We start from the raw sequence: 576,716 nt of genomic DNA, 5'->3' as shown, positions 1-576,716 counted from the left end.
AATTACATTTTAAAAGACGTTGCTTACTCGTAAAATCAATTTGAATGTTATTTTTTCGTAAATGTATCTTATAAAATACGCCGTGCTAATAAAAAAATAGCCTTGAACAATGAATGCCTTGATAGATTTGATTGCCAAGGCAATACAAATACCGAATGGCCATTTGATCATGATTGTTGTCCACGTATAATAATGAACACTTTTAAATTGACCGGGAGTATTGTGCGATATTATCTATGGTCGGGCGCGGCGCCATCTGTCGGGCAGATGCCGCTGACGTCACGCGAAGCCCCGTACGGCTTCGGAACACTCCGCACGCGCCACATCTCCCCATGACAGCTGATCCATCCTGATTTGCAGTTCGAACGTTTTATGATTTCCTGGAGATCGTACTTACTCATCCTTGAAGGGTTTGCGGTTACCGTTGGTTCGTTCATATTGTACATTCGTTCTTGTATTATATTTGAATTAACAAGTATCAGATTTTGATGTTATCTCATTTTTTTTAAAGATTAATTACATTACTAGTATGTACCCCATTAAAACTTAATGTATGAATACAAATAATATAGAGATGGCAAACTTCGAAAATTAATATTTACGGTATTCATATGACAATATTTTTTCAAAATATTGTCTGTCATTTATACTTGTCGGTATAACGATGCAAGTAATTCAATGATGATAGAATGTAGCTTTTAATCTTAAGTACGTTGTATTGTTACTTGCAATAATTTTAGTATAGAATAATAAGTGATGGAGCACGCGATGCTGAGGCAAAGGAAATGTTACATGGTCACGTCTTAATAAATATATCTAAGTGAGTATGTTTGAACCATTGGTTATATGCTATGTGAATTATTCATATTAATGCTTGTATTATGTACAAAATAAATTGAGGCACTTGTAAATGTAACTTTATATAGAATACAATTATTATATGTTACTTGTGACTCTACATTTTCATGAAAAAAAAAATATGAATACATAAAAAAGAATCAAATAATAAGTATAAGTGTAACAAAAAAAGGATTGATGTTCGATTGTTCGTATATGCGCACACAAAATTTGATCACTAGCTCGATATATTCGATAAGACTGCGCTTCGAATCTAGCAGCACTTAGGTATTTGTGAAATACGGTCGAAGCGATTAAGTGCGAGACAGCGAAATAATATATACACAAATTAGGATTGTTTTTACCCGCCTTAGACGTGTAAAAACCTAAATTATAAATAATTTCTTAATTGTTACAAACATTATGCAGATCAATCGAAGCGAGAAGCGAAGCGTTTCATTGTTCTTACACGAATGGCATTTCCAATCAGGTGATTTCGAAGATAGAGACAGGAAAATTTATGCAATTTTATTAAAATACAAGCAAAATCGTTAGCAGGCGTTGTCTGCCGTGTACTATATAATAAAACTTTCGAAACGCGCTGTATCTTCTTATATATGTTTTGTCTGTATATATGTAGTTGTAGTTTTAGTTATGTCATCCAAAACAATTGTTGTTTCTTTCAATAAAAATTAAAGAAAAATAATATCAACAATACCTTTTTCCTGTTCTTCATAGTAATTTATTTATAATTATGCTGTTATACTATACACTTATATTTAAATTTGCGACGAAATATGTTCATAAAAAGTTTTAGGTATAAAGTTTTTGTTATAAACTTGAAGAGGAAGCAACGGCTAGTAATCAGTTATACCTTTACAGAGGCATTTTGCAATTTCCAACTTCAATTTTTTTTTCATGTTCCGCATCGTGATTCGGCTTGATTCAAACGTTTTCAATTCGAACACTAATAAGTGACTTTTGTATTTGAAACTGATATTTCTGTACAAAAGCATTATGTCGAGTCATAAATATAAAATACTAAGTACATTACATACTTTGCTTTTAATACGTTTTTAAATTCCTTATAAATGTGGAACTATGTAAGTTCTTATTAATTTTAAATCTTGTCTTGCGAACGAAGTCTTAATGAACGAAGACATCGGTGAAAGTAGGGCTGACTAATATTTTGCCCAAAAGATCGGAATTACAACGAGGTAATGCTGATAGCATTCTGACCAAGTAACCACGCGGTCATATGTACAGAGGCATTTTTTTATTCTTATTTTTGTATGTTACCACAGAAGTAATATTGTATACATATTGTTTATTAACTTCTAATAATTTGAAGTGATTTGTGACGAATCAATTTTACAAATGAAACAAGCAATGCTCATTTTCGTGGTTATAAAACAATGCATTACTAAATTTATAAAAGAAATGTCATACTTAAATATTATATACTATTGTACTAAATAACAAGTTTATACAGTTGTAGGACCGAATATAGTATATAATATTTTTTTATCCACGTAAAATACTACAGAAAGAGATTTTTTTTTATTAATTGTTATAGCTAGACCATGAACTTATCAATTAATTCTTAAATTAGGTAACTTGATTTTATAAAATTTATGTTGTCGCATACTCTTATACGGTACTCTATGTTATACAAATAAGTTAAGCTTAAGTCCTCTACCGTAATACGACCTTTTCTTTCTAACAATGTATTATATTGACAGCAATTGACGGGCTGTCGTTTTTTGGTTATCATTAAGGAAAAAATAATAAGGTACTTACAAAAAATGCTTAAACCTTTACTAATAATGTGAATTTATAAAAGAACACATTCAATGGATTGATAAATATGATTCATTAATTAATAAATTATTAGTATTTTAGTAGTACGTAGTTCAGTAGAAACGTCGATGTTTTATTTTGTCTTATTATGGTTGCGAGCAAGCATAGCTAAATGCAACGTAGAGCCGTCGGCATGCCCACGGATTCAATTTCAGCTTCCGAATGCGAATTGACGGCGACTTCGACACGGTTGCGTCACGCCCGCCGCTTTCTTCTTAATGTAGGTACCTCATTAACTCAAAAACTCGTTCACACCAAAACAATGTGAATGCGTTCCAACCTGTAATACGATTCTCACTGCAGGCAAATCATGATATGGACATAATATTAAACCAGAACAAAAATCTCTACATTAATGAGAAAGATTCCCAACTAGATTTCTCGTTTTTCGTACTCATAATCATTTATTATAAAGTAAATAAATGTGGGTATGCTTATTAAAAACATTTGCTTAATAAACAAGAACCCCTCTTCCACCGGTTACCCTCAGACACGAACTTGTAGTGGTGAGCAAACATAGCTAGATCAAAGCGCTGCAATTCTTAAATAAAACAGTATGATATTTTTTAATATTATTTAAATATACGTCGCCATTTGAACAAACATTTATTAGTAAATAAATTGTTTAAAATAATAAAACATAACTCAATGTAAATATACAACAAATTGTTCCTTTTTTTTGTATTTATAGACAAAATATTGAAGATTATTCCAAATTATTTTTTAGTTCAAATGCAACGTGCCAGATGTGCAAAATATTGTGCCCACAAAAATCAATTTATATATAATTTAGTCATTGCTATTAGTGCATCTTTGTTACGTAACGTAAAAAAAAACGAATTTTACTCATGTAAAAATAACACATCTAGGTATGATATAATCATCTGGAAATGGAAATATTACTTACAATTGTATAATTAAAACATCGAACAGTGAATGCACAGAAATGTTTAAATATATCCAGTTTGGGTACATTCAGAATTCTGGTATAATAAGCGTTCTATGGCATGGTTAACTTTGTTTGCTAAATATATTACTCCGCTATTGACACAGTGCGATCATTAATACAGGCAAGGGCCCACTTATTAATTTTAATAAGTGGGGTGACTCGTTTAGGAGGGGGCGACGACAGTTCGCTGTTTGTTTTATTAGTTTTGATTTTTAACCGACTTCAAAAAAAGGAGGAGGTTCTCAATTCGTCGGGGCCTTTTTTTTTTTTTTTTTTTTTTATTTTTTATGTATGTTACCGAATTACTCGAAGATGGCTGGGCCGATTTTGACAATTCTTTTTTTGTTTGAAAGGGCATGTTTTACAGGTGGTCCCATTGTCAGGAGATCAGGATCTGATGATGGGATCCTGGAGAAATCGAGGGAACTCCTCAAATTTTATAGGCACACCTATAGTGATTTCGGTTTTATTCAAAGTGCCTTGGTCATATGCTCACGAAAAGTGACATTTGATGAAGTGGAACTGATGATGAAGACCACAACTGGTAATTAGAACCTATTAGTACCTAAGTAACTATTTTACGGGTTTAGTTCTATTTCTTTAAGATAGTCGCCAAGCAATTGATGTTAGTAAACATGCCTATGATGAAGTCTAGCTGATGGTGGACTACCAGGAGAATTCCTCAATGTTTAACGGCATTGCATCGGGAAAAATGGTATTGTCTAATTGGCGATGAGCAGTTAACATTAGGCTATTGTAACTTAGGTAACGCTTAATTTGAGTTGCAGTCCACATCGTATTGAAACGGCGTTGAGCTATGTTCAGAGTCGAAAGCCGAAATGTACTGAGTATAATAAAGTGAATGACAAACACTACCAATTGTAATTATAAATAACAAAACAACACTGAAAAGCATTAAATAAATTTTTATAAATAAAAAAAAACCGCCTTCAAAAATGAACTAAAAAGAAAAAAATAATCAGTTACATCCATATCCAATTTACGATTTTTTAATCACCTTTTGAAGTCGGTGCCAATAAATAGAATACCTATATTAGCAATGTTGGCACCGACTTTGAGAGGTGATTAAAAATCGTAAATTGGATATGGATGTAACTGATTATTTTTTTCTTTTTAGTTCATTTTTGAAGGCGGTTTTTTTTTATTTATAAAAATTTATATGGTTTCTGGCGCTCTTATTCAATTATCTGCTCTAAAAAATGTTTATCTCTTTTTTTATATTTAAAAACAGGTTTTGATTACTGGTCTGGTAAAGTCTGCCTAAATTTTATATTTATAATGAAAGGTCTTTATATATTTTTTATTAAAGTATGCCGGCCGTGATTTTATTTAATGTGACTTAATCACAAACTTTAGTATGCGTAAAGGTTAATTATATTTAATAGTAATTTAGCATTTTTTTTATATTTTCCAATGAATTTACACGAGAAATGTTTTGCCTATAAAAGCTAAAGTATTCAAGTAAGCAGAAGATTCTTCTTCTGCTCCTTATTTAAAAAAATATTGATTGGTGCAAAAGAGATAATTTTTACGAAAAACCATTGATTATCATCCAAACCATAGTCCGTAATCAGAACCAAATATATATCAGGTTCCCATTTAAAACTTTATACACAGTTATATTTTGAAAGTAATTAAATGTTCTACTAAGTACTTAATAAAAATCAAAAGAAAACACAATACGATCAATAAAATACACAAGTGTTGCAAATGAGAGTCATGTTACGGTAATATTGAGTAAAAAACAGAAATAAAACATAATAGTTTTTTTATTTGGTTATAATACATATTTGTATTTGTAGATTTTCACAGATGTTTTGTAAAAAATAACTTCCGAGCAAGGGTGCCTTGCAAATTTAAATAGCAATGACATTCAGATTTACTTATTTGAAAATAAAATATAAATATAATTTTTCTGTATGATTCTATAACTAAATTATAAGTAATGGAAAGTGAATATAAGGTATATTGAAATATATATATTTTTAGGTAAGGCAAACGGTTAAAGCACTAAGAGAAACCCCGCTGGTAAGCATCATAAACTGATGTTGGGCGCGGCGCGTGTCGCCCGCCGCGCGTTTCTAAATTGCATTTTAATCTAATTGTATGATGATATAATTTTTCGCTTCCATCGTAATTAGATAACAGAGACATTATCGAATTAAACCGTCGTCTGCGATGGGCGGGTGTGCCCAGCCGTGTCATCCATCCATAATTATTTAAGTTAATCTTTTTTTATCGAAATACATTATACTACGAGAGGTTACGAACTACTACTATAATATACCATGGTATCTTGTATTTCCATAAAATATGCGTATGATTATAAAAATCAGGAACATTTTGAACTTGATTCCCGTGTGTCTTTATGATAAAAATAAGTAGTACTTATTGGTAGTCAGAATTTACTAACTTGCCTATTCCACTACTGGCTGACCTGTGCTAATTTATAAAGTGTTTATAATATTAAATTGCATTTATAAACGATAGCAATGTATATATATGTAGCACACGTCTGTTTCGTAAAATTAATTCTTTTTATTCTATATTTGATTTTATTTTTAAGCTGAGATCGCATTGTAGAATACGTAACCACTTTTATTTTTCATTATACACGCTCACTAGAAAAGTAGATAAAATTTCGGGAATTTCAAGTGTAGCTGTCACGCACACCTAGACAATAAAGGTGACTCGTTTATATCACTTCACTTTTAGAGTGATACTCTATGAGGGATTATAAATAATGTAAGCCCCCACTCTTGTTACATTTATAATGTTTTGAATTACTATCGAGTAATATACAAAAGGAAAAGATGTAATCTCACTTTCGTACATTTTGTTTTAATTGAATAAAATAAATGTTACCCTTAGAAAGACATAATTTATTTGTTCTTCATTAACAACCAAATGTAGCCAGTTTTGGGTATGAACTCATTTCGCTCCGAATTTTTTCCAAACCTTTTTCAGCAGTTGATTTAAAGGAGGCTAGCTTCTATGGTATTTCCATCATCACCAATGGTATTGTTTTTTCTTGTTATGTAATCTTATGCATTAAGATTATCCAGTTCAATCAGGCACACATGCAGGAAAGCTAAAGACAAATTTAACTTTGAATTCACGAGAAACTTGTGATTTGTGTATTGTACTTATCTTGATGGCGGTTTGGTTTCAGTGTTTTCAAACGGGTGTAGGGTATTTGTTATGAAATCTTACATTTACTTTGCAATAACAGTTTGGTTCTCATTTTTTAATGACGATGGTGATTTCTCGACTGATTTCGACAACGGTGGCCATTCTCAGAGAGGCTAGCGACCTTTGCAGGACATTGTTTACATTGCACAAATGCAAGTTCAAAAGCAGGTAAAGTCTCTATTTCTTCGCTATCATAACCTGATTGGACGACAAATCTGATACAACAGGAAATATAATTTCAGGACCAACGATTTAACTTGCTTTCAAGTTATGTCAGTATTCTGTAAATAAGATCAAATGGATTTTTATGCTAGTTTTGTCATAACATGTCATAACTTTATTGGTTTACTTTTTATAAAGTATTACGATTACTAAAATAATGCATTTATAGGTATTGAATGTTAAATCGTTGGAACAAGTCACGGCGATAGCAACACAATAACATATAAAAGAAATGACATGTTTTCGTACTTGTTCCTAAATACAATTGTATAGCTAGTCCTAACAATTGATAAATATATAAATAATATGTTCTGTTACTATTACTATACTTGTGTATCGAGGGGCATCATGGGTGTTTGTTGATTGTCCCATACGATAACTATTTTCCCATAGTAACATAACACTAAAATTGAGGGCGCGCCGCACGCTTATACCTTATACAAACTATGTCTTTGGGGAAAGCAGAAATTATGAGACAAATTTTATTTATTTGATTTTGTCAGAATCAACGTGGGAAACGCGAAACGCTTACATGTCGCTATTATATATTACAATGTATAAATTGTCTTATTTTCTAACAACAACATGTATACAAGAGAAAATAATTAAATACTATTTAAGTTCGAATATTGAAATGATAAATATTATACTTAATAAAAAAAGAAAAACAAGCTTTATGGACTAATAATTATTTATAAGAAAAGTAACAGTAATCTAGAACACTTATTATTATTATACAAGCAACAAAACCAGTAATGTTGATATGAGAGAATATATTAGCGAATGATTTTGAGGGTTACTCTTTGTATGCTTATGACTAACTGACAGGTTGATTCAGCTATTTCTAACTCTATTGATTATCAGTAGAATTATCAGTAAAAAATACCAGTAAAGAAATGATCACAATTCATGAAGAAAATAAATGTTTAATTTTTTTTATGCCCTGACAATGTTAGCTTTTTTAATCAATACAATTTTGTAAAGTAGTATTATATAGTCACCAGCAGTGATTCTGTTAGAATTCTCTTGATATCTCACTTGTGAAAGGTTGGACGATTCCGGTGTTACGGCATTTTGATACATGTATTATGTACATTTTATGATTATAATCTTATACTTTGACTATGTTGCATATTACATTTTGCAATTCAGGTTCGTTTTCTGGAATAAGTGTCACATTTATTCTTACCTCTACATAAGGCAAAATAGGTGATCTTTTTAATTTTAATTAATTTGAGCCTGAAATATGCATACCTGGCGTAAAATTCAGTAGCATACTTAACCTATAAAGGTTGAGTGTGCTAATTAATTTATTTTAATAAGTAGAAACTTAGTAATATTATATTAAAGGTACTCTGTATCGAATTATATTAGGTATGTCAAAATTCATTTATTGCAAACGAATAAACAATGTATGTAACATTTTTTAATATTTAAATAAATGGTATTTATAACTATGAATATTTTAGCGACGAAAAATTCTTACTATGTCGAGACAATCGAATGATTTTATTGATAAATTTAACCCTAACAATACATACTTAAATAAAAATGCAAATCCTTTGAAAGTTTTGAACGTTACTTAGGCTTATTGATTCCGGTTGAACAGGCGGCTGTCGCATCCGATGAGAAGATTAGCTAACCGGCAAGAAGCTCTTGCAGTGCGGAGCCAACCCTCAATTACGGAGCGCACGCGCACGCGTCTCTACCCGAGGGACACGCGCGACCCTCTGCAATTATAGCACAAAATATTTTTACATAGTTATTTTATCTTATCGATTTGTATTTTTGGCAATTTTTAAAATCGGCAAGTTTTCATTGTTATGAATTTAAGCGACTATAATATACAATATACAACTGAATATATCAAGAACAATTAGGGTGTTGGTTGTATTCTGTTAGGCAATAAAGTAGCCTATGTCCATTCTTGGAACTCAAGTTTGCTTCATACCAAATTTCATCAAATTCAGTTCAGTGATTTAGTTGTGAAAGAGCGACAGAAGACAGAGTTTTTTTCACATAACATCAACCAATAATAAACAAGAATTAAGCTGACTAAAATCATTGGAAGCTCGACGACGACGACGACGACGCTGTCGCCAGGAAAGGGTTAACTAAACTCGTGTAGCTGCAAAACGGCATACACAACTTATTATTACTATTGTATATTTTAATTAGCTTACATAGCTTAGTTTACGGTCAACACACGGGCATAAAAGTGCATCAGTGTACGCTAAGTTCAACTGTCTTACTTAAGGAGCCGGTAAATATCTTACTGCTTGTCCTTTACTCCCCATAAAAAGAAGGTTTGAGATATGGAGGGGCTTCTACTACAGTCTTGAATTCGTAATTGGCAATATTCCGTTATTCACAGGTAAGAGAAATATAAATTAAGTTCGACGTAGCGGTGTTGTCTTTAGGTTAACTCACATATTCTAATGGAATATGTTCCAAACTGTCCCCTCAAAGGGAGAGGAGGCCTTAGCCCAGCAGTGCAAAATTGACAGATTGTTGTTATTATTGTATATAATTTATACTTTTGTTCTAGATGATATGTGCTCAGTTTATTACAAAAATAAATATATATGTATGTAAGTTATACAAACTAAGCGTTTCAATAAGTTATTCCACGTCATAAAGGTTTAGCTCCGATACGACTTATTCAAACGTTACACAAAGAGAAGTAGCTTCAATGTCCTTGAAATTTTTCTTTCACAAAGTTTAACCAAATTCAATAATTTTATGTATTAAGTATATGCTTTTAAATACTTACTACTAGCTATTACATATACCATTTAATATAATAACATTTCAATAAGATTTATAACTGCAATTTAATACATAATCTTCTTTATATATTGTGATTAATGTTGTATTGGACTAACTATGCCGTCTACGTAGTATTGGACTAACTAACCTAATATATTATTTTTGAAGCTATTATTATGATACTTGCAAATACAATGTTTGAATTTCTAATCTTTCCTAATTTTAAGATTTTAATTTGTATTTTTATTTTTACTTCCATTTATTATTTTTTCACTTTTATTTTCTTTATGTTTAAAATAATTTTTCATGTGCATGCTGTGGTCTCCTATAATTGAAGGAGCACATAACTTGAGTAACCTTTATACCGTTTTATTTTGAATGTGTAATTAGTGTGTATCCTTTGTTGGGGACTCATAAATAAATAAATAAATTACTAACTAACTTAAAAACTGTGGACGAAAATTTGTAATATTTGAAATTAGCATGCCACAAGGTACTGTAGTTACATTATACAGTGAATTATTTTTATGATTACATGTTTAACGGAAAATGGTTTTCTGAAACACAATGAATATAATTGGATAAATTTCATGTCAAATATTCAACGGTTTTTGCGTTGTCAAATATTCACGTGACACGTACGTTATCTTTTATTAGAAACGCTTAAATACATATTATATGCTTAGGGTTATGGTGAAAGAAACCAATTATATGTACTAAGTATTTTTGAATAATCACACATTTTGCAAAATTCAACTCATTTAAAAATTAAAGTTAATTGTGTATTTATATAAATAAACATCATATAAGTATACGAAATAGGATATACGAAAATTCCATGATAAAATATCAGTTTTAGCCAATTAAAAATATGAGTTTTATTGCACTGTTTTGTAAACTATCAGACGAAACAAAATTGAGCAATCTTCAGCAAAATCTTAGTTGATATCGAAATAAGGAAAGTCATAATTTGGAAACATGCGTATCCGCTGTAAAAGAGTGGTAGACTCCGGTACGGGTCCAAAGCGACCCGAGAGGGCTAGCACAGGGAGTGACCGTACACAGTGATTTATGTGCTCGTAAACTCGCACACGCCGCTGCCCTCGCGCTCACTTGTATAATTCATTGTGCCAGGTCACGCTTGACCAGGGCCTAGACCGGATTGCGTTACAGATTTATCGTTTGTATTTATAGAGGAAGTTTTGATATACAATAAAAAGTTAGGAAGTATTCGTGCTTTGTTGCCAAATAACGAACAAAAAGTTATGTAGTTTATACTGATTGTTTTTCGTTAGCTTATATTGTATTTGTAATTGTACGTGTGTGTGATATTTATTACTGTTTGCGTAACAACAAACACATAATAAAAATAAACTGCAAGTACAATGATGAATAAAAGCGCGAAGCTTATTAAACTGAATCGGTAAGATGAAAATGAATGTTGCTTTTGTTGTCGTTCCATTTTATGTCAAATATTGAATTTAAATGTACAAAATACCTGTGTTAAATATAAAATATATTAAAATTATAAATAGTATATATAATAATTATAAAATATTTGGTGAAAAACGATAACTTATTTCATATATATATATTAATGAATTTGTAAATAAATAAAAAGAGTTTAATCCATATTTAGTCACACATTTCAGATAATCATCGACTTAAATATAAGTTTTTACGCATTTACATTTATTATAAAAAAATACTCAATTGCGAATAACATTTCGAATTTGTCCGTAAAGCCAAAAAATCTACATAACAAGCTGATATATTTCAAAAAGACGTTCTTGTCTCGTCTATAGTTTTTGGTAAAATACCTTTATGAATAGTCAATACAACTACAAAAACCTCGTTAGTAATTCTTTATACTCATATCATATAACCTTAAGTAAACCTACCTTACACCTATATATTTATAATATATTTTCACTAAATTATCTATAAGTATAAAAAATCGATACATCATAATATGCTGTAACCTATCGTGAAAGGAAAAATAATAGGCAAAGAGAATTCAGTCTATCTACTAAACACTCGCAGTGTAAAACGTTCAATATCATCTGCACTGAAACGCGAATTTTCCTGCAATCGATCGCTGGGTGGACCCGATAACCAGGATTGGTCGAGGGGCGTGGTGGTTGTTATCATTAGAGAGAGGTCGACCAATCGCGAGGAGGTACTGATAAGAGGGTTTGGGGTTGGTTTGTGGGGTGGTGTCAGTACGCCGAGCGCAGCGACTGAGGTCGGCTGTTGATCATGCTGGGTGCCATGATGTATCCCGGCGCGGAGGACGAGCTCGGCGACATGCGCGTACCGCCGATACAGCTCGAACATCTGCCTGAAGTGTTTCTCTGTACGTAAATTCAAATACGTGATGTGTTAAGTTGTTTGTGAATTTAGTGAATAGTGTTACATGTACATTTATGATATATTCTTTCATTGTTGGTTGTGATCACATTATATTAATGGCATTAAAGTATGGTGGTACCAAAACAATTGGATTTTTATAGGAAAAAACAATATAGGTTGACTAATCGTCATCAAAGCGTAGTTAAATATTAAACTATACAAAAAACATCTTTTTTAATAATCTATACATATGAATGTTTTGTTTGGTTAAGTAGTTATTTGTTTTAGTTTATTATTTCATATGTAGGTAATAAAGGTGTTTAAATAAAGTCGAAGAAGTGACTGTTTTTAAGTCAGTGCGTTAAAAACTTGGAAATTAAATATGCAACACAATTTATTAAATGAATTGAATATCAATTTTTGCCTGATTAATTATTATTTTTATTAATTCAATGATATAAAAATAAAACGTAAACCTGAGGAATTCTATGCATTTCATTAGCACACTAAAACAACAACATAGATTATTTAATTTATTTGTTGTTTTTTTCTAGGCTATATTAATAGCTTTTTTGCAATCGAAGTAGGAATAAAGATTGGTATAGCTTTTGATTTACGTAGGTATGCCAAGCTATTTTCTAATACCTCAGCTATATTTTGCACTACTAAAAGTTCTTGACTAGAATATTTTTATTAATAATTCAACGCTGTTGTACTTAACTATAACATTATAATACAACAAATTTCCTTCGAAATTTTCTCCAAAAGCATTGCGATTCTGTATGGATTCCCTTCGTATCTCATTTGTGATATGGTGACGTTTACGGCGATGCGCCATTTGATACGTGAATTCTATTAATTTCATAATTACTATAGACAATTTCGCCTATCATTTTTTGACATTTTGAGCTTGTGTTTTGCGGTGAGATTTGAGTTTCGTTTTACAGAATAGCTCTACTGCTCCATCGTCGTTTAAACTGCGATTTTTTCGAAAATTCATATTGAATTACATCAATCCAATCCGCCCAGTGATATCGGTACAGTATGTCTATTATTCAGATGACAAATGTTGTTTATTTAGGTTTTGTCCTTTTTAATTTGAATAGAATACAGAAAAGTCAAAAGTACAATATATTTCGATTATATAAAGAATATAATGTATTTCTCTTAAATTTTTATTCCGCACATCAACCGTCATCGAACGCGCAGTGACATGGCTAACAAAATTTGTTTGTCATTGTCATTTGTTTGTTTTTCTTTACATATAAACTTCACTCTACTTTACTTTATCATACACCACACAAACAAAATAAATAAATAAATATAACTTGGAACCAGCCTAAATAAAATAGGCGTACAATGTTTGCGACCTTATAAGTATATAAACAATAAAAATGACTAGGCTCGTTAACAGGATAAAGGAAACCTATATATTGCAATGATACTCTCTCAGGAACATCTGACGAGTTGGGGGCGACCTTAATATTAAACTAGTACTTAAATATTGTGCAGAACAAAATATTTTTGTGAACAGAATTAGGATGTATCATTGGAAATATATAGGTTTTCTTTACCCTATAAACGAACCTATACCAAACATTATATAAAAACCTACGTCCGTCTTTAGGGTTCAAGCTTCCTTCATACCAAATTTCATCAATGCAGGTAAAGCCGCAGTAACATCTAATATATTATTCATTTTACCTCTTAACAGTAAAAATAAAAGAGCAAAATTTAAACGTCGGGATAAGAGCTGATTTATTTATAAGTGTAAAAAATTTGCGCACTTTTATGTTTAACTAGCTACTGACACTTGGCTTATCTTGTATAATATTGCTAATACATATATATAAATTTTTATAAGTGTGTATGTTTGGTTCGTAGGTATTAGCAAAAATATTTTAAATTAAATTTCTCAGACTTACGGATAGGTAATCAGAAAGTGTACATTTGCATATATTTTAGCCTCAGATTATTAATTGAAAAATATATGGAAAGAGATCTTATTACTATATAAATATTTTATCTTAAATATTTGTTTGTGGAATTACAAGCTAGATATACTGGCCCAAGATTTACATAAAATTGAGTTGATATTTATTTTTATAGTAAAAGGATTCTATTTAATTTATTAAAACAATTGCGTCTGAATTTTCAAATTTGTATTTTCGATTCGTCATAGATCTGTTGACTCATAAAGGTTTATTTATTTAAGTTTTGTCACGTATTTTTTTGGATATGTATATGTTTCCATATAAAAAATATTTCGAAAACATAATCCCAGGAAAACCCATACACACTCATAATTGATCTTAATAGGTTTTTCTTTATCTTAATAGGTTGTCAACCTATTAAAAACAATAAACTATATTTATTATTACTATTTCTTAAAAACAATTGTATTGTTTTTATTGAATGCTCACCTACCCAGATGGGCTTGCACAAAGCCCTTCCACCAAGAAAAACTTATGACTTCGCGTCTCAATTGTGACGTGGCGATAACCGATATAAAGAGCCGAGATGGCCCAGTGGTTAGAACGCATCTTGACCGATCATTGCGGGTCAAACTCAGGCAAGCACCGCTGAATATTCATGTGCTTAATTCATCTCGTGCTCGGCGGTAAAAGAAAACATCCTGAGGAAACTTGCATGTGTCTAATTTCATAGAAGTTCTGCCATGCCAATCTGTATTCCACCAACCCGCATTGGAACAGCGTGGTGGAATATATTCCAAACCTTCTCCTCATAAGGAGAGAAGGCCTTAACCCAGCAGTGGGAATTTTACAGGCTGTTGTTGTTGATAACCGACATACGCCATTTTGATTCTTACACGTATCTCTTAAATTTCGTAATTATTAAAAACAATGTCGTTAACATTTCCATTCTGACGTTTCACGTTTCTATTCTGCGGTGATTTCGATTATTCTTCTTAAAAAATTGGTCTACTAAATTAAACTGAAATATTGCACACCCATTGAGGATGTATTGTAACATATATAATTTGTATTGAACTTTTTTGTAATGTATCGTAGAAGAAACTCTTTTGTTTAAATATAACTTATATATAATATATAATTAAAGTAAAATAATATAATTTGAGTAAAAGATGTATAATAATATAATTAAAGAATAATTTGGGATATTTGGTCCTCCGTCGCAAACAATGAAAATTCTTGAATTAAAATAGGTATGTCTCTTTGCGCTGAATATATTTTCCTAATACTGTTTAAACTTAATTGCTACTAATAAATACGGCCTCAACTTTTCGAACTTTTGCTTTTGATGCTCTCCGATATTTTTTGTGTTCCAGTCCAAAAAAGTATTCAAAGTTCTAGCCCAATTGGATTGAATTAAGTGTTCCAACATTTACTAGCGAGATTTGACTTACAAAAACTAACAAATGAAGTTAATAACAACAGATAATTAAGAGAAATGAGTTTTTTTGGATTTAGTTAGAATTAGCCCTAATATTTTAACAACTTGTCATTGGTCAGTTTTGGTTTATAGATATGTATCTAGTTAGATTCTTACATATACGTGAATAAGTAATGATGACTACTTTTTTATGAGGATTCTTAATTTTGTTGTTTGTTGCAGCCAGTATACCCAAATGTGGTGGGTGTCACGAAATGATCGTAGATCGGTACGTGTTGAAAGTATCCGATCGCACTTGGCACGCGGGTTGCTTGCGCTGCGTGGAGTGTCGGGCTATGCTCTCTGGAAAATGTTTCGCGAGGAACAACCAACTCTATTGTACTGAAGATTTTTTCAAGTAAGCCTCTGTACATTTATACAGCTAAACATATATAATCATACATACATAATCATAGCTGTTGGTCTTTAATACGTAATTTTTTTTATTATAGTCTTTTACAAATTTAAAATACACACTTCATTATATACAGAAAACATACTAGTATATTTTCTGTTTTCTGATGTAACGCATAGATGACTAAATATGCAAATGATAACGATTGCATTTTATAAGTAAGTTTTTCTATACAAATTATATTGAAAACTCTAAGGAAAAGAGAGAATCAAAAATCAACGATATTCATTAAATATCAATGATCGTGTATGTACACAACTAACACATATTTTAAGATACAATAATTGTATTAAATAAGTATTGTATTATACAGGTGATAAAAGAGTTTGAATTAAATATTCGTTTTTTTCATACAGGATACTTAAAATGGTTTATACTATTATGTGATGACTAGCCACTATTCCGGGCTTTCCTAGGGTAGAATATATAAAACGAGATGGAACACTTACCAAAGATTTATTACAATCAAATGAATAGGTTAAGAATGCATAGAAGGCAAACGAAATTTTTATTTATTTTTTAAGTCAAACTTTACTTAAAAAATCATACAACAAATGAAAATCGTGTATAAATAATTAAACATATACCTTTGTATTTCATTTGAAGATTTTGTATCGAAGTTTTACGGTATATAAAATATATTTAAAAATAATTAATATTATACATAAAAAATCTTGATAATTTGTCATATTTATTTAACTGGTATAACTTAAAAGTTGCAACGAAAAATAATCCAAAATTTCTCAACTTTTGCTTTTGTTTTGCTAACTAAAAGGTAAAGTTGGATTTTATTTTTTCATTTACACTTTTTATCAAATGATTGTCCTTTTTTATGTCACTGTGCGAAGCGAAGTAGGTAGGCTGTGTGTTGATAGCGAAGTAGGTAGGCTATGTACATAGATTATAAGCTAATGAGATTAAAATTGAGACAATAAATACAATTTAAAGCGATAGACACATTCCGCGGTTCAAATGATTACTTAATCTTAAGTATTATTATTGTCTAAAACTCTGGATTAAACTGAGCATTTTCTGCTTAAACGGGTTAAGCTTCCCTAGCAAACTATATTAAAATAAATCTACAATAATTGTAATTTCATTTTATTTAGAATCTCTTGTAATCTCAATTTATGTAGATATATTAATCATACCTTAATATAATTCATAAATTGAGTGTATTCCGCGTCGTATATGTTGTTGATTTGCTGTTTGACATTATAATCACCTGCCAAGTGTAACTAATACAAATCTACTTTTTTTTTTTCAAATTATAACACATTAAAAGTATTGTATACATCCTGACGACATTCATCTTTTTGAAATAATCATATATAAACAATATCTTAAAAGTAATAGAAAGAATTAATAACAAATATCACTTTGATAATGTTGTTTGTTGCGGTTGTTGTCCCAGGCGGTTCGGTACGAAGTGTGCTGGCTGCGGTCAAGGCATTCCTCCAACGCAAGTGGTGCGACGTGCGCAGGCGCACGTTTACCATCTCAGGTGTTTCGCTTGCGCAGCATGCGCGCGCACTCTAAACACTGGAGATGAATTCTATCTAATGGAAGACGGCAAGCTCGTATGTAAGCCAGACTATGAAGCGGCGAGAGCAAAAGGTAAATATAGTATAATAAAGTTGGTATCTTTCATGTCTATCTAATCACTTCGATTTTTTAATCACGAATCACTATTAAATTTGCTAATTTTCGAACTTTTAAGTATGTCAGATTTCAATAAACTAGTCTAGTTTTGTAAATCCCAACAATCAATTGTCAGACTGACATTGACTGCAGTTGCAATGGTTAATTGCTGTTGGATTGACCAGACTCAAACTCAAATAACTTTATTCAATATAGAAGCATTACACTTTCTTACTGGTGGTCAATTGAAACACTACCACCGGTTCGGAAAAGAAAGTACCCTGACCTGAGAAGAACCGGCGAAAGAAATTCAGCGGGTTTTCTTTTTTTTTTTTTGTTTTGTTTGTCTCATCTATTATATAAATAAACAATTTAATATGAGATGAAATAGCCAGAAGGCGATCGTTTCATTCCCAAGATGTGCTATCGATCATAAACTCATTAATTGTATAATAACCTTTTGCGCACAAGCGTTCCTTAATATTTTTTTTAATTTGGCAACAGTGTAGAACAAGCATCTCATGTAAATACAGAACCCAGATCAAGTAAACAGACCGTTCCGTTATAGGTGAAGGTTCCCTAGACGGTGACGCAGCTAGCAAACGGCCGCGGACTACCATTACTGCTAAGCAGTTGGAAACGCTTAAAAGTGCCTACAGCAGTAGTCCGAAACCAGCTCGGCACGTCAGGGAGCAGCTCGCTCAAGATACCGGCTTAGACATGCGTGTCGTTCAAGTTTGGTTCCAAAATAGGTGAGTTGTTTAATATTTAAAATTCAGTTACTATACACACTATTAACCTGCTGACTGTTCTACACCCGGGCTAATTATTATGTAAAAATTAGTACAAAACAATTTATATATGTACATACATACAAACAATAAAACACCCCTAAATCCGAGATGTTATTGAGAACATCCTGACAGAAAAATTCAATAATATTTCTTTGGCCTTACATTAATTGTGCTCCAGATCGGAGTCTGCAACTACCCATTAGATCAACTATGCAATGATTTATGTAATTATTAAACAAATAAACGTACTACATTTCGTATCACAATTTCAAGAAATTCGTTTTTATGTAAACAAACCAAACAACATACAACAACAAAAATACCTACTGTTACTTCTACTCTTACACATTGTTATTCAATGAATTCTAACAAAACACAAATAGCCGTTCTTCAGTCAGAATTAAATATAAAACTGTCATATTTTTATTTTGACGACGCTTGTCAAATTAGAATACTTGGTAAAATAAAACGTTTTTAGAAGATTTTTTAGTAAAGATTCATTACAATGCAGCTCATTAAATAGTTGGATAACGCTTTAATTGTCCGCGTTTAACCATATTCTTTTTTAAATTGTTACCATAGCAATAAATAAAAAAACAAAAACAAAAAATATACCTATTACATTAAACACCTATATGGTTATTTTTTATCTTTCTAGCTAGAGAGCCAATCAACCGTTCAAGCGTTAATCGTTTCTGCGACCATATTAATTATAAATCGATTTTAGATGTCAATAATCAATTTATTATACACACACAGTTAGTTAGGTCCCGATTAGCACAAATAACTTACGTCGGACGGAACGTTAACAAGACGTAAACAAGATTTATACTTTATAGTCCAAGCTAGATACTATAATGTTTACGATTTGATAAAACGCGATTATAGTATATTATATAACTCGACAATGTACATACTACTTCCTGTTAAATAATACTTCCTGTTAATCGTTACTAACATTTATTTATTTTTAAATATAGAATAATAAATATAGAACCTCATTAACTTAAACCTTTTGAGCATGTAGTCGAAATTATTTACTAATATCGAGGACTCTTTAATTTTTTGACTGAACTGCAGTCAATTACAACTAAAATAGTAGAGGTTAAAAATATATTTTACTATCTGTTTCTCTTTAACTTTTGCAGCAACATTAGTGTTAGAATTAAATTAAGGTTAGTTATTTTTAATATTATGGATTGTTATCGTAATAAACTAATTTGCAAAAATAACTTTAGTTACCTTCTAATAACTCAAAAGTTAATTTACCTGTTGTTCAAGCGACTGAAAGTAGTAATAATTGTTTTTCATTCAAAATCACTTTCAACCAACCTGTTCAATCAAAATATTTTTTCCTGCTTTTTCAACCGACTTCCAAAAGGAGGAGGTTATCAATTCGTCTGTATTTCTTTTTTTTTTTTTTATGTTTGTTACCTCATAACTTTTCACTGGGTGGACCGATTTTGATAATTTTTTTTTTGTTTGAAAGGTAGTGCTTCCCGTGGGGTCCCATTTTTTTATTTTTTTTTCCGATGATGGTATCCATGTGAAAACGACATAAGTCTTAAATTTGCATTATGATTTATGTATATGCGCGACAAATAGGTGAATAACTGAAAATCACGTTAACCAATTTTGATAATTCTTTTTTTATTATAAAATATACTTCAAGGGTAATTTGGTGAAAGTTTGGTAAGGTTCTGAGCACAGGATCCATGACAAAGTAACGGAACGGAAGGGAACGGAACAATTCTGAGGAGCACGTTAGCTATACTCAGTCGAATCTTTTATTTATAGGTTATTTGGATATTTGAGTCACCTTCCGTAATGTGGTTATGTTTATGTAATTATCATAGTCGAATATTGTAATCAACTAGCTACCCACCCCGGCTTCGCACGGGTGCAATAGTGATACTAAATATACTACAGAATTTGTTTATATACGACATCACATCGCAAACTTCTAAAATTATCAGTGTTTCTTTACTATATTGTTCATGTTTTATATACACAAACCTTCCCCTTGAATCACACTATCTTTTGAAAAAAACCGCATCAAAATCCGTTGCGTAGATTTAAAGATATAGGGACAGAGAAAGCGACTTTGTTTTATACTATGTAGTGATGGAACTCCTATACGGCTCGCAGTTAGGGTGCAATATGGGGCAGAATTTCTTACTATCTTTAATCAAATTTTGTGTATGTGATGTGATGTCATATGATGTCCGAAATATAGTTGGTCTTTTTCAAAGTTTTTTTGCCGAGTTCGATTACAGCTCTTTCGAGGGATCCTTGTAGTTTACGCCGCGTGACGTATTAAATCCGCATTTTCGAAAGTCTATTTTTGCTTTATTCGCAAGTTTCCTTTGAAATTGTCCTCGAAGTAGTTTCTGACTCATATAAACGGAACGTTTAATCTATCCATATTAAAAAAAAAATTAGTTAGTCAACATCAGCTTCACTTAAAATCAAAAAATAAATAAAATTTTAACAAAAAGAAAAACCGACTTCAAACAAATCACTATTTTAAAACAAATGAATATGCACGAAAAAGTAATAAGTCGGTGTCAGCCACGGTGCCCTTGCCCCAACAATCAAAAGAAAGAAGCGATACGAGCCCCTTGATTGATCCAGTATATATTTATGTAATTATCATAGACACCGGCTCCAAATATACCAATAACTATAACTACATGATATAATCGTTAATCGACTTTTAAGTAGTCTAATATTTTTCATTTCATTTAACTTAGGAAGACTCTAAAAAATATGTTGAATACGCAATTATTTTTATTACTTTTTCGTGCATATTCATTTGTTTTAAAATAGTGATTTGTTTGAAGTCGGTTTTTCTTTTTGTTAAAATTTTTCAAGTAAAAGTATTTTCGCCTGGTTAAGGGGTTTGACGTTGTAGTCAATTATAAAACTTTTTTTATACGAGGTTATTTTTGTTCTTGAATTTTACAATAACCTATTTTTTTTTTTACTTTTTTCTGTTCTGTAAATAATACCTTTTCTGCTGTTTAACAAAACTCAGTAATAAGAACTTCACAATCCGTTATATGTTAGTAATAAAAAATAGAATATTTCACTGATTTGAGATTAGTCTTTGTTGGCACGTTACGAGTATCCGTGATATTGGTGGCGAACGTTGTTATGCTATCTATTTTGTTTTAACTTTGCTATATGGCGCTGCAACACTTTATATGTTATATCATTCAGTCTATTACCAAGAATGGTGGTATAATATACGTATATATGCACTGGATTACATAGGCAAGACAACATCTGCCGTTCTGCTATATTTATAAACTAAGACAGAGTATAAGAAGTTAAATAACTATTTTTGCGGTTCCTCAACCTCCTTAACTCTGCAGTTATTACAATCAAATAATATAATTCATTGATGAAATCCACGCAATCTTTCTCAATAGAGACTAGTAAAGAGAAAAGGAGATGAGTAAAATGTTTAAAGAAACACTTACTCTTTATACACTTACTCTCCGATAGAAACAATCCAAAATGCCCCGAGATTAGACGAAAAATCATCGGTAGAACACTTTGAACCCCTTTGACCGTCAATAATTTCCTAGGTTGAAACAAAATTATTAGATGAGAAATATGATAAAATTTCAATATGCCTCTCCAACTGAATGAAAAAGCTAATGACAATATTATACTCACAGGTACTATTCGGATAATCATTCAGCTAACTTAATAAACAAAATAAGCAACAAATAAAACTCATACAACCGTTATTTTAATACATTTTGATTTCTATGATCTATGCTACGTATTTCGAACATTTACATACTAAATGTCACAGTATTATGAATTACAAATGTATCGATTCAATTTAACAAATACGTATAATGCGTTTGGTTAACTCAAAGCGACCTTGCTTTACAAAAGAATAACCTTCGTCGAGTGAATTATTACCGGTGTTTTTTTTCATTGTATTTATCTTGTTATGAAAATATACATCAGCACAAACAGCAAAACACAAAAAAATATATAGATACACATATTGCTTGTTAAATCTTATGTCAACATTAATTGGTGAGTTACAATATAAAAATCATTTCGATGTGAAACTTTTAGTTGAAATAAATTAAATATGGAATAAGTATACAATTTTTGGAACTAAAAATTGTTAATTTATCGGAATTACAAAATCTTACTCATAATTTTAAAAAATGACCTGAAGAAAGACCATTGGATTTCTTTTCTTAATACTTTCACTGTATACTGTATACTGAATTAAATAATATTACATGTCAAAATAGAACTAAATATAAAAAGTGTTTAAGCTAATAAAGAGATTACTTATGTGTTGTTATCATGTTTTAATATTATAAATGTGTGTTTGATGGCCGCTGAACGGAATTTGTTGAAATTTGCTATGAAGCAAACTTACGAACGAACTTTAAGAAAGGACATAGACTACTTTTTTTGCATGACACATGAAAACCAACACCGTAAAACGCGAGCGACGCCGCGCGCGATTGTTATTCGATAATAAACAAAAATAATTTCAAAACATTCAATTGTACTGTGTAAGAATTCATACATGTACATGTTTATTATACACCAGCGCATTCATATTTCACATGTAGGTTTACGTTTGGCTATCATAGAATGTTTGGTTTCGCGCGAGCGGCTTCAGTCACGGCAGCCGTCACGCCCTGCGCTTTAGCCTCGCCTCGTAAAAACTGCGCCCGTTATCACAATACCTGACTTCTACTTTAAATTAGATACACCTTTTATATATGTATACATTTATATTGTATGTAACACGAGTTGTTGATTAGCTTGCTAGTACTGCCTTAAATATGTATTAATAATAATCTACCAGTTCAAACATTAGAAATTTTTGCTATATATTTACTCATCATTTTATTTATAACCAGGCTTCGCGTCGGTGTAAAGCTGATACTAAATATTACTATACAATTTTTCTTATTTCTTTAGTATATTGTCCATGATAAAACTTTCCTCTGGAATCACTCTATCAATTGAAAAACAACCGCATGAAAATTGGTTGCGTAATTTTAAAAATTTATGCATACATAGGGATACGACTTTTTTATACTATGTAATGATAATGATGATAGAATTAATGAATAAATAAATAAGAGACAACATCACATACATTACTCTGATCCCAATGTAAGTAGCTGAAGCACTTGTGTTATGGAAATCAGAAGTAACGCCGGTACCACAAACACCCAGACCCAAGACAACATAGAAAACTAATGGTAATCTACATCGACTCGGCCGGGTATCGAACCTGGGACCTCAGAATGGCGTACCCATGAAAACCGGTGTAGACACCACTCGACCACGGAGGTCGAATGAAAAAAAAAAAGATTTAAATATTAATAGTGTTATATCTAATTCGTATAGAAAGACGTTTTATAACGTCGCTTATCAGTATCATATAAAAAGATCAATAAGTTTACACGGCACTAACATGGCAGAAGCTATTCGGGCGTTGTTCCAATAATCCATCGTGGCTATATCGCAGCACGCGGTCCCTGCGGACAGGGCGGAGGCGCATTAATTAATCGCGCTTCGCTTGGACTCCCTACCGCTTCGCTAATAACACACGCTAAACATACGCAATAGGGAGCTTTTATATGGGGTATTTAGGTACTTTCTGAAATCAATAATTCCTGCTACTGCTAATAATAAATAGTAGTATAATTAATTTTTAGAAACAGTTACAATATTAGTAATATATGTTTTGTAGGGTAATTAAATTATACTTTTGTAATACATGTCTGTTGTCTGTCTGTTTGAAATTGTATATCGCGGTAAAAATAATGAGTAGGGTAAAATATAGAGATAAATTAAATTAAATAAATATTACCTATTTAAAAAAAGCTTGAAATTCGTCTAAGAAGAGATTCGCGGCTTACGGAATATAATAGGAATATATGTAATATCATTTTATATTTTAGACTAACAATAAGTAGTCTTTCATATCTTTTCCAACAATGAGGATAGATTAAAAAGAGTTCATACTCATTAATTCTTATCTTTATTCTCTTTTAGAATAGCACGCATTCTTTCACCGTTAATTTGCTTCTAAAAATACCTTTATTCAATGTTATGTTAAAACAATTAATCTCGCTAACGTTACTAACGGTTCTTACCATAACGTAGGTAAGCCTATAGGTAAGCTTCATACGGCTTTTCATTCCAAAAGATACTTATCTAACAATATTGATAACGATTAATCCATGGATTGTATACTCATTGAAGCAATTGTAACTTGTATAATGTATAATTCCTCTTTTTAAAAGGAGAGCGAAAGAGAAGAGGTTGAAGAAGGACGCAGGGCGGACACGCTGGTCGCAATACTTTAGGTCAATGAAGGGAGCGGGTGGAGGTTCTCCGAGGCACGATCGACTCCTTGACAAGGATGAGCTGAAAATCGACTTGGATTCTTTCAGTCACCACGGTAAGTTATGCTTTTAAGTTCAATACTTATTTTTAGAAGATTACATTTTGCATAACCTTTCTTAATTTATTGATTTAACTGTAATAGTCGATACACAAGGTCTATTTTCAGCACTTGTGAAAAAGGGTAAATTGGGCACAAAAGCCCCGTCTTTGGGTAAAAGTTCTATCCTACTTTTATACGGTTGCTAGTTCTGGAAATATGTTAGTCACCATTTCACCCGAAAATGCATCTCTCTCGTTTCGTCTCTCTATTTTCCTTTAACTTCGACGACGATTTTGAACTAACGATTTTCGGTAAAAAGTTACATATGCTCTATTAATCGTTTATTTATGTAATGTGTAATTATTTCAGAGTTAAGTAACGACAGCTATAGCACCGCGGCGCTGGGTGGCGAGGAAGGCTCGCCAGCGGGTGGTGCATCAAGCGCCCGCTTCGGGGCCACACCGCCTTACCTGCGTGCTCACTCACCTCCACACGCGCATTACCACTACCCACCAGACCATCTTGTATATACTAATATTGGTATGTATAATATAAATTTATTAATAAATTGACTAGATCTAAACACATATTGTGACTCAATTAACCGATGATTGCGGGATCAAACCCAGGCAAGCACCGCTGATTCATGTGCTTAATTTGTCTTTATAATTCATCTCGTGCTCAGCGGTGAAGGAAAACATTTTAAGGAAACCTGCATGTGACAAATTTCATCTAAATTCTGCCACATGTGTATTCCACCAACCCGCATTGGAACAGCGTGTTTTAATTTTTCATCAATTATTTACGTATAAATTAGCTGTTTTTCTTTTCAAATTAAACAATACAAATATTTAAGCTTGGCTTTAATCAACAATAATGTAATTTAAATCTCGTCCAGGTCAATCAATGGGCGGCGCTGGTTTGGGAGCGGGAGCAGGAGGTGCATCAGACATGAGTAGTTCGTCTTCTCCAGCTGCTGGAGGATACCCTGACTTCCCCCCTTCCCCTGACTCTTGGCTCGGAGAGCCGCACCATTACTCGCCACGAGGCTATCCCTAGCGGCGGCCACCTCCGGCGCACGCGCAGCCCGCGCCCCCGCCGCTACCAGCACCCTGCCCTCCACAAGTGATTGGCGTGCAACCGCTTGAGCTAGTCGTCAAGCGTGAGCTGTGATTCACATGAATCTAAAATGTTGCATAGCACAGAAACAAGAAAATGACACAATGAAGCTATTGAGTGTAAATTTGACCAGTGACTAGCTAAATTGAAAAACATTGAATAATTATATATTACGACAAACAATTTGAATGGATATTGTTTATGTTCCAGCGAAAGAAAATAACATTGTTTATATCATCTCTGATAATTTTAAATAACATAAGCTTAACTTGTAAATAATTGTAGTCATACAATTTGTGATCGCAAATCTAAACGCCTAAAATAGCAATTAACTATGTAAATAATTTTATTAGTAGGACGTAATTGACAGTATGTTGTAAGTGATTTGCAGACTTAATAAGGATCTGATTATATTTTATTGACAATTGTAATTAATATTACTCTTTTAATTAGACGTTATTATTATATTTAATTTCGATATAAAATTATATGTTTGTGTAATCAAATCGATATTATTGTAAATACATTTAATGTAATTATTACTTTAGAATAGCACTTTCATAAGGCCATAGTGATATACTTCGTGCAAAAAAATCTAGTCGAAAAATAAATGGTATATTAATAATAACACATAATACGGTAATTACCATGAAGTTTTATTTACAAATTGAACATATTTTTTTTTAAGTTATAGTTCCGTTGTAGCCACTCCCCAATATTGTTGCATGCGGCCTTCGAGGTCTAACGACTCTTGGGATTGAGCTGTTTTTTCTTGAATTACAGCAAAATCGTATTCTAAGTGGTACGGCATAAGTCTTTGCAGGGAACCAAAGTAGGCAGCATTTGGTCCACCATTTGGCACTCTACCTGAACCGTATCTTAGTTCTGGTTTCAGTGTGTTACCAAAAGATCTCGCGCTACCAAAATGTTTTGACAGAAATGGAACTTTGGGCTGTTTACCTGTTAAATGTAGCTGAGGGCTACTTCCCGACAGTCCTTTAATGTTCCTCAAATTGTTACCAGTGGTTTTAATACCTTTTGATAGGCTATCCAGTTCCTTATCGAATAACATTTGAGTATTTTGCTCTAACATGTACTCCCAACATTTAAATTGCTCGTCTGAAGATGGTATATCCTCGGTTTTCCGTTGATCCTCTTTGTCTTCTTCAACTCTTACTCTAATTGCTCTGGCGACTCCACCACGAGGCCTCCTTTCTGATGCTCTTATATGTGATCTTACGCTAGCGTAGTGTTGATGGCTCACTGATTCATTGGAGGGTCGATCACTTTGTCCACTGGGAGAAGACCTTTCGCTGCCAGATTTAGGCGAACTTATAGAATGGCAACATGGTTCTAGTCGAGAACAGCAACAATCAGCTCGACACACGGATTTATTTGTGTTTATGGTATTTCGCAATTCTCGCATTAGCAAATCGACATCAGATCGTGCTGTATCAAATCGAATAATAACAACCGATATACAGTCTTCAGTTCCGTAGCTTTGTGCTAAGTCTTGTAATCGTTTCGCTGCTAGAACTGGATTTCTTTCGGCTCTTACTTCAGAAACGGCAGCGTCTGTTGTTATATATTTCCAAAACTTGCCATTCCCTAATATTAAAAATTCGTCATCTTCTTTAATAACAGTGTGTATAATATCTGGGTCTGGGACTGTGTTTGGATATCGAGAAGAATAACCTAAGCGTTTATTATTTCCTACTCCTAAACATAATGGGCCACTTCGACGACTTAACACTGCTCGTGTATCACCGACATTAGCTAATCTCATGTTATATTTTTTAGTAGTCTGACCAAAGCTATTTTCGGTTGCATTTACTGGAGATAAGTGGCATAGTATAAGACAAGCACCTTTCCTTTGGCCCTTTTCCTTCAGTTCCCTGTGAGCTGATAAAACAACATATTTCATATATTCATTTACGGTTTCTTTAATCGACTTTTCTTCAAGTACAAGTCCGGGTAAACTTGTTTGCAAAATCTTAGGCACCTCAACACCGGTTTCACCGTCGATTATAGCAAACAATCCTTCTTTATTGCAGAATGAGGGAAGACGAATTTGTGCACATGTTAACTGGAGTTGTTTGCTTGGACATTCTGAAAATCCAACCACCCAAGGTGTTGCACCGTTCAACTCTTCATGGAAATTATGTTTTTGAGATATGGAGACGGAATTCTGACCTGAGACGTCGACAAGACTCAATGGACGTTGGCATTTGTATGCATTAAATTGAGACGGGTCCATTTGTAACTTTTTATTGCAAGATATATCCAGAAATTTCAATTGTTTTGGTGCTAAAAGCTTAAGATCTATTTTATCTAATTCGTTGTGAGCAATATCAAGTATTTTTATTGAAGCACTGCATGCAAACATAGGAACAGAGCGTAACCTATTAGAATGAGCGCGTATCACTCTGATATTGTTTAACTGCGGCAAATTGTCAGGTAGCTTCGTGAGAGAATTTCCGGACAGAATCAACTCTTCGACGTCTGGCCAAAAATTAAAACAGCTTTCAGGTAGACTTGTTAAACAATTATAAGCAATGTGGAGTATCTTGAGGCCTCGAAACGTTATGATAACATCGATTACTTCATCTGTCAAACAGTTTGCCGTTAAGTAAAGGCGCTCTAAGCAGTGTGGTGAAGCTCCCCGGACACGCGGTAGACGACTTAGTCTATTGTTAGACAAATTCAATATACATAATCTATCGCATATTGAGAAGAAGTTTTCTGGAAGCGATTGAATGCAATTATCATGTAATAACAGTTCTTTTAAAGGAGATCTCAGACGGGGCATTGATGGAAAATTTATTATTTTATTATGAGCTAAATGTAGATGACTTAGACTAGAGAGTTCGCTGCAGAATAAATGTTCCGGGAGTGATGTTAATTGATTATTACTTGCGTATAATTTTGTCAAGTCTGAACAACCACTTAGCCACTGTGGCAACGACGACAATTTGTTATATGATACGTCGATCTCCACCAAGTTTATAGGTGGAACCATCGTTGTCAAACTATCCATTTCTGAAAAACAACAAAAAAAAGTTTGAAAATCCTTGCTGCTTGCTGAACACAGATTTTTTTAAATTTAAGGTATATATGTATAGTTCTTTTCTTACGATTATATGGGGCGTGTAAAATCCGTAGTGAAGCGCCGTGTAAAGCCAAATGTTGAATGACATTGTGTGCAGCATACAATTCCCGCAAGCCACGTAAAGCTGACAGCACTAACACTTCGACAGCGTTGTATGAAACATCCAATGATACCAAATGCTAAAAACCGTACAGATATTAAAATTTAATATTACAAAAATTATAATACAAATAGATTAAATTTCACAATTTACACTATTCTTCACTCTTTTATATACATAGCAACAATTTGAGTGAAAAATATTATTATTTATTATATAAATACTCTGGGATCAGAAAAATAGACACACGGTGGCCTGAATTTAAAGTAATTTACGTTATAATACAACTAAAACATCCTTGTGTAGTGGTAGTTGACATTTATTATTGAAAATATAATTATTAATAACAATGATTGATTGTAATAAATACATGTTATTTGTTGATGATAATTTTGGAATAACAAAATTAATTATGGAGCCAATTTCCACACTGAATTATTAAGTACAAGTTGTCGCCGCGGTTTTTCTCGCGTTGTAAGGGTTGGTCCGTTAAGTATTAGTCATATCTTTCCTCGGAGTTCAATCTTAATTCTTACTCAAATTTCATTACAATCGGTTCAGTGCCTTGGCGGTTAAAATCAACGGACAAACAGTTACTAAAGCTTTTAAAATATTAATAAAGATTTTGCATATTATAGATTAGAAGTTTGTAAAAAAAATTATATATTTACTGAGCAATTTAATTATTCAAATTGTATTTTTAATTCCTAAAATATCCAATAAGGCCGTGTAGATTTTTTTTAACTGTAACTTTATGTCGGCCATATTGTTTAGGCCCGTATATCAGATTACAATAATAATTATCGAATATGATAACACATCTACACAAAAATATATTCAAAAACGTTAATTAAACGTGTATACGTGGTATAAATTGTAAGGTCTAACTTACTTCATAATTACCAAGGATAATGCTTCCTTTCAATCTATTGTGACGGAGGTCAACGTTTGTTAGTGGCGGCCTATAATCGCATTTATTCTCTTCATTTGGACCCATTTGCTTAGGATTATTTGACTGAAATGATAAATAAACGAAATATAAACACAATTATATAAAAATAGTGTTGTGACAATAGTATTTTTTAATCTGTATCGATTAAGGGCTAGAACACAAATATTTTTAATTATAATTAATATTATCTATGTGTTCACATATTGCGTGAGATAATATAAGCACATTGTTATGGTCCTATAACGCATATATGTATGTATAAGCGGCACATTAATCGGCAAAATTTATTTAAGGGTTAACATAACTTACAGAACCTCAGTGCTATAACATATAGACATCGGTCTATAAGTGGTTGAGAAGGTTTATCATTTTGACTTATTATTATTTTTTATAACCAAAGTACTCATAATGTTTATATTGAGTATTGTCGCCTAAAATTGCCTGTTTTTAAAAGTAATGGTACCCATTTTTTAAAATGTGTGCCGTGTGTATTGTGTTTGTTAAACAGTATTAATATTTCTTACCAACGTTGTATAGTATAATAAAGGTTCTTTCTTCCGTTATCTCATGATCGGTATGATAATTAATTTGTAATTAATACAAAGTAATTATCATACCGATTGTAAGATAAGCTTTATATACAAATATTTCAATTATTAAGTATGATAAGTACGTTGAGATGCCTAAGATTTTAAAAAATGAGACAAGGAATACATTAAGAAATAATCGATTACGAATTTCTATCTTTAGCGCTACTTAAAAAGTATTCAGATTTCTTAGTAATTAAAAAAAGGTTGTTTATTATACGTACTCCAAAATGCCTTATTAAATTCCGGGCAGCTACGAGCGTGCGTAGTCGAGGCAGACGCAGAACGCAATCAAGTGATGTAATTTCGTTGTCGCTTATATTAATTTCCTCTAATCTGAAAATGGAATAAAAATTATCAATTATCATTATATACAAATATATATATAGATTATTAATTGAAATGATTCATTTTTCAAATATATACGTTTAAAACACAATTTTCGGACAACATCATTGCACAGCATTAATTAATATAAAATATTAAACAGATATATTTGCACTCTTGTATATACAGTAATTTTGATTATTAAGGGAGCGCTGAAATACTTGGTGGTAGGGCTATGTGCATGCCCGTCTGGGTAGGTACCACCCACTCATCAGTAATTCTACCGCCAAATAGCAGTACTTAGTATCGTTATGTTCCGGTTTGAAGGGTGAGTGAGCCAGTGTAACTACAGGCACAAGGGACATAACATCTTAGTTCACAAGGTTGGTGGCAAGGAATAGTTAATATTTCTTACATCGTCATTGTCTGTGGGTGATGGTGACCTCTTACCATCAGGTGGCCCATATGCTCTTCCGCCAACCTATACCATAAAAAAAAGAAATCTTCAATAGATTCATTGCTAAAGTTGCTTCAGCTTGTTGCTTTAATCTGTAGCACACCATTAGAAAACAAATACTGTCGTATATAATTTTTTGATTAGACATATGTGTTGCGAGAAACTCTACTTAATTTGGTAGCTTGTTTCACACGTTTTCGCCTCAATGAACAGTGTATTTTTTGTTATTGTTCAATTCGATGTTACGAACAAATTAAGGCTGAAAGAACAAAAAATTGATTATACTATAAATATTTATTACTCGACGTACGAGTATTTATAAATACATTTTTTTTCTAGTTACAAAGAATTCATGAAACTTAAACGCATAATAATTGTATTAATTAATTACTGTAAAAAAATCTCAGGATTTATGCATACAGACGAGTTTCACTTTTGCGTCCATTTTGTGTATTACCGTGCATTTTGATTATATATATATTTTTATATAATTATAGCGAAAGTATCTTTTCTCGAGACTTATGCAGAAATTATTTGTCTATTATAATAAATTTCTATTTTAATTGTCTTGAGTTTTATGTCATAAAATCATATCGTATGTTTTCCGTATAAAGACTATCAGGTTTACGTATAGTTAGTTAAACATTGAATTCCATGTTTCTGTGACTCTGACATCATCGAAAGAAAAGAAAGAATAATTATTACATAATACATACTACATACATAATAAACTAATCACCCCGTAATTGAAATGTACAGACAAACCTACCATTTTATTGTCAAAGTTTATACGGTACAGTCAGAGTAAGAAAACCGTCAGTCCGTCAGAAGAACGTCAGTTTTCAAATTCATTTCTTTATCAAGTCTTAAACGCTTAGTACTTTTTGAACCTAAACATCAAATCATTGCGACGCAATGTAATTCTCGATCGGTAGAGCAGATTACCGCTCATACTGAGCACAAGAAAATAGAACTTAAGGTGACGAACCTTTTCTTACACCGTACGGTACATATGATGGTGACAGTATCATGAGCAGGATATCCTCAAAAATCAGTCACGTGTGCAAGATTAGTGTTTAAGTTTGTAAGCAAGCCCGAATACACTCTCTAATCATTCAGTCATACGTGATTTGGAAAATATTCGATTCGATTATAGATTACCTTCAAGAGCAACAATAATAATTTTAAGGAATTGTTAAATACTCAGCTTTATAACTTTGACAAATTATTTGGGGATATAAAACCCTTTACAAAGGGAGAAACAAAATCCGTAATATAATATGTATTATATTTATAAAACAACAAAAAAAAATTGGAAGGTATGCATATTAACTAGTAGGTAATTAACTGTTTAACATATCAGGATTTTTTATCAATTAGCATCAACAGTATATACTAAGAAGACGGTAGCACAAAAAAATATGCTCCTTTAAACGCGCAAATATTATGAGCTTAACTTTGTGTCGACCTGACTGGAAAATTGTACTTTGGATATTATTCATAGTAGCTTTACGTTCTAATAGAAAGAAAATATTTGCACAAGTAAAATCAACGTTTAAAAATTAAAGGTTTTTGGGAATGAAAACATCACAAGAGTAAAAAAAGTAAATTATTAGCTGGACTAAGGCTACCTTCTCCTTTTGAGAAAAAGGTTTGGATCTTATTAGACGCTATTCCATTATTATTATTAATTTGGTACATAATTATGTTATTTTTTATATAACTTGAATTGTAGGGTACTACAATAATTAAACAAAAGTATTTTATTTGCACATGTCCGGATGATTCTGCCGTTAAATAATGTAAAAAAAATCTTTCCTTTATACAAATCTTGCGAAACTACCGCATCGTACAGTAATTATATGTGTTCATTGTTGCTTTACTTTAAAAGTGAATATTTTCTATCAATTTACTTAAAAAATAAGTTAAATAAAGTTATTATTTATTACACAATAAGCTACAAATAGAGTTTTCTATTATCAATCCATAACATAACTTTTTACGTAAGATTCATGAAAGTAAAAATGTTATTATGAAGTGTAATTAATATTATTAAAAAAATAATAATATATACCTATGTGATATATAATAAAATCTTTGAAATCTATCCACTTTGAAAATTTATATAGATTTCTAATAGAATTAGTAAAACAAAGAAAATAAAACAGGCATCTTCAATGTTATAACAGTATCGAGAAAAACTTTCTTCTAAAAATGACAAATTAATTCTCTTAGACAACAGTAAAAATACTCTTTTAATTGTGATTAATATATTACTCGTATATTATCTGATCCGCCTGAAATTCCCATCAATATATAATACAATGAAGGACACGGCTATATAATTTTAAATTAGGCGTTAAAAGCGCGGCCCTAAAATTTGGTAATTAAATTGATTTAAAGCCGAACTAAAACTGTATTACTATTAATTCAATAATAGCAACATACGTTTTTTTATTAATCATAAATAAAATATTTTTTAAGCTTTGTTTTAGTGAGGTTACGTACGTAAATTTTTGGCCCACAAGACCACGTAGCGTGACTGACTATAAATTTTCTAAGTTAAAGAAATACAATCTAAAATAATAAAATTTCTTTCTAAAACTACATCATGTAGTCACGTAGGCCTAAAGTGCTTAAAATTTTCATTCAAATCATGAAATAAATCATGTAGATATTTTCTTTTATTGTATCCATTCAAGCGCTAGTATAAAATTGATAATATTAAATGGCATTTGCGATACAACTTACCCGGGTTTAAAGTCACCATTACAATTTCATAAAACAGATCCAAATTTTAGTGAGCCATGATTATATCAATAAAGCACATTATTACGAAAAAATGACCGCGTGTTTTTGTCCGAGTACGGTACGTATGACCATTACAAAGAATAAATTCTTACTGACCATAGTAGATTCGCGCCCCGCCGAATGTCTTTCGAGCACAGCAGACACAAGACATTCTAACACTAGTTACAGCTACAATGATTATTCAAATAGTTAATTACTTACATCGTGTATATATTTTTTGTTTGGGTATAACTATACTTATGTAATCTGTCTTGAATTTAAGCAAACGAAAAAATTAAAAAATTAATTTTCATTTTGAATAAGTTATTTATTCTTAAATTTTCTTAATGTTATGTTAATTAGTGCGACTGTCTTGTCGTACCATGTCTTGTGTCTGTGTTACCGATCACTGTTTGGCAATACCACCTAGACGAAATGGACTCCACCGATGTTACAATACACACGCATTATTGTATTTCTTATCTACTAAAAAATCTATGCAATCGTTCAGCTTTTCACTCTCGATTTCCTCTTTCGTCAGAACTTCCTTTGTTCTTGTGGGTATGTTTTTAATAGCAATATGGGGATACAATTATCCATTTTATTTTCATAAATGTTTTACTCCTAAAGACATTACTCGTATTACACAAGTGTAAACCAGTCTTTTTTTATTATATCCGTTAAGTTATAGTTATTATATATCATATGAATAGTTAAGCAGGCTTATTATGGAAGATTGCAGGCTCCAGGCGAAGGTCACAGGTGACCTCAACGAGTGGATCATTGGCCATAGACCGCATTAAATATTGCAAACTGTTTGTACAAAGCAAATATTTTTCTTCTTAATTAATCGTACTATAGACGAGTAAATTTGCGAGTAAATATGCTTCTGGTATGTGGTCATCATCGCTCATAAAGACAATCATTTTAAGAATTATTAACCATTTTTACACCTTAAAAAATTTCAACTGTGACTCGACACTAACTTTTCGAAGCTGAATATATAGTAATATAAATACTGTAGACAGTATAATAATAATAATAATAATCATCCCGTATTTTAATATACAATGGTCACTGTATGATTATATCATATTTTTGTAATTTATCTCTTATTTAGTAATTTTCTTATTTTTTGTCATTGCATTTATGCATACTTCAGAGTGTGTAGTTTAAATATGAAGTAACATAAAAACTTATAAGAAAAAGTTGTTTCTAGAATCGCGAATGCAGCAACTTATCTGATCAGCACGCACTTAATTATTCACGGAACTAAAGAATGAGCGGAAACGGTAGATACAAAATAATTCCCTCCGAAGCCATACGCGATTCACGGCTGATGTGTGATAACATCAAATTATTTATTGTTAATTAGGAATTTAGCTACGAAGCCCAACATTAGGTATGTTGAAGAAATTTGCATTCTGAAGAAACAATGATTTCTTATTATTATTTTAAGCATGGTCGTGCCAAACGTCGTTTATTCCCTTTGTTACATAGGGTCAATTAGCCAGAGAAATATAAGCTGATGATTGATATCGTCTTAAACGATTTTCGCCACGACGGCTAATGTTATAATAAACCAACCAAATAAGCCAATGATAAATCCAGGGAATAGCATATACAACTCTACTGGATAGAGTTCAAGTGCATGAGTAATGGCTGTGCATGCTTTCCGAGGCATGGCATTCAACAACTAAAATTTTTAGACTTATAGATGCTACAGAGATTTCAATAAAAAATACCAGTAACCTTTTATCGGCCCGACTTGAACCCAACTCGCTCTGAATTCGGCTCAGGAGCCCCGAGACCAAAGAGGCAGCAAATATAAGAACAACAGCATTGAATTTTAAATTTGATAATGAAAATGAAAATTATGTTAAGCAATGTCCGTTTGCTGAGAGAATTCGTTTACGAACGGATGTTAAAGTAGTTTTGAAATAACGAAGAATTTCGATAAAAATATGTACCTATATCGTTTCTTTGTCTTAATAAATAATAACATAATGTGCACTTACAATTAATGGTCTAATTTACTGTAAAATAAATAAACTGACAATCCTTTATATCCATATTAAGTTGTTACAAGTGTAACATGAGTTCTGATCAGCTGACAGACGTCAGAACGTCTCTCAGCGGGCAGTCTTTATATTAAAATTAAGGTACTGATGGGACACCTTTTATCAGTGAAATAATTTTTACGCTTTACTGCCTAGATGTACTACCATAGATTAAAAAAAGTAGGAGACGCAGCGACTAAAATATTTTACTTACAAATTTTGAAGAGACCGTAAATGAAGTCAATCGCTGAAATGTCTTTCTAAACGCAAAAAGAAATCAAAATCACATTATCAATTGATATATTTTGTAATTCATTAATTCCATAAACTAAACTCATACAAAGTCCTATAATACTACATTAAATAACACAAGTAACAATGATTTAAACAACGCTTACCTTACAACTTGCAAAACTAAACTAATATTATCGATCGTAAAAAGAAGTATCATAACTAATTATGAACTAGTAGTTATCAATCATCGAAGTTTTCATTTTTATCACGCAATACGATACACGTTTATTTGATAAATATATAAACAAGGCCGTTAGTTAATAGGGGTTGCGCGTAAAGTGAACGTAAGCGGCATGCTTCGACGCGTCGATGTAGATATGCCCAAAGAACAAAGAACTACTACAAATGCCATAGGTATATTAAATATTATTTAATATTTATTTAATTTAACTTGAAAGAAGTAAAATAACCGTAAGTAATTGTTTAATTATGAAAAGGTAATGTTTCTATTATTTCAACTTCAAAACTTGCATAAAAAAGTGAGAATAAAATCACGCTAACCTTTTGTTTGTTTATACAGTTCATAGCGAACATATTGACGACCGTTAATATTGTTATAACATTAAAAACAGAATTTATGTTCAAAATTTCTAGTATTCTATTTTAATTATTTATTATTATCTTCTAAACATATAATAAAATTAGAGTGAAACTAATGATAACGGATGAATCGCGTATATTAATTATTTTTAAACATCCCGACGTTTCGAGCACTTTGCAGTGTTCGTGGTCACGGGTAGACTAAGATGACATTTGTCTATTTGAAGAACAAAGGAAATATTATTAACAACTACCGCCAACGATTTCTCAATTGATATCTTGAGTAACGTTCCGGTTGCACGCAGAAGGCACTAACTGTATCTTTAGGTCTTGCAGTCTGTTGGATTTGGGATTTTAAATTTTTAATAAGTGGATCCCAGGTGTTAGAAAGTCTCCAACCATCTTCTCTATTGAAGTTCGGATGTTTTTGAATTTCAATAGCCTCGCGTATCATTCTAGGAATGAATCTGTGTTCTCTAGCGAGGATCTGTGGTTTATCAAATCGGATAAAATGGTTAGGTTTATCCAGAGCATGTTCACAGACTGCAGACTTTGAAGAACGCCTATTTTTGACATCTCCTATATGTTCCTTGACCCTGGTACCGATGCTTCTCTTTGTTTGGCCTATGTAAGATAAACCACACTCACATTCGAGTTTATATACTCCTGCAGTTAAGAGGAAGCTACAGACACACAACATGCCTATTGAATATGCAGAGCTGTTACATCACTGCCTCACATCAGGTTATTTATTGTGGAATGATGAATTCTATGTACAAGTTGACGGGGTAGCCATGGGTTCTCCAGTATCCCCCGTGGTCGCCGATTTATTCATGGAAGACCTGGAGGAGAGGGCTCTTCGCTCCGGACCAATAACACCTAGGTTTTATAAACGGTACGTAGATGACACTTTCACAATATTACCTAGTGATCTGACATCTGCATTTTTAGTACATCTTAATTCTATAAATAAAAACATTCAATTTACTATGGAATTAGAGGCAAATAATTCTTTAGCTTTCCTTGATATCCTTATTATCAAGAATCCTGATAATACATTAAGTCACACAGTTTATAGGAAACCCACACACACCAACAAATACCTCAATGGTGACTCGCACCACCACCCTAGTCAGTTAGCTACCGTTGGCAAATCTTTGTTTCAGAGAGCCCACCATCTCTGCGATGCTGAACACCTAGAGGACGAGCTACGTCAGGTCAAGCTTGCACTCCATCAGAACAAGCTGCCCGTGCCTCGCCAGCATCGCAGAAGCCGTATCAAGCCACCCACAGTTGAGCGACAACCTGCATTTCTACCATATGTGAAAGGAGTTACAGACAGGATTGGCAACATCTTGAAGCGAGCTTCGATTAAAACCGTTTACAAGCCTCATAAGAAAGTGAGCCAGTTCTTGAGACCTATCAAAAGTAATATCCCTTTGCAAACTGCAGGAGTATATAAACTCGAATGTGAGTGTGGTTTATCTTACATAGGCCAAACAAAGAGAAGCATCGGTACCAGGGTCAAGGAACATATAGGAGATGTCAAAAATAGGCGTTCTTCAAAGTCTGCAGTCTGTGAACATGCTCTGGATAAACCTAACCATTTTATCCGATTTGATAAACCACAGATCCTCGCTAGAGAACACAGATTCATTCCTAGAATGATACGCGAGGCTATTGAAATTCAAAAACATCCGAACTTCAATAGAGAAGATGGTTGGAGACTTTCTAACACCTGGGATCCACTTATTAAAAATTTAAAATCCCAAATCCAACAGACTGCAAGACCTAAAGATACAGTTAGTGCCTTCTGCGTGCAACCGGAACGTTACTCAAGATATCAATTGAGAAATCGTTGGCGGTAGTTGTTAATAATATTTCCTTTGTTCTTCAAATAGACAAATGTCATCTTAGTCTACCCGTGACCACGAACACTGCAAAGTGCTCGAAACGTCGGGATGTTTAAAAATAATTAATATACGCGATTCATCCGTTATCATTAGTTTTATTTAAATGTGTAATAATCGCGAAAATTTAAGACAACAAAATTAGAGTGTCTGTTTGTATTATTAAAATAGCCCTTTGCCCAATGCATACATAATAGACAAAAATTGTAACAATTTTTACAATTTTTGTGTGTCTGTCTATCTGTCTGTTTATTCCGGCTAATCTCTGGAACGGCTGGACCTATTTTGACGGAACTTTCACTAGTACATAACTGATATAATAAGGAGTAACTCAACGTACAGAGTCGCGGGCCTAGCTAGTGTAAAATAAGATTGAAAACATTTAAAAAAATTATATAGAGGATGGTTTTAAATCTATTTTTAAATAAAACAGATTCACATTTACTAAATTGTACAACAGTTAACAAAATTAACACACCAAGCCTTGTTTATCATCTTAGATATTACGATAATTGCATTGATACATTTAATAGGTACTGCCTTTATTAACTAATTCCTATCAAGAACATATTTGTTAGATTTCATTTCTAATCATCTCTATAGTCTGTGGCGCGCCCAGTCAGCGCTCGTATAACGTGCACTCGCTTAAAATTGGCACACAACGGAAACATACCCACTTACCATCTTATAACTGTTAGCTTAATAGATATAATAATGACACAAGTTTTTTTCTCACTGACATACATATGCGTTTATAAATGCTGTGATTACCTTTTGAACTTTGATTTCAAATGAAAGATAAAACTTATGACAATTAGTAAGTAAAATATTATAAAATAATATTCTTTGACTTAAATATGTAACGCAAGATTTAAATGAGTCAATGAAAAAATATGAAAATAAACTAAATTTATTAACAAATTGTAAAATTATATCAAAGTAAGCACTCAAACACCACTAATGCCTATTTCAATCAGAAGAGGGCTACAGAATAAAAAATACTTATATTGTGTAAATATAAAGTTTGTTTAATTCTGCTCCATCAATTAAAATGGAAATGACACCATACTTGGTGGAAGGGCTTTGTGCAAGCCCGTCTGGGTAGGTACCACCCACTCACCAGTTATTCTACCGCCAAATAACAGTACTCAGTATTGTTGTGTTCCGGTTTGAAGGGTGAGTGAGCCAGTGTAACTACAGGCACAAGGGACATAACATCTTAGTTCCCAAGGTTGTTGGCGCATTGACAATGTAAGGAATAGTCAATATTTCTTACAGCGTCATTGTCTATGGGTGATGGTGACCCCTTACCACATGCTCGTCCGCCAACATAGGTTGGCGGACGATAAAAAAAAATCCATAGAGAAGGTAATTAAATTAATCTTTCAACCACATTATATTTGAACTAAGAAATATTGGCGTAACTTCTATGATTTGCTATCGGAGTATGCTCGAAATGTTTGTATGTAGTAGACTGCAATTCCCGCCATCACATAGTGACGCAACAAAATACTCATTACTAAATCGTAAAATTACGAATTAAAATTGATTAAGACTATATAGTCTAATATCATTCTTTATATATATAAAGAATGATATTATAAATTCGAAAGTAACTCTGTTTATCTATTTGTTGCTCTATCATGACAAAGGACTGAACCGAGCTTAATGACATTTGACATTAAGGACAATGACTTACTTGGGCATTAAAATTCGGTCTTTATAAAAAAATGAGAACGGAGTCGCGAGGAACAGTTAATGATTAAAAAGTAAGTAGGTATTAATTACAACACAGATTTTATTGTTCTATAAGTAAGTTTATTTGTTATTCTTACCAATCGTGTTCATTCATAAAGATATTAAATCTCAACATTAAATTACGTCTATAAGATCAGATCTCATGTATTCATGCACAGTGAATATTAGACATAACAAAAAGCATATTCCAATATTTACCGCGCCATATTTCTCTAAGCAAAAGCAACTTATGTTTGATACTGAGATGCAGAGCGCCACGGTCCGTCAGCGGAGCGTTAAGAAATAGACCCGTAATGGAAAATGTACATACAGTGATCTGGCGTAGTCGAATTGTTGTTCAAATTTAAATAAATATCTATAAGAAGTAGTGAATCATACTCATGTATGTATCGGTTTTCAATATCTAAGTTATATTTTATACTAGCTGCACCCGCGACCTTGTACGCGTTTGAATGTAACAAAAAAAAAAACTTGTAGCCTAAGTTACTCCTTATTATATCAGCAATCTGAAAGTCCCGTCAAAATCGGTCCAACCTTTCCAGAGATTAGCCGGAAAAAACAGACAGTCAAATCGACAAAAATTGTAAAAAAGACTTTTTGGTATATGTACCGTGTATACATAATTTAAGACACTCCAATTTTATTATATGTATAGATATCATTACAAAAAAATAGCATACATGTCACTTTGGCCTGAAGGAAACCCGCTAGTACATATTCCATTAAAAAATAGAGACTTTAATGTTAATAAAAATATTTATATTACTAGTTTAGACTGGAACATACTGGTTATAGTACTAGTTAAGACTGGTGCATTATTATTGTTTGGTTAGACTACTTACTGTCATTTTTCAAAGGTTTTGGTATCATAACTATTCTTGCCTCATATCAATCTACATTAACATTATAAATGTAAAAGTAACTCTGTCTGTCTGTCGCCTTTCTACGACCAAATCGCTGAACCGTGATCAGTTGTCCACAATTAATAACGACGTGAGATCAAAGTACTATACTATATTACTATACTACTTGGTGGTAGGGCTTTGTGCAAACCCGCCTGGGTAGTTACAACCCAATCATCAGATACTCTACCGCTTAACAACAGTACGCATTATTGTTGTGTTCCGGTTTGAAGGGTGAGTGAGCCAGTGTAACTACAGGCACAAGGTATATTGCATCTTAGTTCCCAAGGTTGGTGGCACATTGACGATTTAAGGAATAGTTAATATTTCTTACAGCGTCATTGTCTATGGGTGATGGTGACCACTTATTACCAGGTGGCTCATAGGTTATCCGCCAACCTTATAAAAAAAAACTATTTAACAACTTTTTGCTAGTTTGTTAGGATAAATATTATCAAATATTTGTATATTAATCCGGATTTAAGAATGAATAAGTCAAATATATTACAAGATATCTTCTTAGACCTGGTGACGCTGTAAGCGTGGAACGGAGATTTTTTTTACATCGAAATATCTAAACGCTATCTTACTAATTACTCTGAGTTAGTTTAATTGCTGGCTGTTTGTGTTTATTCATAAAATAATATATTTAACTCGATAGGTCTTGTGACACGATTGCTTTAAATCAAATAAAAATAAATTATTTTGACGAAGGTACAAAACCGTTTGCTTTTGTGCAATAATCTCATACCCTATAAATAATTTGAATTGTTTGATGTAAGAAATAGTGAATAGGAATATAACTAATTCTTGAAGAAAGTACTCAGAAGTGTTTACATCGATTTTTTTTCTTGGATATATTTAAGTTACATTGATTATTTTATTTTCGGCAATCGTTAGCGTATAAGTTTATACGTAACTCATATAAAATAAATTATCTCCACTTTGCTTAAAAAATATTTAGGGATAATAGAAATAATTCTCCTCCTAATTCCTATTTATTAAAAGTATATTTTTTATATACATTAAGATATAAAGTAATAAGATAATAAGATAATATTTGGCTTATTGCTGCAGATTATTATTATTAAGATTCCCTTACTCCATCAATACGCGCAAATGTTTGCGTTGTCGCCTAATAAATCTATGTAAGATCTATGAAGTGTGACACACTTCCTCAAAATTACAGGGAACAGGGGTGTAAAGTACCTATGCGGTATGTTGTCAATAAATTCCAATCGAACAGGATTAACTAAACTATAAAGTATAAAACATAACGCAAACATAAAGTAATTCTTAAGTCATTTAAGTCCTAAATTAAATGTAATTTCACTTAAAATTAAATTAATAAAATTTCACTGCGAGTGAAACTCTTTAAGAATGTTCAAAGAAGATAATATTAGATCTTTATATAAAATAATCTATGGATATCTGTTTGAGATTAATTTTTGAGAGAAGGTTTGGAACATATTCTATCACGCTGTTCTAATGATGGTGGAATACACATGGTGCAGAATTTCTATGAAATTAGACACATGCAGATTTTCTCACGATGTTTTCCTTAACCACCGAGTTCGAGATGAATTATAAAGGCAGTCGCGATTATTTTTTATTCAGTGGTGCTTGCCTGCATTTGAACCCGCAATAATCGTTTAAGATACACTTGTTCTAACCATTGGGCCATCTCTGCTTCACCAGCCACCGGATATTGCCTTTTATATATGTAGCTACCTACATACGTATAAAATATTAAGTAAACAGAAAAATTGCTTATAAATAATTGAAATTTGCAGAAAATTTGTTGCAGTTAAGTCAAGGAAAAAATGAAGCTAGAATTGGCTACACAACTGAATTAATTCACAGTCGTTATTTCTACGGGGAAGTAAAAGTCTTATTTAGTTTCTTTTCAAGTATTTCGTTGTGTGCGTTTTATATTAAATTGCTTTCTAATAGAATAAAATTATTTGACTCGTTTTTTTTGTTAATTACGTAAATTTATTTGTATTTAAAGTTTATTGCACTCGTCAGGTAAAATTTTTATTGAAGCGTAGGATAGTTGTTTTGTTATGAAAGTGGGAAACATGCCAAATTATCTCTTTTAACATAATATTTCAGAAAACATGTTTACAGATAATTATTTTTCAGAATTGAAAATAGAATATTTTTACTTTGCCTACGCTACCCGGTATTAACAAAATAGTTAAAGAGGTATGGTACGACGATGGTACGGTCATATAATTATCACATTGTATATTTAAAAGACACCAAAACTAGGTGTTAAGATTTAATCATACAAATTAAGTACTTACTGTGTCAGCTGACATATTTCCTTCGGCAGTTCAGTGATCTTGTTGTCGGTAATATCTAGATGTGTAAGGGCTTGCAGGGAGCTCGTTTGCGGTGGCAGCGCGGGTAGAGCGTTGCCGCGCATGCGCAGAACCCGTACCGCAAAGCCATCGGATGCATGCTGCGCGAGGGCTGTAGGCAGGCAGGAACGACCGCCTCCACTTAGATCCAAGACGTTCGGCGGTTGTGAACTTTGCGTACCCTGATGATATCGATAAAATTTATAAAGTCATCCATAATGCTAATCTATTTCAATCTACTATAGATATTATTACACTAAGAATGTTTAAAAAAACCCTGTACATTATGGTACAAAACGCAGATGACACAATGGAGTGAATAGGTAGGTTGGTATGGAATTATAAGGTTTATATTGAAAGATGGCATCTCAAATCTAGAAAACAAAACTGAATTGTCAACTACTAAATTTGTGTTCATTTTATATTACGTAAAGGAAAACATCGTGAGGAAACTTGCATAATTTTCCGGATGTTATTTCACATAATAATATCCAACATACTACAGCGCAGTAAGATAGGCATGAGATCTTAAGCATCTCTTTAAATAGTAAAATTTGAATAGCATAGATTTTAATTTATATTTACACGTAGATATCGAAAGTTCCCTTAGAGATAACTATATAATTTAAATTGAATACCTAAGATTTGCGTAGGAATCAAATGTAAAATATATATTTGAAAACGTACCGAGTTTTCACATATTTCTTTATAAGTAGTCGGTTCTAAACTGTCCAAGAATACATCATCAGCAGTCTGTTGTGAAAATACATCTAAGCTATCAATCTCCTGCTCATCACACTTCATCGTTTTGTGTTCGACCATTCCAGATAGTTTTGCAACAACTTCATCTACTAATATTAATAATTAGACTAGCTGTTTAATTAAACGTAAACACTGCACTTTTTTTCATAATATTTTTGAACACAACGGTCAGTAACGAACCTATAGCAGCTATTTGTTGTGAATATTTATTGCTCAGACAATGAATTAAATCAGATTCTGAGCTTAAAAGTTTTAACTTTGAAATTGAGTTTTGAACTTAAATCGTTACCACGGCGGCCGACGAACCCGAGCAATGGTATGTTTAAAGACTACGAAACAATTTCTAGCAAATCATTCCGTATTCCACTCACGAATGTATTCACTTGATACACGACATTTAAGTGTCCTTGCACATCGCCTTTGGCAATATACCTAATCTTAAATTTTAAAAAACGATACGTCACTTTTTCATCTTGAAATATTTACGTGGTTATTTTTTTGGTGTTGTTATATTAGATATTACAATTTGTTACGTTTTTAAATGTCAAAGAGCGCGTCAAAAGTTCTGCTCGCCGCGGTTTTGACTGACAAAGATGCTCGCCCGTTAGGCGTTCAGGATACTCGGAGCGTGACAATTCGTAGGGCGGTGCATGCATTTTCTAATTAATTCAATTTATATATCTACATATTTCTGAAAATATTGTATATTTATGGTAGAGAAATTCGTTCTGAGGTCATTATCATATCAAATTAGAATGGTAAAAATATATTATAAAGACCGTAATAAACGCATTCATAATAATTACATAAAACATAACAGGTGAAAGTGAACTAAAGAGATTACAATAGTATTTACGTAATACATGAATGAAGAACAAATTAAATGACAACACTGTTTAATATGAAACTACAAAATAAGAACGCTATTGTACAATTCATTAATTTTTTTATGAGATTTTTAATTTTTCATATAAATTAGTAATACGCAACCCTAGTCTCGATATGAATTACACATTGGAATGTCAAAAGTTATCTAAGTGAAAAGATTTCTAACAATTTGCCGCTGTTCTGAATGGATCGTTAGTTTGCGAAGTGTACCGGAATCGAATCCTAATCCGTTTAAAGTTTACGTAGATTTCAAACAGTAGTGTAATTTCAAATGTCAGTGATGTACTATTATGGCGATGCTTTGAAGATTATTATGAACATTAATACCAGTAAACAGCTCTCTTCAAATTCTACAAGTCGAATTCAAATCGTAATTCAGTTGATAGTTTATTTTCGATGTTTCGGTATAACATTTTTGAAGGAACCCAGAAATCAATTATTGTTGTGACAATTAACTTATTTACTATAAGTTATCGTTTTAATTTCATAATAAGAATGTTATACTATTATAAATCAATGAAATATAGTTTATTATCCACAAATAATAAATTTTGTATCAAGTGTTGTACAATGGGCGAACTTATTAGCCATCTTTTCCATAAAACCCAATTTGAGAGAGATTTTTTAAAACCATCGGGATAGGCGGTGCAGTCATAAACTTACATAAACTAACATATGTATAAATATTTACACACTAATCCTTATACTTACAACATATATAATGTATGTGTGTGTATGTGTATGTCGCTACGATACACTAATACATATTTATGATAATAAAATGTTATATTTAAGGAAATTTATTGAAGTGGTTTAGCTCTATTATCTATATTTAATTAGGCTCGAGATTAATACGTTATAAAATAATTAAAAGGTCTAAATAATTTCTAAATAATAACATACCTCTTTTAACCAGCAAAACCACATATTTCGTTCCCAGACTGTGTTGAATCCAAGAAAGAGATGGTTTAGACCAGAATCTAGTAAGCTGTTGCCTGAGCATCGTGGTTTCACGCAAAGAACCAGCCTCTGTGCCTTCGGTTGGCAGAGCTCGATGCTCCCTCCACTTAGCTCTAGCGAATCCCATGATACACCTTAAAGAACAATCAATACCAATTATAAACAACGCGCTTAAAATTATTGTTCTAATGGATGTTGTATATGCAAATAGAAACTCATTTTATTTAAATACTAAGATAAGTATCTTCATAGGCTGCCTACAGAAAATTATATTTTATATAAGCATTCAGATAAACAAACAATATTTTGGCCTTTGTTTTGATACAAAATCATCATTGGATAATGATAATGAATATTCACGAGTAGAATAACAACAAACAATGATTTGGTTTATTTTAATTGTTGGTTCTATTTTATAATCGTTTTGTATGGTAAACAAATAATATGTTATTGTACTGCCTGTGACTAGGTACACTTGAATGACGAAATGTAAATGATGTAACTTCGAAATACAGCAGCATATTGATTGCAGTTATGACTTAGGGGCCGGAAGGAACCGATTTTTCTCATCCATATTCTATGTTTACTTGATACGAATGTAAATTTAATATTTTAACTAATAATATAAAACTTATACATACAAAATATGAAGCTGAAAAGCTTGTAAAACTACATCTACTTCTTAAATGAAGTCTTTGCCGCCCTTTCGGCCTCTGATGGGTTTAGTCCAGTTCTGATGATTACTGTTCCCAATCAGACTTATAATAAAAATATTTTAAGTTAAATATTACCATATATATGTTTTCCATATTATCTTATTTGTGATATAGTTTTTAATTATATTATAGTTTAAGCCCTACTCTTGTCAATTAAAAATGTCTACATAAACAAAAACATACCGTATGTGTGAAGCTGCGACCCAATGATGTGAGCAACCCGCGGTTTCCATTGTGGAAATACGTGTCCTTTCAGCACATAAACCGTGCCTGAACGAAGTACTCCACCTGACCGGCTGGCTGGCCCCGCACACCATCGTAGGGAATGACGTAATTCCGGATCTACTGCAAGCCTTAAACGTCTTGCTTCAGATGTCCAACCACTTTTCGCTAGAAATTGCTCTTGAATCCGTAATGGAAATTCCGTTAATTCCAACCGTCGAGAATTTTCCCCGCCAATTTGTAACCACAATGTCAACTCTTCATTGAAACCGAGCTTCTTGTTTACATCTTCGACTGTAGTGTTGGGAGAAACTTTTATCAGTTTGCTGGAGGCATCGACTGAGAAGGGTTCGAGGCCGTCGAAAACGCGTATCCAGGTGAAGTCGGAGCGCGGTTTGAAACCTCGCGTGGAGGCGAGTCTGCGAAGCGATTTACGGGGCACTGGAGGCGATGAGGCATGCAAGCCGTCGTCACAGACCATGGCGCGGCAGATGGACGAAAGGCACGGAGGCCGACGGCGCAATGCCCGTGCGCCGGACGAAGTACGCTGTTGCATTACAATTGGGTCGACTGTGGTGGGGGTGGGAAACATGTCGCTCGGTCAGTCGGGAATACGACATGCATACATGCAAATGCTAATTTGGCCATTGAATGTTGAATATTTCATTATATACAAGTACACATGAAAATAATGGCCAAATTGTTTTTCCCTTTTTTTAGTAAAGAGATATTTGTCCCATTTTTCTTGAGAAATAAGTCTAAATTTACTAATAAAATAGGATAAGAGACCGTCGCTCGTAATGCTTGGTTCCGCACCAACAATCACCCCACCTGCTGACTCACCTGTTGTGTTCGAGAACCATGGACCCTTCTCTTCGAAGAACACATGTGTTGTATACAATAATATTTATTAAACTAAAATAACATTTATGTTTATAATAAGTTTCACATTTGAAAATCATATCGATGTATATACATACATCCAGAGAAAGCCGTGCGAGTTGGCGCGGTGATGCAGTTGTATAATTTTAGTATAGCCTTAAGTTAAGGTTAGGACTAAAATAATATATCATTTCAAAATAAATATTCAAAAAAAAAGACAAACTGTTTATAATATGTTTTACATTTGAAAATCATATCGATGTATATACATATATCCAGAGAAAGCCGTGCGAGTTGGCGCGGTGATGCAGTTGTATAGTTTTAGTATAGCCTTAAGTCAAGGTCAGGACTAAAATAATATATCATTTAAAAATAAATATTTAAAAAAAAGACATACTGAAATATGATCTATCATTTTTCTTTGAACTTTATTGTGTAAATTTGAATTCTTATAGAATGGTCTATAATTCTTATTTATTTTATTTTTACCTGTTATGTAATTAAAGGTTATATACAAAATAATATTAAAATAAAAAATAAATTACTTGATAATTTATTATATTTATACACAACTTAACACGGTATTGTTTACACATTTTTATTTATGACAATAACAGATGGATTACATTTTCGATTTTTTTCCAACGAAGCTACCAAGGATAATTTTTGTATATTTTTCCTGTCTTACACGTACATGTTGCATTGCACAATCCTTGAGTACACATATCGATTTGCTTACTCAAAGAATCACAGTTTGAGAAATAGTCTTTTACTGGGCAGTAGTTGGTGCACAGAGTGTCTGAAATGCAGTGGTTCGGACAATCTCCACAGTGCGGCCCTGCTTTGTATGGGTAGTGAGTGATGGTATCGTAGTTGCCCCTGGAAATATATAACAGATATTATTTACAAACATAAGACGGCCTTGTCGCTGAGATCTCTTGTAAGTGTATTAAAGATAGGAATATATATGAGTAATCGTATGGTAGTTGTAGGGCCTCCCTTATACAATTATTTTGTTGAAAAAAAGTAATATATTTTATTTCGAAGATTAATAGCTTATAGTGTAAAGATCCTACAGAAATTCAAGGTTTGATAGCTGTTTCTACAATCTTTAAATCACTTTTTCGATATACGAGCAAATACAAGCTTTATTCCTTCCTTGATTTTAGTTTTACTACATCAACATATTCCACCACGCTGTTCCATTGCGGGTTGGTGGAATACACATGTGGCTGAATTTATATGAAATTTGTCACATGCAGGTTTCCTCACGATGTTTTTCTTCACCGCTGAGCACGAGATGAATTATAAAGACAAATTAAGCACATGAATCAGCGGTGCTTGCCTGGGTTTGAAACCGCAATCATCGGTTAAGATGCACGCGTTCTAACCACCGAGCCATCTCTGCTCTCAACAGTTATAAGTTATATTATATTTAATCATATGCCATGAAATTATTCAGTAATAAAATATGAGCACGGTTAATAATTTTAGATAGCCATGACATTTGGTTTATTTCCTATATCAAAAATAATAATAGACTTAGTTCTATTAATTACATGCTTGATTAATAATATACATACTACACTTTTTTTGTCATGACATTTTTTGAAATTTGACATGTGGCATTTGGCAAGAAAGGATTTGGGCTACATTTAAAGGCGATCTATAAAACCTGGATTCAATAAGTGATTTTACATTTAATATGCCTTCCTATGGTTGACTGGTAGAGAATAGTTTTAGTTTGCAGTTGTTTTGTGCAATAAAATATTAAATAAATAAATATTTTTAACTACCAACAAAAAACTTTGTTGAAATATTCTAAAAATAAGCAATTTATGAGATTATTTTTATTTTGGATGTTTCAAATAATAATATTTAAATGTAGGGACTTATATAGTTTACATTAGGCAACATATCTTTAGCATCATAAGTTTTTCAGCTATTTTTACTAAACTGAATTAGCCTATTAAACAATAAAATAATAATGACAGCGAGTTGCGTTATAAAGAATAACTTACAGTCTAGGTAAATAACTTTGAATTGTTGACTAATTAAGTCAAAAAGTTTACCCTGTGTTGTGAACTTGCAAGCTTGTTTACACAATGAGATCTTATCTCGAATAAAACAATGAATTGACCTAGACGTGACATTAGTACGTGTAAACTCAATCTAGGTACAGAATTCAAATAAGTTTGACTAGAGGACCTATTTGTGTCTGTAAAGCTTTAGCTGAAAAAATTACTTGTCAACTTTTATAATGAGAAGTCGTCAAATTTATGGAACTATACGTCATGCAAATATATTATGTAAATATATATGCGAAATAAAAACGAGTCTAAATTCACAACTCGAATTTAATATATTAACTTTTCTTTAAAAAATAAAGATAAGTATAATTTTTTAATAATTAAAAATAGTTTCCGTATTTTATGTTATATATATTCTTAATAAGTTATTAGGATTACCATACAGGTAAAATTTAATATTAAGTTCTTTGATATTTTTCTAACCTAACAAAGTATAAAATAATAAATATATAATAAGTAGTCATGTATATCAATTAATTATTATTACAATTTTCATTCGTTTAAAATGAAACATCTGTTCCAACACTATAAAACTGTGTTTGCTTAGGCATATTTAAAGAGGTCAAAACAACTAACATAATTATACAACTGTATACATTTTTTTTTAAGTTAATTAAAGTATAGTAAGTAATATTATTTGAAATGAAATGACACGTCAGATCGACATATGATATACAGATTGTATGTATATGTTTATAAAAACAAAGAGTCAATCTTCATAGACAATGCAAAACATGCTTCTAACCATTAACCACAAATACCATTATTATACATATATTTGTGTATACCTTATTTGTATGCACGCGACGAAAGGCAAATTTAATATATTGTATTGTATCGTCAAACTAGAAATAAAATTCAAATTAGAAACGTATATATTATAACTAATGACCAGCCCTAGCTTCGCACGTTTTGTAAACAAACGTCATAATTTCTTTTTCAAAAATAAATTTGTTTAAGTTTGTCTGATAAAAGTAATAGTACCACCTACTATTCTTAATAAAGGGAGAAGGCGAATTTTCGTAACGTTTAATATGCAATACACTTTTCATGCATCCCTAAATGACATAAATGAAGTGTAACGTAATATAATAGTAATAATTTAAATAGTTCGTTTAGTAATTTAAATGTGGAGTGTAAATTGTATGAAACGGTAAATTCTATAAAACTTACCGTGGCAAATTTTACGATAGTTTGCAATAAGTTACATTTCATAGTTATCGTTATATTTTAATAAATTTATTTTCTTGCAGTTATGAATATGAAATATAATAAAGATTTATTAATTTTTACCTTGTAAAAAATTGTAATTTTACAAGTAGGTATATAAAAATATATAACGACCGCCATTTAATATTACATTTTGCAAATAACTGGCTTGTTCATACCGATAAAACAGATGAGATTTTACATTATAATGTAATCGATTTTAGACTAATTTAATCATATATATTCAAATCACCGTAGATCTACAAAATTGTTAATTCTTTACACGTAGATAATAAATATTAAGATGTACGTACGTAGGACAATAATGACAAACGTAATTGTAAAACTGGCCCCATGGTCCTCCAGAGCAGCGGGCCACACCGCACCCGACCTTATGGCTTGTAGCCCAAACCATCTGAGTGTAATGGCCTACAGCTTTTATATCTGTTATGGGTGTACCATACGTAAAGTTCTTGTACTCCAAAAACCAGTTCTTTATGGCGAAAAACCTGGAAAAAACAATTGTTTCATAAAATAATGTTCAATTGTTACTTTCCTTAAAACATTTTATTGAATACATACGTGAAAGGCTTACGTGAGCGGAACCATATTATGAATCATAATTCTTTGGAAATAAAGCTTAGAATCGCTTATATTTCGTGATGATTGTAGAGCTTTGTATTTTAAATTTTCTAAGAAATTCCTTAGCACAGACACAATGCGAATTTAATGAATTAATCATCAGGCACAAAACATTATACTTAGCTATCTAATTTATATCTTGACGGAACGAATAGAAACACCGTACATGCAACTGAATGACTCTATTGTCAATTATTTCGAGAAAACAACAACTAATTAACATATTTTTGTCATACACTATACATGTATGTTAGTATTGAATGTGCATTCCTCGTTCTAATACTAGGTCGTTGGTGATAATGATATAGTCCCTGACCTAATCGATTTTAGTCACGGCGGTTCTCAAAGAAGACTAACGGATTGCGCAGAAGATATTTTATATCATAAACCGATCTGAGATGTAAGAAAAAGTTCACCCAGGATTTTGACGTGCTTTTCGATGAAGTGTAAATTCCATCTGATATTTAGTATTTTTTGACAGAAAGACATAATAAATTTAAAATTTCAATAATTAACTAGCCCGACTCGGGATTTGATTCCGTTTAAAAAATTGAAGAGATTGAACTTTATAAATATAAAACCTATATCTAATAGCTCCACGAAATCGAATCAAAATTTAAATTGAAGAATATAAGGACTTTTTTATATCGAATCGAATATAGGAGAGAGAGATAGAGAGAGAGAGAGAGAGAGAGAGAGATCTTATTCTATAATAAATTAAAAAATAAAAGTAATATGCTAGGTACATTCATCCTACGTATGTATTTTGAAATGATTATGTCAATTCGAAGGACCATATAATAGCAAGATACTACAAAGGGCGAGCAATTATTTCGATGTCAGTACGTGAAATATTTAATTACACAATCACGAATTCTTTACTCACTTCACGGTAGGGTTAGAAGATCGTGACGAGCGAACAAAATACAACGGCCAGGTGAGGAAACGCAAAATATTAGCAAAAAACGTTAGAATTAGAAGCTGTAATTTATCATCTCGTTGCTAGTTTTGCATCAAGCACAATAAGGTTTAATATGTTTGTATAAACTGTTTTTTTCTGATGTCAGCCATGAGATGTTTTCATTTATTTATATTATGAGCCTTCTAACAAAGGGTACACATCACATGCTGTGTAAAAACAATGTGTTCCTTCAATTATAGGTTAAAGATCTGTTCAATCACGCGCCGCTACGTTAAATTAATATCTTTGTTATTATATCGTTTGTTTCTTTTACTGATTATAAGCACGAGCCTCACTCATACGATATGCGTAAAGATAGTCGCCTTTGTGAGTAAATAGATCTACATTACTAAAACAGTAATGAGACTGAGCTAATTATAAAATACAGGTGATAAATAATACTAAATGACCACTATATGCCAATACTGAGTTTTTCCGAGGTGAAAATGTTGTTTCTGCGATTACCAGTTATTATAGAAGATGGTATTAGCAAACGAAATTTTTTTCAAGAAATATAATATAATATTACGATAATCATTTTTTTTCGGAACTGTGCCATGCTAAATAAATAAAATCTTAAACAGCTCTAACGACATCTTTAAATTGAGATAGAGCTCTAGTATACAATACTAGAGCTATCTCAATTTGGAATGGAACCACAGAGTAACAAACCACGAATTATTTAAATGGAAGTGATAGTTAAAAATCTGGTATAATATGATCTGGTATGTAAGCCGATATGGTTAGAAAGAATGTTACTTGTGAGATGACGTCTGACAAAGAAGTATGGAAGGAAAGGACATGCTGCGCAGACCCCAAATAAAATTGGGTAAGAGCAGGACGATGATGATGATGAGTTAAACATCTGGTACAATAGTGGAAAAGGTACTCACCAAGGTGTCTTTTGTGATGACACAAAAAGGTTTTGACCACAGCTACCTAAATACGGTACTGTGTTTTCACTAGCGTCGTTGTGACGTAAGAAAATGCACTTGTCTGCATAATTCTGAGCTTGTTGAGCAGCGAGTGGATGCCACGACTGCGAATTATTATTCATTTCTTATCTCTATTAATAAACGTGAACTTGAAAAATTAAATTACAACTTATAAGGTAGGCTTTAATAAACCGTTTTCTTTATATTTTTCCATATATAAATTATAATACATAAAAATATGACAAGATTATTTTGTATACTAATTATTAAAATTCTTCATGTCACTTTATTAGATTATCTATTTCTTTATTTTAAAACACTATATCTATTTATATATGGGTGGTAGTGTTTCAATTGACCATCAATAAGAAAGTGTAATGCTTCTATATTGAATAAAGATATTTGAGTTTGAGTTTGAGTTTGATATAACCCGACCTGACTAAATGAAATGTATATGAGCATTACTAAAAGTATATATTTTTGAAAGTAATTATAAAAGTGTTTGGTCACTTATTCACTTACCATTAAAAGCATGTTAGAAGCAGTCGGACGAACTTTTGTACGGAAGAAATTGTGATACAAGACAATTTTCCGCCTCACTACAGATCGTCGTGGGCTTAAACCATCTTCTGGAATCTTGCTCGAAGGAAACAGTTCTGAAATTGTATTATCCCTAAATAATTTTACCTTAACATGTAAAAGAAACAAATTAATAATAAATTGCTTACGTTTTTCACTCCACGGCTTAACACTATGCAATTGTATAATGACATTGCAAAAGAAAAACAAAAACAGCCAAAAAACAACTCCGGAAACCATTATTGTTTGAATATTAAACCTAAAATCAAAAACATAAAGTTTATTTAAATGATATATTTCTGATGAAAATGAAATAGAAAATAACCTAACGTCCGAGTCTATCGCCACTGATGAGTTACCAGCTTGTTAAATAATGCCTCCTGATCGACTTTTTATTTCAAAGAACGAACCACAGGAAATATTAGGTATAGTCAGGACCAGATTGACTATAAATTTTTATGTTTTTATAATCCGCCAGCAATAGAAGAAGTGCAAGACTAATGGCTCTACGTGCTTTCCGACTTCCGAGGCACGAGAGTTTCACACTAGCAATTTACTCCAGAATAATAATTTTAATAATAATTATTGGCAGTTGTTTTTTCATAATACCTTGTTCAAATCATTCGTTAGGAATACAAGCATAAATAATAAAACGTAACGAATCGCTCAAAACTTAAAAACATACGTAACTATTTTAAGAAATAAGTCATAATAACAAAGACCTTTTTATGAATATTGTACCATTGATTTAAATGGCTTTTTTATAAAGAGCGCCTATTTGTTATTCTCAGCAAAGCTTCGATATGAAGGAAATTGGTTCGCATCACGGTCTTTATTTACTATTTACTTCCCACAATGTGTTGACCTCAAACGTCAATAACTTGGACAGGAGATCGACGGATATGTCTACTTTAGTTTATTCTGAAAAGCAGGTTAACGAGCTATGTCAAAGGATAATCAGATTTACTTTTTTTTTTTACATTACGTGCTACTGAGTTGTACATTTCATAATTAAGACGAACAAAGGGGTATGGAGGTCGTTTGGAAAATAAATTGTCTATGAATTATTATTTTTTATACATATAGGTATATATAAACTAAAAATTCCTATTTACAAATCTTTGAAAAAACTTTGAAAAATTTTTTCATTTTTTTTAATTAATATCCCTTTATTCGGAAAACTAACAGTACAAAAAGATAGAAGATATGACATAAACCAATCAACTTTCCATGAATACAACTTGTACATAATTTACACATATATTAATAGTATATCTAATAATAATAACATTGTGTGAAAACCGTTCAAAATGTTTTAATTTAAATATTTTTTTATACTCCTATAAGGCGCCAGTTCTATGAATCGCGAGCGTTTAATAAAACAATAACTCATTTTAAAATATAAATGATTTATAAGTAAGCTGTAAGCGCTCCTCGTCGGTAAACACATATAAATGATTACAATAGATTACATTCTCACCAGCGCCGAAAGTCTATTCTCAAGTGATATCGGTTTCTTAGAATTGGTTTAAAATTTATGTAGAAGCAAAAGAGTTAAATAAAATCTTGTGAACAATAAATATATATATATATATATATATATATATATATATATATATATATATATATATATATATATATATATATATATATATATATATATATATATATATATAATGACAAACAAAAACTTAACAAAACACATTCGTTATTTCAAATATTTAAATTAAAAAAATATCTTTAACTAAATTAATTTATTATTAATTACTAATTAAATCCTTTATTCATAAGTATCTCAGCTATGTTAATTAAAGTAAAGAACTACTAATTTTTACGAACATAACTTTGTGTTGAAACAGAACAAAAATCATATTTCACATATATAATTATGTGAAATAAATATGATTTACGCATTGTGTCATAGATAATATCAATACCTGGTCAATTCCTGTTTTTACATAGTAGTAATGAGCATATCTTGTTATCAGCTGTTTTGTTCATTTACAAAATTAACAATACCAAACTACAATAGGTTGTATAAACTTAAACGGACACATATAATATTTTTAAAAGTTTTATAAATATAGTAATATTCTTATAAATGTTTAATTTATTATCTAGGTAACTTTAAATAAATAAGGACGCCAGACACGGTACATTACGTAAATTGATCTAATTAGAAAAATAAAAATAAAACAACAGAAATTTGATACCTCACCTGACTATAACTAATTGATGATCACCCAATATAATTGTCTACGTTTGAAATCAAGCTATTTTTCTAACACTGGTAAGACCACGTCGAGTTCATCACACTATTAGTTTTAAAACGTAAGAAATTATATATAATAAATAATAATAAAATTTAATCTCGTTACTAGTAGTTATATAATATATATCGTTAAAATCAGTTAACTGGCCACCGCGTCTCGCGGACGACGGAATTGAAATAAATGAATACCGACTAGCCGTACAGCGAATTGCTGCAAAACGATCCTTCGTATAAAATTTATCTTTAAACAATGCTTGGAATCATCAAATTTTGACACAGTACTAGATATTTAATAAAATTACTTACCTAATTACTGTACAAGCAAACAATACAGGTAATTATTTTACTATCTATAATTATTTATACTGTATTTAAACAACTTGTAAAACATTATTTTTATAAAAAAAACTAATATTGCATCAAATATAATTATTACAGCTTACATATATTTACAGAAAAAGCTATTTGAGTATTTCCATTAGGTATTATTTGTACGTGCGCGTACGTTCTGCCAAAGTAGGTAAATAATAAACTGCAATCTATCGTTAACAAGACGATATGAACCGTTTCTTATTCATTAAAATTTAAATTAGCCTATTGCTTTCCTTTTACTTTATATCTCAGAAACTCCTAACAAACATGGAACACAAACACAATTTAAGTTTATTTTTGTCACCCACACAAACGATTGTGAGATACAAGATTGCTATTCTGTATGTACCCATGATAAAGTTAGTCTATCTCAAAATCGTGAAACTATAAAAACTAACTTATGACGATGCAATAATTTCTTAGTCCTTCAAATGTTATAAATTGTTCTGGGTATACCATTTGTTTTAAATTACACAATCGTATTGTATTGTGAGCTTCGATTTTGTAGTAGAGAATAGCTCTATAAAGTGATTTATTAATCGGACTTTGTTCATTCAATACTGTATTAGTACATTAGAAGGATGATAAACTTACATTAGCGAAGTTTTGTTTGTTTAAAATAATATCATAAAATCGTTTTCGTTTTTTATCAATTTAATAGCCGTACCTAATATAAACGGATAAACAAAACCGCGGTAAATTTAACGTTCATAAATATTTTCTATATTATTACAAATACAACAAAAAACTACTCTTGCATGGTTCTTAAGCTTACGATAGTGGGAATAAAATTAATTAGGTATCAAGTATGTAATTGTATTATAAGTATTGTTATCACTATAAAGTTACTGTCTTGTTAAACTACTAATTACTTAATAATCCTACTAATTGTTGTTACAGTCTGAGACATATAGCGTACTGGGATACTTACCCACTAAAACAACTACGGTGGCCATCGTCGAAGCGAATCGGTGAAGCTGCAGGATCTGTTGGATAGAACGTATCCGTGACCGGTCCCGTGCTGAGCTACACTCGTGACTTGAGGCTCTACTCAAGGGGCGAAGTACTATCACTCCCACACTTCTCGCTAGTGCGTTTATCAGTGGGACGGCATTTCAGCTGCACTACTCCTCAAGGTCGCCTGAAACAGGACACGCGAGGCTCCCATGTCATACGACCTCGGTCCCAGGGTCAGCCTTATCGCTTGATTTCCAGGCTTTAGGGCTGTAGGAAGAGCGAGATGACAAGCGAAATAAGTTTCCTTTCAAAACATGAGCTCCACGCCAATTCCAATCTCACGGACCATGATCTTCGCGTCCCATGCGGGTATGCGTCTCTAGCGTCCTGTATTCTAGAGGCCTTACTCTGATATTATTTTCTGGCGTTCTGTCAAATATAATATATTTAGACGTGGAAAATTTTACTACTTTTTATTAATTTTTGTATTCCTAACATCATAAATTAAAGCTACTTAAGTATGTACTATTTACATACTTAATTGTTCAGTTAAGCTAAACCATTAAACACCGTTACATCTGCAGTTAAAAATAATTAATATGAACGATGCGATTAATATTTATAAATGTATTAAACCTTTTCGTATATACCTATAATTATGAATATTAAAATCTTGTCGAGTATATTTGCCAGAAAAAGAGTGAAAATTAATTTTCAGTCAATTATTTATCATCACTAAATGTGTTACAACTTTATTACATTAGTAACATTAAATTCAAATGATAACGTTTTTCATTTCTATACTTAATTGCTTCAGTAAGCAGCAAGTCAAGAAAGCAATTTAAAGAATTTTCCCAATAAGATAATAAACGTAAAATTTCTACGGGATTTTTTTATTAATATATGACGACATTATTAACGTATAAATTATTTAATATAAACTTAAAAGAAATCCAGAGCATAATAATTAATATTTATACAAGAAGACATAATGGAAGCTAGGGTTTATAATACCTAATGCAGGTAGGTATTTGAATGGGACTTTCACACTATCTGTCGCAGGAAAATACTGCAGCACTGCAAGGAGATCATAAGATACAGCAGAATATTTAGGAATTTTGAAGGGTATGTTGTAGTTTGATTGGATGTTATTCACTCGTCAGAATTTAACTTGATAGCAAATTTAAGTATTTAGTATGTATGAGAAGTTAGGTTAGCTAAGCAAACATCGTCACTGTAGCATGCGAAAGCGATCCCGTGGCGCTAATCGAAAAGACGGAGAGGTACCGCTGGTATTTTAGTGGTTATTCCGGTGTACCGGGGCACACTCGGCATCCAGGACACCGCAGTCTCACATACCAGCATCCATCTACGCGGGGGAAACGTATAACGCGTTTTTCTAGCGAGATAAAAATTACATCAAAAATCACAATTTCATTTTTGTTTTTATTTTGACTGCGAAACCAGTACGAAGTAGTAGTACAGTAGTACCATTTATATAATTTTATTCTGCGCAAGGGCATCAACAGCCTGTAAATTCCCACTGCTGGGCTAAAGGCTTCCTCTCCTTTTGAGAAGAAGGTTTGGAACATATTCCACCACACTGTTCCAATGCGGGTTGGTGGAATACACATGTGGCAGAATTTCTATGAAATTTGTCATATGCAGGTTTCCTCACGATGTTTTCCTTCACCGCTGAGCACGAGATGAATTATAAAGACAAATTAAGCACATGAAACAGCGGTGCTTGCCTGGGTTTGAACCCGCAATCATCGGTTAAGATGCACGCGTTCTAACCACTGGGCCATCTCGGCTCGGGCCATCTCGGCAAGGGCATAATGAATGTGATTTTCAACATAATCATGTTAAGTCACATCAATGTGTGCAGGGTTCGTGCAAAATCATAAAACCAAACGATCCATATGAATATGGGTATATATGAATGTATCCATTCGTTTTCTCAAACCAAGTACATATTCAATTAAAATCGACATTGAATAATATTCAGTTTACTATAAATTGACGCCTTGACGCCAGCTTGAACAGTGATTACTCTTAATAACCGACTGTTATCTATTAATCAATGAAACAAATTACTTCGAATTTATTTGGACGGAAATAAAAGTCAATGTTCCTTTATCATTTAATTAAATCACAAAAAGTTTTAGAAATTAACGAAATCAAATTCTCTATTTAACTTCAGCGTCAACACCAGTGATTCTTCAGCACTGTCCCAATTTGCTTTTGACGTGTCAGGATTAATTTCGTGTGGCAACGGTAGTTTCAAATAGTATCGAGATGATGCGATAGTGACACTATTCGTATCAACGGATAAATCAATGTTTTCTTTTTTATCACCTGGCATTACAACTCTAACGATTAAATTCTCGCAACTGGCGGAAGACGGTGTTTTTGGACCCATCTGTAATTAATAAAACGAATTCCTAAAATTTTGTAAAAAATTTAAGTAACTAATATTTAATATTATTTTATGTCTGATCCATCTTACCTACCGCATCAGAGTATTCTTCGCGCCATTTGTTACATACGTTTTAAAATTTTATATATCAACTACTTAATCAAAATTGCAAATTATAAAGAAAATGTTTTACTGACACTTTAATATAAAATTTTAGTACCTAATATTTAATTTATTTTGTAGAAATAAAGCCATCAAATAAGACTAAACACTAAGATATTTTAGTTAATCTTACGTTATATAAAATTGGCGCTCTTTTCAATAGGACTTTTTAAGACCTAAATTAATGACCCAAATCTATGGTGTGATCATTTGTTTTTATCTTTAATTATAGAAGATAAGGATAAAAAAAATTGTTACAATTAAAACCCTTTTGCGAAAATTACTATTTGAACCCTTACCTACATCAGAATTTGCAGCCTTATATGCTAGGTACCCAAACAGACCAACAAACCAGTCCATTAATATATAATTATAACGTCAAACATAATTAAAGCTAAAGTCATATTAATTACCTGTAAAAAGACATCTTCAGCGCTAACAGATTGTTGGTAATTCATGGTATAGGCAGGTGCCTTCCGATCTTCTACTCTTAATCCAGTTGTACCAATCAGCTCTTCGTCTTCAGCTTGTTGGATTTCATATTCTTCAATAGTCTTATAAGTTCTATCTGTTTTCGCTGTCTCAGATTTTTTGTTATCTCTTGAAGTTGTGATTTCATAATCGGCTGTAAATTATTTAAAAGGAGTATAATGTGTAGGAAAACTCAAATTATAATATTTTTAATGTAACAATTATAAACGTTTATCTAAATAAAATCACCTACCTACTTGTCGTTTTTATTTACCGTGCGAAATTAAATAATTATAATTAAGCAATACAAATAATGCTATATTATACTTACAATTCAATTTTCATTCATTGTGTCATATATTATTTATTATGTTTATATATTTATTTTATATGAAATTGTATGTGAACAAAAATAATCACTAGGTATTTATTTGCATTGTGCAGTCTTATAAAAATTCTTGCCATGCTATTGAATTTCTATTTATATTGAAATTTTGTAATTTAGTTATTTAATTGTATAAAATATATGTGACTACATAATATAAGGAGTTAATTATTATACATAAAGTATTTTCCTTTTTTAGAACATTATTATAATATCATTAACTATCTTACTTGTTTTAGGCAGGTCATCGCCTTGTAAAACATCTGGTTCAGGTGGTGTTAGTAAGTCAGCTAACTTTTCGATGTTAGAAACAGTAAACTCCATTCTTACTTTCAAAGATGATATTATTTTAACTGAAATAGAATCCTTTCCAACTTTAATCGACTGTTGCACAGAAGTTATTGAATAAACTATAACATAATGGTTGCTAAGATACATCACTTTTTTGGCTATGGACCTTTTTCAATCTGTATGTGTCAAATGAAAAAATAGTATTAAATAATTATGGATAAATTGAACATAATTATTTAAAATTCAAATTCTTTAATCTATTATGACTCTTATTACTAACTAAATAAAATGCTTTTTATTTTGTACTTTTTATTGTTACTATAAATTCCTTTTTGTGGACTTGAAAAGTCAAATTGAGTAATAAGTATAAAAAGAAAAAATTCAGACATTTACTATTAATAAAAATAATTAGAGTTAATATGTTATAGATTTTATTACAGAAGACTACATGTAACAAACAAAATTAATTTCTTAATTTAGGGAAAACCATCATCGTCTTCCTCTGCCATTTCTTTAGCCAATTCGAGATCCTGCTGTTCACGTTCCCTTCTCTCTTCCGCACTCTCTAACTCCTTGCCATAGGATTTAGGTGGGTATCTCATAGCTTTTACACTTTGATTATGTAATTCAAGACAGAATGAAATACGTTGATGGAAAGCCAGCTGAGGTTCTCTTGTACAGTAGATATCGGAGCTTTCTTTGTTACTCATGTATCCCTTTTCAGGGTCAAGGGTGGCTTCAATAACTCCATCCCGTATAGCTTTGGCTACAATGAATTCTGCATCTTCAGCAGAGTCCAAGCCTAACTTTCTAGCAATATCCTTAGGTGAAATTCTTGAATAAGACAAACCTATGGACCTAATGGCAGTTTTAATCACATTTTGTCGGAGACGTAGAATCAAAGTAAATGTATGATCACTGCGGAATTGGGGCCCGAAGTTCTCCAAAACTTCTCCAAATCTTTGCAAATTTCCTAAACGAACTGCTTGAGTAAGTTGGAAGTATGGTGCCAATGCTTTTCTTAGCGGAGCTTGGCGGAATATAGCACGCTCTGGTATGTCACCCAACAACAACTCTACAACAATTGCCAATTTCTGCACAGTCTGACGGAATCCAACTGCTGCAGTTTGAGGGGCTTTGCGGAGAGCTTGAACTAAGTGCTTATGAGCATCACTGTATTCTAATCTGGCAGCCTTGATTCTGCCAAGATAGTACAAAAATCTGGCCCATTCATTGTTACTAGCATTTTCAGGAAAAACTGATTTACTCACCAATTTATCTGCTTGATCATACAGTGCATAATGAAGGTAATTACGCAAAAGACAGTTTATTAAAACTGCTTGGCCTTCAAAATCACTACGTAGGGTAGAAGTACGCAAGCGAGCATGCAATAGCGGCCTAATAAGGTCCAACTTATTGGTCAGCTCAAATACTCTTGAATGATAGAAATAGCATTTAGCAGCAATTAAGTCTAAGGTTCTTCGATTTTGAGCTGTTACTTTATTCATTAATTGTTGCGAACATTCCACTGCTTCTTCCAGTTTATTCGTGTCCAATAAACGAAGTAAAACTAACAGATGTATATAAACATCTACTTCTGGAGCTGGGGTCTTAGGAGCACTTCTAGAGCGCGGGGCTTCAATCTCCACTGCACCAGGCAACGGGTTTTCTACGAAAGCGATTAAGGTTTCTTTGTCAGAACTTGCAGGATAAAGTTGGTTTATAATCGCACGAAGTACATTGCCGTTTAGTTTCCGTCTAGTACTTGGAAGTGATCTTAGAACGCGCATCGCAAATCGTGGTTCTTTTGACGACACAGCTTTATCAATTTGTCTTACATGTTCTCTTAAATCTTGAACAGCGAGAACATCAGCATCTTTTTTTACCTCAGTAGTTTCGACATCGCTAGCAGCAGCCGGACTATCCACGTTCTTCATCTCTACATCTTGTTCTACGGGAGCCATTATTGCATTTAAAGCAACAATTTACTGTTGTATCTTTTGATAACTCAGAATTTTCTTCGTATTCTTAACACAACGCTTCAATTTCTCTTATTCATGTTATGTCAAAAATATGCCGAGTAACTTGAAGCGTTCGGAAATTTATCATAGAACAGATTCAAAAACTAAAAATTGTTTAAATGACCAAAATAAAATAAAATTACATTTTTTTTTCAATGTTATCGCCTGACTATACTTTACTTTAAAATAAATAAGAGGTAATAATTCAAATACTAAACGTATAAGTGGTAATTTTATACATAATTTTATTATAAATTTTCAGACCTTGTAAATTACTTCTAATGTAATTTATCCATCGTCCAAAGAGTTGCACAGTGTTCATTATTGTTACAATTTTTTGTGAAACAAAGGCACTTTTATTAAACACTAGGTAGGTACATGAGTATTTATTGCTCTTCTGTTTTGTTATTACTACCGTTTAATTATTTTGTAATTAGTCTTACAAGTGACACACAAAAGTAAAGTTATATTCTTTTAAATAAATATTATCGCAATGGAAAGTGGTGTATTTTATAATTTTTTATTTATTTTATTGTAAAAGAAGTCGTTAAAAAACAATAGGAATTTGTACTGTGTATAGAATCTTTATATTTGTCTATCCTCCTTCATCCCATAGAGTATAGAAAAGACAAAACTACTAGCAATGCTCGTAGTTGCTTAACCAATATACTGTACTAAGGAAATAGTGATAAAAAGCTTCTAATAGTTTTAATTACTAATGTTACACTTGAGATTTTTTGGATTACAACCATCACATCACAAAAAACGTGTGTGCCAAAAATCATAAACTACGGAGGCGCTACGGCCGCAGGGGACCGGTTAATTCTTTTCATAAAATTTCAATGTGTTCTGGAAATGGTTTGCAAAGAGGACGTGGTATCATGGTTTAAAGAATTGGAAAGCTATAAACGCATAGATGCAATGTGTACATTACTAAATATGTGCTTGCCATTTGAATTACGCTTTATTGGCACGTATCTTGAAGAGCTCGGTAAGCGGGATTTTCAGGAGTTGCGTGGTGCGGAACTAAGGGCAAATAATCCAACAGATCTCGCGGCAGATATTGGAGGAGCAGACACAGACTCTAGGACGCGGCGGAAAATGGCTTTATATGTTTCACTTTTACGGTCGTGTAATTTCGCTTGTGCCACCACATTGTACAATGCAATGGTCAGCTTAGAGCAGAGTGGTCTATTGAAAGGCTTATATGGGGATCTGCTCGAAGAAATACTTCTCCTATACACAATGGCACTGCATCATCCAGCTTTTACATTTGACCAGAAGTCACACTTTGGTGAGATACTGGAAAAGCTGAAATTGGAAGATCAGCGGATACAGTACCAAGAACAGCAAGATCATAATATAAATTTAGCTCCTGTGAGTGGTTGCCATACTCAATCTAGTATCACTGCAAATATGTCAGTTCCACCGCCTAATTTGTCTAGCTTGGTGCCACAGCCTGGTATCATGTTTGTTAAGACACCTGGGGTGCAGGTCAGTTTCAATGTTCATTATCCATATGCATCATATGTACTGTTTTCAATAAACATTTTGCTTTTTATCATAGAACTTAGCCTTTAAACATGTTTACTGTCATACATTAGTTACATGGTATATAATAATCATATATTTCATATTAAATTTACATAATTTAGCATATAATTTCTCTTTTGAATGAAATCATAGTAATAGCACATAATTTTTCTATTTTTTGTGAATGATTTTGTGTTATTGATATTTTCTAATAGTAAGACAATAAGATTCATATTATATTCTCTGAAAAGTGCAGTAATAGTAATCATTGAACTAAAATACTTCATTGCTTTGTTTGTCAGCATTTATCTGAAATAAAGATGATAATTAATAAATAATATATATGCAAATGTCAAAATTATTACCATTTTTTTATATATTTATTATATTTTTGAGAAAATATCGATCTTTACATACATTATCTATTTACTTCTATTTAAAACAGATAAGTAACAATATGTTTACATTATTATTTTACTTTATAATTTATCTACAGTTAATAGTATATATATTCATACTTTCAAACATTTAATAATTATCTGCCATAAAAGAGTCAATGGTCCGTAGAAACATTGCTTATTATTAAGATATAATGAAATATACATACTGCGTTACTTTAGTAATGCAATTTTTTTATGGATATTTTTGGCATTTTTAAAATGTTGTTTCAGGAATAAATTGAATTCATAATAATTTTATAGCTCTTAAATTGCATCTAATAATGATTTTAGGGATAAGGCACTAGATGCAATAGATGAGTAACTTTTTTTATGTCTATAGATACTAATTGGCCCAGAAATGTTATCACAAAATTGTGAATTTAATCATTGCACGGATGGCAAAATTTAATACTGGCCCAATATATAGAGCATGCTCCATAATTCCTTTGTTTTAATTGTTATGTAAATTTTTAACCTCAAGATGTTTTTGACATTCCTTGGCCTACAAACCATTGTTTATATTTTGTTTAATTTCAAAACCTTAATGCATTGAAAGTATTTTGATAAGTATTTTTAGTTGCAGATTATTTTTGCCACATAATCAATTAATAATTGGTAATTTGATAGTATGTACTAAAAATATTATTATACAATTATTCAAATTATACTTTTAGGGTACCTATCAACTAAAAAGTCAAATGCACATTTTATAAAAATTTTATTCTATCTATACTAATATTATAAATGCAAAAGCCTGTCTGTTCGTCTGGTGCTATTTCCCAGCTAAACTATGGAACAGATACTTTTAATGGGAATGCTTGATTTATAAATCTATTAGGATGTATTATTATTAAAATTACATTACAGTTTAAAATATCTGAACCCCCAACCTACTTAGGATATTTTTAACAAATGACCAATATTTTTAATTTTAATAAATTATGACTGTTTTCTACATAGGGCAATAGAAACTCAAGGAATGCTTACCTCTCTCTATTACTGCCTTTGGCTATGCTGTATAATTATTATTATGAAGTTGTATTTAATTAAACAGATTTTAATTATTACAGAATTCTAATTGAAATTATGGTATTTTTTTTTTAAATATTTATGATATTATTTCAGCCTCCCACATCAGACGGTGTTCCAGAACTGAGTTCTCCTCCAGTTTTAAGTGGTGCGGCAAACTTGGTGCCAATATTGGGTGAAGTGCCTCATCCTCCTCCTGGGTTGCCAATTCCACAGTACAATGTTGGGGACTTCTTAGGTCAACACACATGGCCTGCTAACATTATAGTCTCACCACTCAATCAACCTCTAGAGGTTTGTAATTATTTTGTATTACCTAGCTACCATACTTTGATATTACCTTAGTCATGGTGGCAAATAAATATACCACACTTACATCCTGTATGTGTAGTATTAGACTAGCCTTATTTTTACTTGAACAGATAAAATATAACATTATTAGGTAAAATACTTGCTAAAATACCAAATAACTACTACTAATATACGATATAATTAATATGATTATAACTTTGCAATTGTATACTAAACAAACAAAACCTGCCTGGGTTTTGTTTGTGTAGTATAGCAATATAGCATTGTTTTGCCCATATTGTGATATTTTGTCAATTGTTAGTTTTTATAATTTTAACCAACACCAAACTGTAACTATAATGCTTACCAGTTCTTTTACCCTGACTATTGGGAATTAAGTGATACATTGTTATGTAGAATTTTATGTTAACCAGAAGATAAATCAGCAGTGTAGAACAGCAATTTTTGGGAGCAGCACCATCTAGTGTCGAGTTACAATGAAGTTGCTATAAAAAAATTCTATGAAAAATTGCACATACCTAATATCATATATATATGAATTAGGGCTACTAAATTTAGTACTGGATAAAGTTGATATTTACTTTTTTCATTTCACAATATGTCTGTCGAATGTAATACTCATCTGGTTGTGAGCTGGTTTAAAAATATTCTTTATCTTAGTCATCACTTCGGCGATCTACCGCAGCTTCAATTTCAAAAGAAGTTCTTGAAATCGTAAGAATCAATGTTAAATAATACTTTCAGGTCTTAAACTATCAAGCCGGACCGGGTGGAGCTGGCGCCCCAGCGTCGCCTTTAATGTCGTCGCCGGGTGACAGTCGCGCCGCGTCCCCGCGCTCGCGTCGGCGTCTGTCACGTGACCGCTCCCCGCCACTCGTGCCCCTACCGCCGCCTGAGTCCTTACCGCACCTCGCCGCCACTTTCGACAACCTTACTGTGTCTGAGGTTGGTGTTTGGTATTAATTTACAATGTACAATGAACATGTCATTTATTAAAAAAATATTTTTAAAAGCGGCGTTCTATTGTTGACAAAGAAATTTGAAATTATTTTGATTTAATTGCAAGACTTGTTTTAACTGTAGGTATTCTATTTGATATATTTTATGATTTTTTTATATACTCAAATGTTGTGATCGTTGATAATGTTTACTATGACTATGTTCATAAAATAAGTAAGTTAATGTAAATATGTTTTAGATGCGGCATAATGTCGGAGAGGAGAGACTACGTGAAATAACCGCCATGCACCACCAGTACCGATCACTCGAAAAACTAAACGGCGTTAGAAGACGCGCAGCCTATTGTCCACAACCCCGGTCGTCGTCAGACAGCGGCTCCAGCGCGGCGTCGTCCCCGCCCAGCACGCCGGCGCCGCAGCCGCGCCGCGCGACGCCCTCCATGCCCCCCGCGCCCCCCGCGCCCGCCCCCTCCGCGCCGCCCGTGCCCTACCTGCCCTACACGCGGCCCTACCCCTACCCCACGCCCCCACCTGCCTACCGACCGCCACCGCCGCCGTTCGCCAACGGGGAGCCTCCGCCGTATCCCACGGCGGCGCCTTTCGCTGGTTTCGTTCCCGTACTGTACGCGCCGCCTAAACTATCCTGCTGGAACTGTGGTGGTGCGGGCCACGCTGGCCACGAGTGTAAAGAACCCAGTATGGAAGAAATGACTCGCGCTGGTGGTTACCAGTTAGATTTCGGTGGTGCCCCTCCACCGGAAGCCGGTGACAAGTAGGAGATGGCCTAGTGCCCGGCCCGGTAGGACGTGGCCCTGCCGGGGCGGGGAGGTGAGCCGACGTGGATACCCTTTATCTTTCTTCGGATCGTCCCCGCCGGATGATCCGATATCCGAAATTGGGATCGCGCTTCTGTGACCCGAGCCCTAGCGCTTCGATATTCGGTCCGGCGTATGAGGCCCGATGAAAAACTAAGAGGGTTTCGATATTAGATTGATTTGTATTCATTAGGTGTGACCTTAGTGTAAAACTGCGCTTACTGGGCTGACCTAATCAAAGTAAAGAGTGTCGAATTAATTGGACATTGAGTATTTACACACTTTCAATTCTGCAGTTTCTTATCACAAATAAGGGTATCTCAATTTTGTTTTGGATTTACCTAAAAACATTAATCAACTCTAAAATTTTCCATTTCCGATTTTTAAATGTGCAATTAGTAGTTAATACGACAACGACAAGTACAAAAATGTTTTAAAATAATAATTCATTCAATTTATTTTTAATTATTTATATATTTTTAATTAAATTTTACAACATTTAATACAAGCTGTATAATTGAAAGTGTGACGTTCACTAATGAATATCTGACACTAATTGTTTCGGCGTATTTGCTATAAATTAGAGGGAATTCCGTATTAATTAAAATGAAATAATGGATTTACCGTAAAAATAGTAAATAAGGACCCGCGCATATCTTGCGATGCGCAGTGCAGAGTTATTTGAATAACAGGAAATTAATAATTTGACCGAATCGTCCTCGAAACTATCAAAATGGACAAGAAGTATACCTACCATACTTTGCAGAATGGTAACTATTATGATTATATTAAATGCAAATTTCCCATAGTAGGCCAACTCAAATGATTGCTCGACCACAAGTATGCTCTGCACTGCAATTTGTCAGATTAGCTCAGGTGTTGAGACATTTTTTTTCTGCCATTTATTTGGAAAAATTACTACTATTGTAATATTCTTAGAACATTTACGAAATATGAATAAAAAAATTAAAAAAAAAAGATATCATTAATTAATATTTTAAATTCGATTTTATATAAAATATGTAGTGACTTACAGAACAGTGCCATAGTCATTGCTACAATTTGAGTGATAGTTTGAAATAATTTTATATGATGTTATACATTTTGACTAAAATACAAATGCACTTTAACTATTCTACTGAACATAATAAGAATGGTTTTGTTTGATATAATAAGTTATAAACAATCGAATGAGAATTTTCAGATTAATCTCATATTGTAAATAGGGCTTTATTTCCTTAAGTACAAATTATTTGGAAATATTATTTAAGTTAAAATTAAGATCTATATATTATATTTATGGAATTCCCTGTAATTTTTTTTGTCACATCCGTAACAGTGTACGTAATATTTTAGTAAAGCAAGCATTAAGCTACTGTGTATAAAGTTCAAACTCATAATCTGACTGAATATATATGCTAATGAATTGTTTCCTTTGACCCAAGACTGATTAATGAACTAGCGATGTATTTCCAAAATTTTTAAAACTTTGTCATGGGGTTTGTACAGTTTTGGTAATAGCGAGTTTCTAAAATCAGAACTACGGATTTATCATTAAAGATTCTTAGGTCTGACAGAATGATAATAAATTATCGTAATGACTGTACCCGCGTGTTTGTATTTTGAAATATTTTAAATATATTGAACAAGGGGTAACTGATCAAGTTCAAGGTATGGCAAATGCTCTTAACGTTATAAAATTAGTGTTTGTATTGAAGTCATTGTAAATAATTACAAATGTGTAAGAGAGATGACACGTCGTTGGATGTGATCATATTTTGTAAATATTTTCGTTTATATAATTAGTTGATATATTTAGAGATTGATTATATTTGTAAATTAATTTGTAATAATTTGAGTGACCCGTATATTGTATTCGATTGTTTTATATGATCACTGTCACAAATCACAATTTTGCATTTTTTTAAATCCCCGTTTTTAAGAATAGTTGAAATTAGAAGGATTGTACCTATAATTGTATTTTTTTTCTTGCATAATTATATTTTTTTAATCGAGTCGAATGAGTCACACGCATAGGTGGGTGGGTCTCAATGGCCGATTATAATAACGATAATTAAGTGATCAATATGTTCTGTATATCGATTGGTTGATTCGAAGTTTTTGCGTGTTCTATGTTGCATTTAGCTTTCGATTATAGTTAAATTATCCGGTAGTTAACATACTATATGCCTTCTCAAGTGTAAATTATAACTGAAGAGAATGTTCATAAAACATGTATGTACATAGTAGTTTAATTTTATAAATTGATAATAATAATAATAATCATTAGCACTAGTGTTTGAGAAATAAACGCAATCAAATAAATCGTTTTTTTAAACCTTGCGAGTTACTCGGTTAAGTTAAATGGCAAGGATTACTAAAAATCACTCCTTATGAAGGTTGTATGTCCATATAACGTAAATCTTGTGTTATTTAATCTTAACAATTTTATTATGATATTTAAAAGAAAATAAAATAGATTAAACATAGTGAAAGTAAATAAACATTTGTATCTTTACCACCAAACCTCTGTAGTATCAGTGTCGAGTTATTAAGACTAAATCCAGTGAAATGTCACAATTTATTTTCAATTTAACGCTTAATTCACGCCCATCGTGGAGACAGGAATCTACGTTCATAACATTGTATGTGGTAACATAATTTTTCAAGGAACATTAGTTTGCGTTCCGCGGAATTCATAATTTATTGATAAGGAATATTAGTTCTTGTTTTTAATATTTCAGTTGTAAATTGTTAGTAATATATTTTATCTACTTCCTTTAAGTTGACGGAATTAAAATATTTATTAAAATACAGTAAAGTGAAAGGTACAGCTGAGGTATTCTATATTGATGAATTTTTTTTTTAACCTCGAGACTCAGAAAAAGTAAAGTAACTAGTTTTATAATCTGCATTAAAAAGCCATTTGTGAAGATATACCCAAAGTTACTCTACGGTTTGTAAACATTTTGTGTTATAAAGAAAAATATCTCACAATATTCATACAAGTCTTGCTTCAGCATGCATACTGTAATAACAATTATAACGATAACTAATACTTGACTTGTTTTCTTTGCTATAGTTATAATGTGTTGTTATATTAGAATATCTAATAATTTTTAAACGCATCCCGTCCATATTGTATAAAATAATGGCTGTAATTTTTTTTTTAATTGATATTCGTTGCGCGTGGACTAAGGTTAAAGGTTTCTCGTTTTAACATTGTGCAATAACAGAATTCATGTTGTTTAGGTCTAACTTGATACTACAAGAGGTCCTGTAATTGTTGCAACGCAGCTTATATTATTAATTTTGTACTAGTTGACAAGTATAAAATTATTTTTTTACTTTGTACAGAATGTTATAAATGTGATAAATAATTTTTAACATAATTAGCGATTGTGATTTAGTAAAGTGTGTAGTTTATTATAAAATAAAAAAAAATATCGCTTACTAAATAAAATAAATTGTACTACGCTCTACAGCGATGTATTTATAACGTTGTTTTCTCACAATTTTGTATTCGGGTACTTATAATATGCTGTTATATTATCTACTAATAAAGAATAAGATCAGCATTTCAGGAAATCGAGTGTTTCGGCCCAATTTTATAAGACCTTTGTATCCCACCAATGCTGTGAATCATTTGCTTCCTGAGAAATAAACAACCAATATCTCTATTGAGTTTCCTTCATATTATCCTTCGTTCTCTGGGTATTCAGTTTCGAATTTATGACAATAATAAATAGCTCGCTTGTGTCCGATATTAGTACATTTGAAAAAAAAAAACGTGTCTAAATAAAAGACAAACGGCGACCAATCGTGCCATCTCACAGAAAACTATTTGCACCTCCGTTGCATTCTTTACGCTTAAGAGAAAAAAGTTTGCGATCATAAATCATAATTAGTTTGAATTTGCATTTCAAGCATATTAATTGGAACTGCAATAGTAAGATATAATTCTCGTAAAACGTACAGTTTTTCATTGCGATGCAGAAGAAATAACTTAAAGTGAATGTAATAAAAAATTTAAAAAGGCGAGATTTATACTAATATAATAATAATTTTATTATCACTGCTGGACATTGGACCGACTTTTGAGCATTCTGCTTTCGCTACGTCCATTTGGCTTGTAAATTTTACGTAGGCATACGTCGTAGATCTATTTATTAACAAAGGCGCTTCCTTCAGACTACGCAAAAGCTATATTTAACTATTATACTAAAAATGCAAAAATGTTTGTTTTGGCTGTTTGTTGCCGCCTTGAGCCGTGATTTTGATAGTTATAAAAAAACGCGATATATCGTGAAAAATATATACTTGTGCTGTGTTACGAGAGTAACCTTAGCCTTCAATACGGTTTTATGACATTTGATTCTATATCATAATTTATATCACATTATTATTGCATATTATTAATATAGCAGGAGCTATTGAATTTACTTTATTATATTTAATTACAATTATTATTGTAATTAATTGATCAATAATTTGTAAAACTGTAATTAATATTATTTTATATGGCATAGCATTTAATACTGGCATGTAACACTATTTCTTATTTTAAATATCATTGAGCTGTCATTATAAAACAATTGGAATTTAGCGTGGGGCATTCTAACGAAAGATAGAGGCATTGAAGCATCATTGAAAAACGATAATATTATTTTGGCCATCCCGAACTACTGAAATTACAGCTGTTATGTTATGCTCTTCATATATCTATTTATATATTCCTTTTCTATTGTCATATAATATTAGACTCAACGAGGCCAAATAGGTAAAGTAAATTTACTAGTAATAATATAATATTAGATAAATGAAAAGATGGAATGCTCAGTTAATATTGACGGCAAATATATTTTTTTCATATATTTCAATAAGTCAAAATTAAAAAATCCATTTGGTTTACCTAACTTAAATTAAAAAAACTCAACAACAACAGCCTGTAAATTCCCACTGCTGGGCTAAAGGCCTCCTCTCCCTTTGAGGAGAAGGTTTTGGAACGTATTCCACCACGCTGTTCCAATGCTGGTTGGTGGAATGCGCATGTGGCAGAATTTCTATGAAATTTGTCACATGCAGGTTTCCTCACGATGTTTTCCTTCACCGCCGAGCACGAGACGAATTTTAAAGACAAATTAAGCACATGAATCAGCGGTGCTTGCCTGGGTTTGAACCCGCAATCATCGGTTAAGATGCACGCGTTCTTACCACTGGGCAAAAAAAATTAACAGCTTGTAAATGTCTCACTGTAGCACAAATAATTTTTTTTTATAGATATATAATTAGTCATATTGTTGCCGTAGCTGTGGCCTATAGTTGGTTATGTAAGTGTTACATAAGAATTAAAAATGAGACAGGATTAATTAACTGGATTGGTTTTTAAAAGTACTTAACTAAAATATTGAAGTTATTAGGTGTAAGATTTCAAATTATAATGGTTATTTTTGGAACCCGCATCATACCCGCATATAATTGGTAACCGCATTGGACCAGCGTGGTGGAATGTGTTCCAAGCCTTCTCCTTAATGGGACAGAAGGCATTGGCCCAGCGGTGGGAAATTTCCAGGCTTTACTTTTAATTATTACAGTTATTAACTACGGGATATTTACCATGTTTTTATTTTTTTTAAATGTTCTTGTGAACAAGACATTCGTAGATAATGTCGAAATATCGAGCTCCAACGGATAAAAATAAAAAAAAAACATGGTAAATATCCCGTAGCTAGTTAATAAATTTAATAACTGAAGTTATAATTTTTCTCATAAATACTTATAAAATGGCGATACACATCTATATAAGTAAATAAATTTAGCAGAACTTAATTAACTTTTTGAGTATATTCAAAGTTTGTTATGATAGTTTCACTTGACGATGTAAATGTCTAAAAAAATGGAATACAAATATGTATATTAAAGCTACATGACGTATTTTCGAAAGTAACATACTAAAGAAGTGTACGAAATGACTCATGCAAAGTGCCAAAGCTGGTAATAACATTTATACTAAACATAGACAGATGCATTTAGACTTTAGAGGTAGGTTACTTTACTTTACCTACTTACTGTTTTACAGTTGAAATCTAATTTAAAATTAATATTTACTGTTAAGTGTAAATAATAAATGTGCGTAAGTTAGGTTACACACTTCATAAAGTTAATATTGCTAACAATAATAAAACAAATTTACCATTCAATGGCTAATTAAGAATATGATTAGGAATATGTTATTTTATTCATTTTTAGTTTCACTTCAAAACGTCCTAGGATAACTTAGATCTTGAAAGTTATTCTCTGGTTATTTAAAAAATAAGGAGTTCTGTTAGGAAGTGACTCCTAATTGATGGTCATTGCTTTTTTTAGTTTTTTGTTTATATCTGAAAAGATATTGACCGTTGCGAATGAAATAAATTTCATACAAAACGTAGACAGCTCCACGCATTTTTTCGTTTCCATTACATTTTTTTTTTCACGTGTAAGTAGGTAAACTAATTCCACGCTAAAGAAAAATATCGTTATGTGACTTGTGTATTTCGGGTGAATGAAGTTCGGAAGTTAATGACAACTTGATTAGAAGTTTTGGGCGAATCTGAACAAAATAAACACGCAAACTTTCGTTATAGTAGATAATAATAGAACATCCAATATACGACAAATTAACGCGCAGGAACTGGATTATTTGCAAATATTAATCTAATCATATTTCAGTCAATTTTCTCTGTCATCGTTTACTTTTACAATAAAAATATACAATTGATTATATTAGGGAATATATTGAATTGTATATTATATATGAATAGTTCGTAGCTATATTATTAACTTTATTCGATACTACCTATAACAATTCTTCATAAAACATAAAATTATTTCAAAACTTTAAATACAAATTCTGTGAATAATCAACATTTACTTAACAATTGCTACTGAACTTAGCTCCCTAGTCCCTGTTAATATTTTATATTAGTTATCACAGATTTAATAATTATCTGACTTTCTGAATTAGGAGTAAACGATGTTGTGTTAAATTAATAAACGAAGAATATACAAGTAGAGTTTAAGTAATTATTCATTAATCATAGTTTTTAATTATCACTGGAACACCCACCTACAATAGTCGAAAAATGTATTTACTAATAGTTTACTGCATCATGGCTATTACCTAATCATTTATAAATAATTAAACGACTTCAAAATTAGAAACAGCTTGTGAACTAAAATGAAAAATATATACGTATAAAACTGTTAGACCCATTTTAATAAAAATTAGTTTAAAAATGACCACTTCAATACGACTTTTAGTTTTCGTGGACAAAGATACGAAAATACACTAACGAAAATAAGCACACATACTTGAAAGCCTAATTACTAAAATATAATTTAATTCTAATTTCTAACAATGTTACATACATGCCTACATGTCGAACTGATAACCCCCTTTTTTAGAAGTCGGGTAAAAATGTCATAAATAATCAAAAGAAGCGATATTAAAATTCAAATTGAGCTTTAAATGGTTTAATTTCTGGGCTAGACCCAAATTCTATTGTTCCGAATGGGTTCAAAATTGGGTACGTGTGATTGGAATCCAGCTCCAAATCATATACCTAATTAACAAAGCAACAAATATATCGAATAAAAAGTAAATTATGTTAAGTGAAATAGCTGTCACTTCAATTGTCTCTAAGAAATTCATCGTCGTCGTCCGTCGTCGAGTTTATACAAACATAAGCAATGAGCTATAACTAGTCTTTTAAAACATAAGAAAAATCATTTTTTAATAGAACTAACATACTTCAAGGTTCCACACTTCCATTCCACGTGCTAAGTTCTCACGTTGGCGAGTTTCTCTAGTTTTCTCAATAGATAGAAACTTTGGGTTTAAATCAAAGTTTCTTTATAGTAACAGGGCACGTACTAGCAAAAGTTATTTTATTGGTCCGCAGCTTCATAGAATTTCATATCTTCTTGTTTTACAAAGAGCACAGCCGCTAATTTATTAATAACTTTCATTAGAGAACAGTCTCTTTACAAGATAATACTTTAGAAAACCAGTCTCTCATGTTTACTTAAGAAAATGAAATTGCTTAACTTTGGTTTATTTAAATATTTTCATATTTAATTAATTAATATGGAAAATATTTTCGTAAGAAATACTTGACAAGTTTTATTAGCTATAATATTATAATTGTTATAAACGACTTAAAACAACTTTGATTCAATTTTATTCGATAGTTCGAGAAGCATTACTTTAACGGCTTATTTCCTTGACAAGGTAATATGTTTGAAATGCACAATTATTGCATTTTGAGTCTTATATGCTTGTTAATACGTTTCATAGAGTCACTCCAAATTTTATTAATGCTTTATAAGCACTTACGGAGGATACAAACAATCTCCGCAAACAAAGTGTTCACGAGCTACGAAGTGCCTATTGGTAAACAAGGAGCTGTTGCGTAATGTCTTTGCTTATACACGTATCACCTACTCACAGCTAACATAGCGTTTTCCTGTTCTTGCTTACTTGATAAAAGTTGATAGTTTATTGTCCCATGTGGCACAATCAAAATATACTGTATAGTAGTTTGCTTCGAAACAATATTTCTAAACGTTACTCTTGAAACAACTAGAATAAATATCCAGTTTCAAAATACAATAATATATAAATTATATTTAAGTAACATAACATTTTTTATTCAATTAACCTGAATATAGTATATTTTTATTTGTGTTTGTGTTTATCTCTATAAATATACCTTTTTATAAGTTTGGAATTATTTGCTTTAAATTTAAACGCCACAGTCATATTGTTAAACGAGAAATAAAAATAAAAAAAACTTTTATTTGTGCAAGAGAACCAACATAAAAACCCAGACAAATAATTTATAAATACTCTATATATCTATAGGGCTTCATTGATATTTGCATAATTTTATTATTTTAATTTTAAACTGAACCCTAAACAGTATCGTGCGTGCGACTTCCTTGCCACATTATAATACTATTCAACATAAGTTCATCCTCACCATATTCACTCAATGTCGACGTTATCCTTCCGTTTTATCAAACTGCCATCAATCTTGTCATGCTCGTTGGGGGAGGGTGACGGTGTAGCATACTGTAGCTATCTACCTATTTATTTAGTCATTTGATATTTTAATATTATCAGTATGCAATCTGTAACGATTTTATATTGTTCAGTTATGTATTTTTATTTCCTTTATACTCCGTAGTTCTAATGGCCTTTTAGCACTCGTTGCAATTTATTATATTAATAGGAAATGGTAGCATACACATGTTGTACCTTTGTATCTTTGTACATTTACATGAATAAAAAAGAAAAGAGAAAATAAATAATTACTTTTAAAATAGCAGAAAATGCATTAAAAAGTAAAGTCAAAGTTCAGTAGATATGGACTGCATGAATTTATAATTGAGAACCAAGCACATGATTTTAGATTAAAAACAAAATGTATAATTATATGAATAATTGAATCGATTCGAAGAGTAACCTTTTCTACAAATGTATTACATCAGGAACTATATACTTAATTATTGAATTGATTACTTACGATAAATTGAAAACGCCAATGAAAATGAAAATACGTAATTGGAAATAGACATTAAATTAATGATCAATAAATGATAAAGTGCTTTCCTCGTCATAACAAATTGAAAAGATTTACGTCCTAACCTTCGATTTAATATTAAGTCCATTTTCTATAATTACCGAAATACACGCAAGGGATAAGTTATACATAATTTGTAAGTAATAAAGAATTATTAGTGACATTTGTATAATTTTACACTAGCAGATATTATTTAAGTAAATTTTATTAAGAACTGAACTCGTTTATGGTTAAAAAATTTAAACCATTTTACAGTGCAAGTTAAAATTAGATAAAGATAAGAGCAGTTTGTGAACCAAGAGCGCCTTGCTCGCGCCGTACGCCGGGGTTACAATAAATTAAAAATTTAATTAAACTACGAGAGGTCACAACCGTTTAATATACGCGTGTTATTCGCTACTATTTATGCCATTACTTTTTGTTTATAAATTACTAATAGTAATACCAATAAATGTTATATTTTCACGAACATAATTAAGGAAAATAACCGGGAAAATTTACGAGCATACCTTACATTAAGGGCGGTATCATGACTATGTACCTATTAACCTTTTTTAGGTAACCTCGTGACAAAATGGTTATGTCCTCCTGAGTGTGTCGTTATAACTACTATTTATATATATGTCGCAGCATCAGATAATTAAATACTTTGATTGAAATCACTTATCGTCATTTATCATCAATATCAAATCAATATACAAATCCAGCTATAGATTTGATGTACTATTTCGTCGAAGGTTATGACCCCAAACCAAACAATCTTTATTATTACTAATTACACTATATTATACTAACTATTAATATTGAGTCCTCCAATATAGTACCTTACTCTAAAATAACCTTCTACCGTAATCTTAAAATAATAGATACGTGTAAAGTAGTAATTATAGACAACGAGGTTGAAAGAGGTGATTTTACAAATTTTTATTAATTGTTATATCCTAACACTGACCAAATTCGACGAAGCTGCAGTTCTTAAAGAAAATTAACCAGTTGAACGGAGATTTTATGATATCGTACAAGTGTATGGAAAAAAGTGCAATTTGTATTTGTTCACTTTCATAATTCGGTTGATGAGAGTTTACGCACAAGACTGACTTTTTAAATAACTTTAAAAAGACCGGAATTTAAATGTTTTTTTTTTTGGCTGAAAACCCCGGTTATTTATTTTCAATTAACCTATTTACCCATCAGCCTACTTATTTCGAAAGTAAGAATCATTCATCTTATGCTTGCCTTCCAACCAGTTATTTCGGTCATAGGTTAAAAACCGAATAAAAAATAAGTTTGATTAACTTTTGTCAGCATTCGCCGTTTAGGGGTTTAGTGGTGATAGTATTGAATGATTAATCGATGCGCTTAAAACAAATGATCTATGTCGGTTCTAACTACATTTGAATCATTTTGCCCGAATTATGCCGGATACTATACAAAGATAATAAAAAACTATAATACTTTTGACAAAAATGTTATATCTATACATATAATAAAATTGGAGTGTCTGTAATATTAAAATAATCGCTTTTTACTCAACTCATGAATACACATGAGTTTACTAAAAAGCATGTATATGCATACGCATGTAACTACCATGTATATGCATACGCATATACATGGTAAGTACATATACCAAAATGTAATTTTTTACTATTTTTGTGTGTCTGTCTGTCTGTTTGTTTGTTCTAGATAATCTAGCAAACGGCTGGACTGATTTTGACGGGACTTTCACTGGATAGCTGATGTAATAAGGAGTAACTTAGGCTACTTTTATTTTAGAATTGTACATAAAATTTCAGTATAATTCAAACGAGCATGAAGACGCGGGCACAGCTAGTCGTATAATATAAGTAAACATTACATCGAGAATTTAAATATATATTTACGAATCGAAATTAAAAATAGCAATTGTACAAATCGTGACCGCATACCGTGTGGAATGTTGGCAGGAATGCTAGAATCATTTTAGCAGCGTTTAATTTAAATTAATTATATTCTGTAGTTAATTATTAAAATATACATAGACCAATAGGTAATATAGGTATACCAAGTAATAACATGAAGTACGTAGGTAAACAATTTTCTTACGGAAACTAAATATCATTTAAGCGCGCGGAGGCAGGTAACTTCAAATGGTGTGATTTAGTAGCGAACTTCAGAACGTTTCCCGGAGTGCATCAAGTTTGCGAAACTGTCTCCTTCATGATGCAAAGATCTGATAAGCGGGACTGTTATGATTGAACTGGGTTACAATTTGCAATCAAAAACTAACTTGCTTCAATGTATCTGCTATACCCCATAGGATTACTTGGCAACATTAAGTTTAATCAAGTTTTTAATGGAATAACAACACAATTTATCAAAATGATTAATTGTATGTCCTTATATCCACGTGTTTTAATTAATAATAATTAATGACTACTACGTGGAAGTTCGGTATAATTAGAACACTCGTTTTACGTTCTTATATATAAATATTCTGTCAGCCGCAATGTGGCTTATTGTCTTACCATAAAAATCTAAGGAAAAGTCCCGATTTTTTTTTATATTATGTATTTTAATATAAATAATAGTTGAAGTTTGGATTTTTTTTATGGAATAGGTTGCCGGCGAGAATATGTGTTTAATACAACACCTGATGATAAGTGGTCACGATCACCCATAGACAATGACGCTGTAAGAAATATTACCTAACTATTCCTTACATCGTCAATGTGCCATCAACCTTAGGAACTAAGATGCTATGTCCCTTGTGCCTGTATTTACACTGGCTCATTCACACTTCAAACGGGAACACAACAATACTGCGTACTGTTGTTAAGCGGTAGAATATCTGATGAGTGTGGGTACCTACCCAGGCGGGCTTGCACAAAGCCCTACCACCAAGTAAGAATTGCGTTAGTTACCATTGCTTTATATTTTTTAAGTTCCGTAAGAAGTGGTAATGTAAAACCACAGTAATTTTCATTAGTGATTTATATAAAGTTGAATTAAATATCGTGAAATGAATTTGTGTTTGCACATTTAATGTACATTCTCTCTAAGTATGCAAATATTTCTTTGTGTTTTATTTAGAAATGTGATTCAAGAATATAATTAGCCAGCGGTTGGCAACTACTTTAAACTTTGAATGTAATTTACACATACATTAGGCTTCAAGACGAACAATGTATGTAACTGTGTTTGCAATTAAGTGGTATTAGATGAAATTCCTTTTGTGCCGTGCTTGGTGAAATAGGAAGCGATTATATTTTAGAGAGCTGAGATGGCCCAGTGGTTAGAACGCGTGCAGCTTAACCGATGATTGCGGGTTCAAACCCAGACAAGCACCAATATATATATGTGCTTAATTTGTGTTTATAATTCATCTCGTGCTCGGCGGTGAAGGAAAACATCGTGTGTCTAATTTCATCGAAATTCTGCCACATGTGCATTCCGCCAACCCGCATTGGAACAGCGTGGTGGAATATGTTATAAAACCCTCTTCTTAATGGAAGAGGAGGCCTAATCCCAGCAGTGGGAAATTTACAGGCTGTTACTTTACTTTATATTTTAACTTTGTACTTACATATTATAATTTAGAAGGTTCGGGTCATTAAATTTCACGAAAGACCCATCCAATCTAATAGGATATAGTTTTAATTAACTACTAATACTAATTTCAGTCATTGTCTTCTGAGCCAAGATGGCCCAGTAGTTAGAACGCGTACATCTTAATTGATGATTGCGGGTTCAAACCCAGGCAAGGATCACTGAAACCACCACGACCACCTAGCCTGTCTTACCCTGAATTTGCTTACGTGATGATGTTTACATGTGTAATCGCGGGTCGAGCACTCGTCGACTGTTAGTGTGGTTTAAATAAAAGCAAAAATTTTGAAAACATTTATGACATGATATTTATACTCGTTTACAAAATAAAATATAAAAACGTTTTCACCAAAAAACACGCCTTTCAACGTCAATAACTAGGTACCAATATAATTTTTATGCAGTAGGTAACGTCTAAAATTTGCTTTGATTTTTATGTTTTGTTTATGGAAACTAGAACGAAGCGAAAACTTCAAACGAGTGAAAACAACAGCGTGTAGTAATAGTCGAGTGCATTGATTTTATGAACGCCAACAGGTTCAATCATTGGAATGCTTGAAATATTGAATGTTGGAATATTGAAACAAGATTTCAGGAGTCACCAAACCTTTTCGAATTTGTACTACTATTAAGACTAGATTATTTTTAAACGTTTTGTTTAATAAAGAGAATTTGAATAATAATTGATTTGAATAATTTGTTGGATTGCAATCCCTAGTTACTAACACAGTCAACAGAGTGCTAACTCCCAAACTTCCCAACTTCGGCCTCCACTAAAGATTTCTTGACGGAAAATCCCAATTACTTTTTATACTAATTTCATATGATCTAGGTTCCCGAGAATTTTATATAAAGTACAATAATGGATAGTCGGACAATGTAATACTATTATTATTTCCAATAATTTCTCGCCGTAGAAAAATACTTAAAAAAAGTACAGTGAGTATTTATAAGAACTAATAAAATGTACATTTTATTTTCTTTATTACTAAAAGGGTGAAAAAGGAGTGTAAAAGTTAGTAAGAAAAATATATAAAAAAGTTCTCTTCATTCTGAAACTCGACAAAAATTGTTATAAAGGGCGTATTAGGCTGACTCTCCCCAATTTCCAAGGTAAAATTTCTTGAAACTTTGTAAGTGCTAATAAACTAGCTAAATTGTTTATGCATTTAAAATAAATTTTCTTTATTACTATTGCTGTTGTAAAGACTTGTGGTAGTTTGTATCAAATAATAACTTTTGGAATAAGGGGTCTTATATGTTTTGGTAAATAGATATAAATCGACCACTCATACAGCTCCCCACCCTTCCAGTCCATAAGTGCCTTTCCAACCATACCTTCATCAAATTTTGTGTTTTGGAAAATCACTGGATTTGTTTGTCTGACTCGATTTTTCAGATATTTACTGGATGTGTTTTCTTATTTAGAGGATATACATTACACAAAATGTAATAACTTAACTATACTCATTATTCAGTTATATTTACTAGTACACCATTGTATAATGTTACAATTTAGTTTACATGAAGTAAATATTTGTTTAGAATATTGTGTTATTGTGGTTCATATTTTGGCGACAGTCATAATTGTGACTGTGGGCCCAAGCCAGTGGGCTGACTAGCGGTAGCACCACTTAATATTCTTATGCCAAATTTGTGTCTATAATTAACATACTTGGTGAAAGAGTTCTTGTAAGTTCGTTTAGGTAGGTATAACTCACTCATCATAATAATATTCTCGTATTGAAAAGCAATATGTTGTGTTTTGGTTTAAAGAGTGAGTGAGTATAACATGTATATGTTAGCTCAGAAGCTTCGTGGCTGAATGGTTAATATTTCTTAAAGCAATAATGTCTATGCGCGGTATTTACCATGAAATGTCCTATTTGTCGAACCGCCTACCCATGTTATACATGAAATTGTAATTGTTTTATATCATTAAAAATAATTGATATTTTACGCTTGTTCGTGAAGGAAAATATGGTGAGAAGATAGGTCTTGGATAGGGTTTTAATTTTTCATATTATGATTGTGGTATTGCTCCAAATTATTGAAAAGACTAACTATGATACCATGAAAAAATAACAATAATGAAATATTGAGGCCTTTTCTCAATGCACGTAAAATGGCAGACTATTATTTCGTGAAGAAATGGATAGGCAGGAATTAGAGTTCATTCTTCAGAGCACTTAACGTGACAAACAGTCGATAGAAAGCGCTCAGCACCGCTATCTCTCGACACATTGTAAAGGTTCGAGGGTGTTTGTGACATTTACGTCGCCAATAACGCGGACCACACTTTCAGGGCCCCGAGTTTATGTGAGGCAGTTTTGATAACAGTCACGATATAATTGGATTAAGGGCACAGTGAACTTCAAAACTCAGCATAGAAATTTTGCTTGGTATCAAGGTAGTGCCCACAGAGGGATGAAACAGGAGGAAATGGTGACTTTTTTGCGTGAAAGCTAATTATTGCGGTTTCTTGGTATAAAACTTAAAAAGATTACCAGAACTCCATTTGGCAATGAGTTTTTACGTCCTATCCTCACCTCTCCTTTACTGCCGTTCTGCTACTCTGCGTCCGTGGTACCTCCCATACAGTGTCTTATCAACGGCCTGTATGGATTTTTTTTTTAAAATAACATAAAAGATACATTGTAAAGATGCATTATAAAAATAAAAATATTTTTGCTTAAGTAGTCCTTAATTACAAACAAACAAAGGGAAACCAACAAACAAGGGACCAGACAAACAAAATAACACAAGAGCGGTTAGAGAAAAGGGGAGGGGTGCCCTTTTCTCTTGCGCAGCGGTCAAATCACGTATTTCTTTAAAGATTTCGTATTAAACACATAATTTCGCCGGTTTGCTCTCTCTAGATCAAGTGTTGGGACTTTGCGCCCTCTTAACCTGTAAGCTGTTTTCGCCTGTCGCGAAGGGTTATTAATATTTCATAAAATATTGATTTATCAAAATAATACGGCTTTGTGACTGCGGCTTATCTTCATTTTTGTTATTACATTTTGTAACATAAATGTTGTTGAATTTGGTTGTGAGTCATTTGGACCAAAATTAAAAAAAAGAAACGTAATGAAGTGTGACGAATTATATACCTAAATAAACAGTATATGTCTGTCAAATTGTATTATTTCAATAATAAATATGTAATTATTTAAATAGCAGAATTTTAACAGTGATAATTTGTGCAAAGCTCAATCCTCTTGTAGACTAATTATTTTTTATAGAGAAAATTTGCAACTCTGCTAGATACAAGTACCCAGAGCTAATTTCATGTGCCAAATAAATCATTTAAAATAATATTTATCCGTATTTATATTAAAATTAAATTACCACGAGTATCCTGATTTACTTAACCAATAAATAACCAATATTCAATTTATAGTCTTAATCATATATGCATGTATGTGTGAAGTGTATGCAATATTCAATAACGACGAATGCATGTTCAATTTGGACTTTGAGCGTACTTATATGGATATTTCAATTGGACTTACAAAAGTTTGCCTAGTTTAGACTACCCTTTGATTTCTACTATTGAAGTACTGTCAGTTGAAGTAGTTGCCACATGTAGGTAATGATTATAATTTATATAATGATAATTTCACCTTGATTTTGCAATTGTCGCATATTTACGACATCATTTAATACTTTTAAGAATGCAAAATTTTACTTTTAAGAATTTCAGAATTAAAGGTTAAAATGTGATTTTCTTACAGTCTTGAATTACGATAAGAAAAATGGAATTATTTTCACTCTCCGCAAGGTAAATCGGTTATACGAAGAATTTCAAATACACACCAGGAATGAAAATTTCCTGTAAAATGAAATACATTAAGATGAAACGATGACAGGACGAAACTAAAAATAGAATATCGTTCGATTAGTATTGAATTTATTCATTCAAATAGAAAAATACAAAACTGCTGCATTTATCAGGGTTCATATCGGTGAGAAAAATAGTTCAAACAAGTGATTGACATATAATTGAAATCATAATTTGAATGTGTAAAAGTAACAGTCTGTAAAATACCCACTGCTGGGCTAAAGTCTCCTCTTCCGTTAAGGAGAGGGTTTGGAACATATTCTACCACGCTGTTCCAATGCGGGTTGGTGGAATGCAGTGGCAGAATTTCGATCAAATTAGACACATACAGGTTTTTTCACGATGTTTTCCTTCACCGCTGAGCTCGAGATGAATTATAAACACAAATTAAGCACATATATATATATCGGATTATCGCTATTTTCGAGCTCTCGATCCATAGTATATACTGTGGGCTGAGAAGTGTTGGTCCAAATAACGAGCAATCGGTAATCAAAGATTTTATTAAATCACAATTTTATTACGAACACAACAATTAGAACAATTAAAATTACTAATCACTTAATTTATAACACTGATTCTAACTTCTTTATTTTAATCACTTCACTTTCACTATGTACACTCTATGTCGAACGCGAGACAGTTTCTAGTAGTGAGCTGTCCGCCTGACCGAGCAGAACTGAGCTCAGCCCGGAGGACTGCCACGACGTAGACTCTGTCGAGCTCCTGTAGATGGAGCTGGCGTTCCAATAGTTGTGATTTTGACTTCATTTCCGACATATATATAGTGGTGCTTGCCTAGGTTTGAAACCGAAATCATCGATTAAGATGCAGGCGTTCTAACCACTAGGCCATCTCAGCTCTCTAACCACTGGGCCATCTCAGCTCTTTGAATATGTACTACCTATTAATTAACTCTGAACTATTTTATTTATTTGGTACTCATTTTCTGCTTCACTATAAACTTTGCTCACAATTGGAAGTCAAGCTTAATTTTCGGTAAGCCATTCACAACGATTCCTTCATTGTCAGAATAGTTGACTTTAAGGCCAAATATATTATATATAATTGTGTATAACTAACTTTGCATTTCAATTATTACAAAATAAATTATTGTGTCTTTTACCGGATCTTCTCGCATTTCGAACCGGTGGTAAATCTTTGTCTTTACTTTTAATAAAAGTTGTAAAAGTGTGTTTTAGTGAAACTATGAAATGTGCATCTATACAGAATTCGGCATACAATACAATATTCAAGTATATAATATATAATATAACATTACTGTTATACTACTATTCAAGTCAAATCTAACTACTGGAGTTTGCCTGTTAGAGATCGCTATCGCTAATGATAAGGCCGTATGCAGTTTTCTTGGCTAATTACATATGTTATTAATTATACAAGAATTATTAACATTAAGTTCTTAAATGTTTACAAATATGAATTGAATCAGTTTATTTACATAATCAGTATATTATATGTATATGTATTTTCAAATTACTTATATAAATCTTGACTGCGTGTAATGGTGGCGAGAATGCTAGCAGTATTTCTTCGTTGTATCGCAATTCCGATCCTCTGGGCAAAAAACGATCCAGCCCTCCTGTCACCAGTGGAGGCAATAAAGCGAGGTGTTATACTTTTAATGAAGCTTTTTTTAAAATTATTACTCCAAGGGTCCTTTTAATTTTTTAATTGCTATTTTTTTATCTATCTATATTTTATAATGCAACTTAATGCGCAGAATAAAGACTTTTTTTATTGAAACATTTCCAAAAAATACACGCTGGTCATGATTTCATCTTCACGTGAAATATGTATGCGGTATACTATAACGACATTATATTAAAATAATTAATTGGTTAATTACGTATGCATAATGGTTCGTTACGAATAGACAATATTTAACTTCACAACAAGAGCAAAATTTATAACTCGGTTTATTGCCGAGTCAACTGCACATCGATTAAATTAATCGACGACGATATATTAGTCCGTTTACGAAACGAATAAAAACTAATAATGAATTGCTATTATCTTTTATTGATACGCTACACTTAACGTATTAACAGTTAAACCGCTGAGGTTTGTTGACGTTACAAATCGATCTATCGTTCTTTTATCATTCACTCAACGCTCAATTAATTATTTGAAAATGAAATCAATAGTTATTTGATCTATATTGTAATAAATATTTTGTTTTTTAATTTAATATATATAAATGAAATGTCACTTAGTAATTCAACTCGAGATCTCCGAAATATACGTTCGATTGAAATAAAATTTAGCATAATTACTACTTTCGTAACTACGCAGACGCTCACTAAAAAAATTTTGGAAATTTCAAGAGGAAAAAATGCAAGTTTTGTATGAATTTTACATGAATAAAGTCGGTATTGACAAGTAGTTATAATATAAAAAAAAAAAAAAAAACATTTTACACTTGGTAGCTTTTATTTATAATTAAGTAACAATTTACTTAATGTTATTTTTATAAAATCATATTTTGTGATTGTTTTTTATTTATTGTAAGTACATAGTCAAATGAATATAATGAACGTACATATAAAAATTATAGCTAGTACAATTGTTTTAGACGCAACAGGTCGCCTTGTCGCTATAGAAGCGATCCTGAATCGAATTCCTTCTGGAATCCAGGCCAATGGAAATAATTGGAGCTTCCATTATTAAATTGTCAATAGTCCGGAATTAGAAAGTTGTCCGTGCTATAATCCCGTGCGTCGAAAATCAAGGAAGCAAGATGTTCTCCGGTGGAATCGAATAGCCATCATGTCAGTTAACAGAAGAATTAAATGACTTCTTAAAACTGCCATTATTGGTTCCATTATCAGATAAGTTTTTTTTTTACAGTCCAGTCTGCAAAATTAATTAATAAACATAACACCGATGTTGTAGATGTTCTAGATTCCCGATTACATTACAAATGTATAACTTTAATAAATTTTGAATTTTTATTTCATGCACTCCATCAAGCAGATTAACATTTAAAATATCTTATAAAATCAAATTGTCGTTTCTTATCCATTTTTCTTTTAGGTCCCGCCTGTGAAATATAAATGTCTCAAACCGTCCCCACCCGTCAGGCAATGGCATGAGATAAGAGCTCTCATTTTAAATAATTGCTATGAAATCGTGATTTTTGAAGGTTAAAGATGTATTTAACAAATTATTTAGGAAATTAGATGCTGACGCATAAAATTAATGTTTGATAAATAGAAAAAAAATTGTAATTTAATGGCGTGACAGCAATCACATGTCAAATTTGACACGTGATTGCCTCTCGTACATAAATAGAAATAATTAAAAAAAAGTAATACGCACCATATGTGACACTGGCTAAATTATCTATGACTTTTTAAAACAATGAAAAATCGATCGAAAGTTTAATCGTAATGATTAAAAAAAATGAAAAGCATTATACATATTTTATTAAATTACACATATAATAGGAGGGTGTTTTTGAGTTAAGGTTTGAAATTCAAAAACTTTTAGAACTTGCAATGTGGTGGCGGTGCAATACGCGGCTCAAAACCGCCGTCTTTTCATCACGACGTAAGTTTCACTGAACTCCTAAAATGAGAGAAGTTATCCATTACACATATATATAAAACTTTTTGACTGCCTCACTAGGCTATTGGCTAGCATATAGGGCTGGAGATCACGAGGTATGGTATTCATCCATGGGGGTGTTTCGTCAAGTTATTCTCAATAGAACTCTTAAAGCTGAAAGTTCTACTCTGAACTTTTGATCCGAAACTAAATCTCTCTACGTTCGTGTTGGATTTTCGTATTCACAGATTAGGAAGGGAAAATAGGGAAGTGCGTGTGCTATATAGCTGCATCTGCGTATGTTGTTTTAAATTAATTTATTATGATATATTTCTAAATAGCTCTAGCACGACTTAATTATTCGATTACATTTGCACTGTCTTATGATCACGGTTACAATTATGAATAAAAATAACAATTTTAAGTCTAAACTAATTAATATTTATTATGAGACGTATTAATGTTAATTATACTCATATGTTTATTTCATAATCGAAAATATATGATTTAAATTTACATCAGCATTTTGGACTTGAATATGCCGACATATTGCCACGGTTAAATGCTCATCAATTAACTTAATCGACGGACATCAATTACTTTATGTATATGCGAACGTAGAAACCAACTGCGGCTCGCTATTGATGAGCAATTTCTATTCGTCATTATTACAAATGTGTCGATACTACGTGTTTTAAAGATCTTTATGCTTAATTACATATTGTATTTCATAAACGATTCCTTTGACAGTAATATGGAAATTAAATAATTGAATACACAAATAAATGCACAAGAAAATTAAAAAAATATATTTTTTTTAATTTAAAATAAATTGTTCGAATTTGATTCCAAATTTAAATATGTGACGTAAAGTACGAGTAATGATTCTGTCACATGAAGTTTTCTGTTTTCATGTGTTCGTAGTGAGTTGAACGCGTCTAGTTTAATGAAATGTATAAGTTTTTAGTTTAACAAAATTCTCTACTACCTACAATTCTTTTGTTCTGGTTCGACAAGTCAGTGTTTTGATGAAGTGTGTAGTCGTAAATATTTCATCTATCAATATTTCATACAGAGTGATTTAAGCTTTACGCCTATGTCAATACGGCTCAAAATTTACGAAAGTTTCATGTTAGAAGTTTAATGGTAAGTGAGTAGTGATTATAGTCAATGAAATACATTGCTCTTAATTTATAATAAAATAATATCATATGATTTAAGATCTATAACTATACAGGAAGTATTTCAATTGTTCACAAAAATAAATCAATAGCCGTTAAGATCACACGTTAAGGTCACAAGATCTCTAAAATTATTAGACATACAAGAAAGAGTTAGAATCTGATGGATGTATTTCATGATTTCATAAAATTCGATAAATAAAACTTGGCGAGGTTGGGCAAAGGTTGAAAATATATGCTACTAATTCGAAAGTTACGAATACTAAAATTATTTTTGTAACGTAGGCAGGCTTTCGCCGGCGGTTTTTCCGAACCGATACGACATGGGAACCTTCAAGAAAAGAGCGTACTCCTTTCTTATAATTTGTAGGTAGACTAACGAATGCAATTGAGGCAACTGTTAATATGTAAACGGAAGTCATTCTTCGGTTCACATTCAGACACTGAGTTGGTGTACGACGTCCACTGGTGGACAGTGGATGGATGGATGGGCGATAGGTAACTGAGAATCCTTGTATGGATTTAGAATAACTGTTAGCAATATAATTTGACTTAACGACGGCAAAATATATAAAAAATTTACCACGATAAAAATCACCAATATATTTAATTTTTTATTGTGTACTTAATATACAATAATATTTATATTTTCCTTATTATGTTTAAATTTAATATGCTGTCGTTATAATTGTTACAGCATGGTGTTAATGATTTGTAGCTAAAGCAATAAAAAATACAGGTAATTTATTAATACGAAGTTGAGTTTCGAGTCGAACATTTTCAAATCCGTATATGACTATAACAATTTTTTTTAAATCTGCAAGAGTCAATTTCACAAGCTCCAAATATTTAAATTTATTTATGTTTCGGATTTTACATATTCATTAAAGGTTGCTTTAAAGTTATACTCATGTTTATAATTATTAATGTAAAGTTAAAATTTTATAGTCAAAGAGATCGTAGTTAGGATTTAATTTGTATAAGCAAAAATTTCTGTTTAACATATCATAACAGCGTAACTCCGCCACAGCCTCACGAGGTTACCTTAATAATTAATATAATAAAACAAATTACTTTTTTATACTAAGTAGCGTCGGATGTATGCGAAATAAGGCTTCCGTGTTAAACTAAAATCTATGTGAAGCCGCTTGCGTAACCTGATTACTTATCAAAACTAATGTTATAGAGGTAAACTTTGTGTGTGTGTGTGTTTCGATACCTCCAACGCATTCGCAGTCGTATGACAAAATTTGTGATTTTTCAGGAGAGCGAATTTTAACTTTCATCTTTGCATTGCTCAGACACCAAATTTAAAATTTTAGTACACAGCATAGATTGTATGATAAAGCTTTTCTACTAAATTAAAAATTAATATTTTAATGAAAATCGGTAAAAAATAAAACCTTACTTACGATTATACCTATGATTTACGACTATATAATGTAGTTATAATTATTGCTATATTTGGAGTCGGTGTCAGCCAAGAAAACACTACAGTATATCTATCAAAAAACAACACGAGAATACTTTAAGAAATATGTTTTTTACAAATTACCTTTTATACGATAATATACTGGGTCAATCAAGGGACTCGTATCGCTTCTTGCTTTTGATTGTTGAGATGCGTGCTGGCACCGGCTCCAAATATAGCAATAACTATAACTACGTTATATAGTCGTAAATCGACTTTTAAGTAGCCTAATATTTTTCATATCATTTTACTTAGGAGGACTTTAAAAATATGTTGGATACGCAATTATTTTTATTACTTTTTAGTGCATATTTATTTGTTTTAAAATAGTGTTTTGTTTGAAGTCGGTTTTTCTTTTTGTTAAAATTTTTATTTATTACATTATACGACGTCGCAAATGAGCCATGTTTCACTTGTGCGCGCTCTAAGGGATCAACCCAAATCGTCTTAACTTAAGACACGACTATATGTGCGATACTTTAAATATGATAAGACTATTAGCGATTTAAATAAAACTAATTATAACGGATGAATCGCGTATATTAATTATTTTTAAACATCCCGACGTTTCGAGCACTTTGCAGTGTTCGTGGTCACGGGTAGACTAAGATGACATTCGTCTATTTGAAGAACAAAGGAAATATTATTAACAACTACCGCCAACGATTTCTCAATTGATATCTTGAGTAACGTTCCGGTTGCACGCAGAAGGCACTAACTGTATCTTTAGGTCTTGCAGTCTGTTGGATTTGGGATTTCAAATTTTTAATTAAATTTTTAATAATTAATATACGCGATTCATCCGTTATAATTAGTTTTATTTAAATGTGTAATAATCGCGAAAATTTAAGACAAGACTATTAGCGAGTTAAAATCTTGGTATTTAAAGAAAATATGAAAATAATCTTTTCACGTATGTGTAATTCATTTTTGCCAAAAATCATGTTACGACCTAATACGTAGAAGGTGTCAGTTTGTTTATTTTGTATGTAAGGGTATCTGGTATTAATGATCCAATTGTATATGTACTTATATTTATATTATATTATTTTTTGTTAAGAGATACTAGTCGTGCAAACAATGATTGCTGACATAATATGCACTGGTATTTTTAAACTGCCTTGTTCTAGTGTCTTTCTGGTTCAAATTTCGGGTTGGCTAGTAAAAAGTTACCGGTGTTTGTTAAGAAATTGTTAGTAAAAGTTCACAGTCAGAAATTTGGTAGTGTTTTTAATCACATTATTCGGAAGAATGGAGGAATAAACAGTATTTACAGCTGTTATAATACTTGTGTACGTAACAAGTATTACAATATATCTTGCGCATTTGCACGTAATGTTTACTCTATGTTTAAAATATCCGCATCGTAGCCAAAAAAGGTGATATCTTAGTCAAAAATTCTTAAACTATTACAGTACAAAAAGTAAGTTTTTCATTGCTGGGCTAAGGCCTTCTTCAATTAATTTCTACTCATTTTCTATTGTCATAACTAAGTCGATGATTTAATTATAACGTTAAGAGTATTGACAATATTAGTAACAATTTTGGATACTGACTACAAGAATATACATATACAAAATAGAAATATATACACACTTAAAACTTAATAACTCATTCAAATTCGAGCATGATTTAGTACGCTCGTTTGATGCGGAGAACGCGGTAACTTTTCAACAAATTTATTTTGAGGTCGTAAAGGGAATTTTCGGTTTCATTGTCATTAGTTGTTTGGGAGGCATAAGGGTCGGGCAATCATTTTAATGCGACTTGTATCTGTTTTTATATGTACGGCAATTGCTCTCACATATTATTCTATTATTAGCGGGTACTCGCAGTCATGTGCTTTCAAATGTTCAAACAGTCATTTATGTTATTGTTTATATTTTTTTTAACAGAACACGAATACAATCAGATATAGGATGTATGTTTTTTGTTTGTCAGTTAACACATGTCCATGGAGCGTTAACATTGATGCAACTATAATACTATGAGAAGGAAACAAAACATCAGTGTTTTATGCATATTTTACAATGTGTAAATTATATAGTATATATTTTTTTGCAAATTAATGAATACATTGTAAATACGTATTAATTAATGATAAATAAAACATTCGCATTGCAAAGATGAAAGCAGTTTAGTAATAAGCTTACCGACTTGTATTCAATTTATTGATGCTACACATCGTAGCTATTTCCATGGTGAAATGGAAATATAATAAATGTAGCTAATTAAAATATGTACAAATGCAACATTCATTCAAACTTTTTTTTTTTAAACTAATATTAATTTTATCTACGATGCATTAAAATTGCTTATCGATAGAAAAAGAAGAAATGACCACTAGTTCTGAAAAGAAGTGTTTACCTTTGTTTATTTTATTTTGTTATTGTTAAAATAAAAAAAAGAAACAATTGTATTTTGATTGTCTATACAGGTTATAATAGTAAATTGAATCGTGAAGGTGTAGGTATCACATTTTCAATTCGTATTTAACAAATACATTATAGCAGGATTTTGTCGCGGTTTGGCTTAAACACTCGAAGTGGTTCAAAGCTGATTTTTATATTCAAATTTGCCAAAATTGTGTGACAATAATTTCAATATTTTCAAAGCAAATTTCACCTTTTGTAATAAAATGATCGAACAAAGTTTTTATAAACTTAAAGATTAACAAGTTATATAAGTATATAGATATATGTACCATTAAAATATGTGCATTTATACTATTGTATATTTATTGATTATGTTCGATAATATCCAATTAATTTTAAATGTGTTTTACTGGGCGCTAGGCCTTTATGGCCAATCCATCTGGTTAGGTTATCCACTCTCCTCCACTCGACTAATAGACAAGTAATAATTTGACTACGATTTCATTTTCTTTTATTTACGACAATTGCTTCTTATACCTTACATAATATTATAAACGATTGCTGTATGAAGGTTGTAATTTTTTGTATGTGATATGTGGCAAACGAGCAGGTGGCTCAATTGATGGAAAGTGACTACCACCGCCCATGGACATCTGCAGCACCAGGGGGCTAGCAGGTGCGTTGCCGAACTTTGAGGAAGGAGTACACTCTTTGCTTGAAGGTTCCCATGTCGTATCGGTTCAGAAAAACCGCCGGAGAAAGCTGGTTCCACAAAGTGGTTGTGCGAGGCAAAAGAAAATTTATATTTAATTGACTAGAGTAATCACTATAGCAATTGTACTAAAATAGCACTGAATATTGTCTACAATTTGACACGAATATATCATGTTCAAAAGTGCACTCTCAAAATAACATTTGACGGTATAATTGAAATTTATTTTCTGTGGTAGTTACCTACGCCTTTTTTATGGTTATACCACCATCAGTCGGTACCAGTGCTTCGTTTGCTGGTATTCATGATGCACCCCGGGCAGATGGGGTTTGTTTTGGGGCACTAAGGTGTAGTTTGCGCCCCCTTATATCCCCGTAGTAGAACCACCCCCCCCCCCCCCCCGAGTAGCCGAACAAAGTCCACAGTGGCGTGCATTTGGAGAGACCTATGTCCAGGAGTGGACAAACATGGGCTGCTGCTGATGCTGATGATGATGATGAGAATCAAACAGTTTTTGTAGAACATAGATAATGTTACTAAAGATGAAAACCATGTTAAGACATGGTAACACGTTCATCTTTTTCAAAGCTTTGAACCGCAAGTCGTGCATTCTGAGGAACGAGAGTGGAAGGGAGGTGTTATCACAGAGGAAAAAAGGGTAATAACCAAACCAGATATGCTTAATGCCCTTTCACCTTTTACCTTCCAAACACCGAACAGCAACTGAGTATTTCCTACCAGAAAATCCCAAATCGGATCTTTCTGGAACTTCAATCTCGAGATCTGCAGTCTTAATTCACATAGGTTTATTAGTACGCATACAGTGCATCGTTCATTTTCAAAAGTCACTATAAAATTTGATTACTTAAAACTAAGAAATATAAATTTTATTAGATTTCATAACACTAAAGACTAGTTGATATTTAAAACTTCAAGAAGATACAATGCTGCGAAGGTTCGCGGTCTCTCATAACCGCACCTGATTTAGTCTCAAATTTTTTGAACTTCAGTAATCACTACCGATTTTTTCACGGAGAATGTTCCGAGGCGTTTCGGATTAATACCGGCTGCTGAATTTCACCTTCGGACATCTCGTCAAAATTTGAAATTGTACCCCTAATTACCTTGATGTCTGAAAATCCACAACAGCGCGATTTTTACATTTTCTACCACTCAATGGAACCAGTTTTCGCCGGCGATTTTTCCGAACCGATACGATTTGGGAGCCGTCAAAAAAAGAGCGTACTCCTTCCTTAAAGGCCGGCAACGCACCTGCAAGCCCCCGAGTGTTGCAGATGTCCATGGGCGGTGTTGATTTCCACACTTTCCATCAGGTGAGCTTCCTGCTCGTTTGGCCCCTATAACATAAAAGAAACACTTAATATACAATTTATTTTCAACAAATATATTTTGTTAAAAAAAAGAATGTTATGATGAAGTATAGCTCAATTATGTGTATAAATATCATAAAAAAAAATTATAATAAACGAATCAATCACCAGTTAATTCTACGATATAGAAACTAAATCTGTTGTATCGAGTTGTTAATTAGAGAAATATACTAACAACAACATAATAATAACAACGTGCATTTTAGTTAATGGTTCATATTGTACATCATTCTTTTTTTTTAATTTTCAAACGGATCAAAAATAAATTTACATTCAAATAATGTTTTAAAAACTTCGACGCAATAATATTACGTTATAACTATTAACTTTCTAGATGTTCTAAATTAATTAAAAAAAATCGCTAATAAATACACGGACTGTTCATTTTCTCAGAAAGACAACGCTAATTAACGCTAACTCCAATATATAAAATATTTTCACATATTTATTTTTCATATGCAGACTTATGGTGCGCTTTCCGCTCTTTCCAGTTCTTTTTAAACATTTTAATGGATTGTGGTGTCACAACTACGTTTGCGCCTACGTGTTTTTTTGTTTAGCGGACTTTGTTTTAAGTCGCTATATCGTATATTTTGATATAAAATATTGCTATTAATAAATATCCTGATTAATGAAACATCTAGTTGGTGATGACCGAATACTAACCAAAGATTATTAAGGCATCTTCTCGACCTCACAGTGGAACCAGGTTTCGAGACATTTGTCAAAAGCCGACTGGGAACCTGCAAGTTCCCGGTATTGTAGATGGCTTTGAGTAGTGGTAGTTTTTAAATCAGGTGAGTCATCTGCAACATAAACAATAACGTCGTATATACGGTACGAGCAAGTAACTTAAACAAAATATTAAGTACTTACGAACGCGGTAAATAGGGTAGTGCCTAATTAAAAAATCTTATCGATTTTCTAAGGGTTCGTTTCATGGGCTGCATGTCAGTCACCTCCTCGTGGTGCACTGGCGGGAGGCTGCTCTTGGTACGTTCCTGGTTGTCGTGAGGGCGGACCATGTGAGTGGCCTCGTTGGATAGGAGAGAGTGGGAGGGCTCGCTACTCGAACCTCCCAGGTGTTTTACACCGGCGTTCAGCGGCGGAGCCTACCATCTTTTCCACCGCAGGGCATCAGCTTCGTTGACGCTCAGCCTCCAGTGGTGGACTCGGGGGAGTTCGTGACCTAAGCACATGGAGGATGAGGAGGAAGGTGCTACTAGGCGCGCTTTCCACATTTGTCATTAAGCTGCCGCACGGCGGCTGCCGCTGGTAGGGTGGCGGTTGCATGCCCTGGGCGATCCCATTGCCTCACCTTTTGGCGGCATGGTGGAAACCTGAGGATTGTTTTAGTGGGTAAGCCAGGGCATTAGGCCCTGGCACGGGGCCCTTATGGCCCCAGTTGAGTCCCACATACCCGTCCCGGTCCCCCGACCGGTCAGCAAGCGTTGCATTTCCTTCTCGTTAAACAAAAGGGTTCGTTTCATAAAAAAAACATTGCTTTCTACATAGAAATTATTATGAACAAATATTTCAAACATGAGATCATCCAGAGAGTCAGAAAATACGCGAAATAGGCTGATATACGTAAATATTTTTACGACTGATATTATTCACATCATTCGGCAAGTAATAAAAATTCTACACGTACTTGAAAGCCTATCAAATGTATAGATATCATCTTTAACTTATCAGCTCGTTGGTTCAGTAGCTAGATTATAAGTCAAGGTGCTAGATTTAAGCCTAAAAGAAATAGTTAATTAGCAAACCCGTGTTTGGAAAGAACGTGAACTCGTTAATCTTGCGCTTCGCTCCAATTTTGTTGGATTGTCAACCTATCTGATTTTGAAAATAGAAACTGCCTGGAATCTGTCAAAAATAAACCATATACTAAAGAGTGGTAAAGGCTTGTTGATTGTTTATTAATATATATTTTTAATAATGTCTATTAATGAATTAAGCGCAGAATATTTTGAGCGAACGTTGACATAATCCAGTAATGTAATTCACGAAAGATTCATGCGTAATAATTAATTAATTAACGTACTTAACGATGATATTTCTTCTGGTATAACTTCAATAAATGAAACAGAAACTTACTAAATGATTTGTTTATATAATAAGATCTTTTCAAAGACGTACTCATAAGAAAACAACATTGCAGATTGGAAGACTAATTAAATTTAACAACCAACGCTAACTGAAGGAGAATTCCCCGGGATAGGGCGTATTGAATAGTGTTATAGGGGGAGTTGTCAGACGGAACTAAGAGATATTTAATAATAATAATTGGGAATCTACGTAAGACAATCTACTTAAATGGATCAATGCGCTGAAGAAGCACGAAATTGGTATGCCTTAAGGTGTAAAAGTAAAAAGTAAAGTAACCGACTATAAATTTCCCACTGCTGAGTTAAGGCCTCCTCTTCCATTAAGGAGAGGGTTTGGAACATATTCCACCGCGCTGTTCCAATGCGGGTTGGTGGAATGCACATGTGGCAGAATTTCGATGAAATTAGACACATGCAGGTTTTCTTACGATGTTTTCCTTCACTGCCGAGCACGAGATGGATTATAAACACAAATTAAGCATATATATTGCTTGCCTGGGTTTGAACTCGCAATCATCGGTTAAGATGCACGCGTTCTAACCACTGGGCCATCTCAACGCAGCACCTTAAGATGTCTTAATAATTTTCTTAATTATTACTTTTAATATTTTAATAGTCCAAAAATTAACCAGGTTTTATCACATGGATCTTAATAAGTAAAGTAATTATCACCGATAACTTTATAGGTATTTATATAATGTGTTCAAGAGTGAAAGAAAAATATCGTAAGAATGTCACGCTGTTACTATCAAAGAAATTCTGCATACTTTTCAATTCGCTGTGGAGTAGCGTTCTGAAAATTGCTTCAAACTATAACAAGAAGAAATACTTTTGACCAATGTCAGGATATCGACAGTAATTTTAAAAGTTAGCCAACATTGTATTTCTTGCCATAATTTGTAAATTATACGGTACATGAATACGTTTGGTTTTGAAACGAATGTTTTGTCTATATTTTTGAAGTTGTTTCTTAAAATATAAATGTCTGTAAATCCGTAATTACCTTGCGTTGAATGAATACACGATATTCGTGAAATCGACCATTCTTATCAAGATGCACCAAAAAAATGTAGGTCAATTCATCGTTGTTGATAAACATACAACTATTATAGTTATTTTGAACAGGAAGTAGAGAAATAATATATCCTAAATTACCCTATACATGTATTTGCAATCTTCTTCCAATATAAATTCCTTTTTATAAAAGTGAAGTGAAGTAAAAGTAAACAGTTCAAATTACTTTGAAAGCTTACAGTTGCTATGAATACGTCCCTATTTACTGATACAGAGTTTCAGTTGTTGTTTGTTTCAATACGTTTAATCAAAGGCGGGCTTGTGACACTCCTGAATGCTTTTTAGATAAATCGAGAACCAGCTATCATTTGTATCGAGTCCATTCAATCCGCGTTTTGAGGCCAAACACTTACAATACTCAAATTGTACCCACATAATACAGAATTTATGTATAACATTTGAATATATTTAGAGTATGCTGTTTAATACGTTTAATTTTTGAACTATAATTGCTTTTTTCCGTTGTGTTTTTCGAAATTCGATTTACTTATTTACGATTAGATATCGTTTATGCAACTAAGTAATCTTTCTTTGTAGTTAAGTTTGGCGTCTCTTGTGCCTGTAGTTACACTGGCTCACTCACCTTTCAAACCGTTACTCAACATTACTGGATACTACTGTTTGGCGGTAGAATATCTGAGAGCACCAAGTAAATTACCACTGTGTATCACATGACCTTTTATATCAGATATTTCGAAAATTAAAATGATGTTTGTTATTTATTATTAACGTCTAACGACTAAATCCCAAAAAGAGTAAACTGTTCCACTGTTCATGAATGTATGTGATTTTCTTTATTTTACTATAATTTTAAAATTCCCGATTAGATTTAGATCTTTGTGGTATTATTAGAATCATCCCGAGCGCAAATTGTTATTTTTGGTGGTTTAATTTTAATTTTTTGGCTTGAAATTCGCGGTTTCTAATTATACTTTCTTTGTTATCCTTAAACGTGACTTTGCGACATATAAAATCGACGCTTTTTTCTCATAGGTTTCTATCCGATTAACAATTAAACAAATTAAGGTAACGATGATATAAATCCGTGTTCATTTGTTCCAGCAAGAATATCGCTGGTTTTGCATTGTGAGTTCTCAAGCTTGTGAAAGTTGAAATTTTGCGGCTAAACTAGCCGTAACGATTTTCATCTCAACTTAAATTTTACTGAGTTCAGAGAACGAGTAAAGTTTGCTCTTTTTTCACTAGTTTACTGCGCTTCTTTTTCTTTCAATTCATAATTGTCTTTTTGTTTTAATTTACAAATTAGCTTTGCTTATCACATGAATTAATCGTTGTTTTTATTAAATTATTCGCTTGTTTCTTTGTTTATTAGCGAAGAACTACAACTTATGACTTTATATAAAGCATTTTGTATGTTACTGCAAAACTCGAAGGCTAATTGGCACGTGGGTGATTCTCTTTCCTTTCTTTTATAATAAGAATAGTCTTAGAAATTCTATATAATATTACGGTGAGCATCAAAATATTAGATTTCATTCCACGAGAATGTTGCGGAACTAGTACAAACTAATATTTTTATTAGTTTTTATTCTAGAGGCGATTTCAAGATACACAATGATGTTCTCGAATTGTAACAGTTCCTGCAATCTGTTTTACTACGGAGAACTTTTTACAATCGATGCAGTCGTAAATGTAGGTAATGTGCTATCCAGGCGTGCAGTATTTTTGTTTCATGGACACTCTCACATTATTACACGTTATATTTTAGTGCTTCGCTGGAAATTAGATTTCTCTAGTACTTCCTACAGAGTGGAATTTATTCTAATTCTAACCTCAAAGACTATATTTTCGCCAAAATTGTAATACTTAGTACATTTTATAAGGTATTTTATTTAAATCATTATATAATAACCTTTACTATATTTGAATTGAAATAAAAATGTGTGTTGCCGAAATTTATTAGAAATTGTAATTATGGAAAGTTTATTTATTTATTGATCATAATAGATCACGTTTCGAATCAATACATCCGTAAAATCATAGCAGTGTTTTGTTTTCCGAAATCATTTCATACTGTTATATTTGCACAGCTCACAACAATCGAGCACATTTTCCCTGTTCGCTTCTTATCTGGGAAATCTCCGAATTGTTTAATTATACTGAACGGTAGTTGGCAACATTGAGAACGTAATCTAGGCTAGCATTAAGCGCTAAGACGAACTATGCGGTGACTATTGCCAATTAGAGCTTGTTAAACGTAATTTGTGTTGTGGCGTCCTTATGTGACGCTGAAACTTTGCTAATGATGGTCTTAGTGGTAAGAACTTGGGAATTATATAAATGTTATCTAAATAAATACGAATGTTTATGAATATGTTTCTGAAACAAAACCTCGCAATCATCTTAAAAGAAAATTTCATAAGACGTGTGTGCAGCTCGCTCTTGAGCATATGTTTATTGTGCTGTTGCTTGTAGAAACGCGAAAAGAGATTACTACCAGTGAGCTTTATGAAACTCGTAAAGTACTCGCTCTATTCATATTATATTTGCATTTTATAAAAAAAAAAAATCTATTTTCGTGTTAAAATTTAACACAATCAGTAGTAATTAAATGAATAAAAATATTAAGTATTTTTTTTTTCTTAAATTAAATGTAGTGTTTTATAATTATTTTTGTGTAGGTATTATTGTGTATTTTAGATTTACGCGACGTAGATTATATAACCAATTCGAGCTGCTTAATATTACTTAACTTTTGATCATATGGTCGGAAGTAACGACAGTTGCACCGACCGCGAAGATCAACGAACATAAATCTGAATATAAATTTCAAACAGTATTATTATAATTAAGTTATCCAATTTCGAACAAGGGATATGAATAAAAAATGCATTTTATTTAATTAAAATCAAGAAAGTCACGTTAAATACTTCAAAATTAACTTTGTATTTCATGAATTTGTGAGTTTTTTAGAAGCGAATAGAAAATGTAATGGGAAGCAGGAGCGACGAAAGAAAAGTTCCAACTTTAGTTGGTATTCTCTGGAGAGTAGATCTTTGCATTATTATGTGTTTGGAATGTATTAAGGAAAAAAAATAACAAAATATGGTTAAGAAAATATCTTCGCGAATGTAATTTTACTGCTATTGCCAAGTTAATTCTAGTGAAGTTGTTTTGCTGAATAATTTCAAATTAGTTTTGTTAAGGTATAAAGAAAAAACATTTAAATGACCAACTGATGAACAAAGACACATATTAATCTGTCTTTTGAACAGTGTTTTGGAGCCAAGCTGCGATGCGAGTTGGTGGATGTTACATGTGGCAGATTATTATTGAAATTAGACACATCCTCGCATTGTTTCCCTTTACTACTGAGTACGTGATGAATTATAAATAAAAAATAAGCACATGATAATTCAATATTGCTTGACCTGCGTTTAAACCCGCACTCATTCAATTACCTATATAGTACCTGTCTATTACTTAGACACTGGAGTCCGTACTCAAATAATCCGAACTCAATTAAACAATAAAATTGCTTTAAAAACTTTAAAAAGTTTAATCTTGATATTATTGCAATATAATTAAACAATGTTTCGTTGTTATTAGCAGTTAGTAAGTGAAGAAAAAAAAACGAAAGAAGATCACAGAACATTCGATTTTACACATTACTTTTTCTTTTTGAAAGTAGTAAAAAAAGGTTTTATGTATGGCAGAATAATGTTAATTAAAATTAAATAAATTTTGATGTTTGTATAATATAGATATAATAACAATAAAAATAGTAAGTAATAAACTCGATAGGTAATTAATCAAAAAGCACACGTTATAAAATATATTACTAACATTATCCGGAAACAATTCCTTTCTCTATAACTAAAATCAAAGCTGGTTCGTGTTTGTTACTGCAGTGCAGCGACTATTGCAACTTTAATTGTATTTGTTTTTGTTAAGGTTCAAATCAATGTAATGGTTTTACGGTAAAAACCTCGAGAAGTTTCTGATTTTATCTTTTCGACTCACTTACGGGATGAGAATGCGTGCTATTCCTGTACTGGAATAATAAAAATACCTTATCACGTCAGCTTTACAAGACCTTTTTTAGTCTGCAAAATTCTACAACTTATATTACTGTGCACTTTCATTTCAATCTTTTTGTTCGAGGTATTTTTTAGTAATTTCTACTGACAATATTATCTGTATCGCGCATTTCAATATGGAATTGTTAATTTTGTTACAAACCATTTCCGAAAAACTATCAATAAAAAATAAATTTAACGATATATTTTTTTATTGCTTTGAACAAGATTTCAATCGTAACAGCTATTACATATACGAGTATTCAGAACGTGTTTGTTTTCTGAAAAAATATTAATTATTGTTAGTCGAAATGTTTAAAAAATATTGATAGTCTTAATGTGCTTTCACTATGTATAATGTTCTAAATAATAACAAATTAAATCCCCTGTGAATCAAAACAGTGACAAAAAATACATTTAAAAGAATGATTGGGAAAGATCGTTTGGAAAATAAAATAACGTTTTCTCTTATGTGACGATTCCTATCAATTCACTGTATCGTAAACCGCGTAAAGGATCATTCAAAATAATAAATGTATTACAATAACACATTTATGTGTTTTATATAGATGTGGTTTCTGTTAATTTTTGTTTTTACACAATAAGTATAGACAACAACAACAACAACAGCCTGTTATTTTTCCACTGCTGGGCTAAGACCTCCTCTCTCTTATGAGGAGAAGGTTTGGAAAGCTGGATAAATATAGAATACGTACAAAATAGCGTTGCGAGGATAGTTTCAATTTACAGACAGCGACTGAATATAATTTACTTTATTTGCATGATTAGTTCTTATTTAAGAGTACACAAAATAATAAAACAGTATTAGTTAAAAAAATAATTATAATTTCTTTACTACACTATCTGAAAAGGAAAACATCGTGAAGGAAAACACAGTGAAGAAACCTGCATGTGTCTAATCGAAATTCTGCCACATGTGCATTCGGGTTCCAGTTAATTTCCAGTGCGGGTTGGTGACCCGCATTGGAACAGCGTGGTGGAATATGTTCCAAACACTCTCCTTAATGGAAGAGGAAAATTACAGGCTGTTACTTTACTTTTTTATTACTATCTGAAATCCATTTAAAACGAATGAGACATACATATGTAGGTATGTCTTGTTAACAAGCCATAATGACTTCAAAGTTTTCTATAATTAGGTAGGTAATAGAAAAATAGATACAATCTTAATCGCATTTCAATTGAAATCTTTAAAGTGGGATATTGTATAAAAATGTTTCATGGCTATCTTGAAATTTAAAATTCAATCGAGTGCAATGTAGTTTTGCTGTAAAAATTGCGTAAAATGCAGTCGAATATCGAATACCGATTTTTACGACTCGATTTTAGTCTATCAAAAGCGTTTTGAGCTGTATGGATAGGATTCAGAAAAAAAATTAGATCCAATAATAGTTTGCTACTTCAGCAAAAACATCTGTGTTTACATATGTTGTATATGGCTTTGAATAAATGTATACCGACTTTCAGAAGGCGTGTAACCAGATATTTATAAAACACATAAATATTGCGGTTACATACACATATAGGTATAACCGCAAAAGCTTCAAGCACTTGGTTTACTTTGGTTTTGGTTACGAATAAATAATTATTTTAATAAAGATCATTATTGATTTTGTGGCTTTAAAAAACTTTATAAGAATCAAATAATTCACATTACTCGCATTCAGAAATATAATTAAGTAAATAACAAATACACGACTACATACAACAGAAATTATTAAGAGTTATTAGTAAATTCCGTTAGAGCCAAATTTAAATAGTTCCTTGAACTCGAAAATAAAAATAGGCAATTTGACCGGTTTTTTTTAAATCCATTTGATATTATTTAGTAGGACTTAAGGAACCCAGTAAAAGTTGCTTTTTTATTTCTAGTACATATTTGCCGAAAAATATCATATTAAAAATTCCATATTTAAATAGCGCGCAAAAACGCTACTTGGACAATATGGCGCTGCAATGGGATCGGTGACGTTACTTTCTTGTATTTTAATCTATGGTACATATGGTAGAAAAGCAAGGTTAACAAGAAAGTGACTTCATCATAAGCCCGGCCAATCGGGAGCGTTTTGTGTTAGGTGACCAACGTTTTAAAAAAATGCATTTTTATTAATGGATTTTTGAATATGTTAAGTTTTTTTCAACTTTCGATAGTAAATAACCATTTTTAAACTCATAATATACACTGATTACAATAATTCACAATTTATTTTTCGCATTGTCAAATAGCCTATAAAAATAATGATATTTTTAATATCAATTCAAGTTGAAAATATTTACCAAACACTTAATCGATTCTAGAAGCTTCCAATTGAAACTTGCAGGAAAAGAAATTTTAAACTTTCACGATGCAAAGCGATCATTTCTATTTTATTTCTTTGACGGTCTCGCTGGCCTAGTAGTTAACTTCAAAGGCTACAGATTTCGATGTCCAGCGCTCAAATTGTTATCAATGTTCCGATGTCTGACTCGTTTCGATCAATTTGGAAGTAATTACATTTAATAACTTGATGTTTGAATAATACATCATATATTTTTTTAATATAACAAATATTACTAGCATTCTATATCGTATACATAATTCGTTAAAGATTTATACGGTAACAATTTTTTAAATTAATTTAAATTTATCAGCAGGTTTTATAGCATGGACGTTAAAAGCAATTTCGAAATAATTTCAAGAAACTCAATTTACTGACAGCACCTGGTAAAATCTTTTCTTGAAATGAAAATGAAATGTTCATACGTTAGCTATGCGGCGTGTGCAGCACTTTGGGTACGTCTAATTTAAAACACGCTTAAAATTATACAAAATATTCTTACATTTTTTTCTAAATTTTATATTACTTATGTAGTTTCATATGAAACATACACAAGTATTGCTTGCTCTATGATAATTATTTTGAACTTGTATATTATTTTATCTGTATCTACATAGATTTGGATCTGCATCTCTTACACGCCGCTGCTAGTTTTATGTTAATTAATGCAGCATTTACCAAACCAATTCATATGCGTAAGGAAATAAATACACTTCCGTGGAATTATTTTACTTTTTCAAAGCTTATAGGGTTTTTGAGTTTCTTTCGCCGGTTCTTCTCAGGTCAGGGTATTTTCTCTTCCGAACCGGTGGTACTGTTTCAATTGACTATCAATAAGAGAGTGTAATACTTCTAAATTGAATAAAGCAATTTGAGTTTGATTTTAGTTTGAGTTTTTTTAAACATAAACAGTTCCTAAATGTCTCACTGATGGGCTAACGTATTAGGGAGTGGCTTTAGAGCTTATCCCATCATGCCAGTCTAGTGTGGGTTCATTAGAATTTCATTGGTCAAAACACGATTTGGTATGATGTTTTATTCATCGGCGAGCGCGGGGATTATAAACACAAATTATGGATGGAAATTTGTTCTTGCCAGGATTTGAGCGCGAAATCTCCAGTTAAGACCTTGTTGTTGTCGATACTTTTCGGTTTTATGATTACTACCCGTCGTTTTTCATACGTTGTAGGTTCTGTACAATTTCATTTAAATGTTATGAAACGTACATACAGTATTTTCAATTTAGCCTTTTTTTAAATAAATATCCTTATCGCTTGTCACATTTCAGACACTTGGCAAAGACTTAGAACAAATAAGCGTAGCACTTCGACTGTCACGACGACTATTGCTGTAATGTCTGTGTGCTTACAAACGTATGTTTATATACATATATGTGGGTTAATAGTGTGATTTAAATGTATGTATAATATAATTAAATGTCAGAATCAATTTCAGTTTTTTTTACATTGTATTATACCCAAAAACAATAAATTAAATAAAAAAGTTACCGAAAAAGAGGTTGGCTGAATGCCTTTGTCTCACTAAATCAGTAAAGACACCTCTAGCCCGAGGTATGTTTGTTATAATGGTTATATTATTTTATTATTTGTTCGTGAATATATTATACATGAAAGTAGTCAAATAATGAAAAAGACGGATTCTGGTTGGTATTCCGCTAACCACGTTCAAACTTTGCGCTACCCCAATAACATCATCTTTTTGTGTCACATTATTTGTCAACATTATTAAATTGTAGGATTTTATTTATCCTCCAGAAAAATATTAGGTACCTACTTTTATAAAAATATGTGTGGGTATTTTTTTCATTTTAATGTTATAACTTGTAAATATATATATAACTTGCGTCTCGAATGATTAATAGGAAATTAAATTTTATTAATTGAATAAAAAGGTTTCCCCAAAAACAAAATACTTTATTCAGATAGGCTTTTACAAGCGATTCTGAATCGTCATTTTCACAACTGTATTAAACGTAAAACCGGCATGTAACTAAGCTGATGACAGTATATACTCAATAATTATTATGAAAATAAATTTTCTGCATATACTTATTATTGAAATTCATTACAATTTCAAAATTAATACTGTTTGGTCGCCAATGACAACGTTCTACGTTATTGACCAATTACAAAGCAGATTCAACTAAAATTAGTTGGTTTGCCTTGTTCAGCGTTTCATAAATTGGAGGTTAGTAAATGTTTTATTTAGTGTTTAGTTCTCAATTTGAATTTCAGTTTGAAACGTTGCCGTCTCCATGTATCTAAGCTTTCCTTACTGTGCACTATACGCAGTGTCGATTGTCAATGTTGCGCCACATTCGTTCGATATTTATTTGTATGTAACATCACTGGCAATACGTATGCGGGCGAAATATTGTGTTAGTAAGCTTGCGGTACTCTATCTCACGTTCTAGCTGTTGTGCTAGTTTCATTCTGTTTAGACACAAAAATCAATAGTATTTCACACGAATTTGCAGCGGTGTACATTTTATTACTCATGCTCTGGTAGTTGAAAAAAAGAAAAGTAAAAAAATGTTCGTTCGAGCCAAACAAAGATTGAAATATATTATTTTTTGATATAACTGTACCTCCGACAAGTTTTATAATCTGTAGGTACTAGCCAAGTTGGTTACGTGAATAAGAGTTTGAGTTTTTGAAGTATTTTTTGACGGCCACATAAAATATCTTCAGTGGAACAAGTTGTCTCTAACGTGATGGATTTACAATCGTATTTGTCTCTTTATGACGATTAAATATGCTAAAAGAATTTTAACTATATATTTTTATCAGTAAAATTAGAACTAATTGTGGCCCGCAGCTTCGCTCGCCTTAGTTATTAAAAAGTAGCTTCGTTCCTTTTTCCTTTCCTTCGTTCTTGGAGTTAAAGCTTATGAAAAACTTCAATACTTTCGATTCAGTGGTTTAGAACAAACAGAGCAACAGACAGATATGCAGACAAAGTACTTTAACATTTTAACCGAAATTTGAAAAAGGAGGTTATCATTTTGACATGTGTGTATGTAACATGATCCATTTAGGCTTCCGAGTTATTTAAGCTTAATTTCGTAATGTATGTTTGTATATTGTCCACAAATTTTCGAAAACTAAAAGTCGTATTGAGATGAAATTTTTTAATTTAAGCCTGACTTAAAAATGTTCAAACATATATTTCAATTTAGAGAAAGTTTCATTAAAATCGGTCTAGTAGTTCCATAGATATGTAATATTTTATTTTAATTTCGCCAGTTGTTTCTAATTTGGGAGTCGGTTTAATATTTTTATAAATTATTGATTAATATTATAAAATATTTGTATATATTTTAATGATATTGGAAAGACCTGATGACCGCTATTAAGCTAATGATTTTTTATCATAAAATATTATTAAATTATAAAAATAATCCGAAGTAAAACCTTCATGTTCGTTTTATAAAAAATAAAACAAAAGTGTTAAAATCTTTTAGTCCTTAGGTATTTAAAATTTAAAAATGTAGTACGTTTTCGGTTGTTTGTGGCAATGCTGTAAATAGGAGCAAAGAGGGCTTGTGGTTTGTCCGTCAGACTGAGGTTCATGTTAAAAGGTTCTAAATGTATTTAGACAACATTTTCATTTTCAGTTGTCACGGCTTGGATAAAGTTGTATTATACCAAACGAATACTCTCATACAAACATTATGAGCAAAAGGAGAGGAAAATGTTCTTCAATAAGTAAAATAATAATTGGAGTCACTCGTGCCAAAATTTATTTCATTTTATTTAATATTTTTTGTAAATGTGATTCTAATAGGAGACGGTGGATATGAACTGGAACCCGTTTCTTATTCACTTTATTTGCAGTATGGTGATAAACATGTAACTTATTCCAATTCATCTCGCGTTAGGCCATGAAGGAAAATATTGCGTCTTAAGAACACTTTCCACACAATCCAATCAGCATTGGAGCCGAGTAGCGGTATCAGCATTTACTATATATACTAAACAACTTTTACTATATATGCATATAACTTTACTATATATGCTGAACAAACGTCTCGTACCTATGTATAGTATATACAACAGTGGGCAGTGCACATGCGACGGCTGTGGATTTGTAGATTATCTCAATTTTTTATCTTCCCCTGCTTTTCCTATAGTAATGTGTTTCTCTATCCAAACTTTTCCATGTTTTTATTTAACTTCTCAGTGAAATTCGACTAATGTAACAATTCACGTGTGTTCCACCATAAAGTGAGTACTTATGGATTGGAATTGCCGATGATATACAATCTAATACAATAAATATCTGATGGATATGTCACATTGGTTAAATAAAGATTCGTTTTTTGAATCGATAGCTTATTTTACCTGACATAAAGGTAATTGACGCTTCAAAAGACCACGGGCTTTATAAAGGCAACGTAAAATTGATTCTAAATTACTAAGAACACATGTAACATGTAATATATTTTGTTAATTTTTTTGTACGTAGAGTACGTCTCCACTTTAAATCAATTTTTTTTTAAATATATTTATTTGTTATTCCGAGTTGTTTAAGCATAATTTCGTAAGTGTATGTTTGTATATAGTCCACAAATTTTCGAAAACTAAACGTCGTATTGAGATGAAATTTTTTAATTTAAGCGACATAATATTTATTTTCCATACGAAATTATATTTTTATTAAAAATGTATAAATTCTTTATATATCGCACATATCTCTAGCTAATTACATGTACGTAAATGAAGAAAGAACGCGGTTAAATTATGTATATGTTATACGCTAATAAATAGAATAATAGAGTTTTCTTCTAAGCTCTATTATGCGAATAACAATACTATGTAATTTAATTCATAATAGCTAGTTGTGTAGATGTGTGATGTCTTAAAGGGTCGGAGTAATTGTTTGTTGATTAGCAAGTCTGTAGTTGTGCCTTACTCGTAAAATCTTATTGTGAGTATTTAATTGTTTTGCGCCACACAATGTATTAAACAATAATATATTTTGTTCCTAAATGCGGAGATCACTAATTTGATTCCATACATTTAAACGTACGAATGAAATAATTCAAAGAATCTTTAAATACACCTATTCTATACATTATATTCTTCTAAAAAATTATAACGTGGAAATTCACGTTAGGCTTATGAATATTAATTTTCAATTAAATTGGGACAGGAAATGAAAATTTTATTGGAAACGATCCATCTCAAATTTCTTTTGAACATAATTATTTCCCGTTCTCTTTTCAAAAACAGGCGTCATTTTGGCAAAACGATCTCAAAAAAGATATTATTTCAATGATTGTTTTTACGGCACAAAGAAAAAATTGTTGTTGAGTTCATGTTCAAATTAATACATCTAACGGACGTCGGTTAGTGGATGGTCAAACGGTCGACCTGATGGTAAGAAATCACTAGCGCTCATAGACATTGTCGATGTAAGAAATATTCACTATTCCACATAGCCAACCTTGGAAACTAAGACGTTATGTTCCGTGTGCCTGAACTTAAATTGGATCACTCATCCTTCAAGCTAATACTAAGTTTTGCTGCCTGGCGGTAAAATATTTGCTGAGTGGATGTTACCTTGGGGCGGGGATTGAAGTAGTTGCACAACGAAATTTTCATATATAAATCATTATGATACGGATATTTGGATATTCATACATAGGTAGACAATACTTAATCCGTTAGGTTAAAAAAGTCTTTTGAAGTATTACAAAAACGTAGTGACTTCAAACGTAGTGATTCGTAAACCAGAGTTCATTTATAATGTAAACGTTTACCACAAATCTAAGTGATTCGTCCTTCACAACTTCGAAAAAAGAGAACAAATAGGATTCTTTTTTTTTCTATTTACTTGCTTAGTCACCGAGCAAGGTCAAAGGAGTAATTTTATACAGGCGTCGTTGAAATCCTAAAATATTTTCACCATGAGAAAATTTGTTCTATATAATTTCGATATAAAATGAATATAATCCGCTAATATTTATCAGTTGGTGCAATTAGTTAATGAACTTGTAAGTCAAAAATTCCATTTTCTCGCAAATTTATTGGCGAATTTTCTTGCTGATATCACTGTTAAGTAAATGTTTTATAACCATTAGAAGTATCTAAATTTTGTATGTATATAAACACAATTTAATATTTCGATTTCGATTTAATATATCAAAGTCAAGTTTAAGGAAGCAAGTGACTGCAGTATCTTGCAAATGTCTCATTGTAATATGCCTTCTGTACTTTCGGGGCTTAATTCCTCCAAGCTTTGTGGGTTGCCAGATACTGATTAAACGACCAGTTAGTTAGTTAGTACTTAGGGTGACACTCAGCATCTTCAATTATCTCATTGGGCTAGTGGATTGGTCATATTACTGATGTTCTGAATTTTAAAATCCATTATCTGTTACGTCATTTAATTTCTGTACTAAATGGCCGAACCTGTTAGGCATCTGAAATCGAAACTAATGTTTGTTTCGTCTGGTTTCTTTGTCAAGTGTGGTTTATGATTATAGCTCCAGATGAGTCAGCGTTCAAGTCAGGTTAATTATTGGTAGGTATAATTTAAATACCTTAAAAATATAAAATTTGAATTTATTTATAATGGCATCCTTTAAGCCTTACAAAATGCGCCTAGGATAGAATATAATGTACATGATAAAGTTGGTCTCTTACTGCTGATTAAGTGTGAAATCGCTCAATATCGACAATTGCTCACTTTAAATTGTGAATGTTTAAATTTGTAAAAGTTAGTACAGGTACTTACATTTTTTACAAAAATGATAATTATTATTGATCTATTATAATTTCCTGTAATTCTTTATTTGCATGTAACATGTATTGCTATTTTAACAGAAGTAATATACTTATATGATGAAGGTGTATAACTATTCACGCAAGCACTCGCACTTTTTGTTCATAGTTGATTGATTCATATTTCAGATTCAAGCGAGAAATGAATTGCAAATAAATTAGGTACTAAAAAAGGTTTTTTGAATTTCGAGCCTTTGATTAAAGTTGAGTACAATGTGCGGTCTCGGCTCAATGTCAATAACTTCAGTCATACAATTTTATACCTTATTTCATATTTATCTGTTTCAGAGCTTTGTATAGAATTTTAGATATATCATAGGCAGAGTCGGATTTAAAGGTCTGGAGGCCCCCGGGCCACAAAGCAGTGGGGGCCCTAGACAAACAGAAGCGTGAACAACCTAATAATTATATTATCATAAATTACTTTTTTTATTTCAATAAGTAAGCTATGATTTATTTACTTGTATCGGTAACTTTTAAAATATAAAATAATAACATTATTATAATTTGACTATATCTCGGTATTTGTTAACTTGCTGAAAACTGTGGCCCCCACTAATGTGGAGGCCCCAGGACAGTTGCCCCAGTTGCCCTCCCCTAAATACGGCCCTGATCATAGGTCACAATATAAATATTACAAAGGTTTGGGTGTAATGAAATGAAACATACATATTTTTTCATATTTTATTCATTCTTTTATGTAATCGTCAGAGTTGTACAACTAAATAATCACAGTTGAAACAAAACATAACTATGTCGGTATAATAATATAATTAGTGTCTAAAATAAAATTACGTGCACCGGTGTCGGCTGCGGCGCGAACGACACACCACTCACAATTTGTACTGGGTTTCTGTGCTCTGCCGTCTTAATTACGTGTACGGGGCTTGGTGAGGCGCGATCCGCCATCGAAGTGAAGTGCAAACAGCGTGTCGAGTGTCGACGAGCCGCTTCGATGGCTGATATTCATGTGTTATAAAAATGTGATGGAAATCGTGAAAGTTTAAATTCGGTAAGTACAGTTTTGAGTCACTCGTTCGTCAAAGCAACGCGAGTCGCTGAGACAAATAACTCTTTGGTATACCATAGACGATTATAACTACACGATCTGAGACAACGCAGAGCTTTTATAAAAACGGATCTAGTCTGTGCATTTAAATGCACAATTCTGTCGCGAGGGGAGGATGTTTAATAATAAATAGTTAAAAATAATATACCACCTTTTTTTTTGTAAAGACTGAAATATAAAAATCGGACAAAAATTCTTTATATTATAAATCGTCTATATGATTACTGGCAGTGTAATGATATATATAAAGGAATAATAAAAACCTAAATGTCGTTTTCGGACAACCATTAACCTCCTACTTACATGATTAGTAATTAACGAGAATTGCTTTATTATAGAGACGAGTAGTTCTTGAGTGCAAACTAGAGGTGTTCTTATAGTAGATATTCAAAGTCTATAATTAAACAACCGAATCTACAAAATCTTAGGCATCAAACGCATAATAAAATCAGTCATTTTAAACACAATACAGTATATTCTAAAATTTACACTGATCCTAGTTCGATGTCGATGTGAGACAGTTGTAAAGAACCTGTAATTTAATTAATTATTTTACTATAAATTCTTAAAAATTAGCATTAAATTAGTGACTTCTAACGGTTGCAATAACTATCTCACGTCAAAATCGATGGAATAATCCTAGCACAACACTCTTAGTAAGTTATTGATATTTTTCTAGGTGCGACTAAATTTATATTTAAATATATTGAATAAATAAAGTGCAAACACTTAACGCTACGGTCATTAGCTGCGTCGGCGACGCTAATAGATTGGCACTTTCCCATTCACACCGGCAGTGCGTCGTGACGTCACTCGCGGGCTACGAGCGTGCTACGCGCCGGCTACGCGGCCGCTGCGCGTAGCGGCTCGGCGGAAGTGACGCACGCGACGCACGCGCCCACCGCTCTGCCTCACATCCGTCTTTCAATCTCACATGTATTTGAATGAAACTCCTCACAATCAATAACTATAATTTAATTAGCTACTATTACGAGTAGACCGTAGACCTTCACAGATACTCTAATTATATCGTCTAACACTACATGGAGACTCGGAGAGGAACACCAGTTACTGTACAGTTCACTTACATGGAAATTTCAAGTAGAATGTAAATTGTTTTACATTAAACTAAGATAATTGGGGTAGTCGTTAATTTATCGTATATACATCCCCAGCGAATACTTTCCATATCGAATGAGCATTATAAACTCGACGTCCAAAGGGACTCTATTAATTATTACAATTAATATAAAATATAACATATTTTCACAGTAGGTACATCGATTTAATGCGGAAGGGCCGAACGTCGAGTGATATCACGTAAAGCTGTGGACTTACAAAATACTCGTATAAATTATTCACATTTATAGCACACTATCTACAAACACCCACGATTCCGATTCGCATCTGGCCCTCCGGCAGAAATCCACTTATCTCGTTAGCTTCCAATAAAATACTGACTCATAATATGGCTAACTCGAATAAAACTTATATCAAATATTTGGTGAATTAATCGGTCGGGAAACCTCATAAAAAATTACGCAATCAAACGTACATAGATATACTTAAGCTAACGATTTCTAAAGTATAAAATAAACTCTTAGAAAAACGGTTAAGATACTCGTAGTCGCGGCCGAACGTCGACGCGACGTCACGAAGAAGTCACGGAGGCGTCACGGAGACGTCATAGAGATGTGCGCGCCGAGCGGAGAGGGGAGACAATTGACTAATCGTCGTCGGGGTGCGCGGGGGGGGGGGGGGGGAGATCTACAGCTGCTCGTCCAAGTCGGGGCCGTACAGGTCGGCGAGCTTGTCGAACCGCGGGCCCCACGCGCCCAGGTAGTCGTACTCGTGCACCTCGTCGTCGGTTCCTGGCCAACGAGATTTTCTTACAACATCCATGCTTAAACGTTTTGTAACTTTTTAAAAATACTTTAAATACAAACACAAGTTGTATGGCTTCGTTAGCATATTCATGGTATACGAAAATGTGAGTTTCGAACAGGAAAAATGTTACACGATATAGATTAAGGCCTGTACAGATGTCTTGGCGGATTTCACATCAGATATCTTATAATCCAACATGATATTCCCTTACAAAGTTTTATGCAAACATATTCTATTGAATGGATACCATATTCTATACATACCGGAAGCAAGCGAAGACAAAGAGCCGGCAGTGCTACCGCCGCCTTCGTACGCATAGTTCCTGAGGTCGTCGAAGGGTGGCGCGTTTGGGTCGCTGTCCGCCCTCCGCTTATGCTCTTCGATGAACATGCCCACGTTCGTTTCCCCTGGCAGAGGTACGCCCACAGTTGGTGCTACACCAACCATTGGACCTACTCCTAGGCCCACTCCCATCAACGGATCTAAGTGGAAATATTTTTTTTTAATTCATCTTTAATGTCAGTTCACTCTTCATTAAGATTAAAGAATAATTAATATTTGACGTTGATTTAATATAAAAAAAATGATTGTAACGGAACATAAAACTTTGGTGAAGTTTTGTAGAAATACTAGCAAAAAATAGAAATTTCCTCAGGCATTCGGTTTTCTTAAATCACATCTAGACGAGCCGATTAAGACTATTCTTATTTTCATCAAGCGAATATTTTAAGTGGCTGAGGCTTCTTTACATAAGATTAAAGCATTAAAGTGGATTTGATAATAGGTCTAATTTAGAACGAGGATAAGCGAGCAGCAGCTTTTCCGTCTAAATTAAAATTAAATGCTCCTGTTCCAGCACTAAAGGCTTTCGTTTTGTAATATTTATTATGCTGATTTCACAAAAGAATAATGATATCAGACAAAGCTTTATTTTGCTCCGTTTTCGATGTCGCAGTGGAATCGAACTTTATGGGATAGTCAATTCACAAAGACTGTAGGTTGGCAATTTTTAGTGTGTTGTACATATATAAATCATCGAGTCGGGCTGTACTCCTAAAGGCAACGTCGAATCGAGCGTCAGACAAGTGACATTTACAAGGGTATTGCCTTTGCCTTTTGAACGGGAAGCCTTTAAATACCCAAAGGACTGACTTCGCTATAAAAACGTATGACACTTGTTTTTTCTTTGAACTTTGAGCTTGGAACATGTTTTCATGAAAACATTTAATGGTTCGTTGATCAGAATTTAATATAATTTTAATGGATACGCTTTCTCTAGTAGACCGATAAGTTTTGTTCATTGTTAATATTTGATCACTTACATGGCAGTTTCGACGGGACATGATCAGGGAGCGGTCCGCCGATTGGAATCTGAAGGGGCGTGATATCAAAGGCTGTCATGTCGTCTTCGCCGCCGCCCTCGTCATCGTAGTTTATTATGTTCTCGCGAACATCGTCGTCTGGACCTGGATATTTTATATGCGCCTCTCGACGCCGATTGTACACCACAAACACCAGCACAAGAACTGTTAGATAGAAAATCGATTAATTAAATATAGTAATTATGTACATATTTTTATATATTTGAGTCGAGATGGCCCAGTGGTTAGAATGCGTGCATCTTAACCGATGATTGCGGGTTCAAACCCGGGCAAGCACCGCTGATTCATGTACTTAATTTGTCTTTATAATTCATCTCAGCGGTGAAGGAAAACATCGTGAGGAAACCTGCATGTGACAAATTTCATAGAAATTCTGCCACATGTGTATTCCACCAACCCGCAATGGAACAGCGTGGTGGAATATGTTCCAAAACCTTCTCCTCAAAGGGAGAGGAGGCCTTTAGCCCAGCAGTGGGAATTTACAGGCTGTTGTTGTTGTTGTTTGTTGTTGTTGTTGTACATATTTAATCGATTATTACGAATTAGCTTGAAACCTATTGTTCTACGTGATATCCTTTAATCACATTCAATCTTATAGTCGAAATCGCTGTTAAATTGAACAACTCCATTCACACCCACCGTTGGTTTCGGTTACAATTAAACGATCGCAGTCTCTATTGTGCGAATGTGGCATATTAAACAAGCTATTAATAAAGGGTCTAGCGGTGTTAGTGTTCATTTTCAAATACTGTGAGGTTTATCGGGAAGCTACTATCGAAACTGAAAATTTGATCCCACGAGCGCTCAAGTATGATTTATACGTGGCGCTTTATAAGAGGGTTTGTAACACAGAATTGTATTAACAGTTGGCGCTTCTCCAAACGTGCATCTAAAATAGGGATCATTTAGAAGTTATTTGCAATAGACATTATACTAACAAATAATATATTTATTCATTTCTGACAAACTTCATTTATGACTAAAGCACTACCTTTACTAAATTTTGACTACCACTATATATATTTATATATATGTAAGCGGAATGATGTTATAAAAAGACGACGATATAACAAGTTTGTGTATTATTAATACCCGAGACAAGGTCCCGTTATTTCGTTTCGTAATAAAATATTTTATTACTTAATTCTAAGAACAATTTCTTATTGAGATATTGGAAATCCAAGTGGATATTATTTAGGATTACAATTTCCGTTTCAAATGAATATTATTTACAAATATAACCGCAAACTGGAAATTGGTACGATGATAAAACATGATATTTGTTTAACACTATAACCGATGTTTCAATATGTGTATGTTACCTAAAGATAAGTAATCTTATTGCAAGCTCTATGTATTGCACTCAGCGTTTACCTTACCACTTTATGAATATGTCTATAGCGATTCATAGAATAAACGCCAAGCTCGTAAAGTCGAGCATGAACAGAGCTTTTAGCGAATAGTATTATTATCTAGACGTGCATTTTCTGACCTACCTAGAATTGTAACCGCCTTTCATACGACTGAAGAGGAAACACACTAATAGTAATAATTATCTCTATAAGAGCTGTACATACATCATTCATTAATCACATTTAATATTCTAACATCAAGATTAAATTTTATGTACGAGTATACCGCTGAAAATGATCACTAAATGACATTAAACTATATTAAACATTTATCAAAACAAGTATGAAATCATGCAAAATGATAAAGTGCTCACCTAAAAGCAAAAACAAACAGACAATGATAGCTATAATGAAATCTCTGGAAGGCATGATGATTCCCGAGGCCAGCAGCTCTAGTTCGCAGTCGTGGCCGGTGTAGGCGAAGGGGCAGACGCAGTCGTAGCGGCGCGCCGGCTCGCGGTCCACGCACGTGCCGCCGTTCAGACACGGGTTGTGCACGCACTCGTTCACGTTGACACACGTCCCACCCGCGCGACTCGATCCGCCCGGACACCTATACATTGTGCGCTATACCTCCCGAACCGGCCCCGTCGCGCGCACTGAGCCCCACAATACGAAGCATGCACTACGTCTATATAGATATGATGAGATACATAATGAGTGTGCGATAGTGATCGGGTGAAGGGTGAGGAGACACGCGATACGCGACTAGGCTATGTGCTCACTCATGATAATAAGGAGGCAGACGAGGATGGCCGCCAGCGCGCCCATGCTGAGCTTGAGCGTGCGGCCTTCCTGAACGAGCTCGCAGTTCTCGCCCCAGAAACCCTCGGGGCAATGGCAGCGATAGCCCGGCTCCCGGTTGACACACGAGCCGCCGTTGCGGCACGGGAAGTAGAGACACTCGTTCTTGTCTACGCAACCCTTGCCGTCCGGAGACAATACCAAACCCTCACCGCAGCTAGACACCATTACAATATGTTAACATACACAGATACACACATACGTAAAAATATTGTTATATTATATTAATACAATTGAAATATTAATTAAATAATGTTATATGAATATTAAATAATTACGTAATTATAAATGTACTTAATAATTGTATATGTGAAAGCGAAGAAGTTATAATAAGCGATATAATTATTATATTTTTAAATAAAATTAATTGTCTTACATACATAATATAAGTATGTTAATAAAATTGAAACGTATAAATAAACCTACAAAGGAACTCAGTGCGCGCCTAAAATTAGTAATGATCAAGATACTGATAAAACCAATGAAATATATATTTTGTCTTTATTAAATAAAAATTTAGTTTAAAATGAGTTTAGCCAGCAACTTTAATTTCTTATAATCTTATCATATAATATTGTACTGTTAAACAAATGTTTTATTTAGAAAAAATACGTTTGCGGCTTAAAAATGACATAATGATTTTAATGTTTTAAAAATTTCATTTCTCTTAAAAGTTCATATTGATAGATTAGGTAAGGTACTTACGTGCATTCGTATTCGTTCCAAAGATCTACACAAACAAATGGTTCTGTGCAGTGAACGTTGATGCAGGGACTATTCGATGGGCAGTTTCTGTCCAAATTTCTTGCCATCGTTGCTTGACCCCATTGAGTTCCATTCATTGCTGGAGGCAACGGTAAATGTTTGCCTTCTAATCTGATATCATCTAAGCATCCTTTTTGGAAATCGGCGTATACTTCAAAAGTTCTCACACCAGTGTATTCAGCTTTGCCTCCTGCATATACTCCCTCCTGTTTATCAACAAGAAGCCATTGATGTCCTTCAAATGTAAACGTTTCGTTATATCTTCTTCCTTCGCCGCCGTCTATTTCCAGAGTGGCAGCGCTGCCGTATCTGCTGACGCGAGCAATATGCCATTGGCCATCATCTACGGCTACAGAATTTAGCCAAACATCACGTTCCTCAGTCCGTAATGAATTCAAGTTGAATCGGAAATGCAGTCGTGAATCTTTCACTTCTAAAATTCCATATTCACGATTATGCTGATCACTAACCCTGAAAAGTTCTCCGTGTGGTTCTCGAGTTCTAAATCTTAGTTGAATTTGCGTACTAAATCTGTCAGGTTCGAAGCTTAGTGCAAATTTGACGTAGCTCTGGGGTCTAAAACTTGTGGGTGTTGTTGGTAAATTGCACGATGGTCCGGTCCATCCTGGTTGACACTGACATCTAGCTTCGGAAAAGCTTCCCACACAAGTGCCATGCTCCCAACATCTCGATGTAGTGTCGGCTTGGTTGCAAACTTCCTCAGTTTGTGGACAACCCGCTACAGAATTTCGTGATAATCCAGGATGTGCTAAATCATATAATTTACTATTGTGTATTAAATTTCTAATGCACCCGTCGAAACCTTTGCCAATAGGCATGTACTGCCAATGATAATGCGTGGGATCAAAATGTTCGATGTAAAGTCCTCCAATCTGCAATGGTGCATTAACATTCAAATATTCATTAAATGGAGGTATGCTACCAGAAGCTTGACACGTTGAATCATCGAATTCTGGCGGGGTACCGTCTTCCATTTCTTGAATGTCTGCCGATCTACAAAAGTCAACAATCATTCGTACATTTTCAGTATCCCAAAATATATCTAAGCGATGCCATTCGCCATCGTCCAATGATTTCTTTGTTTTCACTCTGAGTTCTAATGTACCAGAGCCAAAATCTATTAGTAGCCTGGGATTTCCTCTTTCTAGTTCAACAGAAATGAAATCTGATACGACTATTTCTTCTGGTTCGGGTGGGACTATGGGTCCGTTGTAAAGTAAAACGCCTTCTGATTTTCGTGTAATGAATTCAAAACTTAAATGAGAACTATCACACATCTCTAAAGATGGGTACCACGCCCATCCCGTCCCTCTGAAACTTCTTGATGTTTGTTGACACCGAGGACCTGTGTAGCCGGGTGGACATGAGCAAGTTAGGCCATATTTACCTTCTATACATCTACCACCATTATAACAAGGAGAATTCCGACATGTCTCGGCTTGTGTGAAGTTTCTGGCACCACACGTGCACTCGGCAATAACGTCAACTCTTACACCAACAAGTGCAGTTTTGTTAGAATTAACCATATATGGTAAGTTACTAATGTCCAGGACATTCGTGCAAGATCCTTCACACATTTGATTTTCGTAAATGCATTCATCAATACCAACCATAGTAATATTAATTCCAACAGCCCTTTCAATTTCCTCTCGGTGCATTAATACAATGCCATTTAACCGGATTGGTTTATAATAGTGAGCACCATGTGCAGAGAAACGGATATCTGTTACTGGTGGATGTTTCTTTCTCAATTGAACACTGAATATATCAATATTTTCTCGTTCAGTATTAAGTAAATCCGCTAACTTGTCTTTAAATATGTCTAACTTGCTTCGAGATACACTTAATGTCTTATAATTCCAGACTCGAATAAAATCTTCATCCGATATTCCTGATATTCGTATTGAACCTGAATTTATTATTGCGTCATGTGATATTTCTTTTACGTAAACTGTGACGTTAGCAGGAACATCAGTTTGGGTATGTTTCCGATCATAAACTTTGAACTTCAAATGATATCTGCCTTCTCTTGTTTTATGTCTCATTTGTACCATACCTGTTTCTTCATTTAATGTAAAGTTTGGATGTTCAGAACTCTCCCAGAAAAATTTCTTGTCGGGCAAGTCCCAATCATCTAAATCGTAAACATAAACTCTTCCAATTTCGGTATCTGGTGCTTGTCCTTGGTAATTATATACAAGGATTTCCTTAGATCCTGGTTGCATTTTGTTATCATTGACATCACCAATGACTACAGTTAAAGTACTAGTTCCGGTCATTGCTGGATTTCCATGATCTTTAATTATAATAGGAATGAGATATTCTTTTTGTTGTTCTCTATCAAAAGACCGGAGTGAGGATACGATCGCCATACCATCACCATTGGCACCTTTTTGGTCTTGTTCAACTTTAAAAGAAGCCCTTATTATGTCATCAGCACCAGGGTCAAGTCTGAATTGGAAAGGAGGACCGTTACTTTTAGATCTATCATCATCGTCAGTGGCTAAAATTTCTGCTACTTTTTTGGGTGTGATGTGTTCCGTTAAAACTGGCCTATAGTCTTTAAGGAATGTAGGTGCATTGTCATTGATATCCTGCACAATAACTGTTAAAGTTGCTGTAGCTGTTCGAGGTGGAACTCCATCGTCTATAGCTAATATTTTTACTTGATGTCTAGGCGTGTCCTCTCTATCTAAAGATCTTTGAATACTTACAGTACCTTCTTGGCTTATAGAAAACTGTCTTTTTCTATCCGATGATCTATCAATAGCATATGAAACTTTACTTTTACCACCTTGATCTGGATCTGTAGCTTTGAATGTTTCAAGACTTTTGCCGACTTCAGCATTTTCATACACGGATACTTCAATATTTGCGCGTTCAAATTGAGGTTTATTGTCATTTATATCCCTAAGTTTAACAACTACCCAAGAATAAGCTACGTGATATTTATCATTATCGTTGTCTTCGCCTTTATCGTTAACTTGTATTCTAAATCTAAAACCGTTGCTTTGCAATTGGTCCTCATAGTCTAGAGGTTGAACAATTTTAAGTGAACCTGTGCCATCATTATTTCTAACCATAGTAAATTTATCGGCACCGTATCCACTATTTTCAATTACTTTATATTGAAATTTATTAGTTTCATCTTCATCGTGAACAGTCACTGTAAGAATTGGCATTTCTGGTAAATTAGTTCCATCTGTTTCATCTACTTCTGTAAACCATTCATCTTTAGTAAATTGAGGTGGCATATCATTGATATCTTTAACTCGTATCGATGCTGTACCAGTTCCTTTTAACCCCCCTCCATCTGATGCTACGATTTGAATAGAATAATCGGGTGTCCTTTCACGATCCAAACAACATACAGCTGTCTTAATGACACCAGTTTCTGGTTCTATTTCAAATATTGGCGAACCTGTTTCTTCTTCGATTACATTTTTCTCGATTGAATACCATAATTTTGCATTATTACTTTCAGCTGGATCATCGTAATCTATGGCAGTCATAGTCATAACAACCATTCCAGCTGTTCCATTCTCCGTAACATTGCCAAAGTAGACACCTTGTGGGAATATTGGTGCATTATCGTTTATATCTTTTAGGTTAACTTGAACGTCAGCGTAACCTACGAGTCCTTCGCCCCCTTCATCTTGAGCGAATACGGTGAATCTCCATTGCGGTCTTCCATTTGGTTGATCACGATCTAATGGCTACAAAAAAAAACATTTGATAATATATATAAAAGCTTCAATATAAAGTAACTGCAAATCGATAATTTTATTGTTATAATTTACCTTAAGAACGAATATTTCTCCAGTGGTTCGGTTAATATCAAATTTGCTATTTGATGGATTGTCTGGATCAATGCCTTGACCCGTGAGGAAGTAAACAATGTTTTGTTGTCTGTCCTTATCACCATCTGTAGCTGTTACCTGTTACACATTTAATATTATTAAACCTTATAATTTTGTAAATGTAGGTTAAAAATATAAGTCATAGTCATTTTATAGTTTAAGACTTGTGAAAAAATTATGAAAAATATTGGAAACAGAATTGCCTAAAGTTGTAAGTTTGAATGAATTAAGATTAGAAAATATAATATTTATGACGAAAACTTGGCCCTTGCTTGTTTTGTTTACGCAATAATATTACAAAGTTCGACATTAAGAATATCTTACTTGGCGGGATATCCGGAATTATCTTCGAGAGCCAGGATATTAATGTTCGACGATGAATTAGAACGACTTTTCTCGATATAACATTTGTGTGCTCTCTTGACCTTACTATAATAATCGCATTAATTTAATGATAAAATAAACTATTAAAAGATTTGTAATTTCTTTGAGAAACAAAAATGTAGATATTCTAAGCTGAAGCTGATTGTATGGTAAATTGCATAGAATATTATTTCCGGCAACTAAACTTAATACCTAACGTTATATAAATGTAGTAAGTTGGAGCTCTAAATAAATAATAACACCTTAACAATGCAATGTACAGAATAGAGCACAATATAAAGCGAAGTGTACGCTATTAAAAAGAGTATTAACTCATTGTTTCTATATTTTGCAATTTACATTTTAATAATTTGAATGCGTAAGTCTTAAGTCGACTTAATTCACGTTTAAATTTCTGTAAATGACTAAACGTGTCAAGGAGCGAATTAAGACACGAATCGCTAGGTATAGTAAGAATGGGAATTAATTATTTAAGTTTTTCAATGTTACGAATTCGCTAACGTTAGCAGACTGTTCGCACCGGCACGTGACAGCGGGTGCTCACGCTAACGGCCGTTCGGAACTTTGCCTCTTTTTATATTTCCAAAAAGAATGTTACAAGATGATATTTAAAGAGTTTGCGAAATACAAATATTTATGAGTACACTAATGGTGAAAATAAGATACGTTTTTTGTTGAACCTCAAAGTATTAATATGAAACAATGACTACTACCAAAAATAAGTAGGTTAATGAGGGTTACAAACATTTGGAAATATTCTTATTGAAATTAAGAAAACAATTTCTGTTTTTCGTATAAGAAGCTTATAGATTGTTGATACTTATAAATGAAATGATACAAATATATTAAATGTAGTATTTCTATTACGTATAAGATAAAAAGAAAGAAAATAAGATTTAACTGATTTTGCTTGGCTAGAGCCATAGAAATGAAGAGGGTCGACGTTTGCATAATTACACGGATTATTTGCGAAGCTAGACCAATTATAAAAAAATCCATCTCACGGTCGACGAACGGACACGTCCTCGCTGTCTTCGTAATCTTTACGTGATATTTTAAGGAAACGAGCTAAAATTTAGTTTTATTCAATGAGATGTCTCTTATATTCAATTTTTAATTTAAATAATTTTTCATTTTTCATTTTACAATAATTTAATTACATTTCTTATAAGAAAGCTCTCACTATTTCTCAAATTTCAATTAATTTATTTTGATAGTTGAAATGTAATTACATTGAAAAGTCATTAAGCGAAATTTGTTCGTCTTGTTTTTGAAAAGACATGTAAAAGACAATTACCCAAATTAAATAAACAAGATTAAACAAAGGCCAAGTTTTGAAGGATCTGTTATAAATTCTGTGTATAAATTAGTTTTAGGGAGTGATTAAATAATCCAGCTTAAATATATATTAGCATGCATTAAAGTTAATTGAATGGAAAACGTACAAAATCTTGCAAAGTTTTATGTCGAGACAAGCGAAAATCCAAGCAAATTGTAGGCCTTATCTATACGTACTTACCTGGTAGTTGATTTAAGAGAAATACAATACATTTTAATTAATTCCGCCAGCGTTACCTTATCACCTTTGTGCGCACAAAATAATATATTGTTTAAAAGGAGTATTGGATGTCAACAAATAACAAAGAAAAATAAAGGATCTTATAAAACGAAAAGAAAATCGGTTTCAAAATAAACGTAAAGAAAAATACAATAAGTAATCGAATTGTTTCTATGGTTTTTAAATTTAAACATTTTAAATATAGTTTTAAATAATTTCATTCAATTACAAGTTTATAATTAACAGATTAAATTGAGATCAAATGGCGTATTGTGTTGGCTTCGTTCAAATTTCATATTACAACCATTTATTTTATTTTAAGCTTAATAAATTTCCTATTTATATCAGTATATTTAACCCCTCTCCATTGTAAGTATTATTTTCGATATTGTATCGAATCTCCGGTGCGGAAATGCACTCGGATTTATTATTATTTCTTAATTGGTTCATATGAATAGTTTTATTTATGAACGTTTTGAGGAGAATAGGATAATAAGGATTAATAAAATAAAAATAAAAACAAACAAAACCTGTATCAAGGAGTGGGGGTAGGGGCCGGTTTCCTCGAGAGCCTGAGTGATGTAGGCGCTGTGTGTGAACCGGGGCGGTAGGTCGTTGATATCGAGCACGTGAACCACTACACGCGTTGAGTTCTCGTTGCGCCCGTCAGATGCCACCAGCGTCAACTCGTACTGTGCACACGCACGAGTTAAGACATGCCCCATGCATTGCTAAGAGATTGTTGCACGAATATTCGTATTCGTAACTTTACGAACATTTTTACTGTTACTTTTAACATAACGTGAATTTTTGAACAGTTCGTGAAACATTCTTTCCTACTACATAGAACTAATAAAAAATTAAAAAAAGCGATTTTTTGTAGTTTTTTTTAGATAAATAAATAAACTAATACACATACATCTTTATTACCTTATAATTGCTTATAATAACGTTATATTTGAATAATGTAAGTAATTTCACATATAACGAAATTTAATTCGAACGATTGTTAATTTATCGAAATATCACTGTTAAATTTAATCTAAAGTGACAACCCGCTTAATGGCATTGTTTTACATGTATATGTGTAAACGCGTGATATAATTGCCTTCATTATGTCCGCTGTTTGAGTGTTACGACCATTTAGCACTGATTGAGCTCCGTTAGATAAATGTGATTATAATTTAACGGCGTTATATTTATAGATATTAAAAGACTGTAATGACAATTTTTAAAGGTGAAGGAAGGCATTACTATTAGAGATTTGATGGTAAATATTATCTATATTAATAAAATAGGAATCTTCGCTCCTATTGTGTATTAATATTCTTATCAAAGAACAGAGTAACCTAGTTTGGGCTCCTCCCACAGAAAATTGTTTTAATTTTATTAAGGCGTATGAAAAATGTTAACAGAAATGTCCGTGGGAGAGAATAAATAAATGTATTATTATTTATTATTATTGTAACGAATACAAAGCGGATTATGAGTTCATTTTATAAAAATAATAAAAGGCGGTTCTTTATTGTTCAATGTTTCTTTTTTTATAGCCGATAAGATGTCGATGTTGCCATTTTATATTCACCATTTCAATGAATACGGAACAGTGTTTAGTACTTCACATACATATCCTTGAAAAAAATCGATAATCGTTACTTAATAACTTACTTCCTCTTTGGTAAAGGGGAAAGCTTATAAGGCTTTACACTTAGCGTTTCCGGATTATGGATGACGGGTCATTGAAAGGTTAGTAGGAGTTGACATTTTGGAAGTTGATTGAGTACAAATCTATAACTCGGAAGTCATTCAAGACCGGTGGGCTTGTGGCAGATTTCTCGCCGTTTTTGTTCTTTTATCGGATTATAAAAAAATGTTGATACACTTGTGCACAATAATATGTTCTGTGCAGAGAACATCTTGAGAACGATTTCCATTATCGAATCTTATTTAGTGTCCTAACTTGTGTGTGTCTATGTGTGTTAAACATTAGCAGCTTAACTATGGAACCGATTATGAACACAAATGATATGGGGATAGCTTTTAAATCAAGCCTTAAATATGCTCAAATTTGGAAAAGAATATTTTTTTCTTCTTAATATATGATGATGAAATATTAAACTTTTGTAAAAGCTTTTCGGAAATTACAACACTCAGATTACTTTTAAAGGTATTTCATGTTACTTTATTCATCCTTAAGTTAATATTTGAACTAATCATAAATTTTATCGAACATATAATCAAAAATCGTTCGTATCCCATCGCTTAATATTTGTGACTAGAGTTGTTATTAACGTATGTGTGTGACACTTTCATTTAGCGTTCATTTGATGATGGATAAAGAAATTAATATAATTTAGTAGCTCAATAATCTATTACTTTATAAAAGAGCGTCTATGTTATTTAAATATCGAACGATATTATTTTTTTTCTTTTAAATATAACATTATAAAAAAGGACTGTTAATGTTAATATATTTAAGAGTCAATTGAAATATGTTTGTTTTCTTATGGATATTTTTTATCTATAATGTTGAATATTAGTATGTCTTCTTCTATAATACCTTATTTACGTGTATGTCGTAGGTAACCCAAGCGTCGTTCGCAGTATGTTAGCAGTGAAATTAACGAGCTCTAAACTTATTTATTTAATTAAAAATACTTCTAGACAACAAAAAAAAAATGAAACAAGCTGAAACTAGCACTAAAAACGAAACGGAAAAGACAAAACACTAATAAAACCCATGCCATGCAAATGGAAACAAAAAAATATATAAAAAACGTCAATCTAAAAATCGGCATCTGTCACTCCATACGATTCCCTTTGGAACCTTAAACCTCAAAGCGGCGGCTGAGGGTAAATAATCAAATGAGGGCCTTTTATCGCCTCGAAGCCGACCTGTAGCACCCGCTTGGGAAGATTGCGGTCGTCTTCTTCTGTAATTTGAGTTCGATATGTAGGCCGCTCGAACACCGGGGGATTATCGTTCACGTCCTTCACGTGAATCACGACCGTCGTGTAGTTCTCTTTAAGGTTGTCCGATGCAGCCAGCTTCAGCTCGTACTGTTGCCACGCAACAAATCGGAGAGATTCATTAGAATTTGTAGCAAAACGACCAACGAGGAAAATAAATTATTTCCTTTATTCAAGTTCATTCATCAAGCACGAAATAGCAAAGATATAGGACAACTGTAATTAAAACTCTGATGACTTCGGAGATAAGTAATCATAATTAAGATTAACGAAGTTGTTTAAAACGTTGACACGAAAGAAAATTTACTGAAAGTAATGTTCGGAGATTTAAAAGTTTATTAACCTTAATGAAATTGCTGGACAACCTTTATTGAATTATAAATTTATAAGTGTCTACAAGGCGATATTAGTGAAATTGGACGATAAAGTCTTATAACGCCGGCGTTAGATTTTAACAATAAAGGCGGTATTTGTGGTTGCGAGCCGGGCAAGTTATTGGCGTCATCTGTCCGTGTCACTCCGTTATTTCCTCGGAAGGAAGATGTTTGTTTCAAAAGTCATTCCACGAACATTATACGTTAAAGTATTGTAATATCTACGTGGATGATATTTTAAGTTAAATTCTTGTTTTAAACTACTTATATACCTAATATTAGTTACGAATTTATTAAGGCTTATTGGAATTTGCATAATTATCTGTTTCTGATCTGTACATTATTCACTACGAAATTCATGGATAAAATAGAGCTTTCAGTAAATCTAAGGCTGATAGGCTATAAATTAAATGTATTTTACGATAGGATATACGCTATACGCCAATAGCTTTTAAGCTCTATCAAGTATGTACACCTGACTATTACATAGTAATTAATTTTGACATAATACAGGAACTTTGAATTTTTGCCTGTTTATCGTTAAATACTCTGTAAGCCTCATTATAATAGAATATACTATGGTGTTTATTTTAAAAGGCTTATAAGCAAAAAGGAGTTTGTAAAATAAACTGGTTTATATCCATTTAAGCTCCACGATGCTCTGCAATTTAATAGCGAGCCTGCCTTCGGCAGTCGCTACGCCGGCTTGCTTAAATGGGTATCAAAAATTAAATTATTTATCTCGAGAAAAGTTCGATGAATCTTCCTCGAGGGCAACGAAGTCCTATGATATCTCAACAATATAGCTGAGGCGGAAATCCACTGGATCTCGAGAGGATTACTCGCTAACTGGTGTTTCCAGCGCTTAAAATACTTTACGCGTTATACTTTATATGTTTATTCATTGTTTAGAAGTTCGTTGCTAAATAATGTTTAGGAGAATAACTTTTCTGCTTCTAGAGAATGTTTCGATGTATTTATTTGAATCCCTTTTAAGCAATTTAAAAATACATGGAAGTTAGCTATTTCGCTCGGAGCTTTTAGATGTTAACAGTCTGCGCTTTTATGCTTGTAACGCACGCGTACTGAGTATTTTGTGCAAGTGCCAACGCCAGCTACAACGATAGTCATTTGTAAGCGGGTGACCTACGCCCTTGGTCCATTTCGCTGAAATAATGGTATCGAGCCCGGGCCAAAGTGTCATGCCACAGGCCTTTGCTGTGTAAAAGCTCTGATTTACTGAATGTACGTTTATTTACTTATTTTTTCCTTTATACAAATTCGTAACTGAAATAGAAAATTACTGATGTAATTAACTTGACAAGGATGATTCATTGCCAATTAAGATTTCTGTGTTGTATATGTATATATATTCATTAAAATGTTAATCATTAAACCGGATGGGATTATTATCATATATAAAAATAGTCTGTATTGTGGTTTTATTGTAGCGTCAAGACAATACAGCGATCAATTTTACGACTACTTTTTATCTATTTTTCGTTCACATTTATAGATATATAATATCTATAAATGTGAACGAAAACATGGATCCTCCTTGGTTTCTTTATTTATTTTTTTATTTTATAGATATGATTTATATGTTTATTATAGACCGTAAATGCTATTTCAATAACACATTATATATTTATTTCTGCATAGCGATGCTATAATGTAAATCAATTTTAGTAACACTCTGACACATATAAATTAAATTATCGCTAATAGCTGAATTACCCTTAATTAATGTATAAATAATGATTATTCAAATATATATTATCAATGTTATTTTGAGGATTTAATTAAATGCAGTCTCATATTTTATGTTTGTATAAGACAATATATTGTAGCTTTATAATATACGAGTATAGTAATTTGTAATGTGTATATTTGTATCGTTTGGCTCGTATTTAATATAATATAATAAAACTACACATTTGTATGCAGTGCTCAATATTCACGAATAAAATATTATGATTAAAAATGAACTTAAGGTTTATTTCAGTTGGTTCAGTAGCACTTTTCTTTGTATACAAGATTGTATGCAGAGCAATTTGGGATGGTAGATTATACTGAGAATACCAGCAAAAAAAATCAGAGGAAACTGATCGACTTATATAACGACAACGATACAATTTTGATTTATTCGTAGGTTCTTTTATAGCGGGTATTTAATCCGAGAGACTGACTCGAACTCTTCCGAAATTGTCAACTGGCATCTAAGTCACCATTATAGTGCTTAGTCAGAAATCTGAAGATGCAACTTACCCGTTTCCTTGTTTCATAGTCGAGTGCGCCCGCTACATAGATGGCGCCAGTCATGTTCTTTACAGCGAACGCACCTCCTATGTTCCCGCTCGTAATCTCGTATCGAATACGCGATGCTGCAACGAGAAAATCAAATTTAATTCGGTGTGAATGTACGTACGAATATATATTTCATATCGAGTACGACTCGGGCGAGCAATACAGAATTTTCACAAGTTTCATTTGTGTTAATCTTATACTTGTTATTGGAGAAGAACAGCTTAAGAGCCAAAATACTATTTTTGGGAAATGAGGTGTAATTTTTTATTTTAAATCTCATTTCCCAATGGTACACTTTGGCGCTTTAGCGTTTTTTCCTTTTCACTGACGATATGTATCCATCAACCCGTATTTTAGCAGTTTGATGGCATTTGCCGGGCAGTGGAACATTTATGGACTGTTACTTTATTGAGATCAAATGTGAGGTACTCGAGACATTTACTTTATTATTATTATCTTCTTCGATTCGATTTTAAATATCGATTTTCAGTATTTTTCAAAAAAACTTAGTTAACTTTAATGATTAAGAATGATTAAAAATTTTATTTCAATACACTAAACGATGTTAAGTAAGTAATACGTTATGATATAAATTTATAAATATTGAAATAATCTCCGTAAATAAATGAATGTTCACAGCGCATTTGCGGTTTTAATATGTTTTGGTATTATGTTGGAGTGTGATAATTGACGACGAAAATTATAATTTCATACCAAAAATAAACGACTCAATTGATTTATAAAGATTGATCTTCACGATAAATTTCCATCATTTAAAAACACGCAGTTATAAACTTCGTGAAAACGGCTACGCAGTAAATCTAATAAAATTTTATAATAAACCTTTCAATAACGCTAAAACCTCACGCTTCGATTCTCAAATGCGAGTAAGAAATATAGAAGCGATTTCTCTAACCGACTAAAGTACTACATGATTGAGTGTCTGAAAGAAATATTGAAAATTTTCATATAACGTATAGTAAGTCTATTCGTTGCCTCGTATCTCAATGTTGTACGATAATTTTTGCACTGGCAAATGCCAAAAATATTATGCAAAAGTACGTAACGTAGTAATCAACAAAAATATTATTTATTTATTTATTTATACTTCATTGTACACCACATGTTACACATTATAATATGTTACAATATTATATATAATATTGTAGAGTACAACGGGCGGTCTTATGGCTAAGTAGCCATTTCTTCCAGACAACCCAATAAGGAGAGAGGTTGTATGAAAGTTGGGTAGGTGGTGCTAAGTCGGTAATATACATATATTGCATACAAATATTACTCAATTAATTAATTTGCACAATGGGATATAAGAACAAGAAGTATTTAAAATATTTAAAATTGTATTTTCAGTGTAATCGTTACAGATTTTTTTTTTCTATTTCTGTTTTCTGAGACTTATATGATAATTTTTTGCAAATTTTATGTTTCTTTCTCTTTAAACTTATAGTATGGTTTGTATATTGTATAGTAATTATAAAATATAACCTACATATAATCATATATTGGGACAGATTATCTATCACTAAATTCACACTTTAAATTCTTAATAATTAGTTTTTGAATTGATAAAACATTTGATATCGAAGCGTTACTTGTGATCTAATAATAGCAGAGATTCTTCGATTGAACAGTCGACTAAGTTGAATCAAAGTTTCTGCTTTCTTCGGATTATGAAGTATGATGCGGTTTGAGAAAGTGTTTGAGTTTTGTGGATTTAATGTGAACTTTCGAAATATAATAAAGGTGGGATTAGATGAAAGATTTCCCTAGCTTGTAGGGGGGTAGCTGAGAAGAGTCTCTCATTCCACGTGAGGGGAACATAAGGTTAACAATTTAGTTTTCGCTATTATTCAAAAGACTTGTTGATCTGAAGGAGAGTCGAGATGGCCCAGTGGTTAGAACGCGTGCATCTTAACCGATGATTGCGGGTTCAAACCAAGGCAGGTACCGCTGATTCATGTGCTTAATTTGTCTTTATAATTCATCTCGTGCTCAGCGGTGAAGGAAAACATCGTGAGGAAACCTGCATGTGACAAATTTCATAGAAATTCTGCCACATGTGTATTCCACCAACCCGCATTGGAACAGCGTGGTGGATATGTTCCAAACCTTCTCCTCAAACGGAGGGGAGGCCTTTAGCCCAGCAGTGGGAATTTACAGGCTATTGTTGTTGTTGTTGTTGATTTATTGAAATAAAATTATTTATAGCATTCGTATATAATGAAATAATATAAATTTATTTTCTTTTTAAAGAACAATCTAAATAGACATTGTTTTTTGATACACAAATGAAGTCGGTTAAAAATAGGTTTAATTTATTATTAAGAGCGTATATGGTATCATAGGGGTTAAAGACCGCGACTAAGAACTTAATGTTTTTATATCAAAACCGAGAAAGAAACACTGAGAGATCACTGAACTTCTTCTACATTGGGTGAATCTGTATACCAAAACTGGAGCACCGTGGTGGCACGAGCTCTATAAAATTCCTGAAGATTGATTTGAAGGATGCAATACGTCTGTTGTGGAGCATTGAGAGTACGAGAATTTTTTACAACAAATACAAACGTAAATAAATATAATTCGACATAATAATTGTCAAGTTAACTTTTGTCATTACACTGGCGAACATAATGACTTCGTTTACGCTATTATAGGTAGCTATAAATTCAAATTAAGTGTATTCCACCTAATGAATCTCATATCACAAGGCAACACAACACGTAATGGTGTGCAATAACGTTAATATTATTAAGTGTACGCAATTCGTTTAGTGGAGTACAACGAGCATTCGTTAGTGTAACGTTACAACTCGCCGTACATTTTCGCTTAATATTCATACAAATTTACAACCTGTTTTACACTTGTGCATTCATTCGGAATTAAAAAAAAAATACTGTTTTAGTTTTCTATTCCAAAATACGACGCAATTACACTTTTATACTGTCTGTGTGTCAGTGTCTGTGACTTCAAGTAATACTCAATGTCCTGGAGTGACAGTTCGACCATAATTAGTATAGTATTGATAAATTAAAATCATCATATTGATAATACAAGGTATAGATACAAGGTTATATAGATGATTTAATAGATGATTACTTGGTGGTAGGGCTTTGTGCAGGCCCGACTGGGTAGGTATCACCCACTCATCAGTTAGTCTACCGACAAATAACAGTACTCGGTATTGTTGTGTTCCGGTCTGAAGGGTGAGTGAGCCAGTGTAACTACAGGCACAAGGGACATAACATCTTAGTTCCCAAGGATGGTGGCACATTAACGATGTAAGGAATAGTTAATATTTCTTACAGCGTCATTGTCTATGGGCGATGGAGACCACTTACCATCAGGTGGCCCATATGCTCGTCCGCCAACGTATAGCATAAAAAAAAGATAAACAAAAAATGCTCGTGGACCATGTCGACTTATAGGCAGGAAATTTTATCTATACTTATAAACAAACATGTCCTGACTGACTGGTCAATCATCGCCGAGCGTCAACTAGTTAGGGCCATGAAATTTGGTGAGTAGGATCATTTTATAGAGTATCTTGCACTTTTTTTATTCATAACACTAAAGTTCCAACGTTCAAAAGTAGAAAACCTTCAAACTGCATTTATTTAATAATTTAATACATTGAACTAAAATGAATTTTAATCACACATATGTATAATATATAATACTCTGCATTAATACGATAGTAATTAGTAGTGATGTTTTAGGTTTAACGTAAAATAGTTTCATATGTTTGATTCTGTTAGATATTGAGTTGAAAGCGCTTCTTCAATTACATAAGTTATACTATAGCTGATGAAAATGTATACTACAACTATGTATGTCAATTATTTCATTTGCGGTTATTTTGGTTGCATAACTAGAAACTGGAGTATACAATTACTAAATTATATTAAACATTAATAACATAGAATTTAAATACATGTGCCCAATATAGTAAATAATATTATTGAAAAAGCTTTCTAGTCATTGGTGCACGGTGTAGGAATAAAGTACATCCGTATCTTTGATTGGAGCAGGAGTCACTACTAACAATTCGAATTGATTCTAATTGGTTAAATTATATTTCCTTCACATTTTAATATATATTCATGGGTTAGTATTATTATGTGGAATATTAAATATCGAATAAGGTTATAGTCACTCGTTTAGCGATATTGATGATCTAGGTTGCTTTATCTATGACGTAGGCTAGTATCGTATTGAGTGACTGAGTGCACTCTTACGCCCAGACAACTTAATGACCGGACTAATGGTTTACTAGAAGGCCCTTTTGTTACAGTCCCCTGCCAATAGCCGGCATTTTTTTCTATAGAAGGAGATATAAGCGATCATTATTATACCCATAAACTATTATTGATTCAGATTAAATTGCTTTATTGACATAATTAATGGCGCCAGATACTCGAGCAATGATTAACTGAATTACTATGAATCTGAGTAATATTATGTATGTTAAAGTTCGTGTATTTGGATGTTATTTTTACGCAATCACGCATAGACTTCGATTTTAATTATAATTAAAGTGTCTTTGTGATCGTGGCTATTTTATATATATATATATGTGTGTGTGTGTGTGTAATAAGAATTGCATTTATACATAAAACATAAAGCCAAAAGACTTATTTTCAGATAACTTTATAGTCTGCTCTTAATTACCATCTATAAAAGCAAATGAATGTGAACTATAAATTGAACGGTAGACTTATCAAAATATACGATTTTTCTTCCGTGAATGGGGCATTCAATAATGCTATGGCGGTGGTCTGCGGTAAATCACCGATTAGATCGTTATTTAGGCACATCTCAAATTTCCTTTCACGGATAGTTTTAATATAAAAGATTAAAGCTTTTTATGACGTCATATTACATTAAATGAATCGAAATTTAATATTTTATTACATATTGTGTCGTCTAATGTAATTATGAAAAATATTTAATCCAAATAGTTGTTTGTGTTGTATTTTAATTGAAGTTTCGCTATAGTAATATTTAATATATGTGTGTTTGGTGTAATCTTTTCTGAATAGTCGTGAAATTGTTTACTTTCAGTACATTTACGTAATGTTTAAAAAAATGCAAAAAGATGTGTCTCTGGTAAATAAGAGATTAAAATTACCATACTTACTAAGGACGCATTTAAATATCTTAACTACAGTTAACAATATATTCTACGTGTACCGACGAACAATGTATGCCTTAACATGTTTACAAATTTCCAAGTGAGTTAAAAGGTAATTTTCAATTATCATTTTCCAGTACCATTAGACGTAATATAATAGGTTGTGGGAGCACTCGTGTAAACAGTACAGCAGCAGAGTACGCCGCGAGCGCCACGCCATTGTCGGTTTTTCGATGAATCCCTTTGTTACGTTACAAGGTCAATCCGTCGTTGAGAATACCTACAACTATTACTTTGAATGTCTATGTACTACATATGTCATCGCCTCACATTCCCGTTTAATAATAAGAGAGCACGGGCGATGCTCACGTGCTCTAAAGTAGCACGTTACTCAAATTTCTAGCAGGCGACTTAACGCGATGCTCGGATCTGCAAAGCGTGATAAATATAGATCATTCGTTACTCACAGTTGTTTGTGAGATTTAAACGTATGTATATTTAACAAACGTTATTAAACCATAGCAGATTGATATTCGTTTTCGATTTTGTTAATCGAGTGAAATCATTATGAATTCATGTGTGTTTTATGATTTATTCTAACATGATATTATGATTTATTCTAACATGATATATTCATATTTTGTAAAGGTCATGAAAATAACGAAATATTCAATTATTCAGGTGTACGAAGCTAATGCAATAAATTGAACTATGATTTTTATTTTTTTTAATAAAATTAATTATAAAATATTCAATGCTTTTAGAGCTTGTATTAATATTAAAGTTTAAAAACCATGACTGACAAAAGCCGGAATAAAATAGCCGGTGAAATAGGACTCGGCTTATGTATTTTTTTTTCATATTTTGCACAGTTGGGGGCACGAGCAAATGGGCCAACTAATGGAAAGTGGTCACCACTGCCCATTTATATGGAAGCTGTAAATAAATTAACCATTCCATATATCGCCAATGCGCCACCGATCTTCAAAACTAAGATGTTATGACCTGTAGTTACACTAGCTCGCTCATAAACTTACCTAGACCGAATATTTAAAATACAGCAAAGAATATTAAAAAATATAGTACCCCAAAAAATTCAAATTAAAATAAAAAACAAAATTTCTCTTTTCAAATATTGTAAAGTCTTACCAGTGTATGATCTAATTAAACTTGTTATACTCTCTAACAATTATTTTAATAATGAACTAAAAAATCCTTATATTCATAATATGACTACCAGAAATATAACCAATAAAAACTTAACCTTTCCAAGAACCAAAAATGTATACGGGAAAAAATCTCTTAACTATGTCCTACCTATGTTTATAAATGAGTTACCAAAAAATATTAGAGAAAAAATTACAGAAAAAAATATCAAAAATGTCCTAAAAAAATATTTTTATCAAAAATTATAATATACTATGTATATATATATATGTATAAATATGTGTATATATATGTATATGTGTGTATGTGTATGTATGTGTATGTGTATATGGTATGTATATAAATAAAAAATATATATAATTAAATGAGACATTTGGGAACAGCCTGTATTGTTTAGTTTTAATAAATAGTATATGCGAATACTTTTCTTAGCCAATACAAACCAGAAAATGGTTTAATGGCTTGTAAAATATATTAATGTGTATGTTTTATTATAAAAAGAAATAAATAAATAAAAAAAATTAATAATAAATAATAAAAAATAAAATATAGCTAATGAATTATTATTAAATATAAGACAAAGAAAGGAAAGACCTCTTAAGTAAAAAAAATATGAAATTGAAATAATTATAACTAACTGAAGCATGTTTCAGAATACTCAACTCACACAAATATATTATATGTAAGAATAACTTATTAATGTCTCAACATTTTCTTTGATAACAGCGTTAATATGTTGCGAACAGTGAATTTAATTCACAAACGATTTTCAGAGCCATTTCTTAAACTAACACGTAACGTTTAAGACAAAAACAAGCGCTGTATTTACTTGAGTTGTTTTTGTTTAAGAGCATTCATTTGTAGAAAGAAAATTGCAGCAAAAAGTTGATGTTGATGGAGATAGAATTTTTACAATGAAGTATTTGGGTGAATGAAGATGTTATGCGCAATCCGACGCCGGGTAGACTCGGCCAGGGTCTCATTTGCTTATAGAAAATAGAGTAGGAATGTCGCGGGAACAGCACTTCACAATCTAACACACACGCTCGACAGCAGCCAACAATCGCTCATCTCGACACAGATAAACTATGCGTGTCAACCGTGTAGTGATACGAACCAAAGTTTATAAAGGGTATGCAGATTACCCAGGAGATTAAAACCAAGGGTCTTTTTTGTAACATAAAGTTACCTACCAATATTGAAAAAGATACGAAAAAACAAATAAATCAGAAATGAAATACGAATTTATATCAAGACCACGGAATAATCACGTTTGAGTAAAGAATGTGTTTTAGGGGAAAATTTAAGCGAGAGATTTTTCTAAATATTTACCATATTCGCGAAAAAACCTTCATTATGGGCGGCTCGTTTTTAATTACTGCGTAAGAGAGAATAATTTTTGTGTGCTTCTATTTTACTATGTATTTATGTGAATAGTTAAATGAACGGCTTTTCTACATCGCGCATGATCAAGCATCATTATAACTTCATGAAAGAGACTACATAACATATTCAGTATTTTCACATACGACTGTTCTGGAAAAAGATGACGACTGCATTCTAAAAATATACATCATACGAAGTTCATATGACGTATTGTTAAAATACATAACACGCGACCTAAAATTAAATACTTATAAGTCGAGGGATTGGACCCAAGTTAATTCTTGGTATCAATTGGAAGACGAATAGTGTTGGCCTCGAATCTGTATAAGTCGAAACATAATCTATCACAATTTATCCCAGTCCAAGCAGACAATAAAATATTGTCTTTGGTTAATTACGTTTCGGCGCGACGTTTCTAGTTTTAATATATTGACTTTTAATCTATAAAACATTTTGCTAAGTAATTCATTATTTTTTAAATTTTTCTATTTTTGAATTATTATCTTTTATTTTTTCAACAACAAAAACGTTTGAAAAAGTAAGTCCCTGTTTGTTAATCTCTGGTATAATTCGCTGGAGCAAAGCCAAGGGAGAAAAACGAACAAATTCATTTCAAAATACATTTACTGTACTATTTACTGAGTTCCATTGTATATTTGCATAGGTATATCACACATCCTATAAAAACTTGATTTTTAATGTAATGTTTATTGCGGTTAATAACAATAAAATAAATCAATCCAAATATAATGAGTAAAAAGTTGTGAATAATTAACACCTAACGTAAAAAGAGTTTGTTACATAATGGAAAACTCCATTAAGAAATAAATTAAATGGTAGTTATCACAGTAAAACCTTTTAAATTAAAGAATGATACATTAATCTAAGCAGAAAATTTCAATCAAGGAAATGTTGAAAAAGTTTTTAGTATTTTAGCACTTTCAATCAATTGTAGATCTCGTTTGTTTTTCGCTTCAATACAATTTTTTTTCAATTGGTGTTAGGGCTTTGTGCAAGCCCGTCTGGGTAGGTACCACCCATTCACCAGTTATTCTACCACCAAATAACAGTACTCAGTATTGTTGTGTTCCGGTTTGAAGGGTGTGTGAGCCATTGTAACTACAGGCACAAGGGACATAAAATCTTAGTTCCCATGGTTGGTAGCACATTGACGATGTAAGGAATAGTTAATATTACTTACAGCGTCATTGTCTATGGGTGATGGTGACCACTTACCATCAGGTGGCCCATATGCTCGTCCGCCAACCTATATCATAATTTTTTTTTTATAAAAAATGGTCTTATAAATTATTTACCACCATTTAAAACTAGTTTATTTAACTTGATATCTATTACATTGGCGTTGATGTAAGGTTCTCATCATGTTCGTATTTATTACAACATAAATATAATTTCAAATATTTATTTAATGTTTCATCTTTTCGAGTATCCAACCATTAAATTAATTAACACAAATAAATCTTAAAATGCTAAATTCCTGTAAGTTGTGAAAGCTACAAGCGTGGTTATCCGTTAATTACTCTGCGTTGGTTCCGTATATACTAATGAATATAATTAGATAACTTTGTAGACCAGCTGGTTTTTACTAAAATTTATCGAATATTTAAATTTTAAAGCATCGTTCGTTACATAAACGTAAGATATGTGAATATATGGTTGTTACAGAGTATTTATACATATATCAAAAGAAATCGGCTGCAGCAAAAACGCAACAATTCAAATTGTCACCATTCATTATATCATAGCAGATTTTACGTATTGGAAAATGTTTAAAATATTTATGACATAATATGAAACTGAGCTACATACATACAATATACACATAACCTATTTATCACGCGAGATATTCACGCTTATCACGTCGATAGTCTAAATTTAAAATATGCTAAAACTGCGAAGCGTAGCTACTTAAATAATAATATTATTTACTAAAACATTTTACGAAACGCCCTGCATCTTTTACTATAATATTTATATACATTTACATATAGACAATACGATAACACTTTTTATAAGTATACATAATATGGACATGAAAGAAATATTATAGAATTCCAGGTATCGAATATAATTTCTTCAACAACTAAGCATTAATTTTATCAAGGCACAATAATTGAATGGAGTCATGTAGCCTGTAATTTCCAGACTACAGACGACGACGTGATTTCGACACGTTCGTTTCCTGACTATGCTAACCGTAATCTTCTGGAAACATGTCCGGTATTTCGTAATAAATAATGTATTGTAGTGTATTTTTTTTATTACTTTAATACACTAGATGTTGATCGGTGAGTTTATTTATGAAAATATTTTTATTTAAATATATGTATATGTATTTTTAATTTCAACGATGAATTTATTGAACGTGAAATTTGAAACTTCCTTTTTTTAATAATATACATGATGAATTATGTACAATTAAAATTAATGTCCTATATGGAAATAAACGAATATGAAAGTCATACTCTTGTAAAGTTTTTAAGATAAGTTTTAAGTTAAAAATAACGAATACCGTAACCGTGTCTTAGTAATTCTATTATAAATGCAGTTTCTATTACCTAAATCTGCCACGCCTGGAACGTGTTTTACATACCATTTCGTAACTCGTACTACACCTTTTCGAAGTCGAAATATGAAATTAGTGGGTTTCGTGTAAACAAGGGTCATGTTATCGGATGATCAGATGCCAATGTCGCAGACGTCGATACATTATGCATGAGTATCCTCTTCCCTCACTTTGGTACAAAGGACAGCGCTATGGCTACTGCTCTCTCTAATAAAAACGAAGTGCTCATTCACTTACTTGCTTTTCAATTAATTTGTGTTTCTACGGTATTTTAATAGGCTGTGGTTGATAAAAATCCTCGTACCCCCTTACTTACAAAATAATTTGAATTTGATTGCATTTTGAAGTTGGAATATATAGAGAATACCACATTTTTAAAGGGTCATATGTTACATCATTTATCTGGTCTTGTTTTGGAAAAATGGATTGTATGCAATGTTTCATTGATAGCAAAGATCTGTTTAAAGCGATGTGTCTGTGTCTCTGCAGTCAAACTGGCTCACACATAATTCATTTTGCAGCACGCACGCTGTTCAATTCATTCGACGGTGGAATCATAAATGATGAGAGCCTTCCGTACTTTATTGCCAGTAAAGTTAAGTGCTATTTGTTTTAACGATAAGAAGTAATCGTTAGCTAACTTATAACAATACACAACAAAAATATTGTCAAAAGTCATATTCTCATAATTTAGTTGCTTGTATAATAAAAACAAACTTTATTAATTTCTTTTGTATGATAATATAATATTAATATGCGTAATAGGTAGGCGGCACCTTATGTTAAGTGTGTACGACCGCCAATACTGGCGCTCATATCAACGCGTCATCAATCTTGGGAGATAAGATGTCCCTTGTATCTACTATCTAATAACATTTAAGGTTACACTTACAATCAAAAAACGAAACTATAAAGAAGTACTTAGAAGTTAATTAGAAATCAGTAGATAATACTAAGACAAATTAATTACTAAATATTTTCAAAGGATTCCTTTCGCAAGCATTATTTATTTGCAATATAAAGTAAACTATTTATCTTCTACATGCATGATCGCGGTCTAAATACGTGATATGAGATAAATTACTAGGAAATAAATATTCTAGCGAAGTTGTATTAAAAGTGTATTTACATTCGCAACACCAAAAAACGAAGTAATGAGCGACTTTTATTTAACGAGTATTTATTTTGCTCGAAAAACTTCTTTCATCATTTTTTTTATAACGATAGAACAGGAAAATAAAACAAATACACAATATTACGGCGTACTTTAGGTAATTTAATTATATAATATATTATATTTGCAATTACTTTCGTCAAGTTAAATTACTAAAGTACGCTACGTTAAAAGATTTTTTAAGTATCACAATTTAAGATATAAATGAACCATTCAGTTAAATGAGTTTGTCGCTCATGAACTTCAAGGATTCCATGTAAATCTTAACTGGTTCTACGGCGGACTTTTAATAGCTCTCTAAATACTTCAGGAGAGTTTTGAAACTGTGATTGTATATTATTTCACATGGCAGGTCAATCACTGACTTCAATAAGTTGTTGAGATTGATTAGTAAATCATAATATATTTTAACGTCGAATGCCTTTTATATTTTCTAAGAATTACTATCAATTGTTCAGTTTCGAGTTAGCGGCGACACTAATCTAATGTTGATAGGGTTTAACCATTATTATATTTTAAAGACTGAAGTTATTAATTACTAAAAAATAAATCGGATAATATTTGCTCAAATAAAGTTAAGATATAGTACTCTCGAAGAAAATATTGAGAGAACTTACTTTGAATGAAAAAAAAACGAAAATTTTCCATCTTGATAAATTAAATATAAAAAGCCCGACTCGTAAATCTCAAGAGATAGTGCATAGAAGCCTATTTAAATTCAAGCCAGAAGTGTGAAAGAAGGTTCGAGTGATTTATGTAGACTCTCGGTGCTTCGTTATTCAAAAGTTTAAATATGAGTGGGCGAGCTGGCGGGTCGCAGCGTCTGGTGCGGAGTCAGTGGCTTGGCCTTCGGGCGGGTCGGGCTAATGAGCCGTGCGGTGCCGATCTGCCGACGTACGGGTCTCATTACGTTACAACCTCCCAGCGAATATGTGCTATTACTTTTTATCTATTCATGCCCCGCATTTATTCTACCTACACCGCACTCTTATTTTGAGACAGTTTACCTTTTCCTTTAAGTCCTCCCCCTGGTTCTGTGTTCACACACATAAATTAGGGAGTGAGCGTGTTCTTTTGAGTGGAAACTAAAATGTTTCTAAATTTATTCGACCGATTAAACTATAAGAAAGCAAATATAATAAATACTTACGTTGAATACACTATTTCGTTTCATGTTTCACAAATATATGTTTTGTCCGTCAATTCAATATTTATGTAATAATAAAAACTACTAAATAAAAGTGTGTTCAGCGACAGAAAATGTTTATGTACATTCAAAACGAGCGAATTTCGCAGTCTTGTCTTTGTGAATAATTCAAGACTTTGAAAGTGTTAAGGCGAATACGCAAACAAGATAATATTCGATTAATATTTATATTTGGTTTACACCCGCATAGGTAATCGCGGTAAATACAGATATTCTCTCGCAAATGACTGTGGAACTCCTACTACATAACGCACTCACTTGATTACATCGCTTAATATTGTAATATTATACAAAACTATCCCGAAAGGAATATAAGCGTGTTGAAATATGCGTCATTATCTCATTTGTGCATGGTCCCCAGGCAGGTTGTGTGAGTAACGGAAATTCACATTTTAGCTTTATTTCGTTCATTGCATAGATACTACTACTATTTTGTATGGAAAATTGAATTAAATTTAAAGATAGCTATTTGAAAATGCATTTTTTACTTCATATTAGAGTATTCAAAAAACGACTATTTTTAATTATAGTTATTATGATGTTTTAGTGTTTAGTTATTATTATTTACTAGCTTGTCTTCAGCTTTTGAGGCGGTGTCTATTGGAGGTAGTGGTGTTAGTTTAGATAACATAATGCTATGCCAAGGTGAGCGTGTGTGTGGGTGTCGTATCGCTGGCGAAAACTGGTTCCGCAGTGTAGTTAGACAGTCGCTTTTGTGGATTACTGAAAGTTTTCTCCCAGATTAGAGAGAAAAAAAGGATAAACTGTACGCAAAATTTCAGCATTGTATCAAACATATAAACGAACTCACTTTGACAATTATAATATTAAGTTAGGATGATAATATGTGTGCATTGTGACGTAACACAGCACGACTAATGACATGTGGTAGCCGCGTTTCACGCCTATCGCTCTGGAATCCGGCCGCGGAAATAATCACCGACCTCGTCCGCGAATTATCTCCCTGACCGATACCGGATTCCCATTTCGTAAAATCGCATCGTATACGTTTGAATGACGTATTTCGCCAACATTACTGCCATATTTCTAATATTGGGATGAAATGACACTGCAATTTGCGGCTGCCTGTGACTCTGATAAAGTTCAAAGTCGCAAAGTAAATTGTATAACTTTAGTTTTACCTCGTTCTATTTATAAATTTTAATAAAGACAGATAATCAATATCTATTACGAATCATTCGTTCTTCATTACTTTCGTCAGTGAATGTAATCGTTTCCAATATCGTTTATAGAACCCGAGAAACAATTCATACATAAAAGATTTAGTGAAAAATAGGCAAAGTAAACTTACAAAACAAAGCTAGTAAAACAATAAAGGCTTTTGGAATTGTGGGTAAGTGACTAGAAAAACGCTGATTGCTATTCGAAGTCACATATCATAACGGTGCGTAAAATGTTTGAATAAAAAAAAAGCACAATAAATTTACTCTTCAATCGAAAATAAAAATGATTTTGTTTATAATTTGTAATGATGAATATTTTGATTAAATATATTTTATATTGTTTTTTCATGGTGATATGAAAACAATCTTTTTTTGAATGATTACGTCACGCCCAATTAACTTTTATTATAATTCGTTCACGTATGAAATAAAATATAATTTGCTGAGAAGGATTCCGGGTGTCAGAAGAATACATTCCTTTGGATTTATTTAACTCAGTTCCATGACATAAAGGCGAAATTATTACCCTCCTATAGGCAACTCGTAAATTGAATTACAATGTTATATTTTTTTATTTTCGCTACGAAAACGTTTCTAACTGTAACGCTTACGTGACCAAACATAAATGCATTATAGCTTTTACATGCAGTGCATTGCAAGTGCATTTAAACACTTTGAAAAATAAATCCGAGAAATTGCTCGAGTGGATTTCTTCAGTAAAATTTTTCACAAAACTAAACTATGCATTTGTTATGTTATTCCAGCAAAACGTGCACTATGCTACATGGATATTGCCGGGTCTATTTTTTAATAGAGCTGAATAGACCGAAGGAAACTGAACTAAGTCATATTATTTTATTTTTAATATGTTGCTGTCATTCTATTTAAACTTATTTCTGTAATATATAATGTTTCGTAATTGGTTGATTCCAAGTCGAATATTTATAGCATTCGTGGAATATTTTATTATTCTGAGAATTCAATATTTATTATAGTACGAATGAAAAGTGGCAAGGAGCCTTTAAATCAATGCAGGAAATTTATTCATTGAGACCCTCATTCGAGCAAGAATAAAAGTAAAGTATAGGTTTTTTACGATTTAGGTAGTTGGACGGGTAAATGGGTAATCTGATGGGAAACGGTCACCAACACAATTGACATAGGCGCTTTAAGGAATATTAACCGTTTCTTACATCGCCAATACGATGCCAACTTGCGTAGTTCCGCAGATATCCGTACCCCCATTTAAATATGTAGATAAATGATAACTGTGGTTAATATGAATACATTTTATTAAAATATATATATTATATTAACTACAAGGTAGGTACCGATCGTACGATATATTTTTATAATCTCTAACTGTATTTTGTAAAACATATAATTCCACGTCTTATTGGATCAAGTGGTGACATGAGGGGCTTGTTCATTTTCGCCCGGATAATCGGAATTGCGATTCAACGGGGAAATGCTGCTAGCATTCTTGCCAACATTTCATGTTTGCACAGAAACTGTTGTTTATTTTAATTTGTATTTATTTATTTAACTCTTCGGTGTACATAGTGTGGTGAACAATGTTAATTTATTTTATTTGCTTTCAATATTAAATAAGCCACCTCAGACGATGTATATGATCATCAATGCGTGTAATTCACACCCACTCAATCTCATTCCAAACCAGAACACTGCTATACAACGTAATAAACAAACGTTTATTTGTTAATAAAGCAAATAGCAAAAACAGAAACCTTATTAAATTCGAACAGCCGAAATACATCTTAAATAATTATGACTAAATAATGATTATATTCAATCATATTTACAAAAGGTATTGTGTCTGTGTAATTTAAAATTAAGGCCGACAAATTGAATTGAGTTCCATTTTAATGAAAATAACTTGTTTAATTTTTGATAATAAGGGATAAATACAGGTATTTCTGGTTTGTGGTACACGTAAGCCACACTGATATAAAGAAGAAGTAAAGTAAAAAAAAAGTAAAGTAAAAGCCTGTAAATTACCCACTGCTGGGCTACGGCCTCCTCTTCCTTTAAGGAGAGGGTTTGGAACATATTCCACCACGCTGTTTCAATGCGGGTTGGTGGAATGCACATGCAGGTTTCCTCACGACGTTTTTCTTCACCGCCGAGCACGAGATGAATTATAAAGACAAATTAAGCATATATATACATATGTAGTGGTGTTTGCCTGGGTTTGAACCCGAAATCATCGGTTAAGATGTACGCGTTCTAACCACTGGGCCATCTCAGCTCAAAGAAGTTGTGTAGTAACCGAATTGTATAAACGGGTCTGATATTGGTTAAATTACTCGAAAGTGCAATTTACTCCAATAGCAGATAAGCTCTCTCTATATCTCTCTATCTCTATCTATTATATCTTATTATATATTTAAATAAGTAATGTAAGTAATTTTATTAGTACATGTAAGCATGATTACAGCTACTGGTATACTCGCAACGTCCTCTGGGTAGCTATTGCGTATTTACAGAAAGACTCGATTACATTTTATTGGACTGTCCTGCAATTTGATCTAACATTTGGTAGCCGTTACAGCAAAAAGCCCGTTCACAATAATTTGATTTTACTAATAAACATTCAAAACGTAATATTTTATAAATACTTTAATAAACATCGAGTCCTTAAATAAATGAATAATTTTCGTTTATATTAAATTGAAATTGTTAACTAGCAACAAAAATGAGCTTTATTTTATTTTAAATATATCCCAATGTCAACAACGTACATATGTATAACGCATATGTTTTGTAGTTTAGTATCCAGCAATGTAGGTAGGTGGGATACTTAACAACAATAACAACAACAGCCTGTAAATTCCCACTGCTGGGCTAAAGGCCTCCTCTCCCTTAGAGGAGAAGGTTTGAAACATATTCCACCACACTGTTCCAATGCGGGTTGGTGGAATACACATGTGGCAGAACTTCTCTGAAATTTGTCACATGCAGGTTTCCTCACGATGTTTTCCTTCACCGCCGAGTACGAGATGAATTTGGGATGGGATACTTATGTGGTTAAATTTCATGATATTAATTATTATGAAAACGTTCAAGTCTAAGGATCAGGGATACGTGATACACATATGATGCACGTATCCCTGGGATTGAATTGTTCCACTTCGATCTACTGAGCCATCTCGACTCAATTTAAATTCCGTTTCAATAACATAAAAATAAAATATATTTTTTAAGGTATTATGTTCTGTGGCGATATTTCAGCAAATGAATGGAAAAGTTAGTTGCATTTCGCCTCGTTTTTGTCCGTTACGAGCAATTAGTTTTAATATGAAAGTGATTGAAATGAGCATGAAGCACGGGTTTAATCGACTGACATAAACATTCACTTTATTACGTATAAATTCGCGCCATTATACGATTATCTTTGTTAACAGTTACCGATTTTGAACGTGACGTTATAATAAAAAGTTGGCGGCATCTATTTAATAAGAGACGTCGGGTCGGGAATATTAAAATATGAATATTAAACATTCATGCATGACTTTCATTAGTTCTTCCAATTCTTTTCAGTTTATTAATACGCGAATTTTAAACGACATATAAATTCGTACAAAATGTTTTCGAATATTTTTTTATTCTGTCCTTGCTCGTGTTTTTTAATGAAATTTCAAAAGCGTTAAATGTAAAATAAAATGTACTATTCGCAATGGTAATGAAATTTTATACTGATTGTTTCTTAATTGAGAGAGCTTTAAGCCTTATTGACTCGGGTGATTTCCTTAAAATTAATTATTATAAAAATGGATAGCACGTGGCCGGAGTTTATGTATTTTAACGTAATTTTTTTTTTTAAAAAGATAAGAAATATTGTTTGATGAATTTTTGGATGGTTAAGTTGTGACTATATAAAGTTTGTGATACATGAGTTTGTATATATTCCACCATGATAGAGATATATATGTCTGTGTTTCATCTTCGAATCTTGAATACTAATGTTGTTATGTCAGTAATTACGTTATGAATACCTAATTAGGTTTTATTGAAAATCGAATCGAATCTCAAATTGGAAGTCGGAAGTTGATCGATCCATTAACAGCCACAAGCTACCACAGCGTATAAATTAAGTTATCTTGACAATGATAATTTAAAAGGGCTTGTAAGAGCTTATTTGGATCCAACCAATTTGAATTTTTATTTTGCATCCGTTATATATTTATTTCACTCCTAAAATAAAATACGTAGTGAAATGTCCATAGAACAGCTTGAGTAATAAAAACACTATGTAGATAAAATGCCGTTAAAAATAATAATTTCTTCTCAATAATTTGTAAATTAACAACTGCGACATTTTAACGCATGTTTCAGTTTTAGGTTTTGGCTAAGTATAAGTTCAAATCAACTTTTAATAATTATTATTATACCATTAATAATTATTTATGTTTCTTACATTGATATAAATAATTTATGTATTAAATTTATGATATAGAAATTTTTTAACTGAGACTCTTGAGATTTTATATAAACTTTTGTAGGAAATGGATACACGATTGAAGAAACTTTATGCGATAGAATAACTTAGCAAACTTTTATAAAAATAATCAGAATTTCATACTTTGACCACTTTAGAACTGGTTTTGTATTGCTTTAGAAAAAGAATAATTTATTGAAATATATATCTCAGTGGTCAATTTTTTTTTTAAATTTATTTATTAAGCCAAACTTTTAGGCATCACTTTTACTTGCTTAATAAATACGCTTAAATTGACCTATATGTCCATCGGTTGGTCGCGACGCCATGTCACATGAAGCTCACCTTAATAAAAATCTTTATAGCTAACTTTTTTACAACAAGCGTTATTTTAAAGAGAAAATCTAGAGTGTAAATTAAGTGAACACTAAAGTCTATAAAGGATAAAATAAAATAAAAAGACATTGATGACTATAATTGACGTTTATTATATAAGAGAGTCACTATCAAAGTTTTTATTAGTAGATCTTAATTTAGAAAGAACAAGAGCATTTGTTCGATTCTGCCATTCTGTATAACAATCGTTTAACGCGAATTGTACCAGAATTTTATTTGGAAAAATATTTATATCAAATCAAATCAAATCAAAATAAACTTTTTTTCAAGTAGGCTTTTACAAGCACTTTTGAATCGTCGTTATACAATTAAGTGAAGCTGCCACCGGTTCGGAAAGTAGATTCTACCTAGAAGAACCGGCAAGAAACTCAGTAGTTACTCTTATTCAACATTTAAAAAATACAAAGTCATGTTAGTTAATACAATTATTTAAATTAATATAATTATCCTGCTTGGAAGTCAACAGGTATTAACTCCACGCTTTTTTATCATCTATGAAATCTTGTATCGAATAATATGCTTTTTTTACCAATGTATTTTTTTACAAACGATTTGAATTTACGAAACGGCAAAGTTAAAAATGTCTGCGGAATTTTACTATAGAAACGGATACCTTGCCCCAAGGATATGATATAAACAAAATCGTGCGTATTTATTATAGAATTTTGTCAAAAAACTTACCTTAACGATGTAAGAAATATCCCAATAGTACAATATCAAATAACGATCTTTAGATCGCGATAACATATCACAAACTAATGGTCGGAATATACTCAAAGATAAGCGAATTGAGAAACTAATATCATAGTTATACAGTTTTGATTACATTATTACGTTCTATACATAGTGTATGAAGTTGGTACACTCGAAACCGTATCGGCAACAGAGTCGAACTGAATGCACAACGTCGGGTATTAAACCTATCAATTAGTTTCTGTTAGTTTGCTTCAAGCAAAAACGTCGACTCGAAGCAATTAAATTCGTCTTCGCTTATATTATTCCCTATACCTTTGAGTCGGGGCTCTGCTAGCGGAGGACTGGCTTTAAAGAAACCTTAGGGACTTTTAATGTATATATATTTTTTCTAGTAAAACCTTCCTCTATATATGTATACTCCTATAGCAATTGTATAAAGATTGATGATCAGTTGCAATATCAAGCACTTACTCATATATTATTATATTACATATATATAAGGTACATTTATTAATATGTTTATGAGTTAATTTCATAGTAAACGGTAAAATGATATCGAAGATATAATCTCAATCAAATCATTACCCACTTTACTGAGTTTTTATTACTTTTTTTCGCTATACCTGTGAAGTTGAAATTTTGTAATTGCCTTTTCTAACTCAATGAGTTAGGCTCCCTCAACATACTGCAAGATACTTCCTTTAGCGCGCAAAATTTCACAACTCAATACACATAGTTTAAACTGTGCATTGATAGTTAACTCTGTCAGAATATTTGCATTTTGATTGAATGGAAACTATTTTCGACTGCTACTACTTTATTATTATGTACCTGATACAACATATCACCTACAACGTATTAAATACAAGATATCACCAAAGAGTATTTATATATGTTATTAAAATCCAGTAAAAGATTTAAGCTTCACACGTAACATACCTATTTAATGTGAAATCTTTTAAACTAAATGACGTAAGTGTTACTTAAATCATTATATCAAAAGTAGGGGTAAAGTTGCAAAGAGCCCACATAAAGGTAAGGAGAAAACCGAAACGGTTGGGAATTCGCCATTAAGCTACCTTAATGGGGTGCTAAGTTGAACCGACGCAATAGAGTGCCCAAGATTATGTTGATTACTTATTTAGTATTCATTAGAAGTAATAATATTCACTTCGCTTTCGAGAAGTTTAATGCTAAAAATAAACAGCTTAAAACTAACGTAATTGAAGAAGTATTACTTAAAACAATTTGAAAACTTGACACAGTTTTTATAGCTACTCGGTGAAATCGAAAAGAAATAACTAATTTTAAAAATCTACATTTTGTGAGTTTGTTTGCCTCTAAATTATGAATGATATCATGTATTAAATTGTATATTTACCATGTATCAAACAGTATGTTCTGGAAATGTTAATATTTTAATACTTAAAAAACACTTGAGATATTTCAGATGCAGCTAAGCTAACGTACAATTAACTGTTACTATCAAGACAAAAACACATTTGTGACGACTGCATTTTAAAATCAACATATACTTGTATGATGTAAGTTGGTTTACTTAGATTCAATGAAATGTACCGACGGTATGAAATTCACTTTCCACCGAACAGGGCCGACAAGAAAATAGTTATCTTATATATTAACTGATTAAAGATTATTAATACTTTTTTGTACATTTATAAATCCCTTTAGATAATAAAAACAAATACTATTTCAACTAAATCTTGATTAAAATAATTAGTCGTAATTTTTTACCTCGATCAAATTTGATGTTGAAAATATAAAATCGTTATAGTTTTTGTCTAAGTATTTAATTTCAAAAATATTTTTGTAATTTATGTAAGTTAGTGTAACGTTTATATTTCGGAAAATATTAAGTAAATTAAACAATAAAGGATAAAACCCTCATGTGATTTATAACGGACTCAATTCCTTCGGGATAACCCACATGAAACCACTGACATATTTTTGTAATATTATAATATAACTAACGTGTATTTCATGTTATATTGGAAATTACAACTTACCACCAGGGATCTAAGCAACTTGTCTATTTTTATAACGCATTGCGTTATACTAAAAAATATATTTTTATTTTTTTTTATAATGAACAAGACCATCTTTTTCAAGACATTTCTAATATTTATCTTTTACGTAACTTAGTATTGAAGTTATAATAGAAGTAGGAATACCATTAAGCTGATATAGGACAAGGGACAAAATTAAGTCTGATATTCACATATAAAGTTGAGCTAAACTATGCCTTAAAGGTAGCGAAAAGGGTAAAGGTGCATAACTTAAAAGGTTGGTTGATATTAAGCCGCATTTTGTCACGTGTTTACGTAAATCTCAGAAACAAAAGCGATGATGATTTCATTCTGTTTTAACAAATAAAGAGACTATGTGAATTACATATACATAAATGAATTACAAATATTTTCGTCAAATCAGCTAATGATAGTTGCGGAATGAACTGGAAAAATGCCCCTGTCTATAAGTAGCGCATTTGTTATTTCAAGGTTTTAGTACAAAAAAATCAAATATCAAACTAATGTTCCCACACATAAACGTCTAATGAAATCCTCCTATGAGGTAGGTACACAATACAAATTCAATACACTAAGCCTACTCCTTTGATTGCATTGATTTGCTTGCAAAAATATTCTCTACAATCGTTTAATATCGGCGGTATTGGCATTTATGATACTAAAACTCCAATTTAGCAAATAGTCACGTATTTTTGGTTCTAGTTTCGGTGGGAATATTATATTAGAGAATCTTGCCGGCGTCACCCCAACTGTTCTCGTAGCGTAGTCGTTATTAAATCATAATTTTCCTTTCCTCGGTTCATACCACATGTGTGCGGAGAAAATCAACTATTATTTTATTATGGACTTTTCAAGACGTCTGCCATAAAACCTTTTTATTTTTGAATATTGTTTGGCATGATACAATCACGAGTAGGTACATATGCAAGATATAAAAAATAGTTATGAGTATATATCTTATCAAAACTTTCCATGAAATGAAGAGAAAGTATACCGTGGTAGTTAGTGTTTAAAAATAAAATTTCTTAAACCATTTAATGGAATTTTGTAGCTCGTGTACAGATAAACAGTACCTCGTTTATACTTGAGAATATTTCCCAAGTATAAACGGGGTTATGTTTATGTTCACGTATTCGGTATTTTAGCTACACAAGGAATGAAAATATCAATGGAAATATTACGTTAAGGCCGGTATCACGGTTATTTGGAACTATTCTACCAAAATATTTGTAACTGCGCTCTAATTAAAGCGTAAATTAAAGGAAAAAATATATTAACGAATAATAAAATCGTATTAAGTGATTCATACTAAATACTGAATATTAATTGTATTAATCTTCATAAATAAAAATATTTAGCCTAACAGATTTCACGCAAATATTTCGTAATATATATTCACAGTATAATGTTTACACAATTCTATTTTACATTTTAATTTTGATTTCACTATAATTTCAGTTCAAGTTATTTATGTAATTTGACCATATAAATAGTTTTGATATTCTTATTACTCTGTGATAAAAAAACCGACCGAATTGAGATGTAACCAGCTTAGAGCAATACTAAACAAACAATAAAAATACGAGGATTATATCAGAATTAACGTAAATGTATACAAACAGACGGAATTTGAATGTTCTTCTTTTTTAAGTCGTTTAATAGCTGTTGAATAATTTTGAAATTTGATAATATTCTTATTTAAAATTTAATAAATCTCAATTATTTTGTAAGTCGTAAGATTACAAATTAAGTCGACTGTGGCGCTGTTCAGTTACAGTACACAAGTTTCTATTTTATACCACGAACTCGAAGATCCATAAATATTCATGCCGACATAAATAATTCAAGGGAATATTTTCATTCTTTCGCCATAGAGAATCCGAGGGTCCTTATCATATAATAGTTGATTTATATAAGAATAGCTGTCTATTAGTACTTATTGTAGCTCATATACAGGCGATCTTTCACGTAAAATGTATGCTCGGGTCTCAAATAATAATGTCAATGGAATTTTTAGTGGAGAATTTAGCGTAGGAATATTGGAAATACGCTGGTCTCATATGACGGAAACGTACACTGATACATATTGTAGGGAACGTGTAAGTAATAACAAAAAATATCATATCTGGCACGAGCGCCAACGATTTTTCTATACGTTATTTTTTTTTTGGACGAGCATATGGGCCACCTGATAGTAAGTGGTCACCACCACCATAGACAATGGCGCTATAAGAAATATTAACTATTCCTTACATAGTCAATGTGCCACCAACCTTGGGAACTAAGATATTATGTCGTCACTCACCCTTCAAACCGGAACACAACAATACTGCGTACTGTTATTTGGCGGTAGAATAACTGATGAGTGGGTGGTACCGACCCAGACGGGCTTGCACAAGGCCTTACCATCAAGAAATGTAAATATGATTTATAATCTAAATTAAATGATTCAATAATTCGTATTGAAGCAGCGTGAAATATAGTTTCTCCTTCAAAGGAGGTCTAAGTAAGACATTTGCAGTCTACTGTACATTTACACTTAAAAATATATATTAAAAAATAAATTGCTTTTGAAAACATGTTTCTTTTATTTTACCAATTTTGTAATTGAGTAATATAACTTCGATATTGTAATAATGTTTTTATTTATATATTTTATTTGATTTGTAACACTGATTGTATTCCTTTGAACAACGATATCGATTCAGATAACATAGAAACGATTTTCCGTTTTTTTTAAACATTTTGTTTGCATTTGCACGGTATTTATATAAAACTTTTGTGTTAAAAACGTTACGATTTTTTAATCCTAAATGTAACAAACATCACAGTTCAATGTTAACGTACAAAACAAATCTATATGTTTTACAAAAAAAATAACATTACAAATAGCTTTAAGTATCTCTTGTCATAAAGCGAATCGCAGTCTGAATTTCGTCTTCCCTAAGGTTCACCAAAGTTCCCGAATCTCCGCCTTCCAGACCAACATATACAAGCCAACAACAGCCTGTAAACATCCCATTACTGGGCCTCCTCTTCATTTGAGGAGAAGGTTCGAAACATATTCCACCACGCCGTTCCAATGCCGATTTCCTCACGATGTTTTCCTTCGCTGCCGAGCACGAGATGAATTTATTATATATATAATAAATGTAAATTTAAATGTACTTACTTTTTAAAGAACGAATAATAAGGTAACGTTACATAAATTCACTTATAACTTGAAAACAGCTTGGAAAGTAACTTACTCGTAATTAATCATTGTTGATTTTTATATTAACGGTACACACGAGAGACGCTACCAAATAAGTGTCACGGTAATATAAAAATATATATATCAAGATGAAATATCTCAAGATGAAAATTTCGCTCGCCGTACAATTCAGTGGAAAATCAAACACCCCTAAGATAATAATATATTTTCAGCTTACGTATATTGAGACACGAAATATATCATCCAAGCATATACTTTAGAGAGAATTAAAAGAGTTTCAAGATAAGACCCATACATAGGGGATTCGTATATTATCGTTTCGTATTCTTCCGCGATACTTAATACCTTATTTCATTTTATTCAACTTATCTTGAGTTGAATAAAATGAATCGTAACATAAAATCTTTTAGAATCGTGACTCGTAAAAAGTATTTTTTATTTATGTTTCTTATTAAAACTTTTGAATCGTTTCGTTACCATACTCAATTGAATGTAAACCGCCGATACGGAATGTATGTAGATTCGTGGAAGAAAAACCAACAAAAAAATCAATAGCTACTATTTTCCAGCAATTAGTTTTTATTTACAACGGATTAAAATCGACGAATACTATTACACCGTTTATTCTATCACCATTAACTATTTACAGTATTTTAACGAATTAATGTGAACTACATATTGGAACTGCTTACGTATGAAAATCAATGAACATAAATTTCACCGTTTTTGTCATCGATAATCTTGCATAGACTATATATGAATATAATATTAATGACATTACTTGTAATTATTATCGATTACAGTGATTATTCGCTCAGTGATTCCTCTCCGTCCGCACTCTGTGCTGTATAATATGTGCTTTATATACAAATCTACATGTATAACGTACACATTGTAAATTTTAATATCGTTTATTAAAACGTATGTAACATATTTTTGACTGTTTCTGATTTTTCTACAATGGCTGCCGTATTTTACCTAAAAATGTTACGTACTATATTTACACGGCCATCTAGATTTCGCTTTTCGCCATTAAAATAACAGTAATGAATAAAGTATATTATATGTGTGTATGTATTTGTTTAAGTCGGTAGACTCTGCGTGTAGTGGTTAAGTACACGGTATACACTAGTACACTTTTTATTAAGTATGTGGTTGATTTATACGAGTTTTTAAATCGAAGCAATACTGAGGATTTAGATGCGGATATTTCGAGTAATCTCGCACAAACCGTCGCGCTTCTTGATTTACGGAGCGCTTCAAGCAATGTCGTTAGCGCTCGAGTGTTTAAAAATACATCCCATAGGATTTAGGTTACTTGTTTCGAAAGCAGTGAGCGCTTGATAACTCATTAAAATTTTAAAAACTTAAGCGTATTTAATCTTACGAGTGTTCTGTGTTAAGACTGCGAGAGTTTACACGAAAGAAATGAACAACGATAGGGAAGCCGCTGTCGGATCAGAATGCAAATTAATACGCCTCTGGATCGAGCACATGAATATGCATGGACGGTTCTCCCGACCCAGAATAATATCATGCTGCGTATTGGATGCATGGCGCCCTGACAGGCAGCGGGTCTGCGCGAACCGTGTCCACTCGTTTCAATGTAAAGTAATAACTTTTTCATCACCGTGATAAATTTAGTGAGCACCAACTATATCAATCATTGGCGACGTTTTGTTTATTATTAAAAAACGTTTTTAACTGTAGTGAATTTTTTAAAAGAATTTATTTTGCGTTTATGATGACCAGCTAATAAGTTTATACAAACAAATGCTATTGAAACGTCTATATGTGTTTTTAAAAGGTGTTACCTAAACTGAAACAATATTATTATATTTACTTTTATCTGATTATTTTCCGGTGTTAACACGGATAAAATAAACGGATAAATCTTAAAATAAGTACATATTTTGGTTACTACAAATTAGGTTTGATACAAATTTAGCGTGTACAAAATTGCAAGACATAATTAGCATATAATATTTAACAATATTAAATCCGAATTTTCTAAAATTAAGAGTGACACTAGAACCTATCATTGGAAGAAGTTGATGATTTAAGCATTAACGTTGACGCCTGTGACATGATGGTTATTTAAAAAAAAAAATTATCGAACAGTATCAGCGTATGAAGAAGGATACTGCAACCTTTTAATCAAAAGTTTACAAAAAAAGTCTAAATGTTTCAGCATTTTCGATATTACTAGTAATTACGGGATTGGAAATTCGAAGCCACTTGAAACAATAATAAATCTAAATTAATTATATGAAATTAAAAATAGATAAATACAAAACTAGTCATGTTGTAGGTATATTTTTATAACGAAACGGACTTATTGATTATACTTCTTCTAATTATTACTCGGTAACGCAGAGTTTTGAACGCTAGTTTACTTAATTTTGCATTTAATAATCTAGTAAGTTACGTTCAGAAAATTACAAAAACCCGAAGTCCTATACAAACCCACTTTATTTATATAAAATTAATCTAAAGTTAACAATGTTAATAAGAGAAGGTATTATCAAAATAAATGTTTTGTTAGGGCCTATTAACGCAGTATTTCATTCTAATTTGTAATTGTCGAGACAAGCTTTACATTTAATATTAAAAAGACTTATGGTGTTAAATTTAAAAAGCGATATATATATTTTGTGTCACAATGTGCCTAAGCCACAACGCTAATACTTTGTTCCTTTAAACATTGTTAGTCGGATTTACTAATGGGCCATCTGATATTGAGTGGTCATTGGCGCCTTAAGAAATGTGAACCATACCTTACATCAAGTTAAACATACGGAAACTTGAGAACTCAGGTAAAATGAATGTTCCTTGTGCCATGTAATTACACTGGATCACTCCCTTCAAAACGTACTTATTGCTGCTTTTCCGTAGATAACTGTATATTGTTTATTGGTTTGCAAAAACCCACGCATATTTACGAATCAACTTGTTTTATATACTTGAGATAGCATCAGATTATACAAACATATTTGTACGACATCTAAGTACAGTATGGAATATATGCACTAAATAATGAGGTTAGTAAGAACACAACAAAACGATTATATAAAATCCAACTGAAAAGGGCACATCGTGAAATTGGAAAACAAAAAAACTTTGAAAATCGTCAGGTAATATTAGTACGTATCGCCTGCTTTATAAAAAGAAAAGAAAAACGTAAATTATTTTATCAGAATCGTTGTTAACTAGAACAGCTTCCTACGTATTTTTTTTAATTAACGAGTTTTTACCGACGACTTCTTTCGCATGGACGTTGAAGATAAGAGTTCTTGACCTTCCGCCTCAAGGTCTCCTGGGAAACTTTTTTCCTATTAGATATCATTATATATACCGTTTGATATAACAATTCTGAGTTTGATTAAAATCCAATAGAGATGGGTACAAAATAATATCAGAGAAAAAGATTAAACTATTATTATTTAAAATAGCACAGTCCATAGTTTGAGTGGTTATCGCTTTTTACATGACTACACGAAATATGCTTGAAGTGTTAGGTTTAATGTATGTTCGTGAGTTTCTTTGTTACATTATAACTCTTAAATATCTAAACAGATTTGGATCTATGAATATTATTAGAATCCTTAAAGCAGCTTGAATGTTACCGACTGTGCCTCGGTTTCCATGGCATTGTAATCAGACTTTATTTTAAATATCGTATCATATCCAAATTATTTATTGAACTGTTTGCTTTATCTTATGTTAGGACCTTATTGGAGGTAGTATAGTCGCAAAACATATAGGTAAGAATATATTCAATAGCTAAATAATTTCAGTCCATAGCTACTCGTAACTTCTAGCTCGAAACGAAATTATGCAAAATACAGATTGCTAGGTACGCACTGCACCCAATGCTATATATAATTTTAGTTCTCAACTAAACAATGACTCAGCTCATTCTGAGTGACTTTAGTCTTATATATAACTCCGATTCTACTTTCCTTCCTTCTTACGGGTCTGACATCAAAAGAAATTATATTTTGGTACAATGAACATGAAAAGAGTTCATTATATTTAATATATAGAGCTACATATTGAGCGGACGTGGTCCAGCGGTTAGAACATGTGAGTCCTAACCGAAAATTACTTGTATAACAGATACCTATTATATATGTCGGCGCGAAACCGCGAATGTAAGAAAAACACGTGTTCAGAAATGATTATTATAATAATTTAAAACCGTCAAACAGTTTTAAATTGTTAAATTAGTCTGAAATATTTTAGTGTTTGTAAACAGGTGTTATGTTGAGTGAATAAGTCTACCACCTATTTTTGTTATAAAAGATCAAGCGCCCGCCGGTATCGATAGGCTCGGTCGAGCCGTCGGAGCGATCGGACCGCCTCATATTGGAATAAATCAGAGATGGTTATTTCCTGAGTTTAATTTCATACCACCGAAGATGGTTAAAGATCGAAACCGTTTTTAAAGCTTCGGGCTTTAAAAACGGGCTCGGCCATGCTTCTCCGTTATATACGACTACAATAATTCGATCACAGAAAAATACTTAAATTCAAGTAGTGCAAACTGAAAATGCATTCATTGAAATATAAAAAAAAAAAACTAATTAATAAATATAAGATATACCATAGGTTAGAACAATGTGTCTGTGGAACTGCAAATGTAACCAAAAGTTCAATACAAAGAAACACAACCAATTCATATCCTATATTATAGCAGTGAAGGAAAGCAATAGAAACCTGCAAATATCGAATGATAGTCTGCACCGAGGATCATAGCGGTGTGGTGGAACAGGCTCTTAACTTTTTCTAGAATGGAAAGGAGGCATTTGCTGCAGCATTTACAGTTACTATCTACGATTTTTTTTCTCCGTTTCATTGCTTATTTGACACAAATATTTAAAAATATACATGTAATTATTTATATGCAAATATACGTAAAAAGTATGTAGTTTAAAGGATATACAAAATAATCCTATTAACATATGCGAGGATCTCTTAGCTCAAGGATTTACAGTGTAGCATAAATTTGGCAAGGATTTCCGAGATGCCTAGAAAAAATACTTTGTTTCATTTAACCATAAGCACTCGACTATATTTCATCTTTATAAGAACATTGTTTAATTTTATAAAATCGAAAATTTCCTTAGTGATTATTAATATTTACATTTTAATTGATAATTTCAAAACACATCATTTATAGGATTCCAGATACCATATTAAGGTAAAGAATTTCACAACTTTGAATTCGTAATAGTATTTGTTGCCAAGGAAAAATAAAAGTACAATATATTAACCAACTAACATTAAACTCTCGATCATTTTAGTCACAAAGGAACACATACTCACAGTTTTTAGTTAGAAGTTTCAAACTCAGACAGAACAAGGTTTATTATATAATGTTCCTACGTGATGTCGAATATAATAGGTATTTTTAATTGTTAAGAGTTGTGTAGTTTAAATTATCATACAATAATCGGGGCAGTAGTTTTACCGGTAATGAGGAAGGTTGAAAACAAACCTGGATGGTTCTCATAGTATTATCGGCTTATGAATAGTGGTAAATAAAGACAATCCACAGTTCGAGTCTTGCAAAGAGGTCTTGAGCAAACACATTTAGGTATATGCTAATAGCAATGCACGTTGAAAGTGCAAGATAATCCCGCTCTGATCTCCTTATCCTTGGCTCTTTTGGTATACTTGTTAATGGTTTGCAGTTTGACACATTCATTAATTAAAAATAATGCTTATCTTTGAATATATGAACGAATTGCATAAAATATAAATCTACAGCAAAAAAGTGCTGATTAAAAGAGTACTAACAAAACTGTAAAAATGTAAAATAAAATATAAACAAATCAACGATAAAGCAAACGACATATATAGCAAATAGCTTTGAAAACTACAATCACATTTTAAAAAGAATATCAGCATATACCTTATAAAGCAGTGTGATATAGTTAACGCTGATTTTTACACGTAAAAATATGTCGAAAATAGCCGACAGTAATTAATTAAAAAAAAAATACTAATAAAAAAAATGTTTATTATACAGCTGTAATAACATAACATTTTCACATACATTTCAATATAAAAGGCGTTTAATATCATTTTACGTGTAAATACAATTTTTAAATGAGAAAAATCACATCATATTTTTAAGTGCAACACTGCAGATTCAAGGAGTTTACACTTTTTAAAGCGATGAGGTTTCAATTAAATTCTCGTTGAAGGATCACATTGCTTTAATTAAAGCTTTTTTTAAACAGCCGGCTTGGCTTCGGTCGGCTCCCCTTCTCCCACTATTACTCCTCGAGGCTACACATGCCGATGTTCGGTTTAATTAGTTTTTGTTACAAGACCTTCGATTTACTCGCCTTAATATAGGAACTTGAACAACGTTTGATGTTTTTGTAGGGAGACTTAATATATTTATAGATATATATGCGCGGTATTTAATTTAACTTAGAAATTCTAATGCTTGTAATACTTTAGTCATTTTTTATTTCTATATAAAAAATGACTAGTTCTTTTCTTACTCGTATGCGTTCTCATATTCTTCATTCGAATGAGCTTGTACGACTTTGTACATAATATAAACGTACATTATGATACATTGAATTATTCAAAGTCAAACAAAATATAATTTATGCAATACAAGCTAAGAGGTATAATTAAAATATGAATATCAAATTTTCATTTATACGAAAGTGAAAGATTACCTAAAGTGTTAAAATATGAGTAATTAGCACGCTAGACGTCGCTAAAAGAATGATATTATCAGCTAATATTCGTTGGTTTTTGGCGGCAAGCTCCAGTAATTTGTCACAGCCCGGCGAGATGTTTATTCAAACGAGGAGATTTTATTGCAAGGACATAAATCTTCAAGAAAAGACGCGGTTGAAGTAACGGAGACGGTAATTGAACGACAATGGGGCCTTGTTTGCCGTTCATTTGCAATTAGCTTAATTAGTTATGATTTGAAATTATCCCTCCCATAGAACATTAACAATATTGCAGTATTTATTCTAATTACGATTCCGATAAATTAAAATTAACGATTATTAAATTTAGTGCAAACCGAATACGAGTTGACCGTTATAAATTTTAAAATAATAATCAAACTATTCCGTTGAATATGAATATTAAAACGGACTATCATTATTAATTTAAATTTTAAGCTCTCCCACGTTTATTAAACTCTGAAGTCGCAACATGCCACGGGTTTACAACTATAACAATTAAAATACGAACTGAAATCCATATTAAGTCTGGGTAAGCAATAAGCGAGTTACTAATTCAACTGACCGTTAGTAATCCAGTTGGGTACGCGTGACCGCGGGATAGGTCGCTGTCGTTTCAGAAGATTATTATTTAACTTGAGCGAAGGCAGAAAAGTTAGCTTCAAGGCAAATATGTAAAGCTTGGATAATATTGACGGCACTAATTACGAAGTCGCCGCCTCGAGCCGCACTGCCAAGAGAACATCTTATGGCACGGCTCGACACCATTCCGCCTTTGTTGGATACTTTTACAACTGCTCGCAAGAAATTTTCTTACGCGACATGAATACGAGATACAAATTGTAATTTATATGACACTTCATGCTTAGAAGTCGAAAGAAGGTTGCCATTGGTGGATCTTTTTACGGACACGTTTCGTTCATTTGTATAATATTTTAGTTTCGATTCGAAGATATATTTATATTAGCTACAGGGGAACGATGTTGAGGCCTCTAGGCAAGGGAAGGGTTCAGAATCCATGACATAAAATAAAGGTATTTTAACTTAAAAATAAATATTTTTTTATTACAGACCTGTTTAAACATAATTTTAATTATATCGTGAAGTTACGGTATCACAATTGTTAAATGGAGAAATATTATTATTATAACTTTTTAATTCCATCCCTAACCGATGCGGAGCCCATTGGCGGTTGCTTACATCGCCTTATGAATAACGGTCTTGGGAATATTGCTACATTGCACTACATTTGAGTTTCTATACATTTCCTACATATTAATATAATAATTGTAACTTACTTAACTTATATTCCAATTAAAACGACGACAACAATCATAACATTTATTATAAGAATCAAATTAAAACACAAATTAAATGAAATCAACTACAAACTAACCACTGAGTAAAACCGGAAATTCATTCGGAAGAAATTCACTAGTTATTGTTGTTTAACATTTCAATTAAACAGATATGTTAATTAACATATAATGAAATGCACTAAAATTTATATTTATTTCAATTTAAATTAAACTAATTCTAAAATTCTTTGTCTAATAAAGTTTGGTAAAATGATACCTTATTAATCAATAGTAATTGACTAATTAGTAAAGCTACGATTTCACTGCACATAGGTATAGTATACTTGTATGACATTCAATTATAGATAATGCGGAGTCATAGCCACGTGTAATCAATACTTAAATTACTGAGAAATCGAACGTCGTGTAAGATCCGTAATAGCATTGTTGTCTCATGTATGATTGCTTTAGGGATAATCCGGCTTACATGCTAATGGAACTACTGACTGTCATTATTATGGAATAAAAAAATCAAATGCTAGAAAGTCATAACAGCCTCCGTAACGTTGACAATTTAATGAAGTCTATATTTAATATACTCAGACCACAGATTTAAACACTGTATTTACATCAAGGGTAGATCAAAAGTTACCACATACAGTTATGAAAGCGAACAATAGTTTCTTAAACTAATCTGAAAACTGAAATTGAAATAGGTATACCTAATTAAAATGAAAATGTCGTTTGCGAGTCGAGCCAATCGCAATCTATGGCTGGATACTCCCTGATTTCTTTCAGGCCTTTCCAAAGTACGCTAATCCTCGTCTACCACAGTAAAGAGTTTCGAGTATATCACTTTGATGCAAATAGTATAACTCCATTTATTACGCTACACTACATAAATGAATAATTATTTATATAGGCTTTTGAAAATAGTAATTACTTGCATAAAGCAATCTGTAAGATAATCTGTAGTTGTTCATTTTGTTTTAATAAACGGCCGTTTGATTAAATTAATTTCAGCATGATTAAAACGTACGTCGTAATGACACTGTTTAACTTCATTGCTTCATAACCAATTGGCGTACGCTTACCTGGATTGTGGTTTTGATTCCCGGTCGAGTCTTTTTTACCGTAATGATACAAGTGTTTGCTATATAAAAATATTTACAGATGTTCATTTGCAAGATCTAAAAAAATTAACAATTTCTATAGAATTATTTAATACTGGTGATCCCAGAGGCACCTAAGGTCGATGTCACTTTGGAGCTTACCTACTTGTATGGTATGGAATCAATGACGATCGTGCTTACAAGTGTTAAGTGTGCGGTAGTTAAAACAAAGTAAAAACAACAAGACAACACAAATTAGATTATATTTGTTAAGTTTATTTTATTAGAACGTCGATAATAATTAACGTGAACGGGACCCGCCTTCGGGCCACAAGCGCCGCCTCCTCCCTTGAGTTTCTTTTCCCAGTTCTTCTCAAGTTTATAATGTGTTTCTTACCGAACAGGTTGCAGATTTTTTTAAAAACAATAAGTAACTGTATTGTATTATATTTAATAAATAAAATTATTCTCGTAAAAAATATTTTATTCTATACAAAATTATAACAAAAAAAATTAAGGAAATTCTTTGTTTCTTCTTTCTCACGAATATTATTTGTTGGTGTATGAATTATATCAATAATTACCACTTTCGGTTTATAATATAGGAATAAAGTCAATATTAGGTACTATGAATAAGAACGATTTTGTCTTTAGATTAGTTCCTCCTGCTGTTCAAATAACTAACTGACTGAATAAAATCTATGATTATATTGTTGAATAAGATAGACATCAATAGTATTTCATTATATATTTCCAATTAAAAATATGGTACGAGATAGTATTCATATGTTGTTATAAATTACGCCGGTTTATATACAGTAAATGATTATTCGAATAATCCGATAAAATTGAAATCGATTATTTGAAATGTATGTCAAACCACACTCTGTACCCGAAGCACTGTTACTAGTTTACTTCGAACACAACTTATTCGTCTACATCCTAGCGATAAGCGGAACGCTTTGGAATTAAGCGAAACGCTTGGCTCGTAAGCGAAACTGTGAAATTATAATGCGAATTTAGAACTTTTATTCGTAATTGATGTTAATCAACGCGAGATAACCTTAGAGCTAGTAGAACGAGCGTTTAAATTTCTCATAAAAATTTACCCCAAAGTATTTTACATTTTTATAACATTTTACGGCGAGGCCTTTCTCGAGATTCATAGCCTACGTTACATATTACAAAGGCACTTTTTTTCAGTGAAAATATCATCAACAGCAAGCATTATGAGGTTTTTACACGTATTTTTGAGTTAATAGCTTCATAATACAAAAGTTAGGTGTCATGAAGATAAATTTAGAATGACGTTATACTATTTTATGGGACTCTTGTGTTAAATATATTAGTACATTGCAGATAGACAAATATTTAAATTAAATATTATTAATTTTCGTTAAAACGAGCGTCTCACTTCCGATATATTATGTAAGAAATACATATAATGTTGTCTTTGAATTATAACCAGCCAGTGAGACACCTTAACTGTAAGAATTATAAGGTTCTTACATCGTTAATGCGCCGTAAACGATAGTTTATCTAAGATGTTCTCCAACTCTATGAGTGTCGGTATACTCAACACACACACGAGAACTGTTTTGTCGGTAAAATAATTTGTGATTACAAAATAAATTTTATATTTGTTTAAATTGATTATGAAATAGTCAAATAAAAATTCACGTATTTCATAAAATATAACAAAACATGTGTGTTGAATTACACGAAAGCTTTTAATTTTTTATTGAAGTTTATTAATTATTAATTATAAACTATTGTACAAATTGTTTTGTTTTTATTTTAGTGAGCATTGTGTTTGTTAAAATATCAGTTTTTTGGGTTCAACGCCACGTCAATATAAAATGTTAAGCTATAGAAACATAGCACTATAATCAGTGATTTAAATAATACAAAGCAAAATACATACACACACGACGTCATCTGCCTGTCTATCTGTTAGTCAGTTGCTCTTTCGCGGTCAAACTGATGAACTAAATTTTATGAAATTTGTAAAAAAACCTTCAATCCAAAGGAAGGCACATTTTTCTATGCCAAATACTAAACCTTAGAACGATCGAGCGAAACCGTGGGTAACAACAACTAGTGACATATGTTTGTTTGAGTTATTTTTTAGTTTTTGGTTAAACTTCGGTTAGTCTTATATAAATCCATATGACATTTGACATAGTCTTGTTTCTTATAACTACGCCATTAAGAAATGCCACCGCCCCCTCCACTAAATAACACTAATATTACGTTGGAGTAAAATAAGAAAATTGTATGGTCGTACCGATCGAATTTCCGACTGATTCGAGTACATTTTATTGATTTTGTTCTCCAAGAAATACAAACTAATGAAACTGCTTCCATTGACTCGAACAATATATAAAAAGTGGTCCAATCAGCCGGAAATTTGATCACTACGATCTTATCCTATTCCCGATCTTGCAGAATACATACTATAGGTAAAGTCTTGAACGTTACCAAAATGTAACTGTTAACTTATTCTTTAACAAATAATTTTAAGTAACAAATAAAATAGATATAAATTCATTACTTTAAGCACAAGAATGATAGAAAACATTTTCGAACTTTGCGGTCTACATAAATAATATGCACGAGAAGAAGGCTGAATAAGACTTGGAAAAACAATATTCATTCCAACGTTTTATTTCTTACGGAAACACTAGACGATTCTGGGTCGAATTCGGGGCTTTTTTTATGAATTACGAATATTTTAAATTGAAATACGAATACGGCATCACGGCAAAATACGGAAAATAGAGCCATAAGATATTTACTACTTATTGATTACTATTTGCTTTAAATATATTAGTATGATATTCAGATAGTATTTGCATTTAACTCGTAAATAATTTATACTTGTAATTTTAAATAATATAAGTGCAGTGGCATTTTTGCACTTAGCAGGATAATTCTCGTTCATTTTCTATACGACATTCATAAAAACGTAGCTCTCAGTAATTTACGTGTGTTACTTTCTGTTGAATAAATTCTAAGTATATTTTCTTTAAAAATATTCCATACGTTTAAAATGGAATACAATTTCTCTCGATTACAATTCAGTTTGTGTTGTAGAAATGACTTTAGAAAATTATTTTGAAGTAATTGCATCATCTACACGATGTTTAACTTGTGCCGAATATTTAACCGATGGAATTTGTGGTACAATTTTATAGATGTTCGCTTTTACTTTTAATAGATTATTTATTTAAGCTACATTTTATGTACAGTGACAAATTTGAATACACATTATCTTTTCAAGCAATTTATGATTTTGTCTAGTATAATTAATATAGACAAAGTCGCTTACTTCTACCCTTTGTATCTCTAAATAACATATTAGTAAAAACCTGTATTGTTATATGTACTTAAGATTATTTGCAAAGCTATTTTCCATTATTAATCTTTATTCAGATAAATATTTATTTACCAGGTTAGTTACTCTTGTATATATCATGAGAAATATATAGATCATAATGGTCTTTTACGAAGTATTATTCGAATAATAATTTAGAAGATATCACTGATTTCAGCTTACGTACAGTGAAAACAAACTGTGTAAAATAAATATACGTACTGAATATTTCCTTTCCTAGCGCACTTCTCATTTTCTTTATTTATAATTTGTGCCCGTGCGGGGCGAGCTGGTCGCTAATTCAATATAAAATATTACATAATTCAATTATTTATAATTAACATTTTATTAACTTAAATATATTTTTATAAATTTTATTATTATATATTTTCAAAGACACTGGATTACTAAGGTCATTGTGAGCCAAGAATCTTCAAATGGGAGCAGTAAAATGGCGACTTTATTACTTAACACGCATGCAAGTTGTGTGCCATTAATATACAGAGGAAGAAAACTGTAATGTCATTTATCAACTGTCTAAGAGCTTCCATGAAATAACTGGAATAATACAATCAATCCCCTTTTCATTAGAGGCCAAGAATGTCCTTAGGTTAGACATGATTTAAGCAAAAACACTCATAAGGAAAATCTTTGATGGAAATGTATCGGTGAATAAAATTGCTCCAAAAAATATAAGGTAGAATCTGGACCACGTACCGAAAATTAATTATTTTCCATTTTTTTTAATTCGTTTGATGTTTAAAACAATTTCTTACGTTTTTTTATCAATGTGATTGAACAAAGTAAGCAGATCTTTTACAAAATATCGTGACCGATCTATTAAATATTTGAAAAACCAGGAATGCCCAGGGGCTCGGACAATCTTCACTGGAGTTACGGTTCAAGAATTAATTTCCAAAATCTACTTTTTAAATATATGGTATATTACTTTTTGTATTAAATAAAAAAGAGCTTACATATAAAAATCAATCAGTAGTAACAGTAGATATTTAATCGGATATACAAATTAACTTTTAATTAAATAAAACGATTTTAAGCTTTGAATGAGTTTCATTGTTTCGAGTCTCTGAAAGAAATATTATACGTAGTATTTTATGATAGAGGTAGCCGTAGATAAAATTTAAATTACATCTGCATAAATTATTATTGTACGATATTCATTTATTAATGCAGCCTGGGCCCGCGAATGTCACAACAAAAATGTATATTTTATGAGAATATTATACTTTACTACATTTTTATATTAACTCAATAGCTGTTAGATTAATTGAATAAAAAATGGCATTATGTAGCATTTCTTATTTAATAAAATAAAAAAAGAATATTTGTACAACATCGTATTTAATTGGATGTAATGATTTGATATGAGTCAATTTAAAAGTCAGCTAGTATCGACTATTGACTAATTGCTATTTAAATAAATACAAAGTCAAGTGAAAAAATAATGTCTGAAATGAAATGAAGACGGGCTTTTCTATCGTCTATATATTCTTGTGTTATGTAACATTCAAATCAAGTAATGTTTTTTTAAATGTGAGGTTTTATTGGTTAAGAAATAACGCTTCAAATTTTTGAAAATTTTAGACTGGTTTTAATAGTGTAAATAATAATAAAATTTATAGAAGGTAGAAAACGCATTTTAAATAAATCTATTTTTAAAACTATATAACCGAATAATTGACGGCCGATCTAAAAATGATTTATTTACTTTATTAATACAAAAGCTTAATTTTGATATTTCGTTTGATGATAAAAAATAATCATCAAATGAAAATAAAATCTAATTGAGCGAATATTTTTAAAGTTTTCATTATATTTTCATAAATTCATTTTTGCATGAATGAATGAGAATATTTATAGCTCGCATATACATCGTGAACGGAGATGACTCAGTGCTTTATATGTTTACTCGGCACGGAGGGAAAACTTCATGAAGCATATTGTGTCGCATAAAAGTTCTTCTTGATACAAGTATGATGTACAACCTTAGTACCAACACAAATCGAAAAGGAACGAATGGAAAAATAAATGGAACGAGGTACACATTTTCAACAAGAAGCATCTGCCCAGCTGTGGGATTTTTTTATTCGGAGCTATAACATCATATTCAAAAATAAAAACGAAATGCAATACCAGATAAAATTCCCTGTGGCAGCATTTTCCATCACAAAAGCTTTTAATTGTTGACGGAAAAACTTTTGAACTTTCTGTCCGGACAATAAAAGACATAAAATAAAACACACAAAACATTACGATAATGGACGCTTAGTCTATATTTCAAATATTTAAAAATTAGACACGAAAATTTCAAAATAATCTTATTAACACACATTGTTTTATCTCTCGAATTAATTTCCATAAAATTCTACATTTTCACTCTCTCTATATAAGCTTGTAAGGCAAAATAAAGGGCAAAAGTAAAAATAAAACTAACTAAAACCCTAAATCCCACATCAACCTCAGAGCGCGAAGTCAACTTTATGTGAGAACTGTGTTGAAATCTCGAATTAAGAACTGTATTTTTTAAGGAACGTAATTATTTATATGGTTTAGTCATTATATATCCGAAATAGGCACATACTCGTAGTATTACGTTAAAAAAGTTAAATAAATTATTACGTAAATCCTTATTTCGTTTGCTAAATTAAATTTAGTGACCCTAATTTTTAAGGATACATTTTTTTTACATTCATGCGAATTATTTTTATGACGGACTTAGAAAAGTACGATTTGTACGAAAAATTAACTTAATTTATGTGTCGACTGAGAATACGAGAGTATAATTTGGGTTATTTTTATTATTAGTGTCACTTATTGATAGGTTATATAATATTATAATATACGTATAATTCCAGCTGAATTTCTTATGCTAGTATTTAAAATATAGTTGCAACATTTGAAGCATACACGATATCTTAAGTTAAATAAGAGCTTGAAAAAATTGTTGTATAGATTCATTGTTCATTGAGTAATTAATAAAGATTTACTTAATACAGTTGATACTATTATATACTTCTCGTTTTAAAAAGAACCGTGAATTATATATCAGATAGTAAAATAAATATAAATATTTAATTTGAAAGTATTAATAGTGTAAGTTCTGTTAAAATTGACCTACTTATCAAAATTTAACTTGATATTTCTGCTTAAAATATCGTCTGTGTGACGGCATAGGACCGTACTAATAAATCGCTCAACTAAGGGGTCTATAATTTGGAAGGAACGTTCAACCAACATCATCAATAAATCAGTAGCTACAGCCGTGAAAAAAGTAAGGGATCGGTACATGAAGCGAAATGATTGGACCGAATACGAAATTCTGATTTATGTACTAGCTATACATCGTACCCACTTGAGTATTTCCAGTGTAAAATTCGAAGAAATCACTTGATTCAGATTGAATATAATTTATGAAATTCGGAGAATAATAAAGTTTACCCTTTCCCACTCCAAAGGTTGCCAGCGTGAGGTCGCTTCAAGCGACGGGACCGTCTTTGCGCACAATTTTGCTTTGAATACGTTACTTTGATTTTTTTTACATAGTATAGAAAGTAAACACAAAGAAATATATATTTTTAGTAGTTTCATGTTTATCTGGTTTGACATATTTCAACATATAATCTAGCGTTAAATAGCAATACAAATGATGTTGTGCGTCTGTGCTAAGTTTGTAAACCAATGTATAAGGAACTTAATTTGGTAGTTACCATAGTTGGTTGCGTAAATAAAATTTAAAGTTATAAAATCATATCTGGTTATATTAATATAGTGTTGACCATTTAATAGCAGATACATTTTTTTATAAATTGAAAAAATATATAACACTATTTATATTAAAAAATTTTAAAGCTACGATGTGTAGCATCTATTTATTATTCAAATTTATCAAGTTTCTATTATGAGTAAACGATATATGCTATACATGTATTTTTGAATAATATATTTAATCTATTTAACATCCTATCAGTCTAGAATTCTATGTATTTTATATAAACATAGCTTAGATTTCGATATTAGAGCTCAGCAATCAGCTAGCTAGTTAATTAATTGTTATTTATACAACATATTTCTGGATAGAAGTTCCTTTGATAGGGTTACCGTTGACTTTAAAGATAGATTTAACAAACTATATTGGTTTGCCAAATAAAAAATACATTTCGAATACCGTATATTTATCTTACAATAATCGCGTGAATATTTTATGCATCACCGGAAATTTGTAATAATGAAAACTAAACTTTTTAAACTTACAATAAAACATATACCATTTCGAGAGTTCATAATATTTCAGTTAGGTTAGAGATTTTTATAATATAAAACTGAAATTTATAAATAGATTATAAACTACCGAATAATAAAATTCTTATTTGTAAGCAGTATCGGTTCAAAATCTCCTGAAATATAATCGGTATCTACAATTTGACGGTGACATATATAACTTTGCGTAATGAACGCTTTAAATGTGCACAATTTTATGAAAGTTATATTAAAGATTTGTTATACACTATAAATAATATATAATGTCCTTTTCATGCAATTAGGTATTGGATATATTTTATGTAATGGCACACTCGTACTAATGACCCTCTGAGCTTCACAATTTCATGTCGCGTCGTCACTGAGCAGCACTCTTAGCGCGAGGACGGCGCTGATCATGCGTCGCACTGTATTATCGGGACAATCGCTCAGCGTGGCGAAAGCGGACAGATCCTTCTGGTGCAATTAGCAGTGAAGAGTCACATGAGTGGTCTCGATTTCTAATTAAGACGTATATCAACGTATATACATCTCATTAATTCAATTACCTTTATGCACTTGACATCAGTGGATGTTATCGTCATTATTAACAATTAATAGACATTATTAATATCACTGTAAACTGTTATTGTGTATCTTTGTAAAATCTTTATTTAGTTATGATAAAATATTTTAATAGTTAACTGCTAATACTAACAGAAGTTATATCAAGTAAGCCATACTAATTTGTAATGAACTTAATGTAAATAAGTCAGCTTTCCGTTCAGTTGCTGTCTATCAAATAATCTGAAAGTTATTTATTTGACGTTCGTTGAAAAGAGGTTTTACGTGATAGCGGAAACAGAAGCCGCCATTCAGTGCAGAACCGAAACTTTATGATTCGCCATTCATGTTACTTTGTCCGTGAGGTTTCGGATGACTAGTTTCGCTTCTTAGTTGTTGTCGTAAACCTCGTCGCGCCCATTGTCTTCTATTAGAAGTTGCCGTGCTGATATTTCTAAAGGTTTTTTTTTGAATGATCAACAAATCCTAATACCGAATTTGGAAGATTTATAAAAAATATAACTTTAATATTTTTAAAAACGCGTTTGCTACGTTGGATGTGAAGCAAATAAAGCCTCTGGCGTTTGCTTTGCATATTGGTTATTAAAAATAGATTCAGCTAACAATGTTCCTCCAATTCTGAATTATTACGTTTTATAAAACTAAACTTTTTCAACAATAACGTAAGTCGTATTTTAGTTCTGTCTTTATAAAAAACGAATAAGCTTTCGTGGGACACTTGACCTTTTCAACAGTTGATTTATCTTTTATTCATTTTAACTGGTAAAGTAATCTATTGTTTTAATTTGCGTGAAGCGAATATTAATCAAACGAAAGGGCTTTATATTTGACAAATTTGTGCTCTTATAATTTACTTAAAATATTTTTGAGTTTTATTTTGACTTTGAACTATTTACTATTGTAAGAATTTCAATGTAAATTAAAATGTTAAGGAAAATGAAGCAGGTCTATCATAATATTGTTTTTTTTTTTTGTAAAAAAATGAATAAACATAAATAAAGTCGCATGCAACTAAGTTTTTAATATTAAAATAATATTGATGTATAAAACATAAAAATAATTTTTGAATTTGAATTGAGTAGGTTCTACTGAGACTTGTAGCAAATTACAACATTTGAAACAACTGTGATCTTAATTCGTCTAATGGCATGTAATCGTTATCGAAATTTAGCTCTTATGTTAATGCAGTAAGAATTTCAGGTAAATTGTACCGTTGGAGAGACATAGCCATTTACACGCAGCAGGCAGGCAAGCCTCTAGCTAAATGGGGCGTTTGAATGTTAAAGTCTGTACAAATTATTCAAAGGTTGTTATTCAAGACCACCATTAAGTTAATTTATCGAACATTAAACGTAATTTTATAATAATTTAGTGTTTATAAAGCTTCTAATTGGCGCTCAAACGAATGCTGCTCAATAACCGAAAGGCCTCGTTTTTATCTTCAGGTAAAACAAAACGAAGGCCGTGAAACTTTGGTTTTTTCTTGCTATTAGCGTTCGCCTCATGGTCCACAATCATTAATATTAAAGCGTTGGGGTAAACATATGAATGTTAATGTTCCGAACATTTTTTCTACTCTAATTGGCATATTTAGGGTTCCGTTGCTCTATAGGAAAAAAATAACCCTTATAAGATATTATGGTGCCTGTGAAGATCTTTTTTGTACAGATTAAATGTATTATAAAATAAATATTATAAAGCTCATCATATTTATCTCAAGGTAGATTTAATTTTTTTAATTAATTCGGAAAATATGAAAAATATGTAATTACAGGCAGAAGGGACATGACATCTTAGTTCCCAAGGTTGGTGGCACTTTGACGATGTAAGGAATTGTAATATTTCTCACAGCGTCATTGTCTATGGGTGATGGTGACCACTATAAACCAAACTAAATCATAAAATAAATAAATAAGTTTTACGTTAAATATATTTCTTTGAAAGTTGAATCTTAGAGCGATTTCAAATGATTTTTATCTTGAAGAAACTAAAACACATTCGTCGGGCTTAGAACTAAGTAGTGGAGTGCGGTTAAACGGCGCGGGCGACCTAAGCATCTTCTGCAGGGAAGTTTAGGCGAAGAGTTTAACAGTTTAACAAGTTCACACAATGGGCGTTGTTCAAATTGTTCCGTTTAATTTACTGCATCAAGTCAACATTTTCTCGGCAGTGAAGTATGCTGCAAATCTATTATCCTGCAACTTTTATTACTCACAACTTCTTTGAAAATAAATCCCTGTCTCTTGTTGACTTACTCGGGAGTTATCAACGGTGATTTATTGTGAGAGTAATCAGTTATTCTTTATATTTAACACAAGTTTCGCATTTAGTTAATTAATTCGCTTCATTCGCTGGAAAATATTTTAAAGAAATACTTGAAATTAAGTAAAAATTATTACGTTATTCGAGTGGGACTTTACAAGCGCTCTTGAATCGTCACAAATCTGTCATGACATTTTTTCAAGAACTACTTACTCTTACTACCCTGTCTGGAATTTAGATTCCGAATTTAGCTAAAAGAGTTGATAAGAATCTCAAAGGTTGCTTGTTTAATTTAAAATAAATACATATTATATAATTACATAGACATACACTACGGTGATAATGTGGAGAATTTTCGAGAACGTTTAAAGAAGTTATTGATATTTATTTGTTAACCTTTTTTTCAATACGGTTTATATAGTACCAGTACAGGTACTTGACCGTTTACACAATTGTTTTTTATGTATATTTTTCGAAATTTTACAATAACGGGGCAGTATCTGGCACTGTACAATTTACGATCATTTGTTCTATATTACACATATGTGAATATCGATTGATTAACATACACTATTAAAAATAAACATTGTTTTAAAACGTTTTAAATTTTATAGAAGAGAAAAATAAAATGTAAGTTAACTAGATTTATACAAATTGCGCCACACATAATCTTATTATGTTTCCCGGCGTAAAATTGAACCTTCATAATATATTCTTCAGCTCCCGTACATCTTGTGACTTGGCACTTAAGACAGGAAGCTAATAATGTTTACTATGACATAAAAGGAACATACGACATTTAATTTACACATCATTGAAATAATGTTATATTAGATTTAGTAGCATAGGTTTTTATCATCTGCCTTCTTAAAAAATAAATTAATACCATTACGCCTTTTCAGTATCTTATAATTAATTATATGACATTGGGCAGAGAAAGAACTTTTATAAGAAGTCGAAGGAAGGAAGAAGAAATTTTATTAGGAACATTATTAAAAAAGACAATTATTAACTAAGAATATTTTTTTTATGGTATAGGTGGGCGGACGAGCATATGGGCCACCTGATGGTAAGTGGTCACCATCAGCCATAGACAATGACGTTATAAGAAATATTAACTATTCCTTACATCGTCAATATGCCACCAACCTTGGGAGCAAAGATGTTATGTCCCTTGTGCCTGTAGTTACACTGGCTCACTCACACTCCAAACCGGAACACAACAATACTGAGTACTGTTATTTGGCGGTAGAATAACTAGTGATTGGGTGGTACCTACCCAGACGGGGTTACATAAAGCCCACCAAGAAATAACATTAAATGCTTAAATATATACAAATATAGACTAAAACTAGTTGCTGTATAAATCTTGACCTCAAGAAATGGTGACTATTAAATAATTTAATTACTTTAAAATTCAATAGTAACAATATAGCGAATTTAATTTACTTAATGTGAACTTTGATTTTATTATAGCAAAGTATAGTAAAGGCTTTAAATGTTTTTTAAAGGGATTGTTAATAACACTTATTACCAAATACATGAATTAAATAAAACATTTTTATTTAATAATTAAAAGATCAAATTGAACGAACTCTAAAAGTAGTAGGTAAATATTATTCCCAGAAAGAGCAAAAATGGCTGAAAATAATAGAAGTTTCATTCAACAGTTGGAGTAAGGGCACTCGAATCTTCTTATTAAAATCTTTGTAAGTTTTCAACTGAATAATAAAATTTAGAACTCATACAAAATGAGTCAACGAATTAAAGTAAATAAAGTCCACTGAAATCATAAAAAATATTGATAAAGGCATTTAAAATAAACCAGTTTAGTTTTGATAGCCTTGCTTGGAATTAAAATAATTAAATGCAAATATACTGAACCAAATAACACGAACGCGAAGCTTCTGTTTCGTCCTGATATTCTCTGATAGCAGCCTTTTGTGACATGTAATGAATCTAACAATAGTATGTACAAATAACATTCCAGGATGTACGAGACAGAAACGCTTCTTGATTGTTTGACTTATAACAACACTAGCTATGTCTCACATAAAATTACGATGATAGGTATCATTCTATTTATGTTTATAATATTGTACTTAGGTAATGAAAACAATATGTTCGGAGATAGTTAATTAATTGAACAGAATAATGAGAGAAAAGTTTAACAAATATAGATAATTTTTATAATTGTAACGAAATTCATATTTTACTTATAAGAAACTATCCGGTGTCAACAACATCATAGATTTACGAGATAGTGAAAGAAAATTTTATTGTACTCCCAATTTCTTCGATGCCTTTCAGAATGGATCCCAAGAGGGAATAAGTCTTCACAGCGTTTCGAGGAAACTTGTAACAGCTATTGAATTTGTTACTATTGGTAAAAACTATTTATTAGACATCGGAGATTGACTGGTTAACAATGAAATGTCAATTTAAACTGTTTCATAGCAAATAAATTCCATCAAAAATTATTTATCTATTTACTATATACTAAAAATTATCGTATACTAAATAATGAGTGAAGGGCTCTTTTCCTTTTAAGGGAATGATTTGGAGATAAATTCACTACGATGCTGTAAAGCGTTAAGGTATACATTCAGATTTTTCATTCTTGACATGCAGATCTTCTTAAGATGTTTTCCGGAAAATTTCAGTTGTGCTTAAATGGATTTGAACATACATTCCAGGGCAAAACGATTACATAGATCTGATATTTGTCGTATCATCCATCAAGTGCGAAGTAAAGTACTCTGATATAATACATATACGTTTCTACATAGTCAGCTTCCTATGTGAAAGTTTCATACATGGCAGAAACATGCCAAACTGGTTCCCACGCTACTCCATGACACCCTGTCATATTCATAACACGAATATATTCTGGGAAATACCAATAACCTCTGTGATATACGAATACTTGAACAATAGTTTTAAATTCAGTTAAAAAGTGTTATTCATATTAAATTTTCGTATCAAAAATCAAAATAGATGTATTATTATGATCCTATACTTTGAATGTTATATTCGGAATACATATGAATGTTAGGGAATTAATAATAATGACAGTATAGTTTGAATTTAAGGTATAAGTTATTGTTGTAGCCTATGTCACTCCTTATTATTTCAGCTATACGCCAGTAAAATTCCCGACAAAGTCGGTCCAGCCGTTCCAAACATTAGCTGGAACAAACAAACAGACCGACAAACAGAAATAGAATATATATATATATATATATTGTTACGTTATATATACAGTGTTATACATATATGCATTTCATAAAAAGCGATTTTTTTAATGTGACAAACTGACGCCAATTTTTTAATGTATAAGTATACATATTATGTCAACTGGTAGAGTATCCCACCGTTAATTTCATCTCGTATTATTTCCCATTTATTGGCCTAAATAAAATAAACAGCTACTGACATTAAATAAGGTATTTGTGTGCCAGTAAAAATTTAATCCATTTTATGGCGGATCGGAAAATAAACGAACAAAGAGTCCACGGAAATACAAAAGATGTTTATTTAATCACAAAGGTTCCGGACGAAATCGTACAAGACAGTTATCAATGTACCGACGTTACGGATTTAATGAAATTTTTAAATTTGACTTTTTTTTTAATAAGTAGGACGAATTATTTATTTTTAGAATATGTGTTTGTAATATAACTCAAACACGTATTTTCATCATAAAGTAAATAAGGAACAAACACATTACATGATATCATGTAAAAAGAATATGCCTACAATTGCTGAATAATCTGTATTAAAATTCAAAATGTGTATATCGAAGTGTTATATGTGATGTGAAATTATATTTTATAAAACCGACGACCATTGCCTCGTTCGTGCAATGGATACTCATAATATGGCTCGTGTAAATAGTTTATGTTACCTTTTTGTCGCAGGGCATTTCGGTTCAAAGGACTTTATAATATGATCTTACCAAATACCTAATGTAACTGATGGTAGCATTTTTTAAGAAATTAATAATATAAAAATTAACGTAAATATGTAATTTTCTAAAATTTTGCTACTAAAATAATTTTACATTTTATATAATATTAATAAAATATATTCCAAAACGCTTTTATAAATATCAAATAAAGTATAATATTTCGTAAAGTATTAATTACATAGGTGTGTTAATTCCCGCTTCGTGTTTTCAGTATATTTACAAAACGGAATTTTAACAGAATTTAATTTAAAAAAAATAATTCATTAGAAAATTATTACATGATGATATCATCTTAAAATATTTATTTATTTTTATGTTTAAAATGGGCACGAATCATAACATATTTTTTATAGTGACTCGATAGTAGCTTTCGCGCAAGAGCGTCTCTAGGTTACTTTCCACTGATGAGACTATCTACCGTTAACCAGCAATACTATTGTCTTCCGGTTCATAATGTGAATGATTCAAGTTAATTTCAGGTACAATGAATATAACATCTTAGCACCCAAGGTCGGTGGTGCGTTGGCAAGTAAGGGATGTTTAATATTTCTTACAGCGTTAACGTCTATGGGTGATACTGAACACCTACCAACTGGTCACCAATATTATAAATTAAAAAAATAACAAGTAACAATTTGAACATTTACCTGTGTATCTCTTGTTTTGAAGTTGAAATTATCTTCTTAGAATAAAAATACATTTAACATTTGAGGAGTAAATTTAAATAAAAAATATAAACATATTTAATTTTTACTACTATTTACAATCAAGCTTAACTACATATTATGATAATTTATTCAAATAATAGTAAAATTCTTCATTTATTCTAAATGTGAATCTCGATATCAAAGCCTACGCGATTTTATTTCGGTTGGTTTTTATATGAAGAAGGTATAAACCAATGAATTTTTATTGCATTACATCTAAAACTTCAAGAGTAAGTTAATTATAATAAATAATGAAATTTATAGAACTTTTTGTTACCGAATGGCGTTATAAAGTTTAATGTCACTAAGGCCATCTTAACTGGCACTTGTTTTTGTGCAAAGGTAACCCTTAAATTTATTGCGCGGAAGATCAACCGAAATCACTAACTGTATAAACATACAACCTTGTAGTATTAATGCCAAATATACGAAAAGAGAATTGATATCTGGCAGCTAACAAAGATTTAAAAGTTTCTAACGGACTGTACGTCAAAGTGACCTAGGCAATTTCGTCTAGAGCTGAGTTGGCATCGAGCTAGCCTTTGTGAAACGTTGAAACGCGTATGAATCGATACAACGTTAGCTGGGGTTCCGTAGACGTGATGCACAAGTAAGCATATAGCTGTATATCTTTCCAAGAACAATTTACATTTTAATTCATATCTTCAATTGATTATTATCGAAGTTGCATAACAAAAACAAAAAGTAATTTTATTATTAGTAGTAAATTTAATGAATGTAAGACATTAAATAACCCTCCTATTTATCTTCATTAGCAAATATGGTGATTACGTCTTTAATGACGTTAATGGTTTCAGATCCCAATCCGCATATGTATTTTAATTTTAAAGTTCAATCTGAATGAATTTCTCGTGATCATTGACCAAAAATATCATGAGAAATTCCTAAATAATTGGAGCAGATTAAGATGCGAATCGATTTTATAAAAATTTAAACAAAGAGAGGTTTTTAAATGTTATTTGGTACTTTATTTTCAGAACAACAACAGCCTGTAAACCTGTTTCCCATTGCTGGGTGTAGGCCTCCTCTCCCTTTCAGGAAAAGGTTCGAAACATATTCCACCACGCTGTCCCAATGCGGGTTGGTGAAATACACATGTGGCTGAATTTCTATGAAATTTGACACATGCAGGTTTCCTCACGATATTTTCCTTTACCAGCGAGCACGAGATGAATTATAAACAGAAATTTAGCACATGAACAATCACTGATTGTTCATGTTCAACCCAGGCAAGCACCACTGTGCTTGCCTGGGTTTGAACCTGCAATCATCGCTTAAGATGCGTTCTAACCACTGGGCCATCTCAACTCGGCTTTATTTTCACATTTATAATGATATCGCAAACAATCGCATTATGAGAAATTATTTAAATGTAGTTTTTTTATTTTAACTCTAGTTAGTTGGAAATTTGTAACAAAAACCAAAGTTTCATGAAATCAAACCTCTATAGCATTCCAAAAAATGTTCATGAATACCAAAAACGCTGTTGTTGTTTTTTCATTTAAAAGTTTATATTTTACATGTATGTCTAAATAACTAGGTCATATTTATTTCATTTTTACTTTCTTTAACGTCCATATATTTTTGAGTTCCTTTTTTAGACATTTGATCTTTCATAGCTCCGTTACATTTTTATTAACAGAGATATTATTTTTATATATAGAGTATAGACTAACAATAATTTATTAACATAAGAATTAAGAACATTAAATGCTTAAATATATATATATATATATACAAATATGAACTAAAACTAGTTACTGTATAAATCTTGACCGCGTGGAATGGTGGCAAGAATGCTAGCAGCATTTCCCCGTTGAATCGCAATTCCGATCCTCTGGGCAAAAAACGAACCGGCCCTCCTGTTACCAGTGGAGGCAATGAGGCGAGGTGTTATACTTTTGATGTAGCTTTTTGCACCACTACTCCAAGGGCCAAGCGTTTCGACAGCAAATAGACTAATGATATGTAATAATATGTAAGTACTTACATTCATCGTGATCTTTGGCGGTGACCGTGAGCACGGTATGTTGGATGTCTTCATTTTCGTCAACTTCCGCTTCATATAGCTCCTTGTCGAAATACGGTGGATTGTCATTTTTATCCGCGATGCCGATTCGGATGAATTTTGTCACTGAAAATAAAAAATAACGCTAAATTTTCCATCTTTGCATAACACATTTTGCAAATTATTCTTTGTAAATAAAATGATTGATTGATAATGGCTACGTAAACACTGTATTTTATCTTTTGAAAACATTTTATATGGAAATTAATTATATAACGCTTATTTTCTATTGATGCTAGACTTTCACTATTATATTTATATTACTATGATGTATTGTTATTTAACCTTTATATTAACATTATAGATTTCATTGCTGCGGTCTCTAGCGAATATATTATATTTACAAAATGTATGGTCAATTATGATATTTGCGGTATTTTCGAATGAAACGATTACTATGATTCATATACTTTAAATATACAACGAGCTCTAAATAAATATGTAACTCGAGTTTTTTCAATTAAATATTAATCTATACATATAATAAAATTGGTGTGTCTGTTTGTAATATTAAAATAGCCTTTTTTTATTAAATGCATTTATGTGTACTTATACACGATACATATACCAAAATCGAATTTCTTATAATTTTTTTCAGTCTGTCTCTCTGTCTATTTGTTCCGGTTAACCTCTGGAACGGCTGGACAGATTTTGACGGGACTTTCACTAGCAGATAACTGATATAATAAGGAGTAACTTAGGCAATTTTTTTTTGTTAAATTCAAACGCATACAAGGTCACGAGCACAGCTAGTATTTAATAAATGTAATCTCACTTATATACATAGCGCGAGTTCGTAGAATTATCATTGGTATAGGAATATAGGAACATTGTTTTATTTTAATTAAAGTTAATGAAGTTGGTTGTTCAAATACCTAGTCGACTTCAAACAGATAATATTAATGTATTTCGTCATCTCGCCGAACATCAAAGATATAAAGCCGACCCACAACGACGACACTTACATTTTAATAAAACTTTACTGAATACACCAAATGAACCATAATCTGTGTCAGAGACTTATGTAAAAGAAACCTAGAGGGAAATTGCTTCCGTTTGAGGTACTCTTTAGCAAAGATAAATTAGGGACGTTTGTCGAAATGTCCGGTGGCTTTATTAGCAGACGACTTTGAGGCTCTGTTGATGGACTCCGAGTCACATGGGAAGGACGTTAACCTTAGCAAGTGGGTAACAAATGGTATAACAGAAAAGGCGACATTCGTCATTTACGATTGTTCAACAATTCAACGCAGAAGAGCTCTTTCTTTATTTAGAGATATATTTTAAAATGCAACAATGTTTTGGGAGTTGGGAAGGAGCGGTATAGGTTAGGCTATGTTTTTTTTTTAATGATATAGGTAGGCATACGGGCAAGTGGACCACCCGATGGTAAGTGGTCACCACACCCATATACAGTGATGTTGTCAGAAATATTAATCATTCCTTTTATCGCCTAAGCGCCGCCAACCTTAGAAAACTAATGATTTTTCTGCATCGACTCGGCTGGGAATCGAACTCGGGACCTCGCAGTGGCGTACCCATGAAAACCTGTATACACACTACTTGACCACGGAGGTCGTGTATCGTCTCCCTTGTGCTTTTAGTTAAAGTATAAACTATACCTGATTTAAATTTCATTAAAATTCGTCGAATATTTTTGCATGATTTAGTAACAAACATAAATATTCCAATTATTAACATTAAACAGGATTCCTGTTAGCGTATTTTTATACCGTATCACTTTCCTATATAACAATACTGTTAAATAATACTCATAACAACAACATCAATTTAATATAAGATCCAAAAACTACAAATTCATTATTCAAGTATGTTATAAGCCTTTGAATCAAATTAAATAAAAATATATGTATGTAGGTACTTTATTCAAGAATATTCCTACAAGCACTTTTGAATTGTCATTTTACAAGATTAAATTTATCGTAAAGGATGTATGTAGATTCCATCAAAAAGGTCCGACAAGAATCTCAGAAGTTACTTTTATCAGTAATGAAAATGTGATGTACGTATATTTTTAGAATTTATGAATTGAAGCGAATAGTTTTGTCCCAATAACTACATTCATATAAAACATCATCATCATCACACGATTAGCACTGAAATCAATATCAACTAAATTTTTAGTTACGTTCAAAAGGCTTTTTTTTTTCATTCCGTTTGTAAGTGGTTATGATATAACGCAAGCGAAGATTTTGTATTCATTATATTGCAGACGTTTTCGAAAATTATTCAACCAAAAGTTAAACTTTGTTCTTCTTGAATTGAATTCACGGCACAGCTTTTATATTTATTATATGATATGCATTCATAGCGGAACTGCGATATATGTACGTTTCGACTTGCACCTGTGCGTTTTGGTTTTGGAGGTCACGTTTGTTCTATGACCTCGTATTATTGCGAGATGGTATCAGGTATTCAACCGCCAAACTGCAATACTTATTGTTGCGTTCTGGTTCAAAGGGAGTGAGTATTACACACTCAGCACAGAGAACGTAACGTCATAGTTGATAGTGCTTTGGCGATGTAGGGACGATCGATATTTCTTAATGTCTGACTGTCAATGTCTCACGGCGATAATTTCCATAAACAATCATGTCGCCTATTTGTCAGTTCGTCTGTGTCTTATTCACCACTAAACCGAACATGATGAAATTAGGTATATAACAGTAAAGTCCAAGGAAGTCTGAACATGAGCAACTTTTTATTCCTGACACCTGACGTCTAAGCCTTAAAACGCATATCGGGCGGCAACTAATTTTAAATCAAAGTAAAAATAATTAATCGAATATTATTACACGAAGAACTAGGTAGAACAGTCGGAAATGTCAGGGACTCTTACATCTTACAATTCATTGTAATGTATTTGAGCTTAGTTTAAATTTAATATATTTATTTGAACTGACTTTCCATAAATATAACTAAAAGGATAAGACAACACGTATAAGTAAAATGCTATGACACTGTCGGTATCCGGGTCATTAAGCGGTGCTCGGCTGTCGCAGTTTTCATAGAACAAAAGTATTACCTGTCTTGAACATTTAATTTTACGTCGCAAGCATCATAAATAATAAAATATAGAATTGAATAACATTTCTAGCCCTAAAAAGTATTATATTCTATCCATTAAAACACTTTCATAAGCAACATTTACTTGTAACTGAAATAGAGACTATTCTATTTATTACTAAATAATAATAAAAAAATCGAATCAAGTTTCCATAAAATGATATCGTTAATTGTAAATTAGAAATGGGAAGTGGTCTAATGAGGATACCCAGAATGTTTTTTATAAGGCATGGCATGTTTTGTTTCCGGGCTCCGAGGAGTAATTTTGTTAGAAAACTGTACCAACAGTCGTAAAAATTGACGCGGACAACTCACGCTCCTCGTTTAATATTCAACCGCAATTTAGCATATACGAATGAAACCGACCAATGCCCCATAAATTTCGTCGGTTATTTACATATATCTACAGTGGATATACGTTCGTGTAGCGTGTAAGGTACTATGCAAACCAACTAAATGATGCAATACTAAATAAATACTAATTACATTTACATTTTATTATACGTATAATAATAACTGAGTTCTATATTTCAAACGTGAGTTGATATAGTTAGTCAAATAAAAAGTTAGTTATAATACTTATTATGTAATTTAATATTTTTTAATGATTATTTTTTTTTTATGGAATAGGTTGACGAACGAGCATATGGGCCACCTGATGGTAAGTGGCCACCATCACCCATAGACAATGACGCTGTAAGAAATGTTAACTATTCCTTACATCATCAATGCGCCACCAACCTTGGGAACTAGATGCTATGTCCCTTGTGCCTGTAGTTACACTGGCTCACTCACCCTTCAAACCGGAACACAACAATACTGCGTACTGTTGTTCAGCGGTAGAATATCTGATGAGTCGGTGGTACCTACCCAGGCGGGCTTGCGCAAAGCCCGTAAAGCCAAAGTTTAAATGAAAAGGTTGTAAAGGTAATAATGTACTCATGTACATAGTTGTCACTATCTTGTCACTAAAATGAAGAGAAAAAAACCATAATAATGATTCAACTTTAACATACTTTATGTTAGTTGACCATTTCAAAAGTTAATTGCATTTTTATAAGAACATTTCTTATACAGAAGGCTGAGCTTCGTTAGACCAATGCATATAATGAAATTCCTTGAAGGAATCCACGCATCGGCGAATACCGTCACGTGAAAATAATACAAGACAAAGCGAGACATTTAATTAAAATCAAACACAACTATACTTATATAATTTCTAGGATCCGTATACCAAAATATTTTTCTTTGTAAAATTGTCTTAAAGCTTAGGACTAATATTTATCAGAATACAAAAGTTAGCGTTTCGAGGTAATACGGTGTATACTTTTGAATATTAGAAAAACACAATAATAGATAACGTTTATATTTTTTCATTTTCATTATTTGACTTCCATATATCTGACACAAAGGATTAATTCTTATTTAATTAAAAAAAAAAATAACAACTAAATCTTTAGTCGGTTCATATCTGTGGAATCCACCCTTACGACCCGGTAGTTTAACCTTCAATTTAATCCCGTAACGTGACGAATCAAGTGCTTAGAGAACCCATTTGACTAAAGTATTGTGATTTGATTTGATTTTGGTGAATGTGAAAAGGATTTCAGATAAAGGGACATAAATATTCCACTTTGATCGTCGGTCGTACATGATACTTCTCATGCTCGTATACATTTCGATGCGACACAAATGAAAATTACGAGTGAGCACGAACTTTAATTTCCAAGCGAATGTTTTCAATTAATGTGTACAACAACGCTTCCGCGATAAACTTCACCGCGATAATGTACGGCGTGCTTATGATATTAGTTATAAAGATTTTATTTACATTTTTTTTAATTGTATGCTGAATAGAATTTGGCAGGGTATTGCTTGTTTTTAAAACTACTTATCATATTATAATGAAATCATTTATTATATTAAAATTATATTATAAATATTCATAAATAATGGAATGCGTAAGTAACTGCAGACCCCCTCTTCCTGAATCAATCCAGTCATTCGTTCTTAACAGTAGCTATATATTTACTAACCTAACTAACTAATATGTTACATAAGTTTCCGAGACATGTCTTATCATTAGACACCACGCAACCCGCCTTTTTTGTTTTAGTCTATGACAATATAACCACAATAAGCGGTATGTAATTTTTTTGTGTCTGCTCATATTATTATTATGGTCTGCTCATTAAAGTAACTGTAAATTTCCCACTGCTGGGATAAGGCCTCCTCTTCCATTAAGGAGAGGGTTCGAACATATTCCACCACGCTGTTCCAATGTGGGTTGGGAGGTCTGCTCATTAAAAGATGAGATTAACAAAATTGAATTTTTAGTTTAAGATTTTTGTTTAATTACAAACAAACCAATTTAAGTTTAATTTTATTTTGCTCAATCAATTTATCACTTATAGTATACATAAATAGTATTTTATTGTTATTGGTCGCCATATGCATAAACCGACCACTAAAATTTTACCCCAGTTAGTGAGCAGATCATATATATTTTATAAATGGCTTTTGTTTCCCTAGTGCTCGGTAGTATGCACGAGTACAGACGTTGCCAATCGTTCTCCGGAGTACTTTATCCGAAATCCCAACAGATACGTGACACGGCCCTTTTCTACGTACCCTCCGACGAGACATATTTACGACGGTTGTTTCTCAAGCTAAGTTTCGATATTAACCCATTATTAACCTTACTAAGTGGCTGTCACTGATACTTGTATTGATTGATTTACTTTTTATACAGTGTTTGATTATAAGCCGATATATTATTTTATTCGGCGGTATACCGCGGTTTAGGTATTTTTAAAAATTCATAACATAATTTTTATTGTTAATTGAGTATTGAATTTCAAGTGATATCACGTGATGTATTGCAGTACGATAACACTATATACATAAAACTTTTAAAGACGTTTAAAGAAAATACAGTGGAGATAGATATTATTGAGATATAAATATCATTGGAGAAATTATTAAACTGATTTTGCAAGAAGCCGTTCCGATACATAACAAATCAATACACTAGTTAACATTACTCAATCGCTCGTTCTTATAATTTAAACGTTGTCAGTGATAACGAAAACATAGGACACGTCTCGGTTCCTCACGCGCGCGAAACTGTGGGCTGAAATTAGTTATTTTTTATGGTATAGGTTTGCAGACTAGCATATGGGCGACCTGACGATAACTTGGCGCTGTTTGAAATATTAACCATTCCTTACATCGCCAATGCGCCAACAACTTTGGGAACTAAGATGTTATGTCCCTTGTGCCTGTATTTACACTGGCACAATCACCTTTCAAACCGGAACACAATAATACTGAGTACTGTTTTTAGCGGTAGAATATCTGACGAGTGGGTGGTACCTAGCCAGACGGGCTTGTACAAAGTACCATAGTACCCTACCATCAAGTAAAGTATACATACATACATATTTAAGAACATTTGATTTTAAATGATATAAACGTTACAAATGTTGAATTTATTACTGTGATCCAATAGTTTCCTGAAAACGAAGTAAAACATTTCACAGAAATCAAATGTTATTCCTAAACTTTGTATTATAAAACTAGTTACGTCATGGCAGCGTAAAGTTTAGTATAAAATAAAGATCTATTCAATATTCTGGAATGACAACTAGTTTACTGTTTCATGTTTTATAGAGACAAATTGTATTGTAATAAACAACACAAGAATAGGACGGCGAGTAAGGAATAACAACTGTGAATAGAGTTGTATTTCTAATTAAACTTGATATAATTTATGTAACACAGCTCTTATTGGTCGTTATTTCATGTTATTACATTAATGAAAAATAATATTGGGTTTCTTTACGATATTATTCAGTAGAATGTTTAATCCAAAACGAGATTTTAAGAGCATGTTTTTAATTTCTTATTTCCACATTATGATTTCCGTATAAAATATTGTAGAACGCTAATAATTATCGTAAGTGTTAAAAATGTATTTAGTGTCGGATACAATGGAATGATGAATGAGCTGAACTGAGATGGCCCAGTGGTTAGAACGCATGCATCTTAAGCGATGATTGCGGGTTCAAACCCAGGCAAGCATCACTATAAATATGTGTTTAATTTGTGTTTATAATTCATCTCGAGCTCGGCGGTGAAGGAAAACATCGTTAGGAAAACTGCATGTGTCTAATTTCATCGAAATTCTGCCACATGTGTATTAGAACAGTCCGCATTAGAACAGCGTGGTGGAATATGTTCCAAACCCTCTCCTTAATTGACGATGAGGCCTTATCCCAGCAGTGAGGAATTTACAGGCTGTTACTTTATTTTACAATGGAATATACGAGAAGAAAATTCTTAAATTCGGTGTTAAACATTAATAATTGACAGTTTGTTTAATCTTAAGCATTAGGCTAAATAAGCGTTTAAAGAGCTTACTTAAATGTTGTATACTTTTCCTAAATTAGGATGATCAGGTGGATAATAAGTAATTAACTCACATATAATTATTTATGTTATCTGTGGAACATTAGGGCATACGTTAATGTAGAAGTCGTTAGTATATATCGAAACAAATATTTTGAAGTGAAAATCTGGGTAATCAATACAAAATTTGCGAAAATCCTTCTGTCTGTTTGAGCTAAGATCTAAACCACTGAAACTAATCTGGTGAAACTTTATATGAAGCAAGTTTGTTTGACGACTAGTTCATTATAAGTCTATATTACTATTTTTATTATAATGACGTCACAAAACTGTTTCTGTTTTTATTGTTTTTGTTAATGGTAGTTTGACTACGCATTTCTTTGTATACAGCGAACTCTTACTATTCATAAAGTCGTATATAACGTGACATGGTTGTAGTGGAGCCGGAAGTCGCGAACTTGCAAGTTCCACATCCCTAGGCAGCTTGTACTATTTGGGTACACGTAAGATCGTAATATATACAGAACAGTTCAAGTAAAAGAAAGCCTGGGTTCAAATAAAAAGGATAAATAATCATATTATATTTGTCTCTCTTCAAATCGTTTGATTGAAAATTTTTTTTGCAAATAGAGTAATATATTAAAGCCTTGGCAGATGAATGGGTCGACAGACCAAATTATACGGGTCGTTTGGGTAATAAATAATTAGGATACATCTTGAAGAGTTGGCCCAGAGATACTTATATCTTAGTAAAGATCGTGGGATCAAATCCGAGTCAATTTTACAACGTTTGTGTCGTTGGTGGGCAAGAGAAGAGTCGAAAGGAATGGTGAGCGATTCAGTATACATTATAATAGACAAAATAACAAAAATTATTCAACAGGCTAACGTCCTTAGTCCAGTTGTGGGACTGTTACAAATATTTAATTAAATATAATACAATTTTTATGCCCGTTTAAAAGTTGTATATAAAAGACCTACTTTATTTCGTAAGAATCGTTAAAGATGCATTGAATAGTAAACACAATAGTGCTTATTTGGCGAAGTTCCAAGGTATTTGCATAAAAAGAATATCAAGTGCAGTGTGCATAGGTCATAGACACGTTACAAACATAATTTTAAAGCAGTGAAATACTAAAATATTGCTGCTGTTTGTATTATGTCTGAAATTTGTAAAACGCGTTACAACGCGTGGATTCGTTTGCGTTTTAGAGGCTTTTAAAGTTGTAGTCATAAATAATGACCCATGCCCTTTCTTTGAATTCGAGTTTCATAACAAAATATTAAATTAGGTTTGCTTGTTTTGATCGTGAAAGAGAAACATACCAACAGAGGAACAGAGTTACTTTCATATTTGTAATATTTGATAGATAAAGATGTGCATGGACGATAGTATCACTTTCTATGAGGTAAGCATCACTATAAAAAATTTAAAGTTAGTAAATCTTAAATTTTTGGGCTATAAACTTTTCATTTCAAAGGTTTTTAAGGAGTAGGTGTGGTTTACTGTTCGACTCAGAGCCTTTTAATATACGCTGAAGTTTCATTAGCTAATTAATTTTTGACACAATGTTAATCTACTCGAGCGAGTACTAGGTAGATGCACTGAATAGAATTATTTTCGCAATTAAAGCACACGAAAATTCAAAAAGCCAGCATATTTAGAAAAATATTAATATAGTTTAAATTAACAAAAAACCTTAATCTTAGGTATGCTTTTCATTAGTCTTTGTGTCATCCGTTATATTAGAGTGTCGCCTTTAATATAATATATGTATTTTTATATATATTTATTAATGTCTGGAATTTAATCATATCATATCATATGTGTTGCTCTCTTTTTATATGTATACATATATACTAAGGAATGTATTGCAATATCTTATTTCATTATCCGTATATAACACTTTAATAACGAATGTAAAGTATTTGTATATTTATTCCAAATTACGGGTCCTTAGAGATGCAATCTGAAAGCGAAGAGCATCCAATAAAAGTCGTAAAACAAATAAACGTAAAATCGATTTCCTTGCGATTCTCTCCAACCTCGATATTAATTTTCAACTTGACACTCGTCGGATAAACAAACGCATTTACCTGAGATAGCACATATTTTTTTTCAAACAATAGAACAAAGGAGTTTGATTAAAATCAAAATAAACTTTATTCAAGTAGGCTTTTATAAGCACTTTTAAATCGTCATTTTACAATTAAGTGAAGCTACCACCGGTTCGGAAAGTAGATTCTACCGAGAAGAACCGGCAAGAAACTCAGTAGTTACTCTTTTTAAACATTTAAAAAATACAACGCCATGTTAATTAAATACAGTTATTTCAATTAATTAAAATTATCTTACTAAACAATATAATGTAGCCGGACTAAATTTACTAACATGTATTTTTTTATTATTTTATTTAAGAAAATGCAACAAATAGCTTACCTCATAGTCATTTACCTTAGAAGGTATACTGGCTCTGTATAAACTATAAACCAGTCATAGCTATATGAAAGACGATGACTTTTTTGGCCCTTAATTACACTGGGAGACTCACCCACACAAGTATATAAATTATCAGTAGAATAATCAGTAACCTACTCACACAGGCTTGCTTGGCACATGCAAAGCCACATCACTGTTACAATTATATGGATATTAGATAAACAATTAATTATTCGTTTTAATTATATAACGAGTCTCATAAAAGTTTCAGACGTTGATGGGTGATTATAATTATTGATTTCAAAACATATGAAAAGAATTATTTAAACCAAAAACAAATACACGACGACCACATAGAAAGGTGTCCTTCGAAAAAAACAAAATAAAAATGTTGGATCCTATAACTAAATAGTTGGCAAAATTTGCTATTTGAAAGAACTAGTGTTTATACTTAAAAATAACTTAATATATGTATTGTAAGCCGACTTTATTATATGTTTAAAGTCAAGAGATATGAAGAAAATGGTTGTGATCATTACGGAGTTTTGTTTTGGACATATTTTGTTAAATTTACAATATATACAATTAAACATTTTACGTAAAAGTATATATCTATAGTAAAGTGACCTATATATTGGAAATTTGAAGCTTCGCTAATCTCGTTTCGAAATACATACATAGGTTACTAAATAGAGCCAGAACTGTTTCGAGGTGAATACGTTTCGTCTTCATTAATTTTGAATCGCAAATCCAACATCCATTACCAATACGAAATCATTAATAAAATATATACGTAGAATTACCGTCAAACAGTAACAATCTGTGAAATGGCCATTGCATTTGAAGGTTTGGAGCATTATCTACAGCGCTGTTTCACTGTGTGTTGGTTTATGATCATAGCAAAATGTAAAGTTGATTTCAAGTATGATAAAATTTACACGCGCTTATAAAAGCCATTAAAACGGTTCAGGAAATCTTCGAAAAAAAAACGGTCGTGTAATGTGTAAAGAGCGTGGTTTAAGAAGATTACTTCAGCGTACAAAGAGTATACCGGATACGAGAGTAAATAGAGTAATGTCAAAAGAGTATTAAATTAAGTTCCAGTCTGGCAGCGGTGACATAGTAAATAGTTTAGTAACCGTCGGGAAATTAAATAAACAAAGCTAAAAGCTGAACCAGAGTACACGGGGCAAGTGCAATGTGTAGCATACCTTTAATAACTGCGCTTCGAGCTCTTGACATGCTTTCATAATGATGATTCAATAAATACCATTTGTAGGCTCATTTACACGAAATAATTGGAATGACACTCTTTGTTTACCGCATGTCTATATTTATTCATTAAAAACCAAATATTTTACATATTAACAAAAATAACGAACTTAATGGAAACATTGAAGTAAATATATTTGTTCGAGCGTTTTATTTCCTGACCATACAATTATTTTATTATAAATGTAGCATGTAGCTTCATCTGTTTACGAGCACTGATGCGTAACTGCCAAATCCGATTGTATTTTTATACAACAAACGTTCGCGGGTAGACGTTCAATTTTTCGCAATTTATCAAATTGTAAAAAAAAAATATCATAGCCATGTTTTATAGGATCAGAAATCAATCGCAAATCGCTGTAAATTAAGGAAAAAAGCAAAAAGTGAAGCGCGATTGTTACAAGAATAATGAATAATGATTACCGTTGTTATTGTACAATAATTTTATATTTATTTGGTGGTAGGGATTTGTGCAAGCCCGTCTGGGTAGGTACCACCCACTCATCAGTTATTCTACCGCCAAATAACAGTACTCAGTATTGTTGTGTTCCGGTTTGAAGGGTCAGTGAGCCAGTGTAACTACAGGCACAAGGGACATAACATCTTAGTTCCCAAGGTTGGTGGCACATTGACGATGTAAGGAATAGTTGTTACGATACATTTAAAATCAATATAACTACATTATTCGATTCAATTCGATACAAAATGGACAACTTTTATCACACGTTAATGGTCTGTCGATAATTTGTACTTGAAATAAGTTATTTTGAAGATATTTGAATAGTTGCAGAGTTGTTGGAAGAGGGATATTAACATACGTTTTTATTCATTTTATCCTTCATTATGTAATACATTCATTAGCAATCACTAGAGCCACGACTATTATAAAATGAGTATAAAAACTTCTTGTATACGCTGCATCACTCGCGATTTATGGAATTGATTGTTGGATATTAGGCAAAAAAACTAGCTTATGTTCTTTCTTGGAATTTTTACCAAAATTTCATCAAATTCCGTAGTGGTTTTGGATTTGGCCGTCAAAGAACAAGAGAAAGACAGACAGGCAGAGTGACTACTATGTAAAAGAAAATTAAAACTATAAAAAGTAAAGTCAGCTAATTGTTTTTCGAATATACCAAACGAATACGGAAAGCGTAAAATAAAACGACGAGCGCTTCTCTGGATAGCTTGCTTTTATCCTGGATATTTTTGGATTGTGGTCCCAATAAGTCTAAATTATTGGCAACTAGAAGGCCATAGTTTACGATCTATGTTCAAAACACTTGCTGCTAGATACCTTTGTGCTTATGTTTATTATTATTGCGGCTTAAATAGCAGTGCTCTATGTATATATTTTCCGCATTTCACCCGTGAAACGTTATAAGCCAATAATGGTGATACGCTATTTAGACACGTATAGACGTGTGGTGTTTTTTGTCTTGATTAGTATTATCTAGTTACTAGACAAAAATTTAAAATTATGTAAACACTAAACATTTTATCAAAATGCTATGTCGTTGAACATTTATAAAACTAAAACAACTAAGATAAAACTACTTTAGTAAGTTCACTAAACGCATACATTTATGAAGTTAAACTTCGCACGTATGTGCGAATTGTACATTTTAACGGATATAACATTTCAAAACTTTTCCAGAGAGCTCCTTCAATGAAATATATAATTATTCACATTGATTCGGGGAACAAAGAAAGAGGATTGAATTTTGATACTCCAATGAATATTTTCACTTTACACTTTCAGCATAAAATATTTAGTCTGAACACGCTACACTGCTTTTATGCTTGGCTTTTTTAATATCACACAAAACCATTCAGACAATGGCAGCATACCATGTATTGAAATAAGAAACGAATAAAAAATCACAACGGTTATCGCGCGGCACTTTATTTCGTATAAAACTGCAGTTAAAAAATGAAAAATAAAACTGTCACAGTGTAAAACATTTTTAACGAAGATTTTTAAGGGTTAGTGACTGATATAGCATTACACAAACGATATTATTTTAACGATACCTCGTCCGGATATATCCAACATTTTATAATAAAAGGTACAAAGCTATTTTTCCGACCACTATATAATAATATTTTTACAGAGAAATATTACCAAAATAACGTTCCACTTATTCCCTGAGACCCAGATTATACCTAAATTGCTCTAACTTTATAAACGATGCTGAGGACGACTACGCTCATATTTTCTCTATAACCAATTATTATTAAAGCACGTCATTATTATAATTTTTACATGATAGAGTTATATATTTATATGGCATAGTTTGGTAAGGTACTATAGAACACCACTGCCCATAAACATTGGCACTATAAGAAATTTTAATAATTATTTACTTGGCCAATGTGCCACCAAAATATTGGGCACTGAGATGTGCTGTTCCTCATTCCTGTAAAGGCTATACATAAGAGTATATATTCTGATGCAGGCAAATTATATTCTAAAATATGCACTCACAGACGATTTACATTAGGTAAGAAATACATTCAAAGCTCTTATTAAAGAATCATAACTAAACAAACTATTTTATTGTACAATCATTTTTCGTTGAATTATCTGTAGAATATATATTTAATTGTAGACATGAATTCAAAAAAGTTATTTCTGATTTATTTAGCAGTTGTTCTCGCTAGCAGCTAATACGACAGCTATAATTGACCAATCAAAGGCGCTTGCGAAAACTTCTTTGAACAAAAAATAATATGATTTTTGATTGTGTGTCATAGTCGATGTGTTAAGTGTTATAGCGCTGCGTTTATGGCGTATTCCCGTGCCAATACTAAAAGAAAACTAATTTCATGTGTTCTATAATGGTGTAGTAATGCCCCTTTTTCGATATGGGGGGAGTCTTGCTTTAGTTACGAGGTCGTGACCCAGTAAACGTGCCGAATATTGAACACTTTTAAGGGTTAACGCTCTTTTATATTGGTTTATGTTTAACGTTGTATTTATTATAAATTATTGCTTATAAAGTGTTATTACCAGAATAAGAAAGGTGTTATACTGTATGTTTTGAAAAAGATAGAAGCTGTCTCACTTTCAATTTTTTACGGTGCGAACTTTAAGGAAGCTGCGTATGACAATAGAATTGTTATACTTGCGTGTTAGTGATTTTACAATAGTAGTTTAATTAAAGAATAATACATATTATTTGCTCTCTTTTATACGAATGCTTTTTTTATGATGTTTTTATGCAAATGACTAAAAGATGATGCGTTATGGCATTATGTAAATCTATTTTTCACAGTGAAACAAATTTACCACTAGCTCCAAAGCATATGGATTAGTGGGGTTTTTAGCAGGAAAACTCTGCAAAGATCTTTGTTATTTATGCCATAAGATTTTTAATATAATGTTGTGTATCGTTTTAGTTTTTCAAAAGCGCCAATAGTACTCGCTATATTTTTTTATGGTATAGGTTGGCGGACGAACATATGGACCACCTGATGGAAAGACGTAACCATCACCCATAGACAAGGACGCTGTAAGAAATATTAACTGTTCCTTACATCGTCAATGTGCCCCCAACCTTGGGAACTAAGATGTTATGTCCCTTGTGCCTGTAGTTACACTGGCTCACTCACCCATCAAACCGGAACACAACAATACTGAGTACTGCTATTTGGCGGTAGAATAACTGATGAGTGGGTGGTACCTACCCAGACAGGCTTGCACAAAGCCCTACCACCAAGTATATTTAATATTTATTACATTATTTCGAGCCACAGCCGTATTACACAAAATCAACTATATCGCTTAAATCACACATACAAAATGAGAATACTTGAATACACACTCCTAAACGAATAGACAATATTATTTTTTAATATCCAACCTGTTTCCAAATCGATTGATCAGTTTACTAGCTATTGAAACAGTACGTTGATATTTTTAGAGGAACTCCAGGCTAATAAAAACATCTATCCAATGAATAAAAGAAACCCACGAGTTTTCCAAGATTATTATCAGGAGACTGATGAAATGAGAAATGAAGCTGGGAGTTGCTGAGGCACTTCGAGTAATATATATTCTAAAAGTGATCTCGATCAGAAAGCTATCGGAAGCTGGGGCCGTAATCAATTTTTATTTGACCGCATATAACAGTTTTCTATCAGTATTTAATGTCATCTTTATGAAGCCTGTTATTCAAATTCGAGAGAAATAATATCAATCAAATATAAATAACATAAAATTACATAATTTAGATTTATTTTGTTAAGATTTTCAGTTGACAAGCAACATTATAAAAACCAATACAACCGAGGTAAGGATTACTTCAATACAAGTTTTTTTTTCCGTTAATGGACCACAGTGGAAGTTATATATTCATAATATTTTATTCTAGTATAGAATATTAGAGTCAATATCTTTGTTAAATAATACCATTGCACTAATGATACTTTATTTAAAATTACTAATGAAAGTACTAATGCATTTATTATTAAAAACCTTCTAAAGTAATTAGTTTTCGGATATTAAAACAATGTATCCTTAATATGTTTTATTCATTTTACAGTTGAACATTGTTGAAAGTTTTCTGCGATCCAGTTATAAAAGCAATGTTTCTAAAACTCAAACTACTACTCAACTCAATAATGCTAGGCGAGACAAAAATTTAATGAAGAGATAATTATAAAATCAGAAAATAACATGATATTGTAAAGATCACAGAACAAGATCATGAAAATTCATGACATCTTAACCAATCAAATTTTACTACAACTGAAATTAAATAATAATTTAATATTAAACACGTGTAAGTTTATTTGTAAATTTACATAAGAATCACTCTTAACCATAAAGCGTTATAAACGGTCCCATTATTCTATTATGTTCCACAATTATGCTCGGCTAACAGATGTAACTAGCTTACGCTTGTTCCTGGATAAAAAACTGCGGAAATTCTTTATATTTCTACGAAATTTAATCAGTTTCTGGTATATTTTTACCTTTGATACATATATTTAAAGTCATATTACAAACAATTCAATAAAGCCAGTATGTAATGACTCGGTAACTTCTTAAGAACATATTGACTTTGTTATATGAGCTTATTCGTTTCATATTCCGTATAACAGGGACACAGTTCGGTGGCTTAAGATTGAATTATCGTCTCATCTGGGGGTTGCGGACGCTGTGTCGCCAATCTGTCTGGCCCCAGGTGCGCGTCTTATTGCACTGACATACTTTACAATATATTGCTTTACGATAAAATATTTATCATACCATATAAGACAATCCAAACATTTAAACTATTTACTTTTTTTTAACTCTTATGATATTAATATCATGATCGACTACGTAGTATTTAAATCAGTAGTTTTATAATAATTAATGCAGAAACTGTTGTATGACGACCACTTACGTACCGCTTCAACTAGAAAAACAAGTTTAAAGCGCACTCCTTGCTTACAAGGGAACTTTTTTCATATTGGATATAAAAAAATAAACAGATCATGTTCATATGTAACGTTTATGAATAGAATTCATATTGCACTATGATTAATTATTTTGTTTACTTTCAAATGCAACTATCATATTATTTATATAATTGTATATATTTACGTTACTGCTATAAAGAGGAAAAATATATATTTGTGTTTGTGTATGTTTTGTAACAAATAAATTCAAAAATTCTTTCATCATTGTAAAGCTACATTTACCGTAACATTACACAACATTACAACATTACAACCGTACAACTATTTGTTGCTCGAAAAGATCCTAACTTAAACTTAAGTAATGTAACTTAAGGTGTAAATAAAAAGTCCCCTAAAATGTCTTTCGCCGCATGCCCTCCGAAAACTAATGACGATAGAACAAAGGTATGTTCTACCATATTAAGGAACATATCAATATTTACAAAAACTTGTGGATACCATGTAGGGTACGTCGAACTATTATGGTTATATCAAATAACCCCTTTATATTTTTAAAAGTTATTAGAAATACCGACCAAAAATAAAATATGTTATTCATACTTCTCTTTAAATCCTTAATCCAAATAAATTTCAATTCATATAGGTCAATTTTTTAATTGTTCAAATCGGCTATTAAAAAAAAAACAAAAAAGATTTTTTTTTTAAATAAAATCTTAGTTCTACCAATGCCACGGAACGGGCCGCATGTATTATACATATGTTAAGTTTCACGAAAATATTGTATCCCTAGTATAAATACAGATGAGTGTCACTTTTGAATCAAATTCACTGTTCGAAATACAACCCAGGTAACCCCTATATACCCCTTCTTTATACTGTCAATGGGTCGCAAGCCGTGAGATCGATTTGATATAACACTCCTTGTACCTGTAATGGCTTGCTCAATCACCCTGTAAACTGAAACACTGCTACACAATGTTCAATATATTTGTCAGTAAAATGAACGAAAGAAGTTTGTACACGAGAAAATTAAATACATGAAATATACAAATAAATTTCTTGTATACATATAATAACAATAATTTCTTGTAGTTACAGTACAAGTAATATTTGCGAGGGATATATACAGAGGTCGGCACGTGACCGTACGACCATTCATAAATAATCTTCTATATTAATAAAGGAGGCGTTTCATTTGTAATGCCTAACTGGGAAACTACAAAACGAATATACATTTAACTTATACCAAAGGATACAGCGCGTTTCGGAGAAGGTTTTCGTTTTAATCTTCTATACGTATAATAAAATTATAGTGTCTGTTTGTCATATAAAAATAGCCGCTTTGTACTAAATACATGTGTATGCATGCATGTATAGACGGTACCAAAATAACATTTTGTTTGTCTGTTTTTCCGCCTAGTATCTGGAACGGCTGGATCGATTTTGACGGGACTTTCATTTGTAGAAAGCTGATGTAATGAGGAGTAACCTAGCCATTATTAACTTTTGTTGTTAAATTTAAATGTATATGAGGTCGCGGGCACAGCTAAAAATATATAAATAACAATCCTTTGCAGTTTCGCATGCATTTAGTTTTGATAATTGATTTGACAATCGTGACACATGACATAAATGAATATTTCTAACCTAACCTAACATGCCAATAGAAGTATACCTTAAAACACCGAAAGCAAAAGGTATTCACGGCTGTTGCTTTTTAAAGATCCTTAAAGAAAATACAATAGATGTTGGACAACTAACCACAAATAGCACAAAGGTGATCGTTAAGAGTTGTAACAGGTATCTGATGTGTTTGTTGGAACAAACAAAACGCTTCGCATTCGCAATGTTTTTGTTTCTATTATTTCTTCAAATATTGTTGTATAATCACACGCTTGAGGTATTTTAATACCTGGCTGCCTTCAGGCTTCAGCTCAGAATTAATTCGTACAATTCTCATTATGTTTAAACAAAAACTTTGTACGTCCAAACTTTACTGATATGTTAACATTTAATTATTTAATTTTAACAGAAAATCATTCTACATAAGTGAAATTAATATATAGTACTGATGCTGTAAAATATATTATAACTGTGTTTATGTCTATACATGTTTTATTGAGTATCTTTATTGGTATTATGCGGGTTGATATTTTATGGGATTGTTTTATTTCATTTGCCATGATAACAAAAATAAAAGTATTTGAAAATATTATAAGTAGGTATATTTTTTAATTGCATTCAAGTATTTTCGAAATATTATATTAAAAGGTCAATGACACTTAAAACAACAACCGATTAATCTAATTTAATTTAAAAATTAAAAGAACTCGCGTTATTTTCTAATTACATTACATACTAATTCGTAATATTATACAAGTGAGAACAAAACGTAACAACGCGTTTTATTATCTAATCTTGTATAGAATAATAGCCCTTGTTTATTGGTGTTTTTTTATGACGGTAACTATAACATGACTAGATCTGTCACACTTACAAAATATTTTTTTCGTTATTACGTAACAAACGTCTCTTGTGGATTCAACGCGTAAATATTGTTTGACTGCCTGTAGACATATAAGAGCATACATTTGCAAAGTTGTGAAAGCACCCTTGTCACCGACATGTCCGTGGAGTTGTTTTTGTGTTTCCTTCTAAACTAGTTCCGTTTAATGAAATTCCGGATAAATTATTTCGAACTCGATGTCAGACCAATCTTTATAGTTTCATACTTATGTAAAAATATATCGAAAGACTGTATACGTCGCCCACGACTTCGTCTGCTTGAAAAACTTATGTCCAAAGTTTGTGATTTTACAAACAAAAACAAGAAAATGTTTTCAACTTAATTTTCTATATCCTCTATAGAAATCACCTTCGTGTGCTGTTTCTTGATTTTAATAATCGAAATGAACAGTTATAATTTTTTGTTTTATAAAAATGGATAATATTACTGAAAACTAATACACGAACTTACAATTTTAACTCTTTATTTTAGCCAATTAAATATACAGTATATTCTTGGAAATTTAATGATTAGTTACGATACTTTTAGATTAATTATATTTACTAGTTTACACAATAACAGCAACACAATATTCATAAGATTTGTTTCAACATTAAATTAGATCTTGTAAACGTTGCGGCACGATCTGGCATTGTCATTTTATAACAAAGTTTAAATTTAATTTTTGATACGACTTTTTGCGTTTATATTAGAATAAAGATAAAATATAGGAACTTTTACATTTAAATTTTATATGAAATAATATACATATATTATTTGATTGTCATGTTATTTTCAAAGAATCCCTTTTTATTTTCCAATATTATTTCCGTCCAGAAACAATGAGTGAGCCAGTGCGACGTATTGGCGCGACTTGATCTTGTAAATATTGATTCATATTTTTAACCAATGATAATCTGTTCGATAATTTACTATAACGTAACGTATCACACGTAAACATTCGACGTAAGTTATACAAATAAATATAGCAAAAATATAATATATTATTTTATACATTAAAGCCTTCTGCTATTGTGGTATTGACTAGGGTCTGTTTCATAATTTCATTTAAAATCCGATAAGTTACTACTTTTTATGTAGGGCGATATTCATATGACCTTTGTTAATATTTATAAGCGAACCAGTAACGTCTGATTAAAATAATTAACCTACCTTAGTAAAGAAATCATGTTAATAACTACTGACGTAGCTGACTTACTGCGTGCTTTAGGGATCGTAAGAATAAAACAAATTGCGATTCACACTTTGCAAGACACATTATAGCATACAGGATTTTATGTAAATACAAGTGCATTATTTATTAAATTACTCTTATTATCCCACGTGCATACAAACAATTCTACTAAAGGCTTAACACACTACCCGAAGCTCAGGAGTGTAGTCGTTCTATACTCAGTAGTAATTATGACTTTGGCTTGAACTTTTTTTATTGTAGTGGGATTGAAACCTAAACCTTGAAGTCTCCAGACTTCTAAAATACATCTAGATTAATGAAGACCTAAATGAGTACATTGTGTATATGTTGCTTAGTATTTAAATTTGTCCCGTGACAGTAACAAAGCAAAGGCTTATAAATAGTTCATGTTTAATAAACAAAGAACATTTAACTCCAGTAATCTATACTATAATTGTGAAGCTTAACTGCTTGTATGTTTAAACGCACTAATCTCAGGAACTAACAGTCCGATGCAAAAGCCTATATAACTTTATGCGATGTCTCTAAGGACCAAAGCAGTAACCGCAAAACGTCAAGCAAGCTGGGAAACTTTACTTGTGTTTAGTCAAAGATATATACCTACAAATATGTACGCATTCAGAAGTGAAACTTCGTGTACAGCTAAATGTATTATAAAAAACAACAGTCCGACTACAATTAAAACTCGAACAATCTCTCGACTTCATTACAGTAAAACAAAGACCGAAATAACATATAATAATAAACTATTTAATAGCTTACCACGGTATTATGAAAGCAATTATTGAGCTCATATATCGCACCTCACGCTCTGCGTTATATTTTATATTCAATAATTTGAAAAAAAAAATCCATGACATCCTATATCTCTGAAAGTTGAGTTTCAAATTATAAATATCAAAGGCAAATTTAACGAAGCAACGTTTCGAATTTTCTCATTTAATATATTATATAGATGGTAATATAATAAAGCCGCAGATTTTGTTTTGACGCACTAATCTCCGGAACTTCTCGGCGGAGTTCATAGGCTGTTGTAATATGAAGTATGGCCCATGGGACGAAGCAGGAACGATTAACGGGGTGAAAACGCACAGTGCAACTAGTTATCGGAATTGATAATTAATTCTCAAACAATTACGTTTTTTAATATTTTATATTAAAATACATCAGTCTGAAGGATTGTAGATGTAGGACTGTGTCGATCGTCACAGTCGTTTAAGAGGAAGGACTTTAATCAGAGGCGAGTGCGTACTGACTTACGGTGCCGAAACGTGGGCACTCACCGTAGGACTGGTTCAGAAATGTAATCGCTCAGTGAGCGATGTAACGCGTGATGCTTAGGGATTCTCTGGCAGATAGAATCCGGGGTGAAGACAGTCACGAGGGAACTATAATCATCGACAACGCGTGTAGATGCCTGACTGACTGATTATATTGACTATTATTAATGCCCAGCGTAAACTATAAGACAGAAACTTGAAATTTCGCGAAGACTTTCGTTCCTTAGGATAATAGCAAGGATTTTGCGAAATATTCATTTAGCCACTTGAAACTCTTTGAACTGAATTAAATCTTGATCTTTTACGTATCATCAGTTGAAGTGACATTGCTATACTGGCTTTATTGTTAACAAAGGTAGATGTTTATTAACGTGTTTTTTGACATCAGACAATTGTTATAAACGTACAATTATAGCCGATTTACGTAGCATTTTTTTATTCATTTCCAGCTAAAGAATATTTAACGAGATATGATGAAACTTTTGAACCTTTCCATTGAATTATTTAAGTATTGATATCACACATATATTATGAACAATTAAATAACATAACAACAATAGTTTTCTGAATAATTTTCTATAAAACATACACAATGTGTAAAAAATTGAATAACTTAAATATTCTGTAAATAAATCGGATATATTATGAAAACTACCGTGTGAAATCACTAAGGATTTTTAATTTATCTGTTAATGAACTTAATGCAAAATTTATTTTTCGGAATTTAAAAAACTTTCGCGCAACTCCACGTAACATTAATTATTTGTATCTACAACGTTACTTTTTGCAAGTTAAATTAAACTCGACCTTGAGATTTGACCTCGCACTTAGTAGTTTATACGGTATTCATAAAAATTCGGGTACTCAAACATACTTCAGTATTAGTATTGTAAAGTAAAAAAGTAAAAGTAAAGTATCAGCCTGTAAATTTCCCACTGCTGGAATGAGGTCCCCTCTTCCATTAAGGAAAGGGCTTGGAACACATTCCAACATGCTGTTGCAATGCGGGTTGGTGGAATGCACATGTGGCAGAATTTCTATGAAATTAGACACATGCAGGTTTCCTCACGATGTTGTCCTCCACCACCGAGCACGAGATGAATTATAAACACAAATTAGGCACATATATATAGCGGTGCTTGCCTGGGTTTGAACTCGCAATCATTATATTGTTTTGCTTTTTTTACACAATAACTTATAGGGCATGTCACTCAACCCAATATAAGTATTCAAACGATACTCCTTACAAACTAATCTATCAATGCTTTTAAAATGTCACATATAAATGCAAACATGAATTAATTACATTACTTTTTTGGGCAACCGTGTAAATATCGGGAATGGTCCCTTCTAAAATTGATTGTCAGACAATTCCGAGCTTAGATAATAAGTAAATTTCTGTTCTGCGAAATGGCTACTACGTTTTACGTAACAAGAAAATAATTACACCCAATTAGTTGCTTGCGATTAAAAGAGGATATTTATCTACGATTTTATACGAAATTAATGTAATGAAGTAGACAAAAGTAATGCTTTTGAAATCGAATAATTGAATCCGATTATGAAACATGTAATTTGACCAATTAATGTTATAAAGAGATACTAATTTTATAACAATCTGTTACTTCGTGGAAGTTAAAACGAACAGTATTCTGTGTATACTTTGTTTGAGAACAGAAATTTTATTTACACCATCACCAACAGTGTATCGATTTTAAGTTAAATCGGTTGAGTGGAATTGGTTTAAAATATTGTTGCAATGCTTGGCTTACACATGTGAACAGCTAAGTTAAATAAAAGCTTGTAAAAAAACCAAACGTGCTAAATTTCTTCATGGTATTATAATTTTATTTTTCTTGTAAAATTACATCTCAAAAGAACTTGTTTTACGGTTGTACAGCCTAAGGCCTATATAAATAAAATATATCGTTTATATTTAACTTAATAATATCGCTCTTAGTGACAAAAGAATAAAACTTTTTAATTGAGATTAAACAAGTACTTGGTTCCAATATTTTTATTTAAATGTACCCTTTTATAGCTAACAAGTCATAACAATTATTACGGTGATCTGAGATACGATTACGATAGAAATGTCAAATATCAGAAAGTATTTTGCGCCTGACTAATTATGAAATTTGAAGGAGGTCATATATCAGATAGCCGTAAGTTAGTTTTTAAAACTTCGCATATGAGACGTGACCTGAGTTCGGTAAACAATAGCACTGCTGAAAAGAAAATATAATGACAACTTATTGTGCAATTAGTTTTACAAAAATGTTTCCATTCGACCCTGAATAATTAAAAGTTACGCTGCAATAAAACTAGTAATTTGCCTTCGCGTTTGCTATAGCAGTTTAGTTGTAATTGAGATAGAAAAATCTATATTTATGTGCCAGCTGCCAGTGGAACTGTTATAATAATATAGTATTTATTACGTTCGTATTATTATCAATATATTTTTTTCATGGAATAGGTTGGTGGACGTGCATATGGGCCACCTGATGGTGAGTGGTCACCATCACCCATAGACAATGACGCTATAAGAAATATTAACTATTCCTTACATCGTCAATGCGCTACCAACCTTGGGAATTAAGATGCTATGTCAGTTGTGCCTGTAGTTACACTGGCTCACTCTTCCTTCAAATCGAAACACAAAAATACTGCGTACTGTTATTTAGCGGTAGAATATCTGATGAGTGGGTGGTACCTACCCAGGCGGGCTTGCACAAAGCCCTACCACCAAGTAAATAAATATTGTTGTCGAAATTACAAGTGATTTCAATAAGTTGGTATCCTTTTTCTCGTTAGTTTTATATAATAATATTTTCCACAATAGCAGATAATTAAGTTAGAGGCTCTTTAACTTACGTAAGCGATTGCCCTCAAGATGAAATACGAACGCGACTAATATTATCGGGGGGTAATGAGATTATAAGACTTTAGCCAAATGACATATTAAGAAAAAGCAATTTCATATACGATACGTTACAAATATCGTTACACTATAACTTTCTTATTTACATATAAAAATAATTTATAAAATAATGCCACACGAACTTTTTTCGAGTTCCGAATATATGATTCCTGAAAAAAAAAAACGTAAACGTTACGTAGCATTTTAAATGACACTAGTAATTGGAAAATTTATTCAAATATTTGTTCGATGACTTTACTTCTGCTTATTTAATACCAAGAATTTACACTGATACATACTATTTTTAATATACATTAAACTTGATTGGAACTCATAACCAAATCAATATTCGTTAAACCTGTTTAACACCGGGTAGCGTAGTGTACTGTTCTGAAAATAACTCATAAAGAATATGGTAATGATAAATTATATACGCTTCATAAATAGTTTTCATATGTATTATTTATTAGCAAAGAAAATAGATACTTATAGAAAGAGTTTAAAAAGATTTTCCAACAAGTGAGCTCTTGGATTGTATTTGTTCCGACCTTTTTACTGGTAGTTTCATGCGAATTCTAAAAGGTTGAATTTCAAATAGTAAAGAGAAAACCACTATCTATGACCAGTCTTTTCGAATTATCAAACATAAAAACATGATTCGTTAGAAATGGAAAATCGAAAGCAAAGTGAAAATATTTCCACAACGAGTTTTCTCTTTCAATTAATAAAGAATGATTCATCTCTTTTGTGTTCTGTTTTCGTTTCAATAAAAACGGTAAAAAGAAATAAGACGTGAAAAAACTTCTGCACTCTCGTGGCATCAACCGCAAGACTGATATAAGCATCTTATTAAATAATTGTTTTAGAAATAAATATTTCCCAAGTTTAGTTTATAATAGAGCTCTAATGAATATATATTCGTAAAAATGCAGTGTGATTATTGCTTGCTACTTTAAACGAACTAATTATTTCTGAATATTAGAAAACATTATAGTACCTAGGTAAGTACTGTTTGTTAAAACCCAAAATATTTTCAGGGGGTCCACCATATCCGCGCGCGCTGATAGCAGCCGGCGGCGGTTCAACGCATGGCGCACTCAGTGTCAACAGCTATTACATACACAAACCACTCGCATCACACTCAACAAAACATAAATGAGCCACTACACTACACTTTATATTTATTTCATTTCCAGTTTTCGCTGTAAAGTTGTTTTTCAAAATTGACGATTCCCATGAAGGGGGAAAGGCGCGTAAAGCGAGCGATCGCCGAGCGGGCTGGAGCCAACTGCCGCGTCGCTGAGCCCGCCCCCGACAACCCCGCCTTGCCGTTGTGGCAAACGAGCAACATTTCCAAACACAAAAACACGTCCTAATAACCAATTAATGTTTCTGAATAATTTAGAGTACAGCTTAAAGAGAAATAGAATCTTCAAAAGGGACACTTGAATCTTCAAAAGTTTAAATATGTCTCCTGATTCGCTCGGTGTATAATTTATTAAAGATCGTTTGACCGATATTTAGGTAAACAATCCGAAAAATAAATAACTTTTTATTTGATTCTACGTTGCCGTAGTTAAAATATTGATACGTTTATTATGTTTGCACACGATATATAAAGTAATACAGAAGTTGTACACAGTAATTGAATATACTGAAAATAAACCCGAGGCATATAAAGAAAAGTCAAACATACTTTCCTCTCATGAGATTCAAGGCATTCCCTGGACTCTTTCCGTGATATTAATGCTGTAACACAATTATAAACTTTAACATTTAATTACGTTTAAACTACAAGAATTATACACAGTTGCGTCTACTATTTTAAACACTAATTTAAATACAAATATTCGTCTCATTACAAAACAAATAATAGTTTATTAGCTCAAATATACATACAAACACTATACATTTACTTTAAGAATACAAGGTTTAATCAAACAATGATATCATAATGCATCTGTAATCAAAAAGTAAAAAACAAAAAGATCCTCTTGGGTGGAAAGATTTAAATTCTGACTAAACAAATACAGCCAATGTTCAATACTTCAACTTGGTTCAATAAAAAGCGTTCAAGTTAAATATGGGTCACACTTTTACATCTCTCAGGTACAACAAATTTCATTAATTGGTTCAATTATGAATATTCAATTTGTATATTATAAATCATGCGTTAAATAAGTTAGTTTTATATGAGATCCTCTGTTCATGGACATTTGAGTAATCAGTCATTATTCTTTTAATTGCTGACTATATGGAATGTTATGATGTTAGCTCTTCAGATTTTTTACGATATTTAATAAATTTTATAATTTTTTTGTAACTTTTGCATGTAATTTTCGACATAATTTCTTAGTTACCATAGTTGGTGGCGCAATGATTGGCGATGTTTAGTGTTTATTAAGAGTGTCAGTGTGGTGGTAATCGTTTATATCCAGTTGCGTGAAATATGTAATTACTAAGGAGCACAATGTATTTATGTGCTACTTTTGACGTGGTCACATACATAAGTCCAATTATTATGTTTAAAAAAAATTTGGTCACCGATAGTAAAAGAGTCAATTACTTTCAGATACAAATCTGTCGTGTCATTTATTCTCCTTTATTCGGAGCCTTCCAGTCCGTAAAAATCGCAAGCCAATGAAAACTTCACAATAAAGCTTCGTTGACAATTATATGATCGTTGACAAAAAGTTGAACGAATATTTTCTTGATAACTAAATCAAGCACCAATCACTATATTCCATATGATACCAAAATTATAAGTCTTCTTCTAAAGTGTGCAACAGTTAATGAAAAATATATCATTAATATTTAAATTGCTAAGTGATTGGAATATCAACTGGAAAAAGTCAATTACACTTCAATCTGTAATTATTTTTTCATCATCGTTAATTTTTTATGTTCAATTTGAAAGAGTTGTCCGATTAATTTTATTTAAGTGGAAGTTAATGAGTCGGGGGTGCTATCAGTGTAATTAATTTGCACCTTCCTATCCCTAGTCCTGTCGATTAAGTAGGAAGGGAGAGGGCGGTAAAATCGAAGCCGATAAGATAACTATTAATCACGAGATGAGTACAGTTCAGTTTAATCATGAATAAATAACAGATAAGTAAATACAACGAACGTATACTGAAAATATAACAAAAGAAAATGTATGTTAAAATTTAAGGCAGGATATATTTTCAACCGACTTCCAAAAGGAGGAGGTTATCAATTCGTCTGTATTTTTTTTTTTTTTTTTTTTTTTTTTTTTTTTTTTTTTTTTTTTTTTTATGTTTGTTACCTCATAACTTTTCACTGGGTGGACCGATTTTGATAATTTTTTTTTTGTTTGAAAGGTAGTGCTTCCCGTGGGGTCCCATTTTTTTTATTTTTTTTTCCGATGATGGTATCCATGTGAAAACGACATAAGTCTTAAATTTGCCTTATGTATATGCGCGACAAATACGTGAATAACTGAAAATCACGTTAACCAATTTTGATAATTCTTTTTTTATTATAAAATATATACTTCAAGGGTAATTTGGTGAAAGTTTGGTAAGGTTCTGAGCACAGGATCCATGACAAAGTGACGGAACGGAAGGGAACGGAACAATTCTGAGGAGCACGTTAGCGATACTCAGTCGAATCTTTTATTTATAGGTTATTTGGATATTTCAGTCACCTTCCGTAATGGGGTTACGTTTATGTAATTATCATAGTCGAATATTATAATCAACTAGCTACCCACCCCGGCTTCGCACGGGTGCAATACTGATACTAAATATACTACAGAATTTGTGTATTTACGACATCACATCGCAAACTTCTAAAATTATCAGTGTTTCTTTACTATATTGTTCATGTATTATATACACAAACCTTCCCCTTGAATCACACTATCTTTTAAAAAAAATCGCATCAAAATCCGTTGCGTAGATTTAAAGATATAGGGACAGAGAAAGCGATTTTGTTTTATACTATGTAGTGATGGAACTCCTATACGGCTCGCAGTTAGGGTGCGATATGGGGCAGAATTTCTTATTATCTTTAATCAAATTTTGTGTATGTGATGTGATGTCATATGATGTACAAAATATAGTTGGTCTTTTTCAAAGTTTTTTTGCTGAGTTCGATTACAGCTCTTTCGAGGGATCCTTGTAGTTTACGCCGCGTGACGTATTAAGTCCGCATTTTCGAAAGTCTATTTTTGCTTTATTCGCAAGTTTCCTTTGAAATTGTCCTCAAAGTAGTTTCTGACTCATATAAACGGAACGCTTAATCTATCCATATAAAAAAAAATTAGTTAGTCAACATCAGCTTCACTTAAAATCAAAAAATAAATAAAATTTTAACAAAAAGAAAAACCGACTTCAAACAAAACACTATTTTAAAACAAATGAATATGCACGAAAAAGTAATAAAAATAATTGCGTATTCAACATATTTTTTAGAGTCTTCCTAAGTTAAATGAAATGAAAAATATTAGACTACTTAAAAGTCGATTAACGATTATATCATGTAGTTATAATTATTGTTATATTTGGAGTCGGTGTCAGCCAATAAAACCCTACAGTATATCTATCAAAAAAACAATACGAGAATACTTTAACAAATATGTTTTTTACAAATTACCTTTTACACAATAATATACTGGATCAATCAAGGGGCTCGTATCGCTTCTTTCTTTTGATTGTTGGGGCAAGGGCACCGTGGCTGACACCGGCTCCAAATATACCAATAACTATAACTACATGATATAATCGTTAATCGACTTTTAAGTAGTCTAATATTTTTCATTTCATTTAACTTAGGAAGACTCTAAAAAATATGTTGAATACGCAATTATTTTTATTACTTTTTCGTGCATATTCATTTGTTTTAAAATAGTGTTTTGTTTGAAGTCGGTTTTTCTTTTTGTTAAAATTTTATTTTTCATATTTGTATTTAACAAATATCGTGTACGTGTAAGTATTTTTAATATTTCAACTGCGTAACTGCAGCGTTGCTTGACGATTCTTCTTGGGAGAGTCTTCATTCTGATCCGGTTTAAAATTTACTTTTAATACAGATCGGTAAAATGAAGATTCAAGAAAAGTGTTCATAATAATCTATTTGAATAAATTTAATTTAATTTGATTTGAAATTCTACAAATACCTAATAAATAATTTTGATAAGGTCTGAAAGATTGTTACAAGTGAGATGACGTCAGTGAGATGATTATGGAAGATTTTTTTTTCGTAAATTCTTTGCCGATCCTAAAATAAAATTGGGATAAGGGCAGGAGGATGGTGAGGATAATGATTATTTTCTCGTATTGATTAAAGGATATAAATTTCCCGCCGTTGTGCAGAAGGTTGTTCTCCCTTTCAGGGCTCATCTCTAGAAAATATTCCATTTAGTGTGGACACAAATGTACCTAATATATACACGCGATATTTTCCTTCATTAAACAGGAAATAAATAGAAACTTGCTAAGTAATGCATAATATTATATAGATTTTCCGGGTAATATATACAAATACATATGACAAATGGGCTACTGTATTCAGACATAGTTCACCATACTTTGGATCCCCGATATTCCCCACCTTTTCGAGCTAAGATGTGCCTTGTGCCTGTAGTTAACACTCATATGCTCTGCAAAGCGGAGCATAACAATATAATATTGGCAGAATATATGATGGTGATGAATCTGTGAGTAATATTTTAGGATTATAGCTGTTACTTGCTATATAGCAGTACCAGCCTTTAGGTTCTGAGCTGTTAAAACAATTGCCATGACAATTTGTATGCACGTATTTAGAGCAACGTCTGTCGGGTTTTACTAATATAGTTGTTCGTTTTGTTTTTATAATTAGCATAAAGATAAATAAAGACCAAATAATTTGTACAATGCACAAGTGTCATAAAACAAAATAATAAATTAATAATTCGCAACGGATTGACAGCAAATACATTACTATTTATAATTCGTACAAAATACAACATTTATTTCACCAAATATTAAAATTATAAGTGAAAATAATCACGAAACATTATAAAATAATCCTGTCTAATTGTGTTAAACAATAATATACTGCCAGTATGAATTATATTATAATATCGTTGTAACACGGTTGAACGATATTTATTAGTAGCGTATATATGTACATAGTATACACTTACTAATAGAATAAAGTTACCTATTACATATGTGTATATTTGATGTGTATTTCGATGGTAATAAAATAAAATTTTGTTGGACATAATAAGATTATCTTTAATAAAGTCTTTAAGTCGTTAATTATCTTTGATTTTTTAAGCTCATTGGTGATTAAGCGGCGATTATTTATATTTTATTCTTTGATTAACGTGTAATATGAATCAACAATATCCCATTAATATTCGTATCCCAATAATTAGGGGTTTTAATTTTTTTGTAAATATGGTCTCAATCATTGCAATTTTTTTTATGGCATAGTTTGGCGGACGAGCATATGGGCCACCTGATGGAAAGTGGTCACCATAACCCATAGACAATGAAGCTGTAAGAAATATTAACTATTCCTTACAACGTCGTTACTTGGCGGTAGAATAACTGATGAGTGGGTTGTACCTACCCAGACGGGCTTGCACAAAGCATTACCAACAAGTATATAATTTAATTTAATGTAATAATAGATTTATTTGCTAGACGTCAATCGAGGCTATTCCACCGTGCATATAAAACAACGGTATAACACGATTTCACATTTAAAATATTAGCAAGATCCGTTATCTGCTCTAATGCTTGGATTATTTTTTATTATCGATTTTTAGAAGTTCTGAAGAGGTTATTTCAGCACGTAGTTCCTCGTGTTGGTTCCGTTACACAGCGAGCCCGAGTTTAATTATAAACACAAATTAAACACATGGAAACTTAGCGGCGTTACTAGCTTGGGTTTGAATCCGCAATCTAAAGCTAAGATCCTTATGTCTTATAGACACTGGGTTAACTGGTAATGTTTGTTTGTTTCTTGACAACAATGTTGCAATCGATTTTATAATAAGACAAACAAAAGCACAAAACACGAGCATACAACATACTAATAAATATATTAAAAGAAAAAAATATTCTTAACTTATTAATCCGTTTCACAAACGTATTGAAAATGATTATACATATATACAAAGCCCCTCATTACTATAATATTTACTGAAGGGTACTATTATTGTGGCAGAAACTAAAAACACCGATCAAAGTCATTTTGTATCCATGCAAGCAATAAAGAGAAGCCATTAGGTGAGTTTTATTGAAGCAAGGCATGTTTCATAGCTTCTACCTTGGTTATAGGATGCTTTTTATGCCGGAGTAGTCGATAGTCGCACTACCAATATGACTTCGGCACATTACATAATATTGTAACGAATTAAAATAAAACGAAACGCTTTTCACGTCGTGGTAAATGTACAGACACGTTTCTATTATATGCATCTGCATGTACATTGTATATACGTAAATAAATGGGACGCGCCCCGAGCATCGCCCCGCCAGCCACAATTATGTCCGACATTGCTTTACTGTAAGTGATAACCCCTTCGTATGATATTCGAGCAACAGCAGTCTTTGAATTTCGTAATTTTTGAACGAACAAGCGAACGGAGGACAGTGTTGCCCTGCATATAAAACGATTAATTAACAAGATCAACAACGCTTAGTACTCGCGAAGAATACAGAATCAGAGAATCTAGGCGTAGTATTTTGTATCTCTTTGTTTTTTGTTCAGATAATTATGAATTAAGCATCATTTTTCACGGCTGTTATAAAGAACATCATCATTTTTAAATAATTCTTAATCAACGTAATTTATGTTATTATTTTAATTCTAAAATTGCTCCTAATTTAGAAGAACCTGCAGAAACAATTTTGATTTTTTTTTATGTTTAAATTATTTTTATTATTAACTTTTAGTAATCAATAATTGTTACAGTATTTTAGCATTGAGAATACAAATATTTCATAAAACAGGGGTAAATGCAGTATCCAAATAAGTTAGTAGATTTTTTTTTTACTTTTGACACGATGAATTTTTGTATTTCATTTCTCATGACACTTTCTTTTCAAATATAATTAATGAAATATGCACGGAAAGTTAGATATACAGCCAAACTTACAAAATTGAAATAAATACAACTTGAAATGTGATTGGTATTCGAGACATCACCGATTAAACATAAAAGAAATATAAAGATCTGTTCACAATCCATAAACCTAATAAGAGATCTAATTGATCCTTTTGGTTCAGTTAAAAATAAAACCATTATTGAGTAACTTACTGTAAAACTTTGAAAGCTAAAAAAACAAACATAAATTAAATGATATAACATTATTATAACACAAAATAGATAATTGCAGTCTTAAGAAAGCAATCACTAAAAGAAAACACACGACAACAAATAAATCTCAGTAAAGTTTTAAAACTTCCGCATTGCAAGTCTCCCGACCCTCTCGAAATACCGTAATTACAAAATAATTATTTCGGTGCTACAAAGATGAAGTAAAAGTTGAAAAAGTTGAAGATCGATGGATTTTAGCACAAGTTTACTCGGAACCAGTGATATTTATATACTTGCTTTACTCGTTATTGCTTGAATCTACATACTACATACATATATGTCTATATATAGACCGTTTATATAAGCAGAAGGAGAACTAAAATATAGGAGAAACAGTTCAGTACCTTTTTATTTTGTTTGTCAAGTTCGTATTTATTTTTTTAGATTGCTAACTATTAACGGTCATCAATGGTTGTCAATAAAAACATTTTGGAATATTAAAACAAGTAAAATCGTGAAATGTAAATTTATGTTTGCTCCGAATTTTCAAGAATGATTTACAGTCAAATTTCTAACACTCAGCGAACAGTCGTATTACAAAATGAGGGACTCGTCCGCTACATATTCCGAACCGATTTCATGCCGCTGTTCTGATTAAAGATACTGACAAATATACACCAGAACACGATCGTTCCTCTTGATTTTATCTTCAACAAAACCCGAGATGGACGGTAGACACGAATTAATTGGTATTGAAAACTCAGAAGGCCATTGGCAAGCTTTTATTCTCTACTCCTTTCTGATAGGATTTCCGAGTTGCATTATCCGCTCGGGATAATAAAATGGGACGAGTTAAACAAGTTGTCCACCGTTATGGTTTGTAATAGACCTACAACTTTCGTGTAGATAACCGAACACACTTGAAGTAGAAACTAAAGATATTACAATTTATTTACATACCTGTACATACAGGTACGTATACACATACGAAATACGATTCTGTACAGTCGTAGTGACTATATTTGCAAGGGTAAATATCACGTGTTTGCGTTTTCCTTTTTCTTTCTTTGTTGAACAAATAAATCTGTTGCCGTATTGGTTTTTGACGCTATTGTGTGTGACAATGTTCGCGTTGAGCCACTCTCGGTAGATACTATTAGTCTAGTTTGAAGAGTCGTTCCTCAATGTTGTCACGCTTAGTTAATAAACACTTGGTTTATAACGCGTCTAACTCGAGCAATAAATATCGATTTACGTCAACGTTCATAAGCCTAAGACAGAGTGGCCTTCCTAATGATGATATACAGCATATTAATGATCAAACATTTCGATAATACATACGGCAATGCTTAATATACAATCAGAGTAATGACGTCTAAATATATATTCATCTCTCAGTTGCTCATTAAATTAGGTTAGAACGCGCGCATTTTAACCGATGATTGGGGGGTTCAAATTCAGAGAAGAACCAACGAATATCCTTATTAATTTTTGCTTATAATTCATCGTATCATCGTATAGATACCTATACATTATATATTCAATGATTCCTTGCAATGTATTGGAGTAGCCTGTGCAAAACGCTTCTTCCCTTTGGGAGAGGGTACCTTAGCCTAGCAGTGGGATATTTAGAAGCTTGTACTTTATTTAAATTTAATATATAATACATCCCCAATTCAATATAAGAGAATATTTTATTGAGACTTTGAAAAAAGAAAAAATGCCGAGGAAATCAATGAATAGTTAGTTCAGTTCAAGTTGTTTACTTAAGGGAAAAGTCATATTTCTTAACAAGGAGTATGTCGTGTTGAGTGCCAAGTGTTAAAGTGGGGAAGCAGTTTTAGTAGCTCGGTTGGCCAACTCTTGAGTTACGTCTCGAGCGACTATTATACAACGTTATATAGATAAGCGGGAACATATGCCATATAACTTCGAGTTAATTAATATGGTTAGACACGGATGCCACGAAGGTAACGCTCGACTTTGTTTACTATGAGAATAATATACGCCTTAGTGATGTTTGAATACACAATTAATACAATAATCTTCTTTGATTATAATACCCGGGAAATGTAATATATCTGAAAGATAATTGACGGTGAGATATATCAAGGACCAATGAATTCTTTATAACTCATATCATATTAGGTTGCAAAACGGAAAGGAACATCTCCGTAAAAGAATAATTTTGATACACAAACACTATTTCCGTGATCGTATAATAACATTATGACGTAGTATTAATACGTCATTTATGAAATATTGATGCACAGCACTGACAAGCACAAGATAATTGTGGGGACGTGCTATGAATAATAATTTCATTACACGATAATAAGCTAGGTCGAGGCTGGAGCGAACGCAACGGCGCCGTCAGCCACAATGCTCAGCAAACAGTTGGGCTAATGGGATTCAACAGCTTAAATTAAATTTTAAAATTTACTTTTCAGATGAATCTTGAAACATTTTGATACTTTAATTTGTTTTTAAACTCGTTTCGGTTTTACAGTTCTGATCAGAATAGTTGAGTTGGGGTATGTTCAAATTCAGTTGAGGATTTCGAAATAAACTCTTAGATTCTGATTTAAAAATCTTTACTTATTTATGAGGTAGCAAGAATTCATGGAATATGTTGAGACCGATTTTCAGCACAGAACTTTCTCAGAATACATAATGCATAACTGTCTTTTGATTTTAGCGTCACCTTCAGCTTTCCACAAGAACTATTAAGTACGAGGATTTATGTTGAGCTAAATATACTTGAAATGAAAAACGTCAGTCAACTTAAGTAATTCTTCTGACGCAAGTTATGAATTACGAAACATATAAATATCGATTTTGAAAACGAAAATAATATAAAAATATGCTAGTAATGTCGAATATGTATATAAAAAAAATAAAACCGTTTTGATCTGAGATTTTAATTTCATCTGTTCAAATGTCTGCAGTATTGTAACATTTTTCGGTATAAGTAAAAATATTAAACAGTAATATCAGTCCGTCAGACTACAGTAATTATTGAATAAATGAAAACAAAAAATCCAATAGGCAACGCCGATAAGAGCTATTGGTTTACGATCGCACGTAGAGCGTCAGCCTCGAAATATTCTTATTTTGACCTCGTTTAAAGTATTAACGAAAACAAAATGAAATTTCATAGCCGTAACCTCATACATATATCTTACTGCATTCGTGAAATGCACTGAGAACTGTAAATGATGATATAATTCGAGTTAAGTGTTCAGAATTTCGTGAATAAAATGTACGTGTAGTACAGCTATCGTTATATCATAGTGTGTGTGCGGTATACATTTAGGTATTTAATAAGCACACATGAGTCACAATTTCAATGTGAACCCATATGTAATACTTCAGGTTCATTAGCGAAAAGTGAATAAAATTGCAGAAAGTGCTACTCCTGACGGCTACGAGTAACTGATTTCGTTTAAATATTTTTCGCTAATTGCAATTTAATGATGAAACACTGACACGCTAATTTTGTAAATATTCAAAGATTTCTTTCAAATTGCGACTAATCTTAATTTATATTTTCATTGGCCTAGCCTCATGAAGGTTTTTTAATATTTATAAAATAAAATCAACTCTGGCACCAATAAAATATTTTATGGAAATATGTAATTAAAATATTATGAATTTAAACAATATCACTTGTTTCGAAGTAGAGTTAACAATGTCTACAGCAACATTTCTCTATATATTTATATTCGTGGAACAGCGAATATGATTGCCAAAATTATAACTAGTGATTTTGCAATCGTGTACCTACATTCAAATCAAACGTCTAGCCACGTTAAAATATTGGAAGGAAGAAAAATAGAAGATTAATGATCTTCCAGTAACATCGTTGAAAGGGGCACCTAAAAGCACCATGAACTAAAATATACCGAATGAAATTACATCTTTAGATAGAAACTTCCTTGAGAAACGATAATGTGAATAAATAGTAAATGATACATGGAATTTAATATATATCTATAATCGATAACGCATGTGTCTCACAGATTGGATAGTTGTCATGTTCTGTTAGTAAATTTTTGATCTAGACCTCCTCTTCTATCGAGGAGAGGGATTTTGGAACATATTCCACCACACTGTACGATGAGGGTTAGTGGAATGGACATGCGGCAGAATTTCGATGAAATTAGACACATGCAGGTTTCCTCACGATATTTTCCTTCACCGCCGAGCGCGAGATTAATTATAAACCCAATTAAGCACATATATACAGTGGTGCTTGCCGAAATCATCGATTAAGACGCACGCGTTCTAACTACTGGGCCATATCAGCTCACTATATATACAACAATATTTATAACATTTTAAGAATAAAAAGCTCGTTTATTTAACGAGTGTGATACACACACACAGAGCAGAACTATTTTAAAGTGAAATTAGTGTTTGAAAAAAATGTATTCAACGATTTATATATATATTTCTATGTTAACTGTAATTTACAAACACAATTGAATAAATAATAATAATAATATATTTTTTAATCTGTTTAGGAAATATTGTGTGAAAGTGTGAGCGCTAATTTAGACGCATTTATACTTTACTTCAAATACATTTTAATACATTTATTTAGTGTGTTTTCTTGAAAGACTTTCATCGGTATGTAAGCTTAACGCTCGCAAACTTATTCTATGTGCTAAATAGAACTATTTAAGTAATTACTCTAGAAAGATTAATAGATACACAACAACATATTAAACTTTGTTCATCCACGTGAACTTCTTAAAACATTGACGCTAATTGACGAATTTATGTGTTTGCTTATTTTAATTTTATGACTTTAGACAAGTAACTTAATGTTATTAAATTATATTAATTTTAAAACGAAATACATACGTGTTTAATTCTACGATCACATAACTCCTGAACATATGGGACCAATATCTGTGATTTGGTGATGGATAGTCTGTTAAAGGGTTAAGATTGGATCCGATAGTTTGAGCTGTAATTACGATCTAGGATAATCTTATAGACTAGTAGAGGTTATTCCTATAAAGTGTCCATACAAAGGTACTTCTTTGTTATAAATGTGTTGAATAGCAAAAATAACTATTCTTATTATGGTTTCAACAAAATATTGAAAGTTAAAAGTTGTTGTAAGGTATAAATATAAACGACTACCTAATAAAATACATCAGTCTCTATTTGTTGTAAACGTTGTATACGACAAAAGGAACCGGCCATTTGTCTTAAACAAAATAAAATTTTATTGAATGTTCCAAAACCTTTTAGACGGAGACCCGCATACGAATAAGGCAATAAAGTTGATCGAAACAACAAAACAATTCAACTAAAAGTAATATAAATGTAACTTTTGAATATACTTTAAAATATTCGCACATTAATGACACGTGGACGTTACAGTCATATATAAAAATAAAATACCATAAATTTTAATATATATAGTAAACATAATTACAGTAGCTTCTCTTCAAAAAGCTCTTTTGAATTATCATGTTAAATAATGACTTTTAAATATAAAGTTCTAAAGGGAATAAATTCAGTAACCACTCATCCCCATCAATTAAATACGACAGATGAAATAACACAATACATACATTTGTATCCTTCGTAAAAATGAACCTTCATGCGGCATTCATATTATATAATGTTAAGTAATATGATTTATTGATTACCAATTTGCAAATGTATATTTATTTCAAATAAATAATTGTTTCATATTTCCATATTCTATATAGAATATAAATGTATAAAAGCGATAAAAAATGAAACTATATTTTATTTTGTTTAAATTAAATTGTATTTATCATTTCGAAGGTACTAAGTAACGAAATGCGAATTACTCTCTTTTAAAAACGATCCGGATCCATCAAAATCCTATTGAAAATAGCACAATGAATGTTAGCTTCATCTTTGTTATTTTCTTGCGATGTTCGGGGGCCAGAGAACTTGAATAAAAGATTCGTATATTATCCCTGGCTCGGTTCGAGTACAATAGACCAGCGACAACGCACCCAGTGTAATTCAGTGAGCCTCGCGACCGCATTGTATAATAGGAGGTCACACTTTCCGAAGCACTTCGAGCCAGTCCGAATAAGTCCATATGATAATTTCATTTAAGTTTCACGAACTTGTTGGATTAGCCTTTTAAATCTTTGTTTATTGTAATTTTTAATGTCAGTTTTATTCGAGATCGTGTCATGATACTCGCATTAAAATGCGCAATGGACAATAATAATGAACTTTCAAGTGAAATGCTTTCAAAATGACAGTAAACATGAAATTATCTTCGAAAAGAACAAAAAAAAATTAACTTTATTATCTTGGACTGCCTGGCAGCTACGTTTGACACACACCAAACATCATACTACTTTAGTAATGTGCGTGTACTTAGTGGCCAACGGTTCGCTAGTATCTTTTTAAACGCATTCTCAGCTTTGACAAAGGAAATTATACTAGAAGCGTTGAAACATCAACAATTATAAAATTTGTTGTGAGTGATAATATTAATTAAAATAATGATATCCCTATATTAAAAAAGGACTTTTCTTTTTCACTTGCAATTGATATCAAAATAAATTATTGATGAGATTTATTTCGGTTTTCCGAAACACTGAAACGTAATATAATTTTATCCAAATATTTCTTAAAACAATTTAATTAAAAAGCGCTGCGAATATTACTCAGGAAGGCTTGTCAAGTCTTATTTAATATTTGAACAACTAATGGACTTGATAATGCTCAATTAATTATACTTCGGTAATTTACACAGTATCCTGTTTTACGGTATATTCATTGGGGTAAATCTTTACACATAAACACCGAACGAACTTAAAAAAAGCCCCTACATCTCTTAACAATTCTATTTTCTATCTCAGAGCTCGAGACTCCCTTTAGGATGTTTTTAAACAAAGTTGGAATGCTTGTAGTGACAATACAGAATATTTTCAATATTGTATATCCCACAACAACATTGTTTATTTTGATAGCAGTAGTGACTCGCTGTATAGACACGAGGAGTAAAGAAAACCTTGTAAAACCAAGTTTGTTTATCTTTGCTTGGACAAGGTGTTATATTGGGGTTTTTAATAATATGCCATAAATACTTTTAGCTTTTATAAGTCAATTATTGACAAATTAAAAAAAAACGTAAAAAAGCATTCCATATTTAAATGAAAACAAGTGGTGTAAAGATTTAATTAAAATACCTATGCAGTTTACGTACCTTGAGAAATCTTATAGCTAGAATCTTCATTAACAATCGGTTGTAATTTTAAATTTCGGTTTAAGCTTGTAACATTCAACGCTGTGAATCTAGGTATATTATATTAATTTATTAAAACAAAAAAAGTACGCTATAGAATATAAATCTGGTACCTCTTGATCAACCAACTGGGGAATAAAATTCGTGTAAAAAAGTGAGTATAAAAATATGTTTCATCTCAAATGCTACAAAGGAGTTGACGTATGTTTTATTACGACATAAATAAGAATCTTTGAATAGTCTGGATTTTCTTACATATTTTTCGGAAAATTCTAAGTAGTCAGAGAAAAAAAGTATACAAGGGAACATTTATACGCTTCACGCATACGAAATATTGTGTGTCCTTCTCCAGAATGGACTCCATGTTTAGGTAAATTGTGATCGTCACGTAACGTCACGCGTTAATGACCTGACATTATTTGTCAAGCGGATCGAAAGGCAATCTCACTAACTCGGGTCCATTTGTCACACATAAAACGTGATATATTGCCATCTTCCGTCCGTACATCCTACGGCCACGACACTGTCCGAAACAACTGCGGTCTAATTGAAACTTGTGTTCTGAATACTAGGTCTGTGATATTTTAGAATATGAGCTTTCATTATTGTATAATTTAGACACAATATATATATAGTCTTTTTATGTCTTTTGAAGTGAATATTTGGAGCGTGTTTTTTTCCAAAGAAACATATATTAGAACACCTTGGGTTTAAGACTAAACGACAGGCTCTCCTATAGCACTTATTATGTTTCGCGTAATAAGAAACTTGAGATTTTCACCTAATACTAATACTTTTCCTTTTTATTTACACAATATATACATATACATATTTTTAGTTTTTCAAAGAATAAACAGTAATACGTACATTCATTAACAAAGTACTTAACAGCAAAGTTTTTTAATTTTGCCGTGGCCGAAGTTTTCAAGCTCTCTATTAAGTTCCCCAAGGCCCAGTTACACCCTTATTGCTAAAAAGAAAGACAACTAATTAGCCATAAATTATATATTAATTGTACGACAGAATTGTAGAATTCCCAGTATTTCAACTATGTAATTAATAAAAAAGAGATATCGTATCATATCATACGTCGAATTTGAGCTTATTTTAGTACGTTGCTCCATTGCGGTTATACATCTATGCATAAGGTATAATCCCACCCGACACACGCAGATTTCCCCATGATGCTTTGGTTGACCGCATAGCACGAGATGAGATACAAATACAGATTAACATTTGCAAGATCAGTAGTGATTGCCCGGAAGTTAAATCATGATCTTGGTTAAGATCCACGTGTTCCACTCTCGTCTTTCACTCAACATTCATACCTAAATTCAAACACTTTTAAAACTTTCACAAATTTCCTCTAGACAACGAGATCTCGATTTTCGGTTCGGGATGGGAAATTGGATTGTGTCGTATTTGTCTAGGAGTAACATCTAGGAGTTCGCAATGAAAACTTGTTCTAACCGGCAGCTGCAGTACCGTGCGGTTTGTTTTGAGAGTGACCACTGAGTAAGTAGTTAATTGTGTCTGCTGTTTTTGGCCCCAATACGGTGAATTTTAAACTAATTGATGTTTATATTGTATTAAATACAGTGCGTTTGCGCTACTTATTTGTATATTTTAAATGTCCCGAAAACAATTCCTAGTTAGTTTCATAAAAAATAATGCAAACTGTAAGTATTCCATATTTACGATTTTTAGTTGCGTTATTTATCGATCTATATTCATTTGTATGGAAAACCGTTTTTTAATAGTCACATAGTATGTCCGGTAAAATTATTATATTCGGTTTTCAACGTCATATTTGGGATTTCTGAATCATATTTGGCCGACGATTCGGATAAAATATCGGACATGTATGTACGGAATTTACTTTCAATGAAATCGAAATTAATATCTGAAATATTACAATAATATAATTGTATCAACTTTCGCTGTGGATATAAGTGGGTTGGTATTTTTTCATTAATCTTTTCAGGCTAAGTTTCCAAAAAATATAGGTTGCTGAAAACCATTGATTGGAAAAAAGTGGTTAGAGCTAGCTCTCTTAGAAAATGTACACGAAAAGGCACCTAAATTTTAGGTGCTAATGAACACAGATGTTGTATGGCTCCTTATCTTAGCAGTTCGAACTGGAAATCGACAGAGAAATGTTCGTATTGATTGCATATAAAGATATCATTGCTCAAGGCGTCGTGGTGATTTTTTCACCTAAGAATATTCATAAACTAATCATCTCAAATTCAGCGTCAAGGATAACAAAAAAATAATCTAAAAAATAATATATACAGTTCTAATCCGTTTTTATTATTCCCTACTGGTATTGATCATGACGTTAACGTCAGCTTTGTAAATGTAGATAACCTTTTTTTTCACCCGGGCCATCGTTTAGTTTCCTATGATAAAGAAATCGACTGAAATTGAATGAAACGATCATATTTATCAAAAACCATATTTTGGTTGAATATGCGTCCGAATCTATGTCGCAAGCATTTTGCACGGTTAGTCTTTACTTTTAATAGTGTAATTTGTGTTACATACCGTGTTTAAGGATGTTTTTAGAACATGTATTAGCGGGATCCCAACGTCATAATCCCCGCTCATTTGCTAAGATCTAGAGGTAATGTTCTCGCTGCGTTTAGACATTAATTTCCCTGCGTAAAAGCACCTATAAATTGTGGTTACCGTTCTTATCTGCTGATTGTGTGTGTCTGTTTTCTGAGTAAAAAAAAATATTACTTATTCGTATTGTCTTTATAACTTTATTATGTTTTTATAACAAACCAATATATGCATTATTTAATTGACAAGAAAATCAGGAGTCACTGTTGATACATTGCTCAAATAAATTATATATTTTATAAATAATTATCATGTGCATATAATATATTGAGGAGGTAGAAGTTTATATTAACAATAAATAAACATTAGTTAAAATCCTTTTCATGTGTGTAAAACTCTGAATATAACTTTTTTTAAATTATACACGCAATTTCTTTAGTATGTATTATGTATATCATAATGTAATCGACTTTTAAAGCATTTTCATTATAATCGCTCCATTCAAGTGTGACCGAAGAAAAAAGCTTCAAAGGAATATATTTCTACATTATTAATATTATTACAAAAAATCTGTATTTGGAAGGAGGATGTAACATTTGGTATTAATAATTTAGTAGAAACGCGTACGAAGAAATTATATTGCAACGCACGCATCCTCTTTCTACAGTTGCGTTACATTATTAATTTTTTTGTAAAACGTAAACGTATGTAGAATTATAGGAATAAGAATGTTATAGGGGAGAAGTGGCATGAAAGAGCCCGAGAGATATTATTTTTATTTAGTTTTTTATATTATGTATAATTATAAATGGCCATCTTCATTGCGTAAGTATCTCTGTACATTGGTACACTCCTGACCCTTTAAACTAGAGTAACAACCGACGACTGTGATGTTACTTACACAAATGGTTACAGAACTAAACTACCAGTGAATTGACGATAAAATAAACTTTATTAAAACTTGTAAATTAATTCACTAATCATACGTTATCCCAGTTTGGCGTCAATCGACATTCGGTAGTCGAAACTCTCGACTTCCTTTAGAAACATTATATTAATAAAGTTCGGAACTAACTCGAGAAGTCATTTTAGTAACGTGGGTACGAGACAAAATCTTATAATTGAAAATACTTTATATTTAAACTTTCTCGCAATATTGCATCTTATTTTAATGAAAAGTCTTTAAAGATCGCGTTTCTCGTACGCGCGATTATTTTACTAATTCAATTGTATAGTTAGCTATAAGCATTCAGCATTCCTTAAAAACAAAGAATCTATCTTGAAATAAAATTTAAAACTATGCTCGCAACATTTCACTTCGTACTTTATTTTATATATATTTTAAAAAAACTTGCGAGCGCTACTGAAAAAATGAGATTTAAAATTTCTCCTTCGGTATTTCTAGAAAGTAATAAAAAACCGGTTTAACGCTTTTTACATCGGAACGAACAACAAATGTTAAACGTAATATTATGAAAGCATCCTTCGTTACATATTAATGGAAAACAACACTTCAAATTATATTATTAAACCGTAACTACAGGATAGCGTAACGTTTACGAACAGCTTGGATAAACTTATGGGTTGTGATTATGCAAACGTTTTGTGCAAGCTGATGAGGTGTTTTAGGAAATGGGATCGAATGTCACTAGACAAATGTGCGCCTCATTAACACAGATAGAGCGACTTCAATCAATGTTGCTTACAAACAGTGTATGTTTTCAAGTTAATATTACTTTGAGGCGGACATAACACACTTCATATGAGTAGCATATTATCGTCGAAATGAATTATTAATTTAGTTTAAACACTAAGTGATATATGGTTAATTTCTGAATTGAATTTAGTACTTAAACCCACTGTGTATAAGTGATACACAATGGACGTATATCATATAGAGTGTATGAATTTTAGTACTATTATTAATGCGGTAGTTTGTTTAGTAGAATTACACAATTCCGTAAAAGATAATGAACAAATTCGTATGAGCGTTCGCAGAAAGATATATTTTAAAACTAAATCTTGCGAAGCGGACGGGTAATAAATAGGGAGTGATGGAAATATATGTTATTTATTTATATTTATCGGATTCATATATTTCACGGTAGTCACTACTCGATTTAGCGATTTATCTTTTCTTGACAATATCATATAAACTTCAAAATAGAAATATATATTTGTACTATACGACATGCAGGTACCTTTTTAAACGGGTATTTCGATAGTATGAGAGCGCAAATAAATACTCAAAGGAGTTGCGGACTAGATTTCATTCATAACTAAAACTGAATCATTCGATTTTTGAAATATCAATATTACTATCGAACCAAATTCCAGGAAGCACTGACATATAGAATATTCAAAGAATATGTTGATATTTAATGTACCTTATATGTTTTGATTTATACAGAACCCCTACCTACTCGCAATTACGAACTTTTTACAAAACATGGCCGACGTGCAGTTTTGTTTACAACTTTATTTTTAAAGACCAATAACGTTTTAAAAACAATGCACTAAAAATCTTTACTACTGTACATCACATAAATAAAGTGTTGTTTAAAGTTTAAGTTATAAAAATAGATAGAAACACAGTTGGAATACACTTTGCCTAGATTACGAAATAAAACAAATTATTAAATGTACAAGGAAAAAGTGTCGGTACGCTTTTCTGGTTAACGCTGACTTATGAGAGCTGAGATGGCCCAGTGGTTAGAACGCGTGCTTCTTAACCGATGATTGCGGATTCAAACCCAGGCAAGCACCACTATACATATGTGCTTAATTTGTGTTTATAATTCATTTCGTGCTCGGCGGTGAAGGAAAACATCGTGGGGAAACCTGCATGTGTCTAATTTCATCGAAATTCTGCCACGTGTGCATTCCACCAACCCGCATTGGAACAGCGTGGTGGAATATTTTCCAAACCCTCTCCTTAATGGAAGAGGAGGCCTTATCTCAGCAATGGGAAATGTACAGGCTGTTACTTTCCTTTACTTTTTGCTGACTTATGATAATTGTATCACAACTTTGTATGAAATTATTTATATTATAACTTGTATAATATTATTAATCTCAAAAATGTCTTCAGAAAAGTTCGTAATAATTGCTTTTTAATGTTGTTACGACATTGAAAGAAAAACACTACTTGTTTGCTTGTAAGAAACTTAAGCGACTTTCGTAATTTTTTTATGAAATCTTATTTTATCGAATATATTCAAGGACTAGCGGTCGCCCGCGGCTTTGCCCGCATAGATAACGGTTCATAATCAGTCTTCTAATATCCCTACTGCTGAGGCACGGTCACATTTGAAGAATTACTGCAACCGGCGCTTGGATCTATTGTGATAAACCTCAAATTCGTGATCACAACACCTCAGCCACGAATCTGATGAGGTTCTTAGGGTCGGAGGCCATTATGCCCTCTAAGGACCGGAGTTAGAACATTTTATAGTTCTATCTTTTATAGTTTAGGCATCATAAGCAGAAAATCAAAAGATTTTTTCCTTTTTTGTCCGAAAAACACCAAAATATCTTACGGAACCCTAATTTTTTTTTTCAAAATAAAATTTAGCCTATGTTATGCGGGATTAATTTAGCTTTCGAATGGTGAAAGAATTTTTAAAATCGGTCCAGTAGTTTTTGAGCCTATTCATTACAACCAAACAAACAAAGTTTTCCTCTTTATAATATTAGTGTAGATAATTAAAATATGTGGCATTATAAAGATGCGTTATAAGGTAAATATTTAAGAAATAGTTTTATAATATATTGTTACATATTATAATATAACATTCAATGGTATTATTACAACCTATTGGACAAAAATATTATATACGGGTCATAAAACAATAACAAATTTGAAAATCCGTTATATGTACAGTTTCACTAAGACATATGTATGTATGGTACATGAAGCATTTTCTTAATAGTAATTATTCTGTTGACCCCGCTAATATGAATTTGATAATATCATGTAGAGTAAATAAAAAAAAATGATATTATTATGTAGGCAGTACTCGTAAGAGGCTTTGTCATTTTGTGAAATTTAAGACTCTTAAATCGACTATCCGTAATAATTCAATGTTCGATACTCAGAATAGCTTAAACACTTTCGGTTATTTATCAACTTTTACATTATTTTATTTTAAAATACGATATGAATCGTCATTTTAAAACAAAGACAAGTCGTGTACATTAACATCTGCTACTGAAATTTTCAGCACGTTGTGGAGCGGACATCGCTCGCAGCTTGCTGCCATCGCTATTTCCACTATTTTTAGTTTAAGACAAAAGAGCATCAACGTTGGAAAATGCGGCTTCAACTGAATAGAATTTCTGACACCCCGTCTAGGTATTTGGATTATTTTGGTTCACAGAATCCGTTCGTATAGGATAGCGAGACAATGAGGTCGAACTCTATACAGAGCTTCGAGGTAATATTGTTGAAATGTTACCGGATTTTGATACTTCAACATCATCGAATATAATACACGAAGATTTAATGAAAACCTCTAAAGGTGTTTTTAATGAATACTTTAAACTATGTAATTGCTTTTTTGAGAAATATATACTTGATTTTTCCTAAAAAAGTAAGGTATTTATGAAATTCTAGTATGCATTAAGATATCTAATGCCTTTCAAAAGCAAACTTGTTAGAAACATCGAGAAGCTGCAGGCATAGCGTGGGAATAAGTTTCGAGTTTCCGTCATAAAGAACAATAACCATTGCTAAACTATAAACTAAGCGGAAATGTTTCTTTGATATAGTGGCTAGCTTATAAGGCTACATATTCCGAGTATCGAGATTCGAATCCCGAATCAAGGTAGGTTTTTCTGTCAAGAAATACTTATTAATACTATAGAATTTGAAAGTATGTAGTGTTTACACTGCAGTAACAAGCACGTAAATCTGTTGTACTTTCGAATGAAAAGAGTGAATTTTGCACTAAAATATTTCCTGCGGAGTTGGTAAGCCTACGTTGAGAATGGTTTCAATGACCCAAATCAGCCTGAAGGACATCATTAGGTAAATCAACACACGAAGCGGAAATTAGTAAATCACATTGAAATCAACTCATAAATTTACCATTTATTTAATTACATTTCTATTATATAGTCGTTTGACAACCTAATTAACATTATAATTTGAATAATTAATTAATAACACTGTAAGTTATTATAGGACTATAATAGAAACGATTTTGTTTCTAATAAGACCGCGTATAACATTATTATCATTTTGTGTTACCAGTGGTCATTTTGATTTCATTGGTGGAAAGTTGTCCATCTTTATACTTTTACTATCTTGAAACTTAGTAAATTACTCGTTTCCAAGGCTCGCTTATTTATAATCAGCATAATAAAAGCGTATTTTTACATTATCTAGTTTATTTGCAATTTTTTTCAGTTCTATTGAATAGATAAGCTATTTTAAAATTTAGTTACAAGTTAGGTTAGCTTGTGAGAATATGTAGCAATCATCATAACGAATCGATTGTAATTGAAAGAAAAATTTAGTTAGGACTTTTAGATTTCACAATTGCCTTAACTATATCTCACAAAAAAGTTTACTTATAAAATATACGTGATCAAAATAAATAATACACCTTAAATGGAAAGAAATATTATAAATCTGTAAAATGAATGGATTTCATTTGACATTCAATTTTTGATTGGATATATTTTTTTTTACTAAGAGTTTTTTGTCTAATATGATATTCAGTTCTTAAGATTTCGATAATTCATGATGGAGATGAAACGACGTACACTAACATTATGACAAGATTGAAAATCAGATAATTTACCTTCCACACCCATAGACCGCATTAGATTTAAATACAATCAGCATAAACGTCTCTCGGTGGTATAGGGAAAGACCGTATGACGCACCAGGCCGTGAAACATTTACAGATCGTTATATTACTTTAATATAAAAGGCCATTTTCAATTTATTTTTATTTGAGCAAGTAAAGCAGACTGAGGCATAAGACAATAGAATTGTTAGTATATAAAAATTCTTGACATCGTCAATGCTACCTCCGTGGTCGAGTGGTGTGTACACCGGTTTTAATGAGTCACTCGCCACTCTGAGGTCCTGGGTTAGATTCCCGGCTGAGTCGACGTAGATTATCGTTAACTTACTACGTTGTCTTGGGTTTGATGTTTTTGGGAACGTCGTTACTTCTGATTTTCCATAATACAAGTGCTTTAGCTACTTACATTGGGATCAGAGTAATGTTTGTGATGTTGTCTCATATTTATTTATTTAAATATGGTCATGAAATTACACTGCTTTTTTATCGGCATATACAGCGAAACAAATTTTGAAGTTTTAGAAGTAAAATGATACCAATAATTCTTTGTTCTTTCAGTACCTGAAAGCCCTACTTAGGTCCACACTTCGTTGCACCTTTAGTTTCAAAAGAAAATTATATATTTTCCGTCGAATACTAACATTAACAGCTGGGATTATAGTTTAATTACGTCTTTTTATTTAATATATTAAGTCCGTTTTATTTCAATAGAAAGTGGTATTAGTTTCAGTTAATTGTGAAAGCCAACTCTGAACGTCGATTCGCATATTGTATTCTTCGAATTATGTCAATAAAATAGATATTAATAAGTTCTCGCTTTAGAATTATGTGGTATATCGAATTCGTAAGCGGATTTTGTACGCATTTACTTTTACTATGGAGACTTATAGATATTATTTACTTTTGCCTAGTGTTGAACGAACTATCCATTTATGAAATCCGAGGTAAAAAAAATCAGGAATATATTTTACAAGTAATAGATTTTTCTTTGTACGCTGTGACAATTATCCCAGTGCAATATCTAGTCTAGTAAATACAAGATTTCTTTTACTTTTAGTTTTACTACGTGTGCTTGCAAGAGTGTTTTCAGCGGCTGGAAGTCAATTAGACAAAAAGCCTCGCAATATTGCCTGTAATTGCACCCACTGTGAAATGTAAGGATGAAAATACGTGGTTCGAGAGTTTAAAAATGAAGGCTTTTATGAATGCATTTTCTAGTAACGTCCGCCGACGCAAAGACTAGCCGTTCGCAAGCCAAACGACAAACGCGAGGAAATTGCTCACCCCGAAAGGAAATTGAGATGCTCCTCATAAAATCGAACCCCCACTTTAAGTAGTCTATATGCAATCAAGTATGGATCGGGGTATAATTTATGAATAAGCTTTTGAACTTCCACCTCCAAATATGATCGTAAATTCATACGAATTTCAACATTATTAGGATACACGTGCGTGTGTGTGTACTTGGAAAATACGTTAAATTTTACGTAAACATTAAATTATAATACTGTTATTTTTTTTTCTTATATTATTTTGCAGGGTAAACTGGAAAATAAGCCATCTAATGGAGAAGTGGTCACCAAAACCCAAACATTGATACTGCAATAAGTATTAATCATTCCTCATATAAGTTATGCACCACTAACCTTGGGGACCTAGATTTGATGTTCATTGTCTGTATATGCCCTTCAAACCGGAACACAACAATACTAGATAAATATTGTTATTTGACGGTAACATATATGATAAGTGTGAGCATGCATACATATGTTTATTGTTGTTTATTAATTATGCAATGTTAATTATAGTACATATACGTGCAGCACAAATAACATAATGTTATAGTAATAGACCATCATTTTGTTTTAAATTGAAATGCCTTTGTTTCAAACTAATAGAAAACCGGTCGATCGGTAAGATTGGTAATTAAATTTATCGATATGCGAGATGCGAATGAAACTAATACTCATATCTTACTTGATATATTTTTAATTAACACTGGCGTTGCAACATTTATAAATACACTACTATACATACACTTTTTAGTAGTTTGATTCCCAAGTAGGAAATTTTATAAGGTGATTTTAGTAGAGGCTTTCATAAAAACTAACTTAAGAACGCGCAGTAGTGGGATTCACAAGCAAAACGAGATCAAAGACATTGAAGACAAAACGGGGTCAGTAGATACGTTTTTGTGTAGCAAGTCACAACGCAGACTGTGCGCAGCAACTCGTGCTGCAAGCGTTTGTCATGTTTCCGTTCGCACCGTATCGTTGTTGAGTCTAGTACAAATCTTGACGCACAAAAAGTACGAGGGAGAATATTATTTAAATTGTTTTTAAATTTTTCTTATATATAAATATATGGAAAATTGTAGCAACTTTTCAATTATGAGCCTAAATAGCCAAGTGCCAGCCAGCCACAACAAGTGCATCTTAAGCGATGATTACAGGTTCAAACCCAGGCAAGCATCGCTAAATTTTCCAGTGGTGTTTATAGTTCATCTAGTGCCCGACAGAGAAAGAAAAAATCTTAAAGATTTCTACCTAAATTTTCTAAAATATATTAAGCGACAGATAAAAGTTAACTAAGGATCAGAACAATCCTAAAAGTTTTCGACTATATTTGAATTCTAAAACAAAATGGATATGAATATAAATATGAATTACCAAACAGGGAGCAGATTAAGCGCAACATTAGAGTTGAACAAGAGAATCGAACGAATACGAAATTTTGAAACATGATGTAACCATGCGTTAAATTTGACCATTTATTGCTTGCGGGCAAATAAATAAATTACAAAAATAAGACAACCCCAACTCGCTGGGAACACAGGCCGTGATTTGCGTCATCAGATACGACGAGAGTTGACTGGAACGGAATTTAAAACTGTCACTGATAAGCACACTAACTCATAATAATGGGTTCAGCCTCGCCCTGCGCGGTCTGGCCACTGTCATGTCGCGCGTCGGCTTTCAGTAATGTATTTCACTACGGATCGCCGCCGGTATTGCTCACGAGTGGCGCTCTTTATGACCAAGTAGCCATTACATAGCTTACCATTACTCAAAGAGATTATAGCCTTTTATGGAATTATGCGACACTAAATTGCAAATTACGACTACGATTCCCTATAACGTTCTCATTTAACGCGTTAATTGAGTTTAAAAATATAATCACTTGACATTTATCTTTGAATTTTAGTATCGTTAAAAGGTACGACCAATGAAGCAATGTATGGACCTTTTGCGATTGTTTTTCAGTGTTACATTTGCACCATAATGTCCTGAACAGGCATATTATTCAAACTCAAGTTGTTGACGACAGCGATAATCATAGGAAAATAAACAGGAAGGCATTTGTTCGGGTCCCTCTCATTGTTACGTTACAGGAAAATAGGCCTTTGTGCATTTCTCGTATTTCAATAATAAATTTCGTGAACGAAATAAACAATGACTAATTAATACAATTAAAAGTTAATCAAAAACAAAATATAAATAAATAGAACATACCTATTTCAATACACAAAAGGTTAATTAAAAATATATGTATAAACGTTGCCAATTAACTTTTCGCCTATTTTAATTACATTTTCCTGTATTTATGTACATCTCCCTTTAAGCTTCTATGGTTTTACATTATTTTCATTCTATGTTGAATTTACTGTATTATCAATGTAATAATTATTAACATTACTTGTCAAACAATACAATATAGGCCTGTTTTTAAAAAGTAATTCCCGATGAATTGAATGAATTTGATTTTCTAGCTCTTTGTATGGAACACGTTATTATAATGCGGTAAAATATATTAATAAATAGAATGTTAAATAAAAAAAAGCTTAAGGGTACGGAGAACCTTAAAGAGTATTATATTAAGGGGAATTTGATTCAACAGTTAGAAACTAACAATGATATTTTGTAGGAAATAACAATATATCATGTCATCATAAACCGTCACGCTATATCCGAAATGTTTGCGGTGTAATTGTATCGATTAAAACGTCAGTAAATTACATTAGATTACAGTGGCATGGTTAATGAGCCTTAAATTAGCTCGTTACGAATTAACTATTTTAAGACTAAATAACTACCTTGATTGTGTAAGTTATGATAAGCGATATAATAATTAGTTAATATCGGAAAATTTATCATCATTTTATTAAACAAAAATCTATATGAAATAGGTAATGGGTTACTAACTATCATGAGGGTTAGAAATGAAGATTTACATTGAAAATGATCAGCGTGACCAAAAAGGTCGAAAATATACCTATCACTATTAGATGCGATGACTGGACTATTGGTTGAGTGATCGCTCTGTTTTTCTCCAGATTTTTTCGGTATAGGTAATCTATGTACCCAACATATCATAAATTTATATTGAACAAGCATAATGTAGTTTCAAAAGTAGGTACGTGTTGAATGTCTTCCTAAATAAATTCGGTATATGAGGATATGAGAACCAAAATTTAACGGTATAAATAAAAATAAATGTTCCTCTGTAATATTATAAACCCTTTATTACAATATACTTCTTTATTAGTAACTCTCATTGGTCAACTGAAATATTTTTCGCAATATTTAATCAAATTGTAAATTGGATGAGAACCACTTATCCACCAGAATTAAAATATAACACGCTGACCCGATGCGTGCATGAAACTCTTCAACGATTACTAAATTTATGATTTAAATAACTAGAATTTATTTGAGCCATGAGTTGGTAACAGCTAAAGATTTTATGAACAAAATCATCGCAAAACAAAATCTTCATCTTTAATCTGTTGAACAGTATGTTTGCTTGCAAACGATAAACCTTTTTGTAAATAATTGTTCTGTGTTGTTACAAAGTTTCTTTTTGAATCTGTCATAAAGTTTTGTCTAATCAAAACTGAAATTCTTAATTTCCTCATGTTCTAGTTTAAAGTATGAGGGCGAGCCTGTCTTGCAGGCACAAGGGACATAATGTCTTAGTTCATACGGCTAACGGTGAATTGGTTGAATTGTCATAAATTATTAACGATTTACTGTGTGTTCTACTTAATAAACCATTAAAAATAAACTAGTTCGATGACCTCGGAATGGAAGTTGTTTGGCAACAAAAGCAAGTCGAGAAAAAAAATATTCAATTTGAATATATTGTTAAAAATTATGAATAAAAATAGTATCAGAAGATTTTATATATGAGGTATACATGTCACCGTTTTCCAGATGAAAGCTTTATTTTCTCCGCTTTTACGTGGCTCTACTTTAGCTCAAATTACGGCGGTAAACGGCGAACATGCCGCGGTCGTCCCACAATGCATTCCTGTAATTATGCGAAAAAGGCCGCGAACGCCGAAACAGACCTCGAGAGCCGACTAGATTTATCCACAAGTACTGTAGTTACGTCAAGGTTGAACACAAAAACTACACCAGCTTTATTTCCAAATAAACCTTTTATTATAATTTTCATTCGCTTAAAATTCTCAAATTAAGCAGTTATGAAATTTATTTCGAATAGTAGGCCAGTTCGTACAACGGTAATTGAGCAACATTAACGCATCCGACTCGTATACTCCAAATAGTTCAAACATAATTACGCTTTCAGGGTATACCTACTTAACTGATCAAATTAAACTCTTGTTAGTACCGAACACACAATCTCTGGATTTGCGATGCGATTCCTTTTAGAAACTACTAAATGGTCGTAGCCTATTAAAAGCGGAATACTAACCGAAGCCAAAACAGACTTCCAAATGCGCATTAGATAGAACGTAGAACGACTTGTTCGATAATAAGTAATACTGCTGGTTATGTACGGATTTAGATTAATTTTTAATTAGTATTGAATTCAATTCGTAAAAAAAAATTTCCACAAGTAAATTTGAAATAGTCTAAGTTTCACTAAAACGGAAGGAGGCGTGGCCGATCCCGGTCATCAATCGTCGCATACATGCGCACCGATCAAGGACGCCTCTCACGTTCCAGAATCAGAGTTTTCTACCTTTAATAAAAACTTTTAGTCCGAACCTTACGGCAGCAATAGGTAACCAATTAGTTCGAAGTAATCTCGAACATACGAAAAATGTTTCCCGTGAAAATAATAAGTGTGATTATAGAAATAAGAACACATTTATTGGCAAACTTAAATGATTTACGCAGTTATTATTATTGTATATACTACAAAATAAATGTATATAAAAGATACTTAGTATACGGCTAACTAATTTTTTTCTTTTTCATTATCACTAAGTTTTTTTTTCTTTCAGACACATACCTAATATCAACGTTAAAGGTCGACTAATTTTATTCAATTTAATATGTAGTAACAGAAACAGCCTGTGAATTTCCCAATGCTGGGCTAAGGCCTCCTTTTCCACTAAGGAGAGGGTTTGGAACATATTCCACCACGTTGTTCTGATGAGGGTTGGTGGAATGCATATGTGTCAGAATTTCGATGAAATTAGAGACATGCAGGTTTCCTCACGATGTTTTCCTTCACTGCCGAGTACGAGATGAATTCTAAAGCTGTAAATGTAATATAAACTTTTAAATTACTCTTAATGTTACGATACTTATATCGTCTCTTTATATGTCAGACAATTTGAGCGTCATGTGTTTTAAATAAATTAATGAAATCGTCTGCCTGTCACTACAAGCGGCACGTGAACATTATTATATAAATTACAATGAAACTCTGATAATTACAAATTTTGATGTACGACAACAATGTCCCATTCATTTCATTTTTAAAAAGCTCATATTTTATATAATACAAAATCATGTAATAATGTTATTTGTTAAAATATTTTGCCAAAAATATACTGTAAAGTTTTAAACAGTATATTCCATATATTAGAATGTAAAGTTAAACTACACTTGAGTTAAACAATAATTATGAAAATTATACGAAATATTGGTATACAGGGGAATTCGAACTTGCGTCTCTCGTGTATCGTGTCGATGATTCGCTAATGAAACTTTGTACAAGTGTTTGCTGTAGCGAATCAGCCGGGTATCATGTTATACATAAATGTAACATTTTACATATTCTCAATGAATAATTTATCATGGTTACGAACTTTTCGAACATTCATTGATATTAATATTACTTACAGAAAAGTTACAAAACGTCGCATTAGAATTAATTGATCATTAGGGACGAAAATGAAAAAAATATCTACTGTACGTTATTTAATTACAACTTAATTTTATATAAATTACATTTCTTAGAAATCATTCTGATTTGTGATTTGTGACTGATTTTTAATATAAAATTAACCTTTTTTCATGTATTTTAAACATTATATTGGCAAAATACTTTACAACTACTAGCGTAAAAACCTTCAAAATTAAGTCGCAAATTTTGTCCCGAAGATTAGGACCAAATACTAGAAGTTATATTATAAGGGTCTTATTGTCCTAAAAACATTATCCTCGAGTATTTTAAACGAACAACAGTTGATCATATCGCTTCACTGTAAACTTACAATTTAGTGTAATATAAAAAGTTACCGAGCAAATGCGTACATTCAGTAATTACCAAGATAAATGTCCAATGACGATTCACGTTGTGCGCTAGCAGGATGAATGGTGGGCATTGAACATGGAAATGGTAGCAGCGTCCGGCCGCAACAATCGCCGGACTCGGTCGCTTGTTCATGACCATTGACCACTGACATACGAATGAGACGAGAACTGATTTATTCTGAACCCATTTTAAAATATTACCAAAGTATACTTCTAAAATTGAATATGTCACTTGAATATGTAATTTAGAAGAAGAAAGATGAAGAAATGATTATTTAGATCATGAGAATTTACTACTTAATCTACAAAAAAGGAAAGAAAATATTAAAAAAGAGATGATGTAGGTAATTATAGTGGTCGTGTCCTAAATAGGTGTAACATTCATTCAGGGTCTAAGTTGGGTTCCAAAAACCCAATGATAGAGATTTTAATGTTAAGGAATATAAGAGCATTTTTTTTATATAATAAATAAATATAAAAGTTTATAAATATGATTATTTCTGCCCGAACATAAACATGCCATTGTATACATACATTCTATAACACAAGGGTAAGCGAGGCAAGTGCCCGGGGCCTTCATTGTCCGGGGGCCCTCGAAAGGGTTAAACTTAAATTGTAAATTTTGTATAATCTTACGTTGGTACGGTGCACATCGGAAGCCCGGTGATATAAAGCGCACAAAGAGCAACATACGACAGAAATCAATTTTGATATATTAGACCATTATAAAATGGCAAGTAAAGGGAGGCAAAAAACAACAAAGAGTCCCGAGACCCGAGAATAAGTTGAGCCGGCCATATATATCTAAGAAATGAGAACCTCATGATTTAAAAATACAAATCTAACGTTAATAATGATTAGAAATATATATTTTTAAAGACTTAATTTTTAAACTTGAATATAGTAATACTTCCGAGGGGCTTTTCAAAGAGAGATGTGTATGCATTCAAAATAAGTGACCCGTAAAAAAATCTTCTCCAGACTCATTTAAAGAAGAATACGAGTAATATTATTTCAATTTATAAAATTATATTTTACATGATAAAATATTTTCATTCTAAAATTGAATTGAATAAAAATTTATATATCCATACAAATGGCATCCGAAGATTGGTACATAAAAATACAATAGAAATATTAAAAATAGGCATTTAGTGTTGAAATAAAACAGTGTTGCGAAAATCTAAAAATAAATGAATAATATATACATATTGTAGTTTTTACGAAACTATTACGTACAAATATATAACGAGGTTGACAGGTGCGATTTTAGAATTGATTAAACAACAGAAATTATTTAGACAGACTATTAATAAATGGACAATAGCCCAAGCACGATTTCTCTGTATTCAGTTTTAATATACAAATAGTAATATCAAGTCCGTGCTTAAGATAACATAAACGTAACGTGTTATTACACTGTCCCGACCAGCCTTTCATTATGTTAAATACAAGAGGAATCGGAATTAGTCTATTATTTTGGTATTTCAACCTAAACGTTACGGTAACAATAGACCTAAAATAATACGAGACCAAAACAATTAATTATAATGTTTAAAATTGTTACAAATATAATTATTTTTCATTATTTGTCGAATGTTATAATAACATTTCATTTGTTTAATGTATAAATAACAACAGTGACTGGAGTTGTTACTACCATTGTTTCAATGATATTTCGTAATTTTTAAATAGAGAATATGTTTCTTTTTTTCTTTTTTTTAAAGAAGCTCTTCTTCGTATTTTGTTTTGACTTACCTTATCTCGGGACTACGACTAATAACTGATGTATCAATATAGCCGAAGGAATGAAGGTAGATTCGCTTACCTGAAACAAATAACCATATAAATTGATTACTTTGAAGATAAACATCGTACACTCTTTGTTGTAGCGGGAATTATACAGAATGTGTTTTTGAATGTTCGTAGTTCTTTTTCTTATATATAATAATCAAATACTTATGTTCGTTCCAACTGATTACACAAATAAAAATAGTCATTGGTCGTATATATATTTATTTATACATGTTCGTCTTTTCCCGTGTAGATGATTTCTCGTTACATTGTCTTATGTAGTTACTGTCTTTTAATGCGACGCGTCGATCAACATTTAAAACCACCTGACGGGGCTCAAATAGTGATATCACAGGCTATGGAAAGCCAACTTTAGATTTAGTCTCACTTATCATGAAATAATGATATCATATTAAATCCAAGATAGCGGATATCACATGTCAAAACTAACAAAATGAATTAAACATTTAATAAACGTATCGAACATACAGCATTAACTTATGGTTGACTGTGTGCATAGTCATCAATTCAAGGACTAAATAACAGAACTCAAGTTATCACATAACATGTATTTTGTCATGAGTCCGATTCCACTGACAAATTGTCACTTCGCAATCGAATCGAAATGTAATCGTTGAAGTTGTCTTCTATTCTAATAACGCAACGGTCCAGTTGCGGTTCAGACGAAGTTGGATCAAAATAGGATCGGAAACGTATTGAAACCATTACAAATTAGCAGAATTGGCAACAGTAACGAAACAACTGAGGTTTATTGTACAACTATAACAAGTTAGTAGTATTTGCTCGATGTTTATGTCAAAATAAATACTTAATAAACACACAATATAAATAACAACAACAACAACAGCCTGTAAATTCCCACTGCTGGGCTAAAGGCCTCCTCGAGGAGAAGGTTTTTGGAACATATTCCACCACGCTGTTCCAATGCGGGTTGGTGGAATACACATGTAGCAGAATTTCTATGAAATTTGTCACATGCAGGTTTCCTCACGATGTTTTCCTTCACCGCCGAGCACGAGATGAATTATAAAGACAAATTAAGCACATGAATCAGCGGTGATTGTCTGGGTTTGAACCCGCAATCATCGGTTAAGATGCACGCGTTCTAACCACTGGGCCATCTCGACTCTTCAATATAAATACATTTTACAAAATCAGCACCGAGACATTACCCATTTATTATTTTATTAGAGAAAAAAATGACTCAACTTTTTCTAGTTTCAAGATGTTATTAGAAAACTTAAACTCGACGTTATTGCGTTCAACCCTTTGCAAAACTTTTTAGAATATTATTAATTTGTTGAAGATCATTGTACTTTAATATAAAATAAATGAAATAAAATATTGTTGCAGAACTAAATAAAATACTTTCTAGACTGTATAATTGTTTTAGGTATCAACGTCGTCTAATGGTGAATAGTCACCACCGCCCATTGAAATTAGTGCCGAGAGAACTAAGAAGTTTTTACACCAACAATTCACCATCAACCGTGAACTAGGATGGTACGTCTGTTGTGCCTGTAGTTCCACTGGCTTACTCAAACTTCAAGGCAATATATATTGCCTTGAAATGCTATCCACTCAGACGGGCATAGACAAAGCCCTACCAAATAAACTGAATCATTGGTTTGAAATAAAAAATAAAATCAACAAAATATTTCAATACTATTAATATTTCTTTATTTATTCATTTTTGTTGATATCTGTGGTAAAAATGTTTCAAAGGATTACTGGGAAAATTTTAAACCGCACATAGAAAAAGATGAACACATTTAAAAATAAAAAAACAAACAAACACTCTTATATAATTCAAATTTAAATTTACTGATATATTTCATTTCACTTCACATTCAACCTGAATATTTTGTCCCATAATAAGGAAGAAGGAAGTTTTACTACGGAAGTTTTTTTTTATAAAAGGTGAAAAGATTTTCCTGAAGACCCCAACCCTCATTAGAGATCACCCAACGGAGAATTGAAGACAAAGATCGAAGATGACCTGCCAAAGTATTTAGTCGGAACTAAAATAAATGAGATGGATTAGTTTCACAAGCCATTATTGGAAATATGACGAATGCTATTTTACAAAAATTGATTACCATAAGTTAGTCTTCATAATCCTTTTGTTTTTACATTTTACATCACAGTGAAACTCGCTCTTTTACCGTTACGATTACGAATAAGACCTTAAAGCAATAATTTGATGTAAAATCACTAATTTTATGAATAATATATTCATACAATTACTAAGAGTGATCTTAATTTTATATAGTAAACAGATACCTAAACACGAAAAGCAGAGTTATGAGTAATGTTTACATTTAATAATAAAACACAAATGACGGCACCATGGATAGAAATCCTAATCGAAGATTGTGGGTTTTAATGCGGGCAAGTACTATTGAGTCAGCTTGTTATCGTTACGGTCCCGCCCAACCTCGCACATGTGCAAATTATTAGAGAAAATGAGAAATGCAAGACAATATTATGTGGATTTATTTATTTATAGTTTATATAAGTATGTCGAACTCCTATGCTGAACTGTTAGTCTTTATAGCGAACAGAAACTGGAAATTGTGAAATCGTTTATAGGATTCATTCGAATGTTATTTATATAAATCTTTATCTATAATGGTATTAATAAATTGATGAAATAATTAGGTTTTTTATTATGTATATCTTAAAATATAGCCAAAGTTAACTCCACAACAGTATAAAAAATTTGTAAAAAATATTTACAACATAATTATGTTCAGATTATTTTTTCCTTTATTGATCTTTCTATTACTGAAAATCACATCACACCGTTAAGTAAAGAAGTTACATTTTTAGGTCCCAATGCAATAAAAAAATCAGATGGCCCGAATTTGGCTATTTTAAAAACGAACGAACGAAACGAACGATGATGTTAGGGGACAAACAGGCAGAATTGCAAAGCTTCTTGAAAAAGTATGATATATCATACTATTTATAATTTTGATTATGTGGTTAACAGTCTGTTATAACATTATGATCTCTTGCATGCTTGTAGTACTATCACAAAGTAACAGCAATGTGTTGTTATTGTTTCTCGTTACCAAAAGTCTTTGTCTAGCTTTGAAACATGAACGCATTATTAGTAATCAATAGTTATATTAATAAGACGGTGTTCAGAAATTTATTATTGAATGGAACCTTTCTTAAAAGATGGCGACATCTAGGAAAATTTTAGCCAACTTCACAGTTCTCTTCAAGGAATTGTTTAGAACTGTAGACTTCCGCCATGTTGGCGTAGAGGGCGCTACGAGAATACAAACAAGGCCATCTAGCGGAGGGTTAAAGAATCGAAACTCAAAATATGCCACGTTTATAGATGGCAGCACTAACCATAGAGGGAGGATCTCTTGGGATAGATGTCGCTGTTAGTATGGGTAGATTCAAAATTAAATATTGTACGTATGTATATTATTATTAAGGGTTGTCTTAATAATATATATGAGTATGAATACAAATTTGGTTTTTACTTAAATACTAAACAAACTGCGTTTTTAAGTAAAAAATGCCTTCTTATAAAACCTTTTAAATATACAACCCGTATTCCCAATATCTTAGATTATTTTGTAACAAAAACACATTGTACGAGTATATATTTCGTTTGTAAATCGTTCGTAATTTCCCCGCTGGCTGTAATATCTCTAGAACGTATCTGAACGTCATCAGGAATGACTTCGCATCAAGAGCAGTGGTGCGGTAATTGGTTTGCAGAAAGGCTGGCGTAGACAGGTGGACAGGCCGTGTTCACCACAGTACTCGTTTGTGGTCGCAGCTGGCTGTAGCCGCTGCACGAAATTGGTAATTAATATGAAATATGCTATAAACGAACATATCAAATTGTCGCTTATAGGATTAAACTGTTATTGTTTGTGTTGATCCCTTGTTGAGTTATCAAATGACAGTAAGCCAGTGTTTAATTTAGTACACGCTTAGCTTTATATCGCTGTGATTACAGGAAAAACACATTAATTTTCATGAAACTTAGTTTTAGCTATGTGTGGAAGTTACGTAAGAAAATATTGTTATTAAAATTATTCACAAGATCTTTTACGTACCCAATGCATGTCAAGACGATTACAGAACAAAAGCACACAGCGACACGTGCTCATGTTCAAAATCGTTGGAACGTAATTATGAGTTTGATGTTAGGTTTATTAAATTAATTTGTTTTTATTCTTCGTGTATTATGTCCGGGTTATAATAAATTCACTGAAAAAATCTTTTTACGAATATTTTTTTAGACATTCCGTTTTTGTTTAAGTCAGGAAATTTTATTTCCATTTAAAAATATTCCTGATACAATACATACCGCCTTGAAATCATACTTTTTTGTTATAATATGTGAAAAGTAAGTACAGTACAGTAATTTTACGCTGCATTCATTTATGGTGCGATATGTGGGGATGAAAGCCATTATACTCGTGTACGTATGTATGTTATACCTACATAGATTTTTCTGACATTAGGAAAAAAATTAAGAATGTAATGTAGACACTTTTCTGCCGAATGTTATACAGCTATTACATAAAATACAGTCTATATTTACATATGTTTATATATATTTATATTAAAGAAATATATCCCTTAATATTGTAAATAATACAACAAAAAAAAAAATGAAAGTCATTTTAATTATTTTCGTTACTTTTAATATAGTAATAATGGTAATTATAAATATCGAAATATAACTTTGAATTATTCATTTCGTTTACTCTTAAGACAAAGCGAATGGGTCTGAAGAAAATAAATAGTGCAAAAGTATGGGAACAGATCAGTCTTAGGAGCAAGTTAGTAATAGGTTACTACTGGAAATTATTGAACGGAAAATTTCCGGTAAATTATTTGCAATTTTGAACTAATTACCACCCACGACCATAAAATAAATACAAACTATTCGGCTATTACAAACACCATTTATAACAATAAAAAATAACATATACAAAGTAAAACCTGTAGAAAATACAATGTCACAAAAAACTATAAGCGCTTAATATCTACTTAAGAATTTACGTACGCTTTACGCTTCATGCGAATTTCACTTACTACTTAATTATTTCAGTTTTCCAATTAACATACAAAGGTTCTCTTAAAATCGTGCATTAACCCGTCACTATATTTGAGTTTTCATACTAACTTAGTAACTTAGTTTTATTATTCTACATTACTGTTTATAGAAATATGTATGTATGATGCTACATCTAATTTGTGTCATACTATTACATGATACATATGGCTTTAAAAATAAGTGAAACAAATTAAATAAAACGAGTCCTATCCCTCTTTTTCTGAAATAATATATTAGATTTCAAACCTGACAATATAGTTTTGAATTATGAGTCTAACTTGACCATCACGTCGAGCCCACATTGTGAATTCAAAACGAGTTGTCGATTGAATTATTATTCGTGACTTGAATATTATATCGAAATTCAAATATCAATTAAAAATATGTACGTTGCACATATGGTGCGAGTCCAGTTCCCGTTTTTAACTTTATTTTATAAAACGGTATTTTTATTTCACTGAATAATACCTCGTTTGAAATAGGTAAAATGAAACCATTAGACACATATCGAGGTATATACACGTATATAATTACATAGAGTGCACGAGAAAACAAAGCGTATAATCGTATGAAAGTACTGAAACTTTGAACCAATAAATTTCAAAATTACGTAGACGTTTAACTTCGCGAGAATAAATCTCGGAAAGAGATAAGTTATGCGGACAATATTTTATAGCAGTCGCTCAGGGAGAATAAAGTTCAAGGGGGTAATACAAAAGATCGCATCAACATTCCGCGTGCGAGTGGACTGCGGCGGCACGGACCTTTCTTATTAAATATTATATTATTTAGAGGCGAGATCAGTACTCTTGTTGTATGAGAATCGATGACGCCCGAGACGAGCGTAGCTCTTAGACGCCAGCCTCAAAGGGGCCAAATTATCGTCACTGTATGCAGATCCTATCTCTCTGATTCTCAAATCCTTTGTGATTACAAAATAATGTGCACAAAGCTCTTTATTACACATTCGAGCTATACTCAAAATATGATATTCAAATGCACTTCATACATCAGAATATTACAATTTATCAATAATATTATTTTACAGTAATTTCATATGCATTGTGTAATATCTCAAAGTACCTATTATATCGCTACCTGGCATACTTTTCACAAATGACGACTAAAGTCTTATCGTGGCTTAATGAAAGCCACTGTGGGATTTCAAAAAGTTTAAAGCAGGTCTTAGTTGGTGTGGGTCGAGGGCGCGTCATAGCCTCTTGACCTGCCACGAGACGGTACTGCTAGAATTGCAGTTTGCATGAGCAAAACAAAACTCACGTTTATTTATTTTTGATAAGGAATAACAACATATTGACATCTTAATATCATCACCAAGTCCTAAAGTCCTAAATAATATTCATGATTTCAAATGATAATGTTCTTACTAATCACAGGACATTAAAGCTTAGTAAAACTTATATTTTATATTATAAAAAAGTATAGGTACGATGTAAATAACCATGATAATATCATTAAGGACTGCTACTTTCTCGTCGACTGAGAACTTTTTAATATAGCATTGAAATAAACGTAAATAATTACAATTGACTTGCATGAAAAAATATAAAATATGTCATACTGGAATGTGAAAATTACTTAATTGCATTTTATAAGGCTTATATCACATATCTCACTGAAATTACTCATCATTAAAAATAATTTATATTTCTTAAGAAAAATAGATAGCCACACATTTTAGAAAAATATATTATTTTAAATTACTTAAATAAAGGAATGTTTACTATCAAAGTTATTTGAAAAAATCTAACAAAAACCTTCCCAGAAAGTTTGTGATCGCTGTGATTTTAAACGTCATAGTTTATCGGAAATCGATCTTATTTTTTTTCCTGAAAAGAGCTCACGAGTGTCACGAGCAACAAGCACAGATATTAATTATCTATCGAAGTTGCTAATTAACTTTAAAGTTCCGAGTGTGCTGAGTTTGGCAGTTGACGTTGCCTTATACAGTTAATTTATGGTACCAATTATCTAGAGCACACGGTGGTTTCCAGGTTTCCGCGCGATAAACTCCGTTCTCACCGTTCCAGCTGCTACATGCAGGTAATTCTGATATTAGTTTCAAACTAACCACATTTTCAGCAGTTACTAGTATAAAGTACAAAGGTTTTATATTTATTCAGCACACCGTCGCTTGCGCGGAATATTCGAGAAGAAAGGAAGGGTAGTAATGAAGTTTCCACCTAAATTGTGAAAGTCGCTCTCTTTTGTTTTTCCTTTTGCTTATTTAGCAAATATAATTTATATTCAAGTAACAAAAAATATATACCTATGAAATGACAGATAAAATATAGGTATATTATAATTTCTGTAGCGAAACGAAATTAATGCGGTAACACAAACTTTGATACATATTAGAATATGAAATATTATTTTTTTATACGTTTTACGTAGTTATACGTTACATTATTCTCAAAATATTAATAAACTTATTCGTCGCCATTGTAACTTATAAAATATTAAACTTATTACTCGCCTGTGAAAAATAAATATATGATTCATTACCCTTACAAATATACCAATATATTATATTTATATCAAGTTAAAATCTTCTCGGAAGCAGTATATTTGATTATATTTTGTTAAGAAAGCAAATATCAAAGACCTGGGAAACAGAATACGTCACGGAAAGAAATGCAGCACGATTATATATTAGAAAGAAAAATATAATATATTTTCACGACATTACAATATATTTAATATACATGTATAAGGTCAGACAAATTACGATATAATGTCGGATATTGAGCTTTATAATGTTAGTAGATACAAAATGCTTGGCACATCTAAATAAATATTAATTAAAATATATATATGTAGTTGCCTTAAATTATCAATTATGTTTACGACCGATTTCAATCACTGGGCGAAAACTAGAACTAAATCTTCTTACGAAATGATGAAAGTATTTTTTTATTTATTCTTCCAAACAGTTATAATGAGTCTGCAAAACTATATATCTAACTAATTAAGCAGTAACTAGAATGCTAGCCTTGCATATCTCTTGGTCTATATATATATATATATATATATATATATATATATATATTGACTGTTCTCCTACACCTAAAACAATAGAACGGCTAAACACACTTCTAGCAGTATTAGATAAATATATCAATTCATAATTAGAATTACATTTTGTGTTCTTGGTAAGGCTAAATAAGCTGTATTTGGTCTCAAGATCGATTTTTTCCAGACGACCTTCAAATTAAAGATAGGATAGTTACGATAAATAATGTATGCCGCAGTACAAACATGTGAGCCTATTTATTTTTCATTAGGTAGCCGTATTCGATAACTGTCCCGATTTTCCAAACTAGCGCAAACGTGATCCCAGTATGCGATTGTTTTAAAAAATACATAACCATATTTTTACGTGCGTATATGACTTACTTATTTTCATATAAGCAAAATGTGTGTTTGTTCATTATTGAGCCGAGATAGCCCAGTTGAAACACGCGTCTTCACCGATTATGATTTTCAAACCCAGTCGAAAACCACTAACTTGAAATCTGCTTAATTTGTTTTTATAATTCATCTCATGCTCGGCGCTGAAGGATAACATTGTGAGGAAATCTGCATGTATCTAATATAATTTTAATAAAATTCTACTACAAATGTATCCGCTAATGCGCACTTTTTTGTGTTTTTTATGCGCCAATCGAGCAGGAGGCTCACCTGATGGAAAGTGATCACCACCGCTCATGGACATCTGCAATAGCGAGGGGCATGCGGGTGCGTTGCCGGCCTTTAAGGAAGGAGTACGCTCTTTTTTTGACGGTTCCCAAACCGTATCGGTTCCGAAAAATGCACTGGAATTAGCTTCTCAAAGGAAAGACAGCAGAAGGTCCTTTACAACCTGATACTTTTACGTTTATTCATTAGTCGATTTCGAAACTCAAACAAAACTTATGAAAAGCAAGTTTGTCTATAAACATTGTAACAGAAATATATCTCAGGAAACAACTTGCCGACTTCAGTAGTTACAAGAAATGAGTTGACTGTTGTTTGGTTATAACTCAGGGGATTAATTAAACCTAATACTTTGTCAGTTGTGGTATTATATAGAACTACGTACGAATACAACTCAAACACGAATATCATGGCCGAAAATCTCGTTTCAAATAACTTCATGTAAGTAATATTACGAATTGAATACAAAACACAAACAATAACAAACAGAGGCACTTTATAAAGATATTCAAATAAATTAATTTTATTCGTTAAAAGAGATATTGGCAAAATTCAATAAAAATATTCATTTCAGTTATTTCAGAAGCAACGTCAATTACTCGCACATCGATCAGAAACCCAGGTAATAAGCTTACGGGTTTATTTCGACTATGATTGCTCAAACCTATTTACCGAAGCATTTTTGCGGTGATGTAATTACGATATTATTGCTTACACACAAATGTTTCACTAACTTGCATAAAATAAAATCATAATTGAAAAAATATTTATGTATGTGTACTTTTGGCATTATGTAGAAATATTACTTATGGTGCAATGTTATACCATTGCTAATATTACCTATATTAGTCACTGTCCGAGCACGCTCTTTAGCTTTTTAAACAATGAAATTTTACAAATTCATTTCATGCTTGCAAGGTTCCGAAATTCCCCGAAGAAAGGAACAAAGTGGTTGGGTAAGAACACCGCATTGGTCTTAGGTCATTAAAAATAATAGTACATTTTATTTACTCAGCGGTGAGACTTTGTGTAAAGTCTGCCTGCTCAGTACTATTCTACCCCCAAACAGCCAGTGCAAAACAGTCACAAGGGACGTAACTTGTTAGTTACCAAATTCACAGCCTTATAAGATGTAAGAAATAATTTCAATTCCTTTCAGAGCCAATATCAAATCAAAATATTCTCTAATCAAGTAAGCTCAGAAAAGCACTTTTGAATTGTAGTGTTACAACACTGGATTAAATTTCTGACAGTAGTCTCAACATAGATGAACCAGCATAAACACAGGTGTTGCTTTTTACCACCATTTTATTTACTGAGTTTATGTCAATCAAGTACAATGTAATTTATATTCTCCCTTGTAATTAAAAAGTAGTAAGTCCAAGCTTTATGATCAACTTTGTGATATTTATATATATTTTTTAATTTCAATATATTAATAGGCCAAGTTGAAACATATTTTTTTATGGTATATGTTGGCGGACGAGCATATGGGCCGCCTGATGGTAAGTGGTCACCATCACCCATAGACAAAGACGCTGTAAGAAATATTACCTATTCCTTACATCGTCAATGTGCCACTAACCTTGGGAACTATGGTGTAATGTCCCTTGTGCCTGTAGTTACACTGGCTCAATCACCCTTCAAGCCGGAACGCAACAATACTGAGTACTGTTATTTGGCGGAAGAATAACTGATGAGTAGGTGGTACCTACCCAGACGGGCTAGCACAAAGCCCTACCACAAATTGAACCTGAACTACCTACGTAATCTTGATTTTGAAAATATCTGCCTCAGGATGTATTTTGCGATATCGGAAGCCAGGTGGTTAAATATACTTTTACTCTTCTTGGAGATATACTGATTGTTTAAAAAAGATGCATTTGATTTTTATAATAGTGCCCCGCAAGTCTTCTATTAAATAAAAACACAATGATTTACACTGTTATGTAAATAACTTAGTCTGTATTTGTAAAATATCAAGAAATAACTAAACATGAGACTATTATACGAGCTATAAATTCAACAATATTACTTTACCGGAGTAATAATACCGATATTACATAAAAGTTTTATAATTCTGGCAAACTTGTTTTAGTAGCAATCTAGAAAAAATATTAGAAAGCACAGCTTGTACTAACAGCCAGCGATAACAGGGAAATGTTAGGTCATGTGAGCGAATTAAACATAAATATAGTTTTCATCCGAGCATTTGTAAGCTGTGCGAACTAGACGATGCATTAGGGTGATTAAAACTTGTAACAGCAAAGACTGTCGCCATTGCCTAACAATCTACATACCTGCACAAGGTATCTATGAACAAGGTACGTTTTAAGCAACCTGTGCACAAAAAAAAATCAAATGATGAAATAATAATTATATTTTCAAAAAATACCTACCCTATTTTAATCAATAAAAAGTGATATTATATCTGTATAAATGTACATTCGTATGTCTTGAATCTGTAAACAGCTGGTATCTGAGCTAAGCATATGAAAACCTAGTTTCCATTATAGTCATAATGCCAACCAATTCTCTTTTGAGTTACTCTCTATAAACATATTTTTATCAATTCCATAGTGTATTGGAGACTAATAATAATAGAGCTTTGAACACCCTACTAATATAATAAATGCGAAAGTTTGTGAGGATAGATGTATGTATGTTTGTTACTCTTACATGAAAAAACTACTGGTCGGATTTGATTGGAATTTTATAGTAACATTATAGGATACATCAGAATAACAACTAGTAAAATCAATTTCAATTTCCTAATAAGTATTTATAACTGGGAGCTGAGATGGCCCAGTTAGAACGCGTCCATCTTAACCGTTGATTTCGGGTTCAAACCCAGGTAGGCACTACGGTATATATATATATATATATATATATATATATATATATATATATATATGTATATGTGTTTAATTGTATTTATAATTCATCTCGTGCTCGGTGGTGAAGGAAAACATCGTGAGGAAACCTGCATGTGTCTAATTTCTTCGGAATTCAGCCACATGTGCTTTCTACCAACCCGCATTGTAACAGCGTGGTGGAATATGTTCCATTAGGGAGAGCCCTAATGGGAGAGGAGGCCTTAGCCCAGCAGTGGGAAATTTACCAGGCTATTACTTCACTTTTTTTATTTATATTTGTAAATGATAAATATATTAAAATTAAATTTATTTTTCAATATAAAAAACACGCATTGCAATATTTCCTTTCGATTGAAAAAAAATTGCATCAGTTATATGAAAAAAAAAAGTCTTAACAAAAAAGCTCACCGATATATTTTTTGATTGATGTTATACAATATGTGTGATGTATAATTGTATACAAAAACTCACCAATTATGAGCCGAAGAAGGCTGGCAGCAAGCAGACCCAGGTCTGGAGAATTAGCCATGGGTCAATCTCCCGCGCGCGCGTACACTATTACCGGCCATCACACCCGACCGCACCACCGCAAATAATATCAGTAATTTAGCAACTACACAATGTTCTGTCCTGGACCATATTCACATTAATAATTAATCGTAAATGAGTAAATCACTGTCCAATGTTTGATTGAATAAGCCTCCATTTAAAATTGAGCGAAACGCGAGCGACGATGGTATTCCCTAGAAACCGGCAGACAACTGTGCTCAATAATTCACTGAAAATTGGTGTAACTTTTTTAATTTAAGCTTCGCAATAAATGCAAGCTCTAACTCGTGATTTATTTGAGATAATACTTATTATGTTGAAGTAAAACTTTGCATATAGGAATATTTTTTTCTGTTTACTTTAAAGCCCTTCGTGTTCTTTATTGATTAAATGAATTTCGTTCATTTATAAATTAGTTATTGTTAATTTACTTGTAACTATTAGGCGTCTCAATTACATACAAAAAATCGTTCTAAAGTGTATTACGGATTTTAAAGAAATAATCACATTATATAAGATTTAATGTCAAAACTGAATTTAGTATTGAGTTTGTCCGTTTCTCATCATAATTTACAAAATGAATGAAACAAAAAATACCAGCATTAAAAACTAATATAAGCAGTACGAAAGTTCTTAGCCCAAGTTTCAAAAGTTATTTAACACTTCAAAGTTAAAAACGCAGCCGGAATAAGTTAGTCAGGTGGGCCCAGTTATCGCTTGGTTAAAATGTAAATTGTCTTCTTTTGTTTGCGCAGACCGATCGACAACGCGAAGCGTGGCCTCGAACAACAAAAATGCTAAACGCACATTTGCAAAGCAAGCTGCCGTACGTACGACTATATCCCATTTTAGCATATTCAAAAGTCACGGGCGCGACTGTATAATTGCTATTCTTTTACACCAAACTCGCGAAAACAAATTGATACTGATGTAATGAACGTAATGGATATTACAAAGTCCACAACGTTTACCAAAGTGGGGAAAATAGGAATCTTTATCTATCATTCATTTATAAGTCAAATAGTTATATACTTATTACATACTTTAAAGCTATCATGTTTTATCAAAACGGTAGCCTATTGTTGTAGATATAGGTATCAATGGTGTACAGTCAAGAGTATCGCATGTATTATATTTAAATAAAGACATAAGATATTGCTCATTCAATATAGAGCTCCATGGCCCTCTAAATATATAATATATTGATGTGAATTTTTAACTCATATTTAATCACTATATTATAGTATTTTATGTCAAGAACGCGCGTATTAAGTTAAATCGGTAGAGACCGATCACGATATTGAACCGAGGCTAGCGCCACTGAATTTTTACGTGCATAATTAGTGTATATAATTAATTCATTTCGTGCTCGGCTGAGGAAGAAAACATCGTAAAAAAAGACGTTTCTGTCAAATTTCTATAGAATTTTTCCGCGTGTGGTACCACGAGCAGAGTGATGGAATGAACTACATAAGCATTCACTTAATTTTTATATGCTATAGCGCTTATTATTTATTGCCAGTAAGTCATCTTTGGCACATAGACCTAGTATATAATACACCTGTACATAACACCTGATCTACAGTTAATCAGAAAAAACATGTTTATAGAAAGAATAACTGAATAGTTTACAAGAATATATAATAGGTAAACATGTTTATACATTTCTAGGATATAAATGATTGGCTACACGCGTTATGTATAGAAAATAAGCAAACTACATTGAAATTATATTACGGGCTCTCGTATTTTTTCTTTTCTACCACAATATTAAACACTACCCACGCAAACAAAAAAAAACACTTATCAATGCTTGATGTGTAGTGAACTTTATCAATAAAAATAACGCTGAAACCAACAAAATATTTGTTTAATACAACACATAGTTGGTGGTTTGATAATATTTGGCAAAACAATTAGTGACCAAATTTAAGCTTAGAATTGTATTTCATGGAAACTTTTGTTGAATAGCTATTTAAGCGTGCACGCATAAATAACGCATTAATAGCTACGTAAGTACTGAAATACAGACATATTTCAGCAGCGATATTAACTCGAACATTGATGCCGATTTAGGAATTCTAAACACTAAATTTTAATACATTGCAATAGATACATGTATTCGTTGTTATTTATAAACAAAAGATGTAGAGACACCGGGTAAATATTAGGCACTAATTGTTAGGCTATTTTTTTCTTAAATTTGCGGCATAAACATTGAAGAATATATGTGTTCCATTTTTAAATAATATGCAGATATTCTAATGATGTTTACCTTCACGACGAAGGAGAAGTTGAATCGTAAATAACAATTAAGAACTCCAATATCTCAAAGACGTTCACTGAATTATGAACGAGCGATGTATTATACTTCTGCTATTAAATAACATTACGTTACAAAGGATACATAAAATAAATTTATATTTATTTTTAAAAAGCTATAATAAAATCCGTTCTAGCGATTTAAATCAATTCTCGATAGTAATCGAAGCAACCAATTTAATTTGAAGAAAAGTAAATAATTACCTACGTATGTATGTGCACGTACGGCTCGTATAAGATATGAGACTGATGCACTTTGATATATGTGTGTTGAAAGTACGTGCTTCAGCAACTATATGAAATGTGGAGACGTTATATCTTTTTATATTTCAAATGCAACAACTCGGCTTCATGAGAACTGATCACAATTCTAACTAGCTTTACCTTTCTATAAATTTGAAATGTTTTTTTTTTATTCAGAATGAAATTTAATACGTTGAAGAGTTCGATCGGACTCGAGTTACGGGTGCAGTTAACAGCGATTAAAAAAATAATTTTCCATTAGATACGCTATCTACCTAGACTCGTTATTAGCTATTAGCATCTTACTATGCTTGTGGTGGTACTAGTATAGTTCTATATAGTTCGGTATAGTTCTATATATGTAGCTATAAAATGATCATTAAATTATTTTACAATATACGCACACGTACCAACTTAAAACAATACTAAAAACTTCTTTGATTTACGTTTCCTCTTATATTTTGCGTCTGTTATTATAATGGTTTGTTTCCCAAATAAAAAAATAAATAAAATCCGTTGATAAGAACCAGCAAGCTGCCCAGCGCATCTGTACAATATGCCTACAAAATAATATATTCGAAAAGTCCGTGAACAAAATACAAATATGGCGGGTCGTCTGTAGTGAAGTAGCGTGAAAGGCCCTCCAACAAAGCTGGGTTCGTGACGACAACCTTACTCTACAAGCACTTTTGATTTCATTCCACCCATTACACAGTCCCTCTCATCCCTCCTCGTCCGTAAACCAGATCTGAAAACTAATATTTTAATTAACGCTCTAAATTTTGCGGTCAAACTGTAACAGTACGCTTAAGGCTTATATTAATAGATTACAAACTTTCGAAATTCGAACGGTTTTAATGATTCAAATACTAAATTAAAACTGCAAGGATATGGCCTAACAGGAGACTGCAAAATTCTATTACGATAATCAAGTTACACAACAAGACGTCTGAAGACTTCACGGTTACGCAAAATTTCGAATATAAATGTCGTGGTATTCAGTAAAAGGATAATAATAAATGTAAAGATAACATTTCGAAACATTTTAAAGAAATTTATTATGCATCCTTCTAAAATATTTGGTTGAACTCAAATATGGAGACGTTTTTCACCCCCATCAAACCTTTCACTGGGCCTGTGGGTTTAAGATAACAGTATAAACAATTAATTTGGCTTTGTCAAATATAATTTCAGAAGGACTCCATAATTATATTCATTATGATATATTGAGTTGTATATCGAGAACATTCGAAATTACTTCAATCGAAATAAATATATAATATTACTTAGTTGTAAAGCTAGCGAATACAATACATATTTGTACTTGTATTTTAACATGTACAATTTGATTATATTCGATTTTATGGGTAAAATCTGACAAAATGAAATTTAGTTATATAGAGTAGCAATTTTAGAGGATACGTTTTTATTTATTGAATAATTTATTTATTTTTATTTATTTATTTATTTATTTATTTATTAGGTTTGCTAGCAGTTGTTACATTTTAATGATACAATTTATTAATTTACATACTAATTACTTTCTAAATGTACAACTATATTAAAGCAAACACGACATGTACGATTAATATATACATCCTGTTTAAGTGGTTCTAATTTGATAAAAATGTAAAAAATGATCACATGGTAGGAAAAATTAAAATTATTACAATTACAACTATTAAAATAAAGTTAAAACGATTTTTTACAATTTAAAATTTAAAATAAATTGGTTATTTAGATTACAATATCATCAATTTAATAATGGGTTAACAGTATTCAACAATCAATCTCAAATAAAATACAACAATAAAAATTTATAATATCTTAAAATTAAATTATATTATGGCATGCATTGATAACGAAAACAATTAAAATAATTTATCATTCAATCATAATAATATTGTTCCATAAATCAAATAAAAAAAAAAAAATAGATTATTATAACGTAAAATTTTGCATAAATTAAAAATTTGAAATTTGGACATCAATAAAATATTAGACGCTTTTAATTCTGTCTATGACTAGGTATCGGAACTTTGGGAGGCTTACAATGTTTAAATCTATTGAATCGCTGAAGTCATTGAGCAATTTGGACATTCGAGCCACTGCTGAGTGATTACCAAAAACGGTTTTCCGCCGTGGTGCGGAGAGAGGTTTTACTGGGTTACGAGGGTATCTGGATGGTGCTCTAAAGTTAAATTTGGATAGTAAATGGGGACAGTCAAGTTTGTTTCTAAAGATTTTATATAAGAATATTAGGTCTAATAAAGTTCTTCTGTTTTCTAAGGTCATCATGTTAAAATATTCGATTCTCTTTGCGTAAGACGAAATTTGTTTAGCAATACCCTCCGTGTATGCTAAGTGCCATAAGAAACGCCTCTGTATACGTTCTAGCCTCAGCTGATGGGTGGCATAATGTGGTCGCCAGACCATACTACAGTATTCCAAATTGCTACGTACAAGGCTGTTATACAAAATAATTTTGGTCTTTACTTGTTTGAAAATCCTGCCATTCCTTAAAACAAAGCCAAGCATTTTTGTACTTTTATCAACGACATGATCAATGTGCAGGATATACGTTAATTTCTGATCTAAAAAAATGCCAAGATCCTTAATATGGGTTACTTCCGTTAGTCTCTCGTGTTGAAGGTAATATTGTGTCGGCAAAATGTTGTGTTTGCGTGTAAATTTTATGTGCGAACATTTTTTTATATTAAGTGACATGCCATTAGTCTTAACCCATTCGACTATTCGATTAAAGTCCATTTGTAAGAGGACTGAGTCGTCAAGCGAATGAATAATTTTTGAGAACTTCAGGTCATCAGCATATAGGGACGGTATGGAGTATTTAAAACACGTTACGATGTCATTAATAAAGATATTAAATAGTATTGGCCCTAAATGGGAGCCTTGGGGTACGCCTGTTGCTATCATGTGTTTGTTTGATGTGTAACCATTAACTGCAACGCAAAAACTTCGGTCACTTAGGTATGAAGAGAACCATTGCAGCGATATTCCAGAAAAACCATAAAGCTCTAGTTTCTGTAGTAGAATACAGTGAGGTACTTTATCAAATGCCTTCTGGAAATCTGTGTAAATAGCATCGACCTGTTGTTGAGAATCAATAGCTTCACTTAGATATTCAGTGAAGTTCACTAAGTTCGTACTACAAGACCTGCCCGTAACGAATCCATGCTGATACTCTGAAATGAAACGTTTCATATACACTTTTATATAAGGACATACTAAGGATTCAAAAATCTTGGCGAACGTGGATAACATAGATATTGGTCTATAATTTTGCACTAAGTTATCTTTGCCATCTTTATGGATAGGTACAATCCTAGCTTTTTTCCATGAAGTAGGAAATATTCCAGTTCGCAAAGAAGTGTTAATAATTATGTACAGCGGAAGGGCCAAGCTGGAAGCACAGTTCCTAATCAGGATAGGCGGTATGTTGTCAGGGCCAGAACCTTTTGAGATGTCTAAGCTAGCTAGTTTATTAAAAATCGTTTCAAGGGTGATTTCTGGAAATATGAAGTTGTCGCTGATACCTGTCATTGGAAGAAGATGTTTTGAGATATATTCTTGGGTTAGACGTGTGACATTTTTCGTCGGCTTGTATAGTGTGCTAAAATAACTAGAAAATAAGTTGCAAATTTCTTCTCCAACACTAGTTGTGATCGTGCCGTCACTCATTGATGAAGGGTAAGAACTTCTATTGTTTCTCTTACTTTTAAGGAAAGACCAAAACATTTTAGGGTTTTTGTGGATCTGAATCTCAATGTTATTATTATGGTTATTATATGCGTCTTGAGATAATTTTCTACAGCGTTTACTGATTAACTTGAGTGATAGATCATCCATTGGGTTCTTATATTTTTTTACGCGTTCTAATAATTTGTGTTTTTCTTTAAGTCTCTTTTTTAAACTGTGACTAATCCAGTTGGGATAACTATCTTTTTTAACATTTTTTAGTGGGACAAATTTAGAAATTAAGTTTTGTAAAGTATCGTATAGAAGGCATACCATTTCATTGACGTCAGAACAGGCCTCCAGTACCTTATACCAATCTAATTCATCTAATGATTTAATGATAGAGTCAAAATCAGCTTTAAAGAAGCAATATTTTTTTGACGTGTTACTTTTTAGTGTATTATATTCAATACTAGGGATGCGAATTTCTAAGGGAGGATGCAGCGAATCAATATTGCAAACAAAATTATTAGACAGTTCCACGTAGCACTTAGGAAAGTTAGAGAGTACAAGGTCTAAGATTTTATTTTTATTATTAATGATGGTATTAAATTGCTGTAAACCATTTTCTGATACAAAATCTAATAATAACTGCGCAGCAGGAGGATAGGGCTTAAATAACGAATTTTGAAACATATTCCAGTCAATACAACTCAAATTAAAGTCACCCACAATACAAGTGTACATGTCATGTTGCTCGGCTACGCGATTACAATTATTAAAAAAGTGCTCAAGAATCGGTTTTTTAACGGGTGGTGGAAGGTACACAGCGCATAAGACTAATGATTTGACGCCTTTGAAGTTTGGAATTTTTAAAGTGATCCAAATATCCTCAATATCGCTTTCCCATTCATATTTTCTACAGGATATTATATTTTTATTAATACCGATAAGAACTCCTCCACCATCCGTTTTATTGCTGAGTTTGCAAGAGCTTCTGTCTCTTCTGTAAACATTATATCTGTTATCAAACAACTCACTGTTTAATATTGAGCAGTTTAACCACGTTTCAGTCAATACAATTATGTCGAAATTATTAACAGAAATATTACGGTATACTTCGTGGGTCTTAGTTTTTAAGCCACGAACATTCTGGTAAAATATATTCAAAGCTGAGAATTTTAACAATATAATACCAAAATCATGACAACACTTTTAAAAAATTACCGACATTACTTTAACGTATCCAAAAACTCCATGTCCTTAACTATTTTGAAATCTGAACTGTCATTTTTCCGAACAAAGATACGCCCGTTCCTTATCCATACGTATCTATAGCCCTTTTCCTTTGCCTTGATTCTTGTGGCCGCATGTAGAGCTTTGTTTGCAGGCGATAAATGTTCCATAACATAAATAGGTTTCTTGATTCCCCCGATACCTAAATGCGATGTGTTCAATTTGTCATTTGGGTGCGTTTTGTTAAATTTGATAACAGATGCTAGGAAGCTGTCTCGAATATTCATTGAGCTAAACTGAACTACAATAGATCGTGGCCGCGGACTTTGGCGATTAACTTTAGCTACTCTAGAACAACTTAATATTTTATCTACGGACATTTCTGATCCAATAATATTGCCCAATTGTTTAATAACTGTATTTAAATTTTCGTTTCTGATTTCTGGAACACATTGAATCTCTAAGTTTCTTTCCCTGGCCCGCTGTTCGAGATCGTTAATACGGGTGGTTAAATTAGATAAATTTGTTTGTGCTTTTAAATTCTCGTCCTTCAATTCTTTAATTAAAATTATATTCGATTTATGTTCTTTAATAAAATCATCATATTGGCTATTTATAAAGTTGATTGACGTTTTCATTTCACCGAGTTCGTCTTTGATTAGCTTGAGCTCGTCATTCAAAATAGACTTCAGAGATAATTTCAACTGAGTAAGCATAACATTCATTTCGTCTTTGACAATTTCTTTAAGCATATCGCGGTATTCGCCATGGGATAAGACACTGTTAAGTTCCGATGCAGGTGGAGAGGAGAGAGCCATTCTCTTTGTAGATCTTTTAGTGATGTTGGCATTATCGGGTACTCCTGTATTGATCGTTTTCGTGTGAACTGGTGTATCCTCGTTATTGCCTTTTGATCGCTTAGGCGTACATGTTGGGCAGTTCCATTCAGATATAGCCTTGTCTGATATCTGTGAATAACCAGTAGCTTGCAAGCAATTTGTGTGATAGGCGTTCTTACAACGTACACAACACAAATACGATTCACCGTCTTTATGGTCTTTGCAACAATTCCAATTTAGCTTCGGCATTTTATAATGTTAAAATCAAGAATAATAAAGAAAAAGTTACAGCCTCCTCGAGGATTGAACCTAGGACCACCGGCGCGTAAGTCTACGCCGGCAACCGCGAGGCCAATCGATTGTTACTTGCAAAGGTGAAAAAGGCGAACACTCTATACTCGCGCTCTTCGTCAGCTACTCGTGAGTGCAGAGGTTAATGACCGCGGTGCATGACCATGCAGAATGAACCAGTAAACTGTACACATTAAACGTATTCAACAAAAAGTATCACTGATTTATAATAACAAAATGAGTGTCACATACGCACTTTTTTCAAATTATTCAATTGTCTTTCGTAGGAACTACAACACAATGTACTAATTATCTAAATTCCGGTGATTTATTCAATATTAAACGTATTATTAATTGGGAGACACAGGATGTATGACCGACGACTTACGGCGCTAGCCGTGAACTGAATTGAAGCCGTATATGTTTTACAGTGAATTTGTGTTGATTTTTCAAAGTTACTTTTTCAACGATAATTTATTTAAATAAATTCAATCCGAATTATACATAATAAGATTACACTTATATAGGCGGTTAAGTCAGAAAGTCGCTGGTTCATTTGTAGTTTGTAATTACAATACAAACTTTAACACTTATAGTTGGAGAAAAGAGATAAAATAATACAATAGAAATATGAGTATTGCTTCTATAACTGTATCCAAAGGATTCCTTAAAAATCTATATGAATATACTTTTTTACAATAAGTTTAATGTTTTTAGTAAAATTTAATTATATACAAAAAAAAATATCCTTTTATCAAAAACAAAACATTCTTTATGCCAGCAGGTTCATAAAACACTTATTAATCATCATTATTACTTGATAGTACCACCTCTGCATTTTTGTGTTCTGGTTTGAAGGAAGACTGAGCCAGTATAACTACAGCTACTAGCAAGTCATTATTTGAGTTCCCCGATATGTGGCACTTTTTATTTGTAAGGAATGGAAAACCTATCTGGCTATCCAACTTTTTTATAAAAAAAATGTAAATTGCTACCACCGGTTCACAATATAGCCTAGTGGCTGTAGTTATACTGGCTCAGTCTTCCTTCAAACCGCAACGCAAAAATGCAGAGGTGCTACCATCAAGTTATAAGGATGATTAATAAGTGTTTTTTGAACAAAATTAAATACGTGATTTAAACACAATATATAATATTTAATACAATCGCATACTATCATAGTTGGCTTATTAATTTAAATCTTACTAAATTTTCGATACAAATGAAATATGGTTCGCCGATAATATTTAATAACCTTAATGAACGCGATGGTATTTTAAATGTCAAATCCATTTATGAAACGTAACTAATAGGAAAATTAACAATTGTGCTTCGCGATTTCACCCGCGTTAAATTCGGATTACATTTAAATTCTTGTTTATATACAAACTCATCTCTGATGAGAGATGATGCTCATTGTTACGGCTCTTAAGTTACCTTGTACTTTACTTGCATCAAATATAATATACATATTATATATATATGTATATTTATATAACAACAACAGCCGGAAGATTCCCACTGCTGGGCTTAAAGGCCTCCTCTCCCTTTGAGGAGAAGGTTTAGAACATATTTCACCACGCTGTTCCAATGCGGGTTGGTGAAATACACATGTGGCAGAATTTCTATGAAATTTGTTACATGCAGGTTTCCTCACAATGTTTTTCTTCACCGCTGAGCACGAGATGAATTATAAAGACAAATTAAACACATGGATCAGCGGTGCTTGCCTGGGTTTCAACCCGCAATCATCGGTTAAGATGCACGCGTTCTAACCACTGGACCATCTCGACTCATTTATACAAATCTCTTAGCAAAGATATACGTGTATATAAGAAGAGCCGAATTTTCTAGTACAGTTTGAAAATTATTTTTCTTCACGTTATTGAGAACCTGACTTTTTCAACTCTAAACTAAAACAATCTTGACTGTAAATGAAACAATATTTATTTATCTAGGCTATAACCATCTACAGTCATTGAAGTGATTTAAGCAAAAAAAACTGAAAAGCTTCTCCGTAGAAACTGCGTTCCGATCCGACGGTAGCTTTAATTTAATTCTGTAACATGATTCAAAAATGATTATAGATTTATATTCAATTTAATCCTGCAACACGGCGATTTAAAGTACTTATAAGAGCCTACTTCAATAAAGGATATTTTGATTTTAATTTATTTTGTACGATAAATTTATTCAAAATATATCGGATGGAAACTAATATTAGGATAAATTTCGTTGTTACTTAACGTTTAAAATCTATGTAGCTAATGTCACTTGGGTTTAACTTATCTGAGATTAATTAGTGATTTAAATAAAACCGGTATTTAAAATACAATATACGAGTACAAATAATTACCACAGCAAAGTTTCTCTAATCTGTGTTGTTCCTAAGATAAGTGCTCCAATATCCATATAATTTAGATATAAATATCAAAATAGTTTGAATATTACTTTCGGTAATATAAATAACAATTGATACACGAAATGTATTATTTATTCAGTGAATCGATATTAATATAATGTTCATATTTAGCGACTCTATTTGTCCTATTTTCACGCGCCATCACATCAACCGATTTGCTATAGAATTTAGGACACGGACACGGGGTACGAATTAAACTGATAATTAAATCAAACATTCGATTAAAACTGAAAGCAAAAGACCGATACTGTAATTTTACTATAATTGTAATTGGATTATTGGAGATTCTCGTTCTTTTCGAAGATGATTCATTTCAATTTTATTTGGTGATAGGCTTCTGTACAAGCCTGACTGAGTCCGCTATACGATGATGACAAATAATACTCAGTAATCTTGTATTGTGTTTCAATTTAAACTATTGTTCCAGTGTATTAAATGACTCATTACCAAAATTATGGATATCATGTCTATAAGGGAATAATATTACCACAAAAAATGTTAACTTGGATTTCGACAATTCTTAAGATATTGACTTAACTTTGACTACAACAAACTAAAAAGCAAAAAACACGTTACACCCTTGTCATAATTTCAATAGGTCTGTTCCTTGCAAAATTACAAAGCGCAAGTTTGAAGGTAAAGCTAAATAGTACTCTCTTTATGCCGACACTATGCGGGAATCGTAATGCGAAAAATACACAGTTGAACTTAGAACGTGACAAATGTTAAGAGTGCAAACATTTTATGTGAATGGAACAGAATTAGCACTTTCTTTCTCCGTTTTAATTAAACAAAAACCTTTTTAAATAGGGTTCACTTGGGTAACAAACTTGGACTTAATCTCATCATGTCGTTGCTATTTTAAACGAGGGCGTGAGCGCTTTGCGTTATCGCAAATCGTAAGTGTAGACACCGTAAAGAGAAATATTATTACTCCTCATACGAGTACTATGTGGGTGTAGTAATATGAAAAATACATAGCTTTACTTAGAACGTGACAAATTTTCGGTGTGGAAACATTTTACGTGAATGAGACAAAACTACCACTCTATATTATATTATATTTATATAAATACTAACTGTGTTAAACTTTACCGCCGCTAGAATTTTTTGCAGGATATGGGCGGATGTCAGCCACTGATGCCACGTTCTTGTAGTAAACAGCAATACATCCTTTTTTTTATTATTCTTTATTGCACAAATAAAACATGTACAAAGGGCGGACTTAACGCTATAACAGCATTTTCTGCCAGCCATCCTTAATAGTTTATCGATTCTAATAGTATTTGAATTGACATAATAACAGGTAAACGATATAATAGCTTCGATTCGCATTTTGACGTTGAAAGTGGTTTATAATTCTGAAACTCTGTATTAATTTATATAGCTGAAGAGTGGTTATTTGAAAGTGGAAATCTAAGAGCTCATTTATTGAAAACGGTTACAGAATATATAACATCATGCTACGACTTACGGGCGTGGAACAATATCGTGTAACGTGTAAGAAACCACGCGGAGCAGAGAGTAACTCCGATGATACACCTCTATTACTTATAGCTGTATATTATGTCGAAATTGCAATTAGGTCAGTAAAACTAAACGCGAAAGCTATCACGTTTATACTGGCATATCTCGACTTGTCGTCCGCTGCTATATAAACAGTTCCCCTGAGGTTTCAACAAGCGCTGCACATTTCATGAATACTATTTTATCAAACGACTACCAAAAAACGTAGTTTTAAAAAAATATCGATTTGTATTTAAATTTACTGTAGCTCACTAAGCTAACGTTATCCCGCTTTATTAAACGTGAACAAAATAAGCGATGAATTTTCTGTTGCACAAAATTATGTTCAAAACGAAACGAGCGTTGATCTTAGAATCTGATAATATTCTTGTTTTTCGGAACAAATACAAACTATCTCGACTTGTTTTCCGAACTCAATAAACGGGCCACATATTTTACGTAAAATGACATTAAACTGTTCAACTTACATTTAATATAGTAAATCATATCTTATTGTTCAAACAAAAATTCACAGAGTACGTGAGAGGCGAACGTCATATTGTAGCGAGTATTAAGATCTAACGATTAAACTTGTTCGTGTATTAAATGAAACCGTTTAATTTATCTTTATCGTATATATTATACGTATATATTATACGTATATATTATACGTATATATTATACGTATATATTATACGTATATATTATACGTATATATTATACGTATATATTATACGTATATATTATACGTATATATTATACGTATATATAGTTGAGACAGATGAACGCGATAACCCTTACTACGCGAATGACTTAAATAATTCTTTTTGCGGTAAGTTGTTCTTGATGTATCGCCATAAAATTAGTTGGCAATGGAATACCTTGGAACCAGATACAAGATGTGCTCAACCTAATACAATTTTTATATAAGTAGCTAGTCTTCAGAGCTATTTCGTGGCCAAAAACGGTCAGTGTATACAGATGACTATAATAAGTAATATTTTAAAGTAGCTGTGCCCGCGACTTCGTGCGCATGTTATGTTCCTTGAACCTATTGTTACACTGGCTCACTCACCTTTCAAATACTAAATATTGCTGCTTGGCGATAGCGTATATATCACTGGGTGGTACCTATTAAGACAGGCAGAATATAATATATTAAATAAGTTTAGAAATTACTTGGTACGTTCACTCGTGACCATATCAGACATAGTTTACAGTAGTTTACCTAATGTATCAAGAAGGAACCCACAGCGGACGATTAAAAAGTAATTATATGAGAACACGAGTGAAAAAGGAGTAAGAAAGTTTAGAATTGTGTAAGAGTTTACCGTGGTTATCTTAGTATTTATGTTCATTATGTGGAACAAGGTTGTATTGTTCCCGAGTGGTAATTACACCGGCTCACTCGCGCTTCACACTGGACAAAGCATTGTCTTTCTGCAGTATTTCAATAGTCTTACTTGACCTCTTGGATTATTGGCTTAATCTGTTGTACGCGATCTTTTAACCAATATTTTACGTTTTAAATATAATATAGTAATTAACCTTAGATTTTCAAATTCACCCACTGACGATAAGTGGCAGTAATTTGACGCCATCGGACTGTGTTACATTTAAAAAAATCAATCAAAAATCTGTAGTTACCAGGGATACATTACAGTTTTAGCACAATATTCACAATTACTTCGAATTCTATTTATGAATATTATTTCGACGTACTAAAAAACATTTGATGAATGAGATGCGACCTATCTGGAGACTGGTAACACTAAAACAGAGAACCGGTATTGGTCAATAGGTAATACATAAAAGTATTTACATAATCAAAGATATTCAAATCAATCATAATAAAATATTGTTACAAATTTCAGAATTTATTGACTTTGATATCAAAGAGAAGTTATATTTTCAAACAAGCCGGTAAGCTAACCTAAAAACCACGACGAACATCCGATAATCGTATCTATGTACGGATAACGTTTGTTACTGGAAATGATACATAACATTCTCACATTTAACTACGCTACTTCGGCTGTGGCCTGATTTAATTCCAGATAGAGTAAAAAAGCAAAGCTTACAAAGTTCTTATATCCGATTTTTTCACATTTTGAGCTCCAACACGTTTAAGTTGTAATCCTATTTCCTGTTGGACACGTTTAAGTTTTTAACTAAAAGAGTTAATCGGATTTTCGTATTTCAAAAATAAATTGTAGACTAGTTTCTATTTTTTTTACACGATACTTCGTAATAGTAAATTAGAAACCAACTAAATAGGTACATTTATATTTGTGTAAACGTATATTATGATTAATAGAAAAAGCATCTACATTTTTCCACAAAATGAGGTATACGCGAGTTATTTGGGGATGGTAAATCGATCAAGATAAATGTCATCTCAGGGGAAACTCGTCACGAGTTAAACCAAGTGTAACCCAGTGATATTATATAAGAACTCAAGTTGTATCGCATTCGTGAAATGTTAAAAACTCACTGTAGGTGACACGCTATTTTGATGCGTGTATTTTTGATTGTTATGATTATTATTGTCACAGTGTATGTTCTTCTAGAATAGTTCTACGAAGCCCATTTTGGTCAACCAGCAAGTATTATATAATAGTACTCGTAGCATGAAATTAATTTAAAATACGACAGAAAATGGAACGTATAAGAGTACTTACGAAGACTACGATTTCAATTAATTCAATTCGATTAAACCTTTTATATTCAGGCTTAGCGAGAAAAAAGATTATCTACCGATTACCAGCGTAATATAATATCCAGATCTTAAGTGATAGCAAATTACAAAGAACTATTTAATAAGACGATCGATTCGAATCAGCGATTTCGACTTCAATTAGTTAAGAAATCGAATGGAAACGGTAAAATTATACTTTTGAAAACGTCATGACTCGCCGGCCGCTATCGTACGCCTTTGCATATTAAAAGCACCAATCACGGCTCAAAGAACGCCGCCGCTCATTACTCCCATTGCTAAATACTAAAGCCTCCGGGAACAGACGAGAAGCCAGATTAATTACAGCTCAGAGACCACTACCGATGCCAAATAACTAAAAAAATAATAAGCATTCCTCACATGTGGGAAGGGTCGAATTTAAGATTATACTTTTGGCTCCATGACAATCCTTTGTCGACAGTTTCGTTGAACGTCATTTTCAATGAAAATTCAGATATTAGCAGGTTTTGGCAATTATTTTTTTCCATTCTTTTTGCATTAGAACATGTTTTGATTTATCGCAATAAAATGATTGATTGAATGATTTGTTTATTTTTAACATCTAACCATTAAAAAATTTATGGCTAGAAACATTTCAATGTAAGAAAAGTAATTAAGATACACGTAGAAATAAATTATTATAACTATTATTTATTTTAACTACCTCGTTGCCTCCACCAGACTAGTAGTTAGATCATGAGATATTAGTCTTAAATAGTGTAAAATTAGGTTTTTTTCTGTCAATATATTATCAGTAACAGCCCGGAGATAGTAAGTTGGCAATGTTACAATCCCGCCGCAAAGCACGTAAAGCCGTTGGTCCTGCGCCTAATCTCTCACCGATCGTGTCAAAGTGCTGTCCTAGTGGATTATGAGAATGAGTTAATAGAGTGCATCTGTGTCCACTTTTTGTTATAGTATCTCTTGCACAGTTCGTTAGTCATCTTTAGAAGTACCGTCGCCGATGGCAGTCAGGAGAATAACCAAAGCTAGGATTACCTTCTTGTATCTGCCCACATCCTTCTGTTATGGTATTTTCGGCGCAGTTCGTTAAATCGTTTTTGACATAAGGTATCGAGGCTGATACACTTCACAATTTTCTTTTCGTTTTAATGTAATTAACTTCAAACGAGACTAATGATATAGTCACAAAAAAAAAACAAATAGGAGATTAAATATTATTTAGTATTGTAATATCAATTAATCTTCTATCTGTCGTATTTTTGTCTTTGGCAAGCGTAAACCGTAATAACAACGACTTTTTGACGGCGGTATTAACTTCCTTTCTTCCTTTCCTCGATAGAAATAATAGTAAATTTATCATATTATTCAATTTGTTATTTATAAAGCTATATAAAATTTTGGTTAATGTAATTTTTATAAAGTTATTATTTAATGAAATACAGCATTTTATTGAAAGTTAAGCTACAGTTAGCCGCCGATAATTGTAAGCTGGTAATGACTAGTGATTCACGATAAGAATGAACTGTTGACATTTTTTTCTGTTGGCTATTAATAGAAATGTTTTACAAAAAATCTTATGTAATTTAAATTTACCTGCTCAAAATTTCATCTATTTTAAATGGACGTAATAATTTAACATTTACTTTGGTATGTTTTTTAGATTTTAATATTTTCAACGATGGTAACACTATTCTTTATAAGTTCAAAAATAAATCGCCGTTTCGATCACGGACCTGTCAGGAACGCATTCTCTCAGGGCCGGACATTAAGAACGATTTGTTTTGTTCACACTACCAACTCTGTATTTGTAATTTGATACACACATTCATCTCTACTCAACACATATTAGATTCTTCTTCTTCAGTATTAATATTTAAATACTGTTTCTATTAGTCTTGACATTTCATCTTTGTTGTAACTTTAACATATATATTTTTTAATTTACAAAATTTTAAAAGTCTGCTCAATCTATAATTACAATATAATATTTTAGCCGAAAAATAAATAATTTAATAAAATGACTAAATAGTTTGGGATATACATCACGATATCTTGGTATAAAACAAGTTATATCTATTTTTGTAATGTATATTATATATTATAGAATTCAAATTTACATAAATGTGTGCTCAATTGTAAGACAAAAGAATTCTGATTTCAAATTTGCAAGACATAATTACCATGAACATATATATCTGAATCTTAAACACAGAAGCTATGATTCATTACAGTCATTTAAAACATAAATTTCCTTCAAGCCATAGTGCTAAGTGGCAGGATTTCCTTAATGGACTAAACTGGCAATTCTAAAGAGAAAAATCTGTCAACCCACCGAGCTTTACCCTTAACAAATCCTTAAAAGTGGCGTTAGAACTATGTAAATTGCCGAGCATAACTTTATTTTATCTCAAATAGAGCTTCAAATATTTTAATTTTATTTATTTATAGATAATATATTATTTCGATTAAAAACTTCATAAATATTTATTTTATTAAAACAAGGCAACATTAAAACATATACGAGGGAACGTTGCGTTTCTATAGCTATTTAATTAACAGACACATTAATTAATATTGTTTGCGATTACTCTATTTGTAATAAATAATTCCGTTTGTTAATTTCACTTACATAAAAAATAGCAATTCTCGCCAAATAATATAAAAGCAAAATATAATTCTAGTAATGCCAAAAAGCTATTCTTTTAAAAGCATTACGATCGCTTTATTTCGACATGTTGCTAAAGCAGCCGTTTTCGTTCCATTTAAAACAAAGAAACTCAAGAACGAATGTACCTGTATTCATATACTAATTAAGGCTACGCTATCCTATGCTCACGAATACAAGAAAAGAAAAACTACGCCAAGGCTCCAAGGCAAGGCGTACCCACATTTCTTTGCCATTTTATATAAACGTAGAAACAACAATGAGTGCGTTTTAGTGGACAAGTACAGTTATTGTTTTAGTTCAAATAAAGAACAAATGAAAAAATAATTAAATAAATACTTCGACCTAAAAATTAAATAGTCTTTACTTTTATAATAAACGTGAAATTGAGTTCTTTGTGGGTTACGCTTTCATGACTTAACTTATAAACCGATCGTTAAAACAATTTTGCTTACTCGCTGTCAAACTTTCACGAAAAACTAATATTTTTATTTTATATAGATAAGTTAACAGCCAGTACGCTGCATACTCCCAACTTATAATTTCACACATTTTTAATTTTATTATGTTAGTGTAATTTATGCTACCTTACTCTAGTGTAGTATCTTAATCTTTACTTGGTGGCAGGGCTTCGTGTAAGCCTGTATGAATAAGTACCACCCACTCATCAGATATTCTACCGCAAAGCAGCAATACTTAATACTGTTGTGTGACGGTTTAAGTACAGCAGGCATTAGCTATTTAAGAAATGTTTAAGATTTCTTACGGTACTAATTTCTATGTGCGTCCTTAATTTCTATAGTTGTCATCATCAGGTGGCCCATTTAAAAGACCACATGCTCATGTTATTCAAAAATAGTGTTTGTTTATTCGTTCCGACTTATGATCAGCTATTGATCATTTCGTTCATAGACGTGCTAATTTAAATAAGCTTCCAAATTACATCACTGCTGTAGGCAGTCATTAATGAGTTATTAATTCTAGTGAAAAGATTTAAAGCGAAGTGATTACTGTTTCTGACAATCAATTAATCGCGTATGGCCTTAATAAGCTCGGCGGGATTATCTATAATCGACAAATTGGCTAATTTTCCTAAACTTATTTATTTATTTATATTGATAGTAAATTTGTTCAAATTTTTAACATATTTAATTACTTGATACATTTTTTCTTATGAAACTGTTTTTATAAAATAATCAATTACTGCGAAATATCTTAATATACAGAAAACATTAATTTTTATTTTATTAACGGACAATATTACTAAATAGTTGCTTTGTGAATATCTAACTATTTAGAAAAGTGAAGAGAAGTAGAAGAGATCGGCCGTGGAAATGATGAATTGTAATCCGTCACACGCAAAATACAAACGGAGACAGATTGAAGAAAGTAGGGTCAATTTGTCTGTTGGTTGACAACATAGAAGGTCACACAGTGGATTTCAAGTTAATGTACGAATGCTTCTTATCCTATATAGACTTATACTTAAGATATACAATCGTAAAACTCCATCGCGTTATATAAATAACGCTACTGTGAGCATGGATTCTTTATTTAGAAAATTAATTCGTAAATATCTGTTTACTTTTAATTAATTTATATCAGAAGCTTTAGTTTAATTAAAACATCTTGTTTAATCATCCGGAATCCCAAATTTTATTTTAATCGAATAAACATCTCGAAATACGAACTTAAAATGCTAGCGATATAAGTTTAAAACTTATTTTATTGTTGAATAACTGAACACAATATTTTATATACTTACAAATATCTAAAGTAATTAGAATGTCTAGACTCTACGAGCACTAAAAAGCCATTATCGTTTTTTAACATTATCTCTCCACATTTATATATTTCTAGTAAATTTACCAAAAGTTCCGCTTTAAGAGCAAATTTTAAATATAACGCGATACGTTCACAGGGAAGTAGTATAATGTTTGGGGTGTTAAATGATGCAGGAAAATTTACTCTCTTTAGTATAGGAAATACAGCCAAGAATTACCAACTCTACCTGAGTGCGCAGAATATTTAAGTTCAGTGATATAATCGGCCATATTTTAATTCGGCTGTAGGCAATGGGTAATAAATTTTCCATTGACGACGAGACGAAGAATCGAACAAAAACGATTCTTGTTGAATTCGCATGCCAACAATGGATAATTTATCGCGGCCGGCCCAGTCACGCCGTTTTGTATAAGGAAACGGTCGAACCTATTGGCACTATTTAAAAAATTGCTGGAATTTTTGTTCGAATGAAAGTATGTTTATTCGGATTTTAACCCTTACTCAATATTATTATAAGACTTTTGATAGAATTTCGTATTTGGATATTTAATGTAATGAATTAGCGGTTTCCGCCATTTTGTTCCTAAGCTTTATAGATATCTCATCAAATATTTCTTATCCGTTTAGACTGAATTTCCGAAATTATTTACTTAGCAGAATATTTTAAAACGATTCAAAACTACGCTACTAAGTTTTTAAAGACAGGGCGAATTCAAGCTTTTAATATTACGAAAGACAGTAGGAATCTCCTTTCTGTAGAACCCACGTTCTGGAGTCTGCAACTTCTGTTGGTTTAAATATAAAATCGATATCTATGCAGAAAAATAAAAAAAAAATTATATTACTATAATTTTTCATTTCTTAATAATACCAAAACTATAATTATTCATAAAATCCAAGCATGTCTGCAATCATGTTTTTTTTTACGAATATTCTGTTCATGCAAATAAGATTGAAAATGTTTCGTAAAAATAATGTTTGCATCCAATCAAAGGAACAGTATTAAAGGACTATTAATCTTTTAAAATATTAATAAGGGCTTACTATGGAACCAATAAATTATAAAACATTTGACATTTACATAATTAAATTTACAAGTTTAATTAACACTATTTTACAATCGTCTGATAAATATTTCACTTCATTATCTATTTCAAAATCAAATTACTTGTAAAAGATATCTATTATAAAGAAGTTTCTTTGAAAATCTAACTTTAAGGAGCTAAGATTAGTGAAATTTATAAAACGCTTTATGCTATTACCATAATATAATATTATAATTGCCTCGTTTACATTTAATATTATCTTACACCAGCAAGCACTTCACATTGGCGTATAATTATTGCTTTAGTCGCTAAAGGTTCTTCTGATACGGCTTTATAGCACGCGATTGTTGAGTAAGGTCTATTCAGCATCGCTAGCGACTGGAATTGCTGATAACCTTTTCGCTGAACTCTATTTAGTTTTTTCACACCTCAAGAGAAAACCGACACTGACTTTGTGTCACGTTTACACGGACAAAAGCATAAATATTTGTAGAAGATTAATGTTCTGTATCTCTTTTCAAAAACTATTTCTATTCCAATTCATAACATATCAACAGTCACTTATATTTTCGTGGGTAAACTAATATGTTTTGAAACGAAATATATTATTATTTTAAGGGGTTTTAAGTTACAAACTAATTTATTGATAGCTCTGATTTGCAAAGTAAACATTTAAGTTGTGATGAAGTGCTGCAATAAAAAATGTTTTAATTTAAAAATTTGTATTAATCTATATCTCAAAAACTTAGAACAGCAAATATAAGTGTAGAAAACATGCAAAATGCATCGAAGCGTGCAAAAAAATATGCAAAATAGGGCAGATACGCCTCAGAAACAATTCGTGCGCATCGCAATATGCAACTCCGTAGTTAACACATCGTTCTTACTTTTACTTGCCGTGTGGAATATAAATATTTTTCATCTAATACACCATATTTTAATATAACAAATTTTATTGAATAGGCTTGCTTATTTAATTTAACAAATTTTAATAAGAACAGAAAACGACAATCAAATTAAAGCAAATTTTCATTTGTAACGATGAAACGAAATATAAATGTTCATTGGTTTATTTATAACTTTATAGCGAATGCAACAAATGTATTATACTAATTAACATTTAAAATTGATCAACAATCAGGAGTTTACACAGGCCTATAGGAAAACAGTAGCTAGCTGGCACTTCATCATTTTGATTAACATTAATGAACCAATTACTAGTGGCGGAATAATACATAACGGCTAGAGCGTGAATTTTTGTTTAAAACAATAGCTCTGTGGCTAAAATAAATACATTAAGTCGGTGCTGTCAGTCGTGGGCAAGTGCCGCGAGAGATATTTTCCGGCGTGCATTTTCACCGCGAGTCGGTTTTTCAATTTATTTCCCCGTTTTAGCCGAGTGACGCCATAATTACGACACCACGCGGTGCGCCGCAAAATCCACAAACCTATTATTTTTTGTTTGATTCAAAATTAATTCAATGAAATTAAATCATTTTAATGAGTAAAACAGTTGATTAATATTTATTTTTACAATAAGCGATTATTAGTTAATCAGATCGGTAAACAGAACAAGTCAAGTTAACGAGATTTCACATATCCGACGTCAATAAATTCAACCACTACTTAGGAACACGACGGCTGCATTACTTCGTACGTTTAAGATTAGATTAGTTTTGGTTTTCTTATCTGCGAACGAAGTCTTTTAGAGTTGACAAAACTCTATCCTCCAAGACAAATGAACTGGGATACCATAGAAAGAATGACAACAATATAGGCACGCTCACAAAGTTTAACATAATTTTACGGTAGAGTTGGCGCGCTTCGGGAGCCTCTGGGATACGAGACGGCGTTCAATTCTCCCCGCTATAACCCTGCGATAAAAGAGATTGAACTTACTCCGCCCGTAATAAGTATGCCCTGTTCCTCGACGCTTCAGATTGTCGCCATTTCAATCAAAATGTACACTTGGTCTTCAAATAAAAGAGCTATGGTCCCCGAAGCGATCCACAAAACGACTTGTTGAAGAACTTCCAAAATAAAAATATTCTATGTTATTTTTCGTGTCGAGTAAGTATGGGAAGTGAGGCGCCAGAAAAGGCGTGGCTTTCGGTGATTGTCAGAACGTTTCCACTACAACAAAATCAGATATTCTACGATATTGGATTCTTCGCATAAAGAGCAGTTTCAATCCAATTCAAGCACTTCACTCTCTCAATCTGCCATAAAATTATTTTCGCTGATATTCGTTACAATAATAGCGAGCAAACTTTTTCGATGACAATTTTACAAGAAAAAAATATGTTTTTTTTAAATTTTATTTTATTAAATACGTACTTATACATATATGAAAGGATACCTTCTAAATAAATTGAAGATCTGTTAACTTTATATTCAGTTCGTCGAATTCAATAGTGAATTCGTATATATATTGAACAGACCATTTTCATAGCATAAAGAAGCATAACAAGGGAATTTAACGGCAAACTAGTGGACTACACCGATCCAGGCATGCCTGGACTCCGTCCTACCTAAATTTATAGCTAGCCGTGTGAATACAATTAGCATACTAATAAGTTTTAACCAGCGACATTGCTTACGCAAAATGATTATATTTTAAGTAAATTTTGATACGCAAACTTGTGTTACATGGAAATGCCGATCAAACGCTTATTATATGATACATAACTAAATTTATAGCATTACATTCAATTTATATAAAACAATATTTAACTGGTTCGAAGAATTTTTTACAAGAAAAAATATTTTCGCAGCCCAAATTGCGTGTGACACGAATTTATACAGGATGACAATTTATGGCGGATACAATTCGCAAAGACAGAATAATAAATATTTAGAATGTTATGAACCATTAACAACGTTTATTACACGACGAGTCTTGATAGATTATTTTAAATATTTTTCTATAATTTATATACGATTTGTTATCCAACTATTATGTGAATTGAGATTAAAATCGTCTACGATGCCTCAAGGGATGTTAAGTTCTTCTAAATCGAAAATCAGGTTGAACAAAGTCAAGTAATTTTCGACGTAAATCCCAACAAGACAAACAGATTGACAGATAGAAAAAAAGATACATTTTCTCTCTTATACTCGATTTATTCGTAAATATACGCTCTATTTGCTTAAGTACTTCTTATACTGACAATTCTACGTTGTACATTCGTGTTGTACCGTTATCAGCGGCTAGCACGATCTTAATGGGAAGTACGCAGAGCGACGCATCTTGGTCCTTAATTTCGGACAAAAACAAAATGACCTCAGTTAATAGACCATTATGGAGAATGGGAAGACAAAAGTAGTGATCAATAAAGACCCCGTTTAGTGGGTTGAGAGGTTAGCAGTAATGTCTGGGATGATACGGACGTACGCAAGGGTGCTATTAATAGTTGACTTACGAACCGGCCCAACGGCTTACTGTTGCAAACATATTAAATTATTATATTCTTAGACTTAAACATATTTTTTTGTTAAATAAACTAAAGGTTATAAGTATGATTAATAATCGCTACACCAGTCGGTCGCGAGAGAAACTTCTCGTTTATTCAATAGATTTTTGAAAATTTCAAAACCAATGACAGGCTTTATTTGATTTGATGTTTTACATTTGTTGTTTTTTTATACAGCCATAGCGCCACTTTCTGCACGACCCATATGAGTAACAATTTAGTCATTTGCAATTAAGAATTCTTTAATTTTCTGCAAATCTAAGCTGAAGCTCTTCAAAATTCTTATTTTATATAAGCGATCTTTTATGTGCAGCTATTGTCCCATTATCATTGGGTTTCCCCGATGATAATGGGACAATAGCAATCAATTCGTATATAAAGACTATTTGATTTTCAAGGGATTTTAATAATAAGAATATTTTAACAATAATATTTTATACAAAAAATATGACCTAGCAGTCTTAAAAAGGGAACTCAAATAAAAAACAACGACGAGAGTAGCGTCCATTTGCATATGATGCAAGCAGTTTCGTTAAAAAATACTTTCCTAAAACAAAATGAATATTTTACAAGTGAACGAAAGGACCGTGGTTCTTTGAGTGATATAGTTGCGTCTGAAATAGTTGTACACTCTGAGCTAAATAAACCACACTCAGTTTTATTTTCTTGAAAATTCACATCACAAAAAGCTCTTTCCATAAATCGTATCATACATGATAAATAATATTGCTCGCGATAGTCACGTTCCGCTTTACATTTTCAACACACACATCGAAGATATTTAGAAAAACAAGATCGTATTTCGATTCAAATCTATTTTAGAAACCAATTTAACAATAGGAAACTCTAGTCCCATAGTTCCACTTCCGTCGCAATAAAAGGAACTATAAATTCAATCGAATTCTTCGCCACTTTGACGGCTATTCCCACATTGAAACATTGCGTTTACGGAAGTGTGCAGCTCTACTAAACCTAATTTAGAAACATAGAGAACTGACTGCGTTAAATTTAAATTTAATATTCTAAATTAAAAACGTTACTAAAAGTTTTATCTCGCCAAGATTAATTCGAATTTTTCATACATTTATGGTTTATATTTCATTCTTAAATAAACGTTGTATAAAATTCCTTTTCATTATAAAATTGACTGCAGAACACTCCACTGTAGGTTATTTTTGTGTGAAATACGTTTCAAAAAAGAACGTTAGGATGCGAAATGTGTGCAGACATAAAAAATAGTGGATATGTTGCGATTTCCGAGTGTATCCATTACACACTGTTTGAACGGGATGTGCAAATTTAACTAAAAAATAAAACGAAAATTAAAACATGTTTCAATAAACCGAATTTGTCGTCGTTAGAAATCACTTGAAGCGTGAAAAATAAAAACGATTTCTCAACGCGTTATGAACAAAGAATCGGATTTCATAAGGGTGTAAAGTGTTACTGCAGCCAGTAGGTATTCAATCGAACTTCCGAATATTATTAAGTGACCCGAACTCGTCAACGTCGGGCTCACAATATAGGAAAGGTACAATGCATTCGCAACTACCTATAAAGTTTTCAACTCACGGTTCAATAACTCGGATCGCTGATGCAATCATGGCGTTGTTGGATAAACCAATTTCGCACAATTCAAATCTACAAATTGACGACGGAAAAGGAAATCAATTGTGATTTTATTTCATATAAATACGAGGAAAGGCTTCTCAAATCAGCAAATCTTGTGTCGATGTACACGTGCTAAACAATGTTTAGTTAAGTTGAAATACGTATATTCTTTGTTTGATATTGCTTCGAAAATTGCAACTTTATAAACATAGATTTTTCACGGAATGACATTCGAAAGCATAAAGGAGCTTATCATATAAATTTTTACCATTATATATAGCGCTCCGTCAAAGTAGAAAAATATAAAACTGAATAAAATACGTATTATATGTAATACAAAAATATTCTTCAATATTATTATATCTGAACTGCTAAGCTCATTTTATTGAAAGTAAAAAAAAATATTACTTTATTATAATCAGATTACATAAATGCCATCTACAATTTTACTATTTAAACGACTTCAAAAAGAAGGAGATTATCCATTTTTTTACGTTCATTACCTCAGAGCTCCGTCATTTACGAACTGATTAAGAAAAATATTTCTTTGTCGGGAGGTATACTTCTCATTTGGTATTTTTAAATTGGAATAAAAAAATGATGTCAGCTATATATTTTTAATCTGTAAATAGTATTTACCACTGGAAAACCATATTATTGGTGTCCGGAATCACAATGATCAAAACGGTATGATTTGGAAAATGTTTATTATAAGCTTTCAATAATGAACACGGCAACATTTGTATTGATCGCTGCGGAAATTATTTTGTTTCAGGAATGTAAACTATTATCATGACAAATTTCTCTTCAGTATCGTAACCACAACAGGGGCTTTGCATGATGCGAATAAATAGAGATTAAAAAACATAGTACATCAAACATTGTATGCTCAGTAGATAATATTGTATAATAAGTCTTTTAAAATACAATATATATTTGTATTGAACCACTTTTTTTAACTTTTCTTCCTTTGAGGAGAAGATTTGGAACATATTCCACCACGCTGCTCCAATGCGGGTTGGTGGAATACTCATGTGGCAGAACTTTTATGATATTAGACACTTGCAGGTTTCCTCACGATGTTTTCCTTCACCGCCGAGCACGAGATGAATTATAAACACAAATTAAGCATATGAAAATTCAGCAGTGCTCGTCTGGGTTTGGACCCGCAATCATCGGTTAAGATGCACGCATTCTAACCACGGGGCCATCTTGACTTTCACATCGGAAAAATATAACCAAAAATAACCGGTTTCGGTGACCACCTCTTCGGTAAATGATATTTTCTGAATGCAAATGAATTTATCCTCAATGTATCAGGAATCGTGTATTTCAGAACAGGATTTTAAAAAAGGAGTTACGAATTTTCTTGTTTTAAATAAAAAGGTACATTCAATATGAATGAACAAAGTGTAGTATTATGTATATAGATCACTTTGTACTTAAGCTCTATTGTCTACCAGCTTAATATTAAATGTTACAGTTACCTATATATATATATATATATATATATATATATATATATATATATATATATATATATATATATATATATATATATATATATATATATATATATATATATATAAATAAGTAAATATATTTTGGATACTAGTATACAAATAAAATAATATTTATCATTCCACGTACGTATCACTTTTATGTTCTTGAATAAATAAATTTGATGTTACATAAAAATGATATTTACTTATATTAAATGGCAATATTGACCTAGCCAAGAGAAAAAAGAAAAAAATATCGAAACAAAATATTTTATACACTGGCAATTCGCTGACATTTCATCAATAATTTCACATCCAAATATATAGAAAGATTTTGAAATTAAAAGGTTTATTAATGTAAAGGATTATTAATGTATCTGTTATTGTACCATATCCAAAAGCAATTACAAAAAATCTTATATAATTTTAAAAACTATATTCCATGTTTTTTCTTCTTTTCTATTCTTTACAATTATCGTACTTTTCTGCTAATACTACATAACTATTAATTGATTACTGTAACACTGCATGAGTAACTTTAGGTTCAAATAAGCCGATTATGAACCGATCATTAAATAAATGAGTTTAATTTAAACGGTCATAGGTTGAAGAAAGATGACGTTATACGCGACCAGTGAGTGTTCAGTATTTTATCAAGATAAATAAATCGAACCTCTGTCATAACTTCAAAAATATCAGCACGACCATTGTACATGTATAGTACGACACAAATTAGATGTAGCATCGGAAAATGCAATGGAATGAAAATAAAACCGATTACTGCCGATTTACACAACCAATAGAAATAGCTCCCTATCGCGCAATTCGACGCTATTCGTCGCTATAGATTCGCGCGTCAGACAAAGCAAGTGCATGTAAATCGACGCGTCAAATTGACGAATATATTAGGTCATATGATATTACAAGTTATTACGTTTGTGTAAAGATCATATTCGCATGAGAAATAAATTTTAATAATTTGGAATAGCGTAATCAATTCGGATGTGATCGGTTTTACGAATTTTGCCGATGCGACATCTAAGTTGTGTCGAACTATATTATTATATCGTTATCTATATTAATACCATAAATGTCAAAGTAACTCGTTCTGTTTGTCTGTCGTTCTTTCACGACCAAGCCGCTGAACGAAATTTGATGAAATTCGGTATGAAGCAAACTTGAACTCCAAGAAAGGACATGCTTTTTGTGCCTGACACGTGACAACCAACACCCTAAAGTGCAAGCGAACCCGCGGGTGACTACTAGTAATAAATAATTATGAATAGTGAAATATATAAAAAGTTAAGACTCTATATGATAGCTACTAAATAAGGACGATATCTGAATAACTAACAGCGCACTAAAGCATTTATAGTGCAGAAAGCACCCTCTCACACTTATAATCTGATAGGGTGGCAAACCAATACGGTCGAATAGAGATCGAGCGCAGGACCAACAACTTTACGAGCTGTCTGAGCAACGGAAACGTAATATGTATTAAACGTGCTAACATTCTAACTCAATATTTTTTGCCGAACCAAACTCGAGATTCGAAGCCAGGCTATATATGTATGTATAAGCCGCTAGTCAAATAAGTCCGAACTCAACTCTGTCATCTATCAGGTCTTTTTAATTTAGTGTATTAATAATTTTATGATTATATAATTATTGTTTATGATCAAATAAGAATACATAAAACTCTATCATTATTAGTAGCAACAACAGAGGAGATAATTTTAAAATTATTATTTATTAACGCTCATTAAACTTATGTATGAAGTAGTTTGATACATATTAGTACTTACAGTGTTCCTCTGAACATATTATACAGCCTTTAACGTTTGCTACAGTTCGGAAGTGAATGCCAAGTAGTTTGTAAGTCGATCGAGGATGTGGTAAAGCATGCAGTTCGCGGTACACTACGTATGTACAAACCTACTTCAACTCAAGCTATCAAATAAGCGAAGTTTAAATGTTAGACGACCAATATTCACGACTTTTATATAGTTGTGAGCACAACTTGTCTTATTGTATATAACATATCTATTTAACAGGCTTTGATTTGATTACCATGAAGATTCGCAAACTTCTATATTTTCATGGATTTTAACATTATTCAATTCACTTTAAAATAGAAGTTTCTGCAAAATATCTAGGTACCAGACCACGAAACCTATCACCATTAAAAATAGTACATACGTAAGTTTTCGAGAAGAGAATATTTTCTATTCTTTTATTTATTTACGCTTTATTTACTTAACAAACAAACTAAGCACTGGACGTATATATTTACAGAAGTATGTAAACATACGCAGACGTCTGCCCTCGTCGTCGTCTGGTTTCATTAATGTATAAAAGGCTTCATCGTCTTAATGATTATTGCTACAATTAATAAAGTAGGCATTCTGGCGTTTATTTAACGTATTATTACGTTTAAACATAAATCATATACACTCCGCCACAGCGAAGCCACAGACGAGAAGCTTCGTGCAAACAGACAATAAAAATTATTGACGTATAAAATGTATGAGATACGACTTTTTTGTCATGAGAAGCATTGGTTGCATTATCATTCATCCGTCGGGTGTATATTGTTCGCGCGGACGACTGGTTTTGTGTTTCAACGGTACAAAGAAGCACCACAATCGTCACGTTTTCCGTGAAAATGTGGTTTCAATCGCGCCCTCGAATGTAAAAGTAGTCACGTGAAAAATTGCTCATTATGTTAATGTACACACTTTAGTTACATAATAAGTGAAACGTGGTGTTTTAATTTCATTATTGATGTCTATGTTAATTATATAAAAACTTATAGGTAATAATGGTAAATATATATTTCTTAATTGCGATTTGACCACGTACAAACTCGCTTTTAATCAAACTGTTAATAATTACCTAAATCAAAAGAAGAGCCTTTGGTTTGATTAACTCTGTTTATTTGAAAAATTGAAGTTGTTATGTATATGTTGTAAAATTAATTGTAAATAACTTATAACAGGTAAACAGAAATTTACGTATATATTTTTATAATTTACTTTTTTCGCTTATGTAACACTGTACCAAACAATGTATCGGACAACATTTTTAGGCAAGAGATTTAGAAAAGATTTATCTATGGAGTAAAAAAGAGTAATAACCTTTACGCTCTACGTTCATTGGAAATGCACTGAGAACGAAGATAAAGTATTTGCGTGGAGCGGAAACTAGATACATGTAGCTATAAATAATTGCCTGCAAATTTATCTAGACAGTATTTCACGAATAAGAAGAAAAATATGTTACAAATAATTTTCGAACAAATTTATCATTATGTGATAAATAAATATTAAGTTAAATTGATTCCATTACACTAATAAATCCGAATATTTGACAATTATAAATTAATTACTGCGTATTAATAATTAATTAACATAATAATTAACAAAATCAAACAAGGAATACTCATATAAAGCATCGCAATGTATCTTTTAGAAACGTATGTCATTTGAAAAGGACATTTTACAAATTGAGATCCAATCCAAAATGAGAATTTTTTTAATCTGAATGTTTCCATGCGCAGTTGATTTGTATAATTTCAGAATCCGTGGCCAAAATCAGAAGGACATCATCACAAATGACAAAGTAACAGCCTGTTAATTTCCCACTGCTGGGCTTTGGCCTCCTCTCCCATTAAAGAGAGGGTTCGAACATATTCCACAACGCTGTTCCAATGCGAGTTGGTGGAATGAACGTGTGACAGAATTTCGAAATGAGACACATGCAGGTTTCCTCACGATGACAAAATATTTGGCTAAATACAGAGAAATCCTGATTATCCGGTATTTTGATGCTAGGCAACCACGGATAAGCGTCTTCCGGGGATTACCCGAAATACGTACAAAAATAAGAACTTCTGTCTGTTTTTTTTTCCATTCCATTTTCCGTGTAAATATTATTAACTAACAAAATTATTGTTTTACAATGTAATGTAATTACTGTATTATTTAAAAAACATATATATATATATATATATATATATATATATATATATATATATCATTTTATTACTATTATATACAAAAAATGCCCAAAAGGTGTTTTTGTGTAATTAACAAAAACGGAAATTCGGATAAGCGGGGTTTATCGGCACGATGTGGTTCGAATTCACAAGACCCTTTTCAAATGTTTCGAAATGTATTTAACATAAAAATCGGCATCCGTAATATGGGAATCCGCTACATGAATATCCATCAAAACCTATTTACCTCAAAATAAAGAAAGCCATATTAAGATATTATTATTATGTTTTAATCTGAAGAGTTACTCTTTTTTAACATTTAAAAAATACAAAGTCATGTTAGTTGAATACAATTATTTAAATTAATATATCCTGCTTGGAAGTCAATAGGTATTAACTCCACGCTTTTATTCCTATAGTGAGAAAACAACAACAACAACAGCCTGTCAATTCCCACTGCTGGGCTAAAGGCCTCCTCTCCTTGAGAAGAAGATTTGGAACATATTCCACCACGCTGTTCCAATGCGGGTTGGTGGAATACACATGTGGCAGAATTTTTATGAAATTTGTCACATGCAGGTTTCCTCACGATGTTTTCCTTCACCGCTGAGCACGCGATGAATTATAAAGACAAATTAAGCACATGTATCAGCGGTGCTTGCCTGGGTTTGAACCCGCAATCATCGCATGCACGCGTTCTAATCACTGGGCCATCTCGACTCTATAGTGAGACATGAAGGGTAAATTTAAATATAATTACAGTGATCGAAAATTTAATAATAATAAACGTCAATATACGTCACCAATTAATTTTAAAGTAGTTTGTTTACCTATATTAAAGGTGACTGTAACTAATATGAGAATATTACATTATAATATCTCAAGTCAAACGCGCAAAACAAACTCAATAACCCACGCCACATACGAAGTTCAATATAATACAGCACAAGTAACCGTAAACTTAGGTCGGACGTCGAAACGTAAACTCCAAACACAACCCTAGTTGTCTCCAACAGAGCAGAACAAATTCGTATCATTTGTTTTTAACAAGAATAACAGCTTTAAACGTGACCAGAAACAAAGGGAAATTTATAACACATTACAAGATTTTGTAATACATTTATGAAAATATGTTCTTTTGTTTTATTCTAATCGAGAAGTAATCTATTGTATATTAATATCATAAAGAGTTAAATTTTGTTTGTTTGTATTGAGGGGTAATCTCCCTGAACTAATAAAAGCTACATTATTCCTGAGTGCTATAGGGTATCAAGTATATATAGGTATGTTATATCATTGTCTTCATAATAAATTGCACCCTCGCGAAAACGAGGATTGCTAGTATCGTTTTCTGTGATTTAATACGCATTAACATTTTAACGCCCCGCCTGTCTTCACAGCTAAATAATCGTAATAAAAAAAAAGATACAGACTAAAATAACCTTCGCATCGCAAATATAACTTTCATTATAACTTATAGATATACTAGCAGATTTTTTAATCAATTAAAGATCTAATTACATATTGAATGTTCTAGTAAAATATATTACACGATAATAAACACACATTAGTTTACTTTGGTTCGACTGGTATATTTGGTGTAAATCTAACGTATGTTGAAGGCAGCAGTTTATCAGCAGATAAAAACGTACTAGGTTTAAGGGAAGGGCCAGTAAAAAGTCAGTTTACAATACCGCGCTACAAAAAGGTCGTAAAGCTATTAGTCGTGCATATTAACTGCCCCAGTTGAGAACCATGGTCATAAGACCAACATAGTTAACATACTTTCATTGGTATGGTTTATGGTAATGGTATTGTAAGTAAACCAAACGACTTCCTATACAAGATATTTACGCAAAATACCACATGAAAAAGTTATTTAAATTGATATTCTTACTTTATTCCCTGTCCATGTGCCTCCCTGAGCGATAAACATTTTTATTACTAGCAAGAGATGGTCTAACGATAAAAAGTGACTTCGTTTCGTGGCGATTTAATTTATAAGCTCGCTCGAGTCTTATGAAATCGTTTACTAAAGGGAAATTCAACAAATTTTTCAATCAATAGAGCTATTTGTAAAGACGAGAAAAGAATTTTATATTAGTACGATATAATGAATTTAAAAGGAATATTATTTAAAAAATGTGCATTTTCAATAGCTCGTCTCAGTAACGTTATATAAAGATTAAATCTGTTGAATTAAGCGACATTAATGTAATAATAATAACTAATCTCGTCAGAGCCATCGGTCCTCTGTATACATTAGTTTCGATCGTGCTGCCCCGGTTGCTTCCTAATTAGATTTCTGGAATATACTGAATAGACATACTCTTTGATACGTAAAGTTATTACACTTGAAACATCAAAGGTATCGATGTTCAATAACATCGGCACATTATGTCAATAATGAAGCTCTAATGGTTTCATAATTCTGCACCAGAATTCAATATATGTTACCTTAGCTTATACGCACTTGCTCCACTCAGTGTAACTACAGATACTATAACATTTTATAATCAAAGTTAATTAACGAAAGCATCATATATACTTGCTTTATTTTCAGATACTTGTTATTTTGTAGGTGTCAAACGGACTTGAGATTCACATGACGGAACGTGACTACTACCTCCCATAGACGTCAACAAACTTTGAGGTTAGTTTGGGCGTGGACATTGCCTGCTTTTAATGAATGAATAACTTATTTTTGGGACATCCTATTCCCACGACATAATCGACTTCTAAATTCGTATAAATTTTCTTTTTACTTTTGGATTTATTTACGAGCCTTTTTCAAAGAGTTCTCTATATAAACGAGTTTGTATTTCGATTGCGAAAAAGAATAAATACTGACTTTCTCGTTGGTTCTTCTTGGTACATTCCGAACCGATGGTAGTTTTACATTTATTTCAATCCTTGATTATACATAGCCAATTTGAATGGAGAATATTTAGATTAAGATTCAGTGGAGTGTTTATGACAATATAGTTGTTTTTTGTACTCATATTAAATACTGTCTTACTCGTGGCTTCGTTCACTGTCTGTCGCTTGCTCACTAACAAACTGTAGTCAATACATTAATAGAACAAATTATCGCTAACATGATTAGGGATTTTTTGTAATTAAATAATAAATCAACAGAGCCTAGTTAATTAAAAACCCGGTCAGTGATTACCGTCATTTCGACTTGTTGTTTACAAGTTGTAAAAAAGTTGTTACATAAAACATCCTTAATTTCAAGTTTTGGTGGAGTTTTCATCAGACCAACCCCGTGGACCAATAAGAATTGTTTTAAGAGTAGACTTACACTTTTATTTGAAGTTTTATATAAGCAGTATTTATGTTGTTTGGTATATTTATGTGTTTACGTAAAAAAAAAAAAAAAACAATTTATGTATAAGACAAAAGCTTGGGGTTTCTTTAGACTTCGTTCGTACATTTATTTTCTCTTGTTTTAATGCGAATCAACACAAACAGTCCGTTCCTAATTATATGAGACCTATTGTTTGAATTTCTTGTTCACATGACAGCTTAATGATTGCATTTTTCTATGCTTCTGTTGTTCGAATTTCATATCTCACGATGAACGTAAATAATGACCTTTTCAAGACATTGCCGTTTGTGAGGAAATATAAGTTCATCAATCAAATATTTTTATTCCGTATTTCTTTCTTACGATAACGAAGCAAAAATAATAAAGATTGAAATGGTCTGAAAGCCTTCCAACGCAATGTGTAATAAAATTACTTTTCATTTGGTAATTGCTGAGATGACTGGCGACCCTCTTCAACATCATACGGCATCATCGGACGTCGGTTTCGTTCATTCACTGAGGGATCTTAGCTTGTATTAACGGTCGTTTTTTTATTTATTTTTCCTTTATCCGTGGCCTTCTATAATGTCCCTTTGCGTCGTCGATTTAAAGGAGTATCATCACTTTCTTACAGCTGTTACATTTTACGATCAAACTGAAGTTATGATTCCGCATCACGGTGAAGTTCTAAAGCATTACCTAAGTTAATCCTCAATTACTAACATCACCGTTACCATTTATTTTTACAATATAAATGTTTGCTCTAATTTATCAAATACGATGTAGAGCGGTTGCAGTACATTAAAATTAAAAGATAATTTTTAATGTTTCTAATCATAAAATAATAATTTGATAAGCGTTTTTTAACGACTGTATTTACATAAAATTGAAAACCATTAAAGCGACTCCTAAAATAACAAAAGATGCTTAGACTAATAAAATTCGAAACGTTTTTGTTGTTTATATTTTTTTTAATTTTTGGGTTACATACAATTCCTTAAAAAGTGAATTTAAACAAGTACTAATGTGTTACTTTGCGTATCGAAATGTATTTCTACTATCAATTTTAAATAGAAATAAATAAATTTCTATGAATGAAAAATGTACTTTTGAATAAAACAGTTATCCTTTTTTATAATAATAACATTCTTCAAAATATACGTTATTATATTAACATGGTCATTTTTATTATTACAGTTATTTATTAAGGACTATTTACCACGTTTTTTATATTCGTTCAGTGGAGCTCGATATTTCGTCATTATCTACGAATGTCTTGTTCACGAGACTCCTCTTCAAAATAGTTTATATTTGTAGTAAATGAAAAGAAAACACCTTAAAATGTTTTTAATTTAATGAGTTTGAATTTTTAGTTTAATATGATTGTAAATAATAATGATAATTAATATATAGACCAAAAAAGGCGTCTACGGAAATCTAGAAAACTTAAATAAAATATGATACATTTTTTTCAATATCGCAGGAGAATGAGACGCATGCCCGTACGTTGTGTTAGCTGTATTTTCATCTACAAATTCGTGTCGATATTAAGAAATATATATTTTTACCAACTGGCGAATTTCATCACAAATATTTGTCAAACGTGTTACGAATACCTATTACTTGGAAAATATTTTAGAACTAAATTCCGAGTATTCTGATCCACATGATATATTAAATTGAGCTCGTTAGGGATAAATATAATATATTAATTTATTTTATTTTTATTTATCAATTCACGTAAAATCCGATAAAGAGACCCTTTTATGTCATAAACCTGATCTCCTGAAACGAGATTTCACATTTATGTGGATAACAATACCTTTTGTTTCCTTTGATTCTGTAATTCAGTCACGTTATTACGATTATTATATAATCATTCTCACAATAATGATAAAATAAAATAAAAAACACAGATAAAAATAAAAAAAAACATTCAGTGATGTACAACATATTGATATGAAATTAGACATATGCAGGTTTCACGAAGTTTTCCTTCCCCGAGCACGACATATATTATAAACACACAAAATAAGCACATGAATATTGATTTGTGTTTGCTTGGGTTTGAACCCGGAATCATCGGTAAATAATGCATTTAGTAAATCCATAGACCATCCAATTTTATCATATCTGTGGATAAAACATTTTAAGTCGCTTTTGCACGAGGCAAATCAAGCTGATTCCAAATTCTTTATGATTTACTTGATACTTGATACGATACGATGTTCGCACAAAAACCATTAGGGATTGCGAGAACATGCAATGTGATGAAGTTTAGAATTTCGATACGGACTGGACGTCTGTTTATGAAGTCAAAGCAAGAGTACGTACTGAGCAAACATCACAAAGTAAATTTATTTCCTCTTTCGCGTATAACAAATCAAAGTAAAAAATCCACCAAACTTAATAAAAAATAAAATAACATTACAAATAACATTCGTTCGTCCTAACCACTGGGCCTCCACTGTGTCTATAATCAAATACTTCAAAAACGAAATCAACAAATCTGCTAACTGAATTTGTACCTTCGCATCAAAACGATCGGTCAATCAACTTTTTTGTATACACTGATTGATTGATAAATTATATCCGTATTCGTTTACGAAATTGACGTTCATTTGTTATCTACATACAAGCTAAGCCGTGTGTACGTTTTCATTTAAAATTGATATTGTAAAGACTGCATTTGATTACACGATATTGCATAAAATATTATGCATGCGAGGCTTAAACTCTCACGTGGACATGACATATAATTTAGAAATACAGGACGCGTATTCTCGAAAATTATAGTGTTGTGGTTAACACTAAAGGTTCCCGAAAATAACATGTACATTTATATTATTTTAAAATTACACAAATATTCAATAACAATAATAAATAAATATTGGACAACATCACATACATTACTCTGATCCCAATTTAAGTAGCTAAAGCACTTGTGTTATGGAAATCAGAAGTAACGAAGGTACCACAAACACCCAGACCCAAGACAACTTAGAAAACTAATGAATTTTCTACATTGACTCGGCCGGGAATCGAACCCGTGACCTCGGAGTTGCGTACCTATAAACACCGGTGTACACACTACTCGACCACGGAGGTCGTCAATAATAAATGGCTGGTGGTGAAGGGTGTGGCGGAATATTGTCAAGTAGACATTTCTATGGAGAATGTAACTGAAGAAAAACGTAGGCTTACAATTACAAGGATGGATTAGCGATGTGTGAACTGTTCGAGAGTAGTTTATTTGGTTTTCCGTCCTTGGTACGTTTCGCATTCCCAGAGGAAAGTCGAATTCGGTATGTTTTTCTAAGGCCTAAACAATCAAAATATCAGTCACTATGTTCTAAGGATGTGGCGTATTGTAGATGATTGGCTATTTTTCAATACATCTCACAAGTATCTAACCTCACAATAAACATAATTAACGATAAACTTGAAGAAGAACTTTTGTTTTTCAACGTTTATAGTTCTGCTAAATAGATAATATGTCTTAAGACTTAATTCGAATACTATCTTAGACTTAATTCGCAGCGTATTTACAGTTCCTCTTTTGGAGAGGCACGATTATGTACCATTTTCTCGTTCACATTCTTAAAATAAATATAGTAAGTAAAACAAATATACATCGCGACCGTTTACTCTTAACATAACGAGAATAACATCGATACAATTTATACGTTAAACTTGAATCAACATAATCGTAACCGGCTAATATCGTCATCACATGTGAGGTAGAAGCATAGCCAATAAGCAATATTGTTAAAGTAATTACGTTATCGCTTATCAATCAACAGCTGACAGCTGACAAATAGGTATTAATGTCCCGAGGCAGATCAACGAGCCGTACGAGTGGGGCCGAGTATGAATATGCCAATCGGCACTTTATTAGTGAGCCAATCAGCCTCTTCAGTCAAACTTACATTTCAATCTATCCAATCGGGATTTTATAACGTAGTAATTATTATTATTCATTATAAATGCAAAAATATTTTTAAGATAATTTAAAAATATACCTATATTACGTTCATACGTATGTGCGTGGTCACCGTTAAGGAGTTCCTATATCTGAATCCGATCATACATAGGTGCCCAATCAGGTCACGATTAACACAAAAATCCACTGTTCGCAACTAAACATACTAACGTAGGACAAGATGTAGTTGCTCTAATTTATCTTACAGTCTAGTTATACCAACTAACAATCATTGCTAATTAAATAAAAGCCTGTAAAAGATTTTGAGCGACGATGTAAAATAATGACTTCGACGTCACTATTCGCGTAATTATTTAAAGAATAATTGAAAACAAGTTTTTTAATTGATTTACAAACTTTTAATTCATTAATGTAGCTCAGACAAGTTTTTTTGGAGGACGATTGTTTTTCGAATCTCTATAACAAAGTTATAAAGACATATTTTAATTAATGTTTTATTAATGATTTTATTTTGTATCCTTTGTAACAGTCATTACGTTCAAATTGAATAAAAGCCTCAAAAGCTTTAAAAGGATAATTTAGTTTTTTGAAACTTACCTAAAGTACAGGCTGTTAAAATTCAATAATCAATACAATATACAATAATAAAAAAAAAACAATTTAAAAATATTTTTATACTGGTATTACTTACTATATATATACTCTGTATTGTATTTCAAATTTCAGATCATAATTTTGTTACAGGAATTATTTTTTTTAGTTTTTCTCGTTATAGGAATTCGTTCAATTTTCCTCTGAAATTATATTTAAATGTTTTTAACCATGAAATTTAATGCTAAGAAAAAAGTTGAAAACTAAATTTACCCTTTTAACATGAATATGTATAATGATTTTTATGATGATTGATATAAATATTCCGACTGCTGGGCAAATATAGATATTTGCCCAGCAGTCGGAATCCCAATCCAGCCCAATCCTTTCGACGTTGGGGTCTATTTAAGTTTTTTCAACTCGGTGGATGATTTAAACCGCTATAGCAATGGAATATATTGTATCCGAATATGATCAATGAGATATAAAATATATCAGTGTTCGGTGCCAAAAACAAGGCCAATAACTGGTATTGACGAAACTCCTATTCGTCTAACAATACATAAGTCCTGTGTCTGACAGATGACAATCAATTCTCTAATAATGAGACTGTCAATACTAAGCTTATAACTAGTCCGATTCAACAACTTTAGACATAAAATATTATTTCCTAAAAAAAAACATTTTCATGTAAAAAACGTCCTGAATAACGCTGTCAATACCAAAGAAATGAAGACGGAACTAACTTTGGAGCTATACTGAATCCAAAATAAATCACCGAATACATTTTTGCACAAAAAAGTATATAATAGAGACGAGACGAAAACGTCTTTTTAACCAACCTCAATGTCCTGACTTTCTATCGACTCACAAAATTTTAATTACAGAAGTAAAATTATAATGTAAAGGCCCACCTACATGTGTTCACTTCTGTAACAAAATTTGTAAATACTCTTAACTTTGCTTTGCCTTCCAATTCTTACATTTAAAACTCATCTTAAAAAGATATATTACTCGATAAAGGTTGATTTAAAAGATTAGAACGCGTCTACACGCGTGCGTTAAGCATTCACTGATTTTTAAATCTAATGTAATCTTGTGAAAAGACGATTCAACGTTTTTATAAGAACCTACTTTTAAAAGGGATATTATGATTATGTTTGTTATGTTGTTTGTAAATAAAGGCTTTGCAAACTGTTGATCTTTGGGGGGAACTACCTCCTCCCTCCAACTCATCTTATCGACCAGTTCTATCATTCTCTTTAATACGCGAAGTCAAAAAATACGGTCATATTTAAGACAACGCAGAATTGAAACAAGATTTGAAACAGCACTCACATAGATCATCGTAATAACTTGGGTATTATTATTTAATATTTGTATTCCTACTTACCGTTAGATTATAAGTCTTCTATACGTTTCGCAATAAACATATATAATATTTTATTTTATAATTTCCCAAGTAAATTTGAATGGTTAGTGATAGTTAAACCCACTTTGCTTCTAAAACGTTAAGTTACAACGTTGTCTAATCTAAGAAGTCTCATACAATGAAAAAATTGCAATTATACGTTTATTAGTGTACAATATTTTTTGCTAAAAAGTTGAATAAATAATGACCATTAATGAAGCATAAAGCTTAGTGAACTTTATAGTGTCCTGATTACAATACATAATTTTCTTTCTTCCTTCTGTTTTTATGAATGGTACAAATTGCCATTGCAATCGCAATTGCCAAGAAATAAAATTTTAAGGCTATTTTAATGATAAATGGAACTTTGAGATATTAATTATAAATGCCGGTATCTAACACATCCTGAGGCAAAATATACATTTAATTGACACCTGCTTCTGACATTCGTTTTAACCACACATAGCTACAATTAAACTGCATTAAAGAGAGTTTCATCCAAGTTCAGCTATTTAAAATAAAAACAATACAACAATCGGAAGCATCGGAACAAAGACGTAAGACATGTCACCCTTGTCATCCAAAGAGAAATAGTTTCATTCATATCGCTTAACACTGCCGGCGACCGCACACTGAGCTCGACACACACTTCGTTGACTTTTATTTTTCAAATAATATTTCATTTCATTTCAAAACTAACTACGAAACCACTCTCTGTTTTACGACGAAATAAAATCTGTTCTAAAATATTGTGACAAAAGCACAAATATTAAAAAGTCATGTATTTTCCTTTTGAATTTATCGCATTCTCCTCATATTTTCGATATTATTTTATGATGTTCAACTTAAAATTAAATATTTTAAAATAAAGCACGAGTATATTCATTAATATCAATCGCCATAAAATTCGTATTATGTTGATAAACATTGCCATGATTAAATAATGTCCCAATAAAAATGAACATAATACCTTTATTAAACTTAAAAGTGTTTGTCACATCGGCAATAAAATGAATATACATTGTTGCAAATTATTTTAAAAACATTAAATTTAATGATCTTTAAAGGAACTAGTAATTATAATTCGCCTGACAATTGTTTTAATCATTAAATACAAAATTAAGTAAATAAATGTTCTTTAATAATACCAACTCATTATATCTTATTTAAATGAACATAGTGCAAATTAATAATTTAAGTGCTTCAAAATTTCAGAGAAACAAATTACTTTTCTTAAAACTGTCTTTGAATAATTACGAGAAAACGTCAACAGAAAAATAAAACCGTTTGCAAGCATTTTTTTTTTATGTCTCTTCCGTACAAAAATCTGTAGACTTGGAGATTTTAAAAAGCTATTCATTGATATTTATCAAATGTACTCAGAGTTTGAAGAAGAAAATAAATCAAAAAGCAAACAAAATACGTATGTTTTCTTTTTAAATGTCATCAGGATAGATATTGTATACATTATTTATTACACTATCATCATCATAATGATGTTGGCAAACCTCCTTGGGCATGCTCTTACTGGTGTAATTAATCCTTCACTTTTGTAGCTGGGTCGAATAGCTTACATACTCAATTTATGAATGCTCTTTTGTTTTCCCTCAGTCGAATCTTATGGCATCCGGGTTGAGATGGGTTTTGATTTACTCTGGGATAGAATCCATGCCAGTACCTATACTCAGGCAATTTCACACGTCATAGTTAACTAACAACAGACACGCTTACTCCGATAGAGGAAACTTAATATTATAAAAGTTCCCTATCCGGTAACATTACATAATGTTCTTCCGGATCAAGATCTACTTGCACGCGACTAGGTGTTGTGCCGTGGCTTTCCACATTCATAATATGAGTACCTACTTAATTATTCTGACCACAAAAAACGAAGAATATATAAAACGAAACAAAGATATTTACGTTATCATTTATTACGTTTTCAATCCTTATATTCTTGGAAATATTGCTCATTTTGTCTGTATCACTTGGTAAGCATACGGAGCGTTGTGCCGTTTGCTAGTTAGACAAACATTACCCAGCCTTTAACGTATATACCAAAGCAACAAACTGCGCGCCAGGTTTATAGATCCTCAAAATGTCAACAGTAACGGACAACAATATGTGTACATATTTTTGATAAGAAAACAACAGAGTAACTTGAGTTATTACATTCACACGGTAAATAAGAAATAAAAGTGTGAAAATTTAAAGCAAATAAAAATTTTCTTTCATACTTTGCATTTACAATTAAAGTGTACATACAAGGAGTGTGAGAGAAACACGTAAGCTGTGGGGCGTGTTGGCGTGGCGAAGATCTGGGGCGTGCGTTATGATGTATTGCGAGTAGCAATGAATACGGGTGAAAAAGTAGCTTGGTGCAAAACCTACTGACTTTATTATTAAATGTTTATTTTATGTTTACTTTATTATTAAATATCAGAGTATCTTTTTTTGGGTACTATTTCATTCTATCTAGTAAAGGTAAATAAGGATTATAGATTTTAATAAGAGCCGGCAATCATTGATGATGAAGTTAATAAGAAAAATAATTAATATTTCGTGTCTGCCCCTGGAACCAATCCTGGACGTATCACTAAGTCGTGCTTAAAATGCATTATCATCGCAATTTAGCCAATATATTAATAATATAGTATTATATATTATTTAGTTCGCAATAACTACGAACGAAATCCAACGAAAGAATCAAACAACCCCAATAAAAGCTTTTTTAAAACGTTACTTGTAAAAAAAAAAAACAAAAAACTATCTTCAGTATTGTTCTGTCAAATCCTCAGATATTCATTTTGAAAAGGATTAGCTGGATAGTCGCTGGTTTTCGTTAAAATATAATAAAATTTTATAAAATTAACATTCATTTATATAATGTTTGTCAAGTAATCAAGCCCTTTGTAAAATTATATTGGAATTACAAGGGATATGATGAAACATCCTCACTGTATAAACTACTGAGTTTCTCCGTATAATCTCATCATTATGTCGAAGGCTTAAGGTGAAATTCAACCTTGCATTTGTAACGAGACTGATGTATAGAATTATCCTTCATAAGAGAATACGACATTACTTGATCTCAAGAATTTCTAAAACAAAACTATTATTTTTTATTCGTTAAATATCGCATTTTTCTTTCACGGTGAATTTGAATTCGGGAAGATTCCTTTATAATAATTTCCTTAAGAAAAGATTGCATATTTATTTGAATAGCTAAGAGCAAACATTCACAGCAGATTTCAAATTATTCTCGAAGTTTCTAGAAACTTTTCAGCTGCATTAGCATTTTCAGGTGACATATCTTTACATTATATTCGCTAGTAATGTTCTCTGGCGTCATCTGTGCGCAACTGTAAAATATGAGCGCGCGGAAATATGTTAGCTATGCATCTTAAAGAGAATTCGCTTTGTTAACGTAAAAGTTTTAAACGTTTGAACCTGTTCAATATTGGAACTGAAATATTCAATGCAAAATTTTTGCACGTTGGACTTTTTCAACTTTTTGCGTGTGCGAACAAAGCACACACTTGACAAAGTTTAATCACTTATATATTTGATAAAGTAGTTCTACTGATCTAAATACTCATTATATAAAAACATTGTCTTTGTATATTTATAAAGGTTGAAAGCATTTGTAAAGAAGGAAAAACAAGTGGACATAACTCAAGCGTTTTTCCTTTCCCATTGATTTTTGAGATAATCTTCGGTTCATAATAGACGATTTCCATTGTCATGGTTTTCTAACAATGGTAAGACTGATTGAAAGAGCGGAAAACTGAACATTTTTATCGTTTACATAGGGTGATACATATTCATATTATATGTCATTTCAAACACATTACTTTAGAGATTCACGGTCTCATTAATACCTGTATTTAGCAGATAGTACCTAGTATATAACTGTAACTCGTATTTGAGTTTTTTTTTCAATTTTTTTATAATAATGATATAAAGTGTTTAATGTTGTTTAATTCTGTGGCAATATTGTATACAGAGGTAAGCGTTTTTTTTTAATTATGCAAATTAGGTTGCTCCGCCATTTAGTTTCATTAATGTCTCTCTTGAGCGTACAGAGCGATAAGGTTTATCAAATTGTAAGTATATACTGAAAATAAGCAAAAATACTATTACTTAACTTCTTGTTAATTCGATAGTTATAATTTTTAATTTTATTATCAAATAAAATTACACTTTTATTGTTGATAGAAAAAAAACATGTTTACGCTAACCGAGCTTACTTTTGATTTTCCACAAAATGATCACACAAATTGGCACAGTTTTTTTTTTTTCACAAAACAATTCAGTAATGTAATGAATTTATAGGCAACAAACTCGCGGTGAAAAGTTGCGGTACAGGGAGATTCGGCACGCGTAACCACGATGCAGGCCGACGTGTCACTGGCCGCCCGCCGCCGCGCGCGCCCCGCCCGCCCGCCTTCACGCGCAATGACGCCTGACGCACCGAAACTAAGCCTACACTATCATTTCCTTTCTTAATGGAACACAGCCAAAAAATAATAACCGAACACCCGGGCTACACCAAACGCTGCTGCGTCGACAAACATTAATGTAGAACCCGCCTGCACCAGTTTCAGCGCTGCCGTCTTTTAACGAAATGCGCGTGCTACTCAGAATATTCACTGGAGCATTCAGTTTTAAAGAATCGCAAAGCTACTTCGGCAAAAATTAAAATGTCCTCGACAGACCTTTTCATTTTTTGTTTTCGTAAAGAATCAAATGGAACTTTTTTTAATTGCCCTTAAAACAAATCTTTTTTTTCTCGTATTTTATTATTTTCTAGAGACGGTAAGTAGGATCTTTATAGACCTTTATAGATTGTCAATTACATTTACATATCTTTTAATTGAATTTGACATTTGAATGCTCAGCTAATCATAGATTCTAAGATGTCATGTCCTCTGGGATCGCTAGCCTATTTGCTAAAGCTTCTGTTGTAACAATACCCGTATTCTTGGCAGAATAAGCATTATTTATATAGTGAAATATTACTGTTAGACGATCTTTGATGAGTGGATGATACTTATACAACCAGTATAAAGCAGTACAGGGTTAAGCAAGAACTTACGAATTCATTGGACTTCTTAGTTCAAACATCAAAAGTACATTTTGTAGCTGACACTTCAGTTGTTGCTATGGAACTCGTGTAACCATATTTGAAGTGTGATCTTTAGCCGCTCTGGGCACATTTTAATAGAGTTAATTCTTATGGGTTCACGCCACTGAAATGCTCATGACTGGCGTATGCGCAGCTGTGTTGTGCTCGTTAGACGCTTTTTGGATGAGTTAAAACTCATGAGTTCACGTCAACGACGGGCTTAATAGCAGTATATCTATGTACATTAGTGTTGCAAATATCTTGTAATTTCGTTCGATTATAATTTATTTATTACTTATTAATTTGTGCATTACAAAATTTCAAATTTTAATATCCAGAAGTAAAACTAAGAACTCTTAGTTCTAAGTTTTCACTTCTATCGGCAGTCCCTATAATGATCAATACATATTTTTTATATTATTAAAAATCTTATAGAACTATATTGAGATTAATAGGACTTCAGATCAAGGATTAATCATTAAAAGTTAAACAACTGTGGGTTCAGATGATGTGTGAAGTAAGTCTTTAAATGCCTCACTGTTGGGGCATTGAACAGCTTAGACAAAAGCCTCCTCTAATTTTTAGAAGGGTTGAAGTTTCTTCAATGCGTATTAGTTGCTATACGTGCAGGCTCATCAGGGATATACCTACCGATTTCTTTAAGATTTTTTCTTTGAACACCGAGCACGAACCGAATTCGAAACAAAAAATAAGCAATTCAGAATACTAAACCAGGTGTGAATATATGTACATCTGCGATTAAAATTATCGTTCTATCCTAACATATAATGATGATGTACGTTCAATACAAATGGTAGCAAATTTTTACCTTACCTAAATGATATACTTTTTGTTTTATGTCTGTTGCAATCAGAACATTTTCTGGACTCGTCGTGATTATTAGGGCCGTTCTGGGAGCAAAATTTATTTATTTTATGAAAATGCTAGTTGCAGCCGGATATTAAGTCGCGTTATTAGTTTCAAACCTCCCCAGAGATCCGCGACTGCTATCTGACTGAAGCTGCGTAGTTTTGTTGCTAATGGACAAACTTTAATATTTGTATAATCATTCCAAACAAATGTCACTTATATTGCATGATTCAATCAATCGATTAAAACTTGAAGTCACAAAGTAATCAACATAAAATACCTTATTATATTTGAATTAAGAATAGATACTATACTTTTTTGACCGCGCGGTGGCAAGAATGCTAGCAGTGTTTTTTTATTTTACTATAATATTGTACGGATTCTCTGTATACTTATATTTCGTTCAACAAGACAAGCTCTATTTGCTTTTAATTAAATTAACGATAAACTTTCTTAGAAATACTTGTAAAAGTTTTCACGGAAATTGATAATAATTTAATAAAATAAGGTTATGAATAATTTTTAAGAAGAAAAAAAAAGATATGGTGAATCTAGATAGGACAAAAAATCGATCACGTAAAGCTTATTAAAGCACACGTTTTATTAGAAAACAGGTTCCATGCATAATATATTTATCTGTTAAACATTATGAAGGTAAATTTATTCTGCCATATTGCGAGCATGACAAAACATAAATATAAAAGATAATTCCGTGTTGGCTCTGGTGCGAACGCCATTATAACTATGACTTTATGTTTTCACGTTATGTTGACACCCACGTCGCCTTAACGAGATATCAGTGCGATCGCGAAAAACAAAAGGGTTGAGCAAAGTGTGTTTCCTAGAAAGAACAAATACAAGATAAATTCGTGAATAGAACTGTGGATGTTGGATTGTTCATTTTATATTTCTTCTTTAAACTTTAGCTTCTCAGATGTCGATTTGTAAAACATCAAGTTTGACTTCGATTTTTGTGATTAGAGGAGAAAAGTGCATACGCCACATAGAACATTTTATGTTTGATTTTAAGTTACGATCACACGATACAGAGTGATATCGTAGCCGCTCTCGAAATATATATTAAAATCAAAATATGAAACCTATCATATTACACATAACAAACAACATTCTATTATATGTATATACTACGTGGAAACAAATGAAGACTAAACTAATTTACACAATCTTGTAATGGATAATATGACTAATATTAACGATTTATTTACTATCTCTAACTGTAAATAAACTTAGCAAATCTAAAAGATTAACTTGAGAAATATTTTACAATTAACATTCGATTACTTTGATCAAACTCTCAATATCAACTGACTTCGTTTTATCGTTTGCTATTTTTTCTAGCCGGAATCTCGCGATATCATGAACAAACTGACAAATTTCTGTACAAACCTTTAATTACTAATGTACTTTTTTTTTCTAAGGATATTTGCTCCAACTTTAGGTGGCACGTAATTTTAAATTCACCATATGGAAAGATAAGGACGTTAGTAAGCTAGTAGGCATTTGTTTCTAATTTTAGAACCTTAAAGCCTAATGGTTTGATTCGCGATCACGAACGTATTTAATGTCCACCTAACAGATTTTGGGGACATTGGTAATTCTCAAGAGACGCTAGCTAACTGTGCAGGGCAGATTATAGTGCGAACTGTGTTCACTATCTATAGTGATGGTACTCTCATAATCTGATAGGAACACGCATCGCATTTCTATCTGAATCAACAAATTTACGTAAACTTCTACATACCGAGCTGCTAATGCGAATTCCTTTACGGAAAATACCAATAACTAATTAATGTCCCGGGACTGGGGTTTCAATCTGACGTCGGGATGTGCTGTTATAAATCAGTATATCCCGAAGTTAGAGATATTAACTAAATCATTAATATAAGCTAGTCACTAAACCAAAGAGGCCGTATACGTGAACATTGAAACGGTGACAATAGACGAGTGATAAACCTATACATTATCGTTGGCCTTAACCGCGATTCTAAATAGCTTTCAATTGAATGTACTCCATGTTTCCCCTTCATGTTATACGGCCAGTAACGCTGAATAGGATCGGCCATTTTGGAATATCTGTACATATATCTGACAGTAGCAAGCGAGACAGTTATTAAAATCAATTTATCGTTTATGTTTGTACATAAGGATCTTACGAAGAAACCTATGTTCTTAGGAGTATGTTTAACTCTATTGCTAAGATAAATCCGAAGCAACGCTCCATTAATCAAATAAACTGAACATCGAGTTTATTTGTCTAAAGAAGAAACTACAGTACACGATTGTTTGAAAGAGAAACGCGAAAAACGGGTCAAATGTTTCATGATAATAAATAAAAAAATATATATTTAAGTGACTTGACGAATGCAAGTCATTCAACGAGCTGTGGATTATGCTTGAAGTTCTTTACAAAACAGAATTCGAAATGAAAATATCCGTAATAGAATCAAAACGACTGACACAGCCACGGATTGGCGAATTGAAGTGGCAACGGGCCGGTTACATTGATTGAAGTGCCGATAGTCGTGAAAGAACGGTTCACAAGAAGCCTTATACGGGAGCCGCGTTAAAGGGTGACCACTCAAAGAGCATAACGGGTTTAACAAGTTGACATTTATTGGATGAATGAAGACGGAAAACGTTGTCTATGAAAAACCTCTTCTTAAATCGAAGGAAAGACCATCAATATTGATCTTACAATCAGAAAATAAATTAATGGGTATTTCGAATATTCATACGTTCATATTAAATATATTTCGTCGTATGTTAAATTACATTACATAAAATGAAATCGGACGGGCATTCTCCTAGAAAATGTTTGTAGAAATATACCGTTGACAGTGCGAAAATTACTGACATAGCATGCACTAAATTTTTATTGCTTCATTCACATTCCGCATAAAGTAAAATTCAACCGAAAACAGCAATGATGATAATAAAATGTGATTTATTGTGCGTTCTATTCATTAATATACTTTTGAATATATTGAAATGTATGTATAAAATAACCGCTAATGGTTATACTCTAAAACAATATACTATATATCATTTATGAATGAATTTACAGTGTATATACAAATATAATTGCAATACTTTATTATTTAATTGTTTATTAAATGATAAATTTTCTATCAGTTATTTATTATTCTAACTTTTAATCAGTTCACATTCAAATCATTCAAGTATATTCTACGCATTAAAAACACTCAAGGTATTTTTACCTACATATAGAATTAAGAGCAAAAATGTATTACGAACATTTTTTTAAATCTGATTGATGTGTTTGGACACTGTATTTTTTTATAGAAAGCTCTATGAAAACATATACATGTTCTGATATAAATATAAAACCTTATTCAAAGTTAACATTTTGGTTACAAATCTACCACTATTTTTTTTAAAATATCAAGAACATTTTTTAAAAATATGTGGTAGATAGTGTATCAGAGGGGGTTTAAATTGTATATTAATATTATTATGTGTATTGTAAAAGGTTGCCTATTTCAATGTAACGTAAAAACTCAGCCAAATTATTAAAAAATTGGAATACGTAGACGTAACATAAGAGTTTAAGAAAAAACAGGCTTCATGGCTTTATTTATTTTTGTGGTAAAATAAACCAAATATTATTACAATTAAGCCTAACGTTATGTAATAATTCTATATTAATGCAATAAAAACTTTTATATCCCTGTTTTACTCTTGTAATCGTGGGGACATAATTAGTTATTCTTAGCACGATCGCAAAAACATATGTTTAATAGCCTTTGTGTAATACATACCCCAAAGGGTAAAATGAACTATCTTAGTTTAAAAACATATAACGATAAAACCCTGTACAAAAACATGATGAATTAAAAATCGTTCAAAAGTATTATACATTAACTTTCATATTAAGTAAATATTTTAAGCACACGTTTCCATTAAAATCATTAAAATTATAATTTTCGAATAATTTTATAGTAACCAAAGAATAAATTTTATGCTAAAAATTCTTTAATAAGTAAGACGTATTGCTCAATAAAAGATTAAAAATTGAAAACAAAGCATTGTATTTTATAAAATTACCTACTTTAATTATTTGTTGGAAACAAGAGCCTACAGAATTGCTCGAGTCTTCTTCTCGTTATAATCAAAATTCTGAATCGGTGGTACATTTAAATTTTTATATGAACAATAAACAATGATTTGTATAATTTTTAATAAACAAAAAAAAAAACAAAACACAGCTCATTAGTCCAAAATATATACACAACCTACAAAAATAGTCAGGGGCCATCTGAAAATCAGTGCTGTGCATTAGCACAGCTTATACTGAGATGAACCCCTTGCTACCTACACTGTGTTCTTTAAATTGATTTTTTTTTCTTCCTGTATAATCTATGTAATGTATGTGTATAGCAAAATAAATGGTTTAAATGGTTTAAAAAGAAGAAAATTAAACGCTATCGAATCTACGATATTAAGTTATTTTCAAAGACTTTGATTTAACCAGTATTCGGCGTTAGTAACATAAAAGCCTGGTCCAGTGTAAATAGCGGTCCATTAGACCCAACCATCGCCTGTCGGCGTTGAACGTTTCCTCTACGAACGTGAAAACAATGCGCTTTACGCTTTTTGCTGCGCCGGACACTCCTTGACTTCAACAGTAGAATGATACACAGCGATAGACTACCAGCCTAGATGTACTATTTGAACGTTACAAACAATAGGGTTTTCTATTCAACAGTCGCGATGCAATCATGATCATTAACAAAGAAATTATTATGAGTATGCATGTTCGATACAAACGAATGAAACGCTTCGATCGATTTAAAAACGCTTCTCTATGAAGCGAAGCAGACGTCCTTATTTCTTGCCATTATGAAGTTTTAATTACACTAATTATTTTCTTTAAGTTTTTGTATGTTCGCGAATATTTTGACTTTTATTAATATAGAATGAAATATCAGAAGATAAAAATTGATATACAATGAAACACAAATTGTTCATACGCATATATTTATGTATGTGATATATATGTATATATATGTATAATACAGAAGCAAATAATTATATTTAACTGGGACGTGTTACTCGGCTACATCAAACAAGTCTTGCTGTTTTAATTTGGATTTAAATAAGTAAATGTTATAATAATTTACATATGTTTCATTAATAATAAATTACTTGTATTTGATTGGTCCATACCAAATTAAATTAATCGGTTTAGGCTTAATTTAATTATAAAATATTTCATCGTGATTATGGTATATTGTTTCACATTTCAGCATAAATTATTGATTCAACCGATTCGCTCATCTTGAATGGAATTTCTAACATACCATTTGAATATTTTAACTAACAATATTAATGAACGCCATATTCCTATTGCGTAAACGGAAATCTTATATATGTATTGCATAAACCGATTTTTTTTACTGTGATTATGGGATTAAGGGCGGTAGTTGTATATAAAAATATGGTTATGGTCTCATTTTGCAAAGCTCCAGTCGTAGATGTGCGGAAAATTAAACATGATTCTTGATTACAAATTACTAAATTGTTAAAACTGGTTAAAAACGTTACTGGCCGGTTATAGAGCGGTTGTATGCGAAACCAAATTAAAGTAAATTGAAGTAATTTTTTATCAATGACATGCTGTTTACAATTAAATGAAACCTTGACGACATAAAACCTTGTTTCATAATATGTTCACGAATCAATTTTTGCTTATGAATCGAAGTATTGAATCCACTATCGCTTTAAGGCACTGGATATTGTTAAGTTTTTATTTTAAGCCGTAGATTTAACAATTTCATAAGTCGCTTTTTATTTTTAAATAGAATTATTAAAATGAACCTAAAATGTTAAAGCACTTTTAATTATTCCGTCTTTTTCCTTAATTACCATAATCGTTTTTATATTTTTAAATAAAACACGATGATACGAACAAAACTTAATTTTAATTTTTAAATTTGAAATCTGGCGAGTTTAATTTAAACATTGTGGCCGCACCGCAGACCTTTCGGTCGTTTTATACTGTCGCGTATTCCGCCTATATAGATAGGGAAGCGGTTTGTTACGTTTTAATTCGTTTTTAAATACTAACAGGTAAAAAATGAGCCAAAAAAATTTAGTAATAAAATGTTTCATCTGCACCAAACCGATGTTTAAAAAGTAACAACAGCGCGTCTTTTATGGCATTTTCTGCCTCACACAATTTTATTGCTATTCTGTGGAACAAGACTTTTTCTGAACCGATATGTCTTTGGAACCTTCACAGAGTTATCCTAGTCATCCCTAAAAGCCGATAACGAACCTGCAAGGTTTTTCAATTGTCCATGGAAGGTGGTAGTCACCGACTCTTGTTTGCCACATAATCCATAAAAATATGCTCATGTGGAGATGATTCTTTCTTGGCTGATTTTGAAGGTTACTATTCTAAAGACTACTAGTAGTAGTACCCATTGTGCAGGACGTATATAGCACAAGTAGGTTTTCATTATACAATGAGTTAGCGTGTTTGATACAACCGAAATTATCTTGAAGTGTATTACCAGAAGCCAATTAAGAGACTCCGGACAGATGCTGAGGATTTCTCAAAAGAAGTAACCACAAATTTTTAATGCTCTGATGACTTTTGTACGACCCCCGGGATCGACTTATAAGATATACATCATCAAAAACTTATTATATTTTTCAGGGTAACCTTATATTATTTCAAAAGCAGGATGTCTGTTTGTGATCTCGTTGTAATGAGAAATTTTATAACCATAATAAACACATGTCTTGGAAGTAGAAGAGAATGAGAGAATAATAAAAATGCTGTGTTGCGTTTCTTGACTTATATTGTTTGATTTCTATTGTAATCGAAATTTATCTGCGATACGATCTCTGACAATAATCTTACCTTGAACGTTATGTAGTAACAGTTCGTAGCGCAGACTTATTCAAAATAATTTCTGCTTACCTGTAACAAACGACACAATTATATATTAATTTTAATGTTTTAAACATAAAGTAAATTTTATTGCCATTTGTAAATAATTAAGTTTGCAAAATTATATAAATTATTATAATGACAAAGGAAATTAATTTATTAGTAATAATTAAAATAATTGCTCTTTGCGACAAGACATGAAAAAAAGAACAACAAAACAAAAATTATGTCAAGAAAATAATACCAAGAGAAGCAAACGATTTGCTTATAATTATTTCGTGAAAATGTTATTGGGTTTTTCAGTCGAAAAATTTTTAGTAGCTTGCCGTAATCTGGACCTTGGAGATCTTTTCATTCCCGTAAGACAATATACGATACCTAACATGACATGAAGCTATATAAATCTGTTCGAAGAATCAAAATAGCTTTATAAGGCTTATTTAAAAAATACAGCGCTCAGCGCACGTGACACATAAAATATTGCGTTAGAAATGTTTTGCTCAAAAGCTACACAATACACAATTTCAGCATTAGAATTTGACTCACATCGCACCCAAGGAAGTTTGAAATTACCATTCTCATAAGTTTTAAAGATCTGAGATGGCCCAGGGGTTAGAACGCGTGCATCTTAACCGATGATTGCGGGGTTAAACCCAGGCAACCACCACTATGTATATGTGCTTAATTTGTGTTTGTAATTCATCTCGTGCTCGGCGGTACAGGGAAACATCGTGAGGAAACCTGCATTTATCTAATTTCATCGAAATTCTGCCACATGTGCATTCCACCAACCCGCATTGGAACAGCGTGGTGGAATATGTTCCAAACCCTCTCTTTAATGGAAGAGGAGGTCTTATCTCAGCAGTGGGAAATGTACAGGCTGTTACTTTATGTTACTTTACGTTTAAGTTTTAATATACATAATGACTTTTTATGAAACAGTTTGAATCGAATATAAATCCTATCTTTGAAGTAGAAAAGGTCTTCAAATCAATGTGTCATATTCATAAACAAAGAGATTGTCTAGAACAAACATACCTTCGGAACTTTAAATTGAAATGTCAATCATGTATAAACAGATAATCGAAAACAAAATTCCCGGTATTTCACAAACCTGTAATGAAGATATATTCGGAGTGTATAAATTGTGGGAAGTAAATAAAATTATGTACTTGGCACTGCTAGATATAAGATGACTCAAACGGTCAATTTGCGCTAACGATGAAACCAACTACCAATACCCTGGCTCACCCGTCAAACCGGAACATAGAAATACAAATTATCGATGTTTGGTGTTAGAATAATTCATGGTAAACCTACCCAGATAAACCTCAAATAAAAATTTATATGAAAGTTAGCAGCCCTGACAGTTTTGCGACAAAGTAAAGATATATACATCTTACACATACTAGCATTCATTTATGACGACCTCCGTGGTCGAGTGGTGTGTACACCGGTTTTCATGGGTACGCCACTCTGAGGTCCCGGATTCGATTCCCGGCCGAGTCGATGTTGATTACCATTAGTTTTCTATGTTGTCTTGGGTCTGGGTGTTTGTGGTACCGTCGTTACTTCTGATTTCCATAACACAAGTGCTTCAGCTACTTACATTGGGATCAGAGTAATGTATGTGATGTTGTCTCATATTTATTTATTTATTTATTATTATTTATTAATTTATATTTATTATAAATTACTTACAATACATTTCTGGCTATCATTACGTAAAATCATAATTTAATCTGATTGTATGACAAAATTTTAAAATACTTAAAACGTTTACAAATAATAAATCTGAAGCCGGTGGCTGTACAAGATAAATCGTCGGGATTACATTATTATCGATACAGAGGCTTTAAAAACAATTTTCGATAATACCGTCTGTCTATCTGTACGCGTCACGTACATAGTAGAATAGATTTTAATGAATCTCAATATATTTTAATAAAGGTTGTTTGTTACGCGCGACTGTATGTGTAAACGATAGATTTATATTGAAAGTATACTTCGCCAAATGATTGTTGATACAATCATTTGTTTTAATAAAAAATAACAGTATTTCTAATAACGAAGTACAGGATTATTGAAATAGTGAGTATTTATAATTTTTTTTATTATAAACAGCTTAATTCCTGCTTTGATGGGCTTTTGAATCTTAATAAATAAATTATAAATTTAAAGCTAACACCAGTTTCGACTGTAATCTCAATCGAGAAGTTCTTTAGTTACTCGCGTTCACCAATGTTATACAGACGTATAATAATCAAATAGAATTAAATTTATATATCGATTAAATAACGTTATAAAATCAAGATGTATGTCCTATTATATTTATTATTATCATAGATCTCATCGATAACTGTAAAACTTAAATATGTCAATGTACGTTAGTTCTCCTTGCCATCCGTTACCGCCAAGAATGGAATTTATAATAACCACACTTATTGATTATTATATAAAGAGCAAGTGATGTTCGTCCATATTTGAACCCGCATCTTTTGATAAAATCCACGCTTTCCATCCACGGAGCTCTATCATTTCCTCTTTTTCTACCTCTCACAAGGTTTTCAAATGACATAGAGATTTGCAAAAAAATGTAGATTAATGGAATTGAAAAAAGCGCCTGAAGTTTTTTTTTTCGAATTAATTAATCACGGCGTAGTGGTTGGACCGAAGCCGCTTTCAAGAATTATGCCGCAATCAAATTCAGATACTCCAACCTACTGAGTGTAATGTTTAGGAAGAGGTTGAACTGGTTTTTAATTGTAACAATGATTAAATTCAGTTATAACTAATATTTTATTAGATTCAAGCGTTCATTTATGTATTCTGATGGAAATTACAATAATAAAAATAAATGTTTGCTTATAAAAATAATATTTCGTAATAAATTAAAAGTTTATAAAACAGTTTAAATGTTTGATTTAGTTACCTTTTATTTTAGCAGTAAAGTATTTAACAGTCGAGAACAGCCCACTCGTCACATATTCTGCAATACTAAGTATTTAATGTTTCAGTTCGAAGGTCGAGTGAGCCAGTGTAATTACAGTCATAGAGGATACAAATTCTTATTTTCCAAGGTTCGTAGAATTTATAACAAATTCTTATATTTCCTTGAGCGCCAATGTTTATGTGCGCTTTTTAATACCACAGATAATAAAACTATATCAAACGTCAAATATATGAAGTATTTGTTATTATTGAAGACAATAAACGCTCACGTCATAGAGGTATAGAAACAATGAAAACAATTTACTGAAAAATAAATCTAGCGTTAAAGCGCTGATTTTGTAAGATAACAAATGACACTCAAATTTTAAACGATGGCTTTGAAACTTTTTAAACGTCTATTAAGGCACTTCAGCTCCATCAAAACACATTTTCAAAAGGTAACTAACGCGGAAACATTGAGGCCAATAAAATTAATCCCAAGACTTTGAATTGTTGGATATTAACCTCGTTACGTAAAAGACGGTCTTATCCCTTCGGCAAGCGATGTCAGGACGAGGTTTAATAGGACTAACTTAATCAAGTGCCAATGGAAAATCAACTATAACGGGAACAATAGAACGACGAATGTAGGCAGTTTTTATTTAAGGAACAGTTACGATTAATAATGACAGGTTTAACTTTTAATATTGTTACATTTCATTAGCATGTTCAAATAAAATATAAAAACTTTTTTCAACTCAAATTATTTCGAAGATGCATAATTAAATGCCTTCTATTAAGAACAGTACAAAATATACATAACTGATTACACCGTCAATTCGCCACCGATAAAGGCAGGTCATTCTCTAAATACACTGTCTTACCAAAAATACAGTCCACGGTTTCTCCAGTAACGGTCTATGAGTACAATTACAACAACTAAATCAGCATGTTATAATATGTATTAGTGTGTTCTACGATGAAGAAAAATACTACCAATAGGAATAATTTTAATTCAAATGTCCAACAGTTGAGTAATCTTTAAAAAACACAACCGAATCGTCAACCATAAAAAAGTTTTGTATTTTTGAAGTCAGATAATGAAAACAAAATCGGTAAATACTTATACTAAAGTTACGGTACGAATAACGATAATGAAAACTTGTTTTTTTTGTTCTAAAATGCAAGTAGACGTCGTTTTTTTATCACCTGAACTCACAAACTCCTCTTAGTTTAAAAGTTTTTCAATTATCAATTTGTTAATTAAAAAATGAAGAATCAAGTTGAGTGGAGGTGCGCACATTTCAGAGTTTACGACACTCGTAAAGTCATTTTACACGCATCGGCAATAGTGCCGAGTTCGTAATTCGCAGAGGCACCCGCCGAGACAGGAACGAGCAAAGTTTTGGGGAATTCTGAGAACCGATGAGAAAACATTGGACAAGTTTCTGCCAAGTTAAAGACAAAAACGGCCATATATATGAAGAGGCTAATGAAACACGTCACTTCCGAAGCGAAAGTGCTATAACTTTACGTATTCGCTCATGTTATTTCGACCTATATACTGAATTTAAATTTTATATTGCACAATATTATCGCATTACTTTTATCTTTCAAAGTATGTAACCTATTTACGGTAAGGATGATAAGATCGCGAGCGAGCATAAGAACGTCGATTCCGTGAAACAACTCAATAAGCGTTAAGGAAATAAGTTTAAGTAAAAGACTGGAATATGAAACATGTCTCCCATCCGCAGATGTAATAAGCGCCGCCTAACTCGCTCATAAATAAAAGGGAGCCTGCAGAGCAGACGATACAGCCGCGTCATCCGCAGCTGACGCTCGAGCGAGTTTTGACGAAATCCGTAACACGCTGATAAAGATATCGGTCTTTATCTTCCAAAATATGTCTTAATTAATCACCGCTACGTTACAGGAAAAATATCTTCGTCTTCTTTTCAGAAAACTTTATATTTGGGAAATTGATATTCTATATTCATACGTACTTAAGTATACATTTTACCTCTATCGCCGTTCAGTTTTAATTATAAATTAATTTTAATTAGGTCTTTTTTTCGTCTTAGATTGTTATTATATTGTAGCATTGAAATGAAATATACATATAATGTCAGTTATATATAAGGGTTTTATACAGGGAAGGGTTGTTTACTATTGTATACACCTCCAATATATCCAATAAGATACATGTAGATGTCATTGCCCGGAGCTGCTCTAATGCGGTTTTGTGCGTGTACAAGCTACATGTTTCATTTCGTACAGGTTTCTGACGATGTTTCCATTTTCAAAAACAGTTCACATGGTGTACCTACATTTATTTTCCAACGCACATTTGATATTCCCTCTGCAGGAACATATAGTCTCTCCAAAATTCGGTTCCGTCCTGCTTTTAAAATATTAGTAAAATAATGAAATATAGAACAATGAACGTCGTCCAAGTTTTCGCTTACTTATGAATACTTAACAATAGCTTGCTTTGGACAAATAAGATTTCCGAGGCGAATTTTTGTTCAGCAATTATATTCGTGGCAAAAGTTCAATAAGATACTTTTGTTGTTTATTTGATATATTTTGACAAAACAGTTATTTAAGTACATAAATAATGTCTAACTTAGTTATAACACTTCTTTTTGTGATTTTTAAGTGGATTTTTTCAACATTTTATCGGCTTACAATTTTTGAAAGACAGGTTTTATTTTATGATGAACAAGAGTATTATGCGTTTCTTTTGCTAGCAATAATATTTTTGGTAGTCATGACACAAAAAGAGTCAGTAAAGATTTTTATATTCTAGACTTTAGAAATTATCTACTATTATCAGCCTCGGCTTCCCTTGAATATAATAGGTCAGAATTATACATCTTTAACAATCATACATATTTATATTTTTTACATTTCATATTTTATGTAATTTACAAAAAATCTTAACGAATTTTACACCTCAAAAAACCCTACGTCCTTTGGTGAAAACCGCATAAAGATCGTTTCGGTAGCTTTTGAGTTAATCGCGTCCAGACATATGCGGCAAGGGACTTACTTTACAATACGCGATTATCGAATTATTTTAATGTTACTGAGTTTTGCTAAATTTGGTTTAGTTTTATTTCCGACTTCATTCAGCAAACATATGTATAAAATCAATAAAATAAAAATACACCATCTTCATACAATATTACAAGTAATTTTTTATAAGTATTTACGTACATACTTATAAAAACAGGGTAGTGCGCTAACAAGAAACTCATGTATAAAATGTATACAAAACGTAATATCAAGTGAAACAATTAGTCATGAGTATATGGACATTGAGATTGCTGAGATTATTTAGGTTTGTTTATTCACATGTTTATATCTGTAAAGGGTCAAAGGCGCACGATGATAGGCGGCAAAGGTTTCTTCAGCAGCCTCGGGCATGTTCTAAGTCTCCTAAGGCCAATAACAGAAGTTAATTAAGTCGGACCCTTGTTGATTGCGAAATCTCAAATCATAACAGAGCATGTTCGTCTTACAGCCGTTTCCAACTTGATAAATGGGCACAAAATAGACAAACGTCTCTGACAGACCCGGACCGGTATATAAATCGAACATAATCCGAGAAGTGAAAGGATTCTCAGATATCTTCTGTCTTTGATAATGGACACTCCCAGGTATACTTCGGAATTATATTTAACAAGAATCCTGATAATATTAAGAGATTCATTTTGAATATTTGTTCCGTAAAAGTATTTATATCAAGTATTATTAGAACAGCAAAATACTAAATAGTATGTAAAATGATCATATATATATTTTATAATGCTTATCATGTTAACGTAGTCTGACAAAAATCCTTGTTTGTTTTTTATTCAAATGAACAGTAATTAAACTATATACAACTATACATAAGGCACATATGTGTATTAAATATGTCACCGGTATGTGTTAATGTTTTAGCGTTAAGTGCAAGTAAGACGTGTATTTTTTTATACACAGTGTTATATATTTCTACCAATAGAAAATCAAGAACAATTGATATTTCATTATATATGAATAAATCTTTCAATTTATAATCTTCAATAAATCCATTAAACTACATATATGTGTGCTCAGAGTGACTCAAGGGAAATAAGTTCGAACATTATTAAGGAGTAGAATCTTCGCAAGATGAAAATTACCTGTTCTCGTAACGAAACAAAAATAGTAATATAATAAAACTATACCATAATAAGACATATAACATTTAGATTTAATTTTTTTCTAACTAAAAATATTTTCGCTGAAAGATAAAATATAAAGATACAAAGTCACTTTATATTTAATATGTTTATGAATTCAGTAACAGAATAGCCTTTGTCCTTATCCAGGATATCAAATCAAATCAAAATATATTTTATTCAAATAGGCTCCTGTGAGCTTTTTTATAAAAGTAACTCTACAAGATCACATTAAATTTAAAAGGTAGCTAGTGTACAAGGTACAATATAAGAAACTTAATAAAATAATTAGTAATAGCATACCAAAGATTTATATACATACAGTACCAAAAAATAGAACGAGAGGCAACATTGAAAACATTTTTATAATATATATATTTTTTAAATAATGCTCGTTATTAACCAAAATTTTTAATGAGTTAAATTAAATTACCATGTAATAAAACCTTGCCTTAGTAAAGAAGAATTGACTAATAGGAAACCTAGTGTTAACTCCATGCTATAAGATTTGTATAAATCTTAGCGATTCAGTGTGGAAGAAATGCTCCCGAAAGTGCTCATAGTTAAAATATGAATACATCTATAGTTATGTAGGAAATTTATCGCATCGTCTTTTAAACGACGATGGAACAAGTGAACGACCTTATTGATCGCTTCAGACAAACCAGTTAAGTCATGCGGTCGGTGTCGAAAATCGCTGGGATGATCTTAATTAATGCACTGTAAACAATAGATCGCGCAAGACTCTCTTTAGGCAAGTGGCTGTTTAGGCGATATCACGTTTCATATTTTGCAAATTGCAGTTTAAGTTCGCAGCGGAGGAGTAGGGTGGGTCACGCTACCTTCGTTATCGCAAGCACGTCGTGCGGCCTTAATTGATATTGCTCAAACGAAGACGCAGTCATCGTAACGTTATCAATACATCCAAACTTCGGTACCCCTTAACAGAATATGTAATTGAAGTAACAAGTTAGAAGTATAACAATATTTGTTCACATATACAATAACAAAAGTCTAATAGAGATATCAAATATATCAGAGATGTAAAAAAATTACAAATTCGACGCAGGAAAATAAAGTGCATGAATGATATTACTGGCTGTTATCGCCCTCGGTTGTATTGAAATTAAAATAAGAGAAAAAAATATATTTAAAATTGCCTGTGATAATAATGATGAACTTACGGCAGAAAACTAAAAAATCAATTAGGAATCAATTGTTTTATTGAGGATTACACGTCACCGAAGAGACATTCCACTCTTGTGATCAAAGCAGATTTAATTAAAATTTCGCAATGCCGGGTTGTCTAAATTCCAAGCAAAAACGGATTTTCTTTCTATTTTTAAAGACAGATTTAATGAAATCTCTTTCGTTTGCACACATTTTGTGCATATTTTATTCTATGCTGAAGTATTACCCTCAATAAAATTCATAATATCGAAACATTTCTAAAACAGAAATTTTAATGTAAAAAGTTTTGTTTTAGAATATAATACATAGGAATATTAGTTAGGTAAGACTTTCTGGAAAACAGGTATAATTACACAAAGTTTTACGCAAGTGTATTTGGATTAGATTACCTTTACTTAAATCGACCACAACGCTACCTAAATAACAAACTTTATAATTACAGCGGTTTGCTGGCTCGATAATTTCTATGTCTTATTTCTAGTTAATTAAAGTGAAACTTCATTATTTTTATAGCTTATAGCCTTTTTAATAGGTTTCTAAATCATTTATAAAAAATAGGCAAAGACAAACACAGTTCAATAGCTTTTTCTCATTTATTTGTTAACCGATTCTCTATACATAGTGTATAATATATATGTATTTGCAAACTATTACGAGATTTCGATCGATATATTTTTTTTATTAGTAGTCGGAACATGCAACTAGAAATATATTTTCCTCTAATTTTCAATAATAATACGGTCGAATTTCTATCAATGGGCGAACGCTAGTTATTGAAATTGTTTCTATAATTTGGAAGCATTCGTACAATGTTATCATTATGATAACAAGAGTATAATAAATCGTTTCCCACGAAAATAGATTCTACATAGTTTATTTTGTGAATAGTCGGGACCCCCAGTAACAGTATTTTAGTTTAACAATATTGCCATGAAACTATTCACAAGTGAATAACTCACCGGATCCGAACTACGTATTCAAATTTATCATATACAGCTTCATACGCTACACTTGAGTTTAGACAAGAGCGTCCAAGCGATAAAATAGCACTTCAGTGTATAAAACAAAAGCGCTAGAACCACTCTGCGCTCGTTACCTATTCGTATTTATCCGCTAAAGCAACAGTCGCCGCACTCTTTAACCGCCGACCGTGTTTAAATAAGACAACTCAAATTGAAACATAAATTGACAACTGAACATAATGTTTGTAATAATTTAACGTGAAATGTTAAAATATTGTATTTCATTGAATTTAAATCATCTCGTATTTAAAAAATATGCAAATTGTATAGCTTCTATCTTATACTCCTATCGCTGAAACTTATTCCAACAAATTTGAATAAAAAGGAAGCTGTGCATAAATGACCTGCAAAACGACGTTCCAGAACATTGAAATTCGATTGTGCCTTGTACGTTATTTTCATTTTATCCGAATTTTTAAAGATTTGTAGACGAACTGCCAGGTAATATGTACTCGTGTTATTTTATGTATATAAAATTTAAATTCGATTTTCAAATTTTTTAAGAATTGATATCGTTATAAGATAAATGTACAAAGTATACTATTCATTTTATTCTTCGACTACGTAAAGTCCAGAGACGAACAAAAGTTTCCAGACTTTTTATTCATTTCTGATTAAAAGAAAAGATCGTAATGAACGTATTTTAGGTATTTAATGAATCGATATTTAAAATACGTGAAAATATTATAAAGTTCTGTACTATCGATACCCACGAACGAATTGTTGAATGCTCGTTATCGAGACTCTTCGATTGAAAATTGAAAATCGAGTGCAAAAACGTGCCTCTTAAATAACAGAAAATAGGAGAAATGACATGAAAGTAATATCCACGATAACCTTTTACAAAGCATTAAAGAATGCTGCACGTTGAACTAGCACTCAGGCGGTTTAATCAATTTACCTCGGGCAGAGACCGATGAAAGTGAATACAGAAAAGGATGCACAGACGAAACTTAACGCTGAATGATTTTTTAATATTGACTAGGGCTTGCAACACTCGTGAAACTCGACACTGATAATTTTACCGGAAATACGCTTTGAACGCTATAGAAAATGTGTCGTTTTTCAGGACGTGATTTCGATACGTCCGCTCGGTAATGATGGGTAGTGCAGTCTTCAGGAAAAACATCAAGCATATTTCGTTAAATAACTCACGTGAAAATGGAATATTTGTCAGAAATAATATTAAGTATTGAAATACAACGGTAAACAATTGACAAAACCATCATTTGTGGCCACTATCAAATAGAGACAACGAAGGAATATCCTTATAATAAATTTACCAGCTCTCATACATCCTCGATCGCAGCTTATTCAGACGTGACTGCATTAACATCCAACAAACTGAAAATTCCAACATAAAACTATACGGTATGCATTTCCCAAGGAATATTAACTATAAGACCATTTCAAATTATAGATATGAAACCCGCGTTATGCAATATCATAAGACGCTTAAGAAAGTTGAAAGGAAAAAAATGTAGCAATAATGTAGAAATAAACAACCTGGCAATATACTCGAACTTGCAGTCTTTGATTTTATTTATTAATATGTCATTAATTAATATCTTATTATATTTTTATTTTTGTAAAATTTTAGTAAATACGGAGTAAAAAGGTACAAAACGAAAAAGGTAAATATTACGCTAAAGGCACGGACGCACGCACGTAGGGTCTAAGGTAAAAGTTATATATTTATCATTTCGTTTGCGTGTTTGTTAAATTTTATTTAGCTACAAATTGGGGCAGCACAAGATTTTTCATTGTCACGGAGAATGGTTTGCATGAATGTACGTTTGCACGAATATTTCCGTACTCTAAAATTTAACTTATAGAATAAAAAATACATAATCTAAATATTTCTCTCAGTAACATTATTTTTCTTTTGTGGTAATTATCAATTTTACCAATGATGTTGAGAATAAAATATAAATCATTACCTCCGTTTAAATTAATTAATGCATTCCTCAGAGTTCGAGATAATAACTTCCCAGTGGCGGCAGATGTTGATGAATATAATAGTCGAGTTATGAATTTTAATGCCTGCTCGGCGAAAATCAAAATGAATATTGAACACTTTTTAAAAGTACATAATTAAGTTGGAAGAGATATTTCCTCCGCAATATTCCAGCGAGCGGACGAGAAATTATCCAGATAACAATGCGTGCCTGATACCAATTACGAAATATATTTTTTTCACCTTATTAATAACGAATTTCTCTGCCCCCGATTTCGCGCCATCATTGGAAAAGAAACAGGCGATAGAGCTAGATGGATTTTGACTTTAATCTTTGAATTCCGTTGTGGAAGTATATTTTTAGATTATATCCAGCTATTTAGACTAACGAATATTAATAAGTTATTTCTTTTTCACAGTTTGATGTTGATCGTATAGTTGTTTAATTATTTATAAATTAAACATTTTGTACTAGTTAAGACAAAGCTAGTTTATGGAAATATATAACGAGAATATTAATGGATTTTAATCAGAATAATCTAAAATTTGAAATTGCGTAATTTAAATCACCCAGCTGGTTAACCAATTACAACAAGTAATAAGTCATACTTTCGGCATCTCACAGTAACGCTGAGAGCTATGAATTTAAATATTTGCTTGTAATGGGAAATTCATTAATTTATGATGAAACTATTAATCAAGTTTTATAATGTAAGTGTGTAATAAATACACGCTAACATTATATTACGAGTGCATTTTGAGATTGGTTGAAATTAGAGGTATTTGCAACTGTGTCCCGTATACTCGTACCTTATGTAGACATTGCGTTTCAGGTCAGGAATGCTGGTACACAAACATCCTTATCCGCTCGTGTATTGACATCGAACCTCTGGTACGCATGCATAAGTTACTTCACGTCACAGAGGTTTAGAGACATAACGCAGATTCAATTCAAATGAACATTATTCGTCAAAGTTTAGTCACCGATAAATCATTCATTTTCTTCAGATATAAATTTTTATTGAAATATATTGTCTCTTTTTTTATTATTAACAAAAATTACAGTCTCATATAAAGTAGTATATGTAACGAGTATTATGGTATATACTCTGACTTAACACAAACCCCTACCACCAAGTAATAATTATAAGGTTCCTATTAAAACGACTTTTAAATACACAAAACTATGGTCTACAGTATTTGAAATGTTAACATGATATTATGAAAATATATTAGTAACATTTTCATAATTTTAACAATCGATACATATTTAAAAATAATACAAAAACTTTTTCATTTCTTTAAACGAAAATCATCGAAGAAAATGGGATTATTATTTTACTGTAGCAAACGAACTCGACAAAGGTGGGCACCGAAGTGGTCCACAGAGACTTAGAACAATCATCTGCTCTGGTGCATTACCGATGCCCTACCTATGTGGCACAGCCTTTGTGTATTCATTCGAATGCCGTTCATATCGCTGCACCAGTGGCTGTCTAACCAAAGGCGTAACAACACTCCCTATTAAAGGCACCAAATTGCAGTTTAATTTATTCCAAACGTGTCTCGGCAACGGAATCGCAATAACTGCCCGAAACAATACCATCACTTATTAAGGGCAATTTGATTGCATTCGCTATCTTCGCTTAATAGTTATCAGAATACGACAGTACGTGCAATGCGAACATTTAATAGTTTTATTTATATATTCATATGGGCGCTTTGTGAATTTTCATAATCGTCAGGAACATTATTTGAAATTAGTTGCTCTCGTTTAAAACAGTCGAAACAATTAAATAGGATTTTTTTTATTACAACTATAACACGAATAGATGTACAAACTGAAATTAAAACGCGTCCAAGCTGTTTCAATTAACAAACAAAAATATATTCCTATCGTATACACATTTATTGCATTTTTTAAATAAAATGTTAATTTTTATATGGAACCCAACGCAACGATAACAAATAATAATCGCTATCGAATTATAAATATAAAAAATACTCGTCGATATTTTCAATATACGACCTGCAGACGAATATTGAGAAACTCTAATCTAAAGTCGATAAAAATAAGAAACAATACATCACATGCGCATGAAGTATATTACGATAACTTGTGTACCTATATAAATGGATGTTTATCTAAGTTTGTATTCAAAGTTTAGGCATCATTCATCAGTTGCACTGTAACTTGAAACTTTGCACAATTGTTGTTGACACTCGCGCTAAAGTCTATGGTCTACCTTTCTGCTTATCTGCGGTCGAGGTTTTTAGTATTATCAACGAAAAATAGGTAGATTAAATGTCGATTTGAACTTTGTTTCAAATTTATTAAAAAAGACATTTCTACAACGGACGAGTTGGTCCTCTTATTTGAATATATTAATCTAAAGATAGTGGACTCAAAACCGAACATGAACACTCAATTTAAGGTGCTTTTTTTTTAAAGCGACGATATATACAAATTTGCGATATGCGTAATCACAAGCCTAATCTTGCATTGATGGAAATGCTTCCATAGGTTCTCCTAAAATATAGTAAAAAAAACCCTGAACCATGCAGTGCATTTAATTATTAGCATAAGTTAGTTCTATACGAATAATGTATAGGTTATTGTGAATCGTATTCATAAATAACCAGACTTAAATTTATGGAACCCAAACCATCCCCTGAGATGAAGGACGCAGAAGAATTTACGAAGTAATAAATTATCTTATAACAAACTCAATGACACGATGTCTTCGAGAAAAAGATTACATGCTTTCATTCTCCACGATGTTTTCATTCTAATTTGCCACAAAATTTGGATTTTTTAGCGGTTTTCTATTACGGCACAATTATTGTACCATGTTAACTACGTGACGTAGCCATTACTTAGTTAAATTAAAGTGTGCGCTATCCAGATTCCGATGAGACATCGATTTCAAGTCAGTAAGTAATAATAGTATATCTATTCTACTATACAATTGAATAAAATGAAAAAATATATAAATAATGTATAGTTCTTATTATAATATTTTAAAAAACTTAATAATGAAATAAAAATCCCTTTACAAATTTCCCATATTTATTGATGACTTTAAAGACATTATAAATTTACTTCCCATAAACCCAAAAAAAGAAAAAAAAATTAAACTTAAATATTAGTAAAACAACGAACATATCTTTAATACTTTTTACTCTGTTGACTATTTAAATAAGGTATCATCACTATATGAAAAAAAGGTTCCCACAAATCCATAAAAGTGCCTTAGTCATCTGTGCAAACTCAGACTCAAAAACTCACAAGTAAACTCAGCGTGCATAAGTTTCTGAGACGTGTGCGTGATTCACAAACTCACTCAAGCAAAGTCATTTACATGTGGCATACATTTAATCGAACTCTGGAGACCTCAACATTTAGAGATTTGTCAATGTTTGAACTTCAAACAATCAAAGCGATTACAATTACGTCACGGAAAGTTATTGTTCCAAATAAATTATCTTCAAAAATACATGTATCTATTAGGCGTCGTCTAAGGTAACCAAAATGTGTTGAACTATAAAAAAAATGTGTTATATACGTTGAAAATGTAAGTAAAATTTTAAGGTCGAATTTATGTGCGACGTTTCTATGCGGAACGTTTTTTTATGATACGCATAACAATTTAACTTATCGCGGGTACAGAGGTAAAAGTACTTTAATTTTTTACCACAGTAAAAATTATTCACAAACGCACAGGTCAATCATATGAAATAGATATCCGATTTGGTAAAAAAACAATAAAACTTAAATATTATCGAGATAATTAATAGCTGAAACAAAATGAAAGTTTGGAGTACGGGATCAACGCTTTTCAACCGACTTCCAAAAGGAGGAGGTTATCAATTCGTCTGTATTTTTTTTTTTTTTTTTTTTTTTTTTTTTTTTTTTTTATGTTTGTTACCTCATAACTTTTCACTGGGTGGACCGATTTTGATAATTTTTTTTTTGTTTGAAAGGTAGTGCTTCCCGTGGGGTCCCATTTTTTTTATTTTTTTTTCCGACGATGGTATCCATGTGAAAACGACATAAGTCTTAAATTTGCATTATGTATATGCGCGACAAATAGGTGAATAACTGAAAATCACGTAAACCAATTTTGATAATTCTTTTTTTATTATAAAATATATACTTCAAGGGTAATTTGGTGAAAGTTTGGTAAGGTTCTGAGCACAGGATCCATGACAAAGTAACGGAACGGAAGGGAACGGAACAATTCTGAGGAGAACGTCAGCGATACTCGGTCGAATCTTTTATTTATAGGTTATTTGGATATTTGAGTCACCTTCCGTAATGTGGTTATGTTTATGTAATTATCATAGTCGAATATTATAATCAACTAGCTACCCACCCCGGCTTCGCACGGGTGCAATACTGATACTAAATATACTACAGAATTTGTTTATATACGACATCACATCGCAAACTTCTAAAATTATCAGTGTTTCTTTACTATGTTGTTCATGTATTATACACACAAACCTTCCTCTTGAATCACACTATCTTTTAAAAAAAACCGCATCAAAATCCGTTGCGTAGATTTAAAGATATAGGGACAGAGAAAGCGACTTTGTTTTATACTATGTAGTGATGGAACTCCTATACGGCTCGCAGTTAGGGTGCGATATGGGGCAGAATTTCTTACTATCTTTAATCAAATTTTGTGTATATGATGTGATGTCATATGATGTACGAAATATAGTTGGTCTTTTTCAAAGTTTTTTTGCTGAGTTCGATTACAGCTCTTTCGAGGGATCCTTGTAGTTTACGCCGCGTGACGTATTAAATCCGCATTTTCGAAAGTCTATTTTTGCTTTATTCGCAAGTTTCCTTTGAAATTGTCCTCGTAGTAGTTTCTGACTCATATAAACGGAACGCTTAATCTATCCATATTAAAAAAAATAGTCAACATCAGCTTCACTTAAAATCAAAAAATAAATAAAATTTTAACAAAAAGAAAAACCGACTTCAAACAAAACACTATTTTAAAACAAATGAATATGCACGAAAAAGTAATAAAAATAATTGCGTATTCAACATATTTTTTAGAGTCTTCCTAAGTTAAATGAAATGAAAAATATTAGACTACTTAAAAGTCGATTAACGATTATATCATGTAGTTATAGTTATTGGTATATTTGGAGTCGGTGTCAGCCAATAAAACCCTACAGTATATCTATCAAAAAAACAATACGAGAATACTTTAACAAATATGTTTTTTACAAATTACCTTTTACACAATAATATACTGGATCAATCAAGGGGCTCGTATCGCTTCTTTCTTTTGATTGTTGGGGCAAGGGCACCGTGGCTGACACCGGCTCCAAATATACCAATAACTATAACTACATGATATAATCGTTAATCGACTTTTAAGTAGTCTAATATTTTTCATTTCATTTAACTTAGGAAGACTCTAAAAAATATGTTGAATACGCAATTATTTTTATTACTTTTTCGTGCATATTCATTTGTTTTAAAATAGTGTTTTGTTTGAAGTCGGTTTTTCTTTTTGTTAAAATTTTATTTTTGTGCCTCTATTTGAAAGGCTAATCGACTTTAGCTCCATTTACGATTCATATACAATATTTTTATTGCAAATCAATTTACTTCATAGTTTTAATTGTAGCATATGACGGATCACCAGCGCCGTGTTATATTGATTTTTATTAATTGTCGGAACGTTGACGAATACACGAACCATTTACAGTTTTACTCATAAAAGTTGTTTATGAGGTGGTTCGGTATGCTTTTGAAACGAATTATTTTTACATGGTCCATAGAAACCGTTACGTAAGGAAAAGCCCATTTGATAATATTACTTACACTTCCTATTTTATATGGTTTAATATAACATTTTTTTTATCTGTTAGTCCCAACACTACATTTTTTAACAGACTACTTAAAAAAGGAGGTTATCAGTTGGACATGTATGTAAGTAACATTTTTAGAATTGGATTATTCTTGGGTATGATGATTAATTTAGGCTTCCAAGATCGTGTGGTTCAGTGAGTATATGTTTTTATTTTTGTCAACGAATTCCTCGAAAACTAAGTAATATTGAGATGATCATTTTTAATCCAAATGAGGTACACTTCAGATAAGGTAACAGTGTAAGTTTTATTAAAATCGGTCTAGTAGTTTCATAGATATATATTTTTTATTTATTAGCTGATTATAATTTTTAAGTTGGTTTATTTTTATAAATTATTTATTTCATAGTCTTTAATACATAATAAATAGCACAAGCAACTTCGTTCCATAAAAGTGTCCATCTTAGTTTTTCGATTCCCTAATAAATAATAATAGAAAGAGACAGAAGCAATTTAAACAAACTCTCTCAATACATTGTTCAAAAAGTAAGACCGTAAATATCGAATACAAGTGATCATTACTTCCCATATCACTGAATCTTGATACCAACTTTATTCATTGTAAAATATACAATAAAATCAAAATCGACGAAAACTTCATTCGAGTACTTTTTACAAGTACTTTTGAATCGTTATTTTAAAATATTGAATTTGTAAATTAAATTTCACGGTTCGAAACGTAGATTATATTAGGGAAAACCAGCAATAAACTCAGTAGTTACCTACCATTTTTCATCAATCGTACTATACATGTTATACAAATGTTTATTTAAATTTATTGTTTCGGATTGAGTTACTATTATATTTATTCTGTGGTATTTGTGCAAACCCATTTGGGTACCACCGACGCATCACGTATTCTATCACCGAAGAACAGTACTTAGATTGAGTGTACTTTCCATTCCTAATATTTCTTACACTTCCCAATATCTATGAGTACCAGCGACGATCTTCTGATGTTTAGTAAAAATATAAAACGCCAAAGTGTAAACAAGAAAAACGTAAAAAAATCTCGAACAACTGTGAGCCCGTGTGTGTTGAAAATTAAATTAAAAATATACATATGTACAGTCAGAGTAAGAAAACCTTCGTCAGTTTTCAAATTAAGTACTTTAATAACCCTTAAGCTCTTAGTACCTTTTAAAATTAAACATCAAATAATTGCGAAGCAATATGTCATTCTCGATCGGTAAAGCAGATTATCGCTCAAACTGGGCGCACGAAAATAGATCTTAAAGTGACGAAACATTTCTTACCCCGACTGTACATATCTATAAGTGGTTGTAACCAGTAACCATCAGCTGACCTTTTTTCTTGTCCACCTACTTATTACATTAAAAAAAACGATGTTAGCACATTTAGTATTCGTTCATGAAATTTCTTCTTACGCAAAACAGTTGTATAGATATAGCCTTTGATCTTGTAAATAAACAGGATTATATCCAAAGAACAATAGTATTAGGTTGATTTTTGAAGATATTCACTAAATTTCTTAAATGTCAATTTGTAAATCATTAAGAACGGAAGCTGCTTTAATTTAATACTATTTGATTAGCTAGATCGCTAGAATACCGCTTAATCTCACTTTATTACAGATCTTAAAATCAAATACTAAAATACCTAGCTGTTATTACACTATATAAAATTTCACAATTTCCAGAACTTTTCATTCATAATAAATATTGTTTTTAAGAAATATATATAAGACCAAAATTACAACCGTACTGAATCTTAGCCAAAACGATAGTATCGAATACAAGAGAGTTCGAAAACACAGGTCTCACGATCCAATTCAATCATGCGTGGGACTTAGGAAATTTAACACAGACAACGTCCCACATTGTATCTCATGGTGAAGAATTTCGTTTCTCAAAACTCAATAACTTTAATTGTCACCAGGACGAGGACCAGGTATAGTAAGACATCAAAATTAGAAATCTCGTTTGCATGTAATTATTTTTTTATATGGAATACTTACCTTTAACGATGAACAAGGGAGCTGAGGGTTTCGGGTCGCAATGATTCAAACATTATAATTTCACGAAAGTAGGCAATTAAATTAATTCCTTAAGTCTGCTATAAATGAGAACAAATATAAAATTAAAAAAAAACACTTACTTTCCTTTTGCAACTGAAAAGAAAAACGTGTTTTGTCTAACCAGCTAGGCGGGAAATAGCTCGACCCAAAGTGAAAAAAATATTGTTCCATTTAATACCAACATCAGAAATCTAAGTAATTAAAAGGAAAATATTATGAGTAGAACAACCGCGGGGGGAAAACAGCAGACGCAGCTACAGAATATGCGCTGGCCCTTAATGAACCCAGCAAGTTCCACCGTTGAGCCGGTTCGCTACAAAACTAAAACTTACGCTATTGTTTCACTGGGACGTACGTAATATGGTGATAATATGTATATCACTAGGAGCTTACGTCGCTGTCCCAGTGTGGATTACACGCGGTTTAAAACTTATTAAGTAACATTTAATCTTATTTCGAAGTTTATACATTTTAATTACAAACCAGTTTTTTGTTTTATTTTTGGCACAAATGTTTTATCGTTTTTCATTCATTTTCATTTCATGTTGTACACGATATGAAGTGCAGAAAAAAAAAACATTATCTCATTAAGGAGGGACGAAATTCTATAACACCGTTATAAAAGACGTATTTTTACGAGCCATGTTAATCTCATTTTATTGTTTCGCCAAAAGACACACTTTAATAATTAAGTAAACGTTCTTCGCTATTTATTAGAATGAAGAAAAAAACAAGACCACATTTTAAAAACGAGGAAGAGAATTTTACTTTTAAAAGGATTAAGAAATCCTGCTTTTTCCAATTTATCTTCTTAACGACTTCCGCAATGTGACGTATTCGGTATAGACGCGGGGGGGGGGGGGGTCTTGCAATAGCTCCTCGATGTATCCTATCCATCCACACACTAACTATCGCACGTTTGTCGTCATTTTTCATCTCGACATGCATATTCAACGCAACAATAAATCATTCGAGCCATCCCAGCGCCAAACGAAATAACCTACTGTCCACACGCTAACTGGCGAAAATATGAAACATAAATGTAAACAAACAAATGGAATCGCCGGATATCACGTTAATAATTACCTACCCTCTCGGTTCGTTGATATATTGCGTCATTATCATCGCCAGCGTGTTGAAAAATTGCTCCTCTTTTAATATTTATTTAAATCTAACCCACGAACATTACTTATAAAAACCTCGTGACTTTTGCTTCTATCTCTGACACGTATATGCTTACTCCGAGGAAGCTACCTTCACAAATCCTTTTATTACGTAATCGCTTACCTAGAGGCACGTAGACTGCTAAATGAAGATAAAATATGGTGTTACTTTCTTTTTGAATCCTTTGACTAATCATTTCTTTAAAAGGGGGCCATTCATTATATTTTTCATTTACTAGTTCTTACTACTACTTACTGAAATAGCAGGATAAATATAAAATCTATGAGAAACAGATAAAAAGGTAGAACTGTAACTTTATAAAAGAGTACCTTCTAGTTAACTTCGAACTCCTTAATTAATGAAAAAGAGTAGGTATTGTAATTTGTTTGTGAAATTATAGTAAAGAGCCCATTGTTCTCTCTTTCTTACCTTCTAAACAAAAAATACCGGCTTTCTTCGAACCTCTTAAGGGATTAAAGGGTCTTAAAAGTTTACTTGTAAAATTAGGCTTATCGTAATTTTCTATTGTAATCTCTAATCGTTGGTATCTTTTAATTTTAAAAGGCATAAGACATTTTATGTAATAAAATATACGTATAAGTCTAAACTTGTAAAAGCAAATTTTACTATAGAGGTACAAGCTCAGTGGACCATTACACATTAATTCGAAATTAATACTATCCAACAGTCGCTCACCCAAAGGTAAGCTGGAGTAAAATGTAATGTAATGGGCATTTATGTTTCGACTAGTTTCAAATGGTTAATTTGGGAGACCAAAATGGTTAAACCCAATATTGAATAGTCTAAACTAGGGTCTAAGGCCGAAAATGTCTTTATAAATTAATATTAATAGCAGCCAGAAGCCATTAAGTAGCATATTCATCTTCCTCGTATGCCTGTGTCGCATCGCGCGTATTGACAATAACTCAAAATTTGTGTTATATCATAAACTATCGTGGAATGCATATTGCGCGCTCGTTAAATTCACGCGTTATAAGAGACGACGCTCCATCGACACGTGCATCCCTGAACAGGCTATTTACATAATTATCGTTGAATGCGCTCGTAATACAGGGTTACGCGTCTGGGCTAATTTCACTAATCATTGTTTTAGTCACGACCGTGCACCGCTGTAATTAATGGTAATTTGTCAACCAAAATTGCATCACGTCACGTTAAACTTTGTCACGAGTATTTATTGATAAATCGCTATCATATTTGCTATCAATTGTATTATTACCGTCAACATAGGATTAATTTATTCATTATTCTGTTCGATTTTAGAACTGATTATATTGGCTTAATAAATACATTTTCTTTTTTAATGTAACTATGTAAAAGTATGTTCGAAGAATGAGTGACATTTTGTTTTACAAACAATTGTACTCAACACAAAGCGTTATTCCAATTTAATACCGCCATTGCGATGAGAACAAAACTAGGATTTTAATTTAACTTCACTTGTCCGGTCACTACAGCAGGTACACAATAATATTTAATTAAAAACTAAGAACAGAATAATAGTATCAAATATTATATCAAAGGAGAATACATTTGCAGTAGAAAATAGAGTAGTCTTTATTGTACGCCAAAAAAGTATAAATAAAAGTAAATTAAAAAAACGGTAACAAATCTAAAATTATTGCTATGTACAAAAGGTCGTATCGTTGAAACAGCGATCCTCTCTAAACGACTTTTAGATAAATAACAGAAGATTCATAAAGGCTAGGTGTTGTATAACATTTTACGTCGAATATTAAGTAAGTTCTTTAATAAAACAGTTCATGGATTTGAGTATTTATTTTCTCTGTTCTAAAATTTAGGAAAACAAAATATTATTAAGTTTGTTACCTATCGAAAAGAGTTTATTCATGGCATATATTTATGGCAGTCAATATTGAAATGAATTATTTTCAAATAATCCAAGAGAACGTTAAAATGCAAAAATTAAATACTTAAATTTAGCTCAAGGAGAACACTCGCTCAAAGTTCCGTCTTCATTTACATGAAAAGCGATTTGGGATTTAATCTGAGAATATCGGACGGTAAAACCGTTTGTATTTTGCCGTATTCTGTTTAGGAGCACGATTTAACGTGTTGTTAGTATATCACGTAAATATTTACGAATTATTACATATATATTTTTCAATACATAAATATATACAGTTACTTTGTTGTGGTCATCAATTCAATCAATGATTAGATAATTTAAACTTTACTTTGGATAAGCGGCTATAAATATCCTAACACACACGTGTATTTATTTATTTTTATTCAGATGATTTCGAATTGGCTTCCGTCCTTAAAGACACATACACAATTCTCTCCACTGAGCACACACGTCTGTAATAACTAAGGTGTCTATACTGAAGTGTACTCAAATGAGTTTATTTTTGATTAAAGTCTTCTCGCTGGCGCTACTTGTGCAAATATCTCTCGTTTTGTATAACGCTGATTAATAGTATGCTTTGAAGATTCACTTTTTTCTGCGTATTTAAAAAGTAGCTTTTTAACATTTTATCACACAAATGATATAAAGGAAAGGAATATACTTAATTATTTATATAAACAATAGCTATTCCCAGTGAACCAGATAGTCGGACAATTTTATGATGATCAGTTGAGTAGTTATGATGTAACAGACAAACTTGCTTTCAAATTTATAGTATTAGTGAAGATTGCACTGCTGTACCGACACAAACATTTTAACAAACTTGAACAGTTTTAATTGAAGTACCCTCACGCTAGAAAGGACGACTCAGGTCTATGTAAGCGTTTAGTCCAAACCTGTCTTGTAACTAACTAAAATAGATTGAGTTTGACACCATAATGCAATCTGCATAGAAGTCCCTAAAGACTACTTGGTTTGGCATTCCCCATTCTGATTGTGGGGGTAGATAATTAACAAAAGAATTTAAATTAACGTTTAATGCTACTTGAGTGGTCGTTACTGCAGAAATTACACCTTGAGGACGATTGTTATTATAAAACCTCTTTCTCTCACGGTAATAATCTCACGGGTGTGGTTCTTAAAACTTGTTAGAAAGCATTAACGTTTGCAGGATCAAATAATCCTTATATAACATTTACTAAACTTAGCGCCATTGTGTTAGATGAGTCTTACTCGTCTTTATAATTTCAAATGATATGCTTTGATTTGAGATTGCTAGCGATTTTTACATTTGTCATTCTAATATAAATATACAGTTAGATGATATGCATACATAGATTATGTAAAATCATTTAAAAGCAAACACTATGCTAATGAAACTATTAATTACTATTACTTGGTACAACAACAAAAGTGAAAAAAAAAAAATTGGCAGAGTAAATTGTTTATACACAAATTTTGGCTTAAATATTATTTCGATACATACAAAGACATTTGATTAGACTTTTAAAAAATAAAGAGATTTAATTAACTCGTAGGTACCTTCTAAAATTCAGTTACAACTAAACTTTATTAATAAAACGTACATTCATTTTAAGTTAAATTACAAAATTAATTATAAAAAAAAAAAAACAAAACTTCAAATTCTCATATTAGCTGGCTGACTAGGTCTAAGACGGCTTTAGGTATAAGACGGACATGATTGATCATTGTTAAGACTATATATTAAAAAAAATATGTGTAATGAGAGACTAATAAATTACACATGAATAAACACAACAAAATATAGGTCTATAAAGAAACGGATAGATAGCCAGTAATGATAATGAACGCATGTTACTTATGTTACAAATACACTTATAAGATGCAATATCGTCTAAGATGCTAACGGTAAAATGAAGTTTTTAATATGAAAATACTTCTATTGTGTAAAGGTATGTATATTCCAAGGCCTCGTGCACATGATATATGACTACTAACTGCGCTGCAGTAATAAATCCTCCTTCCAGATATCAAGATGAATTCACTCATTCATGAAGCACCAGTGCTTATCGTACTTATCTAAATTTCTACTAGACTAAGCCATTAAAATATTTTTATATCAAAATTTTTAATGTATTATGCTCATCATCATAATTCAACTTATAAAAACATTTAGATATTATAAATAAATAAGGCTCAGCATGTGTAATAATAAATAATGATGTAACTGTATTTATATAAATTGGTAAAAAGTGTGAATATGCCTGTTCTTGGTAGAATCTACATACCAAACCAGCGAAAGCTCTACATTAATTCAAAGCTGTAACATAACGATTAAAAAGAGCTTTTATGAAACTACTTGAATAAATTATATTTTGATTTTCTAGCAAAGAAAATAATATTTCATTTCCACATGTATGTGTCTAGGTTTTATATTATAAAAGTTTATTTTCATATAAAATTAGGCTTGTTCACGTGTCATGTAATTTGGAAGAAGGTAGTTCGGAAAATATACAACACGTTACTTATTTTAAAGTTGAATACTCGGAAACAACTCCTTTGTCAACACGATAGTAATTTATGATTTTAAATAAAATAATAGAAAATGAGCATTGAATTGCATCGTTTTTATGTGAGTTTGTATGTAAAACAAATCTACTATCGCATTGTCACGCGTAAACTGCTGTAACTATATAAAATAGTAACTAGAACTTATTCTTTAAAAACTCGAAACAAAAGAATGAAATGTAATAATAATAGTTAATACATGAATGTTGCTGATTAATTTTTTCGTAAATTTATAAAAAAAAATATTAGATCACTTTGTTCCTTGATATTACATACCATACTTAATTGACTGTCATAATCAAAATTCCAATTTACATCAAAGATTCAACCATTCAGTGGTTTAATATTGATCTTTAAATCTAAACAAAGTTTATTTCTGTTTGGAGTTTCAAGTACTGATAAATATATACGGTATAGTCGTCATAACCGTGATTATGATAGTAAAAAAATTCACTCATTTTATATATTATAAAATTTCTATAACTCAATACACGTAATCATTCGATGCCTACTAGATTACAGTTGTCTAATAACCGTAAATTATGTATTATCAATGCGTTGTATAGCAATAATTAATATAGTATATAAGTACGGTTGTCTAGAGATTCAACTTGCAAGTTTAAGATCTCACGAATAGAGTTTATTATACAACAATTGGCATGACATATTTATATAAACGGTTATATGGATCTTGCACGGTGTCGGGTCGGGAATGGGACGTATTCCGGAATTCTAGAGGTTAACACCGGAATGCCTTCTAAATTGAGGTGACCAATCAAGGCCCTATTGTAAGCTGTAGGTGTATAGCCTGTCATATAGTTTATTATTAAAAGAAACGTTGCAAAATATTCCAATTTTTTCTCATTAGGCCGGAAAAAATCGTTGAAGCATTATGAAGAACTCTTGAAAATATTTGGAGCAATCGACGAGAGAACTCCAAGAGTAGGTAGGTCAGATTGTGGCAATCAAAACAACGTTAAATCGATAAAAGGAAGCAAACACTCGACGGGAAAGGTAAACTACGAAGTTGCCTCGCGAACAGAAAAGTCGCAAGGGGATTCTTCACTTCCACTCTCATTTCGATGACAAATGAGTTAATCTAATCAACACGAACATACTTGTATAGCGCCGGAATTACGTGAAAATTATTTGGAGTTTAACAAAATTCTTTTTAGTTTAATACAAATAAGTAAAACTAAAATGTTTCGTCAGTTTCTTTCAATTATAATATTAATATTTTATTGAAAACGAGACATAATAGCGTCGAAATCGAAAGGTTTCTTCCATTGACGGAAATTTCTGATAAGAATCTATTTTTATATCAATAGACCCGTTTCCTTTAACTAATTCCGTTTCTGTAATAAATATACGTCAATTTAGACTCATTCAACGTAGCAACTCGTATAAACAAATTAATATTTTCATTTACACTTAGTGACTATAGTACACCGAGCTGATAAAAATGGAAATTGTTTTTATTAAATTTGAATATAAATGAATATCAAACAAAACGAATTTTTATGCGGCACTTTACGCTATTAATATTTTAAAAGGAGCATTGTTGGCGCAACCTATACATAGTTTAAGTGTTACTTCGCTAATTTAATAGTAATGCACTATCGATCATGCGGCGGTGTGGATAGCGCAGAGTCGCGGCTACGACGCCATCATTCATCACACTTCGAGTTTTCTCAAGTGGTCTAGCGATGCTTCGAAGGATACTTCTTATCCTATTCTCGCTATATAAACAAGCCCGAAGGAAATACCTTGTAAAAATTCCAATCAGTAGCTACATTATTTTGATCGATGGGATACTCATGACGTCTCCGCGAAAAGTGGATATTGTAATGTTATTGATGAAGTATTGAAGACGTTGAGAGCGAGGCTCAATGGCCTCGATATTTGATAAAGAAAACTATCATTAGTTAAGTTATTTTATTTGTTGCGTTAATACTTAGAAACGATTGAAAATCTAAGCTAAATATGATAATTGTTATTCGAAACATAAGAAAATTAGATACCAAAAATTGAATTAATTTAACGGTAATTTGATAAATAAATATTTACATATTGGGATACAATAATTTTGAACAAAGCATTTTTATCTTTACTAATATTATAAATACGAAAATAAGTCTATTACCTCTTCATATTTAAACCGCTGAACCGATTTAGATAAAATTAGTTATAGAGATAATTTAAATTTTAGGGAGGGACATGGCTACTTTTTTTAAAATCACAACTCAAAATTATAATATGAGGGGAATGATGGTTGGTGCGGTTTAGATAAAGTTTAATAAATATCGCGCATGTTCAGAAAAAGCTACTACTTTGCAACTACAATTTTTACGAACAGACATTCTTGCCTCGGAAAAATATATTTCGTACCTGTGAAAAAGTTAAATTTGAAAAAATAACTAAATTAGAACAGATCCAATAAAGATTTTATATTAAGTTTTCTACAAATGATTCATTAGAATATAGACGTAGTTTATAATAACAGTCGAAGTGATATCGCTTTCATTGGTTACATTAATCCTTTTTATAATTTGGTATTAAATTTTATGTTTCAAGTCTTTTACACAATACTAGCGATAAACATTATTGCTTCACCCCCGTCGGCCGTAGCGTAATGTATTTTTTTTTTCAAATTAAAACATAGTCATTATTTAGCCACATAATAATAGTATAGCTACAAGAATATACAATACAAACTATGACTTATATGCAAATATTAATATTAAATGCTTTATTAAGGAATAGCACAACGTTATATTTAAACTACCGCATATTATCCATATGAATAGCGAAATTGCGGTGAGAATATGACGGGTATCCTTATACCGAGCCGACAGCGGTCGTAGACGAAGGCAAGGCATATTAGGCCCTCACATTTATTCAACCCGACTCGGGTCTTTATTAAACCGTTAATAAATTCGACAGATGTACATAAATAACACTCTAAATCAATTTATATTATTTTTACCTGTTAAATATACGCGAGAACCAAAAAGTGTTCATATTCTTTTACAATGTTACGAGTAATTCGTTACTTAGTACCAAAAAAATAAAAAATGTTCTCTTTAATGCGGACATAATAATTAATCTACCCTCGCCTGAGGTCGCTTTCACTGCGCTTTAAAGTTAGCACAACAACCTTTTGTAGTATCCGAAGTTCAAACTATGTTAGAGTAGTGCATACAAGTTCAAATATTTACCTAATCCTTAAATAAAATTTCCAGAGCTCGCAAGCTCGGAAGTTCATTTCATTGCAATTTAGACTAAGCCCAGTGATCGCCACATAAGCCGGGAAACAGAGGGGTCGAGAGTCTGTGGACTGAATCAGATATAGAAGCGTATGGTCGAGTGTAGACTTGTGTTTGAAAACGGCAAAGAACTTTGCAATATGAATCACACTTAAAGAATGCAATCGTATTTTTCGTTTCTCGTTATATGCACCTTAAAAATACAAACATTTTTAACATCAAAGGCTTCACAAAAAGCAAAAACGACAAGTATCAAATAAAGAACGCATATAAATATAAAATATGAAACCTTATTCACATTTGAATTAAAGTATTATTATATGACCTTATATAAACTTAAAATATATGGAATACGTTAGCTGATGCGTAAACAATATCATATGTGGCAATTAACGGGCACTGTTAATGAGAAAAGAATAGTTTATGTTGCAGGTGATACGTAATGGGTTAATGCATTAAGCTATAACGCGAAATTCGCTGCGGAAATGAGGCAAAAATAAAATGCACTAATGACATCAAAACGTACACCAACTTGCTCACACTTTTGTTATAACTTTTTACTCACATTATATAATCATAGCCTTCGTAATAAAGCGAAGTAACTTTTCAAAAGGTATTAATCTAATTAAAAAGCCTTAGAAGAACTACATGAAACTATGAAAAAGTGTATGTGTACTGGTATTATATAAAACAATTTGCACTACTAGATTTGCAATTAAAATATGGTATAAAAACAAAGACATATTTCGTATTAGACTTTTAAGAACAAAAAATAAAAGCACTCTATATAATGCAGTCTTATATATATATGTCTATATATCAAGGCTATTTTAATTGAAGGCTATTGGCACTTAGCGCAAAAAAGAAAGTAAAGTTCGTGAGAGTTCTAAAGTTCGGTAAAGTTCCTGCTGGTATTAAAACGGATGTTGTCGATGCGTAAACATTTTATTTACTTTACGCAACAAATAACAAAAGCAAGTACAACAAAATTACCTAAATAACCTGAATATGTACATGTATTCAATAGAAGTAAAATAAACAAAGTTAGAATTTTATTAAAGTACCTATTATTATTACGATTAATAACTAATAAAAAACCATATAAATGAAATAATATTATATATGTGTGTAAATTTATGGGATTTATTAAGAAAACGAATTATATTTACTTTTTGTAGTCATGACAAAACACTTTTAAATCATCTTTTCACTTTTAAGTATTTTAAACTTATTTGTATAATAAAATATATTCATAATAATTCGCGAGTACTATACTGTTACATGTCTTAGAGCTAAACAGAGGCCTTCCTTCACTTTATAGAGAAGGATTTGAAGCTTAAGACTTAATGCTCTACGCTCGTTTACAACGAATTGGCTCAGAATTTCCTGCGAAGCGTGCAGATTTCCTGACGATGTTTTTCTTCACTACAGACGAAGATCGAGTGTAAACACATATTAAGCACTTGAAAAACTCGTACGTGCTGCTCTGATTCGACTCCGCAAATAATCAGTTCTTCTAGTGTTCTTCTATATTTCATTTAATCCATACAAAAAAGTTTACCGACGGTATATAATTATCATGCACTAGGAAATTCCACCTAATAAGCATATCATTCACACATATTTAGATTTGATACGATATCAATCATTTTTAAAGAAACGGCCAGTTTTAAATAATTTTTCTTGGCATAAATTGGTACTACCTGGTATATTAATATTCTTTGAATTAATGATTAAAAATTAACTGTACCTACTTATAGCAACCCGTTGTGCGGTGATGGTGATAATAATGCGCTTGATAAAGGAAGTGCAATCGCTTGGCGCTAGATTGCTATGGTTGATGAAATACAGTATGTATATTAAGTAATGTTGCCAAAAGGCTTCCATTGTTCCCGAACTAATAGAGATTAAGCGTTTGCTTATTACTTAATAGTTTTGAAATCATCACTAACGAAGAATGCAATAAATATATTATTATATTATATTTATATAATTATTATTCTTAGAACAAATTTACAAACGTGATGTCTCCATGACCGATTTCGACCAAGGCGATCCATCCCGAGAGAGACCAGCCAGTGCTGGACATGGACACTCTATTCCCTTACTCTCGTAATCCAGTGGGACGTCAAATACGACACGATCGAATAAAGTTCAGGAGCAGGGCCTTACGTACTTTTCAACGCCCGGAAGTATATACACTTCCAACTTCCGGACTCTGGGGAGTTAATGAGAATCTTTCTTTTGAACCCAAGACTCCCCAGACCCTAATATCTAGCAACTGTACCACCAAGGCACCAAGTAAAACACAAGCATAACAAACACTATAAATATGTATTGCGCAAAATATAATCCATTATTTTTAACAACAATATCAAATAAAAAACGATCAAATCTAACAAATAACAGGAAATTATTTTTGATTAAACAATAAACTCATTATGATTATCTAAAATGTTCCGGTGGCTATATAATTTGATTGAAATTCGTTCACAATTTATTTTTGAAACAACTTTATGGCATTTAAGTAAGTAATATCTCAGTCGAACAGAGTTTTTAGTCCTATTTATTCGGGATGAACTGGCTTGTGTATATCCTGATACTAATGACTTTATATGATCTTGTAGCAACTCAAAGTACTCAAGAAAAAAATTACGTAAGTATTTTATAATTTATTTCCGTTACATCAGTCTATAATCAATACTGTCGTTTGCTACTTAAATTTGCTTTTTCTCAAAACATCCTTCATCTCGCCACGTAAAGGCAACTTTACTGGGTCAGCGGTCAATGTTGAGTCACCCCAACTACGGTATCTTATATGCTGTCTAACTCCGAAACTTCTGCAACATATGTGTCCGAAGCAATACTAGTAGTTTCAAAACCTTGAGTTCGCTTAACCATTTAATCTGTGTCGACACGTACAAATGCACTTTCGTTCGAATTTCGTCACCAATTTTAGTCTTAAGAAACTAAATATATCAGGACGTCTCTAGGAATTTAGGCCCAAAAACAACTGCAAGCCGGCAGGTAATAGTAAATAGTAATTGGTGCATATATTTACTTCAGTTAGATCTTCTTATGAACCCTTACATTTTCGGTATGCTGTTAACTATACGGCTTATATGATTTAACTTCGAGTACGACCCATAGGTTGGGTAAGGTGACCTAATATATGTATAATGAAGCCACTATCATCAGAGTCAAGTAAGAACTGTGGATTATTTTGTAGATTACATTATTAAATTGAACTCCAATTCTCATTTCCATTTTCAAAAAAATGTCTTGTAATCATCATAATTTTATTTTGTATGCGTAATTTTTTTTTAAAACATAACAAAAAATTTTTGTTTGTTAATAACATATCATTATACGTTTTTCGAGTAGGTTTTTACAAGCATTGAATCGTCACTTAACAAACTTTTTTAAGCTACCACCGGTTTGGAATGCAGTTTCTACCAATGTAAACCGGCAAGAAACTCAGTAAGATTTTTAAGCGTTAAAAAGCTAACTCATATTAGTATGAGCTGTATTTATCAGTGTTTTTAAAGTGTTGTTAAAATCATTCATTAATAGTTTTAACTTTTTTGGTCTGCTCCAAGAGTTTAACCGTTTTGAGGTTTAATTGCATTTTTTGATACCAATAGTAAGTCATAATGGATGAACACAGCTAAAGTTTTGAATAGAGGAATAGAAGGCCCGCGTGTTTGAAAGTCAATATTTCGAAATTTATGAAAGCTAGATGCATGAAAATCGAAATACTCTAGTATTTCGTTTACTTTATTAGACTACAAAAATAGTAGGTCCAGTTTTCCGGCTTGTTTCTGTTCAGAATAACTTAAAAGTAGGTCAAAATGACTATTAAAATCGAAACGACAGAACTCTAGAGACGTGCTTAAAATTCAAATTATTAAAATATTAAAAATCTTTTGAAATAAATAATTTTACGAAATTTATCCCCCATTCGTATGTACCGAACGCATGTTAACGATACGTATATTTGTCTATATTATTGTTCAAGTACTAAATTAGTAGGTTTAATTTTCTTTGTGTCTATTATTTGTTTCTTTACTTTACTCTGTACTCGGATACATCTGCATATATGTTACAATGACAACTTGAATAAAAAAAAATAAAAAAAAAATTTAACGATTTGGGATTTCTGAGTCGAGATGGCCCAGTGGTTAGAACGCGTGCATCTTAACCGATGATTGCGGGTTCAAACCCAGGCAAGCACCGCTGATTCATGTGCTTAATTTGTCTTTATAATTCATCTCGTGCTCAGCGGTGAAGGAAAACATCGTGAGGAAACCTGCATGTGACAAATTTCATAGAAATTCTGCCACATGTGTATTCCATCAACCCGTATTGGAACAGCGTGGTGGAATATGTTCCATATCCTCAAAGGGAGAGGAGGCCTTTGGCCCAGCAGTGGGAATTTACAGGCTGTTGTTGTTGTTGTTGGGATTTCCGTAAAATGGCGAAATTTTTAGATGAATGCAGAGACGAGCAGGTAAAATAACGAACGACATTTCACTAATAAAAGATTAAAACTTCGCGAATAAATTGAGAGGTGTGATGGGAGGCTGGAAATTTCGGAAATAAACGGAATGAACAATCATATGCTCTATCTATAGCGAAAAATAATCCGAGAATCTCCATGAGTACAAAATATTGCATCAAATATAAAAGGGGTATCCCTGAAGGAAGTGAAGAATTACAAACACCACCAAACTCTTCTTACATTTCTGTATATATACAAAAAATATATATAAAATAAACACAAATATTTTTACAGGGACCGTATAAAATTGAGTTTTTAAAATATGAAACATGTAAGGGGCCTAAACGCGGTGAGTGTGGAACTGTACGAATTGACAATATCCATAATATGTCTGACATACCTTTCATACTCGACCTGCCTAAGGATTGTCCTGTTACAAACGTAAGTTTATCATTCATTTATTTATTTTTTTAGCATCTCAAATGGGTAGTCGGACTGCCAAATTCCCTGTTGGTATGCGGTCATACTATACAGAATGGCACTGTAAGATGAAATAACTATTCCTTATGACGTCAATGCATCACCAATAAAATCTTATAAAACTTGATACTGTATTGTAACCACGCAGAGCTGCTTATCGGAAGATTATGATTTTATTGGATGATTCAAAATCAAGTAGGATTGTTTAATGCCCTACAATCATTCTTCCTTTGTTCGTTATTATTGAAATGTAATACTATTGATACATTTGATTTGATTTTAGGCTAAAGTAGTAATTGGGACAGTACAGAAAACCAACAGAACTAAGAAATTATGGAATTACAGTCTTACCAAGCCCTGTCAACATTTCGTGCTGGGTCCTTTGCTAATCAAAGCGTTTAATCTTCCACGTAACAGTTGTAATATAATTAAGGTAAGATGAAGAAGATGCTATTTAAATCTTGTAGAAATAAATTCAATTATTCACGTTAAATAAAATTCTCCGAATAAGATGAAATCGTTGTTATGCATGAGAATGCCTCGTATAAAAATATATTAACTACATAACGTTTTAAGTATCTCGAATCTATTATAACGAACATAAAATATGAACGAAAGCGGTAAATTAATTCAATTTTGTTGACAGGGCCATTACGAAATACACATAAATATGAATGATTTGACGTCGAAGTTCTTGGGGTCAAATTTTTTCTACGACACATACTTCTTCAAGACTATCGCACACAACAATGTTAACAATTTTTTTTGTGTGTACACTGCAATGAGAATATACAAACCGTAATAAAAAAGTACTGTAATTCTCTTTCTGTCATGTGTTTATAATATGTAGACGAAGACATTTTAAGTAATAAAGATATACATAAACTAGATAACAATTTACTTTTATTCCGATCGGTATATTTCAAGTTTCAGTCAATGTAACAATCCCCTCTATGAAAAAGAAGGAAGTAGAGTATATGAATAGAAGAACATATGTAATTAATAATTCTTATGGTCATTTTCTTTATAGTGTATGAGATTTAAACTTGATTAAACCAAAATATTTTGACGAATATCAATATGAAATTATAAATGCATACGCATTTTCGCAGTTCCCAATATTTTATTAAAACATTAAAGGCTTTTTTAAAGTAAACAAGTGTGCGAGTAATCTTGCAAGCATAATGTTGATATTGTTCAAATTGTTCGTATTTCCCAATATTTATACGTGAATTCATCAAAAACTTATTAACGGTATTCGGTTACAGTAGTTTTTATATTTATACGAATAATGCTCATTAAATTAACTTTTCTCACCCACGTTGAATGATAATATTAATAAAATTATATTAAAGTTAACTAAGGAACCCTAAATATGAAGCTTATAGGGAATTTAAAGCAAGACTTATGGTAATAAGTTGCTATGAAAGTGTAAGCAAATTTAATAGGAAATCTCAATTGAAAATCGAAGAGTAATTCGTACGCAACGCTGCTTCCAAATAAGATTTTTTTTCCAAGACACATTTTCATTTCCCTTATTAAGTTTCTTTTACATTATACTGTTTATGTTTTCGATGAAAATTAACGGATACGTGCCTGTCAGATTAATATGAATCAAGTGCCTGAGAACTGGAAACTCGATCAATTCAAATTGTCTGACACAAAAATGAAATTTAAGTCTTTCGATATTGGCAATGTTCAACTAGTTTTTTTGTTTTAATATACTTTTTATTTTATATAGCTTATACTTGAAAGAATCATACAGTAATTTATTGGTCGACTAACATTCGTGGTTTTTGGACGGGATAATACGCATTATATTTATAAATGCACCTCAAAGCTATATGTGGAATGTGTATATATCGTATATATGATATTTCGTAACGGATAGCGATAAATATGGATATCTGCAAGAAGAATATAAAAATCACGGTATATGCGGCAAAGGTTTTCCCTGCTGGCTGGTTTTTACGTGGTCAAGGAAATGGAAAAAACATTTCGAAATATTCGTTGCATGAAATTGAGTTGAGTTTTCCTTTTCGCATAGAATCAATTTCAAAATAAGATTGCTTTTTTTTTTAGAAAAAAGATAATTGACAATACACACTGTTCCCTACATAGTAATAACTCAACAAAGAATCATATAACAGGTAGAAATTTACTATTAAAAGAGTTATAGTAAAGACAAGTTGGTCCCGCGATTTCGTGCACGTTTAAATTTAACAAAAATTTTACTTTTCTGTTTACAGATTTTACTATAACTTATTAATTCTGTATTAGAAAGTTTTTGTGATAATAAGTGCAAGTGACTTTATTATGATTTCATCTACATTTCTACAACAAAAGTAAGCAAGCCTTATTCCTTGTTACAGCCGTTCGGTCCAGCCGTTCCAGAGATTGACAGAGAGTAAATTCACAGTCAATAAAATATTATTTTGGTATATGTATTGTGTAAACATGCATTTGCATTTAGTAAACAGGGGTTATTTTAATATGACAAACAGTAATTCCAATTTTATTATATGTAAATATAGTTTTGCTCACATATTTTACAAGGCTGAAATTTTTACAAAATAAAAATGTTGAAGTACTATAAGAAAAGATGTAGAGAACTAGACGGCTCTGACGGTTGGAAGTGTGTTTCCAAGTATTATAATTGAAGTGCAAAACCGACAAGGTTATATTCTGAATAGTTAGTTCATAGAAATTGTGTCGTATGCTGGTATGTGTGTGTACAAATTACATTAAAATCTACGAAACAGACGAATATTTTGACTCTAGCTTAATGAAATTTTTCGCTATTGCATTCTATTCTGAATATTTTCACTCATATGTGCTATAAAATTTAATTTTCTTGACTTATTCATCGCTTCTACAAAAATAGAAATATTTAACTTACTGAATTATGCATTAAAGTACAATGTAATGATAATAAAAATTTGTTAATTTGCACAGATTAAATTAGGAACGTCGAGCTTAATATATTTTTAATGGCCACGACAATTACACAAAAGATTACTCGGTCTTAGTTAAAGTCCGCGTTCCGCAAACTAAATCCCGGTGGTAATGGCCCTGGGCGCCACCTGGGCTACTGTGGCCTCGCTAATTTCGCAAAGCACAATATAAATTACCGCCTCCAAACAATGACGCCCGCTCCAACGAAATTATATAGTCGCATGCTAATGCACGTTAAAAGGGATTTTGTCTATTCTGCTAATAATTCTGAGTTGCCAGCCCATTGGAATAGAAAATTTAATGCAAATCAAGCACATCATGAAATTTTAAAGTCTTCGTCTTTGCTATAATGTCGAGGATTAATTTTTTTTTGTCAAGTTGGTAGAACTGTATATCTACTGTAACGACCCGAGATTTAGGTAGGTGCTTAAGATTATGTCGAGTCAGGCAGTTAATTATTTCCAGCAGACAATGAATTGCAAAAAGCAACGCCGTAAATTCAAATTTTTAAATTATTTTACTTCCTTTTTCTACAAAATAAATTCTTTTGAAATTTTACAATTACGAATAACTAGTACTTCTTTTATTTGTAAAAATACAATAAGTCGTTATAAAGTTATATTTCCTTGAAGAGATCTTAATGATTTCAAGTATTCGAATGAAATATTTTGGTTGTCATATATGTAAGTTTATCATATTCAAATTAACAAATTCAGGAATATGTTATAACGACGCAATAAAAGTAAGTGCTGCAGTATGCGGTTGTTAAGTACGGAAGCTTATACGCGTTCACATTACTTATTTTAAAAGGCTTTAGCAGTGAGTTGCGCTTTTGTAATTTTACAAACTACCCAACGTTGATCACGTAAAAATAAAATAAGTTTACCAGTCTTAAAATATTTACAAAGAACCATTAAATAGTTCAGTTCAGTTAATAGATTATAATTAAGACCGAGAGTCAGAGTTGAATACGTTTTATCACACAATGCGCTGGATTCATTTTCATTATTTTTCGCCGGCTCGTCGAGACTCACTGTCCAATTTTCGACCAAAAATTAATGTACTTAAAATTCAACCGTACCTTGTTGCAGAGCCTCTGAATAATCAAATCGGCGAAATTACTGTAACGACATTATACATGTCGGATATAAATCACTCCATATTTACTTAACGTAATAAAAACCAGTGCGGGTGTGTGCGGATTTTATTCAAATTTCACGTGAAATAATGAAAATTGTATATGATAAGCGATCCGATCGTAATCAGGCTATTTAAATGCGTGACCCGCCATTAGGCACACGGCGGAGAGGTCCCGTTTCGCTCGAGTACGCACTTGATGGGTTCGCATAATCGACCTGTTAACGGATCGTTTCTACGCATCATTCTCTATTATATATTTTAACTACCTTTCTGATTATATTCAAATGTGAACAACGAAAGTACAGCTATATCCAATGATGTTCTAGTAAAGATATGTTATTAACGCGCAAAAAGTGAAGACTAGAAAACGTCCTAATTGAGACGTTTGCCTTTAGTCGTTTTACGTTGTAATACGTTATAATACATCATAATTACGTAGTAATACGTTTTGCGTAATTAAAACATCTAGTCATCCCTTTACTTGTTTTTATTAAGCTATCCTTTTTACTTTTAACGAAATGTAAAAATAAACTAAAATAAACGGTCCCCGGCGCGGCACATTTTTTCTGTTGTTTTGTATGGATATAACATATCTGTTTATTAGAATATCATTGGCTATATCATTCTAATGATACAATCACGAACAATATCAATAATTCAATAATCTTTGGTCGTTATGAATGTTTTTAAAGTTTTCAAAGACAATCAAGATCAATAAAGATAATAAAAAGTAATCAAGGAGTATTTAATGTAAGTTACATATAACTTAGTTCGTTATACTTAAGGGTATTATGTAACTGTTTCTCAATTTAGATAAGATAAGTAAAGTAATATATAAGACTTACGCATCGCGATAGCTGCTTTGATAGTCTGAAAGCTTTTCTTACCTGAAAAGAAATTTATATTTTTAGCAATGTTTTTGTGAAACGAGTCTTCATATATCGTGTAATAGTAAAACGAAAGAACAATGTATATTTTACGTTATACTATCGTAAAGGTAAGTCGATGCTATTCCATGCAGAAGAGACATAACATTTTATGACTAAAGGTTGGCAGCGTTTTGACATTATCAGCCACTCGCCGAAAACCTCTAACACTGTCAAAATATATATCGAATCCCAACCAAGTGTAAAATCAGTTCTTCTATTCTTGCAAGCTGTTAATAAAAACCATTCAAATATAAGTAAATTCTAATAACATTTTACGTATATTTCTCTTAAAACCGTTAGTTTACTACGCTACTCCATCATAGGTTCGTGGATAGATGTGGCAAAAGTTTATTAAACATGCAAGTTTATTCACAAAGTTTTCCTTTACCACGAATAAAGAACACAAATTAAAATATATATCGTATTACTAATTTAAAATTTTATTCATATAACTATATTAAATTGTTCGTGTAGTCTGCAAATTTTTATGATATTCAATAAGTGAAATTCTTGAACAACTTTCTATAACGGATATTAAAAAAAAATTGAAAAAAATAGTATTTAAAAGTCATTACAATATCTAACTAAAGTTCATTCTTAAAAAAAATACTTCTTTGAAATAATCTGAAACTGCAAAAGAAAATTCCTGGCGCACTTCAATATTACCAATGCAATCGCATTAGTTTCTATCGAGCGAGGGATTATATATAAATTGAAATCGTCGAGTTCCATAAATTGCAGCCATTTTTTAAAGATTTACCCGGCGTTACAGACATGATTTGAGATTTAGGTACAACTCAAAGAATACTATGATACTTTTTCTTAATATAAAATGATAAATAGCTAATTTTGATGTTGAAAATGACAATTTGCCGCCACTGTGAATACCTACTTAGCCTGAGTGAGAGTTAGGACTGGTACATCTAATTGGCTTTAAGTCCGCTTTTTGCCAGGTAATAATATAGTTAACTAAATAAAAAAATCTCAAGATATTATTTTCAGGCTCAGCATACGGGTTAGGACAAATACGTGCCAAACAAAGATTTAGTGTCTTGGTTTAATAGTAAGCTGAGCAACGGATTTTAATGCGCTTTTCCTAAAAAAACCAAGATGATTAAAGACGTAGGTTTATATGTATAATACATGCATAGTACAGTCGATAAGAGCGCTTAAACTTTTCTGGCCGGAAAAAGCAAGGATTTTCTTTTTCTGTTTGTTGTTTAATCTAAAAGTTATATATAGACCTTTACTATACGCGTATGAACCCTGGACATATAACTAATATTTCATAGAAAGTTTTCGTGTACCTACTATAGATTTAGCGGCTTCACTTGGAAAACGTTGACATTAATAAATTATTTCTCAAGAAATATGCATACAAAGCCTTATCCGTTGAAACTATAAACTTTCATTACATGAAAGTACCGCGTCAAACATAGTAGTAGTTTTAACGTGAATTCGGAAACAATGTACAAAAAAATCGTACCCATTTTTTAATTTTAGTATGATGCTCGTGGGAGGCCGGTCGTGTAGTTAATTTTTATTAAAAAAGTTTTTATTTAAAATAAACATAGACATTTAAAATAACAAAGCAAAAATCTGAATATCTGATGTTTATATAGCTATGTTTGTTTTATGAAAATAACTATAAAATTGCAAACTCATATTGCTCACTCTTTAAAGTTACTGAAAGAAATCTCATACTTTCTATAAGCCTTCAGTTACAACACAAATTTTCACGTTTAATATTCCTTAGAACATAAGAGGTATACGATGATAAAATAAATAAAACAATGCACTCAGCTTCATTCAATTTGAGTGATATGAGTTTCATTATACAATTTTACTAAAAACTACATTAAAATAACTGCATAATGTCTTTTACTGATATAACGTAATAAATAGAAGGAAGGTCTTATAAAATAAGATTTCTAAAGAGTAAAATTATATAGAGTCATCTAAGCAAACAATCTTGATCCTTCAGGGTGTATAGTGATACTATACCCTCGAAACTGCAAATGATAGCAGATCGTAACGATGTACGATCTAGACACTTGTGTCTTACTAATAAAATTTAATTCTAAGGCAATTTTAGTGACACTACTCATGCAGTACATTTTAAAAGGCAAATGGAATCCTACTACTATTATAAAGGCGAAAGTTTGTAAGTATGGATGTATGGATGTTTGTTACTCTTTCACGTAAAAACTACTGAATGGATTTGAATGAAACTTTACCACAATATAGCTTATACATCAGAATAACACATAGGCTACACTTTTGAGGTTTCTAATGTGAGGTCGTAAAAAAACACATTTTTTGCGCTTACATTGCAAACGCTGACTGAATCCTACAAGATAGATCAAAACAATGTACTACAGTATTGTCCAACTTAAAAGTTGTCTACAAAAAAGTCCGTGATGGTATATGTTTATCTCTTAGGAATAACCCACAATAACCATTTTTTATCCTTTACTTTGTACGAGAAATAATGGCTTATTTACGAAGCGATTTTAAGCGATTACTAGACTAGACGGGACGAACCTGAAGTCCACGCGAACGAAGTCGCGGGCAAAAGCTAGTTTGAAATATATTATACTTTTGAAATTCAAATTTGGAATATACTAAAATAAAATAGTAGCAAAACCCGACAGACGGATGTCCTTCCTGTGCGTATATCGTGGCATTAATTGCCATGGCAATCGGTTGGACGGTATAAACGATGATTTGCTGCAGACCACCTAACGGGGATTTACAATAAATTGAATAGTATAAAAATCTTTTCCACAAAAAAAGAAACGTATATTTGCTTTCATGGTAACCGATCAAATGCAGTCGAAGTTTTATAATATCAAATATTTATGCCAACATCCTTTTATATGCATACACATTTTATTTTCATCGGCTTGCATTAACATGAGTGAGTGACGTTCGTGCTTACAAGATGTCTTAGTGGGCGTGAGACGCCAAAGGGTAAGGATAGCAAACAACAAATTAGAATATAATTGTAAGTTTAAAATATTAATTAATTGAGCGTGAAGAGATGTGCCTCTGTAAGTGAATAGATCTATGGCAATTCGGAATATTGTCACGATATAACCATAATCGAATAATAGAAAATTGGGACGCTGGCAGTTCCTCGGTGAACTATTCAAATATAATACACGATGAAGTCAACCGCAACAACACAATAGCGTAATTTTTCCACGGAGTTATTGTTTCGCAGTCACGTACTCGTATGTAAGTATTGGAGCGCACTACACCTGTCGACTGCATTTGCCGCAAGACGTCTCTCAAAACTATTACTTTGTATTTTATCGCTTGAACATCATGACGTGAAAAGAAAAGTGAATTATCATTATGCACTCAATATTTTAGTGTTTCGATTACACGCGACTGTGTAACAAAGGTATTGTTAATATTACCTACAGCGGTAATATCTATGGGCAGGGCTGACCACTTACTATTTCAAGCTGTGTGGCCAAACGATCGAATAAAAAAATATATTTAATTTTTCAATCTAATTGCCTCACGGCAAAGATCTAAATATAAACAAAGGCTTCATGTATGATGTTCGCTATATAGTAACGGCATTAACTTCGTTCGAACTTTCCCAGAGACTGCGACATAGGTAAGTGCACTGAGCGTAATGCTCTCAAATTCAAGCAATTAATTACATTATGTTCGAGAAATAAATTAAAAACACTTTGGGTCGATTGTTTAATTCTTTGCGTCGATGTGTCAATTCTAGAAAAGAAAGACGATGTCTATTATATTTTTCCGATAAAAATTTAAGCAGAGCGACTTGAGCTTGAGGTCACGTGTGCTGTGCTATCTCAAGAAATATTTGTTGAAGTTATAAGTTTAGACCTTTTTATATATTTTAGATACGTGTTTTTCTTTACCTTTAACAAGTTATATAACGGGGTCAAGAGAAAGACGCGTTTCTGTATTATTTATTAATAAAAGGACTAACTGCTTTCTAAATTAAATTAAGGATGACATGGAGACAGGAAACACACGACGTACAAAATGATCGTGCAAAGGATTTATTTGTTTGTACGACACGGTATAACGGTATTTAATGCTTAAAAAAATTAAATGAATAAATAATTTCAATATTATCTTGTTCAGAAAATAATAAGCGAAGCCGCTATCCAACTTTCTTGTTAAAATAATTCAATATTTATTCACTAAAATTGAATTACCCATAACAAATATGAAGTACAATTTTCGAAATGTCGAATGCTTAAACATAAAACAAATTATATCTACTCGTTATGTACGAACGACAAATACAACACGTAATATATATTTGGCATCAAAATAATACGGAGTATATATTGAGAATCTTTGACGTTACTGCTATAGTTATATTATATGTTCGTGTAATACAATAAAAGTCAAACAATGAGCGTTAAAATCTAAATGATCTATCATAACGTGTAACGTATTTCACATGCTTCGTTTTTATTTTATTCGACATATAATGCACGTGTTGATACTTTAGCTTAGAGGCGCCAGATGCGAACACAAGAAAATGCGCTCAATAGGCAGGAGGATTAAGGTAGGCTTAAGAAGGTTTAGAGCCGGCAAGTCGGAGTTACTCAGAGGCACACACAGCTATTTTGTGTAGTTTATTCGTAACAGGATATACGAGATTTAGCAGCCAGAAAATGTACGAGACTCGAATTCAACAATTTCGACGCTTTCATACGTAACTCTATTACCTCGAATGTAAAAGACGTAGAACTACCTCTGAATTACGTATTTTTTATTCGTATGTACCTTTCGTAAGCTCTAGTTATACATTCATACTTGAAAATTAGGTGAATATATTCATGTTAATGTACAAAATACCAAATATATGTTTTATTATTTTTCAATAAAAAGAAAATTTAGTACGATCAAGTCAACGCGAGATAAAAGTGAAACTTTTCGGTTAGCAAAGTGTCACTCAAACGCTTCATATGTACGCACGTTGCTCTCAAATTTAATTTTGTATTTGACTCTATTCGCTCCGAAAACAAATTTCAGTTCTAAAAAGTAATATCTCATTTTATGTCACTGTAAATAAACAGACACCCACGATAAAGAAACATCTAGGCGATACTTATATATGTTGTTTTTTACTGCTTGGACTACAATTTCGGACACGAATATAATATTCACTAAAACAAACAAACAAATTCAAGAAAGAAATCATAAATGTTCAATGCCGCTGCCATATTCACGACAATAAGTAACCATAAAGACGGTATTTCATATAAGCGAAGTGCCTCGCTGTTACGAGTCGGGGGACGTGAGCTGAAAGAAGCCACCGACTACGTTTATTGGAACACCTGCTTACATCGAGCACTGGCGACGATTTTAAAAGGTATAAACGGAAAGGCTGCCTGATGAAATTCTGGTTTATTTACAAAATAAACGCAATTAGTTCCGCACTCTGGCGCTTTTCGTAATAAGCCGATTCGATAGGCAATTTTGTGCGTCAATTTTACGCTCGCGGATGAGTTGAAATTACACGAAATGGAATATTTAACAATACGCACGTAAATGCAGTTGTGTATCTTACTTAATTTAAATAACAATAAACAATCCGAAAATTATTTCATAATATTTATACTTTCCATTTAATTCGACAAAACACTGATTCATTGCTGTATTTTATTTGCTTAAGTAAAACCCTACAAACATTGGGTTACCATATCGTTAAGATTACTTGAACGGTACTCAAGTTGAAATGGTATAGCGCCATCCAGCGGTAAGTTACAACAAAGTGGGTAGCATAGCAAGCTTCCTGGTGATCAGTCAAGCGTTAAGTCTAATAATCTCTAACAAATGCACTAGCATCAATTTTTACTCATATACTGTTTTTATTAGCCAAATAAAAATTGTCTTTTAATTATATTGTCTGTGTTCCTCGATAGCATCAATAATTGTTAGCCGATCTTGAAATTCTTTTTTATTCGACCGGGTACTGAACGAGTGGCATTGTCATTCGTTCTGCGTGTATTAATAGATATCGGCCTATTGTGTACCGATTTCATTATTATAAATCTTATTGAATAGATTATAAGTTGTCCCATATTATTTGAAAGAAAAAATTCCAACAGTAAATATATTAAGAATATGTATGAAATTTTAGTTTTACTCTTTGTATAGTTTAATAGATATCTTTTAATGTTATTAATCTGTTTTTAATTAACAGATTATAATTGAGGATGGTGTCATTTTAATCCACTTTAAATATTCTGTTATAATTTTTATTTTTTGAACGTATATATTTACAAATAATCCAACATTCACCTCGTTTTATTTGCACAGACAACAAAGTATTATACATCATTATATTGAGCAATGTTAATTATTGAATACATTCATAATTATTGTTTATTACTTATTTATATTTTGTCTCTATTCAAAGTAATATTTTTCTCATACGAATTATAAATGCACTAATGCGTACCTACATTACAAGGACATTGTACATCAATAATATTCCAAAATAATAAGATCAATTTAATCAAAATATATATTGTAGATCTGGTCTGGTAAACAATGATAATAAATTTAAAGGCATTAGCGTCGACAACTCGACGTACGCTAAAAGTTACTATGTAATTCGAGCTACCGCACCAATATTTACGACGGGTATGATGCAGTACTTTATGTAATTAATTCTCATATATTGGCATTGTTACGATGCCTTTGAAATAATATCGTCTGCTTGTAACTGAAATCAGAATACTGGAAAATGTTATGAGTCGAATTTAATGTTTTTTTGCTGTATTATTAATTTTTATACATTTCAAATGAAATTTTCACTAAAAAGCTTGCTAAACATCAGTGCATTGAGCAGAGGGTTTAATAAGACGATGAGCCTATTTTAGGTACTCTCATTAGAATAGACAACCTAAGTCTAAATATTTACTTTTTATAACCTATATATATAAATATAATATATTATAATAAATGGGTAAAGTATCTTCATCACAATGCTCTGTATGTGGCGTAAGAGAAGATCCTGTTCATATTATTACGGAATGTGTACGGAACGAGGCTGAAAGAATGGTCTTTTTGCGGAAATACAATTTCACATTCGAAACAGGGTATTACAATAGTGTTTTGTCAAATCCGTTATCCGACGCTGCTAAAGAATTATATAAAGTTGTTTTAAAAGGCATTCAGCGTAGGTAATAATATATATTAATGTAAGTTTAGATATGTAGTAATTAAATAAGGAAGTATGAATTGTAGCACTATGAGGGTGACATTTTCTAAATAGAAAAAACTCTCCCATAAAAATAAAGAGAAAAAAAAAAAACCATAGGTAAATATACATTTGATACTAACTCTATAATAAAATTCCGCAGACATTTTTAACTTTGCCGTATCGTAAATTCAAATCGTTTATAAAAAATACATTGGTAAAAAAGGCATATTATTCGATACAAGATTTTAAGGCCGATAAAAAAGCGTCGAGTATATACCTGTATATATATATGTACCTGTTGACTTCCAAGCAGGATATATTAATTTAAAAAATTGTATTTAACTAACTTGAATTTGTATTTTTTAAATGTTGAAAAAGAGTAACTACTGAGTTTTTTGCCGGATCTTCTCAGTAGAATCTACTTTCCGAACCGGTGGTATCTCCTCTTAATTGTTAAATAAATAAATAAATAAATGACGATTCAAAAGTGCTTGTAAAAGCCTACTTGAATAAAGTTTATTTTGATTTGATATTGTATGTATTGTATGTTTTATATGTAGATTGTATGTATATTTTATAGAATCTCTACAGACAAAGTATCATTACCATTATGAACATAATCGATTGATATACTTTTCTCTCGCAACTGTTCAAACAAATGTCAATGATTTAATGAAAATACCTTGCTGTCATTACCTAGCTCTCTAGTTGGATACCACCACTCATCAATTATTATCTTACCGGCAAACATGGGTACTCTACATTACCGGGTTCCGGTTTGAATAATGAACAAACCAATGTCAACGGGTACGACAGGTATAACATTATAAAATCAATTGGCAATTAAAGTGCCTGAATTTGATTATTAACAATCACAACCATAGCGTCAGTTTGTCAAAAAGTTTATGTTTATACATAGTTCCATACGGCCAAGGAATAAGACAAACAAATCTGAAATTTACGTATATAAGCTATCAGCTATATAGTAGTCTACAACAGTTCTTGATTAATATATCTTTATTTATAATAGAACACTATACCCCTAACTATTTTATATCTATTTTAATTTCACTTCCTCCGATAGCAGTTTCGCGACCGTTCAAAACGCCATTTTTTTCGCAAATCTTATATATATCACTTACTACTTTAGCAATGCTCTCGACCAATGGTATCGCGTCAATTCGTTGTTAACTATTATTTGGCTTTTTTCTTTCATGGTTGAAGTAGACTACACGTGTATATAAATCGGAGAACGTGACGGAATATAGTTTATTGTTTATATTAAAATTTCATTTGTATTTTTGTATTAATTATCACGTAAATCATACAAATTCATTCAAAGCTACTATAGTAATATTGCATCTTATGTCGCGATCAATCAGAATAGAGGTGAGGCCTTGAGCGAGGTCGAGGCGCCATCTTAAAGTCTGTGGCGGGATGAATAGCGAAATACTAGATGGAGATGGATCAATGACAGTTAATAATAAATAAAAATGTTGTTGAGTAGATTTAGATCGGTGTTTTAAACCCGTCACTCATCTGCAATCGTTTCATTGATATTTTATATTAACAACTTTGAAGTAATAATATTGTCATGTGCATGTGCAACTTAAATTGAAAATTTTTGGTTTCTCATTTAAACCTGATGTCATCCACAAGACCTACCTACTAATGACGATATCGGAGGATAAGGGTACTTTTATATATACGTGTATGTTGCATACTAACTAAAAGTCGATCAAAAGTCAGGACGTAAGTGTGTATTCAGGAAACAAGTTAAGCTAATCATTATAATTAGTTTTCACAAAGGGATGGGATTTATATACAAAGCATCTAAATTAACTTTTATATTAAGGATATCAATGGCTATATTTGATTAGAAATAATTAACACGAAACAAAATTTATATCATGTTTTGAGACGTGTAAAAATGTATGTAGATTATTATATTAACATACATTCTAGTTTTGTTTCACTAAATTTTTGTTACAGTATTTAATAATTAAAAATGCTAAAACTAAAAACTTCAACGTGAACAAAACAACGTTTACAATCCCGAGGGAAATCCGAAAAATCCTGAAATTAGTTTCAAACGGTTATAATTACTGACAGCCTAAATTAGCGCTAAATATATATGAACATAAACTTTACGCTGTATTAACTTTTGATGAATTCAACCTATTTTTATGAAGGAAAGATTAAACGATACACCGAAACACACATAATAATCTATAAATATTATTTATACTCAAACTCAAATTGCTTTATTCGATATAGAAGTATAACACTTTCTTATTGATGGTCAATTGAAACAGTAGCACCGGTTCGGAAAAGAAAATATCCTGAAAAGAACCGGCGAAAAAAACTCAGCGGGTTTTTTTGTCTTATTTATTATATGAACATTTTAATGAAATGAAATAGCTTTTATGTTTTATCAGATTTCATCATTTTCAAGACTAAAAAAACAGACACATACAAAAATGATTGTTACAACTAAAACTTTTGTTTTATTTGTGGTAACGTACAAATAGCCTTTTACTTAAAACAAAGGCAGTTATTTCGAAATCACATTGATACATATAAATTTTATATTATTCTATGAATTTATTATTTTTGAAAACAGTCGCAATTACTTCGTTATCTATCATGGCGCGAAAGAGAAATAAATCTTGACAATCTATTAAATTGCTTTTCATACAATGATGTATTATTTTCACATATCGTATATAAATCATTTGTTCATTGTACCATATTTCATGTAAGTGATATTTCTTTCATCATTTATTACCTACATACCTAAATATATATTTCCTAGAACTCACACGATAAACAATAATATAAAGTATTGTTACCTCGAAATATATATTAATCTTATTTTTATAAATGAACAAGTAACTATCCCTCCATTATAAAGATCTCACAGATTGATCTCATAACTTAACTAGGTAATATATTTCAGTATTTTTTCTTTTAATCATTATTACAGTAATTTATCATTGTTACGTCTTAATTTTAATTAAGTATTATATAATTTAGGCATTAAATGTTTATTTTTTAATTTTGAAGGTCAACGTTGTTAACACCTTGCCTATTGTTAATTGTAAAATATTGGCAGTGAGTTGATTGTGTAATTATTTAAACATAATGCAAAAAATACAAGTCCCACGTCACTGCTTTGCAACGAAGCGAGTTGCGAGATCTCAGACTGAGTCAGTATTAGTTAATATCTAATCAAGTAACTATGCAAGATTTTTTGTCATAAAATTTTACCTACCAATATTCATTATGAATTTTATGACAAATCTACATTTCATCAATGTATTTAACAATCAATTACAATTAAAGTTATGTATCGTTTTAATTAGTACGTAAAAACATACTTAGCTCTCATTTACGAAAATGAAGCAATCCTTGTGTTTACATAGTGAACGTATATACTTTATACATATATGAAAGTATACATACACCACACAAATACTTCTTCTAAGAACTTTATTTACGAACGAACCAAAATATACGAGAAGAGAAAAAGTTTTAAATTACTATATTGTTTATTTTATTAAGAATCAATATTGTGTTACGAATTGAACAAGCTTATATTGAGTTACCGTTGAAAGCTTTAATGTGCCTATTCAAAGACATGTATGATGTAATGGAATTATATTTAAAGGGTAATTGCTATCAACTATAAATTATTGCCCAAGCCTTTTGACTCAGTTTTATTTTCTTTATTTATTTTGTATCCTTTGTAACAAATTAGTATTCAATATTACGATACAAAAATCGCAACATCGATCCTGACCCCTTTGGCCAATGTCGTTTCCAGTCCTAATAAGATTAAAACGGAGGTAAATAAGAATATTAGCAATCTTTTATTTAATAAAAGGCATTGCTACCTCAAAAAAAGGTATAGTCTATTTCAGTCCAAGGGAGACTAAGGACCAATAAAAAACAACTTTGCTATTGAATTGACGCGAAATCTTTGGACGAAAATTTATATTAAAACGGCGTTTTTAATACGATCGGAACTTTAGAGTTATTAGTAAAGGATTATAAATGAAAATTTACAAATCAAGAACAGTTTGTAATAAATAGGTAGCCAGAGCTGTTAGCAATATTATTACTATATCTACTATTTACTACAAACGACTTGTTTATACCTACACTTTCTAAGATTTAAAATGGGTTTATAATTATAGTTAAATTTTAGTTCTTGCAGTCACACTATAATTTTATATTTAATTTAAAATATTTTGTCAGATATTTGTAGTTGTCAAAATGTACGTGCGTCATTTTACCGCTTTAAATGCTCTAAAAACGGAATGATTCAAATATTTTGCAGTAAAATTATCATATACATACTATATGTATCCGTCCGTCCGACATACCTAATTCCATTACAATAATTTAATTAATGCTCAGACCTGTATCCAAGTTAATCATTATAGTCACTAAATAATGAAACTAATATTTATTTTAGAATTTCGTTTGTATTGAAATATATTTTATTATATCGTTTATTTACTTATCTGTATGGCTAACAATATGAAATGCTTAAGAATATTATATAATACAAAATGGCAGACTTTACTTACAATATTCTATTGGTTTAATTAATTAAATATTTAATCACTTAAAGAACACTTGACCCTTCATATTTTAATAGTTGATTAAGTGATTTTGCCTGTTCGGAATACAGTTTGCAAATAAAATGCTTAAAGAACTGGTTTACAACTCTATAGTCCCAATATTACCCCCATCTCATATTTTAAGGGTGAAATAATACATAACAAGTATTTTTTTCGTTCCAAATCATACGGATAATTAAATGATTCTTTATAAAAGTTACCAAAACAGAATTCGTCTTCAAAATTATTATTATTATAGCTGATTTATTATTATACTCAAATGTATGTGCAATCTTCTTTTTTTCTTTTTTATCTCTGTTATATTTATATATACTGTGTGTAAAAATGGGTTCATTGTTTTTATGTTTCCAGCCTAATGATAGAGACAGAAAAAATATTTCGCTTCGAGTTATGAGTGACATACATGCGTGTATAACAAAAACAGAAGCAGAGATGCAATATTTTCTATTTCGTTGTAACTATCCAGTGATTATTTTACGCCATATAAATTAGACAGTGTTCGAAGAATATACTTAGCGTTGTTTTCCTTAAATATTATAGAGAACACGCAAACACGCGGACTGAATCTAAACAGAAAATTTATCAAATAATTTGCGTAAATAGTTTGAAATAAGTTTCACTAAAACATTCAGTCAAGAATTACACGAAGAAGTACCGCTTTCACCCTTCCTTACAAGCCATTACCGCGCACCACTCATCACGACGAAAACCGCTCGTTTACAAGCTCAATAATTAACCGAACCTTGAAACTTTAACCATCAGCTAATTTCACCCCTAACCATGCTAGGACCAACTTGTTCAGAAAAGCGATTTGTTCTCAATTTCGACATATTCTTACTTTAAGTTAAAATTCGATATTCGGTTTATACAAACTGTGCCCGCGACTTCGTACTTGTTTGAATTTATAAAAAAGTTATTGTTGTAGCCTAAGTTACTCCTTATTACATCAGCTATCGTATGCCGTTAAAAATCCCGTCACAATTGGTCTAGTCATTTCAGAGATTAGCCGGAACAACAGACACAGAGATAATAATTGTAATAAATGTTATTCTGGTCAATGTACCGTCGATATATAGATATACTTATGCATTTTTTAAAAGCAGTTATTTTAATATTGTAAACAGACACTCAATTTTATTATATAATATAAATAAATATATAATCAAATTCTATAAATATCAAAACGAATCTTCTGTATATTAATCATTTAGTGCAGGGCTTCGATACATTCGATCGAAACCTACCAACAATTACAGATCGTTAAATTATAATGATTTTACTCGATAACACATATCCGCAATTTTCGTATAGGTAATTGAGATATTTCGACATTAAATCCATGAAATTCAATGACATGACAGTTCAACGGGCGCTTCACATGTTTACAGATGTTTTCAGAAAGTTTTTTTTTATGATATCAGCAGTTAAGTATGTGGTCCACCTTATGGTAAGTGGCAACCACCGCCAATAGATAATGGCTCTGTAAATAATATTAAAGATTCTTTACATAAGCAATTAGTTTTCACCTGAAATGTAGATGTGTGATAACAATAAATTTTATTATAGAAGTTATATGACAAATAAACCAATAAAATAAAATACACACATTTCGACTTATCTGTCTATAAAAATAAATCAGCAAGACCGTTTGTGTCGCGTCGGTAAGTACTCTTCAAGTGGAGATCAATTCTTAGCCCAGAAGTATGACTTTTATTTTACTTTCAAAAGAGTTAGTACTAATCATTGAAATTAAATAGCCAAGTTAAGCGCGTATGGCAAATGTTAAACGATGTCTCATAAATTCGTAGAATGACTATAGATTTAGTTAGCAGAGTTTTCCTTATATAAGCTACAATTACAGACATAGTACAAATGATATGCGATTTTGGTACGTGTTTCATATAAATATTAAGTATATTTATTGACAATGTCGCTTATCACATTTTGACACTCAGTGCCCGTGATCAGCGCTATTGAGTTTCTTTTTACAGAATAACTACAGAGCATCGCTTTATTGAGTTTACAAAACAAAATGTATTTATTTTCAAAACAAATTTTCATCGGTCATTTGAAACATAATAGGACAAAGGCATGAGACTAGTATGTTAATATCACTAATATGTTGATACCATTGCTCATTTATATAATGAGCAGGCCTGAATCAGTTCATTACGGTAATTAGTTCACTGCCACAGCTGCAATTAGACTCTAGCTGGTTAATGAAACAAATATGGAATACGAGTAAAGCATTTTTTTCTCCTGAAATTTATATAATCGGAATACTAGACTTTATAAAATTTAAATAATCTGAGTACTAGACTCATATATTAGTGTTTGTTAGCGGGAAGAAGAAAATTGAATATGATTTCATGAAGTAACTAACAATAATATCCAATAACAAGTTCCAGGGATTTAATATGACATTGAGAAAATATATGTATGTACAAATGTATATAATGATATCTGCGGTTGTCATGGCAAAAGAGGAACTTCAGCCACAAGGACATTCGACGTAAATACATCTGAAAACAATACTTGTATCCAATATATTTGTTAATGTTACAATGGGTCAGTGTTTTTCCTTTGGAAAACATTATCAATCATACCATTCCGTGACATAAGTGAACCCTCCTCATCCGAGCTCAAAGTTCCATTACTCACAAAGCCACGCCCAGGTCTGATTCCGTCCTCCGACCATTGCGACAATAACCTACTGATAGCGTTACGAAAGAACGTCATTCCATATTGTAGGAGGCGCAGTTCTAGGCAAAAAGGAATGGCAAAAGTAACGAGCAGTCCCTTCAGTTGCTATCTCGTTACACCCGGAAAATTAACCGCGTCGGCTCGGCGCGGACGGCGATGTTATCTATAGTATCTAAAGTCATCCTTAAAATTTAGGTAAAGCATTTTCAGAGGAGTGATTAAAATCACATTAAATCGTATTTAACGTTATAACGACTTGCTAACTAAAGTATCTGAAATTGTAATTTAAAAATATTTTGAAAATGTATTTAAAATTATAACTGATATGCCAAAAATCTGAAATGTTTTGTAAATTTTATAAATATTTATCGGTTTGGTTGGTGACTGAGGTCAAGTCAATTAGTCTCCTCTGGTCTCCCTCGTGACTTCGAATCTCGACGCCTGGCGAGGGGATTGGCGACGCATTGGAAGTGTTCGGAATGATTAATATTTCTTAATATTCGATCGTCCTATTTCTCGTCTTGTCCATTTTTAATTAAATAAAATAGATAAGTGACACTTGATCTAAATTGTCTATGACAAACTAGTTATATTACTTGCTGCGATCATGTTATCTGCATGGTATGTGGGTATAATTACAATGCATTTAATAACAGACTGCCAATATCAAACTATTGGTAGGCAGATGTACATACCACGAAGGCAAGTATTCAGGCCAACCTAAGTTATATACTTTCGATACTAATCAAATTTAAACGAATTGTATCGACTAATAATTTGCTCACATTTATAGCAAGTCAACAAACGAGAACAAAAATCCCGACTGCTATTTCGATTAAAACGTATCATAACGCAGAGGAAACAAGGTAATTTTATCGTTAACACTGTTGTCACAAATTAATTGATATTAGCGTTTTTAATTAGCGTCTCTTTATTGAACTGTCGGGCAAGCGGAAGAGATCGACCCATTCCGTCGAACGATGTTCCGTTTTAATTAAACTTACAGCTACTTGTACACTTCAAACGACACTCATATTTCATATAATTTTATGTATATAGATAGGATTATAATTACAAAATAACATTAGACAAATTATTCAGGATACGAGTAAATGTAAACAGAGGCATTAAAGCCGAGTGTTAGGTGATTTTTATAGCGGCTAAGGCGGATGGTCCCTGGCTGTTATGGCAGCTATAAACGCCCGTATTGAGTTGACGTTTTAAGAAAATTCCACCCCACGACAAAGCTATTTGCCACCTAGAGGGGGATCTGCCTTAGAAGCTTTCAAATTATCAAGATTCATTTAGTGAATAGCCGACTTAATGACAAGTAAAATCCTTTGAAAAATATATTGTACTATAAATAAAATTATAAATCAAAGCAGAAACGGCTCGCGCGAGATCTTAGATTAGAGATACGAAAGATTAAATCCACTTAACTGTTGGTAATTTATGTTTCCACAGAATATATAAGGATGTTTTTAATGTTTTTATAGGTTTGTTGTATATAAAGTATGAAGTTTAACATACTACTAATTATAATATATATTTTCATTTCAACCTTGCTAGTATGTGTAATTCGATTGGAATTAAAATAGTTTTGGTCGTAAATTTTCCAATTGTTACTTATAAATAAATCGTGCTTAAACTCATTACATTTGCTTTGACAAATCTTGACTACTAAGGATATACATGTATATTTATGTACTTTAATCGTCCACATTATTTTGTCGTAAGGTATAATTTTCCTACTATATTCCTTTAGGCTGTTGTCAAAAATGATAAAATAACACATGTACAAAACTTCTTAAATGATCTTATGCCAAAATGGATAAATATTTTCATGATAAATAATGATATACATTACTTTGACTGTCGTCTCGGAGACGTGAGGCATCGTCGCATTTCTCTTAAGAACATGTCACAAGCGATACCATAAATGACATAGTATTTCAAAATTTGAAGATATCTTCTGACGTCATTAATAATCATCTCTTTAACTTTTTTTTTAAATCTTACATTTCTCAAACCCAACATCGGATATTTTCCTCATAATTTAAATTGTCTTAAAAATAATATATGTACAATCGGTCTTATTACAGACATTATTTAGTCATATAATCTAAAGGTTGATGATAAAAAATAGTTTCAGTCATCAATACAATCTGTTCGAATAAAATATTCAAATAAATGAAATACGTGTACAAATTAGTACATTTCAGTGAGTTGGACATAATTGGCAATTTGTTCTATCACAGGAAAACTTATAGAAGTCAGATGAAATCTTAGCTGGGGAAGCTAAGACGACAAACAGCAATATTTAGTAGTTCGTGACAGTAATCCCCAGCAAGCAGTGCACTCGAGCGCGCCCTCATCACGGATTCTCGAGGGCGCGCTAAATGTAGGCCACGAAGTTCCCGCCCGCCGCCACGGGAATATTGCTTTGTCACTTGGCGACATCGTTGTTTCCTAAGCCCAAGTAATTGGAAATAGTTGAAATAACTCGAACAATATCGCTTACTTTGCATAGACGTTATGTATTAATATGAAATGTCTGAGATGTTCGGTCTCTTAGAGTTACGTCTTATCTCGAAATGTTCCTTATACGATTGAGATTTTATCCTATAAATGAAACGACTTAACTACAGAAATATAAAGTTGAACATTTTAATTTACATTTAACTATTTTTTTATCTAAACAAGTAACTAAACATAATTCTGATCAAAAATAATTACAATCCTGCGAAAGCAACGTAATTGTGAATTTTCTAACTAAAAGTTTCGTCGGGCCAATTAAAATGAAGTCGTAACTACAGTATCGGAGCGCGTGGGTCGAATGAAAGTAGGTACCACAAAAGGCGAAGGAAAAGGAGCTGACACAATAAAAAAGGAATGAGAATTTCTTACAGCCGCTGTAGACATTAAACGAAGCCCGAACGGGAAACCGGTCAACATTTACTTCTCCGTTATTATGATTAGACCCATTGTTTTCATTTGTGACTCGAGCCTAATCATTGTATTTTATGAAATCCACTATAATCCTAGTCGAAATCTAAACTCATATTAAAGCGAATACATGATAAACAGAGACAACAAACATGCAAATTTAATCACAATTATAGATTGTAGTAATATAGATTGAGTAATAATTACTAATATTTATTTTTACTTTTATCAGTATTCTAAGATGTGAATTGATAAGATTTTGTATTCACTAAATAATCAGTTAGCTTTTGCACTACTAAGTGACCGTGTTACTAGAAAGTTGAATTAAGATAAGTATGTGTACAGTGTAAGTGTACTTATAAACACGACCTCAATTCATCTCTTTCTGTCATATGTGACTTAAAAATCGAGAGAAAGAGACGGAAAATAATCCATCGAATTAAGTAACATTTATAGGTAAAGCCGTATGTCTTAAGGTGACAATCAACACGTTACTAGATAATCTGTTTACTCAATCCAGTATATGTCGATATTCTATTAAACACAAAGCTTAGTGTGTGCCTATTAACACAATACAAGATACCGGTCATCTACATTAACTGTATATGTACTTAGCTGACAATCTCGTGATATACACGGATATATACTTATTAGTTAAGTACACATGAACTGATTGATTTAATCACGCGACATTTCCTAATAATATATCTATTAAGTGATAATTATATTATTGCAATTAACTATATCACTCGAAATCAATGGCCGTATATGTAATAATATCTTAAAAATAGATAAATTATCTTTAATAGTCGATAGAAGTTTCTATAGATGACAAAAAACGTATTAGATTAGTATAAAGAATAAGTGTTCTATGGACTTCATTCGGGTTATATAAATTTAGTAGTATTTAATTAATGTATAGCTAAGTTAGAATAAATCGGCAGTAAATGTAACTATGGAAATTCTCTTCAGTTCTCCTCGGTAGAATCCACGTTTCGAACCGAAGGTAGATTAACATTAAATATAATATTGTTTAATGACGCAAAAGTACTCGTAAGCTCCTATATTAATAACTATATTTTGATTGTAACATTTAAATCTAAATCCTAAAATTTAATCAAATATATAATAGTATACTTAAATACAATATCGATTTTAATTAATTTTTAACTGTCATATTTACAATCTTATTTTGTCGAAATGTCATTTTTTGTTAATATTTGCATAATTGTAATTAGTGTCACGTTATCGAGTATTAGTGTTTATTTCGGAATACACGTGATGTAAACGAATTTATAAATCTAATCAATTTTATACATGTGATTTCCAACCTTTGAATGTTATATTGACGAAATCTAGGTACGTTTCAGTGTAACTACCGTCAATCAAATCGATACAGCTAACATTGTAATATAAATACATGTCTACGTATAAATAAACAAGTTACGGGGTTGAACATGTTGATCCTAAGTCTCGCGGGTCGAAATCCGGGCGAGCACTACTAAGTTTCCGAAGTAAACCTTCTTAAGTAAAATTTCAAGGTCAAACTTGAGAAAAGGTCCTCCAAAAAAGGATTTATTCCACGTGTATGGACTTGTTTTTTTCTTAAGTGTTAAACACCAGTGATTTATAGTTTAAATATTCTAATCTAATGACACAACTTTGGAAAACTGCATATAAAATGAAACATAGACATACATAGTAACCCTTCTTATATCCACCTTATTATTAATACTTTAAGTCTGTATTCTGGTAAAAAAACCTTTTTTTCCGAAATAACAAATGGCTCTTTACGTTTTAGTTTTTTTACTCTTGTGTTACGAGCTCTATCTTAAAATAAAAACGAACTGTCAGCCTAATTTGTCAAAGATTGATAGTAGTGCAAATATATATAACTAGCACAAACTTATCAAATTCGCTATTACTATATATAGGATGTTTATTGATGCGTATGTTACATTCCGGTAGGTATATGTATATAGCGATGAGTGCAATATGCACAAGGGCTTGGTCAATAAAAGTGACTGGAGTACAAATCTAAAGCCAATGACAAATAATATCCTCATTATGAACAAAATAAATTGATTTAAATATAGAACACTATGGAAATAACATTGGAAAACTAGATTACCAATTGATTAGTTCAGAACTCATTGTTGATTTATATTAATAAACGAAAGGTTAGAAATTATACATTTTTTAAAAATTGTGATTAAATCAATAAACCATAGGAATCAAATGAACAACGATTCAAGTAAATATCAAATGTAAACGTTCGCCGACGACGTTTGTATGCCAGCAGTAAACAAAGATAACGGGTATGGTTTTACGATCGAAACGCAGTTAGCTTGCTATTTTATTGGGTCATATAGATTCTATGTATTTATGATACATTAAGGAAATTGTATACAGCGAGAAACTAAGTAAGCAGAACGTTGATCCAAAGCTCGCTATTGTGCACGTGAGACAGATACAGGGATGAGGAGCTTAGCTGGATTACGCTAGAAGCGCTGGTTGATTATGCTCCTGCTTGATTTACTGCGACGCGATACCGTTAAGCGGCACCGACTTGACTGCCTAATAAAGGAACTTGCTGAAAACGGACAATTTATAGAGTCACGCGTACCGGGGCAATCAATTTCCAGCTGCTGAGAAAACAGCAAGAAATATATTAAGACCCTTATCTGTCAACATTCGAAAAGGGTCGGTGAAGTTGTTAAATACGGCCTTTGAAAAATTCGACAAAAGGCAAACTTCAGTCAGGAATGTTTACGCGAGAAAATGGTCATTTAAATGCGGATCACAGCAGTGATTAGCCGGCTGCCGGTACACTGCTCACTGACACCTTTCAACCCCTAGAGGATTTCTATTGTTGGACCGATTTCAAATTACCTGTTTTATTGCAGCATTCGGACGCCTGCGTAAATTAGACTCATTATCATATTTACACTAACGAGTCTCGTAAACGGTCACCAGTGAAAAATATCTTAATATTATGAAGATTTGTTTAAATTGAAAATAATATGTGTTTGATGATAAAAAGAAAATGTATATTTTAAACTGTTATTTAGATTTAATTTACCTACTCATGGTTGGAAACCCTATTCAATTTTATTTTAAGAAGGATGACTATCGCGTATTAAGTTAAAAAAAGTTGTTGTGTAAAATTATATGTATTCAATAATAATTATTTATTTTGTTGTTAGGATATTTTAAAAACGTACATTTACGTTAATAGAGTTTACAGTGAAATTCGAATGGGTAACATACCTGAGTTAGGCTGGTTATCAGAATTGGGCCGCGCCGATGGTGCTCCATCTCGTGCCTCCACCTCCAGCGCGTAGGCTCCTTGCTTCTCTCTGTCGAACACCACCTTAGTGAAGATCTCGCCGGTCTGCATGCTGATCTCGAAGAAGTCCTTGCCCTCGTTTCGAGGTGAGTCCACGATGTAGTAATACACCTAAAGGATAAAATTACTAACTATAGTTATACTTTTTTTAAAGAGAGTAGTAGGAATTGACCAATTAATTAAAGAAATATTAATATTCTTATTTATCCCTCCTTCTAAGCTTATCATCTGTTTTAGTAGTGGGTAGACAATAGGCCAGGGGGTCAGGATCGATCCTGCGGTCCGTAAACCATTGCGCTTTTTTCGCTTATTATTCTTTAGTTATTTATTGATATATCCGAATGTTCAATCATATAAATAAATTTATTATGCACCTATATTATGTAGGTACATCATAAATGATACTTGATCTATTCATTGAAATAAAACTAGTCATAACGGATTAAAAATTTTTGATTGGATAATCGCGAAAATCTAAGACAACATTATTTGATCTATTCATGTTTGTATCCTATTTTTTTGGTATAGTTTGGTTGATATGGACCACCTGATGGTAAGTTGTCACCATCACCCATAGACAATGACGCTGTAAGAAATATTAACTATTCCTTACATCGTCAATGTGGCACCAACCTTGGGAATTAAGATAGTATGTCCCTTGTGCCTGTAGTCACATTGGCTCACTCACCCTTTAAAACGGAACTCAACAATAATGAGGACTGTTATTTGACGGTAGAATAACTGATTAGTGGGTGGTACCTACCCAGACGGGTTTGCAAAAAGCCCTTCCACCAAGTAAAATTTGTGTTTCTCTTTCTATTTGTATCATTACTTTTTAACGTAAACCAAAGTTGGAATTATAACTCATTATGTTTCTAGTTTTAAAATGATATACAGATATTCTTATAGCCATATTCTGTTATGAGATTTACAGGTTTAAACTGTTTTTTCAGTTGAAAGTGAAACGTTTAGCAAATAAATATGATTTATAAAATTTTATTTCAATTCATAATATAGACGCCTTTATCTGCAAAAAAAGTACTAAAACCGTAGTTTTTTTTTACGTAGAGTATTTGTGGATGCGTCACAACTGTATTTTCAAATACGATTTTTATTCGTATCAATCTATACACGCATCACTGAGCCACTCGATAGATTTTAATGAAATTCTGTTTATGACGATACTTTTAAACCCAAAAATTGTAAAAGCACGTCGAACGTTCTCATGGAACGTCACGCATGAAGTGATTCATTTGACATTTTTGTATCATATATAAAATAGATTTTAAATAATAAAATTAATGTTTAAATTAAATTAATTAAGAGGTAGTAGATTCAGCTCTCACAGTTGAATCTACATACAAAACCGGTTGCTTTACATTTAATTCGTTGTCTTTGAGTGATTATTCAAATGGGCTTATCTAATCCTACTTGAATAACCATATTTTGATTTAACTGTAATAATATCTTGTACGTGTACGGTTATAACTACAACAATTACATACAAAAATACTACCACAATAAATAAGCATTGCCATACACTGTGACTTGGGTAGGCTACCTGATGTTAAGTGGACACCACCACTTATAGTCATTGGCGCTGTAAGTTATAGTAGCCACTCCTTATATCGCCAATACGCATAAACCTTGGGAACTGAGATTGTTTATCTTACTATTCAAAACGGAATACAATGATACGTATTATGTTTTGGTGGTGGAATATCTGACGAGTGAAATTAAAGTTTGTTTAAATTAAAGATGAATTTCTAGACTAAATTACAGTAATATTGAACCATCAAATGAAATCATTATAGGTTTAATAAAACCGCTGAGAGTCAAACCACGGCCACACCAAACACATCTAATTATGTTAGCGTACCCCAATCAATACCATGAACAGTCTGGTTCGCTGAATTAAAATTAAATATTCACGAACCCTCAGTGTATCGCAAACCTGTGGTATGTAAATGTGCGGAGCGCACAAGTAGTCGTATCACGCGGGACTATGTTTTAAAATTACATTATTTCCTACACATTTCGTGAGTAATCTTTTGTTTAAAATAAACATATACAGGTAAATTATGAAACGCTTGAATTTATACATAACTAGCGACCCGCCTTGGCACGCTTCGCAAGGGTGCAATGCTAATAGTAAAAATATACTATAAAATATCTTATTTGATTGTTCATAGTTTTTTTGCCAACTTATATGGCAAAGAAAATATGTATAAGCTGTTATTATGTATGCATTGTAATGCATTTTAAATCGGTAATATCTTCGAAATTTTTTATTTTATTTAAATTACATACTGTAGTGGGCTATATTGATTTATATTGAATGCACGTTGTATTTAAGATACTTTGTTGCATAAGGATTAAGCTGTATTGCATAAAATCGTCTGAAAATAAGCCATTATTACTCGTAAAAAGTAAAGGATAAGAAATGGTTAGTGTGGTTTATCCCTAAGAGATTGACCGTCGTGGACTCTTTAAAAGACCTTTTTTAAGGTGAACAATACAATGTAAGCACAAAAATGTGTTTATTTACGACATTACTTTAGAAACCCTTCAAATTATCAGTGTTTTTCTTCTATATTATAATATTGATATTTATTATACATATAAACATTCTTCTTGAACCAATCTATCTTTTTAAAAAAAACAGACAGACAGGGCTAAGCGACCTTTATATTATGTAAAGATACGGACACTAAGAAAAAAAAAGAGTTATCTTAAATCATAAAGCAACGTATAAAGTATTGTTGCAATATAAAGATTCATAAGCGACTTAAAAAGTGTAACGCAATGTTTGTTAAGAACATAAGTAGCGTTTTAGTCGATTAGGGCTTGCTATCAGATTCGAGAATCGTCAGATTACAGACACGAGGCGTAATGCGCTTGCTATTCATTCATTCGTGTACAAACATTCGCTTTGGATCTGGTGGCGGGCTTCAATTAAGAACCAGATTATAATGATTATGTCAAATCTCGTAACAATTAATCTTGACAGAATCTTGTATTTGTTTTTTGATATTTTTAAATATATATAGTAAAAATAATACTTCTATATTATTATTAGTATTGTACTTCTTTATTCATAAATATAACAAATCTCGTATAATAGTTATTAATTAAATTAAAGAGTTATTATTATTTTTTATTTCATGATAAACTCCGGAAATATGCATCTTAAAAGATTTTTTTTATATACATAGTTTATGTATAATATACGTAAAGACAAAATTTTTGGTCAAAGTACTTGCCGAGAGAAAGTTGCCCAAAAATTGTATAATAAACACAAGAAAATTTGCATTGTAGATCTTCATAACATTATAGGAGAGTGAAAGAAAATTCAGTTCTATTCATAAAATAAATTGAGACACCCTAAAACTATATAATGGATTTTTGAGACACAATTAAATATAAGCACACTTATTTCTTAATATATTTATTAAGAAATAAGTATATTATGAGGTACATTTTTTTAAATATAGAAAAGGTAGGCAGATAGGCAAATGAGCCACCGATGGTATGTTGTCAACAATGCCCATAGTCAATAGCACTTTAATAAATTTTAACTATTCCTGATCCCATTAATATACCAGAAGTAAGCAAACACCAGTCTGAATGACTGCTATCTGGTGTGCCCCAACGCGAATTCGATGATTACAACACAAATATAATAACCATTAACATCGAATACAAATATAATTTTCCGGGTGATATTTTCCTTCGCTTTTAATTAGCCCGGGTGTCATGCCTGATCTCTTTTCCTTGTGTCAGATTGAGCTCGTTCCCGATCTGACACGGAAGAAAGAATGCACTATTTCCTTGTCTAGCTGAATATTCCCCGATAAGAATAGCTGCTGTGGTCGGAATTAGGTCAGGAGAATTGTTTTAGTTTTTACTAGAGCGAGAAAAAGTACTAGTAACAAAATTGCATGATATCTATAGTCTGAGAATTGTCTTCAATAGATATATTTTTGGGAAAACTTGAATTTTTGTCCCCATTATATCATGATCTCAATTTGGGCGTTTGATTAATCCCAATTTTCTATCAAATTATTGAAGTAATAGAATTGGTGTGGTGTGTGTATGTTTTTAGCAAGTAGGCATGTATGCAGTTATTATAAAAAAGAAGCAGATATAAAGGCTATTAAATTTAATTTTAGTATTGCTGTGTGCTAATTTTATAGCATGTAACGTAACGTTATTGATATAACTTAACATCATAAAAAAACTTAACATAGGACATTAAGGCCGTAAAGCAATATGAATCTACCGATAAATATTTTAACATAAAATTATATTTCTAGATCAAATATACAATCCCATTTTATAAAATCAACCAATTTAATTTGTTATACTCGTGACCACATTGAGGTGCAAATGTTTGATGACGTTTATCACACACTAATTGATATTTTGACCACTACTTTCAACAAACGTAAATATTGGATTTATTCCCATATAATTAGCCTCACTTATGTTTAAAAGAGCTGAGATGGTCCAGTGGTTAGAAAGCGTGCATCTTAACCGATGATTTCGGGTTCAAACCCAGGCAAGCACCACTGTATATGTGCTTAATTTGTGTTTATAATTCATCACGTGCTCGGCGGTGAAGGAAAACAACGTGAGGAAACCTGCATTTGTCTAAATTCATCGATATTCTGCCACGTGTGCATTCCACCAACCCGCATTGGAACAGCGTGGTGGAATATGTTCCAAAACCCTCTCCTTAATAGGAGAGAAGGCCTTAGCCCAGCAGTAAGAAATTTACAGGCTGTTACTTTACTTTACTTTTATGTTGAAATGAAGCAATATACTAAAAGGTTTGTAAACATTAAGTTATTTACCCCAAGTAGATACTACTAGAAATTTGCGTGTGGCCTCGGTACAGCCTTACCAGTTAGATGTTAACCCAATATCACTTAGAAGCAGCTCGAAAAGTTCCATACATGTTTTCGTACCGTTTCGTATTTTCTGAATACTAATAAAATTTACCCCCAATTTTACCTTCTTAATGTATAATGTTTTTAAAAGAGCTGAAAGCACTGCCTTTTATTCTTATCATACCTTTATACCGATTGCCGTATCTTTACTTCATCATCTGAGATGATGTTTTTTTCAAAAATAGTACCTGATGTCTTTACTGATAAGCAGATGAATATAAACATAAATACATAGCTTCCAATTAAAGTGTTTTTATCGACACATTTTCGAAAAACCCTTAAAAATTTACTTTGTCTCATAATAAAATATCGATTTCGATATTACATTTCTGTTAATGAATTCGTCATTTCTAACTTTAGACAAAACCTTTCTGTGTGCTGAAATTCATCCTAGTTATGTATCTATCTACGACCAACACGTAAAGTAACAACAGATTTAAGTGTAAGATTTAATAATATATGTTATGTACACCTCTTTCTATATCTGTTTTCCTCTACCTTAAGGTTGCCTGGAAGAGATCGCTGTGTTAGCGATAAGGCCGCCTCTTGTACATCTTTCATCTAACCGTGTATATGTGATTTATTTAATAGTGTACAATAAAGAGTATTTTGATTTGATTTGATATATTCTCAAACAATATTGCGTATAATATAAATATCATCGCATCGGTTGATATGCTGCGGCGCTATCTTAGTTAAATATAATATAAGTAAAGGTAAATTTATTTCAAAGATATCTATGTTGTTAGAAAGATTAAAATAGTTTTCTTCTGAGAAGCATGTTTTAAAAATATTATTACAGTTTAAATAAACGAGACTGACTAAAAACAAATAGCAATTTTTAAATTGTAAATATGTCTATAACTTTGATTGAAGAGCTTCTACACGTCTTTCAGGTCCTAAATGAATTTATCTCTTTTTATACCTGTAGCATAAAAGTTGTTTGAGTATCTATCTGTTTATCTTAAACATTTACACACTCTAGTTTATAATATGCAAATTAATGTAGGTACTCACAGAGAATAAAACTGTCATTGAACGCCACATACTTAACCACACATGACCTTGAGACTAAATAAAAGTGTCAGTCAAGTCTTACAAAATGGTATTTGTTAGTAAATTTCTAATAAAACATTTTATCTCTACACTATCGTTTTGAATTCCAATGAGACTTCCTAGACACTCAGGATGACAGAAACTTGAAGAACAGAACAGAACTTGTCTAGTAATTATTAATTCAAATATTCTCTTAAGCTGTTGTGTTATGTAAGAACATTCATCTTTTTTTTTAACTATTAATATATTTATAGAAAAATTAGAATTTTCGTATCGTCGTCAGAATGGTTATTTTCTACCCCTATAGTTTTAATGTTCATTAAGATTTTATCATAGTGTTACCGAACCGGCTGACTCCAACTAGCAGTTTCATTGTACGTTGATCATTTAAATTCATTTTTGGTTAATTCAAGTAAATTTCAGCTCACAGCTCTAGCTCTAATTACATTGTTATTATCTGTTTATCAAATTCATTTTGAAAAAGATAAGTGAAATTATGCAACAAACCTGATTGTTAGGGAAGGTCCCGTCCTTGTCGATGGCATTCACTTGCGTGACCTTGGTGCCGATGGGTTCGCCTTCAAGCACAGTCTCTTGTTCTCGTTCCGTGAATAAAGGTATTTCGTCGTTGACATCTTCCAGCATTATGTAGACTGTCGCCTCTGAAGCCAGCTGTTGAGCTCCGTTGTTCTAATTGAAATTAAATAAGTGATTAGACAAACGTGTAAGTTATATTTATTCATGTATCGTTTCATTTAACGTATGAAAAATTATACAGATCCCAATGATATTCTAATAAACAGATATGTTATATCCATACTAAACAACAGAAAAAAGTGTGCCGCGCCAAGGACCGTTTATTTTAGTTTATTTTTTTTTTACATTTCGTTAAAAGTAAAAATGATAGCTTGATAAAAACAATAAGTAAAAGGGATAACTAGATGTTTTAATTACGCAAAACGTATTACTACGTAATTATGATGTATTATAACGTATTACTAAGTAAAACAACTAAAGGCAAACGTCCCAATTAGGACGTTTTCTAGTCTTCACTTTTTTACGCGTTAATAACATATCTGTTCACTACAACATCATTGACAGATACATAATTCGATTAAAAAGATAATATATTTTTCACCCATGATGAAAAAAGATAGTAAACACACATAATAAATCTAAATATTGTTTTTTCATTGTACAGATATTTCAATACAGTTTTATTCCTGAAACATTTCCGTCATTCATTTAAATTTGGAAAATGTAAGTATTATTTAGTATATAAAATATCTAGCAAAGCTTACCTCCACTCGAATGGTCAGGTTGTATTCTTTAATGCTTTCATAATCTAGAGGATGATTAACTTTAATGTCTGCCCAAGTAAAGCCATTGTCAGCCCTTTGTTGTAAATAAAAAGTGTGGAATTTATTCGTCTGAGCCGTAGATCCGGGCATGAGTCTGTAGAATACGGTTGGGTTGTTCTCAATGCCCGAGCTGAAAAGTCCCCGAAACGTTATAGAGAGAACGATAATTTAAGCAAACAATCACTAATACATCTACTTTAACGAAACAACATCAAATGCAAAATACTCAAAATAATAAAGGGGTGACAAAAATAATTTAGTTAATATGAACTCTTAATTTTTCAATACTTCAAACAAATTAGTACAAATCCATAGTTCAAATCATCCGTGTAATTAATTGAAAGTAAAATGTTATGGAATTGTAATAACTTGAATTTGAACTTAAATTTTTTAAACAATTGAAATCTTGCATAAAATGCAATAAATGATCTAAAAATTGATTACTAAGACATTCAGTTAAGGGAAACGTTTTAAAATAAACAAATAAAATAAATCAAATATAACTATGATATGCGTGGTGTGGTAAATATTTAAATATTCCTTCAAAATATTTACCTTATTTAGTATTAACTTTGGTCTATTTATAACTACACTATTTTCATATACTATTTTAATTATCTAAATCATTAAAACTCTTCACATATTCTTTAATAAATCAAAAAAGCGGTTATGAATAGCCCAAATAGAAAACACATTTATTTCTTGTTAAAAAGGCAAATTCTTGTAAAAAGAATCGCCTTATATAAATAATCAGTAACAAGTAACAAATTTTTGGGTTAATAAAGTGAATTAGTAAAAGTTTCGTCTTCCCATTATCATGTGAGTTTGAAATGTGTGATTTAGGATGAACAGATAGACAATAAGGATGTGAACCATCGAACAAAATTCATGTGATGATGCAATTTATGCAAACATTAAGTATTAGGTGGCCCGACGTACTCCGGTGATGCTCATTCAGTTGTTATACTTACCAAACAATTCACTAGTATTTTTAAAATGCTTCTTTAATTATAATAATGATGATAAACCTATTTGATGAACTTAAAGTATCGTATATTTTGCGTTTTGATAGTTAATTTCAGTAGCAATCTTTGTTATCTAATTTATAAACATATTTAATTTAGTGTCTCTAGAGAAGATTTTTATGACGGATTGCTATTTGGATTATAGTAACGGTTTTCATTTGGTTTGTTACATAAAAATAAAGTTAGACTTAGACAACATTAATTATATGAATGGCTAAATGCAGTCATCAGCTGTTTGAAGACAACGTATTATATTACCAAAGCGTTTAATCATAGCTTTACCATAACTACTAACCGTAATTTACTTGACTCAAATTTAATCTTCAATCTTAGATGACAGATCTATTAAGTTAAATGTTCATTCATGACATTATAATAATATTCCAAAACGCTATTATTTGATAAATATCAAGACTACTCGTATTATAGAAATTACAATTTTTCGCTTTATAAACGTAATAAATAATATTCCCAGTAAAAATTATAATTTAAAGAAATGAAATGCCCTGTCAAATAAGTCGTATTTAGGAATTCTAATCCCAATTTTGTATAATTCTTTATTCTCTTCATTGCTAACATATCAATTAAACATGAATAATCCAAGCACTAGGAAATTAAAAATAAAATAACCTAAGTCATCTACTTTACGATCATTGTAATATCATGCTTACACATAACGTCGGAGACGAAGGAAAACTAGGACTTCCACTTGGGAGTCGTATTTTAGGACGGTAATGCATAATGCCTACATGCAAAATATAATGACACAGAGATTTATTAATTGACAGATTACCTACTATTAATAGAGTTTCATGACGACCTCAAAAATATTTATACCAACGACTTCGATGTTTACTTATATGATCGAGTCGCACAAAGAGTCACAAAGAGTCACAAAACGTCGCGAGTGATACAAATATTTTTGAATCGTCACAGAGTGACCCCATTCCACATAAGCAGTGAACCCACTAAATGCACGCTCGTGTATCTCAAAAAGACCGTGTGGTCGTGACAATGCAATTGCAATTCACGGACGCAAACCACCATGAGTGAGCAAATAATAACGATGGGAGGAGCGCGCCGCGTGCGGGGCTGCGTGCGGTGCCCGCCCGGACAGTTAGACACGCACCTTGCTTTAACGGACACCACTTTGGCACCCACGGGCAAATTCTCTCGAATGTAGATCGGTCCGTACACCGTGTGGTCCCACACGGGGGGATTGTTCGCGCGATCCACTACGTCTATCTGGACCTCCACGGTTCTGGACAAGGGCGGGAAGCCCTTGTCTTGAGCCATAGCCTCCAACTTGTAAGTTTCTCGCTATCGGGGAAAGAGTCGATGGAAACAGACAAAACCACGTCGTTAGTAGTGTTAAGGAGTGGAGGAGCGGCGGGCCGGTGAGCCCGCTGCGCCTTATACCAACCTGGCTTTCACACTGGTCACTACGGTACCCACTGTGACATTCTCTTTGATGTGAACGGGGCCATACGTGGTCATGTCCCAGATGGGGGGCTTATTGTTCCTGTCTACCACGTCTAATTCAACGTCCACGTCTGCGGAGGAGGGCGGGTCGCCTCTGTCGGAGGCGCGCACGCGCAGTCGATACCTGTCCCGCTACAGATACACGGGTCAGAGGTCAGCGGGGACAAAAAAAAATAAAACACAACTCAAATATAAACATATAAGTACTGATTGCTAATAAATAATTAAAACAAGTAAAAAAATAAATCGAATATAGACCACTTTCAGAGTTTAATTATTGAATCGCTAATTGCTCGAAATAAAGATCATCGAAGAAACATACATTCGTCGACCTCGCATCCACTAAGCAAAACTAAAACAGAGAAGATAGTTACTGATAGTCAACTAATATATCGAAATCCACTCACGACGATCGCTTCCACGCAGAGGCATCATTCGTGCTAACTTACAATACATTTGCTCGTAGCAGCCGATGTAAGAGGGTGCAAGAAAAGAAATTGGAAATAATACGTTTTCTGTATTATACATTTCCGGTCTGTACATTAGGGAAAAAAGATAAACTGTACATTATTTATACTTTTTACAATAAATTAACTAAACTAATTTAAAAAAATAAAGTAAATTAACAAAAAGCAGGCAAATGCATGCAGCTCTGCATACAAGACATGGCGGAAAGGTCAGGTTGTCATAAGAAGGTTTTAGTGACCTCGTAACGACTACAAAAAAACGACACTCATTGTAATGAATATATTACAAACGATGGACGTTACGATTGACTGTACAAATTTTGGGTTTGAGAACGTTGCCCCTTTCACAGAAGGAATAATGTCACAACTGGCCAGATGGCCAAATTGCCTCACGGGCAATCTGACCATCTCAGTTAAATACTAATACTTTATTTATACTAAGTAGTGGCACCCTGTAAAAAATCCATAATTATGATGATTATACTAATAAAATGGTATCATGTGTATGAGTTGTCGTCTTGGCGGCCGGAAGAGTCAGAGGCAGGGATCGAACCGCCCGACGTGGGATCTCTCCGTAAATAATATCAGAGATTAGTAACAAAACATGTACTTACATAATCGTAATACTGATAGGTATGTTCAAAAGCGTAAGCTTCTCAAAAATCAACCGATTAAATTACAATAAAATAAATTTCAAAACTAATCTGTGCGAAATATACAGAAGTGCTGTTACGGAAACTGTACATGTTTTAGAACTAAACATAGGTATCAACGGTGAAATATTTACAGCAGTATCACTTCAGTCATAAATATTATACACAAGTTCGTATTTATCATAAGATAGTCAATGCAAGACGGTGCTGCGGAAATAAATGTTAACGAAGGTTGGGTGCAGAGCCGGCGCCGGCGGCAACTGAAAGTAATCGTGCTGAAGAAGAACAAGCGCCGCGCCCCGCGCCGCGCCTGATGGACAACTACTCCTCCGGGCCTCCAGCTATGTACAGCAGCGACAATTTAGAGCTATTTACAGTCACAGGGTAACAGCTAGTGCCAATTCAGTCCTAGGGCCTGTAGGTAGCATTCATCCACCAAACTTTACAGTAAAGTTGATCCCTTTCATTCATCGTTCTCGCCATGTTTTCTCTCTCGTTATCGTTATTGCGTATCGATTTTGATACTTACGTCTAGAGGTTTCTTTAATACTATCCATCCCGATTCCGGTTGGATCTCAAAGTATTCTATATCGGCAGGGTTATATGGAGCGCTCAGAGTGTACACTATGGCGCCATTGTTATCGGCATCCTCGTCGGATGCCGATACCCTTAAGATATTTGTGCCTATACTGGCATCTTGTTTAACATTCTCCACATATTTCTGTAAGATAGTAGGATCATTAAGATGTGTTCTTTAGAAGAGTGGCTCGTGCATAAGCTGATACATGCAAGCTATAATTAATATTACGTTTCTATTTACAGGAACACTTACTTGTCTGTCGAATAGTGGTGGGTTATCGTTAACGTCCGTTATCTCAACTGTGAACGAACAAACGCCTTCCAACGACGGCTCGCCCTGATCGGTAGCTTTAACGGTTACCGATACAAACTTTCCATCGTCACCTTCTCTGTCGAATACCTTGTTCGTCGAAACTTCCCCAGTTTCTTCGTCGACGGTAAACTTGGTACCTTTCTGATTCGGTTGTTGGACAATAGAATACTTAACCTGACCGTTAACTCCTTTGTCTTCATCCGTAGCATGAACTTTTATGACTGGACTCCCGTTGGGAGCCCCTTCTTCTACTTTTGGGAAATACGTGGGACAGTCTTTAAATATCGGTTTGTTGTCATTAACATCGGTAATGAATACTACGACTACAGCAGTCGACGTGTGTATAGTGGCGTCTCCATTAACGCAGCAGGCGCCATCGTCTAATGCGGTAACATTGAGTTCATATTTATCTCGATCTAAGGATATAGCTTTGTTATGCAATCTTATTACACCAGTGATTTCCTCGATGACGAATTGGCCCGAACTTGTACCCCCACCAACGAATCCGAAGCGGACATTATCACCGTCTTTATCTGAGGCTACAACAGTCGTAACTAAAGTATTGGGGCCCGCATTTTCATCAACATTTGGCGTGTATACTTGTTGAGAAAATTTTGGTTCCTCGTCATTCTTATTTTTGGTATAAACTCTGACGGTCGCAGTTCCAGTTTTCGCCGGCTCGCCTTTGTCCTTGGCGGTGACGACGAATTCATAGTAGGCGTTGTTGTTGTCAGCATCTAACTGTTTGTTGTTTGTGATAATGCCGTTGGAGTCGACGCTAAAGTGATCATCTGTAAATATGAAAAATAAAAAGAAGTTATATATTTTTCTTTATGTACTGAAATTAACAATAACTTGTGTTTGAGTTGTAATAATGAAAAAATGATTTCCTTAGAGTGTGTTTGCAATTGTAATTTAAAAAAGATATTATTGTTGCAAATATATTAAACAGAATATTGCTATGTAGCAGTTGAATATGCGAAAAGACTGGCACGTAAAAATATGGGCTTGCAGTATGCCTGTTAATTCATATACTTGATAAAAATAATAGTTATATGGTATTTTGTAGTTATTTCATATGGTTCCTACTAAATTGTTTTATGGTTATAAATATCGTAAAACTTAAAATATATTTGAAAACTATAGGTATAATTTAATGGCTAAATTTGACCACCAATAAGCCAGTGTTATAAGTCAAAAATATATTTAATTTAAAAACATTAACATAACTAGCATTAATTATTTCATTAATTATCTTATTTAAGTTCAAAAGTAATTTCAGATTAAATTCAAAACGAACGAATTTTTCTCACATTACATCTTATTTATTTATAAAGTGTCGAAATGAAAAGTATAGTTTTAAATCGATTCCATATATTTTAACATTACTAAAAATAGAAGTCGCTTTAAATCTTATTATTCTTATCAAATGATATACATTTGAATTTGTGCGTATGATACGTAAAGGACACATTGCTGATATAATTACCTGAAACTAAATATTCGATCTCTGCATTCTTCCCGGAGTCAGCGTCCATGGCTTTAACCTTGAGGATGCTGGTGCCGAGCGGAATGTCTTCGTCTACGTTGTGCGCCTGGTAGTCTGGCAGCTCGAACTTTGGCGCGTTATCGTTGACATCTGTCACTCGTATCGTGAGCTGGAATTGTTTGCGAGTTCATATATTAAAAAAAGTAAATACTTTTAATAAAATTGGAGTGTCTGTTTGTTATATTAAAATAGCCCTTTTTACGCAATGTATATGTATATATACACGGTACAATACCAAAACAACATTTTTTACAATTTTTGTCTGTTTGTTGCGGCTAATGTCTGGAACGGTTGGACCGATTTTGACGAGACTTTCACTGGCAGGTAACTGATGGATTAACTTAGGCATCAATGTATTTTTTTTTTTGATAAATTCAAACGCGTACAAGGTCGCGGGCACAGCTAGTATAAAAATATATTGTAACCTTTAATAAACAGGTGACACGTATTTCAATATATTATAATATATTATATTATTAAAGTAGTTTTATAAAAAAATAATAATATTCTATGAAAAAATTATTTTAGCTATTTCGAATATAGAGCTAAACATAATTAATTATATATATAAATTTAAACTAAGGGTTAACTTAATTTGTTATCAAGAAAATGTCTCGTCTGAAGTATGTAGAAGTCTTCCAACTTTAAAGGTAATATTTGTTACGAATTCTTCATTTAAATTTAATAAGCAAATAATTAACTAACTACTCATATCAATAGAATTCAAATTTGTATAGACTTTAGCGTATAGTGAGATGTTACAATGTATAATTTTACAAATAAACATCTTACCTCAACAGAAGTAGAGAAACCGCCGGAGTCTTCAGTTGCCGTTACGACCAAGGAGTACACATGAGGTTGACGTAAGTCTTCGAAATCCAATTCCTTAGCCAGCTTCACTATTCCAGATGTCGGTCCGATGTTGAAGGTCCCAGCCCCCTGGCCTTGCGCTTTCAAAGTGTAACGAATCTCTCGATCCGCAAACGATTTGGCCTTTACGGATATGATACTGAAAATAAATATAAAAATTCATAAAGTATTTTATTTCCATAGAACAGACAAGCGGGACTACTGCCAAATTGTCGGCATTGTTGAAAGTGGAAACAATTATAACAATGGTGTTAATCCAATAAAATTATTATTTTTTGCGTAGATTACACTTTTTTAAAGATTTTTTTTTTATTAAATGCGAAATAAATCAAGATAGACTTCTGAAATGACTGATTAACGCCTTCACACGGGTCTATTATCTAGAATCTGCTAAACAGCTACGTATAATATTGTCGTTTGGTGGCTAAAAAATGATTAATATAAGTTAAATAATAAATGTAAGATACATCATCATTATATCTTTAACATTTAGAAATATCAAGCTTCCGGTGAGAATTGCATGGCGCTAATAAATAAACAGTTTAACTTAAGAATCGGTATTGATATACGTAGATGTTTTACATCAAGAAAATGGGATACAGCTTTACTACAACCATGAAATTTGATACTATATACACGAAATTTAATAACTAGCCATTAGATGGCGCTCACCTACTTAATTGTTTGGTCGCCGTCATAATAGGTATACATTTTAAGAGAACAGACAGTCTGACAATAGATTCATGCAAATAAAATGCATTATAAAAAATGTCGGCCATTAACGGCGTTAAAATTAAAAATATTGTGTACATAAACAGGAATTACATATTGCAAAGACCTAAAGTATGACTAAATTGGACCGCGGTCGAATGTAAATGCTAGTAGACAAGAATTGAAATAAAAATTAATGAATGAATTTTAATTGAAACGTAATTTATTTGACAAGAAATTTAAATATATGACCGTAAAATACAAACTGTAATGAACATTTGAAAGCTTTGTTCACACAGTAATTAACTTTCTAAGAAAATAAAATAAATAAACACGCGTATATACGATGATGTACACGTTTTATGGTCAATTAACTCAATTGATGAACTCGCCGCATAGTACAATGAACAAAAAGAAATTCACGTATAATTTGTCACATTTCGTATGAATGATGAACGCAATTGAATAGTTAACGAGGGAAAATTTATTGAACGTATGATCGAACAGAATCCATTATACGTGAAAAACACTGAAGCTTTATATTTGTCGGTAAATAGAAGGAGTAATTTAAAAATGGAATATGGCGTGTATCTCAAAGAAATCATCAAGTTTTTGATCCTGACTGATTCTCTCGCGTTTTTTAAAAAGAAATTCACTACAGAACTCAATATCAAAATGCGATATCGACAATAATAATAATCATAACAAAGTTACGCATTTTAAAACAGCGTATCGCATAACATCATATTTCATGAAAGAAATATCAAGTGAGTTCTTGCAGAAAAGCACTGTGGCCGTTTATTTATTTTTACAATTAATTTGACAAGGTGCTTCATTTTCATGCAATAAGGGAAAAAAATATACTTAAAATCATTGCATAAACATTAATTAATTCAACAATTACAACTAAATAACATATAAACGTGAGAGAAGTTACCTATTTCTTTATGGTTAAGTATAGTAGTTGTTTTGAATATAAATAAGCGTAAAGCTTATGGTAGGAGTGAGTACAACAATAGTCAATAACCCAGGTTTGTAATACACATTTTTAATATGTTATCTTACAGTGAAACTGTTGTCAATTAAAAATAAAATGATATCCTACGCACGCGTGTATGTGTCGTACATACAGACATTTATTTTATGTTATTATTATTTATTTTTTGTAACTTGCATGTCGTAGTAATTAAAAAGAAGTTAGTAGTTTAACATAGTTATCTAGTTCAGGAGCTAATGTAGTCCACATTGTACTGTGAGTAATTGGTTTTTACAATATTTTTTTATTATTATTATATGTCAACTGAAACATTGATCTAGTGGCTAACTTTTCAGGGTCAGGCAAAGCAGTTATATTTTTCTGTCAATACTTGTAAGTAAGTAATTGTCAATCAGCATATAAAGCCGTTGATCTTGTTCCTGAAATTTCGGTGCTCGCGTGCGTTTCCCGTGCGTCTCATCTAATTAATTATGATAAGGATTGCACATACTAGAAAACTATAATATCTACTGGTCAAAGTGCTAACTAGTAAGTGTAACTCAGAAGTTCAGAATGGCTATCGTGACCGAAAACAATCAGGGGGAAGTCATCGTCATGATTACATTAAGTAAGATATAAGATTTTAAATGAACATGTATATTTTTATATCGATATTTCGACATTATCTACCAATGTCTTGTTCACGAGACTCCAACGGATAAAAATAAAAAAACATGGTTAATATCCCGTAGTTAATAACTGTAATACATTAAGATATTTTTTGAATCATAATAATTTATATATGATGTAAATAAGACGACTTACTCTGAATCTTTCTTCTGATTCTCAGCAATTTCTGCCTCGTAGCTCGGCAAGTAGAATTGCGGGGCCCGTTTCCCGCCGACTATACTAAGCCTTTCTTCAGGAGTTGACTGGAACCTTCTTTCATCTACACGACCACTCTGGAATTTGTTTAAAAACATTTAGCTTTTAGCCTGATTGAATTGTAATTTTCTTTAATAATATGTTAATCAAAGATATTTATAAATATATGTATTAAAGATTTAAATTAAATTGTAGAAAGGCGTAAGGCGTAAATTAATGATATATACAATATATTTGATGAAATTAATAGAATTATTTCGCAATCACAACAATGTTGTCTTATTCAAATTATTGTTATATGGAAAAGAAAGTCAGTACGAGGTAAATAACCAAGAACATTTGATAAATTATTTTGAATAAGACGCAATAAAAAATATGCTAATTCAATTCCATTGCTTCCCAAGATATAAGATGCTAAAATTTAAAAATAACGGTATAACAACATCTTATTCATTCAATATTTTACTTGGTGGTAGGGCTTTATGCAAGCCCACCTGGGTAGGTACCACCCACTCATTAGATATTCTACCGCTAAACAACAGTACACAGTATTGTTGTGTTCCGGTTTGAAGGGTGAGTGAGCCAGTGTAACTACAGGCACAAGGGACATAGCATCTTAGTTCCCAAGTTGGTGGCGTATTGACGATGTAAGTAATAGTTAATATTTCTTACAGCGTCATTGTCTATGGGTGATGGTGACTACTTACCATCAGGTGGCACATATGCTCGTCCGCCAACCTATTCCATAAAAAACGACCCGTCTTCAAACAGTGCTATGTATTTATCAATAAAGAAAATAATATGGTATATATTATAACTTATAAGAATTGAGAAATAATATAATTACCTGATCTTCGGCCTTGACGTAGAGTACATATTCCATATCCAGCTGGAAAGGATCAGTCCCACGGGTGCGGACCACGCCCGAACGTTCGTCAACCTCAAATCTTCCGCCGGTCCTATCTCTGACTATGAAGTAATGTATATTGTGGTCAGTATCAGGATCTCGGGCTTGGAGAGTGAAGACTGGCGTATTGGGAGCCGCGTTGAGCTGTACCACGGTTTGCATCGGCAAGGGACGATTGATGAAGTAAGGAGGTTCGTCGTTGACATCTTTCACGTGAATAATTACTCGCTGATTATCGGTGTCTGTGAAATTTACCAAAACACAAAAAGTTACTAAATGACATTAGCCTAACTTAAATAATATTCGTCATTTATACATGTTATTCCGTACTTATTATTAGATCTACTGGTGAATCGAATTATAGCTTGTATTTTTTGGTTAAAAAAAGTTGACAATACTTTAGTTAGCTTGCAACATTATAAAATATTTACGAATATATGATAAACAAAATTAGAGCAGTTGCTATTTTTCGCTATCGCGAGCCAACTGCCCGACCTCGTGTGTCCTAGTTTATAATTTAATTCTTACTTTGTTGCAAATTTCTCTTAGTTATCCTTATTGTATACGACAGAATCTCATTTAAGATCTCTGGATTGTAACAGAATATTTCTTTTCAATATTCTATTTCGTTGAATGATATTGAATTTAAACCTGAGTTTTCAGTTCGCATAATGTGTCAAGCTCCGGTATATAGATCTCGTTAGGTAAGATTCAATTATCGATAAAACCATCAACGAAATGCGATAATGAGGCTAATGAACAATGAAACAGAATCACATTTCATCAAATCGATTGCTGTTTCAAAACAGTATTGAACATAGAGTTTGTATACTTACATTTGAGAGCCACTGTTGGATAAGCATGAAAATAAAGAAGAAATACATTAATTAATATAAACTATATACACATATATTGTCCCAATTTTGTAATGTCATAGCAACAGCATAAATATATAGTTTGCCGAGATGACACAGTGACGTCAACGTCGCGAGGGTGTACCCGCCAACGCGCAATGGAGCAACGTGGTGAAATAAACTAATTTCCTCAAAAGCAGAGGTCTTTGAAGTCTGACATTTACATGTTACTTTACTTTTTAACCGACTACTAAAAAAGAAGGTTATCAGTTTGACACGTGTGTATGTAATATAGTAAGAATTTTATTATATTTGAGTATGATGATCCATTTAGGCAAGCACGTGTGCTTAATTTCGTAAGTGTATGTTTGTATGTTTGTTGACGAATTTGTCGAAAACTATAATTCGTATTGGGATGAGCAATGAAATAAACAAAGAAATCGCCACCGTATAAATACAAAGAGCTTAGAAATATCAAATCAATATAATTAAACATTATTCAAGTAGACTTAACCAGCACTTCTGCATCAAATCAGAGCCGAACTAAATAAATAAACATACCAAACGGTTCCAAGAAAGTTACTCTTTTCTAATATTTGAAGTACACTTGGGATATATTGTTGATCCAAAATTTAGGAATAAGTTACAAGTCACCAACAAGACAATCATGTGCCCTTTGTCCTGTGGGATTTACTTATACATATCCGTAATAAATCCGACGTTTGGTGTAATCCTATTCATCGGATTCAGTTTCAGGGGTTATTTCACACACAACTGAACACAATAACCCTATTATGTTTCCTTATCCTTAAAGGGAATATAATAAATACACATATTGAAACTTTGAGAAAAACGCGAAAATATTGACGCATAATTACAAAAAAAGACAGTATAATATAATGTACTGTATTACACTATTAGTGTTGTAAACTGTGTTCTAAAACAAATATGTTCGGTTACACGTACGGCCAATTTGAAAATCGTGTAAAAAGATGTATTAAGGTAGGTATATATATCATGTATTACAGTATTGTTTTGAATATATTATATGGCAAAGAAGTATTATGCCACGCACAGCTTATGATGGCATAAAAGAGCCTTACGCCGCTGGCAGTCACGGCATACTCTTATAGAAAAACATTCCTATTTTCAATTTAAAATTTTAATATTACAACTTTCTTTAAAAACAAGCAACTTTATGCGATAAGTATAAGAACAAATAAAAGTTTGAATTTGTTGCTTTTGAATTCGAAACACTACTCAATACTTTGGCTTAAAGACAAGTCCGTATATAGCAAAGTTACTTCAATGATCTTCGAGCGCATCCCGGCGAAGGTACTGCCAAACCCGTAATAATGCCAACTTTTATTTTATACGAAATAAAGTATTCCGTGCCAACTGTTTTTCGGCAACAACAAAACTACTGTTGTCGTTATTAGATATACAATACAATTATCACGAAATTATTATTATATCACAAAAAAACTAATTAAAATATTATCACCGTCATTAATTTAAAAATATAAGGGTTTTTAGAGACATTACGTTTTTTTCGTAATTCGAATCTAAACTATAATTGGTTGTTCAATTTACTTGTCCATGAATAAATCACATACCTTTCCTTTTTTTATATTTCTTTGTAATTGGTATATGTTAACATGCCCTGTGTAAATTTATCATCAGTTATAACTTTAATTACAATTTGTCGAATATTTCATGTAATAAGTACAATAGTTAAGTAGGCATTTATTTGTAATTATTTAATAAATTTCAGATTACAGATAACAGAAAGATATAAAAAACCTTGCTATTAACATACTTATGTATTGGCATGCTGTATCACTTGGTGATACGGCTCTTTCTACAAGTCAATCTGGGTAGAAATACGCGCTCACCATATATTCTACCACGAGGTAACTATACCTAGTACTGTTCCGACTATGTGAGCTAGCGTTTTTTGTAAGGGACAAATAAGAATATTTTGTTTATACGGCACCAACGTCTATTTGTTCTGTTGACCTATACTACCTATGCTATAACATATCAACAATTAATTGTACAATATTTGATGCTACGCATTCCTGACTATACTAGTGTATAGTAAGAAAGTACTTCACAAAAGCCTTATTTATAAGAAACGAATAATAATGGAAACCTAATCCAGTGGCTAAACTATTTCCTCCAGAGAATATTGCTAGATAACACGTCTCGTAATATTTTCATTCGTAGATGTATTTCCTCGCTATATTTTCCTTCGCAACGATGAATTGTAATAACAAGAAACATTAAATTTATGTACCGTGTATTTCTTTTCTTTAAAGCATAAAATACATTTATGTGTATATTATATATTAAAGTCAATTAAAATAATAAATTGAAAAACCAAACGTTAACATTTAAATTGTACCACGAGTACAACAGACTACATGATCACGCTGTACAATTCCCACAGCTGGGCTTCTTTACCACGATCCTCCCAGTGTAGATTAGTCATATCACATGTTACAGTATTTAGTTCAATTTAGACACATGCAGGTTTCCTCACAGCGTATTCCATCACCGCCGAGTAAGATATGAATTATAAACATATATGCACGTGAAAATTCATTGGTAGTTTGCCTGGGTTTGAATCCACAATCATAGGTTAAGATGTACGCGTTCTAACCACTGGGCCATCTGGGCTCTTTTAAATTATACGCTTTACAACAATGATGTCTCGAAATATTCTCATTGCAATGTACATCTTCGACATCGTGCTTGTAACTAAAGTTTTCCGGATACAAAATACAGAAATATGTTTTGCATACAAACTCTACTACGATCTGGAAGATCGCCAAAACTTCAATCTGACGTTTGTAAATATTTATTTCTGTTTGTTTTCGTATGATAATGTTATGTCTATATACAAAACAATTTACTAGATAGCAGGTTATATTTGTAAGATAATTTCTGTGTGATTAGTTGAATTTTTTAATAATAAGATATTGAAGCTTACTATTCATCTTATTAATTTTTTTAAGATGTTCTAAACTCTTTTAATGATGTTAGATTATTTCAATAAAGTAATCTGATAATTTAATCTTTCTCAAATGCGATTATTAAATTATAAATACAGATTTTTATCTTTTCAATTTAATATCAACCATAAATAGGATTTTGCGCTGACTATAAGAAGTTAACATTGCGAAGTATTCTCTGGACTCCTTATTTTGGCCTTTAGCCAACCATTGATAATATCTTGTGTGGTCGAGATAAAAAAACAATTTTCTCTAAAGGAACTTGTCACAAATCACAGAGAATTTCGAAAGGCTATACGCTTAATAAAAAGATAAATTAAAAGTTACTATAAATTTGATTATACATATATCGACTTTACGTTTTAAAAGTAAATAAGACAATATGTACCTACTAATAAAAATCTTACGCCCATAAAACAAAGTTTCAAAAAATGCCTTCTGAAACTTCTATTTTACGTTGATTAATCATTCATTCTCTCATAAGAATCCGCTTTTTCAATATCGCTAATTCAATTTCGATTTTTAAATAATCTAAAAGAAATCAGTAAATTACTTGGATTCTTCAAAATACGTCATGTTTTAATATCGTCGTGTAAGGTTGAATGTTTTAGGTTAAGGAGGAGGGAGCTATCGCCTCTACCCTCTCCACTTCCCCGATATCACCATTCTACGCATGCGTACACTAAATGTCGCGTGGATTCCTCGTGGTCTACGCGACGGCCATGACAAATGACTCTGAGCTTACGTTCGTAGAGCGTGCTACGATCACACAGATTACTGTTACATAAAAAAATTATGTAATATGTAAGTATCACAGTTTACTTTAAACGAAACATAATATTGCTTTTAATCAATGTAATGAAAAGAAATGTTCTATATTATAAAAGAACATTCTTGCATGGGAGCAATTATTATACAAATTACATGACCGATATTTATATTTCTTCGAGTGATAGTGCCTTCAATATGTAGACAAACATGTATAAATAATTCTTATATAAGAAAATAAAAAATAATAATCCAAAGAACTTAAAATAGGTTATATAGTCTATGCTAAATAACAAATCAAAGTCTATAAATCACGAGTTCAAGACGTTCAATAATTAAAACATATCGACATAGGTACTTTAAAATTGATGTTTTTTTGTATAGCCGGAATCTTCGTTTTGAAAGCTTATATAGTAAGTTGTAAATTATTCTATCATAAGTTAACTTTGTCGATGGATCGTGTCCAATGGGCAATGTTAACGTATGAGACATGAATAACCTAGTTGTAACACGTTCAATGTGAAGCTGCTGCTCGGCGACGGTACAATGAAGCGGAGAAACTTTGATAAGTTGGAGTCTGTAAAGCGAGTCGGATCTACGGGTGCAGTGTTAACTAGGGGAGCCGTTTAGATGGAATTTACAATGGGAGTACACCTTCACAGCTGCTCGCGCGCCAAATGAATGTAAAGAGGTTAATTAAAACTCCCTATGTTATGTCAAATTAGCAACGAACATTTAGAAAATGTGTCTATTAAAAGACTTTTTATAATTGAACAGTTCGTTGGGAGATGAGTCAATTTATTTGCGATTAGTTTCGTTCTTGTTAATTTAGTTTAGGATTTAGTTTCACAGAAAACGTTTGTTGCGCCAATGGTTTTTTAATTAAGGAATCGCCAACCAGTCGTCATTAATTAAAAAAACAAGCCCAAAGGTAGTTTAATAACCTTTTAAAATTCGCTGCTTTTCGACAATTAGATACAGCGATATGAGGCGCAGAACGTAGTGAGATTAGATAACTTTCTAATTAGAAAAGAGTCTGCGACCGGATCCAAACTGTAATAGTTTATGAATATTGGCAGCTCTGTTGAATAATCGAATATCTGATGGGTCTTTGAAAAAAGGCTCATAAAGTGTTTAAGGACTTTTTACTTAGACAAGACAATTATATCACTCTTAAATAAAATTAATTGGGCAAACTAGCTATTGTTTTGTTTCTATTTAAATTCAAAACATAGTAAGTAATAGTTAACAAGTTTACAAAAAGCAACGGATTTAAATAGGTCTTCTCTTCCGAATGCATATTAGACGTAAATTTTCAAAACTTCCCGTCTCTTTATATCTATAGGAAAAGTTTTTGAAATTCGTACAAACTAAGTAGCATTTGAGCCACTTCCCTCCAATTCCGGGGATAATAAATCCTGAAAATCTGAATACCTGCAGCACTCGGATAGAATATAATTTGTAACCCAATTCAACCGCATTTTGAAAGGACATTTATCACATTTGACGCCGTATTTAAGCACGCTCGAAATATTCCAGCGCTATTTACACACCGCTTGTCCGGATTTTAATACGGAATTGGCTAGAACTTTCGTATTCCGAAACTGTTTTGAAATTAAATTGGAATGAAATACGGTCATATACATATATGATGTTTTAAATGGCGATTTCTTTGTCAATTAACATTATAGTTACCGGTATTCTTTACAGTGTCATTGTCTCTGTTATTACCTGAAACAGAAAAAATATATCATTAGTATTAATAACATCGTTGGTGGTAAAGGCTCTGTGCAAGACCGCCTGGGTAGGCATTGCTCATTCGCCATATATTCTTCTGTCAAATAGCAATACTACAAATTATAATGTTCCGGTTGGAAGGGTACAGGCACAAGTATAACACCGTAGTTCCCAAGGCGTATAAGAGAAGATTAATATTTCTTATAAGGCCAACGTTTATTGGGAAAGTAACCATTTAACATCAGGTGGTCCATTTGACCGCCTAACATTGGGTATAAAAATGTTAGAAATAATTACCAACTAAATTACAACAGCATTTACTAGAATTAATTACTATAAATAAGCGAGTTACTAATAATTGAAAAACAAATAGTAGAGGGCCGTTTTCTGGCAACAGTGTTAAATCTGATATGATTTATAAGTTTATGCGTACATTTTTACTACCTAAACAGTACTCAGTAATACTTAATCATTTTAAGAATTCAGTAGAAGCAGAAGTCTTTATTCTTTATTTTTTAAAATAGTTATTCATCTTTATTTTATAGTGGGAAAATTTAATTTAATTCTGATGACAATTGGAAAAAAACAAAGATCATAATAATACATCATAATTCATATTTGACATAACTAAATAAGAAAACGTAAATTTAATACCACAACATGAAAATAAACTTATAAAAAACTTTTCACAAGTAATAAGTTTTAAACGCCGAGATACAAGAAGAAAAATGAGGAAAAGTTAGCAAATGTACGACCATTTGCTATTTCAGAAAACTAGGTTACAATATTAGTAAATACATTTTTCTACGTAGCTCACTAAGTCGACTGTGAGGTCTTTATTAATAACTTGCAACTGCGCACAATATGCCGCGAGTACGAAATTACGGTACCAGCTAGTTAACAATTGCTTTGAAATTGCACATGGCGCGGTCTCTAAACGAAAATATTACACGACAAAGTAAACGTCGCCATAGCAATTACGGCTACGAGAAACAACAACAGTTTATCGTTAATTATAAAACAATATTTTTGTACACATTTATTTTCAAACGACAATATTTTTTCATAATTAAAGTTATTATCGAATGATACACATATATGATTATATTTTTTTAAGTTATTTAATATACCTACTCAATTATTAATTATTAAATAAGCACAATTTGTATGGGGTTGAATTGGTGGTAAGCTACGTGTAAGTTTGGGTTCGAAATGTAAATGAGCCATCGTCTTTAGACAGGCATATGGTGTGCAAAATCTCAGTTCCCATGTTTATTACTTCTGTCAGGGTAAATAGGAAAAGCTAAACTTAGAACCCGTTAGTATGTTTAAAAACAAAAAATATATATAGAGTCGTTGATATGACACTGCCTATATTTATGTACGTATTGCGTAATATTTGTTTCAGTAGAGTTAATTCCACGCGTATCGTTATGAAAATGGCCTAAATTTTAAATAACGACATTGACGCCAATTAATAATAATAAGTAATGTGAAATTATAGGCAACTGTATATGTCGCTGTGTAAATTGCTTAAATTTGTGAAGAATATTTAATATGTGTATTCTAATGAAAGAATTGAAACACGCGATAGAATGTTAAATCAAAAATAAATTACAAATCGTATTAATATGAATGAATTTATAGCAGATGGGCGCCACGTTGACACCAGACCAATAAACCCATTGAATAATTAATATACAAGTTATATTGATCAAAATACATTTTGGTTTATAATGGTTTATTAATTATAATCATAACATAGTAATGCAAAGAGATTTTAAAAATCACATAAAAAAATATGTAAAATTAACATCGCGTGATGCGGTCAATTTGTCGGGTCATTTGACGTTAGTCTGGATACGGGTGCGAGGGTGGCAATTAAAAGGGCTTCATTACGACCCGCGAGCCCTACAACTACCATTAGCCATATTGACTTACAACACACCAAGAACAACTACATTGAGCAACATTTGAGTCTCTTAAAATTTGAAGCTTAATTATATTTCATATTACTCTCGTCGTGTATATAAAAAAAAAGAATCTGTTCATGACGTCACGGAGACCAATCTTAAAGATGAGTCGTGTTTGCATGAGATATTAATAGATAAGTGTGTGATGCACTCTTGTGTCGGATGGGATAATTATTTCAGTATTCACCGAAACGATCTATTACCTCTCCAACTATTTAAAATACTGTCCTTTCCCGTATAATAAAAGAATTAAATCAGGTATCATAACTTGGACCTCATGATGTTGCTTATAAGCTAGACTAACCTCCACTACAGCTAAAAATGCATAATATATAAATTCTGATTTTAAATAGCAACATTTTGGTAAAAGGATTTCTTTTTAAAACGTAAATGTGAAAATATGTTGAATGGAAAATAAATACAAAAATACATTGTAGCAATAATAAAACGCAATGTCTATTTTACGTTTTATGTAAAAATAATCCTTTTCTGAGCGTAGTTGCTTTTTACCGCTTAAGCCTAGCGATGTCCTAAGCATTATATAAAAGTATATATTATTTTTATCATGCACAATTTACCTAGGTCAATGGATATTATTATTATTATTTTATAGGATTATAGGCTTGTTTTTTTATAAGGACGTAAACTATGCTTATTGGTCATTTGGTGCTAAGTGACCATCACCTACGTACATTGGTGCTGAAAGATATATTAATCAAATTTAAGATCTTCATCAATGTTGGAAACGAATAAGGTAATTCACTTGTGCTTGTGTAATTAACTATCTCACTCACCCTTGAAATCGAAACACAATAATACTATGTAATGCTGTTGAGCGGTAGAATTAGTTTTGAATGGGTGATACCACCCCAGACGGACGCACACAGGTAAACCAAGCGAAGCTTTTGTTAGTATAGTAAATTTAATACATTATCACATTACATTATAAAATTAAAATGGTATCAATCAGGGGACATCACAGTTCTAACATAACGGACATTCTTAATTTGAAAAACTAAATCTTAAAAGGCTCAAAAATGATACAAATTTCTAATTGACTTTTTCTTACTATCAATGCTTAATTCAAAAACTATAATTTATCATTTCAATGAAAGATAAAATCAGAGTCAAAGTATGTAAAACAATGACGTCATAACAAGTGGTCAATAACTATAGAAATGACTTAAAGTTTTCAAATTTTTTTATGACTGTATAATGTAACCACATTATAAATAGATACTCGTACATAAATAGGAAAGCCCTGCGTGTATAACAACCATTTAGTTTTTGAAATACAGCTCATTATGTTTTCATTGTAGATAAGGTATAAGATATTTCCTAAATAAAAGAACCTATTATTTTATAGGTACATACTTTTTAAATATTCTTACAAAATAGAACTATAATACTTAGATTTAAAATACAAATGAAAATGATTAAATTACCAGGAATCGCTTTTATCGTAAAACGATGACGGCTGCATTTTTGTTTTATTACGTCTTAATGTGTTTTCTTTGCATATTATATATTCCGATGGAATAGACTTATAATATCAAAGAAATATTTACATGTCTATTTATTTTGATGAAACAATACATTTTTTAAGAATATAAAAGTTCTTTATCCAAAAGACATTAAAGTATGTTACAATTGAAAAAATTGTACATTGTTTCACGCTTCGTTATCGTATTTAATAAATCAATTACATCGGTCATGGAATGATCATAAACATAGAATGATTACGAGTTTATTAGAAGGCATAGTCCACAAGTGAAGTGCACCAGTACTTGACAATATGAACTCATCTTTAAGCACGCGCCGGCCTGCGACAGCGACTAATGATATAGAATCAGTTGGCTACTAATAGCGGTGGCAGTTTATTATCCCCCATACACCATTCCGACGTATACTCAGTTATAGCTGTCTGTGACGATCCGTCACGAATGTTCAGGGAACACGTCTCGCTTTGCGATCATTAAGTTACAATTTCATGTTGAATATAATATTGTTTATTTAAGTTACGATGTACATACATACCTGTAAATTATTATTAAACTTATGCTCTATTAAATTAATTACTAAAATGTTACGTCAAGTGGTTCACAATAGTTTAAAAAATGAAATAGTAAAAGTATTTAACATAAATAAATTAAAATAACAAAAATATTTTTTGTGTTCAAGTAAAGTATAATGCGCATTATAAGTATGTTTTTTTAATAACAGATTAATACCTGATATTAATGAAATATCACGAAACAAAGGACTCGTGCAAATATCAAATCTCAATGTAGTTTAGACAGTGAGTAGACAGTCAGTCAGTCAGTCGGGACAATGCTTTTTATATATCGAGGTATTCATTACAAATGGACGTCTAAATCCCATTTTTCTTTTTTATGCTGCAATAGACCGCCCAAAACAAATTCCACGGTATTTTTAAAGTTTAATATATTTCTGTTTTTGTTCGCTTTTTAAAGTAAAAACATTTGCGTTAACTGTGTCATCAAAGGACCATACTTTATAATGATGGAAATAAAATTTAATGTGCTATCAGGACAGTCTCATTGAAACCTTAAAAAAGTTAAATAAACTGCATTCACACAGTGTTGAAACTACACACCCCGCTTATAAAAGGTATATTTTAATTAATTGTACCTATATCGTAACTTGTTTTACATATGAGATGTAATAACTATTACCAAAAACATACGTAATATTTGAAATACGTTACAAAGTTTTGTATTCATTTTTCTACAAATATATATTTATAATATTTGTATCTCATGTTGTACTCATCATACTATGTCAGAGCCCTTAACCCAAGTACAATGAAATCTTTTCAAAGTTTCAATGAAATGAACGATGAAAAAATATACTTTATTCCAACAGGCTGTTAGAAGCACTTTTGAGTAGTCATTTTACAGATATATTAAAAATAAAGCTACAACCATTTCGAATTGTAATTTTACAGAAAATACTCGACAAGATCTTTATAGTTAAGCTTTTCTGGCAATTGAAGTACTTTATGTTACTTACTACAACTATATTTATTACTAGCTGTGCCCGCGACCTCGTACGCGTTTGAGTTTAACAACAAGAAAAAATGTAGCCTAATTTACTTCTTATTTAGTTAAAGTCCCCTCAAAATCAGTCCTGTCGTTCCAGAGATTAGCCGGAACAAACTGACAGACAAAAATTTAAAAAAATATATGTACCATGTATACATACATATGCATTGAGTAAAAGAGGGCTACTTTAATATTACAAACAGACACTCCAACTTTGTTAATGTGTAACATTTCACCTGAGAGTCAGCGAATATTAGCTCCACGCTTTTTTAGCACCAATATAATTTTGTGTTGAAGATATATATATATTACATATTATGAAATAGAGAAGATAGTGTATGTTCGATCCTAAGTACGACTGTAAACCGAACTGTTCATTCTAGAACTTATTTTAATTGGTAAAAATAAATAAATAAAGAAGATAGAGATGATATTTACTAACTTATATTTACTTATATATATATCATTAACCTATAACTTCACATATAGTTCCAGATATATAATATAAATACTGCTGAACATATGTTCAGGAGTATGCCCTAATTACGGCTGCCACCCGACCGGGCACTCTAGAACTTATCTTAAATTGGTAAACGTGCGGGTAGTATCCGGGCAAGGTTTTAAACACCATTGGGGACTTCACATGTAAGTAGTTTTAAGTGTCCACGCTCCACTTAGTAATTCAGTCAACTTTAATGGAATTCAATTAAAGATTTAATTTAAAACATGTAGTTAAAATAGTGACCCGACTTTTTTAAAATGACGGTTAAATCATTATAAACAGTTATTATTTGTACAATGTACATATTCTCTATATGAACCGACCATCACAACCAATCCATTGTATTCTAAATGAAAAGTCATATTGTCAACTGACCATGAGTGAAACAGTTAACATCCTGTCAAATTGACAAAATAAAAAAATGGCGTTCGTTTAAAAATGACTGAAGAAACACTTTTGATATGCATTATCTTTTCAAAACAACTGTATTTCATTATGAAATTTACATTTTTAAGACATTTCTATACTGGTAATTATGTTACGACATAATAAACGTTGTTGAATAAAAACAGCGCAATTGAAAACGTCCGCTTTTTTTGTAGACACACCTATAAATATTAAAGTATGGTAGTAAACATCGGCGGTGCGGTTTCCACAGCAATCAAACAAAGCATTATAGCATAATAATCGTATTTCATATATATTGGAAGCAATTATGTATGTACATATAACTTGCGAGCACTGCAATCCAAAAAAGAATCAATAAAAGTTACATTTGGGAAAATAGGATTACTATATAATTTCTGCTAAATTTAAGTAAGGAATGAAACCAAAATTGGAACTATTTTAAGCTAGGCGGTAAGCCGAATTTCGCTATACGGGATATTCATGAAATCTCGAACGTAGTACGCTGGGACACTTTCATTACAGTGATGTCCGGCGCTACACGGTTCAATGTCCGGTAGTCTATATTTAACACACACTAGCCAACGCCAGTCGTAAACTGCACGTGCAATACAATTCCTACATTTATACCGATTGAGAAACAGTATCCCTATCAATAGATTTTTTCATATGAATTTAATTGAAATAAATTATTCCATACTTTTTATATTTACGTTTAATCATTCATATAATACGTGTTACATTTTATAACAAAAAATCTATGTAGTGATCGTTCAAAATAGCCCCGTCGTAAGCTTATATTGTACGAGAATGTTCGCGTGTCCAATGCGCTGAAATCAATAACATCGTCTCATTCTCAGCAGACTCGAGTTCTTTGCACTTTGCATCGATTTCATTTTTAACATTTTCTCAACTATTTTACTAATATATAATATAAAATATATAAGCACTTTGTTAAGTATTAGTACATATGTATATGTATGTTTCTGGCTTCCGTGTTCATTATCCATATACTAACCGCACGGAGTATGCAGTCACGTCCTATACTTGATACTCGAACAAGATTTTGTGCTCAATATGACGCAAACGAAATTAGATTTTTCAAATTATATTATATATATTTCGCACTGAAATAGAAGCAGAGAATAACATTTCAGAAGCGTAGATATAAAATTGTGTTTCATTTCAATATGAGGAAATTGTAAATCTAATAAGAAAATATTATTTAATGTAGCGATAGTGGGTAAATGGTAAAAAAACCTACAAATGTTTGTTTTCTATTGGATTGTCTGGAACAATGGAACACTTATGTTATTACCTAATCTCTGTATTTATTTAAAGAATTCAACGATGCGAATTTTTTACTAATCGGAAAGGATCCGTCTGTTACCTCTTTTCACGCTTTAGTCACTAAACCGATTTAGATGAAATTTGGTATATGGTATAGTAATAATTCAAGGCCCGGTGAAGGGCATAGGCAACTTTTTTTAATTCACCGCTCGAGGGGAGAAAATGGGGACGAGTTGAGTGCTATAGGTAAAGTTTTATAAATTTCACGCGAGTTCAGCTAGTCTATACCTACCTACTAATATTATATTATAGAATTTAATTGCAGTTTAAAGAGAGTTCAAATAATACAAGTATATTATTTCAGAGATAAATTGACATTTTAAATTTACGCCCATGGAAAAAGGGATTTTTTATGGTTGTTCTTCAATAAAAAAGTTGTATGTAGACCCTAATTGCACCCGTGTGAACAGTGTGTGTATGTGTTACTTATAATTTGAATTATACTTTAAAATAAGTATACATATAGTGTCTAAAAATAAATAGCCCTCTAAAATGTACTATTAAACTGATCACCAAAGGCCTCCTCTTTTCCTCTTAAAATAGAGTTTACTTCAATACATAATTACACTATGAGTTGAAAGTTCCTTCATATGTTTAAAAATTTGACACGTGCAGATTTCCTTACCACGCTTTCAATCACCACCGAGCACGACATATTAATATGTAATCTCACTTTATAATGGTTTTAACACGCGAACTTCGCTCACCATCATATATTCAATTAGCCATCTACTTAACTCAATATTAAATAACTATAAATTATGTACAGTTGACCCAATATATTTCTTATACTTTTCGTAAGTTACGGAAATATTTCAAAGGTATCAAAATCGTATAAGTCCGTTCGGCACGTGTTCGTTTTAGCAACGTAACCTAAATGGAAAACAAAGCACACAGGGAGAGAGGAACTTCCTAAACTCATCAGCTGAGTCCAGAGCACGCCCGCTACTATTACTTGTGAGGAAACTTTCTTATATCGTTTCAACTTTTCCTCGCTACGTTACTATAATTCGGCATTATTGTTACGTTCTTACAGTTTAGATCGTACGATATACGATCAAATTCCTACTAAATAAGAATTGTTTATGCGTTTAAGTGACTGTTATATCTTAATATCTAATAAAAATAACAATGTACGACATTAAAATTAAATATATTGTTAACTTTGGCGTAGTTATTGAATTTTATTTATAGCTTCATAAAAATATTTATGATATAATGTGATACAGATTACTTTATAATGAAATATAATATAATATTCGCCGATTACAATAAAACATACTTGCTACAAGCATCACGTTCCTTGAATAAACAAAAGCAATACAAGAGTTCCGAGGATTCAGTACTCAGACAGTGATCTCCCCACGCTTGTTTAAGCTTATTTATTTTTCAACAGTCTGAAGGGATGTTGAGTATGCTATGATAAACATTGCGTTAAAAATGGACAAAACCTTATATTATTCTTATTTTTTTTATTATTCTTATAATCTAATGAATATATATAGTTTAAAAAAAAACATACTTCTAGAACGTTCGTTCGATTATTCAATAGTTACATTTATTATGCAAAGATTACAATTGTTATTCACTGATTGTTAATACAAAAGCAATACTAAAAATACGAATTCGACGTACGAATGTTTTCATTTTTATATTTCTTTAAATTTTAATATTGCTTGAATGTTGATTGCTTTAAATCATCAGTTTATTCTAAGAAGCAACTTAATTGCGAAATATCTTATTGGATAAATATAAAAGACCAAGCAATATCAATTTCCAGTGAAACCATATGATATTCAATATCTGAAAGCACTATATTAAGGTAAATAACTTTTATTTGTTTTTCAGGTTTACATTATTTAGATTGTATTCAAATCACTTTATATAAGCTAATTTCTGTTGTCTAATAACTATTATTTAATACATTATACTTTCAACATTCTCTAGATGGTAAGGCTATGTGCAAACCCGCCTAGATATCCACCACCTACTCATCAGATTAGTGTTGCCCAAATTCAGTCTTGGTCTTGCAGTCTTGGTCTTGTTCTTGCGTTTTTGCAAGACCAAGACCAAGAACAAGACCGCGTATTTTTAGCAAGACCAAGACCAAGACTGACCGTGCAAGACTTGAGCAAGAACAAGACATAGCCTGCAAGACTCTTGCGTCTTGCAGCTAGGACTTAGCGCTATTTCACGGAGTAATTAGGTGTAACAGTTCGGTGTATAGGTACGTTTAGGAATACTATGAGACGCAAAAAATTGTATCAAAGAATATGAAAAACTGGACCTATGCACATTACGACTAATAAATACCATAAACATACCTACACAGCGAATAAAAAAAACCATTAAAATCAAATGAGTGCACGCATAGTTATGTTTTAATCATCGGCACTTTGATAATTCGGCATCGAAGGTTTTGTACTTACTTCTCAAAGAAATTTGCCGTTTTTCGGAAGTACATGGTTATAATACACGCGCCGGCGGCTTCTTTTGAAATCTGTTGTGTACTGTTATGTTTGATTTGTGTTGTATTTTATTTTTTATTGAAATAAATGATAAATCGTAAAATTATTTTATTAAATTTCATATAAGTTGAGGGGTCAACCTTTCTAGACAGATATTGTTTTTTAAAATACAGTCAAGTTATTGTAATTAATTTGTTTTTTACATGTTTTAGCAAATGTAAGCTTATTTGCTAAGACATGTAAAAAAAACAAATTGGAATGTGGAAGTAACTGTTTCTTAATTATTGGGTATTATTATTAAGGAACAGTTACTTCCATGAAAAACGACATATAGTTCAGTCGATTTTTCAAATTTCTTATCAAATCTTCAGTAATTTATTAATCTGCTTGTTCTTTACTATGGCTATGTTAATTCAAGCTCACAATGTTCCAATTCTAATACGTTTTTGTAAGATTTAAAATAAACTTTAATAAATAGTAGTAGACTAATAGGTAATTGCAAGACTTGCAAGACTCTTGCTGCAAGACCAAGACCAAGACCAAGACCAGGTGTATTGGCGCAAGACCAAGACCAAGACTGGCTAAGTCTCGTCTTGTTCTTGCATTTGGGCAACACAACATCAGATACTTTACCAGCACACAGCAGTACTCAGTATAGTGATCCGATTTAAAGGGAGTGTGAGTTGGGGTAAGTTAGTGTAAGTAAGTAAGCAAGAGAGGTGACGCATTAACGATGTAAGTATGATTTCTTACAGCGATGCTGTCAATGATATAAGGCAGTGGTCACCACTTACCAAATGGCCCATTGGCAAATCCGCCTACCTATATCATACAAAATATATTCTTATCTCTTTTCTCTTCAGTAAATAAAATTATTATTCAGACTGTATGTCATTTCTTATACTGTATTACAATATACTTAAGTTATAATATAAATACATACTAAAAATTGAAAAGTTGATTGAGCCATTTGTGAAAACTTATCAGCAAAATTGCAGTGCATGTCCTAGTTACGAATACATGTAAAACGTATTTTATCAACCCAGCGTCCCTCGCAGACGTCTCAAAAGGGTGTTTACGTAGACAATGAACGCGTTCTAACGCCGGAGGGTACGATTGCAAAAACCCTTTTTTTACTATAGAATCTCTCACAACCCATATGTAACCGAAAGATAAAAGACTTTTGGTATGGATTTTTTAAGCACGACTTGAATATTTATGGAAAATGACTTATTTTAACGGAACTTCACCAAATAATACATATGAATGATTAAAATTTGACACGAACGTCCAAATTATGTTAAATTTCAAAAGCTATTTAATTTTATAGTAATTATACTTCGAATTGTGTAGGTAATTAATGATGTCATTAAAACAGTATTAAATGAATTAAACAAAAAATCTATCTGGTTTTAAAGCATCCTCATTTCCATGATATTTTACATAAAAAGAAGATTACCACATTCATTGTGTAAAAATAAAATAACCGGGCCGACAAAAGTGAATGCATTTTCACCTACATTACGATGGATGGTGACAATTTACGGGGAAAGGATTCCACGTTAGTAACACCAGAGGAAGGAACAAAGCGGTCACGATAAGACTTCCATTTAAATTATATAAAAATGTGAATAGATGTAATTAATTCAGTTTTTTGAATGTGCCTCTAAAAATGAGAACTTTTTTCCATTTTGTTGATGAAAATATTTATATACTAATTGTAATGCACGGTTAAACCCTCGTTTTAAGGGTTGGGTGTTAGGTGCTAGGTAAAAAGAATGTCCTTTAGTGTTCAAGCTTGATCATAAAAAAAAAAACATTATATCTGTTAAATGATATGGTCGTAAAAAGAAGCAAACCAACAGACAGACTTACACAGTTATAAAATAAGTATAGATATATCAGTAATAATTAGTATATATTTATATAACAATATATTTTTGTGTTTTTATTACTAACTGGCTTGACGTCAAATAGCTTTTTGGCCGTTGAGACATATATTGAATAAATATAATGCCTATCTACATTATTTTGTATGTATTTTCCATTTAATTATACGTTCGCCTTTAATTATCAAATTTAATCACTCATAAGTTTATTTTTCTCACACAGTACTATCGAATTAAGATGAAATTTTGGTAATATGCCAATAGTCCGAAGCCAGCTTGAAAAGATTAAATGATATATATGTAATTTTAAGATAAACTTATTATTATATAGGTAATAAATATAATATTATTTAACAAATCAAACATTAAATTAAACCTATTTTTTAAGAGAACCTGTAAATATTTTTTTTCGGCCAATTGACTCTGAAAAGGGCTACGAGAGCAAAACGTTTATAACATACATTATAAATTACATAAGACATCCGACATTCATACAAACTTTGTCGCCTGGTTTTCTGGATAGTAACTTGAAAGGAACTACATACGTATAATGCATTTTTTTATGGTATAAGTTGGCGGACGAGCATATGGGCCACCTGATGGTAAGTGGTCACCATCGCCCATAGACAATGACGCTGTAAGAAATATTAACTATTCCTTACATCGTCAATGTGCCACCAACATTGCGAACTAAGATGTTATGTCCCTTGTGCCTGTAGTTACACTGGCTCACTCACCCTTCAGACCGGAACACAACAATACTGAGTACTGTTATTTGGCGGTAGAATAACTGATGAATGGGTGGTACCTACCTAGACGGGCTTGCACAAAGCCCTACCACCAAAGATTGCATTTTTTATATTCTTGAATTGAAACTTTTTAGAATAATTGTTGTTTAAAATTATTGTTTTATGGTAATGGTGGCAAACGAGCTGGAGACTCAACTGATGGAAAGTGATTATCATGGACATCTGCAACCCAGGAAGCTTGCAGGTGAGTTGTGGGCGTTATAGAAATGTGTAGACTTTTTCCCGTAAGTTCACAAGTCCTATTTTTTCGGAAAAACCAACAGCGAAAGCTCGACAGAGTGGTAGACAGAATTAGCCTTAAAAATCGCTATTTTGTAGATTTTCAGACATCTGGTTGATGCGGATGAAACTTCGAATGTATAATTCGGTACCTTCGGAGGTAAAATTTAGCAAACTAATTTAATCCAAACCATTGCTTGGACCATTTCACAATCTCAAACGGATCCAACATCTCTACGCAAAGCTAAAGGATCAAGCAGTTCGGTTATTGGTTAATCATCGACAATTCGAGCCGCTCTTCATTGAATAGATAGATGCAAATGGAAGTAGGTACTGGGAGCTCCCACCCTGAGGAGAACCGTACACCACATGAAATAGAATTTGCACCTTGTATAGTTTTAGGCAATGGGCCAACATGAAGGACCGCCTAAAGTGAAGTAATTTGAAGTACCAACCTTTTTAGACACAACTATGGCTTTACCTTCCAATTAAACACGGAACTGAATGAGGCTCGAAACATCGGCAGATATTCTGATAGTAGGTGTGGCAGAAATGGGAATGTTCTTAAATCGAAAAGATTCGATAAAAGGTAAGTTTTTAGCGGTAAACGCGCAAACTTGTATCTTTTTGGGGTTGAATTCGACTAGGTTTATCCAATTCAAGTCCGAGGCTTTGTTTAACAAAGACTCGATTTCAGACACAACTTTGTTCCGGTTTTCTTCGACGTACTTCCGATAAACATTAGCGCATCTAGCGTATTAGGTGTCTACGGTGCTGCCATCTACAGCAGTGAATATTGCTGATTTATAAACATCACTGATATGCAGAAGTAATAGAGAAAAGGAAAAAGTGCGAACCAAAAAACCGTATGTGAAATGCACACACACTCAGTTTTAATATACAATTAAATCAATACAAATATTACCACAACAATAATATAAGTTAAAATAAATATTTAAAAAAAAATTATAACTTACAAAACATTTTATAAATTATAATTTATATATTGCAAACAGAACTTCAATTATTTAGTTGTTAACTCGTGACCACATGCATTTCGCTTATCGGAATTATATTAAACGTTAAAACGTCGATAATATCGCATAAAAGTTTTTAAATTCGATTATCGAAAATCATTTCAATTTTATTCTAGATCAAAAATAACTTGAACGTGAACATAAATTCGAAAGCCGTCACATACATCAGTCGTAAGGTAAGCCGAATATTATAACTGTTCCAGCAGTACACATCTTTTGACATCCGTTTTAGCCATGTAGCTGAGATACGTCCGACACAAAAAATTGCTTTTGGTTTTGATTGTTTATCGATCGTATGTTATTGTGTGGACAGAGTTTCATATTTTTATATATTTAGTGTATGAACATGTTTTGACTATCCGTCACGTTTTCATTTAAATATGGATCTTTACATATAGGCCTGTTTTGATAAACTGGTAAAACTATCGTTTATATTTGTTCACTTACTACACATATACTATCAAGGTAGAGCTACAGCACGTGAATATTAAGGATATTTATGTATATATATATGTATATATATGTAACGACATAATGGGCAAAGACCTTCTTCCTCTTTTTGAGAAGGACTGTAGCTTTATTCACCACACTGCTCCAATGCAAAATATGTGTAGCAGCAACTAGCGTAATTAGCCAATCAATTAACAGCCTGGAGTTTTTTTAAACGGCGCCGTTCAACCTGTGGCCTGAATGACATTTAACCAGTACATAGAACAGAGTAATTGACTTTACATTCGCCTGAAAAAAGACAACGATATTCTATTAATTAACTAAAATATTAATTTATAAAACTTTACTTTTGTTTTATTTTATTTATATTCTAGCCAAACCCTATAATTATGTTATTTTTCGGAAAGTCTATAGCAAATTATTCATCATATTTTCTGCAACATTCAACAAGAGATGAATTATAAATACGAATTGATGATGAAAATGACAGTGATGCTTGACCGACTTCCAACTTACTATCTTCGGCTAAAATTTGCTTGTGGCCCAGTGGCCATTTCGCACCCAGTGCTACATACAAATACTCTGCCTTCCAAGCATTTAGGCTTGCTAAAAGTGTAAATTGTATTAATTACGAACGAATACATTTTGATATAAATATTTTTTTGTATCAAAATGTATTACTTTATTATTAACTCTAATAACAAGAACGTAAAGTATTTTTTGTTACGTTAATTGAAAATGTTATTTATGAAGCGCTGCGTCAGTATTCTATCCATTAAGCTGTAATTAGACATCGCCTAACGAAATAGTTCCGATCTCCTTTCATAGGCATAAGTAGGCCATACCCTCCTCTCAAGTTCGAATTTACTGCCAAATTCCAATTATGCAAATTACATTTTAATAAAACTTTCTTACCACTTTTCCTGTAATTTTATACAAGTAAAGCCATTACATGAGGTAGTTATGCCACAATCGCTAGTTTTATTACACAAAAAAAATAAAAATCGAGTTTATGTTAAAGCTATTAAACTTTACTATTAAACTATTAAAACTGACTTTATGATAGGGGTTTGTGCAAGTTGATCTGGGTAGGTACCACCCACTCATCAGATATTCTGTTGCCAACCAGCATAACTTAGTATTGGTGTGTTCAGGTTTGAAGGATGAACAAGCCAGAACAACTAAAAGCATTAGGGACAACTTAGTTCCCGAGGTTGGTGGCGTATTAGCAAAGAAAGGTATGGTTGATAATGTCTATACGGGGGGTTTGCAACCACTTAACAGCAGGTGGCCCATATGTTGACCCACCTAGCTATTACATTAAAAAAAAATTAGTGGAACTTACAATAACAACAAGCTCAAATAACTTTGATATATATTTGAAACAATTTTAGGGTGTGATCTTATTAACCGCAGCTCTCTTATACACGACAGGTCTTGATCGTCGTATTGGTCTAGACGCCAGGCAGTAACAGTCTTACAATATAAATGGTAAATTATAAGAGACTAAGTCACCTGCATTATGAGCATGGGTCGTAATTATTCGCCACATACTTAAAAGCCTATAAGAATATCAAATTTGCGTTTACAGAACGCCCGAGCGCTTACGTAACAAATTAAATCACATTAAAATAATACAATATTTTGTTCCAAAATATATTGTACGTTATTTTAACCAATATCCAGTTTAAAGTATTTTAAATAATGTTCTGTTAAATTAGATACTTTTTATTACTAAAGTAAGTATGAGTACTGTTTAAGATTTTTAAATTAACTTTACATTAAGTATAATTTTGTAAAATGACGATTCAAATGCTTGTAGAAACCTTACCTCAAACGCTTTTAAATTAAATATTTTAATATCTCTAAAACCTCACATTTACAATATGCTCAACGGAATAGAAAAATATTGAACGAAATTTTCATTATTTGAAGTTATATGATTTTATCTCCAACTGACTAGACTCCTAATCGAAATGACTTATTGATAGAATAACTTTATTGAGTTACATACGTCAGGGTTGCTAATTTTTTTAGATCTAATCGTAAAACAAATTCTAATCCATATATAAAACATAGCATTAAATACGTTAGGATATATATTTCCCGCTTAACTTAGCATATGAAGTCTTGGTCAATGTACACTATCTATCACGATATAAGGATGTAAGTATAAACTGTAGCGACGTGACTAAAATCCAAGCGAGAAAACTCTCTAAAATGTTTCACATTTTACGTATTTATATTATATTTATAAAAGTGGTTAAATTAAAATTTAAATATTAATAAACAATGTGGTGTACTTTCAATAATGAAATTAAAAAGTTCTAATTGATGTAATTTTTTTATTTTTATTTTTTATCCATTAAAAAAGTGACAGTACAATATTAATTATAATGATAGCAGCTTAAAAACCACTAAGGTTTATACGTGTGCCATCAATAGTCCAGTAACACGATAACATGTGATTATACTAAACGTATATAAAACACACACATACATACATAATGCTGAATGGGTCAAATCGGAGCCAACAATAATAAAATCGTTACTATCGATTTTGGTGTCGAGAACAATCAATCCGAAAGCAACGTCGCCGTCACAACTAAATCGGCGACATCCGTTCGTCTCCCCTTAGTCTATACAGATTTTAACTGATCTATATTAACTATTTGTATATAACAACATATTTTAACATACCATTGAATTCCATGAAACGCAAAATTTGAAATATTTAAAAATAAATTCCATCTTTTTACCCGCTACATATGGTATTTATTAATTACTATATAACAATATCGTTTCGAATAGTTCTATTTTCAAATTTCGGGAAAAAAAATATGTAGTCAGAAATATAAATGATGTGAGTGGGAGATTTGTCGAGTTTATCGCACGACTAGGGTTGCAGTATAGGTACTCGTAACCGACGACGCGCCGCGGTGGCTCATGCTACCCCATGCACCACTGCATTGCGGAACCAGAACTATAATTCATTTTTAGAATGCGAAACACTCCCATTGTATCACGTCTATTGTATAAAAGGTATTTTATAACGAGATTAACGGAGCGTGCGCGGGGTTCTGAGATTATAGTAAATATTATATAGGAAACTGTTTCAAAGACAAATTAATTTAGGGTAGCTGCTATCACAGCTTTCATACTGTTGGGTGAGTGCTCTATTTATTCCTATTTGTATAGTATTGTTTATTCCCCAGTCAAAAATATAAGCAAGTATTTATAGTCCTTAAAAAAGAAGAATGTCCAATTTACAGAATGATAATAAGTCAAGTAGACAATTTATAAAATAATAAATTAAAAAAAGAAAAAAAATTATTTTTTTGATATATGATAATATGATGAATAATAAATATCCTTATTTATCCCAATGGTTTCCTATCCCCTATAGGTGTACTATGTGTGTATTCCGTGCGTACAATATTTTTCAAAGAAAACGGCGATATATCACCGTACCCCTCGATAACATGTTTCCGCGTTTCCGCTGACTGGACGTCGGCGATTACAACTCGAGGTAGTCTACATCCCTTGTGAATGCTCGAGCCAGATATTGGATAAGGAATGGTCCGTCATAGATCGTTTGTAGATTTATATGGCGTCGAGCGATTTATATACATATACTGTCTTATTTCTCAGTTCATTCTTTATATTTTTGTGTCAACCATATATCTGATTTAAACGTCTTTAACGGGCTTTTGAAAAAAGAATCGATATTCCATTTTTGAATAATATTCAATTTATTTTTAATGAAACGTATTAGGTAGTAGTATTCATTTGACATTCATAATTTAAAGATAAAGAATTTTTAGTAGCTAAAATTATAAAAAAATATTATTTATAACATAACTAAAATAGACTATCCAATTTAGATTTCTGACAATCAACGAGCAAGTTCGCTTTGTACTGGATCAGTCCTGTTTGACTTTGAGGCCATGTATTAGCATTTACACGCGAGAAAATGCATATTTCTATACAAAAATAACTTTTACATATTTCCTCCGTCCAATCCAAGACAATCCACTACGTTCACCTTAATTTTCAGTACAGAGGAAACGGATATAAGCGGTTATATTTAAAAAAATATAAACCGAAAATTCTTTTCTCTATCATTTTCTCATTTATTAAAAAAAAAAGGTCTTTTCATGGTTATAACTGACACTCAATGCAAGAACTATTAAAGTAACCCAAAACTTGAACTAAGAGATGAAAGGTTGCCGACTCGATAAGTGATAAACCAATAGAAGTTCAACGTAAACGCTGGCGTCTCTACAAGAGATAGTAAGTCATATAGTAATTTACTACATAAATAATAATTAAATGTTCTATATGGTATGCATAAATTTAAGTGCGTCTTAATTGTTACAATTTTATTTATAATGTATCGTTTAGATTGTTTGAAATGAACTCGTGAATGGTAAAAAAAAAGAACTTCCTCATATGTAGTAGCTACCAGATAAGGACCTGAGTTCGAATACCGGGCCTGTACAATAAAAAGTTGTGTTTTATCACATTTATTGGACTTTCATACGCTCCATCCTTCTAATTAAAGATATTTTGAAACCATTAATAAACATGAAAGACTTCGCATCTTATTTTAATTTTTAATTATTAAAGCATACTTTGTTGTTAATAATGAAGTTGTTATAATTGCATATATGGATTATAAAATCAAACAAATTACTATAAATAAATATATTATTTACTGTTGTAGTTTTAAAAATTAGAATTAAAACGTCATTTATGAACAATTAAGTTTATAACATTATACATTATAGTAAACTAGCTATTGTAAACCTTTTCTCCCAACATTATACACAACCATTAGTAACATGTATTATTTTTTAAATCGCCATACAAATTAACGATGAAGTTATTAGGGAACAAGCGATAAATAAAATTTGAAACGGTACAAAAACAATAAATCATCGAAATAAAGTCATCAAACCCGAGAAAGGATATTACAGTCTGTGTGTACGTCTTTAAGATCTTAATATCTCATCGTAAGAGTAATACCGTAGCGTAGAAGTGAGGCCACCCTTTAGCCGTCCCCTCGGGGCGGTGCGGGCGGAGGGTGTGGGGTGCGGGGTACGAATGCGCGGCCGTTGACACGAATCCCCTGGTATTCTGTTTATCCCAATGGATTTTTTCCATATGTGTTTGCCGTGAACAGTGTGCTCACGAATGGTTTTGTTTAAAGATTAGATACACAGTCTGATACCTTTCTCATCTTCAAATAAACACTAGAAAAAGCATTCCTTGAAATAAATTTAACAGGCGGAATATTTTACTATACAAAATTTATAATTTTAATTATAAAAAATAATGTTAGAATAAAGCGTATCTATATTGCTACGTTTTATATTTTTATTTTAAATCACAATAGACCACAATCAAGGATTGTATTGCCCAATATTAGCATTATATATTAAGAATAAGTTTAACAAAGAGCCCATCAATCTATAAAATGGTGAAATTGTTTTGTACTCTAAATATCTGTAATTCTAAGTTCGTTTAGTTCTAAATATACCGAAAGAACTAAAATCTTGCAACATCATTTATGTAAAACAAATTAGATATCTATTTTATACTTTTATTCTCTAAATACTAAAGACTTTCTATAAGTAACGAATAAGCTTTGAGTTTTTTGAAATTAACATTTTTAAAAAAGTTATCTTTGTTAGTATAAGATAATTAACATTGTCTGTTACGCTTTCCAAGCTAGACCGCTGAACCGAATTTTATAAAACTTTATAAAGTAAGCTTGAACCCAAAGAGACAGGACATAAGCTACTTTTTATAGGGCAACACTTGACAACTTACCCCTAAAACGGGGACAAAGCCGCGGCCAACTAATTGAGTTTAATATTATTTACACTTTAATATAAACAGTGTGCAGTTCTTAGAAACAGAATCGCGGTTAAAACATTAACACAACTGACCCGTATTTGTAAACATTCGCAAGAGGATGATAGGACTTATCAATTCATCAATCTATTACGAAATAAACACGAGATGTGACAGTTCTTATTATTGCCTGTTTCATTGTATCCGTTCTATCTTTTCTTAATGTCATCTTTCGGAATTGATTTTATAACACCATGTGTCTTTGACGTGTGATTATTATGTTGCGTCATTATTTGTAGTTTATTTTCCCATAATATTGACCGTCCGTTCAAACGATTTATTTATATGAATTAAAATAACCGACCGAATTAATAATAAACTGAACGAGCCATTTAAAAAGTATGTTCTTTGTTGATTTATTTATATTAAAGTAAAAAATAGCTCAATCATTATAGTTATAATGAAGTAACGTCACTGAATATTTAGTACAAACTCGTGATGGTCCTTTTGTTAGATGATTCGAGTTTAGATTCGACCTGCGCTAACCGCCTTTGTATCTCCTCTCTTCACACCTCGCAGCGCTGATAGCATCAACTTGTTACTGCCTGGAATCGAGCTTAGCGGTCGACCTACATTAATGCCATCATATTTAATCTCTTACTTAATAAAAACATTTATTTAACCCTGAACTTCACCACGAATACTTAACCTTAATTAAAAAAGTAAACGGCTTATATTTGATTAAAAAAAGATTCCATAATAAAATGTATCCTAAAAAGTAGTAATATTTTTAACAAAATAACAATCCCAGCAGGGTGCTAATCAGTCGACGTAGAAAAGGTTTAATTTATTCAATCATTTGAAGACTCTCAAATTAAATGTGCATCTCCAGCATTTATCAAAATAAACGTTTGTTACGAAAGAAGCTAGAATACACTTGAATAAAAGTAAAGTAGGACGGGCACGCTCTGTAAAAACTAATTTCCTCACGACTCAGTCTTGATCCTAGTGATTGGCGGATGGAGAACTTAAGTGCTATCTTTGCTCCTGATCATCAGAGCGGTCACGATCCCGCTATTGTGGGAACAACATGATGGTATCTTAGTGAAAATGTTATATACAAACCCGCCTAGATAACCTATCTTTGACACGACACGAAAGTAATAAAATAAAATTATATATAAGTATAAACTTATCTAGTAAACCTATTTGTATTACCGCATTATAATCGGTCAATACCTTCCGAGAACTAAATCCATTAGAAACCGCATGCGGCACGCAAAGTTAAATGACACAGGAAACTGTGCGTGCGGTGATTTAAAGGGGAGTTTTTTAAAAGCAAAACTCGTTCTACAGTAGGTCAACTTCATGCATAAGATAGAGCCAATCAGCATGTCTATTGCAAACTCTCATCTATTCATCGCGTATATTACAATTTTGGTACATTTTAAAGCTTTTTAATGTAGAATTTCGCTTCACGGAATTTATTCTCCGGGGATATTTTTATTGTAACGCATTCGATAAAATAATATTTTCCGATGTAAACCCATCGAATTAATCTCTTCCCACTGCCGGTACGATAATATCGACCGGCTTGTTTTCCATGTGACCACTCCGCTGGGCAACGCCGTAATTGAGTCGGTCGCATCCTTCCGCTTACTCTGCATTGGTGACCGTCACGTTGGCATGTATATATATTATAGAAAATATATTTTATTCTTTATCAGTATTAGAAAATAATAATATAGCAACACTAGCGCTATGAGCACTTGGAAATCGTCAATCGGATCAATCGTTATCGGATTAAATTGAATATGAAAAGACCATCAGTTCGAAATTTTCGCTATGCCGAAATGTACCGGCAAGTAATTTCGTGATTACATTTTTCCTCAAATGAAAAACAGAGTAAGTTATAATATGAAAATGAGCACATTTCAGCACATTAACTATTAAATAACAAATATCGTTGAAAATGATTGCACTCTTCACTTCATATTTTTAACATTAAGAAAAGGCTTTTCTAAATTTCATATCTCTATATATTATTATGTTGTTTTATGGTCTTTACATACACGCTCATTTCGAAAGAAAATATTCTAAATCCTATTGAAAGAAATTCAATTTTCATCTCAGATTAAAAACACAATTAAACGCCCTCTCTTTCTAAACAATTGTAGGTATTTTATCATTACATTTTAAGCATAGAATATTACATTGGCAAGGTGAATAACCTCGTTGTTTTGGTTAAGTACGTAATTGTCTCATCTCGGACAATCAGCTTAACACATTTGCCATAACTCGGGATTACAGTGCTATTACTAGTTTTGCAATATATATTTATTTGCTCAAAACCAGTTATTTAGTCAGTAGTTGCTCGAATATATTTTGCATACACTTACGCTTGTTACGTATATGATTGAACCCGCATATGCGGATCGATCTCCGCCTTGTTAAAACTAATTTGTATCTCGCAGTTCGCGGTATTGTAAATATACTCTCGTTATGTGTAAATCTAAAGAAACATCCGTTCAGTTTCACGACATGTTACAGTGAGTATCATATTACAGACAGTGCGGGTCGACTGTCTCGATCGATTCGTGACCCCGCACTTGCCTTTTAACGCGCCTTTGTAAGCTGCTCTAGCGTTTTAAAAACATTGTGTCTAATATTGGTGTAGCAAGAAACTCGTTTATTTACACAATGATTACTTAAATTTAGGAGTTAACTATATCATTTGTACTAGTAGGTATTTAAAATAAAGTATAAAGCAACGTAGCTTACCGCTGTCTGTCCCCATGTCTGTTAGATGTTTCTAATGCAATGTCGTAAATAAACAAATTCTATAGAAGATTTAGTAGTCTGATACTACTATTGCACCCGTGCGGAGCCGGGTGGATCGATAGTACATTATATAAGTCTACATCGACAAATTAATCGACTAAATATATACTTTTTACGCTACAATAAGTAAGAAATCAATATGCTTTACAGGGTTTTTACATTAAATTAATCAATTAATATGTTGAAGACAAAAATAAATTAAGCTGGTAGTCTAAAATAAGACTTTGCTGCGGTCACGGTTCCAGTCCATTTCGTTTTAACCATCTTTGTTTTTGGTTGAGCAGCTTACTCATTTAAGCAAATTATTTTATCGATGAAAGTGTAAATATAATGCTTAATCACTGTTACATAGTAGATTATAAATTTAAAAAGTCAACGCAAAAGAAAAAAAAAGGCCGTTTTAAAGTGAATGCTATTATTGTGTTCTATTTTTAAATAATATAGATAAAAAATTTAAAACTGATTACAATCTAAGATTTGATATTCAAACATACTTTGTGTAAGATGTGTTCCTATAATATATTCAAATGTGATCTCGTTCCCGTGTCGCTTCGGATTCATTTAAAATTCCAATTACAAAAACCAATATTGAAGTTGTATTGAAATAGTTTGGGCGCGTAACTCCGAAATATACGTTATATTTAGACATTTAAATAATTCAATTCAACCCTGATTTCTGTTTATTTATTTATATCGAAGTAGAAAACAAAAGAAATATTTATTGCGAATCAAATGTCTGACTTGATTTTTAATCTAAATTTAGTTAAATGAAATAAATATCTGTGCCTTCGATTTAGATATAATTATTAAGACAATATTGAATTTAAAGGCTATAATTACTCTGCATTTGTTATTTTTAATTATTTGTAATAAGTTTTCATCTAAGTATATAATTTAAACAAATTGCACTAATTTTCACCACCTACCAATCGATTAGCCTATTTATGTTAATAAAATTAATAAAACTATGTAAACAAATGGCGTGATAATCGTAAGAACACCCATGACCAATCTAATTAATATGTTTTTAGTAAATAAAATAATTATTCGTAATTTTATAACGCATTTTTATTCCATATATATATTTGTAATGACATAACAATTAATACGTTGCTAAGGAACTAGATTCTATATTCTAAAGGATATGACAGCCCTCCGCCGCAATTTGTCGTTCTATTAAAGGTGCCGAAAGCATTTGGTCGACATGTCGACGTATTATCTCGTTTTCATCTGTGACTATTTGATAATGTAATGTTCCTAGTCGCTTTTGAATTGTTCCAAAAATCCACTTTTTATTTTTACCGTATACTCGAACTTGTACTCTGTCCCCCTCTTTAAATTGTTTATTTAAAATTATGTTTTCTTTTAATTGTACTCTAGTATTCGTATCTCTTTCAAATATTGTATGTAAATATGTCCTTATATTTCTGCCAAACATGAGTTCGTATGGACTCCGCCCGCATACCCCCGGGGTTCGTCGCAAGCAACACTTGACTGTAATTATTTTATCTATTAAGGTTCCTCGTTCCTGTTCCATAGTTTTTAATCTTCTCTTTATTGTTTGAACGAATCGTTCCGCTTGTCCATTAGTTGCTGGGTGATAAGGAGCTGAAGTCCTATGTAACACTCTTTGCTCAGTAAGAAAGTTTTTGAATTCATTTGATGTAAATTGCCGGCCATTATCAGATACTAAAATGTTAGGAGCTCCAAAAGTTGAGAAAAGATCTTTTAATTTTTGTATGCACCATGAACTTGTAATAGTTTTCGTAGGAATTATTTCAACCCATTTAGAATATGAGTCTACGATAACAAATAGGTAATGTCCATAAATTGGTCCAGCAAAATCAATATGTATTCGCTGCCATGGTTCTGTAGATTCTTCCCAATGGTGTATTTCAATTTTAATGTTCGTTCAATTGTAGTCTGCATGATCTACACGATTTAACTTTATTTTCTATATCTTTATCGATATTTCTCCAATAAACAAAACTTCGAGCCAACAATTTCATTTTAACTACACCAATATGTCCAGTATGTAACTCGTTTAACACAATATCTCTCAAACCTTTTGGAATAAATACTCGTGTACCTTTAAGTATGCAGCCATCTTGCATTGTTAGCTCATTATTATTGTAGCCAAAACTTCTTAGGTTTTTACCTGTTTGTAGTGCTTGTAATATCGGTTGTAATTCTTCGTCATTAATTGTTTCAGATTTAATTTTCTCTATGCTAATTTGTAATGTACTTATCTGTTGTAATTGATATATACTGTGTTGGTCTCTTTTACTGTCATTGCTCTGTTCGACGGGAAATCTAGATAAATAATCAGCATTTGAATGTCTTTCTGAACTTCTGAATTCGATTTCGTAATCAAACCCAGACAAGAAGTGAGCATATTGAAATAATCTCATAGTACTCATTGTAGGTAAGGTTTTATGTGGATGGAAAATTGTTGTGAGAGGTTTGTGATCTGTAACTAAAATAAATTTTCGACCGTAGCAGTAATGAAAAAAATTTTTTAAACCCCAGAATATAGCTGTAGCTTCCTTGTCAATCTGACTATAATTTCTTTCACTTGATGATAAGGTCCTTGATGCAAAAGCTATAGGTCTCTCTGTTCCATCTGGTAGTCTATGTGACAAAACTGCACCCAAGCCCTTAGGTGATGCATCGGTAGCTAGCACTAACGGTTTATTCTTATCAAAATGAATCAAACATCTTTCGTTTATTATTTCTTCTTTTATTTTCTTAAAGGATTCTTCGCAAGAACGTGACCAACAAAATGGAACTCCCTTCTTAAGTAGTTCATTTAATGGATTAGAAATAGTAGCTAAATTTGGTATAAATTTATTGTAATAATTTGTCATGCCAATGAAAGTTCTCAACTCATTTACATTAGAAGGACGTTCTGTACTTGTAATTGCTTTTACTTTTTCTTTACTTTTATGTAACCCGTCCTTATCAATTATGTGTCCTAAATATGAAACACTTTGCTTAAAAAAATTGCATTTCTCTTTATTCACTCTGAGATTATTATCCTTCAGTCTTTGTAGTACTTGATGTAATCGTTGTAATAATTCTCTTTCTGAAGAACCTTGAATTATAATGTCGTCGAAAAAACATTTAACTCCTTCCAATCCTTGTAAAATTTTATCCATAAATTTTTGCCATAAATTTGGAGCAACTTTTACCCCAAACATTAATCTGTTTACTTTGTATATGCCTTTGTGTGTACTCAACGTTTGTAACAATGCACTCTCTTCATCCATTTCCATATTTAAATAAGCTTGACTAATATCTAGAGTACAAAAAATTTTACCTCCGTTCATCTCTGAAAATATGTCTTCTATTACTGGAATTGGGTATTTTTCATCTTCTATGACCTTATTTAATGTAATTTTGTAGTCCGCGCATAATCGAATACTACCGTTTGGTTTACTATGGGTAAAATAGGAGTACCCCATTCGCTATGATCTATTTTTGTTATTATCCCTTGTTCACAAAGTCTTTCTATTTCATTATCGATCTTTGATTTCAAGGCGTATGGAACTCTTCTAGGTTTGATGAAAATTGGTTGTACATTTGTTTTTAGATTGAGATGGGCTTGGAAATTTGGTATTTTTCCAATATCCGATCTAAATACAGATGTAGAATATTCTTCTAATAACTGGTCTAACTTAAGGCTCTGATCAGTACAATCTATTGAATGTAAGTTAGCGATGTCTACTTGTAACTCTTTCATCCAACTTCTTCCGAAAATTGGATCAACATTCTTGTTAATAATGTATAATTTTCCATAAAATCTTTGATTATCATAGTAACAACGAACGTATGCTACTCCAATAGGTTTAATAATTTCTCCTGTATAAGTTTTCAATTTTATATCTGTTTTAAAAATTTTCCTATTTATTTGTAACTTTTTATAGTCGTTTAAGGATATCGAAGACAATGCAGCACCCGTATCAAATTCCATTTTTATGTTTCTATTTTCTATATTTACTGTTATCATATATTTATCCACAATTTCACCATTGATAATATTGATTTCACCTAAGTCTTCATCCATTTTGTTATTTACCTGTTCCTCTATTTGATTGGCCTCATTTCTTCTTTTTAGACATACTTTAGCTAAGTGACCTTTTCTACCACATTTATAACAAGTATCATGTAATGAACGACACGTGTTAGCTCTATGTCCTATTCTTCCGCAACGGAAACAGGTTCCTTTTAAATCTTCAATTGTTAATGTATCTCTCTTACTCGTTTTGTTTAACGTTACGTTATTTCTGGAAGGTGTTATTTTGTTTACAATTCTGTTGTTTTCTTGACCTGGAATATTAGTCATGGCGGCATTATCTACCTTACCCATTTCTATTGATGCCGCGATTTGTATTAGTTCTGAAAATTGTAATTTTTCTTTTTCTTGTAATATCTTAATACGTATATCTCCATCTTTTAATCCTCTTATAAATTGTAGTGATAGAAAATTTTCTGAAATATTCTTTTTGCAGTTTTGACAGTTAAATTCACAGTAAGATGAGAGTCTTTTTAATTCTGATGCGTAGATAGTTACCGTCTCGTTGTGTGATTGAAGACGTGAAATAAAATTGTGTTGCATCGCCCACACGCTCGGTTTTGGATCAATGTAATCTTGTAATATTTTAATAAGGTCTTCATAGCATTTATCGAGAGGATCTTCAGGTGAACATAAGTCACATACTTTTTCGTGTAACTCTGGAGAAAGTGTGGACAGTAATGTATAAACCTTCATTCTCGTATCGTTAATATTATTCATTAACAAATATACGGATAATCTCCTAGCAAAATTTTTAAAGGATTCTGTGTCTTGGTATGGTTGGAATGGTATTTTCGGTGCACATTCTTTGCGGGTATAACTTTTAACTGATCCTAAATTTTCAATATTTTCCAATCTATTTTCTATTTCATTATTATTATATCTACGAAAAAGTAACAGTTTCACTTTCAATTTTGTGTAAAGTTCTTCAAATTCGTACCTGTATTGTATTTCTTCTTCTAATTGATCTTCTTCCGTTTCAAGTTCAATTTCTCTTTGTGCATCGTGGAATCTTTGAAGGCTTTCTTGTAAAGTGTAAAGTCGTGAATCTATTTCTTCTTCCGTAATATTTTCTTGTAAATTTATGTAATTTTCTGTTCTTGTTAAATTACCCCGTAAGGAGGCTCTTAATCTTTTGTATTTTTTTACGGTGTTTGACATCCTCGTCGCCAGTTTAATATGTTTTTAGTAAATAAAATAATTATTCGTAATTTTATAACGCATTTTTATTCCATATATATATTTGTAATGACATAACAATTAATACGTTGCTAAGGAACTAGATTCTATATTCTAAAGGATATGACACTAATATTTATTCAATTCTTTCAATAATCTGTGCGGCGCGCACGTGTGGCGCGCATATGCGCTTACTCGGCCGAACCAAACCGAACGTTCTCATTGTTTGAAATTTCACGTTCAATGTGGGGCGTAAATATTTCGACAAAGCTCTAAAAGGGAGAGCCCATAAAAGAACAACAGATATCCGTTACTAGACACGATTCTATAAATGATAGCGATCGAGGCATTTATTTCCATTTCATTTGGTCTCAGATATGATTATGATCGAGCCATATTAAAGTATTAAAACAAAAGGAGTTTGTTGAGGTTCTTTTTGTGAATGAGATGAACGCATTTCGAACGCTCTGCGTAATTGTCGGCATGCAATAAAAACCCGACAGAGCAAGGGAGCTGGATTGTCGCACACGTGCATCCGCCTGCCACTTTGCGAAGTTATTTTTAAGAACTCATTTCTTACTGCCATAGTTAAAAATAATATGAAAGTTTTAGTCGAATCGCCATGACACTATTCACTTCCTATTTTAATATTTGATTCTATTATACAAATACCAAGACCATTATTAAGATCCACAATGTTTACAATAATAAGATATAATGAAATATTTAATAAAATGTAAAAATGCTGTGTAAATATGAAATAACAGTTGTCTCAAATTCTTCTCTCATTTATATTCATAAAATAAACATTATCCCCGCCCTCGTTTAGGGCTTAATTATGATATCAAAAGTTGCATCGTCAGTATCCAACCAACACGTGCATCTCTTTCTAAACGCAGGACGAGCAAACGCACACCGTTCTCATCGCATCGCATCGCTAGATCGGCTATTAGACACGATTATATGCGCGCTCTCGTATTATTATTTTAAAACTATCTCATTCGTTCTTTGGTGAGACGAAATTATAAATGACCCCACTACGATTTGAATCCGACCCAAATGTGAGTGATTTGATGACACGGCATAACGTATGCTGGATAAAAGAAAATGAACACTTAAATAACACACCGCTGACACATAAATAGATACGTTAGAGAAGTCTATTAACACTTTATAGTTTATAACGACCTATCAATCAATATCGAAGACTGTTGAAAATGTTGTATTGAATGAAATAAACTATGGGATAACATAAAAAAGGTTCGTCTATTGTAAAAGCGATCTAGATCTCGATAGATAGAAATAAAATGATTATTATAATAATTAATATATTCCACGATATTTTTCGAAAATTAAAATAATCATTGTCACTACAGTAAAACTTTTTTAACTTTATTGAAATACAAGTTTACAAGCGCTGTACAAATCTGCCATCTAAGTTCGATATTTCGATTATACTGATTTGCGATGTGGACTTTTAGTAACCATCTCAGTAAAAAGTTGGATGGTTTTAATTGCGATTAATAATGTATGACGTCATATCCTGGGAAAGAAAAGCGTAGACTAACTTCACGCTATGCTACAAAATCCAATGAAACAAGCATTTAGATGTGACCGTTAGTTCGAAGAGCAGCCAAAAATTTAAGTCACTATTTTATGTAAAGTTTTTTTAAAATTATTTTTATTCCCAATTTTTAAATAAGTAATATTAATTAATTTCATTTTTTAACATTCGCTAGGGTTTTAAGTTAATATTTACGTTGACGAATGGTTTTCGAATGCTTCAAAGATAAATTAAAAATTGAATTGGTCAGAATAAATAAAAAAAAATAATTATTATTACCGTCATAATATGCAGCATCTTCATTCGCATCTTGTAGCTAGTGACATGACAGCGACAAGTTTGATGACTTATTTACTTATAGCATATTAATTTATTTATCAATGCGATAAATACTAATACATTATATCATAATACTGTTAGGTACAATTTATATCAAACACAAGCTGTATTCTAATACAAACTGACGAAACTAGAACTATTCAGTTTACAGATTCTAAATCAAATAACTGTCAACCAAATTTGCTTGTTAGAAATAACATATACATAGTTATACAGTGACGTCATAGTTTCACTTATAGCAATTAAACTTTCAACAATGCAAACCCGAAGGGGCAATGTGTTCTGTTCCATTATTCGCAATAAATTCTGTTTATTCACGGAAAATAATATCGAGATTTACTCGATTCGTAAATGGAAATAAATCGGTTGTACCAAAACTCTGATATGCGAAATTTATATGTAACTAGCGAGACGCCCCAGATTCGCACGGGTGCAATTTATTAATCAAGAAAATGATGCGATTTAAATACAATTAGTAACCTTTAGTGCTCAGGAATAATATATCTTTCTACCATTAAAAATATTTTGAAATGGATCCTTACTGCGAAAGATCATACCCTATAATAAAGAGATAAAAACTTATTTTGGCCCCTTTTAATATAAGTATAGCTCTAGCTTTTTTATGTGAATGTGCGTGGCATCAAAATATCAAATCAAAATGTATTTGAGTATTTTAACTTCACACCGTTTCGAGACGTAAACGTAAATATTGCATAACCATCAACCACTTCATGCAATATTTACATCCTGTAAAGTAACTTAATTTTTTTAAGATATACATATAATAGTAATGTTTGATGACGGCCACAAAGCTAATAACTCAGAAGTAAAATAAAATTTCTTCATAATTTTTGTTAAATTATTAAACTGTCTTAAACACCAAAGCGAACAGCATCGTCAAGAAGATACGCAACTCAAATTCTTTTGAGTTTTTGTTTAGATAATTTTTATATAAATATATTTAATAGTTTTTTTATAGTGTATTATTTTGAAGGTTTACTCAAAATATATTATCTACGATGAAACGAATTGAAACTAATGTTTCCTCATTTCCTAATGATTTGCTTATCGTTTGACAACCGCAATCCATGTTAAGTTCCCACCGGCTTTCGCCAACAGAAATGTAAATAATTGCCTTGGACAAATCGTCCAAATAGTCATTGCACGACACGAACATCAACAACCGTTAAGCTTTTAATGTACTTATTTAAACTCTAATAAGTAGATAAAAATCACACACAAACAGTTATCTAAGACCTCCTAGGTTAAAAAATATATAGGATTTGATTATTGCAATTCATCTAGTCACTCAGTCATGAATTGCCTGACTTTATCCATTTTTTCTAAGGTCTGTCTGAATTAACCCTATATAGAAATGATTTTCCTGATAAATTGAGTCTGAGCCACCAAATGTGCTCAATTAGTGAATACTCCTATCCAAAAACCCCTAAGTTGGCTGCCACATCTATCTATCCCAGTCTACCTTGCATGTACCACACAACTCATTATCAAGTTAATACTGCCTGCAAAATTGACATTGACATAAATTTCTTTTTGAAGATAATTAGATAGAACAACGTCCAGAAACGCCATTATCGCATTAGTTTACCCTCTACATATTTCCCAAGGGCGCAAAATCTAACAATTGCACCTTGCCCTGAGCTGTAATAAATCTTAATGAACTGTCAAACATTTTGTCGTAATTCTACGTTCCCATAGCAATAAATTCCAGGGCAAAGAAGGACATGCTTTGCAATTCATGAATTGCATTATAATATAAAATTGAATTCTTTTAAATGATGGTTTTAAATCTTAATTTCTAAAATTTTGTGTTCAAATTTATTAAATAAATTTTATATTGCACGTTTCTAAAACCTAATTCATATTTAGTTCTTGAAGAACGTTAAGCTTTTATTTAACCCTCTAAAGGTTTTACAGAACAATATGGCGTAGTAATTTCTATAAAACGAATACTGGCCTTATTTATATGTAATGTGATAATAGAAAAATAAGAAAAAACATGTGCCCATTCCTAGCAATTACTTTAAAGTCTTCACTGGCAGTCTTGACTAAGCTCATATTTTTCGCAATACCCTCTCATATACAGTTGAACGCAGACGAGGGGAGAACTTTATGCGGTGTGTACTGTGAATGCCAATCGGGTTCTGAGGACTCTCGAGTTGCCTTTCCTTAGTGAACAATGCGTTATGAAGTGCAGCGGAGGCAACTACAGCACATTGCCTGGAAGCTGGACTCCGGCTTTATTGGCTTATTAATTACAGGGAATTCATCTTATAAAAAAAAATTTAAGACCCGAAAATAGCGACGCCTAGTATCAAAATGGCGTTGACCTGGAATTAACGTGTGCTTATTTATTTTTAACTACCGACCGTTCGAATACGTAATCTAATGGCCGTTGTCTTAGACAGTTCTCACCAGAATATGTTAATGTATATAATAAACGTTAAGGAAACAACAATCGCTACAAATTAGTTCTTAAATGATGATTACATGTTGTGAATCTATTGCAGCTATGCGTGTAAATGTTAAAGTATCGTTTTGCTGGTTAGGAAGACGAGCAAATAACTGCAATCAAATTACAATCAGATTGAAAGCCTACATCTTCGGAGACTGAGAAGCTGGCGCTGGGATGCGTGTTCTGTTTACGTTAGAGCGTGTTAGATCTAATTATATATCGTGCTTTTACTTCACGCACTGGTCACGACTACGAAATTATTGTTCCCATACTGTTCAAACGCATCTATTGTAATATATCTGAAAATTCACGAGTATCAGACGCACTGTGTAAAAATTATAAAGACAAAATGCTACCTATATTTTAATTTTTTACGGACTAGCGACTCACTCTGACTTCGCACGAATAAAGTTTATTAATAAAATATGACAAATAAATAATGATATGATATCAATTATATTATACTCTATAACACACAGGATACTACAACTACTACTATCAGTGAAAAAAGAATAGAATTGGACTATTATTATAATTAGTCCCCGAGATACATACACAATCAAATCAATTTTACCTCTTTATAAAATCAGTATAGATAATACGCCTCTCATTTATATATCTTTTTTTTCGTTATATATCAACATTTAAATAAATATTTTTTTTAAATACTAGGTTTGGTCTGCATTGGTGGCTTTTATATGCATGGATGCACGAATAAAATTAGTGCAGCAGATGTTTTTTCTACCAGCACCGAAAGGGTATGCAACTTATTAGCCAATAAGTTGTGCGGAAATTGTTTGAAATTTGCAAAATTTGACCCATACATGCCAAAGAGGTGGTTTAATAAAAGTTAAATTTTAATAATTGTTAACTTATCTATAATATCATGGAATAGCCCTTAGAAAAAATTATACTACTTAAAATCATAATGCCAAGTTTTATAGGCTTCAATATATTTTATATACCTACTTGGTACTTGATGTACAACATATTAATACTGGCCTATTTATAATTACCGCATAGCCCCTACGAAACTAGAAGCATAAAACATTCTGTACGTTAAAAACAAAACCAAAATGGACAATGAGGGTACTTCATCCTTCGAACAATTTACAAGTGTTCAGTAAACACTCATACCTTGACCCACGTGGGGAAACTATAACGGTTACGGTACGTTCGCACGTTTTCCATATTAAAATAAACAGTTTATTTACATAGATGAAGTTATAAAACACACTTATAACTACTAGAAAACTATTGCTCTCATGAAATAAAGAAATGAAAATAAAGCATTCTTTTTTTGGTAGTAACCAGTTAGATAGTTATATTAAATTAGAATGATTGCGTATTGTTTAAGCAATACTAGTATTTATTGTTTTAAAATGATAATTTTATGTAGTATAAATAATATCACATACAAAATACAATTACATAATATTTTTAATAAATAAATTAAAATATAAAAGACTTATTTGATTTTATAAATACATTTATAATAAAAGACTTGTACGCCGTAAAAGTTTTAATGATAAAAAAAAGTAAAGTTATCAAATGCGTTCTCATGATGTAAGATAAAAAATAGACAGCAGATGATATCGGATCATGTGTTGTGGGGTCGTTCATAGGAAGTGCGTATGTAATTGTGGCGACTGGACACAATGAGGGGAATTGGCCAGTGCCGATTGTTGTGCGACCAACGCCCGCACCCATTGCCATTGATTGAATGAATGCGTGACTTTAACTAACAACGCTAGTCAAACGGACCGTGAATGTTTTGCGAGGCTCGATATTGTACGGTCCTCATTCACAGTATCATTCCATAAACACTATCATTATATACTTTTAAATGAAAGAACTTGTTACTCAAGTATCTAAGAACTCGATTTACGGACAGATACGGATAGATATTTTTACAAAAGAGCGAACAAAAAAGAAATTAATTGTGAAGAATGTAAAAATACTTTAGTGTTTATTTTGAAATACCAGAGTTAATATTTTACTATTCTAATTTAGTGGGAATTATCTTAAGTATAATACCTAGAGAGTATAACACTGCAGCACAATAACCCTGAGATCAGTATTATATGAGAGGATGTGATCTCTGCAGCGTTTGTAGTAAGCGGTTAATCCCGATTGTAGCCTGGTGCAGCATTCAATTGTATGTGTTCATTCTAAATAGTCACTAATTTTATTATAGAAAATATATTATTTCTATGAAGGCTACATTGTGATATGATAAAGATAGCTGTCAATGGGTATATCTAGAAACATAAATCATGAGGATATTATGTAAAAATACGCTAACATATTAAATTATAAATTTAACAGCATTTGTGTTTATATATTTACTAACTATCCGTGCCGGCTCCACACATGTGCAATAATGGTATACATACACATATTAGATTAAAGAACAAACATTTTAAAAAGAGTTTATTTTCTGATTAGGATAGTAAAGCGATTTATATTTCGGTCTATGTGAATTAAGATACTGTTTAAAAGTTAAATCTAGAAAAATGAAATGTGAACCTAGCTCTATATACAGCCAGGCTTGTAAATTGTTGTTGTATGTTATATAAAAAAATAATTTTGACTATTAAAAGTAACAAAATCGGTAATTTGATGTAAGAAATGAGAGGTCGCTCGTCGCGCGGTAGCTTTATCGATTCAAATTTTGTCGACCTGTTTGTTATAAGTCATAAATATATTGAGTGCCTAGCTAGCATTTTGAAGTGTTTCTGTACTTTGAATACATTTTATATAAAATGTAAGATCAAATATATCTTATCCTCGAAATAAATATACTATTTAGGATTTCAACTGGACTAGTCACTGGAGTATCGAATTCATAAGATTTTTTTTTTTAATTTTCTATTTCTAAAACACTAAACAGTTTTACAATTGTATAATATTTTAATACAATTTGCTGTAAAAATAATTATACCAATATTATAAAAGCAAAAGTGAAGTCTATTTCTTTTTTATGGCCAAAAGGCTGAATCGAATTTACTGAAATTTGTTATGAAGCAAGTCTTACATTCAAGTATATAGTCTACTTTTTTATGCAAAACACCTGATGACCAACCACTAAAAAAAGCCAGCGATGCCGCGGGCTTCTAATTTATTACTAGTATGTACCGATTCCATAAAAACTTTTAAGTGTGCGATATTTTATTCATATGTTTTTGTATACAATCTGGTACGCGGCTCATAAGACACCGTTTATTCTTAATAAAATTGTTGTTAAACGAGTCTTTATTTATGTATCTTTTACAGTAACTAATTACGAACGATTTAAAAAAGGAAGGAGTTTCTCAATTAGAATGTTTTATTTTAAATCCATATAGTACACATATACTTTAGGTTAAAAGTTTATAAGCGTTATCGGTTAAATATTGTTTAATTTAAAAGGTTAATTATAATGATGACATTGACTGACTGTTTTGGCGACCAATTGACCAAGAGTGATCGGAACATATTACAGTGAACAAATATATGCGTTAATACAGGTGCACTCTCTATTCCATCATAATCTAATGTGATGATGTGAAATCGTAAAGAGTTCAGGTGCATGACCAACGGCTATACATACTTTCCGTGGCACGGGAGCGTTCACACTTCCACCTTGCAGACTCAGTCTGCCTCTAAGATTTCAATTACAAAAAATCCCAATATAACATAATCAACCCCATATAATCAAATAACATTTTATCGACTCGACGTACGTTTTAAACTTAGGGCTTTGATGGCCAATTGACCAAACAACCAACTATTAGACCAACGAGGCAGTAGATGTAGTCTATATCTATGTAGTCCAGTATTTTTTATATAAATAGTGCATCATAAAGTGCATATAATAAAGCATCAAAAGATAAGCCATCATTACAAATTAAACTAACTTATAAAATATGATATTATTTATATAAATTGACGTAAGAAAAACCATAAAGGTATAAAGTAATTTCAATCTTTTGCGTTTCGATACACATGCCTTTCCCTTGCATCGTATAAAATAATCTACAAGATAGAGAGTCAGATTGGCATCGCGTCGTGATGATCATAGCGTATAGAATCGTCAAGATAGCCGGGGCCGTGCGACAGGTCCACGATTATCAACGCATTCTGCACGGTGGTCGCAACCTGTCGCATCTCTACCACGCTACTACGATTTACGCTTATAATGGAAACCTCACGAACACCTGTGCACTGTCTCGTGCTACAAAGCATTCTTAGTTCCTTTTTTTTTAATACCGTACCTTATGACTGTTTTAGTGGAACGCAATGTAATGTATTTTATTGAGGTATTAGTGAGAAAAAATAATTATACTTTACTGTACACTAAAATACTAAAAAGCAATATTACACAAATATGCAGTCTCTAATAACTGTAAAAATGGGCGATGTTATTGCTAAAGAGCAATTTCTACAAGACAGCTAGATACCCTGTTTGGTAGCATAAGACATATATTGTGATACAATTGTTATTTATACGACAATTATTATAAAAATAATTATGTACAAATCACAAGCATATTTGTGAAGAATAAAATTCCCAATTTTTTCTCTATAAGTGTAAGTATATGTATATCGTAAATATGAATCACCTATAATATCTTGAAGATGAAACTCTATTTCGATTTTAAGTGTGTAGGTATTAGGAAGCGATACTATAGAACAAAAAATAGCCCAACTTCACTTGCAAAAAAATTATTTAATTATAATGAACATTTTGCCAAACGTCATAAAAATTGAAATGATTTCCTTTCGCATAGGGAACTCCAAGATAAGTGGATATGGACGTTGGATATAAATCCAACTTACGAATTTTTAATTATATGCAGATACAAAATTTAACTTTATGATATTCTCAGTTTCATATACCTATAATTTAACTTTTAGTATTCGAAAAATATAATGATTTAAAGATTTACTTATTAATAAAAAAAAGATAATTATAAATTATACTGAATTTGTCTACTGAGGCTACAAAACAACCAATTACTACTATAAAATATACATGTATGTATGTAAATAGTCGTTATGAAAACTGTTACAGCCATCAACGTACGCAAGTGCCTAATTTCCTGTTAAGGATAAACATACAGCTTAATCCGTCATACTGCAAGATATGATACTAATTATTCAGGTTTATGAGAGAAACGCCCAGGATGTTTCCTGTAATATAAAGGCTGAGTTGAATTTTAAATATTAACTGAGCACTTTAAAAGTCACACATTGTCGATTTTAATATTTTATGATAAAAAAAAAATCTTGAAATGAAATTACTTTTAAATTGAGTCTGACTAGAAAACGAATTTCAGTGTCTAAATTTTTAATAATAAACATATATTATAACAATTTGCCCGGAGAAGTGTTATTTAATATTTGTACTTACTTCACCACGCTACTCCAGTGTGTGATACTGAATAAAGATTTGGCTAAATTTCATCTGTCACATGAATGTACCCTCAAGGTGTATGTCTTTAACGTCTGACTCGAGGTAAAATATACATAATTGATTAAAACGAATTAAGCACATGAAAATTTAAGCCTGGCCCGGATTTAAGCTGAACTTCATTTAATAGTCACGTAATCCTGAGCTTGGTATCTCCACTAATAAATAATTACATATTTTTTACTTAAATGAACCACATATAACATCAGCTTCTTCTTTGAGATAGCAATATTTTAAACAAAAATATGTAGCTAAAATTATAGTAATTATTTTAATTCATCAAACACGTAGAGCTACATCTACAGAAATAGATATTATATCGAAATGAAACTTACTTTCATTTTAAATATAATTCCTCTTAACTTATATTTACCTACTTCTATCTAAAAGTAGAAAAGAGAAAATTTGTTACACCTAATATCTTCCATTATATTTATATAAACTTCAAACGTTATTACATACCAAAAATTTTCTACGATAATGCCTGTCAAAGAACGTAAAAAAGCAATCAGAATTACTTTCGATTTTCTAGGATTGTATTAATCGTGATGAGATCGTGAACAGGGCGACGCAGGACCCGTGTACACGACGTCATGCACCAGTGGGCCATTCTACACGGCAGGTGGGCCTGGGAGCGTTTACCATAAGCTTTACCACATATAAATCAGTGGCCTGCATTAGTAAATTGACGCTGCATATCTTTTAATATTGAAGTGTGTACTATGTTATTAATTGGAAATTGACATTTTTCTACAAAAAAGTCTAAAAAAATTATATTAATCTTTATTAAGCGGTTAGCTCTCACTGTTACAATGATATGAATAATTTTATAAATATACATTAGGAGCATTCCGAGCGTGCGCGCCCGCTAACATCCAGTGAAAATATTTTACGCCATAAGCTTCATCTATTGTTACGCTTTTAAAATGGTAAGCCGTTTTAATATCTATATAATATTCACGTTGCTTTCAACAACAGCAACATTCTGGTGTAAAGAATTCTTTAGAACAACAATTTACTCATAAATATCCATAATATATGTTTCAAATCATATGAAAGTATCTATTACAGATGCGTCAACATACTCTTCAAAAGCACTCAGAAGAGCAATTTTCTTTTAGACTGATTTAACTTTAATATTAAAACCTTATAGAAGAACGTCGTAAGTAATTTGGAAATGACGAGAATATATGTCTTGAATATTTTACGTGAATCGCTCATAAACTTATACTAATGTTGCTAAAAAAGTGCTGTCTTTTTCTTTCAAATTTCAAACAATGATGTCAAAGAGAGATCGAAAATTTCTTATTGAGTTTATTAATTTAAATTAAGAATATTGAAAGTAACATTTGTAAAAGTCAGCGAAATATATATTTTATCACAATTCCAAATGACATTCTAATTTTATTAGTGCGCATCGATGTATTAATTATAAGGGCGTGTGACATAATAATGTCGGTTACAATACTATGCCTACACTTCGAGCTTATATTTTTAACACTTACAGTTTGAATAAATAACTCAGTAATGATATAACATTATATAGAACACATAGAAATGTTTTAAATAGAGTATAAATTATATGATTAAATGAAATCATATCATATATGTATATTGGTTTTTAAATTTTCTGTGTAATATGTGGATATTCAATTTAATTATTTTTCATGGACTTTAGCCAACAAGAGTCATTAATACGCATAGTATTTTTATAGTATTGATACAGAATAATTTATTCAACAATTTTGGTATGACAAAAGAGGATCAACTATTCTATACTAATTTATATATTGATATGGATTACGTTAAATCATTATTAATTTTTGATTATCCTATTAACTATTTAAGTATCTCTTATTATAATTTTATGATAACAATCGAACTGAAATTTTAAACTTAATTATAAAATAAATAATTGAAATTGAAAAACATTCGAATTTCCTATAAACGTGAATAATAAGGATCACATTACTGGAATTTAAGAGCAAAGATTCAAATATGGAACTTACCTCCATTTCCAGCGTTGGTGATAGTAACCCAAAAATCGATAGTCTTCTCAGGGCCTAACTCTTCATAGTCCCACTTCTTTTTAACTTTCACCACACCACTTGGTTCAACGGTAACCCACGGATTTTCGTCCCGAATTTTAAAAGTCTCTCTATCGGTCTCTTTTTCAAGAGTAAACACTGCACGACCCTCAACTTCACCATCGGCTTCAGTGAACTCAATACGTTTCGTTGGACGAACAGCACGGGTCACTCTCCTCTTCTCCCGGTGTAGCGTTGGTAACTCTTTTTGCTCGCGGACAATAAATTCAATAAATACTTGAGCGGGTTGACTTTTTCGCGGCGGGGTTCCTGTGTCGTGCGCTAAAACTTGTAATTCAACTTCATGTCCATCTGGTTCTCCAGCTAGAATCAGTTCCCCTGTTTGTGGTACTATAACTGCCAGGTTTGTAGGAGTCTTAACAGAGTAATATACGCGATCGCCATCAATGTCAAATGCATTTACTTTCCCTATATTCGAGAATCTTTGCCAATGCGCTGAACCATTATGACAGCTACTCTCGCAAGTTCCATTCACGGCGAAATAATATATTTCTTGTTCAAATATGGGTTCATGGTCATTTTCATTAGCGACATTAATTCTAATAGGAAGATTCGCCTTATTTATTCCATGGAGATCTGTTGCCTGAATAATTAAATCGTAAAATTTCTTACTTTCGGCGTCTAAACTTTTCTTTGCGATAATTTCTACATCACCATCTGTTATTACTGATCTTATTTCCGAATCCGTGTTCATAGCTTTATCACGAAGTGCAAAAATTAATTCTTCATTGCCTCGTATAATCTTGTAAGCTATAGGGCCCACGTTAGCTACAGCAGTGGCTTTTATCGGCGGAATTTCAACCACAGTACCTGGTGGAGAATTCTCCGGAATTTCACCATTTAAACCACTTGATTCGGTAAAATGAAGCATTTTTCGTCGGTCCATAACTAAAAGATGAACCGAATGAGCCGAACTACTAAATGGAGTCTGCTCTAAAACAGCGAGGTTCAGAGGTTGATTTAGTAGCGGCGCAAGATCAGCTGTTGTCATCAAAAGCCCGTCGTCGAGAAGAGTAAAGTAGGATGCATATTCGGGTTCGAGCAGGGTGTATCGCGAATGATTGCTGACGAAGTGACGGATAGCGTGACCAGGGCGGACGTCGTGTGGCAAGAGGATAAGTGCGCTGGTCTCGAGCGCAAAGATTAGGACGTAGAGCAATGCTCCTCCCGCCAACACTATGCGCGCCATTGCTCAGGAACGATATTTTCAATTATCCTAACATTTCCACCTGTAACAAACATAAATCAATATAAAAACAATCAACACAGTAATTGGGTATTTTGGATTTCACTCAAAATATTTATTGTAAAAGTCGTTCGTCGTTATTCTACTGGAATTATGTTATTTTTATGTTTAGAACTCAATTCACCAGTAGCGACTTTACTGTGCATTAATGGTTAGTGAACATTACATATACATAAATATAAAGTACCTATTTTAAAAAATATATTTATAGAACTATTATTAAAGTAACTGAATAGTATAGTCGATAGTTTATTCTTAAAAAATCCTAAGAGATTTAGTCGTTCATAGTCTGTTAATAGAAATATTTAGACCTTTTCAGCAGGCCTTGCATAAAAATTAAAAAGACCGCGCCTGTTTACTCTATAATGTTGCTTTATTTCTTACACAATTTTATATTAGATATCGAAATAACTTGACCACTCACGGAACAAATGATTTAATTAAGTATCGTAAAACAGCCCCACTTTTCCCTGTCTTCAATTTTTTTGAGAAATTATGAGTGAATTACACCAAAAGTTTTGAGTAAGGAACAATCTGAGTATATTGGAGATGAAATTCTAATAACAATAGGTAATATGCCAAATATCATAATATGTAACAGCATGAAAACGAAAGACACGCGGGTTCGACGGCGACGGCATCGACGTAGGGCGGCAGTCAGCACACATGCAGAGCTTTATTTAGGCGGCAGGCGGTAACGCCGGCGTCTCGCGAGCCGCCGCCGCCGATCAATACCCCCTTTGCGCCGCCGCGCAACGTTTCGCGAGCAAATCTAGACTGTATTCGCTCCAGTTCACGACACACCATCAAATATTCACTTACTTATTACACTGAAATGAAACCGATTTAATAGTGACCATTCATTCACAAAGATAATATTTTTGATAATGTATTTGTATCTTGGTTTAATTCGAAAGTGCCGATTCATGAAATAATGTTACGGTTACTACATAATATATTACAAAAGCACACATAACTATCACTTTATTTATTTATATTCACCGTTTTTTTTTCATTGATAACTTATATAATTTTCTATCATACTAGTAAACATGTGAATCGAATGTAAACAAAATATTAAATGAGTAGATACATTAATTTCCCGGTTTTTGTAATTTCACTCAATATTTTCATGTTAAACAACACTGTTTTATTTTATTAATTTCATGAATAAAAACTAAATACGTACTTATTAAAGATGTGGATAAAAAGCGATATCGTAGCGTTCTATGAATGCCCTCTTTCATACGTCACTACCCGTATGTAAGCGGCGTCAAAACGCGACTGGTGACTAAAATCTGCAGCGCGCGCGCGTATTGAACGTACCTCCCGACCCCGCCACCCCCGCTTTTACCGCCCCTGCTCCCGCTACACTACGTACCGTACGGTAGGATCGAGGTCTTCCAAACTCCCCTTAGCATCGAACTTCGATGCATAACTACATACAACCCTGCCCTAGCTTTCGTTTATACAAAAGTATTTCATTAGAATTAAGTAATTCCTTGAATTATAATATCGTATAAGCTGGGAAAGTTGAGTTTAGAATATAAAATGGTTTTATAATTTGTAGAGTTTAGTAATCGGATTTAAAAAAAAATTACTTAATTAATAATTATAGATGAAGTGTTTTAGTTTAAAAGTTTTTTAACAATCGTTAAATTATTAATATTATTTTGTAAAATTAATCTACAATTTTATCTACCTACAAATTTTACTAAAATTAGATTTATTAATTAATGATTTATTGAATTTGATATAATTTAAAATAAAGAAAGATAACAATAAAAAATATAATGAACGGTAATACTATATTAATATCGCTTTAAAAAAATATATTTTCAAAGCAATGTCAGCTTAACAAGAAGAAATATCACGTGGATTAAAATTCTTTGAAAAGTCAAAGGTCACACTTCCATTGCATTTCATATAGTTATTAGAATTTTAGAGTCAAGCGTTTTTGACCTTTCTATATTATAGCCTAATTTGTCTTTATTAATATCTTTATAAGATATTAATAAATTTTAAACATAATACTTGGAAACTAATTATTAGTAAGTAACGAATAAGTTGCTTGAAAAAAACTGTTTGATTGTTTTGTTTAAGTTTGCGTCGTATGACGTCACATGCACACGTCTATAACATAACTTTCTGGTGTTATATTTTCCAACTAATAAAAAAATAGAGAAATTTGGTCATAAAATTTTTACTAGTACATTATCATATTAAAAAAATATTATGAAACTTGCGTTTCCTTGAAATTAGATGGTGAACAACAATGATGATGTAGTAAACAGATATGTTATTAACGCGCAAAAAGTGAAGACTAGAAAACGTCCTAATTGGGACATTTTCCTCTAGTTGTTTTACGTAGTAATACGTTATAATACATCATTTTACGTAGTAATACGTTTTGCGTAATTAAAACATCTAGTTATCCCTTTTACTTATTGTTTTTATCAAGCTTTCCTTTTTACTTTTAACGAAACGTAAAAATAAACTAAAATAAACAGTCCCCGGCGCGGCACACTTTTTTCTGTTGTTTAGTATGGATATAACATATCTGTTTATTAGAATACCATTGGTGAACAACAAATATTTTCATTAAAATAAACAAATCATTGTAGAGAATTGCCAAGAAGTTTTGTGCATACCAACTTACCAACCCATTACCAACCTGCGGCTACTACAAAGTGTATCGTTTATTTTCACATATTATAGGGAATTTCATACAATGGCAATTTTTAAACGGTTATTAGTGTCGTGTTTTCATTCGTCTTTCCTCTACTCAGGTTAAGACCTCCAAATAAAAAGAAGGATAAAAAATTATACATATATATGTAGTCAACCAAATAATTAAAATCATATTTATTTTTCTAAAAATTTATGATTATATTCTGAGAAATACTTCAGTTCTAAATTTAATATACTATACTGTAATATTAATCATAACATTAGTGTTTGTTGTATAGTATGTACAAATTATAAAAAATACTTTATTTATGAGCTGAGACGGCCCAGTGGTTAGAACGCGTGCATCTTAACCTATGATTGCGGGCTTAAACCCAGGCAAGCACCATATACATATATATGTGCTTAATTTGTGTTTATAATTCATCTCGTGTTCGGCGGTAAAGGAAAACATAGTGAGGAAACCTGCATGTGTCTAATTTCATCGAAATTCTGCCACATGTGCATTCCATCAACCCTCATTGGAACAGCGTGGTGGAATATGTTCCAAACCCTCTCCACCCTATTCCAAATCACAGCAGTGGGAAATGTACAGGATGTTACTTTACTTTACTACTTTATTTATAATAAAACAATATTGTATGTTTCTATGAAAAGGAAAATAAATGAAACAAGAAATGTATAAACAATTATATTTAAAACAATATTTCTTGTAAGACTAGTATAAAATTAACCAAGGCAATTAAATCACTGAGCAATTTTTGTGACTTTAGATGTTGTAAATAAATATAATATAGTATTGTATAATCTATAAACATATTTAATATCTGAATATAACAAGTGTGCACTCTGTGCGAGATGGTGATCTCAATTACCAGACATTTTTTATTATATATTATGTGTGAACTGCTTGGGTGCCACACTATCACTATTGTTTTTATATCTTATTTCTTTGATAGTTAGTTGTTTTCCTTGGTGTATTCTCTGCAAGTGACTTCTCATATCATATGATCGTGAAAATGACCGGTGACATACTGGACACTGTGTTTTTCCTGCATGCGAGTCTTTATGCAATGTCAAGGATGTTGGATGCTTAAAGCCTTTTGGACATAGTTGACATCTAAACTTAGCCAGGTCTGATTCTGCAAATATATAAAACCTTAGATGTATTTCTCCATCATTTACTAACATATACAAAATAAACAATCATTTACACTTTATCTAAGGTTTAAAACAGTAGAAAAATGACTAACCTGGATTACTTTTATCAGATAAGTCTTCAGCTGAAGTGCTTTGAGTATCAACTTGCATCTCATTGTTAATATTTGTAGTTACTTTTAGCTGTGGCTTTATATTTGTAGTGTCAAGTTTAGATGTTTCAGGTTGTGGTTCAATCACATCAATCTCAGATTCTTGAGAAACTATTGAGTTGTCTTGTGGAATGTTTTCATCTCTGCTTGTTGGTAAGGTAGCTAGATTCATGGGTTCATCTGTAGAAATTGGCACAGGTAGTTCAGTTGGTCTGCTTGATTTAGAACTTAGATCTAATGAATTATTTTCGGTGATCTTCAATTGGCCCTTGGAAGATTCATCTTCCGAGTTATCAGTCAAACCCTTAACCTCTAGAAGCTCGGCAGTTATCAAAAATGACTCTAATTGTTCTTGAAAAATATTAACTTCTCCGTGATACATAAAATTTATGATAGCATTGAGATCCTCATATTTGAAGTTTCTAAATATTATCACAGGATGCTGACAAGGGTTTTCTTTGAAAATTTGTTTAAAATAATTACTACATGCAGATAGTAACATTTTGTGAGCACGGATTTTGCCACCATCACAACATAAGGTCACATCGACTAAATCATTTTCAAATCTGAGCGAATTAAAGGCTTCAGTTACGTGATTAACATAATTATTCCAACGTAATGAAAACTGTGGTGCGTTATTCATTCTTTTACATTGAGGTCTATAATATGTAAAAAATAATTTCTTCCTAAGCCTATCTAAATTCTAAATAATAAAATTAATAAATGTCAATGTAGAATGTAGATTAGATTACAGACAGTAGCTGTCAAAGACACAGACCAATACGGTAAATTGAGTTTTACATTTAATGTCTGTGGATGGTAAACTGAAAAATGTATTTTTAAATACATTTTTATTATTACTTAGATATTAAGCTACCAAACAAATTGATGAAAACTCTTAAGTCTTCACACATAAAATTGACTCAAAATCTACAAAATTAAAGTTTTGTGTTCCATAAAGTTCCGGGAAGGAAATTTAATAATTTAAAAATTATTTTATGATGTAGGTGTCAAAAGAGCAGGTTCACCTGAAGGAAAGAGACAACCACCGCCCATGGACAAATCCTTTGAAAGTGCGTTTCTGATTTTTCAATATGTAGGCTCTTTTCTGGAAGTTTTCCAAGTTTCATCGATTTCGAAAAACCGCCGGTGAAAGCGGATTCCACAGAGTTGTTGTACGAGGCAGAAATATTCTTCAAATCGCGCTGTTGTAGATTTTTGGACATCTAGACGGTCAGATTCCGGACAATATTTTGATGATGTCCGAAGGTAAAACTCAGCGACCTGGAACTCAGAAAAATGCGTTTGAAGATCTAACATCTTTACGCATAGGCAAAGGAGAAAAAGGCTTAATCAGCGATAAATCGAGCCTCTCTGCGTTGGTATTGAACTGAGTAGCACCCGCCCAAAGGTGTGAACAGTATGCCATGTGAGGCCAAACTTATGCCTTATACAGTTTTAGGCGATTTCCCAACGTAACGTAAAGTACCGTCTTGCCTTGCTGAGCACAACAAGTTTCTTTGATGCCAATTTGACTTTACTTTCCAATCAACCACGAAACTGAACGAAGTTCTAAACATCAACACCATGTTTTCCGATTCTATGGCAGCAATAAGAATGATACGAAAATCGATAAATCGTAGTGATACGATATATGGTAAGTCTATTAAGAAGTGTTATCTGCGTTTTGAATTAACGGAGTATCACGTTGCGAAATTGTTACTAGGGACTTCTCTTGGTCTTGCAGTTTTGAAGAAAGAGCATATAAGATCAGTTTTCTTCGGCGTAGAGTCAGCAACAGCGTTTGGATCATCCAGATCTGTCCCCATGAGTCAGATGCAAAAAAGGACAGGCACTACAAGTCAGCAGATTGAGATGGGATATCTCAATCTGCTGACTTGTAGTGCCTGTCCTTTTTTGCAACACATATACATTTTGACAACACTAAACAAAATAGGTCTATTTTACATGACATAATAACACAATCATTAGCTTGATAGTAATCGAGTGAAAAATTGTACCATGGATCTCGGACTAATATAGTTACTTCCTACTATTTTTTATCACAATAGATAAGCTATATCATATTTATTATTAATTATAAATACGGCAATCTAACAAACTTTATGGCAACACTTTACGGCGCACATTGGCACTGTCAAAATTGAAAATATCTTTTGTCATCGTTTTTTTAATTACACTTTATAGTTTATATCATACCAAAAATAAGATATAAAAATAACATCGTTTCGATTCATGCGACGATGAGATTCATTTGATAATATTTGAAAAAAAAATTAAATAACACTAGACGATTTAAAAAAATATACTTACAAAGACTGAATAATAACTACGCGATATAGAAATGTTAAAGTAATTTTATTTTACTCATATAATATTTTAAAAGACTAGAAACTTGTAAAAAGAAAGAAATACTTGTATCATTTCATTAGTACTACTAATATTAATAATAACACTACTTCGTACATATAAATTGACTGACATATATAGTCAAAATGGTATGTTGAGATTTCATTGTTTTTTGTTAAATTCATATCAATTCAATCAAGTTTCTTATATTTTTAATGGTTTTATTATTATAGCACGGTAGAGTTAAAGTTCGAACATCTGAAGAGGAAAAGGCAAGAAAGGAAAAGGAGAGACAAGAAAAGTTAAAACATTTTAAATATGCTATGGCGAAGATATTTACTAAAGTATGAAACATTATTTACTGATATTATTCAAACAAACATAATTCATACGAGATGATAATATCTTATTATTTATATTTACAATTTTAGCGAAAGAATGCTGAGCAAGATCAAGAGCAATTAGATCTCACTGGAAAAGTTTTGACCTCTAATCCTGATATTTATACTCTATGGAATATAAGAAGAGAAGTATTAACTGTTTTAAGGTAACTTTAATGAACTACAATTAAAGTAATAATATATTAAAGTTAATGGCATAAAAAAACCATGGTGTTTATTTTCAGTAAAACCAGTGACAGTGAGGAAAATGTTTCCAAGTTATATGATTCTGAGCTAAGCTTAACTGAATATTGTTTAAAAATTAATCCAAAATCATACTGTTCATGGCATCAAAGAGAGTGGGTGCTTACTACGAGATCTAATCCTGATTGGAAGAAGGAACTTGCATTGTGTGACACTTATCTCAAATTAGATGAGAGAAACTGTATGTACACTTTTACTTTAAAACATTTTCTCATCTATTTAAGTGTAAATCTATAGAAATTGCATTGTTTTTTACAGTTCACACATGGGATTATCGTCGTTTTGTGGTCAGTCAATGCAAGCCTCCACTACAAGAAGAATTTGATTTTACAACAGAAAAGATATATGACAACTTTTCAAATTATTCAGCTTGGCATTACAGAAGCAAAATGTTGTTGGAATTGTATCCTGATTTGAAAGGTGATTATTATTAAATGATATTTATAAATATTTATAAAATAGATTCCTCAAATTTTGTAAGAATTTATCTGTAGTCTTCATACTTAATAGTAAATATATAAATAAACCATTTTTTAAATAAATTATTTTTATAATAAAGTTGTATTAATAAAAGTGTAACTAATATTATGTCTATAGTACTGCCCACAAAACCTAATATTTATTTATTTTATTCAATACAAAATCTTTATCATGATAATGTCTTAAATTATAGGAGGAAGACCAATTCAAGATAATCATCATAAGCATGAACTAAAAATGGTTCAAAGTGCAGCTTTTACTGACCCAGACGACACAAGTGCCTGGTTTTACCAAAGATGGTTATTAGGTAACTGTTTAACTTTTTTAAACCTTTAAATATTTAAAATCCCATTGTGGCTTCAGATCTATTTGTTTGAGCAATTATTTGTAATATATATCTAAATTTTACAAATAATATTATAGTATTTGGTTATAGTACAGCAATGTAAAGAAGTACTTTTTAGAGATGGTGCAAATGTGAAATGAAAATTTTTAGTGTCTCAACATTCTCATGTAACGCGTTCATGAAATTAGGAGCCATTTTATGGTTACTTTAGTTTTTTCACTTCATTAGTTTAATATAGTATGATTTTGGTTTTTCAATAAATACAGCTCCTTACATAAAAAATTTAAATACTATTAATCACGAAGGATTTAATAAATTACATTTTATGTCCAAGTTTTTTGAGCTTTTTCAAAATACCGCAGTGGTAACATAATGTAGCCAGTTTATCTAGAATCATGACATAAAATCTATATTAACAGGGTGTGGATGGCCAAATACTAAACTATAAGTAGTAGTAAAAAACTATTTTAAGGAGTTTCGAGCCCGATTTTGATGAAAATGCATCATAGAATTTTGGAAAAATCAAATGTCACAGCCAGAAAAATAGTTATACAATTAAAAAGTTTTGTAAACTGCCTGAGCAAATACTACATTTATATAATACTCTATATTTATTACGAGATGCTGATATAAATCACGCACTATATCGGTTTTTTAGGATAAATCACAGTGAACTTTTTTAGACAAACTAAAAAAAATAGTTTCTTATTTTTAATGTATTACACAAAATGAATACTTATTAAAAAATATCATACAAAATTATAATATACTTAAGTAAGCATATTTAAAATACAGAATAGAAACAAAAATAATTATGTTATATTGTCATCACAAAAGACTGTTGAACTAAGGTCCAATCTATAAATGTGAAAGTAACTCTGTCTATATGTCGCTCTTTCATGACCAAACTGCTGAACCGAATTTGATAAAATTTGGTTTGAAGCAAATTTTAACTCCAAGAAAAAACAGGCTACTTTTTTTTGACTAACAAACAACTAACACCCTATAACGCGAGCGAAGACGTGCGCGACTACTAGTATTCTTATTCGTACACTAACTAATATGATGATTATTGTTGATAATAAACTCAAACGAATTTACTTAAATTACTTTTATTATGCATATTTTTTTTGCCAATGTATCTATATTTCTATTATTATATCAAAGTGTTCAAACATAAAGCAACTATATTTGATATAAAAACATCTCACAGGTGCAGTCAAAGCCACAGTTCAAGTTGTTGCATTTATTGTTACACCAAGGAAAACAACCATTGCTTGGAACAAATGTGTTTCGTTTGATTATGTAAATAACAATATAAATGTATATTTTAATAATAACATAACAAGTGGTAAATGGATATCCTGCAATGGACATGAACATGATGATTTATGGATTTTGGAACACAATGAAGAAATTGGCAATGATATAGACATAAAGGTTGGTATATATTACACATTGTTTTTACTATTTTAAATTCACAACTATGAATAAATATAAATTTATGATTTCAGATCGAGCATAGGCAAATAGATGAAGAAAAAGAAATAATTAATTGCAAACAATATGCACCTTGTGTTTATGTAGGAAAAAATAAAATAAATTTCCAAAATCAATATTCAGAACCTGTTGTACAAGAACTGACTGAACAACTGAAAGCATGTCGTCAGTTATTAGTTTTGGAGCCTGATAATAAATGTAAGTATTTAATGTTTTTTAAGTTTTAATAATGATATACAATTCTATTATCTGTCATATAACAAGTTTACGCATATTAAAAAATGTGTATGTTTTAAACTTTTAACTCTCAAAATTTAAAGCCTGTCTGTGACATAGTTTCTCAAAAAGGATCCAACCCACAACATGGTTGAAAATGATAATGTTGTCTTAAGTTTCTTAATTTTTTAATTTGTTAATTTCAATAGTTGAAAATGAGTTAAGAAGGTTTTTTTTTTCTTTTAGGGACATTACTAACAACAACTGTATTCTTGCATTGTATAAATGCAAAATTATATCATAAAGAAGTAGTAGAAAATCTACAAATATTAAAAGATTTAGATTCCTTCAGAGCTGGATACTACAATGATTTAATAACCAAGTGGAATATTGAGCAGCAACTACCAAGTGATTATCAAGACGATAGTCTCCACTACAAAAATGGATTTAAGGAAAAACTAACCAGTCTACCTCATTTGCAATATTACAGTTATTGCAAAACTGTTGATCTCTCCAATCAAGATCTTACTTCAATGACATTACCATTTTTAGTAAAGTTACAACATTGTAAGGTAAATTAACATTGTGCTTTTTTATACAAGTTTTAGGTAGGACTTTGTGTAAGCCCATCTGGGTAGGTACTACCTACCCTTCACATAGTCATAACAGAAATACTTAATATTATTGTGTTCTTGTTTGAAGAGTAAGTTTGTTTCAATATAATTACAGCCACAAAATCTTAAATCCTGTGGTAGTGGTCCTGTAAGAATTGATTCAAAATTTTCAGTCCAAGTTAATTTATTAGTTATATTATGTTTAATGAATAAAATAGTTATAGTAATTATTATTGTACACAATATTTAAAAGAAAATAATTTGACTACACAAGAAAACATTTTTTTCTGTACATTGGAAGTAAATGGCAATATTTTGTCACTCTGATGCTAATTTTGTAATTTGTGTACATCATAAGCAACATTTTGATAACTTCTTTTCAGGAACTGGATTTGTCTGGCAACAAATTAACTACATTGAAAGGATTCCCCAATTTGGAATTAGAAATATTGAATCTACAAGACAATTCTAATCTGAGTTCAGAAGATATTGAATTATTTAAACAAAAACATAAAACAATAAAAGTAATATTTTAGTTAACCATTAATTGTTAGTTGCGAATTATAAAAATGTTGATGGGTTTTTTAATAATAGATTAAAATTTATAATAATATTTGCACAATATGTTTATAAGCTTAAATATAAATAAGTTTGTGTTAAATATTTTGATATGTATGTATTTTGTACATATTAGTATAAATAAAAGAAACATATGATCACTTTTTGATTGATTTTCTGCAAACTATATTTGAACTTCAATGAATAGTGAAATAATTATCAGTTCTGCTCTGAAACTCAGTTATGATAACTGAGCATATTCACAGAGATATCCATTGTAATTTTTAAAATACATCTATTTCAGGAAATAAATACTTTTTCTATGTTCCATTAAAAACGAAGAAAAGGAAATATATATTACTTTGAATTCAAGCATTTTAGAAAAGTTCATAAATTATTTTTCACTCATTGAAGACTTGTGTGTGGCAGTTTCTAGTTTTTACATTGCAAATGCTTAAAACCAAATAAATTTGCTTAAGCAAATTGTAATGCTCGTAGTAATTGATAGGTACATAATTAAAATATTAAACTAAATTATTAAAATATTGCTTTTATTCATAGTTTTTATTACTTATATAAAAATTACCATATTTATATTAGGCTAAAAACCTGTTTTTTTTTATTTTAACATAAGTATATACTTGTTGTATATTATTCATAGTTTACTTTGTATAAACAAAACAATACCTCTTAAATATTATTTGGCACATAGTACCTCTGTATGCAATAATTATTATATTACTATGTTTATACAAATAAAAAACTGAATCAATTATGCATTAACCAACTTTATTGCTATCTTTTGTACTTTTAAACTTTACGCACTTTTAATCACTGAATTGTATTATAGATGAAATTAGTTCATGAACTGATATTATCAAAGGATCTTCATCCCAAAACAACTTACCACAGCTTTCACAAAGGCAAGCTGTTTTAGAAGATGTTGATAATTTCTGTACATTGCTTATATCAATCGTAGCACCCATACTTGTCACACAAGATTTATTTTGAGTTGTTACTGGTTGGCATAAATATATATCATCTCCATCTGAATCACTGAGAAAATTATCATAATATGGGTCTTCCTCCTCATTGTCGCTTGCATACCTCTTGTTACTTGTGTTAGTATTACTTGGCATATTATACAAATTACAGATATCAATAACTTCACTTGAAGTTAGTTTTTTTAACTCAGTAAAATTACAGTGTAAACATCTGCTTAGAAGGTCACTTCGTGTAACAACTATATTATAAGTGGAAAATGTGTTTTGCACTTGATCTTTAATATTACCCTGATTTAAATCTAATATTAAATTTTGGGCAAATCGAGCTGTAGGTGAGCACTTTAATTTAGCTGTTAAAATAAAACGATTTTCCAGTATGGCTAAATTAACTGTATCATGCCATAACTTCGATGAAGATACAACAATTGTATCAATGCCACAATATCTGAAATATGCTAATAAATGAGATAATTCATGTTCAACAATTAATTTTACATCTTTGCTTGGTTTTGGTTTAAAATCCAATGTACATGCCTGCAATCTGTCAGCCACTGTAATCCTCTTTACACTTTTTAATTTTCTCTCCAACATAACATCATTACAAATGTCATCAAAATTAATTTTTTGTTCGACACATAACTTTTGCAGATAATAATAGATTTCTAGAAGTACAAACGCATCAAGAGCAGCATAATGCAATTGAGTAGTTCTTAATGGCCTTAATTCCCAGTTGGAGCACTGTTCGGCCTTTTCTAATGGAAGTCCGAAACAAGCTTGTACTAAAGAGCTTAAACTGTTGCCTCCACTATCACTATCACTAGGTAATGAGAGTCCAAGATTAATTAGTCTTTTCCATAACAGTCCTAAATCTAATAATCCTTCACCTTTAACTTTAATATTGCTTAAACCACTTATTGAAGACTTTATTTCTTTCAAATCTTGTTCGAGTCCAAATCCCAATTTAATTATTTCTGCATTATCTAACAGAGATTTATTAAATCTATACCAAAAACTTGAATATTGCTTGTTATTTAAAACTAATGTATCAATCAAGTAAATACAATCGTAAGATGCTATTTGGATTAGTGCAACTTGTGATTGTGTTGCTCCAAATGATGGCTTCCATTCACAATCTATGCTTACTATACTACAATTTTTTAAATTGGATACAAGATCGTAAAATGTTTCACCTGTATCAATTATTTTGATACTACTTTCAGGAAGAGGTAATTTAAAATATTTCTGAGTTATATTATCAAGCTTATCCCAATTCTCTTCTTCAGCAGGGACCTCTTCTATTGAAATATTTCTTAACGCTGATGGGAGGCTAATTTCAGGTATCTCAAAATATGTGGCCCACTTCAGAGCTTCCTTTATGTCATATTCTATTAACATATCAATAAACTCATAGGCACATTCTGTATTGTTTCTGAGAGAATCTTTTACCAAATCATCCCACACAGATGAACTTACATTGTGTTGCACATATTTCTGATGTATTAAATATCTCAAGCCTCCCCTTGTTCGATTTTTGCTAAGATTTTCACATGTTTCTATGGGAATGTTGAATTTGTTGCACAACCGAGCAACCAACTTGCCAAGTGGTTTGTAATGGATTTTTTCATACTTAACATTGCATACTTTGTTTTCATCAATATACTTTTGTGTGAAATCTCTTATATTAAATTTTTTATCTAACATGTTATCTAAAAATAATAATAGAGGTCTTACTTGATTGGGACACTCGGACAAATATTCATCAATCATGTTAGCTTTGTCTTGTAAAATCAAAGGGAAAAGTAAGTCTTCAACTGGTATTTCATCGAATAGTTCCATAGCTACTACAATTTGGGAAGCTTGTTTGCAATTATCATTTTTTAACATATTCTTAACAACAGGTAAAATTTTTTCTTTAATTGTAAATAATTGGTAAGTCTTTATTAGTAAATTGAGAAAAAGTATATTTCTTTGTTGTATAGCAATTTGAAAAGCTGGAAGTTTTAATGTTTCTTCTGGTAAAAGTCCACTTGACTGTGACCACTTGCTTAAAGTTTCTAGTATATAATAGGGTAAAGTTCTTGGCTTACTATCTTTGAATTCTTCACATTTAATTATGCATACTAAAGCAACTCTATATGGATCTGGTATAAACTGAAAAAATATATCAAAATGATGATCTGTTGCAGGACTTTTCTTCCAAGTTTTCCATTTTAGTTTCAGTTGGTTTAGCCAAATTAAAGTTCTTTCGTCAATGTCTGTGTTCAGACCTATATTATTAAGAGATTCTTCAATTGAGGGAACAATTTTAATAGCTTGATTCTTATCAACTAATTGCTTGATATCCATTTTTAGGAAATTAAACAACTGTTTTAATACAATCAAACATTTTCTTACAAAGTAAACTTAAAGTTAAGACAAAGTTTATTTGATTTTGGTTGAAACTAAGTTTCTAAATCGCAATATATTCACTTCATATTTTGTAAATGTCACAAACACAATTAGGGTCATATATATTTCATAGCTGTCACTATCGTTATCAATATCTAGCTGTTCTACACTCTTGCAAATTAACATTCAGGTAAAACGTTTATTTATCATTTTACTTAACAGTAAAGGATTGAAAGAAACATTTATTAAATTGCAAGTATTACACACCTAATATAGTAATATACGGTGTATAAAAATTAAAAATATTTTAATAGAATTTTGCACGGAAACTTTACACAAAATCATTTTTTAAAAATAATGAAAATTACCATTTATCTGGCTTTTGTTTCGAGTTTGGATATGTATTTCTGACTAATCATCCAAATTTTGAAAATCTACAACAAAAAAAAAACATATGAAATTTTTAAGCTTAAACAATGAAAAAGAAAAAATATATACTGCCACAATTTTTTTGCATATATTTGGAAAGAATTCTACTTTTGATTAGATTCAAACTGAAATAAAGTGATAACTGTAGGATCAACTAAATTTTAAACCAACTTGTTCATTTGATTCTTTCTTACTTCGGTTTTTTGATATGTCTTACAAATGCCGTTGTTTACAATAATCGATTTTCTTGTAGCATCTTTATCTGTAAGTTGTTTAGTCTGTGTAAACCTCTGACAATATCTTTTGCAAGGAATAGTGACTTGTCATTATTTTAAAATACTAAAATAAACTTCTTAGGAGTTGAATTTTTATGATTAAACTATATTAACAAATACAACATTTCAATTTAGTTTGTTTATAGTACATCGGAAAATCTTTACAAAATGGAGCTCTCTGCTGAAGGAACAACACCTGAATACATGGCATTAGCTGGCATAAAGTTCAAGTTATCATTACCCCAATTTAAAGACAATCCACAACTCAAAGATCAATTATTCCAAGGAATTAAGGCTGGAAATATGGCTCCTTATTATAAAGAAGTATGTACTGATCTTGGCTGGAATTTTGATCAGAAATTGTATGATGAAATGACAAAGGAAAACCAAGATCGTTTATCTAAATTCGAAGAGGATGATTCAGAAACACCTGTATGGCAGGATCGGTAATTTGATACAACTTTTGAATTCCATTTCTTAATAGAATTTTTTAACATATAATCTTTAGTTCTAACCTCTAATTTATTTTCTTTGTTGTTATAAAACTTTTGTTATGTTATTGCTACTATACGCTTTGTGCTATAAAAATGTATTATTGTTAAACAAGTATTCTACAATTTCATCTGATGGTAAAATGGTAGGTATGCATAAATGAAGGTTTAATAAATATAAATGATTATAATATGTATAATGAAAACTGATATTGTATCCAATTGGTATGGTTGGTAACTGGTAAATATAACAATATGTACTAAGCAATTTTTATTTGGTAATATTTTTAAGCAACACATTATAAATATAATTTGAGCTTGACATTTTATTATAGGAATAAAGAAAATGAAATCTATATTAAATAATTTTAATCACTGTTTATAAGTTGTGGGTATCATTGCCTGACTTTCAGCTTGATCTAATTTCATAAATATCTATATCAATATAATATGTCAGCAAAACCCTGCTTTATATGTATAATGTTGTTTTTTAATTCAGGTTGGACTACTTGTGTTCTATCGGTGATAAAGAAGCTGCTACTGTTTTAGCTACCACTAAATATGAAGATGCTACATTAACAACCAACAGACGTCTTGATGCTATATTTGCTTTATTTAGAATTGCATATTTCCATGGTTGTAATGTAAAGGATATGGGAAAAGCTGTTTCTAAGGTATAAATGGTCATTTTTTGTCATTGAAAAAGTATTTACTATTTTTCAAATTAATGAAAGAAAAAATATTGAATTATATTTTTCAAACATTAAAATATATATATATATATATGTTTTAGGCACATGAATTAGTTGATAAGGGTGGTGATTGGCGTTCGAGAAACAAACTGAAGGCATATGAAGCAATTTACTGCCTTGCTGTACGAGATTACAACCATTCTGCAGAACTTTTTATCGACTGTGTCTCAACCTTTGAATCTTATGAATTAGTTGATTTTGGTAACAATTTATTTACTATAGCATAATATTACTTTAATACATTTTACTAAACGATCACAGACATTCATGTCCCACATTAATTTATAAAAAAATGCTATAGACATTTAAAAAGTCTTAATATAGCATTCAATTATCTTAAAAAAAAAAACAAAAATCTGTCAAAAATTTTGCTAAACATTAATGGATGCATGTTAATTTTTTTACTACTTACTACTTTTAAAATATTTGCTTATTGGTAGAGATGTATTATACTAACAATTACATTTATCACTATATAGATTTGGTATGATTTAAAATAAATATTCGCTCTAAGAATATAACATTGAATTGATAATTTGCATAACACCAAGAATTGAAATGAAGCTTTACATTCATATCTTACATATATATATCTGTGTTTTTGTTTATAGGAACAATAATACAATATTGCGTTTTGGCATGTGCATTGGCACTTGAACGCCACGCACTGCAAGCTGCATTGCGAAGACAAGGAGCTGCAGTGCAAGCACTACGGTCTCGTTTCCCCGAATTAAGAGAGCTTGTAGAGTCACTGCATGAGTGTCGTTATGCTGACTTTATGAAGAGTCTGGCTTGGGTAAAGTATTTTCTATTACTTATAATTTTTTAATGTTCTAGTAATAATAATGACCTCTCTTATTCATCTTTTGGGTTAGGCCCTTAAAGAAGATTAATGGAAATGTTTTGTCGAGAAATTATCAGTAGCACAAAGGAGTCTGAGAATTTGCGATTATAATGACTCCATTTGTTTGGGCCCTCTATACTTCCTCATATTGTAGGGTTAGAAACCCCTTCTGATTATGAAAGCGTACATGTGTTTGCAAAATACATATAAATACAATATAAATACTTAAACACTATGATTCTTGAGAATTCAATCTACTGTGGCCGAAATCGTTTACGAGGACATTCAAATGTTTTTAGACTTGTTTAAGTGTGTCTTAGTTATGAAAATGTAAAAAAAATTATAATGCAAACACATATTGCAGGTGGAGACTCAAATCTGCGTGGATCCGGTGTTCAGACCACATTATCAGCACTATGTACGAGAAGCGCGCATTAAAGCGTATGTGCAGTTGCTTCGCGCATACCGCTCGCTCAGCCTTGACAATATTGCTGACACTTTCGGCGTCACCCGCGAGTTTGTTGAGGAGGAAATCTCATCGTAAGTTTATGGATTTTATTATAAAGCTAATTCGTCATGTTTTATTTAATAGTGAGACTATAAATATTGTAATTATTAGTAGTCCATAGTTTAAATTTACTTTTGCTTACAGTTAATTTATTCAGTAGTAAGATTTTTTCATGAAAATTAAGTTATAGTCTAATTCCAATAAAATTAATCAAGCCTTAAAAAAAAGTAAAAATCCCAACAAATTAAAGTTTGTATACATACATATTTTCTTAGCGCTTTACACTAGTAAGTCATCAACAATAATGTTTAAAAGTTGTTTTTAAAACGTGAGTAAAACCGCTAAAAAGTGTCATATTTAAATGCTAATTATTTTTTTAATAGGATCAAGTAGGCGTTATGTATGTGAGAATTCGTTTATAGGTTTTTAAAAATGTAATGATTGTTTTTCTGGGGGCACGGCAGTGCCCCAGCCAAGTCTCGAGTAAAACCGGTCGTACCATCTTTTCTCGAAGCGATTCGCGGCTGTTTCGCCCCCCCCCCCCCCCCCTATATCTTCGACCTAGACAAAGCTAGGAGGGTTTTCGGTGACTAATAGTAGGACATTAGAACAAGCTTAAGTTCGAAATTACATCCCAATTGAATTAATAGTTTAGGATTTACGGTCGATCAATGTTACACCATTTTGTCACTCACTGACTCTCTAACCGATCATCAAAAATCTAAGGTACTTCTAGCAGACTTAGAAACTTCAAATTTTGCAGCAAGATAGATCATTAGCCAGATATAAAGGAAAAATTACAAAAACATTAAATAATAATATACCATAGAAAACAAATTTTATATTTGCGGTTTGGCAAGAATATTGTGTATGGATTATGACTGCATTGTTAACTTTGTTCGTTGTTTAAGTATTCAATTGGATGAATATATACATAGAATAGAAAAGAATAATATAAATCTAATACATTTCTTGGTAGTAGGGATTTGTGCAAGCCCGTCTATGGTAGGTAGCGCCCACTCATCAGTTATTCCACTGCAAAACAACAGTACTCAGTATTGTTGTGTTCCGGTTTGAAGGGTGAGTGAGCCAGTGTTACTACAGGCACAAGGGACATAATATCTTAGTTCCCAAGGTTGGTGGCACATTGACGATTTAAGGAATAGTTAATATTTCTTACAGCGTCGTTGTCTATGGATAATGGTGATCACTTATCATCAGTTGGCCCATATGCTCGACCGTCAACCTATACCATAAAAAAAACATAGACTATAATTACACAAATTAATACGTAAAGTTCATAATTGTTTAAATTAATAAAGTTAAAACTCCATTGTATAGCGATAAATATTGTATGCGCGCTAGGGCTCAGGAGACAGCGATGGCTGTATATAATCGACTCCGAAGTATATATCGCCCAGACTTGTCTACCTTAGAAGTAAAAAATTAAGTAAAAGTAAAAAATTTCGAAGCCTCAGAAAAGAAACAAGAGATAGAGAATGGGTTCTAAGCAAAGCAGTAGCTGAAGTCCAAGAAATTATGAGGTCACCTAAAAAAAAAGAAAGAAATACACTTTCAAAAAAGAAATAAACTATTGACACAATTACTAAATGTCCATTTATAACTACATAATAATTTGAATAGGACTTGGCTTCTATGAGACCTCAAAACTTTTTACGACGGAAAGACTGCATCGAGAGACTTGGCATTTTTTACATTTAATGTTTTTAGTGGAATAGGTTTTTAAAAATGATTGTTTTTTAATTTTTGATAATTCTTTCTTATTGACTACTTGTAAATAATACTTTCACAGATTTACTGCAGCCGGTCGCCTTCAGTGTCGTATTGACGCAGTAGCGGGCTGCGTAGTGACGGGTGCGGGTCGTGGCGCCGACGCGGACCGTTCGCAACTGTACCAGGCGACCATACGCGAAGGGGACTTGCTTCTTAATCGTGTCAAGAAACTCGCCAGTGTCATCAACTTCTGAGCGTTCATGACAGCCTGGTACATTTGTCATAATTATCTAAATAATATTGTATAATTAATTAAAATAAATAAGTAAATAAAGTTTTCTGTTTCATTATTACGTTTTGTAATTAACACAGATTATCGTAACTCGTTATTTTCCAATAATTTGTAATATTGTGAAAAATGCTTATAATTTTTATATTGAAACAGGTTTAATATAAAAGATTAACTGATTAGAATTAATTTTCTTTGAATACTTCTTTTACTATAAAAGTGCAGTAGTCAATTTACTAGGTATTTTTTCGATTAAATTATTTTTTCTGATTATTATGTTTTTATTTAGATTTCTTTGGCATATACTACATAACTGATTACTTATAAAAAAATTAGTATCATACTTTATAACTGTTTTGCCTTAATATTATTTAAAAAAGATAAAATAAACAAGGATCAAGGTAAAGGATAACAAAAAAGAAAAGAATTATTAGTATAATTGTTTTTTTTTTTTTAAATAATTTGAATACTTTTTGGACATTTACATAAACATTTAATAATTTACAATGATTGTTTATACTGACATGGACATGACACATCATATTCATGGCTAATTCTACTCTAGAACTATTTGCAACTTGAAAATTATAACTCGTAGTGCTATGAGAATTTACTCTATACAACTAAACCGTTCAGAGGCCTATCGCCCCGCAAGCGTCACTTTAATACTAAGAGTGTATGCATGATTTGTAATAATATAAATAATTTAGGAGGACATTTACACAATGATGTTGAAATATAAAACATACATCGTCCATTTCTAGCAAACATAATCGTGTCTAGTTACATCTCGATTTATCAATTCACTAATCGAAAGCGTCGAAAAATGCATATTTGGAAAGAAACGTTACACCGGGAACAGCGTTATGGCTCAGTCTGATCCGTAGAACTGACAAAAGTATTTCGACTTTATAAATTTCAAACGGCAGTCGCTCACTCTTTACAAAGATATGTCGAAGTATTCTAAAGCAATATAATAGCTATGACTCTAAACACTTACATCTATGTAGACCTCAAATGCAAATACTTTTTTAATTTACATGATATGAATATGTCATTAAACTCTATTACAATTATTAAATATAGTATGTGGAGTATATAGAGCTGCAGTGGCTCGACCCATGTTACTGTGACATTTTATTTCGTTCAATTTGGAAAAATCTTTGCATAAGGAGACTCGTGGTTGACTTCTGCTCGTGAGTTGGCAGCGTCCGATTGTTAACTACGTCAAATTGTTAAAACTATGTAATTTTCTAAAGAATCTCCTCACATTGGAATGTGACTTAGAAAAAAAATCATGCAATGCACGTCGCACTTCAGTTACAAGTATAGTATAAATATAGTATAATTAATTTAATTTCTATTAATAATATTAACTATTCGTTCATTACAGTACTATTATACAGTTTTATATACAATTAAACATATATAGATTTATGAATTTAATTAATTTTTGGGATAATTTATAATAATTTTAGATGTCATAGCACATTAGGTTGCATCCCAGAAAGTAATGCTCCTTGCTGACTCATTCGAAAACTGTCTCAGGTCCTTCGGATGCAGCCTAGTACCGTGCACTATCACAGAGTAATGACATAAACTCGGGACTCGACGAGCCCCCGATTGCCCCAGGCCCGTACTGCATATATATTACCTAAATAATACTATGCGTAATAATGAATCGGTACACAGCGCTACACTCAACACAAAACATTACGTCATCGATCTCGCACGGCGCTCGTTTCGTAATTACATTGTTCATTGTTTTGACGTACCGCGTTTTCTGGACAAAATAAGTATATATTGGTATAAAATTCGTAACGTCGACTGCGACTCGTCGACGACTCCGCATCGGGTGCGCCGGAGAGTCCTACTCGTCTTATGGAATGTGTTCGGATGCTCTAATTTAGGTACCGATGGCTTTAAACGGTGAGGCCCTCCGTGCGTGCGGGCGGCGGGAGCGACGCCAGCGGGTGCGGGTGCGCATGCGGCGTCGGTGGCGACGTCTGCGCCGCATTGGGCGCATGAGCCGGGAGCGCACCTGTGGCTCTATAGTGCTCCCGTTCACTCTCCTCGCGCATTTGTCGACTGCGTTCGGCTAATTCGCGTCCTCTCTCGGCAAGCTCACGCATCGCTGCTTGCCTTTCGTCTCCTCCCTCGAGCGAGGGTGGCCTCTCAAGCGGCGATGCGGCTCCAGGTCGTCCCGCTCCGAACGCCCCGAAGCCGAGCAAGCCCGGGAATTTAGCAGCTACACCGTTCTGTCCAGCGTTCTGCTGAATGACTGATATCTCGTTCAGCTGTAAATAAAAAGTCGTTTGGTTACATTTAGCTCAAAAAGTAAATTCGACGAAAGAGACGATGTTTTCATAAGGAGGACGGCGCTTACCTTTTGTTGCATGCCGTTGAGGAAGGGCGCAGGCAGGTAAGGGTAGAATAGGTCGGGGCGTCGCAGAAGATCGTGCGGCTCATGAAGCGGTCGCGGTGGGAGCTCCAGGGACATACGTCGTCCGCGCCGGGACGCACCACCGCTCCACATGTGTGTGCCCATATGAACCTATACAAATAACAAATAAATATAAATTATTGTCCAACGTCGTGCGTTTGTGAAAAGTAGTCCGATTTGATTTTGGTTAATAATTAGAATAAAACTAAAAACATGTCCGTTTTTTTAGTTACCTTAAGGTTGCCTTTGGTTGTAAACGCTTTCTGGCAAACTGCACATCGGAATGGCTTGTCGCCGGTGTGTGTGCGCATGTGAATTTGCAGCGCTGAGGAAGAGGAGAAATTTTTACGGCATACTCCGCAGAGGTGCTTGGAGGACTGCGACGGCGGCGGGTGGCTCGGAGCAACGGGTACTATTAACAATGGAATTGTAAGTCGATATTTGTCTTTTAAACTAATATAGTAGCTAGATTAGGGTTACTTAATGTTATGTTACAATTTTGATTTGGGCATTTTCTATTCACATGTAAATTCAAGTAAAAATTTGTAAATGTAATAGGATTTATTTTCCTCTTGAAGAAGATTTGGAGCCTATATCACTGCGCTGACCCAAATGCAGATACAATTGTTAGAGATTTCTATATTATGTACAATGCAGGTTTCTAAACGATGTTTTCTTTGCATGTCTACGTCATACGAGATTAGATAAATTAAGCTCATGTATATTTAGTTGTGCTTGCCTGGGCTTGAAGCCATGATCTCCGCCTAACATTCAAGTTTTAATAATTTGAACAGTTCAGTAATTAAAAAAAATACACAAAAACAATGATTGTTTATATAAAATGCTTACCCGTAGGTCTCTTGGGTAGTGGAGGCATGTCGATAGGTGGTGGGTGTGATAAAGGCGGTGGGGGGTGCGCGGGCGGCGATCGCTTTAGGTCCATTTTCTCGGGCGACGATCGCCGGTCCGGACTGGGATCGCGACCTTCCTCACTGGGCGGTCCGGTCGAACCACTCACGCTTTTATCGAAACCAGGGGGCATGTCTCGAATCTTGTGCGTTAGCATGTGTTGCTTCATATTACCCTGTTAAAGAAAATATAAATGCTATTAAAAATCAATCACACACAATAGAAATATAATAAAAAAAACAAAGCAAAATGAATAATTTCAAAAATAATTTATCGGTATCAGTACATTCGAGATCAAAATATAATATTGATTATATAAATATATTTGCAAACAAGTTTGAATTATAATACGAGCATGTAATTTATAAGGCATTTTTATCGTACTTATAAGTAAAACGACTACCACATCTAGTCATATTCAAGCGTATGTAGATAGTTAATTGCAATACGACCATCTGGGCGATGTGATTAGGGGCCTAGCGTAAACTTCAATAACACGAATTGCAAATAACTCATCGATTTTAAATCTTTTATATAAAGTTTATATATTTCTTCACTCGTAATATCATATTCAGGCTTATGTAAAATTATTACTGTTGTGATTTATATTTGTCAAAACCTTTGCTGACCCTATAGTAGATGCTTGTACCAAGGTATACTATGAGATATGACTAGTGACTTTGGCTTATAATGGCGTATTTAGGTAATTTATAAACTAATTAAGCAATAATATAAAGACTGCACCATTTTGTTTCGATTAAAATAAATCATTAATCTACTTATATAATTAATGTAATTAACTCAAAAATATATTTGTCTAAATTTCCGATGGTTTATCAAGGGATAGTGAAATAGTAGATAAAAAAAAAGTTTGTTCGAAACAAAAGGTTATGGGGTTTATAAAATACAGAGTCCACGCTCAGGCGTCACTCTCGCATACCGGGTAGACGAAGGCGTTCCAGAGGTCCAAAGCAGTGGCGTGCGGCGGGCGGGGTGCGCGCGTGCGCCTACCGCACCGGCAACCGCCGCCACTGCTCTGGAACCACAAATACACGCAACATTTACGCACACGCTTACACAATTCAAAAAAATAAGTCTTTAAATATACACACTCAAATAAAACAATAAAATGATAAAAAGGGGGAAAACACTATATTAGTAATAAAATTATTGTCTATTATAGGTATTTTAGAAGCGACCTTGGTCGTTATAATTTTTATATATCGATAAAAAACATAAATAAGTTAACGCTATGAATACGTAAAAAGATCTTATGTTATAAATATACTATTTTATGTTTTCTATATAGAAAAAACTAACAAACGCACTGAATATAATATCAATAATTCAATGCGAACAAAAATATAATACAATTATAATTACCTAAGTATTATAACCTACTTTTTTTTGGTTTGCATCAAATTATTATCCATGACCATGTTCTAATTCGTCATATTATAGACATTTTATGTAAAAAATAAGCTTAATTAAAATAGTTACCTACATATTTATTTAGTTTTGCTATAGTCATATTGATATTCAAACGACGTTATAAATATTTCATAATATTACGTAACTTGACTTTTAAAAGATATACGGTAATTTATATATTTTTTAATTATATTAAATAAATTAAGACCTTGTTTTCGAAAAAAAAAATTAGCGGCTATATTTTTGAATCTATGTATCTATATAGAAGAACATATTGATAAAAAACAAGCTTGGAGTTACCATTGAACTTTACATGAGTATATTAAGTTTATAATATTTAGTTTTATGGTATAATGTAAAGTAATGTACCTATAATGTAAAGCGTTTCCTACTGGTTCTTTTCGGTAAAATCTAAATTCCGAACCGGTAGATTTAAATTTAATTTATATATATTATTTAATAAATAACGATAGAATTTTAAGATCCTATTTAATTTAAAACATTTTGATTTTTATCTTAAGTCACATATAGATAGATACATTTACAAATTAATGGAATAATGTGATAATAATGCAAGATATGCAATTATAGATGTGAACATAAATACTCCGAGTGATGTCTGACATAGTTGAGACATATAAGAACGCCCCTTTTGAATCAAAAATTGTTTAAAAAACATAAGCACTGATGAATTGAGAGGTAATAAGTCTTTATAAAAAATAGTTTTAATTACAATGCTACAGGAATTGTGAATATTTTTTTTATATTTCATACTGATCATTAGTGTTAAGTTTGCTTAATCAATGAGATCAATTTTATTATTATAAATGTGTTAAATTCCGCTTCGATTAATTTCAAAGAAAATACGTGTATATGATTTATTATAGCGCTTACGTGTGCAAAAATAGGAGCACTATATTTCCATACTCTCCTTGTCTGATAGGACGGCAATACGACACGACCGGAACGGAGGTGCACGTCTAACGGCTTTACGTGCTTTCCGAGGCACGGGAGCGTAACATTGTCAACTTTCTACTTTGCGTTTTAGATAATTTATACACAATTTAATTCTATAAATATTACTGATCCGATCATTACTTCGAAACTGATATTAAATATTGAGGATGAAAAATAGCATAGCTATTGACATCGCAAGAAGTAAAAGCATGAGCTAGCCCTAAAGTAGTCGAATGTAATATTTGACATTTCTTATTAGACCTTCTTAATAACCAACATTAGCATTTTTTCCTATTGGAAAATGGGTCGGCACCACGACAGTCAACTTTAATAGCGCGTGCTTTAATTGATCAAATCAAATAGCGCGCGTTTCTCCGGCTTCCCCGTTACACACTTCCGTCCCTTTTCTAACTGCCACAGATAGCAGGAAAGCGAAAAGATAGATGTTACACATCAAAAACTATAAATGCGAAACCGATAATTGGGTCTAAAATATTATATCCGTGTTGGGTGGATGGGTGTTGTTGCCTTTTGTGGCAAACGAACTATACTTACTAACTGGAATACAGCAATACAAAGTATTGATGTTTAGCGGTAGAATAAATTACGGATGGTTGATACCAGCTCAGAGGAGTTGCAGAAAGGCCTATTGACGATAGCATAATATATTATTCCCTATATAGTACGAATATATTTTGAACACAGTAGTAGCTATAGGGTAGACCGAGGCGAATCGGATCACTTTTTCTTTGAAGTTGAGAAAATCATACTAAATGATTATATAATGTTATTTTTATTAATTAAAATGTCGAAAGTACCAATCTGCTATAAAATAAACATTGGAAAATTTAAATCATAGATATATTCTCTTAATTAGGTACTAAAAACAAAAAAAACGAAAATATCCGAATCGCCCCAATTTTCGGGGTGAATCGGATCGTACACATTATTTAATAAAACTTTAAGTTTCTTAATACTACAGCTTTGGAATCAGTAAAAAATTAATAATGGGATCAATTTTAATTATCGACACATAATTCAGATATATGTGGTCCTTATCTCCCCCCCATATCAGCACAATTTTCGTGACACCATTCTTCGCAGGCATTGCACTGTATCCAATCCTCTGTGGGTGGATTCACGAATATTTTGTAACAGTAAATGCACTGCCAGTCTCTCTGCTTTGTAGATAAACTCTTAATTTTTATATTTTGTTTTGTTTTATTCTTCATCTTCTTCAAAGTATTTTCTTTGCAGACAAACTTTTCCTTATTTTCCTTGGTTTTATATACTGTATTGTCTACCTTAAATTTCTTTTTTGTTTCTCTTTTGAGAAGAGTAGTCTTATTCTGTGGTGATGTTAAATGCAAGACCAGTTTTTAAATTTTTAAAAAATCTTTGAGAAGCAACTGGAGGCTGGGCTTCGTCAAATTGTTGTGAACTTGTGGATCGTACTATATTATCAAGGGGTTTTGTACTTGTGGCTTGGACACTTGAGGATTGGGCTTGTCGCTGCACCTGTTGGTAACTCGTAGATTTAACTAGGGCTACTTGACACTCTCTGTATTCTCTGATAAATTCTTAATTTTTATAGCATTGCTTTATTCTTCGTCTTGTTTTGTCCTACATCTACACAGGTGGAAGACTGGGCTTTGTCAGATTGTTGTGAACTTTCAGATGACATTGTGTGTCATCTGAACGTTACATTTGTGGCTTGCACTTGTTGGGAACTTGAACTGGGGGCTCAAAAATGTCTGACTCTTGATTGCCGATGAACTTGTAGTCAGATATTGCATTGGCTTTTAATGGAAATATTCCTGTCTTTTTGAAGCCTTTTGTGGCATTACCAACAGTATCGGAGGTATCAAAGGTTTCTTTTGATCGTCTAACCATCTACAATAAAAAAAATTGAATCAATAAACTTAAAAATTTAATAAATCAGTTTAAAAGTGTGATCCAATTCGCCCCTGACGATAAGATCCGATTAGCCCCATAATTAAGACTTTTGAAATAAATTTTTTAGTCGTTAACCTCTAAGATTACACTCAAAAGCAAATTGGTTCTTTAATATAGACACCCTGCTTAACAATATAGACCAATGTGGTTGAGTTTTAACACAAATCCGTAATATGACACAAATAAATCGTAAGTACGTACCTTAGATGAGGGCCAAAATTGCGATACACACAAACGACCAAGTCGATAACGAGTGGATTCGTCATTGATTCACAAGCGAGATCGAAATAATACTTATGCCGGGAGGTGCAGGGTGAGAGGAGGGACGCAAAACACCGGTTGAGTGTTTTCTATGTGAATGCGATATTTAAATTATCAAAAAAGTTCTTAATTTGATCCGATTCGCCCTGTGATCCGATTCGCCTCGGTCTACCCTAGTATTTTTTTTTTTATAAATAACAAAATCCCCTTATAAATTTTGTCTTCATAAAATTAAATGTGAGTACATTTCATTAGGTATCTATATTTATCGAATAGCGCAAATACTTACGTTACTTACATAGACGTTATTCGTATATTTGGAGTAATTAAAAATAAATTGAACGTACGAACTTAGAACAGTGTAATTATTTTTTTTCGTACGTATGTTAAATGATGTTTATATATTTATTTGAATTAACTACCTCATTTTTTTATGCTTTTCATTCTTAAAGTGAACAAGAATATTTTGAGCTAAGTATAGTTTGAGGTTAAGCACTACAACTATAAAAAAAGTATATAATAATTCCTGTTTACGCTTGAGTTTACTTCTTCAGGAAATTAAACGGCTACAAAGGAATAATCAATAGCACATTTGTGTCCAAAACATATACGATCACGACTCTGGTCTTTTGCCATATTGATAATGATATTGGTAAACTCTAAAACAAACAGACGTGGTCTATGGTCTGCTTTTTTCTTCCTGTATGGTGGATTTTTAATTAATAATTTAAGTAATCTGCATTATATTATTCTATATAGATTTAGAATTATTATGATAGAAAATATGTCATTTCATATGTTAGCCCGAGGTTTCAAAAGGGTGTGAGGGCAGAAAGGTGTAGGTTTAGTTTAGTTTAGTTTAGTAGTAGATACATCTTTCCATTTGAACTCTAACTTTATAAAAATAGTAACGTATGAATGCATAAGAATACATTACAATACAGAATTTTGTACATTGTTTTGAAAGTTTGATCCTAAGAATTGCATTAAATCACACATAAGAATTCTATACCGTATCATAAATAAACATTTTAATTTACATTCATGAAAATAAGTATTTGTATTGGGCCTTATAAAAGTTCCCAAAATAATTTTAAAGGAGGCTACTTGAAGACAGCGTATCATGATTTGACCTGATTCTATGTTGACGCATTTGTAGCGCAAGGGAAATAATATCGTTTATTTGTATAGACTTTAAATTGTAGAAAATATAATTAAATTTCGTATACTGATAAAGGTAAAATTTAACAAGACTGTTTAAGCTAAATCACAGGCAGAATAAAGGTGTAAATGTTATTCGCAATTTGATTCAATAGACCGGCTCAGAAGATTGGAATAATCGATATAGTTCAACGCGTGAACTTTCGGTGTAGATGCCAATGCCGGTAACACTTATTGTAATTTTAAATGTGCTTGTAAGGTTCTATTCGCACCGCGCAACTTGTTTTCTTATACATATTACAACTGATTTGCTACGTATTTAGTCGGTTAAGATGATCGAAAAGTAAACACTTTTTTAAATATTTAATCTGTGGCGTTTATTTACAAAATATTGTAATTTTTAATGTTGACAGAATTTAAATTATAATCTCTATTTTCAAATCTTTTGCTGTACTTATAGTTGCAATATTTGTGGAATAAACTGTTTGTTAACTTGGAATAAAGTAAAGGTGGACTGGCATCCTGCGTCGGCTCCGCGCAGCTAGAATAAAGGTTTTTGACGTTGCGTGTGGGACGACATTATTAATCCACTCGTATCCAGCCGTTATCAACCAGCGCTAATAGGTACATCGTACCGTGAGCCCTAAGTCATTTTTCTATATATTTTTTTAAAGTATTTAACAAACGACTACCTATTTCTAATTCCAATGTTTAAAGATAATTATTTTAATGATACGGAAAGCATTTTAAACTTCTTAAGATATTTAATGAGAAGTTATACTAAATTTATTATATTGTTTTTTTCACTAATTAATACTGTTACAAAAACTGTATGTAACTATAAAAGGTTATCCAGTAATTTGTCATTGCATTGACAGGATGCACTTCAAGTAAATACATGTAAGTCGGTTTTATTAAGCTTAGCATTTCTTTAGAATAACAATAATGAACGACTAGAAGACATAGCATTAGCATTTTATGCCAGAGACAATTAAAATTCTTTTTACTTACTAATTTATGCAATGATTGCTTATAGGTATATTAATTTTAAAATCCAGTTTATATATTATAATATGTCGGTATAATAGAAACATAAATTTCATTTAGATCGATTGCGATTATCTGTATGAGTCTTCTATACGCTAATAAGTAGGTAGCAAATTTTTCCTCCTACTTATATTTTTTACTACAAGTTTTTTAAACAGTCTCTTCGAAATATCAATTAATATAATTCCACGAAGTGTTCGATAATAGACGGAAGAGTAAGTTTCAAAGCTCTATTGTAGTTTAATTGAAAATGATAGTCATAAATTAAAATGTATTGTGGTCTGCTGTCGAGTAAAAAACCGTTGAAAAAATTACAAATACTTAAAAACAAATTATGTGAGTACATACATATCACGATCAGTATGTGTAGGTACTGGATTTAAAATTAAATTTGACACTGGCAATATATAATGTAATCGATTATATTACTAGCGGATTTTAGCCATGCATATTATTTTAGGGTGTTTAATGAAACCCATTCAGGTTTCATTAAAAATAAATTATGTATATTTTTGAATAATTAGGTACAATTTTGAATTGTTTTCCGTTACGGCTAGCTTTCTCTTGCTCGCTCCCTGCTAGCTGTCACCCAGCAGGAATACAAACTCACAAATCGTAACTCAGACCTTGGACGGTTTTACGTGTTTTTAAGTATCTATATATTTTGATTCTAAATATTATATCAGCGTTATTTATGTTACAGTTATCTAAAAAACTATTCTTTAAAGCGTTATTATTTAACACTAAAATTGAGATATGTTTAAATCAGATTAACTACATAAAGCACAAAGCCGTATGTCAATTATAAAAGTATTAGAAGTTTTTGGTAAATAGTTTTTGTTATGATTTTGATATTAACTCCCTGTAAGACGTTGTATAAAGCATTTATTATTTTATTTTTCATTTGTAGTGTTTCAGTTGTGTCCGGAATGAAAGTATATTTTTATTACCACCGACGGTATCAGGGATAGTAAGTAACTATTCTGAGGTCAGGCAATGATCTTAAACTCTTAATAAAACATAATACTATCTAGTTGGAGGCAATCTTCTGTTCTAAAGATTTATTGATTTTAACCTGTGAATCGACAGATAAGTTTTAAAAATAATAACGATGAATTAAGTAAATTATAGCATTTAATTCTTTGATGTCGAGGTTATAGTGGTAGTTAATGACAGTGTTGTAAGTTTGCATAAAATTATATAAATACATATGTTTTTTATTTATTTCATTATTATAAATGTACATTGGTTGCCATTAATCATCGTATAAAGTAGGAATAAAATACATCAGTGGTGTTTTGTTTGATTGTCTGGTAATCTAAAGTACCCTTTTATAATGTGTTAGTAGATCGTTGCACCAAAAGAGGTTTAACTAACCGGGTAACAACCGCTTAAGAAGAAGTTATTGAGTTGGTAGAAGGGTATAGTGAAATAGATCAGTTGCTTCGAACATCAGCTACTCAAATTGTTAACTACAATTTATGGCGAAAGGTTAAATATTTTAAGAAGTATATGTTAATATTTTAAGATAGATTGTGGGTATAAAGCTTCAAATGATTTAATGATGCTGAGAGAACTTTAATCTATATTTGCCATGGTTAGTCCTTTGCCTGATCTTTTTCTAATTGAGTCTGGTAGCCTTCCTATCAGACTATAAGAGTGCATCTGTCCGCATAAATATAGTCAGACTTTGAGACGAGCCGTTATAGTAACAAAGTTTCAAAAAACTCTGTTACTGTATTCATAATACATTTCAATTACGATCAGTAGAATTATTTGCGCTGCGCAATTGTAAAACTTCTCAATAAAAAGATCGGTTAGTGAGGTACAACAACAATTCATTAGCTATAAGACATTTTGAAAGAATCGATACTACTAGTCGGCAATATTTTAAATTATTAAATTTTATATTTTTGTACCAACGAGTATCTTATGTGTGTTTGTAAAGTCAAAATAAACATGTGTTCAGTTTTAATTGATATATCGTCGACAGGTAATGGTATTAAAAATATAATGACAAAATATTTATGAATATTATAAAGTTATTTGTAGTCAATTCAATGAGTAATAGAACATTTAAATATAAACGCGGCGCCGTCATAAATAACCTATATTTTATTGATAAGAGACCCGCATGGTCACTTTCAGAAACTTACGAAAAATGTTATTTTATCAAGCATAAATAATCTTTTTATGACGAGAAGCGTAGGTAAAGGCTCAAGGATTTATAAGCAATAAATATTTTACGACATGAATTAATATTCCGATCGTTTTCCGTGACGTTGTTTTTATGAGTTATCATTTTTGTGGCGACGATGGACCGCGACGCAAACGCAGCTTCACTTGCTTGAAATATTGGTCGAACTGATTATAAAACCTGAATTGCCATAAAAATAAGAGATATCCTTTTAACAACCTTCATGTATTGTATAAAATATTGAATTAATTATTTAAGTGGATCTCGAGTTGCTTTATTCTTCAAATATTTGATTATAAGTAGACAGGGCTCACATTGTTCGGATTTCTTTTACAATACCGCCCGTTGCGTCGTATGGTTTCAAAACGTTCAGAAATGCTTTGGATCGGCTGTCACGTGACATGTCAAGTTGAACGATATATAAAGATCCATAAATACAACTGAGTCGATTTGATAACAATATTTATTAATTTTAATTTTTTTTTTTTATATAAATAAGAGACAACATCACATACATTACTCTGATCCCAATGTAAGTAGCTGAAGCACTTGTGTTATGGAAATCAGAAGTAACGACGGTACCACAAACACCCAGACCCAAGACAACATAGAAAACTAATGGTAATCTACATCGACTCGGCCGAGAATCGAACCCGGGACCTCAGAGTGGCGTACCCATGAAAACCGGTGTACACACCACTCGACCATGGAGGTCGTCAAATTTTAAATAGTTCATATATATTCTCGATAAAGCGAAGCAAATAAACAGAAGTCCGCGATGGTTCTATGGCAGAAGAACGTTTAACCTTATAGTAAAATAGCTTTCTAATTAAGAGGAAGGAATTTGAGGTTATTTCAACAGACTGATCCTCTAGGAGTTATTAAAACAAGCGGTTCAGTTTCTTTCGATGCACGTATAAGAATATAAACTTCATCATGAAACTCAGAACCCGCGGTCCATGTCTACGTTTTCTGTCTATTGGGCCAATTTGGACATTGTTTGTTTTTTTATTGATTGATTATTCAATCAAAGACATTAAAGTCTATACAGGAATTATGTTAATAATTTTAGATTATATATTTAATATCCGTGAGGCCTGATATTAACTGATATTATGATTCCAAAAGTAATGGTGTAACTGTTTGATGCGATTTCTTGCTAAGAGATAATTTGCAGGTCAGAGAGTAACATAATTTTCATCTATTAGACCAAAGAGTTTGTTTGAATACGTTAGTCTTAAAACCTCTATTTCCAATTTGAATGAATCTTTTTGCATTAGATAGCCCTTTGATTAAATAATGATATAAATTTAGCATTAGACAAGTATGTAGCAACGCAACCAGGTATAATTTTATGACCAAGCATTACAATATATCGTCTAAATAATATCCAATTTTAACAAACAATGCTTCGTAGCAAATTCTCCTAAGTTGTATTTCTCCTAGCGTCAAATATGCCTGCATCGGCAGTAAATCAGCGAAAGCCGTGCGATGTGAGCATCGAGTAGTTTGTTACTTAAGACTTAAATAGACATTTAAGAAAGTCGTTTAAAGGACTTATCCGCCATTTAAGGTTAATGCGAGGAATATGTAGACAGGGAGAACAGAGACGGCTAAGATACATAAACATTCATATAAAAAAAACTTTATCTTTGCTTATACCTGCTTTCTAAGAATCAAGTATTTATAATATGTATGTAGAAATATCTTAGCATGTCGCTAATTAAATTACTTAAGGATTTATATTTATAAAATGAAAATATAAAATAAGAAGCGAGTCTAAGAAATAGTTGGTGACTGAAGCTGACGTTTATACTTATATTTATTTCGTAACCATTTAACAACATCCGACAGGAACATAATCAACTAGGTATATATTTTGAAAATGTTCTATTTTTTAACGTGTACTAATTGCAATTGAGGTTTTGATCCTTTGGCAAATTAGTAATGTTCTCATATATTCTTATCTTATCTCGGATTTTATTATTGACATACATAGGTATATGCATATTATTTCTTGCATTAGTTATCATTCAATCCTAAGTAGATATGTTGAACGCATTCGAATTGTCAAATCTCAAACTCATTTAAAAGTCACTTAAAAATCGATTACAAAATAAAACCTATACAAATATTAACCAAAGTGAGTTGATAGAAACGTTGTAAAATAACGATACGTATATTGTATAAAATAAACTTTTAGAAAGTATTATACAGAACTAAAAGATAAGTAATTAGTTAATACGTACATGTAATGTATTTTTAAATAAATTTAAAAATTATATTTAATGAAATGCTTACATTAATTAAATTTGCATATAATTTATATGATTTGTTATTGTATTAACACAAAATGATTTCGTGTAAGTAAGCGTTTCTAACCAAATTGTTAGAACGCGCAGAGAAAGACAACTGCTAAAACTAATGCGAACTAGAAGCGTCAACTAGGGACTTGTAATTACAGTCTGCAAAATTAATGTACAGAAACTTAGATGAAATGAAACCAGAACATAAAGTTCTTCACTCTACAAGCAACTTGCTTTTCGATGTCTCGTAAACTTGCGAGGGTCACGATAAACCAAACGAGTTGAAAGTTGACTTCAGAGTTTTAATATATTATTTTATTATTATAGATTTACGTTATTTTATTTTCATGTTTCGAAGTAATGTATTTATTATAAAGTATTGAATAATTGTTTAAAATTAGTAAAAATGTTGTAAAAGCGTAGATGTGTCGCTATTTGTGTAACAATAAAATATAAACTGGCAACGAGCCAGGAACATTCGATCGGAGCTCATACTAAGGAGCAAGACTGCTACACTGTTATCATTATACCGGCCGAATACATACTCATTATAAAATATAGTCGTATTAAATAATAAATTGTGCAAACCTTGGTCGAGAAGCCTCTATCACAGACGGTACACTTGAAAGGGCGTTCTTTGGTGTGGCTGCGATAGTGGATCTCCAACGCGGAGTTGCAGGCGAATGTCTTGTAGCAGATGGTACACGTTGTGTTGCCTCGCACTGCATACAAATAAATCGACTGTTCATTGCTACTATTGAAGTCCGAACATAAATACATTTAGAATTTTCAATGTTTAGGTAAATTCCAGGGAATAACTAATTTATTGCATATTTCTAGCGCCCGGTATGAGGGGTATTATTAGATTAAAAAGTATTAGGAAAATATGAGGGAGGGGAAAAGCGGACGACCGGGGCGGACGTATATATAAGATCCCGCTATCGCATACCTGCGGGAGGGAAAGCAAGTCCTAGTGGGCTGAAGGGTGATCCACCGAGAGCACCGAGCGCAGCAAGGGGCGTAGGTGGTGAAGGCAGCGGCGAATGTTGTGGCAGCCGTGGCGGCGTCGACAGCACCGACGGCGATGGCGACGGTGGCGAGGCTCGCGCACTCCGCCCACTCTCCGAACCTGTCGCCGATGGGAGGGAAGCCGTTGTGGTGATGGTTTTTACTTCGCATTCGGACGCCGAGGCGCAGACGGAGAGCGGCGAAGTTCGACGATCTTTTATATCTGGGTCGTCGTCGAACTCCCGAGAAGCGGGCTCGCGCTCGTCCCGGCCGCTCTCATCGTCGGTTCCGCGGGAGTCCGCCCTTCGGTCGCCGGGAGTGGACGGGGTGGGGAATATTGGCGGAGGGATGGTGTGGTAAGAATTGCAATCAGTAATTTCTGATACATTGGTAAAAGTCTGACTATTGCTCGTTTCACTAAGATGGTTTTGATCGAAAGGTATAGTGCATCGTTCGCCCGTGTGAAGGCGGATATGTTGATGTAACATCGATATTTCTGCAAATTTCTTATGGCATACAGGACATTGGTGTAATAATTGTGAGGGAGGTTTTATTCGATGGACACCCATATGAGTTTTTAAATTGCCCTTTGTAGTAAAAGCACGACCGCACAATTTACATCTGAAAGGTCTTTCCCCGGTATGAGTTCGGTAGTGCATCTGTAAAGCACTTTTACAAGATAAGACGCGATGACATACAATACACTCGTTAGGATCAGTAACTTTGTTATCAATATTATCTACTAACTGTTGCAATTTTGTCGTTTCTGAAGTTTTAGTAATTTCAATCAAACTTTCCCAAGAGTTGTCATTACTTCCAGGACGCGGTAAAAGTGAATTATAAAATATGGGATCACGAGTTATGTCACTGTCTATTATGCTGTTGGGATTACTTTGGAAAGGTGTAAGACATCCAGATGAGACACTGCTTGGTGGGGAATTTGGAAATAGTGGATATGAAGGAAAAGTACGTAGTCCTGTTGCTATTGAAATTGGTCCAGATATCGATGAATTCTTACTTGATAAATTCTCCGGTTGATCTGGATCAGGCTTGACGTGCGGACTTTCTCTGCCAATTTGATCTTCGTTGCTGTATTTTGAGTCCATGCTGCAGTCGTCATACGGAGATGTCGAGGGATATCGGTCTTGTTCAGCATCTTGCCCTCCATCGTTTTCTTCAGGTTCCCGCTTAGGCGATATATGATCAGTCTCTTCAAAACTAGAATCTCGTTGACTTTCTTCATCTTGTGGTTCAGATTTAAACATTTCCGACGAAGGTCGAGGCGGGCTTGGAATTGAGGGTTTGCTAAGGTCAGCCGGAACGTCTTGTTCTTCTCGCATACCAAATAGTGGATGATGTGGTAGTGGTTTATCACCAAGTGGGCGAGGTGGCAGTAAGTCATGGTGTGGCGGCCTGTATAATGGCAAGTTTGGAGGAAAAGGAGCTGGCGCACCCGGAGGGAACTGCAGTGGGTGAGGAGGCATTCCTGGAATCGGTCCCGGTGATAATTGTGCTAAGAGTGGTGGGTGATATTTGTCCAAATGTTCCGGTACTGGATTAGGATTCATCTTGACGTGGGGAAATTTCGCAGTATGCCTTTGGAAATGTACCTTAAGATTTCCTTTAGTCGTAAATCGAGAACCACAAACATTGCATTTAAAAGGTCTTTCTCCTGTGTGAGAACGAATATGAATTTGAAGTGCAGAGTCACTACCAAAAACTTTTCCACAGTATCGACAGCGATGTTTGAAGAAAGGTTCATTGCGGCCCCCACTTTTTCCATCATATGGTGACATTTTTCCTGATTTTCGGAAGGCTAATTCATCGGCAAGATTGTTAGCTAGAAGACCTTGTGACGCATTGTCGAGTACTTCTTGTGCTCGTTTTTGAAGCATTTCTAGTGTATTTGGTTCATTAAGGGACGGTGGAGGATCGTTATTAGTGATGATCGAAGATGCTAATGAGGAAGATATAGAACTATAAGGTGGGTGCGACATCATTGGTGGTGATGAGGTCGGAATTTTCGGAATAGATATAGGCTCTGATTTAGGCGTAAGATGTGTATGAGTTGAGGGCAAGTTTTGGCTAGTTGGAGGAGCAGGTTCGACAGGAGAGGGCTCCCGTGGCGGACGCGGCGGTGACGGAGATCGGGCCGGTGTTGAAGGCGCATTTTGTTCCGGTTCACACGGTGGCGGACTTGCAGGTTGATCGTCTTTTCTTCGAGTTAATGATAATTGATTTTGAAGTTGACGTATTAACTGCAGCTGAAATACTTGCTGGTGTTGCAGAGTAAACAATGTGCTTTGTAGAACTGCGAGTTCATGTAAAGCGGCTTCATTGTTAGCATTATTAGCCATTGCGGTTGCAGCAAATTGCGCCACGGCAACTTTTGTATTTTGTAAAGCTTCTAAGGTTACGTGACCTGCCACGGGAAAGGGAAGACCCACCGGAGGCACGTCAGCTTCAGGTACTTCAGCCTCACCATCGTCGAGGCTATTGTTATTTTCTGCATCTTGTCGATGCCTTCTTACTTGTTCTAATCGCTTATTAGGTCCATCCATTTCTTCGTCTCCTGATACAACCATATCCTCAGGGTCGGAGTGCATCCTCTCTTCACCCATTTGCATGGCTTTTTCATCGCAAACTCTTTTGTGATACAAAAAATCATGTAGATTTTCAAATTGTTCTTGACATCGAGGGCACATATGTGCCTCGGGTCGTCCACGTGCTTCATCGTGTAGAGCATGGCCAATATCCTCTTCCGAACAGGATCCCGAACTTTCACCTAGAACAAAATATTCCTGTGTTAGTATGCAATAGACGTAAAATCAAAACAATGTAGTTCCATTTTGCCAGTTACGAATTTAGTTTATTTAATGTTAAATTAACAGTCTACTACTTATTGTATAAAATTCAGATAACTCAATTAAGAGAAGAGAATTAAGATAAAAATAAAAATATGAATGATAGCAGACATCGACGGGAAATTTGACGTTGTTTAATAGCTTTAAAAAGGTGTTCAAATATACTTTTACGGCTTCAAATTGTATAACATACAATTCGTGTTATAAATATTAAGACATTAAAATAATTAAATTTTGAAAGTGGCAGTGATTAAAATACACACACAACTGGCTAAACTTATTTGGCTCATGGTTTATTTATGTCAAATAAAATTTAATGGTAGTGGCGTTATTATTTGCTGTTATCTGGTGTTTTAGAAATAATAAAACATTCGATATAAATTAAACAATAAAAAAAACTTTTAGATAACAAAATATGTGAAAAATTATCGTTAAATTAGATACAATATGTAGGTAACATTATAATTATAATACTTTTATATCCTTGTGTATTATTATTATCTTTTGAAAACTAGTCCGCAAACGTTCGCACTGCTAATGTATACTGTTAATTCTGTATAGACGTGTATTTTTAATTTAATTTATTTAAAATAGAGTATTTCATTGAGGACACGGAAATTATTTGCAATTAAATAACTAAATTAATGCGTCAAAAAGGATACTATAAAGCCGTGATATTCATAAAAGTTATGCCTACTCATCACTAGATGTCGCTGATCTATATGTTATGTTTTAAAATCTTATTTATATTGAAAGTTCAGTTCTACAACACAAATAATATGGACGTGTTTTTTTTTTAAATATAATGTGTTTTTTTTTTTTTAATTTCATTAACGTAATGATTAGTAAGCCCTATGAATATTGGACGTTTGATTAAATTTTTCTATTTAAAATAGGAAGGTATTCACTTTTTAAACATTAAACGGCATCTAATTATTTTTAAGTCAAATGACCTGTTCTTAAAAGAGATACCTACTTAAATATGAATAGATTTTTATGAGAAACTTTCAAAAGTCGTTATGTAGTAGGTATAAAAAAATCTAATTTTAAATATTTAGTCTTCTGTAATGAAACACATTGAAAAAAAAAAACTATTTAATAAAACCTACGTATGTAGATATTAATTTTAACGGTAAATTCCACTCAAGACGTAACTATTAATTATACATAATTTCAACAATAGGTATGCCTATAATTTAAGGTTTTGGTAACGCGTTAGTTTATGAAAATAATTATTTATCAGCTTATGAATATTAATATTTGAATACTTTTAGGTTTATATATAAAATTGTGTTATCGAGAATTTTAATTTGATGTTCAGAAATTATTTTACCAATAATAAGCTTTTAGTTATTATTTTTAATATAATTCAATGTGTTATTCCGTTTTGCTCTAACTATAGATAGTTCATTTTAAAGGAATGGAACCAAGTTTATGAAATGAATATGTATGATTAAAAGTATAATTATCAAATATGATGATTAAAGTAAAAAACTAAATATTTATTTGTTAATTATTTAAATGCTTTCGTTTTTGCCTAACGAAGTCGACCAATTAAATGAATCTTGTAATTTTAATAAATAATAAATATTCATTAGCTTTGGTCGAATAATTCTACTACATTGTTATACTAACTGATTTTCTAGATTTAAATTTCCTCTGACTCGGAATCATTGCTATAAGGATTGTCAACTTCTCTTCTCGAAATTCTCCAAAAAGCGTAATCGTATTCTTCATACGATTACGCTACGATAGGATATTTTTATTTTATTTTATTTTTATGTTATAGGTTGGCGGACGAGCATATGGGCCACCTGATGGTAAGTGGTCACCATCATCCATAGACAATGACGCTGTAAGAAATATTAAATATTCCTTACATCGTCAATGTGCCACCAACCTTGGGAACTAAGATGGTATCTCCCTTGTGCCTGTAGTTACAGGATAATGAATACAAGATAACGAATTCGTTTGTATTTCGATGTTTAGTATTTAAAATATCAAGTAAACAGCTAATATTTTAGAAAACCAATAATAATCGGTCGGTATGAAGATAGTAGGTAGATACATGTTTTTATGCAAACCTAGAAATAAATGAAATAGAAATCAAAATAAGTTGTTTTATTAATATTGTTAGGTTCATATAAAATATATTTAAATTAAAAAAAAAAATAATGAGAGATTATTTACGAATTTGTGTGGATGGAAAGATATTTTCGTAGGTTCACTGGTCGTAGTCATGTTAAGCGTTTAGCCTCATTATAGATTGCACCTACATCGATAGTATGTTGGCATAAAAAGTCAGAAAAAAACACGCTAACTATTTTGCTACCTAGTTGAGTTACAGAAATATTTATATACCTACAGAAGCAATGATTTGTATTCGTAAATCTTGATTTAATATTAATTAACAATATAATAAGTAAAAAGACCTGACGACAGTGGATTGTTTTAAGATTGTATTACATATTAGAAATTGTATTTGAATTTTCTATATTTGTAATAGAAATGATCAAAGTTATAGGTACTTAAAAATTAAAGTATACCTATTTATCTATTACTAAAATAATGTCAAATTCATTTAGGTATTAATAATAATTAGAACAGAGAGAGCAAGCAATATACCTAAATTCTTATTTACAATAGTTATATAAAAGTGTTAGTTAACTTTAAGTTAGATTTTCTAAAATAAGTTTATTTTAAGTTGTGTTATAATTTTACGATAAAAACAGTGCAAAAGTGTAAATAGTTAAACAAAAATATTATAGATACTAAATAAATCTTTGACGAACATCGAAAATGTAGTTACTAAAACGATAAATCTTCTCTTTAACATGTAGTAATCCTTTGGCCTACGACTTGTACAATATACCTAATGTGTTGTTCTAATAAACTTTTTACAATTGTTCTTAACTATTTCAAAATGGATCATAATTATTTGTTTCATCGGTTACTGATATTCAATGATATATATTAGTTTGTATCTAGGTATATAAATAAATTTATCTAATGATTATAACGCTGTATGAAATCAATATTGATTACGACACCAATGACCATTTAGACTACTAGACTCGGATAACTTAACTAATCTAGAAACACCTTTTACGATGCTTGGTTTATGCAAAAAAGTAGTCGTCTTATGTAAATCACAAGTAAATCTATCGGGCACAATTTTTTATCATTGAATACATAAGGTTAACTATTTCAAATTATTTATCATACTAAATATTTTAATTAGAGATATTATTTGATGTTATTATTGGTTTTTATATCATCATCTCATTTATTTAAATATTTTCTATTAGAATGTTTTGTAAAACATACTATTTTATTATTAGTATGGGATCGAATTGTGTAGAATTGTAGTTTGGATACAGCCGAAACCATGAAATAGCGTGAGTTCTGATTAGACTTAAATTTAAACTATCTATTCATACATAAAGACGCGCCCTTCTATCGGGATGAATCAATTTTATGAGTGAGGCCTGTGCTTACTTGATGTCTTAAGTTGTTTCAGGCAACATTAAAAAAAAACAAATCTGACTATAATTGTTAAGTTTATTTTAATTAAATGACGATAATTCAACGTGGAGAGGCACGCCTTCGTGAGTGAATATATCTATGCTTAAAAACGTTGATTAGCGGGCGTTTTGTTAAACATTGATAGCTCTCTTTCTGTCACCATTTTTTCAACACTCGAAAGAAGAAGACAGCATTGTTTAACTAATCACTCCCTAAATAACATTTACAGGTGAAGCCGTAAATCTTGATTCAATAATAGCGTCACACTTGTTTATTGATCGTCAAAAATCTACAGTGATTCGGACTGAAAAATCTCGGACTAGAGAAAAACCAGCGAAAGAAATTTAGCGAATTTATTTTCTTCTTAAAGAATAATAACGGTTTACAATAAGCTTGATAAAATATTTTTTTAAATGGCCCGGAGGTGATCCTTTCAATTGCGGGGTACGGCTTATAATTCTTAACAGCAAGCTTTGGTCAAGCAGAAATTAAGAATTGTTATTATAGGTATATTATGCTTTTAAGTTTACATACTGAAGCAGAATCAAATGTTGTCTTTAAATAAAATCGATAACTTCATTATCCCTTTCATATAACGTTCTAAGTAATATAAAAAACAAAAAAGATTTAAATAATAATAGTTTTATAAAATTCAATGTTAAAGATCCTTTGATAACTTAATACTGAAAGCCACAGAGTGGTTTGGTTATATAAACATAGGCGGAACGATTTAACACACGTAAACGACCGCAAAACAAGCCTTTAATAAAAATACTATTGCATATTTGGCTACTATAATGTACTCGTTTGAAGATGCCGTTGTGAATTGAATGCCTATTGATTTGGTCTCTTTTGAACGAATACAAAAGTAAAGTATGTAATTAATTATAAGATAAAGAAATGTATATAAGTTATGATTTTAATATTTATTTTTAATGTAAAACTACGAATATCGATAAGCCTTTAAATATTAGCTTTTCGTTTACATATTGATTAAAGATATATAAATGTATTTTGGTTGCAAGGTTTATCTTTGTGACGTTAAGATTCCAAGTGATATAAACAATAATTGAATAATGAATATTGAACTTTAAAACTTTGAATAATCACGTGAGCGTTATTTGAAAGAATAAATAATTACATAATAATAGAAACGAAAGCCATAGCAGTGCGTCCACGGTATTATTCATTTTCTTGTGGTTGTTTTATTGATTTCATTGAAAACTGTTTTGTTTTTCCGAATAGCTTTCAGCTTAGAAACTTTAGTACGTCATCCATATATTATAATGAATATCTTTATCTTTGATAACTTTAGTGATCTGAGTGTTAATAATTATTACAATAAAATTCATTGACTTTTTGTTTAAGAAGGATGAATTATATTTTTGCGGCGCAATGTCATCAAACATAGGTGTTTTCTACGTAATAATTGCTCATAGATAATATTTTAATCAAGTACCTAAACAGGTAAATTATACACGATGAATGCTATTTAAAATAAATTTCATTATCCAACTCTGTTATTGTATTATTATATACATATTTAATAGTTGTTTACGAAATAATTGACGTACCTGCCTATAGGAATTTCATTCAAGTAAACTATAATATGTAATTATATTTTTTGTGGAATGTTTTATCGCGGACGTTTTCAATCAAGCATTTCGAAATAAAATGTTAAATATATGTATGTATTTTTATATCTAATTGTTTACTAAATGTATTTATGTTTATTGCTGAAAACGATTCAAAATTTTACTTTATGGTTTCAAATACTGCCTCTATCTAGTTAATTTGTATACATAAGTATATTTAAAAATGATCAGTGACTTTAATATGAAACGATTACATCTTTCAATAGTTATTACGAATAAAATAACGTATTTATAAGTAATATTTGAGTGTCTCGTATTTATAATGGGTTGTTTATTAAAAATTCATGTTACCTATTATCAAGTAAGTATATTATATTCAATGTGACTGAAATCTATTTAACCTTTGGTATTGGGGCATCACTAATCATCCATTGTTACAATTCATAAGTTGTGGATAGGTAAAAATACTGATCAGTGTTACCTTTTCTATTTATTTTAAAATCGATTTTTTAGTACCGACTGCGTCATATTTTTTCACATAATTATTTGTTAACTTTATTGGGTTAAAGTCATTTACATATATTAAATAGATTCTTGAATTTTCTTTGATTACTTTGGTAGTATTCGTGATGATTTAAAAGTGTTTCTGTGAGCATATTTGATTAAAGAATATTTTTATTAGATTCGGTTTAAACAACTTTAAATGGTGCAATGATATCAAAATACATCATTTTTCATTAAATTATGCGGTAACATATAAGATGTTGTGTTATATAAAGGACAGAATATATCTATAAAAGTAGGTACTATAGTTTATAAGAGTTATATTTTGATTGTACTATAGAGTGGATTTACCCCCGTGTTATACTTGCATGAGTATAGGTAGGTTAAGATGAGCAAACGAAATAAAAAAAAAAAAAATAAAATTAGTTACATATAGGTAGATAATATCAATGAGGATTATTACAAATTTATTAGAAGCAAACATCATGCAAACAATGATAGAGTCTAGTAAAATTCAATAACTTCGTCTTTTTATAGCTATTTTAGTTATGAAAATAAACAATTGATGAATATCAATAAAAAAAATTTACTGTTTTTTGTAATGTATAATAAAATTGCACTAATGATTGTCGGTGGCGTGGTGGCATACTTATAGTCTTGAAACAAAAGAATATAGAGTTGATGATGCGTTATTTGAATGTTATTTTAAAAATATTTGGAAATATAATTAAACACAAGCCTAACATTACTAAGTTTTCAATCTTTTGACATAAATACGTTAACAACGTTGATTTTCCAACTTTCACCACGAACGTAGAGACACGGCGTTACGTTATCTTTATGTTACTATATGCACCTACCTAAAAACATTTCGATGTCGCATTTAAAAGTAAAATTTCAAATTTTACGATTGTTAAATGCCCTTTTCGACGTATCGGTTCGAATGTTTACATCGAATGCAAACAGAAAGTGAACGTTGACAACAAAACATTCATAATAATCCGGGATTATCTTGCGGTAAGGGCTTAAATGTCTCATTTGTTGCGAGATACCGGTGCGGTTAATGCTTAGTTTGTAAGATGGAGGATTAGAGGTGTCTATTTGTCGCAATTTGGCTTTGAGCTTTGTTCGGCGAGCGGAGAGCGGCCGCATCAAAAGCTCTCGCCCGCTCCGCCCGCGTCGACGCGCGTTTACGCAGAAATACACAAAAACTGCCATTGCGTTAATCCCGGACGAGCATGCCGCCGATAAATATTCAATACCATGCGATATTTAATTTTAAATCGGTAGCAAAGATATTCAATGTGCTCAGTCAGACATTCAAAAATTTTAAAAATAAACACTCACTAGTTATACATGTCCATTTAAACATTTTTACAGTTTTTTAACATTGAAATTGAATATTAACTTATTTCTTCAATCCAAAATGTGTAACGTAAAGTATGTATTGTATGTTTTTAAATAAAGAGGCTAAATAAATTAACTTAATTGCTAAACGAATATAGAAGTAAAGTAAAAAACGAAGATAATTAATCTACTTTCGTAAAGTATATTATTAACACAAAACTAAGTGCAAATTATTATTCGCCATTCAAGGCAAATGAACGCAAATAATCAAAGGCTTCATATTTCATTTTAATACGAAATAGAACCGGCTTCCGAACGAGTTCTATAACATTACAATCGGACAAACAAAGTCTGATTGCTTAAGTATATTTCATAGGGAATATGATTAGGCAGCTCGTTTCAATCGTTAGTTGATAAAACATTTCTTAATAATTTATAGAACGCTCATAAAACAGTGTGGCCGTTAGATTAATAAAGTTTGACGGCCTGTCATTCTACTAATATAGAGCCACTTAAAAGCTTTTAAAATAATATGTTACTTAACCGTCGCTTGCGTTAAACTGAGCTTTATAAATATAATGGAAAAGTTTAAAATAGTCTGTTTGTTTACATTGATAGTATTTTTTTCGGCATTTAAATCACTGTTAAGTAAATACAAGACTTGTTGTGTGTTTAATATTTACAATAAATTTGTTTTTGTAACAGAACAAATGAAAATAATAGGTCTTATTATAAATTGCTTTAAGATAATATTTATATATGAAGTATGTGTTTTCGAAGGGAAAGACCTCGAAGTTACTTTATCATCCTCAATATATGAAGGTTACAAGAATATATCAAGTCCATGCATAATTAATTGATAGGAATTCCAATGTTAAGTGCACTTTTATGTTTATTAACAATTAAACATGATAATATTAAACAAGGAATTCGTCTACAAAAATCCAAATATAAGTATTTGTTTACGACCAAAAAAATTTATACTTGTATGATTTTTGTATTTTCAATACACAAACTTTTAAGTCAACATCATAAATGTTATACTAGATTAGGAATTTTTAATTCACGTCAAAATAATATCTGCAATATGTTCATTTGAATGCAAAAGATATCAAATGATTGGCACAATTATTATTAAGTTCATTTAAGTCACTAAACTGCAAAGTTGAATATGAAACTTGTAACAAATCAAATACGATTTGTTTCCAATTGTTATATCCTTGTTTTGTCTGTGTTATTATTATTTCAGAAATTACAAGTGGAGACACAATTATTTTTAATTTAAGCTCCGTTTGTGCAAGTGTAGATCACATATGAGCCGTCCCTACGCGTAAGCACACTACACCTACCTACCGCCACATTTCCACATAAAGCTCAGGGTTGTGTTGTGTATCACTGCACTGTTTACTCACCGCGTTGAGAGCGAATTTTAGTGCTCACTTTTTTATTAATGCCAAATTTAATTTGGGTTATCCGAATCATTTCCGCGTCGGTTAAACTAAAACATTTCTATCATCACGTCGGCGATCCCGACTCCGTCCGATCGCACACTCTACAACGGCGTCGACAACGACGAGCGGGATGTCCTGTGGAAGTTTGTCGTAGAGGAATAGTAAGTACCGATGGAGACGCGTCGGACGCAGGCGGGCTTCACGCGCGGCATGATGGGTCGCGCTGGCGGCTCAGGGCCGGCGCATGGCAAGGGCGGCGTCGCGGCGGCCGAGCGCTCGCCCTCGGCGTCGACTGTTCAGCGGTCGGGGTTCACTCGCGCGGAGCCTCTACTCGGCTCGTTCGACTTGCGGACTCGGAGAGCGGAGCGTACACAGAGTGCGGCCGGCCGCACTTCTCGCCATCTGAAGCGGGACTGAGCGCGAGGCGGCGGCGGGCGGCGGGCGGCCGCGCGCGCGCGCACCAGGTATACGGTTATGACAGGGAGGCGGGGCCGCGCTCGGCTCATAAATCAAACTTCGCCCATTCGCACGCGCTGCACGGGACCCCCTCTCCATATTCCATATTCGGGGCGGGGCATATTTTCATAATCATAACGCCTCATATTTATAAGTGATATGTGGCCAAGCTCGGCGCCCGGCGCCACGAGGCGGCGGTGGGCGGCACTGACGCCCGCTAGATGGCGGTCGCCACTCGCCCCGTGAAGCCTCCCACATTCGCTAATTGAAGCTACACTTTGTAAGTTATAATCCTTTGTTTGTCAATTGATACATGACTTTTTATTATGAGAAAAAAATATTGTCTTATCAGAGCTTATCTTTGATTGTGTTTTTTTTATAGCTTATCGACAGTGCCATTAAAACTTTACTTAATTTATGTTTATTTTTATGTTTTAGCTAATGATTTCAATTTAAATTAGGTATCTATTGCGTACCATAAGCTATCTCAACATCCGGAGCGATATTAACTAAATCCAAATTGATTTGCTTTCGTTGTAATTTCGTATAAAAAAAAACATTAATTAAGTTTGATAAATGGGGTCTCAAAATAAAAAGTATTTGAATAAAACCGACTTCCATGGCTGACGCCCGGCTCCTCATAGTCATACCCGCTGTATAATAAAAACGAACCGAATCGAATCCTTCGACATTGACATCCGTAACTAGATGCATTCGATCAACCGATTTAATTTTAAAAACTGCGCGTTCGTTATCAAAAAGCGGAGGCCGGGAGCCGTGTCGAGTGTTTTGTGTGCTTTAAATTAAATAGGAGCGATATACGGCGCGTATGGCCCGGACTCCGGACGCCGGCCGAGACTGATATGAATGTGATCGAAGTAATTTAGCCAAATCTGCCAGTCACCGCGCCCCGCCAGCGAGCTTACACCGCACGAGGCGCCCCGGCGAGCCTTGTCCGGACTAAGCAGCGTTAACGCTTTTTAATATGATCATTTGTAGCGTAGTTGCTGCAATAAAAAATATGGTAATCGGTTTTACTTTAAATTAGGGAGCTAACTAAGTGTAAAAAAAAGCTTAAGTTTGTAATACGCTATTAGGTACCTCTTATTTTTATTTAAGAAACTTTAAAGAACTTTGACAAATTGCCTCATAAAATTTTTCTAATCGTGTTTATTACATTTTGTTATTACTTTACATATTCTGTTTAAGCGAAAACTGAGCCTTGTAGTTAGAGCTCTTGAACCTTAACTGAAGATCGCGGGTTCGAACCCCGAATGTCTTAATAATCTTGGTTTTTATAATTAATTTTCAAATTGGTCTTGAAGGAATATAAATCGGGAGAAAAGTATCGAATTAAATTCTACCTCGTGTGTATCTATCAACATAGGTTCCTGCATGAGATCTGCATAGTTGAATAATTCCAAAATTCTTTCGTCGAGGGAAGATGACTCTGCAATTGGTGCAACTTTAGATATTCTCCTGTAAAAATCACTTAAGATCACCAGTACTTTTTACGTTATCATAATTGTCCGTGTAACTGGTGGTATATCGCAGGGGGAAAAAATTGTAAAGTTGTTTTTTAACCGCTTTAACTACTGACCTTCGCTATCTGACTTCTATGCTTAAAACATTGAAAGAAAAACCAGTTTCGATACAAACTCCTTTAAACCAAAATCACCATATGTCGTGAATGGTGTCATATTTGCAAACAGAGAAATTACGATAATCCATACAAACTTTCATCCCTCATTTAACCACCTTAACATTAATCACCATTGAACCTTGCATAAAAAATCAAGTAACTAAGATCTGGCTTAGGCAGAGTGTTGTTTACGCATTAGTCAATTTAAAATTTCATTAAATAGTTGGTATAGTTCGTCATAACAATGTACCCACGACCCAAAATTTACCACACAACTAGCAGCTATTTTTATTGCTATATGCTGATATATGGAGAGTATGCCAGTATTGCAGAGTTACAGACAGAGAAAACTCCATTTTTAGCAGATTAATGACATACTGAGTGAGCCAGTGTAATTACAGGCACAAGGGACATAACATCTTAGTTCCCAAGGTTGGTAGCACATTGACGATGTAAGAAATAGTTTATATTTCTTACAGCGTCATTGTCTATGGGTGATGGTGACCACTTACCATACAGGTGGCCTATATGCTCGTCCGCCATCCTTGGCGGACGAGCATATAGCATTTTTTTATGGAATAGGTATTCCATAAAAAATACGTTCGTTAGAGCCAATCCAATCGTAAGTTAATGATACCTAATTGATAACCAATTATATTTAAGACTGTCAATAAAACAGTTTAAATCACTGAGATATAGTTACGTGAATAATTTTTAGGTTTTAGTACCTATATTTAAATAATGTTTTATTATTAATGTTATACGTACCAATTAATTGATTAAAACAATTTAGTAAAGTTGGTCAGGAACCGGCTTCGTTGTATCCACGAGTCTATCATTGTTCTGTTCTGTTGAATATTCATCGACGTTACAGCGGCGTCAATGTTCGGATGAAATAGCTAAATGCATTTCGACGCTGTGAGATGAAATTATAATTCATTTCATACATGCGTGTTTTGATAAATAATTAATTCATGTTTCGTTAATATGTAAACTATAGTATCCTACCTAAATCAATATCGAGTATCTACATTCTCGATATATTAAAATTTTTTCCCACTTATTTTCAGCGATAGGTAGGTACAAGTGTTATAAAAAACATGAACGGTACTATTAATTTACTATGTCTTGATTTTTTTGACACATATATTCAAATTAGTCTTAGCGCGTGCTGTAATGGATAAGTATGTAAGTACGATGAACTATAATTGCCGTGTAAAATCATTAGTGTTAATTCAACTAGGAATTCTTAGTAAACAGACATAAATATATTGTTGTTTTTAACCTCAGTTGACTAAATAATTCCTGTTTATGATGACACCTAATCCCATATGAATTAATGTGAGTTCCCTGAACGGTACTATCGGGAGGTGTTATTTCAGATCCGTCAGAGCGGCTGTTAAACAAAAATAGCTCCAGTAACACAAGTCACATTCGATTTAAATACACAAATTTTTGAAAACGTCTGTTTATTTAAGCTAAAGCACGCGTCGCTCGACTGCTCCTGTTCAATGCGAACGATCTCTTGCCTATTAATTTTATTTATTTCAACATAATCTAACCCAGCGTGTAGATCTCGTAAGATCGTGTGCTCGGGTCATTCGAGATGCGTCGCCGAACATCGTCTAAGCCAATAGCCGTTTGTATTGTCCGTTTCGGTAATAAAGTAAATCGGTACATTTCACGTACTATTAAGTATTAAATACGTATAGGTATAGATCACGGGGGAAACAGGGGTGAATTTTTAAATTGATCGTCAAATTTATTATGGCGCTCGTATGAAATGACCGGTGGGCCGGCGTCGTGAGTGGCGGCCGAGCAGTGCGGACGCGTTCATAAATTTGAATATGGAAGTGAGTTCTAATGGCGTCGCTGTTTATTTTTACTGCACCCCCAGAGCCGTACGACCGAATGCGACGCCGAATTTATTTCCATGCATTTTAATATCTCCCTCTGAATAGCTATTGCCATTTTCACGCGGTTTTATTGTGGTCTCTAGATACACATACGTAGGTGTACGCATTATACGTATTCCCCTTACGTTTATCGTTTGCAGGCGCTTAGCGATACGCGATGAACAATATCAGTAGACGAAGCCTCGTAAGTTCGTCTGAATATCGACTGCAATTAGTATCGAGTCGACTGAGACGGAGCGATTATCGAAGCGATAATAATGAGAGGGTTAGCGCGTACGGCAATCATGTGTTTTTCTCCTTTATGAAGCGTTTTTGTGAAGGAATGTGAGGGCCGAAGTTGTCAAAATTAAGTTATCAAACTTTGACGTTGATTGACAGGAGGTAGCGAAGGGCACGCATCACGGCAACTCGGCGTCAAGGCGGCTTTCGAACGAAATATTCGCTAAGATTTAACGCGTGTCATGTCTCCAAATAAAACTAGCTGCGAGTGACCTCGTATGTTGCAGCTTTACTTCTTATTCACGTATTATATCATCTAACAAAGTTATTGTTATTAGTTATCACGTTAAATACATGTATAATTTGTCTCTAATATATTTATGACATTATATTTATATGAATTATTAGACCAGGTTATATTTTGATACCATTTTGGACCGGGTAATAGTTTGTCTAAAGTTATACAGATTATTTTCTGAAAAAATTCGTAACTAATGTAACGTAACTTTATTACCTACATATAAATAAACAGTCTAATTTATGCAAACTTTGATTTGGAACAATCCAATACTTAAACATCTTTCGTTTTTCTATCTTTAATGCAATTTGTGTGGTTTTAAGAACAATGGTCGCAATGAAACGTAAATGTTATAGTCAGTTATATAATTGTGTGAGTAACGCACACTAGCACAGAAAGTGACGGTAATGATGTAATTTGTAAGTCTGGTAAGTTATGCACAAATGCTATGTCATTCTCGCATCCTTACAACTGTTACCGCTACTTATCCTGTCGAAGACATAATTAACACGCTTGTACGAATTTACCGAAGCTAACCCACCATTAGGTATTGTACTAAAACGAACCATTAAGAAGTAATTTTCGCGAAAACCTTAAATTTTAAATGTTTTTTTTTTTACATATGAAATAAGGTATTATTGCTTTTGTTAATAAATGTTATAAGTATATTTGTATATTTTTCTTTTTTTATTATGGTAATGTAGAAAATCAAGCTATGAAGTGTAGGACTAAACCAAGTCTATTTCGGATGTCGTGGCCGTCTTTCTAGTGTTAATGTGTAAAAATAGCTCCATAAAACACCATTGAATGTATAAAATATAAATAATTGGTGGCGGTCCGTGTGAGTGGTGGTATATAAAAGTGTCCAGGGGCACTCAGCGGCCGGACGCTCATATTTTGTTATTTTATTTATATTAAAAGTAATGGTTCGCGCTCGGTATAATACTCTAGACGGTTTTTGCACATTTTTCTCTTTTCCCTGTGTCGTATATTTTCACTTAAATGATAAAGTAATGTGTCCCTTTGTTTCTTCGCTATCCCCATAAATACAACTTCAACTGAACTCACTATAAAATTACTTTTATCACGAAAAGAATTTATAAAAAATAAACTTTAATGAATCTATTATTATAAAATGTAACTTCGTGTTTTGTTTGTTTTTAAATACGATATAATTTGTTTTCAATAAACAAAAAATTATTCATTATGGTACTTAATTTTTTACGGACAACTTAATAGCTCGGCTTTGGCGGTAAATAAAAATTCCGTAAAAATTGCGTGTATACTGTTGTGCAAGTATGTAGGTACAACTCAATGGAAATAACGTGGTGGGATAAACTCCAAGTACTCCCTTAAAGGCAAAGAGGTTATTTGCTCAGTAGTGGGATTTGAAAAATTTGTTTTTAAAAGCTAATAATTAGAGCCGAGTGAAAATCGATCACGATCGGTAGGTACTCTTACGTTAAACGGTCAAATAATACATTTTGTAACAATCTCGGAACAGAGTTCACTGTCCTTACAGCGCAGGTGTAAGGGTTCGGATTGTTTAGAGTTATTTGATGCAGGACATATCAGTCTATCTATCAGTTATATATCATTTGATCCGAATAAATATTCCTTAGTATAATGTTGCATTTGCTATTTCTGCTACTCCAACGTAATTAATAAGTTATATAATACTAAATTGTCAATGAATAAAAACATACAAACCTATTTAAAAATGTTTTCTAAGTTTTAATTGATGTTGATGTATTGTTTGTAATTAATAAGAAATACACAACAGAAATCGTTAAACACTCGTGTCTGATCGTCTCGAGGTCGTACGACTCCTTCATGCGGTGTAACAGTAGAGGCGAAGTCGGAGTGTCGTTTAGCGCGCCAGCGAGTGCGGGCTGGCAGCGATCTGGCACGAGGGCTTGTAGCAGGCAGCGTGGAGCTAGTGGCGGCGGTGGGAAGAGCGCGCTCGGCGCGGGTGGTCGGTGCGGATCTGTCGCGCGGCGATCGCGGCGGCGGCGACGGTGCGCTCTTCCGGGGAAGGCACTATCTCGGGTGCAGCGGGAGTCGGGCGCAGCGCCACCCCGTCGTAAATAACCCGCGCTGGCGAGCCGGCGAAGCGCTTGTGCCAGATTCTACAGCTAGAAACAGTTAAACGCTCATAATTTCGTGCTGGTTAAGCTTATCTTTGTCTCGTATACGAAATTTCCCCGTGCCGTCCCCTTCGCGCGTTTTCGTAGACATATTTTATTTGTTGCAGCGGAACGTTCTGTCGCGTCCGGGGCCAAAGTTATAATTGTCGTTCGACATACCTACCATTGCAGCTTCTGCATAAACTTGCTCGGCGACGTTTACATTGTTGAAATAACTTCGCCTGGTTAATGTTTCAAGTTTCCCTACTTCCTTATGTGAATTTTAATAAGAATTTGGCGGAAATGCTTAAATTTATCTTTCTGCTAACGCTATTGTTTATTTTTCATTTAAATGCATTATTTATTTGTTGCAGAGCGCGTCATTCGTCACGGCAAAGCAAGGGGAGAGGCGAGAAGTTAACGTAAGTTGTATACATAAATTATACATATCTCGATTATAATTACGTTTCGTAATTAACTATATAAATAATTTATGCAGTAGGTAATGCTGAAAATATAATAAAGCACACGTAAGTACACTCGCTCCAGGCAAACGTTTTGCTTAGATACAACTGCAGATAACAGAACGTATTTATAGAAGACAAACTTATGCATAAACCACAGACGCAACTTTTCATGTAGATATACGCTGAAAAGGCATTCGAGTGTCGTGCGATAGTGGGGGTGTGGGGTGGGGGGGTGTTAAGCCGGTATCATCCCGCCTTATCGCGGTGCGGCGGTTTCATAATAATTTTAATACGCAACTAGGTTCCGTATACTTTTAAGCTTTTCGTGTCTCGAAGAGAGCGCTGTCGCCCCTGTATCAATCTCAGTCGCGATCCGCCTGAAGACACCCTCGAGTATGTTGATGTTTTATAAACTTTTACGTATACTTTACGTATAACAATTGGCGACAGAGATTCACTTAGATAGATAGATAGGACTTTTATAATCTAAAAATTACATAAAGCTATTGACTGCTAACTCTTCTACGTGTTAACTTAGACTTAAGGTGTGTCACAGGCATTATTAAATTAAAAAAAAACTATCGCGTATATCCTAATTCGTCAATTATTTTAAATGAAATACCAAAGCAATTTATGCCCTCACTTCTCGTTACTTATATCTTAATCATTAACCGCGAAGGAAAATCATTTTACGTGATCGACTAATTTGCGAAAATGGATATAATAAATGGCAGGCGTAATAGAGGCACTTGAGTATAACATTAATAGAGAAGGTGGGGGTGAGGGTGTGGGGGGGTGGCGGGATCTAACGAGCGTTTTTATCCAGGGCGGATGATGGATGGACCCACTTCCGACGTAGCCTCCACTACTCGTGTATTTATTAACGGTTCTAGTTCCGTAATTGTTTTTGATTCATATTCATGCAATTTCTAAATATTAAGTTAAACATTTTCACATAATGAAACTATAATGAATGCGAGCTTTGTGTACTCGTTTTCTTGTTACACAATTACATTCGAAGGTTTTGATTCTAATGAAACTTATAAAAGATTACGGTAAGACAATATTTTGTTTAAAAAGTATTTAATTTTTTATTCTATCTCTCAGTTCTTCGTAAATATTTTTTCAAAGTTGAATAATAAGTACGGAATGTATTAATTGGCTAAATATAAGTAGTAATTATAACTCCAAATGAGAATTAACTATGGATTAAGTCTTATAAGGAAGCTTAGTAGTCGTCAGTATTGAGGCAGAGGATGGTGCAAACGTCAAAAATAGATAACCATTATCGCTATAATTGTATGAGGGAATACGTGTAGCTATGTTGCGCAATGGACGAGGACGAGGACGGTTGGAGAAAAAACGCAACTCGACATTCGAGAAAATGGGTAAAAAATAATTGTTGAAGTAATGCAGCGCTAATGATGACCGACAATGGACACTTCTAATCATTCCAGCGGAGGGTCGCGCCCTCTTTACTCTTCTCATTATACTGTTAATAATAAACCTATTTCTATAACTTTCTCTAAGAATTAATATTGTTCGATACAAAAGGATGATATCGCAATTACAAATAACTTACTTTGGAATTACACCACTGGTATCCCTTACTTGTATTTCTAGGACTTAATAACAGTGGAACTTATCTAATAGTTGAACATGAAACAATTTTCAATTATTATTTATAAAGAGCTTTGTTTTAGTACAATACATATTTATGAGGTAGTATTGTGGTTGCAACACGTTTAATGGGGGGTTGCGAGTTCCAACGTCAGTAAAAAGATGAAAATTCGTCAATTATTTACTACCATATCGCATTATAGAAATCTGATGGAATAAGTTCTAATTCTTTTCCTTAAGAAGACAGGGGTATTTTGTTCAGGTGTGACAATCATAGATAGGATTTTATACCGGGTACAAAACATATGATTACGAAAATAGTGGATGGTTCTGTTTATATAGCTAGCTAGTTCATAGGTTCACACTCCCCAGGTTTTAGGCTTAGAGTTTGGGCGCTAAAAATTAATTAAAATAGTTCTTTCGAAATATCTAATTAGGAGCTCAGAGTCTGAATGTTGACAGTCTGTACACTTCCTTGTTTTCTTTTTTTTATATAGTATAGGTTGGCGGACGAGCATATGGGCCACCTGATGGAAGGTGGTCACCATCACCCATAGACAATGACGCAGTAAGCAATAGTAACTATTCCTTGGGAGCCTTGGGAACTAAGATGATATGTCCCTTGTGCCTGTAGTTACACTGGCTCACTCACCCTTCAAACCGGAACACAACAATACTGCGTACTGATGTTTGGCGGCAGAATATCTGATAAGTGGGTGGTACCTACCTAGGCGGGCTTGCACAAAGCCCTACCACCAAGTGAGAACTATCGAAACTAGGTGCTCAGGTCGATATCGGGCAGGAGGGCAATATTACCATCGTCCATCTGCCCTACAATAATAGGCCTCCTCAAATGCAAACAATAAAGATGCCTGATAATATAATAAGGATATGACGTAACCCAAAAAAACACTTGAACAAACAAATAAGGATGGCTCATAAGGAAAAAATGTATCAAACACGTCTGTATAGCGTGTATGAATTTTAATTGTATACGTATGTAATATTGTTGTAATATTATTATGAAACGAGTAATCATTTATTTTCTGATATACAAAGATCAATAAAACAGATAAAGCAATGTTAACAAACGCATTTCCTATGACAGTAACTGAATGCAACGCTAGGATTTATGCAAATGAAAATTCGATCACGACTAAAAGTAAGTGCTTACAAATGATCGGTTGATACGAAGGGCGAAACAAGTATTTGAAGCATATATTCCCTATCGGCAATTTGAACATTAATATATTACAGTATGCCGGACATTCGCGTGTAATATTTAGACGGATGACGAAACAAACCTCGCCCGCGACCGTAGCTCAGTACAAAATAGTTAATTGAATTTATATCCACGTCTTCAAATGAATATGAGTTGATCGCTGACTGTTCCATGCTTAATGATAGTCCATTATGTATTCATTACGCCTGTGTCGAACGGTGAGAACCTCGTAACATAAATTTTGCGTATTATTTACGTTGACAAGCGTGCATTATGAAATTATAATGTCTTGATTGATATGCGGCCGGCGCGCTCGCGACTACGATACGTGGTCATCGCGCTCGACACGTAAAATTACAATGTAAACACGGTTCGGAACTATACGCACAAGCACGGTTCCCATGGCTGAAGTGGGTTGCGGGAGCGCTGGCATTCCACCGACGCGGATACACGGGGAAACTTAGAGCCGCAATCTCACTTCTCAATTCAATCTTACGCGTTCATATAATCTTGCGTAGCTCTACGCCAATTTGTCTCATCATGTGTAATTAGGCGTAATTTGTACAAAATTATTAGGCATTTATTTAATCAAATATTGCCTCTCTCGATTCCATAAAAGCGAACCTAAACACTACTGAAACAAATTAATTATAGGTAGACTTGAGTAGAGGATGCAATTTAACTAGAGTTTAGGTAATAAATTGTATAGCTCCGTAAGCTAGTATCGTGGAAGGTGGAGCTACGTTGCCAGTTGCTTATATTCATGTAAATCGGCCAGTGCATTTATAACATTGTTTTATGCAACACATTCATTGTTATGTTTTGTAAAATTTTGCGTAGAATAATGTGATGAGCTAGTTTCGTGGATAGATTTGCACTAGTCGAAATAAAGCGAGCCAATCAATATTAACACGCCGCAAACAGCGTAAATTGTTGCCTAATGCCGTACACGCACACATTTGCGTCACTCCGTCCGTAAGTTCGTACGTTAGACAGGGTGTTCTTGTTGGCTATGTTATTTTACGTTATTAACTTTACACATTTGTTTAAATTCATCACATAATCACAAACAGTTTTAGTAATGTTAAGTTTATTCATAAAACAATACTTTTTTCATGTCATAAATATTTTTCAGATAATTTGAATTTCACAGTATTGGACCATGTTTGTAAGTATTGTTTGTAAATGATTTTTATTTATATAAAATAGTAAAGATATCATGCTGTATCTATTCGGTATTACATTTATACAAGAAGTATGCGCTCACAGATACACGCATCCTGCTGTACACACGCACTCACACTAGTTGCCACGCCCGGCCTGTAATAACTCGGAACCACAATAAATCAATGTGATTAATGTCATTAAGCACTGTGTGCCGGCCTCTCTATATTCCGTCAATATGCACTGTTTTACGACACGCCGCGCCACGATAATTAGTCAGCTTTGTTAGGACCATCCATGAATTTTGTTTAAATCGAAAGTTACTTCATAAAAATTAGAGCTATAAAATAAAAATACAAACTCGTGATCGACGAACGCCGCTACTTCTAACGTGTCCGTAAAAAAGTAGGCGAAAAAGTGAGTGTGACAAGCGAGATAGGATCAAAGAGGAGTTATAACGGAACGTTCATAAACACGTCAATCGTGCAAAAATGATCTCTGCTACTTCTCAAACTTACACGAGTAAGAAATGCACTCGGCGCGGAAAGATCAATAGTCAGCGTTTACCAATAGCCGGTCAAATTCTAGAGTCGCATGTTTATCATACGTCTGCTTGATGGATAGAGGGTAATTATAACGATTAGAACTGCATCGCGAATCATGGGAACGGCGAGGACAGGCTGTGCGCTAGTTGACATCCTTATCGCCGCTTCGCATCTGGATTGTTGGCTCGAGCACCATACAGTTGTGTTCGCAGCGAACCGACCGTTTCATACTTTATTTCATCTCTCGTCCACGGCGAATGCTTCATGCACGAGGCGTAGTTACAGCATTACGAATGTATTGAGTATTGATTCCGTGGCCCATTTAGATCACAGATACGACAACGGTTTGATGGACAAGGCTCGCGCGTTCGTTCTGTTCTATTTAAAGGAATGTTCCCTGGCTTCTTGTAGTATTTATATGTAAATACTTGTATGGAATACGTTTGTTAGTATTTAAATTTATATTGTATTGCTAGGACTCTACCCTCTATTTAAATTTTATATTTCTTACGATCGTAAATAAGGACTGTAATGAAGAAGCATATTATTTAAACTATAAACAATTAGCAATGCTATTTTTAACATTACGTATAAAATTAGTAAACCCGCATCGTGTACACGACTTGAAAGTTACACTCCTACGTACAGGTGAGTACAGAAACAATTGATATGAAGTAGCAGATATAAGTAGTACGGCTGTCTAATTCTCGCTTGCGGCAGGGCAGGCCGGGGCCATTGTGGCGGTGGCATGGATGCCGATGACCATTTCGGTTGCACGGCAGCGCCACAAAGTTCGCAATCAAATAAATATTTCGGCACAATTAAGAAAACGCCAGAGAGTGTAGCACTCGTGACACTCGGCCAACAGACCGCCGTGGAGTATCTAATGCTTAGAAATTTTACACCATTAGAATTTATTGACTATGAAAGCCATTTTGACATAAAATTTTAACGGACATATTTTAATGGAATAAGTCTGAGCTCTTTTAGTTATTCGATACGCTGATCGCAATATGGAAAATTACAGTACATTAGGGTTATAAAATATGTTTTCTATAAAACAAGTAAACAACGTGGAATGGCTATTATCCGTTCTCGTTAGCGCTAAAACAAATTTTATAAATAGCAAGTTAGCGGCAATAGCGCCAATATTCGTTCGCGCGGTGCCGCGTCTCCATGCATGTCCGTGTGCGTGCTCTGCGCTCTGCCCACATCCGCTGAAGTATTTTGTTTATTGCTAATGCGATTTTATTTTTTATTGCTTTTTATTTATCTTTATTCAGCGATTGCGGTTTATTGTATTAAAATAAATAAGAATTCTTGACTTTTTAATTTTATTCGAGGCGATGTACAAGACAGCGCCGCGAGGAGAGAAAGAAATAAATTTTAATAAGCGTTTCTTTTTTAAGGCGTGATTCTTCAGTTAAAAGCGATTTATTTTTTGTATAAACTTGAAGATAACCCGTATTCATTAGAGATCGACTGGAAGGGGACGAAAATAAAAATAAACCTCACAAGTTAGTGTCTTCGAGTTATTGTCGTGTGTCAGCCTCGCGGGCTCCTAACAGTTGCTTTGGATTCTTGTATTAATAATTGCAATCGAATTGTTATTACGACGGCGTGTATGGTTAATAAAACGCTGTTTCTCCTTGAAAGTAGGCACGAAGCGGGTCTTTTCACATCAGTATGTAAATAATATGTGTCATAAGCGTGAGTTGGTATCTATTTATGTTGTCATGTGGGTCGTACTCAGAACGTACTCATTTGAATTCAATGAGCGATCACAGGTAGGTTATTACTTGGGACGCGTACAAACGTATGCCTATGTAGGAACTTAATTTTCCCATATTAGGCGAATAATAAAACACTCATGAGAATTTAGATTTTATATGCATATTGTTTTTTGCAGAATGTCCTGATGTTATCGCCGTTTTTATGTTACAGATGTAGGTATATCAAAATTTACTTCTAAATTTAATTTATATTAGTTTTTTAGGAGTTTTTGTTATAATGATGAAATATACCTATGCGTACATATGTAACTTACTAAGTTATGCTGCATCATTCGTTTAGTTAATATATATTACAGATTGTTTTCGTCTGACGTATTTGATATTTATTAAGTAAGGTTTCTTAAAAAGTTTTTATTGTTATATCTTCAATATTCGTCATCACAGTGGGAATTATTATTTCACCATTTTATTAAACTTTTAATAAGAAAATGTTTCATTAAAATCGGTCTTATGCTCAAATTAAACTGTTATCATAGGATATAGAAATACTTAAAATTGAAAACTCTATATTTTTCTACATTAAATACTAGCGACACGATTAGTAAAGAAACGACGAAAACGATGTGACATCTGTAATTTATTTTTAAGAAAATTTTAATTAGCTTCGGATATTGTCCTCTACATATTATAAAGATGATTAGTTAAATTACTAATTAGATTATTTAAATTATTAATTATTATTAGTAAAGTTACCTAGGCGAATTGTTTGTACTTAGTCGACAAATTTAAAATTGTTATAAGTTTTTAGTGACAGGGTAATCTGACCTGGCACAGGACTAAGGTTTTATCGCACATTTCAAAACGAATAAAAAATCTATTAGGTATAAATGTAAACCGCGTTGAGATTTTGTAACTAAGCCGAGGTGATATTAATCTGAAGACTAAGTTTGCTATTTTATTACAAAGTGATACAATGTTACTGTAAGCGTGTGTAAATATTTAGCGCAACGACCATAACTAATGATCATTTCGTTGGATGTCTTTAATATCGGTTTTTTATTGGACATTTTCTATAAAAATGTTTAAAGAATTTATGTAAAAACTGAATATTAACTTAACGTATTATCAAATAATCAATCGGGTATCCTCGTGTCTGTATCGCATCGTGTTCGACGGAAGTACATAAATAATGTTTATCGATCGATCATCGAAAAGGTATTGTGACGCTGACGTTAGATTTATACTGCCTTCATTGTCAGCCGTAAACTAGATCTCCATAAAAAGAAACATTTCCTATTTAAAATTTATATCAAAGACAATAGTGGACAAAAACTCGGCGCCCGCTCGCGAAGCCGGCCGGCCGAGCTCCACGGCGCCAACTGCCAATTCTCTATCGGGCGCGCGTAAATTACGCCTTTTTACCTGGATTCCTGTTTTGACATATTTAAGGCATTAGTAATAATTATGAGTGCTCCGCCCGACCCGGTAAGTGAGCGCCAGTGAGTTTTGACACTATCTTAATGACGAACGTCGACTAACAATAAATATTGAATCGTTATCGGTACCTATCCATACTTGCGTCACCCGTCTTAGTATACCAGAATAGACCTCCCAAAGTGATGCTCCTACGATGATTTCGTATGCTCGAAGTTTCAGCGTCTGTGAAAACAACGGCGGTATAAAAGTTTAGAGGTTAACGCGAATATTGGGGTGAGCGTGAAGGTCGGAAGGGTCGCACATCTGCTGCAGTTGTCCACCCACACAGCACAGTTTAGTTAACAAGTCGCAATAGTTTTAATTGCAACTCAATATTTGCACATATATCATTGTCATCCCATTACTGTACATGTTCTTTGTCGATTTTAAATAATACCGTGGCAGAGCTATTATACATCGATGTTGGGACTTTAAAAGGTCAAGGTCACTAAACTAGTATGATGTCATATAGAATTATTTGAACATTAAACATGGGGTTTATATGTTATCATTTTCCACAAATCAGTACAGAAGTTTATTAAAAAAGTAACATTGCGAGTAATTAATATTCGACTCAATTAAACATTGCGGCAGTAGCAGCAAAATAAAATAAAAAAAATAACAAAATACCCGCTATCCGAAAAACCGATCATGTGTTTCGGGTGGTATGAATAAATCAGATATAGCGACGCGACTGGCGTAGGCGCCTGGGGAGCGAGGGGCGAACTTCTCCCAGCCGAGGTATAAAACATTTTCAAAGAGTCAACTGAAAGAGTCGCGCGTAAATATTAAGGGTTTACGATGGCTCATTCAGTCATTAGAGTTCGCCTTTTGTTTATAACCGTTCGTAGAGTTGTCACGAATCGCAGATAACATCGTACCCGGCGTCGCTCCTCATTATTTATGTGAATTTTGACAGAACCACAGTAGTATTGGGTTGCAGCGAAACTAGTATAATTTATGGCGAGTGCTGATCGCACAGGGACATAAATAACTGGTCATCAAATTAAGACAAAAGCTAGTGTCGATAAGGCATGCGATTAGGGCACGCCTCATTGTTCCTTCCAATGCAAGTCGGACGTGGATAATATTTTTCCTGCTTTTACGACTCAATACTGTGATTAATGGCAGACCATTCTATAACTATTGTGATGGTTTTAAATTTCAATGTGAGATAAAACCTTATCAAAGATAGTTTTTTCTAAATGCACTTATGTTATTAACTAATTTTCGTCATCCGAATTTATTGAAACACATTCCACAAGCTACTTAACTACGGAAGAGTGAAGTGTGAGAACAGATTTTGACAGTTGTCCTGCACGTAAATAGTGATCCATACGGATTCATAGGAATAAAATTGATAAAGCCTCTACATCGAAAAAATAGTAGCTCGACTTTGTATAAATTTGACTTTATAAAATGAATTTAAAACACACATCTGAATTCCAAGATAAAACAGTTTAATGTAAAATTCGTATTCTCAAACAAAAGTAATAAATAATATAAAATTAGCATAAACTATATAATAATTAACATTATATTATGATACAACAAAACCAGTTGTAACGAAATATCTCAATTTATCAGCGAGAATTTATCAAAAACATTATAATAAAAGTGGCAATAAATAATATCAGCAGTTAGTATTATGTTTCGAGGACAGCGCGAGTAAATAACCGTAAGATATCAACGGAAATAAAATTAATACAGCTTAAAAGGCTTTGTAGATCTTGGTGAATGGAATACGGTTAATGATAAATCCACAAATGAGATTTGCCGGACGCGCGACACTCAAAACCAATTCCCTATTGTCATTGGACACTCACCTTATATTACATGGATCATAGCGACATCACTGCACAGGATGATCGACGATCGTGTAACTCTAGCTAATCTTGTACGCTGTCAGAATTATGTAAAATTTAAAAGCCATGATGTCTATACTTAATATTTAAAGCTGAACAGTTTGTTAGCATCAATGTGCTTATCTCAAGATCTAGAAATCTATCAAGAAAAATCTTTTAGCGTTTGATAGAACGTTTATTAAGAAAGGTTATAGGTTACATAACAATTCGCTATGACCTTGGTGGAGACTTGAAAATTAATACGCGAATCGGCTATTACTCAGAAGACGGTTTTTTAAAGATCCAAATTGCCGCACACAAAAAATTATTATAATTTTTTTTTTACATAAAAAAGTAGCTGTCGTTAGATTTAAAGCGATTAAATGTATAATGCCTTAACTTTTATTTAATTTCATATTTTAAACATGATAGCTTTTAGAGAACTAGTGCAATCATCCTGTAGCAGGCACATTGGTGTAGGTGGTGATGCTCCAGATGGACGGGGGTCAGCAGCTGTGCGATAATTAAGAGGTGGCTGAAAGTGGCATGCGCCGGCGCACAATGCGGTTCAATTGAATGAGAATAATCTTTGCACCCACGCTTCTTTTGTGCGTGGGTGGACCGCTGACCGGTCGGGACACGACGATCAAATGCTCTACATTATGTTTTTAAGAATTTTACGAAGTATAATTGTATAATTATATATATTAAATGAAATTTCCTTTCTTAATTTAGACATAATTAAAATTAAGTCAATTAAATAAAAAATAAATTGCAGTGTACATTTTAAAATAATTATGCTGCTATTCGTTTGTTAAACAAATTTCATAAAATGTGTAATTTATCCTTAAAGATATAATTTTAAGGTACAAATTAAAGTATATATGACATGTAAACGTACTTAAAGATTACAATATAAAATAAACGAAATAGAGCATAGTCCAGTTGGTAGCGTACCGATAAAAGCAAACAATTATTGTAAAAATTGCCTTAATGATAAATTGGTGACCGTTTCTAATGTCCGCTGGCGAGTGATTCGACCCGGAACCGTAGCCTGCAGTCATAACGTCCTTCAAACACAATGCCGCGTTCTCTATGATTTATGTCTTAATTGTGAACGATTCTTCTTACCTTCAATGGACTTTTTATATTTATTGTCGTCATAATTCTTTGATATTATATTGTATTTCAATTCCGCGTTTCATTTATCTAAGTAAAACTGCTTGTTGCTGCCAGCTAGTCAAATCTTAATTAATGTATATTCCGTAGGAAATACATACCTATATGTGCTTGTGAAGGTGCAAATCCAACGGACACACATTCGAGTCCCGAGTCGACATGAGTTTTTTTATGAGTAGTAATTCTCAGTAGTCTTTCTGAGTTAGGAAGTCGGCTGTGTTAGTCTTCCGTACATTTAATGACACGAATAGTTGACCCGATGGGATAATAATCATCGTGATCATCAATGCTGCCTCCAATATATATCGGGTCTGGTTGCCGTCCCGGATAATAAGCGAGAGAATACAGAGTGTATCTCTCTTTGGATATGAATATCTTCTGACGTTTAATATTGGTAACAATAATAAACGGCAGAAGATTTACGGAAATTACAGGTCGTTGTTGTTGTAGACCTGTTCTCGTCAGTTGCATGTACATCAAGCGGACATCGAGGAGAAATAAGATTAAGCCCTTTCCTTAAAGGGAGAGAAGGTATGTGTTTTGTTGTAACATAATAAATATCCTAAGCAAAACAGTCCAAAGTCTAAAAAGTTATTGGTAATCAGCTGTTATCGAATCTGTTGTCGAAACAGTTACCGGTTGTGCAATAGACAGATGCAGTGACTTCAATTATATTGAATAACTGTGTCTTTTGAATATATCCGTTTCTTGTAAAATAATTAACATTACTTATTCAGTATGACATGGGATAAGGACTAAGTAAATCGCCTTTGAAAATATAATAAAGTCTCATATATCGATTGAACATAAAATTATTGAAATATTTTATACCATGACGTAGATGTTTAAGTATTTTAATAAAACTTTTAATAAAGATAAGATGATAAATTATATTACGATAATATCGAAAATATTCCAAATAATCGTAAAAATTAATCTCGAATATATCACAAGTCCGTGGGCGGGGATATGATGGCTTATTTTTTATATCATTCTTTACGTTGGCACGTAAAATGTGAGATTTAGATTTGGTAACGCGTGGAATATGAAATTATATTTCCGTACACCTGTTGTGTTTGGTGGCTTTGTAAACAAACGGAGAGCACAGGTAGGCGATACAGCCGGGTATCGTGTCACGGATGACAAACAGACGAAACTATTGTCAGTACTTGTAAAGAAAACTAATAGAGGTTTTCTCCGCGATACGACTGTTTTACCGTTTGAAAGTTGAGATTCCAGGAAGTCGCAACATTTGGCTCTATTTATTCAAGTTTTTTTTTGATAATTTGATAAAATCTTTTCGAAATAATGAAATACTTACATTATAGTAGTTCATTGCCAATTATGTAAGTGAAGAGTGTAAGTGATGTGCTCTCATCTCATTCGCGTTACGAAAATACTCACTCTTATCAGTATATTATGAAAGTTAAAATCTAATCGGTGTTAAAAATATAATTGATAATTAAATTAATGTATCAAAGAACACGTCCGCTATTGGTATCGTTAATATGAAAATGTTTAGCAGATCTGAAACCGCCGCGAGCGTATGGGTTGTCGTCGCTCTATTGATATCAATATGGGGGAGGACTTTAATATTGAAGTTATTTATTGTAAATCGCTTCCTTTCCCTTTTGTAATAAAATAATATTATCTATCCGTCGCTGTAGTTTGTCATTGCTCGGAGCTCGCAAAAGTGATTCAGGCCATTCTTGGATTATTAGCTTATGAAATGTTTGATTAGGAAAAAAATATATATCAATTTTCTATCACATCTATGATTGATAGATAGATTTTGATTACGCTTTTAATTTTCATACTTATCATAATTATATTTTTTCAATTATGGTTTGATGGATTATAAGCGCAATCTTGACTGAAGGTTGAGGGTTACTAAAAATCACTTTTGATTATGTTACTGTTTATATAAATATTATATACACATACCTAACCATTATTGAATCAATTAATTTAAATAACCAATATATTTTTTTTTAATTAAATCCAAACTCATTTAGGCACATGCAAAAGTTATATTATAATGTCAAATCTGTATCCATGTAAAAGTTGGCGTACTAGTTTACCTGTGGACCAATTAAGGTGTATATCCATACTTTTTGCAATAGTTTCACCTCGATAGAGTTTTAATACTTACATATATAAGTCTCAATGTTAACCTCAAATAAATTGTTACATTATTCATTACAAATGTAACATTCGATAGTGTTATTAGTAAAAGCATTATTATAATGTAGAGGGACACGCAGAGACAGTAAGCAGACGTCCCGCGCGCTGCGTCCCGACAATGCAAGGGGGCCGTGTTTGCAGTCGCGGTATGAATAAAGATATTCTCCGTTATTTGTAGTACAGATGTCATGTAATGTCATTGTGTCGCAAAATATTTAGAGTAAACAAACAGGGAGACTCCGCCGGGATGCGATAACATCTCATAGTTTCAATGCGTTCCACGTAACAGCTAATAAAAGTACGATTTCATATCGCCACAAAGAATATTCACGGCAATAAGGGATTTTTGAATTTTTTTTTGTGGTTCCGTAATAGAGATTATCCGCTCTTTATATAAACACATTAACGGCAAATTTTCGATCGAAATTAGGGTGTATTTTTATTGAATATGTAAAAAAAATAGAATAAAATAAAATTTATTTCTGTTAATGATGGATTTTTTTTATTAAAGTGATTTCCCACAGTCGAATTAAGTCTTGACGTCCGTTGCCTTTCAAGAAAAAATGTAAAGCATTGCTGCACCAATTCTCTAACCAACCTTAAATCTTCATCTTAGAGCACAGGATGAATTATATCGATGAATTATGTACATTAAAAGTCAGTGCTGCTGGGCCAGACTTGAACCCGCAATCCTCTGTTACGATTCATATCTTCTACGTATTAGGATATCTGAGTACTTTTTTGTTGTGTTTCCACGTCCATACATGTGAGTAACTTTTTTCTTAATTGATCTTTCGTGACATTTGTATTCTAAATCAGTTGTTTCATTACTAAATTACTTTTTTATTAGTTACCTTAATTACTAATACACATTTGCGACTTTGTAAAGCAGGCGTATAATGATGTTCAATAACCTTTTTATTGTTATTAGTCTGCATGACAATACTCTCGCTGTTTTGCCTTACAAATATTTTTAAAGCAACGGAATACGTTAATACATTATTTAATGTATTGAGTTATATATTTCCCAAAAAGTTTTTACACACACACATACATAATTTGTATGAAGTAACCCATGATAGTTGAAATTTTCTAGGGTTTCTTTCTGTTTTATGTTAACTCCTCAGTTTAACCTGTAAGATTAACCTTAATGTGAACTCGTATTCGTTTACGTTTGGTTGGTATATCTACAACTATAAATTATTGGATTTTAATAGCAATGGATTTTATTAAATAAATTAAATAACAAATATACAAATTGTAACTTCGCGAATTCCAAGATACGGGTAATATATATATATTTGTTCCTGGTTTAATATTGATTACACAAACTGGAATATATAAATCCTTCGATCTGATAGTTCGTTTGTTGTAAAACATATTCTCACTTAAGCTTAATGCATTCATCACAAATAATATAAATTTGTATCGACATCTTTTTTATCTTTATTAAAATCATGTCAGTCATAGGGAATCGGGACAAGCCCAACGAACATGAGCCCTCCATTAAATGATAATCCCTCCAATTTATCGGCAGAGCAAAAAATACGGCATTGTGTCGTGAGTTGTCGAACATGAAAATTATTTTATATAAACACATTTAATATTCCCGGGTCGCGACCTCCCCGCGCCCGACCCGGGCTCGCCGGCAGATTGCTCTCGCTTCCCCACTCGTCATCAGTTGACATATTTTTTTAAAATGGGGCGACCGGTAATGGAATAATAATAAACTGGAATTTACTTTTTGGTCATCAGAGTGAATCAAAAACAGAAAGGGGTGTGAACATATTGGTTTTTGTTATTCGTTTCACATTGTCGTCCAACGGACCAATACTGTGTAATCAGAGGTTCGATGAAATTAAATGGAATCCGACTATTTATCGCATGCTTGACAGCAATAACAGGGTTCGCCACGCATCGGAGCCAACATATGTCGGTCATATCAAATTTATTTCTATTATTTTATTGGTCTGGCCGTCGATGATTGCCTTCATTACCTTTATAGATTGTCACAGAGAGAATTCAAATTTATGGTCCTCGATAGCTTGATGACTATAACGAAGTGAATAAAGCAATAATGGTAATAAATTGTTGCACGCTATCGTCTACCACCTATCATTGTTTATACCAATTGTAGTTGACTGCGACCATCGAGGACTACTCTCATTGATTAATTCCATGAGAATTATAACCGTAAAATTACATGTACTTATTGAAAAATCGTAACCATATCGCTATTAAATGTAATTGTAAACGTTCGATGTCGCAACGTTTGTAAACGTATTAGACGAGGACAATGTCGCATCGGCTTAAAATCATCCATTTAAATAACGTTTTTAAATAAATACCGTGTAGATAATAGGAACAATGCAATATTTTGTCAACTGCCGACTCCGGCCGCGGAGAGTGCACTATTGCGTGAAGCAGAAAATCCTGGGGACATTCGAGGACGTTTTTTGTGGGTTAATATCCGCACGACATTGTCGACCGGCTATTTAATACATCAAGTAACACAATACTTTAAATGCGACTAGATTTGTGCAAAATGTTTAATATTTACACTCACTGATTTTCTATGAATTTATTGGATTAATTTGTCCCATTATTGATATTATGTCTCCTGAAATAATATGCTACGATTTCGTTTCAATTTTATTTCTTAATACGATATTTTTAACTTTTAAAGCATTTCTGTTAATATATAAATTGACATTGCCATTTGATATAAAGCAGATACCAAAAAATAATTTATTGATTTCATAAATGTGCTGTTGAATGTCATTTGAGGTCAAATTATTTAAAATAAATCGGCTATATCAAATGTATGTAGAATTAATGAATACGGTTTTCAAGCAATAATAAGTTTTGTTTTTTAAGACCGAAAACAAAAGTCGAATGTTTATCTGTGAATATGTATTTGTATAATTACGTTTAACATTGTAGTCGCATCGAGAGATTTCCAGTTAACCCTCTTGTGCAGACGCTGAATAGCTTTTCTGAACACGCCAGTAACTCTATTCACGACCAATAAAACAAGATATGACAAAAATATCAGGTTTCATAAAGCTTTGGTTTCGTGATATATAATATTATATTTAAAGGACATTATTATGCTTTTTGTCTGTCATTTCACGTCGTTCTTTCCCGCTTGTGTCATACACAACTACACGCACAGTAAATACGCGACAAATCTCAACTTACAACTAATTAGATTTTTGGTTTCAACAAATCTTTTCATTGTATTGTTTTTTTTTGTTCTGGTTTTTTTTTAATTTGCTTTAAAAAAACATAAAGGTGAACGACTTTAGAATTTAGTAGACGAAATTTAAATCTATTACTTCGTTCACTTAATATGCGCGATTTTAAGCAGTAAATCACTTGAAATATATAATAGCATTTTATAGAGAAAATAGATTTATGAGTCTTCTCTATATTAATACGGACTGCTAGGTTATTTAGTACATAGGTATATTTTATATTTGTAATATAGATAGTGTACTAGCAAGAGGCACCTGATTGTACGTGGTCACCACCACCCCTGTGGGTGGTGTCTAACATTTGCGCTAAAAAACGAGTATTTCCTTAGATTCCCTGTTCCATCAAATATGGCTCACTCTTCATACCCGAACAATACTAAGTAGTGCTGTTTGGTTCTAGAATAACTAATAAGAAATATATTCAAACCTTCAACGATTAATACGCAATAAGAAATCACGTTAAGTTAATAAAAAATAGGAATAATGTATGCAAAAAAAGTGACAGAGAATCACAATAACTGTTAGTTCTGCGTAAAAAAGAAGCCGTTACCTACTTGAGCCCTTTTGAATATGGAATTCATTTGCAATAAAATGTTTTTTTTTTTCGTCTTTTTTTTTTAAAAACAGAACTTACGATGGAACCAGATAAAAAGGAAATAATACGACAATTAAGTATTAAAAACGTTCTAGGCTTTGACAATGATGGTTTTTTTATGTCTTTCATTTTTTCAATCGCGCAATTGAATTTTCAATAGATTCTATAGACAGAGTACTTTTTTCTAACAATATTGCGTCAATTTCCTATGTTTTTTTTTTAGTTGAGGAAAATGACATTAAATATATATAATTTATTATAAAATAAATAAATATACCGTCAAAGTAAGACAAAATGCATTCAGGTAATATTTCAAGAAACTGACATATAAAATCTTAGATTCTAAAACTGATAGTGTATTGGTTAGCAGAGATTACCTCTTATGTTTAGGTGTCTATTTGCTCGCCTGTCCGTAATTTAACAAACATGTTCCTAACTGCATAAATCTTTGGAAGTACTCTTCAAAATATTTTATTGATGAGAGACTGGAAAAGGCTAATCTGTGACCTCACTGTTTATGTTTATGGTTTATGTTTGCAGGCAGACGCGCAAAATGTTTCACAGTTTTGATACAACACTATATTTGAAGTACAACATATGACGGAAGGATTAAAAAACAGTTTGATTTTCATGCAATTCACTGGTTCTATAAATTATTAATTTGGCACACACCAGACACATTTTCATTACCTAAATAAAGATGGTGATGCCGAAATATGATATATCAAAATAATATAAAAGTATACTTTTAAATTTACATTTCGAATGAAATATTTGCGATTTGTTAAATATAGTTTCAGAAACATTTTTTGTAAGCTGGGTAACATGTCGTATGAATTTATGAAACGTTGTAACGAATAGTTTTACATATAAATGAACTGATACTTTTTGGATACAATCAACTTGATACTCGTATGCCTACAACGATTTTTTTATATTGATATTTTTTTCCGTGACGCCATTGTATAATCACCTAAAGTTAAGTTTTATTACGACAATAAGATTATCGCTAACTCATTTAGATTTTTTTATTGTTCTTGCTTTTATATCTACTGTTTATTGGAGTCTCATCCGGAATCAATTTAGGAAAACTTTATTATTGCTGCAACACGAATTCCGTTGAGTTGATGTTTGTTTAAATACTTTTATACAGAATGTTTGGATTGTAATTCATATTGTTTGCGGCCTGTGGCTTATGATATGGCCGAGCCTGATATACTCGTAGGTCCAATATTTATTTGTTATTACCCTCACGTTGGATAATTATTCGTAAATTAAAATTACAAGTGATATATGTGCAGGCTCTGATACATGCATTTATTTTCGCTAATACATGACATTGCTCATTTTCTTGGTCGAGAATTCAATTTCTTCGTGTGTATATGGCATAGTGCTGTTCGAAATGTATGTATAAAATGAAATACGATAATTTGCGTTCATATTTGGTCGCTCGAATAAAAGAAGTACAATCCTATTTCGGCGTGTAATAAAATTCTTGCATGCTACGTTCACTAATGTCAGAGGCGAGATATTGCAGTGGCTTGTTAGTTTGCTTCTTACAACTTGTTATAACGTTGTTGTAAACACGCGTGACGGCGTGGTATCACGTCATCGTGCACGCGAGCCGCGAGCCTACATCGAGGACTCGATGACTCCCTGTAATAATAAATCTACCATCGCCATCGCCCATCGGACACTTCGAGTTTTAAACGCGAATGTCCACTCGTTATTAACGATCTTTGACATCTTAATTTTGACTGCCAAACTAAATTTAACATCAACTATATTTGCATATCGAGACGAACGTACATCCTGAGCTTTCCTCCCCGATAAGATTTATGTTAAAAAATGAAAAGTTAATTTATTTCAGTGCAACTTGCAATATCTGAGATTGATTAATCTACAATGATAGTTATTGATTCTATTTACTTTCTTGACATTTAATTGAATAAATATATTTTTCTAAAATATTAGGTTTACCCCACTGAGCGTAGGTTCCGACCGACAGTTCTCATACATGAGTCAATATTTATGTAGCTAGTGAGTTGCGTGCAGAAGCTGCGTGCGGCGGACACATTCGCCTCTTCGCCTCACATTGAACCCTAATTAATATAAGATCTCAATTAAATTGCGACACATAACGAGAAGCCACTTTTGTACTGGTACTCATTCAAATAAATATATTTATTTCTCTGCCTCGACACACGTGCGACACGAGACAGACAGAACCTTTTCATCTCGAAATCATTGCGGCATTTGAAATTATTTAAACACAACGATAGCATTCTAACTATAATAAACTGGCGGTCCGTATCAACCTTCTATAAATCAATACGATGTTCAAAATGTACGGTCACACAGCTCCGAGGTCCTTTGAGATTATGATACCTCGGCCGATACAAAAAAGAAACGACGCATTAATTTTCAACTCTCCTTAATTAACATCGGTTTATTATGACTAAACAAATAAAGTATTTCGAGCCCGAGTTATAAATGGCCACTTTTCCCTTTAATGGTACCCAAAGTTACTATATTCAGGATATAAGGTCTTGACCAAGTTTTGAATCGTAATATTTTGGGTTCTGATTACCAGCTCTGATAACGCTTCGTCTCACCTTTTATCAGGGACGTACTAACGTTTTTGTTTTATTGATTTATTCACCATATTAATACTATAATATTCGCAATATACCTTGTATTAATTTTAACATTCTTATCGAAGGGAAGCGTATTTTTAATGTGGTTGAAAATATAATGATTAAGAGTTATTAATTGAATAGACTTGTTGAGTATATGTTAAATGAAAATAACCTTAAATATTTGGGATGAGATTTATTGTTTCGATCCATCAATTCATAGGTTTTGTAAATAACGAATTAATATGATTTTTGAACCGTTCCAAGTCCGTCTCTGCCGGGGCAATGGTAAGGCCACACGCGGTCGGTCGCGTTGCGGGGCGAGGCGGGGTGCGGTTTCATTCATGTTGTTAGATCGGGCCGCTCATAACTTAACTTTTAATTTATTCTTCTCCACTCCGATTCCAGTTTCCCTACAACCTTTCCTAACACCTTGAATATCCGTAATTATACACAATTTAGAAAAAAATATATGTACTTAAATTTATCTTTTTAACGTCTTAGCATCAAGCGAGAGCTGAGACGCCGTGAAAGATTACGAGACGTTATTTTAGTTAGATCATAAACTTCGTGTCATTCATTATAAAAACATGTTTGTCGTCCGAGATGAAATATTAAATAAGAACTTGAGGTTCTGCTTAAGGAGCAGCAATCTACAAAAAAATATATAAACGACTACTTTTTATGACCATAGGTACCGCGATTCTCGTCTACGATAATCCTGGAAATGTCAATGATATGTATGGTTACAGAGAAAACAACAACTTCATTGAAGGAACGGATAAAGTAAAACCTTTTTATAGTTCGAACCGTTAGTTCGTATTTGACAATGCGCGCCGTCAACTTACGTTTAAATTTGTTTATCGAATTTCATTCCGATCATCAATCGAAATGTGTAAAAGTTACAATGTTGGTTCGATTTTTTTTTTCTTCTAAATTTATCTTTGTCTTTAATTTTTACTCTTTCCCCGCTGCCCATTTAATATTGGACACGGGTCGCGTTAACGATCACTATATAAAATTTTATTTCAACGCATCTTACGCTTCTCTTTTTTTTGTATTCAACACATCGTTGGTTTTACTTTTTATTAATCACTGCTTTTGAAGTAAATTATTGTTTATGTGTTTAGTTCGTGTTATGAGACACATTCGTTAATATAAATGAGCCGCACATTTCGAACGTTCGGGATTATAAGTATTATAATATAACGTTACGATTTTTTTAATCTTTGATTCGACATCTTTTAAATTATTCGAAAAAAAAGTTCAATTCGTTTAAGTACCTTATACAAAACTTTATTAGAAATAACTAAAAATTTATTAGAATTCCAAGTGTCGTCTCAGCAATTTAATCTTCGATTCTGTTTATAAATAATTGAAAATGAATGATTAATAAAAATATTCGCGTAATAAACAAGCGCAAAGATAGTGTTAACATAAAATTCTTTGCCATATATTTGTTGATTGCGTCAAAAATAAATTTAATCAAGGAATGTGATTGAAATGCTTAACTTTATCAACATGTTCAGCAAACCCGTTCTGAATTCAGAGTACAGCGCGGCTCACAGCGACTAAATAAAGTACTTTTTTGATAATAATTATTATTAATTTTATTTATTATTAATTCCTCGAATATTTATGTAAAAACATTTTTTTATTTCTAAAAATAAATAAACTCGGCGGATATAAATTCACACTTTTAATTTTAAAATGAAAATTTAAAATTCGAATTAACAATTTATAAGTAAGCCTCTAATTTGATATAGCCTATATGGAGGGGACCACTTGTACGAACTCAGTATTTTCCTGGTGTAGCTCGTGCCCCTTTGTTGATTTTATTTGCTGAAAAATATGTATTTTGTTTTGAAGACATACCACAGAATATTTCAAAAATAATTCATAAGTCTTGAAAGCATTGAACGAACAATGCACCAGCGTAATGCAAAGTGAAGTGGCGACAAAGGTCGAAAGATTTGCGCGCTATCTCCGGAGAGCAGGCATTCATGTAGGCAGAGATAGGCCGCGGTCGGCCGCCGCCCGGCCGCGCTGCCCGCCATCGCGCCGTCCACCTCTACACACATTAAATATATCCTTTTAATGATTACAATTTCTCGTTATAATTTATTTAGGACGAAGCATAACAAGTTTTCGAATCAAATGTGTCGCCCATAAAGATGTTGTCTCGAGGGTTGGACCGCGGATCGGTTAATTCCATATAGAGCCTTTGTACTTACTAATCTCGGCCGCTAAATGGGTCCTTCGTTACAAAGCCATAAGAATTAAAACTGGTTGCTATCACTAAACATACACTGATCGTTTCGAAACTATTCAATGGCTGCTCGCGAGAAGCTAAAGGGTTTCATGAACGAACCGAGACGTGAAATGAAATATTTCTTCCATAGAATAAATTAAAGTCTATAATCGAATTTCGATCAGGTCGCCGCGAAAGTCTATATTATATGGTTCTTAGAGGGGAACGGATAGATCGAGATCGGCCGAAGAGTGTGAATGAGAGCATTACAATCAAAGGGCGAGCGGGGTGGGACGGGAGGCCGTTGTCGTCGCTGGATAATTCTTTATTCTTTATGAATATGTGAGCTCGTTATCTCCGAGCTGACGTGGCTCGAGACATTCGCGCTTTCGGCGGTGTGCGTGCGTGCGAGGAGGCACACATAGGCACGGGCCGTGTCGCGCCGCACTCACTCTAGTGGCGGTACTAAATAATACATAGGAATCGACAGGCTCGTCTGCAAAGAGCGGCGGGTACACGACCGGATCAACATACGGCATCGACGGCAGATTGAACGATAGTTCCCGAGGAACTGGTTATCGTTATGGGGCGACTGGCGGATGAAATTTATTGGCAGCGCGTTGGAGAAATGTTGCGAGCGGAAGGGGCTTGCGATTTTAATTAGGTAATGAATGTCGATGTTGATCTGCATATCGCCTGAACGGTTAGATTTATCAATTCGTTTGCTGTCCGACTCGAATATTAGGCAAATTCTTGATTTATTGAATTTAGACACGCATATACGGGTACGATAGATCTGATTAGTACTAAACAAATATTATGCAATACGAACCGCTGATCGAATCAAGATCACGCTGTGTATTGTAATTCACATTGTTATTTGTTAGTTGCAATACGACTGATAAAATGTAATTTAAATATTTATTTTTTAATTCAAAACATTTAAAATCTACGTTTTTTTTATTAGAAGTAAATTATCATGTTCGATTTTTAAAACATACCTACTTTTTTTTAAATTCTGTATTTGTAACTCAAAAGCAATTAATAATACTTATTAATAACCGTATTAAGGTTATTCGTAAGTAAATAGTAAGAATATATAATCTGTATGAAATATATATCATAATAAAAAAAACATAAAGTTAGTTGTACTTTTTTTGAGCTGGTAATTTAGAAATAATTATATCTTTTAAGAATATATCGATATATACGTAAAACTTCAATCTCCCCTGGATTTAACTTTACAATAACCTAATAGACTATAAACGCCCTTCTAATGGGCTGCTTGTCCTCCCCTGTTCAGACTTAGAGCTAATTCCGCCAGTACACTATCATTGGGGGATTTCACTCGATACACGCAGGTTTCCTCAAACTTTTTTTTCACCAAGCACATCAACATTAAAAAGAAATAAAGCATACGTATATCAATTCGATGGTTTTTGCTTGGAATCGAACCTGCAATCTGTGATTATGTTATGATTTAACAAAGACGCTATCATGTCTTGTTATCTAAATTTAATGGATATTTCGGTTGAACACATTGCTTAAGGTACTTATAAATATACATAATATAATAAATTTCTAAGCATTTGTAGAAGGCGAAAGTTAACATTTGAAGGAATCATTAACGTTAGGCATGGCTGTGTGTAAACGACCTTCTCACTGCTCCGACCATATTTTTAACATTCGTTACTGTGCGCTTAAATTATAAAAACAATATGAGAAGAGATGCTTTGGATGGCACATATCTCTTCGAAATTGACGTTTTTCAGAAGCGGTCGGTTTTTAACATTTTAATTAGGGGCGCACATTACTGCGCCGCGCGCCGGCACGTTCGCCCCTCGCTCTTTGCCTCACATTTTTGTATATTTCCGTCTATTTGGGGAAATTTTTATTTTTCGACAAATGTGTGCTATTTTTGTGTCGCGTGCAGCCGGCTTCGTCTCGATGCTAAATCTCTGTGGGAAAAACGTCTCACCACATTCTACATTCGATCTATTTATATTATTAAGATTTGCGACCATTGAACGTACATATAACCGAGTCTTAATACGAGTGTTGATGTGTTACATGTTTCCGATATCTCGATAAAAAACTACCGACGTAAGGTATTACTATTTTAAAACGTTATTTATATGCCGCGAGTCAAAGGAAACGAATAGCGTGATGGATAGTGGCGAAGATTGACACTTTCCTTCTGGTTACTAAAAAATATGTTTCGTCCCCTCAATACTTTCACACCTGTCATCGGGTACACTTAGTGCAACGGGCCGACTTAACTCTCTTTATTGACATTTATAAGCAAAAATTTTTATATTCAATTCCGATTTTCATTCGCGGTAGTTTATTTTAAGAATCGATTGTGTAAATTCTTCAAATTTCGAGGATGCGTAATTTATATAAATAAAACATCGGCAATTAAGTGAGCGGGAACGAGGGCTAGTGACGCGGCCCCAGATATTCTGAGTCGCGTCACGTCACGTCATTTGTCGTCGTTAGCGATGACGCATGGCGCCGCTGACCCCGGCTCTGACCCGCTCCTTCGCTCTTCGATCAACGCCACGATCTCATAGCTACTTCGCGCACTGGCACGTCTCTGAATATTAATTTGGTTATATCGAGTGTCTCAACTGTGTCACTTATATTTCTAATTTTATAATAACTAGTAGGTAAATACACGAATATTTTTCTAAGGAACGAAATAGCAATAAATCAAAAGCAGGTGACGAATAAAAATAACGAGCCATCTCTATGATCAGCTTTCTTTTCGTAGAAAATTTCCGCTATGCGAAATTTTTAAAATGAAAGACAGTTTTTTTTTCGCCACCCACAATAAGTTTGGTACGTGCACAAATAACTAAAATCTATATTTGTGTAATGATCTTGTATTGAGGCTACGGTTTCCATTCATTCGTCATTCTTCTAAAGGTGATTTATGACGATATGCAACTTAACAAAGGATCCGTTTTGACTTATGATGGGCACCGAGCAAAGTTTCACTGACTACCCTTTAAGCATCTTGAAACAAACCCTTTGAGAAACGGGGTAATAAAATTTTATTATTATATTTGCAAAACCCGACATAACAATTATGTCCTGCACCCCGGAGCGGGCCTGCCATAGCAGCGCCAATTAGTCATGACTATTGGGACGCTCGAAAAAATCGGATTTATTGGAAATATATTATAACAAAAAATGTCAGCTTGAGAGATGCAGATTTATGAGTTAACCGATGACCAATGTGTATTTTTTGTTATATGAACTTTAATAAAGTTTTAACACTTCTCCATTGTATTGTTTTTAGTGAAGCACTAATAAATATTTCAGAATAGTTTCGTTATATTTGCTTGTGTGCTTTATAGTAATCGGCCAGATTTTTGGCATACTAGTTATAGAAAAATCGTAAAATTTTGGAGCTCCAAGAGAGACGATTGTTTTTTTAAAAAGATGTATTTAGTTATCTAGCTTTTATTTGTAAAAGTATATAACATTTATGTGTTCCTAATTCTGATGTATGTGGACATGATATCGGTGTTCTAATGATGGTGGAGTGAGACGTAACACGGCACGCGTCTACAGACATCTGATATGACATTATACTATTTCTGTTGTGCGGAGATTGTCGGGATGCGGCGGGATGCGACGGGATGCGCTCGGGTGCATGCAAATGGTGCGTGGAGATGTGTGACGTACACTACGCTCACTCGTCTACCACCCTTGTTACCAACACAGAGAAAGTTGTTGAGTCGACATTTTTCATCATGAAGTAAATCTATTTTATTTCAAAATAATAATTTGTTGAATTTACATTAAAACAAAAAAAATCATCAACTGTTCTGTTTATGTATAACATGTTTAATTTAGTCCAGTTAGTAGAAATACGTTTAACTGTATACAACATATTTAGTTTTTTAATTGGATGAGGTACTTTCAATTGAAACGCGTTAACGTATTTTTTTATAATTTAAAATTAAACATATTAAAATTCAATGAATACATTTTAAATAGCTATCACGGCTCTATAGATTTCTTATTCGCCCGTTTAGTAAAACTAAAAATCTTTTAATTTTCCGCCGTATGCAAACTACGACATTCCTTCCATTATTCTCCGGTTTCGATTTCATGTACGAGAGAAATAACTTTTTGTCTCGTCACGACGTGCTTCGGTGGCTCCTGCCGTTAATACATTGTTTCTGTGCAGACTGCGGTTTGAACAATTTCCATATCGACTGGAAGTCTGTTCAATAATTTTTAATAACATCACAGCTTTTTACAATGCTTAGAGGCAATAACAGAAAGCGAAATCTTGTCGGAATCACCAGCTTTGTTATTCTAAATCAGTATCTTTGTTATGCTAATTGACATCGTTTATAGCTTTACTTCAAAAGGACATACTGACAACTATTTATTGTTGACTTGTGTGTATCATAAACGTTAGCGCATGAAACATTCCGAGAATCTGATTTCGGTGAATATGATGTCAGTGCTAAGTTTTTGATGTAAAAAAAGTTTACGGCGACTGCTAGTCCCGCGTCGGGGCTGCGGCCGTGCGGCGCTCGGAGCGCGGGCCGGGCGGTGCGTCGTCGTCGCCCGTCTAATGAGCGACCGTGTTCGCCTCAATTGCACACAGCACTCTTATTCAGCGGCAATTTATTTCATTTTTGCCTGTGATCGCGCCTTATTGAGCGTCTTTTTATCTTATTGCCTTCGTGGGTCTATAATACCCGTCCTGTTACTTGCAAATGAGACGCACCGGGAACGTGTTGGGTTCGCTCGGTCATGACATACATAGGAATAATTAAAATTTTTGCATCGAATTAACTTTTCGTTGATTTGAAAGATAAATCGAACTTGCGAAATTGAAGATAATTTTATATTACTTTAATGAACGTCCACTGCATTGTGCCTTTGTATGCCGCGGTGGGAATTATTTTATTTCGAATGCAAGAATAAATTAGACGATTTTGGGTCCGATTTGACGTTAATGTTCAGAGAAGTTATAGCTTATCGAGGATACGAAGACATTTGCCAGGGCAGTTGTGTTATGAGTAGCAGAGTCATTACAATAATAACAATCTTTGATATTTTGCCAAGTGGCTGTCAGGGTGATAAGACGCAGTTGTACGATCACAGGAATCGCTCCGAATATATTATGAAGCTATTTAAAATGTTTTTCTAGAAGCATATAAAATAAATAAAGTTGTTTATAAATTATAAACCATAAAATTAATTGATATCACTGAAAGATCAGATCATTCTTTTTATTTTATAGTTAGGAACACATATTATTTTTTATACTTACTTGTGTAATAGCTTACGTTCAAAATAATAGGTATCGTACCTCCTAGCTACATTTTAAATTAATGTTTTTATTTCAATTAGGCATTTATCTATTTTACGATTAACAGTTTATTTCTAAATTCATTTTACGAAATATTTACCGGCTATTTGATTAAAAGCATGTCTCCAAAATTGTTTCCAAATGAACGCATTTATTACAACTTTCAATCAAAATTAAATTGCCTCATTTGAATTTATAAAATGAGATATGTATACAAAATGTTACCATAAAAATGTGAATAAAAATTTGACTATACTTTGATTTGAAAATGATAAACATTTCGACATAAATAACAATAAAAGGCTATTTTTATAATAAGATACAATTTTTTTTTCGTTTCGAAATCTTTTCGAAAATGAAACTTCGTATGTGTCGTGGCAATTTTTTCTCTCTTTTTTTAAGTTTTATTACGTTCAGAACACTAGGGTTAACTCGTAAATTAAATGAAAGATCCATCAGTTCGGGAAGGAGTAAATCAAGGCGGACGGATTGCCCCTAATAAAAATTATAAGAGGCACAATGGCTCGAATGTGAGCCGAGACCGTCAGGAGTTGTAAAACTCTTGCTATGTTTGTTTATGGTGCACTAAAATACGTTATAAAGTAGATAAATATAATCTAAATAAACTAACGAATAATTACTTCTATGATATTTATATTTATTTATAACTTTTAGTTACAGGTTTCTGTTGAACATATCGTGATGATTTTTTGAAATTAATTTACTGGATTGTATAATTTGAGAGCAATGGAGTGAAATGTCTTATTGTTTTTAAAATGAGAAAGTTAAACAATTTAAGTTTGGAGAGCAGATATAATGTGCGGCTATGTTTCTTTGTTCGCGCAGCCAATGGAGCGCGGCCGACGTTGACGTGTCTTGCTGAGCTTTTTGTATTGCTCTTATTATATTTTTTGGAGGCATTTTTTGGATGATCTTATTTGTTGGTTCAATACCTGGTCGTAAATCTGTTGAAGGGTATGGGAAAGAATATGTGCAGGTGTGGCAACCCTTTCCACTGATACATATTTTGGTACATGCCTCATCTCCTGCCTATACAATCACAACCGCCATCTTTATTACTTTTGTGCTTTTTATAAGTTGCACTTTATTTTTTTAACCTGAGTTAGAGATAGTAATTATGAGGTCTATTCAATAATATATTCATATTGTCTTGCATTGCGTAATACAATCTAAAAATGTTCATGAATAAATTAACAAATTAGAAGCCAAACTGTTTGAAAAAACATTATAATTGATATGTAAAGTATATTATTATTGTTCAGCAGTTTTGTTCATAAATACCTTGTTTAGATACAGATAAATGTGGTTGTATAATAGTTGTCAATAAATCAAAACTAAATAAAATTCAAATGTACGATAGAACATTCCGCTCGCTAAAGTTTTTAATATAATTATATCGGGAAACCTGTATTCGTTCCGTTTACTATTTTATAAAGCGTACAGATGACGAATTTATTTATTCATAAAGTATTTAGGTCTGTTTCTGTTCTAATTGAATCAGTTTAGATAGACTCAAACAAAATACGATCTATTTCCAGTTTAAATTAATTTTGTATTTAGAGTATGCCCCATTTATTACATTCACAAATGTAAATGAACGCTTTCGAGTTACTCGTTTACGTGAGAATATTTGTATTTATTTTATTTATGGAGAGAGGAGCGAGGGCGATGTGTTTAAATATCTTTAGATTTAAATTAGAGTTCACTTCGAGTTGCCGAAGAATTCATTACGGCGTTATTGGTTATTCTTTGTATAACATGGAATTACTATATTGAGTACGTTTCGAAATTTGAAATTCATTTATTGCAAGATTAAAAGCTTACATTACCAATTTGATTTAGTTAGAAAGAGTGTACTATCTTGAAACTATTACAAAAATAATATCGATGCCTACAATAATATAAAACATGTACTAACATACTATGTGTAGGTATGATATGTTATAATGTAGTTACTTTAATACGCAGTATTTCATTAGGCAATGTACGCTAAGACGATAATAACTCAGTTTTACATTAAATACTTTTATTAGTTACATGTTATATACGACAAGAAGTTTCTCATATACGCTTGAATTTAATTGGGTACATTTGCTCACGATAAATACTCTTCGCTATGTGTTTGCATGACAGAAACTGAAGAAGGGTTTCATTTAAAATGAAGCTGAATTATGGCTTTATAAGATGTTCTTTCTGATGTCAACTTTATAATTTAATGCGGTGAATTATTGTTGGTATATTCGTGACGATTACATGCGCGCCAACGAATTTATGTCTCACTTGTCTCTGGCGTGCTCCGCGAGGATCATAATGTCTGAAATCCGTATTTCTGGATCTTTATTGGATTTGTAAAGAACTGTGAAAATTTCGAACGAGGATTCGGTGAGGCTTATAAAGTGTAATCTCAAAAGAATAATGTCCACTCAGAAATTGTTACCTTCTTGCATTTTGACATAGATAGGTCAGTGGAACGTAGTTTAATTTAGAATTTTCAAGATTCGCTCGTAACAGACGAAAACCTTGAAACTTCAGTGATAAAAATTACATAAAACTCAAGGTGTTTCGACTTTTTAAGAGTAATATTCTCTCCGATTGTTGAGAAGTAAATAAATAAGTAGGCAAATGAAGTTTCTGATGTACGTACATCAACAGATGAGCCGGACTAGTCTGCCACTTCGTAAAACATAAATATTATCGTTTAGAAGGCCGTTCTCGATCGAACTTATTTTTCCGACTGCCGACAGTTATTTCATATAAATTAATGGCGCGAGTCGTCACGGCGCAGACGCCGACTTCTATTTATAAACTGACGAATGAGACGCGCCGAGCGCACGCGCACGCGTCCCGTCATATTCCAATTACAAATAGCTGTCATCATCTCTACATACCCAACATGTTCTGTTTCTCGTGTTTCAAGTAAACATTATCTTAATTCTGTTATTTTAACGAATAATTTGAAACTAGAGAAATCAATACAAAGTTGTACTGATAAAGAAAAGAGATTACTGCTAGCGAGTGTGAATGAAAAGAAAACTTTTATGTAGGTATGGCGAGCGGTATTTTAAGAAATAAAATTATGAATTATGATCGAGTGGGTGTTGCTGAGCGTCTCTCTTCCACTCACGAAGATAAGTTGCGAGTGAATGAGACGCAGGGCGGCGCGCCGCGTCGCGCCGACGTCGGAAGGGTTATTATATATGAATTATGATGACGCCGCAGCACCGTCGGCAGTAATATCGTTATGAATATGCTGAGTTCTACTCGCCCATTGGTGGAAAGCACATCCGCCTCGACTGCGCGGGAACGCCTCCGGTGGCCTTTTTATTCCTTTATTGACATTCAGATATGCACGTTCTGAGTGGCGATGCACAAACTGTAATATTTTGCCTGGAAGAGAGATAAGTCGGACCAACGAGCGGTCGCACCGAGCATTTGGGATGCAAATACTGCAGACTGTCGTATGTAAACGAACTTATGCTACTCATGCGGTATAGCCGCCCGCTATGAGACCCACTCAGACGTTTCCTGCATTATATGAATTTGCATTTCAGCGGGGCTAACTACAGCATAATAATACCTTACGTAGCCATATAAATCTTATCGTCATGTTTAGTACATAAAACAATATATCTAGAGTCAACTGTATTTATTTAACTACATTAGGTCGCTGAAAAGTATTACAGCTTGTTAACATACAATGTTGATTATATTTCTTGTATAGAAATATATAAGACAGTAAAATTTGCAATCAAATATTAAATTACTGGCAGAATATAGTTGAAAAAAAAAATTATTTTATCTAGTCCGATATTTGAATTAGTTACCGCTCTCTATACAGGTACAAAAGTAATATTGCATCTTTCTCATATGATTTGGAAAACCGTAAGACATTTATCAAAATCGATTTTTCTTGAAATTTTTTGATACATAAGACGGTGAGCTAAGAACGCTAGTAAAAGCAATCACATGGAGTTTGAGACTCAAAAGATCGATCGAGGATAGGAGATGTTTCCGCGTGTAGCCGAAGTGGGTTGCGTGGCAGTGCGTGGCGCTCGTGGCATTCACCTTGTTGGCGCTGCGCCAGGCCCGCTTGCGGCCGCCTCCGACACCCCTTTAAGGCCCTCTTCCATTGATACGGAATATTGGAGAAATATTAAAGGTGCATGCAATATCATATCTGTACAGGTCACTTACAATTGGAGCCTCACCCATGTGTCTCAAACGTAACTTGATACTGAGTGACGATTACACAGTACGAGATGCTAGTAATGTTATAACCGAAGAATAATATAAAAAACACGTAGCATTGAACGCACAATTAGAAATAAATTGCGATCTTGAAAAGAATGAAAATAAATATCATCTATATGTAAAATGACCTAAGTATCTAGCTACATATGAACATATTACATGAAACAAGCCTTCTATTCGTTTAATATATTTCATTTTGTGTTTCTCTGTATATAATAAATTAAAACGATGTTAGTGGTGGAGCGACCTAACTAACACCATTTTAAATGCGGACATTCTTTTACTATTTATCAAAATTACGTTATCCATTGTAGTTTTTTTAAACTCGTTTTAGTGCCACTAAATTAATTGTCGCTATTAAAAACTTTTATAGATTCCGATAAAATATAAGTCAATAAATTTTGCTGTACTTAATATCAACTACGCTGTACATACTGTGTCATTGAAGGACAAGTAACTTCTAGTACTAGTTGGCGTGGGCACAATCTTATATATCGCATTTTAATTTGACATTAAATCGATCCATATCAACTAATTTATCAAATATGCTTTTTTAAGAAAATAAAGATTAACTGACAACTAAATAAAATTACAAGCTAATTTAAAATTACTAACAAAAACATGCATTTTAATTCATAAACACGCAAACAATTATAATTAAATATTTAAATGCACTGTTTGTTAATAGCTACAAGTTATATAATAAAAAAGTAACAATTACAAGGCTACGTGCGCAATCAGCGTTACCAATATAATGCTCAGTTGCCTTCGCATCTTAATTTGATAACTACCATTCTCGATACGCCTATTTGCCCGCGTAAAACATTTACAAAAATCTTTTATTACACGCGTACATATTCATTAGTGTATCTGTATTCGCAACACACGACTCGATGAAGCCATTCATTTGGTGGAGCCGTAACGTTTTGATGGCTGTGGCCACAATCTTCTAAGAAAGCTGTGAATTTATAAGAATTAAAATACAAAGGCCTCGAAAGCCCGAGAAATGTAATTAATAAAAAGCATCGAGGTATATAATTGGGCATTGTTGGCAGCGCACCAACTGAGTGGCGAGGCTCTCATACCGATTCTATTTACTTGGCTTTATGTTATTCGAAGGTTCACGAGAACATAGCGGTTGATCGCGTCATAAAGTTTGATGCTATCACTTCGAACATAATGAAAAAAGTATAGCAAAGCGGCAATCTGCAAATACATCACTGTCAGGCCGACTTATCATTAACACTATTTATTATTATGTCTAAAGAGTTTATTTTTCAATAATAATATTATTTCTCGACCATACGTTCATTCATTTTTAAATTATTAACTTCATTCTTTAATTTATAGAATTGAATAAAGTTAAAAGACAATGAATGTTTTATTATTACTTGTTTTGACTATTTCAATAATAAATGTGTAAAGACTTATAAATACCAAGCACGCTAGTTTAGTCTTTAACGTGTTCTTTATAGATATTATTGTGCAGCTAGCGCGTATATGGTCCATCAGGTTGTGAGACTTGTGGGGCAAGGAGGCGGGCGGCCTTGCCAGGCACCTATGGTAGGCCTAAGCTCGCAAATCTGTCGTGTCGTCCGGCGTACCTCGTGGCTCGAACTTGTAAGCGGCCCAAGACCATGTAACTACCTACTCCATAGTTTATCGAAGATTTGCGCCGACTCCTTATATTAACTTATATTTATGACGACGTGCTGGGAGAACATTTAAAGCCTGCAGTGATCAATTTTTGCTTTTATATTATTAACATAATGTTCGAGTTTTTCGATCATTGTCAAACCATAACAATTTTAACTTGCGCTTTAATTGTAACTAATTACGTAGCGATGGTAATTAAAATGAAATAAGGTCAAGATATTTATTTAATGTACATTAACGTAAAATCGCAGAAGTTTGTTTTAGGTGTAGTAAAAAAATGCATTCGTTCGATCGCATTGTGAAAAGAAATCGCTAAAATTCGATACATGTCGAAGCTTAAGCGATTAAAAATTCCTCTCCTTCAATTTGGACAACGAAATGATCCATTACAACCAGCCTTCATACAATACACCAGTAATCGATACTGTAAAAACGTAATTATGATAATTTTCATGAACGCATTGCTCTTCATTCGAATTGGAATACAAGTCGCAGAAAAAAGTATAGTATTCTGGTAATACATGTCTTTTACTATAAACTATATAAAAATCTTGTTTGTTTTTGTCCCCTGTTGAGACCAAAAAATATATTATATAAGATGGATGAGTTCGATTCATTTTTATGAGAAAATTACAAAATTAAATTTCTGGATTGTTTTCAATCAGAATCTATTTTATTACACTTCAAAACTTTAACAACAGGACATAACAGTAGGTACTATTAGCTTTTGAACTGTTAGAAATTTGAACATACGCTGTTAATATTCAGTAATGGAAAAATGATATTTCATAAACAATTATCAAATTCGACTATTTCTTTAAATCTATCCCAGTATTCTATCACGACAATAGAATCAATTCAAACCATACACCTGCCGTATATCGTGTGTATTACAGACTATTAACTTCAATACTAAGTTATATATAAGGGATTGTGTTTTGTGTATTTAAAGTTAACACGGCTCAAACAGTCGCATGTACTTCAGGATAATGATTTTCCTTTGTGAATAGGCACGTGAATAATTTTATGTGGCAAGTGTTCGGAACGATTCGACTAGGGCGATGTTCTGCGGAAGTTAGCAAATTATCACTGGCTCGTAAAATTAACGCTTCTTATCGATCCAAAAATAATTTCAATGTTAAAACTTTCGTACGAATTTGTACATTTCGAATCGAGAACAGAGATCAAAGTTGTTTGACGAGCGCAGTCGACAGCGCGAAACTTATTTAAAACGTAACAAAATGTTTTCAATTTTATTGCTAATTTTATGTTGAATTCTTTGAGCATGTGCGATGGATGCGTGTGTATTTGATGTTTGAGAACGAGCGCACACCAGTGCTGAGTCAGCTGTCAGTCGGTTACAATCCATCGGTCGAAGGCGGTAAAGTGCAAAATTGGGAACGCCGCGGCGGGCAATCTGAAATTTGCCTGCTGGAAGTGGCAGTTTCAAGATAAGATCTCACGATGCCGCAATAAAAAGCGCTCGTAGCTCGTCCGTTGTGTAATGTGCATTCAAATTGCATTGTGCGAGAACTAATTCGCTTTAGGCCAATTCGCATGTAACGATAAACATATGTTTCGATTAGCGTCCAGTAACCCTGTCGCCACGGCGTCTTACTGTTTGTTATAATATCTTACCACGGATAAGTCGAAACAATTAGACAGGTACATGATACAATCGTTAAATTAATATTTCATATTCAAGTAATCTCTAAACTTATACATTACACAAAACTAATAGGTAATACGCAGACAGTGTAATAAAACAGAAATAACACGAACAATGAAGATTAATATGTGATTGTTGGAAATCTACAAAATCCGAAATGAATGTCATGCAAATGTTCTCAAGACGGGCATTGAAGAGAGACAAACGTTCTATGAGAGATAAGGATATGACAAAAGCTATTGTTCTTTAGACCAATTACTCGTGGCTCGCGAATTACCTAAGCCTCATAATATAAATTAACCGACGGCAAACAGCGGAAAGATTTCTCTAGTTATACGCCAACACAACAATTATTCGTAAATCACTTTACTATATGTTGAAATTTACGAGAGCTCGCCCGCCGAAGCGCCGTCTGCCCCTTTACTGTTCCCCGTCAACGGTGCGATTTCTAACTGTGACCCTGCTCCATAAGGTCTACATTCATGAGCTGCGAACGAGTTCGTAGGGAACACGAAATTCTGTAACAAAAGAGAATATGCATGGCGATTTCGTGATGAATATTCATTTCCTACGGGGCATGAAATTTATTGTGTTTTACATTTATATTCAACTCAGCTGTCTTATGTAACGGTAGCGGCGCGGGATTAGCGAATACTGAACGTTAATATGCAAGCTTGTTATTCTTTTATAACTACTCAATTCAGCCTGTGTTACTATGTAGCGGAGTTAAAAAAAACATATAGAATTGTTACTTATTGTTAATTAATATAAAAAAAATTTCCACCTGGGACTGGGATTATTATCAATAAAAATATTTATAAGTGAATTGTACTATATTTATCTTCAATGATTGATTCGAGTTTTATATTCTATTATATATTTATAATCCAACTAGCATTACACGTGTTTCTAATAAGATACCATGGCAACGAGAAAGCGACCACTTCGATACAATTTACCTCTCTGCGTCATTTTACAGCACTGTATAATAACATTAGTGTAATGTGTTATTTTTTTATTTTCAGTGCAACTTTCCTCTATATAATTCTTATTGAGAGCATCCTGATCACCTTACGCCGGTTGTGGTAATGTATGCAATTGTATAATAGCTGCCAAGCGTGAAGCGTTACGCCGCATCCGCGCTGGGTGCAGGGCAGATGCTCAAATTATTTGACATTTGAATATCATTCGGGGCATTGTTAGTCATCGAACTCTAGTATCGACACACTTGGCACCTGTCGAATATTTAACGCATAAATCCATAGCGCTTGTTCGATCAAGTCGTCCGCTTGATGGAATCTGAGCTATATTTAATCAACAGACAAGACGCGACGTCGCATTGTTTTCTCGATTGAATAGCATTGGCGTGTGGCTATTAAAATATGTCTCATAGGCAAAATGTCGCGCGCAAACATCGCAGTCACTGTTTTACTGCGTTTTGTTGACCACGAATCTATATATATCTTATTATATTTAAAGTTGTATGTTCGTGTGTTATTTAATAAATTGTTAAAAAAGCGATGAATCCAGTTTGAATTGAATTCTATTTTCGTAGTATTTTTAAAATAATTGAACGAATTATTATCTTATAAGTAAGAAGAAATCTTTTTCTGTATAAGACATTGGAGTCGTGAGCTCTGAATTGTCTGATATAAAAATACACTTTAGTTTAAAAATATATCTACGAACAATTTGAATTGAAATTAAATTCATTTATTTGTTTATGAGACAACAAATATTAGTCTGATAATAAATTTAGAAAAACTATTTTCACCAAGATATTTATAGACACGACTATTAAAAAAAATGTTTCAGCCGTTAGCGTACGGTTATTTATAAATGGATCACAATGTTTATGACGAGCCAGCAATGATTGTCGCGGGCGCGGCCGGAGCGTGCGGCGAGTGATTGCAGCGGCCGCGTCAAACAATTGATTAGTCGCATAAACTCGGTTTGGCGCGTACTAACGATGTATCATCCAGACTGATAATTAAATTGTAAATTAGCTAATCCTATGCTAGCTCGCAGCCCTGCCGTGGTCACTCGCAGTTTCCGATTGTCGTGGTTTCGTGTTAGGCACTAATCAAGCATTATTATTTTACTAATACACTCGTATCTATTGCTATTATAACGCTCATTGCTGACAACATTATATGTATTTATTAGAATACAATCCGTCTGGTTGTGGACGTACTTTATACACATCGATGTAGGTGTTGGATAAAATTACATAAATTCGTTCCGACAAACCCCGTCTGTGCTGATTGCGAAAAATTCAATCTTGTTTCATGGAAATTTAATTTAACATACAAAATGAAAAGCTGCCGTCGCTCGATATGAATCGATGTCGGCCGTCGTCGAGTGACTGCTCGGCGTTCGATGCTCGCCTGTGTTTGTGGACGCGATAGCGCTTTGTGTGCATATTGTAATCAATTGTCGAATTGTATCAATTTGTACTTTCAGTTTGCAATTTTGACGTGAATTCATTAATTTGTTAGGACTGTTAATGCAATCATGCTCGTTATACCGTTCAGGTATTTATATGTAGTTCGTTAGCATTTATTTAACAATTCGAGGGAGGGTAATTCTTAAAAATAACTTTCTGTTACTATAATTCTTATTTAATATTATGATTAAAAAATACTGTTTTATAGAAATAATATGATACTTACTTTTTTAACTACTACTTACTTAAATATTGTTTATTAACAATCAAAACCCTTGTGACAAGACAAACTCGTACACAAATATTCGTCAAATGTGTGGATCGAAACCGTGTCAGTAAGCGAACCAGCCAGTCGCCTTGAACATTGCGGCAACCGGTTAATTTTTTCTATCGCTTTTTATTAGAACAATAAGTAAAAAGTCAATCTAAGCGCAATACATACGATGTAAACAGATCGATGTATTTTTGTTTAATTAAAGACGCTTAATTGCGTCTCAGGAATGAAACAATATAATTCCACTTAAGCCGACTTCTCTCCGGAACATAGCAGTATGTCACATGCGAGTCCGCCTATCGCGGTGTGTCCGAATACAGAGTATATTAATAGCAGTTCGACGCTCCCGCACCTACCGTGAGGAGAATTCGCGTGCCGATGCCTTGTCAATAATCGCTAATAGATATTTCAGAAGACAATGCAATCGGCTAAGTATAGCTCTCGTGACTAACGTCCCGTCTGTCGCGGCGGGCCGCGTCTACGCATCCTGTTAATCTTATTATATTCAGAAAATTTATCACCAATGAACTCTCTTTGACACCCGGTTCGATTCTACTTACTGCTGGCAATTTTCGTATCTTTTTGGTTTATCTCAAATAACTATACTGATTAATAGTGTAAAGTAACAATAAATAAGAGTCCCTTTCTACATTAAATGCTGTGCATTCTCTCCGTCTTTCTGATTTAGAGATAAAGATGTAAGTATGGGAAGGCGACTGCACTGTTAGAAAAAATTGCCATTCCGCATAAAGCCCATATGTTGGCAGGCGTCGGAAGTCGTAACTCACTGTTATGAAGCGAACGACACCAGTTTCATAAACATTGTTTTTCTTCATTTCGCCCCTAATATTTATATTTATCAATCCATCTACACATTTATTTATAGTTCAAAATAGCGAGCTTCCGAGGGAACCCAGGGGGCGCGCTGTCATTAGAATTTATTGTTTTCTTTGGTCATAGTTAGCCCCTAGAACATGTCCTCTTAAATGGGATTTTGGATTTCAAATTCATTGACCACATATTCTTTAATGGTTGCTATATCGTGATAGAAAGACTGCTAGACACAGATTCACTTTAAGATTTCATAAAAATCATACATTGTTGAAAAACGTTAGTCCTGAAATGTCATACTTAAAATAAAGATTGGTAAAAAAAGTGATGTTATTTCAATCCTTTGCACTTACCCGGGTACAGAATCCGTTAACACTGGCCTTATAAATCTAAACATCCATAACTTATTACTGACCCTACCCGAGGATGAAGCGAGGATTAAGCTAGCTATGAGACAAATAATATATAAAATAATTAATATAATTTCTAAGGAACTCGGAAGCTTCACAAACTCTTTGGACCCTACATACGATTTATAAAACATATTTTAATGTCGTCAACTTATGACATCTTGTAAGTAAAGATAAATAAAAAAAATAAATAGTAAAATAATTACATACAAAGAGCTCGTATATGTTATTTTAATTTACTACTTTTTTAAATAATATATATCATTACATTATTTCTGAATATATCTATTCAATAAGTATTACATCGAAGATATTGACGATATACGTAAATATTAGCAATACAAACAAATATTGTTTAATATAAAGCAATGATTTTGCAAAATAAATGATTTACATATACAATAATATGTAAGTGATAGTATTGGTATATTTAAATATTGATTTCATTTAACTATGAATAATATTAAAAAAATATATGGACGTCAATAATTAGAATAATTTTGTATGTTATTTTTTATATTAATTTTGTATTTGACGTATTGTAATATAAATAATTGACGTAGATAGTTATTAATAAGGATCAATTTATCATTAGCATAAAACTAAGTGGCTTACGGCTGTTTGTCCCTATGTATGCTTTCATCTTTAATATTACTTATCGGATTTTGATGCGGTTTACAATTGATACATTGATTCAAGAGGAAGGTTTATTGTATAATTTTAGAGGGTTTTAAAAAGTGATGGCGTAAATAAATACATTTTTTTAGCTTACATTACAATCGCTACCAAAACTCTACATCAAAATAATTTACTACAGTACTCTACTTCTTACAAAATAATGTACTACAGTACTGTAATTCTTAAAAAAGGTCTTCAAAATAGTCTGCAATGGTATATGTCTTTCCTTTAGGGAAAACGCACAATGACCATTTTTTAACCTTTCCTTAGATAATTGCTTTTTCAAAGCGATATTAAGCAAAACAAGATTAAGACTTATCTAATTAAGTACCTTAAATATATTTTGCATTTATAATAGATAGATATGGCACTTTAAGGTATGTAATTTAAATAAACATTTTTGAAGGTACATATTTGAAACGCAGGGACATATCTGTTGTATTGTATCATTATTGAAAAATTGAGAACTTGGTTTCATGACATTCTGTAGTATATTTAGAGCATTGTACCCATGTGACTCCGGGGTGCGTCGCTAGTTACAAATATGTATGTATTTTTCAATAATATTGACGAAAATGAAATTCGTTAAATTCTTCTCGGATTTCTTTACAAATTCGGTAATAAAATATCTCGATATTCATACAGGTTATTTTAGACATCAACCGGACATGTAGTCAATAAGAAAGAGGCAGCTGATACAGTTTCGCGGGTTCCCCAGGCAAAACTTGCACAATTGACTAGCACAAAGTCCTACCATCAACTTCATGAAACCACAACTAGTCTTGATTCATGTAATTTTTAATAACTAGAGCATAAGGTAATTTACAAAGTTTCACGCATCAATAATTTTTATTGAAATATTACTAACAATCTCTTATTTGCCCATACAACTACTGTAAGCTATGAAATTGCTAAAAATAATCTTATATTTTCATCAAGTACAATTAACCGGCATTAATTTTATTGACATTAATTGTGTTACTTGCGCGTGAGTCTATCGATAGGAAGCGACAGGGGTCATTGAACTTTTACAATATTTGTTTTTAACATTGCTTAATTTTATACATAAATGAATGTATTTTAAACTACATGTAATAAATAATTGATCCTGATCAATATTCAAAGTTAATCGATTGATTTATTATGATTTAGATAGTTATCGTTAATGATATTTAACGACTACATTTTATTTTAAATAAATCGAATAAATCAGTAGTAATGGAAACAGTTCGTAGTTATATTAAATAAGCGCGTGCTTAAAGGTTAAGTTAGAAACGTTTCCATTGTAAACCTTTCATATAGATATGGAAGTTAAATTTAACGTGAAAATAGCACTCTCATCATCAAAGAACATTAACTTGAAATACTTTAAAATTTTCCACAAATAGTCATAGGACGACTTAAGACGTGATTTACATTGGCTGTCTGAAATTACTCCATCGAGCGAGGAATAATAACGGAATAAAGCGGGCTTTCCTTCATTATTTGACATATTTATATACACAGTAGGTGCAACGCACGGGGACATATGGCGAGGCAATTTATGAAGTCGAGACCCCATTACCATTTTAAATATTATTTTTAGGGAATTTCGTGTCAGATCTCACTCGTCGAGTGGCCGTATATTAAGAGATGTGATCCTCTGATTAAGTCACCCTGATATTTGTGAAGCGGACTGTTTTAAATCGTTTTGTTAATTAAATTTTGTTTTAACTAGTTTCTTATGTTTTTCGTTTAGGGGATTTTTTTCTGTTTAAAAGTATCAAATGAAATCTTTTTTTTCTTCATTAAATTGCACAAAAGCTGACACAAATGATCGTTAGTAGGTGTGCAGTGTATACATTACTGACATATTATGCATGCATGTACAATTAACTAAAATACTACATTACGTATAATATATGTTGTACTATTGATCTGATATTGTCTTGAGATACTTTTGTATTATCTGAAAATATTCTATTCAAATTGAAATGATTCTCAGTCATTCACATTACAGTAAGACAAAGATCGACAAGTAAGGTTTCACTCTAAAATAACTAACCGAACCGAACTCGACTCTTCTTTAAACAACGGACGAGCAGTAATTGCTAAGCAATTAATAGTTAACCAGAATGGCTATGAATGGTGCAGTTGTGAACTCGGCTAAAGTAAACACGGCTGGGTCAACCACGCCGTTAAAGTTTATGAAACGGAAGCTGTCAACTCTACCGACATGTGCGCCAGCCTGTCCTTCGATTTGTCAATAACAAACGATCGACGCGTGCACAGACCTGCTGTCTGAACCCATGTCTCACATCAAATCTAATCTAACCCTTATATCATACACTACAAAATGTAATTTCCTACACTAATCTTAGTACCGGGGCATGGTTCGTATTTGTTCGTCGGTAAGTATTGCTTACTTTAACACATGGCTTATTTAAATTAAATCAGTATCTATTAACAATATTGTATTTTTGTTACTGAGTAAATAAAAATGACAGATGGGAGATCTGTTTAAAGTTTTCCTATATAATTTGTTAATTAATAGTCTGTAATGTTATCATGTTTATATAATACATAGATTGATGTTAGATTGATACATAGAAAGATGAGTGAAATTGTGTCGTTTGATTGGAACGCAAGAAGAAAAGAAAAGATAGAAAGAAACAATTTTCTCTTTGCTTCACTAAGTACAGACCTAAACAAAAAATACAATTAAAACTGTTTAAACGTTGTGTGGCGAAAGGAACTGTTAGTCAGCTGTTCCCTTGACCGCGGATATTGTGCAAAATCAATAAACAATTGATTATATAAACAATAACATATAAAAATAGAAAATAATATCCATAATACGATTGTTATTTTTTTCCTTTTTATTTAATGGCCTACTTAAAATCAAGCGTATATTTTTTATGGAATAGGTTGGCGGACGCGCATATGGGGCACCTGATGGAAAGTGGTCACCATCACCCATGGACAATGACGCTGTTAGAAATATTAACTATTCTTTACATCTTCAAAGCGCCACTAACCTTGGGAACTAAGATGTTATGTCCCTTGTGCCTGTAGTTACACTGGCTCACTCATCCTTCCAAGCCAAACAACAATACTGCGTACTGTTGTTTGGCGGTAGAATATCTGATGAGTGGCTGGTACCTATCCAGGCGGGCTTGCACAAAGCCCTATCACCAAGGCATTATATTAAATTTTAAATCAGCTTGTTTGTTTATGGTGTACGCTAATTATTATTTTACACGCTTTTTTTTCTACGAGCGTTTTGTTTTTAGAACCAATCGTTATTAAAATATGAAAGGTATTAAAGTATGAAAGTATCTGACTATAATGACTATAAAAGTAATGCTACTTTTATATTGATGTCCACATCTTCCGTAAGTAATATAATCCAAAAGTATTTAATATCGATATTGTCACATTGTACGGATGTATCGTGTGTTGTTATTATGTTGAAGTTTAAGGTACCGCGGTTTGTGAAACGCAATGAGTCGTGACGGTGTGTCCGCCGGACACTGCGGTATTTGCTCATCGCTGTACACTGAATATCACTTTCATTTATTTAATAATAATTTTATTACTTTTATTTTCGTACAGAGATTCTCGTATATTTGTTTATGCGAGTCCCCTTCTAACTTTATAATACAAGATATCTTTTTAAATCCCATAAAATAAGATTGATAAGTCACTGACGAGAACTGGTTAGCGAATTTTCGAAATTGAAGCCTAATTCCTTACGCCGCCAATTTTATTTGCATTTGCTAATCAATATATATAAAAGTGTTCCGTTATTGAGTGACTGACAGACAACGCACAGCCTAACCCACTGGAACTAAAGACTTGAAATTTGGCACACGTATGCCTTAAGTGTCCTAGAGGTGCACTAAGAAGGGATTTTTAAAAATTCCCACGCGATAGGGAATAAATGTGATTTATATTTTCGAACCAAAGTAGCTCTATCTCCGTAACTATAATTATTAGGGGTTTCAAATTTAGCTTGCAAGTAGGTTTAATAACAACAACAAAAAACGATTCTTAGAATATTTCAGAATTCCCAAGCGATAGGGAATAAACGGGAATTGTTTAATATAAGTCCATGTTTTAATTGTAATCGTATTAATATAATCTAGTAGTTAATAGTTTTGACGACCTCCGTGGTCGAGTGGTGTGTACACCGGTTTTCATGGGTACGCCACTCTGAGGTCCCGGGTTCGATTCCCGGCCGAGTCGATGTACATAGGTTACCATTAGTTTTCTATCTTGTCTTGGGTCTGGGTGTTTGTGGTACCGTCATTATGTCTGATTTCCATAACACAAGTGCTTTAGCTACTTACATTGGGATCAGAGTAATGTATGTGATGTTGTCTCATATTTATTATATTATTATTATTATTATAGTCAAGGAAAACAGATATATGATTAAAATAAAGATATATTATACTGTAGTATTGTAATCCGATGGAATGGAAAATCTGATAGGAAAAAGATCAGGCACAGGGGCGACGGCTTTACGTGCTTTCCAGGCATGAGAGTGTACACATCCAAATTCCATACTTCACGGCTGTTACTGAGAATTGTTCAAAAGAAAAATAATTATTTATCAAACTAACTTGTGGTTTGACCCAGGACCTGGTGTCGGCTAATAGTAAGCAAATATTATCTTGCATAAGCACAAGGGCACTCTCTATTCCATCACTTTTATAATCCGATGGGACGGCAAATTCGACACGACCGGAAAAGATTAGGCGCAAGACGGTATGAGCACTCCCAAACTTTTGAAGTATGGGAGTGCTCAGTCCTCCAGACATCAGGCTTTAAATCATTGAGATTTTCTCGATAGAAAAACCCAATAGCTTTTTATCGGCCCGACTTGGGGTTGAACCTAGGACTCGGTATTTGCAGCCTTATATTTTGCCACTAGATGAACGAATCGCTTATCAAAGGTATCACTCAGACAACCACTTATCAGAAGGTTGCATAATTGTCCGTATCGTCATACCAACGAATAGAGCAAAGTTTTGGCATTTTCTTAAAAATTGTAACCGTAAGATATTGCAATAAAGAAGGATTCGTTTAGATATTACACTTGCCATGGAAGTACGAGGTAAAGTCGTAGGTTTTCTATTAAAATAATACCATTAAACTTGGTACATAATGCAGAGCTTGTGTCATTTTACGACTCTATACGGTCGTAATCTAGGTTAATTGAAACTGAATAAGCACGTAAAACGCCTTACATGTTCCGGAGGCCTATCGAAAATGAGCTAGTAACTGTAGTTTATATGAGACCTTCCAATCGCGGTAGTCTGATAGCAATTTAACAATTTTGTTAACGACTGTACCGAACGAATAATAAATAGCTAATATCAAACGGAAATATCGGGTTCGTCAACGCCATTATATTCATACAACAAAGGTCACATCGTTTATATTATTCAAGGAAGTTTCATTAATTTCGAACGAGGGTATTACGCATCACATTTTGGTTGAACCTTACCGATAAGAAATGCATCGGTAACTCACGAATGATAAACTTACTGGGACGGACATCGTAATATTTCGATGGTCACACTTTGTTGAGGAATTCAAAAATTCCCCTTGATAAAAGCATCGTTCAAATCAAAGAAAATATAAATGCCGTCCAAAGGCGAGCATGCGGCAATCCCTCACACAAGTGGGTAAGACGACTTGAATTTTTAATGTTACACTCAGACCGTTGCAAACCGTAACAGTTTTCTTGTCATTGGTAGAGTGGAGATGTGAGATAAATTTTGCAGAGTGGCCCCATCTTTTCGTTTGACATTAATTTTTAATGAGAACACGCTTTATCAGTACCTCATACGTAGCGTGTCTAATGCCATGAGTACATTATAAGATTTTTTTCTTTTTAATTTCTAATCGATTGTCCCAATGCATGCGTAAGTTTAAATTGTTTAGTAGGTTACCTTAAAGCTATTATGGAGTGCTGAGATAACGCTAAACACAAACTAACTATTGTTCACCTTGAAGCTGAATCGACTTCCTTGTAGGCATTGATAATAACGACGAGTTTAAGACAATAATGTTGGAACTATTAGTTTTTATTTTTCGCTGCAATCGAAGGCCACTTTAACAATACACAAAACAAAGTTGTCGCGATTCGTTTCGCCATATAATTTCAGTTAATCAAACGCCACGTCACCACGAGGTTTAGAATCGATTAAAGCGTTCTACTTCCGATGTTTTTATTGGTAATAATATTTTATAAAAGAATCGCTAACAAAAATTAGAAATCATTGGTTTTCTATTTCTTATCGTTGAAACTGTAGATGATCTGTATGGACAGCCAAGTGTAACAGCTTCCGTAATAAATCTTTATTTCTTCTCCGATAATTTGTTTTTATGTTAAATGTGACGGTTCTTGTAGCATTTTTTTGGTTGTTTGTCGTCGTCGTCTTGTTGGCGTATGCTTGCCGCACCTGCCCGCGGCCTCGATGAAAGCAATGGTTACTTAAAATTATTAACCATCTTTTTTACAGCATTTAATATCTCGATTGGGAAATAGATCACCTCGTTGATTACGAGTATCTTTTTGTTATAGTTTTGGGCTTTAGATATTCGCTGAAGCGTAGCGAGATTTTTTTTTTTGAATTCGTTATTTATGTCAGTCATTAATACAATAGTGCTTTATAAACGTATTGTAAAATAGTAGTCGACGATTTTTATCGTTTTATCTATATTTCGTTAAAATATTTACATAATGATTAAAGTCATAAAGATTCATCGTCACAGTGGCTGCAGTCGCGAGCACAGCGAGACGCTTCAGTTAATTGTGTGGTGTAAATGGATATGTTCTTAATGGATTGTTAAACTCCTGCCACTAATTATTAATATTCGATTCCAAGTAAAGTTATTTCTGATTCGACATTAATAAATAATAATAATATATGATAATTAACATCATATATTGAACAGCTAACTGAATGATCAGCTGTAAATGTTCTAAATGTGTCTATAAAATGAAAGACATTTTGTCGTTTATTTAATTTCGGATACACGTGCCAACAATCGTTGTTGGCTTGTGTGACGTTACATGTTATTAATAATTTTATAGTTCGATTCAATCCAGTTTAACGACCACTTTCCGGTTATACTTAAAATATTTATTTTGTAAACATTTAACTAATTATGGTAAAAGTATTTTGTTTTAATAAGTCTTAATGGTCTATAATTAATTACTTACTTGAAATTGATTTTTGATATATAGATCGGATTCTCGTTGTACCTACTGGCTATGTTTTTTTTAAATTTATTTTATATATGTTGATGAAACTAAATATATCTAAATAAATTAAAAAATTACAACTGAAAGTAGGTAAATAGTATGAAAGTGTTGTTTCTGTTAAATATACTTTGTATTTATTAAACTCGAAGTTATATGAAACCTGCTTGACAATGAAGTTTTATCTTATATTAAATTATTATATCTACACTATTTGATGTAACGTAAAAATAAAATATATCAATTAACGGATTTGAACCCAGTGAGGTACTATTGACATTTTGATCGACTACAACTCTGTTTAGAATTCATTCATGTTTGCTCGGCGATCGAACCAATTTACTGTTGTTTTGACTCTTCTCAGGATTCCTTAAGGAACTCTTATAAGAGCTTTTTGTCGTCTGGTTGTCCGTCCATGTGTCTTTCAATATGTCCGTATAATATGCCAAATACTAAGATCTCGAAGTCCCTAGGATCTGTGAAAAAATCAAACCTCTACGTCTAAGCAATCAAAGGATATAGTACTTTATGCCCATTCGCAAAATTTATTCCAACTTATAGGGTACACCCCGTTGACCTAGAATCACGAAATTTGGCATAAAGCAATACCAAAATCCAAAAACTAGAAATTTGTTATTAAACCAGTGTCTGTCTGTATATCTGTTTCGTGGTACGGAACCGCAAGTACGTGATTCTGAATCGCTCTTGCCCGGTTTTTAAGAATAATTAATGTTTTGTTAGATAATGTGTTACAAGTAAACTAACACTAACTCATCATTTTCGTACGCGATCTGTCAAACTTATCCCTATGTCAAGGGTTGACAACGGTGCGTGCCGTCCGCTTTACCTGAGGATAAGCCACTTATAATCACATCATTCATACATAATACACGAAAATCACTCCAAATGACTGAGCAGTTTTGTACTTTATCCTACAAATTCATCTCAATACATGTTACTTTTTTGAAAACAAATTATCTTTATTTTCAAATCGAAAACGACCTAAGTCAAATTTATAATCAATGTAAATTTAACTTTATTCTTTTAGCCATAAGATTGTTTTTAATTTTAGTTTTGGGGTCATACTTTTACAACGGAAGGAATAGCTTAGTGTGTGGCTGCACATTTGTGTTATTAAATGATTTATGGAGAAGGATTACAGTGAGAGTCGTAGTTCAGACAATTTTAACGGTTATTGTCGTGATGTTTAGATTCATTTTTGTGTACATATAAAGAGCGTTAATCATGCACGGTAGTCGTGTGTTGATCTCGATGTAATTGAGTTAACTGACACGCTGATGACTTATTTGACGTGTTTTACTATTCCATATCAACGTTGACGTCTTCCGTTATGGATCACGTCATAATATTTGTAGAGAGTTAATGTTCTAATTTATAATGTGATTTAATTATTTGTTCGTCTTTTGGACGTATACAAGCTCGAGAGATTATTTATTAAGTGAATTTAAATCGGTGATATTTATATTTTACGCCAAATCATAAGAGAACGTTTTTGATTCATCAGAAACTTAGCTCAGTACGTTAAGCTCTCTTTTTGGATTGAGGTAAACTTATTTGAAAATTAAATTTGATTTTAAATTTAAATTAAAACCTTGTAACGCAATCAACCATTCAAAGTTATTCTTCCGCCAAAGAACAGTACTCAGTATTGTTGTGTTCCGGTTTGAAGGGTGAGTGAGCCAGTGTAACTACAGGCACAAGGGACATAACATCTTAGTTCCCAAGTTTGGTGGCACGTTGACGATGTAAAGAATAGTTAATATTTCTTACAGCGTCATTGTCTGTGGGTGATGGTGACCACTTACCATCAGGTGGCCCGTATGCTCGTCCGCCAACCTATACCATAAAAAAATGCTAATAAAAGTGGACACGTGAATAGTCAAAATGGCTTGGACCGAAGCTGCGACTTGCATATCACTAGGCAATTTGCACAGCTGGTGCGTTTTCAGTATTATTATTAAGTATAAAAATCGGTATGTATGAAACATACAATGAAAATCGTACTGAGAATAGCTTTTTTCATTAGTTACAACGTTAGGCAGTAAGTCCAACAGCATCGATATGTTATCGATAGCACATTCATCGTCGGTGCATTATTTTCTCAGATCGGGATATCAAATTGATAAGTGAGGCACATTCGAGGCGGGCGGAGGGCAGCGGGGCGGGCGGGGGCAGGCGAGGCATTATGAAATTGGCTGTATGTTAGGCGCCGTTACTTCCGATAAAATATAACCGACTGCTCCGCTCATATCTGTCGAACGAACCGCTGAACATTTCCTAGTAACCGACTCACGTCTCCGGTGCAGCCATCATTTTATCTATTAGGGCAATCAATTATTTATCGCGGCCCCATTAGCCAAAATACTTTTGTATCGTTATTTTACGTTTAATATTAATAAATAATCTCACCTTAATATGTCAATTATAAATGAAATGTGTGTTTTGGAAAATTCATATAAAATGTTTTTGGAATAAACATGACTAACAGTAAACAGAATTGAATCGGTTTTATTTGCTTATTAATATTAAATTTATTTATAGCAGTAGCTAGTATTTATTATTTACGGATAGATTATTATTGAAACACGGTGATCCTTTTAATATAATTCTCAAAACAAATAAAATAAATCATTTTATAATAGTGCTTTCAGACGAACAGCGAAGTTGTATTAGTGAGTCAATAAATGTTATCATTAAAAATATTATATTACTTAAATACTATTTCTCAAGTATGTAAAGATTGTTTAGGATTGATAAAATTATTAATAACATTATATATCCGTTATTATCATTAATTTGAAGCTATTAACACACTTATCTTTATGTTTATTAATATGCCGAGAAATATTAAAACTTAACAGGTTTATATAATTTAAAACAAAGTTCTTGAATGTATTGAGTAGTTTTATGACGCGGCTCCGTTCTTGTATATTTCTTAGGATAAAAATCTATTATCACTCTCAGGCTTATTAACTAAATACAAACGAGATCTGATCGTGAAAGGACATATACAACAATACTTTTGTATTCATAATATTAGTGTTAAATACTTAGCTTTCTATAGGCACAAAGAGCACAGATACATTGTATATCGCTTGAACACTTCATTGGTAATGGATTTTAAATGTAATGAACAAGCTTCAACTGTACAGCCAGTGCCGTATCTCAGAGCGTTTGATGTGCTATACCGCGGTATTGAGCCCGGACGAGTGCTGGCTAGAACGGCGAAGCAGGCGTAAACTCAAAGATTTATGTTCGCATAACCCGACGTTTTCCTCGCTAAACGATCAAATATATCGATCACTGTATTCATTTTTAAATAACTACTGAACACGCTTATCGAAAGCTAGAGTTTTAGATTTTATTTCTTAACCTTTGAATTAATTGTATTATAATGCTTTGCGCTAAAACGAGTTATGTATGAAGATATTGATCGTTTACATTACATTTTTAATTTTAGCTTATTCGATTTTTTTTTTAAATTGAAATAAGGATATTCCAATCATGAATCTATTTTTTTTTTAATTTAATATGTGGTAGTATAATTCAAGGAGTTTTAATATAAATTTTATTTATTTTTTATATAAAAGAAAAGAGGAAAAACATAAGCGTTAGAGCGTTGCGAGCATCGGTTCACATTGTTTGTATGCGATATGTTCATTGAATAATTAATTATGATAATGGATAGCTAGAAAACTTATCAGAACATGATTTATTCAAATGCTTGTCAATAGGCAGCTAATACATGTATAATGTTACTTTATTGACGTATACATATAATGATTCTAAGCAGATGCTAATTACCAATATTAAAACTTTAATTATGTGTTGCCTGATAAAAAACAGACATACAGTACAAATACAAACCAATAATAGTAATAATAAAAGGACAGAATTATAAATATTGTTTTAGGCAGGCAGATTGACAAACGGGCCAGCTGATGAGGATTCGTTTTCGTGCAAAAGCACTGTAACTATATGGTTACTTATTTCTCCTTATTCGAACTTTTATCTCAATATAAAATTGCATCATAGCATTAAAAAGTATTAATATACATGGCATTAAACTGTACAAGATAATATAGATGATTGCAGATCTTGGAGAATATTAAATTCTCTGATATTCAAACTGGATAAGTAAATTTAATTAAAATGTGTTAGTTCAAATAGTATACGGTCGTATGAAAACGCGTAACCACAGAGTTTCTTGCTAGTTTTTTACAGTCGAATCTACATACATTCCAAACGAGTGGTAGCTTAACAATATGTTAAATATTGTATGATGTAGATGACGACTCAAAATAGCTTGTAATATTTAATTATACCAAGTTGCTTGTACTAGATTTTACTGATATGTAATACATTTCGATTTGATTTGATTACGGCTTGTTGGTAGAATTAAAAATCATGAAATTTCAAGAAAGAGATTCATGATACATGCGTGACTTCATTTACACGTATGTGACGTAGAAACGTTTTGTCCGTCTGAGCTTCGCTATCGAGTAACTAAAAAGGTGTCGTTAGTAATGGTCTTTGAAACATCATAAAGATGTCAAGCAGGCTGTTACCTGATTGTGGCTATCTGTCGGTGTAATAGAGCGTGCGTAAAGCCGACCGCGTACCGTGAGCCTGACCATTCTAAGACGAATTTATCCGCTCGTTCATCATGACTATGTCTCAATAATTACTCTTTGAAGGCGTATCGCTGGAATATATAAACTTATTTAGAAAACAAGTTTCTACAATATCTTATCTTATCTTATAAATTAATATGTAATTTTTGCGATTAAATGAAGGTAGTCGCCAATAATTACATGAAAAAGTTTGATGACTCAAAGATAGCGTTTTTTATTAAAGTAAACGGCATTTTTAATTGCGTTTACACTTGTTTTGCTGGCTGTACTTCCTTTTAATCACTTCATAAGTCACGAGACCAGCATTGTCAAGGTTTATCTTGTAATTTTTGATAGTCAATGGTCACTTAACACTTCAAATCGTTTCGAATAGTTGTTTATTTATTTTAATGGCACTTTAGCCCTAAAGAGCATTCCACTAATCACGGCAAGTGCATTGTACAATGAATATGACTGGATCTACGGTAATTAACGAGCGCACATTACAGATTTTTTGAAGCATTATCGGTAATTTTTATTGACAACGAGACATGATTAAAAATTAAGGTCGCTTAAATGAAATCTCAATTAAATGGTTCTATGGTCTTAATAGAAACTAGACTAATATTTATTGCGGAACTGGATCTGCATATGCCAAGTGTTCGTTTAATTAGTTCATATTTGTTTAAATATATAATTAATTTATTTAATGTATTTTTCAATTAGGTTATAATGATATTCCATACGTCACTAATTAAATATTACGAGAAATATACTTCATAATAATAATGATTAAAATAATTCTCTAGGTCAGTCTGTCATAAAAAATGAGACCTTTGCAAAAGTAATTCATAGAATGAATAAAGCATTTTAATATTATATAAGTTTAAGCTTTAAAAAAATGTCTTAATCGTCGGTTAAACAATATGATTTACTTTTGTTTGTTCGATTATTTATGTTTTTCATAATTTGTGCAGTGCCACAATAGATTCACAGTACCGATATTCCGTAAGAACAAAATCGATATTACAGTATACGATTGAGAAACGTCAAAACAACTTCTTAAGTTAATACATGCCCAAAACACTAAACCAAATTTGGTGAAATTAAGTACGCAGCAAGCTTTAATCCCACTAGACAGACAATTTTTTTATTGATAAACCTAGGTTTAGGTGGGTCTAGACCCACAAGACCTTCCCTTGTAGCGGACTAAGCCAAGACGGAAACTAGTAAACTTCAAAAATGTATCAAAATATTCAATCGAATATCGATATTAAAAATACTGTTTTGTTTGTAATTAATAGTCATATCTACATTAAACAATGCAATCAATAGAACTATATAAAACAGAGCGTGACTATCTATAAAAGTCAAACAGCCTTTCATTTGCTTTAATGTCCTGAGTTTTTATTTTAATATAATACAACAATTTATCATCGCTATTGAAATATTAGTCGTCCGTCTATTCGTCGTTCCCCCAATAACATTTATGCTTGATTTGTCACCGTCATCGGATAGCGGAAATTTTAATTTATGCGCTTGAAATTGTTTGTTTTTATAAGAACATTGTTTTTGTATTCGATATTCGAAAAAAATAGTTGATTTCACTCGATTGAGGAAGTTACGTGGAACATTTTTTGTTGTAATATTATGATATAAATATTTATAAGATAATACCTTACCGTTAATGGCGTTCACGAGTATACTTTGGTATGGGAATATGCCATGCTTACGCTCGGCATGCGTTACAAAGTATCTTAAATATTGTTGTAAAAAAGACTCGCTACAACTATCATAGTAATAGTATTTCAAAAGTTTAAATGCGTATATAAACTATAAAATTTTAATAACTTTACAATTCAATAATACGGAATATATACGGAACAATGAGAGTAGTGATATTGGTGGCTCACGATTGATAGATACTAGAAACTGTTATTCAAACTGACATGCTTTTTTAGATGTAGAGGTTTACATCTTAAGAAGAGCGTCTCTGTTTTCTTATAAACTAGTCAACTAAAACAACGAGTTCACATATATTGACAGACACATATTAAATAGTTTTACATACAAATAAAAATTAAAAAAAAATTGGTTAGAGAGATCTAGGCATATACTTTGATAAGCACATAAAAAAAGCATTGTTAAGGTTTATTAGCTCTAACGGAGTGATTGCTTGGCATGATTTTGATTTCGATATAACATTTTAAGTATTATATGTGTGCGACATAATGTTTATAGATTTATTTGAAAACGTACATTCACAACATATAAGTTCTCTCAATGCTTCGTAGCATTCACAAATAAACTAACATAATAATAAATAGCTAATATACATAATGTTCAAAATCAAAAAACGTAATACATAATTTAGTTGAAATTAAAAAAAGAAAACATAAATAACCTTTTAAGAAAATTGAATTAAATTTCAAATTAACATCATCGTTGTAATAAAAATCATTTAAAAAATATAGAAATATCATCATGACGATAAAAATATTAAAACAAAATATAAATTAACGGGTTACCTTAGATGATAAATTAAAATAGCACTGTAGCCTTTATGTAAATAATAAGCTATCATTAGCAGAAGCGTCTAATATTGTTGATTTTTGCATGAATCATCATAAAAAAGTACTAAAACGACTTCTTTATAATATTACTATGATAAAAGTGTTAATTTATTTGAAATAATAAATATTAGCATATCATTAATATTTTTATATTATGGTGTTTATTTATCAAATATTATTCAAGCGAGTTATGTATTTTGATAAAGAAAACTCAAAATCAAATTCGAGACGTATTATAAGTATTTTTGAATCGTCATAATTGAATGAAAAACTGTCACTCGTTTGTAAAGTTCTAGCAAATAATTGGCAAGAGATTCATTAGTTTCTAATTTAATAAAATGAAATTAATAAAAATGAAACTGAACGTATACGAACTCTATGATACTTTATCGTCTAAATGTTCATGTATTTTTTAAATGTAAACCTTATCTGTTAAGACTTTTTTATGTGTTAATAGGCAGTCACATTAAAATATGGCGTTATTATTTTTTCGTAGACGAACCAGCATACATCGAACCATATATTTAAGCCTCATACCATCTGATAAATAAATATGAGACAACATCACATACATTACTCTGATCCCAATGTAAGTAGTTGAAGCACTTGTGTTATAGAAGTAACGACGGTACCACAGACACCAAGACCCAAGACAACTTAGAAAAGTAATGGTAATCTACATCAACACGGCCAGGAATCGAAACCGGGAACTCAGAGTAGCGTACCCTTGAAAACCGGTGTACACACCACTCGACCATGGAAATTTTAGAAATCATTCGCTTTCCTATTCAAAAACTACCCAACTATCATAACTGAATATCTGAATAGTCTAGATACTTATATAGTCTAGTACAGTCTAGATATCTATAGTAAGACACACAAGAAACACATTTTTTTAAATAAATATGCAAATTATGTATTTTATCAGAAGGTTAAGTCTCATTTAATACCGATAGTAGATATAATGTCGCCCGTTTCAAATGTATATTGCTTAATATCACATGCTAATAGCCGTTTTATACGCAATTTTATCGTATAGTAAGAAAAATCAGCTTGTTTGTTCGTTGAGAATTAGAAATTTTCGAAAGTGGTGGTGTTTGGGGTACTATTTATGCGCGTATAACTTAATTATCTAGCTTCTTAATATTGTGATAAAATGTTTCATGTCAATTAAAACTTTTCGTTAGTGTAGTATACTTGTTAATCTTTAGCTTTATTGTAAAGAGTGGCCGATGGAAAAGAGATGTGTTTCAACCTCATTTATTGTACTAATCAAAATGTTATCAATACATATTGTATATGTTAATTAATACATACACGTATTACGCACATATTTGACGAAATAGAGGAACTACTTAGTGTTTTACCAAGTCCTCTTGATAGAATCTGTATTTCGAACTAAATAGTGCTTGTAAGAGTTTACTCGTATAGAGTTCTTTTTTATTAAGTTCAATGGTATTATGGCCAATGGTTTTATCCTCTTAGCGTTAAATATTAAAATATTGATAGTAAGTTTAGAATTAGATAAACCTATATAGTAATTTATTTGTTTTGATATTGTTAGATACCTACTCTTTATTATTTCTGCCTCGTTGATTTGATTGAATAATTGGTCTTGAGATTCTAAGTTTAGTTCTGGTCACTAAAAATATTGTTAGCCTTTCAAAGATTTCTAGCAGTAGAAGTTTAGAACTTGTCTGTGTGGCCACTACCACTGCAAAGCACATGGAGCCTGATCCTGAACTCCCCGGTCGTATCAGACTGTGGTACCACCGGATTACAAGAATGGGAACAGTGTATGCACTATTAAACACATATCTATGTGATTAATCAAAAAGGCCGCTGTAACTAGAATCGTTTCGAAATGTCTCCCTACTTCATAGCTTCTTAAGAGTTTTGTCGTAATTAGTCGCAATAGATATTTGATTACATGGAAGTTTTTCATGGGTTAATTATGCTGTTATTCTTGTAATTATTTATATTACAACTGTTTACGAGATTCAAAACATATTTGAAAATATAATTCCATATACAAAATATTTGAAGCAAAAGACGTGCGGCGTCAAGCAGTTTACTTTTGTTTATCATAATTACCAACCATTGTCGGTAATATTTAACGAAATATCAGATGTATTTATTGATATAAATTTGGAATTCACATGATTCATTTAAAATACTTGTTTTATTTTTTTGTTTATATAAGTTGTCATATATTGAAAATGTAATGACGTCACGTGATCTTTAGGTAGTCATCTCAGTGATAATTGAACTGAAATCGGACGCCTCAAGCTTTTTTCTAAGGCGTATTTATAGACATGTTTTAACACTTTCGCGAATAATAGTCTAAGTTAAGGATCTCTGTTACAAATCAAGTTGAACTTAGTGATTACTTTTATTGTTATTTCATAGAATAATCAACTAAGTGTTAGTCTAAAATGTTGTATTATATACAAACTGCGGTAATTCAAATTCATCGCCTAATATGTTTATTTTTGCAATAATTAAAAATTGAGGCATTTTAAAAAGTTTTTATTTTATTTAGCGAATAATCTTCATAGTGAATTGCGATAACTTTTAATATATACACGCCACAAGACAAATTACACGATATAAGCTATACATATTATACCAAACAGTAATTTCTTATTCTTTACATTATGTGTAGAAGCAAAATATTGAGTGTCTTCTCACTACTTTCAACAGGTCCAATTAGGAGATAAGATTACTGACAAAATATTATGGTGTATATGAGATTGTAGGTATTAAGTATTTGTATAAAATTAAGGTACAACAATTGTGAAATAATGTTATCAACTTAGTCACAAAAAAAAGTAGTTACGAATGAAATCGTAATTAAAAACTTTTATAATTTTGGATATAACTAAATTAATTAATTGAAGAGTGTCTGGAACCGATAATGCGCATAACTATTGGTTACGCTTCAAGAATTCTAATCTACGAACAGTGACGAGGCAAAAAGCATAGAATCCGCCGGTCGGTTTCATCCAATTACCTGTAATCATTTATCTTTTGCAGAATTATAGACAGCTCAAACCAGTGCCATCGCTCTATTGAAATTTTAATTACTAAACAAGATTGTTTGGAATAACATTCTGACGTAAAAAACTTTTTTTGAAAAATTGTTCAACTTCTGTAGAAGACTTATTAAATATATTTATTAAACTGTGAAATTAGGAATGTTTCCTCTATCCCTTTTTTCACTATAGATTTACATACACACGAGATATTGATAGCTTGTGGTGGTATACTCGTAAGTAATCTTTGATCTTTCATACATTTGGAACTGTTAGAATATTAAATATTTTACACCATTGCTAATTACTGGATCTAAGATGTTATACGTGCTTGTAATTACTCTGGTTCACTAATAATATATACTAGAACGGAAAATAATTCATAAGCGGTGATCCACCTGCACTGGTAGAATTTCATATTACCATGATTGGAGTTGGAGTTCGTTCATATATTGGATTCGGTTAGATGTAACTATATTTAGTATATTAAGTGCTCATGGATGATTTGTATTTTTTTTGTAAATTCAACAATATCGATTGTTCGTGAATCAAGCGGAAGTGGAATGTGAGTCGCGGTGCGGCGAGGACCAGAGCGTGACTGAAACCACAAACGGTCCATAGTCCACGGCGCTGTCTTTGTCGCTTTATTATATCGAGACTATTTTCATTAATAATATCTAAAGCTATTAATGAATATTTTAGAAATATTTTTGATACCAATTTTTGTAAGGTTTTGTTTTTATCAAGGCCTGGTTATCATTAAATAAAATCAATTAACAGCCTACATTAAAAATGTCAGAGTTTTCTCAACTTTGCATTACTTACCATTGAACGTAAACTGCGATAAATTCCTTATTAAAAATATATCAGCTGCTCTGAATTCTTACAAACATTTAAAACATTCTTAAAATAGCAAATTGAAAGGTAATAGACTCTATTTGTACGTGATGTTAGCACTGTCTTTAGTACATCTTGATATGTAGCAAAATAAGAGGAGAACAGGCGTGTCGTACAGCACTTATCTAGATCTGAACATTCTCAGAACAGAGGGCTCTGCTACCAAATATCATGACTACCGTCTTACAAATGAGAAAATTTCGCTCTAATTATTTATGAATGTGTTATCGTCATATCTTGGGAGCTCACGACCCGGCGTCTGTGCGCACGACAAGAACAAAACCGTTGGTAATTAGCAAATGTGGCTTTCTTTGTTCTCCTGGCACGTTTTGCATTGGTTCCCAATCTATTACTATATGTAAATGAATGTGTATGTGCAAGAAGAGTCGCCGATGTATCGTTAATAAACTTCCATTACTTTCATTAAGGCTATCTGCGGACGGTGGCCGTATCACGACGTCGACCGTCATGCCAGCGACACATAACAAAATTAAACGCGATGACGCTATCAGAAGTCGCGTAACGCGGCCTCTGCGCATCGTCTTCGCATCGCCTTCGCACCGCTATCCGCGACTTTACTTAATTGCAAAATACGCATAAATGATGATAATACGTTTTAATCATTACACGGAGCACGGAGCTCGACATCATTCTCCGTAATCCTAAATCTTGTTATGGAAATGTCTGGAATACCTAAGCATCTATAATAAATTACGTTTCAGATTATCGTATGATCCAATCGTAAATTAAGACAAGATACATAATTAAGGCGAATAAATAAAATGGTTGGCATTTCAACAGGAGCACGTTCGATTCTGCAGAGCGATATATTTACCCTCCATTTTGAGCTATCAGGCCTCTTTAATAAAGTGTAGTTTGATTCGTTACATTTAATTGCGATTCAATCGCCAACAATATTGAAGGAGGCAGAAGAGTGTGGGGGTGGGACGGGGCTCTGAATGTCACGACAAGATTTTTAATTACGGCGAAGATATCATCTAAGAACTGCACTCTCCACTATAAGATGGCGACACATTGTGGAATTACAATTCAATAATTATTTCTTAAAAGGTTTATAATGAGTCAAAGCCATAACTTGGAGTAGTGGCAGTTTTATTGCATATGACCTTTATCTTGAGCAGCACAAATGGCGCAGCGTACGTAAAGGCAATAAAGTAATAAGGCGCTGGTAAGCAAGCCGACAGGGAGCCGGAGGGAGCAGCGCAGCGCGTGTCGAATATGATCCAAAGTTTATTTTCGTTCTTCTAATGCGTCTTCGCTGTCGTCCGGACGACAATTAAAAATACAAAAAGTGAAACGTTTGTTTCAGACGTTCATTGTCTCCGTTATTAATAAATTCATTTTACTGAGTTGAAGTGGACGTGTATTTTATTCGCTTTAAGTGGTTTCACATTGTTTTGTATTTATGTGCGGTTATTTTCGGCGAAGACATTATAATGCAGTTTGTGGGGGAAGATGGAGACGCTGTACGGCTCACTCTTGCTCCATTAGAGATATTTGAAACCTCGAGAGTGCACTCATAAATTCACTTTTGTAGTAATAATATGCGTTCTAAGAATACCCATTGTTGGATAGTTAAATTTTAGTCATCACTTTCCATATCCAGATTGTTTGTGTATATAAAGAGTAAATGAAGTACAAGTTTTGACAATACAGATCGTACCTATTTATAAGCTACAGAGTAAATAAAATAAGAAGGAAAGTGGAAAATTATGAGTATCTTTAGACGGTAACGGCTGCGGCGCGGGCGGCACGTCTCCGCAGCTCTTCCTCCACTACTGCATTTACTTTACTGCTCTGATATTTCACAGGTAGAGCTCTTAACTTCCATATGTCCGTTTTTATAGTCTGCTTTACTCGTTATGGCCCCGTGTCACGTGATCCTCTGATTTTACAGCGTTTTCTTTATGTAGGCGGTAACTATTAGTCTTGACTTGTTTCTGCAGTTTTAAATAATCAGATAATGACGAATTACTATTACAAATATATATTAATTTGTTAAAATCGAAATTAATTATGTAAAGAGTATATACGCATCTTATGCCAATAGATAATAATTACTTTATTACTTTACAATATTACTCTGCGTTAATGTTTTTTATATATTTATATAAAAAAATAGATGAGGCTCCGCAACAAAGTGAAACAAGATCCACTCTACTAATCCGACAAAAGCGAGCCTTGTTACCCTTCAAATTTATTTATAAGAAAACTCTCGGACGAAGTCGTTAATACCTATAAAGTAGGGGCGAGAGAGGCGCGAGCGAGTTTATAACTCACGTACCGAACTTTACTCGCCGACACATAAAATAATAGGTGTAAAAACTTACACGGGAATGTACTCAGTGAGCGAGAACGGCGCGAGATGGACGACGCCTTCGCGGCCGCGGGATGCTCCGAGCTTGCCTTGTGCCTCGCCGCCTCCAGACGGCCTTGACTAACCACCTTGCTTGTCTAACGCTCGATCGACACGCGCATCACTAACAGATCAACTATCTATCTTTCGCATCGTTTTTTTTACTTAAGTAAAAAATTTAACTTTATCAGTGGACACAGAAGGCAACAAAAGAAATTATCTTGCATAAATCATGGTAATGAACACCTTTCGAATGCTTTTATATCGTTTAATTCAGATATCACTGCGGAAACAAACGTCGGTTTATCCCACCATCTGTAGCGCATGCGCACCGGTAATCGTTAACCCCGAGGTGATATTATTTTGAATATCAATTTCCTTTATCATTATTGTTCATATCGTCTTAACGCGAGGGTCCTAGAGTCCAGTTTACGCATAATTTCTTATTAACTAAACGTAAAAATGTATGACACGAATTCGAATTCGGAACAGATATACGTAGAGAAGCCCCGGGCGATGGGCACGTGCGCATGCGCACCTTGCAACACGTTTAGTTCAGAGCACAAAATTAATGTCTATTTTATTTAAAGTGCATTGTTCTTTTATTACAATTCTATTGTACAAAGTTATTGCATCCAGGGTGCTTATCTGATGTACAAGTTCAAACGAATACCTAGTCCATTCAATTTGTTATTTATACGTGTATTTGTTCAACCTGTAGTACTAAGTATAATATAAGTATTACGTTTTCACTTAACTAAATAGATCATTATTTTAGTTCAACAATGCAACAAATTCTCTAATAGGCGTTTTAGATCAGACCCGATCCGTCCTGCGTATAACGGGTATATCGGTTCCAGCTCGGATTCATATTTGCATGCGTTACAGGCAGGTATCCTTCCAGTGACCGAGGTCAATCAGCTATGTCCCAACTATAAATTTCTTTTAATAAGACACAAATACAACTGTCTGTCGTTTTTGTATCTCGACGCAAAGAAATTTAAATAAAACAATTTTATCAGATTCGACAGGTGGAGTGGTTATTTCTGTTCGTTTTTGCTTCGCTGTAGGTTACGGATTAGCCGGCAACTAATCGATTCCCGATACGGAAGGGGAAGAGCTTTATTAGTTTCATAGTTTCATCGAATCATACCTATAGCTCGTTATTAATCACGCTACTTTAATTCCAACGACCTCACTCTAACAAATTTGGCAATTTTTGTTTATGATATTTAAAATTGTATAGATTTATGCATTGTCATTAAACGATTATAAACTTCATGCCGTTTTAAATATAACAATAAACTGTATTAATTATTTATAAAATGTAACTGGCAAAAAACTTGTTCCTTATTCAAATTTATTGTACATTTATAGTGATTACGATCATTTACCGGTATTTTTTCGCATGGTTTAAGATAAATGCATTATTAAAATAAAAACACTACTCCAATGTCCCACGACTGGGTGCAAGTCTTCTAAAGAGAATGTTTGGTGTATAATGCAAACGACAGCAGTACTGCGAGTGCGGTTTGTGAGCGAAAATGAAGTTTATTATTTAGTAAACATAACATGAAAGTAGGTAGGTTTCCATCATAATCATATGCATAAGAAAGTAGCGAGTAAATCAATATTCATCAAGTCTTTAATCAGTCTGAGCAGCCCACCCACGTCCGCCGTGGTACTTACCGTTTTCTTCACCATCGGTGTACTCATCGTCATACTAATTTAGCACAGCTCCGTCTACCAATAGACTATGTGCAATAAATATTTAAGATTAATCTGATTGGGACCCGCAGCTAGTTAGTTTGCAGAATACTAACGATCACTAAAGACTCGATTCTGTTCGGTTATAAAACAGGTAGCGGGGAATTCGTTTTGTTTTGTAATAGTAGTTTTGTTTATTTTACTTGGCTAAATTAATGGTGAATTGGTTTGAACGAAAACATTATTTATTTCGATTCTTATTTTATAAATTGGTATGTAGATATGTTGAATTGTGTTTCCTTTAAATATTTATAATTATTAATGTAAGCGAACTAATTTTAAATTTAAATACAAGGTTGATCTTGACTTCAATCCTACATCGTTGTATTACGACTTTCTTTCTATGTATTTTAACAAAAAACAAAGTATGAGAGTGTGTCGTGTATTTATAGCGAGAGGGCTGGGAGATGCACTGGTAGGTGGTAGGTGGGTGTTCTAATGGTAAGTAATGACTTTCTCATGGACATTAGAGAAGACATAACGCATGACTTTAATTACCAATGTACTTTACCTGATAACATTTGTCCCGTGTTCATTTCATCCATACTAATATTATAAATACGAAAGTGACTTTGTCTGTTTGTCTTTTTGTCTGTTTGTCTCGCTTTCACGCCAAAATTACTGGACCGATATAAATTAAATTTAGTACACAAATAGTCTAGAGTCTGAGTAAGGACATAAACTACTCTTTAATTGGAATATATTATTGTAAACAAAGAGGTTTTACGTTAATATAATACTTAAAGTAAATATATTCATATTTTTTACGCGAGCAAAGCCGCGGGTAACAGCTAGTACTAACATAATTCATCTTTTATACAGATAATTAATACTTAGTATTAATACTGCTTATAGAACATATTATGGGTTAATGGTAATAAATTATCTAGAACAGACATATAAATCAGTAAGCCTTTAACTAAGCCACGAACGTAACTACTATAATTTTTATAATTTCCTATTTAACTGCCGATATATTATGACGTCATTGCTTATGAAACTTTTATCGGTTTACTGTTTAGAATAGTCTAAAAATAAATCAACGTCCTTGATTCTCAATGATACAATGTTGTAGTTCAAAGATATTATTTAAAATTATCAGAAATATATTATATATAATTATTTCTTCGACCTTGGTGCACGTTTATCGCGATCCTATCCCCGCATGCGATATAGCTAAATATTCATTAACATCTATGATAAACCGTGTAGCTTACATAATTAAAACTATCTTAGTACTTCGAACAGTAGGTAGTTGTTAGTGGCATCTGATTTGTTAGGCTTTGGGTACCTATCACGTTACAAATTGTATATCTAAGATCGATACGGGCGTAATGAAGAGGGCTCAGAATTTAAATACATTTGCATATTAGAATGCGCTCAGTCTATCGCCAGGGGGTTGCGAGTGCGCTGCCGCCGTCTGCGTCCGTTTGTCCGGATTCTACTATTAAGTGGACGGCTCGTAAACTATCAAAACTATTCGCTTCTTTTTTTTAAATAAAGAATATGAATTTAAGAAATTCCAATTTTGAATGCATTCTGATTAGTCATTTCGGTAATTTCAGCAAATATGTGCAATCATGTTATGAACGCAGTCGCAAATGAGAATTAATATCGCCAGTGATTAAGACACGTATGTAACAGGTTCGAACCCGGGCAAGACGTACTCACTTTTCTTATGTTCATGATAAATTTCTTGATTATAAATTTTCTCTTGAAACTTAGCAATTTATAAAGCAAACCGCACTGAAACTGTTTGGTGGAAGAACTCTGAACCCTCTACTCAAAAGGCCAGAAGTTTGAGGCTACTTCTATATTTTTACTAAGTAAAATAATTATAATAATTTACTGTCATCATAATTTTCGTGGTCCAGTACAAGCATGTCAACTAATTAATAAGTTGGTAATTGTTGTACACGATTTTATTTTATCACCCAAATCTGCAAATTGAATTCAATGTTCCTACTTACAATTGATAAAGGACCAATGAAATTATTGACTTTATTGATCCCATTTGCATTTTATATTGCAATATTAACATTAGTGGACATATCATGTAAGACTTAATTAACGCTTTATACGGCGATTCCGTATCTTATCTCTTGTATTTTTCTAAATAAACTTCTTTAAATACTGATCACAACACTCGATTACATTATCAACTAATAATAAAACGTTAACAACAATTACATTAATTTATCAGTTACTTTGAATCTAATTTAAGATCCATTTGTAATAAAAATTTAAATATGGAGTATGCTTATAATAGGGAGTACATTCCATTATTATTATCCCTTTGGTTCACTTGGTGGTAGCACTAGAAAAAGTATGTGAAGTCGTGCTTCTATTCTCTATGTCAATGCGTTAATTGATACTCTAAATTATAATTAAAAATCTTGCACCGAATTTCGAATTAGGTATTTAAGTTTGACAATAAAATAACTAATCAGTGAGATGTACCATGCATCACGTTACCACCCAAACTTTCACAAGACACTACCACTGATCTTATACAAGAACGTCATCGGCTAAGCATGAAACATTTTTCTTTCTAACACTAAACCAATGGTGACGGATAGAGCAGATAATAGACAAATAATAATCCTTATTTCTTCACAATATACAAAATCATTTCTAAAGTACTCATATCTGTTAAATTATTGCATCCTATTGTACGTAGAATACTCTAAACGTTAGCAACTATAGGTACAATAGTTGCTTACGTTCAACGCTCATTCAAAACACCAAGATGGAAAGCACGACTAAATACAAACGGAAATGACATACGACTCGTATACCTAACGCTGGTGATTCGCAAAAGGTTCTATTTTGTGTAATAGCATTTATGTATGAGTACATGCGGCCGTGTGAACACGACACGGGGTGTACTTGTGGGTATGTACTAGAAGCTAGGTCGTACGATGCGCAGCTCGATAGCAACACCAATTAATATGCAATGTCGTAGCAGTCGTAAACTAGTCACGAACATATGCCAATACGTTGGTACCGTTAGTGCTCAGCCTATTTGTATAATTCAGATAAATTGTTCCATTGTATCCTAAAACTAAATCTATATTTCCAGATAAGTACTTACACTATGTATTCATCTTTAGAATAGTATAGTTATGTTTATAGTTCAACGTGTTGCAGGACATCTTTATGAAACCTACGTTTATCGGATCCAATTCTACTGCAGCCCACTTGGTGTAGAATGGTGAAATAAGCTCTAATCCACATCCCTATATATCCAGGTTATTGCTTGTAGTAATTATTTAATTCGCTACTTGAATTTGAAAAGTTATGACGTTATCATATAGGTATATATAGTTTTGGTTACTTTTTTTAATTAGTTAATAGTAACTGTAAAAATATATTCAGTATAATTGAATATTTAATTATATAAATAAAATTTAAATAATTCTTTGACAATATAGGATTTTTAATTAGGTGTATCATAGATAAAATAAAAGTTGTGCGCTGTGTGATATGATAATCGTCACATAAAGCCTGTATCGAACGCGATGACCGCATTGAACTATACAATCTTCGAGAAACAGTAGCGTACACTAGTAATAGAGTTAATCAAAGATAATGAGAGCGGTGCGAACAGTATGGTAATGCGTGGTATCACCCATCGGCGGCCGCGCTGGCGCCCCCTATCGCGACATCGTCGGCGCCGGCGACATAGGTCGTTTGTTTAGTAACCATACAATAAAAATCATAACTCCACTTTTAACTTTACATCTTATTTAATAAATACGATCATTATTTATATTTTATTTTGATACACTATTATATATGAATATAAAAGTGTAAGCAAAGGGTGTTTAGTTTCAAGAATTCGCGATTAAATTTCCTTCCTCAAAGATTCACTATCATATTCAGATCTTAGACTTAATTTTGTTTTGGAACACATGTTAAAAAAAATGATTTCTGAAGAAGAAAGATTTCGTGAATTGTATGCAAGCAAGCAGCATGTGTCAGGTGAACCTGATGAACACAAATTTGATTAGCGCGGTGTAATGAACATCTGTCCTCATGAGAAGATAATCTTAAGATACCTTTAGATAGAACAGTAAGATATTATGGCGTTACGGTTACACATGTTTTATGGCATAAACTTAAGGTAATTAATTTGAATTGCGAAAAAAATATCATCCCTCGTCCCTGTCATGTGCTCGCAAAACTGTATATATATTATATACACATACCTTACTGTAAATAGTAACACAAATTAATTCAGTAACTTCAGAACATTTTATTTTTATTGAAATATAAATATTTATCAACATAAATGATACGACGTTTTCTTTTTCGATGAATAAAAATTGTCCTTTGAATATTATGACCACAATTTGCAGTTTACAGACATATTATATTATGGACGTATATTATATATCGAAAGACTATAAAAATAATTGAATACAGCGTTCATGTGTTGCTTTAAAGTATAGGTTAGCTTAGATATACCAGGATATATTAAGACACGACATATTATAAAAAGAATATAAAGTATATAAAAAAAAGAAATACAACAAAAATAAAAAACAATGATAGTTAACGTGTCCTAAAGATGTTCCATTCAGCTTCCAAGTTGGGTTCCAAGAATCCAACGCCGATTTTCAATATCTTTTAAATAAAAAAATATACAGTGGTCAATACGTCAGAAGTCAGGGCATTTCGCCTGTCACTTGCCTACGTAAAATGGAACGAAACTAAAACCACAAATTAAATAATTGATTGCACGCGTTATTTTTAATCTGTTTCACGTTTTTAAAGTTGCTCAAAACAGTGTATTTGGTAAATAAAATATATTTGCGTTGCATACCTATAATTGAATATCGAAATATAAATTTAGCACGCGAAACCCTGAAAAGGATAAGCGATAAAACCAGTCATGTTACACCGTGTAGATTGATGACCTACCGCAAAGTCGAGGCCAGAGCGAGCGGGTAGGCAAAGGTATAGGTATAGGCCCACTGACGTTAAAGCTCGCAACGCACAGCATAATAATTAGTCATTAGAAAGTAGGCAGTGAGGTGGAGGGGAGGCGGGTGGAAGGGGCGGTGCTCGTCTGTTTCAGCTTATCTGAAATTACATCTTTTATGGGTATCCGCGATTATTCCGCGCTGCAGCGACTTGCGGCACGTTAGTGCCGCCCGGAAAACAACTTGACGGTACCATCGCTGTTATACATAATCCCTACTATATATTTTTATGAGATTATTTCTGCTTTTGTTCCTCACACAATATCGTTGTCGTTACAGATATAATTATGTCATGATGTAGTTTGTTTAATCTGATCTTTGAATTGCTTGTTCATTTTATTAAAATTTTAACAAGATGTATGTATTTAGGAAATATTTATGTATTAGTAAGCTATACAATCAAGTCACCATATTAAAATTTATGAACGCTTCGTTTAAGCGGCCATGGGAAGACAAAGTGGATAAAATCAAATATCTTTGTTTTGTTACACAAAAGCGCTGTCTACAACAACAAACGAATAATTCAGTGGAGTTGAATTCATAATCAAGTAATTTATGTGCACGGCGAATAAATTAGCCGCTCCAGCCCGCGCGCCGCCCATAACTTACCCCAATAAATTGCCCAAAGCGGGCCAACTTCATTTTATCTCCAAATACTAATAAGTACTGATACCTACCTACGTACTCGGTAACTCGCTTTTTATTTCCATTTTATTTTTAGTGGTTTGTAAATTTCCACCTCACTATGACCGTTTTATGATAACGTTAGGCGATAAGCCACTGATAAGTGTCATAATGGTTGTAAACGGGCGCAACTGCTGACGAAACCTTACACGAATTTTGTATTCAAACCTAATAAGTGTTTATTGTAATGTTATTGACATATTTAAATTGTACTTTGCGAATTTGTGATTAAATACTTTAATTTTATAGCTTTAATAATATCATGGACTTAAAAACGAATATATTTATGGCTGAAAATACTAATTTTGATCGACACCTTAGGGTATACTTACAACCTTTTAAATAACTGAGATGGGCTCAAGTATCAGGTAGCACCTGCTTTGCATAAGGCGTCATGCCGAGAACCCCACGTTCAAAGTGTAAATTTTGCGATTATATGTATAAAATCGAGTATAAATACAGGAAACAAAACGTTTGCTGATAAGATTAATAAGTGTACTACATATTCGTAATATGTCGAAGGAAGGTCGTATGAAGGTGTCCTTATTAACGATTACAATTTTAAATGAATTTACAAAAACAAACGACTCGAGTATAATTAAACTATTATAATATACAATGCATGCGAATTATTTAAAAAAATAAAATCGACGTATATTTCTTGAAAATAAAAAAATCGTTAACATACTCCGACGACAGTTGTGTAGCTGTTTCCATCAACACAAGCACGACCGCTGCGGAAGATGCTATTCACGCATACCGGCCGAAAAAAAATCGAATATTATAATATCAACACAACAAAGGGCTACTTAGCGACCGAAATATACAATTTGAGCGTATACAACCCTTACTAATATTGTCACGGTGTCCAAATTGTCCAATCGAGGCAACTATAAAATTAACATACGCCGAGCGATGTCACCGCGCAGGAAGTATGGCGTAATTTGTAAGCTTTGTGATTAATAAAGTGTACTAAGTGTGACCCGAATAGGACAGATTAGCGACCACTTTATCACTTCAATACCGAGTTAACGTCGCGTGACGGATCTCGTTTGAAACTCATAAAGAGTCCAAAGCAAAATACGCTCGTAGATAACGCTTACTTTACGTCTTGCCACTTGCCAAGTTTAGAGCGAGTCACGCGGGAGGGTCAACTTTAACAAGTTTATTTAAGTTTAACATTATTTATAATTGAATTCCTACTTTAATTGGATGCAGGATCATTTTTGGTAACCGATTTACTTTGCAGGTCAATTAATTATTTAAATTATACAAATTAGAGATACGTAGATTATTCTAAAGCTTTAATAATTTTTTCCTTAATGTTTTCTTCAAATTCAAAAAAAAAAAAAGATTTTACAAATACATATAAAGCATTACTTATATATTGTATATAATTTACTTGATATGTATATAATGTAATTCTCAAGAACGTTATTTCGCATTTACTTAAGATCATGAATTCGCTAATTTGTTATTTAGACGCAGCATTGTCTTATCTGCTGGGATAACTCACGCTTCCACCATTATCCCGCCACAGGCTCACATTATAAAGGTGTTCGCCCAGGATTATAGGCACTTTGAATTTACATAACATTTTCTGTCATTTGCTTATCTCTCACATGACAAGACTTGCGCATTATACATGAATATATTTGACAAATTTTAGTGGAAGCGTCGCGTCGGCGCGAAGTATTCGAGAATGTCTGTGCGAAAGCCGGCTATAAGCCGGGCACGACGGGCGTGGGGCTATGAGCATTTGAATAATCGCAGTGCGCTCAAAGCCGGGGTATTATATGATAATAATTTCACGCGCGAGCGCTTCCCGCCAGGCGCGGGGGTGAGGGCGGCCGCCCCTCGACTCGCCGTATCGCCTTCGAGGAATGTGTGAAAAAATTTAACCGCATTGATGATAATAACCAAGTATTATTCATCCCCCATTCGACTCGCTGTTACTTTGACGTCACGCCTTTATAACGTGTTATCTACCTGTAACTACTCGCCTCTCCCCTAATTTTCTTTAATTAATTGATACTACAAACGGTAAAATCAGTGAGGTGAAAACGCATTCAAATGTGTGTGAAAAACAACATTGTTTAAATTACCTTTTTTAAAATTGTAGTCATTAAAATACACATTTAAGACAAAATTAGTTGTATTGCCTTTAAATATAATCTTTAGTTCAAGATATAATTACGGTAAAGTAAGTTCGGAGGTCAATTCAATTATTTACTTTCTGTAAATTTACTTTCTGAAGCAAATACTTATTTCCTCATATATATACGACTACATATATATATTCACACTTACAGATACACACCAATAGAACTTCTAAAATAACGAAGAAGGTTTCAATGTAATAATTTCCAAATAAGAAAATAAAATAAAACACAAATATAAAATAAACTTTATTTACATGCCAAGTTAATGTGTGAGGTTGTTAAGTGATATCATAAAATTAAAAGTAACAATTGTTATAAAAGTGCCGTCATAAAATTAATAATTTATAACATTGTTGTTTTTAGATGGCATATCGGTAATACAAGGTAATTATTAATTTGTTCATAAAGAAAACTAACACCACGGTCGGTGAGCACACGTGACCGCCCTCACTAACAATTATGTACTGTAATTAATTTTACAATCTATCCTTATGACGTAGCTGTGAATGTTAGGTAAACTTGGCATAAATATTTACACATATAAAAAGACATATTTTATATGCAAAGTCAACGCAAAATATATGGTTATCAATTCTCAAACTATGGTAATCGTAGTTTATAGTCAGCTAGGCTGTAATATTGGTCGCCAGGGCGGATATTGTAACACTATTGTTGGAAAGAAAAATGTCGAATCAGGCATTAGTCAGATGATGCCGTCAAATATACAAAATAAATACAGCAAAAATTTGTACACAGATTTCGACGTATAACTCTAATAGCGTGTACTATAGATATTTAACGATAACCACATTACTTGAGCCTATCTTAATTACCTACAAAAAATACTTCCGCCATTATATTTTATGTAAATAATAATATTTTTGGAATTAATATTATGAATTTAGTAAAAATAAATAAATATGAACAATAAACTTTATTAAGAAGGTAAAAAAATTTGTTTAATATATACAGTACTAATTGCTTTAAATCATCATTGGAGAAGATAAACGATATCAATAGCTAGCAAGTGCCAGCGGTTGATGCGACAAACTGTAGTTAATATTTTTCATAATTATATACAAATCTTGTATAACAGTAAATATTAAACAACCAAGTTCAATTATCATCTATATAATCTTGTACGGAATAATATCCGTAATTCATTCAAACTAATGCTTTAAATATATGAATTGATAAATGTAATATTATCTGTCGGATTTAATTATAGAATTTACACGTGATCAGATATATTATTACCGACGTAGTAAGTTAAATGTATTATAAAAATATGTTACGCACTAATGTACTTAACGTGTGTAAGGTTTCATGATTGTCATAGAAAAAACATGGTTTTACTTATTGTATTGTTTCTATAACACATGTGTAAATTATCCTGAGTCACTCGACGGAGATGATTAGTATATTCGATTCAGAGTATACGATTGAATGCCAACTAAAGGAGGATTAATCTTTTTTCGTACGAGATTGACACATGATCATAATCGTGATCGTGTTTTATTATTATGTAAACTACACCAGTAGACGCTGGCTTTGCGAGAAGTATGGATGACTTCGTAGGCTTTTGTTTTGGAATTAAACAAAAGTGTAGTATCAATATATTTTTTTTTAATTTAAATCAAGTAGGTGAACTAGCTATTTGGCGACCCGAGCGTAAGTCACCAGTGCCTACTAACACATGCTGTATGAAATATTATATTTTTTTTTACATCGGTAATGCATTACATATCTTGGGAACTGATATGTTATGACCATTGTGCCTGAAACTAAAATGGTTCACTCACCTTCAAGCCCAATCATAACAATACTGAATAGTTTTTATGAAGACACCAATATAGTATCAATAGTAAATATAATATATCTCATATACATTTTATATGATGTTTACTATAAATTATAATAAATTAACATCATAGTAAAAGATACATTTTAAACAAACATGTTAATATATTAAAAATAAATTTCATGCACCATATATATGCATATCTATTTGAGCAATGATAAATGTTTCGATATGTCTCGTGATACGGGCTAACAAAGCATAAATAAAATAAATGCACTTCCTCCCGAACTGATAATGGTTACCCTTTGTAATACTAATAAGCATTTAAAAACGTGGATAGCTATAAACATATAATTAAGTATAAACTTCATGCACCAGTAAATGTAGACATTAATTTCCACACTACTTTATCTATTTGGGCGCACAAACCGCCTTTATCTGTCATCGTTCTCTACGTTACCGGCGATAAATAAGACCATGATTAAATTCAACGTTTTTTATTTCAAATTCTAATCGCATTAACATAGAATTTATTTTCGACCGTCCGAAAATGTCGCATAGGCCGTACAGGAAATGGCCAAGCCCACAGGGAAGGCGACTCCATGTATTGCGTTTACTCGAAATTATTTTAATATGCAAATAAGAAAATGTGAATTGGAATTGTGTTCGGAAGACGTCCGTGAAGTCAGTTACGCAGATGTATTCTTTAAATTAATAGCTGAACGAGATTAGAGAACTGTTAACTGCTTTACATGGCGCGGGCTTACGGCGCGGTTGGCTCGTTTATACCGAGAAACAGACAAATGAAAGCACATAATTACTAGGCCGCCCCGTTCTAAATGCAACAAGGATTAGAATTTACATGAGAGCGTTAACAAGCACGCGTATGGCATTTATGACTGCAATATTTAAATATCTTTCCCTTTTATAAAGGCAACAGGATGTTCAAAGCGCACGAACTGAAATATTGCCTCCACACAAACTTCTAATGTATAGCTTCACTTACACGACTTGCGCTTTCTCATTAACGCCCTGTGTGGAATGAGCTTTACTTTAAAAAAGAAGTAATGAATGTTAACGCATATCAGCGTTGAAGGGACTACCCGTCTCCTCGTTGGAGACGTTACGAAAATATCTTATGAAATTATTTCTAAAACATGAGATAGGACGTTTTTATTTGATTTTAATAAATCTTTGATAATTATTCTCATATTGATTATACTTATTCTAACGTAGCATGTCTAATGTATTAACAAATGCATGTGGGTAAATACTTAATTTGCCTACATAAATATCTAATGTTTATCTTTTATTAAACATTATTTTTATAGATAGATTATAGACAGAAAGATAGATTTTCTCTAATTCATTACTTATTCTTCTTTAAATTTAGGTACACATTTTACCTTGGAAATTTAATATAGATACATACATTCATGAATGATTTTTTTAGAAGATATCATAGTTTATAATCGTTATGTGCAACAAAAAAGATCTTGTAATACGAGTATTACTAACAGTCTGAAACAATAATATATTATCTGGGCAGATAAAATTATTCTATTTTGAATCTATAAGCCGGACACATTTCGATCATTGTTGCTCAATCAAATTATCATTCATTCATTTCATTCAAATCGTACCAGTGTTAAGCTGGAGTGGACGCAAGTATTATTTAATACTTTGTACATTTTTCTTTTTTTTTTTGACATTTCATGTCAAAACCATAAACTAGTTTTTGATAACATTATCTAACCTTAGTTTTCTTGTAGGACAACATACAGGAGTCTTTTCTGCCAGGATAAAAATAGCAATTTCTAGAAGATGAGCAGAAAACTGTATCGCTTTATCGAATCGAATTCAAGCAGAGGGATTATCAGCCGCAACTCGTGTGTACCTAAAGTTATCAATAAAGATAAGTCGAATACGTTTATTAAAAGCTAAGTAGCGGTTAGTTACTGGGCTTGATAAAGCTTTTAAACATTAATCTATGTGTATTGATTACAAGGAAATTAATATTCATTAAACAAAAGTCACTAAGTAATTCAAGATTGTTTTGATTTATGCAATAGATCTGATCGAGATCGAAGCGAATAAGATGTAAAGTTGCGCCGTCTCTTATCTCAAGGGATATAAGATGATAATGACTCTACGTGTATCTTGATTTGAAGACCATAGATTTTGTAATACCTGATGATGACGTATTAACCTAACACTGTACGCGGTCCAGTAGCACACTCACACGCAAATAAATGAATACATCTTCAAAATGGCGTGTTATTTTAAATTCAAAAAAGGAACGTCCATATTTATTTACTTTTGTTTATTTTAACACTATGAAAGGTTCTTTTTTGTAATGTTGAAGACTAGGAGGAGACTTGGGGTCGTTTTTATTTGATTTTAATATTTTTTTATTCTAATGTAGCCTCGCTAATGTATTAAGAAATGCGTGTGGGTAAATACTTAATCTATATATAAATAATGTTAATCTTTTATTTAACCTTATTTTTATAGATAGATTATAGACAGAAAGGTTGTTGTGAAATCATTACTACAAGCTACATACAAGGTTTGTTCAATATTTCGAGTCAAAGTTAGGATATCATTGCTTTAGAAGTTTTAGTTTTGTCACTAATAATTGGACGGGCAAGCTTGCCTGATGGTCAGTGGTTACCACCGCCTATAATGCATCACGAACCTTGGGAATTACGATGTTATGTCCCTTGTGCCTGTACACTGGCTCACTTTTATATTAGGATATCCTAAAATAAATAATATGTTCTAACATATATACGTTATAATATATTATTTTTGTGTTTCAGTGTTTTTACTTAATAAACATTTTAATAATATTTTGAAATCATAAATTACTGCAAAGTGCTCGAAACGTCGGGATGTTTAAAAAAAAATCATAAATTACTATTTATAGTCTACATTTTTTTATTATACTTTATAATTTCTATTCGTCTAAATAATAATTCGTCAGAACAATATAAATAGTATTTTAAACGATGATACACGCGTGCCTTCTAAGTATGGTCTTAGTGTAATGATAATAAAGGACAAAATGTAATAAATCTGTTTAATAAATGAGGCGAGTGACTCAACACTATCTTAGTACAATCATAGATCAACTTATTAAGTGGACAATCTCAGTGCTTATTTTGATACTGATGTATGTAGGCTGAAAACGAGAAATCTAATCAAAGTTTGCGCGTTCAACCACTACTGAGTTTTTGTGAAGTCAATTTGTATTTATTAATCACTAGCTGTTGTCCGCGGCTTCGCTCGCGTTTTCGTGTGTTGGTTATCATATGTTAGTCAAAAAAGTAGTCCATATCGTTTCTTGGAATTTATGTGTGCTTCACAGCAAATTTTAACAAATTTGGTTTATTGGTTTCCTCGTGAAAGAGCTACAGACGGACAGAGTTAATTTCACATTTGTAGTATTAGTATAGAAGATTCCACGCTTGGTAATCAAGGAAAATATCGTAAGAAAACTCATATATTTCGGATGAAAATTTAACTTCATATTATCATATGGTATACGGATGAGCAAATAGGTCATCTGATGGTCACCACCGCCATAGACAATGGACAATGGTGCCACCAACCTTTATTTAACTTATTACATCCCTTATCTGTAATTACAGCGGCTCACACATCTCTCAAGCCAAAACACAAGAATACTGACTACTGCTTGGCGGTAGAAAATCTGATGAGGGAGTGGTAGCCTGGGCTGGCTTGTACAAAGCCCTAGCAACAATCTACATTAGAACAGTGTGGAAAAATAAGTTCCAAATCTATACCCGAAGCAGAGTATGGTTTAGATCAGTAGTGGGACAATTAGAAGCAGCTACTTCTCTGATGTACGCTTACGTAGATTATGAAGTGATGGATGAACGCATGCGCTGTTTAACATACAATGGCTAAAATAATAAAAAAAAATATACAATAAATACCATGTTTCCACAGACGTTAATTAAAACAGCTACGGTTTACGGCGTTGTGTAACATCTCAATTTATGCGGGAAATAGAACGTCTAGCGGTGTGATTTATACGTCGCAATGATTCAAATGAGATATTAAAGTATACTTTCAAATGATATTGATTTGTATTTGGTACAGTCGCCGCAACTTTACCTAGTGCACTGACAGTTGATTGGATGCCTTCTTATCTATTGCTGCCATTATTGGTTACAATACTTTGGCTATCGACCTTATCTTCCAATCCTTTTTAAACGCAGTGTCTGTGATACTTTTCGACATATTTAATGCTTAGTATAGAACAAAATTTAAAAAATTATCCAAATGAAAATACAAGAGATTTTGTACAAAAATATAAATATGCCTTATATTGAATCAATTTCAATTGTTTTACTGATTACAGGCTTTAGATAGGCTCGTCTAAGTAATATCTGATCGTTCCTATCACTAACGACATTTTCTATATTATATGGCTTGACAGGTGACTAAGCCAGGTATGCAAAATTTTATGTTAATATAATTTAGAGTGTTGAGTTGATACCCTCTATAGGTACCTAATAACAATTGCGATCACAACGGTCGTATTAGCTAACGTAAGAGATACGATACAAGTGTGTTAACAACCACAGGTACATTATAGGACATACTTTTTCTTAAACTACGAACAGCCGTTGGTTTTGCAAACCACTGCAACGTAGAATTTCTTGAAAAAAACTCTCAATTACTTTTTATTGGATCGACCCATTAGAACTGAGATGGCCCAGTGGGTAGAATGCGTGCGTCTTAACCGATGATTTCGGGTTCAAGCCTAGGCAAGCACCACTATGTATGTGCTTAATTTGTGTTTATAATTCATCTCGTGCTCAGCGGTGAAGGAAAACGTCGTGAGGAAATCTGCATGTGTCTAATTTCATCGAAATTCTGCCACATATGCATTCCACCAACCCGCATGGAACAGCGTGGTGGAATATGTTTCAAACCATCTCCTGAATGGAAGAGGAACCTTTATCCCAGCTGTGGGAACTTTACAGGCTGTTGCTTTACTTTACTTACTTTTTGGATCAACCCGGGATATAAACCTCGACCTTGAGTTTCAATTATCTATAATAAGTATCCATTAAAAATAATTCACACTTTTGATGATCAATCTTATCAGTCTTAAAGCTTCATCTTTTCCCGATTTCATATATAAGCGAAAAGATTATGCAGTCACAATATTCGTATAATATCTAATACTTTGTTGATTTAAAATTTAATTTTTTATTAATTAAGATTTGCAATTTTATTATGTGATCCACCCCCACTTATCATCTCCCACTTAAAAACTTGAAAAGCGATGTTATTACGATGTTACACTAATTTGCGTGGATCCTTTAAATATTATATATTACGATAGAAGTGAATGGCATTTTATGGTTTGAAGTTCTACATTCTGTACCTAATTCTAAATAATCTGAGTGATCATTTTGTTAATAAAAAGCATTTTAAAATCATTTACGATTAGTAATATTTTATAAAATTCTGATAAACATAAAAAAGTAAAAAGAAGCCAATTACCGAACTTCGTAAGCCGTTTTTCATCAGAAATATTTTAATTACACGTTACATGCTTTGTACTTGAGTTCATTCGTTCGTTAAGTTTAAATTTAAAAAATGCTAATCACAGCTGTGATGGACAAAGAATTGCTTTTTTTTTAAAATTTTTTTTTGTAAAATATGGACGGGTGAAATATGGTAAGTGGGTACAATCTTACCACAAACTCTAACTAGATCTTACAAAATTTTATTCTAGAAAAAACACAATAGAGATTATACTAATGTTCATTGAATATTTTCCTTTATTGAAAAACCTCTAATGTACAATTTAAAGTCGAAGCTTCTTATCCTTTTTCTGTTCTTTATATCGTCTTTGGAAACGATAATTTTTTATTACGTAGGTGTGAACAATCATAAATATTCTTAAAATTGGTAAAATGCTCAGTTGGAACATATGACTAAGTTTAAGCGCAAGCGACAGCTATGTCCATATAATGATGATTACGAACAGGAAACACAAGTTGAATTTAAAAACAAAATCGCTATTAAATGGTACTGCATCATGATATACTTAATACAGGTATCTTTAAAATATAATTACGCGAAAGTATTTAATTATCGTTCTGTTCCAACTTGTTAGGGGTAATTGTATTGGTTTTTGTATTTATTTTTCAATGGATCCAAAACTCCCAGACGTATTTAAAAGCGAGCGATATCGCAACGCGTTAAAATTGTTGTAGCAACATTATAAGCGTTACGTGAGCCTCCACGAATTTGTACGCGATTCAGCGTTTTTCTCGTCCGATATCGAAGCGTAATTATAGGCAGAAAGCCGATTAACATCTGTCGACTATTAAATAAACTCAGATAAGGGTTCAATTGTGAGTAATTATTCTTATCCGTCGGATGTTCTCAAAGAGCTGCCTGCCTCGTCTCGACGTGTGCTCCGGCATAATTTTCTCATGATCCGCAAGCAAATCAAACCTACCCTTTTATTAAGCAGTCACATTGACTTGACTGCCTAATGTGCCCGACTATCTGCTCGTACACATTGCATAATTGTTTAATCGCTATCATAGACTGTTAACGTATTATTTATATTTTGTTATTGAATGAACAAATAACGGCTGTTAACGTTTTGTTTTTTATCAGCCCGCCGGGTAGTTAATGTTAACGAAAGTATTTCTAATAATAGAATATGCGTGATTCTCAGAAGACATCCAATCATGTCGATCAATCGTGTTACCCGTAACGGGGTGTTACGGCAGAACTATGAACACGATCAAACCGCGCCGCATCGGCTCTCGGGGCTCTAGCAAAAAGCTCAGTTGCTAACAGAACGATTATAATATATTAGTTGGTCTTTAATTGCGTCGATATAATTACGTCGGTAGCCGCGCATACGTGACGATATCCCGGCCGCGCTGCTCTGCCCACGCCGCGCCGCGCCGCGCTGATATTAAGAGAAATAACTCGGGCTAACCGATCGAATGTTTTGCGATAATGAGCGGCGGCTAAGATCGAAGTGTCATTAGGAAGCCGTAACTGACGATACGCACCTTAAGTAATCTTGCTCGTCGCTCACGAGAAATTTATCCGATTATAGAACTTACATTGCCTACACTGATATATGTTTGTTATTATATTTTAAGCCGAACAATATTTTTAAGGGCATTAAATCGTGCTCAATAAACATTAAGAATACAAACATAATATCGAATCGTATGTTAAAAATCACTATACCTATTCGCAATAGCAAACTGTATAGTAATTTCAAATAGTAACCAAGTGTAAATGACTATTTTCTGAGACAATTATGTCGGGTCTTGACAATAGAGGAGATCATTCGGCGAGGCGAGGAAACGGGGTAATTTCCTAATGGTTCAAATGAGGTGATAGTTAACCATCGTGGGAATCAAGCCAATACTCGCGACGCCTCGAGTTATTGTGACTGTTTCTAACCTAACACATCTAGTTCTCAGCATTATCCAACGATACGTACATTTTCAGTATCTGCAATTGAGTTTAACTGAGACAGGATATATTAAGGTTTTTTATCTTGAAATATTTATAAAATAGTATGCACATTGAAACATTCTTATAAATAAACAATAGAAAAAGTAAATTAACATTGAAAGCAGCAACAAGGATAAAAATTATGAATTAATTCTGATAGGGCGGCACCTCTCAGACGCGCGACATACTTCGTCCAGATAAGGGAAAAGCGTCGCTGGCTTATAAATGACTCTTTATTAAACGTGAAAGCAGCGACGTCGGCTAATGGGCCGATCATGCGCTCCCATTAAAGATTATTTAATATTCAAAAGCGGCCGACGATAAATCACGATCGCCCGCCATGCTTCTTTGACTACACTGCACTTTTGTCCAAATACTCCCAATAACTTGTTTTGTAAATGTAAGTATTATCCTTACGCGGAAACGCATTGTCTTTTTTGAGAATATCAATAAGTTTAATATATGAGAAAAACGCTTTATGTGACGAACTGTTCTTTAACGACGGCATTTATAATATTTACTTTTAATAAGGCTTTGTTTTAATTTCTTATATTTCATTCCGATATACGGAGTTATAGGTTCTACTTAAGGTAGTTTAGGTAGGTTGAGCTACCGCGTGTGGTCGTTAACGATTACTATCGGAATATCTTCCAATCGTATAAGGAGGTGCGCGATGCTATAACACTTGTATCTTGATATTCTGGAGATAGCGTGGCTCAGATAGTTTCTCGCTTATTGTCGAGATTGCTATTATTAGTTCAGCAATCCATTCGCGTCTTGTCTTCATTAAGACTGCTCAGATATACAACAGCTTTTATTACGAATTCATGAACATATTTACTCACAATTCGTTTTTGGATAGTACTATTAGTCTTATAAATGATTTACAGACAGCTCTTCAATTTATTTATTATTTAAATTAACTTCATCATAGCATAGCATAAGCAGATAAGCATGGGTTTGGTACTGTACAATGCAATTAGGTCATAGATAATAAGGTTATATTTTATCTGTAGATAATATAGGCTTCGTCTCCAAGAAAATGTTAATTTAAAAAAAAAGACCAAGATGTCAAAATGATATTGTTCGTATTGATTTGAAAATCCAATTTTTGTCGAGCAATAAGCAGAGTCGTCGATATTTTTTTGCGACAAATGGCAAAACAATAACTCGTACCCTTACGCGACTGAGCTAATAACAATAAAATAGAAAGGCGATCACAGGCGCAGGGCGGCGACTGGTTCAATCAACGCGAGTCAGATTTATTTTTATGAAAATTGGCATAAAATCGGGCGGGTCAGCGCAGTGGCCCCGCGAGACCGCACGCCCGACCGTTTACTGCATATCGTTTCCTCCGACGAGAGCTCGGCCGGCTCTCGCAAATATTGCCAGCGGTCATAACTTTTTATATGCAGCGATGACATTGCAGAAAGTGTCGGGTCTCTTGTGGATTCCTTAAAGTTGTATTATTTCAAAAATACATATATTATAATTGGATACACAATACTATATATTGAACCATTGTGCTATAAATATTATTCATATTGTTTTTATTTTATTCATAATTTTTACTCATTGGAAGTAAAGACGTGGTTATTGTGTAATGTAATTGTTGTATAAATTTTATCCCAGCCAATAAACTCAAGTATACATGAGCTATACGTACAAACTAGGTGATTAAAGGCGATCACTACACCAAGACAGCCAGTGGTTCAATCATGTGATAAGATATCATGAGCTCCAATTCAGGTCTTGCTTCGAGTGCTCCATCAGGGTTCTAACTTACTATACGTTCTATATTTCACAAAGGACCTAATTAATTTCTAAATTTTATTAATTAAAATAGATTTGCTGATTCACTTTTACCAAGAAGACGCAAAATGTTACTGATGTATGTATTAAAGGTATATTCCTGTCACACATGTTTGAAAAGAATCACACTACACGCAGCTCTCGATACTGTCAACTCCGTGTGATGTTGTGTTGATGTGCCGACTGTGAGTGGAACGGTGTGACACTCGTAAAGGCGTAGCTCCATTATTGTCCAGGCTTCAAACCTTACCTATTGTCTGCTATTTTAGTAGAATTTGACGTTTGATATTCTTTAAAAGTTTATTCTAATGTGAGAGAGATTGTATGGTTTTGTAGATATACGAGAATATAAAATTAATATATCAAATTAAAAAGAATTATTTCAATTTTGAAAATAAAAGCGTCAGCAGAATCGTTTACCTTATATAGTATATAGTACAGGCCTCTTCTTACACTGCGGCAATGTATCTTGGTCCACCTAGGCTAAGCATCACTCCTGTGATTTTTCTTCCGACAGTACAGATAGCTTTAGGTTGACGAGATGATGAGACCCTTGTGCCTATAATTACACCGGTCCATTAATCTTTCAAATCGATTAGCAATAATACAAAAATATATATTTATCGGTAGATTGATACTAATTTTAGGCAGAGGTATCTTAATTAATTAGAGCTATATTTAAATCAATTATACCTCCTTTACACATTTAAAAATTGTATATACTAATTGTTTTTATACTTACAATTAAAAAAATAGATTATTTTGTTATTCCGCATCTGTAAAGATCTAACGTCTTTTAATTAATTATTTTTGCTACGTTTCTATCTCTATAATTAATACAAATAAATAAAGACAAACATTTTGATCACTACGTATGTTATGTAATTTAATTTGAATCAATAATAATGTTTTAAGATTCTAAATCTATATATTAAACAATTATAATTTAATTATATTAAAGACATATTTTGATTGTTTTCATTCTGATTCAAATTTCAGCAGCCAACAAATACAGGTAAAAGTAAAACAGAATTTAATTCAAAGGGTAAGGTGATAATATACGATATACACAGAAAGTTATGTTCATAAGTTTGAAATAGGGAAACAAAAGAACGACATAAAGTTTTACGTGTACTATAAATCTGTGAGTTATTCTCGTGGGATGATAAGACGGGGAATGCCGGTGCAAACCTTTGGCCTACAACTCAGCATCGATTTTGCTCGCTCCATACAAGACTCTTGTTTAATTTTTCATAATTCCTTATTGTAATAAAAATCATATTACATGTATGTTATGTATTTATTTATATAAAAATTTTAAAAAATACATATTAAGCGAATTATGTATACTTAAATTATTATAGTTAAAATTATATGTATATATTTAAATAATCAATTTGTCTTCATTAAATAATTAATAATAAACCAAGTCCGCCTACTTAGCTTTCTTCTACTAAATGAGCCAATACGTTCTAGTACAGTTATAAATTATAGTTTCTTGCGGTTATATTCCTTGCGAGAATGTTAAAATTAGATGTCTTTTTATCTAGATTAATAAATGGATAATTTGAGTATTAAAGTTTAATTAAAAGTAATCAATTGTACGTTAAAATTTGAATAAATTAACGATTAGTATAGTTTAGATTTTTCGTCGCACAATATTAAACCTTATTACTGTACATACAATAAACAATTTCCGGTTACACGCAAATTTTAACCAGCTGTTTAGATATATTACAAGGTATTCATAGCTTCTGCTTGGACCGAGTCTAATAGTTTTATAATATTTGTTCATCTCATAAAACCTTACTGTTTTCCGGAAGGAGTCGGATCAGGTGGCTAGTGTTTAATAAAATTTACGTTTACATTGCAGAATGTCGACAATATCGAAAATAACTTGGTATCTCCTTTCGTTGACGCAAATATAGTATTCAATGGCCATACCATATTACCCGCGGCTAAATCCAAATTTTCAATTTTGGCGGTTATCATTTTACCAAAGCAAAGCTCACATAATATTTACTCGTTCGAGAGAAGTCTTCGAATTTCATATTTATTCGCGGGAGCAAACAGCGGGCCGCACCCACGCCGCCGGAACTGATATTATTGTGCATTCCGTATAATATTGTTTGCTATTTGGCACATTCTCTGTTTGTTTTCGTCTTTCATATGAAAGGGGAGCCATAGACGCGCAAACAAATGGGTGTGAAGTTTCTTCGCACTCGAGTTTGTATCGGAAAATGCTATTAGCTTGTATCGGAGTAAATTTATTTATGCATACATTCGGAGCTGGCATGAGGTTAATCAATAAACTAAAAATAGAATATTAGATCAGTGTCCGTGATTATAGGAGCGCAAACATTGTACGTCGGTGAATATGAAAGCGAGCAATCCATTAAAACGGAACGGGAAGTGAATAGCGACGGAACTCTGAGCCCGAGACGACTCGCCTCTGATAACCCATAATGCACGGATATTTTTGCGTTGCTCATATGTCGGAAGTAATGGCTCGTGTGCGCCTTATCGATAGAAACTGCAGGACTCTTCTTAAAATATATCGTTGTTTATTTCAAATAAAAAAAAATATACATTTAACAATCACTATGAAAAAATATTTCATTAATTATTTCTAAGCTTTCTTATAATTTAAATGTAAAAGAAGAAACCCCTAGTGTTAGGTCCTTGTTATTGATGTTAGAAAAAATGTCGTCTCTTTATATTTATTTTATATCCGATATCCATATTTAGATTTCGTAAGAAATGAAAACCATAATATATTATATTTGGCATATAAAAGGCTCGCTTATCTAAGGGGTTTGACTGGAAACGAACATAAAGGGTGATCCTCTGTGACAAATACCGTGATATACAGAGCGACAGTCGTAAGGGAAATATTTTTATAAGATGAAACATTATTATTTTTGGGGGCGACGGGATCAGACAGTCGTATTATGAGTTTTGCGATAACATCATTTTTCCCATATCAGGGCGACTTTAATCTTTAAAGATGAATGACATTTTAATCCAACTTTGAAACTGATCAATTGAATTACGAAGTTCAATTATTATCATCTCGTACTTGTACTCAGTTAGAAGATCGTGCCGTTTTACTGAGAGCGTTTTAATTAGAGTTAAGATTACGTTTGTTACCAAATATAGCAGTCAATAGGAATGGTACGAAAAACGGTCTCTCAGCAGGAAACGGCTAAACGATAAACTGTTAATAAAACAAATTAATGCGTTAACCCTAAAATTGGACAAGTTCAATGCAGAGGTCGTTACCACTATAGGAAATAACCCGTCGTGTATTAACATTGAAATCTGTTCGTTGTATTCGATGTCATTAAAGTCGGGAGGGGTAATCCGGGATAGTGTATTTTATTGTTTGGTACATTAGAGCCGGTTTGTATTGTGTGCGCGAGCGGCATCCAATCAAAACATACAAGCAGCATATTGATTCCGAGAAGTGTCGCTGTTAACGTAGAGGCTGAAGTTGAATACATTAGCCAGCGGCGTAATGAAGTCTCGTTGCTTGTAAACAAACAACGGGCGTGGAGCGGGCGGTGGTGCGGCGCGGTGGCGTGGTGGCTGGTGGCGGCGTGGCCCGGGGCGCGCGCGCACCCTCGCTCGCTTACAGGAATTCTATTTCCACGACAAGCGTCATGTGTTAATTAACTCACACCTACGTTATTGAGATATCTCCGGAGATGCGACTGTTGTTATTAGCTGACGAGAAGGCTTATTGGTTACTGTTCCTCTGCATACGCTACCTTGTGATTGTTTATCATGTTCACAAGTATATTGTTCTATGCTAAAGCGATAGCATGCATCTCAAATAGGATGCAAACATGTCTAGTTTTGGCTAAATATATTAGCACTTAGTCTGTGTGAACCAGACTTAAGATAATATTTCTTTAGTTGGAGTTAAATAATACGTAAAAACAAATTGAAAGTGAATTAAATTAAATTACTTGGAATATTAATATATTGTTGCCATTTAGGTATTGTAGTTCTCATTAAAGTAGTCATGCGTTTAAAAATAATCCGTTGCAGGGATTAAGGGCAACAATACTACCGGTATTTTAGTGAATGACACATCTTAATAGGCATCTTTATATGATGGGTGTTCCACTTTAGAAAAATAAACAAGATTATTAAAGAGAAGCCGTTCCGAAACCACATAAAGTGCGAGCGCCAGCTGCCGTTCACCGCGCCTTTATGATGAAAGACGTAATTTTTAATACCCGCCGGCCACTGTATCATGTTTCCTGTTATGACTTCAGTTTTTGATGGCTCTTTGTTAAATCCTTTTCGTTTAAAGAAGCGCTAACAGTTCTGAGCCCGTTAAAGATTGTTATAATTAAAGACTCTTCCTCTTAATGTATTTTAAAACTTAAGTGTCTTAACGCAAGCTATGGAGCTTTACATTTTCTTATATAAAATACTAAATGTTGTCTGCGGTTTCACTCGCATTTTAAGGATTGGGCGTCAGGTGTTAGGGATAAAATATAACCTTTCTTGGGGTTCAAGCATGCTTCATACCAAAGTTCATTGAATTCGGTCCAGTGATTTATGAAAAAGCAACAGACAGAGGAAGTTACTTTCGAATTTACAATATTAGTAGGTACCTACCTTTTTTATGATATAGTTTGGCGGACGAGCATTTAGGCCACCTAATGGTAAGTGGTCACCATCACACATAGAGAATGACGCTGTAAGAAATATTACAATTCCTTGCATCGTCAATGAGCCACCAACCTTGGGAACTAAGATGTCATGTCCCTTGTGCCTGTTACACTGGCTCACACATCCTTCAAACTGGAACACAACAATACTGTTATTTGGCGGTAGAATAACTGATGAGTGGGTGGTATCTATCCAGACGGGCTTGTACAAAGCCCTACCACCAAGTAAAGTACCTAGTACCTATAGATATAGGTATATACACTGTATGTATCTTAAGGTTATCAAATACGATTATTGTTTAAAGACACTAGCGGGCACAGTATGACATTCCCGTATCATGCAAATGGAAAACGCGACGAATCGCTCGTAAAATTTGCCGTTTCTTCTGTTTACGATAGCCATGGTTTTATAAAATTTTATTACGCGCTGCAGAAATGTCGTAGATGTTGTTTTGAGCATCATTGATGTCGTAATATTGGGATTTCACGTGATATATTTTATGATCGATATTTGTCAGCAGCCACAGCTCTGGGGAACAAAAATGGGGCCATGTAGAAATATGAATTTATTCATGTACGTATGTTTGTATAAAAATAAAATAAGCTATGTAGCAGGTCTAGATAGGCTATCTCTTCCCCTTATTAGGAGAAGATTTGTGGCAAAGATGTTATGGATATGTCATTTCAGATCTAGATATGGATGATAAATTACCGGTTAAGGATTAAGGATACCAAATTTCGGATTTCGGATAATACGATTATTTCGGTTTTAATTCCTTTAAGGCTTTTATGTGGTATTAGTTATAATCACAGAAAAACTAACTAATAACTTCAACATACGATCAGCTTCATTCTTTAAATATAACATTGTGCAAAAACAAAATTGTAATAATAATTTTGTATCGGTTTCAGTTAGGGTTCCGAATTGATTTTTATTGCGGGTATCTGATAGTTTCGGATATGTTTACTGAGCTGGAGCTTTTATGGATAAGACCCCTGGTGCATCAACACTGTTGTGTATCCATCAAACAAAACTAGTGCATCGTATGAATAAGCTACGATGCACCAGATTTGGCAGATGTGTCAGATTAAATTCAACACATACACGATCCTAGTGATATCTTTCATCACTGATCCTAGTGATATCTTTCATCACTGTTGAGCACAAGATGATTGTTTATTGCGACAACGTTTCTTAAACTGGTTTGAACTCGCGATCCTCAATTATTATCTTCGAGTTCCAACCACTGAGTTATCGCGGCTCTTGATCATAGCTTAACACTAAATATTTACAGGAATGAGTGACAATATGAGCCGTTTTTTCTAAATGTATGTAATCTAGCTATTAATTTGATAATTTGATCATATTTTTCCAACACTAGTTACCTAATTACATGCGAAATTTAAATGCCAAGTGTGAAAAATGTATATTAACAAAAAAAAAATACAAAGAAATCTTTAAACGAATGCTGGCAATATTTTGCACCCAAGCCATTAATTACATTAATAGTATGACCTTCCTGAACCGTAATCTAGCATCGAGAAAATATGTGATAAAAAGAGAATGACGGCCCGTTACCGCGAATTAGTCATTTTGGCAGCCGGTCAAAATGATTCAAATTAAATTATATCTTGAGATATTAGGTATTGTCTCAAGATCGTCCATCAGAATCGCTAATGCGTTGTTAAGAATTTTAAAACGTAACATTTCTATAATGAAGGCACGTCATTAAATATTTTCATTTTAAACAATTTGTTGAGATTAAGATTATATTGAACAATATTGTGCTGTTAACATTCCAGTCGGAATGAGTTTGATTTGGCACTAAAATATATAAGCGGGGCAGTTTTATAATCGTCAAGACAAAAGTTGTATGACAGCGTGTTATTGATGAGAGGGGCAGCTGTCGTGGATGGCCACAAGTGTCACCTCATATTAATTAAAAATTCTATTCGAATTGAATAATTAAAAACCGAGTCATATCTATTTATTCATTTCATACAAAGAATAATCACGTTATCGCAATTCGGAAACAAAATACAAGCAAACATGTGATCTATTATTCCTTGTAGTTAGAAAAAAAGATTGAAATTACACGTTTTGACATAAACTTTCCCCATCCGCTTCTTCCAAAACATAAATTCCTTCGCTGATTACTATTTGCATGGCGAAGGGGTTTTCGTCGGTTGTTATAATAATAAAGTTAATGTAGCTACATTATAGCAATAAAAATAGATAGATGAAGCATTTTCTTGAATATAGACAAAATTACTAACCCGTTTTTAGTCGAGTACGAATGTGTAGTCAAAGCTAATGTGTCAGTGAGATAAGATGTATACAGATTTATGATGGCGAGGAGCAAAGAGACTTATGAAGGGAATACTTGTGTGTGTTACGACTCTTTTGCTAGTAAACACGTCTTAATTTCTCGTTGAATAGTGGGCTATTAAAATAAAGTTTTAAATTATGGTACGTCAGATTTTATTTATGTCACTACAATTTATAGTGCATGGATGCGTGACGTCGTGGCAACAGGGCGGGCGGCCGGCGCAGTGCGCGGGCGCATCGCTGACACGCATATGACAGAGCGTTGATAGTTATATTTTCCAGACGATTTATTACATTATAAGAGCATGGTGCGTGCTCTTAATACGCTTTCAGGTTCATAAATAGTCGTCATTTTATTTTGATGTCTTACAAGACACGTGATGACACGCTTAATTGTTCAGAAGTGCTTCTCGATATTGAAAGCTATTTTTGTCAAAAATAATTATGACATTATTGTTTTTTGTTTAATGTAACGAAAATTCGAGGCGATATTAAATTGTTTTAAAAATGAGTGCGTTTTGTAGGTCATTGTTGAAGATGATTTTCGTGATTGTAAATAACGAGAACCGTAAGACGTAGGTACTCAATCGCGTGTTAGCGAGCTCATTGCGCATTATTTTCAGATCATAAATGTCGACATTTCATTGTTGGAGTTTTTCAGTCGTTGCTAAATCAGAAACTTAATTGATATAATATCACTTCAGCGGTCGCATAAAGTCATTAAACCGATTCGAATACAAAAGCCAAATTATGTGTTGAAAGCAAAAATAAATGTAACGAAAGAGTGACTCGTATAAACACTTCCATTTTTATTTTAATATAGTTGACGCATTTGATAAACATGGCGTCGGTATTCGTGTGAAACTATCATTGATTCAAATCACATCTGGGTTAGTAGGAACAATATTTTGACTTGGTATTACCAGGTAATGAAATTGAACGATAAAAGTTTTATCGGCGAAGAAAGTGGATTAAATTGTATCTGCTATATTTATTGCTATAAATATTTAAAATCTTAAAAAATAAGCCGCACATGCATAGGATATATTTAATGTGTGAATGTGCCTGTGCCCTAGCACAGGATAATTCTGTTTAATTACTATCATAGTTAGATGGGAAGATAAACAGAAGCAATCAGCGAACAAAAAGACGCATGGTGATAGCTTCGGGTGGTTCTGGAACACGGAAATGTAATATTGGTATCTTCCTAATTCAAGCTACTGTATTCCATAATAGAAAATACTGATAACCTTGTTTTGACCCGACTCGGGTATCGACTCGGTAATTTCTGGATATGTAACCTATACAAAAACCCTAGATTGATGAGAAAATTGTAACTCTGCAGGAGCTGAGATGGCCCAGTGGTTAGAACGCGTGCATCTTAACCGATGATTGCGGGTTCAAACCCAGGCAAGCACTACTATATATATATGTGCTTAATTTGTGTTTATAATTCATCTCGTGCTCGGCGGTGAAGGAAAACATCGTGAGGAAAACTGCTTGTGTCTGATTTCATCGAAATTCTGCCACATGTGCATTCCACCGTGGTGCATTCCGCCGAACAGCCTGGTGGAATATGTTCCAAACCCTCTCCTTAATGGAAGAGGAGGCCATATCCCAGCAGTGAGAAATTAACGGACTGTTACTTTACTTTTTTGCAGGAATTAAATGAACTAATTCGTGGATGATGAAATATTACCATACGGTTACGATATGATTTGTAAACCAAATCATTGAAGGATCAGAAGCGGCATTGGACAGTAAAGCATATTTCATATCGCATAATGGAGAATTTACAAGCTGTCGGAGCGAAATGACTCCCAGAGGTGGTCGCGACTATACGCCGTTGCCGCTTCGTGCAAGAACATTGCAACTAAAATATTGTTAAGAAGGAATAAGTATAACGAAATCATTTTAAAATTATTAAAAATATATATAAATATTTATCTTTAAACTTATTTTTTCTATGAAATATAAAGAATTCTGATAATATACTGTAATTATTACTTAAACAATATAACCGTTCCCATTCAAGATTAGGTTAACGTCACATAAACTTCCAGAGCCGCAGATCTGTCATTGTTCAATAATTACGACGTTCTTACTACTACAATTGTCTGGCTATATGCCATTGCGTTCTTAATATCAATCGGGCTTAGATGCATTCGATTCGAAGCGATATCGTCTCTCCTTTTTAAATCTTTGATTACGGGACCTAGAATACAATTGCAATATTAATATTTTTCTCACATTTTAGGCATTGCAAACTTAAATCGAATCAGATTGTAAAAAAGCTACTTTTACTTCAGAATAGTAGGCTTAGATATTGTTTTTAATTAATAGTGTAATAGAGTATTATTAAATAAATATTTGCAATTAAATTTCAAAGAGTTATGATGTTGTTAAAATATCATAGTTGTTAAAAAAGTCACTTTAGATGTTTTCCACGTTGAGCGTAACGCAAAATGTTCCCTGAGCGTCCAGCGCGTAGCCAACATTATTATTTATGTCCTCTAGAAAGTACATTTATAACAATATTACGGCTGACCGCGCCCGCCCTCCAAATGATTTTCCTATTTTCCGAAGATTGCAGGTGTATTATATTTCATGATCGTTATTTATGGAGCGACTTTTATTACGAATGCGTGCAATGTCTCTATAATATTTTTTATTGCCTAAAAATATTTGATCAACGACATCTTGTCATTCACACTAGATCACTCGATTTAAATATAAAATTAAAATGTATAATTATTAATCTCGATGAAAATATTTCAATTCGAAATAAGTTTTATAATTATACTTATTTACATAACTATATTATTTATTGAAGTTGAATTCGTTTTCATTTTTTTTAGTATAATTTCCTCTCCTCATATTTAAAAGAAAGGTTTGCTGATATTTAATTTAATTTAACTTGTGAATTGTGCGTTCTTTTTCGGAAGAATCGACATTCCGAACGAGTGGTAATTTCACTTAATTAAATGTATAAACTTGTAAAATGACGATAATAATAAGTAATTTCAAAAGCGTCATAAGACCAAGATAACACCTATTTGGCTGTAGTTCGATTTTATTTTGAGTTACGCCTTGTAAATTGAACATAAATATGAAATATTCGATATTAAATGGACGCTGCGATTTATAAAAAGAATAGATATTGTCTCACCGATAGCTCTCAGCGATTTATAATTTTGGATGCGGAGAATTCCCCATAGATGGATATATCCGTCAGACGCGGCGCCCTCGGTTACGAGTCCGTCTTACGAGGCTCGCGGGAGCCGCCGTCGCTCAACTCTCCATAACCAATAACCGTAAATAACACAGCTATGGACGTAATAATAAAAAGATACCTATGTTTGCGGATTGAATCTTAACTTAACAACTTCGAGAAGGAAGACATTCAATATAATGTAGTAATTTGCTGTTGAATTTTTTGTGTTTTACAATTTACATTGCAATAAACCACCAGTTTATGAAAGTCGATATATGTGTAAAGATTATGCTCTTAGAATTGATACTACCTATAAAATGTAAGCTAAACTATATGAGACGTTCTAAGTTTTCTGTGTAATAATTATAAAGCGAATACTTAAATGGATTTTCATTTTTCAGAATGAGATGCTTTCGATTTGTAATATACGATTCATGGAAATATGCTATTATCCGAACTGAGTCAATAGAATACTTTCTTGAAACAAAACGTCTCAAAGCATCGGTCGGCTGTCGTTTATTTTTACCTGAAGCCCGCGATCCCGCACATCTCTCCCTATTAAATTTTGTTTGCATTTATTTTAAAGGTGCGACGCTCAAGATGTGGTATGTGAAAAATTACACCTCAGGCCAATATTTATGGGTGATATTCGGCAGCGGTTCCTTTGTGCGATGAGGGTGT

The 576,716-nt window shown here is 32.2% G+C and overlaps 13 protein-coding genes across 21 annotated transcripts; 4 read left to right on the top strand and 9 right to left on the bottom strand.

Moving 5' to 3' along the window:
* Positions 1-12,084: 12,084 nt before the first annotated feature.
* LOC124531177 (LIM/homeobox protein Lhx3) lies at positions 12,085-26,676 on the top strand. The gene is made up of 7 exons (XM_047105663.1): positions 12,085-12,206; positions 15,800-15,974; positions 17,446-17,648; positions 18,241-18,424; positions 24,775-24,932; positions 25,287-25,457; positions 25,816-26,676. Exons 1-7 carry the CDS (start codon positions 12,110-12,112, stop codon positions 25,974-25,976), a joined length of 1,149 nt encoding a protein of 382 aa, XP_046961619.1. The 5' UTR covers positions 12,085-12,109; the 3' UTR covers positions 25,977-26,676.
* Positions 26,672-48,343, bottom strand: LOC124531176 (protein phosphatase PHLPP-like protein). The gene is made up of 7 exons (XM_047105662.1): positions 47,698-48,343; positions 46,742-46,932; positions 44,132-44,370; positions 31,009-31,120; positions 30,138-30,260; positions 29,171-29,324; positions 26,672-29,075 (listed from the first exon to the last, which is right to left on the bottom strand). The coding sequence occupies exons 1-7, from the start codon at positions 48,326-48,328 to the stop codon at positions 26,725-26,727; spliced, it is 3,801 nt and encodes a 1,266-aa protein (XP_046961618.1). The 5' UTR covers positions 48,329-48,343; the 3' UTR covers positions 26,672-26,724.
* Positions 48,344-49,260: 917 nt separating this feature from the next.
* Positions 49,261-57,506, bottom strand: LOC124531389 (cysteine-rich venom protein-like). Its single transcript, XM_047105957.1, has 6 exons — positions 57,253-57,506; positions 55,184-55,293; positions 54,978-55,111; positions 54,414-54,559; positions 52,232-52,426; positions 49,261-49,497 (listed from the first exon to the last, which is right to left on the bottom strand). The coding sequence occupies exons 2-6, from the start codon at positions 55,272-55,274 to the stop codon at positions 49,269-49,271; spliced, it is 795 nt and encodes a 264-aa protein (XP_046961913.1). The 5' UTR covers positions 55,275-55,293; positions 57,253-57,506; the 3' UTR covers positions 49,261-49,268.
* Positions 57,507-60,776: 3,270 nt separating this feature from the next.
* LOC124531141 lies at positions 60,777-62,522 on the bottom strand. The gene is made up of 3 exons (XM_047105607.1): positions 62,303-62,522; positions 61,630-61,841; positions 60,777-61,057 (listed from the first exon to the last, which is right to left on the bottom strand). The coding sequence occupies exons 1-3, from the start codon at positions 62,508-62,510 to the stop codon at positions 60,800-60,802; spliced, it is 678 nt and encodes a 225-aa protein (XP_046961563.1). The 5' UTR covers positions 62,511-62,522; the 3' UTR covers positions 60,777-60,799.
* A 255-nt stretch (positions 62,523-62,777) lies between these two features.
* Positions 62,778-64,454, bottom strand: LOC124531139 (probable 26S proteasome non-ATPase regulatory subunit 3). Its single transcript, XM_047105606.1, has one exon. It carries the CDS (start codon positions 64,325-64,327, stop codon positions 62,840-62,842), a length of 1,488 nt encoding a protein of 495 aa, XP_046961562.1. The 5' UTR covers positions 64,328-64,454; the 3' UTR covers positions 62,778-62,839.
* A 537-nt stretch (positions 64,455-64,991) lies between these two features.
* LOC124530983 (extensin) lies at positions 64,992-70,300 on the top strand. 2 transcript variants are annotated; one of them, XM_047105358.1, is made up of 4 exons: positions 64,992-65,761; positions 67,483-67,680; positions 68,443-68,643; positions 68,897-70,300. In XM_047105358.1, the coding sequence occupies exons 1-4, from the start codon at positions 65,240-65,242 to the stop codon at positions 69,431-69,433; spliced, it is 1,458 nt and encodes a 485-aa protein (XP_046961314.1). In that variant the 5' UTR covers positions 64,992-65,239; the 3' UTR covers positions 69,434-70,300. The 2 variants fall into 2 exon arrangements, with proteins under 2 accessions (XP_046961314.1, XP_046961312.1); XM_047105356.1 differs by having other exon boundaries at positions 64,993-65,878.
* Positions 70,301-114,276: 43,976 nt separating this feature from the next.
* On the bottom strand, positions 114,277-375,994 carry LOC124530838 (neural-cadherin-like). Of its 5 annotated transcripts, none has more exons than XM_047105166.1 (13): positions 375,818-375,994; positions 373,310-373,499; positions 372,516-372,698; positions 365,922-366,111; positions 183,370-183,513; positions 132,361-132,476; positions 129,644-129,808; positions 124,747-124,884; positions 120,866-124,662; positions 119,671-119,909; positions 117,885-118,088; positions 116,826-117,044; positions 114,277-116,546 (listed from the first exon to the last, which is right to left on the bottom strand). In XM_047105166.1, the coding sequence occupies exons 1-13, from the start codon at positions 375,889-375,891 to the stop codon at positions 116,443-116,445; spliced, it is 5,763 nt and encodes a 1,920-aa protein (XP_046961122.1). In that variant the 5' UTR covers positions 375,892-375,994; the 3' UTR covers positions 114,277-116,442. The 5 variants fall into 5 exon arrangements, with proteins under 5 accessions (XP_046961122.1, XP_046961121.1, XP_046961123.1 ...); XM_047105165.1 differs by lacking the exon at positions 375,818-375,994 and adding an exon at positions 375,524-375,806; XM_047105167.1 differs by lacking the exons at positions 365,922-366,111; positions 372,516-372,698; positions 373,310-373,499; positions 375,818-375,994 and adding an exon at positions 253,405-253,630.
* A 761-nt stretch (positions 375,995-376,755) lies between these two features.
* LOC124530840 (neural-cadherin-like) lies at positions 376,756-432,751 on the bottom strand. The gene is made up of 9 exons (XM_047105170.1): positions 432,661-432,751; positions 430,127-431,454; positions 384,623-384,634; positions 383,727-384,028; positions 382,820-382,956; positions 380,230-380,446; positions 379,378-379,546; positions 377,829-378,679; positions 376,756-377,717 (listed from the first exon to the last, which is right to left on the bottom strand). Exons 2-9 carry the CDS (start codon positions 431,412-431,414, stop codon positions 377,499-377,501), a joined length of 3,195 nt encoding a protein of 1,064 aa, XP_046961126.1. The 5' UTR covers positions 431,415-431,454; positions 432,661-432,751; the 3' UTR covers positions 376,756-377,498.
* Positions 432,752-434,837: 2,086 nt separating this feature from the next.
* LOC124531298 (broad-complex core protein isoforms 1/2/3/4/5-like) lies at positions 434,838-436,216 on the bottom strand. The gene is made up of 2 exons (XM_047105815.1): positions 435,413-436,216; positions 434,838-435,301 (listed from the first exon to the last, which is right to left on the bottom strand). The coding sequence occupies exons 1-2, from the start codon at positions 436,110-436,112 to the stop codon at positions 435,048-435,050; spliced, it is 954 nt and encodes a 317-aa protein (XP_046961771.1). The 5' UTR covers positions 436,113-436,216; the 3' UTR covers positions 434,838-435,047.
* A 1,415-nt stretch (positions 436,217-437,631) lies between these two features.
* On the top strand, positions 437,632-442,203 carry LOC124530828 (geranylgeranyl transferase type-2 subunit alpha). Its single transcript, XM_047105152.1, has 10 exons — positions 437,632-437,988; positions 438,073-438,183; positions 438,271-438,386; positions 438,465-438,664; positions 438,742-438,903; positions 439,157-439,270; positions 440,523-440,749; positions 440,824-441,007; positions 441,272-441,597; positions 442,023-442,203. Exons 1-10 carry the CDS (start codon positions 437,986-437,988, stop codon positions 442,173-442,175), a joined length of 1,596 nt encoding a protein of 531 aa, XP_046961108.1. The 5' UTR covers positions 437,632-437,985; the 3' UTR covers positions 442,176-442,203.
* Positions 442,204-442,965: 762 nt separating this feature from the next.
* Positions 442,966-445,707, bottom strand: LOC124530827 (exonuclease mut-7 homolog). The gene has a single exon (XM_047105151.1). The coding sequence runs from the start codon at positions 445,545-445,547 to the stop codon at positions 443,025-443,027; it is 2,523 nt and encodes an 840-aa protein (XP_046961107.1). The 5' UTR covers positions 445,548-445,707; the 3' UTR covers positions 442,966-443,024.
* Positions 445,708-446,289: 582 nt separating this feature from the next.
* LOC124531202 (26S proteasome non-ATPase regulatory subunit 6) lies at positions 446,290-450,972 on the top strand. Its single transcript, XM_047105692.1, has 6 exons — positions 446,290-446,739; positions 447,284-447,458; positions 447,578-447,737; positions 448,148-448,332; positions 448,745-448,920; positions 450,702-450,972. The coding sequence occupies exons 1-6, from the start codon at positions 446,462-446,464 to the stop codon at positions 450,874-450,876; spliced, it is 1,149 nt and encodes a 382-aa protein (XP_046961648.1). The 5' UTR covers positions 446,290-446,461; the 3' UTR covers positions 450,877-450,972.
* A 359-nt stretch (positions 450,973-451,331) lies between these two features.
* Positions 451,332-478,301, bottom strand: LOC124530872 (homeotic protein spalt-major-like). 4 transcript variants are annotated; one of them, XM_047105227.1, is made up of 9 exons: positions 478,043-478,300; positions 467,606-469,372; positions 466,529-466,708; positions 466,168-466,301; positions 455,204-455,299; positions 454,204-454,438; positions 453,588-453,766; positions 453,298-453,465; positions 451,332-453,208 (listed from the first exon to the last, which is right to left on the bottom strand). In XM_047105227.1, the coding sequence occupies exons 1-9, from the start codon at positions 478,083-478,085 to the stop codon at positions 452,834-452,836; spliced, it is 3,177 nt and encodes a 1,058-aa protein (XP_046961183.1). In that variant the 5' UTR covers positions 478,086-478,300; the 3' UTR covers positions 451,332-452,833. The 4 variants fall into 4 exon arrangements, with proteins under 4 accessions (XP_046961183.1, XP_046961181.1, XP_046961184.1 ...); XM_047105225.1 differs by having other exon boundaries at positions 466,529-469,372; positions 478,043-478,301; XM_047105228.1 differs by lacking the exon at positions 466,529-466,708.
* Positions 478,302-576,716: the final 98,415 nt, after the last annotated feature.

The sequence above is a fragment of the Vanessa cardui genome, chromosome 7, assembly GCF_905220365.1.
Source record: "Vanessa cardui chromosome 7, ilVanCard2.1, whole genome shotgun sequence".
Taxonomy (NCBI): Eukaryota; Metazoa; Arthropoda; class Insecta; order Lepidoptera; family Nymphalidae; genus Vanessa; species Vanessa cardui.
This window is presented reverse-complemented; position numbering and strand designations above follow the sequence as displayed.

What these genes read in the sequence shown, in the direction of transcription:
- LOC124531177 (XM_047105663.1), top strand. Translation starts at nt 12,110, where the DNA reads ATGCTGGGTGCCATGATGTATCCCGGCGCGGAGGACGAGCTCGGCGAC. An exon ending in TGAAGCGGCGAGAGCAAAAG is followed by an intron (nt 17,649 to 18,240) that starts GTAAATATAGTA and finishes GTTCCGTTATAG; the next exon opens with GTGAAGGTTCCCTAGACGGT. An exon ending in GGATTCTTTCAGTCACCACG is followed by an intron (nt 24,933 to 25,286) that starts GTAAGTTATGCT and finishes TAATTATTTCAG; the next exon opens with AGTTAAGTAACGACAGCTAT.
- LOC124531176 (XM_047105662.1), bottom strand. Translation starts at nt 48,328, where the DNA reads ATGTTTCCCACCCCCACCACAGTCGACCCAATTGTAATGCAACAGCGT. An exon ending in TTATCCTTGGTAATTATGAA is followed by an intron (nt 29,325 to 30,137) that starts GTAAGTTAGACC and finishes TACGGTTTTTAG; the next exon opens with CATTTGGTATCATTGGATGT. An exon ending in TTTACACGCCCCATATAATC is followed by an intron (nt 29,076 to 29,170) that starts GTAAGAAAAGAA and finishes GTTGTTTTTCAG; the next exon opens with AAATGGATAGTTTGACAACG.
- LOC124531389 (XM_047105957.1), bottom strand. Translation starts at nt 55,274, where the DNA reads ATGGTTTCCGGAGTTGTTTTTTGGCTGTTTTTGTTTTTCTTTTGCAAT. An exon ending in TAAGCCGTGGAGTGAAAAAC is followed by an intron (nt 55,112 to 55,183) that starts GTAAGCAATTTA and finishes ATACAATTTCAG; the next exon opens with AACTGTTTCCTTCGAGCAAG. An exon ending in CTTCTAACATGCTTTTAATG is followed by an intron (nt 54,560 to 54,977) that starts GTAAGTGAATAA and finishes AATAATTCGCAG; the next exon opens with TCGTGGCATCCACTCGCTGC.
- LOC124531141 (XM_047105607.1), bottom strand. Translation starts at nt 62,510, where the DNA reads ATGTATCTTAGCAACCATTATGTTATAGTTTATTCAATAACTTCTGTG. An exon ending in CGATGACCTGCCTAAAACAA is followed by an intron (nt 61,842 to 62,302) that starts GTAAGATAGTTA and finishes AATAATTTACAG; the next exon opens with CCGATTATGAAATCACAACT. An exon ending in CTGAAGATGTCTTTTTACAG is followed by an intron (nt 61,058 to 61,629) that starts GTAATTAATATG and finishes TATTAATTACAG; the next exon opens with ATGGGTCCAAAAACACCGTC.
- LOC124531139 (XM_047105606.1), bottom strand. Translation starts at nt 64,327, where the DNA reads ATGGCTCCCGTAGAACAAGATGTAGAGATGAAGAACGTGGATAGTCCG.
- LOC124530983 (XM_047105356.1), top strand. Translation starts at nt 65,240, where the DNA reads ATGGTTTGCAAAGAGGACGTGGTATCATGGTTTAAAGAATTGGAAAGC. An exon ending in TTAAGACACCTGGGGTGCAG is followed by an intron (nt 65,879 to 67,482) that starts GTCAGTTTCAAT and finishes ATATTATTTCAG; the next exon opens with CCTCCCACATCAGACGGTGT. An exon ending in CACTCAATCAACCTCTAGAG is followed by an intron (nt 67,681 to 68,442) that starts GTTTGTAATTAT and finishes TAATACTTTCAG; the next exon opens with GTCTTAAACTATCAAGCCGG.
- LOC124530838 (XM_047105165.1), bottom strand. Translation starts at nt 375,690, where the DNA reads ATGGCTCAAGACAAGGGCTTCCCGCCCTTGTCCAGAACCGTGGAGGTC. An exon ending in TGATAACCAGCCTAACTCAG is followed by an intron (nt 183,514 to 365,921) that starts GTATGTTACCCA and finishes TTTTATTTTCAG; the next exon opens with TGACAAAATTCATCCGAATC. An exon ending in GAGAAATATTCGTTCTTAAG is followed by an intron (nt 124,663 to 124,746) that starts GTAAATTATAAC and finishes TTTTTTTTGTAG; the next exon opens with CCATTAGATCGTGATCAACC.
- LOC124530840 (XM_047105170.1), bottom strand. Translation starts at nt 431,414, where the DNA reads ATGGCGCGCATAGTGTTGGCGGGAGGAGCATTGCTCTACGTCCTAATC. An exon ending in ACGTCAAGGCCGAAGATCAG is followed by an intron (nt 382,957 to 383,726) that starts GTAATTATATTA and finishes AACAAATTCCAG; the next exon opens with AGTGGTCGTGTAGATGAAAG. An exon ending in CACCACTATTCGACAGACAA is followed by an intron (nt 377,718 to 377,828) that starts GTAAGTGTTCCT and finishes ACTATCTTACAG; the next exon opens with AAATATGTGGAGAATGTTAA.
- LOC124531298 (XM_047105815.1), bottom strand. Translation starts at nt 436,112, where the DNA reads ATGAATAACGCACCACAGTTTTCATTACGTTGGAATAATTATGTTAAT. An exon ending in ATCTGATAAAAGTAATCCAG is followed by an intron (nt 435,302 to 435,412) that starts GTTAGTCATTTT and finishes ATATATTTGCAG; the next exon opens with AATCAGACCTGGCTAAGTTT.
- LOC124530828 (XM_047105152.1), top strand. An exon ending in TGGCGAAGATATTTACTAAA is followed by an intron (nt 438,184 to 438,270) that starts GTATGAAACATT and finishes TTACAATTTTAG; the next exon opens with CGAAAGAATGCTGAGCAAGA. An exon ending in TTACCAAAGATGGTTATTAG is followed by an intron (nt 439,271 to 440,522) that starts GTAACTGTTTAA and finishes AACATCTCACAG; the next exon opens with GTGCAGTCAAAGCCACAGTT.
- LOC124530827 (XM_047105151.1), bottom strand. Translation starts at nt 445,547, where the DNA reads ATGGATATCAAGCAATTAGTTGATAAGAATCAAGCTATTAAAATTGTT.
- LOC124531202 (XM_047105692.1), top strand. Translation starts at nt 446,462, where the DNA reads ATGGAGCTCTCTGCTGAAGGAACAACACCTGAATACATGGCATTAGCT. An exon ending in TTATGAATTAGTTGATTTTG is followed by an intron (nt 447,738 to 448,147) that starts GTAACAATTTAT and finishes TTTTGTTTATAG; the next exon opens with GAACAATAATACAATATTGC. An exon ending in GTTGAGGAGGAAATCTCATC is followed by an intron (nt 448,921 to 450,701) that starts GTAAGTTTATGG and finishes ATACTTTCACAG; the next exon opens with ATTTACTGCAGCCGGTCGCC.
- LOC124530872 (XM_047105225.1), bottom strand. Translation starts at nt 478,085, where the DNA reads ATGCCGCGCGTGAAGCCCGCCTGCGTCCGACGCGTCTCCATCG. An exon ending in CGTCCGACGCGTCTCCATCG is followed by an intron (nt 469,373 to 478,042) that starts GTACTTACTATT and finishes ATTTTGTTCTAG; the next exon opens with GTGAAAGTTCGGGATCCTGT. An exon ending in ACTACCCAAGAGACCTACGG is followed by an intron (nt 453,767 to 454,203) that starts GTAAGCATTTTA and finishes CATTGTTAATAG; the next exon opens with TACCCGTTGCTCCGAGCCAC.